At 42.0% G+C, this 505,386-nt stretch overlaps 2 protein-coding genes, 1 non-coding gene and 2 pseudogenes across 15 annotated transcripts; 2 read left to right on the top strand and 3 right to left on the bottom strand.

Moving 5' to 3' along the window:
* The first annotated feature begins 33,801 nt into the window (after window positions 1-33,801).
* On the top strand, window positions 33,802-355,597 carry OSBPL10 (oxysterol binding protein like 10). 11 transcript variants are annotated; one of them, XM_067005845.1, is made up of 13 exons: window positions 33,802-33,868; window positions 35,962-36,169; window positions 133,057-133,232; window positions 146,153-146,232; window positions 187,337-187,528; window positions 269,963-270,173; window positions 287,413-287,567; window positions 321,224-321,373; window positions 334,582-335,059; window positions 344,410-344,596; window positions 347,892-348,074; window positions 351,487-351,640; window positions 353,808-355,587. In XM_067005845.1, the coding sequence occupies exons 2-13, from the start codon at window positions 36,042-36,044 to the stop codon at window positions 353,850-353,852; spliced, it is 2,139 nt and encodes a 712-aa protein (XP_066861946.1). In that variant the 5' UTR covers window positions 33,802-33,868; window positions 35,962-36,041; the 3' UTR covers window positions 353,853-355,587. The 11 variants fall into 11 exon arrangements, with proteins under 11 accessions (XP_066861946.1, XP_066861952.1, XP_066861945.1 ...); XM_067005851.1 differs by lacking the exon at window positions 35,962-36,169 and having other exon boundaries at window positions 33,823-33,868; XM_067005843.1 differs by lacking the exon at window positions 33,802-33,868 and having other exon boundaries at window positions 35,853-36,169.
* On the bottom strand, window positions 134,581-134,653 carry TRNAW-CCA (transfer RNA tryptophan (anticodon CCA)). Its single transcript has one exon. It is a non-coding gene; the product is annotated as a tRNA-Trp (tRNA).
* Window positions 278,311-279,954, bottom strand: LOC136794899 (large ribosomal subunit protein uL23-like; annotated as a pseudogene).
* A 12,132-nt stretch (window positions 355,598-367,729) lies between the features above and the next one.
* Window positions 367,730-472,323, bottom strand: STT3B (STT3 oligosaccharyltransferase complex catalytic subunit B). Of its 3 annotated transcripts, none has more exons than XM_059077324.2 (16): window positions 471,528-472,323; window positions 419,067-419,175; window positions 415,599-415,886; window positions 397,721-397,786; window positions 396,016-396,115; window positions 386,334-386,432; window positions 385,067-385,213; window positions 383,549-383,597; window positions 381,995-382,149; window positions 379,368-379,579; window positions 377,972-378,159; window positions 377,069-377,240; window positions 376,014-376,187; window positions 373,589-373,702; window positions 371,020-371,232; window positions 367,730-367,997 (listed from the first exon to the last, which is right to left on the bottom strand). In XM_059077324.2, the coding sequence occupies exons 1-16, from the start codon at window positions 471,836-471,838 to the stop codon at window positions 367,917-367,919; spliced, it is 2,478 nt and encodes an 825-aa protein (XP_058933307.1). In that variant the 5' UTR covers window positions 471,839-472,323; the 3' UTR covers window positions 367,730-367,916. The 3 variants fall into 3 exon arrangements, with proteins under 3 accessions (XP_058933307.1, XP_066861955.1, XP_066861954.1); XM_067005854.1 differs by lacking the exon at window positions 471,528-472,323 and adding an exon at window positions 471,145-471,457; XM_067005853.1 differs by lacking the exon at window positions 371,020-371,232.
* LOC131764344 (non-histone chromosomal protein HMG-14 pseudogene) lies at window positions 425,792-426,116 on the top strand (annotated as a pseudogene).
* Window positions 472,324-505,386: the final 33,063 nt, after the last annotated feature.

Genomic DNA, 505,386 nt, shown 5'->3' on the forward strand with positions numbered 1-505,386 from the left:
GGGTGTTCTAAAATTCAAATGTGATGATCGTACAGTTTTGTAAGTTTACTGGAACTCATTGAACTGTGTACTTCAATGGGTGAATTTTATGGTATATAAATTGTATGTCAATAAAGCTGTAAAAAAATTAAAAGGACAAAAGATAAAATTCAAATGCTGCACCAAACCGTGAAAATTCACTTTCAGAGCCAATTGTATCATAAAAGTGCACAGGCGTCCAGATTTCTGATGTTTTGTGTGATAGGCTCATTAACTCTGCTTCTACAGAGCATTTTGAGTGGAATTTGGAGAGAAATCCCTCCATCACTTTGGGGTCCACATTTGAACAAATATCTAGAACCATCTGAAGAAGAAGAGGCCCTTGCTACCCTGGCCAAAGATCACAAAGTAATTGTGATTTAATTTCTATTTTCTAGTTAAATAGAAATAAAGGATAGGGCTTCCCTGGTGGAGCAGTGGTTAAGAATCCTCCTGCCAATGCAGGGGACACAGGTTCGATTCCTGGTCCGGGAAGATCCCACATGCCGCAGAGCAGCTAAGCCCACCAGCCACAAATACTGAAGCCCATGTGCCTAGAGCACGTGCTCTGCAACAAGAAAAGCCACTGCAATGAGCAGCCCGCGCACCGCAACAAAGAGTAGCTGCCACTGACCGCAACTAGAGAAAGCCCGCGCGCAGCAACGAAGACCCAACGCAGCCAAAAATAAATAAATAAAATAAATTTATTTGTAAAAAAAGAAAGGATAAGAAAGGGAGCTAACTTGATGAAGACTCAGACTACAATTCAAGCCATTGATCATGGAGCCAAGTGGAGATAACATGATGAAAGACTGCAAAAAATTTCACATTTAACAACTTGTATTTTAAAAATGTGTCGAATCATTTTTTATAACTCACTTCCACTCAATTATTTACATATGTGACCAATCCCCATTAAGTGGTGTGTGGCCGTTGAATGTACAAAAACATCAAGTTAAGAAAATGCTTTCTATTCCAACTATCTAATAGAAGCTTACATGATCTTTGTCACGTCTTTCTTTGCAAATGTATTCCTTTCTTCAGAACTTTCCTCCTACCACACATTTCTTAGTATGAATTTCCACCTCTCCCTAAAGACTTAGTTCAAATACCACTCCATAGCTCATTCCTTCTTGAGCTCATTATTTGTGTAAATAGATTATTAAGTATACTTGTGTACAAAGAATGGTGCCTTATTCGTGGTGCCTCTAGGGCACCTTGCACTTGGTAACCTCTAAGTGTTTGTTGCATTGAGTGGAATGTGCCACCCCCTGGTGGCTGAATAGAGGAATAACTTCAACTTTGCTGAAGGATGGCCCAGTTCTTCAAACTCCTGTGGACTTTGGAGGGCTCAAAAATGTGTGGAATTAAATTCAAGAGAGTTTTGAGGGTGATGTTCTAAAATCAGAATGAGGTGATGTTTGCATGACCCCGTCAAATCAAGAGTGGCTTGGGCTCTCTCTCCGTGGAAATTACCTTTTTTCCATTTCTCCCCCCTCCTCTTCCCCTCTCACTTTCCCTTTTTCTCCCTTGTGGACCCTTTTTTTTTTTTTCTCATATCCACCAATTTTGAAGTTTTTCTTCTTTCACTTCTTGTTCTCAACTTTTCACTACTCAGTTCTTTGAAACTGTGGTTTTCTTTTGATTTCTGCTTGTTTATATTCAGTTATTTCCAATGTGATCACACAGGAAACAATATTTTCTTTCTTGTTGTGTTTAATGGACACAGTGGACCAAACTCCAAACTCAGCCACTGACGTTCAATTCCGGGGATGAAGAAGACCTCTTCAAAGAGGGTGTCTTGCATTTTTATTAACTTTCTTCCAATGTTGTTTCCCATCTATTCTCTTGCTCACTCTTTTTTTGGTACTTGAAGGAGTCTTCTTAGGGTGAACATGCAGGTATTACAACACTCTCCACTCAACTAAAAAGCAGACTGAAGCAGAATGAGAAGGAATACCTGTCTCTGATCACAGATAGTCAATCTGATTTTTTTAAAATTTAAGTATAGTTGATTTACAATGTTTCAGGTGTACAGCAAAGTGATTCAGTTATAATAGTATATACCATATATGTGTATATATGTACAGATATATTATTTTTCAGATTCTTTTCCATTATAGTTTATTACAAGATATTGAGTATAGCTCCCTGTGCTCTACAGTAGGTCCTTATTGTTTATTTTATATATAGTAGTGTGTATCTGTTAATCTCAAATTCCCAATTCATCCCTCCCTCCTTTCCCCTTTGGTAACCATAAGTTTGTTTCCTATGTCTGTGAGTTTATTTCTGTTTCATAAATAAGTTCATGTGTATAATTTTTTTAGATTCCATATATAAGTTATATCATATGATATTTGTCTTTCTCTGACTTCACTTAGTGTGATAATCTCTAGGTCTAGCCATGTTGCTGCCAATGGCATTATTTCATTCTTTTTTATGGCTGAATAATATTCCATTGTATACATATACCACATCTTCTTTATCTGTTCATCTGTCAGTCAACACTTAGGTGGCTTCCATGTTTTGGCTGTTGCAAATAGTGCTGCCATGAACATTGGGGTGCATGTATCTTTTCAAATTAGGGTTTTCATCTTTTCCAGATATATGCCCAGGAGTGGGATTGCTGGATCATAGGGTAACTCTATTTGTAGTTTTTTAAGGAACCTCCATACTGTTCTCCATAGTGGCTGCACCAATTTACATTCCCACCAACAGTGCAAGAGGGTTCCCTTTTCTCCACACCCTCACCAGCATTTATTATTTGTAGACTTTTTTTTTTTTTTTGTACACTGGCCTCTCACTGTTGTGGCCTCTCCCATTGTGGAGCGCAGTCTCCGGATGCGCTGGCTCAGCGGCCATGGCTCATGGGCCCAGCCGCTCCGCGGCATGTGGGATCTTCCCGGACTGGGGCACGAACCCGTGTCCCCTGCATCGGCGGGCGGACTCTCAACCACTGTGCCATTATGGTTTTGATTTGCACTTCCCTGGTGCTTTGGGATGTTGAGCACCTTTTCACATACCAGTTGGCCATTGTATGTCTTCTGTGGAGCAATGTCTATTCAAGTCCTTTGCCCATTTTGTAATTGGGTTACTTGTGTTTTTGATATTGAGTTTTACAAGTTCCTTATATATTTCGGATACTAATGCCTTATCAGATATATGGTTTGCAAATATTTTCTCCCATTTCATAGGTTGCCTTTTCATTTTGTTATTGGTTTCTTTTGCTGTGCAGAAGCTTTTCAGTTTGGTGTAGTCCCACATGTCTATTTTTGCTTTTGTGGCCTGTGCTTTTGGTGTCAAATCCAAAAAATCATTGCCAAGACTAATGTCAAGAAGCTCTCTCCCTGTTTTCTTTTAGGAGTTTTACAGTTTCTGATCTTACATGTAAATCTTTAATCAATTTGAGTTGATTTTTGTGTATGGTGTCATACAAGTGTGCAATTTCATTCTTTTGCCTGTGGATGTTCAGCTTTCTCAACACCATTTGTTGAAGAGACTATTCTTTCCCCATTGTGTATTTGGCACCCTTGTTCAGGATCAGTATGTTACCGACCTGGGTTCTTGGACTTTTTAATCAATATAAATTGATAAGAGGCCAGAAGAGGAATTCAGGCAAGGCTTTACTGGGACTCATGCTGTAGCAGGGAGGAGCAAAAACAAGTAACATGTGTCCTTGCTTGCTCCCTGAGGTGGGGTGAGCTGGTCCCTTATATGGGGTGAGGGTGAGGGCGGATTGGTAGGTCTTGCAGGAGGGGTGGCTCAGGTGGTCTGCCCATCCCGTTGGTGGTGCTGTGTGCGGGGCGCATGCGCAGTACCCTGCTTTTGCTCCCGGCACCTCAGAAGTGGCAATTGGATTCTGACCTTTTTGTACCTTGTTCAAAATTTGCCCAAAAAGGCGCATGCATGCAGTTATTTTTAGTCCCTTATAGTTTCTTTGTCTTCTGTTGCTTGAGGAGACGTTTGTCCAGGTGCAAGCACTGCAGCAAAGGGTCCCAGGTCTCAGCCTGTCTCAAGTTTACCGTATAAGATTGGGTTTATTTCTGGGTTTTCTCTTCTCTTCCTTTGGTCTATATGTTTGTTTTTATGTCAGTACCATACTTTTAACTGCTGTAGATTTGTATTATATTTTGAAATCAGAAAATGTGATGCCTCCAGCTGTGTTCTTCTTTCTTGAGATTGCTTTGACTATTTGGGATCTTTTGTGGTTCCATATGAATTTTAGGATTATTTTTTGTATTTCCATTAAAAATGTCATTGGGATTTTGTTGGGGATAATATTGAATCTATAGATCACTTCGGATAATATGGACATTTTAACAATACTAAGTTTTACAAGCCAGGAGCATGGGATGTCTTTCCATTTATTTGGGTCTTCTTTAATTTCTTTCATCAATGTTTTGTAGTTTTCAGTATACCAGTCTTTCATCTCCTTCATTAAATTTATTTCTAAATATTAAAATAGGGAGTGTTTTCTTAATTTTTCTTTTGGATACAGTGTTAGTATATAAAAACGCAAGTGATTTTTGTGTGTTGATTTGGTATTTTGCCACTTTATTGAATTACTTTATTAGTACTAAGTTTTTTTGTGGAATCTTTAGGGTTTTCTACATATAAGAGTGTGTCATTTGCGAACAGAGATCATTTTACTTCTTCTTTTCTGATCTGGATGGCTTTTATTTCTTTTTCTTGCTTAATTGCTCTGACTAGCACTTCCAATACTGTGTTGAATAGAAGTGATGAGAATGGGCATCTTTGCCTTGTTCCTGATCTTAGAGGAAAAGCTTTCAGTTTTTCACTGTTGAGTATGATGTTAGCTGTGGGCTTTAAATTTCTATTTATTTTATTTTATTTTAGAGGGAAGCACATTTAATTTTATTTATTTTATTTATTTTTTTGCCACGCCATGCGGCATGTGGGATCTTAGTTCCCCAACCAGGGATTGAACCTGTGGCCCCTGCACTGGGAGCGCAGATTCTTAATCACTAGACTGTCAGGGAATTCCTGTGGGCTTTTTATATATGACTTTTATTATGTTGAGGTAAATTCTTTCTGTAACTAGTTTTTTGAGAGTTTTCAATCATGAAAGGTATTTTTGTGGGAGAACAGGGCCTGGGACTTGTATTCCATCATCTTACTAATGTCACCCCTCTTCCTCCTCTTATAAGGACACCAATCCTATTGCATTAGGGCCCCACCCTTTTGGCCTCATTTAACTTTAATTACCTCTTTATAAGCCCTATCACCAAATACAATCATTTCAGGGGTTATGACTTCAACATATGAATTTGTGGCGGGGGGACAGTTCAGTCCATTAAAGAATCCAAATTTTTATCCTCAAGGTAATAAGAGTGTTTTCTATAAATACTTTCAGAAACACTTTGATTGACAAACACAGTCATGAATTTTGTGTCCAAGTCCCCCAAATTATACAATGTGAGCACCAGAGGGGACCTTTCAGATCATAGTTTGGTGCCTTCAGTTTTCAGTTGGTGAAATTTAGAGCCAGAATGGGGAAGGGGCTTGTGTGAGGGTCACATAGCTGGGACTCACTGGCACCCATACTGGAACCCAGAGTTTCCATGTGGTGCAGGGTCATTTGATTGCAGTGCACCTGGCTATTCCAAATCTGATTTTATATGTGATATACTCCATGCTATTCACCACTTTGAATTTCACCAATGCTTTCTTTATACCTAGGCAGATAGCAACTCAGCTCACACCAAGCACATTTTCTCATGCTATAGATAAGGATGTCTGAGAGGTTAAGTCACTTGCTCAAGGTTCTCCAGCTCATAAGAGACATAGCCTGAGGTGGACATAGAGTTGAAGGTTTATGTGCTGGTGAATTGAATAGCTCATGTGTTTGCTCACTCTGAAAGCTGAGTCATCAGCTTCTTTCTCAGCTCCTATTATGACGTATCACGGCAGGTTCAACAACAGACAGCAAAAGAGGGCAACTACAGACCTACACAGGGCACTGAAAAATGACTCCTTTGTTCTGATTCTCGTGCAAAAAAGGATTGCTGGGGAAAACAAATAATTTCTGCATGGCAGGGCCAGGGCATTTTAAGCAGATGGGCTGGAGAATACTTTATAACAAAAACACTTTACAATGATGGTAAAAATATCCTGTCCATGATTTTAAAAAATCTAAACAATGTAGAAAAGTATAAAGGAAGAGTAAATTTTCTCATCTTCCTGATCTAGCACCAGTTGCATTCTCCAGAGCTGATTATTACTACTTTCGTGCATGTATTCAGAAGTATATTTTAAGCACACGTAAGCACATATCTAATATATATAAATTATAGTGTAGGATAATACTAGAGTTACTGTTCAGCAATGTACTTTTTAATCCTTAATGGTACGTCTTGACATAGTTTCATATTAATATATGTAGTTCCATTTCATTCTTCTTAATGATGGCAAAATATTTCACCGTAGGAATATACCACGATTTATTTAATTTTTCCTATTATAGACTGAATAATGTCCCCTCTCTCAAATGTCCGTCTCCTAATCAGTGGAACCTGTAAATGTTACCTTATTTGAAAAAAGTCTTTGCAGATGTGATTAAATTAAGGATTTTGAGATGGGGATATTATCCTGGATGATCTGGGTGGGCTCTACGTGAATCACAAGTGTTCTTTTAAGAGAAGCATGGACAGGGACTTCCCTTGTGATCCAGTTGTTAAGACTCTGCACTTTCACTGCAGGGGGCACGGGTTTAATCCCTGGTTGGGGAACTAAGATCCCACATGCCACGTGATGTGGCCTGAAAAAAAAAAAGAGAGAGAGAAAGGCAGAGATCTGACACACACAGAGGAGGGGGTGATGTAAAGACAGAGGTAGAAATTAGAGTGTTGTGGCCATAAGCCAAGGAATGCCAGCAGCTGCCAGAACCTGGAAGATGCAAGGGACAGATTCTCTTCTAGAACCTCCAGAGGAGGTGCAGCCCTGCTGCCACCTTGATTTTGGACCAATGCTATTGATTTCAGACTTCTGGCTTACAGAACTGTGGAAGAAGAAACCTGTGTCATTTTAAGCCACCAAGTTTGTGGTAATTTGCTAAAGCAGCCACAGGAAATGAATACAATTCCCTTATTGATGGACATTTAGGGTGTTTCTACCATCACGAACATGAGCTATAATGATTAGTTTTCACATGTAGCTTTAACCACTTGTACAGTTACATTTGTAGGACAAATTCTATGAAATGGATTATCAGAGGCAAAGGATGTACATGTATAAAACAAAGATTTCATCTGGCCAAAAGAGAATATTTTATGCTTCCCAAATGAATTCCAGATACTATTTGTCAAGATGTATGTCTTTGAATTTATAGCTTTAAATATTTATCATAAAACAATAAAGACAGAAACTAAGTGAACTAACCACTCAACTCAAGAATCAACTTAAAGAACAGAGTAAATTTGAAAAAATAAAACAAAAGCAAGTAATAAATAAAGACAAAAATCAGTAAAATAGTGAATAACAATAAAACAAAACAAAATATGATGTATATCAATGTAACCAATGTTTTGTCAATATAATTAGTTTGACAAACCTCTAGAAAGACTGAGCAAGAGAAAAAGAGAGAAAACATGCAAACAAACAAATTACAAAGTAAAAAGCAGGAAATCAGATATAATAGAGATTTAAACACAATAAAATAACATTTAAAAATATATACATAAACATATCAAAAGTAAAAACTGATGGGAGAAGAAATAGGAAACTTGAATGGACTTACTAGTATCTTGAGAAAAAGTATCTCAAAGATCTCTTCCTATGCACATTAAAAAACACAGGCCCGGGCTTCCCTGGTGACGCAGTGGTTGAGAATCTGCCTGCCAATGCAGGGGACACGGGTTCAAGCCCTGGTCTGGGAAGATCCCACATGCTGTGGAGCAACTAGGCCCGTGAGCCACAACTACTGAGCCTGCGCATCTGGAGCCCATGCTCTGCAACAAGAGGGGCCGTGACAGTGAGAGGCCTGTGCATGCGATGAAGAGTGGCCCCCGCTCGCCGCAACTAGAGAAAGCCCTCGCACAGAAACGAAGACCCAACATACCCAAAAATAACAAACAAACAAACAGAAAACCACAGGCCCGTGATGAATTGGGAGACTGGGATTGACATATATACACTAATATGTATAAAATGGATAACTAATAAGAACCTGTGGTATAAAAAAATAAAATAAAATTCAAAACAAAAAAAACCCCCAAACAAACAAACAAACAAAATAAAATAAAATAGAGGAAAAAAACCCACAAAAAGCCACAGGCCCAGATGATTTTACAAATGTCTCTCAATCTCTCAAGGAGTATATCATCCTTACTTTATGTAAGTTGTTCCAAAGAATAGAAAAAGAAAACCTGCTTGACTTATCTTTTGAGTCTAGTATAACCTTGATTCCAAATCCATATAAGGAAAGTAGAAGAGAAGACATTTCTAGGTCTGGGCAGATATAAGTGTGGTAATTTATAAGTGACATTCACCCAATATTCCCAGTTCTCCCCCAGCTTTCTGGGTGCACAGTAGAATTGAATATATTAACCTGCTTGAGGCTGGGGGGGGGGCCTCTTTAAGTTCTGACCAATGATTTATGAGTGTAAATGGTTGGTTATTTCCAGGCTGGTAAGTTTAATGGCCGGTCTGAGACCCTCTGGTGTCTCTTTACCTTTGTCATGGCAACCAGCAATGTGCGAGGTGGCCCTGGCTCCATCAGCCTGGGTCTCTGGATGACTAAGATGAGCAGTTACATCCCTGCTGACTGGTGACAGGCAGGTGGCATATCTAAGAACTAAACCTGTGCTTTTTTAAGCCACTGTGGTTTGGGGCTTGCTTGTTATTGCAGCATAATCTCATCCATCCTGGCCAATGCAATGGTCAATTGATACTCACTCTCCAACCCAGCGTTCTTCCAGCAAACCCACCCGTACTGCAAAACCCGGAAAACGAAATGCAACCCTTTTTCAGTCTCCTCTGCAGCTGGAGTTCTTGGTGTGATGAAGTTTCAACAATTAGCTGCACTTGAATAAAATGTAGACACGACAAGCGTGGAACAGGTTGTCTTCCCACTGCTCTTGCTGTTACTTTGCTTAGCGTGGTCATGGAGACACTACTAGAGCAGCATTTGGAGTCCAGTCGCTAGCTGTGAGAGTTGAGAGGCAGTTTTGGAAGCATCAGGCTTTGGCGTTTGCATTCTTGTGTCTAATCACTAGCTGCTTGGTGTCGAGGGGCTGTCGTGATGGTTCGGCAGCTTTCTGCCCTATAGATCACAGCTCCAGATGGGGTCTGGCAGCTGCTCCTTTGTGGCAGTTCTTAGTTCTTCCTCTGCAGCTGTGGCAGTGGAAATAACACCCATGAGCTGTTCTGAGAGTCATTCGTGGACACCCAGCCTACGCCTGCTTCACCATCCCTTTTATGACTTTATAAGCGCCCAATTCCCTAAATTTAAACCCTTCCAGCTTATGTGACTTCATACATGCAATTAAACCCTGACTAATATTTAAGGCCTACCTCACAACTACAGAGGCAAAAATTCTAAATTAAATATTAGTTAACTAAATCTACCAGTAACTATGTATATATATGGGTGTGTGTGAATTATACACACACATAAACAGACATATATGTACGTAATGCAAGGATGCTTCAGCATTAGAAAATCTCTATGTAACCAACCCTATGAATTGATTAAAGGAGGAGAATCACAAAATTATCATAATATAGAAAAAACATTTAATCAAACAACTCATGCTAAAAACTCAGAAAATTAAGAATAAATGGTAATTTTATTTTCTTGATAAAGGCTATTATATTAATCAGGGTACAGTGAACTGCTACAACAAAAAGGTGTAAACAGTGGCCTAAGAACACTATTTCTTTCTTACTTAACCATCTCACTGTGAACAGTCCTGGTCTGGGGGACAGATGACCCTTTCCATGTCATCATTCAAGTTTCCAAGTTTCTTCTGAGTTATAGTTCCAGCATCCCACAGGGATGTCATTGTCTTTGGTGGAAGCTAGGTGGCTGCCACAACCAGGTTCCAGCTGTTAAAAGACATTACAAGGGAGGCATGGCCAGTGTCTTAAGTCCTAGACCCAGAATGACTCATATCGGTTTTTTTTTTTTTTTAATTATTTTCTTTATTTTTGGCTGTGTTAGGTCTTTGTTGCTGTGCATGGGCTTTCTCTAGTTGTGGTGAGTGGGGACTACTCTTCGTTGTGGTGTGCAGGCTTCTCACTGTGGTGGCTTCTCTTGTTGCAGAGCACAGGCTCTAGGCACGTGGGCTTCAGTAGTTGTGGCTCGCAGGCTCTAGAGTGCAGGCTCAGTAGTTGTGGCGCATGGGCTTAGTTGCTCCGCGGCATGTGGGATCTTCCCGGACCAGGGCTTGAACCCATGTCCCCTGCATTGGCAGGTGGATTCTGAACCACTGCGCCACCAGGGAAGCCCGACTCATATCATTTTACATTCCAATAATGATAGTTTAGACACATGGCCTCGTCAAACTGCAAACACGCCTAGGAAACATGCCAAGCTCTAACTCTGCTGCCATGTGTACACAACCATTATGCACCACTCCAGATCTGCTTGTCTATGCCTACCTCAGTCACTTGCAAGGGTACCCCTGGTGACAGCTCATGCCATTCCTGGGGCCTTAGACACCTAGAGGTCAGGGGAGAGGACCTGAGAGGGTCACAGTGAGCCACCATCTGGCATTTCTTGAATGCACGCTTGGTGGCAGTGCTGTTTCCATAGTCCAAGGAGTCCCCACCTGTGCACTGCCCAGATGGACCTGCAGAGACTCTAAGTCTCCTTCAAGCTATTGAGGGAGATGAGGGATGAATCCAAACACGAAGGAGGTTAAGGCCTTAAGGGGCTGAACTGCACCACTGGGAGATAGAACACGGCAGGATACAGCAAAAACAGTGCTCACTTTTCAACTGTATCAGGTGGTACTGTGCCTCAGTCATTTCACACAGCCTCTCTGGACACATGCTTCAAAGTCCGGGCAGCACTGTTTGAAGCTGTTTCCAGCCTGGGAACGGATTCCCTGTTTGCTTTGCCCCCTTTCTTGTTTTACTTCCTTGATTTGCTTCCATGGGTTTGCTCCTCTCCCCAGTAGAGTGTTAGCATTTAAATTTTACCTTAAGTCCCATTTTCTAGGGAAACTGGGCTGAGACACCAAGGCCCACAGAAAGCATCTTACACTAAGGGACAATTTTAGATGCATTCCCTTAAGATCAGAAATAAGGCAGGGGTGACTGATATCACCACTGTTGTTCAACACAATACTGCTGGCTCTAGCCAATGCAAAAAGACATAAGAAAGAACTAAAAAGTAAAAGGATAATAAGGGAAGAGATAAAATTGTCATTACTTGTGAAAGATATGCTCAACTGTATAGAAAACTCAACAGAATCAATAAACAAACTATCAAAATTTATAAAGGTTTAGCAAGGTCTCTAGAAAAAAGACCACCTTACAAGACTCAATAGCATTCATTCCTTACACTAGTGATAAACAACTATAAGGTATAATAGAAAGTGTATCTTTCATAAGTACAAAAAATTTAAAGTATCTAGGAAGTAAGATATCAAGAAGGTACTCAAAACCTCCTTGGAGAAAATTTAAAAAACTTAAAAAATAGAAAATAATCTGAATCAATGAAGAGACAGTCCATAATATTGGACTGGATGATTTAATATTATAAAGATGCTAATTTCCTTCCAGTTAATAGGCTATATATTCAATGCAATCCAAGCAATATTCCAGTTGGATTTTTTAAAAAGAAACCCTACCATCTTCCTATAAAATGTCTAAGGAAGGATACACGTCCATAAGGATACATGTCACTCGGTTTACTTTGAAAAAGAAAAGCCATGCTTCATCTTCCCAGATATTAACACACACTACAAAGCAACAGTAACAAAAACAGTATGGTAATCATGGATGAACAGACTGGTCCAATGGGACAGAACAGAGAGCTCAGAAACAAATCTTTGTGTACAGGAGAACTTGATAGATGGTGAAGTTGGCACAAATCAATAGAGAAAGGGAAAAGTGCCTTAGTATTGGAGAAAAATAAAATTCAGTCCTTACTTCACTTCATTTATAAAACTGTACTACAGATGGACTAAGGTACCCTGGAAAGATAAAAGTATAAAGTTAAAAGAAGGGAATTCCCTAGCGGTCCAGTGGTTAGGGCTTGGCCCTTCCACTGCAGGGGGCACGGGTTCCATCCCTGGTTGGGGAATGAAGATCCTGCATGTCACGCAGTGCAGCCAAAAAATAATAATAAAAAATAAAAAATAATAAAGTTAAAAGAAGAAAACGTAGGAGAATATCTTTGTGATGGGAGTGGGGTTGAATGATTTCTTAAGCGAGGCCCAGAAAACACAAACCAAAAGGTGAAAAAGTTAAATGGGTTATAGTACATAAAAATTAAGAATTTCTTTTCTTTCTTTTCTTTTTTTTTTTGGCTGTGCCAAGTGTCTTGCAGGATCTTAGTTCCCTGACCAGGGATCGAACCCTGGCCCTCAGCAGTGAAAGCACAGAGTGCTAACCACTGGACGGCCAGGGAATTCCTAATAATTTATTTAAATATGATACAAGTGACAAAGTTGACAGTAGTCTAACAGGGAGATTTTTACATCATCAAAAAGTGACACAAAAATACAATTTAGATGATAAAGCAAATCTAATAGAAAAATGCACATAGGGACTATCTAAATGGCCAGCATTGCTCAACTGGGTTATGTAACTGAGAAGTGCAAAATAAAATGAGATACCACTTTACAGCCTCTGGGGTGGCAAATGTTAGCATCTGATGATTCCAAGTGTGGGTCTCTGGAAAGCAGTGTGCCTGAACTTAGGGATGCTGCATACACCCCATGACCCAGCCAGCCCACTCCTGGGTGAGGACTCCTGGGTAAGTACTCTGGAGAAACTTGCTCACAGCCCATGAATGGATGCATCCATGGGTGTTCATCTCAGCATTCACCTGGTATTGGGCAGGTGGAGGCAACAAGGCTTTTAACAAGAGGAGGACAGAATAAGGACTATGGAACAGATCAACCTACAGGGTAACTTTCAGCAGTTAGGTACTATAAACTTGATATCTGGGTGCATCCTGGGCAGATCTTATTTACTTATTTATTTAACTGAAGTATAGTTAATTTACAATGTTGTGTTAATTTCAGGTGTATAGCAAAGTGATTCAGTTATACATACATATATATCTATATTTTTTTACATTCTTTTCCCTAATAGGTTATTACGAAATATTGAGTATATTTCCCTGTGCCATACAGTAGGTCCTTGTTGGTTATCTATTTTATATATAGTAGTGTGTATATATTAATCCCAAACTCCTAATTTATCCCTCCCCCACCCTTTCCCCTTTGGTAACCATAAGCTTGTTTTCTATGTCTGTGAGTCTATTTCTGTTTTGTATATAAGTTCATTTGTATCAATTTTAAAGATTCCACCTATAAGTGATATTGTATGGTTATTTGTCTTTCTCTGTCTTACTTCACTTAGTATGATAATCTCTAGGTCCATCCAGCTTGCTGCAAACTGTATTATTTCATCCTTTTTTTGTGGCTGAGTAATAGTCTATTGTATATGTGTACCACATCTTCTTTATCCACTCATCTGTTGATGGATATTTAGGTTGCTTCCATGTCTTAGCTATTGTACTAGGCAGATCTTAAAATCAGAGTGTTGACTGAAAGAAGCAGATTCAGATCCATGGACAATAGGACTCCTGTATATTTTAACAAGGATACCAACATATGCAAAAGTACTTATCAAGTCCATTAAATCAGAGGAGGAGGGGAGAGAATAGGGGTGGGAACTGGAGCGAGGAAATAAAATAGGAGACTGATATAGATGCTGTGAGTTGAGGATTATAATTAACTCAATTTCTGCACCTGTTTTCCAAAAAACAATTTAAAAAATTCTAGCCATCTTTTTTGTCTATAATGTGCCCTGCATTGTTCTAGGGCCTTGACACTCTTTGAAGCAGTTGTTTGTGCCTCTATCGCTCTGCAAAGCTTCGAGGGTCTGGAGAGCACCCATGTTCCCCCCAAACACCTACCCTCCATTGTTCCCTTGGTACCTGGCACAAGCAGGTGATAGTTTTGTTGAATGAAAACTCAGAACACTTTGGAAACCAGTTTATACATTCCTCAAAAGCTTAGAAATGTAGAAAAACCAAAGAATGTGGTGCTTAGAACCAAGATTTTCTAAATATCCTCCTGCATATTTTCAAGGCTCGAGGCTGGAAAGCAGGTCCCGTTTTTGGTGCTTGTGTTTTGTCTCCCCTGACTGGTTCCCTGTCTGCTCCTCCCGGTCCCCAGCTCTTTCCAGCTACCCTTTCTCTCTGGGCAGGAAAGTCAGCTGACCAGTGGCATTGACGTGCAATCCTTCCTGGTGGTAGAAGTGAGAGGCCAGGAGTTTGCCTATCACGGCAATAATCCAGCAAAGGCGGGCCAGGTAACTGTGCTCTCCTGCTTCCACCCCTCCTTCCCCAGGGCGGGGGGGAAGGTCGGAGGTCGGGGGTCGGCGGCAGGTGGGGGGGGCGGGCAGCGGGGGCGGGCCCACACTGCCCTCGGGGTAAAGTCTCTACCTGAAGTTCCAGATCTGCTCAGCCATCGGGCCTCAGCCTTTGCCACTTGAATTGGTACGATCTGCTTCTTTAACCAAGGGTACAACCATGGTCACGCTTTCCGGCTTTTAAAATTCAATAATAAATGATTTTAAATAAAACAGTTAAAATTAAAACTAAATAAGGGAGTAATCAACAACGCTTTCTTATTCCTGGCTCCGGAGGCGTCACTTTGTAGCAGACACCAGCTCCACCGACCTTGGGTCTGCCCCTCCCTGCCGTGCTGTAAGTAGCAACTCCTTTATCTCACTGTTTCAAACTCAGCTGTTTGGCAGGGTGAACAGGTTGGAAAGCACTCTCAGCATTAACCCCTGTGCTCCTGCTCGGAGTTTCCACTCTGCCTCCCCAGACCCACGATTCTCCCTCTTCCACTGGCTCTGGGCCCTGGAAGGCCCGCTTCTCCAGAGAGTATCTGCAGGCTTCCTCCCCCTCCACTTCTGATTGGGTTCAGCCAGTGAAGAGACAAGCAGGAGAGCTAGCCCGTTTCACTGTGCAGTCTGTTCCCTCCCAGGACCTGGAATGATAGCACCCACTGCTAAATCCAGGTCTCTCCTCGAGGCCACCTTATGTCTCTGTAGCACTTTTATCTCTGGAGTCTCATTGTCCTTCCCTGCAACTCAGCATCCGTTGAAGGCCAGCCTTGTTCCCCTGAACTGAATGTTCTCAGGAAGTAGGATAGCATGGTTCAGGGCAAGGTCGACAAAATGGCTCTACTTCCTCTTCAAGGATCAGCTTTGCTCCATATCCAGGTGCCTTAGGAAGCGGCAGCCCCATGCAGCCGACTTGCCTTTCACTTGGGCATATATAGGAAGAACACGCCAACAACCCTTCCCTGAACAAAGAACACACACTCTAAGGTGACTGTGCGTTCCACCCTTCGATGTAGGAGAGTCCTACGTCAGTTCCTCCTCTCCCTCTTACGCCTTTGCCCAGGTCCTTGCTGTGTGGTAAGGTAACACCACCCCCCCCCCTTCATTTGCCCAACTCCTGCTTTTCCCAGAGCGGGGTCTGCCTCGTGAAGGCAGTCTTCCTTAAACTAACTTACATCTAAAGTAAATCCCTTAGTTCGACACCTTTCCGCACTGTATTGTAATGACCTGATTATCTGTGGCCCTCACCGAGACATAAGAAAGTAAAAATTAGCACAGACTTTTAAAATCTACCTGGCCAGTCATCAGGCTAGGATAAAAGACACAGATAAAATCTATTCCAAAGTCAACAAAAATTAATATTTCTCTCAAGGACACGGTAGCTATACTCCCTTCTTAGAGTGAGTACTGTTTCCTTACTCACTGAAAACTTTTTTCTCTAAAATCATAGACTATCAGAAACTTTGCTGTCTGGAATTACGTTAGTTAGAATGACGCATCCACCACAAAAAAACAAATGATAATTATGTGATGTGATAGAAGTGTTAGCTAAGGCTAAGGGTGGCAATCAGATTGCAATACATAAATGTATCAAATCAACATGCTGTGTAGCTTAAACTTACACAGTGTTATATGTCAATTATAATAAGAAACTTTTAAAAAAGTGAAACATCCCACGGTGCTGTGGGGTGGGGGGGGAGGCGTGTCTAAGTCATGACACAGAGAAAAGCCTCATTTACAACCCAGGTGCAAAACTTTGGATGAGAGGTTTCTGGACACAGTATTCCAACGCTATCATAACTTTGTTTCCAAGTAAACAGGTCCCTGGGTCCACTTCATAGTCTAGGACTTACGATAATACCTTAACACACAGCCCTGCTTTGCTTTGAGTCTATCAGTATACGGCTTCATTTACATTTCACCTAACTGCCATTCTTTCCCCCAGTCCTATAACTCTCTCCTTTCCTATGGTGAGATCCCTTATGAATCCTCTGATGTGCAGTCCCTGTGCCATACGTCAATGAACCTGTTTTTGTCAGTCTGAGGTCTGTGCCTGGTGGTCTTGGGCTGATTGAGACAGCAATTCATCACAGCACCTAGAACACAGGATAAGTGCAACATCTGTTCAGTCGGTGAATGAGTGAGTGACACGTTCCCCTAGATAGACTAGTGTGAGCCAAGAAGTGTCCCTAGGCCCTGGCCAACTTGGATGGTTTAGATCAGGATTTTGGAGTCAGGGCTGCGTCTGAATCCCAACCTGCCATTTACTAATTATGTGAGCAAAACAAGTTTCTTACTTCTCTGGGTCTCAGTTTCCTCATCTCTAAAGGGATTATTATGATTATTTATTGAATATCATCATCCCTCTGTTACAGAATTGTTGTAATTATCAGAAAAGATTGTCCAAAGATTGAAAATGGACAAAAGAGGGACTTCCCTGGTGGTCCAGTGATTAAGAATCCACCTTGCGATGCAGGGGACGCTGGTTTGATCCCTGGTCAGGGAACTAAGGTCCCACTTGCCATGGGGCAACTAAGCCCGAGCGCCACAACTACAGAACCTGCATGCCGCAATGAAGAGCCTGCACGCTGCCACGAAAGATCTCGCGTGATGCAACTAAGACTCAACGCAGCCAAAAAATAATTTTTTTTAAAAAAATGGACAAAACAGATTATTGGGTGTCCTATCAGGGAGTGCTGGTCATTGTTTAGGGAACTTCTGAGATATGTTTCCATAGGGGCGTGCACGTTTAATTGACTTGCTGTTGGCAAGACTTCTTTTAAAAAACCACTCTCTGAGGGTAGAAATTAAGTTGAGAAAACTGATGGTTCATAGTAATGCAAACAGTTCCTGTTCATGGCAGTGCCAACTAATTTTGTCTGATAGAGAATATAAATCTCTGTAATTCCAATTCTTATTTGAACCAGTTTTAACATCTTACCAATCTCCTATAATTAATGAGTTGGATAAAACCTTTGACACGTGTTCATTTCACATGTGTACCTGAGTCATGATTTTACCTTTTGAGATTGTAATTTAGTATCATGAAGAGCAATGATGGGTGTAACATGCTTCCTCTGCTAGAGACCCTTGAGAAATGGCTGTGATGATTATTTCATTGGCACACTGAGATAGGAGACAGAATGTGCCAGCAGAGCAGCAAGGGCATAGGGAAGGGGTGAGGAAGGTGTAATTCTTTTTTTAAAAATGTACTATATATTTTTTTTAGTTATTTATTTACACATATCTATTCTTTTTTAAAAAAAAAAAATAAATTTATTTATTTATTCATTTTGGCTGAGTTGGGTCTTCGTTGCTGCGCACGGGCTTTCTCTAGTTGCAGCAAGCGGGAGCTACTCTTCGTTGAAGTACGCGGGCTTCTCATTGTGGTGGCTTCTCTTTGTTGCGGAGCACGGGCTCTAGGCGTACGGGCTTCAGTAGTTGCAGCACGTGGGCTCAGTAGTTGGGGCGCACGGGCTTAGTTGCTCCGCAGCATGTGGGATCTTCCCAGACCAAGGTTCGAACCCGTGTTCCCTGCATTGGCAGGCAGATTCTTAACCACGACGCTGCCAGGGAAGTCCTATATCTATTCTTTTCCAGATTCTTTCCCATACAGGTTATTTACAGAGTATTGAATATATTTCCCTGTGCTATACAGTAGGTCCTTGTTGATTATCTATTTTATAAATAGTAGTGTGCATATGTTACGCCCAACCTCCTAAATGGAAGGGGTAATTCTCTTGGGACACATTCTGGCTGGATGGATAAGCTTGCCCGTCATTTTAGGTGTCGCTTGTTTTCAAGCATAGAACCCCACCTGGAACAATGGTGGGGAGCTCGTGCCACCAAGTATGGGTGGAATGGCCAGGCTTCAGGAAGAACAGACACCAACCTGGGTCTGAGGGCATCTTTATTCAAGGACTCCAGTGGCACGGGATGTCTTCTCTCCCCCTCTGAACTCTGCCTGTTTGTTGGCTTGATTCTCTATTCCTGCCATGGACCTTGTCCACACAGCCAGGAACATGGCTGCCAAGGCTCCCAGGACCCACTCCCCAAGGCTGCCACCAGGAAAGAAGGATGGTCTCTTCTCAGTCCCAGTCCCGTGGCTCTCCAGGGAGGACTCTGAGTGGTCTGGTTTGACAAGCTGTCCATCTTAGAGTCTTCAGTTGTGACCATGTAAGAAAAAGGTCTTTGCCGTGTGAACCACCTGGCTGGAGACGGCGGGGGGGGGGAGCAGTTCCAGGAAGAAGAGAGAGATGCTGAGCAGAGAAGGTGAAATGTTGGAAACTGGAGTGTAACCTACATGGAACTGGCATTGAGGGGGGACAGCTAACACTGTGAAAGGAGGAACAGTCGGGGTAGGGGCTGACACACTGTGCTGAGAATAGTGCCATGATTTTGCACAGAAGATGTTGTGGAAATACCTGTAGAATGAGTGAGATAAGCGATGGGCTTATATATGTGTATTCATTACCCTTCACACGTGGGTCAGTCTACTGGCGTCCTTACAGGTGTCAGTTAGCCCTCACAGAGGCCCTCTGGAGAGGTATGACGGTCTTTATCTGCCACTCAGTTTCAGATAAGGAAGCCCACAGAGGTCATACAGTTATTGAAGTAGCGGAACAAATTGGAGGCAGTTTGATCCTAAATACCATTTGGAATGGACCTTTGGTTTTGTAAGCACATATTATAATATAATATAAGCTTGGACATGACGCTGATCTTGATTTTCCTCCTTTATCTCAAGTGCTAACTCACCTGTGCCGAATGACCATGCCACAGTGAAGGCATAGGGAAGGGAGGGAGGCTGACACTTGTACGAGACCCAGGAAAATGAACACCATTTACCAGGTATAGGAAGAAAGCCTTGAATGGAATAACCTGGTACGATTAAGGAAGGTGGAATGAAGGCTGAAATTTCTGGCAGGGGGATAATCTCCCCACGAAGATAATCATTAGACCATGTTACTCAACCCTTGAGGAACGGCCAGGGTCACAGCTCTAGATGTTTAAAAGGAAAACGAATTAGTCTTCAGGAGGCCTCTCAAGAACATTTCGGCACTGACCTCAGGTGAGGGAATTGAATGATCCCTTTCATGCCCTGTCTTTAGGGCCGGTTCTGTGACGGCAGTAAAATTATTTAGAGTCTGATGGGAGAGTTCCATTATAAAATAGAGTGCTCTGTGGGTCTTATTTCCCTGGATGGTGGGTGTGCCTGGGAAAGGCAAAGCTGTCAGGGTAGTGATCTATTCCTGACACCAGGGTAGAGTTGAGACAGCAAGATTTTCTGAACCCCATAGCAAGATAGATGAATGGCTAATGATTTTTTAAAATGATTTTTAAATATCTTTTTGGAAACAACCTCCTGGGGCATAAATAGGTAATCAGATTTATTGAAAAGAAAGAAAAAATTGGGGGCCATGTCATCACCATTGACATAGGGAAACCTAGTGGGGAAGGGGCTAGCAAGGCAGAGAAAATGATACTTTTGCCCGGTGCCACACCTCAGGTGACTACTGCAGCCCGGGTACAGCCTGTCCCTGGAGTTAAAATAATGCCATCAAGAGAGCAGAGAGGAGATAGCTGATCAAGCCTGTAAGTCCCAGAGCAATGCTGACAGCAAAGCAGGACCAAAGGAAAAGTAAAAATTAGGCCTTCTCCTGGAGATTATCATCCGTATCTGACTGATGTGAATTTCGCAAATTATGCCCTTCCTTTTTCTCTTATGCATCTTCCTCAAACTTGCATTTTCTTATGAATGCAGATTAGCTAAATAGATGTTAAAGATCCATTTATTCTAAAGTGTGAATGACTACCCACAGCTGATGGGTACTCTCATTTGGAAAAGTAAATTTTATTTATCCAAAACGGTTGAAAAAGAACTGAGATAGTTGGAAACTCCCCAGTAATGGTGGAGATCTACCATAACCAAAGGGGGAAAAACTCTATAAGGACAGAAAAACCAATAGACATGGGCTATTAAAGGGAAAATCAGGAACAGGAGACTAGAGGCAAAGAGGGAAGAGGTGGAGTTCCCAATATGGACTGAATTAATGGGTAGCCAATTGGAAAGAACAGCTTTAAAACAGGAAATCCAAATTACCTTATTTGTCATTTATGTATCGGAAATCCTTGGAAAATATCCAATGAAAGAGATAATAAGGTGATTGGAAATCGCTTATGGGTTCTGCTGGTGACAGAATGAAGTATATCAAGCCATGTGATCCAAAATTAATATACTTGTGAAGTTCTTTTTCTCAGTTATAAATAAACCCAGTGCTTGGGGACAACTCTCTGCTCAAATTCTGACTGTTAACAATTCTCCCTTGCCAGCAAGAAATCAACTGACTCAGTGCTCATGTGGAATATTTTGTGAGTAGTTTTCATTTGACGGGCTGAACCACCAGTGGTGAGGTATGTTGATGGGGAGTATAACTTGATGGTGAGGACATTTTTTCTCTTTTCCTTTTCATTTGGGGGAGAAATGCTGAAAGGAAAACAAAAACCCAAACCCACCCTCTCATTTTTTGGTACTTTACTATTCACAAAGCATAACACAAAACATCTTATTTGAGCCTTAAAACAGCATCCACGTTTTTCTGATGAAAACACTGGGGCTCCAAGAGAGAGAGTTGGTTCCTTCCATGGCAAGGAAGAGGCAAAGCTGGATGCACATTCAAGTCCACTGGACCCCAAATGCCACTAAGCCCCAGCCCTTCCTTCTCCCATCCCAACATATTTGTTTGATGAAATGTGTTGTAAGCAGACTATCTGACGTGGAAAGCAAAATACAAAATCTCCTTGTGTCTGGCATCTGCCAATTCACTAACTCCTCTCTGTCTCTAAAAATGAATGATGGGGCTTCCCTGGTGGCGCAGTGGTTGAGAATCCGCCTGCCGATGCGGGGGACGCGGGTTCGTGCTCCGGTCCGGGAAGATCCCACATGCCGTGGAGCGGCTGGTCCCGTGAGCCATGGCCGCTGAGCCTGCGCGTCCGGAGCCTGTGCTCCGCAACGGGAGAGGCCACAGCAGTGAGGCCGGCATACCGCAAAAAAAAAAAAAAAAAAAAAAAAAAAAAAGAATGATGTTCATAAATGATCATAAGACTACTAGAACTTAAACCCTGTCTATTGCAACTGTAATAGTCACACTTATGGGGCTCTGCTAGGCACATAAATCGGGCATGCTTTTATAGCCAGAAATAATTTACTGCATAATGTCTGCCAGTAAATTGGAGCATATGATGATCCTAAATGTGTCTTGTCAGGAAGTAAACCATTCACCTGTAGAAAGGGCATGATATCTGTAAATAAAGGCACCCACCTTTTTATCAAGATGAATCTCCACGACCATTGCCTTCCTTCTGGCTTCTATCCCACTGTGAGTGGGGAGCCTTGTGGGGAGAAGGGGAGAAGCCCTTTGATTTTCCTTAAGTTCTCCAAGATTCACAAGCTCCCTGTTATTTGGAATGAAGTTCTCACAACGATGAGCTTTCTATCTCCTGTCCAGAGATACTTGTCAAGTTTTTGTTTGTTGTTGTTTTAGGATATTGAGTATAGTTCCCTGTGCTATACAGTAGGACCTTGTTGTCTGCAACCCCAAGTCTGTTCTCTATGTCCATGAGTCTGTTTTTGTTTTGTAGATAGGTTTATTTGTGTCGTATTTTAGATTCCACATGTAAGTGATATCATATGGTGTTTGTCTTTCTCTTTCTGATTTACTTCACTTAGTATGATAATCTCTTGGTCCATGTTTGTTTGCTTTTATTTATTTTTAAAATTCTGCTCTCTCTGGAGAGGAGTATGGGATCTCTCTATTTACTGCTTTTTGGTCTTTTGCTTCAGGCAATTTTTTATTCTTTCTTCAGTAGTTTCAAACTACAGAAATTGACCCAAATGTTAGGATTAATCCAAAAATAAACTTCAATACATGGCAGTTGCTTGTCTCTGGAATTCCTCTCTTTCCCTTGACTGGGTAGTACAAAGATACATTATAGATTTCCAGTAGAGTGGTCTTTTCTCTTTCTAAACTTTAGGAAAACCAATTCTTAGATCTGTGGATAAAAGCCTTAAGGTCCACGAACCCCCTTTCTTCCTTGGAAATTTATATCTTAAAAAAATTCTTCAGATCAGAGCATAGGTTGGCTCATATGTAGAGGCTGAGAAACTCTCCAAGTAAAAGACCCCACAATCATGTCATTCTCTTGCACGGGAGAGCAGAGAGAAATCACAGTCCTCCCCAGCAGATTGCAGCAAAAAGAATGTTACAATTCTCAGTTAAATTTTAAAGGTTTCCTTGGACAGATGTTTTTCTTTGTAGGAATGCTACATTGTTGTTTTTTTCATTTTTATGTTTCTGGAATATTTTGCCTATTTCAGTAATCTGCCAGTCTGGTTATATGGGCTCAGCCACTGGGAAATGGGCATAACTATTGTGCAGACCACTTAAAACTAAATTGACATGGACTCCAGTGAAGAACATTCAGCATGAGACTGGGGCTCCAGCTCTACCACCAGCTCACAGTGTGACCGTGGGAACGTCTCTTCCTCTTTCTGGTTTCATTTTCCTTTTCAGGAAAATGCTGAGATTGGCTTCATCTTCTCTTTCCAGCCCTTCGTAGAGCATTTGTTGGGTGTCGAGTTGGGAAGGGGACATGTCGTGGAGGGTCATTAGTGGTGGCTTTGTACCACAGGTACCTTAAGCATTCACTGCACATGTATTTCACTGCATCTTTGGACGGGGGTTTTCTATGGATTTTTTAAGCTGCCGTATTTGTTTTGTGGCCTTTCAGGAGCCTCAACATTGTTGCAGAACAAATGAATGTCTAGATTGTTTCTTCCTTTAGCAGCAGCACAGCTGGCATTCGTATTACACTTTTAGTTTATAAAGAGTTTTCACATTTGGTGTCTCATTTAGACTCAGACACTCACTGAAATGTAAACAGAGGATAGTGTATAGAAAAGACATTGGCATTCCTTCCTAAAAGGTCTGAGTAGGGCTTTCCTGGTGGCACAGTGGTTAAGAATCCACCTGCCAATGCAGGGGTCACGGGTTTGCTCCCTGATCCGGGAAGATCCTACATGCCACCCAGCAACTAAGCCCATGAGCCACTACTACTGAGCCTGCACTCTAGAGCCCGTGCGCCGCAACTACTGAAGCCCGCGTGCCTAGAGCCCGTGCTCTGCAACAAAGAGAAGCCACCGCGATGAGAAGCCCATGCACCACAACAAAGAGTAGCCCCCACTGGCTGCAACTAGAGAAAGTCTGCATGCAGCAATGAAGACCCATTGTAGCCATAAATAAATAAATAAATAAATAAATAAAGGTCTCAGTAATATCAATCAATCAGTAAATGAAAAGGTCTGAGTAATATCACCTGGGAAACCTAAAGATTTGAGCAGGTGATGATAAGTATGCAGATAGGCAGACATTCATCCATCCTTCCTTCCATCCATCCATGCATCCACCACCCTTCTTTCTTTCCTTTCATCCATGCATCCATGCATCCATCCATCCGTCCTTGCATCCATTCGTCCTTCTGTCCCCTGACATAGGGAACCCATTCCCTAACGTGCAGGTAACCTGGTACTTGACCTCATATATCTTTTTTTCCTTCTTTTTAAAAAATTGTTTAAAAATTTTACATTTAATAAAATTCACTCTTTTTTGGTGGACAGTCTATGAGTTTTGACAAGTGGATAGATTCCTTATAACCACTGCCACAATCCTCCTACAGAGAAGGTCCATCACCCCACCCCACTCCAAAAAATCCTGTCCAGCTGACTCTGTAGTCAGACACTGGCTTCACCCTTACCTCTCGGCAACCACTGATCTGTTCCTTGTCCCTATACTTTTGCCTTTTCCAGAGTGTCCTATAAATGGGATCACATAGTACGTGCTTCAGTCTGGCTTCTTTTTCTTAGCATACTGCATTCAAGCTTTACTTGTGCTGTTGCAGAGATAAACAGTTTGTTCTCTCTTATTGCTGAGTAGTTGTCTGTTCTATGAATGTATGTTTTGTTTTGTTTTCAGTTCATTCCCCAGTTGAGGGATACTCGTGTTGTTTCCACGTTTTGATGATTATGAGTAAAGCAGCAATAAACATTCTTTTAGAGGTTTTATTGTGAACATAGATTTTTGTTACATTTAGATAAACATCCAAAGTGGGACAACTAGGTTGTATTTGTTGTTGCTGTCGTTGTTGTTCTTCACTTGTATTTATTTTTAATTGAGGTAACGTAGATTTAAGTTTCATGTGTGCCACATTATATTTCTACTTCTGTATACCCTACAACGTGCTCACGCCCCAAAATTTGGTTTCCATCCCGTTTACCCATTTCACCCTCCCTCCCAGCCCCTCCTCCTGTGGTAGCCACTGCTCTGTTCTCTGTATCTTTGTGTTTGTTTCTGTTTGGTTTGGTTTGTTCATGTATTTTGTTTTGTTTGTTTTTTTGTCAATATTTTTATTGAAGTATAGTTTATTTACAATGTTGTGTTAATTTCTGCTGTATAGCAGAGTGATTCAGTTATACATATATATATAAACATTCTTCTTTAAAATAATCTTTTCTGTTATGGTTTATCATAGGATATTGTATATAGTTCTCTGTGCTATACAGTAGGACCTTGTTTGCTTGTTAGTTTTTTATATTCCACATGTTGATGAAAATAACCAATAAACAATCTATAAAAGGAATAGAAAATAGTTTTATTTGAGCCAAACTGTGGACTATAGCCCTGAAGACAGACCCTGCACAGTTTATGTCTTGTCAGAACAAAGAACATCAAACAAGTCAGGGAAACGTTCCTTCAAGGTTTCAAAAAATAGATCAGCACGTACACAGCAAGTCAGCGTGGCCTTGGCACCTGAGAAAGGAGTCTTACTGCCAGAGGAGGACCAACATTGGTGTCCCACGAAGGAAGGCATTTAATCTTTATTTTTAACATGGACGTTCTTTTTAAAAATTTATTTAATTTTAAAATAAATTATATAAATAAATTTATAAATAAAATAATAAATTTATTTTTTATTTTTGTTTTGCATTGGGTCTTCATTGCTACACGGGGGGCTTTCTCTAGCTGTGGTGAGCGGGGGCTACTCTTCGTTGTGGTGCATGGGCTTCTCATTGTGGTGGCTTCTCTTGTTGCAGAGCACGGGCTGTAGGCGCACGGGCTTCAGTAGTTGTGGCACACGGGCTTAGTTGCTCTGTGGCATGTGGGATCTTCCTGGACCAGGGCTCGAACCCGTGTCCCCTGCATTGGCAGGAGGATTCTTAACCACTGCACCACCAGGGAAACCCAACATGGACATTCTTGACTTCTGGTCAATGTGCCCTTTTCCTTAACAATTAAAGGAGATGTACAATGTATGTTTGATAAGCCACAAACAAGCTGTTTTAGCATGAAATTCAAGTGCATTCATGTATAAGCCATAATGACTTCCTTGTATCTCCATATGTCAAAATTTCTTTTACTACACATATGAGTGAAATCATACAGTCTTTGTCTTTCTCTGTCTTATTCACTTGGTAAGTGTATGTTTAACTTTAGAAGAAACTGCCAAAAAGTTTTCCAAAGTGGCCGGCCTAGTTTGCATTCTCACCAGCAATGTATAAGCATTCCAGTTACTTCACTAGTCTAGTTCTAGTCTTCACTAGCACGTGGTATCATTAGTTTTTGTGGTGTGTGTTTAGCCATACCAATAGGTATGTAGTATATCATCGTAGTTTTAATTTGCATTTCCCCAATGACTAAAGATGTTGACCATCTCTTCATGTATTTATTTGTCATCTGTATATCACATTTGATGATGATTTAAAACTTTCACCATTAAAAAAAATAAGGATGTTTATTTTCTTAGTTCTACATTTTGAGAGTTCTTTACATATTCTGGGGACAAGTCCTTTGTCAGGTATGTGACTTGCAAATATTTTCCCCAGCCTGTGGCTTGTCTTTTCATTCTCTTGTCAGTGTCTTTGCAGAGCAAAAATTTTTATTTTGATAATGTCAAATTTTCAATTTTTAACAATATATTATGCTTTTGTTGCAGTATCTGAGAACTATTTCCCTAATCCAAGTTCATAAAGCTTTCTCCTATGTTTTCTTCCTAAAGTTTAAGAGTTTTACCTTCCACATTTTGGTTTATGATTCATTTTGAGTTAATTTTTGTATAAGGTGTAGGTAACGTTCGTATTTTTTTTTGCATATGAATGTCCAGTTGTTCCAGCATCATTTGTTGAAAAGATCACCCATGTAGGCTCAATGTAATCACAAGAATTCTTGTAAGAGGGACACAGGAGGGTCAGAATCAGAAGGAAATGAAATGACAGAAGCAGAGGTTGGGGTAATGCCATTGCTGGAGGGGCCATGCACCAAGGAATGCAGGTGTCCCTAGAAGCTGGAGAAGGCAGGGAACTGACTCTCCCCTAGAGCCTTCAGAAAAAATACTGTACTGCCTGATAATACTTTGATTATAGCCTGTAAGACCCATTTTTGAATTTCTGACTGCCAGAACTGTAAGATAATAAATTATAATAAATTTGTATTGTTTTAAGCCACCAAGTTTGTGGTACTGGTTTACAGCAGAAACAGGAAACTAATACAGAAAGCTCCATTGAATTGTGTTTGCACTTCTATCAAAAGTCAATTGGCTATTCTGTAGAACTATTTCTAGATTTTCTATTCTCTTCCATTTTTCTATGTGTCTATGCTTTTGCCAATACCACATTGATATATCATTTTTATTTTAACCTGCCCTGAGTTATTTTATTTTCCCTGCTTCATATCTTCAGGATATGAAAATTTGGTCAAGGGTAGTGAGAAGGAAACAGAGAGATAAAAATTACAAAATGACAACTTTCAAGGTAGCCATCTGTATTAGTTAATCACTGCTGAGTAAAAAATTATCCCAGGGGCTTCCCTGGTGGCGCAGTGGTTGAGAGTCCGCCTGCCGATGCAGGGGATACGGGTTCGTGCCCTGGTCCGGGAGGATCCCACATGCCGCGGAGCGACTGAGCCCGTGACCCATGGCCGCTGGGCCTGCACGTCCGGAGCCTGTGCTCCGCAAAGGGAGAGGCCACAACAGTGAGAGGCCCGCGTACAGCAAAAATAAATAAATAACTAAATAAAATAAAATAAAATAAAATGTTTAAAAAAAATTATCCCAAATTTAGTGGCTTAAAACAGAAACACTTACTGTCTCACAGTTTCTGAAGGTTGAGAATCTGGAAGCAGCTTAGCTGGGCGGTTCTGCCTCAGGATCTCTCATGAGGTTGCAGCCAAGCTGTCTGTCAGGGCTGCACTCATCCTGAGGCTTGACTGGGGTGGACCTGCTTCCAAGGTCACTCATGTGGTGGTCAGCTGCCCTCTGAAAACCTGCTTCCAAGATTACTCACATAGTGGCTGGCATGCTTTAATTCGTCTCTGTAGGCTGCCTGGGTGTCCTTATGACATGGCAGCTGGCTTCCCTAGTGTGAATGATGAGAGAGAGAAACAGAGAGAACATTCACCTAAGACAGGAACCATTGTCTTTTTATAACATAACCTTGGACATGATGTCTCATTACTTCTGCCAATGTTCTCTTCATTAGAAGTGGGTCACCAAGTCTATTCCACACTCAAGGGGAGAGGAATTAAGCTCCACCTCTTGAGAAAGTATCACAGAATTTGTAGACGTATCTTTGAAATCACTATAGTCTGGCCACAAATTATTTATATCCCTCCCACATGCAAAACACAGTCGTCCATTCAAGGGCCCCTAAGAGTCTCCTTCCATCACTGCACCAGCTTGAAGTCAGAATCACGTCCTCTAAGCTGAGTCCAGGAGAGGAGAGGATGCTCAGGGGTAGCTATTTAAGATCAGCTCCTTGAGTTCATTCCTACAACCTGTGAAACTGAAGAAAGGCTGTCTGCCCCCTCCCCCCTCAAGAGACAGTGGTCAACAGACACAGACACAGGATAGCTTCTCTGATATTCCTGTTCAAAAAGGGGGAAACGGGAAGCAGGAAGGAATCAGTGGTCCACGGTGATTCTAAAATCCAGTCAACAAGTTGTAATCCTCTTTCAAGTCCCTTGATTGCATCTCAAGACCTGGGAATAATTCTCCTGTGGTCCTTGACTCCCTCTCCAAACCCTTGGTTTTGCCTCCCGGTCAAACTTCCCTCTTGACAAGAGGTACTCTGTTTTCCTAACCTCAGTTCATAAAGATTTCTCCTGTGCTTTCTTAAAAGTTAGTATTTTTGTGTTTCACCTTTTAGTTTTTGATTCCTTTTGAGGTCATTTTTTTTTTTTTTGAGGTACATGGGCTTCTCACTATTGTGGCCTCTCCCGTTGTAGAGCACAGGCTCCGGACGCGCAGGCTCAGCAGCCATGGCTCACGGGCCCAGCCGCTCCGCGGCATGTGGGATCTTCCTGGACCGGGGCACGAACCCGCGTCCCCTGCATCGGCACGCGGATTCTCAACCACTGCGCCACCAGGGAAGCCCTGAGGTCATTTTTGAATAAAGTGTGAAGTATGGATTTTTTACTTTTTTTGCATATAAATGTCCAATTGTTCCAGCACTGTTTTTTTGTCGTTTTTTTTTTGTTGTTTTTTTAAAGAAACTTTATTTTCCAGCCACCTTTTTTCCATTTTCTATCTAAGAGTCTGTGGAAGAACAGCTTCCATGTGTTCCTGCTGCAAGGCATTTGAAAATATCTTCCGTTCATGTACAGAACCTCAAGGGCTCTGGATATTGTGGAAGTTTTCCTTTAAGTTACCATGGGAACCCAGAACACTACCGTGTTGACCCCACCTTGGGTATCTTGGAAAGTCAGCACCTTTGTTGAAATGTGGCAGAAGTGACCCTGCGCCAGTCCCTAGACAAGGCTTCAAGAGGCTTTGCGTGCTTCCTCTTTCTGGAACCCTCTCAGTGCCCTGAGAACAAGGCGAGGTGAGGCTCCAGGAGGATGAGAGATCCTGGTGAGGACGAAGAGCCCAGCTGTCCCAGCCAAGGCCAACCTAGACCATTCAGCCATCACTCAAACACGCAAGGAGACCCAGACAGGATCAGCAGAGTGAAAACTGATTCACACTTTCTGGGAGAATTTTGTAATACATGAGCCATGTTTATAAGTAGTTTGACTCAGTCATTGTAATTCCAGTATTTTATTCTAAGGAAATAATTTAACTAATGTACAAGGTTATTTAAAGAACTTTTTTTTTTTTTTTTTGTACGCGGGCCTCTCACTGCTGTGGCCTCTCCCGTTGCGGAGCACAGGCTCCGGACGCGCAGGCTCAACGGCCATGGCTCACGGGCCCAGCCACTCCGCGGCATGTGGGATCTTCCTGGACCTGGGCATGAACCCGTGTCCCCTGCATTGGCAGGCGGACTCTCAACCACTGCACCACCAGGGAAGCCCAAAGAACATTTTTTTTTATAACAGCAAAAGTTTGAAACACTATAGTGTGCCTCACTAATGGGATGATTAAATCAGGGTGCACATATACAGAACAATACTCTGAAACTTTTACAAATATATAGCTGATATACAGGTGATATATATAGATGATATAGCTCTAAAGGGACCTCTCTATACCGTATACTTCAGTCAACAAAGCATGTTAGAAATCATATATTTTACAGTATGAACCTTTTTGTTTTTTTGTTTTTGGCCGTATCACACAGCTTGTGGGATCCTAGTTCCCTGACCAGGGATTGAACCCAGGCCCCCTGCAGTGGAAGCAAGGAGTCCTAACCACTGGACTGCCAGGGAATTCCCAGTATGAACCTGTTTTTGAATAAGATAATCTGTAACTATATTTCTGCATAGAAAAATGTCTGGAAGAACATACACATAACTTATTAACAGTGGTTTCCTCTGGGGAGGTGTTACAAATATATTTCACTTTCTATTGTACATTGTATCTTTGTGTATATGAATCTTTACAAATGAGCATCAATTTAAATAAATTAATCATCAAAACAATGACATAATTTCCATTTTGGAAAAATGTCAATATAATGTATATATGGCTGTATTGCGAAGTTGCATATGACCATTGTAGTAATTTGATTTTCCTGGATATAACCCTCAGGGCGGTCCTGATGGAGCTGCTAGTTCACAGGGTGATGGACTGTCCCTACTCCCACTGTGGTGTTTCCATCTTCCCAGCGGCTGGTAAAGTTGCGAGCACATACTGCAGCTGAAGTCCAGGCAGTGAATTTGTAAGCACTTTGGACTTGGTGTCAGAAGACCTGAGTTCAGGTTTAGTATTGGATTCTTCTTTCTGAGTTTCTGTTTCTTCCCCAGTAAAACTGCACTTCATTCATCAAACAATAAACATTTATTGAGGATTATGGCATGCAGGCCCTGTGGCTGGATGCTAGGGGCCCAAGCTCCTGCCCTGCTTCTCTCCCGGTGGTGATGGGAGAATCAATTCCTACATGAACAAAAGTGTAACAAGAAATGGAATTCCAGGCACTGAGCTGTACTTTCAGTGGTTTCATTAAGTAGAAGAAAGAAGACTGAATCCATTATGAAGCAAGTGGAATAGTTTAGTGGTAAAAAACTCAGGCTCACTAGCCAAACTGCCTGAGTTTAAATTCTAGCTCCAGCAGGGTTTGGGGGGATGTTGCTTTTTTTTTTTTTTTAAAGTGGTTTAAACCAGATATTACAAATATATTTAGTTAAGAAAAAAAATTTTTTTTTTTCGGTACCCGGACCTCTCACTGTTGTGGCCCCTCCCGTTGTGGAGCACAGGCTGCAGACGCGCAGGCTCAGCGGCCATGGCTCACGGGCTTAGCTGCTCCGCGGCATGTGGGATCTTCCCGGACCGGGGCACGAACCCGTGTCCCCTGCATCGGCAGGCGGACTCTCAACCACTGTGCCACCAGGGAAGCCCCAAGAAAAATTTTTTTGGCTGCACCGTGTGGCATGTGGGATCTTAGTTCCCTGACCAGGGATCGAACCCATGCCCCCTTCATTGAAAGCACAGAGTCTTAACCACTGGACTGCCAGGGAAGCCCCTTAAAATTTTTTTATTTTAAAAAAATTTTATTGAAATATAGTTGATTTACAATGTTGTGTTAGTTTCAGGTGTACAGCAAAGTGATTCGGTTATACATATATGTGTATGTATATACATATATTTCTTTTTTAGATTCTTTTCCATTATACAGGGGATGTTGCTTAACATTTTTTTTTAATATAAAATAAATTTTTTTTTTTAGTAAATTTATTTATTTATTTTTGGCTGCGTTGGGTCTTCGTTGCTGCACGTGGCTTTCTCTAGTTGCAGCGAGAGGGGTCTCCTCTTCATTGCGGTGCACAGGCTTCTCACTGTGGTGGCTTTGCTTTGTTGCAGAGCATGGGCTCTAGGCACGCGGGCTTCGGTAGTTGTGGCACATGGGCTCAGTAGTTGTGGCTCGCGGGCTCTAGAGCGCAGGCTCAGTAGTTGAGGCGCACGGGTTTAGTTGCTCCATGGCATGTGGGATCTTCCCGGACCAGGGCTCGAACGCGTGTCCCCTGCATTGGCAGGAGGATTCTTAACCACTGCGCCACCAGGGAAGCCCTCTTTGATTCAGTTTTTCTCCACCTGTAAAATAGGAACAGAAACAGTTCACAGCTCATGTGGTTGTTGTAAAGATTAAAAGAGTTACTATGTATAAAACACTTGGCACAGTTCCTGGCACATAGTAAGTGCTCAATAAATATTAGCTATGATTGTTATTATTTGGGATGTAGAACACATTAGATCAGTTGTTTCTAACACAGATGTGACCAAGTTGAAACAGAGGGTGATCTGCTTGTGACAAACTTCTCTCCACTTGTGGCTTCATGTATGGCATCTGGCCAACCATGTCAGTGACTAATTACTTTTTCTAAAATTTATTTTGGGACTTCCCTGGTGGCATAGTGGTTAAGAATCTGCGTGCCAATGCAGGGGACACGGGTTCGAGTCCTGGTCTGGGAAGATCCCACATGCCGCAGAGCAACTAAGCCCATGCGCCACAACTACTGAGCCTGTGCTCTAGAGCCAGCGAGCCACAACTACTGAGCCCGTGTGCCACAACTACTGAAGTCCACGTGCCTAGAGCCTGTGCTCTGCAATAAGGGAAGCTACTGCAATGAGAAGCCTGCACACTGCAACAAAGAGTAGACCCCACTCGCCACAACTAGAGAAAGCCTGCACGCAGCAAAGACCCAATGCAGCCAAAATAAATAAATAAATAAATAAATAAAATGCTGTGAATTCAGAACACAAAGATAAAATAATTTATTTTATTGAAGTATAGTTGATTTACAATGTTGTGTTAATTTCTACTACTATTTACTCTTGCTGGTCCATGAACATCCTCTTAAGACTTTATGTGCCACTGACAAGAATGACAGTCCCAGCTAGAAGAGGGGGTTCTGGAAACAATCGCTGGAAACTCCAGACCAGCTCTCTGGGTCCATGTGGAGAAACTGCGGTAGTCAGCTCCCTACTTGGGGCGACTGTTTCTGCCCATTATTTGAAGAGGTGTGGTGTGTTTGTCCTTTTGTTCCAATTATGTATGACTTCCATTCACAAAGTCTTCACATGGTCCAAGATGGCTGTTAGATTTCCAGTCATTCTACTTACACTTGTATTTTTCTTAATGATTTATGCAATCTGGGTGAGTTAAGGAAATAAGTCCTTGTTTTGGGCATGTATGTTTTGCAAATATTTTTGACAATTTATTATGTCTTTTGTTCTCAAATTGATTTTCCAACATGAAGAGAATTCTGCAGGTATCTTTTCTTCACTTGCTATTCTACAGTGGGTCAAGGAAAGCTTTCTAGAAAAAGTGACTTTAAATTTAAAACTCAGGGGCTCCCCTGGTGGCGCAGCGGTTGGGAGTCCGCCTGCCGATGCAGAGGACGCGGGTTCGTGCCCTGGTCCGGGAGGATCCCACATGCCGCGGAGCGGCTGGGCTCGTGAGCCATGGCCGCTGAGCCTGCGCGTCCGGAGCCTGTGCTCCGCAACGGGAGAGGCCACGAAAGTGAGAGGCCCGTGTGCTGGGAAAAAAAAAAAAAAAAAAAAAATTTAAAACTCAATCCCACTCCTGGGCATATTTCTGGAGAAAACTCTGATTCGAAAAGATACATGCGCCCAGCACTATTTACAATAGCCAAGACATGGAAGCAACCTAAAGGTCCATTAACAGATGAATGGATGAAGAAGATGTGGTACATGTATATATACAATGGAATATTCCTCAGCCATAAAAAGAATGAAATAATGCCATTTGCAGCAATATTGATGGACCTAGAGATTATTATTACTAAGTGAGGTAAGTCAGACAAAGACAAACATCATATGATATCACTTATACGTGGAATCTAAAATATGATACAAATGAACCTATTTATGAAACAGAAACAGACTCACAGACATTAAAAACTTATGGCTACCAAAGGGGAAAGGGGGTGGGGAGGGATAAATTAGGAATTTGGGATTAGCAGATACAAACTACTATATATAAAATAGATATACAACAAGGTCTTATTGTATAGCACAGGGAACTATATTCAATATCCTGTAATAAACCATAATGGAAAAGAATAAGAAAAAGAATATATATACATATATATATATATATATATATATAACTGAATCACTTTGCTGTACACCTGAAACTAACACAACATTGTAAATTGACTATACTTCAATTAAAAAAACAAACAAGGGCTTCCCTGGTGGCACAGTGGTTGAGAGTCCGCCTGCCGATGCAGGGGACATGGGTTCGTGCCCCGGTCCGGGAAGATCCCACATGCTGCGCAGCGGCTGGGCCCGTGAGCCATGGCCGCTGAGCCTGCACATCTGGAGCCTGTGCTCCGCACCGGGAGAGGCCACAACAGTGAGAGGCCCGCGTACCGCAAAACAAACAAACAAACAACAACAACAAACCCAATTCCATGGGTGAGAAGCACAAGCCTGGTGAAGAGGCGGGGAAGAGTAGGGACATGTGTGCTCCTCCCTCTGTCATGGTCTTGCCTCTTCTTGCAGCACATCTGCTCCATGCACCTCTTGCTACTGACTTACCTCTTTGGCCATTTCCGATCCCACACAGCTGGCTTGCTCTTGTTCCACCCTGGCTTCTATGGTCTGAATATTTGTCAACCGCAGTTTCTGAGAAACTCCCTCAGTCATGTTCTACATAAAATGTATTTGACATAAATTACTGCCATGGCTGGGATGCAGGAAAATTAGAGTTATGATATCTCATTTGTTTGTTTTGGTGACTTGGTCAAATTACTCACTTTCCCTATAAAATTCCTAAACTGTCTGCAAGAGTAATTAAAGCATTACATGAAGTAATACAAGGCCAGAATGCATTGGAAAAAAATTTTTTTTTCTCCTTTTTGGCAGAGTTTTGAATCCCTTATCCACCCAGTTCCTATGTTGAAATCCTAATGCCCAATGTGATGGTATTAGGAGGTGGGGCCTTTGAGAGGTGCTTAGTCCATGAGGGTGGGGTTAGTGCTCTTATAAAAGAGACCCCACAGAGCTCCCAAGACCCTTCTGCCACATGAGGACACAGTGAGAAGTCTGAGGCTTGGAAGAGGGTTCTCACCAGAACCTGAACATGCCGGCACCATTATCTTGGACTTCCAGCCTCCAGATTTGTGAGAGATAAAGTTTTGTTGTTTATAGGCTCCCAGTCTGTGGTATTTTGTTACAGCAGGCTGAACAGACTAGGACTCTGACCTTGACTAGTCCTTTCAGTGTAGCCCCTCCCCCCTTCAACTGGACCATCTCAAGGGTCTCACTTTTTTAGTCCAAAGTGAGAATTTCCTGGGCTGGCTCATCCAGTCACACGTAGGCTGGGTAGGATGGAGTAACGGTGGTAGAGGTTCGATAATATGAAATAAGATGATGGCACCTCCCAACTTTTAGCCGGACCCTCAGGTGGCAGGCCCCCACGAGGGGTGCTGTGTGGGCATGTAATGACTGATGGTTATTTGTTTTTTTTTGTTGTTTTTTTTTTTTTTTTTTTGCGGTACGCGGGCCTCTCACTGTTGTGGCCTCTCCCGCTGCCGAGCACAGGCTCCGGACGCGCAGGCCCAGCGGCCATGGCTCACGGGCCCAGCCGCTCCGCGGCACGTGGGATCCTCCCGGACTGGGGCACGAACCCACGTCCCCTGCATCGGCAGGCGGACTCTCAACCACTGCGCCACCAGGGAAGGCCCTGACTGATGGTCACCTCCCAGTCCTCATGCCAATGAAGGGCTTCAAGGACACTCACACACTGACCAGCTGGCTCAAGGAAAGTTATGCTGTGGGACAAAATGGTTCTTAAAATCTCAGTGGCAAAAGATTTTGTGCATGTGGCATGGCCAAGGCTAACTGGCTTCAGCTCTGTCACAGGTCTTCTCACTCCAGGACCCAGGCTGAAGGACAGCCCTGATCTGAAACATGCTGCTCACCTGGCAGAAGGAAGAGAAAGATGGTGGAACTGTGTGATGAATCTTAGACTTATGTTTGGACACAGCATCTATTATATCTGTTCACAGTCCACTGGCCAAAAGAATTCCATGGCCAAGCCTGAGGGTCATGTGGAGGGAGAACAGTCCTCCCAGGGGAAGAGGCGGTAAGTATTTTGAACAAATAAACATTCTCACATAGTTCATTCCAGCCAGTAGCATCATCTGTCCCATTTTGCAGGTGAGAAAAATAAGGCTAAAAGAGGTAACATGATCAAGGTCATAGATGAGAACTCAGCTCCGTCTGGCTTCAAAGTTGGTCTTTTCTACCATGCAGTCTCTTGAGAATTTTTCTCTTTTTACACTGTGTGGGTACTTGGGAGTGTAATTTATTCAGGGAACAACCAACTCTCATCAGCTCCAGAAGCTTCTCCATGAAAATTTCTAGAACTAACCCGCCTTTGAACGCTTCCTGGAAGGATATGGAGCTAGAAAGGGGTCAGGCTGGGGGACTGTCCCCATGAAAGCTGACTCTTTCATTTAGTAATTTTTTTTTTTTTTTTTTTGCGGTACGCGGGCCTCTCACTGCTGCGGCCTCTCCCGCTGCGGAGCACAGGCCCCGGACGCGCAGGCTCAGCGGCCATGGCTCATGGGCCCAGCCGCTCTGTGGCATGTGGGATTTTCCCAGACCGGGGCACTAACCCGGATCCCCTGCATTGGCAGGCGGACTCCCAACCACTGCACCACCAGGGAAGCCCATCATTTAGTAATTTTTTAACTGTTGAATTATTTATCTGCTTTATGAGTTTGTAGATGGGGATCATCTATCAATATTTGTTTTTGTTTTCTTGTGTGTGTTGGGGAGAGTGTGAGATCCTCAAAGATATTTTCCAGGTAATTTTGGAAACTTCCCGATCGCATTGGATATTTATATGCACAAAAATGATGAGTGCAGTGGAGAGAGTGTAACCGAGCTACTTCTGCGGAAGAGCAAAAACACAACTTTATAGATTTAGAAACCCAGCTGCAGCTCCGTGTACCTTGGGGCGCGGGGGTGGGTGGAGGTGGGGGAGGTGGAGGTGAGGGGGGGCAGAAGTTACAGCCAATAGACATAATACTTCCTTCTGTTTGTAAGTATCTGTGATTTCTCCTGCCTTCAGTGCAGTCTTACCGATTTCGGAGCCTCTGTTTTGCAGGTGCTTCGTGCTGTCTGATAACACCAGGTAGGGTTGGATTTGCCAGGTTTACGTGTGTCCATCAGGATGGGGATTAGGGTGAGGGCAGTGCGGCGCCTAGGACGCTCAATTTAAGGAGGCACTCGCAGGAACCCTAGTTCTCTTCCCTCCGGTCCCGGCCCTGGTGTCCACCGTGCCATAACTCCGCTGGGTGAAAATGCCCCGGGAGAGCTTACCTGCCCTCCCCCCGCCCCTCCCAGACGCACAGGAAAGCCCGGAGAACCTCCCCGCTCTGTTTCTTGGCACAGCCAGTGAGGTCGATGTCCAGGTGACCGTGTACGTGTGTCCGGGCCAGGCTCAGTGCGGAAGACGGAGAAGAGTGTGCGCGTGAGCCGGCGTTAGGCCGGGCGGGTCCATATCCGGGTGGACCCGGTGGGTGGGACCGCCCCTCCCTCCAGGTCCCGAGGTGGGTGGGGGGTGGGGAGTGACGCGCGGAGATTCCCTTTCGCACCTTACCATCCGAGAGGGGGCGGCAGGGTGTGGATTCCGGGCGTGCCCATCCTGCGCATTGGCGCTGGGAGCGCCCCGAGCCCTGGGCCTGAGCGGCCGCGGGGACTGGAAAGCAGAGGAGGAGGAACCGGAGGAGGGCTTGCCGAACCGGCCATCCGCTCCGAACTTGCCGGGGAAACTAGTGCGGAGGGAGGGGCCGGGGCCCGGGCCGCGGCCGGAGGAGGGGCGGCCGCAGCTGCATCCAGCCCCGTTGGCTTCCTTCCCAGCTCTCCTTTGCCTCCTCCTCCTTTTCCTCCTGTATGAGTCAGGCGTTTCCCGGGGATTTGGAGCAGCCACGCGCGGCCCGGGTGCCCGGAGCTGTAGCCGCCGCCGCGCCAGGAGCTCCAGCGCCGGGGTCGCCACCGCTGCGGGCACCCGCGTCCCAGGCGCGCGCGAACCATGGAGAGGGCGGCCCAGGGCGCAGACGGCGGTGGGGGCAGCAACAGCAGCAGCCGCAGCAGCAGCCGCGCCACCTCAGCGGGCTCCTCGCCCTCCTGCTCCCTAGCGGGCCGGGGGGTCTCCAGTCGGTCGGCGGCCGCCGGGCTCGGCGGCGGGGGCAGCCGCAGTAGCCCGGGCTCGGTGGCCGCTAGCCCGTGCGGGGGAAGCGGCGGGCGGAGGGGGCCGGCGCTCGAGGGCGTGCTCAGCAAATACACCAACCTCCTCCAGGGCTGGCAGAACAGGTAACGCGCCGGCCGCCCGCCCCTCCCTGCGCGCCGCTTGTTGTGAGTGTGAGTGTGTGCGCGCGCGATCGGGCCGCCGGCGAGCCGGGGCCGCCTCGGCACCCGGGCCCTTCCCGCGTCCCCGCTCCCCTCGGCGCGCCGCCACCCCACCCCGGGACCGCATCGCAGTGGCGGGGAGGGAGGGAGAGCCCTGGCTCCTGCTGGGACTGGAGCGGCGGGCGGGCGAGCGCGCTGGTCCACGGGCCCTGACTGCTAGCGGTTTCCCGTACTCCTGGGGAATGGCTGAGGACGGGAGCCAGAGGGGGCGTGCTTGAAGCCTGGATGAAAGAGCTAGTACCTCTGGTCCCATCACAGCAATTCTCCCCATATCATAGTTCATTTAAAACTTTGTCGTTTAAAGACACCACCACCACCAGAAACCAGCCACTTATCCTCGGCGGCTTCCGGCGCGCATGCTAGCCCCCTGCCCAGTTGGTGGCCGGGAACCTCCAATCTCTGCGACGGAAGTTTAGTTTTTTTTTGTTTTTTTGTTTTCCTTTGACACTCTCTCCCCTTTCGAAATGGCAGATCGCTATTTAAATTATTATTATTTTCCCCCTTTAGGTGTTTTTTGAAGTTCCCTGCTCACTCTACCCTCACAGTTGGGAAGCCTAGTTATGGACACGTGGAAGGATGGGTGTCAAGGGAAGGGGTCTCGGTGCTGTGTGGACTGAGTAGTGAGAATAGTGAGGAACACTTGAAAGGAGCAGATGGGGTACTGCTGCTGACATTTTTAAACTTTGTTTTTCAAAAGCAAGTCAAAGGAAAATACAAATATCCGTGCAAGGAGAATGGGGCTTTTTGGAGAGGTCGTTGATGAGATCTTGTTTTTGGTCCATAATAGCCCTTGGATATTAGGCCTTGGGGTTCTTAAGGATGCTTGTGAGATTTGAATCACACCCTGGGAACTCTTGCTTCTCTCTGCTGGTTAGTAGAGTACTTGGTCCTTTCTCCCTTTGTAAGTTTCAGATTGTTTATGGCTGAAACAGCAGGCAGTTATTTACATGAAACTCAACTAAGAGGAAGATGACTTCCTACGTGTGGAACCTGAGTTGATATTATAGACAGAGAACTTTCACCGGGGTTTCCTCGGAGATCCGCTACTGTGTTAGTGGAAGTTGTACCGTTGTACCTTAACTTTTGAATCCTTTTATTTCTTAAAATAGCCCCAGTGTCTGCTCTTGCCTCTCCCTTTTCCCCTTCACTTCTTGGAGAGCTGAAAGGATGAGTCGAGTGCCGAGAGGAGACAGATGAGAGGGCTGAATCTGATTTCAGTTCCTGGTAATTGCGTTGTTAATGGCACCTCACCATGCCTTGATGGTGATAGCATTTGGTTTGTGTGTTGGACAGTCACCTTTAATGCTTTTTTTCCCCAAGTAGCTTATGAGGCCAACAGAGCTTTTACCCTGGATTACTGTTATTTCACTTGGGGATGGCATTTTACCTGCAATGTATATTAAAGGATTTGTTCTTTGGAGTGGATTTAGGGGGAATTGGAGTAACTCATGCTTTTGTGTATCTAAATCTACTGGAGTATTTAGGTTGAAGGCCAGATTGAGAGGAGGCAAAGTTTATAATAATGATAATAATAATAACAGCAACAACAACACGTACTTGATTGCAGGCTACACAGGTGAAAGGTACTGTGTGTGCTGCTGAGGTCTCATCTTTATTGAGTTTGTTTACTGTGGTTTATAGCTGCCTGCCAATGTTTGTTCTCATCATAGTCGATGCATCGGTTTTGAAGTCTACCTCTGACTCCAAAAGCATTGTCTCTTTCTAATGGTTAATGTCTCAGTGTCAGGTTTTGTTTCCCACATCTGTGTTCCCCCAGCTGTGGCCAAGGGTCCATTTAGTGATCCGGAGAAAATCTGTGATGGCTGTGACTGCATACTTTCTTCTCAAGGGGTCTTATAAAGGAAGATCTGAATCAGTGAAAAGGAAGAGGGAGGAGGACAAAGACAGAAACTTTGAAAATACATTCATTTGTCCATTTTAATTATTCAGAGGAACCATTCCAGCTACTCTGGAGCTACTCCAGTGTTTAAAACACATGGGCATCTTCTCATCAAGCAGTGGAGGGGTCACAGGGTTCAGAAGTGGAAGGAGCCCACCCTTCCCCAGTCCAGGGAATTGCCTTGGTGCAAGTAGGTGGGCTGGGTCAAGCTCCCTGCATTTGAGGGCCTCCTGGTGTGTTCCTTTGCAGTTCTTTTCAAATTGCCTGCAGTTAATGAGAAATCTCCAGCCTCGAAGTCCTTGGTGAGCGTTCCCAGGCTGCCACGCTGTTGATAACATCCTCCACCGGCTCCTAGGGCTTCACACCAGTCACCCCCTAGTCACCACTTTACTCTGGTGTCTGCTTGCACGTCCTCAAGTTGCTGTAAAGCTTATATTTTACCATTCAGTATCATATTCTGCCTTAACTTATTTGTAGCACTCTCATACTCATCCTTATGCCCTGAGGAAGGTGGTGTGGCCAGAATACAAAATAAATGACATAAACAGAGGTGACAGGAGGGAAAACTACACAGGTGGGACACGCTCAGGAGAGCATGTCCAGGACACTTGGCTCTCTCATTGGCTGAAAAAGTGTGAAGTAATCAGAGCCGGGGCAAGTGGGGAGGGGAGGGGAGGGGAGGGAATACCCATTAAGGAGTTTCTATAATCCATTATTATAGTTCTTTAAAGAAAATATTTCAGACATTACAGCATAGTAGAGATTTGTAAGATGGCATTAAAGAGTAAATGCCTCTAAACAAATGAATACAATTTCAGTAAGAGGTAGGTGCTACAAATATTAAAAATATATTTAGGGAATTCCTTGGTGGTCCAGTGGTTAGGACTCTGTGATTCCACTGCGGGGGGCCCGGGTTCAATCCCAGTTGGGGGAACTAGGATCCCACAAGCTGCATGGCCAAAAAAAAAAAAAAAAAAGGAACCAGCTTCTAATTCTTTTTCAGGTGATTGGTGGGGTTGTGAGAACTCAGTAAAACACTGAAAAGCAAATCTTGAATAGGATAAGGAAGATGAGTGTTGGCAAAAGAAAACCTCAGGCCACCAATGGACATTTATTTGGAAGGTTAGAGCAGTGTCCTGACGTCAGCATTTAGCTCACCTTTTACCTTGGGCCAGTTCCCTAATTGAACGGGGCTTCCGTTTTCCCATATGTTAAATGTGGAAGATGGTGTTATCCCTGTGCTTCTCATTAGTTCAGTGTGGGGATTAAATGAAGACACAGGTGTATAAGGGGCTGAGAATAGTTCAGGATCCTGGGAAGTAGGAGCTATTATTGGATCTTCAATTTGCCCCTTGGTAAATGGACCCTTTCTGGTCTGTACAATTCTTGGTCTGTTGTTTGAATGCTGGGATGACTCTGGGACTCCATTAATGTAATTATCCTAGAGTTCTTTGAGGGGAGAGAGATCATTTAAAAATTGGAACCAGACACTTACATCTCTGTGGGAAGTGACTTACACGCTCTTCCAGCCTCTAATCCCCATCTCCCTTCCTTGCTTTTCCTTCTGAACACTTACCCGCCAGCTGACATGCTCCGTAATTTACTCTTTTGTCTTTCTGCACTAGGTGTTAGTTCCCTGAGGACAGAGAATAATTTCGCCTGTCTTGTTCACTGCTATATTCCCTGTGCCTAGAGCAGGGTGTGGCATATAATAAAGGTTCAGCAAGTATTATTGAATGAGTAAGCAAAGGAATGCATGACAGAGAAGAAATCAAACCAGGACTTAGTTCTGTTTTGGCCAGTGTTTGCTACTGTTATAATTCTTAGTTCTCTACCTGCTCATAGCTGTGTCCTTGAGTTAGTACGTTTATCATTTGCCCTGCTGTCTGCAACCATCAGTCTTTGTCTTCTGGGTCAGCAGACATGCCCACCCTGACTTCAGACCCACCACAACCCACCCAGGGTGGACCTTTAGGGACTAGATTTCCAGGGCTTGCTTTTGTCTTGATCTGCGTTAACATACTTTGAGAAGGTAATGTTTAGCCTCCAGCTGTGATTTGCCAGGATTTTGGGGCCACCTGGCCCACTTAGCAAAGCCAGTAGGGGCATATATTAACTTTAAAAATCATACTGCATTAAAATGAATGGTTTTTGAGTATTCCAGTAGTTTTAGAGGTAATTGGTGGTGATACTAGGGTTGAAAATCTCTGCTCTGGTTTAACGTTCTTGCCTCTGTGTACTTTGGAAGGATTTGCACATCTTGCTGTCTGGGTTGTCAGATTGTTCTGAGGCTGCACTCAAATAGTTTAGGGACACTAGATCGTTTCATTGACAATAATAATAAAGGGGCGGTTGCTTAGGTTACAAAACTGCACATTACATATAATATATGTAATATGCACAATATATGTAATATATTGTATATGTTATAACCTGCTGTGTGTTAATCACTCACTGCAGGATCCTCTCTCCCCCACCTTTTAATTATTTTATTATTATTATTTTTACATTTATTTATTTATTTGGTTGCACCGGGTCTTAGTTGCGGCAGGTGGGCTCCTTAGTCGTGGCAGGCAGGTTCCTTAGTTGCGGCATGCATTTGGTATCTAGTTCCCTGAACAGGGATCGAACCCAAGCCCCCTGCATTGGGAGCACGGAGTCTTAACCACGGTACCACCAAGGAAGTCCCCTCCCCCACCTTTTATTTCTTTTTTTAAAAATTTAGGGCTTCCCTGGTGGCACAGTGGTTGAGAGTCCGCCTGCCGATGCAGGTGACACGGGTTCGTTCCCCAGTCCGGGAAGATCCCACATGCCGTGGAGCGGCTAGGCCTGTGAGCCATGGCCACTGAGCCTGCACGTCCAGAGCCTGTGCTCCGCAACGGGAGAGGCCACGGCAGTGAGAGGCCCACGTACTGCAAAAAAAAAAAAAAAAAAAAAAATTATTTATTCATTTGTTTGTTTATTTTTGGTTGTGTTGGGTCTTCCTTGCTGCGTGCAGGCTTTCTCTAGTTGCGGTGAGCGGGGGCTACTCTTTGTTGTGGTGCGCAGGCTTCTCATTGTCATGGCTTCTCTTGCTGCAGAGCACGGGCTCTAGGCGCGCTGGCTTCAGTAGTTGTGGCACGTGGGCTCAGCAGGCTCAGTAGTTGTGGCACCCGGGCTTAGTTGCCCCGTGGCATGTGGGATCTTCCCGGGCCAGGGCTCAAACCCGTGTCCCTTGCATTGGCAGGCAGGTTCTTAACCACTGCACTACCAGGGGAGCTCTCCCCTGCTTTTAAAACGTACATGTATTTGAGGAGATTTACACTAAATGGTTACCACAGTTTTCCTTGGTTGGTGGGATTGTGGGTGATTTTTATTTTCTTCCCTTCTCTTTTTTCCATTATTTTTTCCCCCTAAGGTGAACTTGCATCCATTTTGCGGTTCGAAAACGTTATTGAGAAAAAGGAAAGCTGCCCACACCTTTTCACATAATCTCTGAATAACTGAGTTTTTTTTTTTTTTGCTGTATGCGGGCCTCTCACTGCTGTGGCCTCTCCCGTTGCGGAGCACAGGCTCCGGACGCGCACGCTCAGCGGCCATGGCTCACGGGCCCAGCCGCTCCGCGGCACGTGGGATCCCCCCGGACCAGGGCACGAACCCGTGACCCCTGCATCGGCAGGCGGATTCTCAACCACTGAGCCACCAGGGAAGCCCATAACTGAGTTTTTGAGGGTAAATGTGAAGTCTAACATACATTCAGAAAAGTACACAACTCCTAAGCGTACATAATTCAATGAATTTTCGTACACAGAGCACACCCAGATTAAGAAAGAGCAGTCCCCCAACCCCATCCCTTGCAGTCATTCCCCCCCCCCCCGCCCCGGAGGGCTCCTCTATTCTGTTTTCTAGTACCGTAGATTAGTTAGGCCTTGTTTTGAATTTCATATCATACAGGATGTGATCTTCTGTATCTGGCTTCTTTCTCTTAACATTATGTTTGAGAGCACCATCCATGTTATGGTCTGATTATTTCCACTACTGTTTGGTGTTCCATTGTGTGAATATACTAAATATGTTTATATCTATTGCAGATGCAGATAGACATTTGAGTTCTTCCCAGTTTTCGGCCCATACGAATAGTTTTGGGAAAAAATATGTATGCCTTTCTGTGGGTGGACACCTAGGAGTGGAGATATTGCAAATGTCCCCCTTATGAGATATTGCCAGAGAGTTTTGCAGAGTGGTTGTGTCTGTTAATACTCCACCGGAAATGTGTGAGTTCCAGCTGTTCCACAGACTCTTGCGCACTTGACATCGTCTGTTGTTTTCATCGTCGCCAATCTGGTGGGTATGTGGTGGTATTTCATTTTGTGGTTTTGATTTGCTTTCCCTGAAGACTAATGAAGTTTAGCGTCTTGTCATGTATCTATTGGCCATTTGGATGTCATGTTTTGTAAGGTGCTATTTAAGTCCTTTGTCTATTTATATATTGGGGTATCTGCCTTTTTCGTATTGACTTGTAAAAGTTATTTTCTGCATACAAGTTCATTGATGGGTCTGTGTACACATGCACACAGGCAGTGCATATTAGAGAAGGCAGCTATCTTCTTTCACTCTATGGTTTGCCAGTTCATCTCTTACTAGTGTCTTGGTAAACATAAAATCTTAATTTTAATGTCACATTTTCAATGTTTTCCCTTTATGTTTGGTTCTTTTTGAGTTCTGTTTAGGAAATCTTTGCCTAACCCATGGTAATGAGATGTTCTCTGATGTTTTCTTTCAAGAGAAAAAAACTTTTATTAATTTGAAATTAATTTCTTAGGAGTTTGAGTTGATACTGGGGGAATGTAGACTGCTGGCAGAAGCAATACAGCTTTTTTTTTTTTTTTTTTTTGCGGTACGCGGGCCTCTCACTGCTGTGGCCTCTCCCGTTTCGGAGCACAGGCTCCGGACGCGCAGGCTCAGCGGCCAAGGCTCACGAGCCCAGACGCCCCGCGGCATGTGGGATCTTCCTGGACCGGGGCACGAACCCGCGTCCCCTGCATCGGCAGGCGGACTCTCAACCACTGCACCACCAGGGAAGCCCAGCAATATAGCTTTAAGGCTTCCAGTCTGTATTAGTTTTCTTATGGCTGTTATGAAAAATGACCACAAACTTGGTAACTTTAAACAACAGAAAGTTATTTTCTCATACTTCTGGAGGGCAGAAGTCTGAAATCAGGTTCACTGGGTCGAAATCAAGGTGTTGGCAGGACTGTGCTCCCACCGGGTACTCTAAGGGAAAATTGCTTCTTGCTTCTTCCAGCTTCTGGTGGCTGCCAGCATTCCTTGGCTCGTGACTGCATCACTCCAGTTTCTGCCTGTCTTCATGTTGCCTTCTCCTCTGTGTGTGTCAGATCTCCCTCTGCTTCCCTGTTAGAAGGACTCCTATGAATGCATTTAGGGCCCACCTAGATAATCCCTCCATTTTAAGATCCTGAATTTTATCAATCTGCCATATGCCAAAATCTTTGCTGTGTAAGGTAACAGTCACAGGTTCCAGGGATCAGGATGTGGACGTCTTGGTGGTGGGGGGTATTGCATCCTGACAGTCATAATTCTAAGGTGGTTCTTCAGCTTACCAGCTCCCTTCCCCATCCACCTTTCCTGCCTTCCACCAGTTACCATGGTGACAGCCATCTCTCCCATGGAAGGGCGCAGGTTGCTGTCATGACTATAATGGGCTTGTTAGGAAACATTGGTGGGCTCATTCATCTTTGTTTGCTAGACAGACCCCTTGGGCAACTATTAGGTAGGTAATATTGTGAGGGAAATTGTTTCTAATGCCTGTGAGTAAACCTAATTTACTTTAATGGGCAAATTGGGGTTTCTTTAAGTTCTACTGAGCAGTTAGTTTTGGAAGGAATCATGTGATAATCTGTTTTCCATTTCATCATCAGAATGACTCATTAGTCCAAGAACTTCTTTTTAAAGTTATAATTAACATACAACACAATGCACAGATCTTAGGTGTTCTGTTTGAATTTTGATACTTGTTTATACCATGTAACCACTGCTCCAAAAGGTACAGAACATTTCCACCCCCCAGGGAAGTTTCCTTGTGCTTCTTTCCAGTCCATTCCCCTTTCCCTGCAGTCTGTTTCTGATTTTTATCACCGTGAATTTGTTTTGTCTCTTTGGGTTTCATGTAGATAGAACCATACGGTATATCTTTTTCGGAGTCTGGTTTGTTTAGTTCAGAAAGATGTTCTGAGATGCGTCCACATTGCTGCCCCTATCAGTAGTTTATACTGGGTTTCTTTCTGTTGTTGAGTCATAGTGCATTTGTGGATATACCACAGTTTGTTTATTGATATACCTGTAGATGGACGTTTGGGTGGTTTCCAGTTTTTGGCTATGACAAATAAAGCTGCTGTTTGTGTACAAGTCTGTGTGTGGACATAAGCTTTATTTCTCTTGGATCAACACTGGGGTTGGAATTGTAGGGTCCTAGGACAGGTGCATGTAGAAACTGTTAGAGTGGCTGGGCCATTTCCCATCGCTTACCATCAGTTTGTAAATGAATGCGTTGTTCCCCATCCGGCCACCTTCTGTGTTGCCACCTGGGGAGCTTTTGGAAGCTGGGACTGCCTCCTCCTGGAATTGCCTTGCTTCTGAGGGGACAGCCTGCAGGAGCACAGGCTGATGATGTGCTTAGACCCCCTTGCTGGTCCAGCTTTGCCTCGTTTTTGCTGCATGACCTTTACAAGTCACTTACCTCTTTGGACCCCAGTTTCCTCATCTGTGCATGAGGCCAGCCTCGTAGTTTTGCTATGAGCTCCTGCTTGCGTCGGGCCTGGCACAGTGCCTCGCATGCAGTAGTTTGTTTGCTGGGAGTCTGGTATTTTAAACAGAGCAGTGGGTGACTTCGTGGAACCTGGGGGTGAGTTGGTGGCCATTGTTGACCCAGCCGTAGCCAGTATGCAGCTATTTCTCAGCCCTTCCTCCTCCTGCTCAGGACCCCAGGTGACAAATGGTTTGATTTGTGTAGCGGATGCTGGTTTCCATTGGCTGTCCAGCCTCTGGCCCGGAAGGGTGTGCTCCAGCAGACAGCTGTTTGAGAACCCTGGGAGGAAAGGAGAGATGAGGGCCTTTGTGTCCTAAAAGCCGGATTGAGATGATTGTGTCAGAAATATGGGAGGCGTTTTGCACATTTCCTCTGGGCGGCTCCTGATGGGATTTTGGGCCTGGCCAAGACAGAATTAGAAAGAAAACCATCCAGAATTTGGTTTTGATAACACAGACTCGATTGGATATGGTCACAGCCCAGAAAGAAAGTGCTTTATTTGTGCCTTGTGTAATGTTATCAAGAATAACGATACAGGGCTTCCCTGGTGGCACAGTGGTTAAGAATCCACCTGCCAGTGCAGGAGACATGGGTTCAAGCCCTGCTCTGGGAAGATCCCACATGCTGCAGAGCAACTAAACCTGTGCGTCACAACTACTGAGCCTGTGCTCTAGAGCCTGGAAGCCACAACTACTGAGCCCATGTGCCACAGCTACTGAAGCCCGCGCACGCCTAGAGCCCCTGCTCCGCTACAAGAGAAGCCACCACAACGAGAATCCCGTGCACTGTAATGAAGAGTAGCCCCCGCTCGCCTACTAGAGAAAGCCCTCGTGTGGCAACGAAGCCCCAATGCAGCCATAAAAAAAAAAATAATAATAATAATAATAACAATACAATCATGAAATGTGGTACACAAGCCTGTTCTTTGAAGGTCAGAGAAGGTATTTGAGCTGTGAATAACTTTTTCACATTGTGCAGTAGTTTTTTAAGGACTGTTTCTGTTTCTGTGTGGTTTGGTCCCTTTCTAGAAATATTTTGATGAAAATATAACAAGTTGAAAGGCGTCTGACCTCAGTTTTTAGTAACTCTTTTTCAGGATGTGTTGTGTTTATCTGCAGTGCTGGTCATGTGGCCACGAGCAGATATTGGGAACCACCGAGGAAGCCGTGGGATTCAGGTTCTCCTGAGTGTGCGTGGGGCTGGGGCTCTCTATGAGCCCCTTGTTCGGGGGGAGTTAAGTGGATTAGGCAACAGGTACGTCCCTGCAATGATCACTCCGTCAGAACTGTGATGGGTTGTGAACAGTGCAGGGAACGCCACCACCGCGGTTTTTTTTGGGCCCTTTGGTTGTTCAGTTGGGTGACTTTCCAAGCCCTGCGTGAGTTGGCAGCATCAGCCCCCAGACACTGCTCTCTTTGTGTAATTAGGCCTGATGGATGTTCACACCCCATGTACTTGTTGAGCACCTTTTATGTGTATACTAAATGCCATGCAGTATTTCTGGAGAAAACTCCAGTTCAGAAAGATACATGCACCACAGTGTTCATTACAGCACTAGACATGGAAGCAACCTAAGTGTCCATTGACAGATAAATGGATAAAAAAGATGTGGTACAGGGCTTCCCCTGGTGGCGCAGTGGTTGAGAGCCTGACTGCTGATGCAGGGGACGCGGGTTTGTGCCCCGGTCTGGGAAGATCCCACATACTGCGGAGCGGCTGGGCCCGTGAGCCATGGCCGCTGAGCCTGCGCGTCCAGAGCCTGTGCTCCGCAACGGGAGAGGCCTCAACAGTGAGAGGCACGCGTACCGCAAAAAAAAAAGTAACGTAGATGGTCTGGTCTCAGATTGGCTGAACACTGATATATATAATTTATATAATATAATTTATTTATGTAAATAAATTATAATTGAATATTAAAGAATTAAATATTAAAAACTCCGTAGGGTTGTTGTGTGGATTACAGAGAGGAAGTGCAGTCAATGTTTACATCAATACCATTATCTCTATTATTGTAGTCACTACTACCATTACTAATGAATCATTGGGGAAAATAGAAAAATCTTCTTTTCCTTGTTAGAAAAATAGCCCAACCCCAAGGAAACAGACAAGGGCCATTCACACACATATTTAGTAAGGGTCAGTATTTTGCGGGACCCAGACTCCCATAGATCCATCGGGGTGGGGGGTTGTGCTGAATGGGAACGAACATAAAGCCAGCACCTCATCACAGTCTGGGAATTTGTGGTGAATAGTAGGAGGCTGGGGCTTCCCTGGTGGCGCAGGGGTTGAGAGTCTGCCTACCGATGCAGGAGACACGGGTTCGTGCCCCAGTCTGGGAAGATCCCACATTCTGCAGAGCGGCTGGGCCCGTGAGCCATGGCCACTGAGCCTGCGCGTCCGGAGCCTGTGCTCCGCAACGGGAGGGGCCACAACAGTGAGAGGCCCGCGTACTGCAAAAAAAACCCCACCACCACCAACAAAAAGATGTGGTACACACACACACACACACACACACACACACACACACACACACACACACACGAATATTACTCCACCCTAACAAAGAATGAAATAATGCCATTTGCAGCAACATGGATCGACATAGAGATGATCCTACTAAGTGAAGCAAGTCAGACAGAAAGACAAATATATGCTATCACATGTGGAATCTAAAAATTGATACAAATGGGCTTATTTACAAAATTGAATATACTCACAGACATAGAAAACAAACTTATGGCTACCAAAGAGAAAAGGGGATGGGGGAGGGATAAATTAGGAGTTTGAGATAAACAGATACAGACTATTGAATATTATATATAAAATAGATAAACATTGAGGTCCTGCTGTATAACACAGGGAACTATATTCAATATTCTGTAATAAACCATAATAAAAAAGGATATGAAAATGAATATGTATATGTATAACTGAATCACTTTGCTGTGCACCAGAAACTAATACAACATTGTAAACCAACTATACTGCAATTAAAAACAAATAAACAAATGCCCTGAGAGCTGTGGGGGTCAGAAGAACACAGTGCAGGCCCTGCCTTATGGAGCTGACAGCCTGAAACAGGGGTGGCCGACTTTTCCTATAAAGGGTCAGACAGTTAATATCTGGCTCTGTGGGCTCTGTGGTCTCCATGGCAACTCCTCACCGCTCCCATTGTAAACAACTGGGTGTGTCTGTGTTCCAGTAAAACTTTATCTACAGAAACAGGTGGTGGTGGGCTGGATTTAGCCTGTGGGCTGTGGTTTGACCATCCCTGGTCTGAAATGACATGCAGACCCCTCATGTAGTGGCAAAGGGTATGGATTCTGCAGTCCAACAGCCTGTGCTTGCATCCTGGTTCTGCTGTTTACAACCTGTGTGGCCGTGGACCATCTAGTTTACCTCTCTGTGCCTCGGTTTCTTCATTTGTAAAATGGGGGTGTTATAGTGTCTGTGTCATAGGATTGTTGGGATCAGCTTCAAAGCTGCGTGTAAAGGGCTTAGAACAGGGCGTGGCCCATGGAAAGCACTTATGATACGGGGTGGGGGTGGGGGGGTGATGCTACTTGAGAGGAAGTACCTGGGGAGAGCCCTACCTGGTGGGGATAGAGGGGAAGTGTCAGGTGAGGGGAGACCTAGGATGTCTAGGGGGTTCATCGTGCAGCCCAGGGCTTGGGGAGAGCTTCCCTGGTAGAAGCTCTGTGAGTACAAAGGTTGGAAGGCATGGAAGGAGGAAGATAGTTTGGTATGGCTGGAATGCAGGTCATACCTGGGCTGTGGCCAGAGACTAGCCAGTAAAAGATAGACCAGGCTGGAAAAAGTCTGTTTCCCGAAGGACATCTCAAGCCGCAGATACCACAGGTCATAAAATGTCAGCACTGCCAGAGGGGAAGGGGTGCATTTGGGGCCCCAGGGAGCATCGGACACTTTACATTTACAATTTAATCCTTAACATGGTATGAGAGGTGTTGCAGATTTATCCAGTCTCCCCTTCTTCTATAATCATAGAACCCCAGTTTTAATCTGGATGTGTGCTTTGTCCTAGATAATAACTATATTTGCACCCCTCATTCCCCCCTCACAGCTAGGGATGGCCATGCGATTGTATTCTGGTTACAAGCAGAGTGGTCATATAGTTTCCTGGAACCTTCTTTGTACCTTTCCCCCTTTTTCCTTATTGGAATATAGACATGTGGCTGAAACTGGAATACTGATGTGATGGCTGGAATTCCAGCAGTCGTCTTTTTTTTTAATAGATTCCTGGAGTCGTGAGAGGTCCTCCATTTAAAAAAATATTCATTTTATTTATTTTATTTATTTGGTTGTGCTGGGTCTAGTGGTGGCAGGCGCACTCCTTAGTTGCAGCATGCAGGCTCCTTAGTTGCGGTTCGCCGGCTCCTTTAGTTGCGGCATGTGTGGTCCTTTGTTGTGGCGGGCGGGCTTCTTAGTCATGGCATGCATGTGGGATCTAGTTCCCTGACCAGGGATTGAACCTGGGCCCCCTGCATTGGGAGCATGGAGTCTTACCCACTGGACCACCAGGAAAGTCCCCCAGCAGTCATCTTGAGTCTTTAGGTGACTGGGATAAGGCTATCAAGGCAGAAGATGCCTCTGAAGACTTTGTTGATCCGAGCCACCTCACAAATCCTGGGCTGCTATCTTCTGGACTTTTCTATGATGGGGGGAATAAGCTTTATTTTTTTAAGTCACTATTTGCAGCCAAATCTAACCCTAACTGATGCAGGTGGAGTCTCTGTTTTACAGATGAAGAAACTGAGGCATAGAGTGACCTAAGTTGTCCAGTTAGTCAGGTGTGGAGCCGGGATCTGTCTGACTCTGCAGCATGTTTTCTTTCCATTACCCTGGAAGGAATTTGGAGATCTTCCACCCCCTCATTTTATAGATGAGATCACTGAGGGCTTTGCCTCAGGGTAATCCAGCAGTTCATTCCACTGCAAGGTAATCATTGCTCTGTTTTATCCCTCAGTCACTCTCTCTTCAGCCCTGGCCTTCCCCAAGAAGGGCCCCTGTGTTGTAATTAGTGATTTTGTAGCCTTCCTCTGGGCAGAATTTCCTTCTGTGAGTAGATGATGTTTGGTGGGTATTCCCTGGTCAGAAACAGGCACTGTTTTGGGGCTGTATGTTTAGAGTTTTCACAGCCTTGCCTCTTGCCTCCTGTAGTTCTTAGTCATATCTTTTCTTACTGTCCTGTCCTGTCTTCACTCGGGCTCCAAGGGCTGGCTGAGGGGCCCTGTGACTCTTTGGAAGCACTGACAGATGAATCTTGATTGACGTGGAGAACTCCCAGGTCATGAAGCTCAGAGTGTGGACTTTGGCTAAAATGGGGTCACATGTTTGAATCCATTTTGCTTTGGGGATTCTCGTGTAGCTGAGTTCCACCCTATTACTAAAACCTTAAAAATGGGCCTCCCGACCCCTTTGGCTAACCACTCAGCACAGAGCTTCTCTGTGTGCCTGTTCCAGCTGACTCATTTCATGTATTGGTCCCCAAAAGTGGAACAGGACAAAAGGCAATTTGTGTTGCTAGTGTTGTTGAGAGAGCATTGTTGCATACTTATTATATATGTGGCATTTCATGTTTTGTCACTTTCTGTGCTAGCAACAATCTTTGTGGTCATTTTTATTCGCCTGGCTAATGTATGCCTTTTTCTTTTTGTGAGGTCTCCATTTGATACCTTGGCCTGAAGTGCATTGTAACACTAATTGTAGCCACTTAGTCAATCCGGAGTTTCCTGTAACTGAAATTTTTATTGTTAAACGTCAGTTTTCATGATTCCTTTGGGGTCAGCTGAAATTCAGGAAGAGTATTAAAAGCCAAAACTCTATATATTTTTCCTCCCATTGATGAACAAGATAGAATTGACATAAAGATACTTTAGAAAATCTTTGTGTCAAAGAAACAGGACTAAACTTGTGAAATCAAGTTTGAGTCTGGGCGAAGTCATTTTTGAACAAAAGCAAAGCGTTACCTAACTTGGAAGAAACTAAATCGCAGTTATCCGTGTCATGGAATTGTCTGAATTTCTGTTTATCTAAAGGCTTGCTTCCTTTTCCTTTCCAGCATTGTAGCAGTTATTGGTATTTTTAGTGTTTTTTGTTTTGTTTCCGTCTTTATTTTTGCTTTCTTAGTTTGAAACTGTAAATTCCCTTTTAACACTTCAAAATGTACATTTTGTAACAACCAAATATAACTTGTGATTTTTTTCTGTAAATGACATTGACAGTATGCAGTCTATAACTAATAGTACTGTATCCATGTTAACTATTTGATTTTAATATTTGTACACTGAAGTATATGGGGGTAAAGGGGCATTATTTTGACAACTTACTCTCATGTGGTTCAGGAAAAATGTGTGTGTATATATAGAGAGAACGAGAGAAAACGATAAAGCAACTGTGGTGGAATGTTAATAGTTCTTTAGTAATAAATAGTTCTTTGTATCTTTGTAACTTCTCTGTAAATTTGGAACTTTGTTAAAAAGTTAGCAAAAATTTGGCTTATTTTTTAAAAAAGGCTGTGGGGCATGCAATATATACTTCCTGGCCCAATGTAGTATGTATCTAATAAAAATTACCCAGTTTGCCTTAACCTCTCATCTTCTCAAGTGGTGACTGAGGCAGCCATCCTGCCTACGTTGTCCACTCTGGTTTGGAAGATGCCCCAGGTGTGGTAAAATGATTCTTAGACAATTCCGGACGTTAGCTATAGTGAAGCTGGTGGGAATTGTTAGTGCCTGGGAGCAACTGTCCATTAAACTAGGTAATGCCACCATATTTGCAGCTTATGGAAAGACCATTCAACCAAAGGCTTGGAGATTTGTGTTTTTATCCCTTCCCTGTCTAGTTTCATTTTATATGGATGTCAAACTTTTTTTTTTCATCTGTAAATGAGATGAAGTGAGAAGCATATTGCTTGTTCTCTCTGACTGCAGCATAGGAAAATTAGAATGAATTATCATTTATAATCACTTTTAAACCTACAACTTATAAATTCTGTTATCTAGAATTATGGTGATGCTTGTTTGAAAATTACCTGTGAAACATTTGTTGAATAAAGAAGGCAACGGGGGGGCTTTTCTGGTGGCACAGTGGTTAAGAATCCACCTGCCAATGCAGGGGACACGGGTTCAATCCCTGGTCTGGGAAGATCCCATATGCCATGGAGCAACTAAGCCCATGCTCCACAACTACTGAGCCTGTGCTCTAGAGCCTGTGAGCCACAACTACAGAGCCCGCGTGCCGCAACTATTGAAGCCTGCGTGCCTAGAGCCCATGCTCCACAATGAGAGAAGCCACCACAATGAGAAGCCCGTGCACCGCAAAGAAGAATAGCCCCCGCTCGCCGCAACTAGAGAAAGCCCATGTGCAGCAGCGAAGACCCAACACAGCCAAAAATAAATAAATAAAATAAATAAATTTATTTTTTTTTAAAAAGGGCAAAGGGAATGTGTCTTGGGAGTTTTGTGTGACGATGGGCCAGCTTCTGGGAGCAGCTCTGGGCATGCTGGTGGCCTTGACTGAGGGACTGTAGATGAAGACTTTGGACAGGAAGTGGTTCAGATATTTTCTCCCATTCCTTTGGCTACCTTTCCACTCTGTTGATTGTGTCCTTTGATGCACAAAAGCTTTAAAATTGGACGTTGTCCCATTTGTCTGTTTTTGCTTTTGTTGCCTATGCTTTTGGTGTCATATTCAAGAAATCATTGCCAAGTCCAATGTCATGAAGCTATTCTCCTATGTCGTCTTCTGGAGTTTTATAGTTTTAGGTCTTATGTTTAGATATTTAATCTAATTTTGGGTTAATTTTTGCATATAGTGTAAGTATGTGCCTAGCTTCATTCTTTTGCATGTGGATATCCAATTTTCTTAACACCATTTGTTGAAGAGATTCTCCTTTTCCTACTGAGTAATTTTGACACCTTTGTTAAAGATCATATGATCATATACAGAACGACATACTGTATGGGCTCTCTGTTCTACTTCATTGATCCACTTTCTTTGTGCCAGCACCACACTGTTTTGATTACTATAGCTTTGTAATATGTTTTGAAATCAGAAGTGCGAGTCCTTCAACTTTGTTTTTCTTTTTCAAAATTATTTGGCTATTCGGGGTCCCTCAAGAGTCCATATGAATTTTAGGATGAATTTTCTGTTTCTGCAAAAACTGCCACTGAGATTTTGCTAGGGATTGCATTGAATCTGTAGATCCCTTTGGGTAGTATGGACATCTTTTTAATTTATTTTTTATTTTTTGATTGTGCCGTGTGTTAGTTGCAGCATGCGGGATCTTCGTTGAGGCATGCGGGATCTTTTGTTGCAGTGCACGGGCTTCTCTCTAGTTGTGACATGTGGGTTTTCTCTCGCTAGTTGTGGCACATGGGGTCCAGAGCTCGTGGGCTCTCTAGTTAAGGCGCATGAGCTTAGTAGTTGTGGCCTGCGGGCTTAGTTGCCCCACGGCATGTGGGATCTTAGTTTCCCAAGCAGGGATTGAACCCATGTACCCTGCATTGGAAGGCAGATTCTTTACCACTGGACCACCAGGGAAGTCCCAGGATGTCTTAGTCTTTCAATCCAAAGACATGTGGGATGGCTTTCCATATATTTATGTCTTCTTTAATTTCTTTCATAAATGTGTTGTAGTTTTTAGTGTATAAGTCACCTCTTCAATTAGGTTTATTTTTATTTATTTATTTATTTTTTTGTGGTACATGGGCCTCTCACTGCCGTGGCCTCTCCCGTTGCGGAGCACAGGCTCTAGACGCGCAGGCTCAGCGGCCATGGCTCATGGGCCCGGCTGCTCCGCGGCACATGGGATCCTCCCAGACCGGGGCACGAACCCGTGACCCCTGCATTGGCAGGCGGACTCTCAACCACTGCGCCACCAGGGAAGCCCTATTGTTTTTTTTTTATTGAGGTATAATTGATTTACAATATTGTGTTAGTTTCAGGTGTACAGCAAAGTGATTCAGTTACACACCACATATATATATTTTTTCAGCTTTTTTTCCATTATAGATTATTATAAGATATTGAATATAGTAGATTAGGTTTATTCTTAAGTATTTTATTCTTTTTGATGCTATTGTAAGTAGAATTGTTTTCTTAATTTCTTTTTTGGATTGTTCATTTTTAGTGTATAAAAACAAAACTTTTTTTGTGGGTGTTGATTTTGTATCCTGTAACTTTGCTGAATTCCTTTATTAGTTTTGACAGGTTTTTAAAATTTTTGTGGAATCTTTAGGGGTTTCTTTTTTAAAAAAATTAATTAATTTTATTTATTTATTTTTGGCTGTGTTGGGTCTTTGTTGCCGTATGCAGGCTTTCTCTAGTTGTGGCAAGTGGGGGCTACTCCTTGTTGCGGTGCATGGACCTCTTGCTGCGGTGGCTTCTTTTGTTGCGGAGCAGGGGCTCTAGGTGTGTGGGCTTCAGTAGTTGTGGCATGCAGGCTCAGTAGTTGTGGCTCCTGGGCTCTAGAGCGCAGGCTCAGTAGTTGTGGCACGTGGGCTTAGTTGCTCCACGGCATGTGAGATCCTCCTGGACCAGAGCTTGAACCTGTGTCCCCTGCATTGGCAGGTGGATTCCTAACCACCCTGCCATGAGGTAAGCCCTAGGGGTTTCTTTATTTAGGAAATATTTATTTATTTTTTGGCTGTGTTGGGTCTTAGTTGTGACATGCAGGATCTTTTGTAGTGGCGCGTGGGCTTTTCATTGCAGTGAGTGGGCTTCTCTCTAGTTGTGGTGCGCAGGCTCATTAGTTGTGGTGCACGGGCTCTCTAGTTGTGGTGTGCCATCTCAGTAGTTGCGGTGCTCGGGTTCCAGAGTACGTGGGCTCTGTAGCTATGGCACACGGGCTCAGTTGTCCTGTGGCATGTGGGATCTTAGTTTCCCGACCAGGGATTGAACTGGCATCCCCTGCATTGTCAGGTGGATTCTTAACCACTGGACCACCAGGGAAGTCCTTCTTTAGGGGTTTCTATACATGTCATTTGCAGAGATAATTTTATTTCTTCCATTCCAGTTTGGATGCCTTTTATTTCTTTTTCTTGCCTAATTGCTCTGTCTAGGACTTCTAATACTATGTTGAATAGAAATGGTGAGAGTGGGCATCCTTGCTTTGTTCCTGATCTTAGAGGAAAAGCTTTCTGTCTTTGCCATTGAGTATGTTAGCTGTGGACTTTTCATAAATGGCCTTTATTTTGCTTAGGTAGCTTCCTTCTATTCCCAGTTTGTTGAGTGTTTTTTATTTTGAAAGGGTCTTCTACCTGCTTTTGTAAATAAAGTGTTACTGAAACACAGTCATGCCCATTTGTTTACATATTGCCTATGTCTGTTTTCACTCTACAGTGACAAAGTTGAGTAGTTGCTGCAGAGACCTTGAGGCCAGCAAAGACTGAAATGGTTACTGTCTGGCCCTTTTCTGATTGCTGCTTTCAACTATTAATGTGGTAGGTTACACTGATTGCTTTTTGAATTGTGAAGCAGCCTTGCTATCCTGGGATAAACCTCACTTGGTTATAGTGTATTATTCTTTATTTATGTTGCTGGATGCAATTTGCTAATATTTTGTTAAGGACTCTTGCATCTATGTTTATGAAAGATTTGTTTGTAGTTTTCTAATACCGTCTTTGTCTGGTTTTGGTATCAGGGTAATGCTGGCCTTAAAATGAGTTGGGAAGTATCCTTCTTGTTATATTTTCTGGAAGAAATTGTGTAGAGTTGGTGTTATTTCTTCTTTAAATATTTGGTAGAAATCACCAGGGAAACCATCTGGCCTGGAGATTTCTTTTTTGGAATGGTTTTTAACTACAGATTTAATTTTAAAATAGTTGTAAAGCTATTCAGATTATCTGTTTCATCTTGGGTATGTTTTGGTATTAAATGCTGTTTGAGGAATTGGTTCATTTCTTATAAACTGTTGAATTTATAGGGTGTGTAGAGTTGCTTGTATTATTCCCTAATAATCCTTTCAATATTTGAAGTCTATAGTGATATTCCCTTTTTCCTTTTCCTGATATTTGGTAATTGCATCTTTGACAGTCTTGCTAGAGATTTATCAATTTATTGATCTTACTAAGAACCAGCTTTTTGTTTCACTGGTGGTCTTTACTGTTTTCTATTTTTAATTTTTTTTACTTCTGCTCTAATCTTTTTAATTCTTTCACTTCTGCTATTTATGTTTAGTTTCTTCTTTTTTTAGTTTCTTCAAGTAGAAACTTAATTTATTAAATTATTTCATCTTTTCTAATGTAAATATTTAATGCTATAAGTTTCCCTTGAAGCACTGTTTTAGTTGCTTTCACAAGTTTTGATATGTAGTATTTTAATTTTAGTTCAGTTCAAAGTATTTTCTAGTTTCCCTTGAATCTTTCTCTTTGACTCATGGATTATTTAGAAGTGTGTTAATTTCCAAGTGTTTGAAGGTTTTCCTGTTATCTTTCTGTTACTCATTTCTAGTTTAATTTCATTATGGTCAGAGAACATACTTCGTTATCATTTCAGCTTTTAAATTTTTTTATGGGTTGTTTTATTACCTTGGTTATGTTCTATCATGGTGAATGTTCCATATATATACTTGAAAATAATATGTATTCTTTGTCATTGGGAGAATTGTTCTGTAAATGTCAATTAGATCCAGTTCTTGTTGATATTTTTCAGTTCTTCTATATACTGATTGATTTTAAAAAATCTTTATTTTATAATTTTAGAGCTGTGTTCTAGAAAGAAAGCACAACCCCTGCTTACAATGTCGTACGTATTCAAAATTTACCCTGAATTTGTGTTCTTTCACAGACTGTCTTATTTGTATATTTAATTTTCCTGAATATCACCTACATAAAGTCACGAGAACTTGATATTTGTTCATATTTTTGGAAAGCACACAAATATTACAGGGTGGGGTGCTGTTAATCTTATTTTATGAGGTCCTCTCCCTGACTATCTGGCACTTGCCATTATTTTTGGTAAATATCTAAAAAATCAGTTTTATTATTATTATTTTTTTATTTATTTATTTTTTTTTGTGATATGCGGGCCTCTCACTGTTGTGGCCTCTCCCGTTGCGAAGCAGAGGCTCCGGACGCGCAGGCCCAGCGGCCATGGCTCACGGGCCCAGCCGCTCCGCGGCACGTGGGATCCTCCCGGACCGGGGCACAAACCCGCGCTCCCTGCATCCGCAGGCGGACCCTCAACCACCGCGCCACCAGGGAAGCCCTAAAAAATCAGTTTTAGAGCCACCTGGAGATACTTTTTTTTTTTTTTTTTTTTGGCCTTGGGGCATGTGGGATCTTAGTTCCCTGACCAGGGATTGAACCCATGTACCTTGCAGTGGAAGGGCAGAGTCCTAACCACTGGACTGCCAGGGAAGTCCCTGGAGATACTTTTTCAGACAATTTAGGGGACTCCAATTCAGGCTTAATGTAAATATATTGGGTTCAACCCTGCAAGCCTTGCGGCACAGCCAGAAAAAGAAAATGTGTGTGTGTGTGTGTGTGTGTGTGTGTGTGTGTGTGTGTGTGTGTGTGTGTGTATGCATTGGTTCTAATGAGTGGATAAATGGCCTCCAAAGAGGTTCTGAGACCACAGCTCCCCCGTTAAGACTGCCGAGTAGACTGAGTCACCAGGGAGACATCTGTGGAAGGAACCTTTAGACAATCTAGGTTCATCCATCCCCTTTACAAGAGGGGGATTTTCCTTTATCTCCCTAAGACTTCCATTCCAGCTTTGAATATGCAAAGTCTTCTGTAGTATTTTGAGCCTGTTATGGGGCCGGGGTAAACCCTAGACCACATCTGTAGAAGAGGGGCCATTAGAGCTCTGATCCTTCGGCTCTGAGGATCCTGGGCTGGACTGGGGTCTTGTCTCACACAGGTAACACCTTGATCTCTCTCTCCTTTTTCTCCCCACCCTAGCTTGTGAATGACCTTAGACAATGCATTCTAAAAATGGGGGTGATAAAAAATGGTTCCTGGGGTGGTGGTGGTGGTGAAAATGTCTCACTTTTTAATATATAAAGTGCAGATATAGGTAGAGTACATGAATAGATGAACAGTCTATCTCTTGTATTAATTTCATTGGAGGGATGCTTAAGGAAATTTGTCTGAAAAGGCTTCCTAGGAAACTGATGATGATAAAAAAGGTTGAGAAATACTGCTTTAAATTGAAGTTGCTGAGAGGTGCCAAGCAGAAGGGCTACTGGGCTTTGAACAGTTTCTAATTGGTGGGGGTGGGTGATGCTTCAGAATTTTATTACAAGAAAATATTTTTATCCAGAGATTTTCACTGACTAAAACAAAAGGAAAATAAGATTAAGTCATATCATGAATTCAGGTTAAATGTGAGGTGGTTGTTGAGACCTTTGTTAATCAACACAGGGAGAAGTTATAAAATAGGGAGAATTTCCTTCTGCCTGGAGTCCTTTAGGAAAGGTCCTGTGGGAAGTAAACCAGGTCTCCTGGAGGGCTGTCAGTCCATTGGGTGGCTGAGGAAGGAGCCTTCAAATCAGTATTCTAAAATCTGGGTACCACCCCTTTTCCCATTATTTGGACAATTGGCAACTTTTGAGTATGGGCTATGTATTAGGTAATACTATTGAATCAATGTTAACTGCCAGAAATTGATAATTGTACTGTGGTTAAATAAGAGAAGGTTCTTATTCTTGGAAAATACATAATGAAGTGTTTAGGAATAAAAGGAGATGTCTGTGCCTCACAGTGGTTCCAGAAAACCTGTCTATAAGGAGAAAGGGAGAGGGAAGGGGAGGAGGAGGCAGCTGGCAGGGTGTGGATAGAGGGATAGAGGGGAGGAAAGGAAGGGGCAGGGCAGGAGAAGGGAGGAAGAGAGCCAGAGCCAGGATAAAGCAGATACCAGAACATAAGTAACTGTTAAATATGGGTTCAACAATAAAGGAGTTCTCTGTAATCTTCTTGCAACTCTTCTGTAAGTTTGAATCATTTCAGAGTATACAGAGAAAGAAATAAGAAGGAAAAAAGAAAACACATGGCTCCTTTGAGACATATAAGTCACACCGTGTCCTGTAATATTATTTGATTTGATGGTTTATTTTTTTAATTTTAATTTTTAAATTGAAGTATAGTTCTTTTACAATGTTGTCTTAGTTTCTGCTGTATAGCAAAGTGATTCAGTTATACATATATATACATTCTTTTTCATATTCTTTTCCATTATGGTTTATAGCAGGATATTGAATATAGTTCCCTGTGCTATACAGTAGGACCTTGTTGTTTATCCATTCTATATATAATAGTTTGCATCTGCTAATCCCAAACTCCCAATTCATCCCTTCCCTGCCCACCCGTAATGTTATTTGAAATCAACAAATCAATGAAATAGTTTGACTGAAAGCAGGATCTAGGAGAGCAGGTGTTGCCCTAAGTCCTGACGCAGTGCCAGGCTGTAGTCGGCTCTCAATAAATATTTGTTAGAATGGATGGAATCAGAGTAGCAGTGATTTCAGAGTAGGCTTTGCAGGTTTGGGTGTGTTTCCCCAGACACACCTCTCTGTGTCTCTGTGGTCTTTGTGAAAATCACCAAATGACAAATTTTGTTTCAGGGACCTTGTATTAACGACTAGTGTAATGGAAGAGACTGAAACCCTAATTTTAGACTTCTTGCTGGTAAAGTACACGAGGCACCCAGCAGAGCATTTGTGACATTCTTCCTGTGTTGGTTCCTGTTTAAAAAGTATGGAGTCTCCAGAAAACTGTGTTTAGGTGGAACCTAAAGTTCCTTTTATTATGGTAAAATATACATAACATAAACTGTACCATTTTAACCATTTTGAAGAGGACAGTTCAGTGGCATTAAGTATACTCACACTGTTGGGAAGCCATCACCATTCTCCATCTCTAGAACTTTTTCATCCTCCTAAAGAGAAACTCTGTATCCATTATGCAATAACTTTTATTATTATTATTTGCTTAGCAAACCATTTATTCTACAGAATTATAATTGTTACCTTTGGTGACAGTAAGCTATGGGACCCCAAATCTAAAATTGGTGGCACCAAAATTAGAGAACTTACTTTAATTAATTATCTTGAAAGGAAACACAGGGGGGCTTCCCTGGTGGCGCAGTGGTTGAGAGTCCGCCTGCCGATGCAGGGGACACGGGTTCGTGCCCCGGTCCGGGAAGATCCCACGTGCCGTGGACCGTGAGCCATGGCCGCTGAGCCTGCGCGTCCGGAGCCTGTGCTCCGCAACGGGAGGGGCCACAACAGTGAGAGGCCTGCGTACCGCCAAAAAAAAAAGAAAGACAAATTTTAACAGGAACATCTATTGCTAGTTTACACAAATTAACTTTCCCTAAAGATTATGACATACATCGGGAGGGGCAATAGAGGGTAGGGGATTAAGAGGTTATAAACTATTATGTATAAAATAAGCTACAAGGATATATTGTACAACACAGGGAATACAGCCAATATTTTATAATCACTATAAATGGAGTATAACCTTTAAAAATTGTGAATCACTATATTGTACACCTGTAACTTATGTAATATTGTACATCAACTATATTGCAATAAAAATTTTTAAAAAGATTATAACATACACTATAATATATACTGTTTAAAGTGAAATGTGGGACTTCCCTGATGGTGCAGAGGTTAAGAATCCACCTGCCAATGCAGGGGACATGGGTTCGAGTCATGGGCTGCGAAGATTCCACATGCTACGGAGCAACTAAGCCTGTGTGCCACAACTACTGACCCTGTGCTCTAGAGCCCGCAAGCCACAACTACTGAGCCCGCTTGCCTAGAGCCCGTGCTCCGCAACAAGGGAAGCCACCGCAATTAGAAGCTCGCGCACCGCAACGAAGAGTAGCCCCCGCTTGCTGCAACTAAAGAAAGCCCGCGCAGCAACAGACCCAACACAACCAAAAATAAATAATAAATAAATAAAGTAATTAATTAAAAAAAATAAAGTGAAAAGTAAGATTTCTAAGGCTTTTAAAAATACTTCTTAAAGGGCTTCCCTGGTGGCGCAGTGGTTGAGAGTCCGCCTGCCGATGCAGGGCATGCGGGTTTGCGCCCCGGTCCGGGAGGATCCCACATGCCGCCGAGTGGCTGGGCCCATGAGCCATGGCCGCTGAGCCTGTGCGTCCGGAGCCTGTGCTCCGCAACGGGAGAGGCCACAGCAGTGAGAGGCCCGCGTACCACAAAAAAAAAAATTCTTAAAATTAACCTTGTGGTGAAATAATTAACAGAAAACTGTACCTGTTTTCAGTGTATAGTTGAGTAACTTTTGTGTCTTTTTTTAATACAAAAAAGGGGGGTCATTCTCTGTTTTAATGACTTAGTTTTCTAGTTGTAAAGGTATTATTTCATGTTCCTTATAAAAAACTTGGAAAATTCAGAAAAGGCTACAGAGAAAACAAAAGACATTAATAATGATCTCTATCTCTCTTTAAAAATAGACTCTTTTTAGAGCCGTTTTAGGCTCATAGCAAAATTGAGTGGAACTACAGAGTTCCCATGTACCCCATGTGCATGCCCCCAGCCTCTCTTCTTATATTTTAAATTATAAAGTGGAGAGTTGCTAGCCTTCTGAATTTTCCGGGGTAACTTTTCTCCCGGAGCCTCCCTGGCACTTGGGTTCTCCTACACCTTGTTTGGTGGCTCGTGACAAAGTCATGCCAAGAAGGCAGCCACGGGGTTCGTGTTTGCCTGGTAGGTCTTCAGTATTTGATGTTTGAGCCAACAAGTGATTGGCACAGCTTCAGATTTCGGTTTGTTGTAGACTTGCTTAGAAGTATTCTTTTGGGGGTGAGTTCTACATGGAGGTTCTAAAACAGCTCTGGCAAATAAAAAATACAGCTCCGATTTCTTGATGAGACATTAGCAGAAAGAGGCACCTGGGCATTTATGAGCTATGGCGTGCATGCGTGTGTGTGTGTATGACACGTGACTGATGCCCTTGAAAGGGGGAGAGAGGTGGTCACGCAGTCTCTTGTGGCAGTTTCCAGGAAGTCAGGAAGGTTCAGAGCCACTCATTTGGTTTCTGAGCCGATGAAAGGGGAGACAGAGCTGCAAAAGGAACTCCCATTCTCACTCAGAACCTGGATAGTTTTAAGTTGTGGGGGGAGCATTATGTACACTAGCTTGAAACCTTCTGGTGTCCATTCTAGCCTTGCTGTCTCATTTAGGTCAATGGGATCTGAGTTAGAAATTTGACCAGACAACAGAATATTTAAACTGGTTTCCCCGTTGCACCTCATTTCCATAGTCTTTATAATCCGAATCGATGCACATGCTTTTGTTATCCTGAATGTGCATGCAGGGTTTTGATTTGTTTAATTTTACATCATGTTAATAGACCCACATACATAGAAAACAAAGTTATGGTTACCAAAGAGGAAAGTGTAGGGTGGGATAAATTAGGAGTTTGGGATTAACAGATACACATTATTATATATAAAATAGATAACCAACAAGGACCTACTGTATAGCACAGGGAACTATATTCAATATCTTAAACTATAATGGAAAAGAATCTGAAAAAGAATGTATATGTATATAAACATATATATATAAAACAATCACTTTGGTGCGCCCCTGAAACTAACACAACATTGTAAATTTTACTGTAATAAAAGTGGAAAAAAATTTTTACTTCACGTTGTTGAACTTGGTGAGTGTAACTGAGGGTCTGAATGACAAGTGGGGTGTGGCTGGTGCCAGCCTTACTTTATGTGGTACCTCTGGCATCCTGGGCCACAGGGGAAGGGTGCTTTAGTTAGGTCGATAAAACCCAAAAAGTTCAGGAAGGGAGCTCCGGGACTTCCCTGGCGGTCCAGTGGTTAAGACTCCGCACTTCCACTGTAGGGGGCGCTGGTTGGAGAACTAAGATCCCACTTGCTGTGGGGGCGCGCTGTCCCCACCACCAAAAAAGTTAAAAAAACGGAAGGGACCTCTGAGGCTCCCCGTTTGCCCTGGGTCTTGAGCTGTTTGTTGCTCGTGGAAGCTTTTTTTTTTTTTTTTTTTTTTTTTTTTTGCCATACGCGGGCCTCTCACTGTTGTGGCCTCTCCCGTTGCGGAGCACAGGCTCCGGACGCACAGGCTCAGCAGCCATGGCTCACGGGCCCAACTGCTCCGCGGCATGTGGGATCCTCCCAGACCAGGGCACGAACCCGTGTGGGACTCTCAACCACTGCGCCACTAGGGAAGCCCTGGAAGCTTTTTTGTACGTAATTTTTTAAACATTCAGCATGGCACTAAGATGGTTCTCTCTGTGCCAGGGAGTTTGGAAGAACCATTTTACAACAGAATACATCAGACCCCAGGAGGGAGGGTTTTATATTTCTTAACTGCTAGGCAACTTTTTCATTCTCAGCATTGGAGAGAACTTGATTGTAAGTAACCCTATGACCACATGTTACAACTCAGGAATAATCCTGACGTTTTACCTCTATTCTTTTTCTGGAAGCATTTTCCAAAATAAATAAAAATTGCTTAACAGTAAAAGGCAGGAGTAGGCTGACATTTTCCTTCTCAGGGAATTATTCTGGGACTCCGAAGGCCCTCAGATGAACTTGCCCTCATCTCACAGGTAAGGAAACAGCCCCAAAGAGATGACATTTAATTCAAAGTTATACTCTGACTTTGTGGCAGAGTCAGAACAAGAAACTGGATCTCTGCTCCTCAGGCAATTTTGGAAAAACTCCAGATGAGTGATGCTAAATATGGTCTTTCTGCCCTGTGGTTTTGTTATACAGCAAAGAATACCCACTGGTTTCTCATTATCTGGCCAGTGCCCTGAGATTCATTACACATTCTCGTTTATTAGCTGTTTTGAGTGATGGAGAAGCATTTCAAAACGTGCAGAGAGCTATTCTTGAACCCTGTGTTCCTGGGGTATTAAAAGATCGTGTTGGGGATATCTTATCTCTGAGTCTGATGCTAATTTCCTCTAATACATCGCAAAGAATAAGTCACTTTTTTTTTTTTGGCCGTAGCGTTTGTGGGATCTTAGTTCCCCAACCAGGGATTGAAGCTGGGCCCTTGACAGTGAAAGTGCGGAGTCCTAACCACTGGACTGCCTGCGAGTCCCTATATTGCAAAGAGAACTGTTTTCTTTTAACTTTTAATTAACGAGTTAATTAATGAATTAATGTTTGGCTGCGTTGGGTCTTCATTGCTGCATGCGGGCTTTTCTGTAGTTGAGGCAAGCGGGGGCTACTCTTTGTTGTGGTGCGCAGGCTTCTCATTGCGGTGGCTTCACGTTGTGGAGCACTCTTTAGGCGCGCAGGCTTCAGTAGTTGTGACACATGGGCTCAGTAGTTGTAGCTCGCGGGCTCTAGAGTGCAGGCTCAGTAGTTGTGGTGCATGGGCTTAGTTGCTCCGCAGCATGTGGGATCTTCCCGGACCAGGGCTCGAACCCGTGTCCTCTTCATTGACAGGCAGATTCTTAAGCACTGCGCCACCAGGGAAGTCCAGAACTAGGCTTAATAGTAGCTTTCCGTAGCCAATGTTGCTTTTATTTTATTTTCCAAATTATGAATAAAGAACCAGTCTTGGGCTTCCCTGGTGGCGCAGTGGTTGAGAGTCCGCCTGCCGATGCAGGGGACACGGGTTCGTGCCCCGGTCCGGAAAGATCCCACATGCCACAGAGCGGCTGGGCCCGTGAGCCATGGCCACTGAGCCTGTGCGTCCAGAGCCTGTGCTCCTCAACGGGAGAGGCCGCGACAGTGAGAAGCCCGTGTACCGCAAAAAAAAAAAAAAAAAAAAAAAAAAAAAAAGAACCAGTCTTTAGGACTGCTTTGAATCTGTCAGTAGATACTGCACTTTTTCTGGTGATGCTGAAATAGAAGGTGCACTTCTGAATTCTGGAAGGTACCTAGCTAAATCTGATTAGGTTGCATTAAACATTTGAGACTTCCCTGGGGACTGATATTTCCTAGCAGGTCTTAGGACAGAGCATTCTTTAGTTGCTTGGCAGTGGCTCTATCCTGGACCTTGGCATGTTGGCAGATGTGACATGTTTGTTTTTCTTGCACACTCCTGCATTATTGAAGAACTGCTCTTTTGGACCACACCCTGGCTCCCTAGAGATGGTGTTTGACCTTTGGGGGACACTTCCCATGGTGCACTAGTGAGCTTTCCATGTGCTGCAGTGGCTCTTCCTCTGTTTAGGTGTAGGAGTTGGCAAACTTTCTGTAACGGGTCAGATAGTAAGTAATTTCAACTCTGCTGTTGTAGCATGAAAGCAGCCATGGACAGTATGTAAACAAACAGGCATGGCTGTGTTCCAATAAAACTTTATTTACAAAAAACAAGTGGTGGGCTGGATTTGGCCCATAGGCCATTGTTTGCTTATCTCTGGTTTAGCAGCTTTTTGGAAAACAAGGCTGAAGCGCCCTTGGCTTCTGTGGGTGATGGAGGAGAGAATACAGTACTTGGGACATAAACATCTCAGTAGAGATTTAGCATCTGTGGTGGGGAAGATGCTTTTGTATTTTTTTTCAATAACTTCTCAGTTATTATCACAAAAAAGGCTTCTTCCAGGAAAAATTTTCCCCTAATCTCACTGCTGTTGGGATCATACAACTGTATTTTCATTTTTGTACATTTCTTTTGAGTCCTGTCATTTTGTACTTTTACTTTTGCAAAGCCTTGATGTGTGTGCATGCCAGTTGGTTTTATTCAAGAGCAAAATGCACCTGCATATCTGACAGGTGTTTGTACATTGAGATCTAGTAAAGCCTGAAAGGTATAAATGAATTTTGGTGGAGAAGATATTTTAAGGACTGATTTGTGAGGAGCAGTGTCATTTTCTGTTTTTTGACTTTTTCAATAAAAGAGTTATAATTCACTCTTTACTTAAGCCCTGTAAAAGAGCAATAGCCAGAGGGCCAACTATTGGAAGAAATCAGGCCAGGACTAAAGTGAATCAGGTAAATGGCTATTCAGTGCCAAAGTCACACTGTCACTCTAAGTTAACTTTGGGGTCCCCAGCTTTCATGGCGCCATGAGCCTTCCTGCACCTTTGCCAATGACCACAGAGGCTAGACCACGGCAGATTAAAATTTTTTTCTTTCTTCTTGGTTGGTGCACACACAATAAACCAAGAAACAAATGACCACACTTCAGTCTCACAGTATATGAAGTGACCCTAATGGTGTATTTTCCTGAACAGGAATTCCCAAATATATGCATCTCCAAGAATGACAAGAGTCCTTTTTACAACATCGCTCAAATTATTTTGAAAGCTACTTTTTTGGGATTGCCTTCAGAACAAGTACAAGCCATCGCAGAAAAGAAGTCTGCCCACTTTGTGGTCTTACCTCATTTTTGACTAAAAATGGCTCTGACTTGCTTTCTGCTATTTCCCAATTTCATAACCATGCTCAGAGCGGATGGATTTGTCTCAAAGGACCTAAAGGTTATGGGTAATGACAATAAGCCAGGATCCCCTGAGGGTCTTTCATTGGAGGGAACAAAAATATTTATTTCTGTGTAAGTTGTGGTAGTTAAAAAACAGTCATGCTGAAAAAAAAAAAAAAATAGTCATGATGGGCTTCCCTGGTGGCACAGTGGTTGAGAGTCCACCTGCCGATGCAAGGGACACGGGTTCGTGCCCCCGTCCGGGAGGATCCCACATGCCATGGAGCGGCTGGGCCTGTGAGCCATGGCTGCTGAGCCTGCATGTCCGGAGCCTGTGCTCCGCAATGGGAGAGGCCGCGACAGTGAGAGGCCCGTGTACCGCAAAAAACAAACAAACAAACAAAAAACAGTCATGCCTTTGTACATCATTAGGCTGTTCTCAAATCACCATGCCAACATGACTTTTGAATGAGATTATTCTTACCTGAAGTGGCCTCCAGGAGTGACCTGCTTTATTCGAAATCCTAGTCTAGGGTGTGAGGCAGAGGTCCTTGAAAGGCCCTCATTTTTTATGTGCTCTCTTGTTGCTATTACCTTGGATATTTGAAAGGCTGTTCTAGGTTTGCTTTTCTGGGAGACCGTGTGTATATTCCTAGAAGCTGACAGACTGTAATATGTTCTCCCTGTTCCTCTTGTCCTCTCCTGCCCTCCCTCCAACATGGAAGGTGGGAAGCTTATGTCCTGTACTAGGGAGCTTTATTGTCTGGCAGGCAGTTGTGTAGGCTTGTAACTTGGGAGACTGTCTCAGAGCTGCTCAGAAGCAGAGTTAGGATCTTCGTTGCAGACAGTAGATTCCTTCTAAGCCATCTAAGCAGCAGGAAATTTATTAGACAGTTTTAATTAGACAGTATTTCTGGGAGAACCAAGCTTCAGTGCTACACGTTCAGCAATGACACAGCTTGTCTCCAACCAAACCGCAACCATAACATGGTTCTAATTCACTTCCACCCCAGTACCTGTGACAGTAGAGGCAGAACACTAAACCCTCCGCACAGCTGCTCCAAGACATCAAACACGCCTCCACCTGTCCTGTCTTGCTGAAAGTTCTGATCTCCCAGCCTGTGGCTGCTGCCTACTGTTGTTCCCCTCTGCCTTTCAAATTTTGCGTGGGTGCATCTGCTTGTAAGAATCTAGCTGCAAGAGAGTCGGTGAAGGGAGCATCTAGCTTTCTCACCTCTGCAGAGCAGGAAGGCAGGTGGGCTTGAAGACTGTTGGATAGTGCTGAACTTTGCAATATTTGTGACCAGGGGTGTTTGCATAGAGGTGATGACTAAAACTCTGGTGGGTAGATAGATTCTTGAAGTGCAAAGAACAGAGGGAGAAGGACTGAGTGTGGAAGACTCCAGAGCTATTGGGAGAATTCAGTGACTGGGATTCAGTGCAGCTGTCAGTGCTGTTACCACTGTGTGGCAGGTGGCACTACTGTGTAGGAGTGGTTTCCTACCATGCCTGTGCACTTGGCACGGTCCTGACCTTGGCAAGAGGGAAGAAGTGCTGGGCTCATGGTGCTCTTTCCCATGTAGCCCTGGGGTTTCGTGGCTGGCAGAACCAGTTTCAGTTTCCAGCCTGATGACCACAGGTAAGTTATTACACCATTCTGAGTTGTAGTCTGCTTCTCTATAAAATGATGATATGCTTATCATGCAGGGAGATTGTGATGGTAAAATCAGATAACAGGTGACTCTCTAACCCACATCTCTGATGTATGGTGGTTGCCCAATAAATGACTGCTATTATTCTCAACTTTGCCCTCTTTCTCTTTTCCTTTTGTCAGAGCAGGTCACAGCTGCCTTAAACCCCAGTGGGTACAGTAGCTTCTGTGCTTCTTCTTAGCAGTTAGCTTACCTACCCCCCACCCCGTATGGCTAACTTTCCCCTTGCTCCCTGAACATTTTATTTTGAAAGATTTCAAACATACAGGAAAGTTGGTAGAGTTGTATAGGGAGCACACATATATCTATCATCTGGACTCTACAATGAACATTTCATTATACCTGCTTTATTACGTAGCTTTCCATCTATCCATCTATCAACCCATTTCCTTCCTTCCTGCCTCCCTCCCTCCCTTCCCTCCCTCTCTCCCTCCCTCTCTCTCCCCATCTCTCCCTTCCTTCCTTCCTTCCTTTCTTCCTTCCCTCCCCCACATGGCTTTCGGGATCCTAGTTCCCCGACCAGGGATTGAACCCAGGCCCTGGCAGTGAAAACGCGGAGTCCTAAACCACTGGACTGCCAGGGAATTTCCCATTTTATTTCTTTATACATTTCAAAGTAGATTACCAATATCAGTACACTTCCTTGTAAACATTTTATCCTATCATTAACGATCTGTTTGCAGTTTTTTTCTCTTGATATAAAATTTCACAATGAAATGCATGAATCTTAAGTGTGTGTTTGCTGAGTTTTGACAACTACATGCACTTGTTACCCAAAGCCATGTCAAGATATAGAACATCATCACCTTCCCAGAGTTCCCTCGTGCCCCTGCTCCTCCCATCACAGGCAGCCACCACCCTGCTTTTCTCCCACTATAGATTAGTTTTACCTAGTCTAGCATTTCATATAAATGGAACCAGACAGTATGTACTAGCTACTGCCTGGCTTCCTATAGTTAGCCTAACGCGTTGGGACTTGTCTGTGTCGTCATGTCTTATCAGGCACTGATTCCCTCTCATTGCTGAGATGGCAGCTTTAAAATCATTGCTGCGAAGAAGGAAGAACCATGAGCCTTCCTCATGGAACTTGGAGGTGGTTTCTCCTTTTCCTTTCCAGTTGGATGGCATCAATGCACAAAGGCTCTTTGTAGCCGATTAGAGTTAAAAGGGCTCAGAGGCCGTTTGGCTCAGTCTCTCTGAGTCTCAGCATCTGGGCCAGGGCGCCCTTTCTCTGATCTGTTTCCCTCCCCTCTCCAGGAATAGTGTTAGTGGAGGTTTACGTGCAGAGGGCCAGTGGATGGGCACCTTTGACATTTAATTTTCTTAGGGTTGAAAAGGATGGATCCAGCCTTCTTCTAATGATTTTTGTTGTTGAGGATTTCATTATGCTGAGTACGTGCTAGAAATATAGGACCAGTCGGCCACAACAGCTGGAGTTGGAAACAAATTTCTATTTAACTTTTCTGTTAACGAATTAACCAGAACCTGAAGCTGCTAAATTGTCTGATGGAAAAAGGACTCACTTTCTTGCCTCCTCTCCCCAATTTCTTCCTCCCCCGCCCTTCCCTTTCTTTCTAACTTCCTCCCTTCTCCATCTCTCTCTCTCTGTCACACACACACACACACACACACACACACACACACACACACACGAGACACACACCCCTTTTGAGCATATTTACATTTAGTGATGTATATGAAAGTTTAGGTAGATCTTTTTTTTTGTTTTGTTTTTGTTTTGTTTTGTTTTGTTGCAGTACGCGGGCCTCTCACTGTTGTGGCCTCTCCTGTTGCGGAGCACAGGCTCCGGACGTGCAGGCTCAGTGGCCACAGCTCATGGGCCCAACCACTCCGTGGCATGTGGGATCTTTCTGGACCGGGGCACGAACCCATGTCCCTTGCATCGGCAGGCAGACTCTCAACCACTGCGCCACCAGGGAAGCCCGGTAGATCGTTTTTGAAGGTGACTGAGATGTTTGAGCGGCAGAAGGAAGAGGGTGGGAAAAGAATGGCACGGCTTTGATGACAGGGCAGCAGTGCCCACTCTCCAGGGACAGGTTATTAAGTAATGTGACAAGTGTTGGACCCAGCAAGGCTCCGTATGTGCTGGTTCCTTCCTTGTTCTCTTGTGTGCAGAGGTTCTGGAACCTGCCTGCACAGGAGAAGTACTGGGAATTATTACAGAATACGTCCCACTCTGGACCAGTTGAACCAGAATGTGGGCCCCTTCCCCCCCGCCACCGTTCAGGGTGCACCCACAGTTTAAAATCACTTTGGGACCCATTTTCACGTACATTATCGCTGCTAATCCTAATAATCATTCAAGGCAGGCAGGTTTTAGTAAGATCTTATGATTTTAGCTGAGCCAGTTAATGTCGAAGTGGACATTCGAACAGAGGGCAGTCTGATTGCAGTGGGCACATTCTCCCCATTACCCCGTGTCCCCCCTGATCCCTTTATGTGGATGGATTTCATGGAGCAGGATGGTTGTTCATTCATTACTCCTCTGGGAGTAATGGGCAGGGAAGGAGACCCCAGACCATGGCGTGGAGTCCCAGGGCACAGGGGGAGCACGGTGGAAGGGCACCAGTTCTGGATGTGGTAGGCAAAGAACTCTTTCTGGAGGAAATACCACCTACTTAGGACGTGGAGTTGTGAGAGAGCTTTGAAGCTTAGAGCCAGAAAGAAAAGAAGAACCAGGAGCTGGTTACTTTATCACTTTTATCATGAAACACTCTCAATCCACCCATAGTGTAGTAAGGCGTGGTTTCTTACTTGCTCCAGCATTCTCTTTGCATTTGAAAAATAAAAGAAAATGCTTTATCATAGGTTTTCTTTAAATTGCAAATTTCATTGAATTTTAAAGGATTTTTTTTTGTCTGTTCAATATAACATGTTAAGAAGATGTAAAAAAAAATTGTGACTTTAGAGCTAAGAAATCCTGAGCAAATAGTGCTTATGTCCTACCACTCCTGGAAGGCATAGGTGTTCTGTAAGAAGAGTAGAATCATATGAATTATTTCTAATTTATTTTCTTCCTGGTGGAAACCTTATAGTATAGCATAGTGTTAAAAGCCTCAGCTTTTAACATTAAATAAAAGCCCAGCTTTGTCACTTTCATTTAACTGTATGTACGAAAGTTACCCTTCCTTTCTAAACCTCAGTTTCCTCATCAGTAAAATGGGAATAATAATACCACATATAATCTAAAAAAATCACTTATTTATTGTGTTTCCATTTTGTAATTTTATACTGTCATGAAATGAATAGATGACTATTTTTAATATTTTTTAAAAAATTGAGTTATAGTTGATTTACAGTGTTGTGTTAGTTTCAGGTGTACAGCACAGTGATTCAGTCATACATCTATCTATCTATCTATCTATCTATCTGTCTGTCTATCTATCTATCTATTCTTTTCCAGATTCTTTTCCCTTATAAGTTATTACAAAAATTGAATATAATTCCCTCTACTATACAGTAGGTCCTTGTTGTTTATCTGTGTTATATATAGTATTGTATATATGTTAATCCCAAATTCCTTATTTATCCCTCCTCCCCACCTTTCCCCTTTGGTAACCGTAAGTTTGTTTTCTATGTCTGTGAGTCTGTTTTTGTTTTATAAGTAAGTTCATTTGTATCATTTTTTAGATTCCAAATATAAGTGATATCATATATTTGTCTTTCTCTGTCTTATTTACTTCACTCAGTATGATAATCTCTAGGTTCATCCATGTTGCTGCAAATGGCATTATTTCATTCTTTTTTATGGCTGAATAGTATTCCACTGTATATATATACCACTTCTTTATCCATTCATTTGTTGATGGACATTTGGGTTGTTTCCATGTCTTGGGTATTGTAAATAGTGCTGCAGTGAACATTGGGGTGCATGTATGTTTTTGAATTATAATAGTTTTATCTGGATATATGCCCAAGAGTGGGATTGCTGGATCCTATGGTAGCTCTATTTTTAGTTTTTTTTTTTTTTTTTTTTTTTTTGCGGTATGCGGGCCTCTCACTGTTGTGGCCTCTCCCGTTGCGGAGCACAGGCTCCGGACGCACAGGCTCAGCGGCCATGGCTCACGGGCTTAGTTGCTCCGCGGCATGTGGGATCTTCCCGGACCAGGGCACGAACCCGTGTCTCCTGCATCGGCAGGCGGATTCTCAACCACTGCGCCACCAGGGAAGCCCTATTTTTAGGTTTTTAAGGAACCTCCATTCTGTTCTCCATAGTGGCTGTACCAATTTCCTATTTTTTCTCAGCTTTTAAAAATGTAATATTTGGTTTATACAAAAGAGTATGTACAAGTATATGTTATATTTGTATATGTCATAAGAATAATAAGAACATGAACAGGTGTGAGTTCACTGCTCAATCAAGGAAGGATCATGTAACCTCTAGAAGCTCACCTATGCATGCGTTCTCCAACTCCTACACCTCCCCCCTTTCAGGTTACCATTAATTCTTGGATTTTGATTCATCATTGTTTAAAAAATATTTTATTTATTTATTTATTTGTCTGCACCGGGTCTTAGTTGCATCACGTGGGATCTAGTTCCCTGACCAGGGATTGAACCAGGGCCACCTGCGTTGGGAGCATGGAGTCTTAGCCACCAGACCACCAGGGAAGTCCCTTGATTCATCATTGCTTTGTCTTTTTATAAATAATAATATAAATTATTTTTATAATATTTATTTAAATAATTTATCATTTAGTTTTGTTTTCAGTTTTATATATTTAAAAAGTATGTTGTGGGGACTTCCCTGATGGCGAAGTGTTTCCAATGCAGGGGGCCCGGGTTCAATCCCTGGTCAGAGAACTAGATCCCACATGCATGGAGCAACTAAGAGTTCACATGCCACAGCTAAGGAGCCTGCAAGCTGCAACTAAGGAGCCCGCCTGCTGCAACTAAGACCCAGCACAACCAAATAAATAAATAAATAAATAAATAAATAAATATTTTTTTAAAAAAGTATGTTATATGTAGTCTTCTGCAGTTGTTGTTTTCACTCATTATGGTTCCAAAATTGATCCCTGTTATTGTGTTTAACTGTGGTGCATTCTTAGAACACTCCTTTGTGTGAATTACTTACCTGGTGGTAGGGGTTTAGATAGTTCCAATTTTGCTCCCAGGAGCACTGTTGCCACTGTGTGCACACGTGTGTGTGTGTGTCTCCCAGTGCATGCAGTCGAGAATTTCTCTGTGATGTACATGTAGGAATGGGATTTGGGGGTTTTAGAGTATCTGGACTCTCAATTTTATAAGATGATGCTAACTTGTTTCCTAAAGTAGGTGTACCAGTTTAATGCCTGCCAGTGGAGTATAAGCATTCTGTCATTCTACATCTTTTCCAGTGTTTGTCATTGTTAGACATTAATTTTTTAAAAAAAAACAAACTTAATTGAAGTATACTTGATTTACAGTGTTGTGTCTGTACATATATATATTCTTTTTCATATTCTTTTCTTTTATGGTTTATTATAGGATATTGAGTATAGTTGCTTGTGCTATATACAGTAGGACTTTGAGCTTATCTATTTTATATATAGTAGTGTGTATCTGCTAATCCCAAACTCCTAATTTATCCCTTTCCCCCCCGTTTCCCCTTTGGTAACCATAAGTTTGTTTTCTATGTCTGTGATTAGACTTCTTAATTTTGCTAAGCTACTGGGTATAAATAGTATCTCCTTTGTGTGTTAACTTGGGTATCCATGATTCTCAGAAAGAGAGCAGCTCTTCATTTGTTTAAGCGTCATTTTTTTCCTCTTTTGTGAAATTCCAGCTTGTGTCTTTTGCTCAGTTACCTAGTAGGTTATTTATGTTTTTCACATTGGTTTATGGGTTGTTTATATATTCTGAATACTTATCCTTTGTTGGATGTGTGTGTTACACATATCTTTTCTTAATTGATAGCTTGTCTTTTAACTTCGTTATGCTTTTTTTGGAAAACAAATTTTTATTATTTTTTATATTATCTTTATTATGCTTCCCAACACTGACAGCTGCTCCCTTCACTGACAGAAACAGCCATCTCCCCTGGCAGGCTCATCTCAGATGCCTGGGAAGCCAACACAAGCAAACATAAGTAGAGTTTCCTGCAGAGACCTACTTTTAAAAAATTGCTGATTCTCAGATCGCTGCATCAACCCACAGCACAACCGACAACTCAAATCTTTCACTGAGAGTAGCTCCCAGCTCTGACCCAAACTCCGTCAATCCATATATAGTGACCTTAGGTCAAGAGGTTCTTAATTTTAATGTGACAGGGTTTCTATATTTTCTTTTCTGGTTAGCTAGAAAGATATTCTTTTTAAAAATTGAAGTATAGTTGATTTATAATATTGTGTTAATTTCTGCTGTACATCAGAGTGACTCAGTTATACATATATATTCTTTTACATATCTTTTCCACTCTGGTTCATTAAAACATATTGAATATAGTTCCCTGTGCTATGTAATAGGACCTTGTTGTTTATCCATCCTATATATAATAGTTTGCATCTGCTAATCCCAAATTCCCAATCCAATCCTCCTCCACTCCCCCTCCACAAGTCTGTTCTCTATGTCTGTGAGTCTGTTTTTGTTTCATATATAAGTTCATTTGTGTCATATTTTAGATTCCACATATAAGTGATATCATATGTTATTTGTCTTTCTCTGTCTGACTTACTTCACTTACTGTGATCATCTCTAGGTCTGTGTAGCTGCAAATAACATTATTTCATTCTTTTTTTGTGTCTGAGTAATATTACATTGTATATATGTACCACATCTTCCTTATCTGTTCATCTGTTGATGGACATTTAGGTTGTTTCCATATCTTGGCTATTATGAATAGTGCTGCTATGAACATAGGGGGTGCATGTATCTTTTCGAATTGTAGTTTTGTCCAGATATATGCCCAGGAGTGGGCTTGCTGGATCATACAGTAGCTCTATTTTTAGTTTTTTGAGGAACCTCCGTACATTCTCCATAGTGGCTGCACCAATTTAGTGTAGGAGGGTTCCCTTTAGAAAGATATTCTTTATTTTCTGCTGAAAGTTTCAGAAGTTTACCCTTCTCAGTTAAGTCTTTACTCTGTCTGGACTTCTGTGTCTGTGGTGTGAGATAGGGATCCAATATCCTTTAGAGTTTCCTGCACTGTACAGTGTTTTCCTGAGAATGGAGAGGAATGTAAACACCCCAGCTTCTTACACAGTTCTGGGCACATGCAAGGTGCACTGTAAGGGTAATTTGTTGCTATTTTAACTTTCACTCAACTTTTTTTTCTGTTGATTGGTGCATTTCTTCATGAAATCATTAATGTGTACATTTTAGGAAAGACAACTGAGGCAGGTTTGCATTGGTTAAGAAACCAACCTGCAATCTGTCCTTCCCCCAACTCTTCCCTAGTATTGTCAGAAACTTGATCTGTGAGTTTAATCAAAGGGTAAATCATAATTAATGAGTTAATTGATTTGAGCATCTATTTCCTTTTGCACCTGGTTGGTGATTTAGAATTTCTCTGGCATCTTACTGAATACCTTCTCGTGCTGCCCCTGGATAATCAGATAATCTTTTATTACAAGGTTCATCTCATTACTTTGGAATTTGCTTATTCAGCTGTTTATTGCCATAGATGTAACCTCTAAATACATGAAGACAGGGGCTGGGGCTTCAGCCAGGATGCTGGAAGTTCTCATAAAGTTAATTCCTGCTTGAATGTCTTGTAAAGTTACACTCCATGCTCGAGGCTTTTCAGAGATGCTCAGGCACCTTGTGGAGGTGAGTTTGTTAACCTCGTGGACAGTTTCCAGGGAGGTGGAAAGATGGAAACATTCGTGATGAAGAAGGACCCTTCTCTGTTCTCCTGCCTAAACGTTGTTCTCATGGACTTCTGGAATGATTCTGTAGCAGATGTTGTTGGTACCCTGTCTGGAACCCGTTTAATGGCCCAGTGCACCCAATGCTTGGCTACAGCAGGGTTGCTTGCTAACCCCTCACACCTGGATCCTTCACTGGAAGATTCTGCCTTGCTGGAGAGCAGCTCCGTAACCTGGAGATGACTGGGAGGAAACCCCTCATCCCCTACCCTGAGGTGCCCTGTGCCCAGGGGCTGACATCATTGACTGATGTCCATGACTGGGGTGTAAAACCTGGCCCTTTGCTTCCAGGTAGCATGAAGTCTGTAATACAGTTGACTCCAGAGCTCCCTGTGGGATCAGACCGCAGCTCGCCTGCTCTTAGCCCACATCTTTTCCCTTCCTCTTCCTTTCCCTTACTTTCTTGCACGTTTCTCTTGAGAGCACCTCCTCCAGCACCCATTGGCACAGGAATCCCCACATCAGTTTCTTCTTCTAGGGAACATGACCCAAGACAGACTCATCCATTTATCCTCTCTGGCCATCACACTTGGCTCTGTATGTGGAGCTTCACATCTGAGTCTTTTCTGCCCTGTGAGGTTCTTTGGAGGGCTGGTTTCATGTCTTGTCTGTCTTTAGACTTCCACCAACCTCCCAGCACCAGGCCCTGCTCCTGGAACCTGCTCAGTGCTTGTCCAACTGCATGAGGGGAGATTTCATGTGTAGATGTCGAAGGGCTGGGGAGGTGACTACAGATGTTGCTGTGGGGTCGGGTATTGATAATGTGGACGGTTACCTACAAGCATGCAGTGGGCAAAGCACAGTCCTGCCTCGGTGACAAAGCCAGTGCTCGGATTTCTCACTCTTACTGATGCTGTAGGAGCTGTCGTTGGCAGCCAGGTTGGGTGGAGGAAGGTGCCTCAAGCTTTGGTGCCAAGCCAGGGGCTCTCAACCAGCCTGGATGGACAGGGGGGCGTGGCCCTGCCTTGACCCTTGATGGCCAGACTCTGCAGGTGGGATGCTGGCCTTTCTCTCTCGCCCCATAAACCCTCACTCCTCAGTCATTGCTCTTCTTGTGTCTCTTGTCTTGGCTTCACAGCTCTGACATCCACTGAGTTTCTGGAGCCAGAAATTTTGTGACTCTTTGTGTCTCATTCTCTCTCCAATATCTAACCAGCCACGGATCCCTCACTGCCTCTCTGCTCCGCTCTTCCTCCCCTTTACCTTTGTTCAGATGCTCCTTGCTCTGGCCTGGACACCCATGGTTGCTTCTTACTGGCCTTCCTGAACCCAAGCTGGTCTTCTTCAGCACCATCTCAACGGGGATCTTCCCAAAGCGTATGGAATCCTTAAAGCTCTTAGCAACTTACCATGACCTCCAATCAAATCCAAGCTCTGCTACAATGGTACCCAATGCCCAGCCCCAGTGTCACCCCCCATCTCATACTGTTGCTTCCTATCCCCCCACTGCCCTGCGTGGTAGGTGCTGTGTCCTTTTTTTTTTTTTTTTTTTTTTTAATTTTATAAACTTTTGGCCACGCGGCAAGGCGTGTGGTATCTTAGTTCCCCCACCAGGAATGGAACCCGCACCCTTGGCAGTGAAAGGGCCGAGTCCTAACCACTGGACAACCAGGGAATTCCAGGTGCTGTGTCCTTTGATAAACGCTCATGTGCTGCTCCCAGGCGGGAGCTGCTACTACTGCACTTTGCTCAGCCTTCTGTTGTAGCACTTTTCACATGGCATCTCCCTCCATCTGCCCGTGACATTTAATCTGTCTTACTCATCATTGTGTTTGCAGTAGGAAGCCTCATCTTTTGTACACAGTAGGCAGGAAGTAAAAAAAAAAAAGTTAAAAAAATTCTTTTTTAAAAAAACTTTATTCAACTATAGTTGATTTAAAAAAATTTTAATTGAGTGGTTTCTAATCTTTTTTGTTATTAGTAAAATAAAATATTTGAGTTCCCTCGCCCCATTTAATACTTAATAGTGTTTGCTGTTTCAGGAAATACCTAATGGTAAAAGGTACTCTGAATTCAATTATGCTTTTCAATAATTTGGGTTTTATTAGTTGCAGTGGGATCTGCAGGCATATGAAAAATAACCATATTTATGTGCGTAACACATTATTCCTGTCAGGCCACGGTCATAAGTGCAAAGGTTTTGCAGAGTCCAGGCCCTTGAGCTTGAGGTCAAGGGTGGTGGCCTCAATGTCCTGAGTGGTCGGGAAGGTGGGATGTGGGTTTGCACCCAGTGTCTGATGAGGCAGCTGCTTCTCAGCTCTGGCCTCTCATTGCCACGGGGTGAACATGGGCCCAACGTTGAGATACTTGGGTATTTCAAGAGGAACCAGATGTGGATTTTTGTGAGAAGCTCTTATTTTTTAAAGACTGGCAACTGGTTCAAAATTCAAAAACAAACCAAAAAAATGACAAAAAAGCCAAAATAAACAAAACAAAATACGCTTTTCTGATCAAAACCAAATGGATTAGTGGACTTGAGGGCTGGAGCCTGTGTTTCCTGCTGTCATTGGAGACTCTGGTCCAGATGGTCCTCAGAGCACCTCTGTGGGGACTCCGGGGCTCCCTGGTTGCTGGTGCTGTGGTCAGAACCATAGCTTTGGACCTAAAGTCCGTGGTGGGATTTGACCCCTTGTTGGCTGACATGGGAGGCAAGTTTAGGGAATCTCCTTCTCCATAGTGACTTCCGGGTGCCCTTTGTTGGTGTGGCTTGTTCCTTCTTCATCTGAAGCCACCACACTGGCCGGGATGGGGCTTGTCTCTAAGTGACAAGTGGGTATCACAGGTGGGATTTACTTTAAAATCACCATTTAGTTTCTTTATGTGTTAGTTCATAAAGTGGTGGAGGGGTGGACCTGCCCTTTCTACTAAAACCCAAGCACTGGATCTTTCTAAGTAAATATGTTGTAGGCATTAGAGTTGCCTCAAAGTCTATCCAATCTTGGGTAGAAGAGACAGAGAGATCATTGGGGAGTGAGGGCAGCCACTCAATAAATCTTTTTCTCCACATGTCTCTGTGTGACTATATTAATGCTTTAGCAGGTCTGTTCATTTAAAATAGGGATTATCATCTTCATAGATGATAACTCCTCAGATGTCCTGATCACATTCTTGAATAAGAAAGAAAATTGTTACCGCACACAGTTTTAAAGCAGTTCTAGGGCTTCCCTGGTGGCACAGTGGTTAAGAATCCGCCTGCCAATGCAGGGGACACAGGTTTGAGCCCTGGGCCGGGAAGATCCCACATGCCGCGGAGCAACTGAGCCCGTGCGCCACAACTACTGAGCCTGCGCTCTAGAGCCCACGAGCCACAACTACTGAAGCCCACGTGCCTAGAGCCCGTGCTCCACAACAAGAGAAGCCACTGCAGTGAGAAGCCCGCGCACTGCAATGAAGGGTAGCCCCCGCTCACCACAACTAGAGAAAGCCCGCGTGCAACAACAAAGACCCAGTGCAGCCATAAATAAATAAATAAATAAATAAATAAATAAATGCAGTTCTATTATTCTATTCTATTCATTTCTATTTTTAGTAATATTTTGTTACAATCTTTAAAATTTTTTATTTTAATAAATTTATGTATTTTTACATTAAAAAAAGCTATTTAACATTCCTGGTGGGAATGAAGGTTGATATGACTTTTATGGCAGACAGATATATAGTCTTTATCAACAGCCTTAAGAGTGTTCATGCGGTTTGACCCAGTGATTCTAATATATCTAATGTATCCTCAGATGGCAATCAGAGAAGTCCGCCAGAAACATGCACGAAGATGTTCATTGCTGTGTTATGTATAACCATGAAAAATAGGGAACAGCCTAAATAGGGGAATAGTTAAGAAAGTTAAGCTCCACCTGATGAAATACTATTCAGATATTAAATGATGTTTCTGAAGAACAACATTACAACATGGGTGGTGTAATTATTCTTCTTCAGAGTTTCCGCAATGAACGCATGCATATTGCTTTTATAGTCAGGAAAATAATTACATTTTGTTTTGGTAAATTTTATTTATTTATTTATTTATTTATTTATTTTTGGCCGTGTTGGGTCTTCGTTTCTGTGTGTGGGCTTTCTCTAGTTGCAGTGAGCTAGGGCCACTCCTCATCGCGGTGCGTGGGCCTCTCACTGTCGCGGCCTCTCGTTGCAGAGCACAAGCTCCAGATGCGCAAGCTCAGTAGTTGTGGCTCACGGGCCTAGTTGCTCCGCAGCATGTGGGATCTTCCCAGACCAGGGCTCGAACCCGTGTCCCCTGCGTTGGCAGGCAGATTCTCAACCACTGTGCCACCAGGGAATCCTGACATTTGTTTTTCTTTCAAGCTATTAAATTAAAAAAAAAAACTGTTGTGTGACCCAGCAGTTCCACTTCTAGGTGTATATCCAAAAGAATTGGAAAAAGGAACTTGAACAGACACCTGTATGCCAGTGTTCACTGCAGCATTATTCACAAGAGCCAAAAAGTAGAAGCAACTCACGTGTCCATCAACAGATGACTGGTTAAGCAAAATGTGGTCTGTCCATATAATAGACTGTAATTCACCACAGACAGGAGTGAAGTTCTGATGCATGCTGCAATGTGGATGAACCTTGAATGCACCATGCTAAGTCAGATAAGCCAGTCATGAAAGGACAAATGCTTTAGCATTCCACTTATATGAGATTCATAGAGACAGAAAGTACACTAGAGGCTACCAGGGGCTGGGGATGGGTGCAGAGTTTCTGTTTGGGGTGATAAAAACGCTTTGGGAATAGATAGTACTGATGGTTACACAACATTGTGAATGTAACTAACACCCCTGAATCGCACAGCTACAAATGGTTAAATGGCAAATTTTGTTTTATGTGTGTTACCACAATAGAAATAATTCAAAACATGACAAAACTGGATTGGCCGGTTGAACTGTGTGTTTGCTTTGAATGACAGTGGCTGTCACTTTTTGGTTCATTTATTTCAATTTTTGCTTTTCACTTTGACCCCACAAATATGCCTGCACTGTAAATGTGTTGTTTTGAAGATTTCAGATGCCAGGCTCAGATCTTGATAATGGAGCAGGGGGTTAATGAGGCATCTAGGAGGGTTTAAAAGAATTTATAAAGGGAAATGTGTTACTTTTAATCTTGGGCCATACACTGAGTTCTTGCCTGGGAGGAGAAGGAAGAAAGAAAAAGCTTGGTGATACCCAGCAGCCCATAACAGTTCTGGAATATTCAAAAGTCTTCTGGCACATCAGACAGCCCTTGAAGAAATACAGCCGGCACTTTTTTGCTTTGGGAATTCACTTGGCAGCAAGAAGTGCTAAAGGAAGAGCTTTACTTATATTCTCTGCTTCCTGATATTTAAGGAATTCATTTCACTTGCAACTTCACACCAGTGCATTTTCTTTCCCTTGCAAAGGGGAGGCGGTGCCCCTCTGACATGTTAGATGGTGGATGGCTGAGGCTGCGTCCCTTAGAGGTGACGTCTTAGCAGCCATCTGAAAATGATTATGGAAAGTAAGCAGTTGGGGTCAGCAGGGATCTTGGCAACAGGCAAGCAGCCAGATCCCTCTCAGGGGAGTTTGAAGTGTCTAGACTTGATGCTTTTGAACTCTTGGTATGTTTCCAGATCATTGTTTGGTTCCTTGCTGCTTCTGTTGGAATTTACACAGTTCACAGAGGTTTGTTGGACTAACGCTCAGCTCCCCTTAAATCAACTGAAAAAGTGACCACTTTTATATTCATCAAAGAGTCTTCCGTGTTCAATATGCCTTCCCTGAGATTTATTTGTTAACCCAAGATGACTCCCATTTTCCTTTTATCTTTGCTTTTGGAGTAAGAGTTAGCCGAGACTGTGTTACTTTTCCTTTCTGTTTGCAGCAGACCTTGATATAATACAGTCTCTTGTGTCTAAGTGGTTACCGAAGTATTTACGTTTTTTTCTTTTGAAGTTATTTTTCCTTAAATATTGATATTGTTAAGTTTCCATCCCTTCGTGTTTAGCTTGAGGAGAAAACATGCTTTGAGTATTTCACTCACCCATTGAACAAATGTTAACTGAATACTTGCTCTCCTCAATCCCTGGCACATGTAGCAGTGATTAGCTAGCAGGCTCCGTCCTCAGGGAGTTTATATCCTAGTGAGGCAGATGGACAGGTACATTTCAGAGTAAAAGGGGTTGTGGTATCAGCAAGCAAAGGGAGTGGCAAGAGCCCAAGGGATGTACCTAATTTAGTGTTGGGGGAACGGGAAGACTTCCTGGAGGAAGTGACATCCACACTGAGTCTTGAAAGATAATAGGAGTCAGCCACTTCAAGGGTTGTGGGGCTGCCCAAAGCAGAGGGGGCCAGATGAAAGAGGACTTCATTTGTTTGGGAAAATATAAGAACTTCAGTGTGAGAGCACCGTAGCCCATGAGGGAGGGTCAGGGAAGAAGGGTTAAGAGTAGACGTTGGGGGACTTCCCTGGTGGCGCAGTGGTTAAGAATCCGCCTGCCAATGCTGGGAACACGGGTTTGATCCCTGGTCCAGGAAGATCCCACATGCCGCGGAGCAACTAAGCCCATGCGCCACAACTACTGAGCCTGCGCTCTAGAGCCCGTGAGCCACAACTACTGAAGCCTGCGTGCCTAGAGCCCATGCTCTGCAACAAGAGAAACCACCGCAATGAGAAGCCCGTACACTGCAACAAAGAGTAGCCCCCACTCTCTGCAACTAGAGAAAAGTCCACGCGCAGCAACGAAGACCCAATGCAGCCAAATAAATAAATAGATAAATTTTATTTTTTTAAAAAAAGAGGGCTTCCCTGGTGGCACAGTGGTTGAGAGTCCGTCTGCCGATTCAGAGGATACGGGTTCGTGCCCCGGTCCGGGAAGATCCCACATGACACGGAGCGGCTGGGCCCCGTGAGCCATGGCCGCTGAGCCTGCGCTCCTCAACGGGAGAGGCCACAGCAGTGAGAGGCCCGCGTACCGCAAAAAAAAAAAAAAAAAAAAAAAGAGTAGACATTGGAGAGGAAGGTAGGTATGACCTGCCAAAGGCCTTTGTCATGAGGTTGTGGAGCTCTCAGAAAAATTTTAAATGGGGAAATAACTTGATCAGATTTTAATTTTAGCAACCTCACTGTAGTTGGAGACATATATAAATATAAATAAATACAGGTATATGTATGTGCATATGTGTATATATTTATTTATTTATTTGAGGTATAATTACATATGGTAAAATGGCCACAGTTTAGTCGGCGGCCAGTTTGGTTGATGAGTTTTGACAACTGTATACATTCATGTTACCACCACCCCAAACCAGATATGGAAATCTCTATTCCCCCAGAAAGTTCCTCTAGGTCCCCTTCCATTCAGTCACCCAACCCCCACCCCTCTACAGCTACTTTCTGACTTTTATCTCCAGTTATGTCTTTCTTGGAGTTCATGTAAATGGTGTCACACAGTAGGGGCTCTGTTGTGTCTGACTTTTTTTCAGTCAGCATAAATTGAAACTCGTCCACATCATTGTATTTATAAGTAGCAGCTCCTTTTAATTTTTTAAATATTTATTTATTTATTTTTGGCCATGCCACGCAGCTTGAGGGATCTTAGTTCCTTGACCAGGATCGAACCCCTGTCCCCTGTAGTGGAAGCTCAGAGTCCTAACCACTGGACTACCGGGGAATTCCCATAGTAGCTCCTTTTTATTGCTGAGTAGTATTCCATTGTATGGATGAACCACAGTTAGTTTATGCACTCTCCTGTTGGACATGTGGGTTGTTTTTAATTTTGGGTTTTGATGAATAAAGGTGCTATAAACATACAAGTTTTTTTGGGGGGGGATGTACACTTTCATTTCTTTTGGGTAAAAGTGGGATTGCTACGTCTGTTTTTTGTTTTTTTCTTTAATTTTTAAAATACATCTTTTTTTGGTTGTTGTTTTTTGTTTTTTGTGGTATGCGGGCCTCTCACTGCTGTGGCCTCCCCCTTTGAGGAGCACAGGCTCCGGATGTGCAGGCTCAGCGGCCATGGCTCACGGGCCCAGCCGCTCCGCGGCATGTGGGATCCTCCCGGACCAGGGAACAAACCCGTGTCCCCTGCATCGGCAGGCGGACTCTCAACCACTGCGCCACCAGGGAAGCCCTAAATAGATCTTTATTGGAGTATAATTGCGTCACAATACTGTGTTAGTTTCTGTTCTACACCAAAGTGAATCAGCCATATGCATACATATGTCCCCATATCCCCTCCCTCTTGCATCTGCCTCCCACCCTCCCTATCCCACCCCTCTAGGTCATCGCCAAGCACTGAGCTGATCTCTGTGCTATGCTGCTGCTTCCCACTAGCTATCTGTTTTACCTTTGGTAGTGTGTATATGTCGATGCTACTCTCACTTCGCCCTAGCTTCCCCCTCCCACCCCGTGTCCTCAAGCCCATTCGGTCTGGCTGGGTTTTTTTGTTTGTTTGTTTGTTTTTTGCGGTACGCGGGCCTCTCACTGTTGTGGCCTCTCCCTTTGCGGAGCACAGGCTCCGAACGCGCAGACTCAGCGGCCATGGCTCACGGGCCCAGCCGCTCCGCGGCATGTGGGATCTTCCCGGACCGGGGCACGAACCCGTGTCCCCTGCATCGGCAGGAGGACTCTCAACCACTGCACCACCAGGGAAGTCCGGTCTGGCTGTTTTTTAAACAATATATTGGAGTTGAAGGGGTGGGAACAGGGAGGCTGTGGAGTGCAGTCCCGCTGAGTGATGGAAGTGTCTAGAAATAAGGTAATTGAATCCTGGAGGTGGATAGCAGTGAAAAAAATCCCTGTAATGAGGAAGTTGAATGAACAGGACTAGGCGATGGACAAGATGGAGACGAGAAGAAAAAGCCTCACTGGATATGGGAATGAGTGGCCGTGTTTTCTCTGAACCCGGAAATGCATGCAGCAGGTGCAGGGAGCGGGGAGGGTAACAGTTTTAGTTTGGGACAGTTGAGTTTGAGATGCTCAGCGGCAGGAGAGAGGGCCAGGAAGCAAATGGCTCTATGAATCTGGAGGCTGGAAGAGCGATCTGGCCAGCAGGTGAGGAGCAGACAGTGGTCACCATGGAGGGGGTAGAGGAGGCCATGGGAGTGGAGGAGATGACCAGGCAGGGGAGAAAGACCTACCCACAATGGGGAGAAAATATGATGACACATCACCGACAGTGCAGCACTTGATTTCAGAGTATATGAAAGAACTGCTAAATATCAATAAGACAAGGGTAGCAATCTAATAGAAAATGGACAAGTGATCAAATGAGGCTCCTCAGAGAAGAGGAAACCAGAAGAGCCACTAAACTCATCAGACTCTGCCCACCTTACTAGTCATCTGAGAGATGCAGTCTAAACCATGGTGGCACACAGTTCCACACCTTTTAGGTTGGCAAAAACAAAAAAATCCTCAGCAACAAGTGATGGCAAGGATGTGAAGTAGTGGGGACCCTCACCCACTGCTGATCGGAATGTAAATGAGTACAACCTCCATAGAAAAACAGTTTGTTTGATGCAATAATAATAATAATGAATATACTCTCTAGGAGGGTGGTAATTCTCCTGAGCACAAATCCAAGTAGATCTGTCACGAATTTGCACAGAATATATGCACACCAAGGTTAATAGCATTGTTTACACGCACACAAATATGCAGGAAGCCCAAGGGTCCACCAAGCAAAGATGAATAAGTGAATAAATTGTGGTGTAGAATAGGAGATACAAACATGCGTGAATTCCACAAACATAATTTTAGGAAAAAAATAAGCAAGTTGCAGAAGGGTGTGTAAAACATGCTCTTCTAAAACATTTTGTTTTTATTTTTGGCTGTGTCAGGTCTTAGTTGCGGCATGCGGGATCTTCCTCGCGGCATGCGGGATCTTTTGTTGCTGCGCGGGCTTCTCTGTAGTTGTGGCGTGTGGGTTTTCTCTCTCTAGTTGTGGCGCTGGGGCTCCAGAGTGCGTGGGCTCTGTAGTTTGCGGCACATGGGCTCTCTAGTTGAGCTGTGTGGGCTCAGTAGTTGTGGCGCGCGGGTTTAGTTGCCCCACGGCATGTGGGATCTTAGTTCCCTGACCAGGTATCGAACCTGCGTCCCCTGGATTAGCAGGCGGATTCTTTACCACTGGACCACCAGGGAAGTCCCTAAAACATTTAAAACTGAGCAAAATAGCATTATATATTGCGTAAGGACTCACATCCAAACATAGTAAAATCTCGGGGGTGGAAATACCAAATTAGAGTTGTGGTTTCCTCCAGGAGTGTGGGAGGGGGTGCCTGTCATGTTCCCTGCTCTTACCTGGTTAATAATACTTTGTTTTCTTGAGTAGGTGCTGAGTACTTGAGTGTTCATTGTGTGTCTCTTTATGCCTTTTTGCATTTCTGGATGATTTTAAAAGGGAGGGAGCCCAGGACAGAACCTTGGGAGCACCCACATGTAAGGTAGCAGGATTTAAAGTGTTCTGACTCTGACCGACAGAAAGAAGTACTTTCTATTCCAGGTGTACACATGTACACAAATACAACCAAGACCCAGAGACCAAAGTTTCATGGAAGGTCTTTATCCTTTCTTAGGAGACATACTCTGGTAGTTTCTGTTTTATTTCAGTTTCTTAAAAAAAAAAAAAATTTCGTTTGCAACCCTCTAAGCCAGTGGTTCTCAAATGGGAGTGATTGCCAGTCTGACCATGTCTGGAGACGTGTTTGCTGGTCATGACTGGCATCTGGTGAGTAGATGCTCGGGATGCTGGTAAACATCCTCTAAGGCACAGGGCGGCCCCTACAACAAAGAATCACGTGGTGCGAATGTCAGTAACACCAAGGTTGAGAAACCCTGCTCTGAGTTGATTTCCTGAAGGTTGAAGACTTTAACAGTTTGAAAAGCAATGATGGGTGTGGGGGGGGGCGAAGAAGATTGGTGAGCCAGATACAAGGAAAGCCGGAGTGTGTGTGGGTGTAGGAAGCTGCGGGAGGAGAAGGGGAGGGTGTCTGAAATGTGCTGGTGGAGTTTGGCAGCTAAGACCGTGCTGGTGTGAGTTTCGCTGGAGGTGTGGGGAACAAAGCCAGGGTTAGTGGAGGGGAGAGAAGATGGCAGAGGCGTCTCAAGAAGATTGGCTGTGAAGAAGAGAATGATAACTAGAGTAGACTGTAGGTTTGAAGCAGGATGTTTTTCCCAAGATGATAGTCTTGGCACATTCAAATGATGATGGAAGGGAGCTGGTAGAGAGGAGGATTTGAGGGTATAAGAGAGAGTTAACAGAATGGAGCCCGTGCCTGGGAAGTCAGGAGTGGATGGAGCTCCGAGCAGGGCTGGAGGAGGGAGGAAGGACATGGAGGAAGAGGAGCTTGGGGTGAGGAGGAAGTTGAAGGTATTCTTGCTTCCTCCTCTGTGAAGCAAGAGGTGAGGTCATTTTCGGAGAGTGGGGAGGGAGGAGGGGGGAGGTGGGGGACTCCAAGACTTGTGTAAAGTGGAGGAGGTTTGAAATAGCCTTTGAGGGGAGTGGGAGAAGAGCTGAGTGGGTGTGCTGGGCAGCTCCAAGGGCCTCTGGAGAATGGAGAGCCATGAACCTGTTATGCCATCAGCTTTAGCGGATGTGTGATTTTCTCCTTGGTGTTGAGCGTCATGGAGAGAGACACAGAGGAGGTGATGGGGAGCAGGACCTGGGGTTGGGACTTGGTTGGGTGGGTGTATACGGGAGCACAGGGGAGTTGAGATCATTGGCCAGTGGGTGGTTGATGGAGGGTGGAGGAGAAAAGAGATGGAGACAAAGGATGCAGAGAAGTAGAAAACAGAGCGATCGGCAAATTGGAGCATCAGGTGAAATGGAGGAGCTGGTGTGGTTGGAGAAGCTGTAGGAGAGATCTGAAGGGGAAGGAGTTTATAGAGAATGAAAAGAAGTGGAGCGAGATGTTTGGAGGGCCTGCTAAAGGCGGGGCAGTTCTGAGTGTTGACGGGAAGGTCCAGGATGGATCTTTGGGAAGAAGGCAGTAATGCAGAGAAGGAGGTTACAGAATGAGGACGAGGAACCAACTAGTCAGAGCTTGGGGGTTCTGAGGTCGCTCAGAATGACAGCTGGACACAAGGAAGACAAGCCAGGTGGCAGGGTCTTCAACGAATGGGGGGGAGGACTGGTAGATGTAGATGGAAGTGTCACCCAAGGGTGGAGGCTCTTAGTTTGGCTTTGGGGAATAAGAAGAGGCTGCGGTGTGTTTCCATCAAAAGTGCCACTTTCCGCCAAGAAAGGAAGAGAGGCTGGGACGAGAGGTGGTTCCAGCGGGTAGGAGGATGGGGATCGGGCTGGGGATGTGGGTGTAAGATTGTGGGAAAGGATGGCTGGGGGCAGGAAGGGACTTCAGCTTGGTGTAGGGCTAAGAGGCATGACGGGAGTGAGTAGCCCTGCGGTTCTCTAGCTCCCCTGGTGGTTGGGAGGATCCAGTCTTCTCTCTGGAAGCAGTTTGGGAAGTGTTCTGCTGGACCTAAAGTGATGCTGTCTGAATTTCTGACTTGGAGTAAGTTGGCTGTACCTTCTCTTTTGCGAGTGATGAGCCCCTAAAGAGGATGGAGAATCGATGTGGCCAGGACTTGGCACTGAAAAGTCTTTTATGGCATCTAAATATTTCATGGTCCTTTGACTTTCTAGAGGCCTGTCTACTGGAGACGTGAATATTCTCAACTGCTTTTTTTTTTTTTTTTTGTGGTACGTGGACCTCTCACTGTCGTGGCCTCTCCTGTTGCGGAGCACAGGCTCCGGACGTGCAGGCTCAGCGGCCATGGCTCACGGGCCCAGCCGTTCTGGGGCATGTGGGATCTTCCCGGACCGGGGCTCGAACCCGTGTCCCCTGCATTGGCAGGCGGACTGTCAACCACTGCGCCACCAGGGAAGCCCTCAACTGCTTTTTTCCCCCTGGTTTCTAGAAAAGAGGAGAGTAAGAAGACCCCATGGGGTTCAGCTCCATTCAGTGCCTTTGTAAATTGGTGTGATCAGACATGTCTGGTTCTTTCAGGTCAGCAATGAATAAAACCTTTCCTGTTATAGAGAATGGAGTTCCATTGGGGACTTTGAACACATTTTCCTTTAATGGCTTAAATGAAGTGTTGCCTTTTTTCATGAAAGTTTCATATATTTGACCTATTAAATTTTATTTTTTCTTCAGGAAATAAAAGATGACATTTTTTTTTAAACCTCCCTCCCACAAAAGAAAAGCATTGGATTTTTTGGCAAGGAAATACCTATGGGTGCTATGGAAATTGATGGGGTTTGGAAATGAGAAAAATGTAGTCTCCCCCCCTTTTTTAAAAACTATCAAAGTGAATTAAAAGAAATGAATGTTTTAATGGAACTAGATATGATTGAATGGCTTTCTTTTGAAAGCTTTAGTATCAGGATGAAAAATTATGCTTTCAATGCTTTCCCTACTTTTTCTTAAAAATATGAACATTTCTTCTTGGAAACAATACTGGCATCTGTAACAGCATTTAATTAACAACAGCCTCCATGAGTTATCAAAGAAGGGTGGTTGAAAAAAATCAAGTACAAATTATACAGGAAGGGCTGACTTAATAAATAAATGCTAAACCCCAATTTGTTTTGGTAGTATAAAAAAATGGGAGAAGAAAGAAAAGTAATTAACACATGAGAAGCTGAACCAAAGGAGGAGTGAAATCTTGGAGAAACTCTGGAATGGAGATTTTTTTGGCCATGCTGCGCAGCTTGTGGCATCTTAGTTCCTCAACCAGAGATTGGACCCGTGCCTTTGGCAGTAACGGACTTTCAAAGCCCAAGTTGAAATGCTCAGATGAGAGGAAGTTACATAAAGAAAGGACAGTTCTGGAGTTGAGAAGGGATGGTGGAGAGGAAATGCTTATAAAGGCATAAAGGGGAAACCAAAGATTTTTCTCACTGGAATTGTGACTTTACATAAAAAGTGAAAACACATCAGCTCCTGATTGTAGAATTCTGTTATCACTTCATTTATTTCCAGAACCCTTTGTTTAAAAGCAGCATATTCCTTCTACCTTTCTAAGTATGAAAATAGACTCTTTCATAAGAGTATTTTTTCTTCTTTTAGTTCCCAAAGCAGTATTTTCCAAGATGCTTTGCACCGAATGGTGTTTCAACAGGCTGTTCAAAGGAAATAAGGAATTTTGTGTTCAAATAAGTTTGAGAAGTATTGTGTTAAAAAAAGCTAACCAGGTTTATTTACTGCACAGTTTCTCAGAGTCTTTAATACAAAACATGCATGTTTGAATTTCTAAGATAAATGGGATGGATCTTTAAAATTCCTAAATAAACATTCAGTCTCTAGTTTCTTTTTGGTGCTCTGTTTTTGCTCTAGGAGATAATGTACCTAGGTAGAAAATTTCACCTCCCTGAACTCCTTTGCCACTAGCAGTGACCCAGTACTGGCCAATGAGACGTAAGTTAAGTCTCTGCAGGGTGGGGCTTCCAAGGAAAACTATTGCTTTCTCCATAAACAGGATCCAAGGAGGCTGGCACACACCTTTGTCATTGTCCTTTCTAATTTCTCCTGCTTGAAGGAGCTGTAGTCAACTTGTACCAGGAGAACAAAAGCCACATGGTATAAGTAGCAAATCAAGAAGATTGAAGGAAGGAAGATAGAAGCAGTTCTTGATGGCTTTCTGAAGCTACTCCACCAGCCTTGGACTCTCCATCTGGGACTGATTTTCCTAGTTGAAAAATAAAGCCCTATTTCGTTAAACTATTGTAGTTGAATTTTTATTACATGTAGCTGAGTGCAATCCTGTCTCATACTAGGGTGATGCAGTAAACAACCATTGAACTTATTTTAACCATAGAAACTTGTTTCTGCTGTGGCCTCTCCCGTTGCGGAGCACAGGCTCCGGACGCGCAGGCCTAGCGGCCATGGCTCACGGGCTTAGTTGCTCCGCGGCATGTGGGATCTTCCCGGACCAGGGCACGAACCCGTGTCTCCTGCATTGGCAGGCGGATTCTCAACCACTGCGCCACCAGGGAAGCCCACTTGTTTTGTTTTTGAAACATTGTGAAAGACCCTTTGGGAAATGCTGCCTTAAAGAAAGAGTGGGGGATAATTAGGAGTTTGGGATTAAAATATACACACTACTACATATAAAATAGGTAAACAACAAGGACCTACTGTATAGCCCAGGGAACTATATTCAATATCTTGTAATAACCTGTAATGGAAAATCTGAAAAAGAATAGATTTATATATGTGTGTGTGTGTGTGTGTGTGTGTGTGTGTGTGTGTGTGTATGATCACTTTGCTATACACCTGAAACTAACATGACGTTGTAAATCAACTGTACTTACTTCAATTTAAAAAAAAAAAAGGGAAAAAAGAACATAATACAAACACAAAAGTAGTCATATATATTTAGCCCTGTTTCTACAAGTATGAATTTTCTGATGTTCTTTGACTGTGGAATAAGTGTTCTGAATTTTAGTCTTTTTCTTCTATCCTCACCTCTTCCCCTCATACAAGAAGTTTTTGCTTCTTTAAAAAAACTTGATAACTTTTTTATGCCCCTTACCAAAGTACTTTACATATGCCAGATTTAAAAAAAATTGAGATGGTTTTATTAGCCTATTCATGCCTTCTTTATATAGTAAAATTGTCCTAAAAATTTGTAGGTGAGTTGATTCAGATGTACATTTATTTCCATCATAATATCAGAGATGTTTCTTTTGAATTCTTTTATTCTTGACTCTGGCACCTACCCTCTTTCTGCTTTCTTCTTCACAAAATTAATGTTGTGTAAACCAACACCTGTATGTTCTAGGGAAGCTCTTCATGTGAGTGATTTTTGTAAAGCGGAAATCATTTGTAATTTGATTGAACACAGCATGATTGCTCTTCTTCTGTGAGTTGGGTTTTCCTTGGGTTTTAATTTTTTTAATTTTTAATTTTTTAAAATTTTGGCTGCTTTGGGTCTTTGTTGCTGCGTGTGGGCTGTCTCTAGTTGCAGTGAGCGGGGGCTACTCTTCTTTGCGGTGCGTGGACTTCTCATTGCGGTGGCTTCTCTTGTTGTGGAGCACAGGCTCTAGGGCGTGCAGGCTTCAGTAGTTGTGGTGTGCGGGCTCAGTAAGTTGTGGCTCGTGGGCTCTGGAGTGCAGGCTTAGTAGCTCTGCGGCATGTGGGATCTTCCTGGACCAGGGCTTGAACCCATATCCCCTGCATTGGCAGGCAGGTACTTAACCACTGTGCCACCAGGGATGTCCCTTTCCTAGGGTTTTTAAAAAAATAGTGTTAGGCTATATTCTCTGATAAAAGAATTTTCAAATCTGGTTTTTAAAAAAAGACATGTAGGGACTTCTCATTCTACAGCTGAAGGGACTTACCTATGGCCTCAACGTTGAGCCAAATGGTGGCAGAACCGGGGTCCTCACCCCTTGTGTCCAGCTCACTCTGGTGACAGCCTGACAATAACACCATGGAAAGTTATAGTTCATTTCATTGATCTGGCCACAGTTTCCCCATTGGTAAAATTGGGTAACTTTTCGTTTGCCCAACTCACAGTAAAATCTTTAAACTGTTTTTTTTTTCTTTTTTTAGTTTAGTTCATTGAAGTATAGTTGGTTTACAATGTTGTATTAGTTTCTGGTGTACAGCAAAGTGATTCAGTTATACATATATATATTCTTTTTCATAGTCTTTTCCATTATGGTTTATTATGGGATATTGAATATAGTTCCCTGTGCTATACAGTCGGACCTTGTTGTTTATCCATTCTATATAAAATAGTTTGCATAAACTATTTTGAGTTGTTTGGAATTGAATACTTTTTCTAGTGTACCATGTTTGTTGGGAAAGAAGGATACTTGGCTTCAAAAAAGTTTATATTTTTAAAAATCAGGTTTACATACAATTCATCTTTTCATGTGTATAGTTTAGTGAGCTTTGACAAATGTATATGGTTTGTCTACCACAAATAAGAAAGAATATTCCCACCATCCTAAAAAGTTAGAGAAGCTTATTTTCTTTGATTAATATGAAATAGTAATACTTTTGGCAGTAAAATTCCAATTACTTGTATGCAGATTACCCATAGCAATATTTTGTAAGTACAAGGTAGTTTTCCCTTTTCTCTCTTCTCCTTTCATTGCCAGTCTGTTTATTTAGGGAAGGTCAACTAATTTTTTTTCTTATTGAGGTATGATTGACATATAATACCATATTAGTTTCAGATGTACAACATAATCCAATATTTGTATATATTGTGCAATGATCACCACATTAAGTCAAAATCTGCCCCCAACATCTGTCACCACCAACATTTGGCCACACTGTGCAGCTCGCGGGATCTTAGTTCCCAGACCAGGGATTGAACCCAGGCCCCTTGCAGTGGATGCGTGGAGTCCTAACCATTGGACCACCAAGGAATTCCCCAGATACCTTTTCCTCGTGATGAGGCTTTTAGCTTTAGCAACTTGCAAACCACATTTTCCTCATTAATTTGAGATGTTGCTTCTATCGTGTTCTTATTTCTCACATGCATTTTGGATGGATTGGAGGACTGTCTGTTCTTCACTCATCTGACCCACTGCCCGTACTGATTACACAGTTTTAATTGTTGTAGCTTTATGATATATCTGTTTGAATATTTTATAGGGCTGTTCTCTCTTTGTTACCTTTATTTTCAGAATTTTCTTTGTTATTCTCCCCTGCTGGTTTTCCCATGTGAATTTTACAATGTGCTTATTCAGTGCTTCCCCCCATCCCCCCAAAAAAGGTTTCCTAGTACTTTTATCAAAGTCGTATTGGTTTATAGGTTAACTTAGGAAGAATTAACATCTTGAGAATGTGAAATTTATCCCTAAGATGAAATATGTCTTGCTTTTATTTAAGTCTTTTTTAGTGATAGCTTGGAGTCTTTTAAAGTTTTCTTCATATAAGTCTTGCACATATCTTGATAAGTTTATTGCTGGATACTTTACTTTTTATTTTGTTGTCATCATGAATGCTTTTCTTCTATTATATTTTATAATGGTTATTTTTCTCTATATTAAAGCTACTTTATTTATTTGGCTGTGTTGGGTCTTTGTTGCTGCATGGGGGCTTTCTCTAGTTGCCATGAATGGGGGCCTACTCTTCATTGCGGTGCGTGGGCTTCTCATTGCTGTGGCTTCTATTGTTGTGGAGCACGTGCTCAGGTGTGCAGGCTTCAGTAGTTGTGGCACATGGGCCCTAGAGCAAGTGGGCTTCAGTAGTTGTGGTGCGCGGGCTCAGTAGTTGTGGCTCACAGGCTATAGAGCACAGGCTCAGTAGTTGTGGTGCATGGGCTTAGTTGCTCCATGGCATGTGGGATCTTCCCGGACTAGGGATTGAACCTGTGTCCCCTGCATTGGCAGGTGGATTCTTAACCACTGTGCCACCAGGGAAGTCCCTAAAGCTACTTTCTGTTAGTTTTATTTCAGTAAACATTTTATGTGTCTAATTACTTTGATTGGAATCTCCAGATTCATGTTAAAAAATACTGATGGGCTTCCCTGGTGGCGCAGTAGTTGAGAGTCTGCCTGCCGATGCAGGGGACACGGGTTCATGCCCCGGTCCGGGAAGATCCCACATTCCGCGGAGTGGCTGGGCCCGTGAGCCATGGCCACTGAGCCTGGGCATCCGGAGCCTGTGCTCCTCAACGGGAGAGGCCACAACAGTGAGAGGCCCGCGTACCAAAAAAAAAAAAAAAAATACTGATGATATATTACATTCTTACTTTGAACCCGACTAGAAATCTGTTAGGCATGATGCTTGCTTTCATGTTGAGACAGAGTTTATGATGTTAGAAAATACCTATCTCCATCTTTTTTGTTCTTCTAAGAAAGGATATTGAGCATTATCAGATGCCTTTTCAGTGCCCGTGACAATGATGGATGACCTATCATCTAAAAGATTTCTTTTTAATCCTAATTGTATATGAAGGAGGTAAATGAGGTAGTTGAAGGTTGGATGTCTCTGTGATTCTATTGTACAACTCATCTCTCTTATCAAATGGTACCGGTATTTCATAAACACAGACCTGATAATAGATTGATTTTTGAATAGTAATTTTATATTTCTACCTTCTTCCGTCAACACCTTTTGGTACCTTCGAGTCAGACTTCTAGTCTAGATGGAGTTATATGGCTGTAAATGTGCATTCCGGGCATTCTTAGTTGTGTAGGTCTGGGGTAGATGCTAGGGCCTGTATCATCTGAATCAAGAGTAGGGTATTGGGGCATGGGAAGGGATGGCTCACACAATAATTATTGTCTGGCAGCATGCAGATAAACTTTTAAAAGTCACCTTGATGTATGAGTCATTACTGCAACTCAATTAGTGGGTTTTTTTTTTTTCCTCTAGGCAGGTTACCATAGATGCCAAATGGACAGGATGCTTTGCTTATGTGTTGCCTGTTTTAAAAAAATCAATACCTCTGAATCAAAGTTTTGTAAGGACCTAAGTGCTCATTTTCTGTAGAGTTTTAAATAACGTCTGCAAGTCTCAGTTATTTTTCTTAAAGGTATTTGTGCTTTCTGATAGAAGGTGATTGTTATAAATGTAACTAACCTGATCTCATCCCTTGGGGGTTTCATGAACTTATTTTACTGATTGTGGCTCGTATTTAATTTATTCTCCCTCTTTGTTCCTCATTTTGATCATGCAAACTAGCCTTTTGGGGCTTTTAAAACTTCTTACTCCTTCCTTACCTGTGTGTGGCTTCCTCCCTGTTCTAGAACAAAGGGCTAGGGGTTGGGGTGGATGAGAGAAACTCCAAGGCATGAACATGCTTAGATGTGAGAATTCACAGGCACAAAGCTCTTTGCCCTGTTATTAGTGGAAGAGCTCTTTAACCTTCCATTCACTCAGCCTCTTACCCAGATAAGGTGTTTCTGTTTAATTACTTCATACAAGATTTCCAGAAGAGCTGAATTAGAAGAGGCTGCAGATGGAGGCATGGGCAGGTATGCCGATTGCAGCAGGAATGACGGTTACAGCTTAATGGGTGACCCTGGAATTAAAACAGGAGAAAACCAGCCATGTTTCGTGAAGGGCAAGACTTCTGTCCCTTTTCAATAGGCTGAGAGGGTTATATTAGCACAGTATTAAAGTAGTTAAGGTGACCCTGGGCATCCAGGAGAAGCAAATTTGACATAGTTTGTTCTGCTTATGAAAGGAGAGAGGTATGTCGTGTGTTTTAGACTCAGTTCTTGGGAAAATTTACCGAGCTCTTATTGAAGAGTGCAGATTCCTCTTAATAAGGAAACATAAAAGATTTGTTGGTGGCCAAGTTTTTCTTTAGAAATTAATGTTTATAAGATTATGTGGTTGAAAATATCCTCTAAATATTCTGGAGTTTCTGTTACATATAATAGTGGCCTTGGTTCTGATGGTAGTTGAGGAAGTTTCAGATTCACCTTTTGTAAAGAATACAGTTTTAATCTACTTTAGATCCCAAATGTCAGTGACTCAGGAAGTGTCCAGGATTTACAGCTTTTATTTCATCTTTGATTTTGTGTATGGTTGAGGAAGTTCCACGTGTATTATTATTTCTCTTGCTGCCTATGTTCTCTATCATTCCTATGCTGGTTGAATAACCTCTGTTTGAGAGTCATATTCAAAGCACTCTGCGTGACACCATGTATCCACACTGTCCTTCAAGCCAATTTGTGAATCCTTACAGTATGTCTGTGCATTTTTACTTGTCTTATATTACTTGTCTTATATTACACTAACACCTTGAGTGTTAGCTGAAGTTTTAAGTTTATTCCAGGGTTTCAGAGCCTTAGCACTATTGGCATTTGGGGCCTGGATAATTCTTTGTTGTGGGAGCATGATGTGTGTTGTAGGATGTTTAGCAGCACCCCTCTACCCACTAGATGCCAGTAGTGTCTCCCTTAGTTATGACAACCAAAAATGTTTCCAGACATTGCAAATATCCCCTGGAAGGCAAAAGTACCCCCAGTTGAGAACCACTGGTTTATGGTATACAAAGAATGGTTTTTGTTATTATAAGAAAATGAATAAACATTTGTTGAGGGCTAAAACTATAGGATAATTCCAGCATAAAGAAGAAACATTCTTCAAAGAAAAACACATAGGTGAATAAGTAAATGTAACACTGTGTGATAAAGGCTATCATAGATATAAAGGTAAGGGAGTGGTTACCTCTGCAAGAAAGATGTCAGAGAACACAAAAAAGGGGGGAGGGGAGATATTTGACTTGGGCCATGAAGGATGAGTAGGAGTTGACCAAAATGAACTTGTAATGGCTCTCACAACAGAGAAGTCATCATGAATAATGTTAAATGACTCTACGGTCTGCCTTGGGCTATACTTCTTGTCCTAGGATAGGTATTAATAGCATTCCTTTTACTCTCAAAAATGCTCTATTTTGAACAATACATGGTCACTCTGATAAGGGCTTGGAGACCTGAAAGCACATGGCCAAATGATGTATTTGAGGTGTAGTGAATCCTCTAATGTTGTCAGAGTGTAGGTTGTGGGTGGAAAGAGATGTAGAGAATGCCTGGAGATGATGTTGGGACCAGATGTGGAGGGTCCTGGAGGGTCATGTATGCCATATTACAAAGATTGGACTTGCTGCAGACATTCTAGGAACCATTTCAAAGCTTCCACATGAGGGAGTTTGTTAGGAAGACAGCCACAGGGAAGGTAAGCTTTCTGGGCCCTTGAGAAGTTTCAGTTTGATCCATATGGTGTGTGCATCTCCCAAACACTTCCCCTTAGAGAAAATAGTTCCCTGAGAAGTTTTTCTTGGCCAAGTTTTGCTTGGTTACATCCAGGTATTGTTACTGAGTCTAAGCTCATACTGTTAGCCGCACGACAGGCCAGAAAATCGAGAGACAGGGTGTTGGGGCAAGGAATAGTGTCTTTATTTGGAAAGCCAGCAGACCAAGAAGAGGGTGGACTAGTGTTCCAAAGAACCATCTTACCCAAATTAGAATTCAGGCAGCTTTTGTACTGAAAGGGGAAGGGGTGTGGCTGGTTGTTACAACTTCTTGGTGCAGGAATCCTGCTATCCAGATAGGTCTGATCATAGTGTTCCTGTAAACCACCACCAAGATAAATGTTATTGTCTGTTCTGCAACTTCTTATCTCTGTGTGAATGGAAAAGCGTGGGAGGCAGAGCCTTGAGAAAGGGCTATCCCATATATTTCAGGCTATACGCAAATTCTTTTACAAAAGGTGCAGAGCCAGCATGACTAAGTACAGACAACAGGACCCAAAGTTTAAAGCTAAAGAAATAGGTCCAGTATGGAGTCAGGTTTGTTCTTCTCTGTTACAGTACTGTTTACAATTGTGTGACTTTCAGCTGAGTTTCTTTAAGAAATAAGGAGACTTTCAGAGTATTCATGTAGATTTTCTTCCTGACTTATGAATGAAAAGAGTTTGGGTCTGTTCCTGAAATTTGAATGGATGGCAGCTATTTGAGAGAGAGAGAATGAATTATCTAATTCAGTAGTTGGCAGAGTACATCCTGTGTGTCAAATCTATCCTGCTGCTTGTTGTTATGTAAAGTTTTACTGGAACAGAGCCCCAGCCATTCATTTTTATTGTCTATGGCCATTGAGTGCTCCAAAGGCAGTGAGTAGCTGTCACAGATTCCCTACAGCCTGCAATGCCTGAAGTGAATAAGATAACTTTTCTCATAAAATCACTAAATCACTCAGGTATTTTTCACATCTTCACTCTGGCAAAGATAATTTCCAAATGGACTAAATTATGCTGTTTTTAGTACATGTACTTGTTCCAAGTGAGGCTGTTTTCAGTCTTGCAGTAGAAATGGTGTTACCCAGGATTTTACCTGAGAGAGCCATAGTGCTCTAGAACTTGGCTTTTCTGTTTTCCAGGAAGTCTTGAATGTACTCACTGGATCCGTTACTGATCTCACGGGGACATGCTGATGGGCTGAGTGTGTGGTGGGGCTCACTGCATCCTGGGTGTCTGTGACACTGCTGCCCTGTTGGCTGTGGAGCGTGTCTGGCAGCTTTTTCCAACTCTAGAGTCAAAGCCATAAAGAACAAATATATTTCACACATTTTTTTTTTTTTTTTTTAGAGAAAAGTGTTGTTTTACATGAATTTGTATGTTGGAGAATATTTTTAGCTTTTAAAAATACAGGAGGAAAAAGAGGTAGTGTTTGGTCGGCCTACTGCATTTCCTCCTCATAATTTTCTGGTCTTCCCTCATTTTAATGGCCATGTTTGTTTGTCTATTGCCTTTCAGAGTGACTCTTGCATTCTGAATAGTGACAAGCTGCATACTGGTGTGGGTAGTAACAGGACCTTTGGCGAGACAGCCAGGGACAGCCAGCTATTAGCCAGAGACAGTGTTAATTAACCGGAATTGGTGGCCTCCTGCCCCCTTTCCAAAATCAGACTGGATAGCTTGGCTTTTTGTGGAATTTGGCCGCTTGCCTTCAAGGATTCTCCAATAAAAAGAGAATGGTTACCCTAGGAAACCAGTTCACATAAATGAAGAGTACTTTTTAGTCCTTTATGGTCCTTGCCCCTGTTCTTTTTTTGTGAAGTGTTCACACAAGGGTTTCCTTCATCTCTCATTTGCTCCTTTAAAGTCCCAAGTGATTTTTATACCCTGTGAACCCCTGACATTAACTGCTTGAGATTTTTCTGGAAATTGTTGGTATCACTTAAAATAGCTTCTGTTCTGTGCTGTAGAAAGTTCTTGTTGCCCATTGCCAGTAGCTACATCTTTGAGTTAAAGAGGTTTGGCCGGATTTGGGTGCATTTGTGAGGTGAAGAATTTCACCCCGAGGACATGGGTTCGATCCCTGGTTGGGGAGCTAAGATCCTGAGGCTTGCGCCAAAAATTTAACAAAACAAAACAAAAAAACCTTAAGCATTAAAAAAAAAAAAAGCATCCCATCCCAGCAAGATGGAGCCACACGTGAAGCCAGCTGGGCTGGGGACCAGCTCACTGTAACACTCTGAACACTGACACCCCAGATCCTTGGTCTGACTCTTCTCTTTCCTCCCACTTTTAAAAAATTAATAGACTTTTTTAAGAACAGTTTTGGGTTTACAGAAGAATTTAGCAGCTAGTACAGAGTTCCAGCTAGTACAGAGTTCCTGTATATTCCCCATGCCACCCACACAACGTCTCTGTAGTTAACATCCTACATTAATGTGGTACATTTGTTACAATTAATGGACCAGTATTGACTTTTTTTTTTTTTTTGGCCCTGCTGTGCAGCAGGCAGGATCTTAGTTCCCCAACCAGGGATCAAACCCATGACCCCTGCAGTAGAAGCTTGGAGTCCTAACCACTGGACCGCCAGGGAAGTCCCCTAGACACCTTATTATTAACTAAAGTATATAGTTTGTTCTGATCTGTTTTTTTTTTTTTAACCTAATGTCCTTTTTCTGCTCCAGAATCCCACCCTGGATACCACATTTCATTGACCAGTCTTGTCTTGTTTCTTCGACTTTTTTTTGTTTTTGACAACTTGGACAATTTTGAGCAGTGCCAGTCAGGTGTATTGTAGGATGCCTCGTGTTGGAATTTGTTTGATGCTTTTCTCACAATTAGACTGCGGTGATGGGTTTGGGGAGGAAGAGCACAAAGATAAAGAGCCACTTTCATCCCATCATAACACGGGTACATGTATCAACACGATTCATGACTGTTTGCTGGAATGTAGTGATTGTCAGCTCTCTCCACTGTGAAGCTTCTCTTTCCCCCGCCCTTTTCATAACTGTGCTCTTTGGAGGGAAGTCACTATGTGCAGCCCACACTTAAGGAGTGGAGAGTTATGCTCTACTTCCCTTGGGGAAGAGTATTTACATAATTTATTTAAAATTCTTGTGCATGGAAGATTTGTCTGTCCGCCTCCATTTAATTTATTCATATCAGTGTGGAATCATGGGTATTTACTTTTAACTTTGGGTTATGGTCCAATATTACTTTATTTTGTTGTTAACATTGTTCCAACTTTGACCATTGGAAGTTCTTTCAGTTGGCTTCTTTGTCATTTTGACATGCCCCTGTCCTTGTGGCCTTTTAATTTGTTTGTTTTTGAGCACTTCCTTCTTTCTGGCACTGCAAGACCCTCCAGGCTCCTCTTGTGTATTTCCTGCCCCAGTCCTAGCATCAGCCATTTTTCCAAGGAGCTCTGGTTCCTTTTATTGGAGAATGGTGTTAGAAACCAAGATCTGGGTGCTAGGTATGCTTGTTGCTGATGGGGTGTCATTTCTCTTAGCACCTCTCAGCTGACAGAGGAAAAAAAATGTGTGTGTGTACTAAGCCGCACATATGTGTGTGTGTGCGCATGTGCATGTGTACGTGCGCGTGTGTGTATATATGTGTAAACTTCTGTTTCTATACATGAGTTTAACTCATTTTTAATGTTACTGATATCTCTAACTCTAATCCATTACCATATGGATCATTCTAGACTCCTCCTCTTGTTTATCTGTAAACCCCCAGTTCAACAGTGAGAAACTTGGATTTTACCTTCTGATATCCATTTACTTAATTGTTCAATTCCATTTTACATGTATAGTAGTATCAGAATTGTTAACTAATAGCCCTGTGGGAAACAACTTTATCAAGGAGAATAAGTGCTTAGGTGTAGTTTCTTTTGCCTTTAGTCTGACAAATTCCACTCATTTCCAAAGTTACTTAGGTCAGCACTTCTCCCCACTCCCTTCAGTGAGGTTGTTTCATACATTTGTAATACAGTTAGATTCTCTTGTCACAGTCTGGCTTCTTTCCTGAAATCCCCGACCTCCTAATTTCTTTCTTAATCTGCATACATCAGGGTTCACTGTTTGTGTTGTACATCCTATGGGTTTTGACAAATGCATGCCATGTCCACCATTATAGCATCATACAGAATACTTTCACCACCCTGAAATGCCCTATGCTCCACCTATTTATTTCTCCCCCTTTCCCCCCAGACCATTGACAACCACTGATCTGTTTGCTTTCTCTACAGTTTTACCGTTTCCTCCTTCCATTTAAAAAATTCTGTTTTTTTTTTTTTTTTTTTTCCGGTACACGGGGCTCTCACTGTTGCAGCCTCTCCCGTTGCGGAGCACAGGCTCCGGACGTGCAGGCCCAGTGGCCATGGCTCACGAGCTTAGCCGCTCTGCGGCATGTGGGGTCTTCCCGGACCGGGGCACGAACCCGTGTCCCCTGCATCAGCAGGTGGACTCTCAACCACTGTGCCACCAGGGAAGTCCTAAAAAATTCTTTACATGGGAATTCCCTGGTGGTCCAGTGGTTAGCACTCTGTACTTTCACTGCTAAGGGCCTGGGGTTCAATCCTTGGTTGGGGAACTAAGATCCCACAAGCCACACAGCATGACCAAAACAAACAAACAAACAACCTCCCTCTTTACGTTTGACTCTCTGAAGTAAGTTTCCACTGAGAATGACCAGCCATTCAGAGCTTATGGTCATTATACTGCTGCTCTGGGAGATTCAGGAAGGTGGACCTCTCTTTGTAATAAAGGAGAGGATAATTATGATAGTGTGTTGGAGGAGAGGGGAAGGATAAATTAGGAGTTTGGGATTAACAGATACACACTACTATATATAAAATAGATAAACAACAAGGACCTACTGTATAGTACAGGGAACTCTACTGAATATTTTGTAATGACTTATAAAGAAAAAGAACCTGAAAAAGAATAGATAGATAGATAGATAGATATGTATGACTGAATCACTGTGCTGTACACCTGAAACATTGTAAATCAACTATACTTTAATTTAAAAAAAAAAGAAACCACCAGCAAAAAAAAAAAAAAGAAAGTGTGTTTGTTCAGACTTTCTGCACAGCCTGGTTTGGGGGGCAGTGCTGCCCTGCCTGTGTCTACAGCCTTGTTTTCCCAGCCCTGGATAGGAATCCCCATTGGAGACACATTCCAGAATCCATTCCTCCTTCTTTGTGGATTGCCTCCCATGAACACTTGTTTATTCCCCTCTCTTAGACATTTTAAATTGCAGAGATAGGCAATCAAGGTGGGTTCTTGCTGGAACTCTACAAGGTGCCCCCTCAGGAGCTGGAACAGTTATGTTCATCTCTGGAGAAACAGATATTAGAATCAGAGAGAGGGAACACTTCCTCTCTGTTATCTGGATTTCCAGTCTTTGCTTCCAGGGCCTTCCTAAGGCCTGGCCACCTCCCTTGGCTTCTATGAGATGCGTTGAACCCCCTTAGTAAGTCACCTCTGGGTTTGCTGAAGCAAGTTCAAATTAGTTTCTGTTATTTGCAGTGAAGGAACCCTACTGAAGTGATCTGTGTTTCAGTTTGGTCTTTTCCTCTGCCAGGTGCCATTCTGAATGTGTTTGATGTGTCAGACTTACACTGATACTAAACTGTTATAAAAGCCCTAGTGGAAATCTGTGTAGAGGCAAAGGAGGGGATGGTTGAGGCTCTCTGTGGGCAGCAGGACAGACCTCAGGACAGAGGTGGGTCTGTCAGGTGGGCAAGGCAGTGCATTCCACATAGAAGGTGCAGTCTGAGTGGAGGCCTGGAGTTAGGGAGTGGAGTCATCTCAGGAGTTGCAATAGATTTATCGAAATCTAAATATTACAGTAAAAGAGATAGCTTTAACAACATATATTTAGTCCGTGTATTTCTTAATGGGAGTTGAGGCTTACAATAAAAACATGTATTAAATAAGCACAGTAAGTCAGAAAGACAAATACCATATGATGTCACTTATATGTGGAATCTAAAATATGACACAGGGGGAACTTCTCTGACAGTCCAATGGTAAAGAATCCGCCTTCCAATGCAAGGGACACGGGTTTGATCTCTGGTTGGGGAATTAAGATCTCACATGCCATGGGGCAATGAAGCCCATGTGCCACAACTACCGAGCTCGAGCGCCTCAACTAGAGAGCCCACGTGCCACAAACTACAGAGCCCACGTTTTCTAGATCCTGCGCGCCACAACTAGAGAAGAGATAACCTGCACACCACAACTACAAAGAAGCCCGCATGCCGCAATGGAGAGCCTGTGTGCTGCAACGAAAGAGCCCATGTGTCTCAATGAAGATCCCACATGCTGCAACTAAGACCCAACGCAGCCAAGAAAAAAAAAAAAGATAAATTAAAAAAAAATAAATAAAACTTAAAAAAAAAAAAAAAAGGGGCTTCCCTGGTGGCGCAGTGGTTGAGAATCCGCCTGCTGATGCAGGGGACGCAGGTTCGTGCCCCAGTCCGGGAAGATCCCACATGCCGCGGAGCGGCTGGGCCCGCGAGCCATGGCTGCTGAGCCTGCGCGTCCGGAGCCTGTGCTCTGCAACGGGAGAGGCCACAACAGTGAGAGGCCCGCGTACCGAAAAAAAAAAAAAAAAAGACACAGGGACTTCCCTGGTGGTCCAGTGGTTCACAGTCTGCTTTCCAATGTAGGAGATGCAGGTTCGATCCCTGGTGGGGGAACTAAGAGAGCCTTCAGGCTCTGGAGCCCGTGTGCCACAACTAGAGCCTGTGCACTGCAACTACTGAGCCCACGCACTCTGGAGCCCACGCGCCACAACTAGAAAAGCCTGTGTGCTGCAATGAAGAGCCCATGCACCTCAACGAAGACCTAGCGCAGCCAAAAATAAATAAATAAAAATAGAAACAAACAAAATATGACAGAAATGAACCTATCTATGAAACAGAAACAGACTCACAGACATAGAGAACAGATTTGTAGTTGCCAAGAGGGAGGGGGTTGGGAGAGGGTTGGATTGGAAGTTTGGGATTAGAAGATGCAAACTAGTATATATAGGGTGGATAAACAACAAGTCCTACTGTATAGCATAGGGAACTATATTCGATATCCTGTGATAAACCATAATAGAAAAGGTTTTGAAAAAGAATTTTAAAATATTTATTAAACAGAAGAGTTAAAATTAAGATGGAAACGGAGAGCTCGGTGGCCATTTTTAGGGAAGGGCCAGGTGGTTGAATCAACCCAATGGGTTCTTCAGCAGGAACAGGAAAACCCACTGATCTTGGTTTGGCTAAGTGGAAAGAGGAAGGGAGATTAACAGGTGCCTGAGAAGTAATTAATCACAGATTTGTAAAGGTTTTATATTGGGGCAGTGGGGGGGAGGGAAGGTGATTGTGAAAGTGTCCACTTCAGTCTTTTAAGAGTATTGAGTGGGGGCTTCCGTGGTGGCGCAGTGGTTGAGACTCTGCCTGCGGATGCAGGGAACACGGGTTAGTGCCCCGGTCTGGGAAGATCCCACATGCCGCACAGCGGCTGGGCCCGTGAGCCATGGCCGCTGAGCCTGCGCGTCCGGAGCCTGTGCTCCGCAACGGGAGAGACCACAACAGTGAGGCCCGCGTACCACAAAAAAAAAAAAAAAGAAAGAGTATTGAGTGGAACAAACATTTACATTTTTATTGTGCTGATTAACGTGATCCGTGGTGAGTGGTGGACTCTGGGAAATGATCATTTTAGGGGATGGTGGTAAAAAAATGGACTGTGAGTCAATTTAGAGGGAGGTTGGTTTCTTTTTTTTTTTTTTAAATTAATTTATTTCTGGCTGTGTTGGGTCCTCGTTGCTGTGCGCGGGCTTTCCCTAATTGCGGCGAGCGGGAGCTACTCTTCGTTGTGGTGCCCGGGCTTTTCATTGCGGTGGCTTCTCTTGTTGCGGAGCATGGGCTCCAGGCACGCGGGCTCAGTAGTTGTGGCTCGTGGGCTCTAGAGCGGAAGCTCAGTGGTTGTGATGCATGGGTTCAGTTGCTCCGCGGCACGTGGGATCCTCCCTGATCAGGGCTCGAACCCGTGTCTCCTGCATCAGCAGGCGTATTCTCAACCGCTGCCCCACCAGGGAAGCCCCGGGAGGTTGGTTTCTCAAGAAAGTGTGGGATATCTCACTTCTGCTCTGCTCACAAGAACAGAGGCATCATAATGTCTGTAGGTGACCTCTTGTCACACTTGACCCCTCTGATTTTAGAGGCAGGGGGCTGGCCACTCCCTCTAAAACCTGCCAGGTGCTTCCAACCAGGAAGAAAAACCAAGAAGGAACACTTTATGGTCACTCTAAAATTGAGGAAATATGTTTTTGCATGTTGACTAACTTTGAAACGTTCTAGAATGTAGGCCCTCTGAGTAGAACTGAGTATATCAGTGTGTGTTTTAGACTTTTTGATAGAATTTGAACCATGGCATTGAGAGTAAATAAATACTTACTGTGCATTAATTATTGACTTACTAGAGACAGTGCTGGATCCATGGTAAGGAGATTTTTTTCCAGCTTAATGAGATGTAACTGACAGACGTGTAATGTTGTATAAGTTTCAGGTGTAAGAAATGATGATTTGATACACTTATATATTGCAAAATAATTACCACAATAAGGTTAGTTAGTCAACACATCGATCACTTCACATAATTACTGTGTGTGTGTGTGTGTGTGTTTGTGTGTGAACAGTTAAGATTTGCTCTCAGCAACTTTCAAGTATGTGATACAGTATTGTTAACTATAGTCGCCATGCTGTACATTAGCTCCTCAGAACTTATTCATCTTATAACTGGAAGTTTGTACTTGAGGTATAAACTTGTACTTGTGAGATTTGACCAGCATTCCACATTCTTCCACACCCTAGCCCTTGGCGACCACCAATCTACTCTCTGTTTCTATGAGTTTGGCTTTTTTAGTTTCCACGCATAAATGAGATCATGTAGATTTGTCTTTGTCTGACTTACTTCACTTAGCATAATGCCCTAAAGGTCCCTCTGTGCTGAGGGGATGCTGCGGGGGTGGTCTTCGGTCACCAGAGAATTTGAGGACAGGAGTTAGGAGAGGAGAGGGTGTGGTTGGAATAACTGCAGAGCAGGGCAAGTCTTATTCATGATAATTTTTACCCTGTTCTCATTCAACAACAATTTATTAAATGCTGTGTTGAAAACACTGTGTTGGGTGCAGGCGTGCATACAGTAGAAAACACAACAGACACTTCCCTGAATACAGGAAGCGTAGATTCTAGTGCAGTGCTGTCCAATAGAATCTTCTGCAATGATGGAAATGGCCTATAGGTATGCTGTTCAGTACGGTAGCCCGTAATGATGCTGTGACTATTGAGGAACTTTAAATTTTATTTAATTTTAATGAATTTGAGTTTAAATAGCCACATGTGAGTAGTGGCCACTTAGATAGCATAATGGGTCAAGTAGATTCTAGTAATCTTCCTATTTCAACTGCCTCATTCTAGGAAACTAGAAAAATTTAGTTTTTGTCTTTTCTTTTGTTGATGTGGTGTATCACATTGATTTGCGTACGTTCAACCGTCCTTCTGAACTTGGGATGAATCCAACTTGGTCGTGGTATATGGTCTTTTTTATGTGTTGTTGGATTCTGTTTGCTAATATTTTGTTGAGAATTTTTGCATCTATATTCATCAGATATTGGCCTGTAATCTTCTTTTTTGGTGGTGTCTTTGTCTGGTTTTGGTATAGAAAAATTTGATACTAAGGACTAGAGTCCCAGGCTCAAATAATCCCACATATGGGGAAATGAGAATCCCATCCTGGATATATTTTTGCTATGAAATTTCCCAGAGCAAGTTCCATGGAACACTAGTCCCATGAGATATATTGCCCCCCCAAAAAAACTTACTATGGTTTGTAAGTTTGGAAAACACTGCCTGCTGGATCCCCTTGTAGGGCTGCACAACAAACACAAGCATATTTATAGACTCTGATAAGTCATACAGTAGAGAAACTGATGCCTGTTTCAGTTTCGCTTTAGCTGAGTTTTTCAAACTTATCTGATGATAGCACCTTTTTATTCACTGACACCTAGCAACACATAGAACACTTTGGCAACTGAGCTTGGTTTAGGACTGGCTTAAAAACAAAAGGAAGAAATGGCTGTAGTTTTGTCATAGACTGAATGTGTCCCCTTTCCTCCCTCCCGCAATTCATATGTTGAAGCCTAATCCCAATGTGATGGTATTAAAAGGTGGAGCCTTTGATAGGGTCATTAGGTCATGAGGGTAGAGCCCTCCTGAATGGGATTAGTGCTCTTGTATAGAGACCTCAGACAGTTCCCTCGCCCCTTCTACCTTGGCAGGACTCAGCAAAAAGCGTCTGTGAACCAGGATGTGGGCTCTCACCAGACACTGAATCTGCTGCACCTTGACTTTGGACTCCCAGCCTCCAGAACTGTGAGAGATAAATGTCTGTTGTTTATAAGCCACCCAGTCTGTGGTATTCTGTTATAGCAGCCTGAACGGAATAAGAGAAGTCTCTGCTTCATTCTTTTTTTTTTTTTTTTTCCCCTTTTTGTGGTACGCAGGCCTCTCAACTGTTGTGGCCTCTCCCGTTGCGGAGCACAGGCTCCGGACGTGCAGGCTCAGCGTCCATGGCTCACGGGCCCAGCCGCTCTGCGGCATGTGGGATCCTCCCGGACCGGGGCACGAACCCATATCCCCTACATCGGCAGGCGGACTCTCAACCACTGCGCCACCCGGGAAGCCCTCTGCTTCATTCTTAATTTTCCAAGTATATGAGAATCTTTCCATTCCCCTAGATTTTGGTGGGTAGAAATGTGACAGGGTCTGGGGCATAGAACGACATGGTACACATTTGGGTGCTGAATGATTGCTTCTTGTCTAGAACAACTAAACTCTTCAGAGTTTTATGTATATAAATGTTGTCTAGTCAGTTTTCTAAGTTTTCTGAGCTAGGTTGTGGTCTAGGATAGCCTGAATTTATACCTGCACAGAGAGACTGAACTGTTTGATTTTGCTTTTCTATTCATTTGTTTTTATAAAATTTGTACTCATGTGGCCATTTCCACCTTCTGACTTGGTTTACAAAGGCCTGTATGGACTCCATGGCTTTTGTTTAAGTCCCCTGATCTACTTGGTTGTAAATTAGAAGCACACAGTCTAGGATATATTAACCCATATGGTATTAAAATTCTGGTTGGATTGAAGTGTACATCACTTTTCACTCACTATTTTAAAATTTTATTTAATTTACTTAAAATTTTTTTAAAAATTGGCATATAGTTGTTTTACAATGTTGTGTTAGTTTCTACTGTACAGCGAAGTGGAGTTGCCTGTGCTCTACAGCAGGTTCTCATTAGTTAACTATTTTATACATGTTAGTTAATGTATATATGTCAATCCCAATCTCCCAATTCATCCCAGCCCCCTTTCCCCCCTTGATGTCCATACATTTGTTCTCTACGTCTGTGTCTCTATTTCTGCCCTGCATACAGGTTCATCTGTACCATTTTTCTAGATTCCACATGTATGCGTTAATATACGATATTTGTTTTTCTCTTTCTGACTTACTTCACTCTGTATGACAATCTCTAGGTCCATCCACGTCTCTACAAATGACCCAGTTTCATTCCTTTTTATGGCTGAGTAATATTCCATTGTTTATATGTACCACATCTTCTTTATCCATTTGTCTGTCGATGGACGCTTAGGTTGCTTCCATGTCTTGGCTGTTGTAAATAGTGCTGCAAATGAATGTTGGGGTGTGTGTATCTTTAGAATTAGAGTTTCCTCTGGATCTGTGCCCAGGAGTGGGATGGCTGGATCATATGGTAACTCTATTTTTAGTTTTTTAAGGAACCTCAATAGTGTTCTCCATAGTGGCTGCACCAATTTACATTTGTCTATGGGTACTTTTGTGCTTCATTAGCAGAGTTGAGTAGTTAAGGCAGAGACTCTGTGGCCCACTGAGCTTAAAATATTTACTTTTGGGACCTTTCCAGAAAAAGTTTGCAACTCCTGTTCTAGGGCCTCTGCCATTGGCCCTGAGTGTCAGCTGTGAGTGTCCTTACAGATCTGAAGGCTGAAGCAGGCAGGGCATTAGCCGAGTTCCCAGTGGGTGTTGCATTTAATAAGAACCCTGCTTTGGTGTCCTGAAAGGCTGTACCATTGTGATGCAAAGAATCAAAGTAATAGCCCAAGTGTGGCAGACCTTGAAATAATCTTTGATTAAGGAGAACATTTTTTTCTGGTCTGTGTTTGAAATAAGGGCCTGCTGGCTTACAGAATGATTGGAATAAAGGAAATAGGGGCCCTTTAATTTATGAGGTGGATTAAATTGAAGAGGACGGTAAAAGAAGCATGCTATAAATATTGGTAAGGCTTGGGAGACTTAGGGATGCAGTTGAAGGAAGGGACATTTTGCAGTGGAAGACAGAGCGATATTTCAACAGTACTGATCCAGCTCACATTCTGTTTTCCAAGAACAGTGGAGTGGGGAGTGTCCCTGGAGTCCTGGCCTCTGCAATTGCCTTGTCCCTTCTTGGAGCACGTGTCCCTGTAATGAAAGAACAGGGAGTTACGATGCTATTGGTCGTCCTCACCTCTCCAGGGCGGCGGCCGCTTGGTTTTCTTGGACTTCGCTTTTCAGTGCCTCCAACTTCTCAGATTTTTGTTTTTTTAAAGGATGTTAGGTGGTTGGTTTCAAAGCTGCTACTCAGAGTGGCAGCCATCAGGGAGATGGATGTGAGGTTCACAGGTGGCAGAGTTGCCCAGCATGTGGAGAATGGCCTGGGAGGAAGAGCTGACATGGATACTGAGGGTCTGTGGAATCACAGCGCCCGTTTGACCAGAAATTGCTGGGTACCACAGTGGCTCTGCTGAGTCAGTGAGTCACTGTAGGAATGTCATTTGCATTTTTTCGCTAATGAAATAACTTGCTGAGAGGAGGTGGCTTAGTGAGCAGTCCCCCTCCCCTCTCCTTTTTTATTTTTAACCTTGAGCTACACCAGCCATAGCTTTCATTAGCCACAAGAGTCATCGAGTTAACGGAATCTTTTAGTTTCCATTATCTTGTTCTCTTTCCCAGGACTAATCTCCAGGTGCCTCAGAAACAGCCTCAGAAAACAATGCACAAGACCAGAAACCAAATCAGGAGGGTGTTCTGGCTGAACGCTGACATATTTCCCTTGGTAGAGAACACTGGTTAGAAACCAGAGGTCTTGGTGATAAGAGGATGTATGCCTTTAGTATAAAGGAGAGTGACTGTAGAAACAAAGCTTTGAGAGACCACCAGAGGCCAGGCCCTGCCACCTGAGGCGGCCACATGAGCCCTCAGGTTACTTTCTTCATCAGCCTCTAGGGAGGGTTCCTGTAGCTCAGTCTATAAAAATGAAAATTAACATCATTAAGAATCCTGATGCTATTGTTGGAGGATGGAAGGAATGAAAAATGCCCTCTGAACTGGGAAGGTATCTTGAGATGGAAAAATGAGGCAGGCAGCTCCATGTAATCAATGGACCAGTTTATTAGAGGGTAACTTACAGGAGCGGAATCGGGCAGACAGTGACCCAGAAGTGTTTGCAGCTGCACTCCACACCTCCAAGGGGACGCTGGGACAGTTTCATAGTTAACCTAGGGTATGGGGGTGGGTGCTCAGAAACAGGATGTACCTTCCTAAGTCAAGTTTATGAATGGGTAACTGGTTTCGTGGGTGCCTGGAATGTCAGCGAAGGTCTTCATCATTGTTTGGGGACTAGCAGAGCATGGAGGCCACCTGGTCCTAATGATGATTAAACACCATCTATTAACTATTAACTACAAAAGCTCTGACAACAGAGAGGTGATTTACCGCACAGTACAGTCCTGGGTAGGGTCAGCGGAGAGCAGGAGGAGCCACACGGGCCAAGATGGCGTCAGTTGTGCCAATAGCCATACAGCTGTGTGGTAAGGTTTTATTCTTTCAAGAGACCTCGTTCTAAGCTAAGTGAGACTTCTCTCCAGTGAGCTACAGTCAGTGTTATTGGATGGCTGTTGACCAGGCCCCTGTCTCTGATGGATGCTGTTGGAGAAGTGATTTCAAGCTTTCTTGTTGGTTACAGATCACGAGTTAAGGGAGAGCCAAGCTGCGTGCAGTGCCTGAGGGGAGCTGCTCATCTTCTCTTCCACCTCTTTGCCCCAAAGTGCCCCCATCACCTCTCAGAGATCAATATCCTCCAGTACTTAAAACGCATCCTAGCCTATGGGAATGGACTATTCGATCAGGGAATTGATGGCCGCAATCCAGAGAATCACACAGACTGTGTAGAGGCAAGCAAACATCTTAAAATAATAGAAACCAAAGTCAATGCCAGTCCCTTCCTTAACCTCATCCTCACCCATGAACCACAGTCAATACAACTAGGCCATTTACAGTGGAAGCGCCCTGCGCCCACGCCCAAGGCTGGCCATCCTGCCTCTGAATCAGCTGATAGATGAACAAGGCTGCAGGTGGAGGAGAACGGGGTGGCTGTTTAAGCTGTGCTGGAAAATTCTGTGTTACTTAATCTGTACACGTTACATGTTATCTGCTGGCGTAAATCTCTGCCTGGACTATTGCAGTTAGCTCTTATCAGACCTCCGCGCTTCTCCAACCACCCACTTGAGCATCGTTCTGGAGTGATCCTCTAGCGTCAGAGCCCTCCAGAAGCCTCCCCTCGTATCTGGAGTAAAATCGGAGGTCCTTACCGCAGTCTGCAAGGCCCTGCGTGATCTGGCTCCTGGCTCTCTCGCAAGTCAGCTCCCATCACTTGCTCCTTCACTCATCTGCTCCTGTTACACGGGCCTTTCTTCTGCTCTTTTCCAGCATTCCCAGCCTGCTCCCACCTCTGAAATTGTACTTATTGCCTGGAACACAGTATTTCCTTCAGCCGGCACACCTCACCTTCTTCCTTCTGGTCTCGGCTCAAATTCTCCGTGTATAGACAGGCCTTCCCTGACCTGGTGATATTAGAATGCTCCAAATGGCAGCCTTTTTTCATTTTCTGACACTGTATTGTTTTATTTTTTTTCTAAAGTGCTCACGGACACTTAACATATTTGCTTATATGCCTGTAATTTCTGTCCTCCCACTAGAGCTCCATGAGGCAGGAATTATCTGTTTTGTTTACTGCTCTTTCCCCAGCATCTAGAAGAATGCCTGGTAGTGAATGTAAACCTAAGTTTAGGAAACCTTATCATTTAATGAAATAAACCATGGACCAGAAGTTCAAATAGCCAGTCCTTTTACAAAGTAGCTGAGAGGTAACAGGAAAGTCACTTAAATTTACCAGCCTTAGGTTTCATTTGCATAAAATGGAGTGAAGAATATCTCTGCATTTTATAAGATGATGAAATAAGGACTCAGATGAGGGTTGGGTGTGCTGGGTACTGGTTGGGTTCGGGGCCACAGGACCCTTGCACCACAGATGCTTGGGAACCATTGGCTCCATGTTGCTTTTACTCCTAGTCACAGACCCTTGAGTGGGTACCTGGCATTGCATCCGGGGTGTGACCTGTGACCTAATGAAGACCTTGCAATAAATTATGACATCAGTAATTCAGAGTCAGGCTGTGTAGTTTCCCTGATTCTCCAGAGGGCTGGGGAAATGTTCAGCTTCCCAGAGCCATCAAAGTTCTCTCGATGTAAAATCTTCTACAGAAGTGGGTTTGGCAGGTACGCTGTCTTCAATGACTTGAGTGACGATTCTTGAAAATCAAGTTTAACTTCAGGGAGTTCTCTGTTAGCCATGGATGACCTAACACCATCATTGTCACCGTCAGGTGCAGCCTCTCTTATCCCTGAAAGTCGAATCCAATCTGCTCGTGGTCAGCTGCGTGGAGCCAACCTGGTTCTCTTTTCTTACCGTTCAGAGAGGAGTGGCCAGTGGGGGAGGGGACTGGGGACTCAGGGTGGTCCCCAGATGGACGAACTAGGTCCTGAATGGTTGGGGATTGATTATTCTGCTGACTGGCTGGTCTTTAATCAGGGATAAGTACACTGGGTAAGATGCAGAGTCAATGACTTGAGATTTCACAAAAGCAAAGTTTCCCATCCTGGTGTGGAGTCTCAGGCGTATTCGTAGAGTAATAAAAATATTCTTGGTGATGGAGAATAGTTTTGTCTTTAGAGAGCTTGCTCTCTTTTTTTTTGCGGTACGCGGGCCTTTCACTGTTGTGGCCTCTCCCGTTGCGGAGCACAGGCTCCGGACGCGCAGGCTCAGCGGCCATGGCTCACGGGCCCAGTCGCTCCGCGGCATGTGGGATCTTCCCGGACCGGGGCACGAACCCGTGTCCTCTGCATCGGCAGGCGGACTCTCAACCACTGCGACACCAGGAAAGCCCTTGAGAGAGCTTTCTATTCTGATTGTGATGGTGGTGATAATAGGTAAATGAGGACAATAAATGATAATGAAGGGACACGTTTTTGTTTACTGACCTTCACCTTGGTCTATCAGGGAACTTGTATTTGCCTCTTTCATATGCGAGGTACTGTGCCCAGCCCAGAAGGATTCTTAATCAAGTGACATGACCCCAAAGGAGTTTCCAGCTTAGGTGGCAAAGATAGTCGCATAACTGATGATGGTGATGATGATGATAATAATAACAGTAATAATGAGAATAGGAAGCCAAGCGATTTCCCACTTTTTCAGCTCCAACAATCGGCTGCGGGAGAGTTGATGAAAGAGAGATGAATTCTGGCTAGGAGTGGTAGGAGCAGGCAGGTCATATATATTTTATGAAAAACAGTTTAAGAGATGGTTGGGGGAGGGTATGAGAAATTTGAAGAATCAACTGAAAGGAGATTAGCTTTTTGTGAAGTGGACTGTTTTGTTTGCTCTTGCTCTGCAAACTGAAGTGGCAAGTAACTGACCAGGCAAATGAAATAGTTGCAATGCTGCCCGTCCTTGATATTTACCTCTTTTAGTGCACTGTCTGCAGTGCGTTCTTGAAATACCACACAGCTTAGTGGGGAGCCCCCAAACTCATGTTGCCTCCACAGGAGAGGAGATTAATAAGGTCGAACAGTGGCCACCCGTGCTCAAAATTCAGGCTGGACCGTCCCTATCTGTGGAGAACACACATCTCTTCAGTCCTCTTTTTCTCCTGTTTCCCCCTCTTTGAGGGATGGGAAGAGTCAGAAAGGCGAATCAGGTGACAGTTTCTTGGCAAGAAATGCTGAACTGTCTTGCTACGAAGGGTTAGATGTTTGTTCTGGAGATGATGTAGTGGACATTTCAAATCAGATTTGGAAAATACCGTTGATGTTTGGGATTCAGTTGATATTTACTAATCTTCATTCTCCTAAATCTCATTATTGACATGAGCAGCCATTAGGCTCTTGGACATGGTACTCTTTGTGGAATGCTACTCGCTCTGACATGTTGACAGGTTTGCTGTCATGTGACTTGGGGAGTTGGGAGTCACAACTGGTGTGTATCCAGTACAAGATCACAGACACATGCCCCTGAAAAAATAAGACCAGGATTCCTTTCTGCATATTGTTTCTTTATTGGTAGAATAGAAATAATATCTATGTCACAGAGCTGTTAGCTCAGCAACTAGAATATAGTAAATTAAATTCCATAACCTGCTATTCCTAACAACAAAAATAATAAAATAAAAGCTCTTTCCTTAATTGTAAAATGAAAAAAAAACCAACAGGATTTTTTTAAGGGTAATTGCTAAGTATCTCCTCAATATGTTATTTGAGATATATTTGCATATATATATTGTTTATATATGTGTAATATGTGGAATATATATATTGCTAGCAGTGTGCCAGACACTGTTCTAAGCATTTTACAAATAATAACTTATTTAATTCTCAAAAAAGTCCTTTGAGGTAGATACTTTTCTTACCTGATTGCTTTGTTGTGTGTTCATTTGTTTTGTGGCCACTAGAGACATGTTGGTAGTTGTGTCTAGAAAAATTCTTTCGAGAAAAACCTCAACACTGGGAATTCTATCCACTCGCTGACACCTCCTCTTCCCCAGAAAATTGGGGAGGTTCCATGTTTCCTTGAGCTCAGTGGCAAAACACCAGCGGCTTCCCCAGGCGCAGATCTTGACAAGGTCAGACCAGGTTGGAAATGATTTTGACTCAGGCTCCCTGTGGCGAGTGGGCATGTGTGGACACTTGGACCTCTGTGTCCTCGCTCAGGATTCTGTGTCCGCAGAGAGCGTGCTGTGTCCACAACTCCCAGGAGGACCCGGCGACCTCAGGGTGGCTTTGTTTTGGCCCCGGTGTTTTGGTCGCGGTGGATCGTGTTGCATGGAGGCCTCAGAGCATGTGTTGGTGGAACAGTTGAGACTTTAATCTTGTTTTGGGCAGCATTTTTGGTATGTTGGACCCTTTCAGGTTAGTTTAATGACGTGCCAGGTAGAGCTAGCCAGCATGTGATTTACCTTTGGGAATGTATTTTTCCAGGGCCCTTGGTGGCAACCTGAGCTGAGCTGATCTGATCTGCCCATCTGTCATCTCGGCTTATTCTTGCATTAGTGCCTGGGACTAGTTGCCAGGCCTGCCCTGTCCTTCCTCCCCAGCCCTGAGATCCATAGGCGGGGGAGCTGCAATGCTCCTGCTGAGTGTTCGGTTTCCTGGAGGACCAGGGAGAGAGTGAGTGAGCCAGCTGTCCACGGCGGCCGCAAGAGGCAAGATGCTGATCTTTCTGGGGTGAAGCTCATCAGCCCTGGTGAGAATTCTTTGGACGGTCCTGTTTGGATTTTACCCTTTCATCTCCTCTCCTCCCCATCTCCTCGGTGTTAGCTGCCTGCAGAATCCATAGAGGAGAAATTGCCACTGGGCAGCCGCGTTCACTGGTTTGAGCAGACATCCCACCTCTGAACTGCAGTCTGAGCAGTTGACATTTCCTGACCAGTGCGTTCTCCCGCCCCACACCTCTGCTTAGAAGATGCTTGAAGGCTGAGGCGCCCTGTCCTGAGGGGGAAGATTTAGTGTGCTCACAGCTTTCTGAGACAGGCAGGATGGTGCAGGGGTTAGGGGCAGATTGCCTGGGCTCACGTCATCTCTACTGCCTATGGGCTGTGTGACTCTGGTAAAAGAGAGCCCCTCTCTGTTTCTTCATGGTTAGAAAGGGGTAGTAGTGATACCTACCTCAGAGGGTTAGGCCAATCTGAGCAAGTATTGTCTTTTCCACCTTCCCTCCTCTCCTCCATAGAAGGACCATGAGATAAAGGCAGGGATTTTTTTTGTTGTTGTTAACCTTTAGATCCTTCTTGTTTATTTTTTATTTACTTATTTTTTAATTGAAATAGAGTTGATTTACAACATTGTGTTAGCTGTAGGTGTACAGCACAGTGATTCAGTTATACATACATACATATATATATATTCTTTTTCATATTCTTTTCCCTTATAAGTTATTATAAAATATTGAGTCTAGTTCCCTGTGCTATATAGTATAGGTCCTTGTTGTTTATCTATTTTATATCTAGTAGTATGTTTGTGTTAATCCAAACTCCTAATTTATCTCTCCCCCCCTTTCCCCTTTGGTAACCATAAGTTTGTTTTCTATGTCTGTGGGTCTATTTCTGTTTTGTAAATAGACTCATTCGCATCTTTTATTTTTAGATTCCACCTATAAGCAATATCATATGATATTTGTCTTTGTCTGTCTGACTTACTTCACTTAGTATGATCATCTCTAGGTCCATCCATGTTGCTGCAAATGGCATTATTTCATTCTTTTCTTATGGCTGAGTAATATTCCATTGTACATGCATGCTTTTTTGCATAAGCTTTGCAGGGTTGGTTTGGGGGTTCCACAGATTTCAGAGACCCATGCTCCTTCTTACTTTCTGCTTCGTCATCCCTAGGGTGTGGCTATGTCCTCAAAGTCCAAAAGGAGTGTTGGAATTCCAGCCATCACATCTACCTTCCAAAAAAGCAGGTAGAGGAGGGGAAGGGATCTAATCCATCACTGTTCTTCATGAGCTAGAACTTAGTCAGATGACCACATCTAGCTGAAAGGAAGGTAGGGAAATGTATTCTGGCATCATGTATTGGCCCAGATAAAAATTGGAGTTCTCTTGATTTGAGAGAGACAATGGATATTTGGTAGGTGGGGTAGGTAGGTAGTCAGCTGTCCCCACTATACTTGGTTTCAGACCACAAGCTAATCCTAGCTAGAGTTGAGGTTGCAGCCCCTGGTTTCAACCCAGAGATCCATCTTTCCACTGTTCCCAGTAAAAATGGAACATGAGTATTGGGAAACAGCTGGTGGACTTGGTACACGTTTGGAAGAAAAGAGAAGTTCTTTTCTCTTGGGCTTGCACACCAGCAGGAACTGATTTGCTTCACAATAAACTTAGGGTCATGGAAATCCATGAATCTTTAAATATACAAATAGATCATGTATGGTCACAAAGAAGACATGTTTCAGTTCCTATCTTACTGACATTTCATTAGCATTTGACACAGATGATTACTCCTGCCCTCGTGAAGGTTCTCTTTCTGGGGTTCTGGTTTTCCTCCTACCTCTCTATCTTGTTCTGTCCTCCTCTTTTCCTGTTTAATGTTGTAGTTCCTCACGTCTTGATCCTGAACCCCCTCATCCCTGCCCCCCCCCCCCCCCCTGTATTCTCTTTCTGTGCAATCTCACCCATGGCTTTGGCTTCCATGGCTACTTACTTTTAGATGATTTCATCTTTATATCTCAGCTCAGACTTTCTCTGGGTTCCAAATCCATTCATCCAATTGCTAGTCAACACCTTTTGGAAGTTTTAAAGGTGTGTGAAGTGCAACAGTCTCCAAACGGAACTCCCAGTTCACTATCAGGTCTTGTCAATTGTACCCCTGCAGTGATTCTGTCACCTCCACCCTGGTCTAGGCTATTGCCAAGATTGCTGAAGTTTTTTAAAAACACCTTTATTAAGGTATAATTTACACACCATAAAATAGACCCATTGTAAGTGTACAGTTCAGTAATTTTTCGTTAATTTATATAGTTGTGCAACTATCACCAAAATCCAGTTTGAGAACATTCCTATCAGCAAAAATAATTTCCTCTAGCCAGTGTGTAGTTAATACTGTTCCCATCCTCAGCCCCAGACAGACACTCATCTGCATTTTGTCTCTATAAATTTCCCTTTTCTGGATGCTTCATATAAATGAAATCATACAATATATAATCTTTTTGCATCTGGTTTCTATCATGTAGCATCATATTTCTGAGGTTCACCCATGTAGCATGTATCAGTACTGTGTTCTTTTTATTGCTAAATAGTACTCCATTGTATGGATGTAACACAGTTTGTTTATCCATTCACCAGTTCATGGACATTTTGTCTTGAGAAATGAGACTCAGCACAGCTATAGTCATATATTTACTTTTGTAAATATTTTATTGTCTGTTGGCATCATTTTTCCAAGCCCCCTTTAGATCAGGAAACTTGTTGGCCCCTCCTATATATATATATATATATTTTTTTATCATTTTATTTTTTTATTTTAAAAAATATCTTTATATTTTTATATATATAAAAACCTTATCTTTTTTTTTCCCACCAGCAGTGCAAGACTGTTCCCTTTTCTCCACACCCTCCCCCCCCAATATGTTTTTAGCATTTAGCATATAGTGCCTAGCAAGGTTGGCACTCAGTTAAAAATAATTTTTTTTTAAAGAAACGAGGGAATTCTTGGAAATAAAATTTAGTTTTGGAACCAAAGCTAAATTCTTTAAAAATAGCTGGGCTTATGTAGATTCTCTTTTGTTTAACCATAGAATGAGTAAATGTATCCACAATCCTTTATCCATATCACAGAACATGGTACAGCTGACCACACTGAGAACCTTGCCAAATAATATTGCCATGGCACCTCCAAAAAAGAGCAAACACTGCCTCGTGTTTTAAGTTCTGTCTTGTTGGCTTTGTAGTCAATTAACTAAACTGCTGTTGCTGATACAATGCAACGTGAGCATTGGATCCGACTCACTGTCTGCATTCAGAAATGTGATGTGGACTTCTGGAAGTTCTTGTTTTATAACCAGACAGACCTTGAGGCACAGCGATGGTGGAATGGTTCCGAAGAGAATGAGCCAGCTTTGTGCTTTTGCAGACATGGGCATCGAGGCTCAGAGTGTATAAGTACCGTGGCCAAGGTCACAAAAGTGAGAATTCAGTGGCTCTCAAAGTGTGGCCCTACCTGCAGCATCAGCATCAAATGGGAACTTGCTAGAGTTCTCTGGCTCCATCCATACCACCTGAATCTGGGGGAGGGGCACAGGAACTTGAGTCTTAACAACATTCCAGGTGATTCCAATGCAGCAAATGTTTGAAAACCACAGGTCTAGTCAGGCCTCTTGCTGCCAGATCACACCTCTTTCCTACATGCTGTGTAACCCATAGGGAAAAATAAAGGACGCTCTGATCCAGGGACAGTGGGGCTTAGGGTCTGACTCAGTTGGATATTTGGGGCAGAATAGCTGAGCCTAGGGGCCTGCTTCTGATCCTAACTGATTCCCTGGTCTCCACAGGCCAGCTTCTCATCTCTCTTCATTTTGGTGGGTACCAGGCCTGGGCTGCCCACTCGTCTTTGTCCTGGGGCTTTAGCCAGTATCAGAATCCTTTTCACTGTGACTTGATGTCTATGTTGAAGCTTTTAGTGATAGGCAGAGACTTGATTCAAGACTCGGCCCGGGCTTCCCTGGTGGCGCAGTGGTTGAGAATCCGCCTGCTGATGCAGGGGACACGGGTTCGTGCCCCGGTCCGGGAAGATCCCACATGCCGCGGAGCGGCTGGGCCCGTGAGCCATGGCTGCTGGGCCTGCGCATCCGGAGCCTGTGCTCCGCAACGGGAGAGGCCACAACAGTGTGAGACCCGCGTACCGCAAAAAAAAAAAAAAAAAAAAAGACTCGGCCCACCTCAAGGATTCCCAGGTAAGTTCCATGTGTTGATGATGGCAAGAATGAAAATGAATTGTGAGCGTTAAGATGGGTCTCGATATTTTACAGTTTAGTTAAAGTAGTAGTTGAAGTTCTTACCTAATGTCCTTGGAAACCTAAGAGTTAATAGGAGTTCAGAAGGTGACAGGGCAATATTCTGAAAGCCTGTACTAACTTGTGTTAGAAAGCTCTCAGTTCTTGCTCCTGTTATTAAATCACCTGGTCTTTAAAAGCAGATGGAGTCTCATGATAGATCAAATCCAAGCCCAATACATCAAATCTTGTGTTAAGAGTTCACTGTGACTTGTGCTGGTCCTTTGTCAGGTGAGACGGTTCCCAAGGCAGCAGCCACTGGGGCTGGTGGCCCTTAATCTTCAGGTGCTTTACTTGGGCTTGTCCTGGGGCTGTTCTGCGCAGGTGGGCACCTACGTGATGCTAGTTGATGATCCGATTATACAGGAATTCCAGGCCTGGTGACTTCGTAACTTTTCTTTAAATCTTTCTCAAAAATACTTCCAACGTAACAGAGCCAAGATACCTACTGCCTGAGCTGTGGTGATTTAGGAGCAGGGCTTTGGCTCTTTCAGACCAAGGCAACATGAGGTCAGCTCACGCTTAAGTAATATATTCCGCTTGGTTGCATGGGCCCATAGTGCTGAGATGTTTGTTGAATGAATGCTTAGGGGTAAAAGCTTGAATGATCAGAAAAAAAACAGGGTGTGAGTAACACTCTAAGGTTTTATCCTGACTAGATTTTGCACTGGTTTTTCTACTTGAATGATCTAGGCAAACTTTGAAATTCATTTTCCTGATTTCCTGATCTCAGCCACAAAGATTCTGATTCTCTAAGTATGGGCTGGGAGTCAGGAATCCACATTTTTAACAAGCTTCCAGGCTGATTCAGAAGCAGGAGGAAGTAACCTAAACTGTAAAAAAACATTCTTTTTAGAAGGCAAGACACTTCAGTATTCTTTTTTAAAACTCTACTTTATTGGTTGTCTTTTAATTTTATTTATAGATTATTTTTAGCTGGAGATTTTTTAAAATTTAGAAATATGTGTCAATACTTTTCTGTATGGTTTTGCAATCTCTTCTTATGGTGCCCTCCCCACCCTAACTGTTTAAAAATATCCACCCATATTTTCTCCTATTACTAATATATAATATGATATAGTTATATGTGAATATATTATTAAAACTAATACTATTAGTTTATTTTTTTTAAGTCTTTAACATGTCAGATGTTATTTTGCTATGAGGTGCAAACATTGTGCCCTATAAAATTTCTACTTTTAGATGTTTGATGTTTTTTTAGACAACATTTTGGAAAATGTTCCATGGACATCTAAAAAGCAGTTATATTTTTCACTGGAGTATGTAATTATTTGTAACATTTAAAATAAAACTTGGGAATATATTGTTTTAAATCTATATATCCCCGTTTGTTTTCTGCATATCTGTCCAACTCTGGGCGAAAGGAGAATTCTTAAAATCTTCCAATCTGATTGTGTTTAATTTTTTTTTTCTTATCTTTCTGTCCGTTTTGACCCTATGTTTTTGCATCTTTGTAGTGAAAACGGTATTTTAATAAACACAGGGTATCTTAACAGTTTTGAGCCAGGGCCTGTAAAGCTAGAGTCCCTGGTTAAAGTCTACCCCATAACTTGCTCTCCGTAAGATCTTGAGCGTGTTTTTTTACCTTTCTGCTCTTGAAATTTTCATCTGTAGAAAGAGGTTATGGTCACATCTACTTCCTAGGACTGCTGGGAGGTGTAAATGAGATAATATGACAGAACAAATGCGTGACACATAGAAAGTGCTCTGTAAACATTAGCAATCGTTTTTATCAGTGGCTGTTTATATATTTTTAAGACATCTGAAGACCAGCATAATGATTATGCTATAGACAGGCCATAGTACATGACATTTTTCTGATATATTTGAGGTTGAACTTGTATTGAATGCCTGGATATTTTTAATAATGGCTGAGTTATGTGACAGTATATTTATCCCTGAGTTGGTGATGTGACTTAGGGCCCTCTGACAGTTTAGTACTTTCTGGAGTGTGTTGGAGTCTCTCACTTCATGCTTTTGGTGGGGGGGGGGATGGTGGCAGTTGTGGAAGTCTCTGTTGACAGGTTGAATAGTAGGGAGCTGAGAGATGTAAGAAGGCCTCTCTGCATTTCTCTCGCCATCGCCCCAATTTCATGTGTTGAGAGAATTGCAGACTTTAACACTTGGCTGGGATCGAGGTTGCCTGCAGGTGCTGTGCCTTGGAACCTTGTTGTGAGTTTTTTTTTTTTTTTTTTTGCGGTACGCGGGCCTCTCACTGTTGTGGCCCCTCCCATTGCGGAGCACAGGCTCCGGACGCGCAGGCTCAGCGGCCATGACTCACGGGCCCAGCTGCTCCGCGGCATGTGGGATCCTCCCGGACCGGGGCACGAACCCGTGTCCTCTGCATCGGCAGGCGGACTCCCAACCACTGCATCACCAGGGAAGCCCTGTTGTGAGGTTTTGATGCCTGGATCCATCGTCTATCCTCTCCAGGAAGTTTGGTTATCATGAGAGAAATTCTGGAAGATTTATCCTTCTTTCTCAAGCCAGAAACTCTAAGGGTTTTGAGTGTGAACCCTTCTGAGGTAAGGAGACCACAGTGACCAACGTGTCATAGGCCCACCTGGAGAGGCAGAGACACCCTCTCTTATGTGAGACAGGCAGCTCCATGGAAGTAACTCTGGGGAGAACTTTGATACACTCATCTCTGAAGATGAGAGGTGCTCAATCAATGATCAGCAGCTGATAGTCCTTTTGAAGACTTAAGGTAAACTTAGGTAAATACACCCACAATTTGAAATCCTCTTCCCTTCACAAGTGAATATGCTTTGCTTTGCTGATTTTCCTTGAGTTTTTATTTTCTATAAGCAATAGGTTGGAAGTTTTAGAAACGTGGTGATACTAGATCTCAGAAATGGTGCTATTTCGGGTGGTTGTGGGCAAGAGGAAATTGGAAGGCAGGTGAAACCTGGAATATGGGTGTGTAGTGCCGGCACCGGGCAAGGCCTCCCTGGGATTGTGGGGAGAGCAGGACGCCCCAGGCCGGCAGGACCAAGCCGCGGCCATTTTGGTGTGTTGCTGGCATGTGGACTGGGATTCTGGAACAGTTAGGCAGTCAGTCACCCAACCCAGAGAAGGGTCTTTAGCTGAAGAACAAAGGTCACTGTTGTCATGGTCAGGACAAGGCACAGGTGGCCTCCAGAAGGACCTTCTCAGAAGACAGAGGGCCTGGCATATGCAGATTTCTTCAGAAATTATGAATCCGTGAAAGAGTTTGAGGCGGTGAAGAAGGCTGGCATCTTTCAGAGTGCAAAGTGATTTTGGAATGTAAAGAATTTCTTTGGGTTGAATTCCATGGAAGTTTGTCACTGAGCTGTGTTCCTGAACTGTGAAGTGTGAATATTTGGGCTAAAGAATACCTTCTCTCTCTCTCTCTTTTTCTTTTTCTTTTAACATCTTTATTGGGAGTATAATTGCTTTACAATGGTATGTTAGTTTCTGCTTTATAACAAAATGAATCAGCTATACATATATCCCCATACCTCCTCCCTCTTGCGTCTCAGTTCTACCCTCCCTATCCCACCCCTCTAGGTGGTCACAAAGCATCGAGCTGTTCTCCCTGTGCTATGCGGCTGCTTCCCACTAGCTGTTTTACATTTGGTAGTGTATATATGTCCATGCCACGCTCTCACTTCGTCCCAGCTTACCCTTCCCCCTCCCTGTGTCCTCAAGTCCATTCTCTAGTAGGTCGGCGTCTTTATTCCTGTCCTGCCCCTAGGTTCTTCAGAACCATTTGTTTTTCTTTTTTTAGGTTCCATATATATGTGTTAGCATACGGTGTTTGTTTTTCTCTTTCTGGCTTACTTCACTCTGTATGACAGTCTCTAGGTCCCTCCACCTCACTACAAATAACTCCATTTCTTTTTATGGCTACTATTCCATTGTATATATGTGCCACATCTTCTTTATCCATTCATCTGTCGATGGACACTTAGGTTGCTTCCATGTCCTGGCTATTGTAAGTAGAGCTGCAATGAACATTGTGGTACATGACTCTTTGAATTATGGTTTTCTCAGGGTATATGCCCCGTATTGGTATTGCTGGGTCGTATGGTAGTTCTGTTTTTAGTTTTATAAGGAACCTCCATACTGTTCTCCATAGTGGCTGTATCAATTTACATTCCCACCAAGAATAGCTTCTCTTGATAAATAGTTAATAAATACTGTGGGGGCTGGGGGGAAAGAAGAAAGAAAATAGAGGGCCTGGGAAGGTGAGACAGATCCCAACAGGAAAAACGCCTGCGCGAGCTGGGGGCTTGGTCCGCTTTCGCGCGTGGAGGGTGGTGGACGGGGCCTCGTGCCTGGCATGGAGCGAGCGGCGGAGCCCCACGGAGAATGGGAGGGGTCCTGACGCCCTCCTGGAAGTAGTACTGTGGGTATAAAAAGTGTCTGCTCAGGCATCACGGACCTGGCCATCACCTTCCTTCTCAAGCCCTTTTCTCTTTCTTTAATTTTCACTTTTAAGTTTAGATGAAATGATTTAGCTTTTTATCAGCAGCAGCCTGTCTGGCAAGGTTCCTGTTCGAAAGATTTTTTTTTTTTTTCACTGCATTTTTTTACTCTTTGTAACCCTCTTGTAGTTTGCTTGTACCTTCTGCTTCTTGGCATTAATGAACTGGTTCCCCTGTGTTCCTCCCCCCATCCCCCCAATGCTTCCCCTTTATTTTCCTGCTCCTGACTGTATGCTAATGGCCATTGGTGTGCCTCCACCTTCTCAAAGTAAATATGTCTGGTTTTCAACTTCTAGATCCTGAAGTTGAACCTTCACGAGACTATGTCAGGCAGGTGGGGGTGGGAATTAAAAGGCTACAGGTGTTGACAAATGACCCTCAGCAAGGCAAGGCTTGGAGAGCAGTGATGCGTAAGGGCAGCTACTTTGTGTGTAGGCCTGCTCAGGTGAGCGTGAATGTGTATGCGCGTGTGAGTGCGTGTGTGTGCAGGTGTGTCTATGACTGTGCACGTGCTCACGTGTTGTTTTCGAAGCAGTGGCCTGTCCTCAGCCCTTCTGAGGCAGGCCTGCCACTTGCCGTGGGTCCCAGCTTTGGAACAGGGCGAGGCTGCCACCCCAAAGCTGGCCTGATCGGGACTGATGGCTCTTTTCATGGGTTGGTTTGATGTCTCCCCTCTTTCTCTCTTTTCTCTCTCAGCACCCTCTTTGGTCTGTTAACATAGTCCATAAAATATGTTCCCTCCATATACAGTTAAGTTCACCTGCACATTGGTCAAGTTGCAAACTAAAGCTCGAGATGCTAATTAGAAAAGAACCAACTAGGAATTAGGTTCATCTTATTCATTTCTCCAGAGGGAAAAACCTTAAAGAATGTTTCAGGATTTTATCTGGCATTTGAACCTCATTTAATGAAGCCTCATCCAGAAATACGGTTAACTTTTCCATTTAGAATGAAAGCTATGAGTTTCAGATACAGCAGCAAGCTTCAACCAGCAGTGCCTGACAGAGCCCTGACCCTGTGGGAAACCAAATGTGATTTCTTTCCTCCCAGGGGATGTGACCCATAGGCAATGCCCTTCTTAGTGCTGCCTGGACAGCTCCTACCTGCATGTAACAGAATCTAAATCAACTTTCAAAGACCATCCTGAAAGAACACTTTATGTTTAGTCTATTGTAATTTTTAATGATATTCTCCTTTCACTCCCTTCCAAATACGATCGAATTTTTAACCGTCTTTAGAAAAGGAGTAAATTATTGATGACCTTGCTTAGTGCACATGATTCAAACCTGTGCATTTGCATTAAAAGTAATTTAGGAAGCAGTGGAAATATGTTTTTTTTCTGCCTGAGGCAGGGGTTTAGAATTAAGATGTCATTTTGAAATAGGTAATGTGAAAAATCATTAATGTGTTCCCATATTCTGCATAATGTGACCTCAACTGGTTATTCCGTCATCCTTATTGAAAAAACCCCCCAGTATTCAATTCATTTCTTGGTACCAGCTTCTTAACAGTGTCCTTTGCAAATATATGGTTGGTCTGAGCAGGATGCGTTTGTGAGGCTGCTTCTGGGAGCGGGGAAGGCTGATGGGGGCCTGGTTGATGAGTGGGCAGAGCAGAAAGGGGAGAGAGGTGTCCAGCCCTTTCTCCATTCCAGCCAACGGCACAGGGTGGATGGGGGTTGGGCGGGGAGTTGAGGGCAACTTGCTCTTGCCTTTTCCTTGAAGCCTGTTCATGTTATGCACTACCTTTCCTGCTTCCTGCTGTGTAAAGTAGGCATGTTTATGGATGGGGGACACTGCTGCTCTGCCAGAGCGGTTTGGGGGGTGCAGGGGCGGCTGGAGACACAGAATACTGTAGTTGGAGCCGAGGCTCCTTCCCTACACTTGTACGGATTCTTGCTCTTCATGCTGTGATTTGCCAGGAGCCATGTCTGCACAGCTGCGGTCACCATGACATTAAATATAGGTCACGTGGAAAACATTTGCTCTTTTTTTAATAGATCTTTATTGGAGTATAATTGCTTCACAATACTGTGTTTCTGTTGCACAACAAAGTGAATCAGCCATATGCATACACATGTCCCCATATCCCCTCCCTCTTGCGTCTCCCTCCCACCCTCCCTATCCCACCCCTCTAGGTGGTCGCAAAGCACCGAACTGATCTCCCTGTGCAATGCTGCCGCTTCCCACCAGACAACTATTTTACATTCGGTAGTGTGTATATGTCGTTGCTACTCTCACTTTGCCCCAGCTTTGCCCTCCCACCCCATGTCCTCAAGTCCGTTTTCTATGTCTACCTCTTTATTTCTGACCTGCAACTAGGTTCATCAGTACCATTTTTTTTTTTTTTTAGATTCCATATATGTGTTAGCATACGGTATTTGTTTTTCTTCTTCTGACTTACTTCACCCTGTATGACAGACTCTAGGTCCATCCACCTCACTACATATAACTCAATTTCGTGAGAACATTTACTCTTTTAAAGAGAAGGGCAGGGTCAGCATTTGAATAATGTGACCACTGCGGCTCAGAAATCACCCCAGCTCTTCTCTCGTTGATGGAATTTGGTCTTCACATCACAGAAAGGAGGAGAGGAGCACATTTCAAGTAGAAGGACGTGAAAATAGACATTTAAAAAAGATTTTTTTGTGAATTTGTCAGGCTGGCTTCTTTAACTGATCTTAGTGGCCTAATAAGCAGAAGCTTCTTTCTCATCCATGTAGAAATGAGGTGACTCTCTTCCAGGTGGTAATTCGGGGATCCAGGCTGCTTCCCTCTTGTGTCTTTGCCACACCCGTTGTGGATCCCGAGTTGTCCTGCAGGGTGTCTCCATTCCAATCTGTGTGTGTGTGTGTGTGTGTGTGTGCATGCGTCTGTCTGTCTGTCTGTATGTTACAGGCCTGGCTTGGATTCCTTCTCACATTCTGTTGGCTACAGCTCAGTCAAATGGCCACACGTCCTTACGAAGAAAGCTGGGAAATGTATTCTGCTTGAGTCTCCTGGAAATGGAGGGCAGGGATTTGGTGATGAGCTATTAGTTTAGGCCAGTGCTTCTCAAATTTGAGCTTCATCAGAATCACCTGGAAGCTTCCTGGCCGCCCCACACCCCCACCCGTTTCTGATTCAGCAGGTCTTGGGTGGGGCCCAAGAATTTACATTTCAAATAAGCTCCCAGGTGATGATACTGTTGGGCGAGGAACCGCACTTTGAATAGTCCTGGTGCAGGAGCACATTTTTGTGTCTTGATTTATCCATGCTAATCGTGGATACCAGAAGTATACCCTTATTATTGTGACTCGAGAGATAGGGAAAGAGAGGGGTAAAAAAGATAAATAGCCTTGGCCAGGACATTTGGAATGTTACAAATAATTAATATTTCTTAGAGGAATTGGAGTTTTGGAGGGTTGAGACCTGGCTCGTCAGGTACGCCTGCTCTGTGGGATGGGGATGAGGTGAGACCTTTGTGGCCAGGCAAAGGTGCTTTCAGCCCAGCTAGCTCTGTTGGAGCAGGAAGCTTTGGAGAATAAAGTACCTAAGTGGGTACAGGAGAGGTGACACAGAGAGGAGCAAGCAGCAAGGGTGGGGACTTGCGGGAGACTCGAAGGAGAGTTTGTGAGTGCTGGACTGAACCAGGTGTGGATTTGGACACAGACAAGTGGGACTTAGATTTTGAGTTTCTTTGAGTCTTAGTGCCTGTAAAATGGGGAATAATGATGGCTGTCTGTTGGTTACTATGAGAATCAATTAGGTCAGAAGTTTGTAAACTTTCTTGGTTCGTGGTGCTTAGAGGTTAAATAAAAATCCTACAGTTTCATTTATTATGAAAGCATTCAGCTTTTAAACAAATTATTATTAAAGCAGTCAGCTCCAAACAACTTCATGTACATTGATGTCCTAACAACTCAGTGGCCGTTTGAAAAAATAATAAACATAAATGTTTATGTTTCTATGTTATGAATATATTTCTACATTAAATAACCTCAATTACTTGTTGATAGACTGTGTGCCTGCGGATTCTGCACAGATTCTCTCTGAAACCTTGGGATCTTGTTGGCATCTCTGCCAACAAGATAGGAATCTATCAAGATAGGAATAGGAATCTTCCTATTCCCTATCGATGTTTCCTTGTTAACCCAGCAACTGCTGAAAACCCAGCTTTGCAAAGTTACTATGTCTTTGAAAGGAATGCAGTGCAACTAGTATCGAAACTGTGAAAACTGCCTGAGTTCTTCATATGCTTTATATCTGACCGACATTGAGTATCACTCTATATCCCTCAAAAGCGTGACATATTTTCCAATGCCTCTGCAAGTTCACAGTGGTGACCCAGCTGCTTTGGTGCACGGATTGATAAGGGTGGAATTTGGTAGTTTTTTTCCCTTTCATTCATTCATTGAATAAATATTAACTGAGTATCAGCGAGGTGTCAGGCACTGTTCGCCTCCGAACAGCGTAGAGTCTGGGGGGAACCAGACATTGAATTGGATAATCCTGCAAATGTAGACTCCTGATGAGGCCAGGGCCATGAGGGGTGAGTTCAAAGTGAGAGCTTGTGGGAGGAAGATTTGACCTGATCAGGAGACGCTTTCTCAAGTTGGTGACACCTGAGTTGTTCCTGAAGTTACCGTGCAGTAAATAGGGGACGGAACCACGTTCTAGCCACAGGGGTGGCAAGTATATCTCAAGCTGATGAAGAACTTGCTTTCTCCCACCCCCCAATTGCGCCGTGGTTGATTTGAGACTGGTATTGTGGCTTGTGTGTGCCATGCGTGTCAGACAATGTCTGGACTCTTTCTTTAATGAGACAAACTTACTGACCGTGCAGTTGGATCCTGATGGGAAGCCCAATTGTGGGAAGAGTTTCGACGGCATGGATTGGTAACAATCTGCATCACTTCAAGTAACTGCTCCAGGTGGGGAAAACAGCATGAGCAAAGTGGTAGGAGGCAGCTGGGTGAGCCAGCATGGATGGAGCAGAAAGTGAGAGTCTGGGAGAGTCAGCAGGGGCTGTGGTGAGCCTCTGGGACCCAGGGGGTGTGTGGGTCCCACATGAAGACAACTCGTCCTGGTGGAGAAGGGGAAGTTGTCTTGATTGCTTCCTGGTGATAGATGGTGACTATAAACAGGCCAGGTACTCGGCTACCAAGATTTGTTTGAGTGATTTAGGCAGCTGGCAGTTTCCCTGTTTTCACCCTGAATGTAGACTTCAATGGCATTACAGCCTCCCAGAGCGGAGGGAATTCTTGTCCCTTTGTGTGAAAAGTGATCCATGGAAGGGCCCGCTGGAGGTGCTCACCCAGGGGGCTGTGTGAGCACCTCCAGTTCCTGGATTGACCAGCTCAGGCCCCATACAGTGCCCAGGCTGTTGGCTGGAGTCTGGCTCAGCTTGCTGCCTCTGGGGTGTGAATTTCAGCTGTTCCTGTGAAGTCACGTGGAGCCTGTTACCAGAGTCTGTGTCCCAATGCTTCCCTCTTCTTTACCATTCTGAGGCTTACGTATGAATGGGCATTGCACCGAATCCAGAATGGGCCTGGCCCTTGCCCTTGACCCAGGGGCCATGACAAGTTCTTCTTTGACTTAAGAATTGGGTGCTCTCTCCCTACACGGGGATGACTTGTGTGGGTGCCTGGCAGGGACATTTAGCTTCCAGCATCCTGGTTTGGGAGCCTTGATGTCAACTTAAGGATTATGTTCTTTTTCTTCTTTGCTTGGAGAGAAAACTGATGCACTGTGGTTTCTCCACACAGGTACTTTGTGCTGGATTTTGAGGCTGGTATCCTGCAGTATTTTGTGAATGAGCAAAGCAAACACCAGAAGCCTCGAGGGGCCCTGTCTCTGTCCGGCGCCATCGTGTCCCTGAGTGACGAAGCGCCCCATATGCTCGTCGTGTACTCTGCCAACGGGGAGATGTACAAACTGAGAGGTACGTTCTCCTCCCGGGAACTTTTCAGACGGGCCTCCTGGGTTCACTGTTACCATGGTGATGGCTCTCATTTTTTGATTTTTTAAAAAAAATCACCTTTAACAATTTACCGGGTTTGTGGACTCTGGTGACAGATGCTGCTTCTCCTACCCCTGGGGTGGGGAGAGGAGCTGACATTAGAAAGTGTTTGTCCTAATTAACTGAGCAATTAAGGACAAACAAAAGGTGAGTGATCGCAAACCTGGCTGAGCCTTAGGACTTGGGCAGATTTTTCATATTAGCTCAGTATATATTTCCTGGACCGTATACTGTGAATCTTTCCTCCAATGCCCGTGGGGCTGTGATCTGAGGACAGGTCAAGCCTTTTAAGGGTCATGGTGTCCTCTGCTTAAATTTTCTCTAGAACCAGCTCTTAGTAAATGCCCCTTCACTTGTACTTCATTTAACCCATTGTGGCCCTAGAGCCTGGTGAAAAGCCAACTGGTGTTATGTCCTGTTGTCCACTTTCTCCTCTTTTCTTTGCTTCTTGAAAGCTGAGGTCTGCTAAGCATCCTCCTCAGGTCTCCGGGGAGCCCAGCATTTGGCTGGAACTGTAGGTATTGTCGCCCCCGAGGCATATCCACCTTGCAGGTTTTCTGATGGGCCAGAGTTGTCTGTAGCCATGTGATTTGATCGCTAGATCATTCTTCCAGCATTCTGTCATGGGCACATTGCCGGAAAAATTGTCAGTCTTCTTCTAACAAAATAACAAAACCAAACCCCAAATGCACATGTTTGCATGTGTGTGCAGGTACACACACACAGAGTCAGTGTTATTAAGGTCTGAGGAAAGTAGTGTATATTAAGTGTTCGGGGGTGGTAATTCTGCCTCTTATATCACATTTTTCTTTTTTTTTTTTTTTTTGCGGTATGCGGGCCTCTCACTGTTGTGGCCTCTCCCGTTGCGGAGCACAGGCGCTGGACGCGCAGGCTCAGCGGCCATGGCTCACGGGCCCAGCCGCTCTGCGGCATGTGGGATCCTCCCGGACCAGGGCACGAACCCGTGTCCCCTGCATCGGCAGGCAGACTCTCAATCACTGCACCACTAGGGAAGCCCTCTCATATCACGTTTTTCTTTGCCCAAGGAAGGACCTCATACAAAGAAAAGGGCCCTTGTTTTCTCTCCTTGACCCCGGGGGCTGACAGTGGTGGCTCAGCCTCCGCAAAGCCAGACTGAGGGCCTTGATTCCCCAGCTCAGAGCTCAGTGTTTGCTGACCTTCCTCCAAGCTTTGCTGCCCAGAGGCAGGTCAACCTGAGGTTCCTTTATTTTTATTTTTCAGCCATGCTGTGCAGCTTGTGGGATCTTAGTTCCCCAACCAGGGATTGAACCTGGGCCTCTGGCTTTGGAAGTGCAGAGTCCTAACCACTGGACCACCAGGGAATTTCCTGAGGTTCTTTTATTATCAATATACAAGTCATATCTCAGGATCTATAAAACAATCCACAAACCTATGATGTAAAAATGTCTATAGTTGAAGAAAGTTTTTTGTGTTTTGGGAACTGTGAGAAGATTCACGTTCTCTTTGGAGATTCATACAGAGCGTGTCCCAGATTTATATGGTCCTTGGTTTCTCTTTGCTCTTTATTGCTTAATAAATTGTCAGAGCAGAAACAATAGCAGGTGTAAAACTTAATGCCTCACTGCCACCTGTGGTTTTGTTTTCTTATTTATTGAATTTTTGAATTTTATTTTACTTATTTTTTTATACAGCAGGTTCTTATTAGTTATCCATTTTATACATATTAGTGTATACATGTCAATCCCAATCTCCCAGTTTATCACACACACCCCACCCCCCCGCTTTCCCCCCTTGGTGTCCATACGTTTGTTCTCTACATCTGTGTCTTTCTGCCCTGCAAACCAGTTCATCGGTACCATTTTCTAGGTTGCATATATATGTGTTAATATACGATATTTGTTTTTCTCTTTCTGACTTACTTCAGTCTATATGACAGTCTCTACAAATGACCCAATTTCGTTCCTTTTTGTGGCTGAGTAATATTCCATTGTATATATGTACCACATCTTTGTTATCCATTCGTCTGCCTATGGGCATTCAGGTTGCTTCCATGACCTGGATATTGTAAATAGTGCTGCAGTGAACATTGGGGTGCATGTGTCTTTTTGAATTATGGTTTTCTCTGGGTATATGCCCAGTAGTGGGATTGCTGGGTCATATGGTAGTTCTATTTGTAGTTTTTTAAGGAACCTCCATACTTTCTCCATAGTGGCTGTATCAATTTACATTCCCACCAACAATGCAAGAGGGTTCCCTTTTCTCTAGTTTTGATTTGCGTTTCTCTAATAATTAGTGATGTTGAGCAGGTTTTCATGTGCTTCTTGACCATCTGTATGTCTTCTTTGGAGAAATGTCTATTTAGGTCTTCTGCCCATTTTTGGATTGGGTTGTTTGTTTTTTTAATATTGAGCTGCATGAGCTGTTTATATATTTTGGAGATTAATTTGTTGTCCATTGATTCATTTGCAAATATTTTCTCCTATTCTGAGAGTTGTCTTTTCGTCTTTTTCGTACTTTGCTGTGCAAAAGCTTTTAAGTTTCATTAGGTCCCATTTGTTTATTTTTGTGTTTATTTCCATTACTCTAGGAGATGAATCAAAAAAGATCTTTCTGTGATTTATGTCAAAGAGTGTTCTTCCTATGTTTCCCTCTAAGAGTTTTATAGTGTCCAATCTTATATTTAGGTCTCTAATCCATTTTGATTTATTTTTGTGTATGATGTTAGGGAGTGTTCTAATTTCATTCTTTTATGTGTAGCTGTCCAGTTTTCCCAGCACCGCTTACTGAATAGCATGTCTTTTCTCCATTGTATATCCTTGCCTCCTTTGTCATAGATTAGTTGACCATAGTTGCATGGGTTTATCTCTGGGCTTTCTGTCCTGTTCCATTGATCTATATTTCTGTTTTTGTGCCAGTACCATATTGTCTTGATTACTGTAGCTTTGTAGTATAGTCTGAAGTCAGGGAGTCTGATTCCTCCAGCTCCGTTTTTTTCCCTCAAGACTGCTTTGGCTGTTCGGGGTCTTTTGTGTCTGCATACAGATTTTAAGATTTTTTTGTTCTAGTTCTGTAAAAAATGCCATTGGTAATTTGATAGGGATTGCATTGAATCTGTAGATTGCTTTGGGTAGTATAACCATTTTCACAATGTTGATGCTTCCAATCCAAGAACATGGTATATCTCTCCATCTGTTGGTATCATCTTTAATGTCTTTCATCAGTGTCTTATAGTTTTCTGCATACAAGTCTTTTGTCTCCTTAGGTAGGTTTATTCCTAGGTATTTTATTCTTTTTGTTGCAGTGGTGAATGGGATTGTTTCCTTCATTTCTCTTTCTGATCTTTCGTTGTTAGAGTATAAGCAAGCGATTTCTGTGCTTTAATTTTGTATCCTGCAACCTTACCATATTTGTTGATTAGCTTTAGTAGTTTTCTGGTGGCATCTTTAGGATTCTCTATGTATAGTATCATGTCTTCTGAAAACAGTGATTTTTTCTTCTTCTTTTCCAATTTGTATTCCCTTTTATTTCTTTTTCTTCTCTGATTCCCATGGCTAAGACTTCCAAACTATGTTGAATAATAGTGGTGAGAGTGGACATCCTTGTTTTGTTCCTGATCTTAGAGGAAATGCTTTCAGTTTTTCACCACTGAGAAAGATGTTTGCTGTGGGTTTTTTCATATATGGCCTTTATTATGTTGAGGTATGTTCCCTCTATGCCTACTTTCTGGAGAGTTTTTATCATAAATGGGTGTTGAATTTTGTCAAAAGCTTTTTCTGCATCTATTGAGATGATCATATGGTTTTTCTCCTTCAAGTTGTTAATATGGTGTATCACATTGATTGATTTGCATATACTGAAGAATACTTGCATCCCTGGGATAAATCCCACTTGATCATGTTGTATGATCCTTTTAATGTGTTGTTGGATTCTGTTTACAAGTATTTTTTTGAGGATTTTTGCATCTATATTCATGAGTGATATTGGTCTGTAATTTTCTTTCTTTGTAGTATCTTTGTCTGGTTTTGGTATCAGGTGATGGTGGCCTCATAGAATGAGTTTGGGAGTGTTCCTTCCTCTAATTTTTTGGAAGAGTTTGAGAAGGATGGGTGTTAGCTCTTTTCTAAATGTTTGATAGAATTCACCTGTGAACCCATCTGATCCTGGACTTCTGTTTGTTGGAAGATTTTCAGTCACAGTTTCAATTTCATTACTTGTGATTGGTCTGTTCATATTTTCTATTTCTTTCTGGTTCAGTCTTGGAAGGTCATACCTCTCTAAGAATTTGTCCATTCCAGGTTGTCCATTTTTTTGGCATAGAGCTGCTTGTAGTAGTCTCTTAGGATGATTTGTATTTCTGTGGTATCTGTTGTAACTTTTCCTTTTCCATTTCTAATTTTATTGATTTGAGTCCTCTCCCTCTTTTTCTTGATGAGTCTGGCTAATGATTTATCAATTTTGTTTATCTTCTCAAAGAACCAGCTTTTAGTTTTATTGATCTTTGCTATTGTTTTCCTTGTTTCTATTTCATTTATTTCTGCTGTGATTTTGATGATTTATTTCCTTCTTCTAACTTTGGGTTTTGTTTGTTCTTCTTTCTCTAGTTCCTTTAGGTGTAAGGTTAGTTTGTTCATTTGATATTTTTCTTGTTTCTTGAGGTAAGCTTGCATTGCTGTAAACCCGCCTGTGGTTTCTAAAATGACACGAACCTGTACAAAAGAACAGCCCAACCAATTAACCTTTTGAGCCATCTCATTTTGCCTTTTAGTTGTTATTCTCTGGGTTATTAAACCCCAAGGTTTTTTTTTAAGGGTTATAATAGCAAACATAAAAGTTTTATTATCTGCATGAACTAATCACAAGGGCTAAATTTAGCTAAAACTTACCCACTACAGCAGAGGGAGGACACATTTCTGCCTCTTTCTGGCTGGTCCTTGGTCCATCCCAAAGAATCTGGGCATTGGTTTTCTCATTTCACATCTCGCTACATGTAGAGATGAATCTTGATGTTAATAGATGCACAGCTTTGGGAATGTTTTTGGTGCAGAGCCTTTGGGTACTGTTGCAAACCAGCAATTCTTCATGTTCCTAAGGAAAATGGCACTAGTTTCTTCAGAATCCTTTTATTCTTTGGAAGTAGGGTTCACCTAGTCTTATGCTGGTCTGCACTTCCAGATTTCTTCACCAGAAGTTCAAGCTGAAGTTGGGTTTTATTGACAGATGACAGGCTCATTTTTGTAAATGATACAGATTTCTAGGGGAATCATTTTGTTTTCTGCATAGTCAACATTTATGCAGTAAATATTCTGTTAAAATATTTATGCAGTGAGTTATGCAATTAAATTAACTGGGATTTTATTAGAACCTGTTATGTTTCCATGATCTTTTAAGAAAATAATTTTATATATTTGAGACACGAGGGTGTAGATGGTTGATTGTAACTATGCAAGTGACTGGTACTGTAATGTCTCTTTGGGAGACATTTGAGGTTCTGTAAGTCAACATTTTGTACCTTGTTCTGTTCAGTCATAATAAGAACCCTTGAGAACACATATTAAAATGGTAATTTAACTGAATGCTAATTTTGTAGAGGGTGATAACTCCACATTACAACTCTGATAGATAACAAAGGGACCTCAAACACTGTACTTTAATCCTCCTTTTAGCCACATGTGGTAGAGGCATTAAAAATAATCATGTTTTCTCTTCCCTGCTGCTTTTTAAAAAAAATTTATTATTATTATTATTGTTAAGATCTTTATTTGAGTATAACTGTTTTACAATAGTGTGTTAGTTTCTCCTTTACAACAAAGTGAATCAGTTATACATATGTTTCCATATCTCTTCCCTCTTGCGTCATCCTCCCTCCCACCCTCCCTATCCCACCCCTCTAGGTGGTCACAAAGCACAGAGGTGAACTCCCTGTGCTATGCGGCAGCTTCCCACTAGCTATCTAATTTACATTTGGTAGTGTGTATATGTCCCTGCCACTCTCTCACATCGTCACAGCTTACCCTTCCCCCTCCCCATATCCTCAAGTCCATGCTCTAGTAGGTCTGTGTTTTATTCCCATCCTACCACTAATCTCTTCATGACATTTTTTTTTCTTAGATTCCATATATATGTGTTAGCATACTGTATTTGTTTTTCTCCTTCTGACTTACTTCACTCTGTGTGACAGACTCCAGGTCTATCCACCTCATTACAAATAACTCAGTTTCATTTCTTTTTATGGCTGAGTAATATTCCATTGTATATACGTGCCACATCTTCTTTATCCATTCATCTGTTGATGGACACTTAGGTTGCTTCCATGTCCTGGCTATCATAAATAGAGCTGCAGTGAACATTTTGGTACATGACTCTTTTTGAATTATGGTTTTCTCAGGGTATATGCCCAGTAGTGGGATTGTGGGGTTGTATGGTAGTTCTATTTGTAGTTTTTTAAGGAACCTCCATACTGTTCTCCATAGTGGCTGTATCAATTTACATTCTCACCAGCAGTGCAGGAGGGTTCCCTTTTCTCCACACCCTCTCCAGCATTTATTGTTTCTAGAGTTTTTGATGATGGCCAATCTGACCGGTGTGAGATGATATCTCATTGTAATTTTGATTTGCATTTCTCTAATGATTAATGATGTTGAGCATTCTTTCATGTGTTTGCTGGCAATCTGTATATCTTCTTTGGAGAAATGTCTATTTAGTTCTTCTGCCCATTTTTGGATTGGGTTGTTTGTTTTTTTGTTATTGAGCTGCCTGAGTTGCTTATAAATTTTGGAAATTAATCCTTTGTCAGTTGCTTCATTTGCAACTATTTTCTCCCATTCTGAGGGTTGTCTTGTTTATGGTATCCTTTGCTGTGCAAAAGCTTTTAAGTTTCATTAGATCCCATTTGTTTATTTTTGTTTTTATTTCCATTTCTCTAGGAGATGGGTCAAAAAGGATCTTGCTGTGATGTATGTCATAGAGTGTTCTGCCTATGTTTTCCTCTAAGAGTTTGATAGTGTCTGGCCTTACATTTAGGTCTTTAACCCATTTTGAGTTTATTTTTGTGTGTGGTGTTAGGGAGTGTTCTAATTTCATACTTTTACAGGTAGCTGTCCAGTTTTCCCAGCACCACTTATTGAAGAAGGTGTCTTTTCTCTACTGTGTATCCTTCCCTCCTTTATCAAAGATAAGGTGACCATATGTGTGTGGGTTTATCTCTGGGCTTTCTATCCTGTTCCATTGATCTATATTTCTGTTTTTGTGCCAGTACCATACTGTCTTGATTACTGTAGCCTTGTAGTATAGTCTGAAGTCAGGGAGCCTGATTCCTCCAGCTCCATTTTTCGTTCTCAAGATTGCTTTGGCTATTCGGGGTCTTTTGTGTTTCCATACAAATTGTGAAATATTTTGTTCTAGTTCTGTAAAAAATGCCAGTGGTAATTTGATAGGGATTGCATTGAATCTGTAGATTGCTTTGGGTAGTATAGCCATTTTCACAATGTTGATGCTTCCAATCCAAGAACATGGTATATTTCTCCACCAATTTGTATCATCTTTAATTTCTTTCATCAGTGTCTTATAGTTTTCTGCATACAAGTCTTTTGTCTCCTTCAGTAGGTTTATTCCTAGATATTTTATTCTTTTTGTTGCAATGGTAAATGGGAGTGTTTTCTTCATTTCACTCTCAGATTTTTCATCATTAGTGTATAAGAATGCCAGAGATTTCTGTGCATTAATTTTGTATCCTGCTACTTTACCAAATTCATTGATTAGCTCTAGTAGTTTTCTGGTAGCAACCATAGGATTCTCTATGTATAGTATCATGTCATCTGCAAACAGTGACAGTTTACTTCTTCTTTTCCGATTTGGATTCCTTTTATTTCTTTTTCTTCTCTGATTGCTGTGGCTAGAACTTCCAAAACTATGTTGAATAAGAGTGGTGAGAGTGGGCAACCTTGTCTTGTTCCTGATCTTAGTGGAAATGGTTTCAGTTTTTCACCATTGAGAACAATGCTGGCTGTGGGTTTGTCATATATGGCCTTTATTATGTTGAGGAAAGTTCCCTCTATGCCTACTTTCTGCAGGGTTTTTATCATAAATGGGTATTGAATTTTGTCAAAAGCTTTCTCTGCATCTATTGAGATGATCATATGGTTTTTCTCCTTCAGTTTGTTGATATGGTGTATCACGTTGATTGATTTGTATATATTGAAGAATCCTTGCATTCCTGGAATAAACCCCACTTGATCATGGTGTATGATCCTTTTAATGTGCTGTTGGATTCTGTTTGCTAGTATTTTGTTGAGGATTTTTGCATCTATGTTCATCAGTGATATTGGCCTGTAGTTTTCTTTCTTTGTGACGTCTTTGTCTGGTTTTGGTATCAGGGTGATGGTGGCCTCATAGAATGAGTTTGGGAGTGTTCCTCCCTCTGCTATCTTTTGGAAGAGTTTGAGAAGGATAGGTGTTAGCTCTTCTCTAAATGTTTCATAGAATTCGCCTGTGAAGCCATCTGGTCCTGGGCTTTTGTTTGTTGGAAGATTTTTAATCACAGTTTCAATTTCAGTGCTTGTGATTGGTCTGTTCCTATTTTCTATTTCTTCCTGGTTCAGTCTCGGCAGCTTGTGCATTTCTAAGAATTTGTCCATTTCTTCCAGGTTGTCCATTTTATTGGCATACAGTTGCTTGTAGTAATGTCTAATAATCTTTTGTATTTCTGCAGTGTCAGTTGTTACATCTCCTTTTTCATTTCTAATTCTATTGATTTGAGTCTTTTCCCTTTTTTTCTTGATGAGTCTGGCTAATGGTTTATCAATTTTATTTATCTTCTCAAAGAACCAGGTTTTGCTTTTATTGATCTTTGCTATTGTTTCCTTCATTTCTTTTTCATTTATTTCTGATCTGATCTTTATGATTTCTTTCCTTCTGCTAAATTTGGGGTTTTTTTGTTCTTCTTTCTCCAGTTGCTTTAGGTGCAAAGTTAGGTTGTTTATTCGAGATGTTTCCTGTTTCTTAAGGTATGATTATATTGCTATAAACTTCCCTCTTAGAACTGCTTTTGCTGTATCCCATAGGTTTTGGGTCGTCGTGTCTCCATTGTCATTTGTTTCTAAGTATTTTTTGATTTCCTCTTTGATTTCTTCAGTGATCACTTCGTTATTAAGTAGTGTATTGTTTAGCCTCCATGTGTTTGTATTTTTTACAGATCTTTTCCTGTAATTGATACCTAGTCTCATAGCGTTGTGGTCAGAAAAGATACTTGATATGATTTCAGTTTTCTTAAATTTGCCAAGGCTAGATTTGTGACCCAATATATGATCTATCCTGGAGAGTGTTCCATGAGCACTTGAGAAAATTGTGTATCCTGTTGTTTTTGGATGGAATGTCCTATAAATATCAAGTAAGTCCATCTTGTATAGTGTATCATTTAAAGCTTGTGTTTCCTTATTTATTTTCATTTTGGATGATCTGTCCATTGGTGAAAGTGGGGTATTAAAGTCCCCTACTATGATTGTTTTACTGTCGATTTCCCCTTTTATGGCTGTTAGTATTTGCCTTATGTATTGAGGTGCGCCTATGTTGGGTGCATAAATATTTACAATTGTTATATCTTCTTCATGGATCGATCCCTGGATCATTATGTAGTGTCCTTCTTTGTCTCTTGTAATAGTTTTTATTTTAAAGTCTATTTTGTCTGATGTGTGAATTGCTACTCCAGCTTTCTTCTGATTTCCATTTGCATGGAATATCTTTTTCCATCCTCTCACTTTCAGTCTGTAAGTGTCCCTAGGTCTGAAGTGCGTCTCTTGTAGACAGCATATATATGGGTCTTGTTTTTATATCCATTCAGCCAGTCTGTGTCTTTTGGTGGGAGCATTTAATCCATTTACATTTAAGGTAATTATTGATATGTATGTTCCTATTACCATTTACTTAACTGTTTTGGGTTGTTCTTGTAGGCCTTTTCCTTCTCTTGTGTTTCTTGCCTACAGAAGTTCCTTTAGCATTTGTTGTAAAACTGGTTTGGTGGTGCTGAACTCTCAGCTTTTGCTTGTCTGTAAAGGTTTTAATTTCTCCATCAAATCTGAATGAGATCCTTGCTGGGTAGAGTCATCTTGGTTGTAGGTTTTTTTCCTTCATCCCTTTAAATATGTCCTGCCATTCCCTTCTGGCTTGTAGAGTTTGTGCTGAAAGATCAGATGTTAACCTTATGGGGATTCCTTTGTGTGTTATTTGTTGTTTTTCCCTTGCTGCTTTTAATATGTTTTCTTTGTATTTAATTTTTGACAGTTTGATTATTATGTGTCTTGGCGTGTTTATCCTTTGGTTTATCCTGTATGGAACTCTCTGTGCTTCCTGGACTTGATTGACTATTTCCTTTCCTATATTAGGGAAGTTTTCAACTATAATCTCTTCAAATATTTTCTCAGTCCCTTTCTTTTTCTCTTCTTCTTCTGGGACCCCTATAATTCGAATGTTGGTGTGTTTAATGTTGTCCCAGAGGTCTCTGAGACTGTCCTCAGTTCTTTTCATTCTTTTTTCTTTCTTCTCCTCTGCAGTAGTTATTTCCACTATTTTATCTTCCAGGTCACTTATCCATCCTTCTGCCTCAGTCATTCTGCTATTGATCGCACCTAGAGTATTTTTCATTTCATTTATTGTGTTGCTCATCGTTGCTTGCTTCCCTTTATTTCTTCTAGGTCCTTGTTAACTGTTTCTTGCAATTTGTCTATTCTGTTTCCAAGGTTTTGTATCATCTTTACTATCATTATTCTGAATTCTTTTTCAGGTAGACTGGCTATGACCTCTTCATTTGTTAGGTCTGGTGTGTTTTTATCTTGCTCCTTCATCTGCTGTGTGTTTTTCTGTCTTCTCATTTTGCTTATCTTACTGTGTTTGGGGTCTCCTTTTTGCAGGCTGCAGGTTCGTAGTTCTCTCTGTTTTTGGTGGCTGTCCCCAGTGGCTGAGGTTGGTTCAGTGGGTTGGGTAGGTTTCCTGGTTGGGGGGACTAGTGCCTGTGTTCTGGTGGATGAGGCTGGATCTTGTCTTTCTGGTGGGCAGGTCCACGTCTGGTGGTGTGTTTGGGGATGTTGGTAGCCTTATTATGATTTTAGGCAACCTCTCTGCTAATGGATGGGGCTGTAGACCTGTCTTGCTCTTTGTTGGGCATAGGGTGTCCAGCACTGTTCATTGATGGTCCTTGAGTGAAGCTGGGTCTTGGTGTTGAGATGGAGATCTCTGGGAGATTTTCGCCGTTTGATATTGCGTGTACCTGGGAGGTCTGTTGTGGACCAGTGTCCTGAGGTTGGTTCTCCCACCTCAGAGACACAGCCTTGACATCTGGCTGGAGTGCCAAGAGCCTGTTTGTGTTGGAGGGTCCCCTGTGGAGGTGGGTGGGGGGCAGCTATGGCTCACTGTGGGGACAGGGACACTGGAGATTCACATTATAGGGTCTCAGAAGGAGAAGAGAAAGGACCATTGGAACCCATATTGAATCTCTAGTCCAGGGTCTTTTGGAGTGAAAAAGTGATGAGCTCTGGGGCAGCACCAGTACACCCCTGAGGTGCGCACCGTAAATAAACCTTAGAGGCAGCCCCAGACATCCTGCTGCTTTTTAAAGAAGTAGAAATGACTTTTTCAGAAGAGTTTAAGAAATTGGCCAAATTGTTCTCATAACAGACATTCCAGAATAAGTTAAGTTTTTGTTTTTTTTTTTTTTTTTTTTTTGGTTACGTGGGCCTCTCACTGTTGTGGCCTCTCCTGTTGTGGAGCACAGTCTCCGGACACGCAGGCTCAGCAGCCATGGCTCACGGGCCCAGACGCTCTGCGCCATGTGGGATCTTCCCAGACCGGGGCATGAACCTGTGTCTCCTGCATTGGCAGGTGGACTCTCAAAAACTGTGCCACCAGGGAAGCCCTAAGTTAAGTTATTAATGTGGTTTAAGAGGGAGTTTTTTTGTCACTTCTTCAGGGAAACCTTCATTAAGCATCTGTCATAGGACTATATTAGGTGCCCCCACTGTGTACTACACAGTTAAAGCAAAGTGTTTTAACAAAACATATTTGCAGCCACTTAGGTAATGCCCCACCGAAAAGGAAATTCCACCTCTAACCCCCTTCTAATGACAAGAAACTTACTTTATTCAGTTTTGTTCTGTTTGAAGTTTCTGAGTTGGTATTTATAAGTTGAAAAAAGATTTAAAAAAACGTGTTAGGGACAATAAAAATGCTACAATGTGGATGAACCTGAAAAACATTAAGTAAAAGAAGGCAGCCACATACTGCATGGGAACATTCATATGGAATGTCTAGAATAGGCAAATCTATGAGACAGAAAGCAGATTAGTGGTTGCCTAGGGATGGGAAAGGGGGTGGGGACAGAGAAGTGGGAAGTGACTGCTGATGGGTGGAAGATTCTTTGGGGGATACTGAAAATATTCTAAACCAAGATTATGGTCATGGTTGTACTCTTCTGTAAATATACTAGAAATCACTTAATATTAAAAACAGGTGAATTTTATGTATGTAAATTCTATCTCAAAGCTGTTAAAAAATCTGTTAGAAATTTTAAAAAAGAGAAAGAATATAAGTGTATTGATTACTTTTGGAGAAATTGATCTGTATGTGTTCAAGTGATTCCATCCAGGAAGATGGAATTCTGAAAATCCCTTTAAGTTTCTGAAAACTTTTTAAATTTCTTAAAAAAAAAAAAGATTTTTGATTGAGATTTGGTGTCATCAGATTTTTGACATGAATACCATTTGCATTTGCCTTTCACTCCTTCATTCCCAGGCCCCCAACCCCTCAGGTGCATGTAGAAATGGGTTGGATGTGTTTTGGCTCAATTGCTCCAAGCCTTTCTTTCTCTATTTTAGCTGCTGATGCAAAAGAGAAACAGTTCTGGGTGACTCAGCTTCGAGCTTGTGCCAAATACCACATGGAGATGAATTCTAAGGTAAGTCACTGCAGGGTGGGGTGGAGGGGGGGGCGTTGCATCTGCTGGGATCAGCCTTCAGCCCAGTGATTGACTTCTTGGGGGAAGCTGTTTTCCATAGTATCTTTAAAGATCTCCACCATCGAGGAATTCATACTTGTCCTGTGACATTTACATTTAAAGCCAAGAGAAAGGGGGCAGGATTTGCTTGTAGGTAGAGTGAAGGGGCATGAAGACACTTTATTGGAACTGATTCTGGAAAGACACTTCTATGTCTTTCTGTGTTGTCCATTTAGGCAGCTGGTAACTGGTCTGTGGAGAAGCTTGAGCAGATGGTGTCACTGTGGCGGCGGCAGAGGAGTCAGATTTACTGTTCACAGAGACTTGTTGTTGTCACAGACCCTTAAATAGAACGAGACCCCAGCTTGACGAAGCGCTCTGTAAGGTGCTTCTGCATCTAAGTGTGTCAGAAAGTTCTCAGGTAGTTTGGCATCCATGTATGAATTAGCTTCTCCTCAGGATTCAGTCTGAGATCTTGGTACAAATGCGCAGGGGATAGGAGATAGCAGGTGGCATTTTCATGGATTATTTGGAGGATATCCTATCCTTAAAAACAGGAAATAAATAAGTCAGACAGAGAAAGCCAAATACTATTTGTTATCACTTATATGTAGAATCTAAAAAAATAATACAAATGAATGCATATACAGAATGGAAATAAACTCACAGACATAGAAAACAAACTTGTGGTTGCCCAGGTGGATGGGGGGGGGAGGGATAAATTAAGTGTATGGGGTTGACAGATACAAACTACTATACGTAAAATAGATAAGTAACAAGGATTTGCTGTGTAGCACAAGGAATTACAGTCAATGTCTGTCTTGTATTTTAATAATCTATAATGGATTATAATCTGAAAAAAACGCACAACTGAATCACTTCTCTGTACACCTGAAATGAACACAATATTGTAAACCAACTGTACTTCAATTGAAAAATTGTATAGGAAATAATTGACCAATGAATTTATTCAGGGCAATAAATATTTGTTAAAATTAACGAATTAACGTTCTAAGGGCTACCCCTTTTATGTCATTAGTTCAAATTTAGTTACAATATCCATTTGCATTCTTTTTCTGTATTCCATGTATCTGATAGGAAGACACATACTTCAGACTTCTTAGGCTTCCATTTACTGTAACCTGTCTGCTGTCTTGCTCAGGGAGGACATGGAAATGTCTTGCTTAGTTATACCTCCCTGTTCTGCTTCCAAATACAACCTGAAATGATTTCTTCACAATGATTTTGTTTATTTTTTTCTATCTGGAGACATCTTCTCTCCTTGACTCGCTTACGACAGTTGCACTCACTGTAATGCCCCTCTTGACTTGCTCCAAATGTGGTCTTTAATCATAGGTAGAGCCCCACTTCATTTTTAAAAAAATTTATTTTATTGAAGTCTAGTTGATTTACAGTGTTGTGGTAATTTGTCCTGTATAGCAAAGTGACTCAGTTATACATATGTATACATTCTTTTTCATATTCTTTTCCATGATGGTTTATCCCAGGATATTGGATATAGTTCCCTGTGCTCTACAGTAGGACCTTGTTGTTTATCCATTCTGTGTATATCAGTTTGCATCTGCTAATCCCAAACTCCCAATCCATCCCTCCTCTCCCACCCCCTCCCCCTTGGCAACCACAAGTCTATTCTCTGTGTCTCTGAGTCTGCTTCTGTTTTCTAGATAAGTTCATTTATGTCGTATTTTAGATTCCACATATAAGTGATATCATATGGTATTTGTCTTTCTTTTTCTTTTCTTTTTTTTTGCGGTATGCGGGCCTCTCACTGTTGTGGCCTCTCCAGTTGCGGAGCACAGGCTCCGGATGCGCAGGCCCAGCGGCCATGGCTCACGGGCCCAGCAGTTCCGCGGCATGTGGGATCCTCCTGGACTGGGGCACAAACCCGCGTCCCCTGCATCGGCAGGTGGACTCTCAACCACTACGCCACCAGGGAAGCCCCTGTCTTTCTTTTTCTGATTTACTTCATTTAGTATGATCATCTCTAGGTCCATCCATGTTGCTGCACATGGCATTGGTTCATTCTTTTTTATGGCTGAGTAGTATTCCATTGTATATATGTACCACATCATCTTTATCCATTCATCTGTTGATGGACACTTAGGTTGTTTCCATGTCTTGGCTATTGTGAAAAGTGCTGCTATGAACATAGGGGTGCACATGTCTTTTTGAATTATAGTTTTTTCCGGATATATGGGTAGGGCCCCACTTCTAAAGCTTTTTTCCCTCTGGCCTGGTTTATTTTCCAGGAATTATAGTAGGAGTTCTGGACATTACATCAGTATTTTATAAACACCCAGGCAGGGCAGTATAAAATTGTTTTCTTTTTATATGTATTGTTTTACTTTTTACAAAATAGAACAGAAGGGGATCAAATAAAAAGGACATATCTTCACCTGTTGCCATAGGTGCTCATTGGAGATGACTGCTCTTTGGTGCATCAGCCTAGTAAATTTAGGTGTGCGTTAGTGTATGTATCTGTAGCTCTACATTTGTTTTTTACATAAGTGGATCGTATCACGCACACTGTTCTGTCCTTTGGTTTTTTTACACTTATTAATGTATCTTGGAGATTTTTCCCTGTTGGACATCTGGATCTACTACACTCCTGTTAGGATGACCAGATGCTGTTCTGAGGGGTGGATGTCAGTGCTTTATTTGAGTCCTTCACTGACAGACATTTAATTTGATTGTGGTGGTTATACATGATGCTATAATAAACATCTTTGGACACACATATTCTGGTACCTCTAGGTGTGTATATATATGAATCTATACCAGTGGAAGTACTGGGTTATAGAATAGAACATGAAAGGTGGATTTGCTTGTGGGGTTGACTCATATACTAAGTTCATGAAGTCTCTTCTACTTCTAAGTCTACTTCTGCTAAGTCTCTTCGGATGCTAATTGGGTGTTAGTACCTTCTCCCCTGCCTTTCAGGCCCTAAAGGATGAACGTGTGACAGGAGGGGGTGATTATCGCTGCCTCTGGAGGTTAAGTCTCCAGCCAACCCCACGATGGGGAGAGAGGCAGTGGAGTTCAAACTCTGTGGGGGCGCCCAGGGCCCCCTTTCGGCTCAGCTGCCTCCTTTCTGACTGGCGCCCCCATCCCCACCACAGATATAACTCCTGTTGTGAATTCACAAGGCATTTTTTTTCCTGTAATGGAAGTAGCATTGTTTTAAAAAAATTGCGAATATTACCTATACGCACTGCAAAACATTCAGAAGATAGGAAAGTATAAAGAAGGAAAAAAAAATCACCCCAAATCCCAGCCCCAGACTTAATCTCTGATAATACTATTTGAGTGTGCATCCTTCCAGAGCCTTGTCTGTGTAGAGAAATAATCAACAGAAAGAGGTCACGGGACCCCACGTGGGGTCCATCCTTCCAGTCTTCCATACAAGCATGGGGGTGTGTGGACTATTTCTGGGAATCAGAAGGCTTATCTGTTGTGGGGAGGTATGGGTGGGGAATTCTATCAGGCTGTGTGTTATGCCTTGTGTGAAGAGTAAGGAGATGTGTAGCTGCTGGTTTAATTGGTTCTCCCAGGAAACTCGGTTTCTGATGATGAATGACTACAGCTTTCCTGACTGTCTGCCGCCCTGGGGTGTGAGCCAGACGGCTTTGGAGAGGTGCTTAGCTGTCTTGGCTTCACGGCATCACAGCAGGGAAGCACCTGCCACTGGGACTAACCCAGTGGCGTCTGTGGAATCTGAAACCACGTGGTTGTGAGGGACTTCAGATGTCATCCAGTCCTGACCCTACCGCATCCCACCATCCTCACAGAAGCACGTACCAGAATATTGTAATAATGAAAACATGTGGGCTGATTCTCTCAAAACAGTCCCTGGTTTTATTCACCTAGTGGGGGCACTTCTGGTACCTCACTGAGTGAATGATAAGAATTTGGGGAGTCATCTAACAAATGACGTCGAATACCTCTCTTTTATGACTAAACAAATTTGAGGCCCCTCAGAACAGTTTGGAATAGCTCAGAAGTAATGGAATGATTAAAAAGTGGGGAGGGATCCCAAACTCCCTCCGTTCCATGTGTCTAAAAACAGTAGCTATAAGGAATAGGACAAGAGGTAGGTCCTAAAACTGTGTGGTCCAATATGGAGGCCTTGGGGCACGTGAGGCTGTCCAAACTGAAATTATTTGAAATTAAATTTGAAAATTCATGTTCTCGGTCATGCTTAGCCACATTTCAGGCACTCAGGGGCCATGCTTGGCTGATGCCTGCCGTACTGGACAGCACAGGGTTAGAACACCTTCCATCATCACAGAAGGTTCTGTTGGAAAGTGCTGATAAAGCTTCCATTACGGCTTCATGGTTTCTAAGGAGGGACTTGCCAGTGTCCGGTTTAATCTCCTCTTGCACCATGGACGGTGTTTTGCTTTCTTTAAATCTGAAAAGGTTGGCTGGTGCTTCCCACCCCTCTGTCCTTCCTTCTGGGCTTCCCCTGCATCCTTCCGGTGAGGAGTTCTAGTCTATGCCACAGCCTTGGCGTTGTACATCCTGTTCACTCTCACTTCTCCCATGGCCTCATCTGTGCAACAGGGACCCTGACCTTACTTGTCTGAAGTTAGGAACTGGTGTTCTCATGTGGTCAGATTCTCCTACATGCTTACTGCACTGTAGCTGTTTGCCAAGAAAACTAGTTTGAGGTGTTTTTTAAAAACTTTTATTTGCATTTTTTTTTTTTTTTTTTGCAGAGTTTATTCTTGGGCCATACGTTTTTGTTTCTTCAGCTTCTTCTGGGGTATCTTTTTCTTCTGTGCAACCTCCTTTCCTGACTTAGGGGCAATCTGCTCTTTTTCAGTGAAGATCGTCTCAGTGTGGCCGGGAGAGCTCATGCACAGGTTGATTGGACCATGGGCTCTGCTAAGTCCTGAGCCGCATTTTGGGAGCTGTATTCACCTGAATGTGCTCACTGATTAGGGGATCTACATCTAGGCCCTAAAGATCAGCATCACTCTCTGCATTTTTGAGCATGTGCAGTAAAAATTCAGCACTCTTTTGGGGCCATCGACCGTGCATCCAGCCCCACTGTTTGGCCTGAGCACACCTACTAACTTCACCACTGGAATGATGGAATGGTACCCATCGCTTCTATAAAGGGACATCCTGCAGACACTCGGTAGCTTTTTGGATGTGCATACCTTCTATGGCCTGGGCAGTTTCACGAGTGTTCTCAGAATGAACATGAAGATTTGAACCTCTTGTTCTGCATGATTTTGTGAGGTTTTCTGGGTCAAGTGAAAAGCAAACCATTTTCAGAGGCCACCTCAAGGCTGCTTACTGGAAAAGCTAGTTCGAGCTTTTGTGAAGTGGGGCTGTTCCCTGGCTCACACAACCTTTGCTAGCACCTGCTTCCTAAGACAAAGTCCAGAGCTTTACCTTGGCGATGGCTGCCCCTTACATGCCAGGTCTGGTTTCTCTACCTTCACTCTCGGGCACCCAGTGCTCCAGACACACGGCACACTGTGTACTTTTCCTGCCTTTGTGCTGTTTTCTGGGCTAGGAGTGCCTCTCCCTCTCCGTCCTTCCTGGGGCGAAGACCCATGTGGTCTTCAAGGCTCGTGGAGTTCTGTGATGCCTTCCCGACCTGCCTGCTCAGAGTGGATCTGCTCTCCTGTGCTCCCATTTATACCAGCACACACCTGTATGGCAGCACTTTTCATGGTGTGTGTGTGCACACGTGTCAGCCCTCAAGGCTGACCGTGTCCTTACGCCCAGGACTGTGGGGAAATCATAGCTGTCTCCTCCATACCTGCCACTGTCATGACAAGTCGCAAGGGGTATAAAGCATTTGAAGCAATAAATGTCAGCCCTGCTTCCTCTTCCTCACTCCTTCCTGTGTGTGTTAGTAACAGTAGTATTAGTAGTGGTAGTGGTGCTGGATTTGGGTTCCCTAAACTATACCCAAGTTACCATATTTTAATTTTCGTTGAATACTATTGTATTTTATATTAGATCAAGTACTTGAGGATTCTTTCCATGTAGAGAGAGCTCTGAGCTTCCTGCAGCCAAAAATCAATCAGGAGTAATTGCAAACAAAATGTATCTTGACTTTATTTTTTTAATTGAAGAAAATAGCAATCAAAAGGAACACATTTTGGGGAAGGGAAATAATAATAAATGGCCTCTATCAACACATTTCTATATGGCAGATACTAAGAGAGGTACTTTTTTTGGATGATCTTAGGTGTGGCTCACAACAGCCCTACGAGGCAGGTACAACTATGACTGCATTTTTTGTTTGTTTGGTTGGCTTTTTAACATGTTTATTGGAGTATAATTGATGACTGCGTTTTATAGGTGAGGATGGAAAGAATAAGTAATATGCCTGCCCATGCCCGCATAGCTAGCAAGGGCTGCCATCTCTTTAAAAGGATTTGAGGGGTTTCCCTGGTGGCGCAGTGGTTGGGAGTCCGCCTGCCGATGCAGAGGACACGGGTTTGCGCCCCGGTACGGGAAGATCCCACATGCCGCGGAGCAGCTAGGCCCGTGAGCCATGGCCGCTGAGCCTGCACGTCCGGAGCCCGTGCTCCGTGATGGGAGAGGCCACAACGGTGAGAGGCCCGCGTACCGCAAAAAAAAAAAAAAAAAAGATTTGAGATACAATTCACATACCATAGTATTTACCCTTTAAAAGTGTACAATTCAGTGGTTTTTAGTGTAGTCACAAAGTTGTGCAACCATCAGCACTGTCTTGTCCCAGAATCTTCGATCACCCTTGAGAGAAACTCCTCCTGTGCCCATCAGCAGTCCCTCCTCATCCCTCACCCACCTCCTCTCCCAACCCCTGCCAACCCTAAACCACTGTCTCTGAGAAGTTGCCTATTCTGGACATTTCATGTAAATGGAATATTTAAGTATGTGATCTTTTGTGCCTGGCTGATTTCACTTAGCATAATGTTTCCAAGCTTCCTCCATGTTGTAGCATGAATCAGTACCTCATTCCTTTTTATGGCTGGATAATCCCATTGTATGGATATGCCACTTTTTTTTTTTTTTTTTTCCCTTGGCCGTGCAGCATCTTAGTTCCCTGACCAGGGATCGAACCCATGCCTCCTGCAGTGGAAGCATGGAGTCCTAACCACTGGACTGCCAGGGAAGTCCCCATGATATGCCACCTTTTTTTATCCATTCATCAGTTGATGGGTATTCGGCTTACTTTCACTTTTTTGTTATTGTGAATGATGCTATGAACATTTGTGCACAAGTTTTTGTGTGAATGTATTTTCTCATTCCTTTCGGGTATATACCTAGGAGTGGAATTGCTGGGTCACATGGTAACTCTGTTTAACTTTTGGAGGAGCTGCTCTTCTCCAAAGTAGCTGCGCCATTTTACATGCTCAATAAATGAGGGTTCCAGTTTTCCTGCATCTTTGTTAACACTTGATCTTGTCAGTTTTTGATTATAGCCATCCTAGTGGGATTGAAGTTGTATCTCATTGTGGTTTCGATTTGCATTTCCCTAGTGACTAATGATTTGGGGCATCTCTTCATGTTCTTATTGGCCATTCATGTATCTTCTTTGGAAAAATGTCTACTTAAATCCTTTGTCATTTATTTATTTATTTTTAATTGTTGAATTGTGAGAGTTCTTGATATATTCTGGGTACTAGACACTTACCAGATACATGGTTTACAGATATTTTCTCCCATTCTGTGGCTTGTCTCTTCAGTTTTCTCATCTTTTTTGACATAAGCAAAAATTATGAGGACAAATGGGACATCTGGTGTAACGGAGTGGGTATTGGAGTCAAAGGACCTGGTTTCTGGCTGTGCCTGGACCACTCACAGCAACTAACTAGTCTTATTGTCTAGAGTAACTTAATCTCTCTTAACCTCTGTAAATGGGGCAAAATTATTGGCATCAACCATACAGGATGGTTTTTAGGATGAAATGACATTAATTACTTCACAAACATCAGTTCTTTTTTTTTTTTTTTTTTTTTTGTGGTACACGGGCCTCTCACTGCTGTGGCCTCTCCCGTTGTGGAGCACAGGCTCCGGACGCACAGGCTCAGCAGCCATAGCTCATGGGCCCAGCCGCTCCGCGGCATGTGGGATCCTCCCAGACCAGGGCACGAACCCGTGTCCCCTGCATCGGTAGGCGGACTCTCAACCACTGCGCCACCAGGGAAGCCCCATCAGTTCTTTTTATAGCACGAACTCTTCCAACTCTGCCAGAACATCTATGTTGACAGGTAACTTGGTTGTAGAGCTGGGTTCCACCTGAAGATGGATCACTCAGGACTAGAGGCTAAGAACCTCCTCCAAAACCTGGTTGTAATTACTCTTTCCCCGACAACATAGGCTAGACGGCCCAAAGGATTATATTCCCCATGCATCAGAAAGTTTAAGAATAATCCCGACTGAACCAATTTGGCGTTTTTCATATTGTGTGGTCTTGTGGCCAGTGATTCCAGTCTCATTTTCTGAGGCTGTGGGGTGGCCTGCCACCTGCTTCACAACCCGTCCTCTAGTGCCACTTGGGACAAGTTACTCTCTGAGCCTCAGTGCCTCATCTATGAAAGGGGGATAACAGTTACCGATGTGAAGATCGAACTGTGGGTTGTGGTGAGGTTTCAGTGAGTTAACGTCTGTCACGCTCTTACTGTAGAGCCAGATGTTGAGTTAGTTTCCTTAAGGGGTGCTGGGCTGGCAGGAGGACCCTGCCAAGTTGGGCCTCATGAGGTAATCTCCCTGGGAAAAGGCCAGGACCAGACTGCCCAAGACTGTATGCACGGCTTGCGACACGGGGTATTTCTGATAAATGAGTCTCTAAGATAATCAGAAGAGAAATTTTTTTTTCTGGGTGCACCACACAGCTTGCGGGATATTAGTTCCCCAACCAGAGATTGAACCCGGGTCCACGGCAGTGAAAGCGCCAAGTCCTATCCACTGGATTGCCAGGGAATTCCCAGAAGAGAAATTTTTTACCTGTTTAAATAGCCAACATTAAAATAGATGGAAAATTTAAGTGGAAAACAGGGTGGAGAAGGTGTACCATTGTGGAACCAGTCAACCAGTCAAAACAAACAACAAACAGAGCAAATAGAGATACACAACACACACAGTCTTTGGAAGGAAACATAAGGGCCTTGTAACAGTGGTTGCCCCTGGGAGGGAAGGGGGAAACTGGGGATTTAGAGTTGAAAGAAAGTAGGGATTTAGGTGTACCCTTTGATACTTTTTGAAATTTTCATGTTGTGCATTGACATATACATATACAGTAGTTATTCAAATGGTTAACATTTAACTTTGTAAAATTTTTCCTTTTTAAAAAGCATCTCTGAGGCTGTTTGGCAAAGTGCTGTGCTCTCTCAGGCTACTGTCAAGTTGGCCCTTTATCTGCAGACAGAAGCTCTTCCCCAGTCACTGATTAACCTGCTTCTCTTTATAGTGTCTCCTTGAAGGTCTTAAAACCAAATGTCCTTAAAGATATGCAATAATTCTAGATTCCTGCCAATTCAGGTGAGGCTTCTAGTCTCGTTTCTCAGAATTGATTTTACTTGATACGGTTTGGGGTGTTTAGAGTTTAATGCTCTTTGGGGGAAGTGTTCCTTCCCCTCCCGCCCCAGATTTGAATCGAACAGTGAACAGTGATGAAGTGTGAATGTGGCTCCCTCTTCTTTGGCTGAAGCCTTCGGTGCTGGGGCAATTGGCTGAGGAGCAGGGAGCCTGCATCTGGGTGTGGGGTTCTGTGAGCAGAGCTTCTCCACTGGAGATTGAAGGGGGTTTGTGCTGCCTACCTGACAACATTTTTAGAAATTGCCTGTGTCTCAAAAAAATCCAGCTCATCCTTCTTACTGTACAATATACTAGCCTGATTTAATATTTTAAATGTGTTTTATTTCTTTACCCAAATTGTTGGGTAAAAACCAAGATATTTGGGACTTCCCTGGTGGTGCAGTGGTTGAGAATCCGCCTGCCAATGCAGGGGGCATGGGTTCGAGCCCTGGTCCAGGAACATACCACATGCCTCGGAGCAACTAAGCCCACGCACTATAGCTATGGAGCCTGAGCTCTAGAGCCCACGAGCCACAACTACTGAGCCCTCGTGCCACAACTACTGAAGCCCATGCACCTAGAGTCCATGCTGCACAATAAGAGAAGCTACCGCAGTGAGAAGCCCACACACAGCAACGAAGAGTAGCCTCCGCTTGCTGCAACTAGAGAAAGCCCCCCTGCAGCAACAAAGACCCAACGCAGCCATAAATAAATAAATAAATTAAAAAAAAAAAAAAAGCAAGATGTTCATCTCCCACTGAGACCCTTAGGTAAAAAGTGCCCCAGGTGGAGAAACTGAGCATCACAGGGTCCTGTCTGTGTTCCTAAGTGTCAAGTCTTTGGGGGAATCTCATACGATGGGTTTGAGCTTCCTAAACACTCCCAGTAAGTAAATCTGGACAAGCCCATCGGAGGATTTATTCTTCTTGGCTCCATCTTCCTGTTTTCTGTTGTTGGGCAATTTTACTTTCATGTTATATTGAGCACAGTGCCATTTTTCTTCTAGAATTTTTCACAGATAATTACCTTTTGGGTACTTAAAACTAAGTGTAAAACATCACTCTCTGAAACACACCATCAAATTAACTAAATAAAACACAATTTAAAAACAGTGTTTATTAAAATGATAGTTTGGGGAGTTTTTATTGCCTTAATAAAGTGCAACAATTTTGCTTACATTCTCAAGCACAATTTTAAAATTAGGCTGCCTGCCTTGCCCAAAAGGGAAGTATTAGTGCTACCAAGGAGGATGATCTTAGGCCAAGGGGACCTTCAGATTTTAAAAATTTTTTAGGAAAAAATAAGGGTACAGTTTTGATTCAGTTGAACTCATTTATTCCACCTTTTATCTGTGTGTGTATATATATATATAATATATATATATACATATGGCTTTGTTCTAGAATAAGTAGTTGAGTTGCTATTTCTGTCTAGAATATTGGTGGATGGTTTTATATTGTGAGGCCTCTTTGAGAAGTTTTGATTGGAGGCAGGATAAACAAGTCTTGGTCTGAGGACATTTCCTACACTTCATCGTAGGCAAGTGTGAATGAACACACTAAGGACAGGAGAATCCAGGCATACAGTTGGGGTCAGCTGTTCACGGTCTGGTCACTGTTTTGCTGACATTGGGAGAGAAGTTTAGAAGGAGGCCAACTTGGGAAGAGTATTCAACAAACCCTGAGTGCTTGGGTGCCATGACATTCTGGCTCTGGGGACATGGTTATTCCATGGAGAGTGGCTACATGGAGCTTACACTTTTTCCGGGAAGACAGTCAACAGATAGGTACTGTCAGGTAGCCATAAGTTCTAGAAGAAATAACAAGGTCAGAGACTAGAAAACAATTGAAGATTTTAAGGTATTCCTACTCAAAAATATATCCCATGTATGTTGTTTTTTTTTTTTTTTTTTTTTTGCGGTACACGGGCCTCTCACTGCAGTGGCCTCTCCCGTTGTGGAGCACAGGTTCCGGATGCGCAGGCTCAGCGGCCATGGCTCACAGGCCCAGCCGCTCCGCGGCATGTGGGATCTTCCCGGACCGGCGCACGAACCCGTGTCTCCTGCATTGGCAGGCAGACTCTCAACCACTGCACCACCAGGGAAGCCCTGTTGTATTCTTTAAAAATGTCAATATCTTGAAAGATCAAGAAGGCTGTGGAAATATTCCAGATTAAATGAGCCTAGAGACATGACAACTCAATACAATACCTGACCTTAAACTGGATTTGAGTCTGTATTGACAAAATTAGATAATGGATCGTGGGTTAGATAAAGGTAGCTGATAAATGTTTTGTGGTTATGTAAGGAAATATCCTTGTTTTTAGGAAAGACACCCTGAAGTAGTTAATATTTAAGGGCAAAAGGCCATGATGCATGTAACCCTCACTCAAATGGTTTAGGAAAAATTTTTAATATGTCTTATAATTACACGTGTGTGTGCACACATATGTGCACGTGCGTGCACCCGTGTACTGGGGAGAGAAAAGAGAGGGAACAAATGATAAATGGGATAAAATGGTTAATTGGTGAAACTGACTAAAGGGTACACAGGAGTTTTTCTTTTGTTGTGTGCAACTTTAAGTTTGAAATTATTTCCCTGTAAAAAATTTTAAAAAATCAGGTATAGTCTAACACTTTTGAAAACAAGATCCTATTCTTAAAAAAAACCATATGTTCCTTGGGAGAAATTTTCTATAAATCTTATATATTAGTACGACTTTTTCATTCTTTTTTTCTTGGCTGTGCTGTATGGCATGTGGGATCTTCTTTTCCCAACTGGGGATGGAACCCATGTCCCCTGCAGTAGAAACGCAGAGTCTTAATCTATTAAACCCCCAGGGAAGTCCCATTTGTCATTCCTTTTTTCTTTTATTTTTAATATTAGTATGACTTTAAAAGAAAGTAATTTTTCACTTGCTGTTTTCTAGCTGAGACTAGCTACCAAGGAGCTTGGTGGTTTTCTGAGAATTAAAGATAATTTGGGGAAAGGAGGCATGATAGGGTCATTGCAGTCAGGCTAATATGGAGAACCGGTTAGAATACTGGGCTTTGAAGAGCGGGGAGGATGATGAGTTATGGGTGATGGAGACTTAGAAAAGAGGGGGGGGCAAGCCAGTGATAAACTACCCCCAGCTGACGGTGGGCAACCTCTTTAGCTCCTTCTATGTGTAACTTTGGCATTTATCTTAAAAAAAAATTTTTTTATTGAGATATAATTTTTTTTTTTTTTTTTTTTTGCGGTATGCGGGCCTCTCACTGTTGTGGCCTCTCCCGTTGCGGAGCACAGGCTCCGGACGCGCAGGCCTAGCGGCCATGGCTCACGGGCTTAGTTGCTCCGCGGCATGTGGGATCTTCCCGGACCAGGGCACGAACCCGTGTCTCCTGCATCGGCAGGGGGATTCTCAACCACTGCGCCACCAGGGAAGCCCTATTGAGATATAATTTACATACCATGAAAGAAGGTTGTGGATGACCAATGATAATGATATTTTATTTTATTTTTTTAACTTTTTATTTTATATTGGAGTATAGTTGATTAGCAATTAGTGTTAGTTTCAGGTGTATAGCAAAGTGATTCAGTTATACATATACATGCATCTATTCTTTTTCAGATTCTTTTCCCATTTAGGTTATTACAGATTATTGAGCAGAGTTCCCTGTGCTATACAGTAGGTCCTTGTTGGTTATCCATTTTATTTTTTTAATTATTTTTTAAAATATAAATTTATTTACTTTTGGCTGCGTTGGGTCTTTGTTGCTGCACGTGGGCTTTCTCCAGTTGCAGCGAGCGGGGGCTACTCTTCATTGCAGTGCACGGGCTTCTCATTGCGGTGGCTTCTCTTGTTGTGGAGCACAGGCTCTAGGCACGCGGGCTTCAGTAGTTGTGGCACACGGGCTCAGTAGTTGTGGCTCGCGGGCTCTAGTGTGCAGGCTCAGTAGTTGTGGCACACGGGCTTAGTTGCTCCACGGCATGTGGGATCTTCCCAGACCAGGGCTCAAACCCGTGTCCTCTGCATTGGCAGGTGGATTCTTAACCACTGTGCCACCAGGGAAGCCCTCCATTTAAAATATAGTAGCGTGTACATGTCAATCCCAAACTCCCTAACTATCCTTCCCCACCACCCTTCCCCCCAAGTAACCATAAATTCGTTCTCTAAGTCTGTGAGTCTATTTCAATAACAATATTTTATATCACCATTGTAATATATAAAATTATTATGCCAGTAGCTATCACAACTGATCAAAATGCTAGGCACAGTGGTAAGTACTTTAATAGACATTATTTCATTTATTCCTTAAAAGATGCTTACAAGGTCGTTTTAGTTTCCTAAAAGAGAACAAGGATAACAAAACCCTGGAGATTATAAATCAGTCCCTTGGGTCACATATCTGATAAAGGGCTGGATTTTGAACCCAGGTCTCTGATACCCTGAAGCCAGTGGACGAGGCTGCCTCGCCGTGTCTGGGACCCCTGCTGCAGGAATTGGGCTGGCAGGGTGAGCAGAGAAGTTTTACTTGTCTCTGGTACCTAGGAACAGAACACGGGGTGCTTCTTGAAATGTGGAAGAAGAAAGTGGATACTTCTCAGCCCAAGAAGGGAAGAAAGGTTTTTTAAGTAATAGATCTTTAATGTGTTAATGTAGGGAAATGAAAATACTTGGAAAGTTAATTGAGTGGTTTTGGGTTAGTATCAGTGCAGTCACTTCTGGGCTGGACCCCTCCATTTACCCACCCACCCACTGGACTTGGGTCCTCAAGGTAACTGTCTAACACTGATCTGTAGTTTTTTGGTTCTGCCAGGCACCTACACCCCCAACCTCTCTTGCCCGTGCTGCAGGTTTGATGATCCTATTTCTCTACCACAAACTTTACCCTCATCATCTCCTACTCTTAGCTGGTTTTTTTTCTGGCCACACTGTGGGGCATGCAGGATCTTAGTTCCCCGACCAGGGATTGAACCTGTGCCCCCTGCAGTGGAAGCACGGAGTCTTAACTACTGCACCGCCAGGGAAGTCCTATACTCTTAGCTGCTTTTAAAGCCCCCCACAGATTCCTTGACACCCATCTGGAGAGGTTATCATGAAGCTCACTGGAGTTAGGACACAGGGACATTTTCAGTGAACCCTGAGTTTCCTTAGTAGGTTGGCATCCACCTTCAGGATCTCTTCCCTCTGAACTCTCCTTGGCCAGGTCGGCAGCTGGAAAAGTTTGCCGATGCTGATACCTGTATTTAAGGTATTTCTTTTTCGTTCATCTACTTGGCAGCTTCTCTTTATGGCATCTTCCTTTTATCCCCCTTCAACCGTGCTACTTGGCAGGCCTGCATACCTCTTTGGATTCCAAAGCTATTTCCTTTGTGCACTAGATATCAGGCATTTATTAACCACCTACCATGTGCATTAGACTCTCCCTGGTGCTCTCTCCTTTACAGCTTATAGCATAGAAGCTCGAGGTTCCTAGATCCTCATCATGTATTGAGGTAAAAAGCAAGAATGACAACAGGAAACTGTTTTTGTCCCATGGAAATAGTTTGTTCAGATGCCACAAGAACGTGTTCTTCCCTCATAATAACAGTGATAAGTGGTGCCCTGTAGTTGCTAAGTTCCTTCCGTGCAAATCACGTGGTACCAGGGTTTCTCACCCTCGGCATTGTTGCCACCTTTGGCTGCATCATTCTTCGCTGTGAGGGGTGTCCTGAGCGTCATAGGACACTCAGCAGCATCCCAGGCCTCCACCCACTAGAGGCTAGAAGCACCCTCACCATCAGTTTAACTCCCAAAAATCTCTCCAGACTCTGCAAATGCTTCTTGGTGGGAGAGGGGGGTTTGGGGTGGGGGCATCACCCCTAGCTGAGAACTATTGCGTCGTATAAGGTAGATGTCATCTCCATTTCACAGATGAGGAAACTGAGGCTCAGGAAGGTCCAGTGGCTCCAGGGCTAGGACATGACAGAGGTGAGACCAGAAGCCATCCCCACACCTTTGCTTCTTCATCTGAGCCTCTTTTGGACCCGGGGCTGCTGGGAAACTGCTTCAGTGGACAGGGAGCAGCCAGGCCAGTGGGGCTGCTGTGCACTTGAGCCTTTGCTTTTGGGAGAGGCCTTGCTCTCTTTTGTCAGGTGTGAGACAGCTCATCTATCACGTCTTGAGATTCCTGGGCTGCTCTCCCCGGCCCCTACCCCGTGAGGGATGCAGCGAGGAACTGAGAGAGGTGTTAGCAGCGGAGCAAGGATGCACTCGCTGTCTTCCTCCACCGAGCCGGTCCCCCGGCCCAGCCGTAAAATGAAGGGGACCCCACACTTTGCAGCCTTGGACCCCCTTAGCCAGGATTCTGCACAAATCTGAGAAGAGGCAGTGGCACCTGGCACGTGTTTCTGAAGTTTAATTTCCCCCACGCACTGCGCTGCACTGATGGACAGAGAAAAGACAGAATGTTTGCTGGAGGCTGAAGCTTGACGGCCTGTGTGTGAGCCGTGCTGGGCACTGGCTGCGGGCTCTGGGCCTCCTGATGGGCTGTGGCCACTTGGCCGCCTTGAGGACCCCTGGTGGCACATCTTCCTGCCTCTTCCCACTGTGGGCCAAGGCAGAGGGAGGCCCTCCCCTGCCCCCTCACCCCTGGTCATCAAAGGTAAATGGGGCCCCAAGAACTGAGGAGGGGGGTGAGGGACGCATTTACTCATCAGCTCCCCTTCATGTCTCCCTTGGGACAGTGTGGTCTAGGCTCCCAGGGCACAGGGGTTTCTGCACATTTTGAAGCCATAAATATTCTTTCCCCCAGTGGATACACAGTCCAGAACAGCCAAACTTGAGGAGGTCTCTCTTTATTTTAATTTATTTATTTTTATCTTTTTTGGTTGGGGCATGCGGGCTCTCATGAAGACTTGCCACAGCTTCAGCTACCGACCTCAGATGGCTGCTTTGATTTGCTGGCTTTTGAAGCCCATGTGAATCATCATGTTGTTAGTTTCCCCTCATCTCACGTATCGGGATGATGTGCAGACACAGCCCGTGAGCGGGGGCAGCTCAGCTCTGAGAGTCAGGAGACGGGGTGGTGGGTTAGGGTGGGTGTTCTGGTGGTGCTACTGTGGGCCTTGACCTTGAGCTGTTTGCTTTCTTTTGTACCTCGGTTTCTTATTCTGTAACATAGGTGGAGCCCTTCCCCTCTTGTGTTTTGCAGAGATTTTGCATGATAAGTAAATGACTACTTTCAGAGAGGCTTAATGAAAGTAGCTATTCATATCATAATTATGATTATGATGAGTAGTATAATTGCCAGCTTTATGTGCTCAAGGTGCCATGAGGGTGACCTGGGGGGAGGTCTCCTGTGGACCTTTCTGTGGGAAAAGAAGGAAGCACATTTCTGTCTCTCTCACTTATTTTAATTTGGGAATGGACAGAAAGTAGATTTGCTTTTTTATATGTTTGAAGTTCTCTGCTGCCCCTTTGCTCTCTGCCCTTCTGTTCCGTTCTGATCCTGCATAGTCAACATTTTAGGCTTTTTTTTTTTTTTTTTTTTTTTTTTTATGGTACGTGGGCCTCTCACTGTCGTGGCCTCTCCCTTCGCGGAGCACAGGCTCCAGACGCACAGGCTCAGCGGCCATGGCTCACGAGCCCAGCCGCTCCGTGGCATGTGGGATCTTCCCGGACCCGGGCACGAACCCACGTCCCCTGCATGGGCAGGTGGACTCTCAACCACTGGGCCACCAGGGAAACCCCCTAGGCACTTTTTTCAACAAAGAAGGGAAATGAGGCCCTCTTTTATAAATTGTTTTGAATTTTACAAAGTTGCTTTTGTATTGTTTTGTATTTGTCACATGATAGTCTTGGAAATCTTTGCATGCCATCGGGTGAATCTGTCTTTTAAAAAACCCAGCTGCATGGCATGTAGTGAATGCATTTGTCATAATTCTGTTAATAATCGCCTGGTGAGCATTTTTTGAGTGCATAATAGACCCTTGGATGTAGAGAAAGGCCTGGTTTACCTGTGGTATTAAGTGGTAAGGCCAGTGAGACCTAGAATAAGGTAGTCTCCTAGTTTTGGCTCTGTGTGCTTGGAGTTAATTGTTCAGCTTTTGTGGGCCTCAATTTTCCTTTTAAAAAGACAGATTTGGACTAGAAGGTATTCTCAGATCCTATCCAGCTTTCAGTGTTACAAATTCATCCTCGGATCTCACGTACTAGTTGTCTCCTTCTGTGTAACCAATAACAAACATCCTGAAACTTAATGTCTTAAAGTCACCACCACTTTATTCAGCTTACGGTTAGGCTAGTCCTTTCTTCATGTCTGAACTGGGCTCAGTGGCTGTCCTTGGGCTTGCTTATGTGTCTGCAGTCACCTGGCAGGCGGGTTGGGCCTGGTATTCCTGGATTGCCTCACTCACATGGCTGGTGGTTGGCTGGCTGTTGGCTGGGCAGTTAGGGTGAGGGTCAAAGAATATATCTCACACTCTAGCAGGCCATTCCGGGTCCCACGTGGCTGGGCAGGGTTCCCAAAGTAGCAAGAACAGAAACTGAAAGGCCTCTTGAAGCCTGGGCGTGGAACAGACACAAATGTCACTTCCATTGCATTTATAGGTCAGAGCACATCACAAGGCCAAGCAGATTTGGGGGGCAGGGAGACAGACCGCCCCTTCTGATGGGGGGAAGTGCCAAGGATCGTGGCCATTTTTACAGTTTAACATGTCCTGGGAACTGAGCCTTTGAATAGCAGTGAAAGACTGTAGAAAGGGAGGAAGAAACAGAGAGAAGCTGAACATGGAGATTCCAAGAACTCTTCTGGTCAGCGGTAAATACCCTTGATGTAAAACAACAAACAAACAAACAAAAGAAGCAAACAAAAACACTTCTTTGGACTGCTACTGTATATATGCTAGATATGTCTCCCAGCACCAGGGTTAAGAAGATAAATTCCACATGGCTGCTGTTTTGAGACAGTTTAGTGTGGAATTTGATGGATACTCCAATAAACTATAATCCAGAACAAACATTTCTGGTTGAAATACAAACCCAGTGCTATGCAATCCCAAAGGAGGGGCCCACCTAGTCTATCTGGGGGTTCAGAGGAGATTTGGGGCATCTGATTTTAGCTGGATGAGTTGGCATTTAGTGAGCAGAGAAGGGCCAGAGTGGCCATGGGAGGAGGGTAGCAGGTAAAGGAAACAGTGTGAGTGGAGGTTCTGTGCCCTAGAAAGACCAAAGGACTCAGGATCAGGAGGCTATGCGATCAGTAAGGTCTGAGCTTAGGGGGCAGATATGGTGGATGTCACAGATGTGATGCCAAAAATGCTTATCTCATCACTGAGAAAATGGAGCCAGACAGGCTTGGGAGCTCTTTTAACTTTTTCTGAGATGGGGAAAGTGAACCAGAAGTTCAACATTTCCACTGAATTTGTCCTTGTACGTTCTGGAAGACAAGAAGGTAGTGTATTTGTTTTCCCCTTCCTTTATTTCTGAGGCATTTGTTGAGTCTAGTACATGTCTGTCATATACCAGGTCAATTAAATGAGGGAATAATACTTATCTCTTATTTAGCCCTGGCTGCTTCCTCGATGACTTTGAGGTAGGTGAGAATAGCTGTGAAAGCCCAACGAAGAGAATTCTGCCATCCTGTTCTGTACTCAAAGTGTGTTCTTTCTTTCAAGCAGCCTAGAAACATGATTCTGGGGAGGCTGCCTGTGACAGTAGATGTTGGATGCCAGCCCAATAGCCATTCCTTGTTTGTTCTTGCCACTGGACCCCTGATTTGCTCCAGCTAGTGGTCTTGGGCCCAGGGATGAATTGTGCTGGTCTGAGCCCTTCATGGCCAAGTACTCACCCACCAGCCCCTCCTGTTGCTGGGGATGGTCATGAGACCCATTCTGACCAGTGGGGCTTGGAGAGGGGGCTGCTGGGGGCAAAAGGGGAATGTTTTGATTCTGGTAAAAGGAGAACGCTACAGAAGGAGGAAGTCCCTTGGTCTCATTTCCCTGGATACCCATGTGTGTTGACATGGCACCTGGAGTAGTGGCAGCCAGTTTGTCACCATGAGGGCTTGTGCTTTGGGCCAAAGCCACTACACAGAGAGTGGCTGAGCAGAGGTGTGTACTCTGGGACCACCCAACTCTGAACTTATTGCTAAGTAGTAAAAAGGGTTATAAAGTTCAGGCCACTATCAGTCAGTTTTGTTACCTGCAACCCTTCCTAAATGATAGACTGTCTATATCATGATCAGGGATATGATGAAATAAAGAAGAGAACCAGGGTGTACCTTTTATCCAGCCCCATTTAAATGTGGGAGGAAATATTGCAGACCATTTTGCCATGTTTTTAGATGGACTGGCATCCTTGGCTTTCTAGAAATGCTCCCCAGCTTTTCCTGTGTTAATCCTGAAACCTGGGCAGAGAGGTGACAGCACAGAGTGGACAGGTAGGCGGGGGCAGGCGTTGCTCCCACTGATTCTGGGACAAAAGCACCATTAAGAGGATGGGCTTTGGCATGGGAACCAGCTGTTCTTTAGAAGGTAGGCTTCCTTTTGTTTTAAACACAGTAGGAGATTTGAGAATGGTGGAACGTGAGCTTTAAAAAAGAACTGAGGAAAAAAGTCTCTGCGTGGAATTGGAACCAGCCTAATGGAACTTGTGATCTTCATGTTTGGAATGAGAGTTGTACCATGTTTTTAACCATGACCTTGTACCTGCCCTGTGTCCATATTTGAACAAGCGGTTGGGGGAATGTGAAATTCTTGCAGGAAGAGCAAATAGCAACAGCAGGAGACAAAATGAAGTGTGACGCTGAGAAAGGGCAGGCGGTTCAGCCAGAGGGAGGATGGAGGGTTAAAGACCTGGAGAAAAAAATAACAGAGAATTATGCCAGAGTCTCTAGAAGCACACCATGCTCAGGGCCTAACAAGCAAACACCAAACCTTTTGGGCAGGTGCCCTGGCATGTAAACCCTGGTTCTGAATAATCTTGTAGGGCGCAAACTTGCTGTTTGGCTGTGTGTAAGGAAGGTCTTTATGGGATGCCTTGCTCTGGGTTCCGTCTGGCAGGTTCAGAGTGTGTGTGTGTGTGTGTGTGTGTGTGTGTGTGTGTGTGTGTGTGTGTGTGTGTGTGTGTGTGTGTGTGTGTGTGTGTGTGTGTAGCGGGGGCGGGGGCAAGGAGGGTGGGCGTGGCTGTCCATTTCCCTCCACCTGGGGTGGGTGTGGGCCCCGGCCAGCCCCACCCACCAAGTCCAGCCCCTTCTGGGTGCTCCTTCCACCCCTCTCCCCAGGATCCCTTCAGCCCTAGAGGTAACCTAGAGATTACATGAACCTCCAGGATGCCTCACCCTTCCCTGGTGGTTCTTTCCACTCTTCCATCCTCTGTTTAACCAGTTTTCCACATAAAATTTCCCCTGAGAGATTTCCAGTTTTCTGTCTGGACAGTTTTGTTATCTCAGAATGTGCACAGTTCCATGTGGGAGAAGCCCAGTTCTGATCACCCCTTTGGAGGACTTCTTTGATGGTCAACACAGACATGGACTGGGGTGGTGGCCGGGAGTGGGACAGGCATGGACAGCTCTGAACAGGGAAAACTAGACAGGAATGGTTACCAGAGTGTGAGAAATAGAGTGGGGAGAATTTAGGATGACTTGTGAGTGGGGTTTGGGCTGGGAGAAGCCAGCCCGTGGGCAGATGATGTAATAAGAAAGCCGTGGGGCTGAGGGGGGAGTACTTACCTGGTAGTCCAGTGGTTAAGACTTCCTCTTCCAATGTAGGGGATGAGGGTTCGATCCCTTGTTGGGAAGCAAAGATCCCACATGCCTCCTGGCCAGAAAACCAAAACAAAAACAGAAGCAATATTGTAACAAATTCAATAAAAAGACTTTAAAAATGGTCCACATCTGATGCAAGAGGGAAGAGATATGGGAACATATGTATATGTATAACTGATTCACTTTGTTGTAAATGAGAAACTAACACACTATTGTAAAACAGTTATACTCAAATAAAGATGTTAAAAAAAAATGGTCCACATCAAAAAAATCTTTAAAAAGGGGGTGGGGGTGGAAACGGGGCAGGGAGGGGGTCCTTTGAGTGAAGGCATTAAAAAAAAATTAATCTTTATTGGAGTATAGTTGATTTACAATGTTGTGTTAGTTTCTGCTGTACAGCAAAGCAAATCAGTTATATATACACATATATCCACTCTTTCTTAGATTCTTTTCCCATATAGGTCATTACAGAATATTGAGTAGAGTTCCCTGTGCTATACAGTGGGTCCTTGTTGGTTCTCTATTTTATATATAGTACTGTGTATATGTCAGTCCCAATCTCCCAATTTATCCCTCCCCCTCCCCCTTTCCCCCCGTGGTAACCATAAAGTTTGTTTTCTAGATCTGTGACTCTGTTTCTGTTTTGTAAATAAGTTCAAGGGAAGGCGTTTTATAGACGATAGGAAATCTGTAGTTTGAGGGCTGACAGTGAGCATTTGTAATTCCTCTGAGAAAAGGCAGCAATTGAAGACACAGTGAGAAAAAGCCCTTTGTAGAGGAAGGTACATGCATAGAACTGCCGATTGGCCCTCAGGGTTCATCCACAGCTGGGTGGTGGAGGATAACTACAAGACTTTGGTGAGAAAGGATATTTGCCACGGATGCAGGAGGGGCCTGGGGAGGGTTCATCACCCCGGAGGCTTTGAAAGATGGGAGTGCTCAGTGGCATTAGAAGCTGCAGGAAGAAGGGTGATTGGGAAAAAGCATTAAGATTTGCCCCGAGGAAGGTGAGAGAGCAGGATGTTTATATTTAGCCACCAGCATTAGAGGAATTGTTTCAAGTAGAATTTTAAAAACAGCCATTTCTTCACAGTATCATTGTTCAGTGGCCTCAGATTTGCCCTCTGCAAGGTGCACATCTCATCTTCCCAAGGCCTTGACCTCAGGTGTGCGAGATCCTTCTTGAAGTCAATAAGTGATGCTCGGATGAGCCATGCAAACCGTAAATGGGGCAACAGTGGGACTGAGAGAGCCTGCCTGCGGCACTGACAGAGGTTTGCCCACACCTCCCGCTTTCTGGGGCACCTGGACCAGTAGAGAATTTCACATCTGGACTTGAGGGAGTGATTGTGTGGGCCTGGCAGCATCTCTGGGTGAAGTGAGAACTGCTTCCTACTGAGTTCTGCTCTGTATGTAATACAGTCTACCTTAGAAGGCAATTCCAGAATGATATAATTTATTTGTTAGTTTAACTTTTTCGATTATAGAAGTAATGTAATGGGATGTAACAAAGTTTGGAAAATAGAAGAAAGAACAATGTGGTCTCACCACTGTAGAACTTCTGCTGTTAACAGTTTGTGATAGTTTGTGCAAATAGTTTTTTACTCCTGTGTTGGTTGACTGACTTCCTATTTTACTAAGAAAACTTGAGCTGTTGTTTAGAAATGCCTCCCAGTTTTTAGCCAGTGGCCCTGGGTGTATAGTTCTGCCTGCATTAAGGGGAAATAAGACCAGCCTTATAATAAAATAAAGTTCCATATACATGGAAAAAAGAGAAGAATCGCTTTCAGGATGAGTTGGAGGACATGGGGAGAGGCTGACAGACACAGATTATGTTAGAATTGTCTGTGGAGGGTTCTCTGATTCTTAAGGCATTAATCCTTTTTTTTCCTTCATTTTTAAAAAACCGAGGTGAAATTCAAATATCATAAAATAACCACTTTAATTTTATTTTTTAAATTTTATGTTTTTGGCCATGCCTCGAGGCATGTGGGATCTTAGTTCCCCGACCAGGGATCGAACCTGCGGCCCCTGCATTGGAAGTGTGTAGTCTTAACCACTTGACCGCCAGGGAAGTCCCTAAAGTAACCATTTTAAAATGGACAACTTGGTTACATTTAGCACATCCACAATGGTGTGCATCCACCACTTCCATCTTCCATCTTGTTCCAGAACATTTGCATCACCTCAAAATAAAATCCTGAAGCACTTACTTCCCCGAGTCCCTGGAAACCACCAATCTGCTTTCTGTTCTACAGTTTTACCTGTTTTGGATAGTTCTTATAAGTGGAATCATACAAATGTGACTTTTGGTGTCTGACTTCTTTCATCCAGCATCATGTGTTTGAGGTTCAACCACATTATAGCACGTCTGATCATTTCTTTCTATGGCTGAATAATATTCCATTGTATGTTATGCTGTAATTTGTCCATTCATTAGTGGATGGAGATTTGAGTTGTTTCTACTTTTTTGGCTCTTGTGAATAGTGCTGCTATGAATATTTGTGGATGTGTATGTGTATTTGTTTGAGTACCTGTTTTTAGTTCTTTTGGTGAGGCACTGATCTCACCAGAGATCAGTGAGGCACTCCTCACTCCCTAGGTTGCAAAATACATAGATTGAGGCAGACCACTTAGACCCTGGCAGCTCTCTGTTGGAACCCACACATTTTGCTGCCTGCATAGCACTTCTCCGCTTTATACTGATTTTGGTTGCAATCCCAAAGGTAATTCATGGGGCCTCTTTTGCCCAATAGAGGGTGATTGGCGCTTTGTTACAGGAATCCTAGTTCAGCATCTTCTGCGTATGGAGTAAAATACAAGACGGAATCTCATTGGTCTTGTCACAACTGCTCATGGGGTAAAACAGTCTTTTACTGCTCTGCCTGTCAGCGGATCTTAGTTCCATAGCCCCAGACTCCGGAGTCCCTGTCATTGCCTCAGAGAGGGGCTGCCTTCTTTGTTTGGCTCAGATCTGAGGGTTCAGGGCTGCCGGTGACTGTGGACCATTAGATGTGTGACTCCCCATGTCCTGGAGATACCCTGCCATGAACTTTTAAATCAGTTATGTTCTATTCACAGTGTCTAGATCGGGCCCTTGTCTGGAAATTTCTCTCTATATTCCTCAATAGAACTCTTGAAAGATTTGAGGAGGAAATGAAATTTGACATCATGCTTATGGAACTTCAGCCTAGAATAGTAAATCTGGATGGAAAAGAAAAGAGGAGGGACCAGCAAATATCAGCTCTGACGACAGATTAAAGCAAGCGTACCATTTTGGCTACTGTCTGGCACCCTGTGTAACAATGCGTAGTACCTATTGTTTTAGGTGGATTCTTCCAGAGGGCAGAGCCTGAGAGATGAAGGCTTGGGTGCAAGATTTTGGAGTTAGGGAGATCAGCAAGAGGGAAATATGGAAATTGACATAGGCAACCAAAAGGGCGGGTTTTTGTGCTGGTTACCGCTGTGGGCGATTAAAGCAGAATCACCGGTCGCCCTTGTAGGAATGTGCTTCAGAATTCTCTACCCCAGGTCCTGAAGATCGGATTATTTATCCACTGGCTGCCAACACCCACTGATCAAGGGTTGCCCCATGGGCGTGTTAATTCTCTCTTGTACTTCCAAGTTTGCTCTTGAACCTGTCAAGACAGGTACCTGTACCTCTTGAAAGTTCGTTCCCATTGACTTTTTGAACTGGCTCCCATAGAACAGCCACAGGTCAGAAAGTAGGAGGTTTTAAATCGTGCAGCCAAGGCTGGTACTAACATCTGTGCACAGCTGGTCGCCTCAGAAACTGCTGGAATCGAAAGGTGGGCTGGGAGGATGTAAGGCAGGACACACCTGTATCTGACACATGTCACTTCCACACCCCCTATCTCTCTTTTGGTCGCCACTGCTTCTTTGTCTCTCAAAGCTTCAGGAATATCCAGAATTGATGGTATCTGATCATAGGGGATTTTCTCAGCCAGGTTCCAAGTGAAGGTCATGTATTTGTCCCAGTGCAACTTAACCTCTCTTTTCTCCTCTATTATTCATTTTGATGGAATTAAGCCAGTTGATCTGTTAAAGTCACTAAGTCTGTTAAAACTGTAGGAATCCAATTAGATTTTAATACAAGACAAAACCTCTTTTAAAAAATGAATGATTTGAACTCTTCAACAGGTAGTGGAGTCTCTGGAGACAGCAAGGAATGAGGAAAAATCTCTCCGGTACTATCATGCAGGGAGCAATCAGAGTTTAACTTTCCCCTTCATGTGCCTTCGAGTCTGTTGTAACAGTGACATATTAGCTCAGAAGCACTTTGAGTCCTAGAAGGAACTATTGTGTGTCTGTAACACCCAACAGCTTTGCATCCACATTTCCTATGAGGCTCAGGCCAGCTTCCTCCCTGTCCCCTGAGTATTAACATACAGCTGACCTGCCCAGGTATAGAAACCTGGAGCCAATACCACCTCCCCTGTGATGAGCCCCGAAGCTCTTGGCCGAGCCAGTATTTGCACTGGTGAATTCATGGAAACTGCTATCTTGCAGCTCACTCACTGGAGAACAGGGTTTCACTCCAGGGCTGACACTCCAGGAGAAGTTCTCTTAGCTGATGATTTGGAGACACTGTCCCTTGATAAAAGTCAGTTGGCTAACTATGTAGAATAGTATGGAATTTTCTTAAAAACTAAAAATAAAATTACCATATGATCCTGCAATCCCACTCCTGGGCATACATCTGGAGAAAACTATGATTTGAGAAGACATCTGTACCCCAGTGTTCATTGCAGTACTGTTTACAATAGCCAAAACATGGAAGCAACCTAAATGTCAATCGATAAATGAATGGATAAAGAAGATGTGGTACATATATATGATGGAATGCTACTCAGCCATAAAAAAGAATGAAATAATGCCATTTGCAGCAACATGGATGGACCTAGAGATGATCATACTAAGTGTGAAGTAAGTCAGACAGATAAAGACAAATATCATGATATCACTTATCAGTGGAATCTAAAAAATGACACAAATGAACTGATTTATGAAATAAAAATAGACTCACAGAGAAAACCAACTTACGGTTACCAAAGGAGAAAGGGTGGGTGGGATAAAATAGGAGTTTGGGATTATTATATACACACTACTAAATATAAAATAGATAACCACCAAGGACCTGCGGTATAGCACAGGGAACTATACTCAGTATCTTGCAATAATCTATAAGGGAAAAGAATCAGAAAAAGAACACATATATTATAATATATTTATATATAACTGAATCACTTTGCTATACACTTGAAACTAACACAATGTAAATTAACTATCCTTCAATTAAAAACATTTAATTTACAGTATCAAAAAAAACCCACAAACCAGTTGGCTAAAGCTAGGAATCATAATCTTAAGCATGTATTTCATTTTAACTTAAAATCCTCACTCACCAGTCTCTGCGGGAGGGAATGAGCTTCATGTTCTACTACTCCACCATCTTGATTGTTCTCCCTCACTCACCAGTCTTTAGATGTAGGTCCAAGGTCCTTTCACCAAGCATGGGTTTACTGGTGGAAAGTCTGCATCTTCTCCCCTGTAGAAAGCATATCAGTAATGTATCACCTATAATCTTGTTTTGGTTTCTTTAAAGAACAGGGCAAACTGGTTACAGAATCCTTCTAGATTTTTCGAAATGGTTTCTAGTCTTTTACAGTTATCATGACCACATCTAATTGAAGAGCAGTTTTTAGCAACTCAACTTTTATTGACATTTTCCAAGTCATCCAGCTTAGTTTCATAGAGACTTTATGATTTCATAAAGAATTCATCATACTGATCTTGGAGAGGCAGCAGTGTGCGGTGGCTTTAAGTGAGATCTTAGTTCCCTTCCCAGCAATTAAATCTGGGTAGCCTGGATGAAAACCAGGAATCCTAGCCACTAGACCAGCAAGGGGTAGAGGCTAGAAGCAAATTTCCCCTGGCTCTTGCCTCCATTGAAAAATGCATTTCTCAAGGAGGCAGAAACTGTTAAAACAGGTACAGAGTTTTATTATTATTATTAGAAACAGAGCACAATGTATGCAAGAGCACACAGGAAAACAGTTTCAGTTAAGACAGAAGCAAGGCAGAGATACACACCGGGAGAGAAAGGATGTGGGCGTCCCCCTTAATCAGGAGTGCAGTGAAGAGGCAGTTAAATCATTTATATAGGGCAGTTCTTCTGGGTCTTTGTTTACCTTTGGCCAATTATCTGGTTTCTTTTTCCACACGTCGTGACCTGCCCTAGGACCCTCCCTGACATGCGTGTGCAACTTTTTTTCCAAGATGGATTCCAGCCCAGAGGCCTATGGGGGGCCTTGGCATCACGTATTATGGGGTGGTTCCCCCCCCTTTGTGACCCCCAAGGAGCCTTTCTGCACATGTGCAGTATCTTCCTTGCCCCTAAGGATGGGAAGTATGTGACCTCTTGATCTTTTACTCAGACAGGGTTTAGCCCCTCTCTGTCCCTGCCATGACTGTTATCCACAGGATGCAAAGTCCAGCTATTTACCCTGTTTCTGTTGTTATTTCTATTTCATAGTGCAAACAGGAGGCTGATTGTAAATGTCTAACCTGGAGCCCACCTATCTCCTGTCTCAGGAATTGCAAACAGGAGGCTAGTTGTAAGTGTCCAGACTGAAGCCCATCTTTTTCTTACCCCCAAAAATGTAAACAGGAGGCCAGTTGTAAATGTCTAACCCTGGAGCCCACCTACCTCCTGCCTCAATACACTTGAATTATTTTTCATATTTATATTTTGTCAGTTTACTATGTAAGGCTGTTAAAGTAATGCATACACCAACATCAACAGAGTAGGGACTAAATTCACTTGGCTTTTTGTGGACTGCTAGCTCCGCTGGTGGGCGGGAGTGTGCAGGTATCACTGCGGGGGTGGGGGGCAGACTGTGAGCCATGAGCAGTCTGTATCCGCTGTGCTGGATGGTGGATGGAAGGAATGAAAAGTGGTGGGAAATCTGATTCCTTGGTTAAATTGAGGACATTGAGAACATCCACTAGAGCTTTTCTAACTCTGCTACCTGATACCCTAAGGTTGGACATTGCAAAAATCCTCACGTATAATATGACCTTTACAGCTGGCCTCCTGCTTACATTTCTTGGGGTGAGAAAAAGATGGGCTTCAGGCTGGTCCCTTACAACCTTTTCCGGGCTGCTTCTAATGACTCCATCCTCGGACTTTCTGCATGGAAATTACTGGCACCTGCTGGGAGTCCTACGGGCTTTTTTGCTTTGCCAGATACTCATTCGCTGGGCCAGCTTCTGCAAATTTCAGTGATTGGAATGACAGGGCCTAGTCCTTAAACCACTTATACTTCTAATGACTCCTGTCTAAAATTCTTGGATAAAAATTGAGAGATCTGAGAGTGAGTCAGGTTCTTTACTTTGCAGTCCAGAAATCAGCTGTAGGGGAAAAAAAAAAAATCTTGTTGGCTCTGTATACTTGTCAAGTCTTGTGTCTGGATTGTTAAAAATCCTAGACACAAATAAACTCCTTAGTGTTTTAAAAATAAGCTTAGCTTAGTTTTAGCATAAGCTTGTGAACCTGTGGTTTGTTTCTCTTTGGCAAGAAGTGCCTTAGGGAGAATTAGGGAGGGGTGATGTAGGTGCAGAATACCAACCTGTGTGTGTCATATGCAGATAACAAGTCCAGCAGGAAAGAGGAGGGCAAATATCAATAGCTTCAAAGGTTCTGGTCAGATATAAAACTTTAGGAAAATTGCAGCTTCCTGTTGCTACCACCCCACCTCCCATCATGTGGGTCGGTAAGGTGCCATTTACCCATATTCCCTGAGTTATTAGCAAATCCTGCATTTCTGTCTTAACTTTATCAGTAATATCAAACTTGAAATAAGTAATTTTAAGTGGGATTTATTCCACGGATCCTGTAGGATTCTGCATGCAGCTGAGGCGTGTTGACCGTGGTGTGATTTAATTTTTTTTCCCATGGGAAGCATTTTGAAACACAAGTAAGAGTGCCCTTTTGAGCTTCCTGCTTTTGTGCCTGAGCATTTGGGGAGGAGATAACAATCTCTAAGTAGATAGGAGTGCGTCTGTCAGAGATGAGTTATGGATTGTAGGAAAATCACATTTGCTTCTTAAAATGTTCTGTCTTAGAATTGCACTGGACTTTCCATCCCTGTGGCTGGGTTGACCCACTGGTAAGTGATGGAAGTTTAAACATAAAATAAGAGCCCCCTTTCTGCCATGTTATGGAGTGATCATTTATAGAATCCCTTGGCATGCAAGTCTCCTTTTGTTCTGCGATTCATTTCTGGCATAAAGTATCTTCTAGGTCGATGATATTGAGATGTGAGAGGTAAGAGGGAAGGGAATAAATCATAAAGTGCCCATCTGCAGGGCAGTACAATTTAACCATGAAAATGATCCAATAGAGATGATCTGTGCTATGTAGACATAATGAATTGTATGCAAATAACAAGTTGATGCCTGAATATGTCCCTGAGGAGGAGAGCTTGCTGGAACCCATTGTTCTCATTTGTTCATCTTTCTGAGCATCTGAATCAGCCCCAGGTTATACCAGGTACTCTGGCTTGCCTGGCCATTGTCTGTAATGTCTAATTCAGGAGCTCATCTTTCCAGTCATTACGTCTCTGACCTTCTCTCTTAACTGCTCTGTGCCTTGCTCACTTCACCTCGGCCATGCTGTCCTCCTTGCTCAAACGTGCCAGGTGGACTCCTATCCCAGGACCTTTGCACCTGTTGAGTTTCTACCTAGCATGCTGTTCCCCAGTTGTCAGAGCATGGCTCACTCCTTTGCTTCACTCAGGTCTTTAAATCAAATGTCACCTTCTCATGAGGGCTTCCCTGGCCACCTATCTAAAATTGGTAAGCCCTCCCACTTTTGTCTACTCCTGCTTTGTATTACTTTTGTCTATTATTCCTGCTTTAGATTATTATATATTATCTGAAACACTTTATATTTTAAGTCTGTCTCTTTGCCTCCCCAGAATGCCACTTCCATGACAGGTATACTTGTCTGTTTAGTTCACTGTTGTATCTCTATGGCCTAGAGTGGTGCCTGGCACATAGTAGGTGCTCATTAAATACCTGTTGGATCTCTCAGGTATGTGTGTTGGTTGAAACTGTACCAGGTTGCATTTTGAACATTTCGGGCTTGGATATAATTAAGTGGGGGTGGTGTGTCTTTTCCAGACTCTTCTGCCTCTTGGAAAAGGAGAGGAATATCTCCCTCTCCTTTGAGTCATTGTTGGTATCTTTAAAATTAGGTTTCTAGGGAGGGAGCAGTCGTGTAACCAGTGGTTAAAATTGAGGTTGGGGGGATTCATTGCTCTCATTTACTGCGTCCGTAGCACTTGCGAGGTGAGGCCTGTGTCAGATTCCACAGGGTACACAGTGGCTGGATGCAGTCCCTTGCCTGGGGGAGGTCACAGTCTAGGGAGGACAGTGAAGCATGGACAGACCACCCATGGGTAAAACACACTAAGTGCTACGAGGGGTGTGAGCTGCATTTTATTCTTGATATCTATAGATATACCATTGCCCCTATTATTATGGATAATTGATTTAAAAAATTTAAATCCATGTATTTTCGCCTTAAAGAGCTTATTGTTTGAGTATTTGAGAATTGGCACGCTTATGAGGCTTTGATATTATAAAGGATTTTTTTTCCTCCAAATGCGAATTAAGCTATTAGTTATGGTTATGAAGAGTTGTGGTGACTTTTTCAGACCTCAGTTGAAGAGAGTGGGTGAATCACTCTAGCAAGTGCAATGTAATGGGCCACGGAGGCAGCTCGCTTGGACTTGACTCCCAGCTCCATTGTTTACTAGCTGTGTGACCCAAGGAAAGATGCTGAATCTTTCGGTGTCTTATTTCTGAAATGGAAACGATAGATCTACCTCATGGTATCATACAGATTTATTATAAATTTTTATTTTAAAGATTTACATTATTTAAAGATTTGTTAAATCTTTTATTATAAATTATAAAAATGATTTAAGGTGTGTATATAATACTTAAAATAGTTCATGGCACATAGTGGGTGTCATGTAAGTGTTAACTATTATAAATATACTTGTAATTAGAGTTATAACCATCATTACTGGATCATGGTAAACCATCAGTCCAAACAAGTCCTTCTCTTAAAATTTTTTTTAAGAAACTCTTATAATTATTTTTCTTTTTTCCTGGCTCGCATTCCCCAGTCAGCATTAATTCCTGGCATACGTATGTGTCTTTGTTTGTCTTGTTGTATGTGTTTTGAACTTACCTAAGTGGTATTGTCCTGCTGGTCTTATCATTTTCTTCTTAAACTTTTCTAACTCAGCGGTATGTTTTATCAGGGTTGCTCTACACACCTCTAAGTCATGACTTCTGGCTGATGCATGTGTATTATTGTATGAAGAGTCTACTTTTTATTTATACAGACTCTTACTGCTGTACACCTACATCGGCTCAAACTCCCCACCTTCATCACCTGGGAGCATCCTTGTATCTATCCCTCTGTATACATGTGACTGGGAGCATATTTGTTGGGTATCTGCCCAGCAGAAAGTTTGAGGATCATAGGGAACATACATATATATTTTCACTAAATTCTGCTTTGCTGCTACCAAAATGGCTACACCAGTCTACCCTCTCACTAGCAATGCAAGGGGTTCCAGTATTTTTTCATCCTTGCCATTTTGGGGGGATGTTTTACTCTTTAATTTTGGCAAATCTGGTGGGTATACAATCTCCTGGTGATTGTAATTTGTATTTCTCTGATTACTTTGGTACATTATTAGCCATTCATGAATCTCCTGTAAATTGACTATTCTTATCCTTTGCCCGTATTTTTTGCTGTGTTTTCTGACTTCTTTTTCTAGGAGCTCCTTTTATATTCTAGATATTAATCTGTCTTCTCCCAGTCTCTACACACTTGTGATTTTTGTCTACAGTGTCCTTGTTGAATAGAAACGCTTACTTACAAGGTAGTCAAATCCATCAAATTGTTCAACTTGTGATTTACACTTTTGGTCTTGGTTAAGAAATGCTTTTCTGCATGTTACATAACTTTTCTCCTACCTTCTCTTTTGTTAGCTTGTAGTTTTACTTTTTACATTTAGATTTTTGCCTTTGCATATCCCGTAAGACAGAAAGCCAGCAATATTTTTGCTTTTCCCAATAGCATTTGTTCTCTCCACTGGTTTATGCTGCCGCCTCTGTAATATACCAAGCTATCATATATACTTAACATGTTCTCACACCCTCTTTTCTAGTTTTTAGTCCAATCACTAGTTTCTGCATGAATACCATATAGTCATCGTGGCTTTGTTGTTGGTTAGTATTTGTATCTGGTGGGAGGGTGAGCCCCTCTCCTTTTTCTGAATTAACTTGGCTCTTCACAGACCTTTATTCTCCTATTTATATATTGTAATAAATTTGTTGAGTTGCTCAAAAAATCCTACTGGAATTTTTATTAGAACAATAATCTAATAATTCGGGAGAAAGGACATCTTTATAATGAGTTGTCCAGTTCATTCACCTGGGTGTGTCTTCATCTTCTCAATTCCTCATTGATTTATTTTCACAGATTAAAAAAAATCTTCTCCACAAAAGTCTTATGTATTCCTTATTGGATTAATACCTGTACATCATAGTTTTATTGTTATTTTGAATATCTTATTTTCTACTGTATTTTCTAGTTGGTTATTGCTGATACAGAGGAAGGCTATTGACCTTTCTAAGTTCATCATATATCTGGCAACTTTGGTGGACTCACTAGTGTGCTTTCTTTTTACTTTTTTGTAAGATGGTCACACCTACAGTCAATGACATTTTTTGTTACTTCTTATCCTTCTACCTCTTTTTCTTTTTTTGTTCCTATTTTGTTGGCTATGTGCCTCTACTACTGTGTTAAACAGTGATGATATTGGAATCCTTATCTTGTTTCTAAAACTAAAAGCAGTGAAACTAAAATTTCTATATTAAGTCTGGAGGTTGCTCTAGGGTTTTGGTGGTGGTTCTGGGTTTTTGGTAGTTGCTCTAACATAACTAAGTTAAATCAACTTCTTTCTAGTCCTTGTTTTCAGAGTTGTTTTTTTCCTTGAAACAGCTATTCAGCATTAAAAAGTCTTTGTTTCATGTTATTTACAAACAACATATATAAAATAAAATGATTTTCTTTGAGGATCTGCAGTTCTAAGAGAATATAGTACACAGTTATCCTGCTTTCAAAGGAGTGTTGCATATGTAATTTTACGATAGGTGAATGTGCAAGAGGAAAGGTGAAAATGGATAAACTGGTATCAGCTTTCATCCTTTCTATCAAATGTTTTAATGTCAACCTTATGTCAGACACTGTTTCAATGACTAAGTCCTCATTTAATTGAGGAGGACCAGCTGGAGGGCCTGAGTCTCTCATCAGGCTTTTTAAGTTAAATCTTGTATCTATCCCTGTGTATACATGTGACTAAATTAAGAAGGAGGCTCGTAATTGGGTCCTCTTTTGGTATATTTCATTTTATCTTTTTGAGGCTGTAGTTTTTAGATCTATAAAGTGGGAGGACTAGACTTGAGATTTCTTCTAGCTCTAAAATTCTGTAATTCCACAGCAGGAGGATTGGAGAGAATGGGGCTTGGACAATAGAAAGAGGGAACCTTCACGCTTTTAGAATAAAGCATCGAACAGGAGTCTTGGTACGTGGAATCACAAGGTCCCAAGTAAAGGATGTGGATAGAAGGTGCAAGAGCTGAGAGGGTGGGTGTGTGGAAGGTTTTAAAATTGCACATGACCACTTCTAGGTGGATCTGCAAGATGGCGGAAGCTGGGGGAAGTGGGAAAAAATAGTAGTGTGTGATATGCCAAGTGCATGAGACCAATGCTTTCAGCCCAGTTGTTTTCTGTTTTTTTGTTTTTGGCCTTGCCATGGGGCATGCAGGATCTAAGTCCCCAACCAGGGATCAAACCTGTGCCCCCTGAAGTGCAAGCGCAGAGTCTTAATCACTGGACCACCAGGGAAGTCCCTTTCAGCCTTTTTGGGACCTTCAACTTGACCTGGACAGAGACTGGGCCAGAGTATGGGTTAGGGATTCTGGAGCAATTGGATTAGCTGTTAGAGAAGAGTCAGCAGAATTTATTTGGTGGCTGAAAATGTTGGGAGAGCAGGCAAGCTGAAAATGTCAAGATTTCTATCCCTTTATTTGCAGGAAATGGAAATCTATGCATTTTGCTTGCCCTAATTTTTCAGAGATCTAGCATTTGCATGTATAATCAGGATGATATATTTAGAAGCAAGCTAGAGCCTTCCTCTCTGGGGAAAACCATGATTTTTCCTTTGCAGACATGTTTGTATGCATTTGTGTGTGTGTATTTTAACAGAATCTTCTTATAAAGTTAGTGGAAAGTGTTTAAGATGTATTCAAGATTCACAGATAACAATGGAAAAAATTTCCTAGGCTTGGTAACTTAAGAGTTGAAACTCCTATGTCTGTAAGAGGACAGGAAATTGGAAAAGTAGAGAGAGCTGAGTATAATTTTGAGAAGTTAATCATGGCAAAGAACTTGGAAAATGTCCCAGTTTAAAAAATTTTATTTCTACTTTAGGTCTGTTTTAAGCTGAGGTAACAGAATATTAAAAAGCAAAAACAAACAAATAAAAAGCAGGGCAAATGAAAAGGTTCATATGAAGCTATTAAGCAAAATAGTAGGATAGATTCATTTTAAAAACACTCCACAGTTAAAAAAAAAAACAACGAACTCCATATTTTATTGAGATGTTGACTGCCAGGAAAACAAAAATCTCAATAATTTTAAGGCCCTGAATGAAATATTTTAAAAACTGTTATGCTTTTCCCTTTTGGTTGATTTTGAGGTATGTTTCCTTTTGAAAGAAAAGGAATAAACCACAAATTTTATGATTAGCTTTCACATATTTAGAAATGGCACATTAATTTGTTTTTTTTTAGAGGAGAGAGAAGGAATGTGATGAAATGATTTTAGTCAGTTGAATTTATTTTTCACAAAACATAACCAGGCCGGTTTGATTTTTCTGCCTCCCCTGGGCTATTTTATTCTGAAATATAGTGTCTTTTTTCCCATTGCTGTACAATAATTCAAGGAATTGAGGAAAATATGCACCAAAATTAAATGGCATTTGAAGACTGTTATAATTGACTCTCAGCGATTTTTCCCATCAGAAAAATTTTCTACAGAAGCAGTTGCCATGAATGTATATTTAAGATATTCCCCTCCCCTACTCCTTTTCAACTTTTTAATTTCAGCTGCAGCAAGCTTAATTATAAATTTTTGATACAAGTTTTAAGACGTTTTTATGACCAGCTGATGATCTTTTCAGTTTGAGGGTTTGTTTATTCCAAAATCCTAATGGAAAATTGCTCATTACTTATTTATACTAATTCTTTGCTTTTGGTACCCATGTATCATTGGAGCAATCTATAGTCACTTCGTGTTCTACAACAGATAGGTTTTCAGAAACGTGCAATCATAGTAAATGTACTTTGTTCTCTGAAGCAAACTTTTTTAGTAATTAAGATGATTACTCTTAATTTACCTTTTTTTTTTTGTAAGTTAAGGAAGTTCAGGTAAGGCTATGTCTGCTTAAGGCACTTGGATGCAAACAACCTTTAAATCCATATACTTGACACTGGGCCCAGTTAACAATCATTCACCTACTTGGTACCCAAAGGCCTCATTTTTATTAATTTTGGAATGATAATGATGACATTTATTGCATGCTTCCTATATGGCATATGCTTTACCTCTCTCTTTTCATGTTACTCTCCAACAACCCATGAGGTAATATTAGCATTTTAGAAATTAAAACACCGCGTTACTTTACTAGGCCACACAGCTCATCAGTAGCAGAGGGCAGATTTGAACCCAGGCCGTCAGCGTGAGAAACTGTGGTCTTAACCACTCACCCACACTGTCCTGTGGGACTAGATTCTCTTGCTGCTCTTCTGGATTCTGTTCTAAGCTTCCCAGACTAGACTCTCTCTCTCCAGCTTGTTGCTTGGTTTCACTGCTGGAAATATTCTTTCTAGTGCTGCTTCTCCCTTTCCAGTCACACCTTTCCTTTATGCCAGTTTGGGCCAGTAAATACAAAAAGGATGTCTGTGTGTCCCTGCCTTGAAACCTTGGGAAACGTAGAAATCCAAGGAAGAAAGTAAGGAAAAACCAAGAGGTTGGTAAATGTAACACCTGATTACAGGTGGAATCCTGGGTGGGTTCTGGGCATCTGTGCTGTGTCTTACCTGCTACCTGTTCTCTTCTTTGGCATCACCCCATTTGTCAGGCAGGAACCCCACTTACCTACTGCTACTTGCTGAGGGAGGGGACACAGGGGGTGACTCTCCTAAGTAAAGAGTGGATCTCACTCCCGGGTAGGAGCCGTTACTCTTGCCTCAGAAGTTTCTGCAGATGGCACACTTGGCATTTCTAGTTGCTCTCTTGAAGTCAATATTGGGAGCAAAACCTTGACATGTTGTTCCTCAAACTTTGATAATATTTTGTTTTAAATTAGTAGCAGAGAGGTGTGTGTATGACATCTAAGTGTAATTTTCTTTCTTTTTTTTTTTTTTTTTTTCAATATAGCTGTGCCATGCAGCTTGCAGGATCTTAGTTCCCCAACCAGGGATTGAACCCGCGTCCTTGGCAGTGAAAGCGCCGAGTCCTAACCGCTGAACCGCCAGGGAATTCCCTAAGTGTAATTTTCTTTTTTAAATTAATTAATTAATTAATTTTATATTTTTGGCTGCGTCGGGTCCTAGTTGTGGCACGCGGGCTCTTCGTTGCTGTGCGCCCGTTTCTCTGTAGTTGGGGAGCATGGGCTCAGTAGTTGTGGAGCGTGGGCTTAGCGGGGGCCACTAGTGGCAGCATGTGGGAATCTCAGTTCCCCGACCAGGGATCCAACCGGTGTGCCCTGCACTGCAAGACCGATTCCTAACCGCTGGACCACGAGGGAAGTCCCCCTAGTGTCATTTTCAAATACAACCTGGACATTTTCGACAGGCCACCTTTTGGAAAGAGCCACTTGTTTGTAGTGGTTGCAGTTTGCTGCCTTTTCTGCCTTTTTCTCAGGGTGCCTGATGACCTATGGGATTTACCAAGAGAGAGACATTTTTTGCTCATATTTGCCCTGAGAGGAGACATGAATGTGAATCAAACCATGAGAAACATACAGTGAATGGGAAATTAAAGGTTTTTTGACTCAAACGTACTGCTTGTGAATTCAAGTGACAGCCGTTAAGTAATGAGCGTGGGGTTAGACGTCCAGGGCAGAATCCTTTGGCTCCTGGGTGACTCTCCTGATTTATTGTCATGTACGTGATAGTCCTTCAGGCAAGGGCGCCCCTTACCAGAGAGGTCTTCCTTTCTGAGTTCTGATGGGTTCTCATTCTGCTCAGAATTTAGAAGTGTGGTTCCCCCTACAGTCTTGCTGACCATGTAGGTTCTCCAGTAATTATTTAATTACATTTGGGCTTCATCACGACTTTGACCCTGTAGAAAATAAGGAGCAGGTCAGTGACTGCTTACAATTTTGTGCTAAGCGACTTAACATTTTAAAAATCAGTAATGCCTTCATTGATCAAGTTTTAAGGGCTTTAAGGGAAGAAACAAACTTTGGCCATGAAGCTCCTGCATGGCACGCACTGTGCTAAGCATTTTTTGTGCATGATCTACTTTAATCCTCATGAGGGCACTTAAGGGTCAGTATTATGATTCCTTTTTTAAAGTTTAGGAAATGGATGCTTAATAAGAAAGCTTAACTCACTTGAGTTCACATAGCTAGAACCTGGTAGAGCTGGGAGTGTGGGTGAAACCTGGCTGTCTGGCTTCCAAGCCCGATGAAAACATCTGCCTTTTCTTGGGTTGGAATAAGGCTCCCAAACAATCAAAATGTATTTCAGAGTGGAACAAAGGGTGAATACGTTGTTCAATAAAGTTCTTGGTGAAAATGAAAACAAAACAAACCAGAAAAACAAAATGTATTTCAGTAGGTAAATGCTTAGGCAAATTTGCATCTTTGAAGAATTTACGACATAGCTTCTTTCCCCCTCTTCTCTCCAAGGGAAAAGATTGAAGCTGAAAGTAGACGATTGTTGTATTTCATTGTGATCAAGGTATACTTAATTCTTAGACCACAGATTTCTCCATTACCTGTATATAAGCTGACTTAAAAGCAATGCACTTCCTCCTGACTTTATCTGTCTTCCTATTAATTCTGTCCAAGTTCACAGCCAGAGAAATTTACAAGCTACCGAGGTACTGCAGGCTAACACAAAATCCTGATTTCTACCCTGGCTCCCACCCTGCTCCCCAACCCCTTGGAGATTTGTAAAATTGTGGATCATTAACTTTTAACAATTTTTAGACCTGTGACTGTTATCCAAGGCTGGAGGCTTTGAACTTCCTGTCTGGGTTGCTTTGTACGCCACCCGTGTCTCTTGTATCTCCCTCAGTTCTACTCAGGCTTCAAATTCTTTGCCCTCAAAACAGTCTCCTGTGATGAAATCAGCTCGCCTTGATCTTTCTGTTCCTCATTTTGACATTTTCTGGCTGTATTACCAAATTAGCATCTTGTCACGCCCTTCCTTTCTGTGTGTGTGTGTGTGTGTGTGTGTGTGTGTGTGTGTGTGTGCGTGCGTGTGTTGGCCTCGCTGTCTCTGTGTCTGTGCTCTTATATCCCCAGCAGTACTATAAACATCTATGGTGAAAGCTGGCCTCATACATCTCATGTTTCACCTTGACATCACACATCAGATATTCTCCTTGGCACATAGTAGGTATTTGGTAAATATTTGATAATTGAAATAGAGAAACTAGCATGAATCCAGCTAACTGCCTTTTTTTTCTCAAGCTGAAATGAAGTGTAGAAACATTTAGAACACAGCTTTTTATGTAGAATGTAGAAAATCTTGGCTCGATAATCCATTCACATGGTTCAGAATGAAAGTATATGAAAACTATGCAGTGAACAATCTCCCTCTCTCTCTGTTCCTACTTTCTCATTCCTAGCTTCTCCATGAATAAGTAGCCCACTTTGAGTTTCATGTGTATCCTTCCAGAGTATTTTTTTGTTTTAAACAATGATTATACACAAATGATAAAAACACAAATTTTCCACATTTTGACACATAACTTTGCATACTATAGAACAGTTAGGAACCTTGCTTTTTTTCACTTAACTGTATAGTCTAGAGATTTCTTTTCCCAGACCAGTTCACGGAGACCTTTCTTATGATCCTATTATGTCCTGGTGGTGTTCCACCATGGAGATGTGCCATGTCTTATTAACCTGTCCTAGACGGAGGGACATTTGCATTGTTTCCCATCCTTTGCCATTAAACACATGACCTTGGTGACTACTAGGTACAGATGCCGTTCCATCTGGGTGCAGGTGTATGGAGGAGACATTCCCAAATAGGGCATTGCTGGATCACGGGGAAGCGAATCTGTAACTGGGACAGGTCCTGCCAGATTGCCCTCCTCGGGCTTTCTGCCCCCTTACACTCCCACAAACCCATCTCTCGAGGTCCTGTCAGTAGACTGGGTACTCATACTTTAGGATTTTTGCCAATCCAGCGGGTGAAAGATGGTATATCTAAATGTGGTTTTATTGTATGAGTACAGTTGAACATGTTTTCATATAATTTAAGGGCCATTTATGTTCCCTTTTTTTGTGAATTGTCTGTTCATATCTTGTCCTATTTTAATAGTTTGTTGTTCTTTTTAATTCCTAGGCATTATATTCCTATTTACACATTAGAATGATGAGCCTTTTGTCTGTGAAACTATTTGAAAATATCTTTCCTAGTTTATCGGTTGGCTTTGTCAGTGGCGGGAGTGGGTTTTTAAAATTTGTTTCCCGTGCAGAAGTTTTCAGTTTTTAGGGCATCAAGCTTATTGAGCTTTTCTCTTATGGCTTTTGGATTTCGAGGTGTTAGGTCTTTCCTACCCCAAGGCTACATGTTTTATTCTAGTGCTTTTTTTTTTTTTTTCCTCTTAAGTCTTTGATCCATTTAGGGGTCTGTGATCTGAAAGATAAATCCGACTTTGTTTTTCAGTTGGCTGCCCAGTTATTCCAACACCAGTTATTGAAAAATTCATCTCCACTAAGTTGTGATGCCGTCCTTATCATACACTCAGTTGTTATTTGGATGATATGTTACAATAGGATGAAATACCAGCACTATACTAACAAATGGGGATTATTTGGTGGATTACTTGGTACATTCATTCACTTATGCAGCAAACATGTATTAAGTACTTAATAAATAACAATCATGATGTGCCAGGTCTTGGGGATATAAAGATGAGTTTGAAAGAATTCAGGTTTAGCTGGACAATGAATATAACCTCGATGTAGTGGAATAAGAGCACAGAGGGGCTGAGACAGACAGGGAATGCTCCACACAACACAGAGCCTTGAGCTGGCTTTGCCAGCGGGAAGGGAGGGCATTTAGGAAGAGGAGCACAGCACCCCGAGAGCCCGTGGTGTTAGGGCCCTCAGAGTAGCTCTCCACGGCCATATTTTGGGGCAGGAGACATGACCGGAGGTGAGACCAGAAGCGTAGTTAATGGAGACAGTCTCTCTGGCCTGAGTGAGTGTGGGGTTAGAGCATGTAGTGCTGGGTACCTCGCCAGCTCCTCATCCCTCTAAAGATGAAGGGGAAGGCCTGAGAGGTCCAACATAAATGGAAGCCAACACTTGGTTGTGTTCTGCAGGTTGGTTGTTGAGTTTTGACGCCTGTTGCTTATTCTAGACGACTCCAAGCTCCCGAAGCCGAAGTCTCACTTTGCTCCCCCATGGAACACCCAATTCTGCATCTCCCTGTAGCCAGAGACACCTCGGTGCGGGGGCCCCCGGCGTGGTCACAATCACACATCACAAGTCGCCTGCTGCCGCCCGAAGAGCGAAGAGTCAGTATTCCGGCCAGCTTCATGAAGTCAGAGAGGTACGTCTTGTTCTTCTCCTAGGGTTAGTCTTCTGTGGGAGGTGAGGGCTGTGATGTTGCTCTGCCAGCTTCTCTTTCTTTGTACCGTCTTGACTGATGGAGAGAGAGGACCAGAAGCAAACCTCCCAGACACAGCCATGACAATCCCTCCTGGTTTAAAAAAATAATTATTTCTGGGAATTCCCTGGCTGTCCAGTGGTTAGGCTCAGAGCTTCCACTGCAGGGGGCATGGGTTGATCCCTGGTCAGGGAAATAAGATCCTGCATGAAAAAAAAAAAAGATTAAAAAAAATTATTTTGGGGGCTTCCCTGGTGGCGCAGTGGTTGAGAGTCCGCCTGCCGATGCGGGGGACGCTGGTTCGTGCCCGGGTCTGGGAAGATCCCACATGCCGCGGAGCGGCTGGACCCGTGAGCCGTGGCCGCTGAGCCTGCGTGTCGGGAGCCTGTGCTCCGCAACGGGAGAGGCCCGCAAAAAAAAAAAAAAAAAATTATTTTTGTTTCTTGGGTTAAGTGAGTTTTAGGAGACCTCTGCCAGAGCTCAGAAAGCAGAGGACACCAGCCCATAGTAACACAGAAGGAGATGGAAGGGCCATTCATTAAGGCCTCCATGCTCATAGCAGAGAAGAGAAAGAACAAAAAGAGGGTAATTAGGAAATAATTGAGGGCATTTTGAAACTCAGGAAGTGGTGGACCTAAAGCTGGTTTACCCTTTTCTGATTCACTTTATGAAAGGCTTACCTGCTCTCACCTTCACATGTACACTCCAAGGAGGTGTGGGGCAGTGAAAAGAGCACTGTCCTTGGAAGCAGAAGACTCTGTTGCCTTAAAGCTTGGAACACAAGTTTCTGCATCCATGAAATGGAAATAACACAGGCCCTACCAGCCTCTCAGGGGAGATTTGAGGATCACATATGATAGTGTACATGAAAGCTCTTCCCCTGGGTATGCCTTAGGGGTTATGTTTTGTTTTTACTTTTGATTCACTGGGAAGTCATCAGTTTGGGGCTCCCAGGTTCTTAGTATTCGTATCATCCTTTGCGACTGTTGCCAAGAACAGACTGTATAATATCGCTTATATGTGGAATCTAGAAAAATGGTACAGATGAACTTATTTGCAAAGCAGAAATAGAGACACAGATATAGAGAACAAACGTATGGATACCAAGGCGGGGAAGGGAGGGTGGGATGAAATGGGAGATTGGGATTGACGTATATACACTACTGTGTATAAAATAGATAACTAATAAGGACCTACTGTAAGCACAGGGAACTCTACTCAATGCTCTGTGGTGACCTATATGGGAAGGAAATCCAAAAGGAGGGGATACGTTTACATATGTAAACTTATAGCTGATTCACTTTGCTATACAGCAGAAACTAACACAACATTGTAAAGCAACTATATTCCAATAAAAATTAATAAACATTTTAAATTTAATTTAAATTTAAAAAAAGATTGTATAAAATAAATGATCTTCATCTTAGTTTTCTAACTTGTGTTGAGTGCTGAGGCTTTTTGCCCTGCAGCTGACTTGTGTAAGCACCAGCTTGTCCTCTTCAAGAAGTAGCAAGAGTCCTTACTCCGTGTCAAGCAGGAGAATGGGGATCCCAGAATAGGGTCTCGCTATGGCTTGAATCAGCATGCATCTTGTTTTATTTCTTAAATGTCACTAGCCGAGTAGTGCTGTGTCAGCTGGCTATCTTGTTCTAATTCTGGCCCAGGACAGAAAATCTGAAATCTTCTGACTCAGATCTGTAGTTGCATATGAAAGACATTTTTGGATAGATTTACACATAGATTTACACTCTTTATTGCCTAATAAAAAAAAAGGTACAGAGTCGGATGCTGCCTTTGAGATAGTCACCCTGATGTGAAAAAAAAAAAACCCCAAAACTGGCTATGAGCTTAATTTCACTACCTTGGATGATATATGAGCAGTGATTGTGGTGCACATGTATATATGGCTTTTCACTTGTCATGGTACCTTTTCAAAAAGCTATATTATGGAAAAACTTTGAATGTACACAAAGCAGAATAGAATAATGGTCCCTATCACCCAACTTAAGTAATTCCAACCCTCTGTTGTTCTTTTTTCATCTATTTTCCCCCATCCCTTTCTTTGGGGTAAGTTGAGTATTTTAAGGAAATCTTAAATATTTTATCATTGCCAGTAAATGTTGCAATATTTATCCAACAGATAAGGACTTAAAAAAAGACAAAACAGGAAAACCACAATAACATCATGTCGCTGTTACATAAACCTCATTGCATATATTTTTTGCAAGTACTTTAGAGACTTTAACCTTAAAAAAAAAAAAGAGAAGAGTAAGTTCATGAAGAAAAAAGAGTAAGTTCATGGTATTTTGAGAATTCTTTTAATTCTAACGAATCTCTGATATACTTACTATTTTAAGTGTTGATAGGAGGCCTGGTACATATGAAAACAAAAGGAGGAGGGGGGTGGTTGTGTTTAGTGAGCAGTGGCCCAAATAAAAGTTGGGGGATCTGGCTTAACTTTTAGTAGCATTTGATTTCATATAACGCCAAGATCTGTTCTACATCCTTTTTTTTTTTTTTTGTTGTTGTTGTTGTTGTTGCGGTACGCGGGCCTCTCACTGTTGTGGCTTCTCCCGTTGCGGAGCACAGGCTCCGGACGCGCAGGCTCAGCGGCCATGGCTCAAGGGCCCAGCCGCTCCGCGGCACGTGGGATCTTCCCGGACCGGGGCACGAATCCGTGTCCCCTGCATCGGCAGCCGGACTCTCAACCACTGCGCCACCAGGGAAGCCCTAGCTTATTTTTTTAATATATGTTACATATGTAGATATGTAAAAATTCTATAGTATAATCTAAACTTTGTAAATGACTTTTTGCTTTATATTACTGTTTTCTCTCCATTTTCCATCAATGGTGGGAAATATTGAAATTTCTCAGGGAGTTTTCATTATATGACAAATAACTAGGTGACATGCCCCATAGCTGTTTTGGTTTGGTTGCTGTACTCCTGGGCAACAACCAGGTATCTTCTTCAGGTGATTGCTTTTGTTTGTGATGACCTTGCTTGCTGAAAATTAATTGTAAGTGAGCTTGTCGAGATGTATACAAACACTGGCAGTTGAGGGTTGCAGGGTGGTGGACATCTTGAAGAGAAGTCAGAAGTTTTGATTTTCAAATTTCATGCCCAGCTTCCCTCCTGACTGAAGAAGGGTGACTGTTCTGTGACATCTGTCCTTTTATGATATGGACCAGTCCACCTTGGGAACTGAGAAAATTTCATCCTGACCAGAAGGTTCTGCAGTTTTAAAAGTCTATTAATCTCAAAGTATAAAGGCACCTCAACTTTTGAATGCAACTGTATTTATTTATAAAATAACTAGAAGAAAATGGAATAGGGTTTTTAACCCAGCCGTACAGGGAAGATAAACTTATGGCCACTGAAGCAAGGGAGAAAATCATCGTCCACAAGACAGGTGTGCCGGAATATCTGAAGAACAAAAGAAAACTAGCCCAGCCACAGGCAACAGAATCAATATTAAATGGAATGCCACAGCATGGGTGAAGATAGTGAGACAGTTTAAAAGATTAAATGGTTATTATCCAAAATATAAAAAATTGGGATCCCAAAGGTCAATATCCAAAGTCATCTCTGGAAGTGGCAAGGAGAGATGAATGTAGAAAATTCAAGACGTGATATAATCGTGAAGAACAGGTGTATCCTCCTTAGCAATTCAAGAAGTGGAAATCAAGACTGCTTTGTCTATCAGATTGCCAGAAATAATTGCAGGTTACAGTGGTAAAGAAATATTGGCAGTGCTGCATATTTTCTTTTTGCTACAGTCTGGTGATATATAATAAGAACTAAACACAAAACAAAGCTCTTCATTGCCATTGACCCAGAAATTCCCTGTTGGGAACTATATTCTGAGGAAATCCATGGAATTGGGGGTAGAGGAAGAAAGTTAATTTGGGTTAAGGTATTCATACTAGTAAAGTGAAAGATTCAACACAGAGCATTCTGGGAATGACTGAATAAACAATAATATGCTTAACATGCTGAATTACTATATAGCAATTCAAGATAAAAGTCTTGTAAGTATCATTTCTACTTGGACATGTGTATATAAAATAAGAAAATCAGAGTAGAGAATATTGTATACACATTGGCCCATATGTCCGTATTAATAAAGTCCAGAAAGTGTTTAAAAGAGGTGGTTCCAGAATTTTGGATTTTACTTGCATTTAAAATTTAGAAATAGTATTTTCAGAGAACTTAGCATGGCAGATTTAAAAATTTGCCTGGTACGGATGTTTTTAAAGCGCAGTGACAATCTGTGGTTACCACCAAGTCATAAAAGCACATTTAATCCCCTCGCCCCTGCCAAGGCATACAATCTTAGAATAAAGGGCCATTTATTGCGTTGAATAAGTTTAGTTTTATGAAAACCATACTTCATTTCCCTTGTTTTTAATTTTTTATCTTATATTGGAAGAATGTTCATCATGGATTGATTCTGGCCTATGAATCTGTGTTTTAAACCACTGATTAAAACTGATTTTTTTAACTGTCTCACCCTTATGCCCTGCTGTCCACAGGGTAAAGTTTGCACTCTTCAGTGTGGCAGACAAGGCCTTCTGAAGTCTGCCCATCTCTGCCTCTCTGTCTGGCTGCCTGGCCTCAGCCCTCCTCCTCCCCACCCTGCACTTCCTGCTTCCCTCTTTGGGGAGGTACGTTGCCCAATAGAACTTTCTGCCACCATGGAAATGTTCTATCACTTTGCACCCCACTCCCCCGGGTAGCCGTTACTTACATGAGGCTAATGAGCTCTTGAAATGTGCTGGCCTGAAGTGAAATGTACTTTAATGAACACTGCATGTGAAAGTGCACATGAGATTTCAAAGACAGTACCCCCAAAAGGTAAAATGTGTCATGAATAATGTCTTAATATTTATGTCAGGTGGAAGTGAACATCTTTTCTATATGTTAGGTTAAATTAAGTATATTAAAATTACCTTCACCTATTCCTTTTTATCTTTTTAAGTGTGCCTACCAGGAAATTTAAAATTACATATGTGCCTCCCATTAGTGGCACTGCAATTGTTTTATAAATAGAATCTAATATATTTTATTTTTATTTATTTATTTTAAAAAATTATATATTTATTTATTTATTTGGCTGTGCTGGGTCTTAGTTGCAGCATGTGGGATCTTCGTTGCTGCCTGTGGGTTCTTTAGTTGCAGCGTGTGGGATCTTGTTCCCTGACCAGGGATCGAACCCGGGCCCCCTGCATTGAGAGTGTGGAGTCTAACCACTGGACCACCAAGGAAGTCTCGAAACTAATATATTAAAAAAAATCAATTTGAGCCCCTAGCTGTTTAAGCATTTGCTGATTGAAATGTGTGGTATTCACTTGTATTCTAACTTTTACACTTTTAGTGGCATTATAACAGGTTTTAACGTTATTTAATGTTATTTAAATGGACACAAGTTCAATTGGTACAGGTATAGTGTGATTTTTATAAAATTCCTGTTCACTAGATGCTTTCTGAAAATATACACCCCTCATACCTGTTTATATGTGTGTGCTGTGTGTGTGTGTGTGTGTGTGTGTACACACCTGCATACATGAATCGAAGAGCATAAAGTAGGAAAGTCAGAGGTTTCTTCCTTTCCTAATTCTTCATTGCTGTTTCCCAGGAGTGGATACTGAGGAAATGATCTGAATGTCTGCACACATGACAGCACATGTCTGTGCACAGAGCTGTGTGTATGTGTGGGACTATTTGTGGTCTCCAACAGGTTTTAACTATTTTCTTCCTGGGATTAGAGTTAAGAAAATTCTCTAAAGAGAGTCCCTACTAAAATTTTTCTCTAAGTCCAAGTATGGTAACAGGCATGGGCATAATAAATATTTGAGCAACGCAATAAGCTTTGTAGAGCCTGGGTTCCTCTGGCTTTGACCAGATAATTTTTTGTAGTTGTGACATTTGAGACTTAAATACACTTAATTCAGTAGGGAGACTTTGGACTTTGTAGCTTGATGACAGAAAAGGTCATGTTATTGCATTGTAATGGGTGTGGGTGAAGCATAAATGTAGATTTAATTAAGCATTCAATGATCATTTATTGACAAATAGCAATTATCCTTCTCTTAAACTTTGTAAAATTGTTAAATAGCCTGCTTCCAGCCACATCACATCACGTACCTTTTTATATTTTGGCCGCGCCATGCGGCATGCGGGTTCTTAGTTCCCCGACCAGGGATCGAACCTGTACCCCCTGCGTTGGAAGCGCAGAGTCTTAACCACTGGACCACCAGGGATGTCCCCAGGCCACATACCCGTTTGAAGAGAGGGCTGTGTGCTGCCCTGGTGTATAATGGGTAGATAAACTGTATTGTGGCCATGTCCTTTAATATGATTTTAAATAAACCTTTCACAGAGTATAATGTGTGGAGGAGAGGGTGTTTATGTGGTTCCAGCTATGTGAATTTATATGTATGTTTCTTCATTTAATGCACTGTCATGTTTACTTAATGCACATATAAGGAGAGATGCTTTAATGGGGTTCCATCTTTATAAATGATACTGACTCAGTATTCTTCCTTCAGGACGGTTTGGTTTGATTCTGGTACACGCGGATGTAGTGAATGCCTGGTTAGAAACCTTGATTCATGTATACAGCCTTAGCTATGGAAGCAGTAGCTGTCAGTATCCTAACGAATTGTAGTAGCTGATCAGTGTTAAGGTAGTGGTCAGTACTGGCAGCACTGAATACAGCCCATCCCATCAACAGGGAAACCTCATTTAGGGTATAAAGTGCATTTATCCTTTGTGTGAACAGAATGGTTATTTTAAAAAAATGTCCCAAATTAATTCTTCTATGTACTTTTTGGATAAATGATGACTAGCAACCCTCAAGTACATTGGAGTGGCGATTTGCAATCTCTCAAAATATGTCAGCCCCCAGACTTCAGTTTTCAAAAATTGTAATGTGGAGTTCCTTAATAGCAGTTATCTCCAAATGTTTTTAAAGCAGTAGAGTATTATTTTCAAATAAAAATATTATAGATCCCTGCTATATAAAAACTGTGCCTTATTAGTGTAGATTTACTTTAGAAGGTGGAATGAACATTTACTGATTGATTCCAAGTTGACTTGGAATAGTATTTGTGCCCACCATCGTGATCTCTTAGTTTCTGTATCCATGCAATTTGAAACAAACATTTGGTGGTGCATGGAACCTCTTGGAGATCCTCTGAGAACCCAGTTTGAGAGTCACTGGATTTTGGCATTGGCAGTATTTCAGGTGAATAACAACAATAGCAAAGTAGTGAGGTCATGTCCCCTGTCAACCTCCAACTTGCTGTCTCTCAAACTGCTGCCCTGGGGGAAGGAAGCTCTGCCTGCTTAGGGCACTGCTGGGGGCATGCAGAAGGTGGGAGAGGCTGAGGGTGGAATTAACCACAAAAGGACTAACTGCCTGGCCTCCCGGAAAGCTGGGGTTGCTCACAGCTTTCTGTTCCTCACCTTGGTTGAATGATAGGTTCTGGCCTTGTTGGTTATAATTCTAATCCCTCTTTTCCCACTTTTATCCCAACTTCTCCCAGAATTCCTTCCTTACCCTCAGTTGATTCTCTTGCTAGGCTTGTTTTTCTTTCATTATTCTGTTACATTTGGAAATGAGGCATTTATTTGTTTATTTGTTTAATGTCTGACCCCTTTTGTCCATCAAGAGATTTTTTTTTAAAAAAACCTCTTTATTTCTCAACCCTTAGCACAGTACCTGGCACACAGTAGGTTCTCAATAAAAATTGGAGTAAATGAGTGATTTTTCATGAAGGGGATCATAGCCATTGGGAAACACTCCTCTGCAGATTTGGCTAAAAGCTTTTGGTGAGGAAGGGGTTTCTTGCCCTGTAGCATATTTTTAGGAGAGTTATGGTCCCCAAAAAGAAGCAGTGGGGTTCTTGGGCCCAGCTGTATTATGTATTTACAGTGGGCTGCCTTCCACTCTGCTCCAGACATGCTTAGGTCTTTCTTTTCTTAGCTCCTGGTATACTTTATATATACCTATATTTTTTAGCAAATATGTCTTTATGTTATAATTATCTTTAAAAATCTCCCTACTAGTGTATAAACTTCTTCCCCAAAGGCATGGATTCATTAATAACAATAGCAACTGTTACATGAAGAATAATATTTCATACTTGTTGGGGTCTTACCGTGGCCCGCGTACTGTGCTCAGCTTTACCTGTGTGATCCTTAGGTCAGCCCTGCAAGGTAGATATTATTATTGTTGTCTATTTTACAGATGGGAAACTGAGGCATAGAGAGGTTAAGGCAAAGAGAGGCATATCAGGCAGGGTTCCACCAGAGAAACATATCCAGCTGAAGATGTATGTGAAGAGATGTATTGCAAGGACTTGGCTTATGTGCAGTTGTGGGGCCTGCCTCTCAGCCACTGGCCCAGGTGGCGTTGTTTCCACAAAACTGCTTCTTCAGAAAAGCCTCAGCTTTGCCCTCAAGGCCTTTCAGTGGAACCTGGCCCACCCAGATTATCTGGGTAATCTCTCTCACTTCAAGTCAACTGATTATGAACTGTAATCACACCTACAGAAGACTTCACAGAAACATTTAAATGAGTGATTGAATCACTGCCAAGTTGACACATCAAAAAGGCCATCACAAGAGGTCACACAGGTAATAAGTGGTTGTTTCTGGCCCGGGTGTGAGTTCCTATGCTGGGAGTTGTGCAAAAGATGGGATTCCTGATGCATCATCAGTCTATGCAGGAGATACTAGGATTCATGCCTGGGAGTATAGTGATTTCTCTGGGCAACCCCTACCCTTGTCACTAGTGATTTAAAAAAAGGGTGGGGCGGTTTGAGTGGTTAATGATGACCAGCCTATTGAGTTTTGTGCCATGTGACTCTACTATCCTGAACAAAACTGTCAGACCAGCTGTCGCTGCCTTGTCCTCTAGCCCGGCCTTTGGACTTGAGGTGGTCTTAAGTGGGAACTCAATAATGAGATTGGCTGCCCCTTTAGAGTGTGAATGGGAAGCACACAGATGCCAAGTGCTGGAGAAGAAGTAGTTAGTGGAGAAATGAACTGCTGTCAGCAGAATGTAAGCAGCTAAGTCACGAACTGGTGGATCTCAGAGGTTACCATTGTATTAGTCAGCATGCTTCAGGGAAACAGAACCAGTAGGGTTGGGGGTGGGGCAAGGGAGAAGGTTTATTTTAAGGAATTGGTTCGTGTGAGTGTGGAGGCGGGCACATCCAATAGGTAGGCTGCAGGGTGGTCAGGCAGGCTGGAGACCCAGGGAAGAGCCAGGGCCACGGTTCACATCTGAAGGCTGTCTGCCAGCAGAATTTCCTCCTGCTTGGAGGAGGTCAGTCTTTTGTTCTGTACAGGCTGTTGGCTGATTGGATGAGACCCACCCACAATACAGAGGGCAATCTTCTCTGCTCAGAGTCTACCAACTTAAATGTTAATCTCATCCAAAGACAACCTCATAGAAACATCCAGAATAATATTTGTCCAAATACCTGGGCACCATGGCCCAGCCGAGTTGACACATAAAATTAACCATCACAAGCACCCTAGACTGTTGTATTCCCCCTGTAGCCTTCCTGTATGTGTCTGCCCTGTGGTCTTGTTTTTGGAAAGCTCATAGGGCTTGACTGTCTTCAGTCAAACCAGGCTCCGGTCCAGCGCTGGCCTCTGATGTGGGCTTGGGATGATGTGTGTAGTCCCTGGCTCTTGTCCAGGGACTGGATAATCTAGGTGGTTGGTTAAACTAACATGAAAATTATTTGGTGCTACAGTGGTTAATGGCAGTAGGAATTCACTGGAAATTGAGGCCAGTGTGGGCTGGCCGTCCCTCCACATGGACCCGTACCCTTTGGGCTCCACAAGTCACTGGGACCCCTGGAAAAATCAGACCCCTGGATTATTAGACTGTTGCTGAGAAAAATGATATATATGGTGAGGGAACCTGTTTGTCTCTCTCTGGCTCACAGAAAATATGGTTCAGACACCTTTGAAGCATTACACTCAGAAGGAAGCTAAGTGGCAGATTATTTTATGTCACTTTTCTGTGACAGAAAAGACTAATGCATGTTTTTACTCTAGGTGGCAATTTAATACAAGGAACCTTCCTATCAGTGCTCTTGGGCCAAGAGATAATAACATATTTTTGGATATTGACAAGGAAGGAAGTTAGACAAGTTCGTCCTTTGGCACTCAAGCCACCCTTGGAACTTGTGTCTTATGATCTGATTCTTGGTGATTTTTGCAGAGGGTGTTGTTTTATTCCTAGTGGCTCATAGTAGCATCTCAGGATAAGACAGGGATCCTTCCTCATTTAAAACCCAGTCATCTTGTTCTGTTTTCAGCACAGGCACTATTCCTCTCTCCCACCCACACTGGATGCTTGGGCACAACAGACTTGCAGGTGAATTACAGTATTCCCTTAACTACCCACCTTCCTTAGCCACCTCTTTGCCCCCCTGCTGGGACCATGATCATTTTCCATTGCTTTGATCCGAGTTTTCTCTAGTTCATTTTTAAGGTGTAGCATCTTTTGCTATTATACTTTTGTATTAGAGATTGAGCAGCATAAACAGTCCCGATTGAAAAATCAAAGCCCCATTGGACTTTGATTCCTTTTTTTACCAGGGCAAGCAGTTTACAAATGGCCGTGAACAGGTCACAGTCGGGAGATGAGAAAAAAGCTTTTGAAGTTTTCTCAAAGCGATAGAAGACAATTCACAAGTGTCTTTATTTTTTTATTTTTTTGCGGTATGCAGGCCTCTCACTGTTGTGGCCTCTCCCGTCGTGGAGCACAGGCTCCAGACACGCAGGCTCACGGGCCCAGCCACTCTGCGGCATGTGGGATCTTCCCGGACCGGGGCACGAACCCGTGTCCCCTGCATCAGCAGGCAGACTCTCAACCACTGCGCCACCAGGGAAGCCCCACTAGTGTCTTTAAAGAGGATACAAAGGAAACCAGTAGAGAAGCAGTTGATTTCCAGTGAAAAATCAAAGAATATTACATGGTGCCACAGAATTCCTATTTCCTATTAACCTTAATCTATTACTGTATATCTTGACTTCTTTTTTAAAAAATAAGAACTGTCATTAATGGGTATCACTATTTTATATGAAGTTCTATTTTTGTACGAAATAGCATGTTCATGTCTGGAAATATGTACTAGTTGCTTGGCATCTCCGCTAACCAGGCTTGAGGCACGTGTGTGCCTATGAAGCTTATAGGACTGTAGTCCAGTTTTCTCCAAACATACTTGATCACCCACCCTTGTCAAAAAACGTATGCCTCCCATTAGATATGTATTTATTTACGAAGTATTACATCTAAAACTGATTTGATATTTTATGAACATTAATCAAATATATAGAAACAGAAAGAAATAGATTTTAAAAAAACAGTAAACAGCCCTGATTATCTATTGCTATATCACAAAGCAGCCTCTAAACCTGACAGCATGAAGCTACAACAATCCTCTCTTTTGTTCAGGAATCGGCCATGTGGGCAGGTGTATTAGTATGACGCGGCCTCACACTGAGGGTGTCTGGGCTCCCTGGGGGAATCCTCCGTCTGGGGCAGGCCAGGCACCTCCCTGTCTTTGTGTCCAAACAGGCCCTCCAGCTCAGTGGCTTCCGACTTCTTAGGTGGCAGCTCAGGACTCAGGGCAAGTGTCCTGGGAACAGGAAGTGAACGGTGCTGGTTTCTTGAAACCTGGGCCTTAAATTGGCACTTTGTCACTCATATTTTAGGGCTCACAGAACACAGATTTAGGGGGAGGGGACAGAGACCCTACCCCCTCAATGGGAGCAATAGCTAAAACCATTTTTTGTCTCCCAAATAAGCCATTTATGTGTTTTATGTGTATTACTGTAACCGAAATAGCCACATTCCTGTTTCTTGCTCCTTTGCTTCCAGAATTTGGATCCTGTATTAGTTTCCCAGGGCTGCTACAACCAAGTACCCCAAACTGGGTGACTTAAAACACAAACATTTATTGTCTCACAAACTGGAGACTGGAAATCTGAAATCATGGTGTCGGCAAGGTTGGCTCCTTCTGGAGCCTCCGAGGGAGCCTGTAATTCCGTGCCTGTCTCCCGGCTTTGGTGGTTGCCAGCAATCCTTGACTTGTAGGTGCATCCTCCCACTTTCTGGCTCCTTCATCCTGTGGCCTTCTCCCCAGGTCTCTGCCTCTTTCCCCCCTCTTATAAGGCTACTAGTTATTGGATTTATGGTCCACCCTAGTCCAGCATGACCTCATCTAAACTAATTACAATTGCAAAGACCCTATCTCCAAATAAGATCACATTCTGAGGTTCCAGTGGACTTGAATTTTGAGGAGCACCGTTGAACTCAGTACAGAAGACCCCCATGAAGTTAAGCTCTTTTATGTCACAGCCCTTGAAGACTATTCTTCCATTTGTCACTGTGTGATAGTGATTTAGTACAAAGAGTTGTCCATATGGGCTTTAAGCTCTTGGGTTTGTTTTTCAACATGGCAGGCCTGGCTTGGAACCACAGTTCTCTTGACCTCACAGATGGGCTGCCTGGGATAGGTCTGGGCCAGGTGGAGTTTGTCGGGCCCCGGGCAAAAATCTCCTTGCCCCTGGGGTTCTTGCCTGTGCCATGAGGTGAGGGGAGGCTTTGAGGCTATGTAGGATGGCTGGTGGGACCAGGCTCTGTTGGAGATTCTGGCTCCGGCTTATTGAAGCCTTGGACAGTGGCAAGGCCCAGCATGTGTGCTCAGGGCGTTCCTCCTTTGTCCTGATTCTTCATGCGGACAGTGGGGTTCAGTACGTACACGCATCCCTGCTACAGGGAGCTCACGCCTATCAGATGCTAACATGTGTCTTCTGCATCCTGGCACTATCAGATGGGTTGCATTCCCACTGTACAGATGAGGACACAAGGCCTCGAGGGCCCAGCCGTGTGCTCAGCTCCTTCAGAGAAGCAGCTGTGCCCGAATTGGAGCCCAGGGAAGCCTCATCCCGGAGCCCTCCCTCCGCCAGGCACACAGAGTCATCTGCGCATGCTCCTTGGCGCCGCCCCCCTCCTTGGAATCGTGCCTGCATTTCTACCTAGCAACAGGGCAGGTATAGCGCTCACAGCACCTAGACAGCTTGGCTCAGATACCTTCTTTTACGTGTCATTCCCAGCTTACAGTTGGTGCTAAAGGCAACGACAGGAAGTTCGAATTTTTGTAGCTTTGAGGTATATTAACACTTTGTCCCACGTGCCATTTCACAGAGAAAAAAAACTGCCTGTGTAGGTGATAAGTAAGTGGTATAGGCTGTGGGGCTGGTGGACAGCCTTGTGAGGGCGTGGGTCTCTGTTCTGGGCCCGTGAGCTGCTCTGTGACCCTTGGGCGGGTTATCTGACCTTTGCCCCCACCTGCGAAATGAAGGCACCAGGCTGGGTCGCCAGCTCAAAGATGCTTTGGTCGTTTATAAATCTGAACTCGATGTCACAGTGAAAAGGACATGATAGGATTTCTTTCTGAAGGTTGTTCATCCCTCTATTTACTTTCATTCTTTGATGATTACTCTCCCCAGTGCAAGAATATAGTCTTAAAATAGGTCTGTGAAGAAACATTTCTGTACTTTTATTCACAGAGAAATTCCGTATATAATATATTCTTTATTCCTTGTATTGAAGAGATCCAATGTAAAACATATGTGATTTACACAGGTTGTCCATGAGGGATGAAATAAGAATCCTAAAAGTAAACAAAAACTTCTGCCCTATATTTAGGGAGAAAAAAATAGAAATTACATCATTTTAGTACAGATTTTTATCTCCAACATAAATATAATTGTCCTTCTGACATGCTATTGGGTAAATCTTTTTTTTTTTTTGCCTGTTGTATAAACTGTTCCAAACATACCTCAGAATAAACATCTATCAGCTTAACACTCAGGAGATGAGAAGGTAAGGTGAAGATTTCTCACTGACAGAGAAATTATCACAGGAAGGCATGTTATTTAGAATTTACTAACATTGGGGCACGTAAATCACAGCAATAATACTTCATAATTACACAGCACCTTTCATTTGAGATTCTAGAGAGAATTTACAGACCGAGTTGGGAGCTGTGACAGTCATATTAAACTTTGTGCTTGGAAGGAACTGATAGATATAATTCAAGAACCAGAATCTAGATACCAGGGAAGGTGTTCTCCAGCCCTGCCAAGGGGGGAGGTGAGCCAGGTATTGAGTTGTGTTGGTTATAATAATCTTGCCACTTGAGATTGGCAGTTATTTACTTTTGTTCAGAGGTAACTTCCCCGTTAACTCTATTTTGTTAAACAGATTAGAGTTTTGAATTGCTAGTAAGTACACAGGAGATCAGAAGGGACCTGTGTGTCTGTGCAGATGGGTGTTGGCCATCTGTTGACAAAGAGCTTTCTTTCTTTCTTTCTTTCTTTCTTTCTTAAAGTATAGTTGATTTACAACGTTGTGTTAATTTCTGCTGTTTAGCAAAGTGATTCAGTTATACATATATATATATATATATATATATATATATATATATATATATACATTCTTTTTGATAGTCTTTACCATTATGGTTTATCACAGGGTATTGAATATACTTCCCTGTGCTATACAGGAGGACCTTGTTGTTTATCCATTCTATATACTAAAAGCTTACATCTGGTAACCCCAACCTCCCACTCCATTCCTCCCCCAACTCCCTCCCCCTTGGCAACTACAAGTTTGTTCTCTATGTCTGTGAGTCTGTTTCTGTTTCATAGATAGATTCATTTGTGCCATATTTTAGATTCCACATATAAGTGATATCATATGGTATTTGTCTTTCTCTTTCTGACTTACTTCGCTTAGTATGATCATCTCTAGGTCAGTCCATGTTGCTGCAAACGGCATTATTTCATTCTTTTTTTTTAAACATCATTATTGTAGTATAATTGCTTTACAATGGTGTGTTAGTTTCTGCTTTACAACAAAGTGAATCAGTTATACATATACATATGTTCCCATATCTCTTCCCTCTTGCATCATCCTCCCTCCCAACCTCCCTATCCCACCCCTCTAGGTGGTCACAAAGCACCGAGCTGATCTCCCTGTGCTATGTGGCTGCTTCCCAGTAGCTATCTATTTTACACTTGGTAGTGTATATATGTCCATGCCACTCTCTTACTTCATCACAGCTTACCCATGCCCCTCCCCATATCCTCAAGTCCATGCTCGAGTAAGTCTGTGTTTTATTCCCGTCCTACCACTAACCTCTTCATGACATTTTTTTCCTTAGATTCCATATATATGTGTTAGCATACGGTATTTGTTTTTCTCCTTCTGACTTACTTCACTCTGTATGACAGACTCCAGGTCTATCCACCTCATTACAAATTACTCAGTTTCATTTCTTTTTATGGCTGAGTAATATTCCATTGTATATATGTGCCACATCTTCTTTATCCATTCATCTGTTGATGGATACTTAGGTTGCTTCCATATCCTGGCTATTGTAAATAGAGCTGCAATGAACATTGTGGTACATGACTCTTTTTGAATTATGGTTTTCTCAGGGTATATGCCCAGTAGTGGGATTGCTGGGTCGTATGGTAGTTCTATTTTTAGTTTTTTAGGGAACCTCCATACTGTTCTCCATAGTGGCTGTATCAATTTACATTCCCACCAACAGTGCAAGAGGGTTCCCTTTTCTTCACACCCTCTCCCGCATTTATTGTTTGTAGATTTTTTTGATGATGGCCATTCTGACCGGTATGAGTTGATATCTCATTGTAGTATTGATTTGCATTTCTCTAATGATTAATGGTGTTGAGCATTCTTTCATGTGTTTGCTGGCAATCTGTATATCTTCTTTGGAGAACTGTCTATTTAGGTCTTCTGCCCATTTTTGGATTGGGTTGTTTGTTTTTTAGTTATTGAGCTGCATGAGTTGCTTATAAATTTTGGAGATTAATCCTTTGTCAGTTGCTTCATTTGCAAATATTTTCTCCCATTCTGAGGGTTGTTTTTTGGTCTTGTTTATGGTATCCTTTGCTGGGCAAAAGCTTTTAAGTTTCATTAGGTCCCATTTGTTTATTTGTGTTTTTATTTCCATTTCTCTAGGAGGTGGGTCAAAAAGGATCTTGCTGTGATTTATGTCATAGAGTGTTCTGCCTATGTTTTCCTCTAAGAGTTTGATAGTATCTGGCCTTACATTTAGGTCTTTAATCCATTTTGAGTTTATTTTTGTGTATGGTGTTAGGGAGTGTTCTAATTTCATACTTTTACAGGTAGCTGTCCAGTTTTCCCAGCACCACTTATTGAAGAAGGTGTCTTTTCTCTACTGTGTATCCTTCCCTCCTTTATCAAAGATAAGGTGACCATATGTGTGTGGGTTTATCTCTGGGCTTTCTATCCTGTTCCATTGATCTATATTTCTGTTTTTGTGCCAGTACCATACTGTCTTGATTACTGTAGCCTTGTAGTATAGTCTGAAGTCAGGGAGCCTGATTCCTCCAGCTCCATTTTTCGTTCTCAAGATTGCTTTGGCTATTCGGGGTCTTTTGTGTTTCCATACAAATTGTGAAATATTTTGTTCTAGTTCTGTGAAAAATGCCAGTGGTAATTTGATAGGGATTGCATTGAATCTGTAGATTGCTTTGGGTAATAGAGTCATTTTCACAATGTTGATTCTTCCAATCCAAGAACATGGTATATCTCTCCATCTATTCGTATCATCTTTAATTTCTTTCATCAGTGTCTTATAATTTTCTGCATGCAGGTCTTTTGTCTTCTTAGGTAGATTTATTCCTAGATATTTTATTCTTTCTGTTGCAGTGGTAAATGGGAGTGTTTTCTTCATTTCACTCTCAGATTTTTCATCATTAGTGTATAAGAATGCCAGAGATATCTGTGCATTAATTTTGTATCCTGCTACTTTACCACTTTCATTGGTTAGCTCTAGTAGTTTTGTGGTAGCATCTTTAGGATTCTCTATGTATAGTATCATGTCATCTGCAAACAGTGACAGCTTTACTTCTTCTTTTCCAATTTGGATTCCTTTTATTTCTTTTTCTTCTCTGATTGCTGTGGCTAGAACTTCCAAAACTATGTTGAATAAGAGTGGTGAGACCTTGTCTTGTTCCCTATCTTAGTGGAAATGGTTTCAGTTTTTCACTATTGAGGATGATGTTGGCTGTGGGTTTGTCATATATGGCCTTTATTATGTTGAGGAAAGTTCCCTCTATACCTACTTTCTGCAGGGTTTTTATCATAAATGGGTGCTGAATTTTGTCAAAAGCTTTCTCTGCATCTATTGAGATGATCATATGGTTTTTCTCCTTCAGTTTGTTGATATGGTGTATCACGTTGATTGATTTGCCTATATTGAAGAATCCTTGCATTCCTGGAATAAACCACACTTGATCATGGTGTATGATCCTTTTACTGTGCTGTTGCATTGTGTTTGCTAGTATTTTGTTGAGGATTTTTGCATCTATGTTCAACAGTGATATTGGCTTGTAGTTTTCTTTCTTTGCGACATCTTTGTCTGGTTTTGGTATCAGGGTGATGGTGGCCTCATACAATGAGTTTGGGAGTGTTCCTCCCTCTGCTATCTTTTGGAAGAGTTTGAGAAGGATAGGTGTTAGCTCTTCTCTAAATGTTTGATAGAATTCGCCTGTGAAGCCATCTGGTCCTGGGCTTTTGTTTGTTGGAAGATTTTGAATCACAGTTTCAATTTCAGTGCTTGTGATTGGTCTGTTCATATTTTCTATTTCTTCCTGGTTCAGTCTCGGCAGGTTGTGCATTTCTAAGAATTTGTCCATTTCTTCCAGGTTGTCCATTTTATTGGCATACAGTTGCTTGTAGTAATGTCTAATAATCTTTTGTATTTCTGCAGTGTCAGTTGTTACGTCTCCTTTTTCATCTCTAATTTTATTGATTTGAGTCTTCTCCCTTTTTCTCTTGATGAGTCTGGATAATGGGTTATCAATTTTGTTTATCTTCTCAAAGAACCAGCTTTTAGTTTTATTGATCTTTGCTATTGTTTACTTCATTTCTTCTTCATTTATTTCTGATCTGACCTTTATGATTTATTTCCTTCTGCTAAATTTGGGGTTTTTTTTGTTCTTCTTTCTCTAATTGCTTTAAGTGCAAGGTTAGATTGTTTATTCGAGATGGTTCCTGTTTCTTAAGGTAGGATTGTATTGCTATAAACTTCCCTCTTAGAACTGCTTTTGCTGCATCCCATAGGTTTTGGGTCGTCGTATCTCCATTGTCATTTGCTTCCAAGTATTTTTTGATTTCCTCTTTGATTTCTTCAGTGATCACTTCGTTATTAAGTAATGTATTGTTTAGCCTCCATGTGTTTGTATTTTTTACAGATCGTTTCCTGTAATTGATCATTTCATTCTTTTTTTATGGCTGCGTAGCATTCCAATGTACCACATCTTCTTTGTCCATTCATCTGTCGATGGACATGTACGTTGTTTCCATGTCTTAGCTATTGTGAATAGTTCTCCTAGGAATTTAGGGGTGCATGTATCTTTTCGAAAAGACAGAGTTTTTGATTAGAGTTTTGCCCAGATATATGCCCAGGAGTGGCATTGTTGGATCATATGGCAACTCTATTATCAGTTTTCTGAGGAACCTCCATGCTGTTTTCCACAGTTGCTGCACCCATTACATTCCCACCAACAGTGCAGGAGGGTTCAACAAAGGGCTTCCTGCCTCCCCTTTCCCAGCCTGCTGCCCTGACCAAAGGCAGCCACCGCCATTAGCCTCTTGTGTGCTCTATACATGTTTTGGCGTGTATGTTATATGTACCTGTATGTATACGTATAAAATATTCTTATTTTTTAAAAAATAGCCTTGTTTTAAAAAACACCAACTGTAGTGTATTATACACATTGGTTTGTACTTGTTATATTCTGTTATGAACTTTGCTTCTTTCTCTTGGAAATGGCTCCTTGTCAATCACATAAGAATTCTTTCTCTGTTTGGTATCAACAGAGTGCTCTTCTATACAGATAAACCATGGTACGCTTCAAGACTCCTCTCTTTCAGAACTGCTACGGGCCAAAATTCCATGTGTGATCTTTTGGGCTGAGCACAGGCAATTACAAGGGCTTTACCTGGCAGACCTCCTAAGGAAAGCTGCCCTCCTGGGACCAGACTGGATGTGGGATCTGGAGGGAGTTACAGTCCTGTGCTCTCTGCACGTCTGTATTGCTAGCCGTGGCGCCTCTCTCTGAGGCCTCCTTATCCAAGGGCCCTGGCCAAGACCCTTCCACGGCACCTCTGCTGACATCTCCTTGTGAGAGGAGGGGGCTCAAAGACACTTTTCTCCACTCTCAGTCCTCAATACTTTTCCCTTTTTCGCCCTTTCCCCTCTCCCTTGGCAGCGAGGGGACCGCCTCCCTGCCACCCACACCCATAGATCTAACCTTCCCTCACCTTCTACTGTTACATAGGGGAAAATGACACCTTTTCCTTGTTCTGCCTCTTGCTTACACAGTAGTCCTTCTGTATCAGCAGGAGATTGGGTCCAGGACCTGCTGCAGATACCAAAATCTGTGGATGCTTAAGGCCCTTGCTTGGCCCTCCGTATTCGCGGGTTCCACATCCGTGGCTTCACCCAACCATGCGTGGAGTACTATTTACGATCTGCTGTTCGTTGAATCTGCATATGGGGAGGCAGTACTCTCAGAGTAAGTAAATAAAGGCTTAATTGTTACTTTCAGTGTGGCTTCTTGTCCTAATTGACATCCTCCTCACCAGGCAACTCAAGCTCTTGACACTTTTAAAGAACAATTTACAGTATTTCTAATTTTTTACTCTTATAAACAACACTGTAAGGCAGCGGTCCCCCACCTTTTTGGCACCAGGGACCAGTTTCATGGAGGACAATTTTTCCATGGACTGGGGCGGGGGGGAATGGTTTCAGGATGATTCAAGCGCATTACATTTACTGTGCACTTTATTTCTATTATTATTACATTGTAATATATAATGAAATAATTACACAACTCACCATATGCAGAATCAGTGGGAGCCCTGAGCTTGTTTTCACTTGCCACTCACTGATAGGGTTTTGATATGAGTCTGCAAGCAACTGATTTGTTATGGTCTCTATTCAGTCAAACCTCTCTGCTAATGATAATCTGTATTTGCAGCCGCTCCCCAGCACTACCATCACCGCTTCAGCTCCACCTCAGCTCATGAGGCATTAGATTCTCATAAGGAACGTGCAACCTAGAGCCCTCACATGCGCAGTTCCAGTAGGGTTTGCATCCCTTGCATGCACAGTTCACAGTAGGGTTCATGCTCCTATGAGAAACTGATGCCACCACTGATCTGACAGGAGGCGGAGCTCAAGTGGTAATGCGAGTGATGGGGAGCGGCTGTAAATACAGATGAAGCTTTGCTCACTTGCCCGCCATTCACCTCCTGCTGTGTGGCCCAGTTCCTAACAGGCCATAGACTGCTACCAGTCCGTGGCCCAGGGGTTGGGGACTGCTGCTATAGGGAATATCTGTGCCTGTGTGCTGTTTAATAAAAGTAAGGATTGTGGGTGGAGAATTGCTTGATGGAACCATTAATACAACATCCAGTGATGTTTAGGAGAGGAAGCTTTTCTACACCTTTGTGGACTCGCTGGGTTTTCAAACCTTTTGCATTTGCCATTTGGCTAGAAGAAAAATGGTATCTCAAAATTTTAATGTTATTTTAAGTGAGGCTGAGTATCATTTCATATTTATAAGAGTGGTTCATGTTTTTTGCCCATTTTTGTTTAGTAGGTATTCTTTATTTTGTTGATTTTTAGGAGTTTTTTAATATATTAAGGACATTCACCTTTCCTAATTTGTCAGTTGTCCTTTATTTAGGGTGTTTTATTCTGTGTTGAAATTTTTTATTTTTATGTGGTCAAGTTACCAATCTTTGCTTTAAGTATTTGGAGTTCTGTATCATACATAATTAGAAATGTTCTTTTCCACTCCAGGGTTATTTAAACAGCACCCATGTTTTAAAAAATGTTATAGTTTCATTTTTTAAGCAGCATTATTGAAATATATTCCATACCATAAAATTCACTCATTTTAAGTTGTTTTTGTCTTTTTTAATAGCTTTATTGAGATATAATTCATATACTATATAATTCGCCAATTTAAGGTATAAAAATCAGTGACTTTTAGTATATTCACAGATATGTGTAGCCATCACCATAGTCATAGTCACATGCTCCTTGGCATGTGGGATCTTCCCAGCCTGGGGCTTGAACCCTTGTCCCCTGCATTGGCAGGCAGATTCTTAACCACTGCACCACCAGGGAAGTCCTGCACATTTTGTTTTTACATTCATTAGCTGATGGACATTTGGGTTGTTTCCATATTTTGGCTATTATTAATAATGCTACTGTAAACATTTATGTACAAGTTTTCGTGTAGACATATGTTTTCATTTCTCTTGGGTATATATGTAGGAGTAGAATTGTTGAGTCATGTGGTAATGACTCATTTGAAGTTTACAATTCAATGAGGTTTAGCAAATCTTTATATTTGTGCAGTATGGCCACCATCCAGCTTTAGAACACTTCCATTGCTGTTTTATTTTTATGTTTTAAATATTTCAAAAATTTGTTCTGTTTTTGTGTTTGAATTTTTGTTTGATATGGAATTTATGTGGTGCAATGAGTGAGAACAGCATCCATCTGCATTTTTTTCTTTGTGCCTATCTATTTTTCCAACACCATTTATGGAATAGTCCATAATTTTTCTACTGATATGGCAGTGCCACCTAAACTGAATACTAAGTTAAGTGTTTGGGTCTGTCTCTGTTCTTTCTTTTCTTTTTTGTTGATTTGTCAGCCTGTTAATGTGCCAGGACTATAATATTTTGTGTACTGCCACTTTAGAATACGCTTTAGTATCTGATGAGGCCAGCACACCTTTGCCACGTTTTATTTCAGCCATTCCTGGATGATTGTTTCCATGAGAACTTTAGAGACAGCTTGTTTAATTTTTTTTTTTTTTTTTCTTTTGGTGGTATGCGGGCCTCTCACTGCTGTGGCCTCTCCCGTTGCGGAGCACAGGCTCCAGACGCACAGGCCCAGCGGCCACGGGTCACAGACCCAGCCGCTCCGTGGCATGTGGGATCTTCCCAGACCGGGGCACGAACCCGTGTCCCCTGCATCTGCAGGCGGACTCTCAACCACTGCGCCACCAGGGAAGCCCAGCTTGTTTAATTTTTTAAAACTCCACGGCCGCCATCACTTTATGGACTTTTTTACTACGCTTGCATTAAAGTTATACATTCCTTGAGAATTGACATCTGAATGATATCCTGTTCAAGAATCAGGGCATGGTTATTCATCTTTCAACTCACTTCAGCATTCTTTTGTGTCCCTCAGGAGAATTAAAGTAACATATTTTTTTGGCCTCTCGGCTTGTGGGATCTCAGTTCCCCAACCAGGGATTGAGTCCGGGCCCTCGGCAGTGAAAGCGCGGACTCCTAACCACTGGACGGCAGGGGAATTCCCCCTACATGGTTCTTTTAATTGCTGAGTATTTTGTCCCTTTTATTGCTACTGCAAATGGATTTTTTTCCTTTATATTTTCTAACTGATTGGGCGACTAGATTTGGTGGCTTGTAAATAAGGAGGCTGTTGTTTTCTGTGGGTTGAATTTATTCCCAGAAATCTAAATACCTTGTGTTATTTTGTTTGTTGTAGTTTCTCTGTTGATCTTCTCTGGTTTTGCAGGTGTACAATCTTATCTGTTACAAATAGTGTTCATTCACCTCCTTCTTGATTTTTAATAAAATTTTTAATAAAATTTTTTTTGGTTTTGTCTGTGTTAGGTCTTCGTTGCTGTGTGCGGGCTTTCTCTAGTTGCGGCAGGCGGGGGCAACTCTGTTGCGGTGTGCAGGCTTCTCGTTGCAGTGGCTTCTATTGTTGCAGAGTGCGGGCTCTAGGCGCGCAGGATTCAGTAGTTGTGGCACGCAGGCTCAGTAGCTGTGGTTTGCGGACTCTAGAACGCAGGCTCAGTAGTTATGGCACACGGGCATAGTTGCTTCGCGGCATGTGGGATCTTCCCGGGCCAGGGCTTGAACCTGTGTCCTCTGCATTGGCAGGCGGATTCTTAACCACTGTGCCACCAGGGAAGTCCCCTCCTTGATTTTTATCTGATTCCTTTTAATAATTGTGTTGGCTAGTGTATCCAGACAAATTTTTTTTAAAAATTATGGTATAGTTGATTTATATTATCGTGTTAGTTTCAGGTATACAGCATGGTGATTCATATATATATATATATATATATATATAAAATTTATTATTTTTCAGATTATTTTCCCTTATAGGTTATTACAAAATATTGAATATAGTTCCCTATGCTATATAGTAGGTCCTTATTGGTTATCTATTTTATATATAATAGTGTGTATATGTTAATCCCAACGTCCTAATTTATCCCTAAACAAATTTAAATTGTAGTGGTTATGGTGATTTGTACCTTAGTCCTCATTTTATTCAGAATGCTTCTAGTTTCCCCATTAAGCATGAAATACATGTATACGTGTTATATATAAAATATACATAATACATATATGTATTATATAAAGTATATTATATATAATACATATAATATGTATTATATAGTATATATCATATAATGTATGTATAAAATGTATTAAAATATATATATATACATTATTAAGAGCTTTTTAGAAATCTAGAAGAGATATTAATTTGCCCATTTGATCAATATTATTGCAGGTCTAAGATGTTCCAGGAAGGATTCTAGTTCTGAGGATATAGTAGGAAATTAAACAGAGACAAAGCCTTTGCCGTCACGAAGCTCAAAGTCTAGTGGGACAGACAGGAAAGAAATCAAATAATTAATATATGTCGGGTTCTAAGTCAAGCGAGGAGAGAGAAGGAGTAATATGGTGAATTTAGTTAGGACGGTCAGAAAGGGATTTAGCATTGTTTCAGGTATCTTTTCATTAGCTTTGTCTTTTGCTTTCTATTTAATTTGAAATTCTGGGTACGCTTGCCCCCGTCCCAGTCTCTAGCATTTTCACTGGGGCTGTGGGGACTTCAGAGCCAACCCAGCGAGTGATGTGCCCTCTTAATCCACTGGTTGGTATTTGCTTGTGCTCAGCTTATTTCCAGGATACTGATTGTTTAAGAAATGAACTGAATTTGTTAGAGAGTGGGGTTACTTATCACTACATTCCGGGATCACAGTCTGCAAACTCCGCAGCCCACAGGACCTCGGGGGCCCTGGAGCTTCCCTGGCCGCCAGCCCCCCTGCGTTGCTCGGCTGCTCGCGGGTGGCTCCTGTGTTCACTCTTCTCTCCCTGCTGGCTGCTGGATGCCTACCTTTGCCTCTTCTCCCGGCTCCTCTCTCTTCCAGCTTCCGGTCAGACCTGCTGGGATGACAGGAGTAAAATGGGAATGATTTTAGTCTTACAGGGTAAGTGTGGAATCTTGGCTCTTTTTCTTCTCAGGGATCCACCAGGCTGTAGGTGACTGATCCTGGGTGACACTAAGGTTATTGTAGCTAGTTGCTCATTCGACAAAATCAGAATAGAAATGTGGACTGTGGAACTATCTTCATGCTATGTAATTCCACCCCCTTTTTAAATTGAGGTATAGTTGACATAGAACATTATATTAGTTTCAGGTGTACAGTATAATAATTCCATATTTGTATTGTGAAATGATCATCACAATAAGTCTAGTTAACATCCGTCCCCATACATAATTACAAACTTTTTTTCTCACGGTGAGAACTTTTAAGATTTATCCTTTCAGCAACTTTCATATAGGCAAGACAGTATTATTAACTCTAGTCACCGTGTTGTACATTACATCTCCATGACTTATTTCTTTTGTAACTCTAAGTTTGTACCTTTGGACCCCCTTCATGGCCCCACCGCCTTTAGCAACCACCAGTCTGTTCTCTTCATTTATGAGTGTTGGAGGATGGAGGGAATGAAAAGTGCCCACTGAACTGAGAAGGCATCTTGAGACAGAAAAATGAGGCAGGCAGCTCCGTATAATCAATGGGCCAGTTTATTACAGGATAACTTACAGTGTGGGATCTGGATCCGGTGGACAGCAACCTGGAAGCATTTGCAGCTGCATTCCACACCTCCGAGGGGACATTGGGACAGTTTTATAGTTAACCTAGGGTGTGGGGGTGGGTGCTCGGAAACAGGACGTGCCTTCCTAAGTCAAGTTTATGAATGGGTAACTGGTCTCATGGCAACGGGAATATGTCAGCGAAGGTCTTCATCATTGTTTGGAGACTAACAGAGCATGGAGGCCACCTGATCCTAATGATGATTAAACAATGTCTCTTAACTAGAAAGGCCCTGATGACAGGCGATTTACTGCACAGTACAGTCCTGGGTAGGGTCAGCGGGAGAACAGGAGGAGCTGCACGGGCCAAGATGGCATCAGTTATGCTAACAGCCATACAAGGAGCTTTGGTGTGTTTTTTCCTTTCTTTAAGAATCCACATGTAAGTGAGGTCATGTGGTCTCTTTGTCTGTCTGATTTATTTCATTTAGCATAATGCCCTGTGTGATGTTCTTTATTAAAAAAGTTAAGTTTATTAATGCATCATGATATCATGGCCCAGCATCTGTATTTTACTTCTTAAATACTTTCTGATTCTTAAATAATTTCTTATTTCTTATAGAGTCCTCAGTGCCTATGTCCTCGAGGCGTTTTGCTCTAAATTCAGACAAACCATATCTCACTCACCACCTCCACCATTACTGCTCTGGTCCAAACCACCATCATCTTACCTTTTAACTCTCCCTTCTCCTGCCCTTGGCCCCCACCCTGTATTTTTCCACACCGTAGCCAGAGTGATCTTTTCATGGCCATGTCAGATCATGCAACTGTTAAAGAGCTGTGATGGATTTCCACTGTACCTACAGTAAAATCCCAAATCTGATCTGTGGCCCCAAGCTCTATATGCCCAGGTCCTTGGCTGTGTGTGACCTCATTTCTCAGACCTTTTTCACCCTCCCCTTTCCTCGGTTCCAGCCACCTGGCCGCTGCTGTTCCTGCACTCACCCAGACACCCCCCATTTTCAGGACTAAAAGCATGTAGGACTGAGCACTGGGTGACGGTGGGAGAACGAAGCATGCGAGGCAAGTTACAGTCACGTTGATTAATTTTCTTTCAGCTCATAACAAGGATCACTTCTGTATTTAGTTAGCACTGTGGGCTTCTGGAAAGGCACCCTGTAGATGAGGGACCAGGGGACGTGGCCAGGTTTAGTGGGTACCTCTCTGGCACGGACAGACCTCAGTCACATCCTCGTGTGCGGAGAGAGTGAGCGAATCCCCAGAAAGGGTCAACGTCTGTCGTACTTTGGCTGATTGGGGATTTTGTTTGAAAGTTCATCTGAAAGGAAGAGTCTGAAATACCTTGCCTGAAATCACTTGCGTAGTTCATTTTTAAAGAAAATGAGCGAACGATGTCTTAAAGTTGAGAATGATTCAGCAGACCCTGCACACATTTTAGATTAAACAATAATAATTATTATATTATGAATTTCGTCAGTGATGTAGAAAACCAGAAGGAAAGTTGGGCATGATAGTGGAGATGTTAAAGTCATCAGGCAGTAAGACGCTCCTCTGGGGATAGTTTGCTTGTTCGAATTAAAATCTGAATCATTCCACTGAGCAGACACACAAAGTGAGAACCTTGATCCTTTAAACAGCCCAAATAAATTGCAGACCACAGCAGATCAGGTAGTTGGGAAAGTGAAGTATTATTAAAGTTGAATAACCTCTGAAACGGCTTCATTTTGTAAGCTTCCTTTAGATCACTAATGTTGCTGTTTATTGCTTTTGGCAGTCAGCACTTTGAGTGTGGGTACAATTGCCCCGAGTCCTTATGAAGTGCCTTCAGTGGGCTCTGTCCACCATGCGGTTGGGGTGCTTGCTGGGAAAATGGCAAGTAATTTTGGGGTAAATAATTCTGCTTCTTAAGATGAAGAGCTTCAAGGTGTGGGTTTTTTTGGTTATTAGTTTTTTTTTGCTCTTCTGTCCGAAAGTATGATTTCTAGTTGGTGGATCACAATTTGCTCTTTTGCTAATTGAGATGACCTCTCTGTTTACCCTAGAGGCTGAGTCATTTGCTAATGAAGAACTTGAACTTGTCACTCAGTCCCACTAGCTTTGCATCTTGGCTCCTGACTTGCTGAGTAACCTTAGGCAGGGTCTTTAACCTTTTCCTGCCTCATTTTCCTAATCTGTGCAATGGGGGTAATGTCAGAATTATCAGGACCAAAAATCCATTATGTTGTGAGTATTGGGTTATAAACCTTAGAATAAAATAAGTATCCACGATTCGTGATGCTGTAAATAAATAACTGAATAAACAAACAAATGGGGCAGAAGGGACAGCTCTTCCTTACGTAGAATTCCAATTAATGAATGTAGAAAGAACGAGCAATAGAAGATAACTACTGGGCACCATAATAATCATTGTTGCAGGGAAGAACTATCAAAGTATACTAAAACTAGTGAAAGTATGATGAGAAACAGGATATTTCCATAATCTCAAATTACCTCCCCATAAGAGACTTAATAATTAAAAAGGAAAAATAGTACTTGATAGCAGAGTGACACAGCAGACACCACCGTGACCGAGTGATCAAGGTTAACATCACCAGTAATAAGATGTCCCGAACCCCCAAATATGATGCATTGAGAAGGCACAATGGCACGTCTGTGGTATTCTTGCCAAAAATGCATCTAATAACCTCACTGTAATCATTAGAAAACAAGAGGGACATTTTGAAAATAACTGGCCTGGACCTTTCAAAAGTATCACAGGTTAGAGGAAGTGAAGAGAGCTGATGGCTAAATGCGATACGGGATCCCGGATCCTGGACCAGGAAAAAAGAACTGAATGCGAAAGCTGGTGAAATGCAAACTGGTGTGAAAATTCAGGTGCCAGCTATATATCAGTGTGAATTTCCTAGTGTCGCTAATAGTGCTGCTTTTATGTAAAGTGTTAACCATAGGGGAAGCTTGGTGAAAGGTATATAGAAACTCTCTACAGTTTTTGCAACTTATCTGTAAGTCTAGAATTATTTCAAAATAACATGTTTTACAAAATCCATTATGCATGTGAAGCACCGGACAGAGTGCCTGAGGAAACACAACAGTGATTGCTGATGCTGCTTTTGGTTTGGAGGAAGGTGGTTACAGATGTTGCTGGTTCTGCCAGGGACTCAGCATGGCTCTGTGACATGGAGAAGATGTTCTTCTGTTTTGTCATAGGGTTACAGGCTTAGACTGTGGTGTCCCTTGACGGCTGGCTATCACGGACCCTCCCTGGAAAAGCTCAGGCTGTCAGGCTGACCTTAGGCCAGCAGCACCACTCTGCAAGAAGAAGGGCTATAGCTGGTCACTAGTCCAGTGGCGCTTTTCTTGAAAGCTGGGAGCGGGACCACCAGAACCTGCTTCCTCATTGCCTTCTTCCTATGACAACATCATATCTGGGTGGCAGCTGATGTTTATAGACAACTCTCATTGATTCAGGAAAAATCATTTGGGGGGATGCTCACAGAGTCATGTGCAATATTAGGAAATCCATTTTGTAGACTGGAAGAGTGTATCAGTCAAGCACAGAGGCTGTAACAAAGAGACCCCAAATACCATAGTTTAAATAAGGTCCAAGTTTGTTCTGTCTTAGAGGGTCCAGAGGTTACCAACTGGAGCTGGCCAGGTGGCTCTTTGATCATCAGCACAGGCTGACTCTCCAGTTGTTACTTTTTCCAACTTGTGGGAAGGGAAGGGAGGGGCCTGGGCTCCGAGTTGGCTTTATGGTGAGATGCAGAATGTAGACCTTTTGCCTCTGCTCATGAATCATGTGCAGGAACTTGGTGGCATGGTCGTGGCTCTCATGCGAGTGAGGCTGATAAAAGGGTCCCCAGCTGGGCAGCCAAATGCCCTGCTGAAGCCAAGGGAGGAGGCAAGGGGGCATGGATACCAGGGCAGCGGCAGCATCTTGCACTAGAGCCCCTTCTGCCCTCTTGGTCAAATTCAGAGAAGTCTTTGTAGAGCAGCTTGAAAAGTGTCCCCCACGCCTGCAGCCCTTCCCTTTGCTACCAGTCTGCAGGTAAGGTCTAGGCTCTTACAAGCAGAAGGGGTGATAATCTGATCATAACCCCGTGGCATGAGAAATTGATACAGAGTTCCTGGCATAACACACCACTGAGGGCTTTCATGGCTCTTAGGTATCTAAGCTGCTCCTTTTCTTTGCTTGTGATGGAATTATGTTTGCTGTCAGGTGAGAAGCCAGGATCTGTAGAGCTGTTGAAGGTGGGGGGTGGCAGGAGGCTAGAATCCACCTTCTCAGATGGGGCCAAGGTCACCTTTTCACATCTGGTCTGTCCTTTCTCCACATACGTGGTGCTAAGAGCAGCTGTTCACTGTAGGAAACTTCCGAGACTTCGGGGACCATTGCAGCCCCATCACCGCACTGCAGAGATACCATGCCGCCTTGTGTGGACCGGTTTAATTTTACCTAGAGAGTCCCCATCCTACCTGGAAGGTTGCTGGTCCTCATGCCTGACACCCAACACCCAGGGACCTGAAAGAAGTTTGGGGCGGTGGGGCCCGAAACCCCTGACTCCCGTCCCCTTGGAGACATCCTAGCTCTGAGAATATCAGCAAGCTTATCTTTATCTAGGAAGAACAGAACATTTGAGAGGTTAACTTTTTCTCTTTTTTTGGTGAGAGAACAGTAAAGCATTATATTGTCGCTGAATTAAAATCTAAGAAGATAAAGCCTGAAATGCAGTCCCTGTTGTAGGCATGTAGGCATATTTCAGAAAAGCTTCAGAGAGAAAGCCAAAGGATGCTACAAACTGAATAATTCTGATAACACTTTTCTTCTTAAGGGACTCATATAATTTCGAAGTTTCCTTCACTGTTATAAGTACAGTTTGCTTTTTAAAATAAAATTTAAATGTGTACCATAAGTTTTTATAGCATACTGAATTTCATGGTGTAGCTATGAATTTTAACTTGCCCCAAAATATGGCTCATTATACGCCTTTTCTTGCCATCACCCCACATGATTTTATGCTTATTGTTTATCCCTGTAAGCAGTGGTGTTTTGCCTGCTTATTTGCTTTCAGTGAAGGAAGGTAGTTGGAAGGTTGGAGAAGGAAAGCACCTCTTCGGGAGAAGGGTTATTAGCAGGAGTTGATGGTCTGTGGGCTGAAGCTCTCCTTGTTAGGATGCCCAGGAGGGGCTGGAAGGCACACACTTTGATGACCCCATCAGCCCTGCAGCAGGCTGGGGTCAGCACTGGGCCTGGTGGCTTACTGAGACTTGTCATTAAAACTTCTCTCCCCTCCCCGAGATGAGCTTCACTTTTACCCGAGTGTAATGGAGACAGCAGGGTACAACCATCTTGAAGTGAAATGTTGCTGCCTGCCTGTGGTAGACCAGCATGAGTTCATTGACCTGGACTGTGATTCAGGATTTTTTAATTTATTTTTTATTTTTTAATTTTTTATTTTTTTTGGTATGCGGGCCTCTCACTGCTGTGGCCTCTCCCGTTGCAGAGCACAGGCTCCGGACGCGCAGGCCTAGCAGCCATGGCTCACGGGCCCAGTCGCTCCGCGGCATGTGGGATCTTCCCGGACCAGGGCACGAACCCGTGTCCCCTGCATCGGCAGGCGGATTCTCAACCACTGCGCCACCAGGGAAGCCCAGGATTTTTTTATTAAAAAAAAAATTTTATTGGAGTATAGTTTACAATGTTGTGTTAGTTTCAGGTGTACAGCAAAGTGATTCAGATATACATATGTTCATTCCTTTTCAGATTCTTTTCTCATATAGGTTATTACAGAATATTGAGTAGAGTTCCCTGTGCTATACATTAGGTCCTTGTTGATTATCTACCTTATGTATAGTAGTGTGTGTATGCCAATCCCAAGCTCCTGATTTATCCCTCCCCCCATGTTTCTCCTTTAGTAACCATAAGTTTGTTTTCTAAGTCTGTGAGTCTGTCTCTGTTTTGTAAACAAGTTCATCTGTATCATTTTTTAAAAAATTAGATTCCACCTGAGTGATATCATATGATATTTGTCTTTCTTTGTCTGACTTCACTTAGTATGATAATCTCTAGGTCCATCCATGTTGCTGCAAATGGCATTATTTCATTCTTTTTTATGGCTGAGTAATATTCCATTGTATATATGTACCACATCTTCTTTATCCATTTGTCTATCGATGGACATTTAAGTATAGCAGAGAATGTGGGGAGATGGTCTGTTTTAGAAACATCTGTGGTTTCTACACAAGAGTACGTGGCCCCCTGAAGCCATGTCATCAACATGATACAAGTTCATGTGAGAAGTTGGACAATCCCTAAGATCATTTTCTGCTCAGAGCTTCTTGTCCTTTTACCCTCTGGCCAAACTGAACCCAGACAGAGAGTATTAAATATGCACCTTTCACTTGTAAGTTTCTGAAGGTGCTGCATTGGATTTGTGGGATTTGGAGCAAGCAACTTCTGTTCCTGGTCCCTTCATTTTCTTACCTGTTAAAGGAGGTTGATCGATGGTTTCTGCCATCATTTCTGGAGTGTTCACCATGTACCAGGCACTGTGCTGAGTACTCATTCATCTTCACCAACAGCTCTGTGAGCTCTGCCCCGTTATGGTCATCATTTTAAAAATGAGGTGCTGGAGGCACAGAGGGTAACTGTGTCCAAGGTCAGATAGATAACAGATGTGAGGCTGGAATTCAGACTGGCCCATCAACTCCCCACTCTCTGAGTCGTGCCTATGCTTTAGTCTTCTGCTGTCTCTCGGCGTATCTGAAAATCAGATCCAGAGGGTTTGCCTGACAGACAAACCGCCACGAAGAATCAGATGAGATCTAGTCCTGGAAAGGCCTTGGGTATAAAAGACTAACTGACATCTGCCTTAGAGTGACAGTTTTCTGCACTCCAGATTCAAACTGTACAGAGGACTTGAAGAAACCTGTTTTCTAACATCAAATAAAAGCTTACTTAGGGACTTCCCTGGTGGCGCAGTGGTTAAGAATCCGCCTGCCAATGCAGGGGACAAGGGTTCGATCCCTGGTCCGGGAAGATCCCACATGCCGCGGAGCAACTAAGCCCGTGTGCCACAACTACTGAGCCTGCGCTCTAGAGACCACAAGCCACAACTACTGAAGCCTACCTGCCTAGAGCCGGTGCTCAGCAACAAGAGAAGCCACCGCAGTGAGAAGCCCATGCACTGCAACAAAGACCCAGTGCAGCCAAAGAAAAACTTAGTTAGTTGCAACTGAGTATGGCCTTTGGGGGCAGGGGGAGGGGCATTAGGTTATCATGGTCCAATAGAAATATAATGGAAGCCACATATGTAATCCAAATTTTTCTTTAGCCATGTTAAAGGTAATAAGAAACATGTCAAATTAATTTTAACATATTTAACTCAATATATTCAAAATTTTATGATTTCAACGTGTGATCAATATGAAAACATAATGAGATGCCTTACATTTTTTTCCATATCAAGTCTTTGCAATTCACTGAGCGTTTTACACACACTGCGCATGTCCCAACTGGGTCTGGCCACGTTCCACATGCTCATAGACACTTGTGGCTAGAGGCCACTGCACTGGGTAGCCTTTATCAGTAGATAAATGTACTAAGACAGACTTGCAGGCAGCTTCTTGGGCCTGGACCCTGAATCTGGAACAATCTGTGCAAAAGTGATCATTACTGTTCCATTTTACACCAGAGCCTATGAATGTATGTGGAGTCTAGGTTGAGAGTGCTGGGTAAAACCATAGCTGTCAATTTGTTACTGGGTCCAAGCTTGTACTGCTTGCTGCACGACAGGCCAATAAATTGAGAAACGAGTTGTTGGGGCAAAGAATAGTGACTTTATTTGGAAAGCCAGCAGACTGAGAGATGGTGGACTACTGTCTCAAAGAACCATCTTCCCTGAGATAGAATTCAGGCTTCTTTTATACTAAAAGGGGAGGGGTTGTGGTTGGTTGCTGCAGACTTCTTGGCGTCTGAATCCTTTGTTCTTGCAGTTGTCCAGGTAGGTCAGGTCACAATGTTAAACCTGCAACAAGATAAGTGTTATTCATTGTCCTGCAACTTTCTATCTCTATATGAATGGAAAAATGTTAAACCTTTAAAGGTCAGAGCCTTGAGAATGTGCTGTCCAGCATATTTCAGGCTGTAGGCAACATTCTTAACTTGTAGTCAAAGCAGTAGAATACAAAGGTTAAAGTAAAAGAAACAGATCCAACATGGAGTCAGATTTGTTCTTCCCTATTACGTCATTTTTGTCTAACATACATCAATCACCTCCTTCTCCATTTTATAGATGAAGGTATAAGCGAGGAAAAATTTCTCTCTACTCCTCTGAGTTCTTGGCTGAGACCCCTGTAATAAAAGATTAATGGGAGAAAAACAAAAGCATATCAACATGTATACCTCATGTAAACATGGGAGATAGCCAGGGAAAAATGACTCAAAGAAGTGGCTTAGAATTCTGGTTTATTTAGCATCTTCAACAAAGGACAATATATTTGTGGAGAAATGACAGGACAAAGGAAGTCAGTTTTGGGGTTCCCAGGGCGAAGATGAAGGATAGGGAGTGAAGTTTGTTTTGTAGGTTCCTCTGGTGTCACCAGGCAGATAGCATCTAAAGATGCCTTAGGGGGTTAACCTTTGTCCTTCTTGGTGGAGGTGGTGGGGGAGGAGGAACACCTTTGTAAATTTATGGCCTTCTTGGAAAACGGGAGGGCAGAGGGTTTTTCTTGTATCTGCTTCTTCCCAGTTGCCTTCAGCTCATAATAATCCTTACACCAAAGTGGCATATTTGGGGGCAACACCATCTGCTACCCTTCAGAGGCAAGGATACTGAGGAAGATGTCTGGGGTCACACAGGGTTATTGGCTTTGCTGGCTTTGTGATATATTGTATTGTGGAAAAGGTAAGTGACCACGCCTTTGTGTGTGTTTGCTATACCCCCTTTTAGGTGAGAAAATAGCTGTGACCTTTTGCAGGGTTCACAGAAACCCTAGATTGGAGAAATGGAAACATTCTCTGAGATCAGCTGGTTCAACTTCATTTTGTCTACTGGGCCCCAGGGTCAGAGAGGTTAAATGGTTTGCTCAAGGTCATAGAGGTGGGTCTCGTGACTTGGAGCTGTTGTTTTGCTGTCACATTCGGAGGACAGTCACAAGAATCCATGGCTTTAAGACAACACAGAGCAGAGGAAGGAAAGTCCAACTAAGTGCTAAGGATCTTACCTTTCTTCGAACATTCAACTTGTTAACGTGTAGCTGTGAAATTGCTGGTGAGGTTTGTGAATCTCTCTAGAAGGAATGTGTGTGAGGATGGGAGAAAATGCTTCAGTTGGGGAGAAAAGGGGTCAGTGACTGCTGGCAGAGATGGGGATGAGGTTGACACCTCCTGAGTTTGGACACTGGGCGGCCTTCCTTAGCCAGGAGAGGGTCAGCTGTGAGCGATCATTCACAGCAGGGGTTGTCAACCCTGGGGTGTTTGACAGTGCCTGGGGAGACATTTGCTAACTGGCATCTCGTGGGTAGAGGCCAGGGATGCTGCTAAACATCCTACAATACGCAGGACAGTCTTGTACAATTAGTTGGACTAAAATGTCAATAGATTTGAGGTTGGGAATCCTTGACTTAGGGAGGGGCAAATCTCAGATATATTGGAACTCTCTGTATTTGCTTTAATACATCTGAACAATATTGTTTCTTATGAGTCTGAGTTTAATTACAGTGACTTTTTTGCTTGGAAAGCTTAGAAAGTCTTCATAATTCCTTGTTATTTTTCATGAACCAGAGGAGCTTTTTAAGGAAAAATAGTCATAGATAACAAACAAGGACCTACTGTATAGCACAGGGAACTCTGCTCAATATTCTGTAATAAACTAAATGGGAAAATAATTTGAAAAAGAAGAGATACATGTATATGTATAACTGATTCATTTTGCTGTACACCTGAAACTAACACAACATTGTTAATCAACTATACTCCAACATAAGATAACAGTTTTAAAAAAGGAAAAATAGTCATATTTGTGAGATCATCTTATTTCAAAAAGGCAAACATGTATTTGGTGCTGGGTTTGGGGTTTCTTTAATTCCCATACCTGACCCCCTTCGTTAAACCCACATTGTGTTGCAGACTAACAGCCTGATAAATAAGCAGATATCATCTATATTACCAGACATTTATTGCTAATTAAATTACATCTAAATTTAGAAATCAAAAAATACTCTGTACGTTTTAATTTTCTGTATAAATTATTTGTGCTACAGGGGTCCTACAAATGGGTCTTTGATTGTGGTGCTGAAAACTTCAGCAGAGCCAGGGGAAGTGCAGTGTCTGGCTGCTTATGTTGTAACTATTTTAGGCAGAGACAGTGACAGGAGCTTTCCTAGTCTGGCAGGGAGTTCACGTGAGGTACAGATGCCATTGGAAGCGGGAGGCAGGACCAGAAAGTGATGAAGGGATTACGAAGGCGTTTCTGCCGCGTTTGGTTGGTCTGTGAATAGGGAGGAGTGGTGGAAATTGGAGAGCTGGTGAAATTGACTAAATCGTTTTCTCTCTTCCCTTTGAGGTTACAACAAAGGCAATCTAAAACTTGTTTCATGCTTACGTTCGAGGAAATCCAAATTGTGTGAGTACTTGGGGACAGAGCCAGCCCTTGTCACTTTCTGGACCATCTGGTGTGTCTGGATGGCTGAGAGTTTAAAACAAATGGACACACATACACAGACCCACACACGCACAAAAAACAAAGCAAAACTGCCGTGGTGGTGTCATTTTTAGGTAATTAGAAGCCTTTCAGAAGCCTCTCATATGCTGAGTGTGGGGGAGGGGAGCTGCTTTGCTCCTTGCTTAACCTGGGGTGTTTGAAAGCCACCCTCGGCTTTCTCGAAAACTTGCAAAAGCTTCATTGAAAGGATCAATTCTACAACTTGATAATGATTTTTTCTCCTTCCTGAATTCCTGAATGTTTATTGAAAGTGACACATAATGTCTGATTGCTTGAAAGCTCCTGGAATGTTCTTTGAGGTTCCAGATGATAATCGATCTTGCTCATGTTTTAATCCCTTAAGGCACCTATACCCACTGTGTAAACCTTGGATGACTCAGTCAGTGTTGGATTGAATTGGAGTATACTGGGTTCTCTTTTTTCCTTCTTATAAATATAACCTTTGAAATGCAATTTTTCATTTAAGCACTGGGTGCTTTTAAGATCATAATCACATAATGATCTGCTTTTCTCAGTTGGTAGTAACTAGCTCTGTTACTTTGGCCTTAGGCAGCTCAGCTCAGCAAGGCTTTGTGAAGTAAAATTAACTAGTGTGCTCGCTTCTATGAACCAATACAAACTCAGGCTTTTGATCCATGCACATTAGAATATAAGTAGAGTGAACTCCTTCCAGAGTGTAAGACTGAGTTTATCCTGCCGTGCATGCTTGTACATTTTTCTGAGGCCGTCAGAAAAATGTCAGAACCTCAGGGTGAGTGCATCTGTATTTTTATTTGCTGTTAATCCTGCTTTTATAACTCTGTCCTGGAGACTCGCACCCCCTTCAGATGTTTACTAAATACTGTGGCCGACTGGCTTTTACTAAAAGGGAGTTTTGAGCCGGAGAATGTGCCCTGCACATCACTTCTTCCTCTCAAAGCCACTGTGCATTTTATCCCAGTCTCTGCGGTTTGCAAAGATGCATTATGGTTTTTCAGCGACAAGATTTTTCACCTTGCTTCAGAGCCAAATCTTTAGAAGAGCAGGCTGTTCCAGCGTGAAAAATGACACTTCTATTTTAAAACAAATTTTTTTTTTTTTTTTTTTTTTTGCTGTACGCGGGCCTCTCACTATTGTGGCCTCTCCCATTGTGGAGCACAGGCTCCGGACGCGCAGGCTCAGTGGCCATGGCTCACGGGCCTAGCTACTCCGCGGCATGTGGGATCTTCCTGGACCGGGGCACGAACCCGTGTCCCGTGCATCGGCAGGCGGACTCTCAACCACTGCGCCACCAGGGAAGCCAGAAAAACAAAACTGTTTTGTTTTACAAAAAGGTCACACAGGTATTTTTTTTTCCCATGACATTTATTTTCTTGATCCAAGTGGACCAGACTTGAGCCTTCTCCATCCTTCTCTCCTTCTGCACTTGGTAACTTGTTTATGAGTCTCAGAGGCCCAGTTCCTTATGCCAGCCAGCCAGGGAACCCTCGACCATCTGGCCTGGGTTTGGGGGATAACATGAAAATGAATTCCAACAAGCAGAGCTGTGTTTCCTGCACCATCTGGCCTGTAGACACGTATGTGGTTGATCTTTCCTGTCTGGGCTGGAGGATCTGCTTTGGATGATGTAAGCCTATTACTCAGGAAAGACGGTTGTGTAGAGCACATCTTGTGGGTGACTGTGTCCTGTTTACTGCAAGGGTCACCAGGGGGCATTGGGTGCTCAGGGCTTTCAGATCTTCGAATTCGAGCTTTGGGGTCGGACCCCAGGGACTGGTACCAGTTCTAAGGACCTTCGCAGTTCTGCAAGCATCTCAGTGACATCTCTGCCTGCAGGTGACTAGGAGAATGCTGTCATGTGGCCTCTTAATCTTTATCCTCCATCAGTATTTAGTGATTGGCAGATGGCTGCTCCTAACATCTGTGATTTGGAGACATAAGAATTTGATACGTATGACATGTAAATCAGCCCCTGACCATTCGGGGGTAATTCAGGACACGTTCCTCGTTGAGCACATACTCAGGGGTTTGCCAGTACCGCCACACACAAATTGTCTTTGAAAGGCTCTGCGAACTTATTGCCAAATGGTCCAGAGAAAAGTCATCCTAATTTACAGCCTTGGCCAGCAGTGGGTGTGACTGCTCGCTTCCCTGAACTCTTGCCAACACTGACTTTTATCATATTTAAAATTTCTTGCCAACTTACCCAGTAGACAAAAGATGGCATCTGATTCTTCTGCCTATTTGCATTTCTTTAATTACTTGTGAGATCAAAAAATGTCACATGCTAATCGATCATTTGTAATTTTGGTAATTGCATTGCTTACAGTTTAAAAAATATTTTTTAATATTATTAAAATATTTAATATTATTAATATTATTGAAGTATAGTTGATTTACAATTTTTTTTTTCATTTAGTAATATGCTTTTATTTTATTTTTTTTTTATTTTTATTTTTTTTTAACATCTTTATTGGAGTATAATTGTTTTACAATAGTGTGTTAGTTTTCCCTCTACAACAAACTAAATCAGTTATACATACACACATGCTCCCACATCTCCTCCCTCTTGCATCACCCTCTCTCCCACCCTCCCTATCCCACCCCCCCAGGCGGTCACAAAGCACAGAGGTGATCTCCCTGTGCTATGCAGCAGCTTCCCACCAGCTATCTAATTTACATTTGATAGTGTATATATGTCCCTGCCACTCCCCCACTTCGTCACAGCCCACCCCTCCCCCTCCCCATATCCTCAAGTCCATGCTCGAGTAAGTCTGTGTTTTATTCCCGTCCTACCACTAACCTCTTCATGACATTTTTTTCCCTTAGAGTCCATATATATGTGTTAGCATACGGTATTTGTTTTTCTCCTTCTGACTTACTTCACTCTGTATGACAGACTCCAGGTCCATCCACCTCATTATAAATAACTCAGTTTCATTTCTTTTTATGGCTGAGTAATATTCCATTGTATATATGTGCCACATTTTCTTTATCCATTCATCTGTTGATGGACACTTAGGTTGCTTCCATGTCCTGGCTATTGTAAATAGAGCTGCAATGAACATTTTGGTACATGAGTCTTTCTGAATTATAGTTTTCTCAGGGTATATTCCCAGTAGTGGGATTGCTGGGTCGTATGGTAGTTCTATTTGTAGTTTTTTAAGGAACCTCCATACTGTTCTCCATAGCGGCTGTATCAATTTACATTCCCACCAGCAGTGCAAGAGGGTTCCCTTTTCTCCACACCCTCTCCAGCATTTATTGTTTTTAGAGTTTTTGATGATGGCCAATCTGACCGGTGTGAGATGATATCTCATTGTAGTTTTGATTTGCATTTCTCTAATGATTAATGAGGTTGAGCATTCTTTCATGTATTTGTTAGCAATCTGTATATCTTCTTTGGAGAAATGTCTATTTAGTTCTTCTGCCCATTTTTGGATTGGGTTGTTTGTTTTTTTGTTATTGAGCTGCATGAGTTGCTTATAAATTTTGGAAATTAATCCTTTGTCAGTTGCTTCATTTGCAAATATTTTCTCCCATTCTGAGGGTTGTCTTTTGGTCTTGTTTATGGTATCCTTTGCTGTGCAAAAGCTTTTAAGTTTCATTAGGTCCCATTTGTTTATTTGTGTTTTTATTTCCATTTCTCTAGGAGATGGGTCAAAAAGGATCTTGCTGTGATTTATGTCGTATAGTGTTCTGCCTATGTTTTCCTCTAAGAGTTTGATAGTGTCTGGCCTTACATTTAGGTCTTTAACCCATTTTGAGTTTATTTTTGTGTGTGGTGTTAGGGAGTGTTCTAATTTCATACTTTTACATGTAGCTGTCCAGTTTTCCCAGCACCACTTATTGAAGAGGCTGTCTTTTCTCCACTGTATATCCTTCCCTCCTTTGTCAAAGATAAGGTGACCATATGTGTGTGGGTTTATCTCTGGGCTCTCTATCCTGTTCCATTGATCTATATTTCTGTTTTTGTGCCAGTACCATATTGTCTTGATTACTGTAGCCTTGTAGTAGAGTCTGAAGTCAGGGAGCCTAATTCCTCCAGCTCCATTTCTCGTTCTCAAGATTGCTTTGGCTATTCGGGGTCTTTTGTGTTTCCATACAAATTGTGAAATTTTTTGTTCTAGTTCTGTAAAAAATGCCAGTGGTAATTTGATAGGGATTGCATTGAATCGGTAGATTGCTTTGGGTAGTATAGTCATTTTCACAATGTTGATTCTTCCAATCCAAGAACATGGTATATTTCTCCACCTATTTGTATCATCTTTAATTTCTTTCATCAGTGTCTTATAGTTTTCTGCATACAAGTCTTTTGTCTCCTTAGGTAGGTTTATTCCTAGATATTTTATTCTTTTTGTTGCAATGGTAAATGGGAGCGTTTTCTTAATTTCACTCTCAGATTTTTCATCATTAGTGTGTAAGAATGCCAGAGATTTCTGTGCATTAATTTTGTATCCTGCTACTTTACCAAATTCATTGATTAGCTCTAGTAGTTTTCTGGTAGCATCCTTAGGATTCTCTATGTATAGTATCATGTCATCTGCAAACAGTGACAGCTTTACTTCTTCTTTTCCTATTTGGATTCCTTTTATTTCTTTTTCTTCTCTGATTGCTGTGGCTAGAACTTCCAAAACTAGGTTGAATAAGAGTGGTGAGAGTGGGCAACCTTGTCTTGTTCCTGATCTTAGTGGAAATGGTTTCAGTTTTTCACCATTGAGAACGATGCTAGCTGTGGGTTTGTCATATATGGCCTTTATTATGTTGAGGAAAGTTCCCTCTATGCCCACTTTCTGCAAGGTTTTTATCATAAATGAGTGTTGAATTTTGTCAAAAGCTTTCTCTGCATCTATTGAGATGATCATATGGTTTTTCTCCTTCAGTTTGTTGATATGGTGTATCACATTGATTGATTTGCGTATATTGAAGAATCCTTGCATTCCTGGGATAAACCCCACTTGATCATGGTGTATGATCCTTTTAATGTGCTGTTGGATTCTGTTTGCTAATATTTTGTTGAGGATTTTTGCATCTATGTTCATCAGTGATATTGGCCTGTAGTTTTCTTTCTTTGTGATGTCTTTGTCTGGTTTTGGTATCAGGGTGATGGTGGCCTCATAGAATGAGTTTGGGAGTGTTCCTCCCTCTGCTATCTGTTGGAAGAGTTTGAGAAGGATAGGTGTTAGCTCTTCTCTAAATGTTTGATAGAATTTGCCTGTGAAGCCATCTGGTCCTGGACTTTTGTTTGCTGGAAGATTTTGAATCACAGTTTCAATTTCAGTGCTTGTGATTGGTCTGTTCATATTTTCTATTTCTTCCTGGTTCAGTCTCGGCAGGTTGTGCATTTCTAAGAATTTGTCCGTTTCTTCCAGGTTGTCCATTTTATTGGCATACAGTTGCTTGTAGTAATCTCTAATAATCTTTTGTATTTCTGCAGTGTCAGTTGTTATATCTCCTTTTTCATTTCTAATTCTATTGATTTGAGTCTTCTCCCTTTTATTCTTGATGAGTCTGGCTAATGGTTTATCAATTTTATTTATCTTCTCAAAGAACCAGCTTTTAGTTTTATTGATCTTTGCTATTGTTTCCTTCACTTCTTTTTCATTTATTTCTGATCTGATCTTTATGATTTCTTTCCTTCTGCTAAATTTGGGGTTTTTTTGTTCTTCTTTCTCTAATTGCTTTAAGTGCAAAGTTAGGTTGTTTATTCGAGATGTTTCCTGTTTCTTAAGGTATGATTGTATTGCTATAAACTTGCCTCTTAGAACTGCTTTTGCTGTATCCCATAGGTTTTGGGTCGTTGTGTCTCCATTGTCATTTGTTTCTAAGTATTTTTTGATTTCCTCTTTGATTTCTTCAGTGATCACTTCGTTATTAAGTAGTGTATTGTTTAGCCTCCATGTGTTTGTATTTTTTACAGATCTTTTCCTATAATTGATATCTAGTCTCATAGCGTTGTGGTCGGAAAAGATACTTGATACGATTTCAATTTTCTTAAATTTGCCAAGGCTAGATTTGTGACCCAATATATGATCAATCCTGGAGAATGTTCCATGAGCACTTGAGAAAAATGTGTATTCTGTTGTTTTTGGATGGAATGTCCTATAAATATCAATTAAGTCCATCTTGTGTAATGTATCATTTAAAGCTTGTGTTTCCTTATTTATTTTCATTTTGGATGATCTGTCCATTGGTGAAAGTGGGGTGTTAAAGTCCCCCATTATAATTGTGTTGCTGTCGATTTCCCCTTTTAAGGCTGTTAGTATTTGCCTTATGTATTGAGGTGCTCCTATGTTGGGTGCATAAATATTTACAATTGTTATATCTTCTTCATGGATCGTACAATTTTTTGTGTTAGCCGTTGCTTACAGTTTTATCTCACTAATTTCCGTTTAGCTGAAGAAAGGAACACCCATGTGATAGGATACCAGATAGTCCTTAAGCTTATGTTTTGTTTTTTTTTTAATATAAATTTATTTATTTTTGGCTGTGTTGGGTTTTTTAAAAAAATTTATTTATTCATTTATTTAATTTTTGGCTGCATTGGGTCTTCACTGCTGCATGCGGGTTTTTCTCTAGTTGCTGAGAGCGGGGGCTACTCTTTGTTGCAGTGTGCAGGCTTCTCATTGTGGTGGCTTCTCTCGTTGCAGAGCATGGGCTCTAGGCATGTGGGCTCAGTACTTGTGGCTCACAGGCTCAGTAGTTGTGGCGCACTGGCGTAGTTGCTCCACGGTATGTGAGATCTTCCCGGCCCAGGGCTCGAACCTGTGTCTCCTGCATTGGCAGGTAGATTCTTAACCACTGTGCCACCAAGGAAGCCCTGTGTTGGGTTTTCATTGCTGCATGCGGGCTTTTCATTGCAGTGGCTTCTCTTGTTGCAGAGCACGGGCTCTAGGTGCACAGGCTTCAGTAGCTGTGGCACGTGTGCTCAGTAGTTGTGGCTCACGGGCTCTAGAATGCAGGCTCAGTAGTTGTGGTGCATGGGCTTAGTTGCTCCACGACATGTGGGATCTTCCCGCGCCAGAGCTCAAACCTGTGTCCCCTGCACTGGCAGGTGGATTCTTAACCACTGCGCCACCAGGGAAGTCCAAGCTTATGTTTTTAAAAAATATTTAATATTGTAGTGAAGTATTCATAATCTATTAAGCAAAAGAAAATCAGTAGTAAAAATGTGTCTCATGATTCCAATTTAATAAAACATTAATAAGGTATGTGACTATGGCACAGAGATTTAAGAGTCACAAATTTATATACTCTTCAACTCAGATTCCAAGGAAAAAGCACTCTATTTTTGGTGACTAGTCCAGCCATCTCATGGGCCTCCACTCTGGGAGGGAGGAAAGAACCTTCCAGAGTGTCTTAGTCTCTCCTAGCTTGTGCTTTTGGTTCAGCCAGTGCCCTAGACATGGCCTGGCTTCAGTTCCCCATGGTGCTGCCAACACCTGACCCTTGGCCGCATCCTCATCCATCGAACTGGGCCCCTTCCCTCGTAGCATCCTTCCTGAAGCAACGTCCCTTCTGGTGGTGCTGCTGCCTGTCAACTTGGCCCCACCCCTCCTCCCACGGGCAGGTGCTAGGTTCTTGGCCTCTTGCCCTTCAGGGTTCATCATCCCCCTGGTCCTCTCTGCCCTGTAGCCTATGGGCGGGGTCTACAGTTCAGACTTTGCAGCTGTGTTTTGGGGTTTCAGGATCCGTTTCTCTTACAGTAAAGCCTGACTACACCACTGTCTCATGGGAGACTCAGATAAGACCTGAAGAATGACCCCTTTGTGGGGTCTAACCCGTCCCCCCCATCACTCCCCCCTGGGTACCTTCCATTGAATCCATTGATGGGACCTTTTAGGCCCACAATTTATAGGATATAAAAGTACATCAGACAATATTTCATTAAGACGATATTCAAAGATACTGGGAGGAAATACACCAACATAATTTTTCTCTGGATTAATGGGGTTATATGTGAATTTTATTTTCTTCTTCATGCTTTTCTGTATTTTCCAATTTTTTTCAATGTCTATACTATGTTTTTATAGTTCTCTATATCCATTTTAAAATGAAGTATTTTTTTTCTTTTTTGTTTCCTTATAAATGAAAGAAATGAAAGAAAGGGGGCAAATGAGTCATTAAGTATAGTATACTTTTTGGATTATGCACAATTTTTAGTCTTTCAGAGTTCTTTTTCTTTCAACTTTCTTTCTCCCCCTCACCCCAAGTTTGCAAAACAAGATTAAAAATTATATGCAGATCCTGTCACCAGCAGATGGAACCAGGCAAAGGGCTGAGTGGAATTAAGAATTGAGGAAAATCATTGTTTATCATTTTTTTTGATTTTTTAAAATTATTTTTTAAATTGAAGTATAGTTGATTTACAATGTTGTGTTAATTTCTGCTATACAGCAAAGTGATTCAGTTATACATATATACATTCCTTTTTATATTCTTTTCCACTATGGTTTATCATAGGATATTGAATATAGTTCTCTGAGCTATACAGTAGGACCTTGTTGTTTATCCTTCCTATACATAGTAGTGTATATCTGCTATGGTATTTGACAAATACGGTATTTGTTGTTCTCTTTCTGACTTACTTCACTTGGTATGATAATCTCTAGTCGTATCCATGTTGCTGCAGATGGCATTATTCTGTTCTTTTTTTATGGCTGAGTAATATTCCATTGTATATATATGTACCACATCTTCTTTATCCATTCATTTGTCGATGTTTAGGTTGTTTCCATGTCTTGACTATTGTGAATGGTGCTGCTATGAACATGGGGGTGCATGTATCTTTTTGAATTAGGGTTTTATCTGCATTTATGCCCCCGAGTGGGATTGCTGGATCATATGGGTAATTCTATTTTTAGTTTTCTGAGGAACCTCCATATTGTTCTCCATAGTGGCTATACCAACTAACAGTCCCACCAACAGTGTAGTAGCGTTCCCTTTTCTACACATCTCCTCCAGCATTTGCTATTTGTAGAGTTTTTAATGATGGTCATTCTGACTGGTGTGAGGTGGTACCTCATTGTAGTTTTGATGTGCATTTCTCTAATAATTAGCGATGTTGAGCATCCTTTCATGTGCCTATTGGCCATTTGTATTTCTTCTTTGGAGAAATGTTTATTTAAGTCTTCTGCCAATTTTTTGATTGGGTTTTTTGTTTTTTGTTGTTGATTTGTATGAGCTGTTTTGTATATTTTGGAAATTAAGCCCTTGTTGGTTGCATGGTTTGCAAATATTTTCTCCCATTCTGTAGGTTGTCTTTTCCTTTTGTTTATGGTTTCCTTTGCTATGCAAAAGCTTGTAAGTTTGATTAGGTCCCATTTGTTTCTTTTTGTTTTTATTTCTATTGCCTTGGGAGACTGACCTAAGAAACATTGGTACGATTTATGTCAGAGAATGTTTTGCCTATGATCTCTTCCAGGAGTTTTATGATATCATGTCTTATGTTTCAGTCTTTAAGCCATTTTGAGTTTTCTTCTATCATTCCTTTAATGCCTGTTTTGACATTTGTTTCACATCAATAAAAGTTATCTTCTATTAAATAACATTGTGGCAAGTGATCCCTTTATAGGATAAAACTTGGTGCAATAACTTCTTTCAGTGTTTTTTGATGCACGTTGATGATCTAACAATATAATTTCTGTAACCCTGCCAGGGTTGGATTGCTGAGATGTCTGCAATCTAGAGATAGGTTGATCCCTAGACAACCTTAAAATTTATTCCAGAATCATCTGTTTCTTGGGGAGAAAAAGGAACCCCATTTTAATGGTTTTGTAACATTTTCTCATCTTTGTCAATTTGCATAGATATTGTTCATACATTTATTACAGAAAACATATGGTCTTTTTCACTTAATGTATTTATTCCATTTATATCCTATTTATGTGTTTTAAAATAAATTATATATTTGCTTAAAAATACCCAAATTCCTCTGTAATTTATTTATACTCATTCTCTTCTTGGGTATTTCGGCTGTTTACCATTTTATTATTTATTTATTTATTTATTTCAATTTTTAAATTCATTTTTGGCTGCATTGAGTCTTCGTTGCTGTGCTTGGGCCTTCTCTAGCTGCAGAGAGCGGGGGTTACTCCTTGTTGCGGTGCGTGGGCTTCTCATTGTGGTAGCTTCTCTTGTTGTGGAGCACAGGCTCTAGGCGTGCAGGCTTCAGTAGTTGTGGATCACGAGTCTTGAGTGCAGGCTCAGTAGTTGTGATGCACGGGCTTAGTTGCTCTGTGGCATGTGGGATCTTCCCAGACCAGGGCTTGAACCCGTGTCCCCTGCATTAGCAGGCAGATTCGTAACCACTGCGCCATCAGGGAAGTCCCTGTTTGCCATTTTAAATCTTCGTTTTGGAAGTTATTCTAAAACTCTGTAGAGGCAACATGTAGATCTTAAGTTACTTGCAAATGCACGGTGTGAGGTATGTAGTCTGTGAGTAAATTTGGGATGAATGGTCTGTCTCTGATCTGTCATCTTGTTGATCAATAGGATTGATGGGGCTGACCTGGTTGGCTTCCCAAAGGACCTACAATAATCATAATATTATTATCTTTCAAATCTTTTATATATACGGTTAAAGGGACCAGACTTAATGTAGTTAAATCAATCCACAAGCAGCCCTGAGGCCTAATTCTAGCCTCACTCAAATCCCTTTTTTTTTTTTTATGAGTTAAAAACAAAGAAAGTTGACAAGTTGCACTTGATATTTGCATATTTTTTGATATGCTGTAAATTACTCAAAAAGGCAAACAGACTAAAGAAAATGAAGAACTAAGAAGGAGGCAACCAGCCGTGTCTTGACCACTTATTGGGCTGCACGGCATGTGGGATTCTAGTTCCCCAACCAGGAATCGAATCCATGCCCCCTGCAGTGGAAGTGTGGAGCCCTAACCACTGGACTGCCAGGGAATTTTCCCCAGAATGCTTTTTCATAGTTGTCTCATTTAATCCCAGAAAAACCTGGTAGACAGGTAGAGTCATTTCTACCTTATGGAGGAGGAAATTGAGGACTGGATAGGTTTAAATCATTTGCCTCCGGCCTCAGGTAGTAAGGAGGTGAGCTGGTTCAGATCTGTGTCTATTCAATCTCAAAAACTTCTGCTGCTCAGGGCTTCCCTGGTGGCACAGTGGTTGAGAGTCCGCCTGCTGATGCAGGGGACACGGGTTCGTGCCCCGGTTGGGGAAGATCCCACATGCCGCGGAGCGGCTGGGCCCATGAGCCATGGCCGCTGAGCCTGTGCGTCCGGAGCCTGTGCTCCACAACGGGAGAGGCCACAACAGTGAGAGGCCCACGTACCGCAAAACAAAACAAAAACAAAACCAAAAAAAACTTCTGCTGTTGGTCTGGCCCGAGCTGCTCACACCTGGAATACTGCAGTTTGCAATAACTGGGGGTTACCTGGGAGGTGTGCCAGGATTCACTTTTATCTAACTTAACTTAATTTAATTTAATTTATTTTAAAAATTTATTTTATTGAAGTATAGTTGATTAATGTGTTAATTTCTGCTGCACAGCAAAGTGATTCAGTTTTATATATATATATATATATATACATTCTTTTTCATTTTCTTTTCCATTATGGTTTATCCCAGGAAATTGAATATAGTTTTCTGTGCTATACAGTAGGACCTTGTTGTTTATCCACTCTCTATATGATAGTAGCTTACGTGTGCTAATTCCAAACTCCCAATCCATCCCTTCCCCACGCCCCCTCCCCTTGGGCAACCTCATGTCTGTTCTCTGTGTCTGTGAGTCCGTTTCATAGATAAGTTCATTTGTGTCATATCTTGGATTCCACATGTAAGTGGATTCCACATGTAAGTGATATTATATGGTATGTGTCTTTCTCTGACTTACTTCACTTAGTATGATAATCTCTGTGTCCATCCATGTTGCTCCAAATGGCATTATTTCATTCTTTTTAATGGCTAATAGTCCATTGTGTGTGTGTGTGTGTGTGTGTGTGTGTGAGTGTGTGTGTGTGTATGTGTATACAGGATGCATTTTATTTTATTTTTTCCTTTGGCTGTGCCATGCGGCATGTGGGATTTTAGTTCCCTGACTGTGGATCAGACTTGTAACCCCTGCAGCGGAAGCACAGATTCTTAACCACTGGACCACCAGGGAAGTCTCCCAGGATGCATTTTAAATGGAGCCAAGACATAGGTGTAAAAAAAAATGAAGTACTTAAATGAAGTACTTAAATCACACAAGAATTCCTTTTGGCCTTGGAATGGGGAAGGCGTCTTAAAACATGACTTAAAAAATCTTAAGTCAAAACCAGAAAGAGATACATGCATTTGACTTCTTAAAAATACTTTCTTGTGGCTGAAAAAATATTACAAGCAAAGTCAACCTGGAAAAATAATTACAACTCATAACCTAGATAAAGGCCCATTCCCCAATTGTGTAAGGAGCTTCTCAAAACCGGTGAAGAAAAGCCAACAACCCAATGGAAAAGTGGAGAAAGATTATGAGGATATGGTTCACTGAAAAGGAAAGAAAAATGATATCCCTGGTCTTTGCCTTTATCCTTAAATGGTTCTGATTAGGCTTTTGCCCTCATGAGAATTACAGGAGTGATTCAGAGCCAAGTTTGGATCCTCCAAAGTTTTAGCAAGTTGCCTCTACCTACAATGATGAACAGTTTGGGTGGAACCATTTGGAATCACAGGCTGGGAATCATAACTTATGCCTATATTTTGTCCAGAAGCTTCAGTCACTAGCATCCCAAAGCCATGCTAAGAGTGCAGTTCTCTGATGCTCAAAAGACAGTTTATTGAGGGAAGGACAGAACTTTAGCCTGGGATGGTTGTCTGTCAATGAATAGGAATTGTCCAGCTTCTTCTGGTTCTTAAAGATCAAGCCTTATAGAGGAAATCCCAGAATGGATCCTTGTGAGAACTGAGAGCCCTGTTGGAGTCAGTCTAGTTCAATGGGGCTTCTCTGGTGGCTCAGTGGTTGGGAGTCCGCCTGCCAATGCTGGGAACACGGGTTTGAGCCCTGGTCCAGGAGGACTCCACATGCCATGGAGCAACTGGGCCCATGCACCACAACTACTGAGCCTGCGCTCTAGACCCCACTCTCCACAACTACTGAAGCCTGCGTGCTTAGAGCCCGTGCTCTGCAGCAAGATAAGCCACCGCAAGGAGAAGCCCGTGCACTGCCACGAAGAGTAGCCTCCACTCGCCGCAACTACGGAAAGCCCGCGTGCAGGAACAAAAGACCCAACGCAGCCAAAATAAATAATAAAATAAATAAATGTATTTTTCAAAATCTAGTTCAACGTCTTCATTTTACAGGTGAAGAAGGCATGGCTCAGAGAGGTCGGTGATATGTTCAAAGTCACACACAATGTTCATGTTGAGTTGAAATCTCCAGAACTCCCTCCTTTGCTTTGTGCTTGCAAGTGGGACTGTGGGTCGGGGAGCAGGGGGTGCTGAAGAAACAGCTTTAAGGCAGATGGTTGCAAGTCTGGGAATTCTTCTTCACTGGAACTATTTTTTCTTCAGTTGCCTGGCCAGACTGAGTTTTGTCTTGACTCCTTCCCTGTCTCCATTTCTCCCTCCCACAGACACCAATCACACCCCTACCACGTGCCCTGCACTGTGATAGAGAAGAGACCTTAGCTTCTCCTATGTTGCCTACTGATTTGAATCAAATACTCATTAGTGACCACTAGGCTGGTGGGACAATAACAGGTCACTCACTCATCTCACAAAGAGATTTCTCTTGTGAGATTTTGCATCTCACATTTCTCTTGTAGATGAAAAAAAATGTTCTAGGCTTTCAAAAAACTAATTTAAATTAGCTACTATGTGCTAATAACTAGCTGGAAAATAAGTGTCACCATTGTTTGATGTTCCCTGTGATCCAGAAACCATGAGAAGATGAGCCACGGTGTGGATCTGGTATGTTGGGAGATTCCTTACACAATTTGGTTTTTCGTTTAGGTTTTTAGAAGCCTTTGAGTGTGGAGAGAGCCTAGTTGCAAAGTCCAGTGTCATCTTGCTCCTAAGCCTTGGTATACTCTGTTCTTCATGAATTTAAAGATTAAATACCTTTTTAAATGTTCATTTTTAGTGCAGCATTAGTGATAGTCTGATCTTGAGATGGGTGAATTATCACTTAAATTTTTAAAAATTGAAGTGAAGTTACCATAACGTTAAATTAACTGTTTTAAAATGAACAATTCAGTGACTTTTAGTGTATTCATAATGTTGTGCAACCACCAGCTCTGTCTAGTTCCAAAACTTTCTCATCACCCCAAGAAGAAATCCCACACCCATTAAGCGGTCAGTCCCCACTACCCCCTCCTGCTAGCCGCTGGAGACCACCAATCTTGGTTCTGTGGATTTACCTATTCTGAATATTTCATGTAAATGGAATCATACAATGTGTAACCTTGTGTGACCTTTGCATCTGGCTTCTTTCACTTAGCATAATGTTATTGAGGTTTATCCATGTTGTAGCATGTTTTAGTACTTCACTCCTTTTCATGACTGAATAATACTCCATTGTGTGGATATACCACAGTTTATCCATTTATCTGTTGATGGATATTTGAGTTGTTTCCACTTTTGGCTGTTGTGAGTAGTGCTGCTGTGAATATGCGTGGATGTGGTTTTTTTTTTTTTAATCAGTTTTCAGTTTCTTGGGACCTGTACCTAGAAGTGGGATTTCTGGGTCATATGGTTATTCTACATTAAACTTTTTGAGGAATTGCCAAACTGTTTTCTACCATGACTATCTGACTTTACTTTCTCACCAGCAACATATGAGGGTTCTAATTTCTCCACATCCTCACCAACACTTGTTATTTTCCACTTTTGTGGTTATAGCTAGCCTAGTGTGTGTGAAATATCTCATTCTGCTTTTGATTTACACCTCCCTATAACTAATGATGATGTGCATCTTGTGGTGTGCTTCTCAATTACTTAACTTTTACATAGATAATAATCTTTTATATATATTATATAATTACATATATAATACATACATAATCTCAACTTTAAGTCCTAACACTTTCTGGAGACCACTGAATCCAATCCCACCACCCCCATGAACCTGGAAGTTGGCAGCCATCACAAGATACCCAGGACTCTAGACCATCCCAGCCTGGCATCCCCATGTGGCTCTGTGTATCTCCCTTTCTGACCCTGTTCCCCAGCTCCTGAAACCCTTTCATTGTGCTTCTTGGGATTCATGGTCCATCATCAAACATAATCCCCTACATCCTCAACCTGTTTTCTGAATGGTTCCTCACCTTCTCTGTCTGGAACCTGGTTCTCCCCAGCAGCCCTCCCACGTGGCTGTGATTCTCTCTTTCCCTCCTCCCAGGACATGGAGATGGAGAAGTGACCTCCTTGTTTCTCTGCCCCTTCCAGATCATTCTCCCTCCCTCTTCCCTTACAACACCCGCCTTTGAATCTCTTGCTGTCATCCTACTGTATCCCCACCATCCATGATGGGGATGATGGTTTGACCTTGTGAATTACCATTACTCCCTCCAGCCTTTTCCTTGTTAATCTATTTAGATGCTATGGCCTCTCAGTGTGTCAAGCCCTTGCATCCTCCCTCAGATCTCTTTACCCTTCTCACTTGGCTGCACTCACCTGGCAAAACCCCAATCTTGGTTAAACCTTCAAACCTGCAGCACTTCCTTCCCCATCTTCACTTTTAGGTGATGACCTTACTTCTCTTTCCCTGAGAAGATAAAAGCCACCCAAAGAGAACTTCCAACCGTCTCCTTCCTCCATCTCTGCCCACCCACCTGCCTCTGTTTCAGACAATTCACATTCCCTGTTTTAGGCTGGTCCCTGCACTCATGTGCTCAGTGCTACCTACTCCCACTTGCTCTAGACATAGTTCTAGAAATTCTCCCTCTTATAATGTCAATGTCTTGGATTATTCCTGTAGGAGAGGCGAAGCTGAACATTTTTCTTCTCCCCTACTAAATGTTCTGGCGGGAGCCCTATCCATTAGATGGACAAAAGACAGATTAACAAGAGAAAAACAAAAGTTTAGATCTTAGGGCCTGCATCTTGCATACACACAGGAGTGCTCATGACTGGGAACTCAAAGGAGTGGTTAGAACCGGGGCTTGTAGAGCATCTTAAGAAAAATAAATTTTTTCTGTGAAGTGACAAAGGAAAAGGACTTAGAGCTTGTAAGTGCTGTACATTGTGGAAAGGTGGAAATATATGGAGGAAACTGATGGATGATTAGGGGTAGTTACTGAGGTTTGTTATGTGAATTCCTCTAGTGCCTTCTCAGGCTGGTAAGGGTCTAGAGTATCTGGAATTAAGAATCCTCTCGACCCTTCCTGGAAGAAAGGAAGAAGGCACAGAGTGTATCTTGTTTGCTTCTTAACTCCCTTCAGTTTAAAATAATCCTTATGTTAGGACTTCCCTGGTGGCGCAGTGGTTAAGAATCCACCTGCCAATGCAGGGGACATGGGTTCGATCCCTGGTCCGGGAAGATCCCACATGCCGCAGAGCAACTAAGCCCATGCGCCACAACTACTGAGCCTGCGCTCTAGAGCCCATGTGCCACAGCTACTGAAACCCGCACACCTAAGGCCCGTGCTCCGCAACAAGAGAAGCCACCACAATGAGAAGCCGACAGACCGCAATGAAGAGTAGCCCCCACTGGTCACAGCTACAGAAAGCCTGCATGCAGCAATGAACACCCAACGCGGCCATAAATAAATAAATAATCAATCAATCATCCTTATGTTAAAGGGACTTTGTTTGCAGTGGCATATTCTGCTGTGTTTCGTTCCCATCAGCATACAAATCAGCTGTAACTTTTTCCATCTTAAAAAATCCTCTCTTGACCCCATACTGTCTCCAACTGTGGGTCATTTTTCTACTCTCTTTTAAGCTTGTTTCCAGTCTCTTGTCAGCCTTTCTTATTAAGGCCTTTTCCTCCACAATTTCCACCAAAACAGTTCTCATCGAGCTCACCAAGGATCTCCAGGTTGGTAGATTGCATGGTCACTCCCAGGCCTCATCCCATTGGTGGGTCAGTGGTACTGGATCCAGCAGGTCCCTTCCTCCTTGAAACACTGTCCCCCCTCCGTGAGCATCCAAGACACCACGCGATCCTGCTTTTCCTCGCATCGCACAGGTCGCTCACTCTTCTTAGTCTCTGTTGCTACTTCCTTCGTATATCTCAGTCTCTAAAATGCTGGAGTTTCTCCTCTGTCTTTAGTCGTCCTCTTGGTGATCTTTTCCAGAACCGTCCATGTGCTGACCACCCCGTGCTTACATGTCCAGCTGCTTAGATGGACTAAGACTAAGACTTCCACCTGGTTGTGTCATCTCTGTCTCAGAGTAGCTACATTCATGTGGCCCAAACTGAAGTTTTGAATGTCTTCCACATCCCTTCCCCATGCCCCACAAGCAGAAATAGCGACAACTTGCTGCTGTCTCTTCCCGTGTCTTTTTTTAAACATATATATACATATATATACGTATTTTTTAAAAATTTCATATTCATTTCCATTGTAGTTTATTACAAGATACTGCATACAGTTCCCTGTGCTATACAGTAGGTCCTTATTGTTGATCTATTTTATGTATATCAGAGTGTATATATTAATCCCAAACTCTTAATTTATTCCCCCCCCCTGCACTATTCCCCTTTGGTAACTATAAGATTGTTTTCTAAGTGAGTCTGTTTCTGTTTTGTAAATAAGTTCATTTGTGTCATATTTTAGATTCCACATATAAGCGATATCATATGCTATTTGTCTTTCTCTGTCTGACTTACTTCACTTAGTACGCTCATCTCTAGGTCCATCTATGTTGCTGGAAATGGCATTATTTTATTCTTTTTTAAGGCTGAGTCACCTTTCCATTGTATATATGTACCACATCCTCTATATGCATTCATCTGTCGATGGACATTTTGGTTGCTTCCATGTCTTGGTAATTGTAAATGGTGCTGCGATGAACGTTGGGGTGTGTGTATCTCTTCATATTATGGTTTTCTCCAGATATACGCCCAGGAGAGGGATTGCCAGATCATATGCTAGCTCTATGTTTAGTTTTTTAAGGGATGTACCCAGTGTTCTCCATAGTGGCTATTATCAATGTACGTTCCCACCAACAGTGTAGGAGGGTTCCCTTTTCTCCACGCCCTGTCCAGCATTTATTGTTTGTAGACATTTTAATGAAAGCCATTCGGATTGTTGTGAGGTGATAACTTGTTGTAGTTTTGTTTATTTGTTTTCTTGTTGTTTTTTGCCTGCACCATGCAGCATGCGGGATCTTAGTTCCCTGACCAGGGATTGAACCAGTGCCTCTTGCAGTGGAAGCGCAGAGTCCTTACCACTGGACCACTGGCGAATTCCCCCTTGTTGTAGTTTTGATTTGCATTTCTCTAATAATTAGTGGTGTTGAGCATCTTTTCATGTGCCTTTTGGCCATCTGTATGTCTTCTTTTCTCTTCCCAAGTTAATAAATGGGAACTGCATCCTTCCAGTGGCTCAGACCCCAAACCTGGAGGTCAATCTTTGTCATTTATTCCATGTTTTTCTTATATTCCACATCAGAATTGTAAGAATACACCATTGTGTCGTCCATCAAAATATAACCAGGGCTTCCCTGGTGGAGCAGTGGTTGAGAGTCCACCTGCCGATGCAGGGGACACAGGTTCATGCCCCGGTCTGGGAGGATCCCACATGCTGCGGACTGGCTGGGCCCGTGAGCCATGGCCGCTGAGCCTGTGCATCCGGAGCCTGTGCTCCGCAATGGGAGAGGCCACAACAGTGAGAGGCCCACATACCGCAAAAAAAAAAAAAAATCTATATCTATCTATCTATCTATCTATCTATCTATAAAACCAGTATCAGACTCCTGGGACCCTGTTACCAGCTTCTCGTCTGGATGCCAGTGAGAAGAGCTTGGTTACTGGTCTCCTTGCTTCTACTCTTACTCATAGCACCATTCTCAATCCAACAGCTGGAGGGATCTTTTAAAAAGTCCAATGATGTCTCTCCTTTATTCAAGACCTGCCAACACTGAAACAGCTGATTCAGTCTGGAGCAGGGAAAGTACAAAATAAGCTTGGGGCATTATATGGTATCTGAATGGAAGTGCTCAAAGACACATGGGTGTGTGTCAAACAGATAATAGTGGTGGTGGTTTATAACATTCGAAATAGAAAAGGTAACCATGAGTCTGTAGTGAGAGCAAAAAAAGAAAAGTGGCAGGTCGTGGGGAGAGAGAATGTCAACTAATAAGTGTAGAAAGCAGAGAGAGTTAGAAAATCACCGTTTTGGCATCCCCAAAGAAATAATAGATGTAGGCAAAGACGATTAAGGAATGCCAGAACTGTTAGGTGAAGGGTGCTGGGGAAATGGATATTCGTAAGGTGTATTTGTGGGTTTTGTGTGTGCATTTCTAAGATGCCAGAGAGTACTTGCTAATTGCAAAAGTGAAAATATAACATTCAGGGGGGTAGCTGGCAGTTCCCCCCTTATTTGGGTTTCATCGCTAGCGTCACTCAGTGTTCACTGATGGATAACTTGACACGATGTGCCTGCTGATGGGGTGCCACGTGACATTCTCAGCGACACTTATGAAATACTCCCCAATCCTAATCTAATCATGCCTTTAGACCTACTTCCCAGTTTGCAGAAAGGACGGGGGATAGAGAAGCCGTGAAACAACACTAGGAGGGCACAGTCGGACAAATCCAGGAGGTGGGACCTCCTAGGAGACCCACGAGTCTTGTCTCCTCAAGAAACAGAAAAAATGGACAGAGACCTTATAGTTTTAAAGAGACTCCTGTGACATAGCAATCAAATTGTCTATTCGGACCTTGATGTTTTAGACGATTGGGGACCTCTGACTATGGACCATGTATTAATTAATTTAAGGGGAGTTATTTTTAATTTTATGAAGGGAGACGGTAGTATTGTGGACAAGTAGAAGAATGTCGTGGCTTTTAGGAGACACATGCTGAATTATTCAGGGGTGAAGTGTTAACGTTTCAAACGTTTCAGGAAGAACAGGTATGTGAGAGAGGTACAAACACGTGCATACACACAGATAAAGCAAATGTGGCAACATGTGAGCAGTTGTTGAATCTTGCTAGTGGGTTTCTAGTCTTTAAATATTTCTGAATATTGAAAATTTAAATGACAGTTTAAAAAAGCCCACTTAGGGCTTCCCTGGTGGCACAGTGGTTGAGAGTCCGCCTGCCGATGCAGGGGACACGGGTTCGTGCCCCGGTCCGGGAAGATCCCACATGCCGCGGAGCGGCTGGGCCCGTGAGCCGTGGCCGCTGGGCCTGCGCGTCCGGAGCCTGTGCTCCACAACAGGAGAGGCCACAGCAGTGAGAGGCCGGCATACCGCAAAAAAAAAAAAAAAAAAAAAAGCCCACTTAAAATGTGCCCTTTCTCACACAGAGTGGAATCTAGACCTTACAATGGTCCAAATGGCCCTCCTTATGCAGCCCCTTCCTCACCTCTTTGAAACCTTCTCCCTCTCTCTTCCTCCCTGACTTGAACCCCACTGGCTTTGATGTTTGTTGGCCCTGCCAGGCCTGCTCCCACCTCAGGGCATTTACACTTCCCACCTCTCCTCCCTTCCTAGGACATCCTTCCTTCGGCTCTGTGCATGGCTTCCTCTTATTCCCTTGAGGTGTTTACTCAAAGGCTGTCTTGTTAGGCCTTCCTAGGTTACCCACCTATTTAATATTGCAGCCCACTTGCCCCCCGTCTCTTGCTCTTTTCCCTGCCTAAGTTTTCCCCACAGTACTCGTCACACCTGACACATTGCCCATTTGCTTGTTTACTTATGGTCCATCTGCCTCCCCTGGAACATCGCTCATGTGGGCAGGGATTTCACTGGTTCATTCCTGGCTGTACCTCCTTACCCCGGAGAGTGCCAGGTTAAGCCTGCCAAGATTTAAGAGGATGGGTTCCCAGGTTTTCTACCCAGAAACTTTAAATAGCCTTAAAAACACCTTGCCTCTGTGAACTGTGAAGAAAATGACACCACTGAGAGGTAGCAGAGAGGAATTCATAGGTGAACATCATTTAGGAACTAAAATGATTATTTGGACTATGAAATCCAATAAAATCTGTTGTGTAAAGGCTGCCCAGGAAATGATTTACCAAAAAAAAGTATTTGAGAAGGTTTATTCTACATCAAAATCAATACCTTTAAAGGTGAAGGGGCATGTCTGGGAGCATATTTTTCTGAACTTGAATAACTGCAATGGTCATGATTATTCCAATTTACTATTCATCACAGGACTTTAAAATAATTGAGTCAACTTAAGCCTTCTGTTTTGAAGTGGAGATAGTGCCCAACAACAAGTGTCTCTTCTCAGTAATCAGCCACCTACATTTGCCTGAAAAAGGGATAGACCACAGTGGTTTCATGGAACCACACACACACACACTCACGCATGTGCTCGCACATGACACTATATGCTTCCTCTTTTTCTCCTTTTTTAAAATTAATTTTTATTGGAGAACAGTTGATTTACAATGTTGTGTTAGTTTCTACTGTACAGCAAAGTGAATATACATTTCCTTTTTGATTTTGAGTTAATTTGTATTAATTGGATAGCTCTAGGCTTTCAAAATATTTTAATACTTTAAAAGCATAGTTGAGGGACTTCCCTGGCGGTCCAGTAGTTAAGACTCCGTGCTTCCGCTGCAGGGGGCACGGGTTAGATCCCTGGCCAGGGAACTAAGATCCCGCATGCCGCAGGGCACGGCCAAAAAACCCAAAAAACAAAGACCAAAAAAATACAGTTGAGCCTCATTTTTCATGGGTTCTGTCTCTGCAAATTTGCCTACCTGCTGAAATGTATCTATAACCCGAGAATCAATACTCGGGATGCTTTCCTGGTCATTCATGGACATGCTACAAAAAATTCTGAGTTCCTTGACGTGCAGGTCCCCAGGTGAAGTCAAACAAGGCAACCTTCTGCCTTTTTGTTTCAGCTCTCCGTTATAAACAAATGTGCTTCTCACAGTCTGTTTAGTGCTACCTTTTTGGCACGTTCGTGCTTTTGTCAGTGATTTTGCTGTTTTAAATGGCCCCCAAGTGTAGGGCTGAAGTGCCGTCAAGTGTTGCTAAGTGCAAGAAGACTGTGGTGTGCCCATTGGATAAAATATGTGTTTGGTGAGCTTCGTTCAGGTGTGAGTTATAGTGCTGTTGGCTGTGAGTTCAATGTTCGTGAAGCAAAAATATGGTATATCCAAAAAAAGGGAGAGGAAATCTGACGATCTGTATGTCAGGCCACTCTGGAAAATGCAAAAGTAACATCTTTAGTGTGTGATGAAACTATGGAAAAGATGGAAAAGCAGCTAAATTTGTGGATTTGTGAGATGGCGACCGATTTTTAAAAAGCGTAGTGGGCAACATTGTCGTGGGGCTGAAAGCCAAAGACAGTTTTGGTCATGTTACCCAGGGTCAGGAAAATGGTAAACCCTTCTTGCCTAGTGCTGGCTGGTTCATGTATCTCAAAAGGTGATATGTCGTGAAAAATGTGAAATTTGTAAGTTGGACAGGTTCTAAAGATCAGGAGACTGAGGAATAATTCTAAAAATGCAGTCTATCCTCTAGGCTTTCAAAATATTTTAGTAATTGGAAAACATACAAGTGATCCTCATTATTCACGGATTCTGTATTTGCGAATTCTCCTACTTGCTAAAATGTATATGATACTCCAAAATGTATACGGTGCCTTTGTGGTCATTTGCAGACACATGCAAAGCATCGAAAAATTGTCACCCAACGCACACGTTCCCAGCTGAGGTCCAGCAAGGTGATGCTCAGCCCTCTGTGAGCGCTGTGGTACAGGTGACCAGAGGATGGAGACGGGAGGAGCAATTTGTGCTGGAGGCTCCACATCTGCGATTAGTTGGATGGGGTTTGAATCCCAGCTCTGGTACCAGCTGGTGGGGCGGCCCCGGGCGACTTTCTGAACCTCGTTTTTTCTTTTGTAAAATAAAATAGAATCTACCCGACTGAGTTATTGTCAGCATTTTAAGAGATAATCTGTGTGAGATATATATGTGCGTGCATGTGCACACACACACACATCCAAGGAATAATGGCTCAGCATTTGCTAATTCACTGTTCATGGTGACTCTGTAGAGCATATTACTGCAAATAATGAGAATCAACTATACCTGCTAAGTGTTCTGCAAGAAAAGGATTACATGGAAAAACTGGGCTTTGATGCTAATGAAACTACCTTGTTTTACAAGGACCTTGGCAGACAGACCTAGCGGTGGACCAGAATGTCACTGCAGGCTCACGGGACCCTCACGTTGTATTTCCCTTAGCAGTGATGGTACAGTATTCCATAATCCAGCATCCATGGCCACTTCGTGGAATGTAACTACTGTGAATAATGGGACCCGACTGCAGTCGATTGGGTGAGGTTATTTTTTAAGAACAGGGAAGTCAACTCCAGTAGGGAAGGAAATGGTTCTGCAAGAGATGTGTAATGTGTTTGACATTGACTGTATTGCTTCTGGAACAGGTTTCATGATGGTCTGGTGAAAACCACAGGATAGAAAGATTCCATATCTGTGTTTCTTTTCCACTGGTACTCACCATCACCATGGTTGCTGAGTGTTCATTGTTCCCTGTTTGCCTATCACTGTTTTCAGCTTGTTACACGTAATCTAATTTAACCTGCAGAATAACAGTCACGGTAGTTATAGCAGGAGTGGAAACAGAAGCAGCTGCAAACACTTGTGTGATGCTGTTTCAGGTTATGGACTAATTCACCCCTCACACATGCCTCTGCCATGAGAACTGGTATGGGCCCCATTTTACAGGTGAGGAACCTGAGGCCCAGAAACGAGTAAACCACATACCCAAGGTCACACTTAGTAAGTGGTCCTGAGTCTGTACGCTTAGACCCTAGTTAGTTCTGATGCTTTCCAGGGTGGATGTGTTGGGGAAGGCGCTTTCTCCACCAATAAGCAGATTCACTGGGTAGGAACTTGTACGCGCTCTCCACTTTTTATTTACGTATTATTAACTTTCCACGTGCTGAGCTCAGATTAGTGCCTGCAGGCTCTTCAGCTGTTCAGTTTCTATAGTTTGTGACATAGCAAGTGTCAGATGATAAACTCCTGTTTCTCAAACCAGCCTTGTAAACAGAGGCTGACCTGTTTGCCAAGGAGAATGGACCACACAGGATAAATGGTTAAGAGTTATGGTCTGTTGTGGTTGCCTTTTTTTTTTTTTCAATCTTTAAAATTTGTCGACTGAAAAAAAATGCACAACGTGAGAGTTGTGTGTTAAGTTTTATTTGGGGCAATATGAGGACTGTTGCTTGGAAGACAACATTTTAGAGAGCTCTGAGGAACTGCTCCAAAGAGGTGGGGGGGAAGGTCAGTATTTTATATAATTTTAGTGAAGGGTGGGTACGTGCAATCAAGCACCCCATTGTGGCAGAAGGTTGCTGCTAGGCACGAGAAGCAGATGTTGCCATTAATGATTTTAGTGCTTTTCTGGGTATAGGGAGATGCCAGAATTGGGCTCATAAAATCTTCCCCTGAAAATATCTATCTGAAGACCTGTTCTGCCAGTTTTTCCCAGCATACAGAGGGCTTTATTCCTGATCTCCACTCTGAACTCCTTTCAGGGTGTGTTGAAGGTCAGAGACTGCAGTGGCTTGTGACTTAATCCTTGTAGAGGCAGATGGCGAGTTCCAATTTTTGGTAGGCAAATTGTTGAAGTGATGTGGGGTATTAAGAGTTTGGTGGAGTTAGTTTGGAAAGGAAGAATAGATATTTGTTTTTTATTTTGAGAAAAACAAATAAAGGCAAAGATACATTTCTTTTTTATTTAAAAAAAAGAAAAGAATAGATATTTTTTCTTCAATTTAAATCTGAATGAATGCCTCTCAGTACAGGAACTGGAGAGCATGGCATCTCCCCTGGAATTGCTCTCTGCACCCTTCACGTTATCTGAACCAGGAGTTCTTAGCCTGACATCATAGGCCTACAGATTTTAGTTTTGTTTGTTTGTTGATTGATTTACTATTGACCACAAATGCCTTTGAGAGTCTCATGGAAGCTAAGGACTCTTTTTCCTCAGGAGCGAAATGCTTGCAGGCATAAATAACCCTGTCACTGAATCCATTTTGTAGGCACCAGACCTCCTGAGAAGCCCACTGAGAAAGCATCTTAGGGTTCATGGATTCTAGAACCTTCTCAGGGGATCTGTGAGCTATTTTCCTCATTGTAAAATTCCCTAACTGAAGCCAAGCACTTATCTATGTTTCTTTGCTCTTGGCTGGATATAGATGAACATTTGCTGGGTACTCTGGTTTCCTTATGTGCAAGAAGTCCATGCAGAGTGAGGTGGGGCTCCTTAGCGTGAAAGATTGGGAACCACTAGTCTATATGGGGCCTTTGTCTTCATCGACCTCACCCTTCCCAGAATCTTGTTCGTCTGGACAGCCCTTACTCTATAACTTAACAGTATAGTTTTATACTGTTTTGATGGTTTTGTATGTACATGTTTTGTCTTCTCTGTTTATTCTTAGAATCCTGAAAGAGCTGTGTCTCTTGCCCCTTTCCTCTTCTCCTTGGGGCTTGGTACCCAGTAGGCCAGTGGGCTTATTATTATTATTTTTTGTTTATCAGTATTATTTTTTTAATTGAAGTATAGTTGATTTACTATACAACTATACATGAAGTATAGTTGATTTACATGTTATAGTTGATTTACATATGATTTACATCTAACACGTTGTTATATGTGTTAATCTCTGTGGTACAGCAAAGTGATTCAATTATACACATATATACATTCTTTTTTAATATTCTTTTCCATTATGGTTTATCATAGGATTGTGCTACACAGTAGGACCTTGTTGTTTATCCATTCCATATATAAAAGCTTACATCTGCTAACCCCCAATTCTTACTTCATCCTTCCCCCACCCCCCTCCTCCTTGGCAACCACAACTCTGTTCTCTGTCTGTGAGTCTGTTTCTGTTTTGTAGATATGTTCATTTGTGTCATATTTTTTTTTAAACACCTTTATTGGAGTATAATTGCTCCACAGTGGTGTGTTAGTTCCTGCTGTATAACAAAGTGAATCAGCTATATGTATACATATATCCCCATATCTCCTCCCTCCCACCCTCCCTATCTCACCCCTCTAGGTGGACACAGAGCACCGAGCTGATCTCCCTGTGCTATGTGGCTGCTTCCTACTACCTAACTGTTTTACATTTGATAGTGTATATATATCCATCCCACTCTCTCACTTGGTCCCAGCTTACCCTTCCCCCTCCCCATGTCCTCAAGTCCATTCTCTACATCTGCATCTTTATTCCTGTCCTGCCCCTAGGTTATTCATGACCATTTTTTTTTTTTTTTTAAGATTCCATGTATATGTGTTAGCTTACAGTATTTGTTTTTCTCTTTCTGACTTACTTCACTCTGTATGACAGTCTCTGCGTCCTTCCACCTCACTACAAATAACTCAATTTCATTTCTTTTTATGGCTGAGTAATATTCCATTGCATATATGTGCCAAATCTTCCTTATCCATTCATCTGTCACTGGACATTTAGGTTGATTTCATGTCATGGCTGTTGTAAATAGAGCTGCAATGAACATTGTGGTACATGACTCTTTTTGAATTATGGTTTTCTCAGAGTATATGCCCAGTAGTGGGATTGCTGGGTTGTATGGTAGTTCTATTTTTAATTTTATAAGGAACCTCCATACTGTTCTCCATAGTGGCTGTATCAATTTACATTCCCACCAACAGTGCAAGAGGGTTCCCTTTTCTCCACACCCTCTCCAGCATTAATTGTTTGTAGATTTTTTTGGTGCTGGCCATTCTGACTGGTGTGAGGTGATACCTCATTGTAGTTTTGATTTGCATTTCTCTAATGATTAGTGATGTTGAGCAGCTTTTCATGTGTTTGTTGGCAATCTGTATATCTTCCTTGGAGAAATGTCTATTTAGGTCTTCTGCCCAGTTTTGGACTGGTTTGTTTGTTTTTTTGATACTGAGCTGCATGAGCTGCTTGTATATTTTGGAGATTAATCCTTTGTCAGTTGCTTCATTTGCAAATATTTTCTCCCATTCTGAGGGTTGTCTTTTCATCTTGTTTATGGCTTCCTTTGTTGTGCAAAAGCTTTTAAGTTTCATTAGCTCCCATTTGTTTATTTTTGTTTTTATTTCCATTCCTCTAGGAGGTGGCTCAAAAAGGATCTTGCTGTGATTTATGTCATAGAGTGTTCTGCCTATGTTTTCCTCTAAGAGTTTTACAGTGTCTGGCATTACATTTAGGTCTTTCATCCATTTTGAGTTTATTTTGTGTATGGTGTTAGGGAGTTTTCTAATTTCATTCTTTTACATGTACCTGTCCAGTTTTCCCAGCACCATTTATTGAAGAAGCTATCTTTTCTCCACTGTATATTCTTGCCTCCTTTATCAAAGATAAAGTGACCATATGTGTGTGGGTTTATCTCTGGGCTTTCTATCCTGTTCCATTGATCTATATTTCTGTTTTTGTGCCAGTACCATACTGTCTTGATTACTGTAGCTTTGTAGTATAGTCTGAAGTCAGGGAGTCTGATTCCTCAAGCTCTGTTTTTCTTTCTCAAGATTGCTTTGGCTATTCGGGTTCTTTTGTGTTTCCATACAATTGTGAATTTTTTTCTAGTTCTGTGAAAAATGCCAGTGGTAGTTTGATAGGGATTGCATTGAATCTGTAGATGCTTTGGGTAATAGAGTCATTTTTCACAATGTTGATTCTTCCCATCCAAGACCATGGTATATCTCTCCATCTGTCTGTATCATCTTTAATTTCTTTTATCAGTGTCTTATAGTTTTCTGCATACAGATGTTTTTTCTCCTTAGGTAGGTTTATTCCTAGATGTTTTAATCTTTTTGTTGCAGTGGTAAATGGGAGAGTTTCCTTAATTTCTCTTTCAGATTTTTCATCATTAGTGTATAGGAATGCAAGAGATTTCTGTGCATTAATTTTGTATCCTTCTACTTTACCAAATTCATTGATTAGCTCTAGTAGTTTTCTGGTAGCATCTTTAGGATTCTGTATGTATAGTATCATGTCATCCACATGTGACAGCTTTACTTCTTCTTTTCCGATTTGGATTCCTTTTTATTATTTTTTCTTTGACTGCAGTAGGTAGAACTTCCCAAACTGTGTTGAATAATAGTGGTGAGAGTGGGGAACCTTGTCTTGTTCCTGATCTTAGTGGAAATGGTTTCAGTTTTTCACCATTGAGAACGATGTTGGCTGTGGGTTTGTCATTGTGTCATATTTTAGATTCCACATATAAGTGATATCAGGCTTATTTTGTTGCAGCTGCCTTTTTGGAGGGTGGGGGGCAGTGTCTGGCAAAGGTGTGCATCCCTTTGTCAGCAGGGGGCAGCACTGGAGAGGGCAAAGATGCTCATTGTTCTTCAGATTAGCCAATTTCAAAGCTGAGGAAATTGTTTCCCAGATAAATGCAGCTCTTTTAAAATCTAGCATGTATGTCAGTTTGAAGCAATACTTTAAACTTTTACCGGAGGAATGGCTGTACTTTAGATAAGTAGCTTTTGTTTGTTTGTTTGGCCATGCATCTCTGCTTGTGGGATCTTAGTTTCTTGACCAGGGATCGAACCCGGGTCCCCAGCAGTGGAAGTGCCGAGTCCTAACCGCTGGACTGCTGGGGAATTCCCAGTTCCTTGTTTTTTTGATGCTTTGGAGTGGGGTGGAGGGTAACACACACAGTCAGAATCATGAATATTTCCTCTTGCCGAGGGTTACCTTTTATTGCTACTAAATTTACATGAAGATAAAGCCAATTTATCCCTGGGGTGAAATATGTATTTACATTGTAGTTGTGGAAAGAATTACAGCCTGTGTTTATTTTGCATTTGGGAAACAGGAGACAGTATCTGGAAGAGTCGCTGATAGTATACATTTTCTAAAAGGTTAGGTTAAAGCTGGTGAATTAACAGGACACAGGTGGGCCTAAGGGGGAACAGTCATTTCTAAGTATTTTCTGAATTGAAGGAGAAAATGCATTTTTTGTTCTGTAAATGCCCGGCTTAGCCCAAGTTAGGCAGCCCCAACTACTGACACAAATATAGCAATGGAAGCAGAGCATTTTCACTGGGAAAGAACAAACCTGGAACCTGAAACAGTGGCCCAAAGCCTGGGAGTGCATCTAGTGAGAACATCATTGAAAACTTGTAGCCAGGTGCTAGGGGCACATGGGCGTGGGGCTGCTCCCCCAACCTCAAGAACTTAAAAGAAAAAAGGTGAGCACTCATGGGGGGTTGGAGGGGCTGGGGGTGTGGTGACTGGTGACTTCTGCCTGGGAGATGTGCAGAACTTCAGGAGCTGGGCATTGGAAGCCTAGTAGGACTTGACCATGAGGGGTGAGGAGGAAAGGATTTCTAGGTAAGATGTAACCTAGAGAAAGTCAAGGGGTGCAGGGCTGGCTGAGGAGGTAGAATATTCACGAGAAGACAGGGGCATGATACACAAGCCACCTGTGAGAATTACACCTAGTTCTATTTTCAGATCCTGTACTTTCCAAGGTCATTGCCAGGGCCAGACATTTTCTTTTTCTCTCTCAGGTTGGGTGATGGGAAGAGAAGAATTTATTCCCATGAAAAAGAGAACTGTTTTCATTACAGTTGCATAGGGGAAACTCCAGAGGGCTCTTGAGGGAGCGTTGGCTAATGTCAAAAAACCCAGAGCTCCTTGGTGCTAATTTTAATTTCCACAAAGTTAAGGGCGGCGTTAGACCCGTGAACCTGATAGGTAACACAGCTTGGGGGTTGTCGTCTAGATGTTGGAAAGTCTCAGGAGAGGTGTTGAGCTGAGAGAGGACAGGGGATTGAGTCCCTGTCTCTTCTTAAGCCCCCTTTAGCCTGTGGGACCCTATTGACCTTGTGTTATGAGGTGGTATCACAGGTAAGAGAGCGGTGGGGGGGTCTGAGCTCAGTTACAGTTGGCTGTTTATCATACACATATATAAGAAGTTAGTAAACTTCTAGAACCCTCGGACAGGAGGCTGTGCAAGCGTGGCATTCGTATTTAGGGAAACACCTCGCCACTGAACTAAGTGTTTTGGATGAAAGCGTTGACTGATGTTCCAGCTGAGACATATGTCTTCCTGTGAAGTGAGTTTTTAAGGTATTTGTAAAGAGTGTGCATCCTTGTATCTCATGCATGTCAGAAGCCTGCATCAGGTTAAAATCACAGTCAAAGAGAAGTGGGTTGAGAGGAGACCCCATCCTGAAGGGGTTGGTCTGTGTGTGCAGGGCTGTGGTATCACGTGACACCATTCTTCACATCCCTGGTGTCAGCTGACTGGACCAGGGCAGGCATCCGACCCATGACCAGCCCGTCATATTCACTTTCTCTCAAATTTGAAGTCAGACCTGTGAGATGGGGTCGATGTGGCTCCAGGGCCTCTGCTGGCATTTACCCAAGTGCAAGAAGTTTTCAGGGGAGTAAAAGGAGAGAGAGAAGGGCCGACATCAGAGACCACAGAGACCAGAGGGATGGAGAAGAGAGACCGTGGCATCACTGCAGGACAGAGAGTGGTCCTTTCTGGGAGATGCTAGGCACCTCCGTCCCATATCCACAAAGGGATCGCCTTCTTGAACTCGCGTGGGTCCGTTTACGCTCTTTGCTGCTAAACACTCTCTATGACCATGATCAGCGAGACCTGTGAGGCATGTGACCACTGCAGTTTTCCAACGAGATGTGGCAGGAAAACAGTTAACCTGCTCCTATTTGTCCCCAGAACTGGCATGGTGCCTCCTTCCCTTGTCAATTTTGAAAACCCATTTCTGTCACGCAGATGGTGTTTGGGCCTTTTATTCATGTGGATGCGTCTCAGGTTGCCCTGTCTTTTTTCATGCCTGAAGGGAGGAGAACGGCTGTTCCCAGCTCATAAGAGATGCCTGAGTGCTCCCCTTCATCTATTCATTCACTCATTCTTTCCACTAGTATTTTTTGCCTGCAAAAAATAGAATCTAGGCCTTGTCCTAGATTCTAGAGAAGCAACAGTGAACAAAAGAGCCATGGTCCTTGTCCTCATGGAGCTCAGAGGCTCATAAGGGCGAGAGAGAGGAGCCAAGTAATAGCATAACACATCGCTTAATTACAACCATGATGTGTTCTATGGGTGATGGGGGTCGTGACCTTTTTGGGAGATGGTGGAAGGCTGCCTGGTGAAAGTAACGTGTAAGCTGAGTCTGAAGAAAGAGTAAGACTTAACCAGGAGATGCACTTTTGGTGGGAATGTAAATTGGTGTAGCCACTATGGAGAACAGTGTGGAAGTTCCTTAGAAAACTAAAAGTAGAGCTACTATATGATCTGGCAATCCCACTCCTGGGCGTATATCCAGAAAAGACGAAAACTATAATTTGCAAAGGTACATGCAACCCAGTGTTCAAAGCAGCATTATTCACTATAGCCAGGACATGGAAGCAACCTAAATGTCCATTAACAGATGAATGGATAAAGAAGGTGTGGTACATATATATATATAATGGAATATTACTTAGCCATATGAAAGGATGAAATAATGTCATTTGCAGCAGTCTGGATGGACCTAGAGATTATCATACTAACTGAAGGAAGTCAGGCAGAGAAAGACAAATACCGTGTGATATCACTTATATGTGAAATCTAAAAAAGTGATACAAGTGAACTTATTTACAAAACAGAAGTAGACTCACAGACATAGAAAACAAATTATGATTGCCAAAGGGGAAAGGCGGGGGGAAGGATAAATTAGGGATTTGGAATTAACAGATACACCTTTATATATACTACTATATACAAAATAGATTAACAACAAAGACCTACTGTATAGCACAGGGAACTACATTCAGTAGCTTGTAATGGCCTATAATGGAAAAGAATCTGAAAAAGAATATGTATGTATGTATAACTGAATCACTTTGCTGTACACCTGAAATATTGTAAATCAACTGTACTACAAAAAAAGACAACCAGGAAGCAGATATTCCATGGTCGAGCCTAGAGCCCATTCAGGTAGGGCTTTTTTTTTCCTAGGAACATACAGATTAATTTAGAGGCTGTAAGAAATGTGGGGTTGTTGTGTGCCTGGAGATGTCTCCTGTGCAGTTAAAACATCCCATTCCCCCTGTCCTCCAGGGAAGGCTAACAGTTAAGGCTGAAGGTCTAAGGTCACAAGCTACAGGAGGAAATATCATTTATTCCTTGAGTGGAAGTAGCAGCTCCAGACTAGGGGCATTGGAAGGGAGTTCTTGGATTTGCTAGAGGACCTTGCCAGCTTGTCTACACTTCCCGAAACTTTGGAGCTGTGTCCTTCCTTCCCCCCTTGCTTTCTCGGTAGTCTCCCCTCCTCCCCTCTCCTTCTACATTTTCTCCCCCTGCCATCCTCTTCCTTTCACTGCCCTCTCTTCCTTCTTCCTCCACCCATCCACCCATCCATCTACCCATCCATCCAGCATTTGTCAGGCATCTTCTGTGAAAAGAGTCTTTTGATGAATTAAGATCCTGTGGGCCCTTCTCACAGTGTGTGTGGTCATGGATTAACTGATTGATTCTCTCAGTAGGCTGGGCCCTGGAGATGGACATGTATGGAAATCATTATAATAAATGCCCTTTGCATGTTTATTCATGTGAATAGTGGTCATGGACTACATACTCTTATACTTCCTTAAAAAGTAGATGCCAGAGTCATGAGGAAGAGTGGAGAAGGCATAGGAATGGGTCCAGGGCAGTTCATTTCCATCACACAAAAGCAATTTCCAAAGCAGGCACCTGTGAGGGGTGTTAGCTCTTTTGTAAAGCACTGTATATTATATATCACTATGCTAGCTCGTATTTGAGCACCTCGAAGATTGCATTGTAAGCAGTTTGCGTGCAGGAATTGTGTTCTCTGTTCTGTAAAATGGTGACTGCAGTGTCATTTACCCAGTGGGGGTACAATAAATATTAATTACGGGTGGCTTATCCCTTACCATAATTTTCCCTTTCTGATTAATGAAGCAGATTCCTGATAAATGAATTTGTCTCTCCAGAGTTTCATTTGCCAAGGCTCAGATGCTGTGAAGGATTTGCCTGGAGATGTGACTTTCTTGTACAATTTTGTCCCCCTCTTTCAAGTGTCCTTTGGAGATGCATTTCTTTCCTGAAAATAATTGGCACTAGTGAAATTAATTTTAGCTGGAAAAGAGAACTATGTTGTCGTGTTCTTGTCTGCTGCTCTGCATAGATATTTGAACTAAAAACAACGATTAAGTTTTGAAAGAGTAACAGGCATTAGTAGGTAGAGCTATGGCCCAGTGTGAGATAAGTACGTGCTACCAACCTGAAGTTAGATATAGATGTCTATTGGCTTTTTTTTCCCCCGCGAATTCTTAGAACAACCTTCGAATTTCCCCAAATGGAGATTACATATCCAGAAACTTAGAGATTCTCTGAGATAGGCCGAGCATGTACGTGGAATATGAGTGTGAATAAAGGTAAAGCAGACTCGGGAAAGTGGTTTAACTTCATACTCGATCTTTGGTTTGTAAGGTTCCATTCTGCAGGAGATAAAAACCTGAAATACCAGCCACCATCTGCTGAGAAATGGCAGGTCGACCAGAAGGCTTCTGACATGGATCAGTAAAGCAGCATTTTAGTTTTTGTTTTATACATGTTGTATATTTAACAGTTTCTGATGAGGGGACTTCTGAGAGATACTTAAACACTTGAGTGAAACTTCCACACCATTTGCAGGACAAATCCTTATCCTTTGTTGTTCAGGCTTTGTTTATGAATCAGGATTTCTTTTCTGGGGATTTTACCCAGGAAGACTTTGTGGTCTAACTTGTTCTCTTTCAGTTCAGAGTGAATTGCATTTAATTCCTTTTAGGTGGAAGGCCTTGCCAGGTGAGCATCTTTGTGTGTGCGCGCGCGAGCGTGTGCTGTGATCACGAATCGTCTAGGGCAGTGCCGTTCTGCGTGCCTCCTGGGAGTGAGGCAGAGGGGCAGAGAAGTTTGGATCCAGGACACTGGACTTCAGTCCTCACATCTCCACTTGCATGGTTGATGATTTGGGCCCCAGGGTCGTGTACAACAAGAATCACAATGACCAGCCTGCCTTGGGAGCAGGGCAGAGCTGTGGGAGAGTGAGAGACGATGAGTGTGGTAGCACTTTGTAAACTGTAAGGCTCCCCTTTGGTCTGGAGGTGAAGTGGCCCTGCTTCTATTATTCATGTCAATGGCTGTGACTGGTGTGACTGCTGTACCGGAAGTAGATGGAGAAGTTGAGAAGGAGGAACGTGGGAAAGCCAAGAGCTGCTTTCTGCTTTCCTCTTCAGCTTAGATGCTGGATTCAGATCAGACACAGGACCTTGCTTGGCAAGCTTGGCAAAGGTAGACAGTCCTGCTGTTATCCAGTGGGTCCTGGGGGCAGAGCAGGCAGTAAGACAGGGTCCAGGTAGACGCTCCCTCTGGCATGAGGAGGGTGTGGGCACCTCGGGCATTGTTTCCCACTGTCTCTTTGTCCTTGGATCTTTTAGGAGAGAGCTATGGCTTCTTCATGAGCTTTCTGAATCCAGTTGGTTCTCCTGGTCATCCTTCCCCTCCCAGCCCGGGCTGTGTGTAGCTTTCCTTCCATCGCTGGGGCCACCTTGTCCCTTGCCCTACACCCACCCCCGTATCCACATGGCTGCTTCCACCTTTATGAAGGAAGCGTGCTCTCTGGACTCCCTTTCGTCTTATTTGCTTGAATTTTCTTTACTGGATATGGAAACTTCTTTTTTGTTAAATATATTTGACACATAACATTCTGTAAATTTAAGGTGTACCGCATGTTAATTTGATACATGTACATAGGGTAATAGGATTGCCATTGTAGTGAGATTTAGCACCTCTGTCACATTACATAAATATCCCTTCTTTTTAGTGGTTGGAATAATTAAGTTCTAGTCACTTAGCAATGTTGATGATTATAGTACAATATTATTGTCTATATTCATTATACTGTGCATTAGGTCTCTAGGGCTTATTTACTGCTCGTTGCTAGATGTGGAAATTTCTTAACCTTTTTTAGCCCCATAGTATACAGGGACATGTGCAATGAATGAAAATTTAAAAAAGATACTGGTTTTCATTTTTTGAGTTTTTTTTGTCTGTGAAATTGGTTATGAAAAAAAGATGATTTTTAGAGAGTGCTAATAAGAAAGAGGACAGCTCACACATTGCTGAGGGAAAACAAATTGATAACAGTTTCTTTTCAATGGTGAGCTGGCAGTATTTCTCAAAAGCCTTAAAAATTAATGTTAAATACCCTTAAATTCAGCAACTCTTCTCTTCTAGGAGTTTATTTTAAGGAAATCATTACAAATTTATGCTGAGATCTGCCTACAGAGAAGTTTGTGGAATTGTAATTTGTCACAGAGAAGAAAGTTAGATCTCATTGTAAGGTCCAGCGATAGAGAATTGGGCAATAAATTGTGGCCCATTTATGTGCTGGAATGACCTGCAGTATCGTAAATAGTATTGTTACAATTCAGCATGGTATGTGGAATTAAAAAAAGCAGTATTATGATGTGCAACCACTTTCGTAAAAGTACATATTTGTGCACAAAACTGTTGTAAGTATGTATACCAAAATTTTAATACTTATTTCTCTAGTTTGGGATGTGTTACGGGTTTTTTTTCCTTCTATTTTACTATGTGTGTTTTTTTTTCTGTGATAAGTATTGTTTTTGTTAAAAAAAAAAAAAAGAAAAAAAAAGAGAGAGAGATTTATAATGAAAACCAGCAGTGGGTGGCACTTCCACCAAAGCCTGGGTCGTGGGTTTCACGTGGGGGGGAGGCCAGCCTTGTGCTGGTGAGGGTGAGCGCCTTTATCACATCCAGCACCCTGCCAGGGCTGTGCCTGTACGAGGGAGGCAGAGGTACAGAGCGATGAGGGATGAAACAAGGCGGTGATTTCCTGACCCCTTACCTTCAACTCACAGTCCTTCTGTTGGCCTATGGTGTTTTGGTTGAGAACAGGATAAGAGATGATTCCTTTTGTACCTGGCACCCCTCATTACCAACTTAACATTCAGAACAGACAGGTGGAGTGAAAAAAATAATACTTTAAAAAAATAATAAATTTATTTATTTATTTATTTATGGCTGCTTTGGGTCTTCATTGCTGTGCGCAGGCTTTTCTTCAGTTGCGGCGAGGGGGGCCACTCCTCTTTGCGGTGCGTGGGCTTCAGTAGTTGTGGCACGTGGACCCAGCAGTTGTGGCTCGCTGGCTCCAGAGCGCAGGCTCAGCAGTTCTGGTGCATGGGCTCAGTTGCTCTGCGGCATGTGGGATCTTCCCAGACCAGGGCTCGAACCTGCAACCCCTGCCTTGGCAGGTGGATTCCCAACCACTGTGCCACCAGGGAAGCCATAATAATACTTTTAAACGTTTGTGTCAGCATCTTCTGTTACCTCATTCTGAAAATGCATTCTCCACCTCAGTTTTCCTTTAGCAAAAATTCCATGAGAAGATGTGATGGTGACATTGCATGCAAGGAGCTTCTGCTCCAGAGCCAGGGTTGACTTTGCTTGGAGTGAAAATCTCTTCCATGATGCAGCCGCTACAGTGAGATCTGTGGAAAGACATCTGTGATGTGTGTATTAGCTTTCTGGGGCTGCGGTAACAAAGTACCACCGACTGGTACTTTGTCTCCTGGTGCTGGATGCTAGAAGCCCTCAGTCCAGGCATTGGCAGGTTGGTGCCTTCTGAGGACTGTGAGAGTCTGTTCCAGGTCTCTCTCCTTGGCTTATAAATCAGTCTTCTTCCACGGCTTCTCTCATCCGCCCTCTGTGCGTGTCTGGGTCCTAATTTCCTTGTTTTCTAAGGATACCAGTCATATTGGATTAGGGCCCACCCTAATGACCTGATTTTACGCTGATGACCTCTGCAAAGAACCTTTCTCCTTGATTGCAGCAAGGATTGAAACTCCTTGGTAACAGCCAATCATACTTTCTTGCCTGAGAATTTGAAAAAAATGTGATTGGAGTCATGCACATGTGCAGCAAGTTTGGAACCCTTCATGGCAGCACCTAGAGAGGGGATCCTCAGGCTTCTGCTACTGAGAGTCCCCAAATCTCAGCCCTGTTCTTGTCCTTTCTGAGAGTTGGTTGTTCATCATCTTTAATTCTACAAGAAACTCCTATATTTTTCTGATAAATTTTTTTTATTGAGGTATAGTTGATTTACAATGTTATATTAATTTCAGGTGTACAACACACCTGATTCAATATTTTTATAGATTATATTTCATTTCAAATTATTATAAAATAAAGGCTATATTTCCCTCTGCAAAAAAAAAAAAATCCTTTCTCCAAGTTAGGTCACATTTAAGGTACTGAGGGTGTGGGATGTCAACATATGAATTTTGGTGGGGTTTTTTTTTTTTTTTTTTTTTTTTGTGGTACGCGGGCCTCTCACTGTTGTGGCCTCTCCCGTTGCGGAGCACAGGCTCCGGACGCTCAGGCTCAGCGGCCATGGCTCACGGGCCCAGCCGCTCCGCGGCATGTGGGATCTTCCCGGACCGGGGCACGAACCCGCGTCCCCTGAATTGGCAGGCGGACTCTCAACCAGTGCGCCACCAGGGAAGCCCAACATATGAATTTTGGAGGAACACAATTCAACCCATAATGATGTATTTCCCCCCTATTTAAAAAAACTCATTATTTTGAAAAATTTCAAATGTAAAAACATTAGAGAAGATAATATTAAACTTCCATGTCACCAACAGCTTCAGCATCCCCAAAGCCAGTATCATTTCATACTATCCCTCACCAGCACCACTGGAGTATTTTGAAGTAACTCCCAGCTATAAGAGATGATGCATTTCAAGTGGTAAAGGTTATACAATTATATATAAGGGATATCCTGTTAAATAAAATAATACTGTGTGTGTGTACGTGTGTGTGTGGGTGTGTGTGTGTATAAATTGGAAGAGTCAGAGTAATACCAGAATGTTAGGGCTTATCTCTAAGAAGTAGGATTTCAGGTAATTTTTATTTCCTTTTTTAGAACTGTATTTACTTTCTGATTTTGTTGGGATGGTGTTTGATGGTGTGAGTCAGCCTTTTGTAATCAGAATAACAGAAACAAGCTGTTTGCAGGTGGTGAGAAAAGGTGGGGTGAGGGACAGTGGAAGAAACATCACCATAGTTGTTTTCTGAGGCAGAAAGGGTATGGCGCTTCCCGAATAAGAGAAGGAAAGAGGAGGAAGTATATCAGAAAAGAGGAGGAAGTATATCAGAAAAGAGGAGGAAGTATATCAGATCATGCCTCGGAATGGAGCCACCACTGAGGAGGAGAGTGAGGGCTGCCATTAGAGGTGAAGCTGTGTGTGACCTCAGCACGGACTCCTGGCTTCTCTGAACGCAGATTTCCTGCTTGCAAAATGAAGGAGACAGACTTGACAGCCATAGATTCCTTTGCCCATGAATGCTATGATCTCATAGTTCTTTTTATTTTTGACGTATAGTTGATTTACAGTGTTATGTTAATTTCTACTGTACAGTAAGGTGACTCAGTTTTATATATATATATATATACACACACATACACATTCTTTTTTATATTCTTTTTCATTATGGTTTATCTCAGGATATTGAATATAGTTCCCTGTGCTATACATTAGGACCTTGTTGTTTATCTATCCTGTATATAATAGTTTGCATCTACTAACCCCAAACTCCCACTCCATCCCTCTCCTGCCTCCCCACCCCCCAGCAACCACAAGTCTGTTGTCTGTCTGTGAGTCTGTTTCTGTTTGTAGATAGGTTCATTTGTGTCATATTTTAGATTCCACATATAAGTGATATCATATGGTATTTGTCTTTCTCTTTCTGACTTACTTCACTTAGTATGATGATCTCTAGTTACATCCATGTTGCTGCAAATGGCATTATTTTGTTCTTTTTCATGACTGAGTAGTATTCCATTGTATGTATGTACCACATCTTCTTTATCCATTCCTCTGTCAGTGGACATTTAGGTTGCTTCCATGTCTTGGCTTTTGTGAATAGTGCTGCTATGAACATAGGGTGCATGTATCTTTGTGAATTAGATTTGTGTCTGGATATAGGCCCAGGAGTGGGATTGCTGGATCATATGGTAGCTCTATTATTAGTTTTCTGAGAAACCTCCATACTGTTTTCCACAGTGGCTGCACCAACTTACATTCCCACCAACAGTGTAGGGAATTCCCTTTTCTCCACACCCTCTCCAGCATCTATTATTTGTAGACTTTTTGATGATGGTCATTCTGACTGGTGTGAGGTGTGGTACCTCACTGTAGTTTTGATTAGCATTTCTCTAATAATTAACGATGTTGAGCATCTTTTCATGTGCCTATTGGCTCTTTGTATTTCTTCTTTGGAGGGATGTTTATTTAAGTCTTCTGCCCATTTTTTGATTGGGTTGTTTGTTTTTCTGTTTATGATGTCATAGTTCTTGAACATTTCAGTATGGGTTTGTCTTTTGGGAGTTGGTAAAGATAAAATGTGCATTTCATATTTGACCAATGTGGAGTTATTACTGGGAATGGCGAGGAAATGATTGTAGAAAAGCCAAAGGTGAAGGTAAGACAGAAAAGAATCCGTTTTTAAGAAATGTGGGGGGGCTTCCCTGGTGGCACAGTGGTTCAGAGTCCTCCTGCCAATGCAGGGGACATGGGTTTGTGCCCGAGTCCGGGAAGATCCCACATGCTGCAGAGCGGCTAGGCCCGTGAGCCATGGCTGCTGAGCCTGTCCGGGAGAGGCCACAACAGTGAGAGGCCCACGTACTGAAAAAAAAAAAAAGAAATGTGGGGACTCATCCCCATATCTTCAGAAAGTGTTTCTGAGTATGTGTGTGTGCAGTTCAGAATTTTGCCTTTGCCTTTTGCCTTGGATGGCATGGGCTGCTGTATAAATAGCACTGAGACTTCTTGGTAACATTCACGTTCTCATATTGAAACTATGGAGGGGCCAGGATGGATGTCCTTCATCTCTGGATTGGCCTTTCAACCACTCTTTTCTTTCATTTCTATTCCCCTAGTCTCGCATGATAAAGGCCACGTGTCAGAATGTTGAACTAAAAATGCCAGTAGCCTGTCCTGCCTCCCAGTGGTGGGGGTGGACAGAGAGATCTGGAGTCAGTGCGTAAGTCTTCTGGTAGCAGTCAGCCTCAGTCGTACCCCCTGAGGTCCAGCAAAGTGGGTATAAATCCAGAAAGTAGGTAAAAATGTAGAAATGATGAATGCTTCTCTTCTGTCAATTTTCTAAAAGAGAGAATAAATTCTGTAACCCAAAAAATGAATGACTGGTGCTTGGCACTCTTCCATCTGGCTAGTTAGATCTGCTTAGGAAGCAGCCTTCAACTTTGAAGTAGAAATAACATGTATGCACTTACATACCTTTGAAAGGAAAGCAAACTTTTCTGCCTAACGGCATAAATATGACTTCAGGCCTGAGATTCCCCTCCCCCACCCAGAGCTGAGGGTAAGGGGGATCCTGCCAAAACAGGCACCTGTCCCCTGTGTGGAAGGTCTGGACTCTCAGGCAGACCAGCAGGGACCAATGGAGACCCCGGGACAGGAGATAAACCAAGCAGATCAAAATAGCATCACAAAGTGTCTGAAATTAGATTGTCATTAAAACCATGGGCCATAAAAGTAGGCTAGAACTTGTGTGCGCAACCTAAACATGTGATTGCCTCCTAAAAAAATTCAAATTGGACCTGGAATCTCCTGACATGATAGCCAAAATGTCCAGGATACAGTCGAAAATCACCAGTCACTCCAAGAACCAATAAAATCACACATTGAATGAGAAAAGAGAATTATCTGACATCCAAACCGAGATGAGTCAAATTCTAGTTTTATGTGGGCACAGCCTCACCCAAATGTTTACACGGGGACCCTGCCTGCCTTCCAGCTGTAGGGGCCAGGCTGAGCAGTCACCACAGAGATCCAGTGGTTTGCAAAGCCTTAAATATTTACTCCCTGGCCTTTTATTAGAAGTTTGCGGACACATGTAGTTAGGTCATCAAAGATCTAATGGTCAATTTGGGGGAGATCTTTCCTTCTTTTTCCCATTTTTTTTTCCAATTTAAATTTTTTATTGAAAGTTGAATTTCAGAGTAATATCTCTGAAGAAATTTTCACTACAATTTAGGCTTCCAAATTAAATTTAAAATTCAACCGCCCATGTTACTATTTATTTGAAAAACTCAACAAAGATGACAAGATGATTAAGGCCTGTATTTCAGATGGTTAAATTTACATATGCCCAGGCAACAGTAACTCCATCATAATTCACTCCTCTGCCTAGAAGACGGTAGGTTCTTTTGATGTTGGATACTTTAAAATGTGGAATTTTGGTTTCCCTTGATTTATAGTATAGAGTAATATGTTCCTTACGTTGGTTTCTCTGTTCTCTTCCTGTGTTTTGTCACCTTGTTCTTCCTCTTTGTCTGTAACGTCATCTGTGTAGCTGGCAGCCTCACGCCTGGAGAGGGACCCTGTTTCCTCCTGCTCATTTTTGTTCCTTATTGTCACTGTCACTCTCTTACTCCTATCAAGTAGTGTGGATTTGAAGGTCTGCCCACTTGATGGGGTTTTCTTTGTCTGCTCACCTGATGAGCCTGGAGAGAGAGTTGGGAGTCCAGGAGATGTTTAGGACTGGCCTCCGTGGGGTTGTGCTTGGGACCACGGAGAGCGGTGCAAAGGGACCCGGGACCCTGCTTCAAGGAAACTCTTGGCTTGTTAACATTCCGGTTATGCCAAGAGCTGGAACAACAGGCAAAGCCCAGGGAGTGCAGGAGGCAGGCTGAGAGTCAGGGAAGCGACTCAGCAAGAGGGAGAAATTGTTCAGATGAGGCCAGGACTTAACTGGGTTCCCAACACTCAGAAACATGGAGAAAGGCTGTAGAGGTTGGGATGTTGCCTCTCCAGAGCTCACCACCACCCTCTGACGACAAGACCGAGGGACTTTATTGTTCACGCTGTGGGGGAAATGCCATCTCCATGGGGCAGTGTCTCCCAGCCAGGAGGGCAGCGTCTGGAGAATTAGAACTTTGGTTGACAATGCAGGGGCTTGATTGGGATCAAGAGACAACGGCTCCGGATTGGTGGAAACAAGGCAAGGACTTTGAGACAAGGCATTTAACAAATTTTAGGGTGCACACTGTTATGTTGATGGCTTCCATTAAAGAGCTGATGGATATTTCAGGAAGCTTCTGTAAGGAGCGGTCAAGCCATTTCTGGGCTGGGGAGTCTGGAATTTTGAAGTAATGCTAATGAGGGTAGTTGAATAGTAAATCTGTGTTAATGGAGATAGTAAGCTCTGTGTGTGTGTGTGTGTGTGTGTGTGTGTGTGTGTGTGTGAGAGAGAGAGAGAGAGAGAGAGAGAGAGAGAGAGAGAGAAAGCTCTGTGTGTGTGAGAGAGAGAGAGAGAGAGAGAGAGAGAGAGAGAGAGAGAAAGCTCTGTGTGTGTGAGAGAGAGAGAGAGAGAGAGAGAGAGAAGTGTTCGTTTTAGTTAGTTAGCTAGTTAGTTTTGGTTCTAAGGTCTTTGAAGCTGAAGTTAGCCAAGGACTGATCCCTGACCCAGACAGGAGACTTAGAAGGGGCTCTGGAATTCCACCAGGCTGAGGATAAATGTCAAACCAAGGCCACCTTGAAGTTGGCATCGAATTGTTTGTTCTCCTTCCAGGCAAGAGGGATTGAGTTACTGAAGGTCCCAGGGAGTCTGTGAGCCCAGAAGGCTCGGCCAGCAAGGCCGGCAGCCCTGGTGACGTTGGGATAAGAAATCTGAGCGTGATGCTGCTGCTTTGGTTACTGACGGATGGATGAGTGAGGAGCTGGTATTCGTTGATGTCTAGGCTGTCAGGACTGGACCTTTCTGGCGCCTCTCAAAACCTGCACCAAGCTTTGCAGGTCAGAACGGTCTGAGGCCATCAAGGCGAGCGAGTGTAGCCGCTGCCCCCTTGCTGCCCCCTCCTCAGTTCCCTCTTTAGCAGGATCTCATCTTGTTGAGCTGATGTCACTGGGTTTTGGTCTTTGCCTTCAGCTTTGGTTTCAGCTTCAGTGAAATAAAACCATAAAATCTGCAGCCACTGACTTTCTTAGCATTAACCTATGCTTTGATTTTGCAGTGCACATGCTGTTTTTGTGCTACGAGAAGTGGACCATAGCATTTTTCCTTCCCTGTGAAGTTAGATTTGACCTAAAGTTAGACGATTTCACAACCTCAGAGTTGACATTCCCAGGGGGTGGATCTCTGAAATTTCATGGGGGTCCCATTTTGCACCTGTGTTAACAAGGTGGCGATACCCCTGATTGTAGAAGCCAAACGCCACAAGAAATGAAATGTGTACTTTTTTTTGTTTTGTTTTTTAAACACCACAATGGTTGATGTTGTGCTTCAGAAGAAGTGTTTAGAGCTCTGACTTGAAGCTTATGTAATTAGTGGTTCAAGCTGTTCAAAGGCTGGTGGCTGTCACTGGCTGTGCTTTGCTCTTGTGTTGAGGGTATGGGAACCTTTCAGGGCAGAGGGTGCTGCTTTGAGACTTTGTTGTTGGTGTTTTTGTCGTGTACAGCTTTGCGACATCTTCTCATATGTGCCCGTCATTAAAATTAGATATGGAAACAGCTAAAACTTGTTCTTCCCAAGTCTGGTGAAGGTTCTCCATCAGTGCCTCCCAGTGTGAGAAAAGTAAAAGCAGTGATAAGCGTGATATACAAGCGCTGAGGCTGGGAGTCCTGCGTTGCTTTCAGGGTTCATTCAATTTCTTTTGGAGCCTGATGATGCTAATAGAAAGTGAAGGTTGGCATTGATTGTGTGTTTAAAGACTAAAGTTCTGTTTTGCATCACATGGAAAAGGGGAGAAAATGACTCTCGGTGTCTCCTGTGTGTCACGTGCTGTGCTAGGCTTGTTTTAGTGCTCAGTTTACCAAGAAAGATGCTGAAATCCATCCAGTGTCTGGTCCCTGGTGAGTCTGTAGCACAGGGTCACTCAGGGTGTGCTCTCGGCATTTTGAGCAGGAAAATTCTGCCTTGACTTGTGGGGCATGTGGCACCCCTGTCCCCTCCCACTCAGTGCCAGCCGTTCTACAGTCATGGTAAATGGCAAATCCACCCACTGCGGGTTCAGACGTCCTTTGCTGGAGGCTGTCCTGCCTCTTGGCGCTGGCAACAGGCTTCGATAAACACTGTTGAATACTTTCTAGAGAGCACATACGTGCCTTCCATCTCTGGGAACCTGCCTCTGTTGTAATAGGGTAGAAGATTCTGGAAGTCACTTCTGTGTTTTTATTACCTGAGATTTGCATCATAGTTTATGCTTGTGAAATAACAAGTACTTATCCTACACGACATAATTGGAATACAGTTCTTCTTTTCGTTGATTAAAAAGGAGTATATTCCATAGTTAATGGCTTCATTTTACTCACCTTTTCTCTTAAGCATCATGGTATCGTCCATAGTAGTCAAGAACATAAGACATTTACATTCCATCATTATATTTGCTTCTTCCCTTTCAACACATCATTTTTCTAAGACAAGATTTTATGGTAGGAATTTACACAAATGCTGACTACAACAGGTAGCTTGAAATCAACTTCTCCCTAAATGTTAGCAGTTCTACGTAGAGTTGACTGTCGAAGAATATAAAAACATTTTATCTTTTTCAATGTTAAATTTAACCATTTTCTTGGCAAACCTAAACTGATAATGGAGGTATTATTTTTACTGAATCTTCAGTCATGTTGTCCTAATAGACTATAATGATTTGTGTAGACTTTGTGTCATAAACAGACTCTCTTGCGCCTCAGTGAGAAAAAAGGGACCCTGGGGGTTCGTTCATTCTTTCAACAGATCCATCAGTGAACAGCACAGAGAGAATGGTCCTTGCTTTCACACTAGTACAGATGAACATAAGAAATAAGTAAATTACAAGTTGGGTTGGAAGATGGTAAGTGCTATGGAGAAAATTAAGTTGGGAAGGAGCACAGGAGTGCCAGGGTTTTGGTTGGACATATGATTTTAAATTATGTGGTTCAGGAAGCTTTCCTGAGAAGGCAGCTCTTCAGCAAAGACCTGAAGGAGCAATGAATTCTTATTGAGCTCCTATTATGCCCCAGGTACTGTTTTAAGAGCCAGAATGGCTAGGTATAACCTCTGTAATCTGCAAAAAATAATTTACATGGCCAGAGGATGGGCATGTAATATGTTTAATGTTAATATTTAAAAAAATCTTTTTGAAGTAATGGCACCGATTTTGGTAAGTAGGATTGCAGTGGGGGAGCTTTTTTTTTTTTTTTTTTTTTTTTTTTTTAAGGAGATGACTACACAGAGTGATAGGAAATAGCAGATATTTACCTTCAAAAAAAAAATAGAAAAGCATGGGATGAGTTTTGTGTCCAAGTCCAGCAATCCTTACAGAATTGCTCCTTCCCAGCTGGTGGCATCTTGATGGTGACAAGGATCCTCCTGGGATGACAGTGAGAAAGCAGGAGCGATTGCTTCAAATTAAGGATGGCTTTTGTGAGGGATGCTTAAAGAACAGTGGACCGGAGTCCAGAGAACAGGAGTTGGTTCCTGCCTCTGATGCTGACCTGTGACCCTGTGACCTTGAGCAGACTGCTTGAGCTCCTCCATGTATCAGCTCGACTGTTTATTTGTTCGCCATGCAATTTATGCTCATCAACTTGCTTAGCGAGACAAGTTGTAAAACAGGAGGGGCGTGAACTTCACAAGATCACCAGTGAAGTCCTTTTCTGGTTCTTGAGTGCCTTTCTCCTTCATTTGTCCAAGGAGACACTGCTTGTCTATAGCTTACGAACTGAAGCCAGGCCACAACACAGGGTTACTGGTTTGTCACAGCTTCAGCCGTGGAGCAGGGCTGGCTCTAGAACTCCCAGTTTTTCTCCTCCTCCTGTCACCCTACACATGGTGTTAAGGAAGTCGCTGGCTCATAGCATTTTGGGGTTGGAGTGGGTCGGCACTGGCTTTGGTCTGGGCTCACCCCCACAAATGCCAGCCCCAGATGTCACTCCTCTTTCTTGAACTTCGAATAGGACTGTCAGGGAGTTAGGGATGGATTGCAGCTGGGAGGAAAGCATGGAATTCACCCTGCTCTGAGGCAAAGCCACACGCTTCCACCGTCTCAGATAACCGTGGTCCAAGGACCTTAAAGTTGGTCAGACTTCTATACTTTTAGTATATTTATTATTACCTTCCGAAGATCTGTAAACTGATACACCCAGGTGGCCCCGATGGTCCCTTTCAGCTCTAAAGTTCTAAAACCCTCTTGTGATCAGGGCTCTAGAGGCGTGCCTTTGCGTGGAGGGACCCAGGTGGATTTCACCCAGGCCTGCATCATCCCAGGAGGGCTGTGCGGCGAGCACCCTCCGAGCTGTCTCCCACGCTGCTGGCAGTCTGGGTGGCGATGCTGTCTCTCACCACGCCCCCCGCACTTTCATCCACTCCGGTGGTTTAAGCGCTGGCTCCCCCCCTGTGGAAGAGAGGACTTCGACCCTCACCTCCTCGCTGTCTTCCCGTTCCACAGATGATGACCCAGGTGGAAGGACAACAGAAGAACCTGGTGCATGCCATCGAGTCTCTGCCGGGGTCCGGGCCCCTCACTGCCTTGGACCAGGACCTGCTGCTCCTGAAAGCTACCTCTGCTGCCACCCTCAGCTGCCTTGGGGAGTGCCTGAGCCTGCTCCAGCAGAGCCTGCACCAGGCCAGTCAGCCCAGCCACAGGCCGGGGGCCTCGGGTAAGACCTCCGGAGGCCCGCCCGGGGCTGCAAGGGCTCGCTCTCCGATGTACGCATGCGTGTGTCTGTCTGCCGTCGCCTTCTTCCTTTAAGTCCATGCAGCTCGCCTTTTATCCAAGCACTTCTCCATTTACCCCTTCTTCCTTCCCCACCTCGCTTGGGCTATATTTTTATTTCTGTTTTACCCATTAGCAACTGCCATCCTATGCACAATTTAACGTGTTTCCATGAATACTCTGAAACTACTTTTGAGACATGCTGGCACCCCGTTCTCGGTTGCATTCCGTTTGTGAATTTTGCACTCAATGTTGTGTTTGCAAGACTCACTGCTATGCAGCCTCTAGTCCACTATTTCTAACTGTGCCTGTGGAGTGCGTCCCCCAACACTTGGCTCCACACCTTCTCCTGATGAACACCCGCCTTACCTCCTGCTCTCTGGACACCCGCCCCCCCACCCTTTCCTGTCCCGTCAGGGCCCGGTGTGAGAATTTCTCTGGAATACATAGCAGAAGCATTTCCAGTTCTTTATCAAGAAGCTAGAGATAATAATAACCCCCCTTAAGATGCTCCAAGACTTTTGAAGTGTTTTAATTGATAAGCGGATAGAAAGATATTAGGGAAGATTAAATTAAATGATAAAGGTGAAAATGGCTTGAGATTGGTCATGTCATATAGAATTGTAAAGTATTAGAAATAAGAGACGAATTGAAGCCTCATGGAGCTTTGTTGCCCAGGGTTCAATTAATTAATGAGAAATGAGGCAGTTCAGGTGATGGAAAGTATAGCTGGGTTATAACAGATAGTCTGTATTTCACGCTTCCTGCAAGTCCCCTTTGCCTCTCTCTTTCACCAAGGTTAAAAGGGGGATGTTAGGGCTTCCCTGGTGGTGCAGTGGTTGAGAGTCCGCCTGCTGATGCAGGGGACGCGGGTTCGTGCCCCGGTCCGGGAAGATCCCACATGCCGCGGAGCGGCTGGGCCCGTGAGCCATGGCCGCTGAGCCTGCACGTCCGGAGCCTGTGCTCCGCAACGGGAGAGGCCACAGCAGTGAGAGATCCGAGTACCGCAAAAAAAAAAAAAAAAAAAAAGGTGGGTGGGGGGTGTTGGTTTCCTACAGTAAACCGTATAAGGGTAATTTGGGTTTCTTTCTGTAATACCCACCTTCATGTACTAAGCTCTGATTCTGTCAGCATTTGGCTTTTGCTACACATTTTCTGAAATCTTCACCAAGTAGATATTATTATGCCCATCATGTGGGTGAGATGCTGAGGCTCAGAAGAGTTAAATGACCTGCCCGAGGCCACCCAGCTACGGCAGAGCCACGTCCAGAGGTGGGCTCTTCCCACTGTGGCAGGTGCCTGTGGTCCTTTGTTCAGTCCAGAATGAAACACCCAGCAGGCTCTGGGTCCCCTAAACTGGGGCCAGGGACACTGTCCTGCTCACATCATAATTTTCTCAGGGCAGGTCTATCTTCTTTTTCTTTACTTTTTTTTTGGAAATAATTTGAGAGGTCTAGAAAAGTAACAAGCTTAGTATGAAAAATCCTCATATCTCCAAATACTCTGAATGCCAACATTTTATGATATTTGCTTCATTATCTTCTGTCTGTATGTCTGTTATAATATTCTAACCACTTAAGAGTAAGTTGCAGACTTGATATATATCTTTACTCTTATATACCTCAGTGTAAATTTCATTAAATAAAAAAATAAAAAAGGATACTCTCCTATGTAATAATAGCGCAGTGGTCAAAATCAGTAAATTAACATGAATACAATCCTCTTCCTAATCTGCAGACCTCACTAAATTTTGCTGATGGCTCCACCAATGTCCTCTATAACAAAAGGAAAAAGGTTGGGAGGGGCATGTGTGTCAAGGCACAGAGTGAAGGCACCCAATCTGCTTTTCTCCTTCCTTCTTCCTTCTCCACTTGAAAAATGGGACTCTGATGCTGAGACTCCCTGACTTTTCCTGATCTGGATGGAGCCTCGGTGAGTGTGTCAGGGCTTGGGCACAAATCAGTGTTAGACTGGATGCTTCTCAAGATTCCTAGGATCCCTCTCACACCAGATTGTATGTCCAGCCTCTGCGACTGAACAGGCTCATTCCGAGAATGAGTGGATAGAAGCTTGACCCATTTTCTTATTCCTAAAATTCATGCCTTACATCTTTCTTCAGGGTGGCTTTCTAGCAAATTTCTAATTTTTATTCCTGATTTTCATTGTGTCTCTGGGGTTTTTAAGGGCCTGGAGGGACAGAGCTCGAGGTGTGGAATTCCAGATGTGGTGACAGGTTGAAATGAGGATTATTGGGGTGGGAGGAGGGGGAGACCAAGTAGTGTCGCTGACACTGTGCCACCCACCATGCTGCCTTCTGCAGCTCTTCCCTGTCCCACCCCTGGCCTGGCCCCGTTTGTCCATCCTCCCTTCCTTTTAGCCATTTTTTTTTAACATCTTTATTGGAGTATAATTGCTTTACAATGGTGTGTTAATTTCTGCTTTATAACAAAGTGAATCGGCTATACATATACATATATCCCCATATCTCCTACCTCTTGCGTCTCCCTCCCACCCCTCTAGGTGGTCACAAAGCACCGAGCTGATCTCCGTGTGTTTTTAGCCATTTTTACCAAAGAACTTGGCTGAAGGTTGGAGAATAGAGCATGAAGCATCATAAGAGTTATTTTGTTTCTTTGTCTTCTTAACCCTTTCCAAAGTTACATTCCATATAACACAACCCCTTAGGTTTTAAAACATTCTGCATGTGTCTTTTAAATCTGTGCCACATGCAGTGGTTAAGAATCTGCTTGGGCTTCCCTGGTGGCGCAGTGGTTGAGAGTCCACCTGCCGATGCAGGGGACATGGGTTCAAGCCCCGGTCCAGGAAGATCCCGCATGCTGCGGAGCGGCTGGGCCCATGAGCCATGGCCACTGAGCCTGTGGTCCGGAGCCTGTGCTCCGCAACCGAAGAGGCCACAACAGTGAGAGGCCCGCGTACAGAAAAAAAAGAAAAAGAAAAAAAAAAGAATCTGCTTGCCAATGCAGGAGACATGGGTTCGATCCCTGGTTTGGGAAGATCCCACATGCCATGAGGCAACTAAGCCCGTGTGCCACAACTACTGAGCCTGCACTCTAGAGCCCATGAGCCACAACTACTGAGCCCGCGTGCCACAACTACTGAAGCCCACGCGCCTGGAGCCTGTGCTGTGCAGCAAGAGAAGCCACCGCAATGAGAAGCCCGCACACCGCGAGGAACAGTAGCCCCCGCTCCGCGAGGAAGAGTAGCCCCTGCTCGCCGCAGCTAGAGAAAAGCCCGCGCACAGCAACAAAGAGCCAACGCAGCCAAAAAAATAAATTAATTAATTAAAAATAAATAAATAAATAAATCTGTGCCACACATTTGGGGAAGAAATGGAATTACTTCGTGCATCCAAAGCATCACAGCTGCCTGCAGTTAAAATGGATTTCCAGACTCTTAAGCTAGCAGAATAAGAGAATCTGACAACCCTGTGAGTGTCACCACAAAATGTGTTTGTTTAGAATCTCAGGGCTCTTGAGGTTGATAGTGGCTGTAGCAGACTGACTCCCGTTGATAAAAACATAATGGTTATATCCAAGGAGTGCCAGTCTGGGTTGATGGAAATCAAAATCTCCTTAAAGCCAACCTCTGTCGGGGTTTCCTCTAGATGTTCAAGGGGCCTGGGGTGGGGGGTGCAGATCCCCTAGCAGAGCCGGTGTCCATGTGCTAGAACAATTTCATTGTTCTTGAAATTTCTATGCTTTCTGACCCTGCACTGATTTTTTTCCTTCTGTCTCTCTTCAGAATCAAAAATTAATTTGTGGTCTCGCAGCATTTCACCTTCTGTAGCCTCTCATTGCATCTTCTGGGGAATGTGTCGGCTCTGGAGCCTTTGTCTGCAAATGTTTTCCCTGATCCTGATTTCATTTCAAACATGCAGAGCAACTGGACCAAGGTCCAGAATTATTTGAGTGTTCACCTGCTCCCACCTATGCATTTCAGGCTCTGGGCCGGTCTCTGATGTTACCTCTAAGATATGTGGGACTGAAATGCTTCATTTAACTTCTGTTTATGAAGAGGTTTGTAGCTAAAATTAATAAAGTAACTTGGCTTTTTGGTCAAGACTGGTGTTACGCAGCTCTCCTCTGTCCTGGTGACTAGATCTTCTCCAACATCTTGATGGAGGCAGTTGATTGACCGGGTGGGGCAGGTGGGCATCTGGTTTCCTGAGTCTAGATGCGCGCCTCTGATTTTACGTGGAGAGGCAGGCAGGGCTGCTCCAGAGATGGCTGGGCTGCTTGGGAATCTGGGCTTGAGGGGGGTTCTGGAAACTTAAAGTGGTCTGTGGGCAGAGTAGTCTGCTGCCTGTGCTTCTGGGTAGTTCTTCACTTGCACCCTTGATGCAGGGAACTTGCTTCAAAGTCAGTGCAGACACCTGTGACCAGACCAGCACGTTCTAGTGAGAGGTCAGAGCAGAGTACCAACGAATGGTGGGTGCAGGGCACATTGGGAGAGAACATTGGGGTCAGAGCTGCTGGAACGAGGATGGCAGAGCCTCAGGGAATAGCTGGAATGATGCCCATGCCCTTGGACATAAATCAGGGCCAGAGATCAAAACAAGTGTAATTGAAGAGAGGAGAACCGGAGCAGAATTTAATATGTGCTTCTTAACTTGCCCTTCCAATAACTTTTTCATTCTCTTTTAAGATTTGTGGGGATTGTCAGTTAATAAGCCGGTTGCATTGGTTCCTCCTATTTTGGGGTTTGGCCAAAAGGGTCAAATAGGTGACACTATTATTATAGGTACTCTTCTTGGCTTTTCTGGCCCGTTGCCTTCTCCCTTCTGCCCTGCTTCGCTTTTTTCCAGAAACAGCTTCAGATTCTCTACCTTCATCTTTTCTCCCCACTCGGAGATTCTCTTTGCTTTTCTGTCTCTTATACCTTCTTTCTCAATACCTGCTGCTTCTGGTGAAAATGAGTCCCACGTAAGTCACCTTCTCTTATTTTGTGATTAAAAGCCAAGATAGAAATGTGACGACGATTCCTTCAGTAAACAGCATATGGAGAAAGTGGAAAAGCTAGCATTGTAGACTATTTCAGATGGTAGTTTTTTTTTGTTGTTTTCTTTCTTACAACTGTATAAACAGATTGTTTGAGTGGCAGCTCCTCCGTAAAGAAAGCAGTTAGATCCTAACATCCCAGCTTTTCATCATAAATATGCCTTATGTTTTTCCCACGTTTGTAAATGTCAGTCTTATTCCATTTGAGAAAAACCCTCTCAGGTTGACTGAACCTGGGAGGCGTGAATTCACTGTGTTACAGGAAGAGGCAGGGACCTTCCAGGGACCTTCACCTGTCACTGGCCTCTGAGCAGAGGTGTCACAGCCCTAGCTCGGGCACTGCAGCTCCCAGCACTCACGCAGGGTGTAAACCGAGGCTAAGGACAGAGTAAGACAGTTCCACGGTCAAACCTTAAAGCCCACAGTTAAATCTTTTGTAGCTTTCTTTCTGCTTCTGGTTGGTTCAGGGAACCAGAAACTCTTTTTTTTCCTTCTTCCTGGCATTCTTCTGTCTACTTAGGCATGTTGTGTGAGAAGATGAAGGCGTGTGTCAAAGCCCGGTTTAAGGATTGGGTTTGCCATTTGGTGGACATCCGATACTTTGTCTTCCTCCTCTCTTCTGTTGGATCATCTTTGATGGTCTCCTGCTCACAAAGGTTAAGGTGGACCAGAAAGTGAAAGATAATTAACATGCAGCTACCTGATTGACCACCAGTCAGCAGCCACATGGTAATATTTGATCCCAGTCTTCTTTGCATTTGTACTTGCTGGTATGTTTGTGATCTTCTTTCTCCTTTAGACCTTCTGAGTCACTTTCTATAAGTGAGGCATATTTTCTCACCTGTCAAACACATCAACAGTAACACACACCATTAGCCTTTGTGCCACTAAGAAAAAGCCGCCAATTAAACTGACACACCATTGAGTGTAAGATGAACTTCAACTTCAGAGTTGTTAAAATGTGAAAATTGGTGTGTCTTCCGATTAATGAAATATGGTTTAGACTTGCATTTTGTTTTATGACACAATCTTGAGAATCTATCTTTCAAAAGAATAATGTAGTCCATTAATTTTTTCCCTTACACTGGTGGTTGTTTTTCTGTTGGTTTCTGTTACACTTTTTTAAGAAAAAATAAATTTATTTATTTTTGACTGCGTTGGGTCTTTCTCTACTTGCGGCGAGTGGGGGCTACTCTTCGTCGTGGTGTGTGCGCTTCTCATTGTGGTAGCTTCTCTTGTTGTGGAGCATGGGCTCTAGGCGTGCGGGCTTCAGTAGTTGCGGCTCGTGGGCTTAGTTGCTCCGCTGCATGTGGGATCTTCCTGGACCCGGGCTCGAACCCGTGTTCCCTGCGTTGGCAGGCAGATTCTTAACCACTGCGCCACCAGGGAAGTCCCTCTGTTATGCTTTTTGTTTTCATGTTTCTATGCTGCTTTTCTTGTTTCCTCTTATTTCACTTCACAGATTGTATTCCCTTTTCTTTAATGTTTTGGGAAAAAATACGTACATAAATTCTAGTAGTAGTTGCATTGCATTCTTCATAAGCATTCTTTTTTTGGGCGGGGGGAACGCGGGGCCTCTCACTGCTGTGGCTTCTCCCGTTGCGGAGCACAGGCTCCGGACGCGCAGGCTCAGCGGCCATGGCTCACAGGCCCAGCCGCTCCGCGACATGTGGGATCCTCCCGGACTGGGGCACGAACCTGCGTCCCCTGCACCGGCAGGTGGACTCTCAACCACTGCGCCACCAGGGAAGCCCTGGTTTTTTTTTTTTGAGTTCTTAATTCTGCTTCTTTTCTTCATGTATTGGGATATGTCCTCAAGTCATTTTTTCCCCCAGAAGGTAGAATATTTTCTGAGTCTCTGCAGCACTGCTCACAGTGCAGAATTTTAAGAGTCTGGGCTCTGGAGCCAGGTGGCCTGAGTTTTCATCTCCCTTCTACCCCTGACACTTACCAGCTCTTGTGCCTTTTTGTTTCTTTACCTGTCAAGTGGACATAATAATAGGACCTACCCATGGGTCGTCATTAGGATTAGATGAGTTCACGCACGTAAATTTTATATGGTAGTCCTTGGCACCTAGCAAGAGCTCAATAAATGCTGACCCTTTTTGGCAGAGGAAAGATAATTTGTCTGAAGATAAGCATTATCCTCCCAGCCCCGCACCACCTTCAAATCTGTAGACTTTTATTTGCATTATTCTTTTCATCTACTCACTTTCTGATGTTCAGTGTTGCAGCAAAATCCAAGACTAGCTTGATTTATTTTTTCCTTTAAGGTAGGTCTAACTTTTCTGCCTAAATGCCTGGAAAATTTTTTCTCATGATTTTTTTTTTTTTTAATTAAAAAATGTCGCCAAACTTCATGAGCCAAGCAGTCATTATACTACTCTATTTTTGTATGTGTTTGAAATTTCAGTGAGAAAAAGCCTAAGAAAATATCACCAAGCTGTGTCTAGATGTGAGTCTTTTCCCACTGGTTTTGCTGGACTGAGGTGGGCTGTTTTCAGCAGAACCCAAAGCCCTCTCTTCCGCTCGGGCTGTGTTTCTTTACTTCTGTCACTGTTTATTGTTTCTGTTCCACTGATCTGATCTCTTTACTTTAGGGTCTCTGTTGTGTATCTTCTGTCTTATGTTCTGTGTCATTGCTGGTCTTGTGCCCTTTGCAGCTTCTCACTGGTAGAACTTCATTTTCTTGACAAACTACTTACTCGAGTTTCTACAATGTTGATTCTACTTTTTCCTCGTTTCGGTATTAACCTTAATTCTGCTACTGTTGACTTTGTTTCCTTATAGTAATTCCTTTCTGCCTCTATCTCCTTCTTCACCTCAGACTGTTTTCTTCTTCTGGCTCTCTGTTCTTGTTTCATAGCAGCTACTTTATTTTGTATTGTGAGGATACACCTCTCCTGATGTTTTCTCTGACACCTTATGTTAGAAATTTCAGAGATGTATTGTTCCTATAAGCCTTCTGAGTATCCTTCTGAGGATACTGTTTCTTTTCCCAAGCACTATATAGTCCTTTTTTTTTTAACTAGTGAAAACTTTTATATTTAAAATTAGCCAGCTGGACTCAGTTTACATGATCCCAGTTTTGTTGGCAACATCCAAAGCATCATAGTCAGGAACCAGTCGAACATATGCCTTCTTCTCTCCATCAGGCCTGATCAGGGTGTTCACCTTAGCCACGTCAGTATCATAGAGCTTCTTCACAGCCTATTTAATCTGCTGCTTGTTGGCCTTGGCATCCACAGTGAACACCAGTGTGTTGTTGTCTTCTGTTTTCTTCATGGCTGACTTGGTGGTAAGGGGGAACTTGATGATGGCATAGTGGTCAAGCTTGCGTCTCCTAGGGGTGCCCTTCCGAGGATATTTGGGCTGCCTCCTGAGCTGTAGTGTTTTGGGCCGTTGGAAGGTGGGTGACATCTGGATCTTCTTTTTTTTTTTGTGGCCGTGGACACCTTTCAACACTACTTTCTTGGCCTTCAAAGCCTTTGCTTTGGCTTCGGCTTTGGGAGGGGCAGGGGCTGAGAGAAGGAAAGAAAATGAGGGTGCGGGGGTGCTCACTACTGGTCTTAAGGCTGGAAGTGATTGATTTAAACACTCGTTTTCATTCACTCTATATTAGAATTTTCCTCCTTTATCCTCACATGAGGCAGCTCTATCCAGACTCGTAAACCAGTGGCTGGTGATTAGAGCAGCTGGACTGGTCTGAGGTGGTCTTCTCTCCTGTCCTCCCTCACTGGTTCCTTGATGCTCTGAATCCATAGAATGTACAGAAGACTGCATTTCCCAGCATGCATTGCTACCCCCACCCTTCCTGTCCTGGTCTTTGTCTTAGGATGCTGTGTATCACAAGCAGGCCAGACTCTACTTCCTGCCCTGTTGTCTGTCTCCTGGTTATCATCTCTGAATGATGGTGGTGTGGGGGAGGGAGGGACAGAGTTAAGGTATGGGAGTAATGGATGGAACATTGTCCTGATTGCCTAGGAGAGCAGATTTCATTTTTTCCCCTAGTGCTTTTTTAAGTTTTCCTAATTATTCTAGAGGACATTTACTACTTATAATAAAATAATAAAATAAAATGAAAAGAAAGTAGTACCCCTGTATTTATGAGACAGCTGCCCAGACCTGAATCCAACTTCAGGTCTCTGAGCAGGAGTTGGTTAACAGGACAGGTAAGAAGTATCTTTCTACCTTTCTTAGGGAAGATTCTGGGTCTTGGAACCCTGGGTTGGTTTTCTTAGTCCAACCCCATCCACTTTATTATTTATGGGGATTCTTCATAAGCCTGTCCTTAGCTTATCCTTCAGCCTCTGATTTTAGTGTTGTGAGTTTCTAACTTTTAAAAAATGGCATCAAGGACTGATATATGGATGCCTTTTTGCCATTAGAAAAATGTTGTGGTAACAATACAAATAAAAAAATTTGGATTGGTTCAAGATGGCAGAGTAGAAGGATGTGCTCTCACTCCCTCTTGTGAGAACACTGGAATCACAACTAACTGCTGAACAATCATCAACAGGAAGACACTGGAACTCACCAAAAAAGATACCCCACATCCAAAGACAAAGGAGAAGCCACAATGAGACGGTAGGAGGGGTGCAATCACAATAAAATCAAATCCCATAACTGCTGAGTGGGTGACTCACAAACTGGAGAACACTTATACCACAGAAGTCCACCCACTGGATTGAAGGTTCTGAGCCCCATGTCAGTCTTCTGAACCAGGGGATCCAGCAACGGGAGGAGGAATTCCTAGCGAATCAGACTTTGAAGGCTAGCAGGATTTGATTGCAGGACTTTGACAGGACTGGGGGAAACAGAGACTGCACTCTTGGAGGGCACACACAAAGTAGTGTGTGCATATGGACCCAGGGGAAGGAGCAGTGACCCCATAGAGACTGAACCAGACCTACCTGTTACTGTTGGAGGGTCTCCTGCAGAGGCGGGGGGTGGCTCTGTCTCACCATGAGGACAAGGACACTGGCAGCAGAAGTTCTGGGAAGTACTCCTTGGTGTGAGCCCTCCCAGAGTCCACCATTAGCCCCACCAAAGAGCCCGGGTAGGCTCCAGTGTTGGGTCACCTCAGGCCAAACAACCATCAGGGAGGGGACCCACCCCACTCATCAGCAGACAAGTGGATTAAAGTTTTACTGAGCTCTGCCCACCAGAGCAACAGCCAGCTTTACCCACCACCAGTCCCTCCTATCAGGAAACTTGCACAAGCCTCTTAGATAGCGTCATCCATCAGAGGGCAGACAGCAGAAGCAAGAAGAACTACAGTCCTTCAACCTGTGGAACAAAAACCATGTTCACAAAAAGATAGACAAGATGAAAAGGCAGAGGGCTATGTACCAGATGAAGGAACAAGATAAAACCCCAGAAAAACAACTCAATGAAGTGGAGATAGGCAACCTTCCAGAAAAAGAATTCAGAATAATAATAGTGAAGATGATCCAGGACCTCAGAAAAAGAATGGAGGCAAAGATCGAGAAGATGCAAGAAATATTTCACAAAGATCTAGAAGAATTAAAGAACAAACAAACAGAGATGAACAATACAATAACTGAAATGAAAACTACACTAGAAGGAATCAATAGCAGAATAACTGAGGCAGAAGAACGGATAAGTGACCTGGAAGACAGAATGGTGGAATTCACTAGCACAGAACAGAATAAAGAAAAAAGAATGAAAAGAAATTAAGACAGCCTAAGAGACATCTGCGACAACATTAAACACAACAACATTCGCATTATAGGGGTCCCAGAAGGAGAAGAGAGAGAGAAAGGACCTGAGAAAATATTTGAAGAGATTATAGTCGAAAACTTCCCTAACATAGGAAAGGAAATAGCCACCAAAGTACAGGAAGTGGAGAGAATCCCATACAGGATAAACGCAAGGAGAAACACACCGAGACACATGGTAATCAAATTGGCAAAAATTAAAGACAAAGCAACATTATTGAAAGCAGCAAGAGAAAATACTTAAACTGATGAAAGGGAAGAACCTACAACCAAGATTACTCTACCCAGCAAGGATCTCATTCAGATTCGATGGAGATATCAAAAGCTTTACAGACAAGCAAAAGCTAAGAGAATCCAGCACCACCAAACCAGCTCTATAACAAATTCTAAAGGAACTTCTCTAAGTGGAAAACACAAGAGAAGAAAAGGACCTACAAAAACAAACCCAAAACAATTAAGAAAATGGTCATAGGAACATACATATCTATAATTACCTTAAATGTGAATGGGTTAAATGCTCCAACCAGAAGACACAGGCTTGCTGAGTGGATACAAAAACCCATATATATGCTGTCTACAAGAGATCCACTTCAGACCTAGGGAAACATGCAGACTGAAAGTGAGGGGATGGAAAAAGATATTCCATGCAAATGGAAATCAAAAGAAAGCTGGAGTAGCAATACTCATATCAGATAAAATAGACTTTAAAATAAAGAATGTTACAAGAGACAAGGAAGGACACTACCTAATGATCAAGGGATCAATCCAAGAAGAAGATAAAACAATTATAAATATATATGCACCCAACATAGGAGCACCTCAGTACATAAGGCAACTGCCAACGGCTGTAAAAGAGGAAATCAACAGTAACAATCATAGTAGGGGACTTTAACACCTCATTTACACCAATGGACAGATCATCCAAACAGAAAATGAATAAGGAAATACAAGCTTTAAATGACACAATAGACCAGATAGATTTAATTGATATTTTTAGGACATTCCATCCAAAAACAGCAGATTATACTTTCTTCTTAAGTGCGCACAGAACATTCTCCAGGATAGCTCACATCTTGGGTCACAAATTAAGCCTCAGTAAATTTAAGAAAATTGAAATCATATCAAGCATATTTTCTGACCACAATGCTATGAGATTAGAAATCAATTACAAGGAAAAAAATGTAAAAAACAGAAACACATGGAGGCTAAACAATACGTTATTAAATAACCAAGAGATCACTGAGGATATCAAAGAGGAAATCAAAAAGTACTTAGAGACAAATGACAATGAAAACATGATGGTCCAAAACCTATGGGATGCAGCAAAAGCATTTCTAAGAGGGAAGTTTATAACTATACAAGCCTAACTCAAAAACAAGAAAAATCTCAAATAAACTATCTAACCTTATACCTAAAGGACCTAGAGAAAGAAAAACAAACAAAACCCAAAGTTAGCAGAAGGAAAGAAATCATGGAGATCAGAGCAGAAATAAATGAAATAGAAACAATACAACAATAGCAAAGATCAATAAAACTAAAAGCCGGTTCTTTGAGGAGGTAAACAAAATTGATAAACCATTATTTTAGCCAGACTCATCAAGAAAAAGAGGGAGGGGACTCAAATCAGTAAAATTAGAAATGAAAGAGGGGAAGTTACAGTGGACACCACAGAAATACAAAGCGTCATAAGGGACTACTACAAACAACCCTGCCAACAAAATGGACAACCTGGAAGAAATGGACAAATTCTTAGAAAGGTATAACCTTCCAAGACTGAGCCAGGAAGAAATAGAAAAAATGAACAGACCAATCACAAGTAATGAAATTGAAACTGTGATTAAAAATCTTCCAACAAACAAAAGTCCAGGACCAGATGGCTTCACAGGTGAATTCTGTCAAACATTTAGAGAAGAGCTAACACCCATCCTTCTCAAACTCTTCCAAAAAATTGCAGAGGAAGGAACACTTCCAAACTCATTCTGTGAGGCCACCATCACCCTGATACCAAACCAGACAAAGATACTACAAAAAAAGGATATTACAGACCAACATCACTGATGAATATAGATGCAGAAATCCTCAACAAAATACTAGCAAACAGAATCCAACAACGCATTAAAAGGATCATATACCATGATCAAGTGGAATTTATCCTAGGGATGCAAGGATTCCTCAATATGCGCAAATCAATCAATGTGATATATCATATTAACAACTTGAAGAAGAAAAACCATATGATCATCTCAATAAATGCAGAAAAAGCTTTTGACAAAATTCAACACCCATTTATGATAAAGCCTCTCCAGAAAGTGGGCATAGAGGGAACCCACCTCAACATAATAAACTCCATATATGACAAACCCACAGCAAACATCATTCTCAATGGTGAGAAACTGGAAGCATTTCCTCTAAAATCAGGAACAAGTCAAGGATGTCCACTCTCCCCACTATTATTCAACATAGTTTTGGAAGTCCCAGCCACGGCAATCAGAGAAGAAAAAGAAATAAAAGGAATACAAACTGGAAAAGAAGAAGTAAAACTGTCACTGTTTGCAGATGACATGATACAGATGACATCTGATAGGCAGATGACATAGAGAATGCTAAAGATGCCACCAGATGGCGCAGTGGTTGAGAGTCCGCCTGCCGATGCAGGGGACACGGGTTCGTACCCCGGTCCGGGAAGATCCCACATGCCGCGGAGCGGCTAGGCCCGTGAGCCGTGGCCGCTGAGCCTGCGCATCTGGAGCCTGCGCTCCGCAACGGGAGAGGCCACAACAGTGAGAGGCCCGCGTACCAAAAAAAAAAAAAAAAGATGCCACCAGAAAACTACTAGAGCTAATCAATGAATTTGGTAAAGTTGCAGGATACAAAATAAATGCACAGAAATCTCTTGCATTCCTATACACTAATGATGAAAAATCTGAAAGAGAAATTAAGGAAACACTCCCATTTACTGTTGCAACAAAATGAATAAAATACCTAGGAATAAACCTAGCTAGGGAGACAAAAGACATGTATGCAGAAAACTATAAGACACTGATGTAAGAAATTAAAGATGATGCCAACAGATGGAGAGATATACCATGTTCTTGGATTGGAAGAATCAATATTGTGAAAATGACTTTACTACCCAAAGCAATCTATGGATTCAATGCAATCCCTATCAAACTACCACTGGCATTTTTTACAGAACTAGAACAAAAAATCTTAAAATTTTTATGGAGACACAAAAGATCCCGAATAGCCAAAGCAGTCTTGAGGGAAAAAAATGGAGCTGGAGGAATCAGACTCCCTGACTTCAGACTATACTACAAAGCTACATTAATCAAGACAATATGGTACTGGCACAAATACAGCAATATAGATCAGTGGAACAAGGTAGAAAGCCCAGAGATAAACCCATCCACCTATGGTCAACTAATCTATGACAAAGGAGGCAAGGATATACAGTGGAGAAAAGACAGTCTCCTCAATAAGTGGTGCTGGGAAAAATGGACAGCTACATGTAAAAGAAAGAAATTAGAGCACTCCCTAACACCATACACAAAAATGAACTCAAAATGGGTTTGAGACCTAAATGTAAGACTGGACACTATAAAACTCTTAGAAGAAAACATAGGAAGAACACTCTTTGACATAAATCACAGCAAGATCTTTTTTGATCCACCTTCTAGAGTAATGGAAATAAAAACAAAAATAAACAAATGGGACCTAATGAAACTTAAAAGCTTTTGCACAGTAAAGGAAACCATAAACAGGATGAAAAGACAGACCTCAAAATGGGAGAAAATATTTGCAAACAAATCAACAGACAAAGGATTAATCTCCAAAATATATAAACAGCTCATGCAGCTCAATATTAAAAACAAACAACCCAATCCAAAAATGGGCAGAAGACCTAATAGACATTTCTCCAAAGAAGACATATAGATGGCCAAGAAGCACATGAAAAGCTGCTTAACATCACTAATTATTAGAGAAATGCAAATCAAAAGTACAATGAGGTATCACCTCACACCAGTTAGAATGGGCATCATCAGAAAATCTACAAATAACAAATGCTGGAGAGGGTGTGGAGAAAAGGGAACCCTCTTGCACTGTTGGTGGGAATGTAAATTGATACAGCACTATGAAGAACAGTATGGAGGTTCCTTAAGAAATTAAAAATAGATTTACCATATGACCTAGCAATCCCACTACTGGGCATATACCCAGAGAAAGCCATAAATCAGAAAGATACATGCACCCCAATGTTCATTGCAGCACTATGTACAATAGCCAGGTCATGGAAGCAGCCTAAATGCCCATCGACAGAGAAATGGATAAAGAAGATGTGGTACATATATACAATGGAATATTACTCAGCCTTAAAAAGGGATGAAATTGGGTCATTTGTAGAGACGTGGATGGATCTAGAGACTGTCATACAGAGTGAAGTAAGTCAGAAAGAGAAAAACAAATATCGTATATTAATGCATATATGTGTAACCTAGAAAAATGGTACAGATGAACTGGTTTGCAGGGCAGATATTGAGACACAGATGTAGAAAAATGTATGGACACCAAGTGGGGAAAGCAGCAGGGCGTGGAGGTGGTGGTGTGATGAATTGGGAGATTGGGATTCACATGTATACACTGATGTGTATTAAATGGATGACTAATAAGAACCTGTTGTATAAAAAAATAAAATAAAATTCAAAAATTCAAAAAAAAATTGGGCGTCCTAACCATTTTAAAGTATACAACTCAGTAGTGTTAAATACATTCATATTATTGTACAACCAATCTCCAGAACCCTTTTCATCTTGCAAAACTGAACCTCTGTACCCATTAAATAACTCTTCCCCCCACCCCCTTTGCCCCACTTTGTCCCCAGCCCTTCTCCACCATGGCCATATAGGCTTTTTGAAACATACACTCTTCTTGAAATTGACCATCTCTGAAAGTCTTAATGGTCATCCATTCATTCAGCACAGATTTAAGGAGCTCACACTCCTTGCCAGACCCTGTTCTAGGTTCTGGGGATACAGCAGTGAGCAAGGGCAGTATTGTCCCTGTTTTTAAGGAGCTAATGTTCTAGGGAGAAGAGTAAGGCAGACAATAAACGAATGAGCAGGGTGAGTTCAGAGAGTGCTAAGAGCCATAAGACAGTAAACCGACAGCTGGGACAGCGGGTGCCTCTGGGCTGCTGCTTTGGCCAGCGAAGTCCCCCGGGGCCTTTTGAGCACGTGATCGTTGAGCCGACCCCTGGATTTACTCAGGAGATCTCCTCCCCCAGGTAGAGGAACTAGAGGGTGGCAGTCTGAGCAGGGAAACAGCACACACAAAGGCTCTCATCCCTTTGAAGAATGGGAAGAAAAAAAAAAAAAACCAACCTCGCTTGAGCCTTGTGAGCTCAAGCTCACAAGAGAGAATCAGGAGATGCCAGACAGCATCTGAGGTGCTGAAGGGCGGCTGAGTTCTAGTTCACGTGAGATTGTCTGCACTTGAGCCCACCTTTCCTTCATCACTCACTCCTGCGCTCAGGCTGAGAACAGAAGCTCCAGATTCAGCTGAGTTTGAGGCCTATTTTTTTTCTAATGGCAGAATTGCTACAGGGTTAAGAAATCTACCTCTGATCACTCCTGTCCCCCCTAGCAAGCATATATACAACTATTCTGTAATAACCCATTACTCTTGGAAAGATCAGTATTAGAGTTAGAAAGTTTTTTTTTTGTTCCCAAGGGTTGAGGGAAATGTTTTAAAATGCTTTATAAGGAATTCCCTGGTGGTCCAGTGGTTAGGACTCTGCACGTTCACTGCTAAGGGCCCGGGTTCGATCCCTGGTTGGGAAACAGAACCCAAAAGCTGTGTGGCATGGCCAAATAAAAAGAAAAAAAGCTTTATTAACAGCAATATGGTAGCTAGAATGGCATGACCGCATCCATCCTCCATGCCCATGTCCGTCTATGATGTGGCTTCCTGACTTCTGCCACCGGAATGGACTTAGGCCACATCTAATGGCCGACCACACGTGGCGTGATCACACTGCAGGTGTCTTTTCTCAGCTGTGGTCATCATGTCAGTGGGCATTCAGACTGCATTTCGAGCAGCCCATACCCAATACAATTTGACTTTTTTTATTGTAAATATTTATAAGTATTTTTGAAAAAAATAAGAAAAACACCCTCAAGGAAGTATGGCACATGCGAATTGTTTTTGTCCAAGGACAGGGAGAGACACAGCCTATGGTCATTATGCAGAAACTCGTTTATAAATAGGTGACCTGAATCTACACTTAAATCCACTGAATCAGCTTAAATCCACTTAAAATTGGACCCACTTCAAGTCGGGTTTCTTCAACAGCATGGTATGGCTATTTCTTGAGCTCTAAATGTTGGATTTGGAAAATACTTGGCATCATTCTAGGTCTTTATTTCAGAAAGCATCCTGGGATGGCACGGGCCTAAGTCACACTCCACAGAGCAGCTGAAAAATGGGACACTTGGCTCTTTGCCATCGGCCAGCGCCAGCATAACCTGGGCCATTTTACCCAACTCCGTGGAGGATGAACAAAGCTGCCCACCAGAGCCAGAGGTAAGCTCGCCAGCCTCTCTTTGCACTTTTCACGGCTTGTGTTAGCGCTTGTTCAGAAGTAGAGTAATTATATTTGTAACCTGCTCACCGCTGGGTTTTAAGAGGGGACAAATTATAAAATGGAAGCATCGCCCAGGGAGACAGAATCGGCTCCGTGCACGCCTGGCACTCCTGCTCTTGTGCCTGGCAGCTGCCGTGGGCGAACTGTGATCCAACTGATGGGGACTCTCCTGTTTTCATTGAAACGGGAGTCGTTTTCATGTCATGTGGGAGAAACTCTCACACACCCACTAACGTGACGCCTGTTGACATGATGAGCGTGGTTACAATATATCATGTCGCTCCCTTGAATATTGGCTTCTTTGTGTGGTTGTGCTAATAACATGAGCTTCTTCCTCCCATGCTCTATCCCCGCATGCCACTCAACCGGGCCGGCCCAGGGGCAGTGGCTGGGACTCTTCTAGGCGTTGCACTAGCCCAGGTCCAGGAAGGAGCAGCCCTGCAGACCTTCGGGGCTAGCCAGGTCCCCACAGGCTCCCTGGACCCAGTCATCTGCCCATGCAATCTCCGTGACTGACTGCGCCTCTAAGTGGCAGCTGGAGGGCAGCCAAATGCAGCCTGCATTTTGTCAATTTCCCCCAGCGTCATGGGTGAATTTCTGTTTTTTCTCTTTTCTTTGGATGCACGTGCCCTGTTGACATGATCTCGTGAACTGGGCTGGGACCTACTTTAACCATGTGTTAGAGGTGGTTCTTCATTTGAATTGAAATCACTTTAGCCTGAAAATTGTGGAGCAAAATCTATTTTGTAAGGTTGCAAGCCCCAAGGCAGCTTCTTCAGTCAAATGGTCTTGGTTATCCATTGAAATTTTTCTCCAAGCTCCACGGGATTCTATTTTCCGAGGGCCACTTGAGGGCTCAGGTCTTCCAGAGGCAGGTTCGGCCTGCCTGCAAGTATTTCATCAGCATCTGTAAGGTGACTTTGCAGGGTATGAAACAATAGGGGATGTGAGATTTTGAAAGGTATTTGCCTCTGCCTGTACTCCGAGTTTCAGGGGGAAAGCACTTGTAGCTGACCTGTGGGTGCCTCTCAAGGTAAGTTGGCAACTGAGAAGCTATTTTGAGAGCCTCGGCTGGGGTCACTTTTGAGGAGGTCGTGCTTAGCTGCTAAGGGGTTGAGAATTCCAATCACCTCCATTCTGTTGGAAAAGAACCTTTGGGAGTTCACACCATAATACACATACCTAAATCTTGCTCTAGAAAGAAATTAAAAGAGAAGTTCTTAGATCTTTAGACATAACTCATCCCCAGCAGCATCATGGGGCAACCCTAACAGAGGCTATCACCTAATAAGCTATTTTTTTTAAAAAAATGGTTATTTATTTACTTAAGTGTAGTTGATTTATAATGTGTTAATTTGTACTGTACAGCAAAGTGATTTAGTTACACATATATATAATTATTAAATATTCTTTTCCATTATGGTTTATCACAGGATATTGAATACAGTTCCCTGTGCTATACAGTAGGACCTTGTTGTTTATCCATCCTGTATATAATAGTTTGCATCTACTAACCCCAAACTCCCACTCCATCCCTCCCCTAACCCCCCACCTCCTTGGCAAGTATAAGTCTGTTCTCTATGTCTCTGAGTCTGTTTCTGTTTCATAGATAGGTTCATTTGTGTCATATTTTAGATTCCACATATAAGTGATATCATATGGTATTTGTCTTTCTCTTTCTGACTTACTTCACTTAGTATAATAATCTCTAGTTACATCCTTGTTGCTGCAAATGGCATTATTTCGTTCCTATATATGGCTGAGTAGTATTCCATTGTATATATGTACCACATCTTCTTTATCCATTCATCTGTTGATGGACATTTAGGTTGCTTCCATGTCGTGGCTATTGTGAATAGTGGAGCTATGAACATAGGGGTGCAGGTATTTTTTTGAATCAGAGTTGTGTCTGGATATATGCCCAGGATTGGGATCACTGGTTCCTATGGTAGCTCTAATTTTAGTTTTCTGAGGACCCTCCTTACTATTCCCAATAGTGACTTCCCCTATTTACATTCCCACCAACAGTGTAGGAGGGATCCCTTTTCTCCGTGCTCTCTCCAGCATTTACTGTTTGTAGTTTTTGATGATGGCCGTTCTGACTGGTGTGAGGTGATACCTCACTGTAGTTTTGATTTGCGTTTCTCTAATAATTAGTGATGTTGAGCATCATTTCACATGCCTGTTGGCCGTCTGTATGTCTTTGGAGAAATGTCTGCTTAGTAACCTGATAAGCTTATTATTAGGGCTGCTGATCTTCCCTATTCTGAGTCCTTCCTAGTGTACGTTCTGCCTTTCCTGTGGGTGCTTTTTCTAACCCTGAAGTTTGAGAGGTCTGTTCTTTTTACATAAAATTATTGCCCACTTTGCTTTGCCAGTCAATAGCATTGGCAGAAGATAGTATATCATTGTCTGTACGAAATAACTAGCTCCCAAGTTCAACTTTTAAAAGATACTTTGAAGGAGAAGAACTAGGGAGAGCTTTTAAGTTAGGAACAATCATTAATTTCTGATTGTCGTTTTTGCTTTTATTCCTTTTGTCAGAGTGATAGGAGATATTCTCTGGTACTCCCTTGCAGCGGTGAGAGGCTTATGGGATGTGATGCGGGTGTGAATGTTTTCTGAGAAGGAAGGATTAGAGCTCTTTTGCAAAGACGTCCTTCATTTTTTCCAGCGTCAACTCTGGTAGATGATTCTCACGACCCAAACAGTTAGTGTTGGTTGGACGCTATTTTTATTTTAGGCCATTTGCTTTGTCACTTTTTTTTTTTTTTTTTGTCGTAACAGTTGAAGAAGCTAGCCATAGCCACGCAATAGTTTTCTTGTCAGAAAAAGGAAAATGTTTCCATTGCCTCCCTTTTGTACAATTTGGAGAAATAACCCAAGAAGGAATGAAGCGAAATTCCTTATGAGAAGGTTTCTTATCCCTTTTGATGTGGAGAATGTAGTTACTATGTGAGTGATCATTGGGAGACTAGGAATTGTAGTTATTGTGGTACTTTAGCCAAATATTTTCTTCTGGCTTATTGTTTCGATCATATTAGGTCTTTAGGAGCATAAATTAGTGTATAAAAGGTACCGCATTCTAATGTATATATATTTTTTATTGCCATCAAGCAATTAACTCAGTCCAAATCCCATCAGACATAGACTGGGTATCCTACAGTTCAACTCAATTCTGATCCTGTCCACCTGGAAGGAACGTCAGATCTCACAGGTGAAGGGCTCAGTCCTGCACGACTGAGCACCCCATCAACTTCAGACGCCAGTCACAGATCCAGGTTGTCACCTCTGCTTCTGACCAACCGGCTGTGGATTGGAGGTTCCCATGTCCTTCTTCCTCAGGCTTGATTAATTCGCTAAGGTGGCTCACAGAACTCAGAGAAACATCTACCAGGTTGTTACAAAAGGATGTAATTCAGGAAGAGATGCATACAGCAAGGTCTGTGGGAAGGAGCTCGGAGCTTCCATGCCCTCCTGCCCTCTCCTAGTGCACCACTCTCCCCACCAACCGGGAAGCTCTCTGAACCCTGTTCTTTAGGGTTTTTAAGGAGGCTTCTTTACATAGCCATGATTGATTAAATTTTTGGCCACTGGTGATTTACCCTCCAGGCCCTCTCCCCTCCCCGGAAGTCAGGGGTGGGACTGAAAGCTCCAACCCTCTAATGACCGGGGTTGGCTTCACTGTCAACCATCTCCCATCCTTAAGGGGCTTTGCAAAAGTCATTCGTTAACATAACGAAAGACACTTTAAAGCTTTCATCTTTTAGGAGATTCCAGGGGTTTTAGGAACTCTGTGCTGGAAATAGGGACAAAAAAGCAAATATATATTTCTTACCATAAATCACAATGTTCCACTCCCCTCCGCTGGTTCTGGCTTACCATAAAACAACTTACAGATATCTGGAAAATGAATACATTTTCAAGCTTAGTCTATTTCCTTCTCAACAGAATAGAACTCGGGGGGGGGGGAGGGGCTTCCCTGGTGGCGCAGTGGTTGAGAGTCTGCCAGGGACACCGGTTCGAGCCCTGGTCTGGGAAGATCCCACATGAAGCGGAGCAACTGGGCCCGTGAGCCACAACTGCTGAGCCTGCGCGTCTGGAGCCTGTGCTCCGCAACAAGAGAGGCCGTGATAGTGAGAGGGCCGTGCACCGCGATTAAGAGTGGCCCCCACTTGCCGTAACTAGAGAAAGCCCTTGCACAGAAACGAAGACCCAACACAGCCAAAAATAAATAAATTAATAAATAAATAATTTTTTTTAAAAAAGAATAGAACTCAGAAGAGCAGCGTGTATTTAATGTGTGTGTTACAAGAGAATTGTGGTTGGCTCTGTTATGAAATGCAGTGATCTCAAAATTTTATTCGGCTGGGGCTGGAACCCACTAAATGTGAAAATGAAATATTCTTCCATAATGAAGTGAGTTAGGATCTTGGTTTCCCCGTTAGGAGAACAGTATTTCAACTCTCTCAGCACGGTTTGAAATTTAATTTTAGACAGAAGAGGGTTTTGGTGGTGATTTCTTTGTTGAAGAGTGTCTTGTTTTAGGACAGGAGGAACGGTGACTGGAGAGATGAAGTACTGGGCCTGGTGCTCTTGACCTTCACCCACCCTCCGGATTGGAAACCTACCAACGCAAGTCCACGTCGCAGGCTTTCTCACAGGGAGGTTTCTAAATGCATGACGGTTTCCTCAGTGCATTTGTGTGAGAGTTGGAAGCTGAGACGGGGACCAGGTACCTTCTGCTGGTGCTGCTGGCAGACAGGGTCAAGGGGATGTGAGTATTTAGAGGCAGGTGCAGTGGCCAGACTTGTTGTTCTGGGGCCTCAGTCCCCCTGCGTTGGCAGGAGAGGCTGTTGTGGCCGCAGCGGCGGCAGCATCTCAACACTTGGATCAAGGATACCTGCAGTGGTGTGTCCTTGCATGAAAAAGTCTAAGGGGGCCTTCCGTTCTGGTCTTCTGCCAGACCAGTGATGCTATAAGCACCTAATTCCTATATCCAATCCCTTCCTGATTGAAATACCTGGAGTGGTTTCCGTTCCCGGCCCTGGATCCTGACTGGTTGGGCTGTTGGCATAGGGAAGCAGGGGGTGGCATGGGGACAATCCTCACTGGCAGCTCACATGTCACCATGTTTACCCACCTTTCTGGAGGCTGTTTCGGAGAGACGGAAACCCTAATTTGTCGTAAAAGTCAGGTTTATTGAGGTAAATTCATAAATAATGAAATTCATCCCTTTAAAATGCAATTTTATCACTTCTGAACTTTGATCTGTTACAACAGTTCCATCGCTTTCCAAGATTCCCTTGTGTTCCTTTGTGTTTAACTCCTCCCCTGGCCCCTGGCAAGCACTCATGTGTTTTCTGTCCACGTAGTTTTGTCTTTTCCAGAATGCCATATAAATGGAATCATGCAGTGTGTACTCGTGAGCCTGGCTTTCTTTGTTTAGCATAATGTATGCTGTGTTAATTGTTGGAGGCAGTTATTAGGTGCCGGGACACCGACCCCTGGCCTGGAGGGAAAAGATGGAGAGTCAGTCCTGTTAATCTCTCTCCACTGGGGACCTTCAGCAGGGGGTCTCGAAGCCCTGTCTCAGGAGTACACCATCAGCTCCTATCAACCCCTGGGTTGACTGTTTCATTAGAAAACTCTGCCTGGTGAATTGTCTGCATCACAGTGGCAGTAATGACATCAAGAGACCACATGACCTTACACTCCCCAAATCTAGCGGGTTCAGAAGGACTTCTCATAATGTCCCTAAGTACTAAGGACTCGATCAGCATATAAATTAGCCAGTGGGCTTTGATTAGAAAACTGCAGAATTTAATTTTCAAGTAAGTGTGTCAAAATCCCCACTTCCCCAAGGGAGGGCATTGTTTTACAAATAAGGGAAGGAGACAGATATAAAGATTTAGCTGAATTTTTGCGTCAAGAAGAATTTTCATGCTCTTGGTTGAATTGTCATCTTCAGCACTGAACTTTTGAACCACTTAACCACATTTAAAGCTGTTAGTTTTGAAATCCTCTGACATTCAGGTTGAAACCTGACCAGTGTAATCTCAACCCATTTTGATCCTTTTTATTCTTCATCTCCACAGTACATCAGTGTATAGGTAGATGTTGACTGAGCATTAAGTGTCAGGCATGGGATGGTAATACAGTTTTTCAGGATAAGGTAGTATGCTGTTTTGATCGTTTGGATAATTCTTTTAACACACATTTTCAACCTTACTCATTTGTTCAAAATATTTGACACGTATTTGTTGTCAGCTGTTTGACCGTGGAGTGGGTCAGCTAACACGTCCTTATAATGGTTGAGAATCAATTTAGTGAATTCTGTGATAGCTCCACAAAGTTAATGGTTGCTATGTAGGAAATGCTGTCGATCACATTTGGACTTTGTAACAAGTAAGGTCGTGGGTGATATGATTAGCCCCTTTCTACCCCACTCCCTATCCTGTCATTAGAGAGTTTGATAGCCTCTTCTTCCCAGATCCTGCAGGACAGATGTTTTTTCTCTTTGAGCCGTGGCCTTTGAGTCACTACACCTTAGAATAGTCTTTAGGGGTCCAATGGCCACTCCCCAAACTGGAGTGACTGACTGACTTGCCAAGAGTCACAGAACTGGTCAGTGGTAAAGGCAGGATGGACATCTAGACTTCCTTTCTCCCCAGCCAGTGCCCTTCTGTATATACCACACCATCTCCTGTGTCCAGGAGGATTCTTTCCGCTGCAAATAACAGAGAACCCAACAGTTAGGAGCTCAAGCAATAACTACATTTAATTTTCTCACACAGTAAGACTTCTGCCAGTGAGTGGCCATGGGTTTGTTGCAGCCACTCCTGATGGCCTCGAAGATACAAGCTCCTGGAAAATGGTACGCAGTTCCTGATAAAAATTAAAACTAGGACTACCATATGATCCAGCAGTTCCACTTGTGTGTATTTATCCAAAAGAATTGAAATAAGGTTCTTGAGATATTTGCACCCCAGTGTTCACTGCAGCTTTGTTCCTAATAGCCAGGAGGTGGAAACAACCTAAATGGATGAATGAATGAAGAAAATATGGTATATGGATGATATGATGGATTGTTATTCAGCCTTAAAAAAGGAATGAACCTTTAGAAACATTATAATAAGTGAAATAAGCCAGTCATAGAAGGACAAATACTGCATGATTCCACTTATAGGAAGTATCTAAAGTTGTCAAACTGATAGAAACAGGAAGTAGAATGGTGGTGGCCGGGGCAGTGGGGAGGGGGATGGGGAGTTGCTATCCAATGAGCGGAGAGTTTCAGTTGTGCAAGATGAAGGGTTCTGGCGGTCTGCTGTGCAGCCATGTGCGTGTAGCTAACACGACTGTACTGCACACTTCCACATTTGTTAAGAGGGTAGATCTCGTGCTTTTATCACACAAAAAATTGATGACTTCTCTCTTAAAACGAAAAAATGAAAACCCGGTTTCTTCCATTCTTCTTGCTGTTGGCTTTTCATCCCCATGCTGGTTATGGTGGCAGCATGCCAGCTACAGTCCCAAGCACCACCTGCTCAAAAACATTCTTTTAGAACGTGGAACGAGATGAGAGCTCTTCCCAAGATGCTCTGTGTGGGAAGGGAAGTCCCCGGCACGCTTTTCTTGTTATCTCATAACCAGAACTAGATCCCCCCCCAAGACCCAGCAACTGGGTTTCCATCACTGCTTTAGAGTTACGAGAGTCCCCCTCTATGGCTTTGGAGGAGGGTGCTAAATCACAGGGATCTTGAGTCCTAGGGGGACCCACATGGGGTCCCCATTAGCTTTGGGGAGTAACAGAGAGTGTGGCTGGACCCCCATACCTGCCCCAAACAGGTTTTCTTCCAGCGGTGCTCATCTTCAGTTTCCATAGGACTTTTCTAGAGAGGAGGGATAAATTGGGAGATTGGGATTGACACATACACACTACTATATCTAAAATAGGTAACTATTAAGGACCTACTGTATAGCACAGGAAACTCTACCCAATACTCTGTGAAGACCTATGTGGGAAAAGAATCTAAAAAAGAGTAGATATGTGTATATGTATAACTGATTCACTTTGCTGTACAGCAGAAAGTAGCACAACATTGTAAATCAACCAAACTCCAATAAAAATTTTAAAAAATTACAGATTCCCAGATCCCAATCCAGGAAAAAAAAGACTTTTCTAGCCTGACTGTTTCATCTCATAGGCCAAATTTTTTGAGTGTAGACCTCTCTCTGATCCCTCATTGAAGACTCCAAAATATTTAGGAAAGCACCGTGGGCATAGAAGACACTCTGTAAATATGTGATAAATGAATGAATGTGAATGATAAAGTCCATCTGTACTGTTCATAGCCTGAGGGCATCCTACTCCCCGTCCTCATCTCTGTCCCTCGCTCTTTCCTAGGGGTAAGTCTAACCTGTTGAGTGGCAGGTGAGTTATGTATGCTGCTGTGACAAGTGATTCATTGATGGCCAGTGTCCTGGATCTCCCTAGTCAGAAGACTTTCTTACTAATTAGTTCATTTCTGGTCATTGGCCTCGACCTATCCAACAGGTACTAGATGGTGGTGGTGATGTGTGGAACTCTTATTATGTAAGAGTTCAGAAGCTCCACAGAGGGCATTCCATTTAGGTTCTGACATTATGGAATGGGGAGTGGCTTTTAATCATCTGGGTTTTTTCTTCTCCTCTTCTGGCTGTTGGTTTGGAGAGAAAACAGTCCATCCACTGTGCAAATGTAGAAGAGACACCTCCTGGCTACCAGACCCTCAAGACTTAGAAATCAGAAGGATCCAGGTTGTTGCTTGTGCTTGAAAATAGACTGCTCTCTCATAAGTTTGCTCTGTGTTCCCAGTATAGTAAGATAGTAATTATTCATCTTCTCAGTTATTTGTTCATTCATCAAACATTCATTGCGCTACTATGTGATGGACATGGAATGGAGAACTCCTTAGTTTAGCAGATTTTCATAGCTCAGTACTATGAGATGAATCATACACTCACCTCCCTGCAAATTCATATGTTGAAGCCCTAACCCCTAATAGGACTGTATCTGAGAGTTGGGGTCTTTAGGAGGCAATTAAGGTTAAATGAGGTCTTAAGGGTGGGGCTCTAATCCAATAAGACTGTAGCCTTGGAAGGAAGAGGGAGAGAGATCTCTCTCTCACTTTCCACCCTGTGAGGACACAGCAGAAGGCGGCCATCTGCAAACCAGGAAGAGAGCTCTCACCAGAACCCAGCCATGCTAGCCCCCTGATCCAGTACTTCCAGCCTCTAGAACTGTGAGGAAATAAACTCCTGTTGTTTAAACCACCCAGTCTATGGTATTCTGTTAGCCTGAGCTAAGATACTCAGCGTATTAACTCTGTGCATTTTTCACAATAGTTATTTTTTTATACCTTGAGATTAGAAGCAGGAGAAATGGTTTTTAGCCAGGTGATGTTTCCAGGTTAATTTGCCAGCACCATGGAGGTGCTGGTTGTCTGTGGCTACAGGCCGTGGTAGTTAAGATGACCGTCTGTGGCATCTGGCATCATGGCATTTGGAGACATATTTCTGTGGTGTTCTCACAGGCTGTGATTGCTGAGAACAATCTCTCCTCCCATGGCTGAGAGCTCCTATCTGTCAAAAAGAGCGTTTTTCTGTTCTCTTCTCTTCTTAACAAATCGACAGCAAACATATAACCATCACACACAAACCTAAGCTCTGTGTGCATTTTTCAAGGGCTTCTTGAGCTTGGTTTCTGGCCACATTAATGAGCTCTCAGAGGCACAACGGTGTCATTTCCTGTGCAGCTTTGGGGGATTCATTTCAATTTTTGCTACTTTTTTCAATGACTTGTTCCTCCCTTCATTCCTTTTCCTTTTTTCTTGTATCCCTTTTTGTGGGTGATAGTAAAGTTTTGTTTTCTTGGCTGGTGTTGCTTTTATAAGAGCGAGGTGGAGTATAGTCATAGGTCCCCAGTCACCTGCTCAGGGGCCAGTAGGATGTGTCTGGGGCTTCCAGTGGGTTCAACCCTAGAACAAGCCAGTCTTCGGAGAGCCTTGGGAGTGGTCACCGTGTTGCCTCCCTTTCCTCCCCTCTCCCCAGGCCACTGTGGCCTTGTGACATAAACACCCACCAGTGTTGGGGACGCAGCCATCTTGGATTTGCCAATTGTGACCTGGAGCTGTATGAAAAAAAATCAGCACCAGGTGGTACAATCTCTTCTATCCTGCTGCAGTCCCCAAAGGATTAAGTGCTTTGAAACTGGTGAATGAAGAGGGCTTAAAGCACTGCAGTGTTTAGTATTGGTTTTCCCTGCCCCCGACCCCCTGTCCTCCTCCTCCTCTTCTCTTTGCCCTGCTATCAGTCCTTTGTCCATAGAGGGAGAAAGTCAGATCTGAAGAAGAGGTGAAGAGTTGAAGAGATTGTAGCCATGTGGTAGGATAAATTTTAGTGTCCTGTTGTTTTGGGTATTTATTCTCTTCCTATCACTGTGGCCCCAAATTTCACAACTCTGTCTGCTTTCCCCCTAGCCTGCCTCGCCCCATGGGATACTACCAGTAGAAATGAACTCTTCACCATCTGCCCTGCTTACATTATTTGCCCACGATGAATAACTCTTCTCTAGGTCATTTATATGCTGTCTCAGATGCCGTTCACTTTCCAGAGATGTGAAGTCGATGCTTGGAGATTTATGATCTTAAGGAAAGAATGTTATGGAAGAAAAGAGGAAAATCTATCTCACATATACTTCGGGCTCTGCCTGAATTAATCAATGAGTTCTTGGATCCCTTCTGCAATGTGGATTGAGTTTTGTAGATGGATTATTGGGCTGTGTGGTGCAGGGGCTGCCTCTGTGCTATATTATAATTGTAAATTTAAAATTTTTTGGTAATGGTGGTAGATGAGCAGCTCAGCAGAATGGAGATGGTATGTGTATGTGTGAATGAAATTGTCTAAGTTCTGATAAAGATTTTACCCTCTCTGGATATAGGACTCAAACAACTGCCCCTCTGATACTTGAACTTACTTTACCAGCAGCTGTTTGGCTGTCCCTCCTGTCCCCAGTCACCCTAGCACCAAAGCTCTCCTTGCCCCTGCGGATATTAGAGCAGCAGGGGCCAAGCAAGTAGGCTTTGTGAGGTAACAGGTGCAGTCAAGTGTCATGTGACACCCTGTCACCACCATCTTCTTTCTCCTCTGAGGATAACTCATAGCCATCGCTTCCCCAAAGCCCCGGGCCCCTTTTCTCTTCCATTCACCATCTGCAGCCAGCTAATGAGACATCGGACTGTCCTATGTCATTTGTGGCTCTCTTTATTAGCTACAGTGATCCCAGCCAATGACCCCATCACAAGTAAGTATAAGAAGATGGGCAGAAATACAGCCATTTGGAGGAAAAGGAAACCATAACTTTTTTGGAAATGAAATTAAACCTAACTGAGAACAGTGTATCAATCCTTAAAGCCATGGAAATGTCCTTCAGATTGCCCCAAATCTCTCTTCACATTTTCCTTGATCTCATCAGAATTGCTTTCCTTGAAAAAGAATAAGAAATGTATAGAACTTGATTGTTTTATAGTTAAAGTAATACTGCAAGAGTATCAGATCTTCCTACAGCAAATGTATAGTATTTAATGCTCATTCTGAGTTTGAAAGAGCTTTGTGGGTTACTCTGGAAATGGACCTACACCATGAATGACAATTCTTCTTTGGAAAATGTGTTTCAGATCCCAAATATCTTCTTTTCAGTGGCTTGTGTACTAAAATGCAGGGCCAGTGTGTAGTTCTGTCTTTTAAAAAAACCATGTAATTTGGGGAGAAAACAACTCCTTTGGGGAGTGTGAGGTTTTCTTATAGTGACTGAAACCAATTTCCTGCACTGAAGTGAGAAAAGAAATGCAAGCAAGAGAAAGGGACTACTTTTATGTCTACATGCCTTTTAATTTCATCATGATGCATTTTTAGAGCTAAACACCTTGTTTAGAATGGGATCTTACCTAGAAATTCCCAGAATGAGAAAACACCTGTCTGTTTTAGATGCTGCTCTGTGAGATCAGTGGTTCTTCACTAGGTGAGTAGAAAAGTGGGGACAGATGTCATAACAGTTCCTTCCTGAGCCTTAACAGGAGGCCTTTATAAGCATCAGAGTGACCACCTCACAAAAGCAAGCTTTTTGTTTATATTTTTTTAGAACACAGATTCCTTAAAGAAGCAATCAGTAGAACATAAGATACAAAACAATAACAAAGACAATGAGAGATCCTCTTTTAGGTAGTTTGGCTCTTGAGATGAGTAAAAAAGTGTTTCAAAGCTACAGGGGTATTTTGGAGAGGTGAGGTTAAATGATTGCATTTCTAGATCATAGGAAGGAAGCTGATATTCTCTTTCTTCTCTTGGATATTCTGGTCTAGAGTAGATGTCAGTTTAAGCTGTCCCTCGATGCGGGGGTTAGCATGATGTCTCTAGGGTTCCAGCTGTGGAGGCTCACAGAATCGGTTGGACCCCAGCTCTTGGACTTACTGTCTGTGAGAACGTGGGCATGCGAATTATCAATGGTAATGATCGTAGTAATTTCCTGATGGAAATGTGATGTGAACTAGATGAGACGGTGTATTATCAGTGTTCGTCTCGGTGCCTGGCACATAGTAGGTACTCCGTAGTCAGAGTCTTATGCAAATTGTCTTTGACCTGCCTCTCTTACCCCAGTTTGTAGATAGGAAGTTGGTTGAGGAAGCCCTATGAGCATTTGTCGTTAAGCTCTTCTGGGTTCCTCATGCGAGATTCATTTCTCTTATGTAGTCTTCCAAAAGAGTATTCTGGGTGTAAATGATGACAAACGTATATATTTATACGGTGGGGCCTGATTCACAAAGGGCTTCCATTAATAACTTACTCAAACTTGGCTTCTCCAGGTATGGCTGATTTAAGCATTATCAAGGCAGTTTTGTTGCAAGGTAGGTGTCTTGCCTGGCTTCTCTCTGAGGAAGTCCTAAAATCACCCAGCTGGCTGGCAGAGTGGGCCCAATTCAGTGGGCATCTCTAAGGCAGGCTGCCCAGGTGGGCTGATTTTCACAGCACACCCCAGCTTTGCCCACAAGAGGAAGTCTGGAGTGTAGAGACATAAAGGACATATTAGGTAGGTTGTATTAGTTTCCTATTGCTGCTGTAACAAATGGCCACAAACTTAGCCTAAAAGACACAGATTTATCCTCTTACAGTTCTGTAGATTAAAAGTGTTATGCAGGTCTCGGTGGGCTAAAATCCAGGTGTCAGCAGAACGGCATTCCTTTCTGGAGGCTCTGGGGTGAATCCATTTCCTTGGCTTTTCCAGCTTCTGGAGGCTGCCTGCGTTCCTTGGCTTGTGGCCCCTTCCTCCCTCTTCAGGACTGGGGACCTTGCATCTCTTTGGCTCTGCTTCCATAGTCCTGTCTCCCTGTGATTTCTCTCCTCTGCCTTCCTCTTCTACTTTTAAGGATCCTTGTGGTTACATTGGGCCCGCCCAGATAATCTAGGACAATCTCCCTACTTTAAGCTGATTAGCACCCTTAATTCCCCATTGCCATCTAGCCTAACCCAGTCACCGTCCTGGGGATTAGGACTGGACATCTTTGGGCTATTATTCAGCCTACACAGCAAGTGAGTTGGTTGGCAATCACAAATACGTTAGATAAACCCTGAAAATAAAAGTGGGATGGACCTCCGACTTGAAATAGAGCCAGTGGTTACATTGCTCCCTTGGGGCAAAGCAGTCAGCTCAGCTGGATGCGTTATCGGGAGAAAAGTAACTGGCTTTGCTTTTTGTACATAGTGAAACTTTGCCCAAGAGCCTCAGTACTAAACCAGATGTGACCCATGAGGTCATCTTTGAAGTTCACACAGTTCAGATCTTGGCACTTGGAGGAGGAGGACTTGAAAAACTATTGCCACATAATTGTCACGTAAACACAGCATAGGACTTGTAGGAAGTCAGAAGTAAAAGTCCACTCTTTCTTCCTTCCAACATACCTCCTGCAAGGAGCTACTGGATCTCTTCTGGGGAGTCTGTTTGCATAGCAAACATATATACTTTAAACAGTTTTTACAACAGTGGAATCACACTATAGATAATGTGGCTCTTTAATTTTTAATTTACAATAGACTTTAGGTATATTGTTTGCATTCCTTTTACCAGCCACAAAGCATTCAACTCTGGATGTATCATAATTCATGGAATCATGTACCGCAATTTATTGAACCAATCTCCATGAGAGACTTTTATTTATTTATTTTATAAATTTATTTATTTTTACTTATTTATTTTTTGCTGCTTTGGGTCTTCGTTTCTGCACGAGGACCTTCTCCAGTTGCGGCGAGCGGGGGCCACCCTTCGTCACAGAGCGCGGGCCTCTCACTGTCGCGGCCTCCCCTGTTGCGGAGCACAGGCTCCAGACGTGCAGGCTCAGTAGTTGTGGCTCATGGGCCCAGTTGCCCCGTGGCATGTGGGATCCTCCCAGACCAGGTCTCGAACCCGTGTCCCTCCTATTGGCAGGCAGATTCTCAACCACTGCGCCACCAGGAAAGCCACCATGAGAGACTTTCAGATAGTCCAGTTTTCTTTTACAGGTAGTGCTCGACATATATTTGGCACACTAATGCACATATGTCTTATATAGGGAAACTGTCTAGCAGTGGAATTTAAGTGGAATTCAGGCAACATATGTGAGAATTTAAAATTTTGCAAAGTATTACAAAATTGCCCTCCAAGATTGAGCCAAATTTATACTCTCAGCAATGTGTGAGGACTGCTGTTTCCTGTTCTTTTGCCACTAGGAATGAATTTCAAGGTCCTATTTTCTTACCAGTGCTTTTTAAGAAGAAAAATGGTATCTTGTTTAATTTCTATTTTTATGATTATGAATGAAGTTGAGAATATGCTTCACGTATTTATTAGCTCTTTGTATTTCTCTTGTTTTCAATGTCTTGTTCACAGCCTTTGTACATCTTCCCATTCAGTTGGACGTTCTAATTAATGTTTTATAAGAATTCTTTTTATATTAAGCCAATTAGTCCTTCACAGTATGAGGAAAGTATTTTGTCCTCTTCTTGGGTGTACTTTGAGAGGTAAGACGTGATGACCACAAACGTGGTTACAGTCGCCACTGTAAAATCTTTCCCCATGAAGGAGCCCTTCGCTTGAATTGGCTTGAGTCAGATTCCCCTTACTTACACCCTTTCAAATGAATTTTGTGTGTTGCTGTCTAGGGCTGCCCACTGAGATGAGCCACGGTGTTGCTGTGTTTGTGGTGGCTGTTTTACAGGGAGGTATCACACTGTGGGAACGTACGTGAGCTGATATGTACACCCATCCTTCCTGGAAACATCATTGGCACGAATCAAGCATCCTCTCATTGAGAGCATTGGTTCTCCTACCCTCAGCTTCTCCCTTGCCCACTTCTTGCTCTCAGGCAGATGTCAAAATGTGTAGTGACTCATTCTCTGGTGGTTCTGGTTGGGACACTCTGTCTCCATCCAGGGTCTAATGTTGCTGGTTTTTAAGGCAGTTTTAAGCAGGATACTTATCAAGTTGAAAAAAAAAACCCAATAGTTTTATTTCTCAAAAATAAAGTACTTAATGTCAGAAGTTAAATTGTTTTTCAGTTTTAAAGACATTGGATTATAGCATGGTAAAATATTCAGTTAAATATCACCTACCATGGGGTATTTTTAAACTCACAAGAGGTATGTGTTTCATTATCACCCATTATGAATGGGACGAAGATTTATCGTTCAGGAACAGAGCATTTTTCAAATGTCTAGCCAGGTGAAAAAGTACTTCATTAAGTACTTTCTGTTTTAGAAAGAAAACCACCACAGCTCTTAATTCTACAATGAGGAAGCACCAATAAGGCCCCATTAAAGCTACAATCTCTAAATCCCACTCAATACATTTTGGCTCAGATAGCTGGCATTTTCTCTGCTTTTTAATTTACATTATGTGCAACCATTTTTCTAGCCGCTGTGATAGCGGATATTAAAAGAAGTTTTCCCTGTACTTTTATTCAAATGGGAATTGATACTCGGGATCTAAGAGGGTAACTGCAGCAATTTTTTTGTCATATTATTCACTGCCATAAAATCCAGATGAGGCTTACTATGTCTTCTACATTAAAAACCATCACAGTATCATACTCTGCTTTGCCCCACTCTCAAATGCTTTATTCAATGAAAACGTCAAGGGGAAATGTGTGAGACAGCTGTAATCATCCCAGGGTAATGAAAACACAGTGTAGCACTATTAATGATCAGACCTGTGGGTTTAAAACCATATTTCGAAAAGATACACGCACCCCAATGTTCACTGCAACACTATTTACAACAGCCAAGACATGGAAACAACCTAAACGTCCATTGACAGATGAATGGTTAAAGTAGATGTGGTAGATATATACAGTGGGACACTACTCAACCATAAAAACGAATGAAATAATGTCATTTGCAGCAACAGGGATGGACCTAGAGATGATCATACGAACTGAAGTCAGTCAGACAGAGAAAGACAAATACCATGTGATATTAGTTATATGTGGATTCTAAAATATGACACAAATGAACTTATCTATGAAACAGACTCACAGACATAGAGAACAGACTTGTGGTTGCCAAGGGGGAGGGAGTGGGAGAGGGAAGGATTGGGAGTTTGGGATTAGCAGATGCAAACTACTATATTGATATACAGGATGGATAAACAACAAGGTCCTACTGTACAGCACAGGGAACTATATTCAACATCTTATGATAAATCATAATGGAAAAGAATGTGAAAAAGAATATATATACGTATAACTGAATCACTTTGCTGTACAGCAGAAATGAACATTGTAAATCAACCATACTTCAATAAAATACATTTTTTATACTGTGGGATTATCATATTTAGCACAAAAAGAGCACAGTAAATTTTAAGGTATGAATGTCTCCGGTAGGACCCACACTCTTTTAAATATTACATTGTCTCTTCCTTTTTTAGATCATTCTGATGCACAGAATTTCCATCTCTCCAGCATAACACAGTCCTGTGATGACTCTCAAAGCCAGGCTTTCTGTCACCTGGTTAGACATTTGAAAAATGCTCTGTTCCTGAACGATAAATCTTCATCCCATTCATAATGGGTGATAATGAAACACATACCTCTTGTGAGTTTAAAAATACCCCATGGTAGGTGATATTTAACTGAATATTTTACCATGCTATAATCCAATGTCTTTAAAACTAAAAAACAATTTAACTTCTGACGTTAAGTACTTCTTTTTTCTACAAGACACTAGATAGAGCCTGTTTTCTCTGAGATGCTGTTCCCTAAGTTTGTTAGTTTTTACTGAAATCAAGACATGATAGACAAATACCAGGGAGTTTTTAAGAGAAGTGAAGAATCTAAAATTATCCAAGCTTGAGGTTGTTTCTAAAATTCCTAGCTTTTGATCTTCTTGTGGTACTAAATCATTGGATCTTCTGAGAGTCAGAAATTCCCAAAGGGGGTAGTAATCCAGAAACTCTACCCCTTGAAGTGAAATGGCATAGATTTCCCTGATTTTGGTCCTTGAAGGCTGGGATGCATCTGTGTGTGTATTGATATGTGCCTGGCACACAGGAGTCCCCTGTGAATGATGTCTCTGGTGGCCTGGACAGAGCGTTATCTGCAGAACAGTTTTAATGGGCTTTGCCTTTTCCATTATTCATGGTGCAATCCCTTTTTGCCTGCAAAGAAGAGTAAATGCCTCTTGCTTCCAGTGACTGGTAAATCAAAACTATTCTGTGTGGCTTCCCTGGTGGCGTAGTGGTTGAGAATCCGCCTGCCAATGCAGGGGACATGGGTTTGAGCCCTGGTCCGGGAAGATCCCACATGCCGTGGAGCAACTAAGCTCGTGTGCCACAACTACTGAGCCTGCGCTTTAGAGCCCGTGAGCCACAACTGCTGAAGCCCACGTGCCACAACTACTGAAGCCCGTGCACCTGGAGCCCGTGCTCTGCAACAGGAGAAGCCACCGCAATGAGAAGCCTGTGTACTGCAACGAAGAGTAGCCCCCGCTCGCCGCAACTAGAGAAAGCCCGCGCACAGCAACGAAGACCCAACACAGCCAAATAGAAATAAATTTAAAATAAACAACTATTCTGTGGTTTGTGGTGCCACTGGTTATCTCCTTTGAGTTATCATCCCCTCCCCAAATTTCCATTGGAGATAATCAATTGAGAATTTCTAAGCAAGAGGCAGAAAGGATGAAAATGGACAGATGGAATTCAAAGTCAGAATTAAATGACCACCTGGTGTAACTACTGATGCCCTCTTCTAGTCAAAGTTTATAGCTTTCTGATCCTGGGCCTCCCTGGTGGTAGTGGTTGAGAATCCACCTGCCAATTCAGGACATGGGTTCGAGCCCTGGTCCGGGAAGATCCCACATGCTGTGGAGCAACTAAGCCCATGCACCACAACTACTGAGCCCGCGTGCCATAACTACTGAAGCCCGCGCACCTAGAGCCTACGCTGCGCAACAAGAAAGCCACCACAGTGAGAAGCCCGCCCACCGCAACGAAGAGTAGCCCCCGCTTGCCGTAACTAGAGAAAGACCGCGTAGCAATGAAGACCCAACGTAGCCCCCCCAAAAAATAAATAAATAAATAAAAGCAAAAAAGAGTTTATAGCTTTCTGATCCTGTTTTTGGGCCATCAGGTGAAATTTCCAGAACCTGGTCTAATGTTGAGAAATACAACTTCCTTCTTCAACTTATGCCTACACAAGATTTTGATAGAAGTTGTCCATTTGTCCGTGTTTGACCCCATGTCCACACTGGCCACTCAGGATTGGGTTTGGGGAATCAGAAGAGGCCAGTGACATATTTCCTGCTACATCTTTCCCGGCTGCCAGGCCTCTAACACACCTGCTACTTTTCTGGGCTGCTCCCCGGAGCCCCTATGGCCTGGGATCATTGGAGCAGCGGTTTCTCAAGTGCTGGCGTGCATTCCAATCACCTGGGGGGCTTGGTAACACTCAGGTTCTCCAGGGGGAGGGGAGGAGGTGGGCTGGAAGCCTACAGTGGGCGTAGAGTTTCAATTCTGCAAGATGAAAAAGTTCCAGGAATCTGTTGCCCAGCAATGTGAATAGAGTTGATACTACTGAACTGTACACTTAAAAATAGTTAAGGTGTTAGAAAAAAAAGTAATTGAATATAAAGTGATTTGTCATAACTCATGGAACTATGCACTAAGGCCTGTACATTGCACCACATATAAATTCTATTTCGATTCAAAAATAAACATCAAAACACAAACATAACACAGGTCTGGGCCCCCATCCCCACAAACAACACAGGTCGGGAAGTCTGGGATGGAGCCCAGACTTTGCATTTCTGTCAAGTTCCCAGCGATGCTGAGGCTGCAGGTTCGGGACCATGTGTTAGGCCTGATCCGGAGCTCCTCCTGCTCCATTCTGCATCCCCTCCTTGCTTTGCATCCTTTTTCCCTGTGCCTGCCTCTAAGTACGGGCCCACGACTGCATAATGTGTGGAAGAAGTAAGGTGGTCTAGCAATTAGTGGCATCAAGTGTAGACTCTGAAAGGACCACTAAGGGGGTGCCATCGACTTTAGTCTCTGTGTTTATTTTCCGAATAGAGGCATTCACCATCTGCAGAATCAGAAGAAATCCATCACCCAGCGCAAAACATAAATCATTAACAACTGTGGATATAGAAAACCAGAATTCTGTTCTTGATGTGCATCCATGGTTACGAAAGAAGCAAATCACAGGGGGACACCCCCCCACCCCCGATATATCATTCCGTCGTCTTTTTGTTTCTTCGGTGAATGTGCTTGTAAAATGGTTCATCTGTGGTTCAGTAGGAATTTTAGAGTTTTAAAATGATCTGTTCTCACTGAGCCTTTTAGTACCAAAATGTTAAGAAAAGATAGGCAAGGCAGTAACCTGTGAGCGACCCAGGCGAGGCTTCCATGTGGGGTGTTACAGGAGGGAGGGATTCCCTCTCCCCCGGGATCATCAGAGCCTGCATCAGGGCATGGGTGCTCTTTCTGCAGAGAAATCACAAATGGTGGGAGGCATGGAAATGAGTTGGGAGGACATTTAAAGTGTAGAACTTGGGACTTCCCTGGTGGCGCAGTGGTTAAGACTCCGCACTCCCAATGCAGGGGGCCTGTGTTCCATCCCTGGTCAGGAAACTAGATCCCACACGCATGCCGCCACTAAGAGTTCGCATGCCACAACTAAGCAGCCTGAGAGCCGCAACTAAGGAGCCCGCCTGCCGCAACTGAGACCCAGTGCAACCAAACAAATAAATAAATAAATATTAAAATAAAGTGTAGAACTTGTGCGATGATGACAATATTTTCTTTGCCAACTGACCAGTATGGTAGCCAGCAGCCACCTGTGACTGCTAAGTACTTACAGTGTGGCTGGTTAAATTGTATTTCATTTTAATTAATTTAAATAGCTACTTGTGGCTGGTGGCTGCCGCGCCGGGCAGGGTAAGTCTAGGCTGGAGGAGGATTAGGTGAAGAGCAGGAGGGGATGTGACAACAGGGGTCTGGGGGTGGAAAGCCCGAAATGGCGGGCTGAGTGAGTGGATCGTTTTCTCTAGGCAAATGGGATGACCTTGAAGACTTTAAATAGAGAAGCGGATGTTTTGGGGAAGAACATTCTAGTGGTGCCATATGAAACAGAGCGTAAGAGCAGGGGTCTGGAGCAGATGAGAATCTGGGAAGTGTTCGGATCCTATGAGATGTGCCCGAGGCCCAGCGTGTGATGGCAGAGAAATGGGAGAGGGAAGGGATGTGTAAGCGGGTGGGTGGCGGGGTGCTGGGGCACTGGGGAGGTGTCTGTGAACCTGCAGTCCTCAAACCTGGGTGACAAGGAGGATGGTGAGTGAAACAGAGAAGGCGGAGTGCTGCAGGGGCCCGTTGAGGTGTGGGAGGTGAGAGGCTAGTGGCTCTTTCCCACTTGAATGATGCTGCGTCTGAGTCTCCTCTGTGGCTCCTGGTTGACTAAAACAATGCCACCTGTAGACATCGCGTCCAGTTTTGCTGCTGGCTCCATTTGCTCCCTCCAGAGCTTGCTTCTTCCTTCTGAACTGCCTGCCGCCGCCTAGCTGCTCCCCCATGGCTCCTGCGGAGCTCACTGTTGACCGTGCAATTGGGAACCCACACCAGCCACTGTCCGCACAGAGGCTGCAGGCCCAGGGGGGACCAGGCCGTGGCCTACGCCGTCTGTGCTCCTCTCCTGTGTCTCACACAGAGCCTGATGGGTCTGTTTGTGGAATAAAGGGAAGGGGAGTGGGGGACATTTGCTGTCACTCCCAGTGCACGCCGTTCTCCCTCACGTGGAACCGTGGCTTCAGGAAGCTTCCAGAATGGTTCTCAGTGCCCGTCACCCCTGCGACAGTCACATCGTGGCTTAATGAACAGGCCATTCCTTGGGGCCTGGTTTATATTCTTCAACCTCTTAGTGATCGTCAGTAGTTGCTCACTTCCAAGGGGGGAAGCCGAGTGTGTATTTACTCATTCAAGGAATATGTCAGTGTCAAGTCCTATCTTTGTTGATAGAGACACAACAGTGAACAAAACACAGCCTGGTTCTTGTGAGCTGACCTTCTCCAGGGGACAGAGGTGATCAATCAGCATGTGATACGATCAGTGCCAGGAGGGAAGGAGCAGCTGGGGGTGGGGGTGGGGCATGATGGGGAAGGTGGGGAGGACAGTGAGGTGACATTTGAGTAGAGATTTGAGTGAAGGGAGGGAGGAAGCCATGCAGGAATCCAGGGGGAGAAGGGTGGTAACAGCAGGTGCAAAGGCCCTGAGGTAGAGGTGCACTTCATGTGTTCTAGGAACAGAAAGTGGCTGGCGGGGCCTGAGGAGGGTGGGGGAGGGGTGCGGTGGGAAGGAAGGTAAGAGAAGCAGTGGGGCGAGATCACATGGAGTCTCGTGGGCCCCAGTAAGAACTTTGATTCTGAAGGAAGTGGGGAGTGTCTGGAGCATGAGTTAGAGGATCTGCTTTATGACTGAAGATGCCTCTGGTGGTTGCTGTGAGGAGACTGAGGCCATAGAGGGGGTGCGGGAGACTTGCTGGGAAGCTGTTGCAGTAAATGAGAGCTGATGGTGGCCTGTGCCAGGGAGTGGAGGTTGTAAGAGTAATCGGATTCCCGATGCAATTAGCAGGGTTTGCTGGGGGCTGTGGTGTTGGTGGAACGTGAGGAAGACTGGAGTCAGGGGTGGTGCTGAGGCTTTTGGCCGAGTGGGCTGGACCAATGAAGTTGCCATTTCCTGAGACAGAGGATCACGTTTTGGAGGTATGAGTTGAAAGGTGTGTTTTGGATATATTATGTTTAATATGCCTATTAGGTAGCGTGTTAATTTTCTATTGCCGCTGTAACAAATTATCACAGACTTATTGGTTTAAAACAATGCAAACTGATCGTATTATAGTTCTGTAGGTCAGAAGTCCGACATAGGTCTCACGGAGCTAAAATCGAGGTTTTTCTTGGAGGCTCTAGGGGAGACTCCATTTCCTTGCCTTTTCCAGCTGCCAGAGGCTACCTGCTTTCTTTGGCTTGTGGTTCCTTCCTCCATCTTCAAAGCCAGCAATGCTGCATGTCTGACGAGTTTCTATGGGTACATTTCCTCCTTCTGACCACAGCCAGGAAAGAGTCTCGAATTTTAGGGATTTCTGTGATTCTGTTGGATCCGTCTAGATAACCCAGGATACTTGCCCTGATTCCAGGCTTTAATCACATCTGTAAAGCCACTTTTTCATGTAAAGTAACATATTCACAGGTTCCAGGGATTAGGACGTGGACGTGTCTGGGAGTCCATTGTTCTGCCTAATAGCTCAGGGGGTGTGGATAGACAGTTGGACACACAAAGCTGGAAGTCAGGGGAGAAGGCTGAACTTGAGATATAAACTTAGAAGCCATCAGTGTACAAATGGTTTAGAGCCACGGCATCAATCACCTGGGCTTTCCAAGGCAGTGAGTCTAGTCCTAAGGTCAAAGCCACATACAGTCTGGGCTGAGCCAAACCTCCCTGTCACGTCACTCTGGTTGGAAGGGACCCGCCTTTCTCTGCGGCCCTAAGCGCTGCTCTTTGGTGAGACTCAGGCCAGAGTCTGGCTCTGTACACCTCACCTTCCTTCTGGCCTCGTTTGACTTTGCATCATGTGTCCTTTTATTTTTTTTTAAATTTTAAAATAACAGCTTTACTGAGATATAATTCACATGCCATGTCAGTTCACCCATTTGAAGTGTGCCATCCTGTGGATTTGAGGGTGCTCCCAGCTATGTACCACCAGCACCACAGTCAGCTTTAGGATGTTTTCATCACCCCAAAAGGAACCTTACCTCTTAGCTGTCACAGTGAGGTGACATTTGAGTAGAGATTTGAGTGAAGGGAGGGAGGAAGCCATGCAGGAATCCAGGGGGAGAAGGGTGGTAACAGCAGGTGCAAAGGCCCTGAGGTAGAGGTGCACTTCATGTGTTCTTGGAACAGAAAGTGGCTGGCAGGGCCTGAGGAGGGTGGGGGAGGGGTGCGGTGGGAAGGAAGGTAAGAGAAGCAGTGGGGCGAGATCACATGGGGTCTCATGGGCTGTCATCTCAAATCCCCCTGTCCTTCCATCCCCCACCAACCACTAATGTACTTTCTGTCCCTGTAGATTGGCCTGTTCTGGGCATCTCATAAGTGGGATCACGTCATAGGTGGTCTTCTGTGACTGGCTGGCCTTCTCATTTTAAATCTGGATTTCGTCCTTGTACTCTCCAATTTTCCCAATTTTTCTTTAGCTTTATTCATTCAGTCCTTACAAATTTTTTTTTTAACTGAGCAGCTATTATAAAACCAGGCTTTGTGTTGGGATTCTAGAAATGAAAGCCTGAGTAAGACAGGCTTCCCATCATCACGGAGCTCTGGGTTGGGTAGGCTGACAATGCCATAGCTGTCACTCTCCCCTCCTGAGCTCCCGGCTGATGTTGTTGCTGGATCAGGGCATTCTTCCTCCCAGATCCTGGAGGAGGCTTCTAATGCACATCGACCCAGAGCCCTAAGCAGCCAGCCCTGATCATCAGTGTTCCTGCACCCAAAGAGAGCTGACTGTGCTGCTCCGACAGGAAAGCAGATAGATGGGCCGTTGCACAAACACAGTTGGGTAAGTGCCAAACTGGGCGCGGACAGGGTGCTTAGGGATTCCTGCTTAGGATGGAGGCATCGTCTCTGCCTCCGTGAAGCATGGTTGAACTAACTAAGTCTTGAATGATGAGTTGGGAACTTACCAGTCCCACCCAGGGCTGGAGCAAGAAAGGTCCTCCAACAGATCCCCGCTAGTTGAATGCAGAGACCGTGGCTTAAGACCACATCCTTCTGTCTTCAGTATCTCATGCAGTGCTTTGAGTTCGAGGCAGCTGGTGCAATGGTAACTCGTTCAGGCCTGGTGACTGCTTACCCTTCAGCCCACCCCAAGAAGGAGGGTGGGGTCCTTTTATGTCTTAAACCACCACTTTTCCTCTTATCAGAGGCCAGGAAGGCTAGGATGGGTCTCAGGGAATTTCTTCCTTACCTTTCCTGGGTAGCCTTGGATGGCAGGCATCCCCGTCCTGTCACTCCCTGCAGACCACAGCAGGTCTCCTGAGGCAGGGGATGGCCTGCACTGTCCGATTCACTGTCCTGGCTACTGTGTGTTTGTCCCATGGGGTTCCCGGATCTGCATGTGACTCTAGGCTGAGATTTGCTGGAGGGTGGATTTCTATGAATCCCTTCCTGCTGCAGCCCCAGGTCCAGTGATGCTACCTCGTGGTCAGGGCCATGGACTCTTTGGGGGGCCTGGACCTTTGCAGCTCCAGAACCCTCGGTGTCATCATTGATGGGGAGGGCCTGGGAGACAGCATGGGCGGCATCCTGCAGCTTCCAGAAGGATGCTGCCGGGATGGGAACGAGCACAAGCAGGGGTGGTGGGCACTTCAGCTGTGGGTTCTAGATCCCCATGGCCGCAGGTCCACCATGTGCTCATGAGAATGCCACAGCCTCACGAGAGCAACAAGCTTTTGCTCAGTGTTCCGTCTGCACCCACTTCCCGTGCCCTGACTTCCCCGGGCCCCTCAGCAGCCCTTCAGGGGTTGGGTGGTACCATCTCCACTTCACAGGTGAGGAGACAGCCTGCCACGTGGAAGGTGGCGGATTCAGGGTTTATGTCCAGGGCCGCCTCTCTGCAGCCACCGCGCAGAGCTCTCCCTGGATGCTTTGCTGCCTTGCAGAGCTGTGGTGATGCATCCTCTTTCTTCTCCTTCTCGTGACCTTTATCCCCATCCTCAGGGGCTTCCTGTGAGTTGGGGAGCGTGACCCGTGCTGCTGGTGCCACCCAGGACTAGGGCACGGTGGGCGTGCCCCTTTACCCCGCCAGAGCTTTGCTGAGCCCTCGGCCCAGCTGTGAATTCAGTGCTGGGCTGGGCTGGAAAGGGCTGGACTTTTGCTGATGGAGAAAAGGCCATAAAGCACTGGATGAGGCGCTGGCACTTTGCTTGACGTACCACGCTGGCACCCTTCCCTTGATTCCTGGTGCCCACATGCCTGGGCCAGGAGTCCTGCTGATGTGCTTCCAACACCTCAACTGCAAAATAATCACCTCCCTCTTTGTTTGCGGCTACTGCTTCCTTTTTCCTTTGCGGTGCTTTCTTGAGGTTTCCTTTGCTCCTTCGCAATTCCTTTCTTTTCTGTTATCATTTAAAATGATTTTCAAGTAGACACACGGATGCTGGAAAAGGGTTGGCGATTCTCCTCCCTCTGAATGCTTACCTCACATGTCTTGAAAGGAACGCTTTTTTTTTTTTGTGGTATGTGGGCCTCTCACTGTTGTGGCCTCTCCCGTTGCGGAGCACAGGCTCCGGACGCGCAGGCTCAGTGGCCATGGCTCACGGGCCCAGCTGCTCCGCAGCACGTGGGATCCTCCCGGACCGGGGCACGAACCCGCGTCCCCTGCATTGGCAGGCGGACTCTCAACCACTGCGCCACCAGGGAAGCCCCGAAAGGAACGCTTTTTGAATCTTCTTAGTGTGATGTTCCCTATGACCTTGGCTGATGACGAATGTACCCACCCCCTCCACCCCCCTCCCTGGAAGCAACTTCCTTCCACCTTCCAGGATGTGTTTGATTTAAAATTAATCTTTCTGCAGGTCGACCCCTTTGCTCACGACGAGCATCTGTCCTTGCAGTCTGTGAGAGCCAAGTGTGGTAAATGTGTATGTATGTGTGGGTAGAGCCAGAAAGCCAGCGCGTCCACTGGGAGGCGACAGAAGGATTATGATGGCAGTGGCAGCCAACTCAGTGCCCCCCAGATGGCAGCTGGGGCCAGCAGGCTGCTTGGACCTGCTTGTACTTGAACCTGTCAAGGATAAGAGCCAAGTTCTCTGTCAGGTCCCTCCCACCCCGCCACAGTGGCCTCATTATACCTACCTCCAAATGGCCACATAAAGTCCCCTAATTAAGGGTGTGGCCTCCGAGGCCCAGTCGGTGGCCTGGCTTCGACGTGGCTCCACAGAGAGGACGGTACATGTGAGGAGTCTTCAGCTGCCACCCTGCGTCAGGGCCGAGGGCCGTCAGCCGGACCAGATACCGTCCGAAGACGTGTGGCCGACGGCAGCCCTCTGGCACAACTTGTGACCAGAGACAAACATCCATCCGTTCCGACCGAGAGCCCTTCCACCGAGCAAGGATGGCCTACTTTGGGGGGATTAGAGACACGCACAAGAGAGACTCTTCTGGAGGAGAAACCCCGCCTGTGCTGAGTGTGGGGAGAACAGTAGGTCCCCAGGAGCAGCCACTGCACGTTCAGAGGACAAACTTCGCGTCTGTGTCTGTCCTTGGGAGATAACTGTTCCAAGCGTGTGGTAGGGAGGGCCATGCACTTGACAGTCACGGGGTAGACGTTTCCTATTGGGGAATGAGGGCCAGAAATTACTGGTGGAATTTGCTGGATGTCTGGCTGCCTTTGGGGGTTCCAGGCTCTTCTGATGCTTATTGACTTGGGCCCCAAGTTGGATTGGGTCCTCGGATCCAGCTGTGCCAGTTCTTGTGACCTGGGGCTGTCAGGCGGGGCTTCTTAGGATTTACTGATAAAATGTTACTGATCTGAAGATGCGCTCTGAGGACCAAGTAATGGTTGTGATAACTTGGCTAAATACACTGTGAATACTGAGATGAAAAAATGACTAGAAATTAAAGAGACAGTAATACCATTATCATTAGAAGCAAAAAGAAATTGGTTTGGTTGTTGGTCCCTGGGTACTTGTACCTCTTAGACACTCAGACCCTCTTGCTTTTCTTCCAGTATTCCCTGCATTTCCTTTCTCCATGTACCCACCCTCCCAGTCTCTCTGACCCTCTGTCCATGTTTCACGTTCCTATTTTTCCTAAAACCTCTTATTTTCTGGAAGACCAGCTTCTCTTGACTTTGATCCTCTAGTAAGCAAAAGCAGACTCGCCCTGGTGGCCGTGATTGCATGCCATTGCAGGTTCTGTGTAGATGTGGGCTTGAGAAGCGCGTTGCGTAGGAGGACACGTCATTTCCTGGCTACTCTTCTGCCTGCTGCTGTGATACAGACATTGTTCTCATTTGAGGGTGGTGACGCTCTGGGTCTTCTTCCCTGCTGCTCACCTTTCGCTGACCCCCAGAATACCAGAGAGTCTTCTTGACATGGCTGTGTTCCCCCCTTTTCCTGTAAGGACGATATCTGGGCTACGTTGGGTTCTTGCATTCAATGCCAAGGTTCTTTGGGATGGCACAGCCCACCCGTGCTTCCATGCCAAGGTACCAGCGTGTGGGGAGAGACGCCAGGCTTTAAAAATGATTGAGCTGAAGTGTGTTCGCTGCCAGAGGAGAATGTTCATTCTCTAGCTGGCTTTGTATCTTGGTCAGGTAGAATTTCAGGAGAGTGGTGGCTAACTTGAGCTCAGGGGATTATGTTTTTCTGTTGAAGACGTTGTTTAGTTAAGAATACCTCTTCCAGGATGCTTATTTACCTGGCAGAAGATGGCTATAGGAGTCCATCCTGATCCTTGCTGGAGGAGACCCCTCACACCTGCATGTCTGTGTTTTCAGGGCTCTTTGTGGAGCTGCTCCCCACCCAACAGTGAAAAAAGCCTTTTTGAAAGGCTGGGTAATGCACAGGCCTCTCTCTTAATGCCTTGAGTCTCAGGGTTCAGCCCTTTAAGGCATTAGGTTAAAGAAGATGTTAGTACAATGGATCCAACTGCTTATACTGGCCCCAGCTGTCTGAGGGCCAGGTCTCAGTTAAGAAAGAAGGAGAGATCATTGTGAAGAGAGACGTACACCATCTGAGGAAGGGAAAATAGGACCGAGGCCTGGGAAGCAGGGGTGGATTGGGGAGCGTGAGGTGGAGTGAGGCCTCCGACAGGGAATAGAATGGACTCTAAAGATAAATGTCTGTTTCCTGGGTTGTTGTTTTTTTTTTTTTCCTGGAAATAATCACATATGTGTATTGAATAAAAGAGGTTGGAATTTCAGTCTTGCTTGGAATTTGCATGTGTATTGAAGAATTAAAATTTTGTGAAAAAGAGAGACGCTAAGAAAGTTCAATGTCTCCCCTACACTGGTGTCCCCCTTGACAAGACTGCTGGACCCACATAAACCTAACTCAAGTCACGGTGTTGCTTCTGGCTTTGGTCCTCGGCCCTTGGAGGAGCTTCCCCCTATCAGATCAGGAGTAGAGGTTGGTGGTAAGGCAGGGGCACATCTGCAGGTGCTGAGACCATCTTTGATTCGACCACTTCCCACCCAGAGAGCCCATCTCTCTTCCATGACCCTTCAGACCTTGCGAGGCCTGAAGTCAGCCCCGGGCAGATACCCTTCTAAGAATCCAAGGAGAGCAGGACCCTCTCTCCATAAAATGCTCAGACACACAATTTGTATATGAAATGTCAAGGGTATGGGTAGGTACCTTAACGAGTGTCCACAGGGCCCAGATTAAGTCCCAGAGACATGTTCCACAGAACTGTCAAATGGTTACATTTCCTTGGTTCTGTCTTTGTTTCTTTTCTTTTTTGGGGGCAGAGATAATATCATTTTAAAAGTTGTTTTTAAATGACAATAAAACAAGCCAGAACCTAAAAAAAAAAAAAAAAAATCCTTGCTTTAAGGCCCAGGCCACTGCTGAGCTACCAGGGGTGCCCCTGGACCCCAGCTGCCAGGTGGCCTTTTCCTGTCCATCACCTTTGCTTGTCCGTCCCCCCCATTTGCTAATGAGGCAAGAGTCACTGGGTTGTTGTAGCACCCCACGTCCTGCGGTACTCATGTGGTAACAGTACTGAGTCATAATTTTTTGTTTCTGTGAAAAACCTCTTTTTTCCAAAGCCTGCTTCTCTTTACAACATATTCTGATTCCATCTTATCTTCAAGTTTGTGTACATTTTTACGGTTCAGGCTGGCTCATTTGCAAAGCTCTCTGGGGAACGGCAGTATTTAAAGATTCTTCTTGCTTGAGTCTTAGGAACTTTCTCAGCGTTATGAAGCCATTTCTTATTTTCAGTTTTCTTCTGAGGTGGAGAAAGACCGTTTTGCCACCTTTGATCACCTCGGGACAGATGTCATCACTTTACAAGCAGAAATCCATTGGTGTTGGAGGGTGTGGGCATACAGGGGTACCCAGGAGAGGAGCAGATCTTGATGAACGGGAGGGTGAGGATGTGATGAGCACGTGGGCCTGACTGTGGAAAGCAGACTTGGATCCACTGACCGCTACCGTTGTTGTGGATTTCACAGCAGAACAGCAGCATCTGCAAACCCTTGACCCTAAAAGGGAAGGTTTTCTGTCTTCAAAACTCCATCAAGGGCTTCGCTGGTGGCGCAGTGGTTGAGAGTCCGCCTGCCGATGCAGGGGACACGGGTTCGTGCCCCAGTCCGGGAAGATCCCACATGCCGTGGAGCGGCTGGGCCCGTGAGCCATGGCCACTGAGCCTGCACGTCCAGAGCCTGTGCTCCGCAACGGGAGAGGCCACAACAGTGAGAGGCCCGCGTACCGCAAACAAACAAACAAACAAACAAAAAAACTTCATCAAAACCTGGTTCTTCGAAATCTCCATTTCTCAGAGCCCCTGCTAACCATGGGTGCTTTGCGGGTGCCAACAGATTGGTGTTTACACAGCCAGTTGACCTCCTTCAGACCGACATGGCCTGTTGGGAACCCCTACCCTCCATCCATGCGCCCCCGTTTTGGACCCACACCAAGGGGTGGTCTCACCTTCTGCATATGGACTTGAGTTCCAGTGTGGGTGGAATTGGGGGTGTCCTCTAAGATGTTCACTGACAGTGTGATGAATGAAACCAGCTTTTTAAAAAAAAAACCCTGATTATTTACTCAAGGTTGGATAAGAGAATTTTTGCAAGTTTTCCGAAGCTGCAGGAGACAGAAATGTTGCTGGATCCTTGTTTAAGCTTAGGGCACCGTTTGCTAAGGGTCTGTGCCAGTGAGAGGATGTGTGTCGGGCTCCCCGTGGCCTTTCCTCTCTTGGCGGGACTTCAGGGCCCCCAGGAGCTCTGGCTGCCAGTCGCCCTGGAGTGAGTCAGCTTCTGAGGCCTGTGCACCAGCCTTAATTCTCCTTGCTGGAGCCAGTGTCCCTGATGGCATCACCAGACACAGGAAATGTGATGTTGATTGAAGTGGGACAAGCTGGAGAGGTTTGAGTGCACAGTAATGTATCTTCTTCGTATGATGTGGCAGGAGCTTGCAGAAGGCGTCTTGGCTCCTGGAAATCAGGGACCAGCTGGGTTTGGTTTCCAAGGAAGGCAGACAACAGGAGAGGTTTGGTCCCAGTGGTCTATAAGCATCTCCCTGAGAGTGTGGCAGTGGGTGGGAGGGGTGCACTGGCTTGTGGGCAGATGGGAAAATCACACTTTCAGAAGAAAGAACAATTCTTCACTTCATAAAACTTACTTGAGCTATTGATTTGTTTAGTTTACAATCAGTGCTTTGTGAGAGCAACTAATTTCAAGCAGGAACAATTGCACTCCAAGTGGAGCTCCTTTTCTCTCTCTCTTTTCTTTTCTTTTTTTTTTTTTTTGCGGTACGCGGGCCTCTCACTGTGTTGTGGCCTCTCCCGTTGTGGAGCACAGGCTCCGGATGCACAGGCTCAGCGGCCATGGTTCACGGGCCCAGCCGCTCTGCGGCATGTGGGATCTTCCCAGACTGGGGCACGAACCCGTGTCCCCCGCATCGGCAGGCGGACTCTCAACCACTGCGCCACCAGGGAAGCCCTGTTTTTTGTTTTTAATTTTAATTTTATATTGGGTATAGTTGATTAACAATGTTGTGTTAATTTCAGGTGTAAAGTGATTCAGTTATACACATACATGTATCTGTTCTTTTTCACATTCTTTTCCCATGGAGCTCCCTTTCTTGTTGAGATGTATAAGGACCTTGAAAGCTACACCCACCCCCTTGAGTGCAGGATGGTAGCGTGATTTGCTTTCGATTGTCCTTTTTCCTCCCACACAAGATACCCAGGCCTTGCCCTCTCCTGCTCTGCTGCCCTGGGTGGAGGTGATGTCTGCTAATATAAGTGACCACCCAGCAGGTTACTGCAAAGGAAGTAGCAGCTCCATCACCTTGGCATTGAAGGGAGTGTATCTGAGCTCTCTGGCTTTGGTGGCAACTGACGGGAAATGCAAACTCACAGTGAATGGAGACAGCCACCCTTTATTTTATTTATTTATTTTTTTTGCGGTATGCGGGCCTCTCACTGCTGTGGCCTCTCCTGCTGCGGAGCACAGGCTCCGGACGCGCAGGCCCAGCGGCCATGGCTCACGGGCCCAGCCGCTCCGCGGCATGTGGGATCCTCCCGAACCGGGGCACGAACCCGTGTCCCCTGCATCGGTAGGTGGACCCTCAACCACGGCACCACCAGGGAAGCCCGACAGCCACGCTTTAAAACTTGCCTGAAACCCAGAGGAGGGGGAAGGAGCAGGGAAGGTCAGGAGGGCAGGTATATTGGAGGGTGGCCCTGCTTTAGCCCGTCAGACTCGTAACCACAGTGACCTTGGCTGCCATGGGCACTGCAGCACAGGAGCTGAAGGTGGAGGAGAGGTAGGGGGCTTCCGGGCATTGACAGCAAGTGCTGGTTCCTGTCCCTCTGTCTCTGATTTCCCATTGTGGAATCAGGGTGGCCCATGGCCCCAGACTCCCCCTCTGGTTGGTCTTCTCTGGACCATGGTGGGGGTCAGGGGCCCTCAGTTATTTCAGTATATCTAGCAAAGTACCTTTCCAATGATGTCACATAGCAAACATGACATGAGTCTAGGGAACCAGGAACATGATGGAAACTTGATTTGTGGTTGGAGGAAAGCCCCATGGCCTTGGGAATAATTTGAGCAGTATGTCTATGGTAAATGTCCATTTCAGCTGAAATTTTTAAAATGCTACCCCAGTGGAAAGAGCACCATATTTCCTCTGGAGTGTTGGTGAGGAAGGACAATTATAAACACCTTGATCGCTAAATAACTTTTGTGTTTTGGAAGTAGATGAGATGGTTCTGTCTAATGAGATTGAAAATCATTAGTTTTTGCTTGGCTATTTGGGCAAGCCTGTATCCTTTTATATTAAAATGTTTGGGCTCTGGTGTTTCTGTATGTTAAGTTCATTTCGTCTGACCAATCAACAGTAATTAGAAACAATTGTGTAGTGTTTTGTGTAGCGTTCTTTTGCTGACGTAGAAACAAGTACTATGAGAACATACATAAATGAAGAATGGTGAATAGGATTATTTCTTTCAACAGAATTGTGAGGACAGCTGTAATTGTAGCCAGAGTTCTTGGTAGTTAGGCATTAGAAAATCATGCACTCAGCAATCTACCTTGCATATTTTATTAACTTGCCTGCTTTCTCTGTAATTTGGAAAACTGGAATCAAGCAATTGAATGAATAAAACTTGCATCAAGGGAAGTGCAGGGTCTGTTAGCCAGGTTGAAGCTTAGCATTATTATAAATTTTGGACTTTTTCTTTACATTTTCATTTTTGTTTCCCTCCATAGATTAATGCTAGCACTGAGCCTTTTTTTTTTTTTTTTTTTTTTTTTTTTTTACTTGCTGTAGTGATAGTCACTAATGGGGATAGAAATAATTTCAGAGTAAATTTTCCCATAAATAAGCTAATGTCAGTTTCAGGGGTGTGTCTGACTTTTGCTTATAAACAGAGAAATTTATATTCGCTATAGTGCCCTGGGGTTGTACAAGTTAACAGGAGAATATTATTTGGGAATAGCCAAGGTGAAGGGACTCACACTTGAATATTATAGTTAGTTTCTTAGAGGGCAGGAAGCTTTCTTGTCAGGGGAGGTGCTTAGGCTAGAAGGTTCACTCAGAGGTGAGGGGAAGATGAGAGGGGTCCTCAGGTGCTTAAAGGTGGGGCCTGCACCCCAAAGATCATCTTCTGCCCACGACCGGGAGGACTGGTTTATGGAGAAACTCTATCTGGGCAGGCTTGGGCTCTCTGCCCTTGCCAAGCACATGGGTTCGGTGCTGTGCTTCTTGCTTCTCAGGACCAAGCTGGTGATTTTTACTGATGATCTCGTTTTAGCCAAACTCAGGCCCCGAATTGGTTTTGTCAGAAGATGAGAAAAGTGACACTGAAGATCAGGAAGAGACAGAAGTGGGCGTCATGGAGGATCAGCGCAGTGTAATCCTTCACCTCATTTCTCAGCTCAAACTTGGAATGGATCTGACCAAGGTAGGTGGGCGTGTCCCCTGGGGCTTGTGGCCAGTCGTCTGGGTGCCTTCTGTCCCTCACAGGCTTTCCCGCTCGGGAGATCGGGGATGCAGAGTGGGGAAAGGTCAGAGCTGCGGTCAAGTATGGATGTTCCAGGGATTATTGGAAAGGATATTTTATGTGAATGATCATCTCCAGAGCATGAGCCTTGCATTTGCTTCTCTGGAGGAGCTGCGATGCTTCAAGGGCAGGGAAAGCACACAAGATGATAAAGACAATTCAAGATGGGATTTCTTTGTCTCCTGCTGTGTCCTAGAGAGGATTAAAGGTGACCTAGAGAGATGGACGCGGCACATTGGCCACAGAGAGAAAACAGGAGGAAGGAAATGGCGTGTGGGCAAGAGTGAGGCTGCCTCCGCCTGTACCCCCACCACCCCCGCCCTGCCTCTGGGCACCTGGCCACCTCCTGTTGCTGGCCGTCATTGGCCTTAACCCCACTGATGATCCAGACCTCACTGCCCACGTGGAGAGCTGTGTGCCTGCTGGTTGGTAGACACGCAATAACTCTTGTTGGTGCTGCGCCCATCCCGGGAAACCTCGGCGAGAGGACCCAGCGTCCTCCATACTGATGGCCGGGGTGATGGCCCCCGTGGAGCCTCCCCCGCCTCTGGGCAGTGGCTTCATTCTGGAGGCGAGAGGGAAGGCGGCTCTGTGTGCAGCTGAGAGGTGTGTGGGCATCGAGAGCATTGTGGGTGGTGGGAGATGCCTGGATTCGGCTGTCCAGCCCACCCGGGTTCCCTTGCCCATCCTGATGCTGATGCCGAAAGCTCGGGTTCTTTGCACTGGTGCCGAATCGAATCTTGGAGACAGAGTTTTGGGTGAAGTAGAAAAGCATAGCTTTATTGCTTTGCCAGGCAAAGGGGGGGACACAGTGAGCTCCCACCCCTCAAAACTGTGTGTCCCAAACCGGGAGGTAAGTAGTTCAAGGGTTGGGTTGCTGATAAGGATCAGGGTATGTGCAGGGCCTGCGCTCCTCCAGTCTGGCCTCAGGTGGTCTTCTCTGGAATGAAGAATGCTAACATTTTCCATTCGTTGGGGGTTTTCTTTCTGTAGAAGAGCTCAAAGATAGTGTTATGTGTATCCCTTGAGGCGGAACCAGGACCCTGCCCCAAGGCTGCACTATTATTTCCTGGCTGCTCCTCCCTTATCTCTGCATCCCCTCCCTTCCCTGATTAACAACTGTTTGAAAGCTTCCATGCCCTGGAGCCCCACAGGGTCCTGCTCAGTTTCGGTAGGTGCAGGTAGGTGCATCTGATTAGGAGGGAGGGACGTCACCATGGGGAGGGTGTGCTGGGAATGAAAGTTCTGGATCCAGAAGCCCTACTTAAAATGGTTGGAGCCCCTGAAGGCGCAGCCTGGGGAAACTGCCTTGAGGGTCGTGGGCTTGTTTGGCTGCAGGGAAGGGGCTGGATTCCGCGAGCTCAGCTTGGCCTGGAGGCCAGACAAGCGAGAGGGAGGGGGCAGGTGAGACAGGCTCTATGAAGAGGAAGGTGACAATAGGGAGCCTCAGAGAGGACAGAAAAGCCTTTTCTTGGGGATGTTCTCATGGGTTTGATCATGAGGGAGTCTGACATCCTGGGAACCTGCACTACTTTCCATGGGATTGGGGGCCCATGCTGAGCAGTGTGGCCTGGAAGGTTCCCTTGTCTCCCCTTTCCCTGCCCTCTGCTCCACACACCAAGCTTGGGCTCCATACACCAAGCTGACATCCTGCTGCCTTCCCTTAATTTTTGTCTCCTGGCCGTGTAATTTGCAATCTTTTTGCTAGAAGAATCGTTTAAGTGCTTGCCTTTCAAAAAGCCCCCTCTCTGATTCCTGTGGATGGTGTAGACCACTCAGACGGAGCCTTGAGTGAAGAAGACCTGGGGGCTGGAATCTGGGCTGTGACATCGCTAATTTGACCCCAAACCATGTTTCCAAACTCTGGTTCACAGCCCGTGGTGTGGGTTGTAAAACCAATTTAGTGGGTCAGATGATCATTTCTAAAAAATGAAATAAAATACATTAGAAAATACCAGAGTGTACAGCAGGTGAAACTTTTTAGTTCTGTTGATACATGTGTACTGGGTCACCATGTGAAACATATTTGCACCATGGGTCATATTCTGTGATTCAATGTAGACTCCTGAGTGATACAGGAGTGAGACTGTCAGGGAAACCGAAGTTGCCCAGGTCAGATGTGGAGAAACCCAACAGCACTGAGGGGACTGTATGACGGCTGGTGGAGTGTCTCAGAGACATCACCTTCTGGCTCCTGTGTTTTATTTTTTAATTTTTTTTATTTGGCTGTGCCGCACGGCATGTGGGATCTTAGTTCCCTGACTGGGGACCAAATCCATGCCCCCTGCAGTGAAAGCTCGGATCCTAACCACTGGACTGCCAGGGAAGTCCCTCTTGTTTTAAAATATGGAAATCATGAGAAGTGTACATCGCCTTTTCCTAAAAGAGCAAATGTGTTTATCCAACAGTCAGCTCTCAGAAAGAAAAACTTTTCTAATCTATTGTTTATTAACTTATTTACTGGGAAGAAGCTGTTATTCAGAAACCAAGGGAACATTTGACAAGCTGAAATACTTGTGAAAGGAAGCAGGAAACCTTTTTTTGTCCCATGAGGCTTTTGGGCTTTTGTTGCCCTGCCCTGTAAAAATGTTGATGAAATTGTATCTTTCCGTTTTTAAAAAAATTTTTATTGAAGTATAGTTGACTTACAATGCTGTGTTACTTTCTGCTGTACAGCAAAGTGATTCAGTTATACATACATATACATTCTTTTCCATTACGGTTTATCATAGGCTATTGGATATAGTTCCCTGTGCTATACAGTAGGGCCTTGTGGGTTTTTTTTTTTTGGTTTTTTTTTTTTTTTGCGGTACGCGGACCTCTCACTGTTGTGGCCTCTCCCGTTGCAGAGCACAGGCTCCGGGCGCATAGGCTCAGCGGCCGTGGCTCACGGGCCCAGCCGCTCCGCGGCATGTGGGATCTTCCTGGACCGGGGCACGAACCCATGTCCTCTGCATTGGCAGGCAGACTCTCAACCACTGCGCCACCAGGGAAGCCCTATTTCATTCTTTTTAATGGCTGAGTAATATTCTATTGTCAACATGTACCACATCTTCTTTATCCATTCATCTGTTGATGGACATTTAGGTTGTTTCCCTGTCTTGGCTATTGTATATAGTGCTTCTGTGAATATAGGGGTGCATGTATCCTTTTGAATTATGTGTTTTTCCAGTTATGTGACCAATAGTGGGATTGCTGGGTCATATGGTAGTTCTATTTTTAGTTTTTTTGAGGAACCTCCATACTGTTCTCCATAGTGGCTGTATCAATTTACATTCCCGCCAACAGTGTAGAAGGGTTCCCTTTTCTCCACACCCTCTCCAGCATTTGTTATTTGTAGATTATCTCTTTCCTTATCGTCTCTTCCCCTCTTCTTGGCTCTTGTCTATGTCATTCAGTTAAGCTTGTGCAAAGCTGGCAGTGGACGAGCTTGGCCTGAATGGCACTTGGTTCGATGAGCAGGCACCCTGGAGAGGTTACCTTCCTCGACTTGAGGATGAAGCTCTGATCTCTCTGTAAAATAAGTGTGCAGCCCCATCTTTGTGGAGGTGTCCAGCACAGCTGCATTCCCAGGTCACCAGCCTCACTGGGCCTTGAGTGCTGTATTTTGCTTTAGTTCATTAACAGTGGTCATCAGTTTCCTGGGCAAGTGACCAGTGGGGTTGTACAACACCCCATGCTCAGAAGCATCCCAGGCTTGGTTTACTGCTCTGCTGTTGCTGTCTTGAAATTCTTAATCATTTTGAACAAGAGGACTCTTGCATTTTTGTTTTTCACTGGGTCCCCCAAAGCAGGTATCTGGTCCTGCCTCCAGAAGCACCTTGGTGTGTCCTCCTTCCTCAGTTGTGGTTCCAGAAGCCCAAGTTGCTGGTGAATTCCTCCACTGGATAACCTGCTACAATTGCACAAATCATGGGTAGCCCAGGAAGGAAAACGAGGGAGAAAGGAGGAGCCACAGAAGATGGAGGGCACAGAAGGGCTCTTTGATGAAGGGACATGTAGGTTGAGCCTGAAGGGTGAGTGGGCAGTAGTGGAAGGAACTAGAGGAAGGGCATTCCTGGCAGAGGGAACAGCATGGGCGAAGCCAGAGAGCGCAAGGCGGTGAGGCTGGGGAGGAGTGTGTGCTGGCGGGGCATGGGGAAACCTGGAGTGGGGGCTAGGGTCAGATCTGCAGAGCCTTGTGGGCTGTTGAAGGAAGGTGAACTTGATCCTGAGGGTGATGGGAAACTTTTGGAGGCCTTGGAGCAGGTGAGAAACATGTGTTGTTCAGAGTTGCTGCTCTGCTAATTTGTGGGCTCCAGGGAGGCGGGGGCACAGGATGCAAGGTTGAGCTTGGGGGTTTGTGACAATTTTTACCGTGTTTTCAGGGTTATGAAAGGCAGCTGTCAGTAATGCATGTGCTCTCTCATCTAACAAGTACTTATTGAGTACTACACCTGCCAGGTACTGTTCTAGGCACCTGCAGTGAACAAAACAGTTAGAATCCATGCCTCGCGGAGCTTGTGTGATGGTGGAAAGAGACAGACCATAAACTAGAGAGAGAAAAGAAAAGAATGTGGAGATGCAAACACAGTGGAGAGACACATAGCATGGCGGTTGGGGATGGAAAGCTGATGGGGCCGGTGAGCCTCTTAGATGATCCGCTCAGCACAGGATTCTCCAGGTGTCACTGGAGTACAGGCCAGGTGAAGATGAGGAAGCCAGCCAGGTGACCATGTAGTGGAAGGCTGTTCAGGCCAGTGGGGTCAGTGAGTGGACAAGGCCCAAGGTGGCCCTTGCCTGGCATTTTGAGGACGAGCAGGGAGGCCACTGTGTCTGGATCAGAGTTGACCCGCGTGGGTTGGCAGGAAATTAAGTTGGCAAGACAACAGGGGCTGGATCAGAGGGCCTCGCTGGACATTGTGAGGACTTGGGGTGTTATTATGGATGATGTGGATGGCCGTCGGAGAGTTTTGAACAGAGGAATGCAGGGCTTTCCTTGTATTTTAAAAAGATTATTTTGACTCTTTTGTAGAAAGCAAACTGGGACAGGGCAAGTGGGGTGCAGGCAGCAGGGTCAGGGTGGGAATGGAGGAGGTGACAGACAATGGCAAGGGCAGTGGCAGTTTCTGGGTGTACTTAGAAGACGTGCCAGAGGGCTACAGGTATCCTTTTTGCATGTGGTTTGGTTGTAAGGTATGAGCAGAAGAGGAATAAAGAATGACTCTAAGATTTCAACTTGAGCAACCGGAATAATAAATATCAGAGCTGCTGTTTGTTTCAGTGACCTATTGCTGAGGGATTGACCACCCTAAATGAAGTGGCTTAAAATAACCATTCTATTTATGTTCACAGTCTGGGCTGGGCTCGGCTGGGTGGCTCTTTTGCTGGTCTTGCCAATGGTCACTCGTGTGCCTGTCATCAGCTGGTGGGGCTGGTTGTAGGCTGAATGTGTCTGGGACAGCTGGGCCTCTCTCTCCCCATGATGTCTTGTAACCTTTCTGTCTCCATGAATCCTTCCCACATGGTCTGTCCAGCTGGGTTGCCAGACTCTTACACGGTGGCTCAAAGCTCCCAGGAGGGCCAAGCTGGATACTGATAAGCTTTGGGCCCCAAACTGACACTGTGTCACTTCCACTCTGTTGATTAAAGTGCCACAAGGGGACTCTGCAGGGGTGTGAATTCCAGGGGCTTGGGTTCATCGAGGGCCACCCGTGGAGCAGACCACCAGCCCCGCTTACCAAGCGGGGAGAGGCTACGGGAAGAGGAGGTTGGGGTGTTTGGGGGGATATCCCAGATTCAACCTTGGGTCTCGGGGATCCATTCACCTCTGCACCCAAGTTGAGAGGATGTGTAGGCAGCTGAGTATAGAAGCCTGGGGTTTGTGAGCGAAGCTTGGGTCCCAGTTTGAGAGTGAACAATGTGCAGAGGGTGGTCCAACTTAGGAGATGGCAACCCCCCTTTAGGGAGTGAGTAGAGGTGGAGGGGGAAAGTCCAAAGGCCGAGTCCGGGGAATCTCCAGTATGTGAAGGCTGGAGAGATGAGAAGGGTCCAGCAGAGGAGACTGAGGAGGGTCAGCTGGGGGTGGGGAGGGTGGGGATGAAGCAGAGGAACATGATGACATGAAGTCACACACAGGCAGTGTTTTAAGGAGAAGGGAGTTCTCCGCTGTGAGGCACTGCTGCTGACTCGCCTGCAGAGGGACCATTGCCTTTGTTTTGGTCAAAGTTTGATTAGGTGGCTTCAAGGGAGGATGGGGAGGAAAGTGGTGACAGGGAGTAAAGATGGCGTTTCAAGGAGCTTTGATGCAAAAGGGAAGCAGAAAATTGGGACGAAGGTCTGGAACTGAGAACTTTGATTTCTGAAGATGTTTGAATGCTGATGGGAACGGTCGAGGGGCGGGGATGCCTGTGGGAACTTGAGAAGGGGGAGGGGGCCTGGGATCCCGTGCGGGGCGGAGGGTCTGTCCCTAGCTAGGACAGCCCACCGTTGTAGCAGGAGACAAGCAGCAGAGCGGAGGGGCGGGGACCCTGGGGGACCCTCAGGAGAGCTCTGTGTTTATGCACGTGGCTCTGAGCTGTTACCTTGCTTCTGAATGTCTGCCTGTAAAGCAGGGATAATCGCGTCTTGTTCCCACATCTGCACAGTCACGTGTCAACGGGACACGTAAGGATTCTAGGTCACGAATTTAAAGTGAGACCAGCCAGCATGTGTCTTTTCTCCGGGTAAGCTGAGCTGCCAGGCTGAGGCTCGGAGAACGTGAGGAAGTGGATTAAACCAGAGTTGGGGTTTGCTGGCTGACCCCCCCACCAGAGGGAGGGAGGGCCGAAGGGCCGGAGGGTGGTAATGGTGGCAGATCAAGGGAGTGAGTGTCAGGTGGGGCAGGGACGCCATGCTGGGCGCGGAGGGAAATGAGGCGACGGGATGGTGGACCTGATGGGGTCGTGGGGCTGGGGCTGCGATGGAGTGAGCTGGACGTACGGGGCGATGGGAGGAGGGGGGTGCTTGAAATTGAGATGGGGGGGTTGTGGGGAACAGCGAGGTCCAGGGTGGGCCTGTGACCTCTGTGGATTCCTCAAGGGATTTGGTCTAAACTCAAATTTTACAGATTCAGATGGGACAGAGATCTGCTGGAAGAGGGGGTTGTGAGACCTTCCAGAAGGCATAACTGATTCCGTAGAGCAGGTGGGAGTCTGGGGCTGCAGACTGTGGTTGAAACTAGTGCAAAGCAAAGGTGGATTGAACCCTCCTTGGGTGCCCCGTGCACATCCTGTCCTCAAGGATGTTAGACAAGATTTGTACATTGAGAGAGAAGCTTGCTGAGATCGTTGTGAAGTTTCTATGATTCTTAAAGAATTATTTAAATGGTTCCAGTAGAGCTGTTTGTTGAACCAAGAGGAGACATGGTTTGTGGTTGCAGTTTGTGTGCCCCCTGGATAGAGAATTGCCTTACGACAGACACCCATGTGCCCGCCACTGGGTTCAAGGATGAGAACATTCTCATGGCCTGTGTTCCTGTTCACGGACGCATAACCTCCCCCCAGGTCGCTGCGTTGTCTTGTACTTCCTCCACAAGTGGCTTCTTGGTGTTATAATGATACAGTGGACATCTTGAACTCACAGCTTTTTCCTTTGATTGAATTATTTTATTAGGCTAAATTTCCAGCGTCAGCCACAACAAGCACAGATTAACAGTGCTGTGCTTATTAAGCTCCTTCTTGTAAGGGGGAAATTTGCCCGGGTCCACACGGTTGTTGCTGCCAAGAGACGAACCTCGGCTCACGCTTTCTGACTCTCCTGCAAGCCGGGCCCTTTTTTAAAAAGAATTATTTTTATTTAAAAAAATTTTGTATTGAAGTACAGTTGATTTACAATGTTGTGTTAGTTTCAGGTATACAGCAAAGTGATTCAGATATATATATATATATATATATATATATATTCTTTTTCAGATGGTTTTCCATTATAGGTTATTAGGAGATATTGAGTAGAGTTCCCTGTACCATAACAGTAGGTCCTTGTTGTTTATTTTATATATAGTAGTGTGTATCTGTTAATCCCAGCCTCCAAATTTATCCCTCCCCACCACCTTTCCCCTTTGGCAACCATGTTTGTTTTGTATGTCTGTGAGTCTCTTTCTGTTTTGTAAGTAGGTTCACTTGTATCATTTGTTTTAATGAGTGCCTTTCCTGATATCCCAAGCACCATGAAATGCGTGGGAAGGGAGCTGGCCCTTTAAGGAAACCGGGGGGAGCATTCCCTCCGCCTTTGGCAGTGTGAATCCTCTCCTGTTCATTTTGTAAGGCTGGATTTTTGTGTACTTCCCCTGGTTTCCTTAAAGGATTGCACAGGTCAATCTCAGGTAGTCTTGGCCTCCCTTCCTTGCTTGTTTGCACTGGGTAGGTTTCCCAGACTGAGAACAGAGTATTATGTAGATGACTCTCAAGGTTATTAGGTTAACTGATGTTTCTTTGGAGAAGTCGCACCTGCTCTGGCCTTCCTTATCAGAGGCCCGCTGTGCTTCCCTTTGTGGAGAAGGGACAGACCATTGATTTTTCGGGGGACTCTTTGACTTTCTCGATGGGTGATCAATTGTTTCCAAGTTCTAAGATCCCAACCCAAACATTAAGTTATTTACTTCTAGACTGATGCAACTTTAGCCGTAATCAATTGTCCTCTCAGTCCTGAGTGCAGATCTTCTTCTTCTTCTTTTTTTTTCCTTTCTCCAAAGTAGTTTATTGTCTTAATTATGTTAATGGCAGAAAAGGCAGCCCTGACTAATGGCTCAATAAATCTGCAGTAGTGATTGCAGCCATTTGGAGTCCTCACCACTTGTGGCTCCCTGTCTGCAGTGTCCACCGCCCAAGAAACAGATGATTAAGTGACTTATTGGTAAAGGGACCAACAAGAAGTCAGGGAGGTCATAGGAAAGAGAGAATCCACTTTAATGAAACGTCTTGTCCAGAGTGGTCAATGTGCTGGCTTGAAAGGACATAGGTTGGGTATTCTGCACAAACACCAGCAAGAGATGAAAAGGGGAGATGGTCACCCCACTCCTGCCCATTCTCCTCCATCTCTCTGGGAATTCTACTTTTCCCAGCACAGACAACGCCACAGCATCACTGTCAAGTGCAGAATACATGCCTCGAGGGTTGAACCTTGTTGTTGGCTGTGAGACCACATTCCCTGTGTCTTTCGTTTCAGGAGGGTTGTCTTTGACAGTTAGTAAGTTCTCAGGTATTGCATCCCTAATAGAGCCTTTTTTTTTTCTCTTTCTTCCAACTCTTTATTTAGCACATTTTCCAATCTACAGTAGAGTTGCAAGAATAGAACAATGAACTTCCACATATATGCTTTACCTTTATCGGCCAATTGTTAACATTATGCCACTTTGTATTTTTCTTTCTTCTTTCCCCTCTCCCACTCTCTCCCTGCTTCTTCTCTGTGTCCGCCACACAACAGGTACACATGCACATGTATGTATGTGGGTTTTTTTTTTTTTTTGCGGTACGCGGGCCTCTCACTGTTGTGGCCTCTCCCGTTGCGGAGCGCAGGCTCTGGACACGCAGGCTCAGCGGTCATGGCTCACGGGCCCAGCTGCTCCGCAGCATGTGGGATCCTCCCGGACCGGGGCACGAACCCGTGTCCCCTGCATCGGCAGGCGGACTCTCAACCACTGCACCACCAGGGAAGCCATATGTGTTTATTTTTTGATGAGCCATTTCAGAATAGGTTGTAGACATGACACTTCTCCCTGACATCCATCGGGGAGTGGACCTCAATGGGCCATCAGTGACCTAACAAGGTCATTCTCCTACATGACACATTTGTCACCCTGGGGAAATTGAACATGGCTGTGATACTGTTTCTTACACGCCCATAGTAAAATTTCCCCCCAGTTGTCTGAATAATGCTCTTTATAGCATTGATAGGAGCAAAAAGAGCCCTGTAGATGCTACGATGGGTATGTGTGATGGGTACAGTGAAGGAGGGGGTGGATGCAGGAGCAGGAGCTGTCAGAAAAGACCTCATAGAGGCGTTTACCTTCTATGAGCTGAGTAGCTGTTTCTCATTTAGACAAGGGCAGGACAAGGAAACAGGAGTGAACGTGTGTGTGTGTGTGTGTGTGTGTGTGTGTGTGTGTGTGTGTGTGTACTTGTGAGGGGAAGGCTGGGACAGAAAGTGAGGGATACTGTGAGACTGGAGGAGGTGGGGGCCAGGCTGGACTTTGTGTCTTATAGAGATTTTAGGAAGATGACTCCAGCTGTGGTGTGGAGAAGAAATAGTGGCGGGCGTGACAGCTGGAAGGCGGGTTAGGAAGCGTCAGCTGTACTTTTGCAGATAGGGGGCGCCATGAGTTTCCGATCTCCCTCCCGTCTGCACATTAATGACAGTCTTTGGGCTGGTGGATTGCCTTGTCATCCAGGAAGAGTAGAATGGACTAAAAGGTGTGGGGCTCTCGTCCCACCTTTTCCCCCCGGGCTGCCTCCTGACCCCTGCATGTTAGGGACAGGAGAGGGGGTGGCCCAGGCGTCCCAGTTCTGACATCCAGTGACCACTCACCTCCCTCGTCCTCTGAGGGAAAGAAGATGCTCTCATTGGCCCGAAGCAGAGAATCGTGATGTGTCGGATGGTGGACAGAACTTGGGGGGCAGTTGGGAGCCCTGAGGTTCCCCACGCTCTCCTACACCTTCCCTGCCTTCCCCCCAGTCTGTCGCCTCACCTGTGAGACCAGGGGCTTGACCTGCAGCATCCCGAAGGGGCCTACGGCTTCCGATGCTGAGCGATCCCCATGAGAGCGTAAACATCCACGCGATTCTTTCCTTTTAATTTCAGTCTCGGGTGCAGCCCTGACCAGAGGTGGGATTGTTGTCGGAGACGCCCCATCCCACGGGGTCAGGGAGGAGGAGCCCGGGTCTTGGGACCGTCTTCACGTGGAGCTCCTCAGTGTAACTCTGCACCCCACCCCTGCCCTCCGTCAGAGGGCCCCCTGCCTGGGAGGGAGCGCAGGAATGGAGTGTTTCAGGAAGGTCTGGAGATGCGGACCTTGGTGGCTTCTTTTCTTTTTCAATTGATTTGGTCGCGTTGGCCGGGGGTGGCGGAGTTCCAAGGTTGCTGAAATCCACAACCTCAACCTGCACAGCCTGTGTGGGGAGCATGCCTGGGGGGACCTTGAGTGGCTCTGTGGGGGGCAGGCGTGGGAGGCACAGCCGGGCCCCCGTGAGCCTCATGAGAAGGGCAGGCCTCACAGGGCACGGGGGTGGCAGCTGAACTTGACTTGTTCCCACGCAGAGACGTAGGAGGTCATAGCAGTGGCGTCTGAAGGCAGTTCTGAGCCAGGATGCACTTTTCCCGGCCATCTCAGATCCTCAGTTTGCCAGATGCTCAAGTTTGTCAAGTTGTGGCTGAAAGAAACTTTGGAAATCTCCATTAATTTGCACAGTTGTGTTTTAAATAATGTTTCTTCTTCTAGTTTATTATAAAAGCAAAGCAGAAAGATACTCAGAAGGAATGTAAAAATCACTCACTTCTGTCACCCAGAGAGACACGTTAAGTGTGGAGTGTGGCTGTGATACTTGGGTTGTGTTACATGATCATTTTACATCTGGCTGCTTTTCGACTTAGCGAGGGTGCATTGTCCTCTGACATAGTTTTCAAGTGGAACAGAAAAGCATTAGAAGGGTTACCAACCTCACGTCCCCAGCAGGCTGGGCCTCCCCCAGTTTCCTCTGAAATCTCTGTGCTTTGCTGCTCTCATGTCCACCTGTCTGTCGGAACGCCTCACTTCCACGGTATCTCCATCTTTCCCTAGGAAGGGTCCCGGCAGGCTGAAGTGGGGGCCAGGTCACAGATCTGTGTGTGGTATTATTGGTTAGCAATGCTTTCGTGGGAGTTGGGGCCTATGGTGTGACAGAAGGACAGACTTGGCCATGTAGGGAGGAGTGTAAACCAGCTGCGTGATCTCGGTCAACCCCTTCCCTCACCCGGACGGTTCAACGGGGAGCCAGCGGGTCAGGGCTGGGCTTCCAGCTTCAGAACCCCGTGACTCCCACCACGAGGGGCGGGGTGAGATGCTCCAGGTCAACGCAAGCTTGTCTTGCAGCCAAGGGGTGGAATGGTAATACCCCATAACTACGTCATCAGATCACTGAGGGGGTGATAGCATGTCAGGGATGGTGAGGGCTTCCCAGCTTCCCAGAAAGTCCATCATTTGCTTTAAGTGACCTAATCCTTGAGTTCTAGGCACTTGGGTTGTATGGTGCCTGAGGGACCACTTGGAGCCACTTTGGACCAACGAGGAGTCCCTTAGTGCCTGACAGAGCATCCAAGTTTCTACCTGTCTTCAGTAATGGGGCCAATGACACACCGAGGGGATGGCCCCCGTGCCAGTCCATTTACCAGAAGCTTCAGTATTAAGTGCCAGCCTACTTCTTTGTAACTTCTGCTCATTTCTTCTGGCCCAGCCTAGGGGGGCCCCTCTTCTCCATGGCAGCCACTGTAGACGCTGCCCGCTAGCTGGCCTTGCCTCCGGAGACATTCGTCGGGCCCTTTCCACATTCCTTCCCTGCCTGATCCTGTGAGGGTTTATACGCTGCTCTTCCTACAGAGATCTCCAAGCAGATGTTCTTAGTGGTGGGTCCTGCTCTACCTGGGCCCCCCTTTGATGCAGCACCAACGAGCCCCAGTATCCGTGTTTGTGGGAACACGCTCAGCACCCCCCTTGGTTGTGCCTGATGGCAGGAAGAATACGAGAAAGCCCTTTGGAGCTGTTTTCTTCACGTCTCTAAATGATGGGGTGTGAAAGAGGGCTGCATGTTAACAGGGCACTGGCCATGGAGGGAAGGACAGAGGCTGTTGTTTCAGCCCAGGTGAGCAGAGAGGAAAATGGCTCAGAGCAGTCTAATCCATGAAGCTGGGTTGGCATTGATGCCACCGCCGCCGCCACTTCCAGTTTCTTGGATGTTCTTTGCTCTGATTTGTCACGTGTGTGCAAATCAGAGGAACTGGTCCCTGGTACCCGCCCCTGGGACCTTGCTTGACGGGGGGGGTCGCAGCCTTGCTTTCTTCCTTTCCAGCTTTCTCCTGCACCCATAGGGCTTGCTGTCTGACTTCGTCTCCTCTGGCCACAGGTGGTGCTTCCCACGTTCATTCTCGAGAAGCGGTCCTTGCTGGAGATGTACGCAGACTTCCTGGCACACCCAGACCTGCTGCTGGCTGTCACCGCAGGGGCCACGCCACAGGACAGGGTCATCGGCTTCGTGGAGTATTACCTCACCGCCTTCCACGAGGGCCGCAAGGGCACCCTGGCCAAGAAACCCTACAACCCCATCATCGGCGAGACGTTCCACTGCTCCTGGGAGGTTCCCAAGGACAGGGTCCAGCCCAGGAGGACTGCTGCCCCCGATCCCTCTGGCCATGAACACCCGATGGCCGACGACCCTTCCAAGAACTACAAAATGCGGTTCGTGGCCGAGCAGGTGTCCCACCACCCGCCCATCTCCTGCTTCTACTGTGAGTGCAAGGAGAAGAGGCTGTGCATCAACACTCACGTATGGACCAAAAGCAAGTTCATGGGCATGTCCGTGGGGGTCTCAATGATCGGGGAAGGTAAGCCACATTGCTGGGTGGAGTTGGGCTCTGACCAAGGGACATTTGTGTACCTGATGGACACTTGAGGATTTGCGTGTGGAGGCCTTTGTTTTTATTTCGTTACGGAATTGGGAGTACGTGGGCGGGTTGGAAATATGGATGGGTTTTGCTATTTGGGAGCCAGGGTCTGGTCATTTCCCAAAGCGGCCGAGGTGATGGGGTAGGATGCAGCTGTCTGCCTCTTAGGCTGCGTACCTGGATCCTCACCTGCTACTCGTGTGTGAGCCGCCTTACAGATCCTTTTCTTTCCGGCTCTGTATGAATATTAGAGTTGGCTTCAAATCTATGGAAGCACATTTTTCTTCATTCTCACCAGCTTCTGGCTCACAGAAAATGAAGATCATAGTGCCGCCTATTCAAAATCTGCTCATAAATAATTCCCAAGGCAAATCTCTGGACGCTGGGCTTGCAGTTCTGAAGGGAAAACCCAGTATAATCAGACCACTTGTGGATCACATGTTTCTCTGTTAGCAAATAGCTGTGCATGAAGGTTATTCATTGTTTGAGGGAAACTGTAATCATCCTTGTCAAATTCAGGAACCTGTGTTAGTGGTTCTTCAACTTCTTTTGAGTCGTAAATCCCCGTGAGATTCTGGCTGTAGACTCTCAGGAAAAAGAAAAATCCAGCACAGAACTTGGCTTTCAGTTTCAGGGCATACACGGCTCCTTGGAAGCCCTTTCCGAACCCCAGGAGATGGGAACACCTTTCATTGACTTAGCACGCTCTTATTGAGTGCCTACTGGTTGCCAGCCATTGTCTTGGGAGCCATGGGTACTTGAATGAGCAAAACAGACAGAAGAATCTCTGTTCTCACAGAGCTCTCTCTTTTCTGCTGGGGAAATACAATTGTGTAGTGCTTTGGAAGGTGTTAAGTTCTATGGAGAAAAATTAAGGGAGGGGACCTGGGAATAAAATAAAGGATCTAGGAATGGTGGGGAGCAAAGACCCAGGGGGGGATGAAGGACCTAAGAAGGTGATGAAGGACAGGCTTTGTCGATTACCCGGGGAGTGTGTCTTGGTGGAGAGAACAAGGCCAGAGGCAGAGGGGCCAGAGGCAGGGGCATCCCTGCACGCTGGCCTGAGACAGGAAGCCTGTGTGTCTGGAGCCGGTAGAAGGGAGGTGGAGGGAGAAGATGCTGTCGGAGAGGTGACTGAGTCCAGGTCACGTGGGGACTCGGGAGGCCACTGGCAGGGGTGTTGGCCGTCCCACTAAGTGAGCTGCCAAGTCTTTGCGGGCTTTGAGCAGAAGAGTATCATGACCTGACTTACAGTTTAGCAAGATTGTTCCAGCTGCTTGTTGAAACTAGACCATAAGAGGGGGAAGGCGACGCAAGGAGACCAGTTAGGAGATTATGATAATAATCCAGGCAAAAGGCGATGGTGGCTTGAACCAGGGCAGGAATGGTGCGGAGGTAACACAGGGTAGGAATCTGGATGAATTCTGAAGTGGAGAGATCAGAGGTGGGGTATGAGTGAAAGGTGATTCCAAGGCCTTTTTTTTTTTTTTTTTTAAGATATTACATAATCATTGACGCTATTCCCTACATTGTGCACTGCATACCCATGACTCATTTATTTTGCAACTGGAAGTATGTACCTCTTAATCTCCCTCATCTATTTCTCTTCTCCCCTCTGGCAACCACCTGTTTGTTCTGTGAATCTATGACTCTGTTTCTGTTCTGTTTGTTCATTCGTTTTAGATTCCACCTATAAGTGAAATCGTACAGCATTTGTCTTTCTCCGACTTATTTCACTTAGCATAATACCATAATAACAGGTCCATCCCTGTTGTCACAAATGGCAGAATTTCATTCACTTTTATGATTGAATAATATTTCATGGTATATTTATACCACAATTTATCCATTTGTCTTTTGATGGGCACTTAGATTGTTTCCATATCTTGGTTATTATAAATAAGGCTGCTATGAACATAGGGGTGCATATATCTCTTTTAATTAGTGTTTTCATTTTCTTTGGATAAACACCCAGAAGTGGAATTGCTGGATTGTATGGTGGTTCTATTTTTAGTTTTCGGGGAACCTCCATACTGTTTTCCATAGTGGCTGCAACAATTTACATCCTACCAAGAGCGTAGGAGGGTTCCCTTTTCTCCACATCCTCGCCACCATTTGTTATCTGTGATCTTTTTGATGATGGCCATTCTGACAGGTGTGAGGTGATACATCATTGTGGTTTGGATTTGTATTTCCCCGATGATTGGTGGCGTTGAACATCTTTTCATGTGCCTCTTGGCCATCTGTATGTCTGCTTTGGAAAAATGTCTATTCAGGTCCTCTGCCTATTTTTCAATCGGGCTGTCTGGTTTGTTTTTTTTTTTTTTTGATGTTGAGTTGTATGAGTTCTTTGTAATATTTTGGCTATTAACCCCTTATCGGACACATCTGGATTGGATGTGAGGTATGAGAGAAAGGTGACACCAGCCTTTTGACCCAAGCAACTAGAAAGATGGAATAGCCATTAACTAAGGTGGGGAAGACTGAAGAGGAGGTTAGTTTGGAGAGAGAGCACAGGAGCCCAGTTAGTTTGTGTTGGGGTTTAGACATTTGAGAGGGGGGCTTGAGCAAACAGTGTCTCTACAGGCCAGAGTTCTGGGGGAGGTGCCGGCTGAGGTTAAAGCTTGTCATGTAAAGCCTGGAGACTTGTATGTGTTGCGTGAAGGGTCAGCCTCTGATGTTTGGGATCTCGGCTGCCCTGTTCCTTCCAGGCAGCCGGGAGGGGTTGCAGCCTTCATTCACTCTGCACAGCCCTGGACAAACTCTTAAGGCTGTGCGTGTGGGGGACACCACGTAACACCCTCTGCTGAGACCCTCGGCCATAGCATCCCTGGAGCAGAGCTGGGATTTGCTGTCCTCACTTCTTCTCTCTGCTTGAAAATTCTACTTAGAACTTCTCAGTGAAGAAAGCAGAAGGAAGATTCTGGAGAGAGACTGTGGAAGGCCCCTTCCTGGCCACCCTCCCCACCCCCATGTATTCCTGCTGTCGACGGGCATGGAGAGGGTCAGGGGACCGTCTCTCATTCTTGTGAGGCTTCAAGTTTGTCTCAGTCCTTTCAGTAGCTACGTCCCCCTTTCTTTCATATTAATTAAATGTGAGCTCTGTAACACACCATTTTTCTGATTTTTCACACAAAATGCGTCTAAGAATCCCCAGACTTCAAAGCCAAAGCTTCTGGTTCCTGTTGTCAGGGCTCCTTTGGGGGATGGGTTATGGGGAGGGAGGGTGGGGGAGGTGGCATGTTTTTCTTTCCTCACTCCATTCCCTGCACTGATCCAGCACCTTCTATGGATTTGTTGATAGGGCATGAAGTGACATTTTTTTCCCCCACATTTCATTTTTTCTTTTCTTTTCTTTTTTTTTAAACTTTTGGCTGCCGTGCAGCTTGTAGGGTCTTAGTTTCCCAGCCAGAGATCAAACCCGTGCCCCCTACATTGGAAGCGATGAGTCTTAACCACTGGACTGACAGGGAAGTCCCTCCAACCCTTCATTTTAAACATTAAATGGGTCTGCTTGAAATTTTGTATGTAAGTACACGGGCTTACACTTTAAATTATTGCCCTAAGGCTGTGGCCTATTTGGCTATGATAAAGTGCCATTATCAAGTGCTTCATTATGCCTTGAATTCCCCGAGGTTGTAGCTCGGAGACCTCTCCCCCGAATGGTCCCTCAGCTCTGACACTGAAAGTCCCTAAGCGTGACACTGTCGAGCCAACCCCGAGATGACATCCGTCCATGGATGGAAGCAGAGGCGCCTCTGCTTGGTACCCACCCTCACCGCTCGGGACACAGCTCACCCAGCTTCTCCTGAAACCCCTCCCCGCCACAACTCCAGACCAGAGCCCAGTAAATGGCACAGCCTCTGCATTGGGTCTGTGGGGACAGGCAGGGACCCGTTTGCCCATGAATGCCAGCACTGTGGGCCCTGAAGACCAGTTCCCCGGAGTTGCTTTCCGTGATTCTGTGCTTTCTTTCCAGAGTCAACGCCCTGTCGGAATATTTTGGTTCCTCAGAATTATTTTAAATTTATCAGTTTGAAAATCTTAATGCTTGGCCTTAACGTTTATTGATAAATCAATTTGTGGGATTTAAAGCAAAAATCTCCCAGCTTGAGGACCAGCTATGTCCCGGAAAGATGCATTATTCAGTGTTTTTCAGCTTCTCTCAGCTCTTAGGCTAATTAAAGAGGAGCTTTCATTTGTGAGCCTGTTTGCAAGTCTAGTTCTAATATAGTCTTTTATTCATTATTAGGGACAGATTTTGGTATGCAATCCTGAAAAAAGAGTCCTGGGAAGGCATAATTGCCGGTGATTTCATGAGTGAGCACACATTTATGGATTTGCAGAAAAGAGCCTGCGAGTGTGGTCTTGCCAGTGCTTTAAACCAGCCTTGCTCTGGGGCTCACTTTTCTGATTTCTGTGGACTTGCGGGAAGTTTCACCTCGGTTTGGAAGAGGTTTTTCTGAAGATGAGCGGGAGGAGGGTGCCTCCCACCTGGCTCCCCATCCCCCATGTCCATCAGCCATCGGCAGATTTTGTGATTTCTTCTTTATTCCCAAGTGGAAGTACCACGGCTAAGAATTCACCTGCCAAGAGATGGGGGTGTGATCAGGATTCCAGCGGTGTAGCATGCTGCGTGCCCTTAGCTGAGTTTCAGTGTTGCCTTTTTTACAGCCCCGTGAGGTGCGGGTACCGTTATCCCTGCATCACTGATGAGGCAGCTGAGGGGCAGAGAACTTAAGGTCACCAGGCTGGCGAGGGATGGAGGAGTTGGAATGATCCTCTAAGATCTCATCTAGGGCTTTTAAAAAATGGTGGCGTGGGCTTCCCTGGTGGCGCAGTGGTTGAGAGTCCGCCTGCCGATGCAGGGGACACGGGTTCGTGCCCCGGTCCGGGAGGATCCCACATGCCGCGGAGCGGCTGGGCCCGTGAGCCATGGCCGCTGAGCCTGCACGTCCGGAGCCTGTGCTCCGCAACGGGAGAGGCCACAGCAGTGAGAGGCCCGCGTACCGCAAAAAAAAAAAAAAAAAAAAAAAATGGTGGTGTATGCTCCAGGTAAGTATGTTCTAAAGAAAATATCAGTGGTATGATCCTACCTCACCAAGTTTATTTTGTGAATGAGACCAGGAAGACTCAGCATGGGGCGCTCGTGGCTGTCGCGGGGTCCTGGTCCGCGGAGAGAGGCCACCACAGGATGTGCAAATGGGTCGGGGTCCCCAAAGTACGGCAGGTCAAAGGCTGGAAAGGCTGACAGCAGAGGGGGACATCGTAGACATCAGGGGTGGAGCGGTGCTGTCAGGGGACATTTGGGCCCCTGGGAGGACTTCACTGCCACATAGTCCATCAGCATGGAGGGTGAGGCTGGGGGACAGAGAGCTGCCTTCTCTGGGCCCTTGAAGGCAGGTGACAGAGGGACCGGCAGCCTCTTCCTCAGGGTCTCAGGGCCCCTCCCGCTGCCACAGGCCCTGAGGCTATGAGGATGAGGCTGGCACTCAGGGAACCGGAGGCTTGCGAGTAGAACTGGGGCGAAGGGGTGGGTGGGTAGTCTGCTGGAGCCTCTCTCTTTCCAACGTCCACTTCCGGTTCCTCTTGACTGTTGGTGTCAGACCTACACGGCATGAACTTACCACCTGCTTCGCTCTCTTCTTAGCAGCCTAATTCTAGGAAAGACACAAAGTAGGCTTGGAAACAAAAAGTATACCAGGCCTGGCCATTCTTCTTCCAGGGTCCTGAGCACAAGCTGTAAGAAGAGACACATTGGTGTCGAATCCTCCTGGCAGACACAGGTCCACCCTTGTGCATCACAGGACAGGGCCTCAGTGGTCACCTGGGGCAGCTCTGCCCCCTGAACTGTGGGGAGGGATAAGTGACGGAGGGAGGGTGTTCGGTGGCCCAAGGCTTGGCTTTGGGGAAGATGGTGTAATTTCATTGAGAGCTCTGGCGAGTGGGGAGGCGGGGAGAAATCATTGTGCTCTGATATTCAGTGTATTTGGTGTAGTGGAGCCGTGCTGTCTGTGCATTTATGTTGCATGTATGCAATTCTCTTCCTGGTTAGGGAGAGAGATTTAAATGTTGCTGTGATATCTGTCCCCCAGTCTTGCCCACGCAACTGTGAGTGACCTGAGTCTGCTTTTTTCGGGGGGGTCTTCTCTCCTGCCTGTGCCCACGTGTGAGCATCCCGCCTCCCTGGGGGAGGTCACGACCCCCAGACGCACATGGGCCTGTCCCCTGGGGTTTCCACACTGGCCCCTGTGTCTGTGGGTCAGCAGGTGTAACTTTGCTGGACTTACCTGGGGATGAGGTTGCGGGTTCTGGACAAGCCTGGTTTGTTCCCAAAACTGTGGCTCATGGGCCACGCAAGGAGTTTTTTTTTTTTTTTTTTTTTTTTGCGGTATGCGGGCCTCTCACTGTTGTGGCCTCTCCCGTTGCGGAGCACAGGCTCCGGACGCGCAGGCCTAGAGGCCATGGCTCACGGGCTTAGTTGCTCCGCGGCATGTGGGATCTTCCCGGACCGGGACACGAACCCGTGTCTCCTGCATTGGCAGGCGGATTCTCAACCACTGCGCCACCAGGGAAGTCCGCAAGGAGTTTTTAAGGGTAAATTGAGAGACTCTTGAGTACATCTGTATATTGACTTTGGAAACCCAGCATTCGTGATCCCTTTGCACCTTTAGTCCCCTCTCCTCAGACTCTCCTGGCGAGCTCCCCAGGGCTGAAAGGGACACACACGCATACACTGTCTCTCTGCTGGGCAGATTCTAGCTCTGTTGATTGATGGATTTTTTAAAATTTATTTTAATTTTATTGAAGTGTAGCTGATTTATAGTGTTGTGTTAATTTCTGCTATACAACAAAGTGACTCAGTTATACGTATATGCGTGTGTGTGTGTGTGTGTGTGTGTGTGTGTGTGTGTAGATACACATTCTTTTCCATATTCTTTTCCATTATGGTTTATTACAGGGTGTTGAATATAGTTCCCCATGCTATACAGTAGGACCTTGGTGTTTATCCATCCTATATATCCTAGTTTGCATCTGCTAACCCAGACTCCCACTCCATCCCTCCCCCTGGCAACCACAAGTCTGTCCTCTATGTCTATGAGTCTGTTTCACAGATAAGTTCATTTGTGTCATATTTTAGAATCCACATATAAGTGATATATGGTATTTGCCTTTCTTTGTCTGACTTACTTCACTTAGGATGATAATCTCTAGATCCATCCATGTTGCTGCAAATGCCATTATTCTTTTTTAGGTCTGAGTAATCTAGCTCTGTTGATTGAGATGCTTATCTAGCCTCAGAGAGAAGTACCGACCAGTCAAATTACTTAACCCCTCTGAGTTTCCGTTTCCACCTCCTCATTTAAAAATGATAATAATTAATGCTGCGTTGAGTAGTTGTGAAGCTCACAGAAGACACTGCATGTGAAGCCCCTGGAAGTGCTGGGTGGACGGGAAGGGTCCCCCAGGGCACATGGAGCCCCCTCCTCGCTCTTTCCAGTGGAGGAAACAGGGGCCCAGGGAGGGGACATCACTAACACCTCCAGTCGCAGAGTTCCGGACGAAGGACAGAACTGACCTTCCTGAGGCTCTTGCTGCACTTGACCATTGCAGGCCCAGAGCGGACAGGAATAGAGCTGGGAGCGCTTTTCTACAGGGAACGAAGCCCCAGCGCGGGGTGGGAGGCCGAGAAGGTCCCTCACACAGAGCAAACCTCAGCGAGCCAGGCGTGCTGGTTCCCAGGCCTCTGCCAGCCCAGGAGGTGCTGCCCTCAGCAGAGGGGACCCTGTGGGTGCCCGACCGGACAAGCCAGAGCAGGGGCTGGGTGTCAAGCACCAGCTGTACAGCAGCCCCAGGAGATGGCGCCTGTAGGGGTAGTTCACGGCAGCCTCTTTTTTTTTTTTTTTTTTTTTGGCGGTACGTGGGCCTCTCACTGTCGTGGCCTCTCCCGCTGCGGAGCACAGGCTCAGCGGCCATGGCCCACGGGCCCAGCCGCTCCGCGGCACGCGGGATCCTCCCAGACCGGGGCACGAACCCGCGTCCCCTGCATCGGCAGGCGGACTCTCAACCACTGCGCCACCAGGGAAGCCCACGGCAGCCTTTGAGAACTTGTTCAAAACTGTGGTTCCTTTCCCTAGAAAAAGAGACGAGCCCATGTCATTTTGCATTGTTTCAAGAGGATCAGATCTCTCCAAGACTAGTACTTGGCTCCCAGCCTCTGATCAAGGGGTGGGTGCCCCCTGGGTGGTGACAGCAGCTGTGCACTCTGCTTTGTAACTTCCTGAGAACCTTTGAGGTTGTCTCTGCTGCTCTCAGGATAAAGGCAGAACTCCTTAACAGGCTTTTTCAAAGTTTAAAGACGAGGCCTGGCCCCTGTAGACCTGGGCAGCCTCCGTACCTATACCCACCACTTCCCTTTCTTCCCTGGGGCCCTTTTCTCAGACCCCCTTGCTCGCCCGGCTCCTTCCCACCACAGGGCCTTTGCACATGCCTCCCTCTGCTTCTACTTTCCCTTCCTTCTTCCCCAACTCAACTCTTACCCAGCTCGAGTGTCCCTTCCACCGGAAGCCTTCCCTCCCAGCTCAGCTCCTGCTGCTGGAGGCCCCGGACACCTCCCCCTCCCACCCCATCACAGTCACAGTTTAGTGTTTGCGAGTGCTTCATTCATGCCCACCTTTCTCTTTGGTTCCTTGAGGGCAGAGAGTGGGTCCATCTTGCTCACCATGTGTTCTCAGCATCTCTCACGCAGTAGAGATGCAGCAAATGGACAAATGGCACGTGGGTGGCCGGCCTTTGCAGAGGTGGGAGGTGTGACGTCTGTTGCAGGAGCGTGTTTGGTTTCTCATCTTTGCGTCTTCTGGTCCCCAGTGATGCCCAAAGCTCAGGTTCTCTGTGCACTGGCGCTGAATCGAATCTCGGAGACGTAGTTTTGGGTGAAGTAGAAAAGGATAGCTTTATTGCTTTGCCAGGCAAAGGGGGGACACAGCGGGCTCCTGCCCTCGAAAACTGTGTGTCCCAATTGGGGAGGATGTGATGAGGGGTTTTATAGCAATGGTTCAAGGATGGGGTTGCTGACAAGATTAGGGTGTGTGCAGGGTCTCAGGTGCTATTAGGTCTCCTAATCTTGATGAGCTTCTCTGGTCCCTTGGAACTCAGGGAAGGGCATGGAGGCTACAAGAAATGGAAGACAAAAAGGCCTCCGTGCCGGGAGCCCCTCAGGGTCCTCCTCGGTTTCACCAGCTGCGCTCTCCTCGTGTGCGAGCCTAACCCTTCCCTCCTGTCTTCCTCAGGTGTGCTGCGGCTCCTGGAGCATGGGGAGGAGTATGTGTTCACCCTGCCCAGTGCCTACGCCCGGTCCATCCTCACCATCCCTTGGGTGGAGCTCGGAGGAAAAGTCAGCATCACCTGCGCCAAGACTGGGTACTCAGCGACAGTGATCTTCCACACAAAGCCTTTCTACGGGGGGAAGGTCCACAGGTAGGAGGGGCCAGGGAGACCCCGTCTCTGTCTGATCACGATGCCCCAGGTTTCTTGTCTGCATCAAAAGACTGGGTTCCAGCTGTGGGATGAGTTGAAAAATCAAGATCAAGTTAATAGATCTGTTTCAGATGACATGTCTCACCGGGCAGCGTCTTGAACCCTCCCCAGTCTGGTGATGTGTTGGCGGAACATGCCCCAGAGAACAAAGGGCTTCTGGGGTTATTGTAACCTCCCGCTTCCGAGGCCCGAGGCCTGACATGCACTGATGCAGTTGTTCTGTGAGCTCCATGCAACATCCTGAATCCTGCCTCTATGAGAGCAGGACTGTTTCTCTCCTTTTGGAAGCTGGGAAGCAGGTCCTAAGAAAAAGAAGGAGAGGCCCTCCGTTTGAGGGGAGCATCACCTCGTTTTTATGGCTCTAGTTATAAATTTCCCCCTTTGGAGCAGATAGCTGGATAATAAGCAAGCCCCCATCTTTGACCTTTTTCTTGGAAAGCTTTTCTGGGTGGCATTCACGTGGGGTGCTGGAGTGTCCCCTGGAAAGTAGGCACCTTCAGTGGCCATTTTGGAGCCAAACATACCAGCCCCCAAGAGCAGATTATGCGCGTTTCCCCCCAGCTCCGCGGCCCCTCATGCCCTAGTGGTAGCTTGAGATCCGCTGTGGGTGGGGCAGCACAGAAACTGGCAAAAGCTGTAAACCAGGCGTTTTCCCTCCTGGCGAGCCCGTTGCTAAAGCGTTACCAGCAACACAGCACGGATACCCTTCCGCTGCGTGCCGCTGGGAGGATTCCTGATGCCGCCCCGGGGGCCCGGCGGTGTTTAGGCTCAGGGAGAAAAATTCCAGACCTGGGTCTGAAAACACCAAATTCATCCCGAGCTTGGCCACTAGAAAAAGAGGACCCGGGCTCCTCCACCTCCCGTTTCTGCTGTGTTACTCTGCCTGCAGCAGGCTGCTGGGGAGAGGGAGGTGGGCTCTGCCTTCACCCAGAGCTGAGACCCGGAGTCCCCGGGCCGGTGGAGGAGGCGAAGGGCTACACGTCTCCACCAGGGGCCCTTGTGAAGCCAGGCTGGAGGGGTTTGACCTTGTTTAGTGATTGAAAAGTTCCCCTAGACTCTCACACTCTTTTGGTGGTTGAAATGTACACTATTAGTTGCTATTTGAGGGAGAAGGGTATATATATATATATATATATTTTTTTTAAATTTTATATATATATATAATTATATATATATTTTTTATTGGAGTATAATTGCTTTACAATCTTGTGTTAGTTTCTGCTGTACAGTGAAGTGAATCAGCTATATGTATACATATATCCCCTCCCTCTTGGACCTCCCTCCCCCTTTCCCCCTCCCCCCTCCCCCCATCTAGGCCATCGCATAGCACCTCGCTGAGCTCCCTGTGTTATATAGCAGCTTCCCACTATTTTACACATGTTGTAGTGTATTTATGTCAAACCTAATCTCCCAATTCACCCCACCCTCCCCTTCGCCCCCCGCATCCCGTGTCCACACATCCGTTCCCTATGTCTGCCTTTCTATTCCTGCCCTACAAATAGATTCATCTGTACCATTTTTCTAGATTCCACATATATGTGTTAATATATGATATTTGTTCTTCTCTTTCTGACTTACTTCACTCAGTTTGACAGTCTCTAGGTCCATCCACATCTCTACAAATGACCCAATTTCATTTCTTTTTTAATTTTTTAAATTTGCGGTACGCGGGCCTCTCACTGTTGTGGCCTCTCCCATTGCAGAGTGCAGGCTCAGCGGCCATGGCTCATGGGCCCACACGCTCCGCGGCATGTGGGATCTTCGAGCCCCGGTCCTCTGCATCGGCAGGCAGACTCTCAACCCCTGCGCCACCAGGGAAACCCTTCATTTCTTTTTATGCTAATATTCCATTATATATATGTGCCACATCTTCTTTATCCATTCATCTGTCGATGGACACTTAGGTTGCTTTCATGTCCTGGCTATTGTAAATAGAGCTGCAGTGAACATTGGGGTACATGTGTCTTTTTTTTTTTTTTTTTTTTGTGGTACGCGGGCCTCTCACTGTTGTGGCCTCTCCCATTGCGGGGCACAGGCTCCGGACGCGCAGGCTCAGTGGCCATGGCTCACGGGCCCAGCCGCTCCGCTGCATGTGGGATCTTCCCGGACCGGGGCACGAACCCGCGTCCCCTGCATCGGCAGGCGGACTCTCAACCACTGCGCCACCAGGGAAGCCCTACATGTGTCTTTTTAAATTATGGTTTTCTCAGGGTATATGCCCAGTAGTGGGATGGCTGGGTCATATGGTGGTTAGTTCTACTTTAAATGACACAATAGACCAGATAGACTTAATTGACATTTATATTTTGTTTTTACTGAGTTTTGTGATTTCCACCCCAATAATAACATCTTATAAAACCTTGGCGTTTTTATCAAAACTAAGAAATTGATGAAATTCAACTAAACAAATGACAGTATATATAGTGTATACAATATAGTATAAAACATGTATAATTTTCAACCGCCTATCTAATTTATTGTCAAAAATCAATAAAACAATATTAATTGAAAAAAACTAAGAAATTGGGGGGATAAATTAGGACTTTGGGATGGACATATACACACTACTATATATAAAATAGGTAAACAACAAGGACCTACTGTATAGCACAGGGAACTATGTTCAATATCTTGTAATAACCTATAAGGGAAAAGAATCTGAAAAAGTATATATATGTGGGTGTGGGTGTGTGTAACTGAATCACTTTTCTGTATACTTGAAACTAACACAACATTGTAAATTAACTATACTTCAATTGAAAAAAAACTAAGAAATTAACATTGCTGCATTCCTATGAACTAATCTACAGACTTTATTTAGATCCTACCTGTTTTCCCACTGATGCTTTCTTTTTTCTGCTCAAGGATATTAGATCACATTTTAAGAGCTAGTCTTTGAGCGAAAGAGCAAAAAGCAACCCCATAAAAAAAATCTCTACATGTGAGGATGCCTTTTTTTTTTTTTTTGTGGTACGCGGGCCTCTCACTGTTGTGGCCTCTCCCGTTGCGGAGCACAGGCTCCGGACGCGCAGGCTCAGCGGCCATGGCTCACGGGCCCAGCCGCTCCGCGGCATGTGGGATCTTCCCGGACCGGGGCACAAACCCATGTCCCCTGCATCGGCAGGCGGATTCTCAACCACTGCGCCACCAGGGGAGCCCAGAGGATGCCTTTTGAAGTCGGTTTCTGTTCTAATAATCTTGCAAAGTGTGTTTATTCGATGCTTCATTAATTCAGGGTCACAGCCGAAGTGAAGCACAACCCGACCAACACCATTGTGTGCAAAGCCCACGGGGAGTGGAATGGGACCCTAGAGTTCACCTACAACAACGGGGAGACCAAGGTCATTGACACGACCATGCTGCCAGTGTACCCCAAGAAGATCCGACCCCTGGAGAAGCAGGGCCCCATGGAGTCCAGGTGGGGACCAGGCCATGTGCCTCCTCTCCAGGCTTTGTTGTCCTCAGCACTTGACCCAAGGGGCAGAGAGGAAGCCCAAGGCAAAGGGGCCAGGAATCTCACTCTAATTCCTTTGGAAACTTGAATTGTCCTCTGTGTGTCACTTAGGTGTAGATCCTTTGTTTAGTTGCTCTGCAATCATGGGGTGGAGTGTGAAGACAGCCTGCCCAGACTTTAATGCCTGTCCTAAAAGTTTGTCAACTCTGTGGGTCTGTTACTTAATTGCAAAGTTAAATACAGAGAGATGCTAGTAATCAAAGAACTGTGCAGCAAAGCAATGAGATACATTTTTTTTCTTACCAGATTAGCAACATAATTCAAAAAAAAATTCAGTGACTACAAGGCTGTGATAAAATTAACACTCTATGCCCTGTGCTTCTGGTAGGAAGGTGTGCAGGTTAGCTGTATGGATCAGTAGCTTTAAATTTGTGAGTTCACCTCTTGTAGTCCATTTCTGGGAATCTCATCTAAGGGAAAATTCTTTAATTCACAAAAGGTTTTAAATATGAAATTTGGGTATTTAAAAAAAAAACTAACAGATAAACAAAAGGAAGAAAAAGAAACCATCTAACCATGCAACGATTGGAAAACAGTTAAGTGAATTATGGAGAATTCACTCTATCATATGAAGAATATCCCACAAGCCACTTAAAATGATGTTTATGCAGGTACAGAAGCAGAATCTTCTGGAGATATGCCATTTAAATTTTTTAATCCAGGAGGTTAGCCAGCTATGGCCCATGGGCCAGATCCCATCTATGGCTGATTTTTGTAAAATTTTACAGAAACACAGCTGCGTCCATTTGTTTGTATCTTGTTTGTGGCTGCCCTCTGGCTACAATAGCAGTGAAACAGTTGCAACGGAGACCAAATGGCCTGCAGAGCCTAAAATGTTTACTCTCTGGCCCTTTACAGAGAAAGTTTGCTGGCCCAGCTCTTATCTAAATGCATGCTGCTCTGTAGAAAGAGGATATAGGGTTAAAGTGAAATTACAGATGATTCTCTGAAAGGGTTTGCCATTACAAGAAGAGTTTGTAATGAAATTGGAAAGGTGCTTTTTATGTGGAAACAGAGCAGGGGTACCAGTGTGTATAAATCATACATTATCACCGAGTTTAACAGAAAGAGGGCTGCAGTGTCCTGGAAACTTGGCTTTGTGGTAGGATTAGTCTGCTCAGTCTTGTTGATCAGAGTGTAACCTTCTCTGTATCCAAATGGAGGGCATGAACCCAGCCCTTTGGGCTGTGACAGGAAGGAATCCCTCCCCTGGCCTCTGACGACACCTCCCCAGAATCAGGAGCTGTGTGGCTGCTGTCACAGCGCCGCTTGTTTCTGGTATGGCTGTTGAGAACAAAACTATGATTCCTTTGAGCTGTTCTTCCAAGACTATTGAGTAGGTTAGCTCCTCCTCATTAAGCCTTGCTGGGAGTGGAATGGATGGAGGATGGAGTCTGGAACCAGAGAGAGGCGTATCGCCTCTTCTCGTCTCACATATGTGGACTTTACTGGAACTTGGAGCTGGGCTGCCCACCTTGTTCTCCAAGGCAGGAATGGCCTTGAGGTGTAGCGCCTGCCACTCAGAGCACCTGAGCCCAGTCACCTGTGCCAGGCCTCACCTGAGGAGGCAAAGGAGGGCCCACCTAGTGGTCTCAGCCCCACAGTGGCCCGGCCCCCACCAGCCCCTGTGGTGGGGAACCCTGGCCCCATTAAGGGGAGAGTGAAGCTGCTCTTACAGCGGCCCACTGCTGTCGATGTGCTCACGACGCTCAGAGCCCGAGCCCGAGCCCGGCCCGCGTAGGCATCCTGCTGGGGCTGGAGCCCTCCACGTGGCAATGCTGGGCACACCCGGCCTAGCCACTCTCCCTGGCCCTTGGCCACCGGGACCTCCACTTCTAACAAAGGCTCCCCTGGGCTTCCTTTTTGCTTTTCTTGCCGACTCCCCCCCCCCCCCCAGCCCTCTCCACCCTGAAGGCTTTTCTGCCTGTCCCTTTGTCCTGAAGTTCAGAGCCTTCCAAAGCAGAGCCCCTCCAGGGGGCTCTTGGTTGGACCCTGTGGGTGTCTGGGCAGAGCCCTTGACCTGTGGGCCGGTTCTTTGCTCACCACCCCATCTGCAGTCCCTGTGGCTCTCTACCCTCTAACTTTGGGGCCACTATTTTATGATGGGCCTTATCAGGGGAGGTCCTGCCCTGAGAGCACCCTGACCCTGGATGTACGGGCACCCAGTCCTTCCGTCAGCGCCAGGTGTGTGTGAGGGTTCAGGTGGTGGAAAAGACTGATTTGACCCAGCACTCAGTCCTCCCTGTCTCCTTCCCCACCTTCCTTTCCTGTTTTAGGCCATGTTTTCCCCTCTTAAGTCAGCTATCAGGGCGCAGTAGAAAGAGCAAGGGCTGTGAGGCTGGTAGGACCTGGCTTTCTGCCACCTTCCAGAGGTTTCTCCTGTGTAAGTTAGGAGCCAGGGTGCCACTGTACCCTCTGCATGGTGGGGTGCTGGGCGGTAGTGGGCAGGCTGGCCTTGCAGCCAGAGCCCGGGCCCCATCGGTTCCTGAGCTCGGGTCCCCCAGGAAGGCTGCTGTCCTGGATGCACTGGCCACTCCCCTAAGGGCTCCTGGCCCAGGATCTAACGGGGAGCGTCTGCTCGGCCCCAGCTGCAGAGACATCATGTCCCCAAAGCCGGGGGTGGGGGTAGGGGTGCTGGTGCTTGCTGCGGATTCCCGACTGGTCTTGATGTGCCGAAGTGAGGAAGTGTCCCCCTTCACCTCAGTGCTGGTCCTCCCCCTCCAGCACAGAGTGCGACTGGAGGGGGCACCCCGGCTTCCTGAGGAGGGAAGCTGCCGCCTTCTCCAATGAACGAAGGAGTGAGTGAATGAATGAATGAATGAATGTGTCCAACTTTGCGTGTAGACACGGGGAGGTGACGGATCCCCTAGTGTCTGCAACTCCTAATACGGGGCTCCCGGTGGGAAAGCAGCCACTGTTCACATCCATCAGCTTGCTGACCTCGGGCAGGTCCCTTCACTTTATATGGATCTGTTTTTCTCCCCCTTTAAGATGAGGTGATAGTATCGCATCTGTATCCCTGGGGTGTTGTGATGAGATGAGTTAATCCATATGTAAAATGTTTAGGAATGTGGTGAATGCCCCGTGGCAGGGTCTGCTGTAGATTTATTTTGTCTGTAGGAGCAGTTTGATTGCTCCAGTCTTTCCTCGATCCGTCTAAACGCTCAGAGCCCGGGAGGGGAGAGCGGATTCAGATCTGGGTGCAGGTGGGGCTCTGGGCCTGTGTGGAGTGAGCTGCTCACGCCCTCCTGCCCCGCAGCCTCAGGCTGCTGGCCCTGCCTGACTGTTTCCTGTCCCCAATGAACCCCGCCCCCAGGAACCTCTGGCGGGATGTGACCCGATGCTTGCGGCTAGGGGACATCGACGCCGCCACCGAGCAAAAGCGGCGGCTGGAGGAGAAGCAGCGCGCGGAGGAACGGAAGCGGGAAAACCTCCGCGCGCCCTGGCGGCCCAAGTACTTCATCCAGGAGGTGAGACCCTACCGGGCGTCCTGGGCGGGGAGGACGGCTGTCCCCTCTCGCGGCCGCCGGACGGGCAGGGAGGGCCTGGGAGGTCTGGGCATGGTGGCCACGGCTCCAGCGGCGCCAGGCGGTCCCGTGGGCGCCTGCTGCTTCCCAGGCTCCCCCATGAGGAGGCACACCCGCCCGCGGGGAGGCCCGGAGTGGGGCTGCAGCTCTGGAGGCGTCCTGCTTCACAAAGAGCACAGCCCTGCTCCTCTGCCTGCAGCGACAAATCATTCGGGAAGCCCCTCCCAGCCCAGCTCCACACCTGGGTGGGTGGGACCCTTCTCCATGACAGCACCCTTTCAGAGCTTTGCCTCCCAGGGGCCCAATGGGGGATGGACGCGCCGGGGAGGCCCGCGTCCCCACGTTGCTGCTGGAAGTGGTGTTGGAAGGGGACCCCCCCCCCACGCTCCTCACCCCCCGACTGCCCACCCGCTGGGCAAGGCGCCCTGTGCCCGTTTCCCCTCCCCCCCCCCCATACGCGGGCCTCTCACTGTTGTGGCCCCTCCCATTGCGGAGCACAGGCTCCGGACGCGCAGGCTCAGCGGCCATGGCTCACGGGCCCAGCCGCTCCGCGGCATGTGGGATCTTCCCGGACCGGGGCACGAACCCGTGTCCCCTGCATCGGCAGGCGGATTCTCAACCACTGCGCCACCAGGGAAGCCCTGTGCCCGGTTGTTTGTGGCACTGCCGGGCAGCATTCTGAGAACACAATTGGAAATGACAAAAGTGTAGGAGCCACAAATTTTAAGGCAGGCTGGTCAGGAGCCTGGCAGCATCAATGAGAGAAACAGGCTGGTGAGGGCGGGGCAGACCCAGGGTCCATATCTAAAGGGTGGATGCCACTGACCTCCAGGCCATCACAGGCTGATGGCCCAGTTCTTCAAGAGAAGCCAGAAATCAGAATTTTTATGAGATCTGATATTCACCTGGTGTCAAGGAATTTTTTAAAATTTAAACACTAAGGGCCAATTGAAATCTGTCTGGGCTTTCCTTGCCTAGGCACTGCTGGTGTCTGAATTCTGCTCCTTGGAAGGATGGCTCTGTGGAGCTGGAGGTCTGCGGGGAGAGTTCGTGACCTTGAGGTGGGCTTCTGGTCTGGAGCAGGAAGCAGCCACGTGTCTCCTACAGGCGAGAACTAGGGCCGTGGGCTCAGCACAGATGTCAAGGTCAGATGCTGGTTCAGACAGGAAGCCTGCTTGGGGAGACACTGAGTCTATCCCTGTCTGGAGGCCTTGCCCAGGGGAGGTGACTCTGTATTAGTCAGGGTTCTCCAGAGAAGCAGCACAGAACCAACAGAAGATAGAAATTTAAATAGATTTATTATGAGATTGTGAAAAGCCATGGGATCTGTGGTTTGCAAGGTGGAACGGCAAGAAAGCCAGTGGTATGATTAAAAAGTAAAATGACAACAACCAAAAAACATTGTTTTCCTCCCATAGGGTGTAAGAAAAGGCAGTCTGTGTATAACAGGAGGCTTAAGGATATTTAAAGAATACAAATCATCCCAGCACCAGCATGATTACCATTCAGTACATCCCTCTAGTCTAGCGCCGGATTGCATACCATTTTGATTCTTGCCTTTTTCTCGCTGGTATTTGACTGGTGTCCTCTCCTGTGTGTGCTGATGTCTTTTGCCTGCTGCCTTGCATGTGCCCTTTGTTGGGCATTCCCCTCCAGGCTGGTGGGTGGTAAAAATCACTGGTTTGGACAGCTTCCTCCTATTCAGGCCCTAGTCTTTTCTCTTCTCTGTCCGTTTGTCCAACTACCCTCCTTTTTCTCCTGTTCCCGTTTCAAAGGCCATTTTTTTTTGGCCAACGAATCTTCCTTGACGTAAACCAACAAAGCCCTCCCCCTCGTTACTTTGGTCATTTTGTGGGGTTTCCTCCCCAAATGCCAGATATGAAGATCCCATGGGCTCTAAAAAGCAGCCGGGCTGAGGAGGGGTGGTGAGACCACCAGCATGGCTTGGCTGTGAGACATCAGGAGAGGCTGGCACACAGGTTGGTGGTCCTGAACAGATAGATGGTAACCAGCACTGCATGGTACTGTGTGGTACTAGCGCAGCAGGTGCTTCTCCCCTTGCCTCGCCGACAGGTCTCCATGTAATGATGTGTCCTCCTCTCCCTTGCAGGGTGACGGCTGGGTATACTTCAATCCGCTTTGGAAGGCACACTAATGCGTGGAGATGCAGAGCTTTCAGAAATGGTCCTGTTTTTGTAGGAATTAAAGTGGTACAGTATCAAGGTTCTGCTTGGTATTCCCTGAGACCTCTTGATAGTGTTCAAGACATGGTACCTGAGAGAGAAATTATGTACTGTGAAAAATGCACCCCCAGACTCTACTATGGGATTGAATTTATTCAAGAGCCATGTGGGGCATGCGTGTGCACACACGTCTGTGTGCAAGCTCTTGGCACACTGTATGTTCACACGCATGCGCTATGCCTGCTGGATATTATCACACATGTAAATAGTGCACTTACCAATATTGAAGTGGGTAATTATGAGCTCCTTTTTATCAATGAGGTTTGAAGTTTTCTACTTTTCACTTTACCAAATACTTTTGCACTCACCAAGTATTCTCCAATTGACAACTCCTGTCCAAAGGTGAACTGGCGTGGCTCTACTGCTGTCCCTCTGGTAGAAGGTGGCTGTCATTTCAGAATTATCGGGGTGCTTCCCACTCCCCTCCCAAGTCAACATTTGTTTGTCCGTATGCAAGACAGATCAACTGCCATTTCCTGCTGGATGGGGAGCGGGCAGAAAGCTGTTAAAGGTTTATGCCGGAGCCTTCCAGGATGGAGCACCCCTGGGAGAGCCTAGAGCCAGGCCTACCTTAGAATGTTCCTCCCATCTCCTTGCCCCAGAAGCTTTCTGATAATTTCTCATGCTCAAAGCTCTAGTCATACAATTTTCAGAAGCTGCTTCTTTCATGGTAGAAAACAAGTCATATGGAGACTGCACTACTTTTATCTTGAAAAAAAGGGCTTTAGAAATGAAATACACGCATGCATATACAAACATGCACCACCACAGCCTCAATCTTATATTTCATTTGGGGAAAGAGAAAAGAATATCCTGTGGATTTTTTTAAAATGCACCTCTTGTTTGACCCGAATTCTGCAAGGAAACCACTGTGATTAAAACATCCATAAAGTCTGCATAAGTGTTTCATGGTTTCAGTTCATTTTCAGTCTTCAGCCTTTACAAATGAGGTCAAGACATGACCAGAATATAAAGCAAGGAGAAAATGAAGTATTTGATCTTTGCTCAATGCTTAATTTATTTTTTACTGTGCCACTCTAATGAGAATATTTATACAATCCAGTAGCATGAATGCTTCTCTGTAGTAATACTAATTTTGTGCCTTTTGTCTGCTTTCTTAAGACCAATTGTTCACACTTTGTAGATATTAGACAAATATATTTCGATTAAATACTATACTTATCTGTGTGTATTTTATTTTTAGGGATTCCAAAGTTCTGTTGGAATTGGTGGCTCTGAATGAACTCAAATTTTATTGATTAGTGTTAATTTGATGTGAACAGCAACCATATTTTCATCAAAACATCATGTATGGATATTTTGTGACAAGGTCATAAGGTCACATCTAGTGAATAGTCTTGTTTTGAAAGAAGTGACTTACCAGGCAAAACCATAATGTAGGCTTGTTCCAGTCCATCGTCTTAAAACATCTGGGAGAGTAAAGTGTTTGGAACCATTTTATTTCTGAGAGGGAAAGTGGAGTAGATGCTATTTTGAGAAGAAAATCCTCAGTGAGAAGACCGAAAAATAATCACTGTGGTGTTTTTAGATTTTCCAGTCTTCTACCAGAGTATAAACCATCTGGGTAGTAAAAAATGGAGAAGGGTCACTTTTTTTTTTGAGGGTGGGGGTTCATTTTGCCTTCTTAAAAATTGTGAAATATATAAAAAAGATGTAAAAAAGATGTACATGAAACATAATACTGTTCCAAGAATAATTATAAACACCCATGTACCCACTGCTTAGGGAAAGAAACCTGTTTGTTCATACCTTAAAAGCCACCTTTGTGCCCCGATAAAATTGTGCCCCTACAAATTCCACTCCTGGACCCCAGAGGTAACGCTGTCTTGACTCCTGCAGTAATCATCCTCTTGGCTTTTTTTTTTTTTTTTTAATTTTTGAATTTTATTTTATTTTTTTACACAGCAGGTTATTAGTTATCTATTTTATACATATTAGTGTATATATGTCAATCCCAATCTCCCAATTCACCACACACACCCCCACCCCTGCTGCCAATTTCCCCCCTTGGTGTCCATACATTTGTTCTCTACATCTGTGTCTCTATTTCTGCCCTGCAAACTGGTTCAACTGTACCATTTTTCTAGGTTCCACATATATGCATTAATATACGATATTTGTTTTTCTCTTTCTTACTTCAGTCTGTATGAGAGTCTCTAGGTCCATCCACGTCTCTACAAATGACCCAATTTCGTTCCTTTTTATGGCTAATATTCCATTGTATATTTGTACCACATCTTCTTTATCCATTCATCTGTCTATGGGCATTTAGGTTGCTTCCATGACCTGGCTATTGCAAATAGTGCTGCAGTGAACATTGGGGTACATGTGTCTTTTTGAATTATGGTTTTCTCAGGGTACATGCCCAGTAGTGGGATTGCTGGATCGTATGGTAATTCTATTTTTAGTTTTTAAGAACCTCCATACTGTTCTCCATAGTGGCTGTATCAATTTACATTCCCTCCAACAGTGCAAGAGGGTTCCTTTTTCTCCACACCCTGTCCAGGATTTGTTTGTAGATTTTCTGACGATACCCATTCTGACTGGTGTGAGGTGATACCTCATTGTACTTTTGATTTGCATTTCTCTAATAATTAGTGATGTTGAGCAGCTTTACATGTGCTTCTTGGCCATTTGTATGTCTTCTTTGGAGAAATGTCTATTTAGGTCTTCTGCCCATTTTTGGATTGGGTTGTTTGTTTTTTAATATTGAGCTGCATGAGCTGTTTATACATTTTGGAGATTAATCCGTTGTCCATTGATTCGTTTGCAAATATTTTTTCCCATTCTGAGGGTTGTCTTTTTGTTTTGTTTGTAGTTTCCTTTGCTTTACAAAAGCTTTTAGGTTTCATTAGGTCCCATTATTTTTGTGTTTATTTCCATTACTCTAGGAGATGAATCAAAAAAGATCTTGCTGTGATTTATGTCAAAGAGTGTTCTTCCTATGTTTTCCTCTAAGAGGAATATATATATATATATGTATGTATACACACGCACATACACACACATTTTGTTTACCTGTTGATGAACATTTGGGTGGTTTCCATCTTTTGGCTATTGTGAATAATGCTGCAATGCACATGGGAGTGCAAGTATCTCTGAGTCCCTGCTTTTAATTCTTTCAGGGGTGTGTGTGTGTGTGTATAGTGTTGTATCATATGAAAATTCCACATTTAATTTTTTGAGGACCTGCCATACTGTTTTCTCCAGTGAGTACACCATTTGACAATCCCACCAGCAATGCACAAGGGTTTGATTTCCTCCATATCCTCCCCAACACTTATTTTCTTTTTTGTTTTTACAACCATCATCCTAATGGGTGTGAAAAGCTATCTCATTGTGGCTTTAATTTGCATTCCTCTAATGATTAGTGATGTGTTTATTGGCCATTTGTATATCTTCTTTGGAGAAATGTCTATTCAAGTCCTTTGTACATTTTCTAATTGGGTTGCTTTATGTGTTGAGTTGTAGGAGTTCCATATATATATATGATTTACAGATTATTTTCTCCCGTTCTGTGGGTTGCTTTTTCACTGTTGATAGTGTCCTTTGATATACAAAAGTATTTAACTTTGATGAAGTCCATTTTTTTAATAGCTTGTGCTTTTGTTGTCATATCCAAGAAATTATTGCCAAATCTAATTTCATGGAGCTTTCCTCCTATGTTTCCTAGGACCATTTGTTGAAAAGACTCTTTTCCCCATTGAATGCTTGTCTTATCAAAAACCATTTGACAATTCCTGGACTCCCTAGTCTATACCATTGGTCTATGTGTGATTTTATGCCAGTACCACAGTTTTGATTACTTTTGCAGTAAGTTTTGAAATCAGGAAGTGTGAGACTTTGTCTGTTTTCTCTATTTACCTCTATGCTAATCTTTTATTATTTCCTTCCTTCTGTTAGCTGTGGGTTTAGTTTTGTTTAGCTCATTTGTTTCTTAAGGTTCAAAGGTTGATTTGTGAGCTTTGCAAATGTAAGTAATTATAGCTATGTATTTCCCCTTAACACTGCTTTTTGCAACATCCCGTACATTTTGGTATGTATTTTTATTTGAATTTGTCTTTAGGTGAGTTCTAATTTCTCTTGTGATTTCTTCTTTGATCCATTGGTTAAGAGTATGCTGTTTAATTTCCACATATCAGTGGATTTCTCAGTTTTCCTTCCACTATTGATTTCTAATTTAATTGCACTGTGATTGGAAAAAATACTTTGTATGATTTCAGTCTTAAAATTTACTGTTCTGTGGGCTAACATAGGGTCTGTCCTGGAGAATGTCCCATGCACGCTTGAGAAAAATGTGTATTCTGCTGCTGTTTGGTGGAGTGATCTGTGTGTGTATGTTAAGTCCAGTTGGCCTACAGTACATGTTCAAGTCTTCTATTTCCTTACTGATCCTGTCTTGTTTTTATCTATTGATAGTGGGGTACTGAAATCTATTATTGTAGAGCTATTTCCTCTTCAATTCTGTAAATGTTTGCTTATACATTTTGGAGCTTTGATATTTGGTGGATGTATGGTTATAATAGTTATATCTTCTTAGTGAATTGATTCTTTTATCAATATATACTGTCCCTGCATCTTGTAAGTTTTTGAGTTAAAGTTTATTTTGCCTGATATTAGTATAACCACCCTTGCTCTCCTTGGTCACTCTTTGCATGAAACATTTTCCCCATCCTTTGACTTTGAATGTACACCGTGTTCTTAGATCTAAAATAAGTCTCTTATAGAGAACATACAGTTGGACCTTGTTTTAAAATCCATTCTGCCAGTTTATATCTTTTGATTGGAGAATTTAATCTATTTACATTTAAAGTAATTACTGATAAGAACTTTTGCCATTTTATTTGTTTTCTGTGTCTTATAGCTTTATTGTCCTGCTTTCCTTCATTATAGTCTTCCTTTGAATTTAGTTGATTTTTTTCTAGTGATACATTTTGATTCCCTCTCATTTTGTCTTTATTCTATAATCATTTCACTTGTGGTTATTAGCGGGATTACATCTAACATCCTAAAGTTATAACAATCTATTTTAAATTAATACCAACTTCAATCACATAAAAAAACTAATCCTTTACAGCTTCACCCCTTTTTATTGATGTCACAAATTACATTTTTATATATTGTGTACTCATTAACAGGTCTATGGTTATTTTTATGTGCCCGTGTTTTAAATCACATAGAATAAGTTATAAAATTATACAAAATTGTATTGGTTTTCATATTTCTCCATGTATTTACCTTTATATTTTTTTAGCTTTGAGTTATTGTCTAAAGCTTTTCATTTTAACTTAAAGAATGACTGTGTAGTGTTAATGAACTCTCTCAGCTTTTGTTTATCTGGAAAGCTCTTAATTTCTCCTTCATTTTTGAAGGGCAGTGTTGAAAGGTATAGAATTCTTGGTTTACATTTTTTTTCTTTCAGCACTTTAAATGTATATTCCTACTGCCTCATCGCCTTCAAGACTTCTGAGAAATCCAGATAATCTCATTGAGGATGGCTTTTATGTAACAAGTCACTTTTCTTTTGCTGCTTTCAAGATTTCACCTTTTGGCTTTCAACAGTTTGATTATAAGGTGTCTCAGTGTGGTCTGTGGGTTCCTTTGGGTTTAACATACTTGATGACATCTGTTGAATTCCTTGAATTTGTAGTCATGTCTTTTATCAAATTTGAGAAGTTTTCTGCCATTATTTCTTCAAATCACATGGGCCATTTCTCTCTCTTCCTTCTGGGACTCCCATAATGTATATCAACCAGTCCATTTAATGGTGTCCTGTGGGCTCTTTTCACATTTCTGCAGTTTTTTGTTTTTTTGTCTCTTGAGACCTAATAACTTTAGTTGACCTGTCTTCGTGACGTTTTCTTCTTCCTGTTAAAGCACTCTACCCAACTTTTCATCTTATTTCAGTTCCAGAATTTGATTTTTTCTAAAAAGATAATTTCTATCTTAGTTGATACTCTAATTGTGTTTTCTTGAGTAACTTTAGTCCTTTGTGTTTTCCTTTATTTCTGTGAGCATACTTAAGACAGCTGGTTTAAAGTTTTTGTCTAATACATCTAATGCCTATTTCTTAAGGACGGTTGCTGTTACATTCTTTTCTTCCTCTGCATGGGCCATGTTTTTTTTTTGGTATGCCTTGTGATATTTTGTTGGAAATCAGGCATTTGAAAAAATAACCATCTCTCCCAGTGTTTTCATTGCTGCACCCCAGGGAAGACCTTCACTGATGTGCAAAGTGTCTGAGCCTTGGGATCAGCCCAGCATGGAGGCTTAAGGTTCTCTAAGGTCTTTTCTGGACATGTGTCTTGCCTGGGGTTGCGTGCCATTTTTGATCCCCCCTTACATACGACTATTTTTTACATGTCTTAATTCTTCAGAGTTTCCCTTCAGCTTCTTCTCAGGACCTTAGATATTCTCTTGTTCCTCTATCCATAATTTCTTACCCAGGCATCTCCAGGTCTTTAGTCTCCCTGCAGCCTTCTTCTTCTTTTTAATTGGAGTATAGTTGATTAATAATGTTGTGTTAGTTTCAGGTGTACAGCAAAGTGATTCAGTTATACACATACATAGATCTATTCCTTTTCAAATTCTTTCCCCATCTAGATTACTACACAACATCTAGCAGAGTTCCTTTGCTGTGAAGTAGGTCCCCGTTGGTCATCCCTTCTAAATATAGTAGTGTGTATCTGTCAATCCCAAACTCCCAATTTATCCCCCCTGCTTTTTCCCTTTGGTAACCATAAGTTTGTTTTCTAAGTCTGTGAATCTGTTTCATACAGAAGTTCATTTGTATGTTTGGTTTTTTTTTGGCTTTTCATATAAGTGATATCATATGATATCTTTCTTTTTCTGGCTTCCTTTGCTTAGTATGATCATCTCCAGGTCCATCCATGTTACTGCAAATGGCATTATTTCATTCTTTTTATGGCTGAGTAGTATTCCATTGTATATGTGTACCACATCTTTATGAACATTGGGGTGAATATATCTTTTTGAATTAGAGTTTTCTCCGGATATATGACCAGGAGTGGGATTGCTGGATCATATGGCAACTCTATTTTTAGTTTTTTGAGGAAACTTCTTCCCCATAGTGGTTGTACCAATTTACATTCCCACCAACACTGTAGGAAGTTTTCTCCATATTCTCTCCAGCATTTATTGTCTGTAGACTTTTTTGATGATGGCCATTCTGACTGGTGTGAGGTGATATTGTAGTTGTGATTTGCATTTCTCTAATAATTAGCGATGTTGAGTATCTTTTCATGTGCCTCTTGGGCATCTGTATGTCTTCTATGCAGAAGTGTCTATTTAGGTCTTTTGCCCATTTTTTGATTGTGTTGTTTTGTTGATATTGAGCAGCATGGGCTGTTTGTAGATTTTGGAGATTAATTTCTCACATCATTTGCAAGTATTTTCTCCCATTCTGGGTGTTGTCTTTTCGTTTTATGGTTTCCTTTGCCGTGCAAACACTTTCGAGTTTAATTAGGTCCCATTTGTTTATTTTTGTTTTTATTTCCATTACTCTAGGAGACGGCTTGAAAAAGATATTGCTGCGATTTATGTCAGAGTGTTCTTCCTATGTTTTCCTCTCAGTTGTATAGTATCAGGTGTTTCTTACATTTAGAGCTTTAATCCATTTTGAGTTTATTTTTGTGTATGGTGTTAAAGAATGTTCTAATTTCATTGTTTTACATGTAGCTGTCCAGTTTTCCCAGCACATTTAATGAAGAGACTGTGACTGTGTAGCCTTGCCTCCTTTGTCATAGATTAATGGACCACAGGTGCGTGGGCTTATTTCTGGGCTTTCTATCCTGTTCCATTGACCTATATTTGTGTTTTTGTGCCAGTACCATACTGTTTTGATGACTGTAGCTTTGTAGTATAGTCTGAAATCAGGGAGCCTGATTCCTCCAGCTCCATTTTTCTTTCTCAAGATTGCTTTGGCTATTCGGGGTCTTTTGTGTCTCCATACAAATATAAACATTTTTTGTTCTAATTTTATGAGCACTGCCTCCCTCTTTCTGTAGCTTTCGCCACCTATACTACTTTTCCCTGAGACTAACAAGTTAGGCGAAAAGTTTTTTTTTTTTTCTCCAGGCAGTCCTAGACACATCAGAATTTTGCAGGTGAGTTCTGCTTTGTTCCCTCCTATTTAGGAGAGGTCATTGAGAGCTGGGCTGCTGCTTTCTCTCAACCATGCCACTGTGGAGAGGTGGGGCCAAGGTGAATAAAGCACTGTGAGATTTCATACTATTTTTAAGGTGACTTTTTCTTGATTGGGCATTTGTTCAGTGCTGTAGACCAGTGATTGTTTTCCAGAGCCCTTATAATGGTATTTTAGCCAGTCTCTAGTTTGTTATTTTGAGTGTTTCCATGAAGGAATGATGGCCTGGAGCTTCCTAGTCTGCAACCTTGCTCTCATGTGTGTGTTATAAGCACAGTGCAGAAATCTAGTGTGCAATGTAATCAATTATTCTAAAGTAGAAGCAGACACATGTAATGAATTATTTTAAAGTAGAAGCAGACATATGTAACCACAGTTCAACTCCAAAGAAACATTGCTATTGCTCCAAAACGTTCTTACATGTTCCTAGTCAAATTCCCCATTATTCTCCCTCTACCCCCACAAAGTTGACCATTATTCCAACTTTGTGGGTGAATCACAGCCTGGTTTGCTTTATAGCTTTAACACTATGTGGTACATCCCTAAATGATACATAGTTGCCTGTTTTTGAACTGTATAGAAATGGAATCACGTTATATATCCTTTAGTCTGGCTTTTTAACTCAAATTGTTTTTAATATCACCAATGTTATTCCTTATGAATGTAGTTCATTCTTTTTCCTTCAATACTATTCCATTATATGAACATACTGCTATCAATATTTCTCTTAGCTACTTCTGACAGACTTAGAATTGCTGGGACATGGGGATATGCATCTTCACTTGCATCAGCTAATGCTGAGCAGTTTAGTTCTCACCAGCAATATACACGTTTGTTTTTGTACATCCTCTCACTTATTTGCACATTTTAGCTAACCCTGGTGGGTATGTTCCTTTTCATATATTTATTTCCTATTTGGTTTCTTCTGTTAAGGACTAATCAAAATCATCTATGTTTTTTCCTAAGCGTTCTTTACCCAGTCTGGATATTAATCCTATGTCAGCTGCAGGTTGGGTGACATCACATCCTCATTTGCCCAAGATACCCAGTGTATGCCTGTGGCCTCAGAGTAAATATTAAAAGCCATTGAACAAAGGTGTAGAACTCACATTACCTGAGTTGAGATCAAGACTTACTGAAAAGCACAGTTAATCAGTGTGATACTGGTGTTGAGGACACACACAGATTGATGAAACAAAATAGAGAATTTTGGTCAGTTTATTTTCTACAAAGGTCAATTAAATGGGAGAAATAATAGGTCTTTTTAACAAATGGTGTTGGCCCAACTGAATAAATAAAACTCACACCTCGTCATACACAAAAAATCAACAGATTACAGACCTAAAAGTTAATTCTGTGTAGATCAAAGATACGAAATGGGAGGTTTGCTCACTGACAAGTGTGTTTTTCATATTCCTGGCAGAAGGGAGGTAAAACAGAAGCTTGACTAGTGCCTACCTTCCTCATAAATAGCTAGGGCCATAAAAACATTAAAAAAACATAGATTATATGTTTATATATAATATATATTAAAAGATACAAAGTATATATTTTTTCTTTCAGCAGGATACAAGCCTGAGCCCTGATTCATGGTTAATCTAGTTTTGTTAGAAGAGAGAGTTTATGTTTCATCTATTTATCTGGCTTGTTTGAATAATTATGATAGTGTGCTGAGGTTACAATGCACTGTTGTCACAGTCAGTCAGTCTGGCTGCCACTTGATCTTGAGTTTTCATTCAATCTCATTAGCTTCAGCTTTCACTGAAACCCAATTCAACAAAAGCAGACACTTGGTACTCTAATCAACCTGTCACCAGGATTTTAAAATAAGACGAGTCTCCAAGAATATTCCATATTCTCCAAGTAAATAAAATACTGAGATTGTGACTATCTATGGGATGAACAAAATTTGGATTGCCAAAGTCTAGCTGTTACACAGCAAGATAGAGGTGAAGATGTTGTCAAGAAACAAATACTATATCTATTTTAGGATCCAAAGGACCATAGGTAACTTTGTTTCTAATATTCAACTTCTGACAGTAGTGGACTGGGGGAGTTTGGACCAACTCTTTGGCTAAGGACAAGTAGTAAAGCTGGACAAGAAATAACACCTGTTTTAAGACTTCACAGTACCAAGACAGCATCACCACGCCAGAACCCAGGAGAAGATGCAAATCTGGAGAGAAAAGCTTGGCATTTGAGGCCATTTTCCCCTGGAAATTGGCAGAGACTGAACTGCAATTTCAGTACCTTGTAGAACTAGGAGGACAAATGTTGGTATTGAAACCTGCATGAAGTCTTTGCAGGGTTTCAGCCTGGGAATAATGAACCAGCCCTCACAGGGATGGCAGGCTAGCTCTGTGTATCATATAGCATCCCTTAAATTCGATTAATGTGACTCTGGCTTGCTAGTTTCACTAGGTACCTAGCAGAAACAAAATATTCTAGAAAGGAAAATATCCTAGGCCTAAACTTACTTAAACAATTTCTTAAATATGTGTCCAGAGCACACAATCTGCCCCCTCTCTCCTCCACACATTAGGAGGAAACACACACCAGAAACAAAACCCACAAGAGCTGAGTTAGTGGATTATCAAACACACTTTAAAATAACTATGCTCATTATGTTAAATAAAGCACTGTCAGTGGGTCAGCTGTAAACCATATAAAGAAACAGCAGATTTGGCATGGGAAGAAAGATAAACTCCAAATTGAAAAACAATAAGTAAAAAGAACTCAATGGATGGGTTTAAGAACAGATTAGCCATAACTGATGAGAGAGTTGCATCGAGAAAATACACAGACTGGAGAGGCAAAAGGAGAGAGCCAATAAAAGCTTAATTAACTATGTTCAATTGGAGTCTTGGAGAACATGCGGCAGAAACAATATTTAAAGAGATTTAAAGAGGTGATTTGGGAACTTAAAAAAAATGATGAAAAACAACAAGCTACAAGGCTGAAAGCCCAACAAATCCAAAATAGGGTACACTAGAAGGATGAAAAAGATACATCATGCAAACATCTTAAGAAAGTTGATATATAACTTACTAATCAGACAAAATAGGCTTTAACAAAAAGCATTACTGAAAATAAATCCTGATATTTCCAAAAAAATTGAAGGTTCAATTTACCAATAAAAGTTCTAAATATATATACACCTAATAATCTGGGTTCAAACATTTAAAAAAATCAACAGTTCAAAGAGGTACAGGCAAACCTACAACAGTATACAATTTCAATACATCCTTCTCAGCAAATAACAGAACAAGCTTCAGGGAGATTTTACACACAAACACTCTGGACCACAGAGCAAATTGCAAACATCTTCAAAGGATTAAAATCAGAGTATCTGATTACAATACAATGAAGGTAGAAACTGATAATAAAAGGATAACTAAAAAACCACCATATTTGAAAATCTAGAAATGTACATCTATATAACCCATGGTTCAAAGAAGAAAGTACACAAATTATGCATTAAACTCAATGACAGTTCACATCAAAATTTGGGAGAATGAAACAGACTATGATTGGAGTAAATTTATAACTTTAAATTCATGTATCACATTAAGGTAAAAAGAACAACTCTCCTGCAAGCAAACAGAAGTAAATTAACACTAATGAAATAAAAACACACAAAAATTCATTGAAAAATGAATGTTATCTTTGGACTTGCTGCCTCACTGCCTTATTTATACTACAGAGCACTCAGCTTGTTCAATTCTAAGATGTAGAATAAAAATAAAAGCTGTTTTACTGTCTATAATGTCACTTTTCTGCTACAATAAAATCTCAAGTGTGGTTACAATATAGTTTTTGCTGAGGCAATCCACTGAAGCGAAATGGGGTTCCCTAACACTGGAAAAGGTGAGAGATCATTCCTGCTCTTAATGAGAAAATTATACAAGACTTGGCTGATTAAATATCAGAACTTCACAGAGCAGGGCTTTTTTGTTAGAGTCCTAGCCTCATTTACATGGAGATTAAATTCTTATTTGGCTAGGTGTCTTCCCCTCACTCACCCATAAAAAGTCAAAATGAAATTTTCACTCTGGGGTGGAAAGGAAGGCAAAATAAATAATAGATTAGTTCAACTTAGACCTTAGACCTAAGTTGAACTAATCTAGCACTTTTTTTCCCTACATGTGTTCTCTAAAACCTTTGTAAAAGTGAACAAGAAGGAAGTATGTTAGTCCTTTCAAAAATAAAAGATGTATAAAAGACAACACTTAACACAAAATTTGAATTAACTTTATTTTCCCTACAGTCAACAACTTCTCTGCACTGAATTTTAAAGCAACAAAGTAAAATAAAATCCTCCAAATGACAAGGTATCAGAAATCCAGATTTAGTTACACTTTATTTGTGAAAAGGTTCAACCATTTTATTGGTATGTAAAAGAACCATCATCTGGGTCAAAAATGGATTCTATAAATCAAAGAATATTCTACACTTTGGAAAAGAAAATCAGCGGTAACATTCTCAATGAATATTGTAAATTACACTTTTCTTCATAAAAGTTACATACTATTCTGCACTTTTCCACCAAAAGCAGTGGTGTAAATTTGCTTGTTTATATTAAAAAAAGATATCCTGTGGCAGGAAAAACCCTTTCTCTTTCACTTTCACTAAACAGGAGAAAATTTTCAAGTCTATATAAAGTTGCCTATGAGACGGAAAGTGAACATGTTCAATCTCCATTTATATTTTAGTGCATTTTTTGGACAACTGTCACATTTTTAATAAAAGTTAAGAAAATGCATATAGCATTAAAGAGTGTTTCATCAAATGCTTAAGGGATTAACAAAATATGGAACAGAGGACAAAATCACTGTGATGGATGAAACTATTATAAAAATGAGAGAAATCCAGGCAAACTTTACAAATCCTTTGTCATTTTGAAGAATCACACAAAATGAACTTTGGCTACCTGTCCGCTTTAAGGGTTTCTTCCTTAATCTTTTGCATGTAAACTAAGTGCTAACCTCAGGACTAAGATACCAAACCCCATCCTGGTAATAAGCAACATTCTGTGCAGTTGCCATGATTTCCAAAGGATATAAATTTAGCCCTTGAATATGAGATCTGCTCTGTAAGTACCTGGTGAAAACAACTGCTAACAGCAGCAATAATGTTTCAACATTAAAAAAAAACTATTTGAATCGATTACTTACAGGTCCATCTTTGAAACAGCAGCTTCTTCTCAGAGCAAACAGTAAGCAATAGAAAATGTACATTTGATGAAACATTCTTTGCACTGGAGAAACATGAAAATAAATATAGTTCAAGGAAGTATAATTATTTTTCTAATACCTCTTTCTCAGACCGTACTAGTTTACTGGTTCAAGAAGCTTGCATCACATTTTGTCATTCGTATTTTACGTATTGCTATCTGGGTAATTCAAATAAAATGCAGGTCTTGTAAAAGAATAAAAACATTGACAAGTATGCATGTGCCAGGGACCAAATTGGAGGGTTCTTTGGTGCGATTAGTCCAAATTCTCAGATTTGAAGGATAACATGTACCAGTAAAAAAAAAAATCTGCTGTTAGACATTTACAGCAGTGCTCTGTCTTGCTTCACATTACAAATCAAAAACAGCTGTTCTCAGTAAGCCAATTTTATTTTTTAAATCAGGCATTGCCAGAAAGTTTTGTACATTAACCTGGACCAGTGATGGTTCCAGTGATGGTTCTGTACCCTCCGTCGCTGTGAAACATGACATGAGCTAAAGGCAAAGACCGGTTCTCACAAGGACATCTGCTTCAAGTTAGGAACCAGAACAGTATATTTAAACAGTCTTCTTAGACATTTTCTTGCCTTTCTTAAAAACTAGTTTATTTTTAATGTAGCCACGCTTCCTTTTTGCAGTCTAAAAAGAAAACAGAACACATGGTGTTAGTGCACGTTTCCTACGGATTAAAACTACAGATACACACATGGTTTACTGAAGAATGATGAAGACTGTCTTAATAATCCCTCAGATCTTTCTAGGGCTGGACTCCTTGAAACTGTCAATGAGCACCACAAACTGCTCTATGCCAAGGATGCTGAGATCCAAGATGAACTGGACTAGGTCCTCACCTTTAAGATGAAGGACGACCACAGCAGTCCTCAAACGCCTGTCATACATTCCTCACCATCAAGTGAATGAATCTCCACCTCCCCTCTCAACCACTAAATGCTTAGGTGTAATAATTACTCATATTTCCAGGCATGATAGAATATATAACTAGACTAAGGATTCAGAAAATGTTAATGGTGCTCCTAGTGTAGTTTCCAAGAATTAGCTATGTCAGAAATACAAACTAACTTAGTAACTTTTGGAGCCCCAATTTTCTTATCTGTAAAAAGTGAGGATGATTATAACTATCTACAAAAATAAAGAGAAATAAAGTTACTTGGCACATTCTCCAACTTAGGTAGGAAAATAAGCACTTAAATATTAAAACAAAACCCAAACACCAAGAAAAAAACCCGTAACACTCCTTGAGCATCACAGATCTTTAAAAAAGACACTTTTCATTTTTCTTAACACTTCAGGATTCCACTTAAAATACTGTCAACTGATGTCTGTGGTACAAGAAATAAATTACTACAAATGTGGTGGTAGAAATTACTGCAAAAATGTTTGCTATTTTAGAGTCTCACAAAGATAAATCAATATAGGACATGGGTCTGACAATCTGACATATTCATAGATACTGAAAAAAGCAAATTTCTTGGAAATTAGTACTTTAAGGCATCAGTCAAAGCACTGGGTTAGCAGCAGGTGAAGACTCAAGAGACTGACCCCTCAATTCAATTCTCACATTTAAATACAACTTTTGGAGGAGGTTTCAGAAACTCTGGCAAATGCTATGTCATGTACATATATTATGATGTTCAGTTTAAAACAATTTATAATTTTTTTCTAACAGCAACAAAAATACAAGGCAGAATGCAATCCTTCTTAAGGTCACAAGAATTAGCTACTGCTAACTTGCCCACAATATATGTTACCTTATTATTAACTTATTTTATTAGGGCAAAAAGTAAAGAATTTCAGAGGGCACAATTTGTAAAAATTCAGACCAGGCCAAGGAGTTGGTTTCTTTATCATCATCACCTACATTATTTCTAACTTGAAACCTTTTCTATGAGATCCTGTAAAATGCCCCAGGTCTCTGCACGTATGTATCTAGGTCCTCAGGGTGTTTCTCTCTAGGAGCAGGTGAGCCATGCAGCCCTGGACTACGGTTCCCAGTGCCTCAGCCATGTCAGCTTGGCAGTGGCAGGAAGTGGCTGCTGTACTCACATCCCCTTCAACCCCTGAAATAAAAACCAGGTTGGAGAGAGGAAAGCAAAACAAAAAACATTCCTGCTAGTAAAACTGAGTACATAGCCATGGAAACCAGAAATACTAGATCCAGGTTGTTGGCTAATAGAATATGTTTTTGGCATACAAGACAGATGGATTTTTATTTATCCATTCACTTATTTGGGGGAAATGATGAGAAGATAAAGAGGTCAGATTAAGAAACTTCACTATCAACAGTTATACAGCAAGTTCAATGCCTTGTTTTTCATAACTGGGCTGAGATGTCTTAGGAGTGACTGCCTTCAGACTGGCAGCATTTGTTCTGACTTCTGCACTGATGTGACTCACCAGTTTCTCCTACCACGTGCCTATGAGACAGCAGATCACTTGATATGACTGACACAGTGAGTGCCAGCTCTCTGTGACTTATTTAAATATGTTAGTCTAGATATGATAACCTATTCCTGGCACAGAAAGTATTCAGTTAAAGTTTCTATTTACATACCATACAGTTAATATTCAGCACTTTATAGTACAAATAGAAATAATCTGTATTCTGAATATATTTTAAGTAATACAAAGGGATAAGACAATTCCTTCAATGATTTAAAATAATTGATCTGAGCAATGTAAACCTAGTTTCAAGACTGGTTTCAAGACTTAAAGAAGACTGAGATCAGTCTAATAACAATTAGTATTATATGGGAATTACCTTAAAATACAATCTTAATATTTCTTATGACTGCTTATTATTTTCCATCTCCCACAGAGGGCAAACCATATAAATACTCATTTTTCAGTAGCTTTTATAGCAAAGATTAGATCTATTTGGCTTAAGTGAGCCATAATGACCTCCAATAGAAGACTTCATATCTTATTAAATATTTATTACAAAAGGATTGCAATAGTCTCATCATCATAATTCTACCTACAAGCTTTGTCATGACAATTACATTTAAAAATAATTATCTTAAGATAAATGATTTTTTTCATTCAAGACTCAAACCAACTCAAGTTTATTTTTTATTCAATGAATAATACATAACATCGTACTGAGAACGGAACATGAAAATGCTATATAAATTTGCTCTGACCAAAAGATGATGAACGAATCACAACTGTTATTACTTGTTTGGCATTTTTACTTTCACAAAGGTTCAGAAGCCACAGACACATCTCACTTTACAAACAAGTCTTACTAATGGGAGTGGCACAAGCTAAAGCCAGAACGCCTCTGGAAAATAGCTTGATTCACTGATAACCACTCTTCTCTATCCAGAACTATCCAGAACAGTTGCTGCTTGGGGTACCTGAAGTGCTCAGTTTGCAAGGATTGCCCTCAGCAGGCTGGCTTTATATCTACTTTGTATATAAGCCTTGGTCTTTATTCATCTGGCAAATGAAAATTTGTTCGTAATTTTCAGTAATTATTTATCAGTCAAACCAATCAATCTTGAGTTACCCTTTTTTTCTTTTTTGAATTTTATTTTATTTATTTTTTTATACAGCAGGTTCTTATTAGTTATCCCTTTTATACATACTAGTGTATATATGGAGTTACCCTTTCATAAACATGACTTCATTTGGCACCCACCTTCTTTGACAAATACTTCTGTTTTGGGAAAATGTTGGTTACTCGAGGTTTGTGGTCTAGTGTCTCCCTGTTATCGGGTGCTTTCACTTTATATATCCTTACAAGCCAGTGCTCTGATGTAAAGGCCTCCTCCAAATGCTTGAATTTAATGTCCTTGTTTCCAATCTCAGCATTACGTGTTCGATCAAAACCTGGGGGTGTACGGAAATCCAGCTGCAAAAGTGACATTAGTATTGGATGTTAACCACATTGGAAAGCTTGCAATATTAGAAGGTAGTAAATGTTAGCAGCAGAGTAAAACTTTCTCCTTTTAAACTAGGAAAACACAATCAGAGCAATATATTGTAATAGTTCTTATATGTTGCTAACCAGATAGGAAAAACTCTGCAAGAGAGAAACTAAATACATCAGAATTAGAGTTTCACTGAACCCTTAAAGTGGATGAACAGCCTGCAGGCATAAAAAAACCAAAATAGCAAAATTAAATCCATTAAAACCCTTCTTATAGGTATTCAGAGAAAACACACAGAAGGGCCTGCTTTTCTGCCCCAGGGCCTTGCACTATACTATCTACTCTTTCAATCTCAAAGTTCTTCATCCAGTGATTTTTGCATGGCTGGTCCCTTTCTATCCTTTGGTCTCAGCCCAAATGCCATCCCTACAGGAAAATATTTTCTTGAGGTTGATGGTTGAGAAGTCTCCTCCATTGATTCCTTATTCTTTTACTCTATAGTGTTTGTTGCTAAGGTTTTTATTTATTTTTAAAATTACCTATATCCTCCAACAGGACGTAAGCTGCATGATGAACTTCACACACTGAATAGTGTGGCTCTATCTCACCAGCATTACTTGTTAGATCAATGCACAAGTAAAGCAGTGAAGCTAATCAACCTGAAACTGGGAACTAGAAAGGAAGTCAGACAAGCCAAACCATGGGAAGATTAACCAAGAATGAAAGGAGGAAAAAATGGAGGAACGGGAGAAGATTTTAAGAAATTCTCAGACTAAGTTTATGTTGCCACACAGAACTTAAATGAATTCAACTTAAAAATAAAACCAAAAACCAAATCTCCTCCAGTGCGAGAATAACTTGTTATTGCACATCTACACAAGAGCAAAGTTATATACTTCATGTCTTAAACATATTATTCTTGAGTAGGGAAAGGCATCAAAATGAATGCATGCTAGAGGCACGGCTTAGAGCTCTTGATAAACGTGACAGAAAAAAAAAGTCCTTCAATGCTCTCATTAGTGAACAGAGAAACTAATCTTTCACCCATTTTCTGAGGTAGCTAATTATTATGGCTTAAGTTGCTTCTTTCTTAGCATGAGTTTAGAGACCAAGCAGTGGCCTTCAAAGAAAACACAAACAAAAAACTAAATCTTGGGCTTCCCTGGTGGCACAGTGGTTGAGAATCCGCCCACCAATGCAGGGGACACAGGTTTGAACCCTGGTCTGGGAAGATCCCACATGCCACGGAGCAACTAGGCCGATGAGCCACAACTACTGAGCCTGCGCGTCTGGAGCTTGTGCTCCACAACAAGAGACTCTGTGAAAGTGAGAGGCCTGCACACCGCAATGAAGAGTGGCCCCCGCTCACCGCAACTAGAGAAAGCCCACGCACAGAAACGAAGACCCAACACAGCCCCCCTGCAAAAAAAAAAATTTTTTTTTAATTAAAAAAAAACCACCTAATCTGGTAGTAAAATTTTTGTCTATTTTTTCAGAGCCACCTGTAGGGTAATTCCAAGCAAATAATGCTGAAACAGTATCTTGATCCCTGGTATTTGTATAAAATTAAACAATTTTTCCTCTGTCATTAATGTAACCTTAGTATGAAGGTGTAACTTGGTATGACAGTCATGCAATCTGAGAGCTATGAAGAATCATAGAAGCCATCAGTCCAACCCCCATTATACACAGACAAGGAAAAAAACAAGTCCAGAAAGAATGTGACTTGTCCAAGGGTTACGTGACCTGACAGAGCCAGATCTGGAACCCAGGTGTTGTGACAGTCCATTATCTGTTCTTTTTGCCACAATGCCTCTTTGCCCATTCACTCATTTTTGTCGACTCTTAATCTTTTGTACCATATCATTCCAATTTTCTGGGAAAGCTCTGACCCAGAGAGTCCTAGCTCTCTGTGGTAATGGAGAACAGGGAAACAGTGAATATGTGAAGTGACTAAATAATTCATCTCTTTAATTTCAGGCTTTCCCCGACCAGGCAGTGAAGTTAAACTACTTAAGATCACACTGTTTCCCAGCTGGAAGACCTCTTCCCAGTCTTCCAAAAGCATGAAGTCAAAAAGTGAGATGGCAAGCAAAGAATGGATTTGAGCCTATGTTAATTAACAATTTTGGAAAGAAATCTTCGATCTAAGAAATATTTCCCCATTTTTTTTACATACAAGTTTCAGAAATTAAATTTAATAGAGAAAAGAATCTTCAGATTAGCACATTTTTCTTTACAGCACAACCAAAACATCATTATCCTGTTTTTTAGAGTCAAACAAGCCTACTTAATATTCCTTTGAATAAAGATTATAGAAAAATTGATGTAACTAACCTGCATTTCTCCAAATCTGTAGTATGACATTTTATACATAAGGCAATTCAACAAAGTAGGGGATCCTGCTTTGTCTACACGGAATTCTCCTTGTGGGGTGAAATAGTCACTTTCCTACAGGAAAGAATCCAGAAGTTTGTGTCAGTTTAATATAACCAATTCAAAGCTACAGGTTCCCTTTTTCATTTCCCCATAAGAACTAACTTTTGAGGTATCTTCATAAAGCCATATTTAGTTACATCTCAAAAAAACATAGTATCAGAAGATGAATTTATAAATTTAATGTCATCTCTTAAAAAACCCACAGAACTATCATGGGTGTTTTTTAAAGCTCAGTATAGAAATCATTTATAGTAAACAAGAGTATCCAAGAAAACATAGAGAAAAAGAACAATAGTCTGTTAGAGTGAGGAAGGAAGTCTACCAGATTTTAAACCATGTTATAATAAAACCTCAATAATTTAAGAAAAAAAAAAGGTACCAATACCATGGTTTAATATCAGGTAGGCCGACTAAATTTGTTCTTTATTTTTCCATATGAACTTTTAAAATCATTTCTTTAGTTGAGAGGGGAATGTTTAGAAAACTTCTGTAGGAATTTTTATTGGGAGTGCATCAAATTTATGAATTAACCTCTAAGAGGGCTAATCTGATGCCATCAATAGAAATTCCTCATCTAGGAATTTATCCTACAGAGATACTTATACATGGGCAAAATGATGAGTGTAGAAAGTTATTTACTGCACCATTGTTTATGAGATTAAAAAACTGGAATCAACCTAAATGTCCATTAACAGGGACAGGTTAAATAAATCATGGTGCACACACACAATGGAAGACACTATGTGATATATAAAAAAAAAAAAGGAACGAAGAAGGATCCCCATAAGATCTCCACAATATATTGTGAAGTGGACTTTTTTCTTTTCCTTTTCTTGGGGTGGGGGGTGTAAACTTTTACTGTATATCCCTTTATATTTTATTTTTTGAACCATGTGAATGTGTAAATTACCTATTCACAAAGCATAGGAATTAAGGATTTTTCTCTATATAAATGGTTCAAAGCATATATCTGGATCTACCACGTCAGTTTTAACACTGCTAAAGCAAATGCACAAATGAAAATTACATACTAGGAGGATTAAATTAAGACCAATTTAACACAAGGTAATACTGTTTATTAATCGTAGTTAAGGGGAAATGTCACAGCATTTACATTTAAACAGGAAATCTGGGGCTTTACTGGACTTCGTCCCTGTCACATAAAACACATTCATACATTTTCCCAAAAGGTTCTTTTATTCTGGATCAAACATCTTACTCTCATCTTTTGTGCCTTCACCACGTAAACCACAATGCTGGGTGCCCAACCTCTCTGAGCTCACAGCTGAGTGGGAGAGATACAACAGAATCTACCTACAAACCAGGCTGGATGTGATCTGATGATGCACCAGAGAAGGGCTTCTGGAGAGGGGACAAATCTGTGGTAGGGAAGGTACTCCAAGAAGAAAAGAGTATAAACACGTGTGTCAGATGAGCCAAGGAAAGAAACCACGAGGCAAGTTACATGGGCTAGAGTAGATCGACAGAGTGGAAAAAGGTGATAGAAGGACAAGAGGCCAGCAAAGGAAAGTGAAGTATTAAGGGGTTGCATTCTGAGTTAAAGCGTTTGGATTTCATACCACTGCTTCATTATTTCAATCATCATTATGGTTATTTCAAACCAGCCACTAGGCTGAAGCTTCATCTCTGTTACTATAAATTCTCATAACAGCACTACAAATGAATTATTCCTGGCATCTGTTAGTGATCAACTGAAACAGCTGTAATCACCATTATAACACTAGAACCTAGAACAAGACCTAGTGCTCAAAGCATATAATGCTGACTGGCTGAAAAACAACTTGCCCATAGCACCAAGCTGACAGTGGCAGGGTTTAGTTCCAACTCACGTCTGTCTGGTTTCAAGGCCCCTTTCCTTAAACTAATGAAGGCTTAAAAAAAAAAAAAAAAAAGGTGGAAAGTTACATGATCAATGTCATGTTAGACTGGGAGGGGGAACAAGACTAAGGCAAAGATAGCAAGTTCAAGGCTACTGTCCTATTTCAGGTTTATGAGCATAGGGGTCAATGCCAGAGTGGAAGCAATGAAAATGGAAGGAAAGGACAGAACTGACAGGCTGTAAGGAGTAAAGGCAAGAATTCTGACAAGGGATTGCTTTGTAGGGGAGAATGGAAGTACCAGGTATGAGTTTCCAAAGTTTTAAACCTGGGAAAATGCTTATGGTATCTTTAATAAACAGTAAAGTCAGACTGAAGAACTAATTTGGGGGACAGGATAATGAAGACAAACACAATGCAATTAGCAAGGTAAGAGGGCTACTGGGAGCTGTCTTTCACACACCGAGAACGACCTAGTTTCTTACCCGAATATCTTTTGGATGTTCCCCTTCAGCTATCCTAACCATCCAGAGAAATTTGTTGATATCATCACCAGAATACCCAATAACCCCTCCAAAAATAACCAAAACATAATCTACATCCAGACTCCTCATGATTTTATAGGCTGCTGTTTCATTTGAAGACATGGCTTTTCCCACCTACAGAATAAAAAATGAGAATGTGTGTACTTAGTCCCAAAATACACTAAAAATAAAAATGAAAGCACATTTTTACTTTAAGATGGAATGCATCTCGAGTTTGATTTACATGGAATTCTTTTTATAGAAATGAATTGCTATGAATTCAACAGATTTACTGAGATTTATAAGCACCTCACTTACTACAACCAATTATAGCAGAAATGTCAAAATCAGAAACACATGCTCTAATATTTTGCTAATAATTAGGTCTCATGAAATTAACATTTTAATATGAAAGCAGGCAAGCTTAAAAGAAGTAGAACTTCTCATAACCTCAGGATGAGGATGACCATCCATCTAGCTAGCACAAATAAATTCTTCTCTTCAGTTTACTAAACATCTAATGATTAGCTACAACACTAATACAAAGAGAACTCATTTGGCTAACACCCAGTTATCTATTTAAAATCTTTAAAGAACAGAGAGGTGATTACTTTAATTAACGTAAATTAGTTATTTAATAGCTACAGCGAACATAATTTGCATGCCCATAAAACACAGTGCATTTGTTTTACATATTTGCAAATACTTTTCTTAACTTATGAAATGGAAAATACAAGACAAATGTAATATTTCAAGTTTCAGATTTTGCCTAATTCTCCAGCAAACAGCCTACAATTCTGAATGATACTTAAATAAATTCTATTCTTAAAAACAAAATAAGTAAGCATACCTTGAACTCACTTTATTGAATAAATATGTAGAGAAGTATGTTCAAAATTCAGCAAGCAAAGAGTACTTTCATCCACATTTTTCCTACTTAATCACAAGTGAAGTCTGATTGCTAAGTAGTGAATAAAGGTTTGTAGCTTTTGATCTTTTGTTGATCAAATTCTTACCAGTGCTATGTGGCTGTTATTCCAGGTGTTATTATCCACCAAAGTAGTTCTATTAGCCATCCCAGCTATTTGATAGCCATAATCCCACCAAGACATCACTCGGGCATGTTCATCTGTATTTTGCCTCAGCCAAAAGTAAGCTTCTCTAAAATCATCTAAGATATTCCTGGTGCTGAAAACAATCACAATATTCTTTTAAATGATATCTTAGAAGTGTGAAGTTGGTAACTTAAAACCTTGAGGTGCCAGGCCACTAAGTAATTTCACATTTTAAGGATGGTAGTTAAAAGCCTCCATAGTAGGGAGAAAAAAAAAAAAAAATCCATGAAGAGCTAGACTAGTGCTTCTTAGACTTTAATATGCATACAAACCACCAGGCCATCTTGTAAAAAAGCAAATTCTGGTTTAGTAGTTCCGAGGTGGAGCCTGATACTGGGCAAGTCTAATGAGCACCCAAGTGAAGCAGAAGCTGGGGTGGGAATGCGTGGTTGCAGTACATAAACCAGCTATCCTTAAACTGTAGCTGCATCAGAATCACCAGGGGGGCTTATTAAACGACAGATCGCTGAGTCTCACCCCCAGGTTTCTCATTCTACACACTGAGGTGGGGTCAAGAATTTACATTTCTAAAGGATTTCCTGGTAATGATCATGCTCTGTGTCCAAGCACGACACTTTGAGAAAGACTAATGTGTATGTTATATATGCAAAGATATTTTGGAAAAGAGCATGAAATACAATGATTATTACCTACTTCTACCAAAGGGGACGGGCAGGGGAAAGGTCACAAGAAAAGCACAGAAGATTCAAATGCAGAGCCTCACAAACATCTTTGAATTCTATCTTTTGAGACAGGAAAAAAAGGTAGGTATAAAATCCTTTTTTAGTCAAGTTGTCTTCTTACCCGTCATGATTGTAAGAGGCCAGGACCACACTTGGGCTGGAGTAGGCATTGCTTGTGACCCAGGTACAGTGGACTGCAAACATCATCAACAGCATCAGCATCAACATTGTAACAATGCTTTTTATATTAGGACCTAATCCCTCTTCAGTTTTTTCCTGTTCAGTTACATGCTTCCTCACTTTACCTGCCTGAAAATGCAAAAAAACTGATGAGACAAATTCATCATTTGACTTGCTTTCATTAAGACACTCAAAAGGGAGAAGTTGGGAGAATGTTATCTATCAATTTAATTCTTTCAGAAGGAAAATGTATAACCATCAGGAATTCTCATGTGGGTCATACAACATTTTCTAAAAATTATCAAGGTGGATTCTAAGTCAAATGTGAATGAAAAGGCTTCCTGGAACTAAACCCAATCCAGGAGCAGGTTGTGGAGCAAAAAATCTCCAGTAAGAAGCTGCTTTCAAACTTAACTGTCCTTATGTTTTATGTAAATACAAAGGGGATAACCAAATGGTCTCATGCTGGCCACCTTTTCTTATAAAAAATCTGAATTCCTTACCCTGAAAACAGCAATGTCCAGCTATAATCCAGACCATATAGGACTTCAGTATAGGAAAAAACTGCATTATCAGAATCAGTTTTCTAATTTCCAAACCCCAAACCAATAGACTTGTTAAAATCAAGATTACATTTTTGAAAACAAAACAAAAACCTCACCGAACAGAGAATAGGTCAGAGGTTCTGAATTGCAAGGCTAGTTATTAAGAAACCACAAAACAAAACATAACAAACACAAAAGCAGGTATGTGCCTTATTAGCACTAATCTGTATGAATAATATTGGACCTATCATAGTAAAGAAAGAAAATTTCAAAATTAATATGTATACTGCGAAGCTTCATTGCTTATTGCTACTTAAAAATCTAGTTAATAAAGTTTACTATGTCATCCAAGACAAGTGCTCTGATTCTGTCTTTTCCACACTTGCACCAAATATAATCCTGCTCTGTTAGCTGAGAAGTTAAAAGTGAATTATATTATTATATGGGGCAGCCACCTAGTGCTAACGAACTGGAGACTTTTTTTTTAAGGCACTTATTCCCCTCGTGAATCACTATTCAGTCAACCAAATATTTTAAAAGTTTACAATGAATATAGACCTCAAGGATAAGCACTTTGCACATGGTTTCAGAAGGATTTATAGTGCTAAATTTTATGTAATTTAGTAGACCAACCAGGATTCAAAGTTTGAGGCAAGCAGTAAAGACCAACTAGAAATGTCATAGTTTGCCTAAATTCTTGTTTAATCACCCTTTATAATATATATAAGTTCTTACTGTGGTGGAAAAATAAAACACGTAAAAATTTTAAAGGCCTTACTTTAGATTTCCCACCTTATCATACAAATTTCCTGGGTTTCTCTTGTCATCCTCATCACTGCTGTCCTCCACAGGTGGGTTTTCCCTTTTCATGTCATCCCCCAAATAATGCTCAAAAACATTTGAGAATGCAATTGCAGACAGCATACAGACGACCGGAGTCAAGGTCAACATCAGCCGCACCATCACGCCAGCAAAGTAGACAGCACTGATGGCATACAGAGCAACTGGAAAGACAAGTTCTCTCGTAACACTTCAGAAGAGAAAAGGGTCCCAGGAAACTCCACTGACTGACTAAAACTATTTAAAACAAAATCTAAAAACAGACAAACATCTCATAAAGGGGCTAATTGGTTTTATTTATTTATTTATTTAAAGAGGAACTTTCTTAAAAAAATAAATTTATTTTATTTATTTTGGTTTTGGCTGTGTTGGGTCTTTGTTGTTGCATGCAGGCTTTCTCTAGTTGTGGCGAGCCGGGGCTACTCTATGTTGCAGTGCGCAGGCTTCTCACTGCAGTGGCTTCTCTTGCTGCGGAGCACAGGATCTAGGTGCGTGGGCTTCAGTAGTTGTGGCATGTGGGCTCAGTAGTTGTGGAGCATGGGCTTAGTTGCTCCACGGCATGTGGGATCTTCCTGGACCATGGCTCAAACCCATCTCCCCTGCATTGGCAGGCGGATTCTTAACCACTGCACGCACATCAGGGAAGCCCTAATTGTTTTTAAATTGATAATGCTAACCAATTTAAAAGTCATATTTAGAAATTATAACTAGTGTTGACAAGATAAACACTGCATATCAACAGTTTAGAGAAGCAATATCATGACTCAAGTTTAATTATAGCTACTATGGGGAATGAGACAATTCATTATTTGTCAACAGCATCACATATTAGAAAAATACGTTAACTGACAGATGAAAACATGTTTGGTGAATTGTATTATTAGGCACAGTAAGTTTATAGAATCAAATAAAGTCTACGAAAAGCCTGTGCCAGTATCTGGCATAAAGCCTGCTTTAAAGTAAGAATGGGATGAGAAGAATATAATTTCTTACCAAAGGAGGAACTTATAAAGTTATTGCCAAGAAACTAAAAAAAAAAAAAAAATTGGAAGTAATTTCCAACAGTCAAAGCTTTCCAGATAATGTGCTCACCACAAGGAAAGGCTCTATCATTTCTGGCTAGAGGCTATATGACTTTACAAAGTTATTGAGTCATTTGGGTGCCTATCTCATCTGAAGCTAATTCACATTTTTTTCCTGACTAAAAAAATATTTATTATACCATATTGTTTATCTCAATGGATTTTTATATATGCATACACCTATGTAATTACCACCCATATAGAAATACAGAACATCTGTATACCTCCTCAGGAGAATCCCTCATGCCTCTTCCCAGTCAATAACTGCTCTGCCCCTCACTGCCCCCCCCCTTTTAACTTAAAAGTCCAAAAAGATAATCACTATTTGGACTTTTAAAGCAATAATTTAGTTTTCCTTATTCTTAAACTTCATAGTAATGAAATTATATAAAAATGTTCTCTTTTGTACTGGTTTCTTTTAATTACCCATGCTATTCTTTTATTAATTGTTGTGTTGTATTCTACTGTACAAATACATAAAAATCTCTTTATCCTACTGCTGATAACCTTTGGAATGTTTCTAATTCGGGCCTATTATGGATAAAGTTGCTATGTATACTCTTAAACATGTCCTTTATGGGACACATGCTCTTCCTACTCTTGGGTATATACCTAGGATTGGGACTGCTAAGTCATGAGTGGGCAATATGTCTAAGCTAAAATCTTTTTGAATGATGCAATATTAACATGGCCTTATCCAGAGTCCACTGACCTACAGAAACCAGTAAAGAAGGAGTGTCATCCTTTGGTTAGAACCTATGCAGATGCTATTTTATCTCTCCTGACTTCACTCTGGAACAGTAACTTTTGAGTGTCTCTCATGGTCCAGGACCCATACTTGCACAAACTATTTGCTTGAATGACCCTGTGCATATTACAAAGCTTTTTCAGTTTCAGGTTTTATCAAATGCAAAACAGCCACAGCATACTTCTTGTGATGACTGAATTACATAAAAGTGTTTGGTATCTGTTTATTTTGTCCATCTATATTTTGAATGTCAGATCCTAAACACTGGCTTTAAAATAGTTTGTATATATAAGTCTTGTAAGTTGGAAATTATACAAATCTATCAGTCAAGAGGGTGTTTACTTAAAGGTGATTCTTATTCCATTACAAAATGTACTTTTGCACTGAAATTTGGATCATGGATGCCCCTGCAAATTTCTTCCTACTTAATTGGATTTAACTGAGAAAATAAAGTCAAGTCTATTCTGTCAAGTTATAATTTCCAATTCTCAGCCACAGACTATAATTACATTAACCTCTCAGAAAACAATAAATTGAATGAAAAATTTATATACTAGTCCAAAATGAAAAGTTAATAATTAGAGTATATATAATGCAAATTCACTGAATTTTTCTTGGTTAAACACTTATGCAAAGGGAGGAAAGTTTACCTTAAATATGCATAGAGTCAAGCAAAGAAAAACAAAACTTTAAAGTGCAGTGATAATCTCAACAAAAATAAATATATCAATTTATTAAAAACCTCTTACCAAATACTCTTTCATCGTTGATATTTTTAATGCAGAACCACAGGCCTGCCGGGAAGGTACACACAAGAATATGTAGATCAAAGAAGAAAGATACCCAAGTTGTAGGTTGATGCTCAGACACTGATGCAATAATTGGAATGTGTATTTTTGCATACCTGGTATTAAAAAAAGTTAACATTTTTAAAAGTAAATGATAAAACAGGAGTTCTTTTTAGATGAATAAACTTTCTCTGATTGTAGATATGGTTCCTATCCCTACCTCTTCTTGCTTAAAAGTATATGTATGTACTTTTATGTACATACATATGTATGTAACCACCTAGAATGGAAATAAATCTGACACACACTGGTAAAACCAAAACCAATATGTCCCTCCTAAAATCAGAATTATCTAAGGCCAGTTATAAAAGTGTTGGCTCTGACTTCTAACACAAAAATCTTTGCTCAAATAGGAATTTGTTTTGCAGTTTTAACTTAGTATTTTTCTAAGTTTGCATCAATGAGCTTCACTATCTTCTGGACTTATTACTAGCAGAAATACCTTATCCGATAAGATATCATATTGCCACAATACCTTTCTTAACAAGGAGATGGCACAGAGGCTGGTGAGGGAAATGGAAAAGACAGGACAAATTTTCCCTGAAATTCCAAAGTGGTCAGCTAAAGTCTTAAAGCAAGAATAAGTATGACTAACAAAAATTTAACCTAGGATTTTAACCTAAACAGAATAACTAACTTCTACTACTGGGGTTTTCCCTAAAACTCTGGTGATGCAAAGGCTGATCTCTGGAAGTTTGTGTCTGTTAGCTTCAGCCATTCATACATAATTTGCTTATGCCCTTTAATTAGTCATGGGCAGGAGCCCTTTTGGGCAGGCCTGTTTAATAAATTGTGGTAGGTTTTTTATTCGGCCACATGGGGAGTAACAAAAAAGATGGAATAGCAGAATCAAGGGAGAGAAGTAAATTATCACCAAGAGATATTTACTTATCCTTAGGAAAACATTTCTAGAGATAAAAAATTATTGAGCTAATTTAAAACTAAATTTTTTTTACTAACTCTTTTTACAATAGCACTCTTAAAAAGCACAACAAATATTCTCTAGTGTATTTGATAGGTTAAAAAATATCAAGAAACTTAGATAATGTGGTATTAAAAAGTAAGTTAAATTTTTCTTCATATCTATGGCATACATATGCTATAACATAGCTTCTATCTTTAATGATTAAAAATTAAAAATTACTAACAGATGGAAACTTTGAATACATTGGTAAAAACAAAAATCAATTATTAAAATGGCACACGTTACCTGAAATGTTTTAACAAATAAAACTAAAATAAGGAGTTGCCCATGAACAGAAATGTGACTTACATATCACACTAAAGGTAAATTCCAAACAGGTATTTTAACAGACAAAATACAACATTTACTAAACTAGTACATGCTAGATACTTTAGAAATGTTGCCCAGGTATTGACAGAGATCTAACGTTAAATAAAGAACAGACGACAAAAGGGAAATAACATGAGGGCAAATAACTTATCTGCACTTACCCAGTATCCCACAATGAGTAAAATCTGCCACTCCATGGTGCAATGTAACCTTGGAAGGAAAAATGTAGAGGAAATTAATCTGCCTTTTCACTGTTTTTATGTTTATTGATTATTATGGATTAATTTAAGCTAATATTAAAAGAATTCTTGTTTTTTAAAAAAATACGTGACAATGTATTTCACAAAGCTGGCAGTCAGATAAAATAAGTTTAGGGATCAAATTAAAAAAATATCCACGGACATTACATTTCCAGAGAAATACAACAAGTTGACAGATAAAATTGTAGAATGTTTTCCAATTCTTTTTTTTTTTTTGCGGTACGCAGGCCTCTCACCGTTGTGGCCTCTCCCGTTGCGGAGCACAGGCTCCAGACGCGCAGGCTCAGCGGCCATGGCTCACAGGCCCAGCTGCTCCAGGGCATGTGGGATCTTCCCAGGCTGGGGCACGAATCTGTGTCCCCCGCATTGGCAGGCGGACTCTCAACCCCTGCGCCACCAGGGAAGCCCTCCAATTCTCTCTTAAACCTCAACTACACTAGTAAAATAAAGCTAAGATATTAAGATAACATTGGATAATTTTAAAAAGTGAGAGGTGTCCAGTATGCCAAATTTAGATAAATTACAAAGATGATTTTAATTTTTTAAAAAATTTATTTTTTAAAAATTTATTTTTGGCTGCATTGGATCTTCATTGCTGCACGTGGGCTTTCTATAGTTGCATCGAGCGGGGGGCTAATCCTTGTTGTGGTACACAGGCTTCTCATTGCGGTGGCTTCTCTTGTCGCGGAGCGTGGGCTCTAGGCATGAGGGCTTCAGTAGCTGTGGCTCGCAGGCTCCAGAGTGCAAGCTCAGTAGTTGTGGCTCATGGGCTTAGTTGCTCCGTGGCATGTGGGATCTTCCTGGATCAGGGCTCGAACTCATGTCCCCTGCATTGGCAGGTGTACTCCCAACCACTGTGCCACCAGGGAAGTCCACAAAGATGATTTTAAACATTCCTGCCTTTTATTCCTGTCAATTAATTCTTCATGATTTTATGACATAGGCTGGTACATTAATTTGATATACCTTCAGAAAGAATTTGACTTGTTTCTAGGGACTAGTAAAGTCAGGATTAGAAAGTAACTCAGAATCCAGAAGCAGACTGAAACTGATTTGGTTGACTGTTTAAAATCAGGAGATAGAGTATAAGTACACAAGGGAGGGTAAATCTGCACTGTTAACACTGGAAGCTTTGAATTTTATACATTTTGGGCCTATTCATCCATCAAGAGAAGGATGCTTGAAAGTGGATTTATCAGAACCTGAAGCAGCAAAATTAAGATACTGTTAAAAAAAACCCCCAAATTTGTAGTGCTATTCATATTTTAGAACCTTTGACTATTATTTTCATACAGTTTGTAAAGAAACCACAATATTTGACCTATTAGGATATATGGAACATGTACAAAATTTGAAAAAGAATTACCTTTTGCAATAACCTAGAGACAAGATTCATATCCTACAGGTGATGACACCTACCTGTATAAGTCAAATAGATGACACTAAGGAACACAGCACCTGCAGCTAGTGATACACCCAAAAAGAACAGGGTCTGGAACTCTTGTTTTGTTAATCGGTCTCTCAGATACTGCAAGAAAGCATAAGCTTGCAGCAATGCAAAGACACCTAATTAAAGAAAAGGTTCATATAAGTAATCAACAAAGCATTTTTACCAAGGACATTTACAAACGTTAATTTGGAAGACCTTCTTAGAATACCTTGTACCATTCATATCAAAGACTAGTCATTTGATCTGACATTTCCTTTGTCAAATGACAGTTAACCAATTAATACATCCAAAAAATTCTGTTACATATTTTTTTCAAAATGATCAGACTCCCCATACGTGGACCAGGCAAGAAAAATCTCATTTCAATAACTGAAGCCTATTCAGCACATTAAATTCCACCCTTTGTCCCATATTTTAGCAACGTTTTCTAGGAAAAAAAACAAAGAAACATCACTAAAAAAATAATTCTCAGATTTACTGAAGGATACAAATGACCTGGATCAGGAGAATCCTGATATATGGTTACTGTTTATAGTTGGGTGGGGGGTGGAGATGGTTCAAGATTCTTACTGAGAATCTGATGATAAAAGCTATGGAACATCACCTCAGAAAATTAAATATACTGATATTTATAAAATGCTACAAACAAAATAACTACACACAGACTTCCTATGGATCATGCACCTTGTGTGGAGAATCTCTGATAAAGTTTTAATCACAGATCTCCCACTGTATCTTGTTATTTGTGACTGAGATTAACGATGGCAAAATGCTCTGTTTTAGGGAGAGGAACTATATGACCTTATAATCAATATGAAAGCCATTAATTCCCGTTAGTGGATATGGATAAAATATTTTAGTGAGATATATGGAACATAAAAATGAAATGTTCCATCTAAATTTGGTAAAATGAAAACTCAGTGATACAGTAAGTCAGTGTACAGATACACTATTTAATTTATACAAAGCAAATATTATTTAGTGTTTGCAAAAAAGGATGTTTTGCTTTTTCAAAACAGTCACAGCTGGCAAGATAGGCACTTTTAGGCGCACAATATCAGAAAGTCTCCATAAACTCTATGATATTCATATTTTATAGTGGTGATGTTTTAGAACCAATATGATGAAAATTAAAAACAACTACAAAACCGCAAAAGAACCCTTCATTCCACTGAAGATCAGACAGTCATACCTTCACAGATTCTTTAGAAGAAAGAAAATAAATATTTTTCATACCTGCAGCTGCCATGTGTTCACTTGTTCTGATTGGTTGGAATCCCACAAAGGGTATCTGCATGGATAATATTAAGCCCACAATATAGAAAGTGCTATATGCTATAAAGACAAAATAGGAAACAAGGATAATTTACTATTACCAATAAGTACTTAAAACATAAATATATGCACAACTCATATATTTTTAGCAAAGTTTTAACTGAACTTATTTTAAGAATAGAATACTGAAGTGACTATTCTATTTGATACATATTTGATGGTTAATCATACATTATTATAAATCATGAAATTCTCTCTGCTATTTAAAAAAATATTATTTTAAGGAGACTGGTGCTGTTTTACTCTCCTGAAAATGGAATCAAGTTTTTTTTCAATCTATCATTAATAATTAATGACATAACCCAAGAAGCTATGTAATACATAAGTAAACATCATTCCTATTGGCATTAACCCGAAGTATGAATGACCAAATGAATACTTGTCATCATCATATATGAATAGCTGCTGTTGTCTCAAAAGCTTTTAAGTATTCACACCCTATTTATAGTTTCCTAACACTTTTGTACAGTACTTAACCAGTTGAAAAAAAAAAATCTTATGTTTATCCACTAAGTTTTCTGTGATTAAAGAAGAAAAGAACTAAGTACACAGAAGTCAAGCCATAAAACAGACTAGTTACTGAATTTATTAGGATCTAATAAAGGAAACTTATTTGCTCTTGGCACTGAATATACTATATAGTATTCTTGGCTTATATCAACCTAAGTGTATAGGTAAATTGGGGAGGGGCTACAATTTGTATAACAGACTTATTTTTGCATTTAGGTGTTCACAGATCACTACCAGACAAGCTGATAACAGTGAAAGTATTTGGAATCACTGTAATTAAAAATTATTTAGAAATGAAGTTAAAACTTATGTAAAATAAGTTAATATGAAGATTATTCCATTATAAAGCTTATTCACATACTTTATGAAGTACAGTCAATATTTACTTGTTGGCAAATAAAGTAATCTATTAGAAAAAAAAGACTGCAAGAGAACTGTTATAGCAGGCATATCTGTATGCTACACATTGTACAACACAGCATATGCTTCTCTTCACTCAACTCAGCTGAGAAAGAATGCTTATTTGCTTTTAAAAGAAACCCATTTATAGAAGGTAAATTATGTGTTAATGGTTCAAATGTTAAGTTGCTGTCCAAGCTGTCTGATGAGAGATGACTACACTGTTAGAAAAAGGATAAGAAGCTTAAGTAAATGTAATAGGAAGGACCAATGTATAAAGTTTCTGATGACCTCAAGCTAATAGAGAAACAGTTGTCTAGAGGATGCTGCAGAAGTAACCCATCCAACAATGTACTTTCCAGACATATTAGTGTTTGAATACAATTACCCTCAATAAGACAGTTGAACACAAATGCAATAAAAGTTAAGTAAATATAAATAAGAATTTCTATGTCACATATATTTGAACTGTCAACCAATTTGGCTGATGGGTTATCTAGTAACAGTATGTTTCTTTAATAAATCATTCTGTGTAGACACCCAGACAAAGAGTTACAGAGGCAGAATTAGAAAAAAAAATGGGAACAAGGTCATTGTGTGACCTTGAACAACTACTTGAAAACAAGTTTGTTTCCTCACAACAGAATGAGGAGTTTGGACAAGATTTGTAGATCCCTCCCCTCCTCCCCCCCAATAATAATAAGCTAAGGTTCTATGATCAACAACAGGCCTTTTAGACAGCTAGAGCTGAGAAATTAAACCCTGGAGCAATATTGAACACACAAAGGCACAATTAGAGGGGCTTACCTGGTGGCACAGTGGTTAAGAATCTGCCTGCCAATGCAGGGGATACGGGTTCAAGCCCTGGTCTGGGAAGATCCCACATGCCGTGGATCAACTAAGGCCGTGAGCTACAACTACTGAACCTGTGCTCTAGAGCCCGTGAGCCACAACTACTGAGCCTGTGTGCCACAACTACTGAAGCCTGTGCGCCTAGAGCCTGTGCTCTGCGACAAGAGAAGCCACCACAATCAGAAGCCTGCCCACCACAACAAAGAGTAGCCCCCGCTCACCACAACTAGAGAGAGCTTGCGCACAGCAACGAAGACCCAACGCAGCCAAAAATTAAAAAAAAAAAAAAAAAAAAAAAAAAAAGGCACAATTAGAAAAGCCAAGCCTGAGAAAACCTTATGTCATTCATGTATATTAAATATAGTTAAGTCTACTTACATCCAAACACTACAATCACCTCTGAGGCTGGATTTCTCTTTCTTATATAAACACAAATGAACACTGAATATTATATAACACTGCCACAGAATTTGGATTAGATATGACAAATGGCACACACTGAACAAAAAAGTAAAGTCTTTTTTTAAAAAATTGAGGTCAAATTCACATATAATCATTTTGAAGTGAACAATTCAGGGGCATTTAGTATATTCTCAATGTTGTGCAACCACCAAACCTCTCTAGTCCCAAAACATTTTCATCATCCCAAAAGAAAACCTCATACTCACTCCATCCCCTCTATCCCAGGGCAAGGCAGACACAAATCTGCATCTGTTTCCATGGATTACTGGTTTGTTCTTTTTTGTTTGTTTGGTTTGTTCTTAATTGTAAAGGTAATGTATTGTTTAGAAAAAAAAAACCAACATAGTAAAAAGTGAAAGTCTCTAGCCCATTTACTTCCCTTTAAGTCACATTTTCCAGAAATAATCACTAGAAGGCATGGTGGGCACACATATACATGATGGGTACACACATCATACCGTCTCTTCAAATGGGACTACACTGTGCTTGGTAATGTAAAAATTTCAGCAATCACTTGCCTGGAAACTATCCATGAAGTTTCTTCTCAGGGATTTGCTCAAGTTCATTTCCAGGCATATCCAAAAGAGAAGACTAAACCGGGTAATATTCTCATTTCAGCAGTTTTATGCAACTTCACAGAGGCATTTATTGTCATTAGTGAAGAAAACATTTTACAAAAAAGTAGGTGCACTAGGGCTTCCCTGGTGGCACAGTGGTTAAGAATCCACCTGCCAATGCAGGGGACACGGGTTTGAGCCCTGGTCCAGGAAGATCCCACATGCCGTGAAGCAACTAAGCCTGTACACCGCAACTACTGAGCCTGTGGCTCTAGAGTCCGTGAGCCACAACTACTGAAGCCCACACGCCTAGAGCCCATGCTCTGCAACAAGAGAAGCCACCGTGATGAGAAGCCCCCGCGATGAGAAGCCCGCACGCTGCAACAAAGAGTAGCCCCTGCTCGCTGCAACTAAAGAAAGCCTGTGCACAGCAACAAAGACCCCATGCAGCCAAATAAAATAAATTAAAAAAAAAGAAGTAGGAGCACTAGAGTTCAAGTTAATAAAAAAATGGAGATGAGTTCAAGAAAAAGAAATTCAATCTTGGCAAACATGAAAAAGGCCAGGTGGGACTTTAATTTGTAAAAATTACTTTGTAAATATAGATTAATGTCAAATAAATCTGAACTAACAGAAACAGACAAGTTCTCAACAATATTTTATGTATAAATATTCCTCTATCCAAATTAACCTCATTTATACCTACTTACATGCACCAATGATACAAAGCTGATAAATGTGCTATATGCAATAATCCAAAGATAAGAATTTCCTTTTCAGAGAACTGGATTCATGTCTTCCCTATTTTTATCTTTTTTGGATCACTGATACTGAGATGTTTACATAGGAGGATATATGTTCTACTTCACAGCACTCTTTAACACACCAATATTTCCATTGTTAAAGAAATGACAGGCCCCAAATGGAGTCACCTGGGCTAAAATCAAAACTTAATTCATAACCTTAACTGCAGTCACAACCTTCCCCAGGAATGCAATCCTAACTGGTCAGTGCGGAATTTGCTGGTCAGCACCAATGAGATAATTCTTTCTAAATCCCCCTCACCAAAGAAAGATGAGGTAATCTGACACATAGACCCTTCCCTCCCCAATAGGTAGGTTACCTAAGCCTGAAAGGCATTTCTGTTTGTGAATTTCCTTGTCTTGCCTATAAAAATCTTTCCCTTTCTGAGGCTCTTTGGAGCTCCTTTCTACTTGGCTAGATGTGATACTGCTCAACTTATGAATCATTCATAAAGCCAATTAAATACTTAAAATTTACTCAGTTGAATTTTGTTTTTTTAACACTATTAAATTCAGGACTGTCTGCCAAGTAATATAAAATGTCACAAGCTCATCTTGCTTTTAATACTGCCCTTCTTCTTGAACCTGTAAAATTAGATATACATCTCCATACCTCAATTTAAATCCCATTTACAAACCCATGTTTTAAAACAAAGAAAATAAGCATTAGATATACTTGAGTATTAAGAAATAGTGAAGTAACTTTCAATTCTTAAAAATGAACACAATCTCCAATGCAAAATGAAAACAAGTTCTTCTCCAGTCTTTATACCACAGCATCAAACAGCGTGTTTAAAATGATCTCTTTAATTAATTTATTCAAATATTAAGTTTATGTCTACCATGATCAAGACTTTCTAAAAATACAAAATCTTATTAAGATCAATCCTATCCTCTAAGAGTTAGATATCTAATTGGGGAAATCAGAGATGTACACAAATAACCACAATACAATGAAGCAAGTACATGTGACATAAGTGGAAAAAACCCTGGCTCTATAAAAACTTAGAGGGAGAGAGCTCCTCTTCTTGAATGGGCATTGAAGAGGCAGTTGACAACACCTGTACCATTCTCTAATGTTCTCAAAAGACCTCAACAACACAAACACATGGCAATCATTCCCCACCAATTCTTCCTCCGGACTCTTTATGAAATTTGACCAAACTACTATCTACATCTATCACAACCTTCTATCTATCCATCTTAACCTACTTTTCTTACCCTTTAAACCAGACAAATAAAGCTTTCCATCAAAGTAGTAAGCTCTACGAAAACGCACAAGACCAATAATGTAGTAAATCATTTATTACATCACAACAATGTTTATCACACTGCCATCCTGTGGAAGTACAGTTACTGGCCTTCACTACTGCAGACCATACTTCCAATGTGTCAGAATTCCCCCCAAATTACCATTAGGAAGACATATACAAGGTCTGTTATTCTGTTTGGTTATTTTTAACCAAAGAAAATCTCTTTGATTTGGGACAAATAGTAATTTTCTGAAACAGAACCTAAACATCTTTTCACTCTTAAAGTACTTTATTTCTTGGGGGACTTACCTGGTGGCACAGAGGTTAAGAATCTGCCTGCCAGTGCAGGGAGCATGGGTTCGAACCCTGGTCCGGAAAGATCCCACATGCTGCGGAGCAACTAAGCCCGTGTGCCACAACTACTGAGCCTGTGCTCTAGAGCCTGCCAGCCACAACTACTAAAGACAGCACACCTAGAGACTGTGCTCCACAAGAGAAGTCACTGCAATGAGAAGCCCACACACCGCAATGAAGAGTAGCCCCCGCCTGACGCAACTACAGAAAGCCTGTGCACAGCAACAAAGACCCAACGCAACCAAAAATAAAAAAATTTTTAAAAAAAATTTTAAAGTACTTTATTTTTTTTTTAATCCAGGGTATGGGGTGGGACCAGAATGATACAGAGAAGAAACAAACCACTGTCCTTGACTTAAGGTGTACAAATGAATTGTTCTATAAAATAAAAGGCACCATGAAAGGCCTGATTCAAGTTCCAAAAGAATGTCAAGTTTTCAAGAAGCTCCTGCTGTTCCCCAAACTAACCTTTAAGTACCTTCTTAAACAACTTACGTTGGACAGTACCCTTCATGCTTTTAAAGTACTGCTATACTTCCTTTTACTTAAATAAAGTTAGAAAATGTTTTGTGACTATTATATTCCTGTTAACTTTGATCCACCATTAAATCACCTTAGCATTTCTGAGTTGCTTTATCTCCTGGGTGATAATGGAAAGGGCTAGCAAAATATTCCTTTGCCACCCCCTGTCTCTCTCAACCAAAATAGTATTAACCAAAAGAAACATAGTGAGGAAATACTTTAAAATTCAACCAATTTTGCTTTATTATTAACAAATATGATTAAAGGCTTGTAAGACTGTTGAAGCTTTTGACTAATAAAGATACTTTATTACTGCTTGATTACTTGACTACTGTGAATGCTGGTAAATAAGCAGGGTGAAAAATGGTAAGAAACTTATATGAAATTAAAGCTCACAAGATTCCCCCACCCCGCCCCCCCAAAACTAAAAGTTTAAAAAACGCTCCACAGATTCTTCTCGACCAGCAGAGAGAAATACAATGACTAACTTAACAGATATACATAATGATAAAAATAATTTTTCTTTCTCCAGGATGCTGTTCATTGCAAACTATGTAGAGAATGAGTCTTGTAAACTATAATTTTATAAGCTCTATTTGTAAAAGCAGCAAGTGACTTGTTCAAAACACCTGAGTGGAGAGACAATCACAACTTTTAAAAATGGCAAATATACTTTGTACTGATACCTAAAATGAAATCAAGGATAGTACAGCAGGAAAAAAACAAAGAAATATAATTTGAAAGTATAAGATGATGTTCCTTGGTAACTTCTAGAGCTAAATAGAAACAAGGAGGGCAGGGTGGAGAATTTGAACACCATGAAATTATCTAAGACTTTGCTAATCTAACTTCATACACATCCATAACATCCCTAACCCATTTTATTTTTCTTCCCTCTGAAAAGCTCTTCTAATATTCTTATATTCTCAAGAGCCAACCAAAGCAGGGTTAACTGTATTCTAAAGTGACCAGAGAAATCCTATTCATCAAATACAAGGTCTTTTCTCAACTCTCATTCTACTTGATCTTAGTGCTAACACTTAAGAGGACTTGGTCACTGTTCATGCTTTAAACTTTTATGCAGAAAATACTCCCATTTGACCTCCTTAACAATGTATTTATCTGGCTACTTCTAACTCTTCCTTTAGTTCTTCCTGATTCAGGGGCATTTCACAAAAGTCTATCCCTCAATCTTCTCCCTAACTCTGTTCTCCTGACCGTTACATTTTCAGGACCCCAATTTTTTAAATTACACAAAGAAACTCTTAGTTCCTCCCCATAACCATTTAACTTAAAATGTTTTTCCTGTATAGTTCCAAAACAAAAAGCCAAGAGAGTTATTGTTTAATCTGTCATCTTCTTTTCTGGATTCCAATGATTGTTTACAGTGTTTTCAGGGTAAAGAGATTTATCATAGGTTGATATATTTCCCCAGTAAGGTATTTATTTACATGGCAGGCACACAGTTACAGTGAGTTTTTTGCATTATGGGCTATGGAGCCAAAATATCTAAGTTCAGGCTTCAGCTCCATTACTAGCTACATGATTTTGAGCAAATTCTGTCTTGTTTCCTCATGTGTAAAATGAGGATATTGATAGTACCTCTATCTTCACAGTGTGGTTATGAAGACTAAATGAGTTAAATACATGTGAAGAATTTAGGACAGTTTGTGCTATATAAGAAGAACTTGATGTACTATTTCAGTGGTGATTGTTATAAAGTATGCTGAAATGGCTATAAATATAATTAATATACTCTAACTTTAAAAAATTGATGTAATTTATACACAGAAAAACTTATCCTTTTTAAATGTACCATTGAGTGGTTTTTATTATATTCACAAAGCTCTGTAACTATCACCATTGTCTAATTCCAGAACATTTCCTCACCCCCAAAAGAAACCCCATACCCATTAGCAGTCACTCCTCTACTCCCCAGACCCCTGGCAACCACTAAATCAACTTCCTGTCTCAACTTCCTGTCTCTAATCTGCTTGCTGCCTTTATAGATTTGCCTGCACTGGACACTTCATGCAAAAAGAATACCACAGTATATGGCCTTTTGTATCTGGCTTATTTTTCTTAGCACAATGTTTTCAAGGCTCATGATGTAGCATGTTATCAGTACTTTATTCCTTTTCATTGCCAAATAATATTCCATTGCATGAATCTACCACACACTTTATCCATTCATCAGTCGATGGACATTGGTTTGTCTTCACTTTTTGGCTATCACGAATAATCAACACTGTTATGAATGTTACAGTACAAGTTTTCGTGTAAATATATATTTTCTTTTCTTTTTTTTTTTTAGTTGTGGCCCACTGGCTTAGTTGCTCCGTGGCACATGGGATCGAACCCGTGTCCCCTGCATTGGCAGGTGAATTCCTAACCACTGCATCACCAGGGAAGTCCCAGAATCGCAGTCTCCCTTTTAATATACCTTAAGCCCAAAGAATCCATGGAAAATTGTTACAGAAAATAAGACAATGAAATATTGTAAGGACTATAACAGAAGCATACAGTACACAGTTCATATAGACACATCCTAAGCAGTTACAAAGTAAATATATATTTTCAATTCTCTTAGGTATATACCTGGGAGTGCAATTGTGGGTCACACGGTAACTCTATGATTAAATTTTTGAGAAACTGCCAAACTACTATGTTTTTTTAATCAAGTTAATAAGATTTGTATCTTTTTGTTACTGTGTTCCAACATTATTATAATGGAATTATATTATTTTACTAAGACACTGGTTTCAGATCATAACTTCTCTGTGATTAATTCAACCCATAAAAGTTCTGTCTGTCTCATAGAAAATGAGCTCTAAGATTTGAGACATCATCTATTACTAAGCATCTTATTCAAAAGATATGTTTTAAAACCTGTAGAGCAAATTAAAATCATGTAGAGAAAATACTCAGTCTCTACTATAGTCCAAATGTTTGTTTCTCCCCAGAATTCAATGTTGAAAACCTAATGCTCAAGGAAATGGTATTAGGAGGTAGCCTTTGGGAGGTGATTAGGTAATGAGGGCTCCAAGGGAACAGTACCCTTTTAAAAGAGGCCCCAGAGAGCTTGCTCATTCCTTCTACCAGGTGGGGACAAAGAAGGTACCAGCTGTGGAACAGGAAAACAGCCCTCACAAGAATGTGAGCATTCTGGTGCCTTGATTTTGGATTTTCTAGCCTCCAAAACTGAGAAATAAATTTCTATTATTTATAAACTACTCAGTCTCTGGTATTTTGTTATAGCAGCTCGAATGGACTAAGACAGTCTGTTGTATATTATACAGAAATAGCTTTCAAAAGTTTATTAAACTGTTAAGGATCCTTAATCTCTTACAGTGAGTAAGCTGAATTTGAATAATATGTATATGTGAATGATAGAAATGCCCATTTCCCCAAATTAAAAAAAAAAGGTTGGGCTTCCCTGGTGGCGCAGTGGTTGAGAGTCTGCCTGCCGATGCAGGGGACACGGGTTCATGCCCCGGTCTGGGAAGATCCCACATGCCGCGGAGTGGCTAGGCCCGTGAGCCATGGCCGCTGAGCCTGCGCGTCCAGAGCCTGTGCTCCGCAATGGGAGAGGCCACAACAGTGAGAGGCCCGCGTACCGCAAAAAAAAAAAAGGTTGACAAATATTAAATCTAGACTAATTTCGACAAAAACTCATTAAGGGAAAGTTGATAACAACACACTTAGTAAAAATGCCTGACCCTCCTTATTAATACAAAAAGCAAAATAAATCTAAAATTATTTTTACCTCCTCATGAATAATACTAACCTAACAGAAATGTCCATTCAATGAAAAGAACGTATATGAAACACCTCTTAGAAGTTGACAGCTATCAGAAGTCAAATCACTTACCTATGTAGACTCTTTTGCTGTATCTCTGCATTAGTAACAACACAAACACATGCAGTGGAATAAGGTTGATAATAAACACATAACCACCCCAAGCAGAGACCTATGAGTAAAGAAATGCTAAGTTAAATAATTTATATATTTGCTTTTTAAAATAGATAAGTTTTGTGATGACATGTCAAGACAATCTAAACATATAATGAGCAAATATAAACACTAGGATTTTTAGCAATTTTGAGATGCTTAAAAATGGATTTGTAACCTACAAATAACCTATTTTTCTTTATTTTTATTAATAAGTAAAACAACACAATACCATAAATCCAATACACTTTTATATATTCACTGGAGAAATGGTCAAATTAAATTAAACTTATAACACTGAGAACAACATAATTTGTGAATTGGCAATAAAAAAACTGTCATGGAGATAGACTTTTAGAATATAGATCATAAATTTTTAAAAGAAAAAAACCCCTTTACTCCTTCCATTTTTGATGATAAATACATTGCAAGAAACTTCACTAAGAATAAGAACAATGGATGTTAGCATTAGTCAACTAAACTAAAAGGAATACTCAGATGATCTGGATGTGCTTTGTGATCTTCAAGACAAAAGGTGCTACTTTGGGTATAAATTTATTCCTACCAATGGATACAAATCAAGATCCCAGTTTAATGTTTAGCCTATAGCACAAAATTAGAATAATTCTATTTACCAGACAATTGAGTATGTTATGTTCTGGTCTAAATCAATAAAGATTCTAAAGATTATGTTTATTCCAAACCAACAGAATTTATTAAGTACATTCCGTAATAGGCAATAAGGTCTGTCAAGATCAAAGTTCTTGCATGTTCTCTAATAATTAAAAGCTTAACAGAACCATTTGTACCAAAAGTCACCTTAGGAGACTATATGTTAACATACATGTTCTAACAATGATGCCCTTGTCTAAAATGTATAAGAACAATTTATAAGAAACAGCCTTCAGTTTACAATTCATATAAGAACACCAGTTTACTGCTTCAGTCATATGCTATTTTTCACCAAAGACAACATTACTCTGGTTGAGTTCCAGTTCTAACTGAAGGACTTCTGGTTATTTCCAAAATTTCAGTCTAAACTTGAAAGAGAATGGGTTTGCTATTACTGAGTACAACTGCACAGAATGTGCCCTAACCTTTAACCACTTTAAAAGGGGCATGGTTAATATGGAAGCACAAATTCCATGACATTTGTTTAAGAAACAAAAAAAAGTTACTTAAGATTATCATTAATTTTCAGCATAAGACTAGTATATAGGCTGTGGTGTGGGAAAGAAAGGCAGGAGATTAAGAAATCTGTTGAAAAAAATTATGTTTAAGTAGTTTACAGGTTAACCTAGAGAATGTGACCATTATTTAGGACAAGTTGTACATTTGAAAGAAAAGTTTCTGTTTCACTTGCTGCAAGTATTACGTTTGAGGGGTTGAGTATTAGCCCTCCCCACTAAAGTAAAAGTCCATAGCAGGCCCTGAAGGTGGGAGTAGGGAAGAGAGTGGTAGTAAGGAAAGAGGATACATTAAACAAAAGATCTTAAAGACTGCAGGAGAAACAAAGTGGACAAGTAGCCCTGGCTGAGAAGGGAATGATGAAGAGGAGGCACTTCACTGATCCAGCTACCAAAGAATTGTTTGCCCTCATGTAGTTTCAAACATGAAATCTTACCATATAGAAATATGACAAGCAGCAGCACATCGTCCAAAAAACTGACCCAGTTTTTACAGATTTTACCTAAAAAACAAACAAGCAACTGATATAATAAAGTTTATAAATGTTCCTGCTGAATGAAAAAAGGTTAAATGCTTAGTAAACTTGTATTTCAAAAAGCAAAGATTATTTTTTAAAAAGAGTAATGAGGTTATACAGATACTCGGATCCACTTAATATATATTACATTTATAACACTGGACAGTAGTCAGACATGTTAGGAATAGCTTTTTTTTTTTTTAGTTATATAGTTTTTAGTAAAAAGAATCATCTTAAAAGGAACTTCTATTTTTCCATTTGTTATATTTTCTATCTTAAGATGATTAATATCAACAAATTAAGATTTTTAACTAAAGAATAAATTTGTTCAGTAAGTCTACATTTTTATATGGTAGGTTTGCTTAGACATAACACCTTAATCTGTAGTTTTTCTTCATCTGAATGTGATCATCTATATCTCACATATAATTATAAGCATCAATTTTTGAAAACTTATCATTACCTAGAAATTTTCAGATACCACGATCATATCTTCAATAAATTTATATTCTTAAAATTTCTAGAAGGCCTAATTGATATGTCAGTAAAATTCTCAATTACTCTGAACTGGAAAGACAACGTGCAATAAATGAAGGTTCAAAAAGTTGACAAATCTCTATTGTCTTCAAAAACTAATCAAAGAGTTTACATGCTCATTTGAAAAATCAAAATATATTAGCACCTTCAGAAAACAGAATTTAAAATTTTAGAAACACAAGCTCTAAATACTTATGCCAAGAGCAAAGGGTCATCTTTACGATGAATTGAGTAAGAAATGATAGATGTAAGTCCCATTATAGGTAATTCTGTATTAAACATTATAGGTAATTTTGTATTAAAAGAGTTATCTCCATGTTCAAATTTAACAGTATGCTTTCTATAGAGCTTATTTCAAGTAATTCTTTACTTTCAAAATGGGCTTCTATTTCTGTTAGTACATTAAAACAAACTACAAGTGACGTCCAATCTTTGGGGAAATTGTAAAACAAACAAAAAAAAAGGAAGGGAGAGAGAGAGGAAGAAAAGAGAAAACACTCTTAGATTTACAGCACTTAGAGCTGTATGAGACTTCTAACAGACTATGAAACACTGCTTTGAATTCAATGTTACAGTGCACATGTGTGACAAAATATACTCCAATCTCCTCCCCTAAACCATGCCAACTTTGAAAAGGTTTACCTTTGAACAGGGTCAAATAACAGGATGGGTCCTATTCTAAGATGTAAATAGGGGAGGGAGTATATTAAAATATTGAAAAATTTAAAAGTGAGAAAATTACAACCCTGGAATTTGTGTTATAACTTTATTCATAAACTAAAAGCCACTGAATTGTATACTTTAAAAGGGTAAATTTTATGGTATGCAAATATTATTTCTCAAAAAGTCTGTGCAGTGCGGCTAAAACAGTGCTTAGAGGGAAACTTATACCTTTAAAGTGCTTATATTAGAAGAGATGATCTCAAATGATTAATATATAATCTAGAAAAATTAAAGCCAAAACTGAGAAATAAAATAATGAAGAGATAACCATGTTCATGCATCAGAAGACTTCATATTATTAAGATAACAATTCTCCCCAAACTATGTATAGATTTAATGTACTCCCGATAAAAGTAGAAATCACATCTCATTGGGGTAGATGTTGATAAGCCAATTTAAAATTTATATGAAGCAAAGGACTATGAAAAAGAGGAACAAAGTTAAATCATGCTACCTGATTTCAAGACAATATGGTGTAGGATAGATATATAGAGATCTCAATAAAACAGAAGAATCCCAAAATAGACTGATGTGTATACAAGTCAACCTATTCTGACAAGGCTATCAAGGTGAGTAATTCAGTGGAGAAAGGAGAGTCTTTTCAACAATGATGTTCAAGACGGGATATCAATATCCTCCCCACAGAGAACCTCAGCCCTTTTCTTGAACCACAGACCATAATCAACTTGAAACAGGTAACAGATCTTAATGTAAAACCTAAAACTATTGAGTTTCTAGAAGTAAAAACATGAGAAAATGTTTGTAACTTTGGGGTAGGCTAAGATTTCTTAGATGACACACCAAAAGCAAGATCCATAAAAGAGAAAATGATAAAGTGGACTTGATCAAAATTAAAAATTTCTACTTAGAAACATATGTTAAAAAAATAAAGACAAGCCACATACTGGGAGAAAATGTTTGCAAAACACACATCTATCTGATAAAGGACTTATTTCCAGAATATATAAAGAACTCTTACAACTCAGTAATAAAAAGCCGAACAGCCCAACCAAAACATAGGCAAAAGATAACAGACATTTCACCAAAGAAAAAAAGGAATGGGAAATAAGTACATGAAAAGAAAATATTAGTCATTGGGGAAAAGCAAGTTAAAACCATGAGATACTACTACAAAACTGTTAAATCTGAACAAACTATGTGCGGGCGATGCAAACAAAATAAATGCAACTCTTCATACTCTGATGAACGGAATGCAAAATGAGAGTCACTTGCAAAAACCATTTGGCAGCTGTTTATAAAATTAAACATGTAGTTATTTTACAAACCAGCAATCCCATACCTAGGCATTTATTCAAGAGAAATACTAATTTATGTCCATATGAAGAACTGTATGCAAATATTTATAGCCTCTTTATTCATAATTACCAAAAGCTGGAAAACACAATAAATTATAGAACATCCATACAACAGAATACTACTCAGCAATAAAATGTAACAAACTACTAAAACATGCAACAACATAGATGACTCTCAGAAGTATTATGCTACATGAAGTAAGTCAGACACAAAGGGCCACCCCATACTATCTGCTTCTATAACATGGCATTCTGGAAAAGAAACTCCCAGAGACATACAGACAGAAATCAGATCTGAGGTTTCAAGTAATACAGGTTAAGGAGAGGACTGATTACAAAGGCACAGGAGGAAACTTAAAAAAAATGACACACCCCACAACTACAGGAGACAATATGGTAATATGTATTGTTCTAAGTACTATTCTATCTGCATTAGCTCTGTTTTTGGTGACAGTAACAATAAAAGTAATAACAAACATGTACACATCACGTTCTGTGTTCCTACAATGTTCTTCTATACTTTTACATGCATTAACTTATTTAAACCATATGAGGTAGGTACTGTTATTGCTTCCATTTTATAGTTGATGAAATAGATATTCGGGAGGTTTAAACAACCCCAAGTGATAGAACTGGAATTCAAACAAACAGGAAGAAGATCCAAGAAAAATAAAACAGTGAAACAAACTAATGTTTGAAACTATAATCAAAGACAGCTTTCCAGAAATAAAAATTATCAATATACATGTTGAAAGGGGTCACCATTGCCAGAAGTGTCAACTTTGGGACATATCCTAGGAAATTTATTAGACTTCAATGCTATAGAGAAAAAACTAATTATTACTTCAGGAAAAAAAGATCATGTTTGTTATGAAACACATAAAATTAGGTTCTTGACAATAACAAGCAAAATGATGATAGTAAAACAATTCCAAGAAATTCAAGTAAAGAACAAATGACCTAGACCTTTCTATCTAGCCAAACTCTCATATATGACACTATAAAAAAACAGATTTAAACATGCGAGGACTTGAGGAATATGATACTCATGGGCCTTCCCTGAGGAGTCCAATTAGAAGAATACCTTCATCCAACTGAGAGATATCATGTATTAAAAATGTATAAATAACATTAATATGTGAAATACTATGTACTAGTATATAGTATAAAATATATTACATACTTAATAACATGTATTACATGTTACTATATAACAAAAGCCATATATGAAAAACCCACAGCAAACATATTCAATTGTGAAAGACTGAAGTTTTTCCTCTACGATCAGGAACAAGACAAGGATGCCTACTTTCACCACCTCTATTCAACACAGTACTTAAAGTTCTAGCCAGAGCAATTAGGCAAGAAAAACAAATAAAAGGCATCCAAATTGGAAAGGAAGAAGTAACATCACCCCCGTTCGCAGATATGATCTCATAGGGAGAAAGCACTAGACTCTACATACACAAAAAACTGTTAGAGCTAATAAATGAACTCAGCAAAACAGCAAGACAGAAAGTCAACACACAAAAATCAGTTGCATTTCTATACTCTAACAATGAACAATGCAAAAAGGAAATTACAAAAAAATTTCCAATAGCATCAAAAAGAATAAAATACAACTTAACTAATGAAGTAAAAGACTTGTATGATGAAAACTATAAAACATTGTTTAAAGAAAACATAAATAAATGGAAACATCTCATGGTCATTCATGGACTGGAGGATGACAATACTACCCAAAGTTATCTACAGAGTCAATGCAATCCATATCAAAATCCAATGATTTTTTTTCTTTGCAGAAGTAAAAAACCCACCCTAAAATTCATATGGAATCTCAAGGGACCCCTAATAGCCAAAAGAATCCCGAAAAGAACAACAAAGACAGAGGACAAACACTTCTTGATTTTAAAACTTACTACAAAGCTAAAGTAATCAAACAATGTGGTGCTGGCATAGAGACATACATATAATACATACAGACCAATGGAACAAAATAAAGAACCCAGAAATAAACCTTTGCGTACATGGGCCAGTGATTTTCAATAAGGGTGCCAAGTCCTCTCAATGGGGAAAGGACAGTCCCTTCAGCAAACAGTGCTGGGGAAACTAGATATCAATGTGCAAAATAATGAAGTTGGACCCTTACCTAACAGCATATACAAAAACTAACTCAAATACACCTAAATGTTAGACCTAAAACTATAAAACTCTTAGAAGAAAACACAGGGCAAAAGCTTCATGCCATTAGATTAGATATGACACCAAAGGCATAGCAATAAAAGAAAAAATAGACAAATTGGACTTCATGAAAAATTAAAAATTTTGTGACTCAAAGAAAGTATTAACATAGTGAAAAAGGCAATCCATAGAATGGGAGAAAACATTTGCAAGTCATGTATCTTATAAAGGATTACTATTGAGAACATATTGAGAACTCCTAAAACTCATCAACCAAAAACCAAAAAATCCAATTCAAAACTGGGCAAGGGACTTGAGTAAACATTTCTCCAAAGATATACAAATGGCCATTAACCACATGAAAAAATGCTCAACCTCACTGATCATTAGAGAAATGCAAATCAAAACTACAATGAGCTATCACCTCAAACCTGTTAAGATGGCTTACTATCCAAAACAAACAAGTGTTGATGCAGATGTGAAGAAATTAGAACCCTTGTGTACTGCTAATAGTAATGTAAAATAGTACAGCTGCTACAGAAAACAATATGGTGGTTCCTCAAAAAATTAAAAATAGAATTACCACATGATCTGGCAATTTCACTTCTGGATATATATCCCAAAGAACTGAAAGCAAGGTCTTTAAGAGATATCTGTATACCTATGTTCATAGCAACATACTCGTAATAGCTAAAGCATAGAAGCAACCAAAGTGTCCATCAACGAATGAATGGGTAAACAAAAGGTGGTATATAAATACAATGGAACATTATTTCAGCCTTAAAAAAGGAAGGAAATTCTGACATATGCCACAGCATGGATGAACCTTGAGGACATTACTCTAAGTGAAATAAGCCAGTCACAAAAAGACAAAAACTGTATGATTCCACTTACATGAAATACTTAGAGCTGTCAAAATCATAGAGACAGAAAGTAGAATGGTGGTTGTCAGGGGCTGGGGAAAGTTAAAATGGGGGGTTATTGTTTAATGGATACAGTTTCAAGTTTTACAAGATGAAAAACTATGGAGATGGATGGTGGTGGTGATTGCACAACATTATGATCTATTTGACACCACTGGTCTCTACACTTACAAATAGTTAAGATGGTAAATTTTATGTTACGTATTTTATCAAAATTAAAAAAACACAAAAAAAACAAAAGCAACAACCATGAGATACTACTTCATACCAACAGGCAAGTAAAACAAAAAAACTAGAAAAAAAAGTATTGGCAAGGATTAGGAGAAATTAAAACCCTCATACATTGCCAGTGGAAATGTAAAATGGGGAAACCACTATGGGAAACAGTCTGGCAGTTCCCCAAAAAGTTAATCACAAAGTTATCATGTCAACCAATAATTCTACTCTTAGGTATATATGGAAGAGAAATAAAAATATATGTCCACATAAAAACTTGTACACAAATGTCATTAGCAGCATTATTCATAATAGTCAATGTCATCAACTAATGGTGGATTTTAAAAATGTGGTATTATCCATACAATGGATTATTCAGCCATAAAAAGGAAGTACTGATACATGTCAAAAATATGAATGATTATGCTAAGGGAATGAAGCCATACATAAAAGGTCATATATTTTAAATGTGGGTTTTATTTACATGAAATGTCCAGAATAGGTAAGTCTTCAAACAGAAATTAAATTAATGGAGGAAAGACGGATTTGGGAGGTACAAGGTTTCTTTAGGTGGTGATAAAATGTTCTGTAGGTACACAGAGGATACTAAAAACCACTGAACTGTATGCTTTAAAATGGTTGAAATAGTGAATTTATGTTATATGAATTTTGTCTCAATTTCTTAAAGTGAAATTTTTTAAAAAGTTGAAAGGTAATTAACATGCCAGTTAAGGCACTCCTGCAATGATTCAGACTCATGCTATGTTAAAAGAATATAAAGAATAAAAAAAACTATATACACAATACCACTTTTGCATTTCATAAAAGCATACAAAATTTTAAAAATATGACAAAATGCAAATGTAGTAACATCTGGGTGATGGCTTCTTTACATTAGTTTTCTATGTTTCTAAATTTCCAACATAGAGAATATATTATTTTAAAAATTTATTACAAAATGTTTCAAACATACAGAAGAGTACAGAATAACAGCCATCCAGACTTCCAAATGCAAATACATCATATATTTGCTTTGGATGATTTTATTTAAAAAAAATTTTTTTTTTTTTTTACTGACATAGTTGAATCTCCCTTCATACTTTCTTCCTCAATATCACCCACCCATACTCAGGAGTAACCACTATCACAGCTGGTATATATATGGATAAATGCCTTATTTTTATACTTTCATTATAAATAGGTATAGACAAACTACACAATATGGTTTATACTATTTAAAATTACTGTATGTATTCTACCTCAACTTATTTTTCCATTTGGCATTATACTGTCAAGCTCCATCCATTCATATATATTGTCAAGATATATACTTAATATGTAATTTAAATACTAAGTATTAGTTAAAAGACCTCAAAAGGATGTTCCAAATTTTAAGGGTTTTTCTCAGTTGTTTTTAAACATTTTTTGGTGAATACAGCAGCATCCTGCTGCTTGTCATCATCTTCATCACCATGGGTGCTTTTCTTTCTTCTCTCTTAAACTCAAGATCAAGCAACTGTTTATGTTGATTGACTGCAACAATTCTCCTCTGAAATTCCTTGCCAAAGCAAAAATATCCACAAGCTAAGGAGCTTTAAAAGATGTAAAGTACAAAAGAGAAAAATAATGCTACCATTCACCTAGCTACCTAAAAATATATGAGTATTCATATGTAAAAATTTGGAGCAATTTCCAACATTGAAAAAGTATGAACATAGGCTAAAATAATAAAGAAGAAAACAATTAAATATATGCAAGGTTTAACTTGAAGCTAGTACTAAGGAGCATCCTTTTCCTTGCAGGAAAAACATTAAGTTTAGATAGTTTAGCAATAAACAGACTTCTGGTTTCTGGTTCTACATGTAAGGAGCTTGGACATCACCACTCAGTCCTAACAAGTAAAAAGCTGAACAGACTGAAAAATCAACAACTCTTCCTGGATCTGTGAGTGAGGGAAAGACACAGGACAAACTGCTGCTCTCTACAATGGAGAGACACACATGCAGAAATCAATACTGCAAATAACTGGGGGCAGGGAGGTGGGTAGGAAAACCTAAGTCTCAGTGTGGAGACTTAAAAACTCCAGGGTGGGGCCACAACTCATATGGTGGTCCCCACAATTATGCTGGATTTGCCTTGAGGATCTTAACCAGGTTCTCACAATAAATATACGGAAAAACAAAATCCCCTTGTTGCTTCTGGCACAGGGAGGGGAACAGGAACCATTTTGAAAAATGCAAAGGCATTCTGTTCTTAACAAGGCCTGTCCTCAGAAGAAACTATTAACCAGAGCCTGACCTGCTGTGGTGTTATTACAGCCTAACTGACCTGGGGAAGGGAAATACATAACTCCAGTCAGCTCTAGCCATCCTTTCCCACCTAAGCGGGGAAAGGAAATAAAAAAAAAACATTTGTAAAGTTCACAGTCCAACTTACTAAAAGACTTAGACCTAATCACAGGACTATACCTTACCTCCTGATTACTAAAGGCTTATTCACAGCAATTCCTTTTACCAAGTGTATCATGTCTGGCTATGAAGACAATATTGCAAGGCATACCAAAAGGCAAAAAAACACAATTTAAAGAAACAGAGGAAGCATCAGAACCAGATATGGCAAGGATTCTGAAAGTATCAGACCAGGAATTTAAAACTATGATTAATATGTTAGGAGTTCCAATGGATAAAGAAGATAGCAAGCAAGAATAAATGGGCAATGTAAGCAGAGAGCTGGAAATCCTAAGAACCAAAAACAAAACAAAACAAAAAAGAGGCTACAGACAAAATGAAGGATGCCTATGCTGAGTTTATGAATAGACTGGCCATGCCGAGGAAAGCATCTTTGAATTAGAGGCTATATCAATAGAAACCTCCAAAACTGAAAAGAAGGAAGACTAGAAAAAAAATAAAACAGAATCCAAGGACTGTGGAACAACAACAAAGGTGTAATATACATGTAATAGAAATACCAGAAGGAGAGGAGAAAAAGGAACAGAATATTTGAAATGATAATGACTGATAATTTCTCCCAATAAAGTCAGCCACCAAACTACACATGCAGAAAGCTCAAACACTAAGCAACAAATGCCAAAATAACCAACCACAAGTAGGCACACCTTTTTCAAACTACAGAAAATCAAAGATAAAGAAAAAAATCCTGAAAGAAGCCAGAGCAAAAGACACCTTGCCTATAGAAGGACAAGGATAAGGATTATATGACTTCTACTCAGAAATCATACAAGCAAGACAAAAACAGAGTGAAATATTTAAAGTACTGAGAGGGAAAAAAACACCAAACTAGAATTTTGTGCCCTGTGAAATTATCCTTCCAAGTTAAAGGAGAAATAAAGACTTTCTCAGACAAACAAAAATTGAGGGAATTTGTTGACAGATCTGCCTTACAATAAATGCTAAAAGTTCTTTAACAAGAAGGAAAATAACATAGATCAGGATCTTAGATCTACATGAAGAAAGGAAGAGCATCAAAGATGAAGTAAAGGTAAATTAAAAACTTATTTTTCTTATTCTTAATTGATCTAACAGATAAGTCTGTTGAAAATAATAATACCTACAATGTATTCTATTATGTATGCTCATATAAAAGTGAAATGAGTGACAGTTATGATACAAGGGACAAGAGGGAGGAATTAGGATTATTTTGTTATTATAAGGTACTCACTGCCTATAAAGTGATACAGGCAGACCTCAGAGATATTGTGGGTTTGGTTCCAGACCACTACAATACAGTGAATATTGCAGTAAAGCAAGTCACACGAATTTGTTTCCCAGGGAATATAAAAGCTATGTTTAAACTAAATTGTAGTCTATTAAGAGTACATTATGGGGCTTCCCTGGTGGCACAGCGGTTAAGAATCCACCTGCCAATGCAGGGGACACAGGTTCGAGCCCTGGTCCAGGGAGATCCCACATACCGCAGAGCAACTAAGCCCGCATGCCACAACTACTGGAGCCCATGCACCTAGAGCCCATGCTCCACAACAAGAGAAGCCACCGCAGTGAGAAGCCCCCGAAGAGTAGCCCCCACACACTGCAACTAGACGAAGCCTGTGTGCAGCAACAAAGACCCAAAGCAGCCAAAAATAAATAAATTTTTTAAAAGAGAGTACACTATGCTTTAAAAAGCCAACACATATACTTTAATTAAAGAGTACTTCATTGCTAAAAAATGCTAACTATCATCTGGGCCTTTAGTGAGTTGTAATCTTTTTGCAATAGTAACATCAAAGATCTCTGATCACAGATCACCATAACAAGTATAATAATGAAAAAGTTTGAAATATTGTGAGAAATACCAAAATGTGACAGAGGCACAGTGAGAAAATACTGTTGGATAAATGGCACTCACAGACTTGTTTGATGCAGGGTTGCCACAAACTTTCAATTTCTAAAAATGCAGTATCTGTGAAGTACAATAAAATGAGATATGCCTGTATAGTATTCTTTGAAAGTGAACTTGGATTAGCTGTAAATGTATGTTGCAAACTCTATGGCAACCGCTAAAAAGTTATAAAACAAAACATAACTAATATGCCAGAAAAATTGAACATATAAAATCCTCAGTTAAAACGACAAAAGGTAGAAAAAGAGTAGAGAACAAAAACAAAACAAAGAACTAAAGAGTTCCAAATAGAAGACAGTAACATATATGGTAAATATTAATCCAACTAATAAGTTATTTGAACGTCAATGGTCTAAATGCAGAAATTAAACAAATTGTCAAGGTGGATCAAAATCCAAGACCAACTATATATTATCTACAAGAAACCCACTTTAAATATAAAGATACATATAGTTTTAAAATAAATAGATCGCAAAAAATATACCATGCTAACACTAATCAAAAGAATGCAAGAATAGTAATATTAATCTCAGACAGAGCCGACCTCAAAGCAAAGAAGTGATCAGAGATAAACAAGGGCATTACACAATGACAAAAGGATTAATTCTCAAAGACGACATAATCCTTAAAGTGCATGTGCCTAACAACAAATTGTCAAACTACATGAGGAAAAACTGATAAGAGCAGCAGTGGGAGGGAGCTGTGAAGGAGGAAAGGTCTCCACACACTAGAAGCCCCTTCACCGGCGAGACTGCAGGTGGTAGAGGGGGAAGCTTCAGAGCCACGGAGAAGTGCAGTAGCAGGGGTGCGGAGGGCAAAGCAGAGAGATTCCCGCACAGAGGATTGGTGCAGACAAGCACTCACCAGCCCGAGAGGCTTGTCTGCTCACCCGCCAGGATGCGCAAGGGCTGGGAGCTGAGGCTCCGGCTTAGGTTGGAAGCCCGGAGAGGATTGGGGTTGGCTGCGTGAACACAGCGTGAAGGGGTTAGTGCACCACAGCTAGCCGGGAGGGAGTCCGGGAGGGAGTCCCGGGAAAAGTCTGGAGCTGCCGAAAAGAGACAAGAGAAAGTCTTTTCTTGCCTCTTTGCTTCCTGGTGCTTGAGGAGACGGGATGAAGCACACTGCTTAAAGGAGCTCCAGAAACGGGCGCGAGCCGCGGATATCAGCGCGGACCCCAGAGACGGGGGCATGAGACGCTAAGGCCGCTGCTGCAGCCACCAAGAAGCCTGTGTGCGAGCACAGGTCACTGTCCACACCTCCCCTCCCGGGAGCCTGTGCAGCCAGCCACTGCCAGGGTCCCGGGATTCAGGGACAACTTCCCCGGGAGAACGCACAGCCGTGCCTCAAGCTGGTGCAACGTCATGCTGTCCTCTGCCGCCGCAGGCTCACCCCGCAATCCGTGCCCCTCCCTCCCCACGCCCCGCCTGAGTGAGCCAGGGCGCCCAAGTCAGCTGCTCCTTTAACCCCATCCGGCCTGAGCGAAGAGGAGACACCCTCAGGCAACCTACACGCAGAGGTGGGGCCAAATCCAAAGCTGAACCCCTGGAGCTGCGCGAACAACAAAGAGAAAGGGAAATCTCTCCCAGCAGCTTCAGAAGCAGCTAATTAAAGCTCCACAATCAACTTGATATACCCTGCATCTGTGGAATACCTGAATAGACAACGAATCATCCCAAATTGAGGAGGTGGACTTTGGGAGCAAGATATATTATTTTTTTCCCTTTTTGTGAGTATGTGTACGCTTCTGTGTGAGATTTTGTATAGCTTTGCTTTCACCATTTGCCCTAGGGTTATAACTGCCCCCCCCTTTTTACTTAAAAATTTTTTTCCTCTTAATAATTTTTTATTTTAAAAACTTTATTTTATTTTACCCTACTTTATTTATCTTCTTTCTTTCTTTCCTCTTCCTCCCTCCCTCCCTTCCTTATATATTCTCCCTTTAATTCTGAGCCGTGCAAATTAAAGGCTCTTGGTGCTCCAGCCAGGTGTCAGGGCTGTGTCTGAGTTGGTAGAACGAACTTCAGGACACTGGTCCACAAGAGATCTCAGCTCCACGTAATATCAAACGGGGAAAATCTCCCAGAGATCTTCATCTCAACACCAACACCCAGCTTGACTCAACGACCAGCAAGCTACAGTGCTGGACACCCTATGCCAGAAAACTAGCAACATAGGAACAAGGCCCCATCCATTAGCAGAGAGGCTGCCTAAAATCATAATAAGGCCACAGACACCCCAAAACACACCACCAGATGTGGACCTGCCCACCAGAAAGACAAGATCTAGCCTCATCCACCAGAACACAGGCACTAGTCGCCTCCACCAGGAAACCTACTCAACCCACTGAACAAACCTTAGGCACTGGGGACAGACACGAAAAACAATGGGAACTACAAACCTGCAGCCTGCGAAAAGGATACCCCAAACACAGTAAGATAAGCAAAATGAAAAGACAGAAAAACACACAGCAGATGGAGGAGCAAGGTAAAAACACAGCAGACATAACAAATGAAGAGGAAATAGGCAGTCTACCTGAAAAAGAATTCAGAATGATAGTCAAGATGATCCAAAATCTTCAAAACAGAATAGACAAAATGCAAAAACATTTAACAAGGACCTAGAAGAACTAAAGAGGAAGCAAGCAATGATGAACAACACAATAAATGAAATTTAAAATACTCTAGATGGGATTAATAGCAGAATAACTGAGGCAGAAGAACAGATAAGTGACCTGGAAGATAAAATAGTGGAAATAACTACTGCAGAGCAGAAGAAAGAAAAAACAATGAAAAGAACTGAGGACAGTCTCAGAGACCTCTGGGACAACATTAAACGCACCAACATTCGAATTATAGGGGTCCCAGAAAAAGAAGAGAAAAAGAAAGGGACTGAGAAAATATTTGAAAATTTGAAATTTGAAAATTTCCCTAATATGGGAAAAGAAATAGTTAATTGAATCCAGGAAGCATAGAGAGTCCCATACAGGATAAACATAAGGAGAAACACACTGAGACACATATTAATAAAACTATCAAAAATTAAATACAAAAAAACCATATTAAAAGCAGCAAGGGAAAAACAATAAATAAAACACAAAGGAATCCCTATAAGGTTAACAGCTGATCTTTCAGCAGAAACTCTGCAAGCCAGAAGGGAGTGGCAGGACATACTTAAAGTGATGAAGGAGAAAAACCTACAACCACCATGACTCTACCCAGCAAGGATCTCATTCAGATTTGATGGAGAAATTAAAACCTTTACAGACAAGCAAAAGCTGAGAGTTCAGCACCACCAAACCAGCTTTACAACAAATGCTGAAGGAACTTTTCTAGGCAAAAAACACAAGAGAAGAAAAAGTCCTACAAGAACAACCTGAAACAATTAAGTAAATGGTAATAGGAACACACATATCAATAATTACCTTAAATGTAAATGGATTAAATGCTCCCACCAAAAGACACAGACTGGCTGAATGAATACAAAAACTAGACCCATATGTATGCTGTCTACAAGACACCCACTTCAGACCTAGGGACACATACAGACTGAAAGTGAGGGGATGGAAAAAGATATTCCATGCAAATGGAAATCAGAAGAAAGCTGGAGTAGCTATTCTCATATCAGACAAAATGGACTTTAAAATAAAGACTATTACAAGAAACAAAGAAGGACATTACATAATGATCAAGAGATCGATCCGAGAAGAAGATATCACAATTGTAAATATTTATGCACCCAACATAGGAGCACCTCAATACATAAGGCAAATACTAACAGCCATAAAAGGGGAAATCGACAGTGACACAATCACAGTAGGGGACTTTAACACCCCACTTTCACCAATAGACACATCATCCAAAATGAAAATAAATAAGGAAACACAAGCTTTAAATGATACATTAAACAAAATGGACTGAATTGATATTTATAGGACATTCTATCCAAAAACAACAGAATACACATTTTTCTCAAGTGCTCATGGAACATTCTCCAGGATTGATCATATATTGGGTCACAAATCCAGCCTTGGTAAATTTAAGAAAACTGAAATCGTATCAAGTATCTTTTCCAAACACAACACTAGGAGACTAGATATCAATTACAGGAAAAGATCTGTAAAAAATACAAACACATGGAGGCTAAACAATACACTACTTAATAACGAAGTGATCACTGAAGAAATCAAAGAGGAAATCAAAAAATACCTAGAAACAAATGACAATGGAGACACGATGACCAAAACCCTATGGGATGCAGCAAAAGCAGTTCTAAGAGGGAAGTTTATAGCAATACAATCATACATTAAGAAACAGGAAGCATCTCGAATAAACAACTTAACTTTGCACCTAAAGCAATTAGAGAAGGAAGAACAAAAAAAACCCCAAATTTGGCAGAAGGAAAGAAATCATAAAGGTCAGATCAGAAATAAATGAAAAAGAAATGAAGGAAATAATAGCAAAGATCAATAAAACTAAAAGCTGGTTCCTTGAGAAGATAAACAAAATTGATAAACCATTAGCCAGACTCATCAAGAGAAAAAGGGAGAAGACTCAAATCAATAAAATTAGACATGAAAAAGGAGAAGTAACAACTGACACTGCAGAAATACAAAAGATTATTAGACATTACTACAAGAAACTGTATGCCAATAAAATGGACAACCTGGAAGAAATGGACAAATTCTTAGAAATGCACAAGCTGCCGAGGCTGAACCGGGAATAAATAGAAAATATGAACAGACCAATCACAAGCACTGAAATTGAAACTGTGATTAAAAATCTTCCAACAAACAAAAGCCCAGTACCAAATGGCTTCACAGGCGAATTCTATCAAACATTTAGAGAAGAGCTAACACCTATCCTTCTCAAACTCTTCCAAAAGATAGCAGAGGGAGGAACACTCCCAAACTCATTGTATGAGGCCACCATCACCCTGATACCAAAACCAGACAAAGATGTCGCAAAGAAAGAAAACTACAGGCCAATATCACTGTTGAACACAGATGCCAAAATCCTCAACAAAATACTAGCAAACACAATGCAACAGCACAGTAAAAGGATCATACACCATGATCAAGTGCGGTTTATTCCAGGAATGCAAGGATTCTTCAATATATGCAAATCAATCAACGTGATACACCATATTAACAAACAGAAGGATAAAAACCATATAATCATCTCAATAGATACAGAGAAAGCTTTTGACAAAATTCAACAACCACAGCCAACGTCATCCTCAATGGTGAAAAACTGAAACCATTTCCACTAAGATCAGGAACAAGACAAGGTTGCCCACTCTCACCACTATTATTCAACATAGTTTTGGAAGTTCTAGCCACAGCAATCAGAAAAGAAAAAGAATAAAAAGAATCCAAATCGGAAAAGAAGAAGTAAAGCTGTCACTGTTTGCAGATGACATGATACCATACATAGAGAATCCTAAAGATGCTACCACAAAACTACTAGAGCTAATCAATGAATGTGGTAAAGTAGCAGGATACAAAATTAATGCACAGATATCTCTGGCATTCTTATACACTAATGATTAAAAACCTGAGAGTGAAATTAAGAAAACATTCCCATTTACCATTGCAACAAAACGAATAAAATATCTAGGAATAAACCTACCTAAGGAGACAAAAGACCTGTATGCAGAAAATTATAAGACACCGATGAAAGCAATTAAAGATGATACAAATAGATGGAGAGATAAACCATGTTCTTGGATTGGAAGAATCAACATTGTGAAAATGACTCTACTACCCAAAGCAATCTACAGATTCAATGCAATCCCTATTAAACTACCACTGGCATTTCTCACAGAACTAGAACAAAAAATTTCACAATTTGTATGGAAACACAGAAGACCCCGAATAGCCAAAGCAATCTTGAGAACGAAAAATGGAGCTGGGGTAACCAGTCTCCCTGACTTCAGACTATAGTACAAAGCTACAGTAATCAAGACAGTATGGTACTGGCACAAAAACAGAAATATAGATCAATGTAACAGGATAGAAAGCCCAGAGATAAACCCACAGACATATGGTCACCTTATCTTTGACAATGGAGGCAATAATATACAGTGGAGAAAAAATAGCCTCTTCAATGAGTGGTGTTGGGAAAACTGGACAGGTACATGTAAAAGTATGAAATTAGAACACTCCCTAACACCATACACAAAAATAAACTCAAAATGGGTTAAAGATCTAAATCTAAGGCCAGACACTGTCAAACTCTTAGCGGAAAACATAGGCAGAACACTCTATGATAGGAATCACAGCAAGATCCTTTTTGACCCACCTCCTAGAGAAATGGAAATTTCCTAGAAAAATAAAACAAAAATAAACAAATGGAACCTAATGAAACTTAAAAGCTTTTGCACAGGAGGATACTATAAACAAGACAAAAAGACAACGCTCAGCATGGGAGAATAGTTGCAAATAAAGCAACTGACAAAGGATTAATCTCCAAAATTTACAAGCAACTCATGCAGTTCAATATCAAAAAAACAAACAACCCAATCCAAAAATGGGCAGAAGACCTAAATAGACATTTCTCCAAAGAAGATATACAGATGGCCAACAAACACATGAAAGAATGCTCAACATCACTAATCATTAGAGAAATGCAAATCAAAACTACAATGAGATATCATCTCACACTGGTCAGAATGGCCATCATCAAAAAATCTAGAAACAATAAATGCTGAGAGGGTGTGGGGAAAAGGGAACACTCTTGCACTCTTGGTGGGAATGTAAATTGATATAGCCACTATGGAGAACAGTATGGAGGTTCCTTAAAAAACTAAAAATAGAACTACCATACAAACCAGCAATCCCACTACTGAGCATATACCCTGAGATAACCATAATTCAAAAAGAGTTATGTACCACGATGTTCAATGCAGCTCTATTGACAATGGCCAGGACATGGAAGCAACCTAAGTGTCCATCAACAGATGAATGGATAAAGAAGATGTGGCACATATATACAATGGACTATTACTCAGCCATAAAAAGAAACGAAACTGAGTTATTTGTAGTGAGGTGGATGAACCTGGAGTCTGTCATACAGAGTGAAATAAGTCAGAAGGAGAAAAACAAATACTGTATCCTAACACATATATATGTAATCTAAGAAAAAAAAAATGTCAGGAAGAGCTTAGGGGTAGGTCGGGAATAAAACAGCGACCTACTGGAGCATGGCCTTGAGGATATGGGGAGGGGGAAGTGTAAGCTGTGATGAAGTGAGAGAGTGGCATGGACATATATACACTAACAGACGTAGGGTGGACACCTAGTCGGAAGCAGCCGCATGGCACAGGGAGATCAGCTAGGTGGTTTGTGACCACCTAGAGGGGTGGGATAGGGAGGGTGAGAGGGAGGGAGACGCAAGAGGGAAGTGATATGTGAACATATGTATATGTATAACTGATTCACTTTGTTGTAAACCAGAAACTAACACACCATTGTAAAGCAATTATACTCCAATAAAGATGTTAAAAAAAAAAAAAAAGGGTAACAAAACATTAAGTGTTACTTACCCACAAGTAATATGTGAACTGAAGTGCAAAAATAGCAATGCCTTCATTATCAAAGGATCCAGCTACTGACCGAGAAATGTAACCTGGTACAATAGCAATAAAACAAGCAGCTAAAAGTCCTGCTCCTTGGTTCCAAAGTTCTCTGGTAAGCAGGAAAGTAGATATAGATGTAAGGCCACTAAAAGTTGGTGCAAGGAACACACATACATCTCTTATGTGAACTGTTATGTTCAGTGTATTTAAAATCCAATGGATAAGGCCAGCTGTTATCATCAACCCTGGGTAAACCTAGGAAGAAAAAAAAAGGGCAATTTAATTACGTATAAAATGAGGTAGCTGAAAACACTAACATAACTCCTTTATTACTACATATTGTTTATAATAAGTTTGAGAATAAGCTCTTACAATAGTTTGCCTTCACACATTACAAAATTAAATATTCTTTTGGATTAGATACAAATAAAAATCTGATATTCACAGATACATATTTAAGCAAAAGAAGAAAGATCATATTGAATGCATGATTAAAAGTGAAGAGGTTTAACAATGAAAAACTAGGTAACTTCGTTGTTGATCCCACTAACTCTATCTTTTCACTATAAAACAGGGTCCTAATCTAACATATCCTTAAGTTTGGAGTTTTAACATGCTCCAAGATTGCCTATACTTGTGTTCAAGGGACTGAGAAAAGGACAGAAGATGAAAGAAAGTTATGTGTAATATTATTTAAGTGGTATTTATAAATGATTTTTCCCTTCTTTCAAAGTCAAGATTTGGAAAGTAAACAATTCTAGCTAGGAAAAGAAGGACTAGTGAGTTGGTGAATTCAGATATAATATTTTCAAACTCCTGGAAGGTTAGACCTTTTTATACTTCTTAAAATATTTAAAGGATAGAAAGGAAATAATAAACTAGAATAGGCCAGTTAACAGTTATATTTTTCACCCTCCCTCTGAAAGAGAACATGAAACATTAAGAGGATTCAAAGAACAAGAAATAGAACATTAATTCTGAGCTATTCTTCAGTGATTAAAATGTGTATTTATATTTCCATCCTTATCTAAATCCTAAAAGATTTTTTTCTTTCTCCATCACTGAAACTACAAAGAATGTTATAAATTTCCTTTCCTAGCTATCCTATTTAAACTTGCATACTCCCCATGGTCTTTAACCCAACTCCCTTGCTTTTTCTCCATAGCACTTATCACCATTTCACATACTATTTCTTTTACTTATTTATTGTCTATTAACTAAACACCCTCACAAGACTATAAGCTCCAGAATAGCAAGAAAAATTTCCCCAGCATCCAGAGAACAATGATTGGCGCAAAATGAATGCTCGATAGAATGTACAGAAGGAGAATGGGATAATGGAAGGGGGAAAAAGTATGGCAATCATCACCATTCTTAAAAATCAAAATTTTGTTCCATTTCATATACGATACCAGGCCTCAGTGTATGATTTTGTTAGCAATATTCAAAGAAAATGGAAATGAATTTGAAAATACTCTAAATATGGCAGACTGAACTGACATATGAAATACAGCCAAAATACGTAGAAGTACTAGATGAAAGGACCAAAAAACTCTAAACAAACAAATAAAACCACCCAACAACAAAAAAGGCATATTTAAGCTCAAAAGGAAGGGAACCCTCCAGGTTCCAAACATAAACAAGAAATTCAAACTAGGTACTGATGCCGTGGGAATCTAAAAGGAGAAAAAACAAAAACAAAGCAGGCTTGATATATAGGTACTTGAGATTGGGGGGTAGTTACCAATCACCACAAGGATCAAAGAAAAGGCCTAATTCCCAGCACAAAGCCAGGGCCCGTTTATGAAACTAGACTAGACAAATTCTACCCATCCATCAAGGGAAACAGTACGGAACTCTTGCCTTACTTCCAAAGCTTTGAATAGAAGCAAAACAAGAAATAAGAAACTCATTCATCACATGGGTGAATATGGGTTCCACATTTATAACAACTTCATGTATAAAAAACCTCAAGCTGAGAAATAACCTCTAAAAACTGTCCTAAAAGCAGTAAGACCTCTAAGGGCTCCAGCAAAGGCAAATGAGAAAGATTATTATAAGGATGATCCCAAATATCAAGACACCAGGAGTCACAGAAAACAAGCTTTCACTGAGGGTGAATTCAAGATAAAAATTTATAAACACACCAGGAAACAAACTATAGTAATCAAAGACTAGTACAAAGAAGTATATGATAGCATTCACCCCACAAGAAGTACAGATACAGTCATCTACCACATCTCGCACCATTCAATACCTTTCTAATTCACCCTAATTCATGACTATTCTCCTGTATCTTTATCTCTGTTTACATCAAAGATAAGAAGATGCCCAGATTATAAACACAACATTTGACTACCATGGAGAACATATTCCTTTCCAAATACAGAGGGAACATTTATAAAAGTTGGCTATTATCTTGGGCCACAAATCATGTCTCAATAAATTTCAAAGGATTAAAATTACAGAATTTGTTCTCTAACCATAATATATTGTAAGTATAAAGCAAAAAAAAAAAAAAAACTAGGAAATTCTATTATGTTTAAAAGTTAAATACAACCCCAAGTAACCCATGAATCAGGGCAAATTATAGTGGAAATTAAAATACACTTTGACCTGAACAATAATGAAAATACTACATATCAAAACTTATGCAATGTAGTTAAAAGTGATTATTGGGAAATTTAAAGCTTCAAAATGAATACATTAATAACAAAGAAGTGTTGAAAATTACTAAGCAAACTGTATCAGGAAGACAGATAAAAACATCAAAACAACCTCAAGAAAGTGGGAGGAAGGAAATAAATGGAAATTAACATAAGAGAAGGCAAATATTTAATAATCAACAGTTTCTTTGGGTTAAGAAATCTACTAAAATTGATAAACCTCTGACAAAACTGATCCAGAAAAAAATACTACACATATATATTGCCCAAACAGGTGTTTTGTCTTTCATTTTCTCTTCAGCATTCTCCTTACATCCCAAATCCTAAAACTGTTTTCTCTTATATCATCTTCTGGACATTATAATTCCCCATGAATTATGATCAATACTCAATTACCTCGAGTAACTGGGACCTGGAAAATTAGAATTATCTGATTCTTCTACACTTCTATTTCCTTCCAAAATTTTTTTTCAATAAAGTTGTTATAGAACAAAACAAAAACATACAAATAACCTGAACTTAAATGTGTGACAAGAGATCCACTTGTCAGAAATAGTGGCTAGTATGAGGTAACCCAAAAATAGGTTGGGGGGTGAGAGTGGGAAGAAGAGTGTCAAGAAAAGAGACTTAGCAAGTTAAATACTAATCAGCCACAAAAAAATGTGTTAGTTAACTATACAAAGCTTTCAAGAATTGCCACCACCTTAGTGATTTACTCAAATAACTGCAAAATTTTAAGATTAACATAAATAACTGTAAATATACTTACAGTGCCACCGACTATTCTTCCTAGTGGATACCATGCTCTTTCATCAAACCAATTTAAAAATTCATAGAACCCATGAGATGCAAGATGATGTGTTGATCTATAATTAAACCTAGAGAAAACAGGGAAAAAAGAAACGTTATAAAACTTTACTAGAAAAAAATAGCTCTATCTTTCTAATATTATACTTTATATTTAACTCTTTATATATAGCTCTATGGCTACATAAATACATCTTTTATAACAATTTTCCTTAAACCTAAGTAACACATTATTTTCCAAGAAATAGGCTAATACCTCTAAATATAACTAAAAACAAAGTCTCCCCCCCAAAAAAAAAACCCACAACTCTACCAAACTAGTAATGCTCAAATTAACATTTGGCCATTGCCTGGGGTACAGATGGTAGACAGCTATGCATTTGAATGTTTAAAAAGTGAGGGTACATACAATTTACCAAATGGTCAAAGAAGTCAATGACTCTCAAAAGATTAAAAAACACTGACAGAAAATAGCATCAAAATGAAGGATGCACATTCAACATAATTGTCTCCAATCCTATAAGCCTAAAAATTACCGAAATAAAGAATAAGTTATAATAGCACTAAAACCATGGGAGATGAACTGTAACAGTACTTTAAAACAAGAACATGACCTTAACAAATGAGAAATTTCATTAATGAAAGACAAAAAACTAAATGAGAAGAAATGAGATGGAAGAAGCCACAGCCCAAACTGCAACCAGAAGTAAACTGCAAACCCATGGTATGTGTGTGTGTTGGGGGGGTGGGGGAATGGGAGGAGTTTCCAGGATGTTCCATGTTTAGTATAAAGTTGTTATGGGGCAGGGGGGCAAGAAAAAATCCTGCAGCAACCCTCAGGGTAATGAGCATTAGGAACAGCTAGGCAGGTGGGTCTCCTTGCCCTACCAATGCCAAGCAAGGAAGTGGGCCTCAAAGGTATCTGCAATACACGTAGACAAGTGATTTAAAAAGTGGAATAGTGCTTGACAGAAAGATGAATAGGAAATCCTCATATCCAAATTCAGCTTGATATATCCTTCCCAATAGTAAGCCATGACTCTCCCTCCCATAATCACTAGATACAAACACTGTAGTATTTGTAGACAGACTTGATCAAATACAAAAATAAGCACACATCCAAAAACCAAACACTTAAGAAAAGTAGACAATATGAAATCTAAGCATCAAAATCAATGAGTGGAAGAATACCATAGAAAACAGAAATAGGAATATCTTCAGAAATAAGACAAGCCACAGCAGCCTGAAAGGAAGCATATCCTAGAGGTTAAGACTACGAGTGTTAGAATCATACTGCCTGGGTTTGAATATCTTAGTTCCATACTTATTTGCTATGTGACCTTGGTTGGGCAAATGACTCATGGTCTCTCTGTGCTTCAGTTTTTTCGTCTGTAAAAAAGGGATAACAATATTACCTATGTCAATAAGGTGGCTATGATAAGTAAAAAATACAATGTCTCTAAAGCACTCAGAGGCTACTGCTACTATTACTGTGAAATAAAGATCTATGATAAAAGCACTATTTAAGTTTTTGAATGTCAAATGACTGTTAAGATAAACAAAATAAAGGATGGGCTAAATAGTAAAAAGGTTAAAGATGCAAAGCAAATTAGTAACAAGACAAAATATTCTGATGGGTGGCATTAGAAAGATGGTGCAGTAGGAGACAACAGCCTTCATACCCCCAACAAAAAATAAGAAATAGATAGCCATCTGTGAAGGAAAATATCCCCAGGAGGCTCATGCAGAACTGAGATCCTACAGCAGCACAATGAAGCAAAAAATGGAGAGCAACCACACAGAAGGATCACTAGGGAGACAGGCTTAGCTGAGACATCTAGAGACAGCCAGGAACAAAGAAGGGTAGAGGCTATCAGTATCAGCCATGTGGTAGGACCACTGCAGTGCCCAGTGTGGTTTGCTCTGTGGAGGACCTAGGCAGGCTCTTCAACTGAGGACAACAGCACCCATGACAGCTTTCACAAAGGAGGACCCCGTAAGTATTCATCAGGACAAACTCCAGTGGCCTGCTCTGCAGAGGACAGCAGCAACTTTCACCAAAAGCCATCACTGCCACAGGGCCCCTGGAGAGGGAGACATTGCTCTGTCCTCAGCAAGAAAGAGCTACTGCTGTGCTGCCCCAGGACCAGGGCTGCCACAACCCCCTAATCCCACAAATGCTCTGGACTCCAGAACCACTGTTGCTCTGTAAGTGTTTACACTTCAGACTCCAGTTCTACAGCTGCTTTGTGTGTGCCTGAGCTCCAGACCCCAGATCCATGGCTACTCCATGGGCACTCATCAGTATGACCATGATTAAGAGGACACCTGTGAGCTGGACCTGGTGCCAAGAGAGATCCCGTTGGCCACAACAACTCCCTGTGGAAAAAAAAGAGACCAGAAGGTCCCCAACAGCCCTTAACAGCCCTGTGGACATCGCTGCCTTGGCCATTGAGGACCCCTGCAATCTTCACTAACACTGACCTCAGCTGTTCGAGCTGCACGAAGACTACACCCCCTGGATCTTCCCCAGAGTAAGAACTGCCACAGCCTATTCAGCTGGCACCCTCACACTTACCACAGGTAAAGGTCTTTCCTGACCAAAACCACTCCATCAAATGGGGAGGCATAAATGCAAGGCTACAACAAAAGTGAAAAAAATCAAGGAAACATGACACCACCAAAGGGACACAATTATTTTCTAGTAACTGACCACAAAGAAACAGATCTATGAACTGCTTGACAAAGATTTCAAAGTAATTGTTTTAAAGAAGCTCAGCAAGCTACAAGAGAACCCAGAAAGACTACTCAACAAATCAGGAAAACAATACATGATCAAAATACGAAATCCAAAAGAGAGACAGAAATTATGTGTGTGTGTGTGTGTGTATATATATATATATATATATATATAAATAAAACCAAAGAGAATACTGGAGCTGATAAATACAAGGAATAAAATGAAAAAAAAAAAAAAAACAGCAGAGAATATCATGAACAAGCAGAAGAAAGAATCTGAGAACCAGAAGACAGGTTACTTGAAATTATCAGGGCAGAGGGGGAAAAAAAAGTGAAAAATAGCCTACATTAACTATGCTTCAAGGGTAATGATGGCTGCATTATGAGAGTTCTAGAAGGAGAGAAAGGGGTAGAAAGCTTGTTTAAATAAAAAATGGCTAAAAACTTTCCAAATCTGGGGAGAGAAATTGACAGTCATCCAGGCATGTGACGTTCATAGGTACCAATACATATTCAACCCATACAGGACTCCACTGAGAGACATTATAATAAAACAGTCAAAAATCAAAGACAAAGAGAGAATTTTGAAAGCAAGAGTAAAAAACTTATACATGGGACCCACATAAGGCTATCAGCAGATTTCTCAGCAGAAACCTTGCACCAGAATAGCATATATATAGTCAAAGTGCTTGAAAAAAAAAAAAGCCAACCGAGAATATTCAGCAAAGCTGTCCTTCATAAAGACATTCCCAAAAAACAAACACTGAAGGAGTTCATCACTACCACACCTGCCTTATAAGAAATGCTAAAGGGAGTTCTTCAAGCTAGCATGAAAGGGCAATAATTCGTAACATAAAAACATATAACAGTATAAAACTCACTAGTAAGATAAGTATGTAATCAAATTCAGAAGATTCTACTATTGTAATGGTGTATAAATCACTTAACTAGTATAAAGGTTGAAAGACAAAAATAAAAATATCTATAGCTACAATAATTTGTTATATACACAACATAAAAAGATTATGACATCTACAACATAATTGAAGGGGGTGTGCAAAAGAATAGAGATTTTGCATGCAACTGAATCAACTTATTAGCTTAAAGTTGACTGTTAAAATCATAAAATGTTTTATGTAAACCTCAGGGTAGCCACAAAGCTAAAACCTATAGTAGACATAAAAAGATAAAGAGAAAAGAATCAAAGAATACTGCTAAGGAAAACTATCAAATCACAAAGGAAGGCAGCACAAGAAGAAAGGAACAAAGGAACTAGAAAACAATTAACAAGATGGCAGTCGTTAAGTTTTTATCAGTAATCACTTTGAATGTAAATGGATTAAATTCTCCAATCAAAAGACATAGAGTGGGTAAATATATTAAAAACACAAGACTCAAACATATGCTAACAGAAACTCACTTCAGCTTTAAGGATACACATAGGCTGAGAGTGGACAGATGGAAAAAAAATTCTATGCAAACATAAAGCAGAAGAGAGCAAGAATGGTTATACTTTTATCCAACAAAATAAACTATAAATCAAAAATTTTAACAGAGACAAAAGGTCATTCATTATAGAATGATAAATTGATCAACTGATCAAGAGTATATAACAATTGAAATAGATAGCAATGCAATAATAGTAGCAGGCTTTAATACCCTACTTTCAATGAATAGATCAGAAAGAGAGAGTACGAATAAGGAAATATTGGACTTGAACTACACTTTAAACCAAATGGATCTAACAGAGAACATTCCATCTAACAGCAGAGCACACATTCTTCTTAAGTACATACAGAATATGCTCCAGGATAGATCACATATTAGGTCACAAAACAGGTCTTAACAAACTTAAGACAGAAATTATACCAAATATCTTTTCTGACCATAATGATATAAAATTAGAAATGAGTAAGAAAGCTAGACAATTCACAAATATGTGGAAATTGAACAGTATTCTCCTGAACAATCAGTGGGTCAAAGAAACAAAAAGAAAAATTTTAAAGTATCTTGAGATAAACACAAATGGAAATACAACATACCAAAATGCAGCAAAAGCAATCTAAGACAGAAGTTTATAGCAATAAACACTAGCATTAATAAAAAACAGACCTCAAATAAACAGCCTAACTTTACATCTCAAGGAACTAGAAAAAGAAGAATAAATTATGCCAAAAAAACAGAAAGAAGGAAATAACAAAAATCAGGGCAGAAATAAATGAAATAGAGACTAGAAAAAGAGAAGAAAAAAAGTTTTGTTCAACTTTTTTTTAAAAAAGATAAGCAGGGCTTCCCTGGTGGCGCAGTGGTTGGGAGTCCGCCTGCCGATGCAGGAGACACGGGTTCGTGCCCTGGTCCGGGAAGATCCCACATGCCGCGGAGCGGCTGGGCCCGTGAGCCATGGCCGCTGGGCCTGCGCATCCGGAGCCTGCGCTCCGCAACGGGAGAGGCCACAACAGTGAGAGGCCCGCATACCGCAAAAAAAAAAAAAAAAAAAAAAAAAAAAAAAAGATAAGCAAAATTGACAAACCTTTAGCTAGACTAAGAAAAAAAAGCCAAAATCATAAATGAAAGAGGAAATGTTATAACTAATACCACAGACACACAAATGATCATAAGAGATTATTATGAACAATTATACACCAACAAATTGGATAACCCAGAAGAAATGGACAGAGTCTTAGAAACATACAACTTACATCAAAGACTGAACCAGGAAGAAATTTAAAAATCTGAACAGATCAATAATGAGTAAGGTGACTGTTGGGGGGTTTTGATCACTGATTCAAAGAAAAGCCTAGGACCAGATGGCTTCACTGGTGAATTCTACCAAACATTTAAAGAAGAATGAATACCAATCCTTCTCAAACTCTTCCAAAAAATTAAAGAAACCCTTTCAAAATCATTTTACAAGGCCAGCATTACCCTGATACCCAAGTCAGACAAGGACACAACAAGAAAATGACAGGCCAGGGTTCCTGATGAACAAAGATGCAAAAATCCTCAAGAAAATACCAGCAAATTGAATTCAACAGCACATTAAAAGGATCATACACCATAATTAACTGGAACTTACCCCTGAATCAAGGATGGTTCACCATATGAAAATTAATAAATGTGATACCAAATTAACAGAATGAAGGATACAAATCATATGATCATCTCAACAGAGGCAGAAAGGGCCTCTGACAAAATTCAACATCCTTTGATGATGAAAATTTAAAAAATTAGGTATAGATGAAATGTACCTCAAAATAATAAAGGCCATAGATGACAAGCCCACAACTAGCATCATACTCAATGGTGATAAGTTGGAAGCTTTTCCCCTAAGATCAGGAACAAAACAAGAATGCCCACTCTCACACTTCTTTTCAACACAGTCCTAGCCTGAGCAATTAGATAAGAAAAAGAAATAAAAGGCTTCCAAATTGGGAAGGAAGAATTTAAATTGTCTGTTTGCAGACAACATGATTTTTTTTTTTTTGGCAGTATGCGGGCTTCTCACTGTTGTGGCCTCTCCCATTGCGGAGCACGGTCTCCGGACGCACAGGCTCAGCGGCCATGGCTCACAGGCCCAGCTGCTCTGTGGCATGTGGGATCTTCCTGGACCGGGGCATGAACCCGTGTCCCCTGCATCGGCAGGCAGACCCTCAACCACTGCGCCACCAGGGAAGCCCCAACATGATCTTATATACAGAAAACTCTGAAGGCTTCACCAAGGATACAAGATCAACATTTAAAAAATCAGTTGCATTTCTATACACTAACTATGAATTATCTGATAGAGAAATTAAGAAAGCAATCCCAGGTTCTCCCATCGCCCCCGCTGCAGATCCCAGCAGCTCGGGCAGCGGGAGGAGCAGCAGCAGCCAGGCAGCCCAGCTTTGCAAAGGCTCTCAACGTGCTGCGGCCCACAGGCACACGGCACATGCCTGCTCCACCGCCAGGATGCCCAAAGGCAAGGTCAGCTCTGCTGAGGACACGGTGAAGGAGGAGCCCAAGAAGAGATTGGCAAGGTTGTAAGCTAAACTGGCTCCTGCAAAAGTGGAAACAAAGCCAAAAAAGACAGCAGGAAAGGATACATCTTCAGACAAAAAGTGCAAACCAAAGGGAAAAAGGGGAGCAAAGGCATAACAGGCTAAAGTGGCTAACCAAGAGACTAAAGAAGACCTACCTGCAGAAAATGGAGAAACTAAAAACGAGGAGAGGCCAGCTTCTGATGAAGCAGGAGAGAAAGAAGCCAAGTCTGATTAATATCACACCCCTGGTCCTATCAGTGGTCCCTGTCTCCCTTCTTGTACAATCCAGAAGAATACTGTAATCAACTATTTTGTAAATGCAAGTTTTTTAGTAGCTCTAGAAACATTTTTAAAAAGGAGGGAATCCCACCTCATGCCATTTTTTAAGTGTAAATGCCTTTTTTAAAGAGGTGAAATCATTTGCTGGTTGTTTATTTTCTGGTACAACCAGAAAATACTGGGATATTGAATATGGGAGGCTTTGATTGTCTTGGGTGTCAGCTTAACATTCCACAGATGGAGGGTAGCTTTTACATCTTATAATACAAAGCATACTAAATGGCAGTTTGGAGTCAGCTGTGCATTTAATGTCTTAAACACTTTAAATTACTTCTCTTCCCATGGTGGTTTTGGTATAATTGTTTCCTAAAGCAAACCACTCACCCCTTGGTCTTGGCTCTCCTGGGCAGAATTTTGTGCAGTATGTAACATCTTTGGTCGTGGTAGTCCAGTTCTTCTAGAAACTGTTAATGTGCTGTGAATGACTGACAATTTGAGTATGTAGTGTATATGATATTAAATTGTGAATTAGTGGGACTTACGATGTAACAGCATTATCAATATTTGAAGATATTGGTACTTGATATCCTGTGAAGGAAAATTTGCCTCCAAATTTTAAGCTGGAAAGTCACTGGAATAACAGTTCAGAAAAGAATCACAACTACATGATTTTTTAGATTTTTGGTACTTATGTTGAGAATTGTGTACAAATTGAAATGTACTGATCCTCAAAACAACCAATAAAATCTCAATTATGAAAGACTTTCTTGAAGCACATAAAAATAAGCAATCCCCCTTTCAACAGTATAAAAATCAATAAAATATTTAACAATAAATTTAACCAAGAAGGTGAAAGACCTGTACACTGAAAACTATAATACACTGATGAAAGAAGACACAAATAAATGGGAAGATATTATGTGCTCACGGATTGGAAGAATTATCAATAGTATTGTTAAAATGTCCATATAACCCAAAGTAATCTATAAATTCAGTGCAATCCCTATAAAAATTCCAACAGCATTTTTCACAGAAATAGAAAAATAACCCAAAATTTGCATGGAACCCCCAAAGACACTAAAGAGCCAGTAGTCTTGAGAAAGAACAACAAAACTGGAAGTATCATACTCTCTGATTTCAAACTATGTTACAAAGCTATAGTAACAAAACAGTATGGTACTGGCATAAAAAAAGACACACAGACCTTTGGAACAGAACACAGAGCCCAGAAATAAACCCACACTTTTACAGTCAACTATCTTTGACAAGGGCACCAAGAACAAACAATGAAGAAGGAACAGTCTCTTCAAATAAATGGTATTGGAAAACTGGATGTTATTAATATATGCAAAAGAATGAAACTGGACCCTTATCTTACACCATACACAAAAATCAACTTGAAATGCATTATTGACTTCAATGTAAGATCTGAAACCATAAAACTCCCTAGAGGAAAACAGAGAAAAATCTCCCTGACATGGGCCTTGGCAATGATTTTTGGGCATACGATGCCAAAAACACAGGCAACAAGCAAAAATGAACAACTGGGACTATATCAAGCTAAAAGGCTGTGCATAGTAAAGGAAAGAATAAACAATATGAAAAGGCAACCTATGGAATGAGAGAAAATGTTTGCAAACCATATATCTAATAAGGGGTTAATATCTAAAACACATAGGAACTCATACCTCTCAATAGCAAAAAAAACCCCCAAAAACCCAAAAAACAAAAACCCACAAAAAATCTGATTAATAAATGGTCAAAGAACATGAAAAGACTTTTCCCAGAGATATACAAATAGCCAATTAGGTATATGAAAGGTGCTCAATATCAGAGAAATGCAATTGAAAACCACAATGAGAAACACCCTCACATCTGTTAGTGTGGCTACTATCAAAAAGAAAAGAGGTAACAAATGCTGTCAAGGATGTGAAAAAAGGGAACCCTTGGTATACTGTTGGTGGGGATGTAAATTCATATAGCCATTATGGAAAATAGTGTGGAAATTCCTTAAAATTTTTTAAAGCAGAACTATCATGTGATCCAGAAATCTTATTTCTGGGTATAGAGTAGACCCTTGAACAATGTCAGGGTTAGGGGCATCAAGCCTCTGTAGTTGAAAATCTGCATATAACTTATAATGAGTCCTCCATATACTTGGTTCCTCCACATCTGCAGTTCCCCTGCATCTGCAGATTCAAGCAACTGCAGGTTGTATTTATCAGCGACAAACATCCACATATAAGCAGACCCATGTAGTTCAAACCTGCACTGCTCAGGGTCAACTGTATACGCAAAGGAAACAAAATCAGTATACAGAAGAGATATCAGCACTTCCATGTTCACTGCAGCATTATTCGTAATAGCCAGACTTTAAATTTGAAAATCAATAAACATCCCTGTGACTATGTTAAAATGAGAGCGATGTCTCAAAGACTACTTGACAAACTTCCAAGTTTTTAAAGCCCTGTTATCAGAGGTAATGTTTTGTTCCCACATCATTCTATCCCATTATCTATCCTTATAATTGCCAATCTTTTCAATTATACAGACAATACAGATAAATATTAACTTCATTCAAAGTAAAGACATTTAACTGAAATACTTAATTAAGATATATAATATGAAATTCCAAAATGGAATAAGCTACTGCATTTCAAACTTTAAAGGCTTGGAACCTTTATTCAAATAAAATCTTCATAAAAAAATAAAGGAAAAATAAAAGTATTTTTTAAAATAGAAATTTAAGCCCAAATTTATAACATTTATTAATAAATCAATCAGTAAGAACAATTAGGTTCTTTCAGTAAATACAGAATCTTAAACTCGAGGTTATATTTCATAGCTGCAAAGATGCTAAACATCGTCTAATTTATTTTGGTATTTTGTTTTGGTTCACAAAATTGTAAAATATTTGACTCACAAGTAACCGTCAAACAGTAATCAGTTTTTAAAAAGTTTTCCTTGCTGTTAAAGATATTGTTCAATTAAATGATGCAGAAGTTTGTTTAGAGCCTAATAGAAAATTTTAGTAATGCTTGTATTTCTCATTGTGTGTATATAAACACACATTATATAAATTAAACCAGAAGCACCCAAATCTAAATTTGTAACACTGTGTTGCAGATTCACTTGTTACTACAAGTATACTATAAGTATAGTTTGGTTATTTACTTTCATGTGAATTCCCAGGAAACCTCAGTTGAAGTATTAAACACCAAATCCAAACTGATTCAGACATTTTCCCAAAGGAAACCAAATACCAACAGGTACATGAAAAGGTGCTCAACATCCTAATCACCAAGGAAATGCAAAGAGGTTATCACCTCACACCTGCCAGAAAGGCTATTACCAAAAAGACAAGTATTGGCAAGGATGTAGAAAAAAGGGAACCCTTGAACACTGTTTGTGGGAATGTAAATTTATGCAGCCACTATGGAAAATAACATGGAGGTTCCTCAAAACAATTAAAAATAGTACAACCATATGACCCAGCAATTTTACTCCCAGGCATTAATCCAAAGGCATTAATCCAAATCACTATCCTGAATAGGTATCTATACTTCCATGTTTGTTGCAGCATAGCCAAGACATGGAAACAAACTAACTGTCCATTGACAAATGAATAGATAAAAGAAAATGTGGGGTGTACACACACATACACACAAACACACACACTCTCTCTCTCTCTCTCTCTCAGGAATATTATTCAGCCATAAAAAGGAAGGAATTCTGCCATTTGTAACAACAAGCATGGACCTTAAGGGCATTATGCTACATGAAATAAGTCAGAGAGAAAGACAAATACTAGACGATCTCATTTACGTGGAGTCTAAAAAACACCCCCCACAAACCAAAACAAACCAAAAAACCTAAACAACTCAGATACAGAGAACAGACTGCTGGTTGTCAGAGGTGGGGTTGCAGGGGTGGCGGAAATGGGTTGAAGGTGGTCAAAGGGTTCAAACTTCCAGTTATAAGATAACTAAGTCGTAAGGATGCAATATACAACATGGTGACTACAGTTAACAATACTGTATTATATACCTGAAAGTTGTTTAGATCTTAAAAGTTCTCATCACAAGGGGAAAAAAAGGTGTGTTAATAAATGTTAATTTAACTTATTGTGGTAATCATTTCATACTATATACACAAATGAAATTATGTTTTACACCTAAAATTAATACACTGGTATATAGTAATGATTTCTCAATTGAAAAAAACAAAAGAACCCGGGGGCAGGGGGTGAAGTTAACAACCAGGGGAAAAACAAAAAAACAAAAACAAAATCCAAAACAAATATAAAAGGCATTTAGATTAATCATACAACTACTCTTTTCCATTACAGTAAATAACCAAAAAAAGAATTGTACCCATTAATCTTTTGTTTCACCTTCTTATTGAGCAATTTTAGCATGGTCTTTCTTAGCTCTTTGTTCCATCTACATAGAAATCCACCACAGCCATGCATTTTATTCTCCTTCTTCCTGCAACCCCCTCAAACCTGAAATTCATTCTTGAAGAAGCCTTCTCTAATACTCCATCCGCCCCTCCCCAGTCCACTTGAATTTGTGCTTTGAAAACATCACGTTGGAACCTCTATTCTAATTTACCTGACAGTGGAATATTTTTTTCTTAGTGACTTTTGTAGCCTTGAAGGTATCATATAGTTCCTGGCACTTCACTTATGAGGGTCAATGAATTCTTTCTGGCATACTAGTTATGAGCAGTAACACCGACTTAAATTTTGGCTTCTATTTCCTTCTTCATTAAATGCAAGCATTGTGTGCACAAAAGCAGTCTTCAATTTTAGCATGTCCAATATACATATTTAAAAAATTTAAATAGCTGGGGAGGGTGTTATAGATGAAACAAGATGGACCATAAATTGAAAACTGTTGAAGCTGGGCAATATATACACATTCGGAGGTTCATTACAGTATTAACTCTACTTTTGCTTATGTTAGAAATTTTCTACGATACTACACGTGTGCATGTGTGTATATATAGAGTTTACATATACATGCACACATATCTATATATGCAATTATAATACTTACATATACATAGATAGATAATCCACGTAATTATATATATAAGTAATACATATTGTTAAAAATTAATAAACTTCAATTAAATAGAGTTGGGAGACCAGAAAGGGGAGCTCTCATGCCCTGCAAGGACAGCAGAGCCCAACAGGAGGAAGAAAGGTTCCTCTTCTTCCCTGGCAAGGACTCAGCAGCCAATGAAAAGCCATAGACTCTGCTTAGCCCCTCCAACTTCCTTTTCCTCTCTATAAAATGGCATGCTGGGACTTGCACATGGCCTGCTATGGTTGCAGATCCCGAATTGCAATTCTCTGCTGATCCCGAATAAACCCATTTTTGCTGAAGAAATATCTGGCAGTCTATTTGTTTCAAGTCAATTATATGTAAACTTTATTATGGAAAATTTCTCACACACACACACACACACACACACACACACACACACACTCATACATACAATTTACTGTTTTCCTCAAGTAAAACTAGGTGAATTGACTGAGAAATAATGTATTAAAGGTTAGGAGACACCAAAATAAAACTGAAATAAAAGAGAAACACAAGTGGTAAAATAATATCTAACTCAGTCTGAGAAAACTTTTATTGTCAGAACTTTTGGTATTTTAAATTCAATAAAATGATTTGTTTTGAAAGAAGTGTGAAAAAAAGATGCTCATTATTGAATACTCTGTATAGCAGATACATGTGGTTCATGGTTGTCTTCTCTACTTTTGGTTTATTTATTTTTCATAAAAGTTTTTTAAAAAATAAATGAACGCCTTCCCCCAAATTCTCTCAACCCAATCTCTAGAGCTAACCTGAAATTCCAACAATGTGTGGGAGAATGACTTATTAAGACAGACAAAATAATTCTCACATGAACTTTTTCATTCTAAAAGGGGCATATAAATAATTTTACTGCTTTCCAGTAACAAGCAAACTGCTTCAAGATGTAAGGAGAAACTGGAGATCACAGGAAAATGTGAATTTTAAATCTGATAAAGAGAAACAGCCATATTACAAATTAAAAGAGGTCTTAGAGACCCACCTTTACAAAGAAGCTAAGATATATAAGTTTAGTTTTCTTCTGCAATGTATACTCCTAAGACCTCCGTGTCCTTTGGCTATTCAAAGACACCGCATTTTATAATGGCCTTTCCCGATATCTATAAGAGACAAATGAAAAGCAACAAGATAGGAATAAAACGTTTCTGAAAGCCACACACTTGTTTGTTTTTAATCCTTATAAATTCCGTAGTGTTAATTCTTCTTCATCCCAAGAAACCCTTCAAAAGCTAAGAAAAGTCTATGTGCTTGAAACAAACCTCTTAAAGTAGCAAGATGAGATTAAATTATGGAAGCCCATTTATGGAAAAATGGTTATACCTCTTGGGTTCTAGTAGAGATTAGCACAATACTAGAATTCAGAACATTACAGCTTAAATAGAACTTTACAAATTGGTTTACATCTTATTCAACATATACCATATTGTTTCCTTAGGAAAACAAACACTCAGTACCAACCCATGTGTAAACTAGGCCTGCCCTTCTGAACAAGGAGGGAAAGCGCTACCTCTGCATTTTCCTTCTACTGATCTTGTTGGAGACCTAAACACTTCATACATTTCATTTTAGGTTTGTTATTTCACCTTATGTTGTACTGAAACACTTAATGTACACTCAAAAACAATAACGAAATCTCATGATTATGTACTGAAGCAAAATACCACAATATACCCTTAATCTTAAAGGCTAAAAAAATTTTATACCTCAGTTCTAAAGTTAACGAAAGTCTTTTCTATCTTCAAGAGGAAACTTTTGAGGTGGGAAAGGGTTTTGTATGTTTAATTAACATTTCCAGTTCTCTATAAAAATATGGCACTGTATCAGAAAAAATACTAATTGGAAGATGTCTAAGAATAAGTAGAACAGTATATTCTTAGCCTTAAAGCTATGGCCAACCTGAAGTCATCTAAGACCTCTGTGACTAGATTTTGTAACAGAATATATGGTATGTGCAGAAATATGAGCTAGAAAAGCTGAGAAATAAAGGTCTCAATTTATAGCTAAAAAGTAAAGATAGAGAAAGGTCCAGCCTAAAGAAATGGGCTAAGGCAGTGCTAAAAGTAAAACACAAGCAAGTCTCCCAAGGGCCAGTTCTGTTCTCCTTTTCCCTAAACCATTACTTCTCTAAAACTATCTACCAAACGCATATAACTATAATTAAACCTTTAACTAAAGTTTGCTAATTGACATTTTCCAGGGCCTATGTCACTGCTTTTTTGTAAGACTGGCATCAAAATGACTGTCTCAAAATAAGTTCTTGCTGTAATAATCCTTACTCTTTTCACTTCTATATTAAATTCTTATACAGATTCAAGATTAACACACTTTTAGATGAACACAGTAGAAACCTCAGAAATTTAGAAACCAGGCTTTACAGAAATAGATTCAAATTAGGAAGTAACCGAGAAACAACAGAAAAAGACTCCTTTTGGCAATGAAAGAGCAAGATAAACACAGAGGTGATGGGAGACAAACATGTCCCACACCCCACAAATGTTCAGTGCACAAATCTAATTTCCATAAGACAACACAAGTCTAGTTTAGCTTAGCCTTTGCAAATAAAATCTAAAAAGCAGAAGAATAAATCAGAAACAATGGAGGAAACAAACAAAGGAAATGCAAGCAGCTTTGCTCCATGAAGGTGATAAAGAACAGCAAATATAAGTAGCAAAGAAGGGAAGGAGAGGAAAGAGATAGGGCAAAAGGGAAGAGAGGAAGTAGAGCTCTGTATCAAGTACTACCACACCTCAACATTCCCCTTAAGGTCAGAGCCTTGAATCATCCCACTATTTTGATTTGCTTTGTGGTGAAATACCAGGTTAACTGAAGTTTCTATCAAAAATAAGGATATGTGAGGGCTCATAGTTGTCTCCTATGAATAGAGAACCTATGTCAATTTGAAAACATGTCTTTCAAAGCCTCCCCCAAATTCTTGTCTCTCAAGACATTATAATATGTGCCTCTAAGGACAGCTATTCTACATTGAACATTAGTATGGTTTTCATTTTTAAAAGGTAATAATCATTTACCATTTAAAAAAAAAATTCTAAGCAACTAATGTGTCCCAGGTTTCCATTCAGCACTAGAAAGAGAGCAGTGAAAAACACAGGCAAAGTCTCTCTCTCCTGGAGCTTAAGTGCAATAAACACAAACCAGATAATTATAGGTTGAAGCAACAGCTTTGGAAGACACTAAAGGGATGGGATAAAAGAGTGAAATAGGAAGAAGGGGTAAAGATGGCTTTAAGCAAGGTATAAATGAAGTCTTCTAACATTTGTGAGACCTGAAGGATGGGAGCAGCCAACCAATCCAAGAGGTGGGGAGAGTTGTCCCTAGGTAAAGAAATTAGCAGTGCAAAGACCTTGCTTGAGATAGGACAGGTTAGTGTGTTTAAGGAGAGAAAGGGGTCCAAGAGGGGGAGGAGTAACGAGATGCATTTTTAGCACTATTTATTTAAATACAATTATTCTTTTTAAAAAAATTTTATTTATTTTTCGGCTGCGTTGGGTATTTGTTGCTGCACGCGGGCTTTCTCTAGTTGCAGCGAGTGGGGGCTACTCTTCATTGTGGTACGCGGGCTTCTCATTGCAGTGGCTTCTTTTGTTGTGGAGCACGGGCTCTAGGCACGTGGGCTTCAGTAGTTGTGGCAAACGGGCTTAGCTGCTCTGCAGCATATGGGGTCTTCCCAGACCAGGGCTCGAACCCGTGTCCCCTGCAATGGCAGGCGGATTCTTAACCACTGCGCCACCAGGGAAGCCCGTAAGTACAATTATTCTTTTTATAAATTGTTAACAGTTGTCAGGTACTGTGATAATAGTTGCTATTTAATCATCACAAAAAAAGAAACCTTTGAGGTAGGATAATATGCCCAATCTATCAGACTAAAGCACAGAGATGTTAAATACTTATCCAAAGTCATACAGCCATTAAGTAGTCAAGATGGGATTTGAACGAAGCAGCTCTGACTCCAGTGCCTACATTCTTGAGCATGATCACAAGATGATTCCAAACAGCAAGAGAGTAATAAATGCCAGTAACAATCTGCATCACCTTCCGGGCACTGTGAAGCTTAAAAGTGGATCTTAAATCATTCCCTGTACCTCAGATTCCAAAGAACTCCTCTTATACTACCTTTCTGACAGGAGTGGATTTTGTGGGTTTTTTTTTTTTTTTTTTTTTTTTGCCATACGCGGGCCTCTCACTGTTGTGGCCTCTCCTGTTGCGGAGCACAGGCTCCGGATGCGCAGGCTCATCGGCCATGGCTCACGGGCCCAGCCGCTCCGCGGCATGTGGGATCCTCCCGGACTGGGGCACGAACCGGTGTCCCCTGCATCGGCAGGCGGACTCTCAACCACTGTGCCACCAAGGAGGCCCAAGGGTATACATTTTGAAGCGAGTAGAATATATACTTTTGAAGGGAAGAGGGTACCATCCCATTTAATCCACACTTACCTGTATATTAGGCTCTTGTGTAAACTCTCATTTGAAGAAAGGGTTCAAGAGGTAAAACAAGTGTTTAAAAAACACTGGCATATGTTTAAAATTATATAAGCAAAACCATCAGCATAGTTCTCTTAAGATGTTTTAAGATGCAACTTTGAACTTTGAAGCTTTTGCTCTTTCTTAAGTTACTTTGGAAACAAAAGGACAGAGAAGTCCAATATACCTCTGACTAAATCATTTCAGATTTCAACTCTGTGGTACAGATATTACCTTTTAAACAACCATGGCCAGAATAGTCACTACCTTGAATATTGCAATCATTCTGCCAGAGAAAAGAATTTTGGAGGTTTAAGCACAACAAATTTTCAAGTGGAAAGAAATACACATCATTTACACTCTTGATTCACTGGCTAGTACTAGTCACATGGCCCCACCCATGTGCTGAGAAGAGGGAAACCAGATACTGATGAATAGCACTATCAGCTACCATATATGTCATGCTATTTTGTAGATGAAGCAAAATTCATTAGCCTGTATAGTATGATCGTACTTATGCCAAAAACCTAAAGGTTATGTGTGCATGTACGCTTACATGAATTTCAAAAACTGTGTATCCTTTGAAGAAATCCTAGCAGAATATATAACAAGCGGTTAACAGATTATGCCTTTCTTTGATTTTTTAAACAATGAGCAATTTTTAACAAAAAAAGAAGAAAAAAGAGCAAAACCAAAAAGGCTAGGCGAAGAAATAAAAAATTATAGCCAGAAAACTTCATTAAGTACTGCAAGACCAAAAATAACAGCCATCACTACTACCTACAAGCTTCACCTCATAATCTATAAAATGCTCTTTTACCAAATCCTCCAACAACTATTAACTATTACTCTCACAAAGGCAAGTGGTCCCCATCTCTGCCTCATATTTCTCCCCTTCTTGGCACCTTTCTCATATTTAATATATTAACCAATTCAACCACCACTGTCAAGCTTCAGATAACCACTCTTACCAGTAAGCTATAATTTCTAATCTTTACTCCCTCAAAGTTTATTTCTCATCTTATAAAGGTATGTGTAAACATGGGTAAACTTCCTTTTCAAAAAAGACTTGAAATTCCTCCTTCCACTTCTACCCAGTACAGGTTTGCTTTACCCAAACCAGCCTTCCTATCATAGACAAGCTTGCCACATAAATGTTAAAGAACTATTTTGGGAGAATGTCTCATGATAACATGACATTGATGTCTGTTATCATTTGCATATTCAATGTCTCAGAAAGGAGACAGGATGGGAAAAAAGTTTTTCTTATGCAGAAATTTTCCTTCATGCTTTTAAAACTCTGTTTACAAAGTATAACGAGGGGACTAGGAATTTCTATTTGATCTTAAAAGGCCAGTTCACTTTTACGATATACCTGTTATACATGGATCAAAAATATATCTGATAGGGCTTCCCTAGTGGCGCAGTGGTTGAGAGTGCGCCTGCTGATGCAGGGGACACGGGTTTGTGCCCTGGTCCGGGAGGATCCCACATGCCGTGGAGCGGCCGGGCCCATGAGCCACAGCCACTGAGCCTGCGCATCCGGAGCCTGTGCTCCACAACGTGAGAGGCCACAACGGTGAGAGGCCCGTGTACTGCCAAAAAAAAAAATTAGATATATATATATATATATATATATATATATATATATGATAGAAAACAAAGTCTCAGTTCTCACACTAGAAAAGAATGCAAGAGAGACTTGTTAATAGGCTGCATCTATTGTCCATTATTGCAGCATCTTTCAAGAGATATATACAACTTTCAGTATTAATTATCACAATCATCTATCAGTATTTTTTATTTGAACAAATTACTTATGACACTTATTTATTTATTGCGGTACCTGGGCCTCTCACTGTTGTGGCCTCTCCTGTTGCGGAGCACAGGCTCCAGACGTGCAGGCTCAGCAGCCATGGTTCACGGGCCCAGCCGCTCCGTGGCATATGGGATCTTCCCGGACCAGGGCAAAAACCCATGTCCCCTGCATCGGCAGGCAGACTCTCAACCGCTGCACCACCAGGGAAGTCCACTTACGACACTTAAAGTTTAACAATTTATTTTGAATCTCTTCCTCTTTCTCCTGTTATCAAGTATTTTCTAATTCCACAGACCTTTCAAATATAATTGTTTCTCTTCCTTTAATGAATTTAAAAATCACACTTTACTCTTTATCCCATTTTTTCCTTAAATCTTTAAACAGTCTGCTTACTGACAAGTGAGAAAATTTTTCATATACCCATTCCAGAAATGAAGTCTATGAGACTTATTTAGTCTGTCTTAAGTCATTCTCCCTCTCTTCCTGAGGAAAAAAATATCCAAAATGTGTAGGGATGGGTAATTTTAGTTCCTTTTGACTTTCACTCTTAGATTATTCAAGTAATATATTACACTACCGAAAAGTAGAGTCTCTACCCTAAATGAAACAAGGGAAGCTCACCTTCTCCATTATATACTTCTAATACTTTACTTCAATTAGTCTCTTTTCTCTCTTGCATAAGTCTAGGTCTTCTATAAGAGAAAAAGACTTTTCCTGTTTCCTCAAATATAGTAGTAAAAACTGTAATATAAAAACATAAGAAGAAAAAGCACTGTCTTCTAAAAAAGATATTGACCTTATGGAAAAGATCTATTTTTCTAATTTCAGAATTCTACACTGCTTCCTAAAGAACCCTGTTTAACCACCATCAGCTTTATTAGAGTAAGAAAATCTATGCTAAGCTATATAGAAGCTTGATCTGTCCTAAGGGAGACCATCTGTTCACCAAAATTCCAAATGAGACACCCCTCACCAAAGGCAAGCATCTCAAGGTTTATACTGTAATTTCTGTCCCTAAAACTGACCTCTGTCCATTTTCTCCCCTTCTCATTTATACTGACTTTTCTGCTCTATTTCATGCTTTAGAATTAGTAGGATAGTGTAAATAAAAATTTTTAGACTTACCCTCACAAATATCTCAGGATATATATTAGTTCTTTCAAGATAAATTTGCTACATTCAATCTGTTTAGATTATGATCCAACAAATAAATTCCTGAAAACTCAGATTCTCAGAAACAATCACAGTTTCCTCTGTGACATCTCCATGACAGATACCTGATTTGCTCTCTTTGAGAGAAAGGACAGTATCTCCACATGAACATTGTGAACTGTGCTGTGCCTCTATTTGGAAACCTAGAGATTTTTACACCTCACGGCAACATATAGGGACAGGTGAGTGGTATGCTTTACTTTTGTAAAATGGGAGATGCATGACTGTGCAATTAGAGATGGGGAAAGAGAATCAGTATGATGCCTGAACTTAGTTGTAAGAAAAAGTACATAAAGAAACTAAGAACCTGAGAGCTGGGAAGATAGCAGAAGAGTAAAACGTGGAGATCACCTTCCTCCCCACAGATACATCAGAAATATATCTACACGTGGAACAACTCCTACAGAACACCCACTGAATGCTGGCAGAAGACCTCAGACTTCCCAAAAGGCAAGAAACTCCCCACGTACCTGGGTAGAGCAAAAGAAAAAAGAATAAACAGAGACAAAAGAATAGGGATGGGACCCGCACCAGTGGGAGGGAGCTGTGAAGGAGGAAAGGTTTCCACACACTAGAAGCCCCGTCGCGGGCGGAGACTGCGGGTGGCGGAGGGGGGGAGCTTTGGAGCCACGGAGGAGGGCACAGAAACAGGGGTTCGGAGGGCAAAGCGGAGAGGTTCCTGCACAGCGGATTGGTGCTCACCAGCACTCACCAGTCTGAGAGGCTTGTCTGCTCACCCACCGGGGCAGGCAGGGGCTGGGAGCTGAGGCTCGGGCTTCGGAAGTCAGATTCCAGGGAGAGGACTGGGGTTGACTGCGGGAACACAGCCTGAAGGGGGCTAGTGCGCCACGGCTAGCCAGGATGGAGTCCGGGAAAAAGTCTGGACCTGCCGAAGAGGCAAGAGACTTTTTCTTCCCTCTTTGTTTCCTGGTGCGAGAAGAGAGGGGATTAAGAGCACTGCTTAAAGGAGCTCCAGAGAGAGGCGCGAGCTGCAGCTATCAGCACTGACCCCAGAGACGGGCATGAGACGCTACAGCTATTGCTGCCACCACAAAGAAGCCTGTGTGCGAGCACAGGTCACTATCCACACCGCCCCTCCTGGGAGCCTGTGCAGCCAGCCACTGCCGGGGTCCCATTATCCAGGGACAACTTCCCCGGGAGAATACACAGCACGCCTCAGACTGGTGCAATGTAATACTGGCCTCTGCCGCCGCAGGCTCACCCCGCACTCCATGCCCCTACCTCCCCCTGGCCTGAGTGACCCAGAGCCCGCAAAACAGCTGCTCCTTTAACCCCGTCCTGTCTAAGAACAACAGACGCCCTCCTGCGACCTACACTCAGAGGTGGGGCCAAATCCAAAGCTGAACCCTGGGAGCTGTGCAAAGAGAAAGGGAAATTTCTCCCAGCAGCCTCAGGAGCAGTGGATTAAAGCTCCACAATCAACTTGATGTACCCTGCACTAGTGGAAAACCTGAATAGACAAGGAATCATCCCAAATTGAGGAGGTGGACTTTGAGAGCAAGATATATTATTTTTTCCCCTTTTCCTCTTTTTGTGAGTGTTTATGTGTATGCTTCTGTGTGAGATTTCATCTGTATAGCTTTGCTTTCACCATTTGTCCTAGAGTTCTGTCCGTCCATTTTTTTTTTTACTTAAAAAATTTTTTCTTAATAATAATTTATTTTAATAACTTTATTTTTTCTTTCTTCCTTCCTCCCTTTCTTTCTTTCTCCCTCCCTCTCCCCCCCTCTTTCTACTTTTTCTCCCTTTTATTCTGAGACATGTGGATGAAAGGCTCTTGGGTGCTTCAGCCAGGAGTCGGTGCTGTGTCTCTGAGGTGGGAGAACCAACTTCAGGACACTAGTCCACAAGAGACTTCGCAGCTCCACATAATATCAAAAGGCGAAAATCTCCCAGAGATCTCCATCTCAACATCAAGACCCAGCTTCACTCAACGACCAGCAAGATACAGTGCTGGACACCCTATGCCAAACAACTATCAAGACAGGAACACAACCCCACCCATTAGCAGAGAGGCTACCTAAAATCATAATAAGGCCACAGACACCCCAAAACACACCACCAGACGTGGACCTGCCCACCAGAAAGACAAGATCCAGCCTCATCCACCAGAACACAGGCACTAGTCCGCTCCACCAGGAAACCTACACAACACACTGAACCAAATTTAGCCACTGGGGACAGACACCAAAAACAATGGGAACTATGAACCTGCAGCCTACAAAAAGGAGACCCCAAACATACTAAGATACGCAAAATAAGAAGACAGAAAAACACACAGCAGATGGAGGAGCAAGGTAAAAACACAGCAGACATAACAAATGAAAAGGAAATAAGCAGTCTACCTGAAAAAGAATTCAGAATAATGATAGTAAAGATGATCCAAAACCTTGGAAGAAGAAGAGAGAAAAGGCAAGAAACATTTAACAAGGATGTAGAAGAACTGAAGAGAAAACAAGCAATGACGAACAACACAATAAATGAAATTTAAAACTCTCTAGATGGGATCAACAGCAGAATCACTGAGGCAGAAGAACAGATAAGTGACCTGGAAGATAAAATAGTGGAAATAACTACTGCAAAGCAGAATTTAAAAAAAGAATGAAAAGAACTGAGGACAGTCTCAGAGACCTCTGGGACAACAGTAAACATATCAACATTCGAATTACAGGGGTCGCAGAAGAAGAAGAGAAAAAGAAAGGGACTGAGAAAATATTTGAAGAGATTATAGTTGAAAACTTCCCTAATATGGGAAAGGAAACAGTTAATCAAGTCCAGGAAGCACAGAGTACCATACAGGAAAAATCCAAGGAGAAACATGCCAAGTCACATATTAATCAAACTGTCAAAAATTAAATACAAAGAAAACATATTAAAAGCAGCAAGGGAAAAACAACAAGTAACACACAAGGGAATCCCCATAAGGTTAACAGCTGATCTTTCAGCAGAAACTCTGCAAGCCAGAAGGGAGTGGCAGGACATACTTAAAGTGATGAAGGAGAAAAACCTACAACCACCATGACTCTACCCAGCAAGGATCTCATTCAGATTTGATGGAGAAATTAAAACCTTTACAGACAAGCAAAAGCTGAGAGTTCAGCACCACTAAACCAGCTTTACAACAAGTGCTAAAGAAACTTCTCTAGGCAAGAAACACAAGAGAAGAAAAAGAACTACAATACCAAACGCAAAACAATTAAGAAAATGGGAATATGAACATACATATAAATAATTACCTTAAATGTAAATGGATTAAATGCTCCCACCAAAAGACACAGACTGGCCGAATGAATACAAAAACTAGACCCATATATATGCTGTCTACAAGACACCCACTTCAGACCTAGGGACACATACAGACTGAAAGTGAGGGGATGGAAAAAAATATTCCATGCAAATGGAAATCAAAAGAAAGCTGGAGTAGCTATTCTCATATCAGACAAAATGGACTTTAAAATAAAGACTATTACAAGAAACAAAGAAGGACATTACATAATGATCAAGAGATCGATCCGAGAAGAAGATATCACAATTGTAAATATTTACGCACCCAACATAGGAGCACCTCAATACATAACGCAAATACTAACAGCCATAAAAGGGGAAATCGACAGTAACACATTCATAGTAGCGGACTTTAACACCCCACTTTCACCAATGGACAGATCATCCAAAGTGAAAATAAATAAGGAAACACAAGCTTTAAATGATACATTACACAAGATGGACTTAATTGATATTTATAGGACATTCCATCCAAAAACAACAGAATACACATTTTTCTAAAGTGCTCATGGAACATTCTCCAGGATAGATCATATATTGGGTCACAAATCAAGCCTTGGTAAATTTAAGAAAATTGAAATCGTATCAAGTATCTTTTCCGACCACAACACTAGGAGACTAGATATCAATTACAGGAAAAGATCTGTAAAAAATACAAACACATGGAGGCTAAACAATACATTACTTAATAACGAAGTGATCACTGAAGAAATCAAAGAGGAAATCAAAAAATACTTAGAAACAAATGACAATGGAGACACGACGACCCAAAACCTATGGGATGCAGCAAAAGCAGTTCTAAGATGGAAGTTTATACCAATACAATCATACCTTAAGAAACAGGAAATATCTCGAATAAACAACCTAACCTTGCACATAAAGCAATTAGAAAACGAAGAACAAAAAAACCCCAAATTTAGCAGAAGGAAAGAAATCATAAAGATTAGAGCAAAAATAAATGAAAAAGAAATGAAGGAAACGATAGCAAAGATCAAGAAAACTAAAAACTGGTTCTTTGAGAAGAAAAACAAAATTGATAAACCATTATCCAAACTCATCAAGAAAAAAAAGAAGACTCAAATCAATAGAAGTACAAATGAAAAAGGAAAAGTAACAACTGACACTGCAGAAATACAAAAGATCATGAGAGATTACTACAAGCAACTCTATGCCAATAAAATGAAAAACCTGGAAGAAATGGACAAATTCTTAGAAATGCACAACCTGCCAAGACTGAACCAGGAAGAAATAGAAAATATGAATAGACCAATCACAAGCACTGAAATTGAAACTGTGATTAAAAATCTTCCAACAAACAAAAGCCCAGGACCTGATGGCTTCACAGGTGAATTCTACCAAACATTTAGAGAAGTGATAACACCTATCCTTCTCAAACTCTTCCAAAAGATAGCAGAGGGAGGAACACTCCCAATCTCATTGTATGAGGCCACCATCACCCTGATACCAAAACCAGACAAAGACGTCACAAAGAAAGAAAACTACAGGCCAATATCACTGATGATCATAGATGTAAAAATCCTCAACAAAATACTAGCAAACACAATGCAACAGCACATTAAAAGGATCATACACCATGATTAAGTGGGGTTTATTCCAAGAATTCTTCAATATACGCCAAAAAATCAATGTGATACACCATATTAACAAACAGAAGGATAAAAACCATATGATCATCTCAATACATGCAGAGAAATCTTTCGACAAAATTCAACACCAATTTATGATAAAAACACTGCACAAAGTAGGCATAGAGGGAACTTTCCTCAACATAATAAAGGTCATATATGACAAACCCACAGCCAACATTGTCCTCAATGGTAAAAAACTGAAACCATTTCTACCAAGATCAGGAAGAAGACAAGGTTGCCCACTCTCACCACTATTATTTAACACAGTTTTGGAAGTTTTAGCCACAGCAATCAGAGAAGAAAAAGAAATAAAAGGAATCCAAATCGGAAAAGAAGAAGTAAAGCTGTCACTGTTTGCAGATGACATGATACTATACATAGAGAATCCTAAAGATGCTACCACAAAACTACTAGAGCTAACCAATGAATGTGGTAAAGTAGCAGGATACAAAATTAATGCACAGATATCTCTGGCATTCTTATACACTAAAGATTAAAAACCTGAGAGTGAAATTAAGAAAACACTCCCATTTACCACTGCAACAAAAAGAATAAAATATGTAGGAATAAACCTACCTAAGGAGACAAAAGACCTGTATGCAGAAAACTATAAGACACTGATGAAAGAAATTAAAGATGATACAAATAGATGGAGAGATATACCATGTTCTTGGATTGGAAGAATCAACATTGTGAAAATGATTCTACTACCCAAAGCAATCTACAGATTCAATGCAATCCCTATCAAACTACCAATGGCATTTTTCACAGAACTAGAACAAAGAATTTCACAATTTGTATGGAAACACAAAAGACCCCGAATAGCCAAAGCAATCTTGAGAACGAAAAATGGAGCTGGAGGAATCAGGCTCTCTGAATTCAGACTATACTACAAAGCTACAGTAATCAAGACAGTATGGTACTGGCACAAAACAGAAATAAAGATCAATGGAACATGATAGAAAGCCCAGAGATAAACCCACGCACATATGGTCACCTTATCTTTGATAAAGGAGGCAAGAATATACAGTGGAGAAAAGACAGCCTCTTCAATAAATGGTGCCGGGAAAACTGGACAGCTACTGTAAAAAAGTATGAGATTAGAACATTCCCTAACACCACACACAAAAATAAGCTCAAAATTGATTAAAGACCTAAATGTAAGGCCAGAAACTATCAAACTCTTAGAGGAAAACATAGGCAGAACACTCTGTGACATAATCACAGTAAGATCCTTTTTGACCCACCTCCTAGAGAAATGGAAATAAAAACAAAAGTTAACAAATGGGACCTAATGAAACTTAAAAGCTTTTGCACAGCAAAGGAAATCATAAACAAGGTGAAAAGGCAACCCTCAGAATGGGAGAAAATATTTGCAAATGAAGCAACCGACAAAGGATTAATCTCCAAAATTTACAAGCAGCTCATGCAGCTCAATAACAAAAATACAAACAACCCGATCCAAAAATGGGCAAAAGACCTAAATAGACATTTCTCCAAAGAAAATATACAGATTGTCAACAAACACATGAAAGAATGCTCAACATCATTAATCATTAGAGAAATGCAAATCAAAACTACAATGAGATATCATCTCACACCGGTCAGATTGGGCATCATCAAAAAAATCTAGAAACAATAAATGCTGGAGAGGGTGTGGAGAAAAGGGAACCGTCCTGCACTGCTGGTGAGAATGTAAATTGATACAGCCACTATGGAGAACAGTATGGAGGTTCCTTAAAAAACTACAAATAGAACTACCATACGACCCAGCAATCCCACTACTGGGCATATACCCTGAGATAACCATAATTCAAAAAGAGTTATGTACCACAATGTTCACTGCAGCTCTGTTGACAATAGCCAGGAGATGGAAGCAACCTAAGTGTCCATCATTGGATGAATGGATAAAGAAGATGTGGCACATATATACAATGGAGTATTACTCAGCCATAAAAAGAAACGAAACTGAGTTTCGTGAGGTGGATGAACCTGGAGTCTGTCATACAGAGTGAAGTAAGTCAGAAAGAGAAACAAACACCGTATGCTAACACATATATATGGAATCTAAGAGAAAAAAAAAGGTCATGAAGAACCTAGGGGTAAGACGGAAATGGAGATGCAGACCTAGTAGAGAATGGACTTGAGGATGTGGGAGGGGGAAGGGTAGGCTGTGACAAAGTCAGAGAGTGGCATGGACATATATACAGTACCAAATGAAGAATAGATAGCTAGTGGGAAGCAGCCGCATAGCACAGGGAGATCAGCTCGGTGCTTTGTGACCACCTAGAGGAGTGGGAATAGGGAGGGTGGGAGGGAGGCAGATGCAAGAGGGAAGAGATATGGGAACATGTGTATATGTATAATGGATTCACTTTGTTATAAAGCAGAAACTAACACACCGTTGTAAAGCAATTATACTCCAATAAAGATGTTAAAAAAAAAAAAAAGAAGCTAAGAACCTAAAAACTGATTCTCTTCCAAGTGCCCATTCCCCTAAGTCCCTTAGATGAAAAAAATTTATTGTGTACCATACATACATTGATTTTCTTGGTCAGTATGCTCCAAAGATTGATGTCAAGAGTCTGACTGATGCCAGACTCTTTTCACTGCTACCTCTTCTCTTTCCCTTGTCCATTCCCTGAACTTTGACTACCATGGATTATTCCTAAGTACACAATTCCTTTTTCTAAATTCTAAATCCTCATACTGAGCAGCAGCCCACCAGAATAGCTGCTGAGATGTCTTCATGGGCACATCATACCTAAAACTGAACTCATTTTTACTCTGCTCTCCACTAGTAACGTTGCTCACTATCTTAAAAATTTTACCATTATCACAGAGAATCATCTTAGACTACTCACTCCCTAAACCCAGCTCCTAAATTTTCCCAATAAGAAGTCCTCTTCTTATATAATATTAATTATATTAATAATTATTAATTATATTATAATTATATATTAAATTATAATTATTAATTATAATTATTAATTATAATTATTAATAATCTTCTAGATTATTTCACTTGTCTCTTTACTGACTTCGTACCACCTCCCAATCCATCCTCCACACAATTCTCTCTTAAATGAACTATTAATCGTACTAATCCTTCACTGTTTCCCAAAATCTATAGGACAAAGTCCTGATGTTTTTGAGACTCCCTTCCCTATCCCCTCCCTGAAATGTCACCTCCCTACTTCTTTCTCACCTCATATATTCTAAACTTTTTTTCCCTAAATATATACTATTAATGCTTTTTCATACTTCTATACCTTTGCACAAGTTGTTCTTGTTTCCTGAAGAGCAAGTCCTCTTCCATATCCTCCCACACTTACCCTTCAGGACCTAACTCAAAAGACACCTCCTCCTAAGCCTTAACTATCCTTTTCAGCTAAGGGTTGGCACTCACTCCGTTATGCCTCTACTGGATCTTGCACTTTGCATTTTACCTCTCTCCAACGAACACATTAAATAGCATAAATTTACCTATTAGGCTCCATCGTTATGTGAATAGTAACAAAATTAACAAACAGTGAACATTTAATAAGTGCCTATTATGAATTATATACTGTTCTAAGTACTTTTATTTGTATTAGTTCATTTAATCTTTATGGTAACTTAATGAGACGGGTACTATTGTCATCTCCAATTTATAGACAAGAAATCAAATGCAAAGAGGTTAACTTTGCTCAAAGTCACTCAACTAATGAATAGCAAAGCCAGGTGTCACACAATTTGGTCTCTAGGCAAAGATGAATGAATAGATCTTCCTACCCCTACCACCAAGCACGCAGCATAAAGTAAGTTCAATAAATGTTAAAGCACCTCTGAACATTTTATATATGATCCAATTTTAAAACATTTTCCCACGAATGTCACCTGGGTTAGGTGATTTAATGCTAGTGTGAAGTTATGAGTTGTGTAAAATGTTTTAACTCCCACTCCAAGGTAAACTATTCTTTCTATAGAAATATACCATTCAGGTAGAAGGAAATAAAAATAGTGTAGCTGGTTTAATCAAATTTTCATTGTGTGAACACTCCATAGTCAATGCTATTTCGGTCCCTCTTCATGTTCTGGCCTCTAAAGTCTTTCATCCATCCTTTGTATCACCCACAAAACCATTCAGTATTATATACAGAAATGAAAAACATCTGCTACAGCCAAATTAACTTCTGCTCCACTTATTTTTTAAATTCATCTGAATAAGGGTTTAACTCCCACAATTTACCAATCTCCGTACTTGATCTGGCCCTATCCTATCCCTATCTACATTATATCCTTTCTCATTATATCCTGGCCATAGGGGCCTTATTTTCCTTCCGCATGCCAAACTTGTTCTTGCTTGGAGAGATGGTCTTAATTCAGATCTTCAAAGGGTTAGCTAACTAACTCCTTGTCATCCTGGTCTTAGCTCAAATATCACCTCAAAAGGGCCTCATTCACTTCCCTCTCTGAAGTGGTAGGCCCACAGCCACATCCTAGCATGCTACTTTATTTTTTCTTTTTATTTGTTTACATTTTGCTTGCCAGAAAATATGCTCCTTTACAACAGAGATCCCGTATATATTCCAAACGCTTGGTACAGTGCCTGGCACATATTCAGTAGTTATCACACAGTAAATATTTGTTAGGTAATTTGAACACTGAAGGTACCACTTAGTACTAAAAGCATTTGCTCTACTATAATTCAGATATGCAATCAAAGCCTATGGGGGGAGGGGGGGAAAATCAATGCTTTTCCAAGTTCTGAGATCTGTAAGACGCCTTAACTTATCACCTTTTTGTTCCACAAGAATACATAATAAAATAAAAGTAACATAGAAAGATAAAAGACGAGAGAAATATAGATTAAAAAATTCAAGACTAGGTAAAAACATACCAAAATGTAAGTCATAAGGGCCTACAAGTTCAACTTTAAATCTGACTTCATTTCCCAGCAGTCAAAGCCAAATAGGAGAGGTATGAGTAACATAACTCTCAACAGAAATGATAAAAAATGTCATTTCCTCAATCAAATTAAATTTTGATTGAACGTATATCAATATGACAATGTTTTTGAACTACAATAGAATACAGATATCAAAATGCAATAACTAACATGAATTTTCTTAAAATATTAAGCTTATCCTAATTAATTTTTTGCAAGAATCATGCCAGTTTATCTTTTTATAGGTTATTATAGCTAGGTACCACCTCAAGGATAAGAGTAACAAGATTAGAAACAGGAGAGTCAGGACAAAATAAACTAACAAGTGACAGAATATGCATGTAGCCACAGATTTAGATTTTGACATTCCTGAATCTTGCCAAGTATGTATTTTCCCGCAAAAAAACTGGTGTTATAATTGAGAACAAGCATTTCTGACCAGAGATTCCCTAACAAAAATCAGGTTTACTAATGGAAGTATTTCTTTTTCATCATTCTTACACCTATATCTGGGATGGTTTGGAATGCAGAAGCAAAGAGGACAGTCTCTGGAACCCAGTAATTATGATTTAGTTGTGCAACCAAAAAGGTAAGAAAAACAGTAAAAACAATAAAGAAATGAAGGGAACCACCAGACATATAAAATACTACACTTCCACAGTGTTCAGTACAGGTGAACACTCAATACAGAGTATTTCTTGCCAACTTAGAGCTGGTTATGTTTCTGAAAAGTTGGCAAAACCATCAGCTGGCAATGAATAAAAACCTCATAAAAAAAGGAGGGAAAGGTGGGGTTTTTAATCCTTCTGGATGAGAGCCTCTGAGAATCTGATGAAAATATGGATTCTCTCACCAGAATGTTCATAAAAATTTTGCAGAATTTTGAATTTATTTTTAGAAGACCCCCAACATATAAGTCACAATAGAAAGGCATCTCTTTCCAGCACTGAAAAACCTACTCTGAGTTACCTTCTTCAAGAGTTCAGAAAAACTACACCTGTGATCTACCAGTTTTGGGAAATTGAGAGTACACTTATTTTTCAAGTTTCTGACTCAGCCATTAAATCGTTTACAATTTACTGTTATTTTCATCACAGAAAAAAATAACACCATGACCACAAGGGATAGCACCAGTTAGGCAAAGTGCTATGTAACCACCTGGTTCTTTTTCAAATTACTGTGGTGCTTAAGGGTTTTCTGTATCAAAACAGTAAAACAATAGTGTCTCCATTCTTTGCTCCATCTCAAAAAATTAAAGAGAGGTGGCAGAAAGAGGAGAAAAAATAATAAATATTTAGTTTTCATTTGTTTAAGAGGAATATAATAAACTTCACATTTACAAAAAAGATCTGATTTTTAAATTTTGGTATATAAATAAAGCACTGTGCTATCTCAAACTGTGGTTGGCAAAGATGTAGTTGGAGCGAGATTACTCTACCAACACTTGAAACAGATGTCTTTTGTGCATCCTAGAAAAGAAAAAACTAGAAGCTACATAAAGAAAAAACACTGAATACAAGATTCTGAAATAATACAAATATTTTTCTTGAAAAATGCAACCATGAAACATGGATACCAACTTATGAATAAACTAGTTCACAAATAACTTTTCACTCAGAGCCAATAAGCCTGGGCATTATGCATACAAGTACAAAATTCTAACCAAGAACCAGAGGCAAACTTGGCCCCTGACCTCAGGAAGCTGACAATCTTTGACAATCTTACAGTAGGGATAGTCAACAAGCAAATACAATCAGAGAAAATAACACAGGATACTAAAGGACATCTGACATTTTTTTCATTTTTAAAATCTGAAGTATAATTTAATGTATTAAAATACACTGATGTTATGTTTGATTCAATGAGTTCTGACAATTTTATAATCTCATCAACCATAACTATCACCCAAAACCATCACTGCAGAAAGTTCCCACATCACCTTTAAAGTCATTTCCCCCTCCCATTTTCTGAGTTCTTTCATCATAGATTAATTTTGCTTGTTCTCAGATTTCATATAAATGGATATTTTATTTTCTATAGGTGTCTGGCTTCTTTCACTCAACGTAATGTTTCTGATATTTATTCTTGTAGCAGCAGTTTGTTCCTTTTTTCTTGCTGAGTAGTATTCCATTTTATGAATACTACAACTCATTCTCCTATTGAAGAACATATGGGTTGTTTCCATTTGAGGCAATAATTCATAAGGCTATATCATAGTTTTCATAATGCTAATAGAAAATAAAGCTAGATCAAGTTTTGTGATGGCAAGAATATACTAAAAAGAGAGAGAGAAAAGCAACCTAGGAAGAATATTTTAAAAAGTTAAGTCCTAAAGAGATACTCGGTGTTTCATTAAGTCTATTAGATGCTCTTGTGGTATGCACCTTCACAGCATTTGTCATTCTTAACTGTTTCAAATCTCTCCCCCACACTAGACTAGAATCATGTCTATCTGGGTTCACACCATTGTATCCACAGCACCTGGCACATAGGTAACATTCAGAGATGGGAAAGGTTTTTATAAAGGGTATTTGTATTCATTTTCTATGGCTGTGTAACAAATTACAATAAACTGGATGGCTTAAAACAACATATAATCTTATGGTTACAGGGGTCAAGAGTCCAGGCACAGCTTAACTGGATCCCCTGCTTAGTGTCTCACAAGGCTGCAATCAAGGAGTTACCAGGGTTGGACTCTCATTTGGACTCTATTAGGGAAAGAATTCACTTCCAAGCTCACTTAGATTGCTGGCAGAATTCATTTCCTTGAGGACCCTGGTTTCTTGCTGGCCGTTCTTTGGAGCCTCATAAGGGTCTGTCTGCAGTTCCTTGCCACATGGACTTCTCCAACATGGCTGCTTAGTACTTCATAATGCCAACAAGGACAGTCTCTGGTGTGAGTCCAGTAGTAAGACAAAAATCTTATATAACGTTAACATAATCATGGAAACTACATCCTAACCACCCTAGACTCTGTCCACCACTCTATTCTTCAAAGACTATCAATAGATAAGCTCTTTCAAAAATAAGTCATTCTGTGAAAAAATTCACAGTCAATTATAATTCTAAGAGGTTTTTTTTGCAAAGTGTAGCATAAGATTCTACAAAATTGGCTGGGTTAACACGTATTCACCTCGTAAATGAGAAGGCAACCAGTGCCACCAACAGAAATGATCAATTATGGATGCCAACTGTAAGCGTAGAGAATCGAGAAATAAAGGAAAGGAACAAAATTTCACAGAGATAATAAAAGTGAAAACCAAAGTGTTAGAACACCAATGATTACATCCAGGATTAAAGGTTTTCTATTCCTTCTCTTTCCTTTACCTTGTCTAAGAACTTTCAGGCTACACAAGGTACCAGATCTACATAAATCCCACTAGTTAGGAGACTACATATATACCCAAAATTCACACTAAAGGGAACAGAAAACAACCAAGGCAAGGGAAAAGTACAAAGCAGCAGCTCAAGCTGGCATTTCAATCTACCTTTTATTATTCCTGCCATCTAGTGGCAGGATCAAAAACAAAAGCATGCCACAATGACATGCTAATAAATAAGTACACGAGAGGAAAAAACCCCAATTCACTAACACTATTAAAATGAACAATCTAAATCCAATCCTACCATGTGACACATATAAACACTGTTTATATAATCATATTAAATACACAGCCAATTTTATAACAAACTATGGAAACTCATATGTGAGGATATATTCAAGCCTAATACGATTATAGAGATTCGTATCAGTATGTAAGTAACAACAGCAAAACAATAAAATTTCAAAGGATTACTAATGATACAGAATAAAGAAGTCATTTTTTTACTATTTTATTATCACTAGGTCAATTCTGAAGTTTGAAAAGACCCACAAATGCAAACTGACCACTACCACACCATCAAATCATGACTGATTTATGTAAAAGCAGTTGCTACTGGGTCATAAGACAACTCTCACTAACCTCCCTGGCTCTTACAGCTGATGGGTGGGTCATTTTGACTCGAGGTCTTCCATAAGCAGAAAGCATGCTGTATGTATCAGATGGACAAACTACATGTTTCTCTACTCCTGAGCAACAAATGGAAAAAAAACAAGGGTTGTTCAAAAACTGGAAATGTCCTGCAGAACTTCTCTGTACCACCCCACTTAAGGTGAAATGCATTACAAATCAAAAAGATATCAGATCTCACAAGAACACACAGAGCAAAACTACTTTCAAACATATATCCATATTTTAGTTCTCTCTCAACTTCTGCCTTAACTGGCAATGATAGCTATCAGTTTTCTTAAGTATCCATTTGAAAAAGGAGTATGTTGGGCTTTATAAAGGACACTTAATAAACTGAAAAAATGATGAGAAGCTGGCACCAAAAAATTATATCAAAATAAGTATCTTAATGCCATTTAAAAAAATCTTTAAAAAAATTTCTAGGATCACATATAAAAGAGTGTATTTGAGGGCTTCCCTGGTGGCGCAGTGGTTGAGAATCCGCCTGCCGATGCAGGGGACACGGGTTCGTGCCCCGGTCCGGGAAGATCCCACATGCCGCAGAGCGGCTGGGCCCGTGAGCCGTGGCCGCTGAGCCTGCGCGTCCGGAGCCTGAGCTCCGCAATGGGAGAGGCCACAACAGTGAGAGGCCCGCGTACCACAAAAAAAAAAAAAAAAAAAAAGAGTGTATTTGATAAATTAAAATTATCCAATGATATTTTTTGCTCAGTTAAATGCAATACAGACTGAAATCTAAAAAACCTAGACAAGAGGCAGATGCACACGCCTTCATGTATTCTTTCTCCCTATAAAGCGCACGTGCGCACACACACACACGTGTATGTGTAATACACATTTTAGTCAGGCACACATTCATATATAATTGCAACAAGATCTCCAACAAATGTTATATATATAAACATGTTCATTTACATTTATTTATTGTTATTAGATATTATCTAACATTGCCATTATATAATTATTATGTAATATACTATATAAATAAGATTTCCAGCTAATAAGCATTTGATATACAAATATGTATTATAATACATATATTTAAGTCAAGACACATGTTCATATACTATATAAATTAGATTTCCAACTAACAAGCACTATCTATAGTAATAATATCCCATGACCCACAATTTGCTATGATTAAAGAACCAAAGTGGTTTTGATCAACTAATAAATTCAAAAGCAAAGCAAACATTCAGGGGGAAAGCAATACCAAGAGATAAACTAAAATAAAACGGCCACTCAAAATAAGCAATGTATACAGGCCTTCTCTGGACATCTTAATTTTTAAGACCTAAGGGAAGGCATATTCATAAGCCATATTGCAATGTTAAAATCTGACAAATTTCCAAGTACTGAAGAGCTGGGTGTCAAAATACTCAACTTAGTCACCAAGACAAATTGGGGTGATGGTATAAATGAGCAGATACTTGTTTACTTATGAAAAAATATGTACGCTCCCATTATAATGTGGATATACTCGATGTTCACAATGCAGTAATTCTTTCAAACCTGCAAGCCTGTCAGTCCTAGTTGTAGCTCTGTGACTTTGAGAAAGTCGCTTAGTATCATTAGGCCTCAGGTTCCTCATCTATCAAATAAAGCAGGTAGATCAGTCTTTCCCAAACTGCATTGCACTGAACATTAATTTTAAAAAAAGCTACAGTGATTCCTAAATTAAACACGTAAACACTATATTAAATAAAATCAATATTGTGTTCAAGAACTTATCAGATTTTAACATGCTAATGTGTACTGTAAATAAATGGATGGGGTATTCAGTTTTTTCCAAATTTAAATTATCATAGGTTATTTAGTTTTGAACTACAATTCCTGGGATATGTGTTCTGCAGAATACACTTTGGGTAAGCACTCTAACAAATAATTTATGTTCTCTTCTAGGTATGAAGTTCATTCTACATTCCAGAGGGGGGAAAAAGTGATCCAGTTGACCAAGTTTTAGTCACCCCATTTTCAAACAAAGTGTCAGCAAACATACTCAAGCAGTTATGGAAGAATAAAAGGAGAGTGATTCAATTTTCTCCTCCCTTTTGACCCACATTTCAGGCTTGAGGAGGAGGTGCTAGGAAATAGTGAACTATAAGAAAGTTTTAGTGTCCTTCACATATCAAAGGTAATTTTATTAATTTCTATAAACTAATAACATGTATTGAACTCCTCAGAAAATAGAATGTTTTTGGTATACTCTTATTTTTAAAATGTGTTTATTCTGAGAATTACAAATACATTTATTTTATTTTAAATAAACTTAATTTTTTTCCCTCTTTTCTACAAATGGGGTTGTACTATACTCAACCTGGTGGAATCTAGCTTTACACTTTTTGCCAAATTACCTGACACCTATACTTTATCATGGGATTATAACAAATGTTATATGTCAGTTTACTTCTTGAGGAAGGGTAACTAATTCTCATGCAGGACACTGGAATTGGAAGAATATGGGGCTGGGAAAAATAAAAATGAATGAGAGGCTCAGCCTTGTGATGGCTGGTATCACTGGTGGAAAATAACATTTCTGCCTCCAAGTCCAAAGATGCTCTGAATTCCACTATGTCAAAAATCCCTCCAGTTAAGTACAACTACTATTATCACTTTCATTTCTGCCTTTGATCTTGGACCCAAGAAACCTGAAGTGACAAGAAAATAAGTCATGCTGCCTGGAGCATTGCTTTTACACTGGAGAGCTATACTGAGGTGCCTGTCTTCAACATATAGAACTGTAATGATCAGAAACTATACTTGTACAAAGAACAATTTCCCTAAATTTGACGGTTGGGAAGAAGTGTCTACAAGTTTATTTCTGTATACTGTGCATTTGCTCAGGCATGAGAGAAAGCTGCCTCATTTTATTCAAAGCCTTACATTGTAGAATTCAGAATTGCTCTATAGCAGTTTCAGTTTTAAAGCAACTCAGCTGCACTTGATGCGTGCCTACAGCGTTCTTTTTAAAGTACATATGGCAAATATTTGAACACTGTGAATAGCTTTATTAGAATTCTTATTAAACATTCTGACCACAACACTTATGAATCTTAATTTTCATGATAAACTTTGTAAGTAGGGTTAGTCAAGGAAATCTCCAATATCAGTCAATTCCTTTCCACTGTGTTCTGAGAACTCCAGCAAACCCTTGAAGTGAGAGACTGAGTGAAGAACTAGTTTGGCTATCAACACAAGTGTTTGAAATGTACTGGCAGATCATGAATGAATGATCCAACTGAATAATTTAGAGGAAGAAAAGTGAGGACTGGGGAAGGCAGCAAGACTAGAGAACTTGGACCTGCATGTACTGGTTCCAGCTCCGTCACTCTGGCATCACCAGGCCTGTTTCCTAACAAAAGCCAAACTTTATCTAAAACATTATAATTGACCATAACTGAATTTTAAAAACTTGTAAATTTTCCCAAGCGTCAATCGTTTTTTTTGGGGGGGAGGTGTAACAAGCAGATTGATGTCATTTCATCATGCCATTTCATAACTGTACATGTTTGCATATGCTATTCTTTATACCAAAAATATCCCGAGGCTGGCTGACTTCAAGGCCTACTTTCTTAACATACTACACAGTACTGACTCTTCTCATCTGTAAAATGGGGGTAATAAAACATCTATCTCACAGGACTGCTTAAGGACCAATAAGCCACAAAATGCAGTAAGATTTGCAAAAACTTTAACCTACTTAGTATCACCTCCTGCTCACACACCAAAATACAAAACAACCCAGTAAAAAAATGACCGAAGACATAACAGATATTTTACAGAAGAGGAGATAAAAATACACTGTGGTAGCCAGTCTCCTAATATGGCCCAAAACAATTGTCCCTACTGGTATATGCACCTTCTCCTTTGACTCAGAGATTGGCCTGGCAACTTCCTCTCTCCAGCCACTTTCTTAGAACCCAGCCACCATGCTGTGAGGCAGTCCTAGCAGCGCCACCCCCCCCCCCACCATCGTGAAGGAGTCAAAAAAGAAAAAGCCCAGCTGACCTCCCAATCAAGACTCCAGATGACTCTCAGCTGTCCACATCCCAGCCATTCCAGCCCCGGCTGACTGCAGCCTGTTGAGCCCCCGATGACTATAATCATCCCAGCACCAAAGCTGAAGCAGAAGAACCTCCCACTCAACATAGAGATTGCAAAATAATGAAATTCTGTTTTGCCACTAAGTTTTGGGTGGTGTTTTATATTTTTATAAACAACTGAAACATATTATGACAAAATTCCCAGGTATATACCCTAGCAAACATGTATACATATGCATCAGAATATATAGTTTTTAATGTTCACAGTAGCATTATTTATTTATAAAAGCAAAAAACAGGAAACCCAAATATTAATCAACTAGAAAGTGTAAAAATGCAAGTCAGAAAAGCTTATATGTAGGATACTATTTTTTAAAGCTCCAAACAAAGCAAAACTTAGCAATATACTGTCTAGAAATACATACATGAACTTTTTTTTTTTCCCCAAAGGAAATGTTAAATAGAACTCAGGATGATTGTTTCCTAGTGCTAAGAGGAAAACTAGGAGGATAGGCTAGAGAAGGAACATGAATGGATGTGAAATTGATAATGTTTTAGTTCTATAGTTGGGTAAGGGTTTCACAGGTGTTTATCATTATGTTCATAATTACATATATGGGTATATATTGATATATTCTTTTATATGCAAGTTGCATTCTCAATATAGTTTTACAAAAATTTTATTTATAATACTGAGGCCAATTCATATCCCACAATTATGACATCCAAAAATTATTACACAAACACTTTTTAAAAGTCTAAATGATTATTTCAGAAGGGAAATCTTTTTGTTGTTGTTGTTTTAAATTGTTTATATCAGATACTTCATTTAAATGCAGTAAATTATTTTAACAACCAAAATAAAGTATCTTAAACAGGAGAAAAGATCTCCCTTTCTAATGAAGTGACTGACTCATTTTTAACAACCTTCAAAAAATATCCTTATATTTAAAAAGATTTTAGTTGCGCCTCAAGTTCATTTTCCTACTTTGAACAAATGACTGGACTTTACAGGTTTTTTAAAATTTATTTATTTATTTTTGGCTGCGTTGGGTCTTTGTTGCTGCGCGTGGGCTTTCTCTAGTTGCTGTGAGTGGGGGCTGCTCTTCATTGTGGTGCACAGGCTTCTCATTGCAGTGGCTTCTCTTGTTGCGGAGCATGGCTTCTAGGCACACAGGCTTCACTAGTTGTGGCACAGGGCCTGAGTTGCTCCACAGCACATGGGATCTTCCTGGACCAGGGATCCCGTGTCCCCTGCATTGGCAGGCAGATTCTTAACCACTGCACCACCAGGGAAGTCCTTTTACACAGTTTTAAGATTACAGTTCATCTGCTGCACATTGTTTCATTATCCTGTTCTTTCAAATGTCAGAAAGCTGCTTAGCATATTAAAACAAAAGTCTTCTTTAGCTAACTAGAATAAAAATGTTAGGATTGACATTAAACTTCCATGAAGCAAGTTTATTAAATTTTTTAATTTAACATTCAATATTTTAATTGTCAATTTATTCAACAAACCCTATTCAATATAACAGATTTTTTTAAAGGCACACTGATGGATGAAGGCTAAAAAAAAAAACATTTTTAAGAAAAAACATCTTGTGAGATCATTACAGCACATCAGGTTTAGGACTCACAGGAATGCTGTTATTATTACATGGAATAATAGTATAATTAAAGAGCTGATTAGTCATTTTGTTAGAGCTCAATCCATAGTAAAAGAAGATAAATATATATCTTGGTTTACTTAACTCTTAAGATCTAAAATATTCAATGATCCTCCCAATGACTAGACATAGACAAAACTATTTCCACTGCAGACACTTTAATGGAGACAAGCAACTTCATCCCTAGAATTTTTATTTAGTCTTTAACCTCTTATGGTAAAGTTTAAATGAGATCAGAGCTGGGATGGCTTCCTACAATGTTGCTTAATTTCCATATAAATTACCTATTATCATAAAGTTAAGAGCCAAGAAACTAAATGGATCATTAATCTAATCCCACCCAAACTCATCATTTGTATGATTTAGTATATTCTAACTAGTGCCTGTGTATACAATGATCATTTCTATTCTTCCACATCAAGATATTATTTCTCATGTTCAAATAAAACGTCAACTTGTGAATTTTACTTCTGTTGCTGACATCTTTTTTCATTTATCATCTCAAAAGTTAACAACACTGGAACTTTTATCATTCATATGATTATTGGATATTAACTTGTCTGTATTTTCTTATTCAATGTTCCTTAACTAGTGAGTTAAACCTTGAGACAGAACTTTTACTCAAGAGTTGTTTGTATTTGGAAGAAATACTTCTGTAACTAAAATCTCCCTCCCTTAAAGTTCTTCCTAAGGTATCCATCTATCCAACTAGCCATCTCTCAATTGCTGATGGCAATCACTGATGCTCACATAAACTACTTCTTTTTTTTTTTTTTTTTTTTTTTTTGTGGTACGCGGGCCTCTCACTGTTGTGGCCTCTCCCATTGCGGAGCGCAGGCTCCGGATGCACAGGCTCAGCGGCCATGGCTCACGGGCCCAGCCACTCTGCGGCATGTGGGATCTTCCCGGACCGGGGCACGAACCCGTGTCCCCTGCATCGGCAGGCGGACTCTCAACCACTGCGCCACCAGGGAAGCCCCTAAACTACTTCTATAAGCATTATCACCTCCTTTCTTCAACTCTTTCCTTCTTAAGATTAAAATGACACTTTTATTGAGAGCAAGATTTTGATGTTCACTGTAAGAGGTTCACCATAGCAATTCTAGTGTGTGTGGGGGGCTGGGGTGGGTGGTGTTTTTCAACACCAGCAAGCAATTCTCTGACACCATGTGCATGTTCTACAATTCAACTGACACTATCTACCTGGAGAGAGCATCAGATCTCACAGGTTGGGGCTCAGTCCTGCAAGACTGTGCACCCCATCAACTTCATATGCCAATCAGAAGTCCAGGTTGTCACCTGTGCTTCTAACCAACTGGCTACAGATGGGAGGTCCAAGAACCCCTTGGGTTGGATTAATATACTAATATACTAGCTCACAAAATTCAAAGAAATATTGTAGATATAACCAGTATTTTGTAGATATAACCAGTTTTGTATAAACCAGTAGATTACTGGTTTATTATAAAAGGGTAGAACTCAGAAACAGCCAGATGGAAGAGATGGTATGTGGGAAGGGGTGCGGAGCTTCCATGCCCTCTCCGAACCCACCACTCTCTCTCAATCTCCACATGTTCACCAACCTAGAAGCTCTTCAAACTCTGATCCTTTTGGTTTTTATGGAGACTCCATTACATAGTCATGACTGATTAAATTATTAGCCACTGGTGATTCCAGTGATTAAATCACCTCCGGCTCCTCTCCCCTCCCCAGAGGTCAGGGGGTGGGACTGAAAGCTCCAACCCTCTAATAACCGGGGTTGGCTCCACTGGCAACCATCTCCCATCCTTAGGTGACCCAGGGGCTTTTCCAAAAGTCACTCATTAACATAACAAAAGACACCTTTAAAGCTCTCAACATTTAGGAAACTCCAAGGGGATTTAGACCAAATATGTACTTCCTATTATAAATCACAATATGCCAACTACACACATGATTTTCCTGACAGCACAGTCAAGTCCAAGGTTTATCAAGGTATTACACAAGCACTTCCTGTACTATTACTATCATCAGCAAAACATAAAATGTGGTTATCATTAAGGATAAAGGACCCATGTTAATATAAATTGAACACTCACTAAGTTCCCAATATAATGTAGATATTCTGGGAAGAAAATTTTCTTAAGGATCTTCCATTTGTCTTTCTATAGTAACAATAAAAATAAATTGTTGTTATTATTATTTATTAGAGGGGGAAATGAGCACCAAATCACCACAAAAGTATCTCGCCAATTTAGGCAAAGAATGCCAATTTAGGCAAAGAACAAATAATAACTTAGTCTCCTTGAGTGTTTTTACATTACACGTGTTAAAATCTTCTTCAAAATGGCTCTGATCTATTTAGTTAAATGAACAGTCATAAAATTTAACTGAAGTAAGTCTACTTTATACTGAGATTGATAAAACTTGTACCTATACCTCATGTAAAGCAGATAAGCTATCCTGGATTGTTATTTCTGAAAGAAGTATGCTGGGCATGTTTCCTAACAGTTAATACATTTCAGAAAAATATCCCTACTTCCCTGAAGAAGTCACACAAGAGGTATACTAGAGGTGCTAAAATAGCTTAAATCATTAAGTTGGACCATTATCCAAATAGAGCCTAATTCAAAGTTTCTCTCTGGCATGTATTACATGGGGTTTGGGGGAGAAAGGGTAATAAGTATATCTTCCTTATGATACTTGATTTGAATTTTAAGTTTGAATTCTTTAAAAATATTGATTGACTACATTGGAAGTTTGAAGAAAGACAGTCCTAGATTTAAATTCTTCTTCAGCTGATAATGAATTAACCATATAGTTAACCATTCAAGTAGCATGGGTTCCATACTAATGCACAGCAGAAAAATACCAACCAATTTGATCAAAATCATTCTGACCAATAGACAGAAATGCATTAGAAGCATTCATATTTATTTCACTTAAGAACTGCTTTCTAATTAAAAGCTCATAAGCTGGAATCATGTTTCCAACAGTATCTTTAAATCACTTGCTAATATATAATGACAAATTCTCATATCCTAATAGATTCTAAGTTCCTACCTAAAGATCAATGACCTTTTACCATTCTTTGAATACAACTTTTTATCCCCTCAAGACAGTTTCTGAAAGGATCCTACTACTATCATACCTCTCCCATTCTTCCTGAAGACTAAGACAACTACTAAATCAATAGAGATAAAGATATTGAGACAGGCTGGGACCTGGGACCCTTTACTTCAGTGCTTGCACCTGGACAAATATCTCCTGGAGCAACAGAATACAAAGAAACTGTAAGGGACTAAAAATAACCCTGTGCAGGCTCAGCTGGGGCAAATTATGAACAACATGATATAAAGCAGCCAAAACCCAACGGCCATTTCTGAGATGCCAGGACCAAAAGCAGGTACTGTGAATGATTCCTGCACACAGTATCACCAAGGGGGTAGGAACACCACCTAAGCCACCCCTCTGGCCCGACCCACCAATCGCGCCTACCGTCACCCCTAAGGGACCAACTCGCCCCCACACTCAGGGAGCAAGGAAGGGATCCCGTTACTTATTTTTGCTCCCTCCTGCTGCAGCACAAGTCCCAGTAAAGTCTTGCCTGAAATTCCTCGTCTGGCCTTGTATCCGTACCTACTGATTAAAGAGGCCTCGTATCAATTTCTGATTGAAGAACCCAGGTCGGTAACAATATGGGAAAAGAACAGAAGTGGTGGTCGAGGAAGATTGGAAGAAAGCAACAGGAAAAACAACATTCAGAGAAAAGAAAGCTATTCAAGAGCCCATGATATCAACACAAACAAAATCACACATAACCCAGGGTCAACAATCCTCTACAAAAATACCAGTACATTAAACAGTCCAGTCTTAGGGTTTTCCTAAATTCCTATAGTTCAGATCCCCTTTCAACACTCTTTCCTTCTTTCTTTCAAGAACTAACTACAGCAACTCTTTTCCTTACATAAATTTTAATATATATTCTGTAAAATGAACAATAGTTGGTAAAAGCTACAGTTTAAAATCCAGTAATTCTGCATTTACGATTATTTGATTATCATTTAGCTCTTGAAAATGATGTCTCCTCCCCACCCAACCCTCTTTGCAGTCTCAGTGTCTGTTGAAAGATTAAACCTCTCTGGCCAGTTAGTACCTTTAAAAAACTTGTCAAGGTTATCTAGAGACAAGGTTGACTAGAGCTCAGTGTTCAACCATGAGACAATCTTTTTATCTCAAGTGAAGACAAAGATGCCTTCTCTTTCTAACAGATACTTCCTGCTGCAAAAGAGCAGGCAAACTCCTCGGTGGGTGAGAAGCCTGGTTAATCAAATTATTGATAAACCTTATTATCCACATACACTCAACAACCCTTTGATCAGTGAAGATGAATCTTAAAAACAATGATAAGCAAAAAAAGCAAGACACAAAAGCCACAAGTGCATTTTTCTAAAGTTTTTAAATAGGCAAAACTAAATTATATTATTTAGGAATGCACTCAGAATTATACCACCTAGGGGAAAAAGCAAGAATGTAATTATTGTAAAGTGTGTGGCATGGAAGGGGATGGATTGAGAAAGCACACACCAAGAATTCTGCGGTTGTGGCAATTTTCTTGATTATGTGAGTGACAGTCACATGGGTGTTTATTTTATAATTACACTGTATATACTTTTCAGAATGTGTTATATTTCACCATAAGTGAAAAAATTTTTTAAAGACTGAACATCTTCTCACTGATAATAAAAAGTCTCTGTAGAATACATTTCTTTTCTCATTTATGTAAATATTTAAGACATTTTCAAAGAATAACTCAAAAACTACAACAGTGCTACCTTCCAATAACTGTACTCCATTATTTTTCCTGTGGATTACACAAGTAAGATAGTATAATAATTTAGTTTAACAATAAAACTTCTTAAATAGGGTGTATTTTTCTTTACAGGAGTTACTGGTGTTAAAAGAATAAGCATGAACTGCTAAGAGAGTAGATCTAAAAAGTTCTCATCACAAGAAAAAAAAATTGGGGGTAAACTATGTTAAGGTGATAGATGTTAACTAGACTTACCCTGGTGATCATTTCAAAATGTATACAGATATTAAATCATTATGTTGTATATCTGAAACCAATGTTATATGTCGACTCTACCTCAATCAAAAAAAAAAAAAAAAAAAAAAAAGCATTATGGTCACAAGTGAGTTTCCAGGCATGATTCTTTTCACTAACTCCACTCATCTGGCCAGTAACAAACAATAATTTAAGCTGCACATATACTGGCACTTTAGAAATTAATTATGAATTACTATATTTTAATTTTTTAAATATGGGATTTACCTCGTGGCTCAGTGGTTGAGAATCCGCCTGCCAATGCAGGGGACACGGGTTCGAGTCCTGGTCCGGGAAGATCCCACATGCCACGGAGCAACTAAGCCCGTGCGCCACAACTACTGAGCCTGTGCTCTAGAGCCCGCAAGCCACAACTACTGAGCCCGCGTGCCACAACTACTGAAGCCCGCGCACCTAGAGCCTGTGCTCCACAACAAGAGAAGCCACCGCAATAGAAGCCCAAGTAGCCCCCACTACAGAAAGCCCGTGCACAACAATGAAGACCCAACACAGCCAAAAAAATAAAAATCAAATCAAATAAAAAAAATAATAATAAAATAGTATAGAAAAAAGTATGTGCTGTAATATTATCTATCCATCTATCTATAGAAAGAGAGAGGAGTCCAATAATTTAAGTTTAAAAACCAAATTCACTTGAAGTCATTTGCAGGTTGCAGAGTTTGCTAGATAACATTAAAGAAAAGAACACCCATAGTATGAAGAAAAATCTTTACCTGAGAATAGCTAATAAACCTGCAAGGCATGAAAAAGAAATTAAAAGGAAACCCCAGAAGAAACATTGCCAACTTGGTTATCAGCAAATCGCTAATACTTTACTAAGAGAAACAAAATTTCTTTATGTTTTTATGCATTAATATTTCCCTTGGGATGAGAAGAAAAAATTAAGAATGAAGAAAAAAAAGTCAAAAAATATAAGTTTGAAAAGTTAAACTATGGAAACTATTAACTTATGGAAATTACAGATAACTGATGCAGTTTTTAAAATCACTAGTTCTAAAGAAGTCAAACTTCACACAAAAGCTGTTTCCATGACTAAACTTGAATTGCCAACATGTCCCACACTGTCAATTTAAAGTGAATGGTAGGGACTTCCCTGGCGGTCCATTGGCTAAGACTCCTCGCTCCCAATGCAGGGTGCCTGGGGGTTCAATCCCTGGTCAGGGAACTAGATCCCACATGCCACAACTAAGAGTTCGCATGCCACAACCAAAGATCCCGCATGCCACGGATTTGATGACCTAAGACCTGATGCAGCCAAATAAATAAGTACTTTTTTAAAAAAGTTATCTCTAAAAAAATAAAGTGAATGGTAGACACTAACTTCCCCTCATCTTCTGAAGTAACAATTTTCAAACAACTCAAAAACTTCCTCTAATGCAAACACGTGCAAAGAAAACGGAAAAGAATCTAGCCAAGCCACAACTGTACTACCTTAGAAAAAGTACTTTACCACCCTGGCAATCAGCTTCTTCACCCAGAAAACAAGCCAATCCAACCAACATATACTCTAAAAGTCCTTTAGTCTATAGAATTCTGAGTCTACTCCAAAAGTTTAACTTCCACCCCATAAGTCTCTTAACTCAAATGGCTTAATATTTCCAACCTCATTACTGTGAACTTTTTATGGACAAATGTAAATGAAAACAACATTCAGTTGGATTCAATCATCTTTCCCTCTCATTCAGCTATTCCCTTAAAAGCCCCTCTAAGAAAATTCCCTAGTCATTCATTCAGGTATAACAACTTTATGCCACCATCAACTCTTCTCTCTTCCCTACATCAAAACAAACAAAGTAATTAGCCATCATCCAACTAATGAGTGTGGTTAGCTGGAGCAGGGACTGTGCCCAGGGCATTTTGATAGGTCAATGTGTTAAGACTTAAATCAGGGCAGCTGATTTTAAAACATTAAATTAAATGGAGGACACGTTCATTTAAGCCTGCCTTGGAGGCACAGAATGCAATAAAAAGGACATAGATTTTGGAGAACAGGTGGAGACATAGATTTTGGAGAACAGGTGTACCTGTATTATTCAATCCTTGAGAGGAATACTGAATTGAAATATTTTTTATCTACAGAAATAAAAGATGTTACCTGATCTCTTCAATTCTAGTATCTAAAACCAAGTTATAAGACAAGGTAAAAAACTAATTATCTACCACTATTTAGAACACATGTTAAAGTTACCCTGCAATACTAAGTTCCAAAGAAAGAAAAAAAGTCACAGATGATATGGTCAACTTAGTGTTCCAGTCACAATTTTCTAGAAATTTGTTTTCCTAAAAATAGTACAAACTTCTCCAACATAAAGACACCAACTCACATCCAGGTTATACTCGAAAATATGTTTAAATGTTTTTCATTTAAAACTATGAAAGCACTTTTCCAAAGAAATAAAGCTCCAAATAGTAGTTAGGTTCCCTGGAATGTCTACAAATGCCAGTTAACGTACATTTATCAATACTAAAATATGAGACCCTCGAGCAGTTGCTCCTATTCTTCCAACCCTGACCTAACAAACTTTTTTTTTTTTTTTAAATCTTATGGTATTGCCACTTTCTATCAATTTCTAAATCCCTGGAAATTATTCATGTAAGAAAAAGGTAAAGTAAGGACACAGAAACCTTCTCAGAAAAGAGTAAGAGGTTTAAAAACAAAAAATGTCCACCAGAATAAGGCAAAGCAAATAAAGGAGTGAAGATGGAGTAGCAGGTTAACCATTTACAATTTTTCCCTTTCAACAGTATTAATTTGCCCATATAGCATAGTTGTGGTCCTACATTATTTGAAAATGTTTTCCTATCTTCCTATTTATTGTAGGGACTGACAGAAGCCACTTTTGCAATTATACATAAAACTCCATTAAGCATTTCATGTGGATAAAACATGGCAAAGAAAGAGCATAAGACTCATCACAGTAAGCAACAGGCTGACCAATAAAAGGCTTCTAATAATTCAAAAGAGTTTAGGAGTTCCACATAAACTAAATCTAATAAAACCAACATCAATATCTTTCTAACAACTTCAGAGTTTCTCCTGAGACACCAGATTCAACAAAGTCATTTAACAGACTTGGGCTAATGCAATGACGTATGATGTAGGTTAGGTAAGTTACCAACCAAAACCTAGGATGATTGAATCTGGTTCTAACTTGCACTCCAATCAAAGACGATATATAAACAGTATTTATACTCATTATATTCAAGTATGGTAGAAAATAAATGCTACCCGGAAATAAGAGCTCCTCTTTATCATGGAGTTGAGGAACAAAGATAACATTCTTTACATTACAGTGAACAGTACACTATCGGTATCCTACAAGTAAGATTTAAAAACAGTAATGGACAGATAAAAAGATATGATAAAGCAAATAAAGTAAATACTAACTGTATAATCTACATGTTCAGTATGAGTGTTCACCGTAAAAATCTTTCAACTTTTCTGTATGCTTGAAAATTTTCATAACAATTAGCATTATACCGGTCTATTGAATTGTAGGGTGCTCCATAATTCAAGTTAACTGAAATATTGTCTTTCTCTAACAGCACTAAGTTTGCAAAGTAAACAAATAGAGGAAAAAAATATGATTCGGTCACTGGAGAATATTAATCTTTCCATTATTTCTGAGAGCACATATGCACTGATTAATAAGATATCATGATGAAGAGAACTTTTAATATTTTCTCTCATACCCCAAAGCACCCAAAACTTATTGAGATCATAAAAATCAGAGATAGATCATAGACAGACTAGTAAGTTTCCTCATATTCATAATAACTGGGTCAGAGCCTATAATGCAATTCCTTATTCTAAGTTTCTATGACCAACGTTGTCTTTATGCAAACTACTCACGGCAGTATGTGGTGTGCAGTATTATTCAAGTTAGCCCTCAATGTATGAATACTCTATAGAAAGAAAAAGTTCCAAAGTGGTTGCTGACAGAGCCTAACTCCCCCAGAACATACCTCAGGAAACCCAGGATTACTACCTATTGGAGCCACCACACTCACCCAATGGGAGGAGGTCCAATCCCATCATCCAACCCAGCAGCTCAAGGCACTCCCTGTACCTCCTCCTTGAGTGTTCTTATAATGTAGAATGATCTCAAGAGCTCAAGGCTAGAAAAGTTTTAAATTACAATGAAATCAGTGACAGTATACAGTAAGTCCCCTACATACGAACGAACAAGTTCCGCTGCAAGAGAACGTAAGTCTAATTTGTTCCTAAGTCCAACAAAGTTAGCCTAGGTACCCAGCTAACACAATCAGCTACATAGTACTGTACTGTAATAGGTTTACAATACTTTTCACACAAATAATACATAAAAAACAAACAAAAAATAAAACATTTTTAATCTTACAGTACAGTACCTTGAAAAGTACAGTAGTACAGTACAACAGCTGGTATACAGGGGCACGTTCCCATCTTTGAAAGTTCCCAACTTGAAGGTTCGTTAAGTAGGGACTTACTGTACCTGTTCTGAAGTGCATTTGGACTGCTGTTGCTAATGATTCCATAAAGTGCCTTTTTAAGATTTAGGGATGTTTCTAATCTAAAGTTTGTTTTGTTACCCATTTTATCTTCTTCAGAACTGAGGTCAATAGCCTCTTTTTGTCATCTGCAAAGTGAAGAAAAACATGGAGACCTCAAAGTACAGGAAGTGGTCCCCAACTTACAAACAGCTTATGTTCCAAAGGTTTATCACTCCTTTGAAAACATGTTCGTACTAACCTATTTATACCATAGTTTCTATGAAAAATTGCACCCCAAGTTTCAACTCTAAATTGCAGCTTTCTGCCCTGCAAAAAGGCATCTGCTGCCCTTTTACAGCTAACTGCAGCCAAAACTCAAGGCTCAGAGAATTCTCCTTCTAGGGCTCCAAGGAGAACCCCCTACAACCTGTGCAGGCGGGGGGGGGGGGAAAGCTACCACAATTTAACAAGATAATGGTTATGGGAAAAGCACCTGGTTAATATGAAAGTATTAATACTTACAACAAAAATAAGTAGAAACTACATTCTGCTCCAGATAAAATTAGGTGCTGTTGAAATAGTTGGTCAACCAAATGTTTGCCAAGTACAGACAATAAATTCTCAAACTGTGTCCTCATGTCTGATAAAGTCAACTGATAAGGGAGGAAATTACTAAAGTGAAGTGGTGAAGATATCATTACCAAAAATGTGGCAAAGTTCTAAAAAAGTGCAGTGTACTTTAAAATTCAATAAATACTACTGAACATCACATACCAACCCTCATAACAACTGGTAAGATTTATAAAATAACTTGAATGACAAACTTAAAAAACAAGTATAACTTTGTGACAGTGAGTCACCACCTTTGGCAGCTAACTAGAGTCTTACGCAATTTAAGTACTAATGTTAAAATTTACAGACATAACTCACAATCATCAGAGAAAGTAAACTTTTCACTAAAAAGATTTCAGAAGTGAAGTCAGTACAGAGACATGAGAAAAAGGGATCAGGGAAGGCCAGAATAAATTGGTTTGTGGATACACAACCTGAGAGGAACATTTAAACATTATTAAAGGTTCATGTTACTACTACATGTTAAAACAGTAATCTGAGAGACTCCCAAGATAGTATAACACTAGAATGTTTGTAGAATCAAAGTGCTGGTGGTACTATTAGTAGCTTTGAAGGAAAACCACTTTTAAAATCCAAATTTTTCAACAGGAATGGATTATAAAAATCAGATGCCTAACTGAGATCTTTGAAAGACATGAAAAGAAAAACATAAGTGAGCAAACAAGAGATTTTTTTTTTGACTGAAAATTCTCTCATTAAGTCACCTGAATTATACTTAAGACATTAGATTTATACTGGCAAATCTCCATTCACAACAAAGGATAGGGACAGTTCCTTTATTATAAAAGGCTATTTACTACTAGTTGGAATTACCTAACACTATGAACATAAACGCTTAACCAGGAATATAATAAAACATATATATTAAAACTACCAGTAAGCCAAAAACCTACATTAAGTAGGTCTTTACGACTGAAGAGGTTTATATACCTTTAGATTAGAGTATATGAATTAAAATTCGAATGCAGAATGTTATTCGTTCTACTAAAGGATGTTTCTGAAATGTTTTATACACATAAAGATGCAAACAAATTTTTGTGAGTAAAAAAGGGTTATGCTCTCCAAGCATATTCTTGAAACTAGAGAAGAAATCAACTTTTAATTTTTTACCGTATTGAATAAAATAAAACTTATCTGTGAAGCAACCTGATAAGACTTTTCATGATTATAATACTCAATTTTAGTAGAAACTCTTTGCCTCACTTGATGCAGATTTCTAATCTTCCTTCAAAAATTAGGAAAAATATCAATCATCTCATCATTCAGTTGTGAATTTTTCTGAAATCCTTAATTTAAGCCTCAATGTTACTACTAAACATTATGCAGCCTTCTGTTTATAAAAATGATACTCTCCAGAAATATTATTCACAATTTTTGTTACCCGTAATGTTTGGTCAACCATGCACTTCTGCTCTTGCAAACTGAAAAAACACAACTTTCTCTTTTTACATATTCAGCAAAACATTAGCAGTTTTCATTTTTTGGTTTCAATTTCATTTTTATCTAATTTGCTTATGTGTTTCAAAGCTAAGACTAACAAAACTCTGTCTAGTTCATAAGCGTCACAGTAATTTATTTTCTTCTGTGATTCCAAGTAACACAGAAGTTGTTTTTTTAAAAAATCAAACCTCTAAAATGGAATGGAAACGTTTCATGAAAGCATGTCACAGCTGTTAACTCTCTACCTAAATTGGACTCTCCAGAAGTGGACCCCTCTGGTGTTCAACAGATGATGATGCACTACCAATTTTTCTATCTGTAACAGAACTTCAATTGGTATTTTAATATATGGGTAACTCACTCCCCCAAATATTTATTATCCATATATTTATTAACTCTCAAGAAGATTCTCTCTCTGTACTTCCAATGACAAACATCCTCAAGTTTAGTTGGGCTTAATTATAAGGAAGTAAGATGAACTCAAGGGTGATGGGTCAAGAAGATGAATTAAGTCAGTTTAAAAGGCACAGACTAGGGCTAAAACAAAAAACAAAGAAAACTTAACCCAGGTTGGTCAAGTTGGAAAAAAAAATTAAAGCACTCTTCCTATCTCAATAATTCACAGACCAGTGAATTAAGTTAGATAAATTAGCTAGTGCTCTTTATGCGGTAATTTCCTAAAACATTCAGGTCAGTCCCTGATACAATGTGAAACTTCAGTATTACAATCCAGGGCTCCCCATCACTATGGTACTGTTTGTTCTCTAATCCACAAACCTTCCTGCAGAGACCAATAAAGGAATTAATGCAACGCTTTCGGATATTGTGCAGGGTGACAGTTTGGCTCACAGAGTAATGAGCCTGGTTTAAAAAGTAGCCCAAGATAATAGTGGACCGGTGAGGTGCAAAGTGCACTTAAAGGCTTGAACAAAAGCCACTCTTGAAAATATCTAACGTTAAATAAGCGTCCCTAGCTTTCAGATCACTTTTAGGGACCTTATTTCCTTTCCTCCAACACCTCACTCCCTCGCTTTTTCCCTTCCCGTCTGAGAGCCAAGAGAGACACGGTAAAAGCGTGCAACTGCGAGGCTGCGCCAACGAGGCTCCTGCACGTCTGGACTCACCTCCAACTGCAACAGGGCACCCCCTGGGCGAGCCCATCCCAACCGGCCGAAAACGCGCGCGAGAAGCTGAGAGCAGGAGAGAGCCGCGGGCGGGGAGGCGGGTAGTCCCCCGCCCGGCGCGGCGGGTCGGGCTCCGCGGGCCGAGGCGGCTACGAAGAGAAGCGTTCGCCCTTCTGGGAGTCTGCAGACTCGCCCAACCCGGGTCAAGGTCCCGCTCGGGCCCCGACGCCCCGCCTCGAGCGGCGCGGGGGAAACTTCGCTTGCAGGAGGAGGCGCGCCCGAGCTCGGGAGCAGTGGCGGGTCCGGGCAGAGCGCGGGGGGGTGGGTGGGGAGGGAGGCGCCGGTCCCGGGTCCGCGGCGGGGGAGGGGCGGCGGGCACTTACCACGGGTCGAACTCGTGGATGATGCTTTCGAAGCGGATGACGGCGAAGAGGCGCGAGCTGAAGCCGGCGAGCCAGGCCAAGAAGAGGATGGTGAAGGAGAGCAGTGACTGCCAGCCGGCCGGCTGCGACAGCCCCCCGGACAGCCCCCCGGGGGCCGGCTTCGGTGCCGCGCCGCTCGCCGCCTTGTGCGCGCACTGGGCCCCGGGCCCGTGGTGGCCGTGCCGGCTGTTTCCCAGGGCCATGAGGCCGCTCCACGGGGATGAGTTGAGGGACGATTTGTGCTTGCTCTCCGGGGCCGAGGACTCCGCCATGTTGTGCCCCGGCGGCGGGTCTCGCTCCGCGCCGCCGCCGCCGCCGCCGCCGCCGCCTGGTCCGAGGGGTGCTGGGCGGGGACCCGGAGGAGGAGGAGGAGGAGGAAGAAAGAGGAGGAGGAGGGAAGAGAGCCGCGCGCGCCCGCCCTTAGCGCCGCGAGGCCGGGGGACGGGGGGTGGAGGCGGCGGCGGGGAGTCTCCTCCTCAGCAGCGGCCGCAACCGCCGCTCTCTCAACTCGGATGGCCCCTGCGCCCCTCTAGCCATCCGTCTTCCCAGTGCAGTTGCGGCAGCGGCGAAAGCCGACGGGACGAGGGCGCCAGAGAAAGAGCAGGAGCAGACGGAGGCGGCACCACGGCTCGGAGCAGCAATGACATTCCCCCCACACCCGCCGCCCGCCCCGCCGAGAGGAGCAGGAGGAGGAGCCCCCCGGAGTCCGGGCGGAGCTCAGGGTACCTCTGACTCCGCCCCCGACCCAACAGGAACTGGCCCCTACGCCTGTCACAATGCGACAGGTCCGTTAGGGGGCGGGCCCAGAACCGTGGTGCCGGCCAATGGGGGCGCGAGCTGGGGCGGGGCTTGGCCCAACTGTTCTCCCCTTCCCCTCCCGGCCTCGCGCCCGTTCGCCCGGAGCGGCCTGGCTGCGTGGTTATGGCTTCATTGTCAGTTGAAAGACGCAGTTTCGCGCGCCTGTATTGGCGGCCAGGGGGGGCGCTAGGCGGCTCCGCGCGTTGCTTGGAGCTGAGCCGGGCCAAGGGGGCGGGACGTGGTCGAGGACAGACTGGCGGCCTCCTTTACAGCCAGTTTAAAGGACGCAGGGAGCGCACGCCGACTGGCCGGGTGCTCCGCGGTCGTGACTTTTAACCTGCTTTGCGCGGAGCGCCCGTCACGTGTCCGGGCGCGCAGGCGCGCAGTTCTAGTTCCCCGCGCGTGGGTCTGGCGCGTAGGGATCTGCCGCCTGGGGCTCCCCGCTCCCGGCGCAGCGAATCACCAGCCCGCGTGCGCGCCACGACCATTCCAGTGAGCTGCGCCTGGCGGCCTGCCTCCGAGGTCCTCCGCAAGGGCACGTTTGCCGGCGCTGGGAACTCATCGGAGCCGGCAAACAAGTCCCTAGCTCGGGAACGACCCCGTGGGACAGGCGAAGTGCGACTTTCTTCGGCTTTTTTCACATCTTGTATTTTCCTGATTGCAAAGATAACGTTTGTTCACTGGAAATGTGGGCAAATGTAGGAAATTGTTAACAGTTGCATACATTCCATCAGACGAGTGAAACTTTCTGTGGACTTTAAGCTGTTACCCAGTCCTCTCTTCATCAGGTGATAGCGAACTGCAGATCCCTGTACACGAATTTTTGCACGGCTAGTTTGTATTTTTACAACTTTCTCCCCGTTCACCCACGCATCTGCCCCCGCAAAAGAAAGTGCTACCCGGTAGACTAAACTCAAAGCAAAATGAGTTTAAATATAAGTTGAGTAATAAACTTTATTTCAATAAAAATTTATATATATATATAATATATGGAGACTAGAAGTGCTCTGATACAAGCCCCAGGAAAGGCACGGAGCTTTCAGTATGATCAACACTCCGCAAATACTTGATTAACTTTTCATGTAAATTAACATTTACGTAAAATTGTCCATTTTATTAGGTAAATAACATCTGAACTTAAAAGCGTGTATTTGCGTAATATTATAAAGGCACTCAATTATTAAGTCATTAAAAAATTTAGTACAGGAAATGTAAACACATTTAGAAGTTGTGTTTAAATAGTAGGTCTTTTCAAAATGTTACCTAAATGAGTAAGTAGCCTTAGCGGCTGCTCTTTGAAACAACTGGTCCCAGCTACGTACTCAACCTGCTAAGTGATTAACTTTTCTCTCATTTCCTTACAAAATTAAATAAATAAATAGTCTCATTAAGGAAAGGATGAAAAGGTTTCCAGGAATAGACTTTCCCACTAATGATTTAATAGCTGACATTTATTGAACATCTAAATTTTAATGAGAATTATGATAGAATATTAACTGAGTCCTGTTGTACCAGAATTCTAGGTGACTTGCTCTATGTCAGAGCCCAAACCTTCTAGGCTAAAATGCCAGCATTTAGAGAACTTCTACCCGTGTTCCATGAACCAAAGTTCTATCAGCCTAAAATAAATCTTATTTTGTGTTTTTATTTGGATATTTCTTTTAGTGTCTTTTGTGTAGATGCTGCCTATTAAGTTATACGTTATCTTGTTTTGCTTCCTTTTTGGTTGTTTAATGGCCAGAGCCCTGGTCTGAAAAGTGATAAAGCTTGGTTCTGGTCCCACTTTTTTGCTTACTAGCCATGTAACATTGGACAAGTCACCTGCATGGGTTACCCTTTCTACTATTCCAGTCAATTGTTAATATCAAATTAGATCGCTTATCTGGAAATATTTTGAAAATTTGTTAAAGTACATATGCAAATACAGAGTAGCCGTGAGGGTAAAAGCAGCAGGGAAAACTCCTGTTATTCTATTTTTTTTTCCCATTTAACATCTTTATTGGAGGATAATTGCTTTACAATGGTGTGTCAGTTTCTGCTTTATAACAAAGTGAATCAGTTATACATATACATATATCCCCATATCTCCTCCCTCTTGCGTCTCCCTCCCTCCCACCCTCCCTATCCCACCCCTCTAGGTGGTCACAAAGCACCCAGCTGATCTCCCTCTGCTATGCGGCTGCTTCCCACTAGCTCCTATTTTACATTTGGTAGTGTATATATGTCCATGCCACTCTCTCACTTCCTCCCAGCTTACCCTTCCCACTCCTTGCGTCCTCAAGTCCATTCTCTACGTCTGCATCTTTATTCCTGTCCTGCCCCTAGGTTCTTCAGAACCGTTTTTTTCTTTAGATTCCATATATATGTGTTAGCATATGGTATTTGTTTTTCTCTTTCTGCCCTACTTCACTCTGTATGACAAACTCTTAAGTCCATCCACCTCACTACAAATAACTCAATTTCATTTCTTTTATGGCTGAGTAATATTCCATTGTATATATGTGCCACATCTTCTTTATCCATTCATCTGTTGATGGACACTTAGGTGCTTCCATGTCCTGGCTGTTGTCAATAGAGCTACAATGAACATTGTGGTACATGACTTTTTGAATTATGGTTTTTTCTGGGTATATGCACAGTAGTGGGATTGCTGGGTCATATGGTAGTTCTATTTTTAGTTTTTTAAGGAACTTCCATACTGTTCTTCATAGCAGCTGTATCAATTTACATTCCCACCAACAGTGCAAGAGGGTTCCCTTTTTTCCACACCCTCTCCAGCATTTATTGTTTGTAGATTTTTTGATGATGGCCATTCTGACCGGTGTGAGGTGATACCTCATTGTAGTTTTGATTTGCATTTCTCTAATGATTAATGATGTTGAGCATTCTTTCATGTGTTTGTTGGCAATCTGTATATCTTCTTTGGAGAAATGTCTATTTAGGTCTTCTGCCCATTTTTGGATTGGGTTGTTTGTATTTTTGTTATTGAGCTGCATGAGCTGCTTGTAAATTTTGGAGATTAATCCTCTGTCAGTTGCTTCATTTGAAAATATTTTCTCCCATTCTGAGGGTTGTCTTTTGGTCTTGTTTATGGTTTCCTTTGCTGTGCAAAAGCTTTTAAGTTTCATTCGGTCCCGTTTGTTTATTTTTGTTTTTATTTCCATTTCTCTAGAAGGTGGGTCAAAAAGGATCTTGCTGTGATGCACATATGGTCACCTTATCTTTGATAAAGGAGGCAAGAATATACAGTGGAGAAAAGACAGCCTCTTCAATAAGTGGTGCTGGGAAAACTGGACAGCTACATGTAAAAGAATGAAATTAGAACACTCCCTAACACCATACACAAAAATAAACTCAAAATAGATTAAAGACCTAAATGTAAAGCCAGACACTATTAAACTCTTAGAGGAAAACATAGGCAGAACACTCCATGACAGAAATCCTGTTATTCTAGATCTTCACTCACTCACTCGCGGATTCATTCATTGAGCTCCTCCTTTATGCCAGGCTCTATGTGGATCATGGGATGCAGGAGGGAACATGAGAGATGTGGTTCCAGCCCTAGGGAGGGGGACCTTGAACCATCACATTACTAAGTACCAAAAATGCAATATGGCTGGGCTTCCCTGGTGGCGCAGTGGTTGAGAGTCCACCTGCCAATGCAGGGGACACGGGTTCGTGCCCCGGTCCGGGAAGATCCCACATGCCACGGAGCGGCCAGGCCCGTGAGCCATGGCCGCTGAGCCTGCACGTCCGGAGCCTGTGCTCCGCAACGGGAGAGGCCACAACAGTGAGAGGCCCGCATTACCGCAAGAAAAAAAAAAAAAAAGGAATGTGGCAAATACAATGGAGGGGAGATACACAGGGGATTTGATCTTCAGAAGATGAGAACATTACCCTTAGAAAGCAGCACTGGGGGTGAGAATGAATGGACCAGGGGAAGAAGAATGGAAAGAATTATCCAGACAGAGAAGCACATAAAAAGGCCCTGCCGTGGGGCTGGGTAGGCAAGTACAAGGAACCCAGAAAAGGGCCAGTATGGCTGCAACACAGATAGTGGAACAATGTGGGATAGGAGTTAAATAAATGGCCAGATAGTGTGGATCATGTTAAGAGGTGTCTTTTGTTTTGTTGTAACTGCAGAGTAATAGGGAACCATGAAGGGCTTTAAGCAGGATGTGGTGTGTGTGTGATATGGCGTGAGAGATGATCACTGTGCAGTTTGAAAAGATTACTAGTGTGCAATGGGGAAAGCACATTGGAGAGGGGACCAGTGAGAGATCTCATCAGTCTATGAGGGCCAATATCTGAGATTTCCAAGGTTACTTCCGTGAGGAATGCATTACTGAAGAACTACTAAGGAACCCATAGACATAAATTGCAACACGGTTCATTCTCAGTTTCCAGCTCACTAACATAGAAAAAATGGTTTCCAGTTTGGGCATGAAGCTTGGGTGTACTGTTTTGCCTCTCTGCACTTAACTTCTTGATCCTGCTAGGTGCTTATAATGTCCTCACTGATTTTAGATCTCCGAGGGGTTAGACAGTCAAACATAAGTGGTACAGTGTGATGAGTGGAGTGGTGAAATATCAGGAGCAAAGCAGAAATTCACCAAGACACACCAGACAGAGGGATGCAGGGATTCCAAGCAGAAACAAGGAAGTCCTTGGAAGTCCTACTCTAAATTCAGTATTAATGAAGGTGCGTTGGAAGATGACGCTGAAAGGGAGATAAGAACCACATTATCAAGGATTTGTCTGCCTGTTTAAGGAGTTGAGATATTAACCTTTAAGCAGCTGGGAGTCACTGAAGCATTTAGGACAACAATAAAACCATCGGACTTGGTTAATAGGAAAAAATGTTTGACAGCAGTGTGAAGAGTATACTGGAAAGGGTGAGGGTAGAAGGGTGGGGTCCAGAGAGGAAGTGCTAGATTGGAGAGGTATCAAGGGAGCAGAATCCAAAAATTGATGGTGGAAGTCAGGGTTAGGATGAGCCTGGGGTGGGAGGTGGTGTCACACAAATGGGGAGCACAGGACAAGGCACATGTTTGGAGGGAAGATGATCAGATCAGCTTTGGACATGTCATGTTTTAAGTCTCTTTAGGATATGCAAGAGGAGGTGTCTAATATAGAGGCACATAGATAAAGAGATCTGATGCTCAAGAGGGAAACGTTCTTCTGGGGATAAAGGTTGAGGACTTCTTGGCCATGGATGAAATTTTGGTGGAACCTAATCTAGAGGGAATGATAGAAGGGTTGAAGACAGAACCCTAAGGAACTCCCAAATAAAGAAGATCAAAAATGAGCCTATAAGGGAGGCGAGACAGGAGCCAAAGCGATGGAAGAACCAGCAGAGAGTGTGATGTCCCAGCAGCTAAGTGGAGAAAGGGGGAAAAAACGAGGCTAGCAGTGACACAGAGTGGAGAGAAGGGCAGTGTGACACTGCTGGCAAGTGTGCCACGTTTGGCAACCAGGAGTTGGCCAGTTGCTTTCACAAGGCCAGTGTAGGGAAGCAGTAAGGAGCAGAAACCAGATGGCAGCGGGTGAGGGGGGATCGGAAGCAAAGGACGCAGAGGCAGGGAGCGTAAACCACCCTTTTTAGAAGTCTGCCTTAGAAAGCACACAGAGGATCAAGTCAGGTCAAGAAAAGACAAAATGACTGATCCTCAGTGCCTGGCATTTCCACTGTGGTCAGGAAAGACCTAAGTGATGATTCCGTGTCTCGGGAGTGGCACAGGTCTTAGAGTTTTCATCCTTCCTAGAGGAACAGAAAGGGCATGACACACATTCTTGTACTAAACACACCGCAGGAGGGGGTGGCCAGAGCCTGGCATTTAATTGGCATCTATAAATATTTGGTGACTGAGGGACTTCACTCTTACATCATCCCCTTCTGATAAGCATCAGTCAGAGTACTTGTCTTGTGACCCGCAGCCCCAGAGGGGAGAGGGAAGCAGAGAGGGAGAAATGTGGGAGAAAAGTGACGAGGTTGTGAGCTCCTAGCTGGGCTGCCTAGAAGCAGTGTTACGTGGTGGTTTAGAGCACAGGCTCTGGAGACATCCTGCCAAAGATCAAATCCCAGCTCGACTTCTGAGTCACGTGGCCTATGGCAACTTGCTTCACCCTTCTGTGCCTTGGTCTCCTCATCTCTAAAGCATGGATAAGGACTGCACCTTCCTTTTAGGGTCCTAATGAGGAATAAAGGGAACAATCCAGGAGAACTTGCACCAACACCTAGCACAAAGGAAGCATGCAATCCATGTTGGGTTTTGACACTATTACTGGGACTACTCCTACATCTAGAACAATGACAGATGGGCTGTGAGACTTGCCTCTGTGGATCTCCTTAAAATAATCTCCCATGACCTGAGCCCATCTCAACACTTCTCTGTTTCTTTAAACTAGCAAATACCTGCCTCAAATCAACCACCACCTAGGAATGCTGTTTCACTGAAATACCTGCTAGATAAACTAGTGGGGAGCTAAGGTGGCAAGAAAACCTCAGAGGGCAGGTGTGGTAGGCAGCTTCTAGTGATCCTTGATTCCTGGTGTTCATACCCTGTGAATCTCCTCCATCGGGTGTGGGCTGGATGGAGTGACTTACTTCTAAGCAACAGACTATAGCAAAAGTGATGGACTGTTGCTTCCAAAATTAGGTTATTAAAAACTAGTCTCTTCTTCTCCTCCCCCTCCTCCTCCCCTCTCCTCTTCTTCCCCTCCTTCCTTCCCCTCTCCTCCCTCCCCGTCCCCTTTTCTTCTCCTCCTTTTCCCTCTCAGGAAAGCAAACAATAGTACCGTGCAAACAATAGTACCGTGAGTAGCCCCGTAAAGGAGCCCCACGTAGCATGGAACTATTGTCTCTGGCCAGCAGCCTGCAAGTACCTGGAGGTTGCGAACAGCCACAAGAGTTTGCTTAGCAGCAGATACTTCCACAACCCAGCCTTGAGATGACTGTATCCCCAGATGACACCTTGACTGCAGCCTAATGAGACACCCTGAGCCAGAAGACTCAGCTAAGCTGCACCCAGATTCCTGGCCCACAGGAACTGTGAGAAAATACATATTTATTATTTTAAGCCTCGTGTAATTTGTTACACAGCTATGGATAACTAATACAGGGGAAAGATAAGGTTATCAGCAATCTTTTGCATAATTTTCCTAAGAATGTACCTAAATAACCTGCAAAGATGAAAACAAACAACCCTACTGTCACCATTTAATCACCCAAAGATTATTCTAAGGCACTCTCATCCCATTAGATATTTTGGGAGAAAAAGAAAGTTTTCCCAGTCAAAAAACCAACATGCACGGAGCCTGTGCTCCGCAACGGGAGAGGCCACAACAGTGAGAGGCCCGCGTACCGCAAAAAAAAAAAAACCAACATGCTTTATTTCCCCCTTGGAAATTTATTATAAACATTGCCATATTCAATGCTCTGGAAAGTTCTGCAGTAACTCAATTTTACCTCCGCACTGCCCAAGCCTATTTGACCTGTTTCCTCATAACACCTTTTAACAGGCTATGAAACATCCAGTCCTCAGACATAGTTTGGAAAACACTGCATGAGATTAAAGTTGACACTTCAACCTCAGCTCTAGAACTGCAAGCACCTTTCGTATGGAAGAGCCCTGGATGGGCAGCTGAGAGTTGCATTCTGGGTCAGGTCTTGCCAGTAAGTCAAGTGACTGTAGGCAGGGTTGCCAGTAAGTCAAGTGACCTTAGTCAGGTCACTGAAGCTGCCCACAGGCACCTGTCAAATAACTAGAGCATCAGCATCTTTAACTCACCACAGCCCTGCAGTGTTGGTTTTCATTCTCTTGACTGCTGTCTCACTATCGTAAGATAGCTGCTGAAGCTCCAGACATCACATAAGCATTTGAGGCAGAATGTCAGGGGAACAGGAAGTGTCAATCACGTATGCCTCCCTTTTTTAAGGAAAACAAAAATTTCCCAGAAATTACCTTAACTTACCTTCTCTTAGGTCATTAGCAATAACCCACTACCACCCCACCCCCCCACACCTGTGATCACACTGATTTTCTATCACCCCACAGCTCCAGCGTCACTTCTTCAGGCATGTCTGGCTGTGCTGATAGCTCAAACAAAAATTCTGAAATTGGGTTTCAGTGGGTCTGATTGGCCTGACTTGGATCAAGTGCCAGTTCCTGACCAAAATGCCTTGGCTAAGAGGATGAGAAACACTCACTGATATAAACCAATGAGGTGGCTGTGTTCCAATAAAACTTGATTTATCAAAACAGGTGTCAGGTCAGATTTGGTCTGCAGGTTGTAGTTTGCCAACTCCTGAACTAGAGTATTCCTTATCCCTGAAATGATGCAAACTGGAGAGCTTGATTTATTATTATTATTATTACTACTACTACTATTACTGAATGCTTTACAGAGGTAATACAGTTATGTGAAGACTCTGCCTCCCTCCCTTTGTCCTGAAGCCAAATTCCTTCCCTTTTCTCCCTATAGGTAATCATTTTTATTATTTCCTTTTGTATCCTTTCAACATTCTTTATGAAAAACAAGCACATATGAACATGTTTTTTTATTTTTCCATTCTTTTTACGTGCTTCACACACTTCTCTCTGTCTTGACTATTTTTTCTAAATATTTATCTTCAAGATCTTTCCACATCAGCTCATAGAGAAAATGTTTATTCCTTTTTATGGCTGCCTGATATTCTATAGGATGGATGTATCATATTAATTTAATCAATAACCCATTGGTGGGTGTTTGAGCTGTTTCCAATCTTGTGCTACTACAAACAAAGATACAATGAATAGACTTATAAGGAAGCAATTTTTCCCAAGTGCAAGTGTGTGGGTTGGAGAAATTACCATATGCGAAATTTGGTATGAGTATATTTGTAATTTCAATAGATAAATTGTCCTTATATGGGCTTTTATCTATTGCCTTACCACAGTGTGTGAGAGACCCATTTTACAGGGCTCACCAACAATATACGTTAAGAAACAGTTGGCTTTTTGCAACAAGTGAGATGCAAACTCATAGTTTTAATTTGCATTTCCCTCATAATTAAGGCTGAGGGTACTTGATTTTATATTTAAGGCAATCTTTTCACATTCTCAATGAGGCAGAATTGCTATCACTGATGGTGTATCTTTAAGCATACTTATTGGGGTAGTAGCTCCAATACTATGGAAACCATTAACATGTATAGTTTTATTTGCTGGTTGCACAGAAAACGAGGCCATCTACAGTGAATTCCTGCAAATCTGTTCCTAAACCACCACCACCACCACCAAACTCTTCTACTGTTCAATTTAGCATATCCTCTAGAATATCTATTCTACATCATGTACTTCATGAAAGTACCCCTGAGGTAATGATGGGATTTTTTACGGTGCATTAAGAAATTCAGATAGAATTTTTCTAAAGAACAAGTAACTGTTTGCAAATGCCTCCCCTGAAAGAAAGATAGTTGTTTCATTTTGTTTTAATGTCAGGAAGTTTTGTGCCTTCCTGATATGTAGCTAACTGTCCACCTCTTCCTGAGAGTCATATGGGAGCAGACGAGTAAATAGTTTACTTTAGTAAAAAATATTTTCTTTTAATGTATTTCAGGTACAATCACAGTGATCTGATCACCAATCCTTATACACTGGGGATTTTTTTACATATTTTAAAATGATCACAGAATCGATAACTGTATTATATTTGTAAGACAATGTATTATATTCTTATATAAAGTAAGTCAGAGTGAAGTTCAAAGAAGTTTATAAAATATGAAGATGCTGTTATTTCACCCTACAGGTGTCCGGAAAACAGGAAAAATTGACATAAGGACTTTTTCTTGCTTAACCAGAGAATTTAATATATATTGAGCTTCAGAGTTTATGTATTCATTTTTTTAAATCCCCCTACTTCTTTCTATTGTAAATTGTTCATATCTCAAACATTTAATTTTAAAATTAGGTACAATAAATATTATGCTGAAGAAATGTCTTCCACTTAATAACTACACAAAACAAACTCATTTACCAAGGAATTAGCGATTTTGTTGGTTATTAAATTAGTGACATAATGAAGAATGGAAGGCACATTAGCTGGAAGTTATAAAATTGAAAACTACATTATAATTTGTATAATAAAAACAAAATTAAAAGGAGCTGAAGGGATATATTAATTGTAAAAATATTCTGAACATCTAAAGCATTATAAATGCATTTACGATTGGGATGTTCATTTCATTTCTGATAACGTGGGCTTCTTAGGCTCTTTCAAGTTTTCAAAGAAGAGAGATGTATTTGGGTTCCGGGTAATGGAATTTATTGAAAGCATGCACAAAAGAGTAAAAGAGAGAGAGGAAGACCTCTCTGCAGATGCACAGCCAGACTGCAGAGAAAACAATAAGTTATTTTGGGATGCACAGCAATTCTAGTGTCTCTACAAAACTATGCTAGGCTAGTCGTATGACCTGTCATCTTCCTTGCACCATGTCCATATGCTGACGCCACTGTTCTGTCTTGGTTCCCATTGTGACTGCCTTTCCTGTCTTTACCCTCTAACACACTCACTATTCTTGTACTTAAAGACACTTACTTATGCTTCCTTATGGCTCCTATTGCTCTGAGGCTTACTGCCCTCTCTTGAACATCTTTCCTTTTTTATTTTTGAATTTTATTTTATTTATTCTTTTATACAGCAGGTTCTTATTAGTTATCCATTATATATATATTAGTCTATATATGTCAATCCCAATCTCCCAATTTGTCACAGCACCACCACCACCACCCCCTCCATGTTCCCCCCTTGGTGTCCATATGTTTGTTCTCTCCATCTGTGTCTCAATTTCTGCCCTGCAAACCAGTTCATCTGTACCATTCTTCTAGGTTCCACATATATGTGTTAACATATAGGTTTGTTTTTCTCTTTCTGACTTACTTCTCTCTGTATGACAGTCTCTAGATTGATCCATGTCTCTACAAATGACCCAATTTCGTTCCTTTGTATGGCTGAGTAATATTCCACTGTATATATGTACCACATCTTCTTTATCCATCTGTCTGTTGATGGGCATTTAGGTTGCTTCCATGACCTGGCTGTTGTAAATAGTGCTGCAATGAACATTGGGGTTCATGTGTCTTTTTGAATTATGGTTTTTTCTGGGTATATGCCCAGTAGTGAGATTGCTGGGGCATATGGTAATTCTATTTTTAGTTTTTTAAGGAACCTGTATACTGTTCTCCATTGAGGCTGTATCAATTTACATTCCCACCAACAGTCCAAGAGGGTTCCCTTTTCTCCACACCCTCTCCAGCATTTGTTGTTTTCTGACGATGCCCATTCTAACTGGTGTGAGGTGATACCTCATTGCACTTTTGATTTGCATTTCTATAATAATTAGTGATGTAGAGCAGCTTTTCATGTGCTTCTTGGCCATCTGTATGCCTTCTTTGGAGAAATGTCTATTTTAGGTCTTCTGCCCATTTTTGGATTGAGTTGTTTGTTTTTTAATATTGAACTGCATGAGCTGTTTATATATTTTGGAGATTGATACTTTGTCAGTTGATTCGTTTGCAAATATTTTCTCCCATTCTGAGGGTTGTCTTTTCGTCTTGTTTGTAGTTTCCTTTGCTTTGCAAAAGCTTTTAAGTTTCACTAGGTCTCATTGGTTTATTTTTGTTTTTATTTCCATTACTCTAGGAGGTGGATCAAAAAAGATCTTGCTGTGATTTATGTCAAAGAGTGTTCTTCCTATGTTTTCCTCTAAGAGTTTTATAGTCTCCGGTCTTACATTTAGGTCTCGAATCCATTTTGAGTTTATTTTTGTGTATGGTGTTAGGGAGTATTCCAATTGCATTATTTTACATGTAGCTGTCCAGTTTTCCCAGCACCACTTATTGAAGAGACTGTCTTTTCTCTATTGTATATCCTTGCCTCGTTTGTCATAGATTAGTTGACCATAGGTGCGTGGGTTTATCTCTGGGCTTTTCTACCCTGTTCCATTGATCTATATCTCTGTTTCTGTGTCAGTACCACATTGTCTTGGTTACTGTAGCTTTGTAGTATAGTCTGAAGTCAGGGAGTCTGATTCCTCCAGCTCCATTTCTTTCCCTGAAGACTGCTTTAGCTATTCAGGGTCTTTTGTGTCTCCATACAAATTTTAAGATTTTTTTTGTTCTAGTTCTGTAAAAAATGCCATTGGTAATTTGATAGGGATTGCATTGAATCTGTAGATTGCTTTGGGTAGTATAGTCATTTTCACCATATTGATTCTTCCAATCCAAGAACATGGTATATCTCTCCATCTGCTGGTATCATCTTTAATTTCTTTCATCAGTGTTTTATAGTTTTCTGCATACACGTCTTTTGTCTCCCTAGCTAGGTTTATTCCTAGTTATTTTATTCTTTTTGTTACAATGGTAAATGGGAGTGTCTCCTTAATTTCTCTTTCAGATTTTTCATCATTAGTGTATAAGAATGCAAGAGATTACTGTGCATTAATTTTCTATCCTGCATCTTTACCAAATTCATCGGTTAGCTCTAGTAGTTTTCTGGTGGCATCTTTAGGATTCTCTATGTGCAGAATCATGTCATCAGCAAACAGTGACAGTTTTACTTCTTCTTTTCCAATTTGTATTCCTTTTATTTCTTTTTCTTCTCTGATTGCTGTGGCTAGGACTTCCAAAACTATGTTGAATAATAGTGGTGAGAGTGGACATACTTGTCTTGTTCCTGATCTTAAAGGAAATGCTTTCAGTTTTTCACCACTGAGAATGATGTTTGCTGTGGGTTTGTCGTATATGGAGTTTATTATGTTGAGGTAGGTTCCCTCTATGCCCAAGTGGGAGACTTTTTATCATAAATGGGTGTTGAATTTTGTCAAAAGCTTTTTCTGCATCTATTGAGATGATCATATGGGTTTTATCCTTCAGTTTGTTAATATGGTGTATCACATTGATTGATTTGAGTATATTGAAGAATCCTTGCATCCCTGGGATAAATCCCACATGATAATGGTGTATGACCCTTTTAATGTGTTGTTGGATTGTGTTTGCTAGTATTCTGTTGAGGATTTCTGCATCCATATTCATCAGTGATATTGGTCTGTAATTTTCTTTTTTGGTAGTATCTTTGTCTGGTTTTGGTATCAGGGTGATGGTGGCCTCATAGAATAAGTTTGGGAGTGTTCCTTCCTCTGCAAGTTTTTGGAAGAGTTTGAGAAGGATAGGTGTTAGCTCTTCTCTAAATGTTTGATAGAATAGACCTGCGAAGCCATCTGGTCTTGGACTTTTGTTTGTTGAAAGATTTTTAATCACAGTTTCAATTTCATTACTTGTGATTGGTTTGTTCATATTTTCAATTTCTTCCTAGTTCAGTCTCAGAAGGTTGTGCATTTCTAAGAATTTGTCCATTTCTTCCAAGTTGTCCATTTTAGTGTCATAGAGTTGCTTGTAGTAGTCTCTTAGGATGTTTTGTATTTCTGCAGTGTCTGTTGTAACTTCTCCTTTTTCATTTCTAATTTTATTGATTTGAGTCCTCTCCCTCTTTTTCTTGATGAGTCTGGCTAATGGTTTATCAATTTTGTTTACCTCATCAAAGAACCAGCTTTTAGCTTTATTGATCTTTGCTATTGTTTTCTTTGTTTCTATTTCATTTATTTCTGCTCTGATCCTTATGATTTCTTTCCTTCTACTAACTTTGGGTTTTGTTTGTTCTTCTTTCTCTAGTTCCTTTAGGTGTAAGGTTAGATTGTTTATTTGAGATTTTTCTTTTTTCTTGAAGTAGGCTTATGTTGCTATAAACTTCCCTCTTAGAACTGCTTTTGCTGCATCCCATAGGTTTTGGATCGTCGTGTTTTCATTGTCATTTGTCTCTAGGTATTTTCTGATTTCCTCTTTGATTTCTTCAGTGATCTCTTGGTTATTTAGTAACATATTGTTTAGCCTCCATGTGTTTGTGTTTTTTCCATTTTTCTCCATGTAACTGATTTCTAATCTCATAACGTTGTGATCAGAAAAGATGCTTGATTTCAATTTTCTTAAATTTACTGAGGCTTGATTTATGACCCAAGATGTGATCTATCCTGGAAAATGTTCCATGTGAGAAGAAAGTGTAATCTGCTGTTTTGGGATGGAATGTCCTATGAATGTCAATTAAATCTGTCTGGTCTATTGTGTCATTTACAGCTTGTGTTTCCTTAGTGATTTTCTGTTTGGATGATCTGTCCATTGGTGTAAGTGAGGTGCTGAAGTCACCCACTATTATTGTGTTGCTGTCAATTTCCTCTTTTATAGCTGTTAGCAGTTGCCTTATGTATTGACGTGCTCCTGTATTGGGAACATATATATTTATAATTGTTACATCTTCTTCTTGGATTGATCCCTTGATCATTATGTAGTGGCCTTCCTTGTCTCTTGTAACATTCTTTATTTTAAAGTCTATTTTATCTGATATGAGTATTGTTGCTTCAGCTTTCTTTTGATTTCCATTTGCATGGGATATCTTTTTCCATCCCCTCACTTTCAGTCTTTATGTGTCCCTAGGTCTGAAGTGGGTCTCTTGTAGACAGCATATATATGGGTCTTGTTTTTGTATCTATTCAGCGAGCCTGTGTCTTTTGGTTGGAGCATTTAGTCCAATCACATTTAATGTAATTATCAAAATGTATGTTCCTATTACCATTTTCTTAATTGTTTTGGGTTTGTTTTTGTAGTTCCATTTCTTCTCTTGTGTTTCCCACTTAGAGAAGTTCCTTTAGCATTTGTTGTAGAGCTGGTTTGGTGGTGTTGAATTCTCTTAGCTTTTGCTTGCCTGTGAATCTTTTGATTTCTCCATCAAATCTGAATGAGATCCTGGCCGGGTAGAGTAATCTTGGTTGTAGGTTCTTCCCTTTCATCACTTTAAATATGTCATGCCACTCCCTTCTGGCTTGTAGAGTTTCTGCTGAGAAATCAGCTGTTAACCTTATGGGAGTTCCCTTGTATATTATTTGTCATTTTTCCCTTGCTGCTTTCAATAATTTTTCTTTGTCTTTAATTTTTGCTAATTTGATTGCTATGTGTCTCGGCGTGTTTCTCCTTGGGTTTATCCTGTATGGGATTCACTGCACTTCCTGGACTTGGGTGGCTATTTCCTTTCCTATGTTAGGGAAGTTTTTGGCTATAATGTCTTCAAATATTTTCTCGGCTCCTTTCTCTCTCTCTTCTCCTTCTGGAAACCCTATAATGCAAATGTTGTTACGTTTAATGTTGTCCCAGAGGTCTCTTAGGCTGTCTTTATTTCTTTTCATTCTTTATTCTTTTTTTCTGTTCTCCAGCAGTGAATTCCACCATTCTGTCTTCCAGGTCACTTATCCATTCTTCTGCCTCAGTTATTCTGGTATTGATTCCTTCTAGTGTATTTTTCATTTCAGTTATTGTATTGTTCATCTGTGTTCATTTGTTCTTTAATTCTTCTAGGTCTTTGTTAAACATTTCTTTCATCTTCTCAATCTTTGCCTCCATTCTTTTTCCGAGGTCCTGGATCATCTTCACTATCATTATTCTGAATTCTTTTTCTGGAAGGTTGCCTATCTCCACTTCATTTAGTTGTTTTTCTGGGGTTTTATCTTGTTCCTTCATCTGGTACATAGCCCTCTGCCTTTTCATCTTGTCTATCTTTCTGTGAATGTGGTTTTTGTTCCACAGGTTGCAGGACTGTAGTTCTTCTTGCTTCTGCTGTCTGCCCTCTGGTGGATAAGGCTATCTAAGAGGCTTCAGCAAGTTTCCTGAGGGAGGGACTGGTGGTGGGTAGAGCTGGCTGTTGTTCTGGTGGGCAGAGCTCAGTAAAACTTTAATCCTCTTGGCTGCTGATGGGTGGGGCTGGGTTCCCTCCCTGTTGTTTGTTTGGCCTGAGGTGACCCAACACTGGAGCCTACCTGGGCTCTCTGGTGGGGCTAATGGTGGGCTCTGGGAGGGCTCACACCAAGGAGTACTTCCCAGAATTTCTGCTTCCGGTGTCCTTGTCCACACCGTGAGACACAGCCACCCCCTGCCCCTGCAGGAGACCCTCCAACACTAGCAGGTAGGTCTGGTTCAGTCTCCTATGGGGTCACTGCTCCTTCCCCTGGGTCCTGATGCACACACTACTTTGTATATGCCCTCCAAGAGTGGAGTCTGTCTTTCCCCCAGTCCTGTCAAAAGTCCTGCAATCAAATCCCACTAGCCTTCAAAGTCTGATATTCTAGGAATTCCTTCTCTCGTTACCAGATCCCCTGGTTGGGTGCCTGACGTGGGGCTCATAACCTTCACTCCAGTGGGTGGACTTCCGTGGTATAAGTGTTCTCCAGTTTGTGTGTCATCCACCCAGCAGTTATGGGATTTGATTTCATTGTGATTGCGCCCCTTGTACTGTCTCATTGTGGCTTCTCCTTTGTCTTTGGATGTGGGGTATCTTTCTTGGTGAGTTCCAGTATCTTCCTGTCAAAAATTGTTCAGCAGTTAGTTTTGATTCTGGTGCTCTTGCAAGAGGGAGTGAGAGCATGTCCTTCCACTCTGCCATCTTGAACCAATCTCTTGAACATCTTTCTGCTTCTCATAAAATCTTTGTACTTGCGTTTTAGATCTGTTTCCCGGGAAGAAGTCCCTGAGATGGGCTTGTGTGTGATTTATTAAGGAAGTGCCCTCAGGAGAAATTGGCAAGGGAGGGAAACAAGGAAAGGGAAGAAGCCCAGCAATGACACAGCTAGAAAAAAAAAGACCTGAGTGCAAAGGCAGTAGCCAAGCTAAGCTGTGAAGCTAAAGGTGAAGGATTGGTAGAAGAACGTCATCAAGAGATTGATGGTCAGCAATTGTTGTTCCAGACACAGTGCGAGTGTGTGTTTGGTGAAATGCTGACCAGTTCAGCACTTCATACTTGGGCCATGTGCTATAGCCAGGAATGCTGTCCTTGATGTAGGATAATCTGAGCATATCCATGGAATTCTGAAGTATTGCTTTTGACCCAAGTGAGAATGCAGGAATCAGATGGGACTGAAGTGCTATCATATCCAACTTGTAGTGCAGACCTCGCTTGTCAGGACTTGGAACCAAACTTCCTGTGTTTGTATCCTGGCTCTTTTTATGTGCTGTGTGCCCACGAGTGAATTACTCAATCTCTCTGTGTATCAGTTTTGTCCATCTGTAAGAGAATAATAATGATATTAATAATAGAATCTACATAAGAGGGTTGTCAAGATTAAATGAGTTCATTGAAGTAAAGCATGAGGACAGTACTTAATATGGTGAGCACTCAATAAATCTTGTCATTATAATTACCGAACCACTGCTTTTCACTGAGAGAAACTGTTTCCCAGCTGCAACATGTAACTTCAGCCAGAAATTTTGGACACATGTGCACTGGGTCACAAAGTCAAACCACATGAGAGGGAATAACAATGCAAACCTCAAACCACTCTTGGAAAAACAACTCAAAGGTCATGTTCAGTTTAAAGTGGTCGGGCAGTGTGGTCTTTAGTGGCAAGAGCAGGGCGTGTGTGTGCAAAGTACAAAATGTCAAGCAGCGAGACGTTTGACAAACCACACATAAAATTATATCTTGAGAGTCCCTCCTCATGTATCCTGTACGTAATATAATGTGTTTAGACAGGGTCTTTTTTTTCTAAATTTATTGAAGTATAGTGCATTTACAATACTGTGTTAATTTCTGCTGCACATCAAAGTTGACTCAGTTATACATATATATACATTCTTTTCCATATTCTTTTCCATTATGGTTTATCACAGGATATTGAATATAGTTCCCTGTGATATACAGTAGGACTTTGCTGTTTATCCATTCTATATATCATAGCTTGCATCTGTTCATCCTAAACTCCCAATCCATCCCTCTCCCACCCCAACTCCTTGGCAATCGCAAGTCTGTCTTCTATGTCTTTGAGTCTGTTTCTGTTTCATACAGAAGTTCATTTGTGTCATATTTTAGATTCCACATATAAATGATATCATATGGTATTTGTCTTTCTCTTTCCGACTTACTTCACTTAGTATGGTAATCTCTAGCTCCATCCATGTTGCTACAAATGGATTATTTCATTCTTTTTTATGGCTGAGTAGTATTCCATTGTCTATATGTACCACATCTTTATCTATTCATCTGTCAATGGACATTTAGGTTGTTTCCATGTCTTGGTTATTTTGAATAGTGCTAATAGTGCTGCTATGCACATAGGGATGAATGTATCTTTTTGAATTATAGTTTTAGACAGTCTTGTATATTCATGAATAAAGAATTAAAACTAGACTAAAACTATAGATTTTACTTAACTGACTCTCATCTCTCTCTCTCTCTCTCACACACACACACACACACACACACACACACACACACACACGAAATGTATTCAATCTCTCCTTGGCTACTGTGACTGGAAAACATTCTAGAAAACCCCAGTACTTTTTGAACTTTTATTCCTTCTTTTCTAGACCATCTCTGTGGGGAATGTGATTTCTCAGTGACTCTGAGAAGGATTCACGAGCATGATTACACCTTCACTTTTTCCACAGGGATGTGAGACTGAAAACAAGCTACCAGGAGTTTGCCCGCCCTGCCAGGGCAAACTTCTCCCACCTGCCAGCATCTCCTGGATGCACTCGACTCCCTTACATTTCAACACTGAGAACCCAAACATTTGTGAGAATGAAATCTTATTCAGGTACACCAACAAAACTGGAGCATTAACTTTATAACTAAATTCACTTCTGCTTGAATTCACATTTTTTTTCTCTACATCGACAGTACTCATTAAGTGTCTGCAAGTTTACTATGTCACAGAGATAAGAAAAACACTCAAGAGCCTGAGTACACTTCAAAATTTGCTTTAAAAAAGTAAGTAATTTTGAAAGAAGACATTCAAGTCTCTTTCTCTGTACATTATTTAACAAAAATCATGAACAGTTAATGGTAACTTCTATGAGTATAATGAGAGCTTAATTTAGTTCTCTCCTATTTTCCCCTATTCATCTTCGTGCCCTTTAAATAAAAGAGATTTATTTTATACTCTACACATAATTATGGTTTTGTGCCCCTGTATTAGTAGCAGGGAATGTCTTGTTCCATCTCTACTTCAAAAGAAGGTTATATAATTTTAGAGAAATAAATAAGCATCTTAAAGGCAGAGCATGTGAGCACAGATTATAAAGTAGACACTGAGCCAATACTGTTGATATTAAGATGTAGGCAGAGATTCATAATGGCTCAGGGTAAGTAGCAAGAAACAGCCCTGAGAAGTCTCAATAAGTTTAAGAGGTTTTTAACTCTGCAGACCAGGATAAATGTAAGGAATATATTCAATGAATATGTATGCTCCTCTCTACCAGGTACAGGGCATTTCCACCAAGTCAATGGCACATTTATTATTCTAGTTTTGTTTGGGTTCGGGTTGAACTATTCATTTTCCAAACAATAGCCTATTAGAATGAACTCTGTTCTCTCTTTCTTTCTTCTGTTTTTTAATAAATGTTTCTGGTTCGCCACATCAATTTCCTTTGCCATGTTGTGTACCTGATCTATATTTTAAAAAGTGACTTCCTCTCCGAAAAACACTAATTTGAAAAGATACATGCATCCCCATGTTCATAGCAGCACCATTTACAATAGCCAAGATACGGAAGCAACCTAAGTGTCCATCAACAGATGAATGGATAAAGAAGATGTGGTACATATGTACAATGGAATATTAGCCTTAAAAAAGAATGAAATGTTGCCATTTGCAGCAACATGGCTGGATTTGGAGGACATTATGCTTAGTGAATTAAGTCATACAAATACTGTATGATAACACTTGTATGTGGAATCTAAAAAATACAACAAACTAGTGAATATAATAAAACAGAAGCATACTCATAGATTTAGAGAATGAACTAGTGGTTACCAGTGGGAAGGGGGAGAGGCAATATAGGGGTGGGGGAGTGGGAGGTACAAACTATTGGGTATAAGACAGGCTCAAGGCTATATTGTACAACACAGAGAATGTAGCCAATATTTTGTAATAACTGTAAATGGAAAGTAACCTTTAAAAATTATATACAAAATTTTAAAAAAATTTAAATGACTTCCTCTGAAGTTATAAAACCTGCTTGAGGTCAAGAAGGCACAACACCTTGGGCACATTTTACCCTGGGCTGAGATGCTGTTGTACAGATTTAAGTAGAGGGATGAATTCTGGGTGGAGTCTGAGTACCACACACCTAAAATTTTGAAGGAGTGGGGGTGGTTTTGTGTTTAAAATACAGTAACACACGAGGCCCCCCTGTTTCTCTTACCCTAGTAGTTCCTGTTCAACCCATCTTAGAAATTCCAAACCATGTGAGGAAGAGATGTGAAGGGAGAGAAAAGAGGAATGGAAGGGAAAGAAAGAAGTGATGTAGTTATGGGAGCAGCTGTTGGAGAGACAGAAGAGAAACTTCTAGGGAGTAGGGAACATGGAGGTGGGGGGAAGATCTCATATAAATGCTGTTTTCAAATAATCATAGTAACTAAGAATAAAACCAAGCTAACTCTACCTGTGAGATGTCAAATGACTGAAAGTAAGAAATTTGTGTGCCAAGGGAAGCAAAGCAGCCCAGGTGCTGACACAGCAGACAAGTGGGGCAGCAGGGGAAGCTGGGCATCGGACAGGGAACCATAGTGTCACATCATCCATGGCTTTCTTTTCCACCTTGATCAATATTTTGTTATTTTTCCACTATTGCTAATGGATAGAATCAAAGCTTATGTTTCACAAGAGGTGATTAATGTACTTTAAAATTTATTTGTATTTATTTATTTATTTTAACTGAAGTATAGTTGATTGACAATGTCATGTTAGTTTCAGGTGTACAGCAAAGTGATTCAGTTATACGCACACACAAACACACACATCTCTATTCTTCAGATTTTTTTCCCTTATTGGTGATAACAAAATATTGAGTACAGTTCCCTATGTATTTGCATTTATTTTTTAATTTTTTATTTGGAGATTCCAGAAGTGTACCACAACAGAGTTCCCATATGCTCTTTACTCAGCTTCCCCTGATACTAGCGTCTTACATAATCATAGTACAATGATTAAATGAGTTCATTTGTACCACTTTTTAAGATTCTACATATAAGTGATATTATATATTTGTTTTTCTCCATCTGACTTTAATTCACTCAGTATGACAATACCTAGGTCCATCCATGTTGCTGCAAACGACATCATTTTGTTCTTTTTTATGGCTGAGTAATATTCCATTGTATATATGTACCTACTGTATAGCACAGGGAACTCTTCTCAATACTCTGGAATGACCTATATGAGAAAAGAATTTTTAAAAAGACTGGATATATGTATATGTATAACTGATTCACTTTGCTGTACAGCAGAAACTAGCACAACGTTTAAAATCAACTATACTCCAATAAAAATTTAGAAAAAATAAAAAACAAAGGAATGAACGTTGGTGCCTGATTATCACTAAACTAGAGACCTTCTTTGGGTTTCACCAGTTTTTCTATTAATGTCATGCGAAGCCTATCAGAGCCCTGGGTCACAGTGATCAGCTCAGGGATTGGCCTGTGACCCGATCAGAGCCACTGAGATGCTCAGATGCATCTTTGGGCTTTTGAGGAAGAGGAAGGTGTAGTATCCTATGGGGCTTTACCTCACGGGATGTAAGCCTGGAACTGTGGTAAGCATTCTGCTATGTGTTAATTAATATTAGGTTTTGCTAAGAGACAGAAATCTCATATTTGCAATAATCTAAACAAGATAGAGATGTATTTTTTTTCTTACATGAATGAAGTCTGAGGTAAGCAATTCAGGGTGGCTCAAGGTCAGCAGGGGGTGGTTTCTTTCTTGCTCTGTCATCCTTGATAACATGGATGGTCCCAGATGGATGCTTGAGCTTCTAGGCTGCAGGGAGGAGGAAAGGGTGAAGAGGGATCCTTCAAAGACACTTGCTGGAAATTGCCCATGACGCTTCTTCTGCTTGTATCCCATTGGCCATGCTACTATGCATAACTGCAATAGAGGTATGGAAAATGTGGTCTTTACCTCAGGAGACTGTGCGCCCAGCCACAAGTGAGAGGTTTTTCTTTTCTTTTCTTTTCTTTTCTTTTTTTTTGCGGTATGCGGGGCCTCTCACTGTTGTGGCTTCTCCCGTTGCGGAGCACAGGCTCCGGATGAGCAGGCTCAGCGGCCCATGGCACACGGGCCCAGCCGCTCCGGGGCATGTGGGATCTTCCCGGACCGGGGCACAAACCTGTGTCCCCTGCATCGGCAGGCGGACTCTCAACCACTGTGCCACCAGGGAAGCCCCAGGTGAGAGGTTTTATGATAAAGGAAGTAAAGGGAAAATAGCGGTGGGTAGACAATGAGCTTTTTCTGCTGCTCTCTCCACCAACCAAGAGCCTGACTGAGAATAGAGCCTGTCCTGAAGGAGCAAAGTTGAAAGATGAAAGTAAATCAATCTTGCCCCAGTGGTATCTTTGAACCTCTGGATCAAACTGCACCTGAAGACAGACTACCCCTGCTACTTAAGCTAATAACTCTCCTTCCCTCCCCTCCCTCCCCACTTCCTTCCTCCCTTCCTCCCTTCCTTCCTTCTCATTCTTTTTTTTTTTTTTTTTTTAACCTGAAAAAATCTTGACGGGTACAGAAAGGAGGATTCTCCCAAAGAGCATTTAAAGTCATTTTTATTTCTTTGTCCTCTCAAGCTCTCCATTCCCCTCACAGTTGCTCAGAAAGACAACTGAATTTTCCCTTATATCTCCTAAGGGCCAAATTATGCATCTCCATGCTCTATTTCCTTTCAGCCTAAAGGAGAAGGAACTGCTGGTGTTTCTTAGAACTTGCCGTTTTGGATTTGATTAAAAATTTAAAAATATGTTGGCTTGTAAATCTCTACTAAGAGTCGTAAACTGGAATTCTCAGCTCGACCTATTCTAGGTATATTTACTTATCTTTAGCAAATACTTCTTGGAATTCTTTCCCTATTCAGTAAAAACTCCTCTGTCCAATAGCTTGGCTACATACCACCTCCTCTTTCTCAGTTCTGACTTTTACTAACATTAATAGCATCTGTGAGAATTAGAGCTTAACGGATTTCTTTCTGTTGATCTGAGAATCCTGCCATAATAGATCTCGTTTTAAAGGATTCCAAACAATTGGTCAGCAGTCCAGCTTTTTTTTTTTTTTTTTTTTTTAAGTAACTTTGCCCAGGCTGTTCCCTTGGCATCTATTTTTTCTGGGTCTTTCCTTTGAAGCAGAAGGTCCAAAATATGAGGTTTGGAAGTCTTCCTTTCAGATTCTGAAAGCATGGTTTTCACTTAAATTATTATGCTTCTCTGTCCCTACTTATATCAGTAAAGTGATTAGGAGTGTCTACCAACTGCAATTCTCAGGCTCTGAAATTTGGCCTTTGGAATTTAAATTATACCGCAGCACCATATGGCAGAGGAAAAAGGAGTACTCAGTTTCTTGTCTAACAGAGAGCTCCTCTCAAGCAAGGGTTATTGCGGTCACAGTCCAAGTTTCCCCGGCCCTCTGAGGCTCAGCATCTCCTGCTACCTCTCAAGGCATATGTGCACAGGATTTTCTAAAGCAGCTGGGAGAAAAGTTGCTACAAACCAGAGAGATGAGTAAGAGCCCACCTGAGTCCACCATCACCCATCTTCCCACCACTGATACTGACACAGCCACGAAGCCAAGCCCTGGAAATGGGAGAACTCTAGGTGTCCTTCACTTATAAGCATTTTAAAAAAATGTATTTAACTTGAGGCATATTCAGAACATCATTCCTTTCCCCGAGGGCATGGTAAGCAGTGGCTACCAGCCTAATGCAATTTTGCTTGGGAGCACCACGGAGACCCCTAAAGCTTCTGAAGCCCAAGGTCAAATGCTACAAAAGTCCAGGTGTGTGGGGCGGGGAGGATGCTGCTAATTTATGATTATGGAGACTCTTCTCTCTGAATCTGTCACAAATAAATGGGACCCAAGGAGCTACACATCCTCTTTAGGATTATAAGTGGGATCCTGACGTTTTAGACTCTCTGCCACCATTGTGACTGAGTGTCCTTTCTCTCACGCCTGATATTAGGGGACACCTTACCACTTACTGACATGGTGAACTTGTACTTGCCTTCTCTCAAGTCAGTGTCAAGACTGTTCAGGACTACCCAGGGGTGGAGATCTCTCTTGTTTAGTTTGCACAGGAATTGAGCAAGGTCCTCTCGTATGCTGGTGGCGCTGGATATCTGTTCTTGTCCTCCAGACCCACTCTGCACATGCGCTCTGCTCCTGGTAGCTGACCTGGATGGGTGACATCCACGGGGCCCTGCCCTTTGGCTTCTAGTAGGGGTGTCCAACAGCGAGTATGGGCAGGGAGGTTGGGGTGCTTGTTTCCCTGGCCCCCTTTCTGTGGGGTCAGCAGTGCTGAAACACCCACAAAGCTCCTGCCACGTGGCCCTCTCTGATTTCTGGCAACTCTCTCACTCCCTGCCCCTCCGGGCTCTGAATCTCCTCCCTGCTGTCACTAGCCCTGAATATGAACACCATCCATGGTGGTTTCCCTAATCCTGCCCACACTTTTATAAATAATCCATTTCTTAAACTCTCTCCAAATTTCTCAGTTTCAGTGTGCCTTGTGTTTCTTGCTGTAACACTATGTGTTAAAATAGCGTTGTCTTGATTTGTCTGTTTTCCCTTCTGCCTCTACCACATGCTCTGACTCAGTCTTTCCTCTTAAGTGTCTGTAAAAGACCACCATCTTTGTTTGCTTGTGCTTGCTTACTTCATGCACTTTTGCCTCGCCTGATTTCCAGAAGGATGTGATGATGTGCCAGTGGGCTGCTTGTGCCCCAGCGCTGACTTTCCTCTGCCCATTTTAAAATGCACTATATCTGGCTTCCCGGGTGGCGCAGTGGTTGAGAGTCTGCCTGCCAGTGCAGAGGACACGGGTTCGATCCCTGGTCCGGAAGATCCCACATGCTGCGGAGCAACTGGGCCTGTGAGCCACAACTACTGAGCCTGCGCGTCTGGAGCCTGTGCTCCGCAACAAGAGAGGCCGGCGCACCGCGATGAAGAGTGGCCCCCGCTTGCCGCAACTGGAGAAAGCCCTCGCACAGAAACGAAGACCCAACACAGCCAAAAATAAATAAAATAAATAAATAATTATTCTGCCTTCCTCACTGAATTACTTATAAAAAAAAAAAAAGCACTATATCTTAGGTCACCCACACAGTCTTTTAAAGAAATTGGGGGGAAACCTTCAAACTGGCTATTCCCTGTCACGAAGACAACCTCTAAAACTAGATTTTATTGAATTCAGTCCATTAAAATAGAATTTGATTGACCCTTTTGGAATGGATATAACCTCAGAAATATAATATGCACTTGCCTGGTAACATTGAAGTATGTCCTATTTTGGTTAGCACAGATGTCACTTTGATTCTTTTGAGATCATTGTCTTCTTATAGAAAATGGAAAATTTTTTTCTTAGGTACCCATTGCCCTATCAGAAAAAAAAAATGCCAAGAAAAATAATGCCAATGTATCACACTTGTGATAAAAAATAATCCAGATATGGGTGCTAATTTCTAGGTTATTCAAAATCGGGATAGGTTATTCAAGACTCAAGTAGACACGACATAATTTGTAGTACAAGAGAAGTATATGGTGCCTTTAAATAGTGGTAAAATGTTTTGAATCCTAGGTATTCTGATGATGGCTTTGGACCAGAACTTTTACCCAAATGGGAAAAGGAGATGTGGCAGATGCTATAAATGGCCCACTCACCTCCCCGTCACCCCTCCACCCCCAGAAGTCACCTGCTGCTTCCGTGGAGAATCCCTCTACTTGCACAAAGCTTCCTCTCGCCTGTATCTCTCTGCCATTGGGATGTGCTGCGCCTGGGTGAGGAGGATGCCCCAATAGCAACCCTCAAGTGTATAGGGACAGGAACTGGAGGATAAATATCCACATACTTTCATCCATTGGGGAGAAGGGACAATTCTGAGATGTGTTCTATGCAGGCACTAGTGGATCCCCAGCAGGACTGAAACCCTGTTGCCCACGGCAGTAACATCTTTATTAGCATACCCTTTATTGGTTTTCCTCCCTTTCCTGTCTCACTTCACTACTCTTTCTGTGCTTCTTGTGATCGCCTCTCAAATAAATGACTTGTACACAAAATCTTGTCTTAGGGACTGACTTTTGGGTGAACGCATTTAGGACAGGAGACTTCAGAAGGACAGTGAGAGGAGAACTATGGAAGATGAGATCAGGTCATTCTTAGCTACAAGGGAATCGTTGTCTTTTATGTCCTTCTGAATCATCTCTGTCTTTAGATTATAAACTATTGAGAACACTGGCTGTTTCTAATCAACTCTATACATCTCTACAGTCTATGTGTGCAATGAAGAAAGACTCGATAAATATTTGATAATAATGACAATTCTAAGATTATGCTATTTATGGTAGCCATTACCCTAGTGAAGGGATATAATTATTGCAAAAGAGCAAATTGAGTTCTGCCTTTTATAAAAGGTAAGTGCCATCAGCTCCCTTTAAGTCATCTCTAGAAGCTAAAAAAAATATAGTGTCTTCCTCAGATGAGCACTGTTAGGGGGTCATAAGTTTATACAGTTGTGTTCAAGGCAAACTGAATTTCTTCTCAGGTAGCTTGTCAGTTTTTCACATTCCTCCACTCATGTTGCGCATACGTGGAGTGATTGCATCATCTCTGTGTAGTTCCTTAGACAACACAGCTTCACCAAATGCACATTGAGGGTCTGTATCTGCATGCACAGCTCAGTCTTAGCATTTAGAACTGGCTGTAGACCTTTCTAAATCTTATTGGAAGGAGCCCAATCCAAACACAAGGGGCAGAGAATTCAATGGAGAAAACAATAATGAAAAAAGAATTATGTGCATTATTTAACTCTCAGCAACTCTCCAAATTCTGGCCTTTATTCTTTGACTTGTCATCCACCCACTTATTCAGTGATATGAATAATGTTTTCTGCATATTGTTTTAGGATTTTTTTCCCATAAATTACTCACCAGCATTCATCATATAGTAGAACAGTAAAAAGTCAAACCCAGGGTAATACCAGACAATTTCTTCATCTAGCTAATATTAAAGAAATTGAATAGGCTCCCACAAGCCTCATGGTGCAGCCAAAAAAAAAAAAAAAGAATTGGAATACTGGAATAAAGTTAATTGGTCAGACTAAGAGAAAGTGAACCTAGGTGTGTGTTTGATTACCCTTGTGACTTTTCTGTGAGTTTGGCATTTTTCAACACAAAAAGTTGGAGAAAAAAAGATGTGATTAGCTAAATAATCACTAACAAATTCTGTGGAATTAACTGGAAACTGTTAAAAAAACCAAAGTGAATTGTGCTTCAATACTAAATTAACTGCATAGCACAGGGAACTATACTCAATATTTTGTTATAACCTATAAGGGTACAGAATCTGAAAAAGAGTATATATATATGTACTGAATCACTTTGCTGTATACCTGAAACTAACACAACATTGTAAATCAACTATTTTTCAATAAAAAATACGAAATTAACTAATTAATTAGTTAATTGAAAAAATGAATGAATGATCTGATCTCCAGCCTTTTATTTTTTATTTAGAAGAAAATACTGAAAGTGAGAACTATCAGATGGAGAATTTGTTACCAGGAAGATTTCAGAAAATGGAGGAGTTGGAGACTAAAATGAAGCTTTTCTTCTTAGTTGCATTGTTGAGACTTGCAACCAGTTAATTTCCCCCAAAGCTCCCCATTTTATATTAGCCTGTAAATAGAAACCTGTTTCTGCTTTCTTTTCCAGTTAACCCCCCATTGTACAGTAGACAAGGAGCAATACTGTGGACCAATAAAAGCAGCAAGAGGACAGACCACAAAAGATACTGGCTGGTTGTGCTGTTCCTTTCTGGTTACCCTCAGAACCCACAGTTCCTTTCTGCAGAGGATTTTACCTATGAAACATCATGCTCTGTATCATGCGCCCCCACCATCCAGGCCACATCCTATTGGAGTAGTGAAGGGGTCCAGGTTCAAAGATGGCCAAAGGTCAGCAATCTTCCAGGTGGCCTGGATCTATCCTGTTTTGTGGCTGGCTTCTCTGAGGATGTTGGAAGATGAGACACACACAGACATACAGCAAGAGGAGGGCAGCACGGAACCGGGGAGGTAACAAAGAGATGCCTCTAAGTGTGGATGCTGTCATGGGAAGAGAAGTGAGTCCTTAGACAATGGCTGCAGCAGTGGAAGCAAAAGCAGAAAATTATTTGTCAAGATTCTTGTCCCTTGTTTTCTTTGTAAAGATTCTTGTCCCTTGTTTTCAAGGGACAAAAACCCAACTTGAACTTACTTAGGCTGAAAAGGGAAATTTATTGGCTGACATAGCCATGAAGATTGGGTATGTGGTTAGGTAGGATGAGAAGCAAGAATTGATCCCAAGCAGAAATTACAGTCTTTGTCTTGTAAGCTTGTTTCCCTTGTGTCTTGTGTGTTTTATTTTCTCTATTTGTCAACAGGCATCATCAATACAGGGAGAGGGGACATGGCAGCTCTAACACTAAAACGTTTTAGGGAAAGGCTCTGATTGGTCCTGCTTAGGTTACATAACCATCACTGGACAAAGCAGTGTGGCTAGGAGGGCTATGTACTATGGTTGACAGTTTTCATGGTTTGCATGAGAGAAAAAAACAGACCTTCAAGAGAAAGAAGGTAAATTTCCTCAAAGAAGGGGGAAACTGGGTAGAGTAAATCATTGATACCCACCTTAGTAGCCATAATGGCAGAATGTTAGAGAAGGAATGAGTGGACATCTATTTCTGAGCACAATAGCACTTAAGATTTGGTTGTGTCATCAGAGCATCTCCTAATCTCCTAAGGCTACAGCTGTTCATGTGTATTAGCCAGCTATTACCATAATAAGCTGCATAACAAACATTCCAAAGATCTCAGTGGCTTACCACAACAAACATTTATTTCTGATTCATGAATTGGGGGTCAGCAGGGATGACTCTGCTTTGTGCTTTGATCCCGGTTTGCTCTGTGCATCTTCTCATTCTGGGATAAGTGCTATCTGGGGCATGCTCTTTTCATGATGAAGGGCAAAAGCTCAAGAGATCAAGCCGAACTCTGCACTAGTATTTTTAAATGTCTCTGCCTCTATTTGCGTCATGTTTATCAACATTCCCTTATCCATGCCCATCATCAGGGCCAAAGGAATTCCACAGAGGTAATGAAGAGAAAGTGGATACTTGCTGGATAATAAGACAATCTACCATAATCCTGAATGGCATTGAAAGACATTCTAGCAAGTCTGCTGAAATTGCTTTTTATGTTTTCTTGTTTTTCTATATATTTATTTAGTGGATGTATATCTCAGTTCAGAAATCCAAGCGTTGAGGTATACTTTATTTCCTCTAATGCAACTTAATTCTATTTGGAGCCCCCATTCAGCTGAGTGGCGAAACTTGACCTCCTTGAATTCAGAATCATCTGTGTCTTTTTCACGATCGGATCTAAATCCTGGGGGTTTATGTATTATCAAAACATATTGGAGAGCATCTGGTCTTCGAGGCATCTTTCTGCACATACAGCCACTGAAGTGTTCATCATTCTTCTGTCTCAGAAGTCAATCCTTGCAAATGACCACTGGGAGCTCACATCTATGGCTTGCTTTACATGAGAATCATTCAGCTGTTTCTGTGCTATGGTGGGCTTTGTGGGGCCAGGAATGACCAAAGTTCTGCCTGCTTAGATGCACATGACTCTCCTCAGGTCTCTATAGACTGTGCTGCTACAGCTCCAGGCAGCTCCATTCACATAGGCAACAGAGGTCAGGTACCCATCCCTTGGTCCTACAAATCTATCTTAAGTTTGCTGCCTACTGGGGGCTCTGACTAGGAAAAAGCGTACAAAGCCACAGTCTTGAGGACTTGCTCTTTTCCAAATATTTAATTTGTCCCTGGATTTCTCCCTTTCAGCCAATCAAGAATTTTCCAACTTCGAAGAAACCCTAGTCTACCCAGTGACTTTCCTCCAACTCAACCCTGTTCTCAATCATGGAGTTTCTCTGTCTCTGCTGAGGATGGTCTCCATCTGTCCTCTCCTCCTTCAAAACAGGGCCTAGGACTTTGGAAACCCAACCCAGGAAAACACCACTGTTTCAGCTCTCCACCAGGGCGTGTCCCTGCCTGGAGGCAGTGAGCTCAAAACAGCCTAACTGTTTGGAGAGGAAAGAATGTAGGGAAGAAATGAACTACTGGGGGAAATAGCTTAAAAATATGACCTTTACTACATTTACAGGTATCCACTGATCATGCATCAATTCTTAGGAATTTGTAGGAAATAAAAATTTAACAACACACTTTCATAAGTCATATCAGTTAGGCTTTAAATGGATTTTGGTACTTATGTTAAAATAGGGATTTGTTTGACATGGTGGAAAATCACAACATTTCTAACTAAATAGCAAACCTATTCACATTATGAAAAAAGGTTCAAGAGGAACTAGAAAGTTGTCCAAAATCCCTGTTATTTTCCCTGTGACAAGCTGGAAAGGGTGGTCATTCCGTTGCAGAATGTGAAACACTGGCCTAAAGAGTTCCTCATTTTCCATCCCAATTGCCAAACTTGCTATTGCACATCTTCTGTGGGTCACAGAGTGTTTAAGTATTTTGGTATACACACACACACACACACACACACACACACACACACACACACACATATGCGCTATTCTTTGGTGGACTGTTTTGGAGATGTTTGATCAGCGAATGAGACTGCAACTCCCCGTTTTCCCAGGAACGACTCTCATCTTAATAGTTCGTTCTTCAGCCACCATGATTATTCTGTGCAAATCCATCTCTAGCTATGCCACCTGGACCAGAGTTGGATATAAGCTCTAAACTTGACAATCTCCTGGGTCTCTGGGGCTGAAACTGAAAGGTGAGTCTGTCTCTTGGCTGAACCTTCAGGTCCTGGAAAGCAGATGAAGCTGGTTTGGGGAGAGAACATAGAAGAAGCCTTTGCTGAATGTGTCCTCCTACTTTTGTCATTGCCAAGTCCTTTCTCTCCTGAGGTCGTGTGTCTTGCTCCCTCCAGGCCTTTGAGACTCTGCACCATCTCACAACAAAGCCCCCTCCTTTGTGAACCTGAGCTCATCTAATTGTATTTCTCTTGTTTGCAACTAAAGAACTTGAACAAACACACTTTTCCTTTTGCTGAGCTCAGTTAAACCAGAACCTTATTTATATCAACAAAGTACTTAATTAAGCTGAGTGGGTAACAGTGTCAAGAAGAACTTGGATAACCAGGAGTAGCTGATCATAGTTCCTTTAAAGGAAAAGAGAACATAGTGGTGGTTACATGTTGAGTCACAAAGTCCCAATCTATAATTCTGCATGCATCAAACTGCCAGTGTGGAGTGCTGGTTGTTTATATGAGAGCAGGATCCGAAACATTTATGCCCCTAGTTAATGAACAGTGTGAACAAAGGAAGGGGAACTTTTACAGCCTGCAAGGAGCAGCTGAGGGTTCACAGGTGGAGGGAATACACAAGAGCAAAGTTTTCACTTCAGACATGGGAAGTTTTTGTCATGCTTATTATTTTAGGCTACCAGACTGCCTGCTTTCATGTATTGATATATTGACTTTGCAAAAATAAGATCATTAAAAAATAGTTTGATCACATGATTCTAGCCATCTGCTTCTGGTGACGAAGTTGGGGGGTGCAGAGAGCCAAGAAAGGATGTACTACCTTTTGTCAACCGAGGCAAAAATAAAATTCACAGATTAAAACTAGGAACTTGGGGGAAGGAGCATCCGGATTTCTCAAATAAGTCGAGAAATACGCAAACTGTAGACCTCTCTCGAATTCTGGAAAAATCTAACTTTGGGGGGTGAGTTTTGCCTGCTTTCTAGAAGATGAACTCGGGTCAGTGGATGTGGGTGCTACAGGAAGTGACTGGAGTTTGAGGCCTCAGATTCAAGCATCACTGAAGAGGAAATTTCCTCTTTCTCTGGATCACCTCTGCTAGAGGATAAAAATAAAAATGAGTCTATTTGAGTACCCTTGAAATTTTGCCTGATTTCATTTGTTGAGTATTCCATTTAAAGGCCCCAGTTCCCTGGTGTAAGCCCCAGAAAAACACTTGCCCTGAAAAAAGCTGTATTCCACGATCACATCTCACAGTATCGGACGACAAGAGCATCTGGCAGTTAGCTTTTTATAGAGAGGGGGAAACAATCTCTCTTTTGAACCATTTTTCTGGTTCTTTAAATTAATAGAACTTCTTTTTCTTGAGGACATTCCTGGAGTGTAGCAGGGCATTTATTCTTCATTCTTCAACTTCAGAATTTATTTAACTTCTAATTCCACTAATTCTGCCCTCAGCCCTTGACCTCCTTTCTTGCTGTTAAATTGAGCTTTCTGTGATTGCTGTGGACAAGATGGCTCTAGACAAAATTGGAAGGAGGTCACATTTGTCATTGGCTCCCTTTCACCCCCCCATTAGCACGATTCCCTTTCTACTTCCCATCCACGCCAAGTCACTCACTTTGCCTGGGTGATCTATCTTATGTAGACTCAACTTTCTCTGTAGTGCCCAGAAATCCTACTTCTGTACTTAACTATGAGCAAAACCATATTTACTTATTTTTGTTAACTTAAAACATACGATTATTGAACATGTATTGTGTTAGGCATATAGATACAAAAGCAAATGCCACAGGGCCCCTGTTTTCAAAGGGATCACAGTCTAGGCAAGATAGATGCATACAAATGTACATATGTGCAATAGCAAAGCAAGCAACTATCATAATAATCCTTAGGTAAATAATAGAAATGTGACATGATAGAAATGGATGAAGGCCCCTGGGAATTATAAGGAAACGCAGAATTGGGAGTGAGGGAAGATTTGGGAAGGATTCTGGTTAGCTGAATCAAATCTATTCCAGAAAAAATGTGAGACAGCCAATTTTCAGATTGAGGGGAAACTGTATTTCCTTA

The sequence above is a fragment of the Kogia breviceps genome, chromosome 10 (genome assembly GCF_026419965.1).
Source record: "Kogia breviceps isolate mKogBre1 chromosome 10, mKogBre1 haplotype 1, whole genome shotgun sequence".
Lineage (NCBI taxonomy): Eukaryota > Metazoa > Chordata > Mammalia > Artiodactyla > Physeteridae > Kogia > Kogia breviceps.

Excerpts from the sequence above, each read along its gene's own strand:
- STT3B (XM_059077324.2), bottom strand. The coding sequence starts at position 471,838 with ATGGCGGAGTCCTCGGCCCCGGAGAGCAAGCACAAATCGTCCCTCAAC. Across the intron at positions 415,887-419,066 it reads GAAGAATAGTCGGTGGCACT|GTTTACCCAGGGTTGATGAT; the intron begins GTAAGTATATTT and ends TTTTCTTCCTAG. Across the intron at positions 386,433-396,015 it reads CAGCAAAAGAGTCTACATAG|CATATAGCACTTTCTATATT; the intron begins GTAAGTGATTTG and ends TTGTCTTTATAG.
- OSBPL10 (XM_067005843.1), top strand. The coding sequence starts at position 35,853 with ATGCTGTGGGACAAAATGGTTCTTAAAATCTCAGTGGCAAAAGATTTT. Across the intron at positions 321,374-334,581 it reads TTGGAATGGATCTGACCAAG|GTGGTGCTTCCCACGTTCAT; the intron begins GTAGGTGGGCGT and ends CTCTGGCCACAG. Across the intron at positions 348,075-351,486 it reads CAGGGCCCCATGGAGTCCAG|GAACCTCTGGCGGGATGTGA; the intron begins GTGGGGACCAGG and ends CCCCGCCCCCAG.